This window comes from Opisthocomus hoazin, chromosome 5 (genome assembly GCF_030867145.1).
Source record: "Opisthocomus hoazin isolate bOpiHoa1 chromosome 5, bOpiHoa1.hap1, whole genome shotgun sequence".
Lineage (NCBI taxonomy): Eukaryota > Metazoa > Chordata > Aves > Opisthocomiformes > Opisthocomidae > Opisthocomus > Opisthocomus hoazin.
In genome coordinates this window covers 85,329,867-85,785,195 of record NC_134418.1, presented here as the reverse complement: position 1 = coordinate 85,785,195, position 455,329 = coordinate 85,329,867, and the positions used below count along the sequence as shown (strand labels likewise).

Below are 455,329 nucleotides of genomic sequence, written 5' to 3'. Positions count from 1 at the left end.
TTGAAGCAGCTAATTTCGTTGACATTTCCTTATGTTCTGTCTTACGCCAGGGGGAAGCTCTGCATCAAGGGGTTCTTTTCAGCAGATACATGCTTATAAAGGTTAAATAATACAAGATTTCCAGTCATAAAGAGTCCAAAAATTAAGAATTAAACTCCTGGAGGTCAGTTGTGGTTTTCTGTTTTATTTTGAAGGGTTTTAAATCAAAGAATTTTTATTCTCAAGAAAGAGGTGGCTAGTGACTACCACTCGTGTCGTAGACGGAAGGATCAATAAAAGAAAAAACGTGAACAGTGGATCTCTGCCTTTATTAATTAAAACTCGTATCACACACATTGCTCTAATATGAAGTCTTAAACTCTTCAACAAAGTAGAAAAGGGCTCCCTAAGTGCCTACCGAAACATGACGCAGCCCTGTCAGGTGCTGCTGCCGTACTGATCACAAATTAGATTCAAGACCTGAGTTGGAAGAATGCCGACTGCGAAGTCCGACACTCACAGGACGGTTAAATGCCGGAATAACGCTTGTTCTTGTGTGCACGGGTAGAGTCGTTAATGAAACGATGGCGTACTCGTTCCCCTCACCAGCACGTTATGCCATGTGTCATTCAAAGCGCAGGATCAACAGTGAATGAACAGCCACTTCGTATTTACGTTGATCCTCATTCTATGTGTATCCTATACGTTAATTACTAAATAACATTTAATCCTTGCAGTGAAATCAGAAATTATTTATAAATCTCTGGCATCCTGGAAACCTATCAATCAACATTACAAAAAATAAAACAACCAGAAACAAATGCACTTCACAAAAGTTCCAATTTATAATATCTCCATCTTGTTAAGGAGAAGAATGAAAGTATGGAGATATTATCAAGTGGTAGTAATATTTACATATGTGTTTTTTAAGAGTGGCAGTCCAGTTGCCCAGGATAAGCAAATTGCCCTGCGTACAGAATTACCCATTCGCTCCTTGCAGTCCCTTTCTTCACTCCCTGTGATCAAACTTTTCCAGCATTAAGTGGCTATGATCAGAGTCTACTGAAAACACCCAGCTGAGACCACAACTAACAAAAACAATTTTTTCCAATGGAAAAGACATCATTAGGGAAAAAATCCAAGGAGAAAATGCTTCTTAAAGCAGTTGAAAATGTACCTGACATATGAAATGGTAGATTTTGCTGTCTTAGTAGTTATGAACAGAAGAAAGAAATACCCTATCAATTAAAAAAACCCAACCCTATTTAGTCATTGTATTCTTTCCCCAACAGCAGCTACAGAAGATGCTGTAGGCAGAGTCTGACCTCTTTCTGTCACGCCTGCCCCTTGCCCTCTGCCAGCACCCACAACTGGTACATTAGGGACATAAACATTTCTAAGCACGGATCGTAAAAACTTGATAGTCCACGTTCAGCAGCCACATGATTACGTGGAGCAGAACAGTCTTTGGTACTACGTATTTGTTATTTTTATGGAAAGAACAGCTAGATTTTGAGCCATGCATATTTGTCATACTGGTGTTCACAAAAAGTTATGTTTTCTCCCCTCTCTATTCCAGCCTTTGCATGTAATGTCCCCAAAAAAGGACCAATTAAAACTGCCCGCTTACATTTCGAGACATCAGCCAGGGTGGACCAAATAAAGTAATAGTATTTTCCATATCTTACAGCCTTCAGTACTCGCATCTGCATTGCAGATTCTAATTCTTTATGCAATATCCCATACTTAATCAGTAGATTTTGGTTTATATACAGATTTAATATTGTGGCTCATATTGACTTCAGATAATATAATTGTTACCAACACTTTCCTTCTTTCCATAAGTAGACACAAAGAAATTATTTCAAAATAGTCCGCAAACCTTTCAGGTTTTGCCAGTACGTGACTGTACGTAGACCGAACGCATTTGCTGGAGAGCGGTGTTACATAAAAAGTACATAACGCATTAGCAGATAATGCCATCTCTTTGTGCGAGAGCAAGGTGTTTTCTTCCACCCTCATTCTCCAGGCTTCTTTTTCTTTCTGAAACCTGCCAAATATGTGCTGCTTGTAGGAAATTAGTGACATTACTTCAGCAAATAATTTTTTGTAATTAGTAGTCAGGTCCTACAAAGATTGGAAATGAATATATTCAGCCCCATGCAGGATTTGACCCGAAGTCTTATTGGCAACCTCCAATGTTTTATTCCACCTTTGACACTCCAGGTTTAGCTGTGGATGGATCTGCTTCCTCTAGGTCTGCGAATTCTTGCTCTATAACTGGCTTCAATATTTTCTCGATTTGTGTAAGTCTTTTTTTCAGTTTCTGTTGCGCAGCTTCATACTCGGCCAGCAACCTGGCAAACTTTGTTTGTAATCTGTCCATTGCTCCTTCCATGTAGGTGACCTTCTCCTCCAGGTCTTTAGGATCACTTCCTAAATTTGCAACTTCGATGTCCAGCAACCCATCTTTCATTAGGATTTGCTTGCCTTTTTCTTCCAGCATAGCCTTTGCATCCGGATACTCTGTTAAAGCCTCCATGAGATCATCTTTCGACAGACAAAACAAGTCCGAGTAGCCAATGCTTCTAATATTGGCTGTTCTTCGATTGCCAGCCTTGCTACCTTTGATATTGAGAATGCTGATTTCTCCAAAATAGCTGCCATCACTGAGGACCACAAATTGGGTGATTCCGTCATCGGCGACTACTGCCAGCTTGCCTTCTTTGATGATGTACATCTCTCGTCCGATATCTCCTTTTCTGCAGATGTAATCTCCAGGACTGTATACTTGCGGCTGGAGTTTCAAAACCAGTTCAACCAACAGACCTGCTTCACAATCTGCAAAAATCCGAACTTTTTTCAGTGTTTCCAGGTGAACGTTGATTGCAATCTCTGCTCTTAGTTTATCTGGCAGATACTTCAAGACTTCCCTTTCATCCACAGCCTTTTTGTTTGTCCACAGGTAGTCAAACCACTTTATGACTCTTTTTTCCATGTCTTTACTCACATTCCGAAAGTGCATGTACTGCTTGATAGCATCAATCCTTGCTTGAAACTCTGCCCTGGCAGCGTTCATGTTGGAGATCATCGAGCCCACGTTACCAACAATGGTGGCGAAAATCAATACTCCAACCAAGAAATCAACGACCACGAAGAAATATTCAGAATCTCTCACGGGAGGGGGTGTTTCACCGATAGTGGTCAGCGTCAGTGTTGACCAGTAGAGACTGTAGACGTACTTTCTCGTCAGACGGGCAAATTCAGGATCGGAGGTGTTGGGGTAGACCCACGTGTCAGCCCCGAATCCAATGGCTTTCGAGATCGAGTAGTACACACAGGCGTTCCAGTGAATAATAATCACAATGTACATGACAAGGTTAGAGATCCTGAAGATATTGGGGTAGTTTGTCCTCGTTTCTGTTCGCTGGAAGAACTCAAACATCCGAGCTACTCTCAGTAGTCTGTTTATTCTTAATTCCGGGTAATTCAGTCCTACCTTAAAGTATAAGAGATCAGTTGGTATCATTGACAGAAAATCTAATTTGAATTGTAAAGATTCTTTATATTTGTCTCGAAGCTTTTGTTCTTCTTTCACCAGAAGACCTTGCTCCAGATAACCTAAAATCAAATTATAAATAGTAAAAAATCTTATGACTTCAACTGTGTTGTGTTTAATGTCAATCCAAACCTACTTTGAAAAATATTTGGGGTGCAAGTCCCAGATGGTACATAACTTCTCATTTCCAAATATTCGACTTGGTGCTATATGGTTCAGCTTGAGCTAAACTATACGGCTTTGAAAATGAAACATTTCTAGCTCTTGATTCTTTCCCTCCACTTTTCCACTATGGTGAACATCTGAAAAAAAACCCCAACCCCCCAAAAAAAATCCACAGGCTATAAGGGTGGTTAATGAGGGAAAAAATTTGAACATGGGAATTTCAGTTCCACATTGAGTGTATCTACTCCGTGGCTCTGGATGTAGGGTAGGATTTTAAAAGAAACACAGCTGAAATTAGTTGGATGTCTTGCTTGCTCAGTGGTCTTGAAAATCAAGCAAATACTTGAATCTCCTTAAATACAAAATCCAGATTTAGGTGCTAATTTTTCAGAGCCCCTGATCCGCGCTTGGCTGCACTGCATGTTTGTTTTGTCTTGGTAAGTCAGCTGCGGGCAGAACAGCTTGCGCCTGGCTTACCGCAGGCTTTGTGTATTCTTTGAGTAACACATCAGAGTTTCTCCTGGTTTTATAGGTTACAAACCTGTCTTCTCTTGATGTCTTTTTCAATATTGCACTTCATCAGGGGTACCCAGGTAACAAGAGTAGTATTCTGCATTATTTGACACAAATATATGAAGAGCAATAATTAATTATTGAGCATACTTACCTGTTCTTGTCCGTACAAACATGTCAGCAACATAGATGGCATCAGAAACATAATCGATAATAAACCATACCACTAAGTAGTCATGCTGAAGCTCATCAAAACAGGCTCTGAATAGGAAAAGATAAAAGTAAATTACCATGAAATGAAAATTAAATACTTGCATGAAATCAGTGACGAATAAAAAATACTTTTAAAAATCTATTTAGGGATATTACGATTTGCCGGAAGCTTTACATAGCCATTTAAAGGAGTACATCACCTAGCAATAATCATGGTCCAGTTGTACATGACAGGCATCGTGATGCAAAACAACCAGTTGTAATACATATTTCCCGCTGGATCAATGATTAAAATGTCTTTCTTCTTCCTAAGTTATAGGCAGGGAAAAAAAAGGTGGTTTAATGAGGGACTGAAAATACGTATAACAATTTCTGAGGAACGAAACATTCCAGAAATTATTATTGTAAAATAGATGGTTTTGTTAAAGTTAAGCTTCCTTGCTTGAATGGGTGGAGAACACGAAGCTGCTTGTTAGGTGTGACTTGGGGCGCAAGCTTCAAAATCTAAATTTTGCTGAGAAAAATCCCCTTGGCAGTCCCACTTCAGGTTACAGTGTCGCATGTAATTTCAACCTATTTAAATTAAATTGTTTCCTACCCAATTAGATGTCTTGTCTGACAATGTGATTATCTTTCAAAAAATAAAATGGCTATGTGACTGCTAATGCTTAAAGAAGTGAGACAAACCTTGCCTTTCTCCCTGGGAAAAGTCTAGCTCTGAGAAAGGTGAAACATTGGCAGAGTTTACAAAAATAAACCAAAGAACGTGACATCATATAACACGAGTTCCTACTGCGCTATTTTAAGTTTCTCTTCCTTGGCCAGAGAATTATGAATTTACCAAGCTGAAGGTAAAGCGAGAACTTTTAGATCATAGAAGAGTTTACTTGCTTGTAGGTGCCCTGATGTGTGGAAAAGGTTGCTTTACACAGGCACATCTTTTGCTGCAGGGTGTTCTCCAAAAAATCTTGGATAATCAGAATCCACAGGAAATTTTTCTTTATTTTTTTTTTCCAGATCAATTCCATGCATGCATATTTCTGTTGTCCGCATCCGAAATTAGATCAGAACAACTCTACTCTAGGGAGAACAGCAGCAGTCTGTAAACTCATGCACTACAGAATAAGCATCTTGTTTACGGGATGTCCACGAATGGATTTGGTTTTACACCAAAAGCAATTTTATTGGACCAACACAGCAGGACCTAAATGAAAAATACTTACTCTTCTTTATTTTCTTTCTTCTTGGACTTATCTTTATTTTTATTTTTCTCCTTTTTTTCCTTGTTCTTTTGTGTTTCTCCATCCTTTTTTTTTTCTGACTTGCTAAAAGATAGAATCACATTTACAGTTGTTACAAAGTTAAAACATATTTGGAAAAAAATGTCTTAGAAATAGTAGTAGCTTTATTCTTTATCTTACCTCTTCTTTTCTTTTTTCTTTTTCTTCTCTCTGAGGAAGAGAAAAATGTGATAGGCTCATGGGATGCACATAGCCATTGCTTCCACATTTATTAGAACCATCTGAATTCAGTAAGATTAACATTATACTTGGGTGTTTGGCCTTCAGAAACTGTTTGCTTATTGCATTCACCTAGAACTACTTTTGTTTTAAATTAATAGATAAAAGACCGATAACTTTGGTATTCGGAATGACTGTCATAATTGATGTGCATGAAGATCGAATGTACCTGCAGTCTCTTTTGGGATTACTTGAATGACATAACTGTTTATAAAGATATGGTTAGATATATTTCATTCTTTTTCATTGCTGCTTAAACAACCGATACCGCAGTACTCTCATTTTAGGAAGTGGCAAAGATACTTACTCATCTTTATTACTGTTGTTGTTAATATTGTAGCGTGCAAATGCACCGGGTAGATACCATTGCCTAGGGAACAGCAAAACAACACAGTTATGTGATATCTGCTGAAATACAAAAAGAACATTTAATCTAAATTGTCGCGGACTGTTTCTCACCATTTTAATCATGGACTAAGTTATCTTTTCTCACCATTTTAATCATGGACTAAGTTATCTGAGGAGCTTAAAAGAGCACAGATTTTAATCTCCTAAAGATTTACAATAAGCAATGTATCACAGTCTTAACAATTGAATTTATTAATAGACGGTGAAGAAAATCAGATGACGGCAAGTATATGTGCTTAGTTAATCCCATGCAAATTATCAAAGGAAAGAAACCCTTAACAGACAGAAAATGGCAAATTCCACATACCCGTTTTCCCCTTTGTCCATCGGTCCAGGGTCCTCACTGGTGTCTTGCACTACCACGCTGGGAACGATTGTGTGGGAGTGATGGGTCTCGATCACTCCTACCTTCATGGTCAAGTTTGCCTTACCTTGGGCAATCGAAGAAGACTGATTTAAAAGAGAATCAAGTCATTTCACAACTAGCAGAAGGAAGAAGCAATATTCTTTTTTCCTAAAAGTGAATCCTTTGTAACCTTGCTTCTCCCCAAAACAACAACAGTATTTGTAGTTTTCTCTCTCGTATCACATTCCTGCCAGACAAGAAAGGGCACTGTGGGTGCTTCTTTGTGCTGAATGAGGAGGCAACTGCTGCTAAAGAGACTGTTCAATACATCTTTCTCTAAGAAGAAGTGATAATTTAGATCTATTTCGTGAGCCCAATCACATACTACAAAAATATTTAGACAATTGTGTTTGAAACATCTACTGCTGTTTCATTTGGGTTTGAGCCAAAGGCAATTATTTGTATTTATTTTTGTAATTTATTGTATCAGGATGGATAAGCAGATTCATGCACACGTGACATCCTGAAAACCAGACTAGGAAGCATCCGTCGGTTGGATGTTCAAAGAAATTTTAGCGTGTCTGACATCTCTGTTGAGAGCAGAGAGTAGGTTCTGTAACTGGATCTCAAAGACTGATGGAGTAGAGTCTCCTTACTCCTATAGCAAGTTGGATATAAATACTTAAATGGAAATATCAGTGGCTGCTCAGGTCGGTCTTGTTCATCTCAGTATTAAAAAAAAAGGTTGAAAATGTCGTGGTGTACATAACTTCTGCTCTCCCTTTTCACCTCTATTCTTACAGTTTTGTTTATTTTCATTTTTCTCATTCACCAGTGAGACTGCCAACTTTTTGGGCATGAATTGTGTGTACAGGTGTGATCTTCTTTTGACCGGGCCTTTTCAACAGGACTATGAAAGAGATGCTATCCGCTGCAGTAACCGTATCCCCGTGCATGCGAAATCAGAGTACAGAGGTGTCTGCCAGCCACAAAGCGACGAATGAGTGGCTGAGCAGTACCACTCAGAAGTGAAGTCAAATGCCATGGAACAACTCAATCTCAAGGAAAATACTTCCGTGCTGTAGTCAAGCACACTCTGAAGAGAAGCAGGACGATACAGCTACCACATGACTGCCAGACTCACCTGACTTGCCTTACTAGTCAATGAAGCTGAAAATATTCCTATACAGGAAACAGGAGAAGAAACCCATGTTTCCAGCAGTCATCAGGATGACACATAATGCAAAAAAAAAAAAAAAATATGGCAATATGCAACATTCTACAAAGCAGAAAGGTAAAGGTTGTAGATTAAGATATGTTCTTCCACAGGTAGTCCTAAATGTAGTCCAACATTGCTGGTCAGTCTTTAAATGCTTCAGAGCAAGGATCAGGTCTAAGATGTCACATAAAAAGATTCTCAGACATAGTAAACCTTCGAGTAGTTTCACCAGGAGCCTAAAAGCTGTAACAGAGTTTCCACTGACTTACTCCAAGGATAAATTGTGTTTGAAAGTGTGGAGGTTGAATTAAGCAGCTTTGTGTCTGCTTACAGGTGCTCTGAAAGCTCTGCTAATGCTGGCACACAAAATTCCATCCTGATTTAACCTATATCCTCCACAGAGCCACACTGGAGTCCACACAGCTCGCTAATAAAGGTGCAAAATAAAGCTGTGTCCGAGCACTTCTGGTCACTCAGCATCAGACAAATGCAAATACATTCATCTCGAGGGAAATCATCCCTCCAACAGAGTGGGCTCTAAACCAGTTGGTTTGCATGAAGACTCCCAGTACCGGTATTTCTACATAGCAACTAAATTTTCATGTTTGTCTTGGAGTCCTCTTTAGTTTCAAGAGCAAAAAACCCCATCTTCGACTCTGTGCTCTCCAGCCTTGCTGGCTTGCGGAAGCGCTAGAGGTTAAAGACCAAGAGAAGTGTGGTAAAATAGGACATGTAGAAAAATCTGCACCCATCCAGAGTACTTAGCCTGGAGTTGGGGCAAAAATCTGCATCCTGTTCATTCCCCACAAAGATGATTTTCTCTGTGTTTTTGCCAATAAAGGGATTTCTCTGGCTCCGTTACCATCTTTTCTGGGGTGCTCTGCGTTCTGCCGAAGGAGTCATGGCAGCCGTGCGTGGGACTCGCTGGGAAAGAGGAGCTGCCGTTTGGGACAGGGTTGAACGTTTCATCTTATTGAGGCACTGGGAGCACTAAGTGGGCATTAAGTATGCCCCAAAATCATCTGCACGTGGAAACTGGAAGTATTTACTACCTCGTAGTCTCAAAATACTGACTCTGACTGTCAGGCTCTGGTGATGGCTGCACCAGGTTTTTTCCGTTGCCAATCAGTCAAGATACGTAGCGCAAGAATAACTTCAAATTCCATTAGTCTCGAAGCAAATTGTGGGGAGTTTTGAAGTCCTTGAGTCTAAAACACAGTGAGGCTGATGCAGCATGTGCCCAGTGCAGGTCGAACAGGCACAGTAATTCCTCCTAATTTGGGGACCGTGGTTACCTCGTTACAGCATTTGTGTGACGAACCACCGACATTGGGAACAGCAGAAAATGGCCCATTAAACTCCGCGTGTCCAGAGCTCACCTTCATGCATCTGCTAGTTGCATTACAGAGGTTTTTCAAACAATATTTCAGATGGTGTTTACTAAATTCTATCACCACCATATTTCATCTTCTGTAGTCACACATATTTTTCTTAAACTGATACATTGTCACAAATTGTTACACGGCTTTTATTTAAAAAATCCAGTGATTATTTTCACATTATCATACTTAGGTAGTGAGTTTGAAAGGTAATACAGATAAATGCTTGCTTTAGAGGTATTTTAGATTTGTACCGGATTGGTTTTACTCTATCGTCGCTAGTAGTTTGCTTTTACTAGCTTTCATTTTTAAATTTCATGACTACGATAAACAACTGAGTTTTCAAAAATTATGAACTAAAAGCTAATTGTATTAATTACTATACATCAAAATCTTTAGAGCCGCAAGAAATTGAAGGCAGCTATCCTTTTACAGGACTGTAGTGAATGGAAGATCAGCTTCCATCTCTTCTGCTCTTTTAGTTTACCTATTTCTCACTTTCTTACTGGCCCACCATACTCCCTTCTCTAATCATTACTTTCAGAGAAAATGCTTTGAGTAAGGATATCCCAGAGCAGAATGTTCCATCACATATTTACTTTTTTTCTTTACAAAAAGCAGCAAAAAAATCGTGCTTAACATTGAAATCTGCAGTGTGTCACAGCAAAATCTCTCTTTTCTGACACGCAGCGAGTCCCTAGCAGTCCTGCAGTAAGCAGGTCCTCAGTGTCCGTGCTTACCTTGGCGATGTAAGCTGCTGCTTCTGGTAGCGATCCCAGTCCTTTAAATCAGCCACGTTTCCTCACTACATAAGCAGAGCCACCATGGAAAGCTAAATATAATCAACATTTCAGACGTAAATCCCTTCTTGATCGATTCCTCAACCAGCCAGTCCCATGTGCAGTTCTCTGAATTATTCCCGAGGAAGGGCATGGATATTAGAGGAGGATTTCCTTGACCTAGTGATGGATTTTGAGATTTAGAGGGAGATGAAAGTGACAGTGCCAGTCACTATTATCCCTCACCTGAGCAGAAGCTTACTAGCTCTATCAACACGCACAAGAAGAGGGAGATATGCAGTATTGTCTGCTGGCTTGTTGTTGTAGTATTGCAGATGGTTTTTGACTGTAGTAACAGGTCTTTACTAGAATAGACAAAACACCATAAATGGAAATTTCCTTTTTATTTTAATGTGTTTATCATACTGCTGAGTAATAGGAAATACCATTCCAAACTACTGAAAGATCTTAAATCATCTAACATAACTTTTGCATTCCTATTTTGATGCTTAAAAAGCCCATGAATAGGGAATATATTTTTAGTGGAAAATGCCATAATGATGAAGTTTTAAGACACTGAACTGTTCTTCAAGTTTGGTATGGATTATGACTTTGCAGAATGATTTGCAGAGTAACTGCAGTCCTCCTCCATTGGCAATGTGCATGGGTTCATCTGTGGTGGCCACACGATCAAGAAAGCCCCAAGAGCGTCCTAGTGTGCTTTGAAAGAGAAGACGTTGAAGTGCTTGCATACCTCAGCTTTCTCGTTTCACTGCTGGATTCCATGAGAATGAGGAAAAGTAAGTTCTCAGGAGCTTGAGTGGTTGTTTTTTTTAATCTGACATGTTTTACATGGCCCATTTTGGAAAAAAAAAAAAGGCATTGCTGAGCGTGAAATCCAGTGCAGAAAATCTTTTAAGCAGCAAAAGGAGTGAATGTTCAAATTTGAAATGCTATCTTTGTCACAACGGAGGCATAGCTGAAGTTACTGAGTTACTTTCTAACTACCTCTCAACAAACAGAATCCAGAAAAGCAGTCCGGCCCCTGGGACCCCAGGATCTGGGGGAAGCACATTTGCTTCCTTAACCCTTAAGAGCAGGCGGAAGCGGTGCCACTGGCGTTCACACGAACCATCCTACATCTTGTGGCCCAGGTGACCGAGCAGTCATTCCTAAGTGGACTGACGCGTTGTAGATCTAATCACAAACCCAAAATGATGCTCAGTGTCACAAGTCAGCCTCCTGACCAGAGAAAAAAATCAGCCGCGTCTGCAGCTAGGACTTTCCAACCCTGAAGAAAGTCAGTACATTTGCTTTAGGAAAAGGGATACACATTTGAAATTTAAAAGATTAAAAAATGTTTAAATAAAACAGTAACGGGCAACAAGGAAATGTGTAACTTTACACCCAGTGGAAGCCAGATATACAAATCTACAAGAAGGTACTGAACGTAACAAATGGAATAAGATGTGAATAATCTTCTAAGTTCTGGCCTACGTTTCGCTGTTGTCTTCAAAGGACTGAAATACAATTCCAGTTCTAAAATGATAGATATGAAAGGAAGCTCGGAAGGTCGCTGCATTCAGCTAGTACTGAACGAGAATCTGTTTCAGCTCTGTCGTTCTCACCGGTTTTTGCCTGGCCTGCAGTCTGAAGGATCTCAATGTCCAATGCCGAGCAGTGGTTAAGTGAATATGTGGTGGCACTGAGTGGCTGGGACAGGTATCTTGACTGTGTATATCACACGAGCATCAAGCTAAGTGTGGTGCATACCTTTGTCCAAAAGTTGTAGATGACCAGCCAAGCCAGGCAAGCCTGTGTCGTCTCTCCCAAGCCACGGCGAGCTGCAAAGCAGGTACACCTTTTTACTCTGGTGGAGAACAGTCCGTTTTCTTTCAAAATAATCAGTGCTGTAAAGCGATTCTAACTTAATTTTTCTTCTCTGTATGACAGTGGAGTTTTTCAAAGACGTTCTCAAACAGAGGACGATGAGTCCTGCTGGGCCAGACCAGTTCCTCAGTGGACAGTAGCTGGGACATCACGTTTCTGTGAAGAGGTTTGCAGGACAAGTTCTGGCTGAGATAAACACAGCGGTCTCAATTCTACCCTCCTTTAAAAGCCAGTTTCATAGTTGTCATCGACTTCACGGGTAATTATGTAAGTTTAGAGTCAATATCTTTTCACGGATATTTTTCCTGTCGTTCCGTATTCCAGTGAAGTAACCTTGACTGATGGGAGAATGACCGCACTAGTGGATTATTGTTTTAGCAGGCCAACTTTAATCTATTTTTGTATCTTGCTTTGTCATCATCTGTAATTCTTCTCAATCCTATTAAAGCTGCCTCTAGTTTCAGACACCCATAACCAAAATGCTAGATACATTACACATATGCATTTATTTATAAATAAGTGGGGTTTAACGGCACAACATTGTCTTTCAGCTTACTGTGTTGTAGCTGTGTACGCAGATGAGTGTTTGGATTGGGACCACGGTTTTGGCAGGCTTATTTTCTGCAAAGAAGCTTTTTGTCTGTTCTAACTTTTCTAACGCCCATGCTATTTCTGCAACGAATGTCATGTCGGAAGTGCTGCAGCTGAGAAGGCTCCAGGGCTTCTGGCTTATTTAATGCTCTTTTGTGTAGAGCGGTGTTACGGGGAGCTCAGTGTCACGAAGCACAGTCGGCCCAGCGAGGCTTGATGACTGGGAAGCCATCAGCGCAAGCAGTTATCTCCACCAGTAGGTGGTAATGTATCTTCACGTTAGCGCTAAAGGGGTGCTTGATGGAGGTGGGAGAAGTAGAAGCAATTTAAGATGTGTGTCGGTGTGTAAGATTCCCATACGCAGATGAGGCTGGAATCAGAAAGCACTGGAAAGACTGCAAGACTTTTGGGGAGATGACAGCTAACAGGCACACCGTACAACAGCACATAGCATGCTAAAAGACTATGTCAAAGCTTTTTACCAGCATCTTCCAGGTCCAGACCCTGGTTTTGACATGACTACTCCGAGCAGGGATTAGTACTTCTGAAATATTTGCAGGCACAGTGACTGCCGTGGGTGGCCATGCCCAGCAGAGCTATGTCGCAGAATCATAGAATCACAGAATGCTTTGGGTTGGCAGGGACCTTTAGAGGTCCTCTAGCCCAGCCCCCCTGCTCTGAGCAGGGACATCTCCAACCAGCCCACGTTGCTCAGAGCCCAGTCCAACCTGGCCTTGAAAATTTCCAGGGATGGGGCATCTCCAACCTCTCTGGGGGACCCCTTCCAGTATTTCACCACCCTCCTGGTAAAAAATTTCTTCCTTTTATCTAGTCTAAATCTACCCTCCCTTAGATTTATTTATATGCCCTGAGCAGAATTTGCAATGAGGCTATCCTTGTGCCACCCAGGTTGGGATGGCTTGAGATGTCTCTTCTCCTTCCAGCCTGGAACCTGTGTGGAACAGAGGGGCTGGCCCATCAGAAAACCCTCTGAAGAAAAAAGAACAAACCAACAGAGCTTCATTCAGTGAAATCATTGGGATAAAGAATATGTGTGGTGATGCTGCAGGAGTGCCAATAGCTCTGAACAGTCAGGTAGGATTTCTGTTTAGCAGAGTTTTATTTCAAGCTACAATAACATGGGAAACCTAGGCTGGCTGCATGGAATAATGATGGTAAAATATTTACTCAGACAAAGGTGATTCCTTTGAGATTAATTCTATTATTAAAAAAAAAATCATCAATATATGATACTGTCACTGATGAGAGTGGTAGAAAAAGCACCATAGTTAAAAGAAGTTTGATATATCTAGCCTTGCTTGTCTTTCAGTCATTGTAGTAAAGTAGTAGTTAAAGTAAGTTAAGGCAACACGTACAGGGGTAAGCTCTGCACAGCAAGTACAGCAATATTGAACTGCAATCTAGAGGCACCATTTGTGCCTCAGCTGAAGTAAATTCACCTGCGTGTTGCTCCTACAAGTCTACACTAAATCAAGAGCTTCAGTACATGTGGACTTCTCATGGTTAGAGCTCCACTCTCAAATCGAGCTCAGTAATTTCTGCATGGCTGCATGGCAGGACAGGCAATAAACCTGTCTGCAGCTGCTGTATGGGATGGAGTTCGGGTTTGGACCCTGTCAGGGAGCAGCAACTGCAGGCAGAGATGAGTAATGCAGAACAGGGAAGCTGAGCAATGATGACAGGACTTCAAAATGCCATAGGCAATAATAATAATAATAAATAATAATAATAATAGTAATAATAATAATAAAACTCTAGATATTGCTTCACATCTGCACCTGGACTAGCTGCACAGTGAACAGTTTTTCTCACTGTGGTGAAACCTGTTGTCATCATCTTCATTGTTTACAATGATGTAATTAAATACTGTGTAATAAGACCTATAAGCAACTCTATGTATATGTGTATGAGACAAAATCCTCAACAAAACTAGAGAATTTATGACAAAGCCAAGAAGTCAGACAAACTTTGTTTAATTAAGTCATCTGTGGCTCACACAAAGGCAAGATGGGTTTTATTAAGGCACAAAAATGAGGTTTCCAATCATGATTTTATTTATAAAAGTGTAAAGTCGAGTAGATACTCAGCGCTTCCAATTTTATTGAAAACCAACAATTAAAGTCAGTGCTTGCTTAACAGTCAGGTTCAGCCAATCTTTCATTCATTGCCTAATAACCTCTCGTGAGTTTTCCCCAGATTTCATGGAAGAGGCTAGTGCGAGAACCCAGGAAGGTACAGCAGGGTTTCACAACATCCTCATTTCTCTTTGGGGGAAATGTGAACGGCCACAGGACGGCTTTGGCCGTTGGGACACGCGTGGTGTTACACCACGCGCAGAACGGCTGCTCTGTGCTTCGCCGCGGCTGGCATAGCTCCCCGGAATAAGCAGAGCTGCGCTGATTCGCGTTAGCTGACGATCCAGGCACTGCTCTGAAGCAGTCGTAGGAGCCGTTCTGAAGGGTAAGCTAGCATCTTTTTCCTCTTTATGTCAGATGTTAAGATTGTATATCAGGACTTTATTTTCCTTCCTGTTTTTCCACGTTATCCACACTAAAGAAAAATCTATCAATGCTGATAAATTACTTTTACAGAGTTTCTTTCTTCCTGGCGTTGTCTCAAAGTTCTTTGAAATGAGTTGACTCTGCAAAGTACTATAAATCGTCAATGAAGTACACACACGAAGTACACCCACACCCTTCTGTATTTATATTATAGATGGCGTATTCTTCACGTCCGTCCATTGACTTGGACTGTTAGCTACAAGTTTTCTGTGACTTAATATTTTTTCTCAGAAAAAAAGAGTTTCATTGTGTTTTTGCAGTTTATTGCAGATTTAAAAACATGAAGCAAGAGCTATATAAAGATTTTCAACCAAGAAACGAGTATATGGAATCAGTTAGGTTGGAAAAGACCTTTAAGATCATTGAGTCCAACTGTAAACCTGACCCAACTGTAAACCTGACCCTGAATTTCTCCCTCTCTGGAGATAGTCACGACCTGCCTGGACAAGGTCCTGTGCAGCCTGCTCTGGGTGACCCTGCTTTGGCAGGGGGATTGGACTGGGTGATCCCCAGAGGTCCTTTCCAACCCCAAACATTCTGTGATTCATTCTGTGATTCTACCAAGTCCACCACTAAACCGTAGAATTATAGAATTGTTTCAGTTGGAGGAGACCATCAAGATCATCGAGTCCAACCATTAACCTAGCACTGCCATGTCCACCACTAAACCACACAATTATAGAATCATAGAATGGTTTGGGTTGGAAGGGACCTTGAAGATCATCTGGTTCCAGCCCCCCTGCCATGAGCAGGGACATCTTCCACCAGCCCAGGGTGCTCAGAGCTCCATCCAGCCTGGCCTTGAGCACTGCCAGGGAGGGGGCAGCCACAGCTTCTCCGGGCAGCCTGGGCCAGTGTTTCACCACCCTCATGGTGAAGAATTTCTTCCTGATATCTAACCTAAATCTGCCCTCTTTTAGTTTAGAGCCGTTCCCCCAGCTGACGGACCAGCCTACGTCACCCTCTCCGGTGGCAGCAAGCCGGGAAAGCTGACACACCTCGACAGAAACTGGGCTGTGAGCTGGCAGGTGGGAACCTCCCCCAACACGGAGGGAAGGGAGGGAAGGGGATTACACCCGGAGAGACTTCCAGCAGCGCTGCCCGGGAGAGAGCCCCTGGCCCCTGGGTCCGGGCCACGAAGCGGGGACCCGGAGCCATGAGGCAGCCAGAGCCCTGCCGCGCCGGTCAGTGCTGGGAGGGGGGGGGGGGCATTTCAGAAAGCATTTTTTGGATTTAGCTGAATAGTAAAAATACATCCGTGGCCGCCTGAGCTTGGGGTGGTTTCCTGCTACCGCTGGCCCCAGGTCGGAGCTGGGGGAGTCTGTGTCTGCACGGAGGGGTCCCGCCGGTGGGTCGGTGGTGGTTGGCGTCTCGGAGGTGAAACCTGGGCGAGCCGGGTGGCCCCCGGGGTTTGTCACCTTCCCCAGCCCTTCCAGGTCAGCTTCCGAGCGGTGGCGGCGGGGAATAAAGCGACAGAAATTCCTGGGTCTGCCTGCTCTTCCCGGCGGTCGGGTGGGTCTGTGATGGGCGCAGCGACACAGCGCTGTGCGTCCGAGGGGAGCCAAGGACACGGTTTTTTAAAACTATAAAAAGCCTCTCGGCACAGTAAGCAGAGATCGTAACCATTTCAAAACAACTCCTCTTAGCTGGCAGACGGAGCAGAGGGACTTTTCAAAAGGGTGTGGAGTGACAGGACAAGGGGGAACGGCTGTAAACTAAAAGAGGGCAGATTTAGATCAGGTATGAGGAAGAAATTCTTCCCCATGAGGGTGGTGAAACACTGGCCCAGGCTGCCCAGAGAAGCTGTGGCTGCCCCCTCCCTGGCAGTGTTCAAGGCCAGGCTGGATGGAGCTCTGAGCAACCTGGGCTGGTGGAAGATGTCCCTGCTGATGGCAGGGGGGTTGGAACCAGATGATCTTCAAGGTCCCTCCCAGCCCAAACCATTCTGTGATTCTATGATGCTATGATGCTATGATAACAGGCGAAAAATCCCTCTCTTTGTGAATGTGAGCAAGAATTATGTTTCAGAAAGGAGAGATGCATCCTGCAGCAGCCGCTGAGTGATTGCTACAGACGTGTTTAAATTTTCACTGTTTGATGTCATAAAGTCTGCCAGGGAACGGAAAACCTGAGAATAGGTAGAAAAAGCAGTAGCAGTGTCATATGGAAGGGAATAATCCCAGCATTCGTCTCCAGCTGAATGAAAGTACACCTTTCACGAAAAGAGGGAGAAGAGTGATATTTTCTTCGCTTTAGAAATCCTACACACCAACGGAAAGCTGCCCTTGCCATTGCTAGTAGCGAAAAGATCAGTGCTTATCAGTTTTTTGCTGATGCTTTCTTTTAATTACAAGCAAGAGCTGTTGCTGCCGCTCGCAGAAAGCCTCTGGTAGCGGAGTGGTGGGGGCACGAGTGTCACCAGCCTGGTGTAGCGTCACTGCCAGGTGTTGAGAGCTCAGGGGTTTCGGTCGCCGCTTTTTGGCCTTGCCCGGATGCTGAGGGAGACGTTTATGCTTAAAGGACTTCTCTGTAATTTCCTTTTGTAATTTAATCTTTAATAATTGCATCAAAACTTACGGATGTGCCAAATTTTCTTCCTCTAAGACTATGCTAATACTGCAGGGATTTAAAATACTTCCAGATACCGATGCAAATCCCATTTCTTTTACATTAGCCAATTGCAGCTTCTAGCAATGATGACAGAATCACAGAATGGTAGGGGTTGGAAGGGACCTCTGTGGGTCACCCAGCCCAAACCCCTGCCCAAGCAGGGTCACCCAGAGCAGGCTGCACAGCACCATGTCCAGGCGGGGCTGGAATATCTCCAGAGAAGGAGACTCCACAGCCTCCCTGGGCAGCCTGGGCCAGGGCTCCGTCACCCTCAGAGGGAAGAAGTTCTTCCTCGGGTTCAGCTGGAGCTTCCTCTGCTCCAGTTTGTGCCCATTGCCCCTTGGCCTGTCGCTGGGCACCACTGGAAAGAGTCTGGCCCTGTCCTCCTGACCCCCACCCTGCAGATATTTAGAGGCATTTCTAAGGTCCCCTCGCAGCCTTCTCTTCTCCAGGCTGAACAATCCCAGCTCCCTCAGCCTCTCCTCGTAGGACAGATGTTCCAGTCCCCTCATCATCATCATCCTGATGACAGAATACTGCACACTACGCAAAAATCATTTCATGCAGTTGTAAATTCTTTTAAGATTTTAATCTTCAGCTGCAGAATATGGACATACCCATCCTGCAGGACTGTTTTTACAAAGTCTGGCTTAGCAATGCAAAACAACTCCTGTTGTGTGGCAACTGGCTTGGCAAACAAGGAAACGTGATTTCACAGCCCCAAAACCAGGCGTTAACTTACCGGCGCGTGCGTGATGTGCAGCAGCAGGGCACGGGGCAGCTGGGAGCAGGTATTCCTTCCCAGTATCCTTCCCGGGTATCTCCCAGGGTCAGTACCAGCATTGGCAGCTGCAAACGAAGACATGCTGTCAAATTTCGTACTGTTTTTAATACTTCTGATGTTGTAAATATTCCTTCCTTAACAGTATTAGGTGAATTATCCAAGGCTGCTTATTGTTAATTGTGCAGTGAAATGCTTTTGGCAGAACATTAATATTTTGAGAGCCTAGGTGTGAACAGAGGCACAGAGGCACATCCTTTGCTACCAACTCTCCGAGTGGTTTTCTTCAGTTGGAAAAAAAAAAAAAAACCTGATTCTATTACTGATGGTGCCACTCTGCAGAATGAGTCCTTCGTGCGTCAGTTTAATTACAGGGGAAACAAGGAAAGCAAAATTATTTGTTGCATCCAGTGCTCTGTATGAATCACCATGGACTGAGCTTTTGTGCTTCTGCGTCTGCTGTTTCATATTTTAACATGACTTTGCAATAAAACCTTTCTTTCCAAAAAGGCTGCTCCAGCCTGGATTCCCTGTTCCTCGCTGTTTGCATGCTGCAGTCTACCATGAGAAACTGTGAAACGTCTGCGTGGATGCCTGGAAGCCCAGATGCAGCATTTCTGCCTGCCCCCTGCTTCCCCCGGGCAAAATAACGACTCTGTGTGTTCTTGGAAACGCAATACCCCTTCTTCCTTTAAAAAATGTTCCTGGGCTGATGGTGGTGACGTCATGCCCACAGGCTGTCATCGCGAGGATGCTGATAAGGCTTGGCCGGCGGAAAGCGTGGAGCTGCGGTCTTGGCTTGGGATCACCCGGCTCTGCAGGCTGTGGTCCACTTCCATCGAGGGCTTGTTGAGGTTGGAGGAAAATTGCTGTGAGTTGTAATGAGGCCTCCACCTCAAAGTTTTATGATTGGTTAAAGAAGATCTGGCTGATGCAGTAGTCACTGACCAATTTTAAGAAAATGCATTATCATAGAAGAATCACAGAATCATTAAGGTTGGAAAACACCTGGAAGATCATCAAGTCCAACCGCCAACCCAACACCCCCACGCCTGCTAAACCATGTCCTGAAGTGCCACATCTACATGGTTTTTGAATGCCTCCAGGGATGGGGACTCCACCACCTCCCTGGGCAGCCTGGTCCAATGCCTGACCACTACCCATATGCAGCAAGGCTTTGCTCCCTACATATATGTTTTTTTCCTTCTCTTTATATTTTTTGTTTCCAAATCTCAGCTACAAACAGAAGAGCAGAAGCCTGAAATAACAGCAGGCTTACCCTAGCAGGCGAAGTCTGAAATCATGGATTTGGCGGTATGTTTGTGTTTCGGGGATGTGGTCTCTGCACAGCACAAAGAACCCTTTTTCCCCTGACATTTTAGCTTAGCTTTTACGATTTCAAGTTGACTTTTACATGGAAGATAATATTTTATTGTTGAATTCCTTGGTGTTGCCCTAGTCGCTTGACCGAGACAATGTGGTGCAAGAAATATATGTAAAATAAGGCACGTGCCTGTGAATTACAGGGGTGGATAATGACCTGGGGCAGCATTGTGTGTATTATTATGTGGATTTTGTGAGTTATTTGCACAGCCAGAAATGACAAGTGCTCTGGGAAGACGTGGAAAGGAGTAAGCAGAGTGAGGACGGGGCTCCTTCAGAGTCGTGCCTGGTTCGAGAATCACTTGTCCTCCTCTTTCTCCTCCCAGGTGCTGTGCTCTCTTTCGTTTGCCACGACTGCTGCCAAGCGTGGTGCCGGATCATCAACGTGTCAGAACCCCGCTCCGCTCTCCTCGCCTCTGTGGACGGGACTGTCAATGAAACGAACCAGAGCGTTTCCATGCCGGCTGGAAGCAAATACCACCTCTTCGTTGGCTTGGCTTTGGCGATAGGTTCCAGCATCTTTATTGGGTCTAGTTTCATACTGAAGAAGAAAGGACTTTTGAAAGTGGCGGACAAGGGAGTCCCCCGAGCTGGTAAGCGGTGCTGCCCGCCGTTCTCCTGCCTGGGGACACAAACACCTCTGTCATAGCCTGACAAAATCAAGGTTTGAGTCACTTATCGCACATTGAAAACCGTCGTAGTCGAAAACCGCCGTGTTTTAACGGTGATCCGAAGTCCTGTCTTGGCTGGGGATGGAAATACGGTGCGGTGACAGGGCCTGAGATCTCAGAATTCTTAGGGCTCTGGGGGTGTTAAATACGGTGAGCTGGTGATACTTCCTCGTTGACAGCCGTTAGATACCAAATAAAGTTCTCCCTTTGTCTTACCCTTCAAAATGCCTTTCCCTCTCTTTTTTCCATCTTCCCCCCCTCCCCCATTTGAGATGGAAAGTCTGAAGACAGTAACCAGATTTAGTCATTTTTTTAAAAGCAGGAAGTGGAATACCTATTGCAAAAGTTTCTACGGTTAGTACAACTATCCTTTTATCGAAGTCAACAGATGAAGAGCTAGAAAAATGTGGACAGCTTTTAAAAAACCCATTGGACTGATCTTATTATTCCCTTTGCATGGATTTAAATATATGGCGTTAGGACATTAGCAGTGTTTCTTTTGTTTGCTGTGTTTCTTGCAATATACTCTTTCAGAGAATTTGGTTATTTGAAAAAAATCTGTTAATGAAGGTTGAATATATTTACGTTTTAAGTAAAAAAAAAATCAAAGCATGTAGTGGCATTTTTCTTTCTAATTCCTCTCAATTTAAAGTATAAGCAGAGTCAAAATGCAGCTGACTGTGTATGAGTATATTGGGTCTGACCTGGGAATGCACTTTGAAGCATGTCTTAAGCTCACCAGCAATCTTCATGGACATGTTACTTTTGCTCAGAATGTTCCCTTTAGTCAAATAGCATTTTTCAGAAGTCCAAGTCACAACGCAGTAAAGCGATTAATAAAAATGTCGGTCGAAATAAAGTGAAATATTCTTCATGTCGCATCCAGGTAGCATGCTGTTTCAGTGCTTTATATTCCTAGAGGCAAATGTGAAGCTGTAGTTTTGTTTATTGTAATAAAGTGATCTCTTTCCTCTAAGATGAGATTATTTTCTCTGCTTTCAGGACAAGGTGGATATTCTTATTTGAAGGAATGGCTTTGGTGGGCTGGATTGCTATCAAGTAAGTCGCCTCTTTCCTCTAATCTGTATGTAAATGCTACATACAGCAGATTGTTTTAAATAGATTTATTCCCTGATTTTTCTCTTCCCTGACTTGCAAGAATTGTCTTTGCAATTACCTTTATGACAGAAATAGTTCCGATATCCCATCTTGGAAATACTGCTCTTTGGAGCTCTCTGCAGAAAAACAACTGTTTCTTTAATACCCAGTCAAAAGCTATGGGGCTGAACCTGTCCAGCTTCTAGGAGCACTCTAGGGGAAAAGTATTTAACTTCCTTCAGCCTTTATTATGTCCAGAGGAGTTTAGATAATTTTGAAAGGAAAACTTGCATATATAGTATAGAAAAAAGATTTTTTTTGTTTATATTTGCTATCACAGCTATTGTACAAAATATATGTAAATGTCTGCCTTTTATTCCCTGCCTTCAACCTGAGCCAAATGTTCTTCCTTCTGCAGTGGGGTTAGGAGAAGCTGCAAACTTTGCTGCCTATGCCTTTGCACCTGCGACCTTAGTTACCCCCTTGGGTGCCCTGAGTGTTCTCATCAGGTCAGTACACTCTGGGAGCAAACTCTGGCAAATGAACTGTTCCCCCCGTGAGGAAAAAACAAAGTCTATGACTGAAAGTAGAGAATTTTAATAGGAAAATAGAAAGGGAATATATTGACAAAAAATGCTTTTTTGTTTCTTGGTGGAAAGATGCCTTGCTTATTTAGAACTGAGTTTTGTGGATATAGGGAATGATACAGTATTCCCCCATGAAAATGTTTTCAAAACCATTACTTTTTTATAGGAGCATAATTTCATATTAAGGCACACTTAGTAAGCGTTTTGGGTTCATTTGGTCTTTTCCAAGTCCTTCTGGAAAGAAGGCAAAGAAAACTTTAGCTTTTTTAATATCTGCAATAAAAATTTGCTGTTCTTTTGAAATATGAATGCCCTTCAAACACTCAGTATTTCCTGTGTATGAGGAAATGAATGATGTCCAAGTACTCAAGCACGTACATTAATATGGCTAGCACAGAAGCAGAAAAGACATGGGTTATGCTCACAACAAACATTCTGGGAAATAATTTATTAGCAGAATTAAACCATTGTATTTTAAATGTAAAACTCTTGATTTTAAGACCCGAGTATACTATACGAAACACTGTGTTTAAAACCAGCCTGGGTCACGTTTTTTTAATTTTTTTAAAAAAGATGCTTGCAGTAATCTAACTGCTAAAAATGCAGCCGTTTGGTCGTAGCAAACCCGGTGTAACTCTGTCACCGACAGATCTGCTGGGCTGAGCGCGTAGGTCGGAGCAGCCTACCCGGCTGCCTGGCTGCTGCTCTGCAGAACAGACCGAGTTTGATGTGGGTAGCAGTCGTTCCGGTTTTCACAAAACAGAGAGGTCGTGAGAACTTCGTGCCAGCGAGCTCGTTACCCTTGTGCAAGAAAAACAGCTGTAATTGGATCAGTGGGTTGAGAAACTATTTGTGAGCGTGTCCGCACCCCGTTAAGCCTGCACCTTGTTGTGCTCTCGCTGGCGAGTACGAGGATATAAGGAAGAAATTTTTTACTAAGAGGGTGATGAAACACCCAATTTTTTACCATGAGGGTGGTGAAACACTGGAATGGGTTGCCCAGAGAGGTGGGAGGCCCTGTCCCTGGAAACATTCAAGGCCAGGTTGGACCGGGCTCTGAGCAACCTTCTCCAGTTGAAGATGTCCCTGCTCACTGCAGGGGGCTTGGGCTAGATGGCCAACCCAAAGCATTCTATGAGTCTAATCGTGTGCCCCATGAGGTGGCCTCGCTTGGGCCATGTTATTGTCCTTAGGTTAAAGCTTGAACTCTTGGAGACCTTGGGGTCAGTCCTCTTTGAAGGGGAGACACACGTGCCTTCTCCGTGCTTTTGGGGGGAGTCCTGGCAAGCTGGTGTGGGAGAGCCCAGGGAGGGAGGAGGAGGAACAGTTCCCAAAACTTGCATGCGTGGGTTCTAATGGCAAATGAAGTGCTTTAAACCATTTTTTGAAGAAAAGAACAGTTCCTGTGGTCAATCTACAGGTGTGTGAGAGTGGAGTGCGTACCCCTGACCCAGGCAATCAGTAATGAGAAGTCCCTTGAGCAATTCAGACCCTTTACAGCCTGGAGGGGAGGGATCAGGGTTGCTAACCCCCGTAAAACCTGACCTGACCTTCTTGGTCCTGACCAACCTACTTGCAAATCTCCTTAAAATGTGATTGTTTTAGGCTGGCGTCCCATATATCCAAATTCAAAAGAGGTTTTTAATTACTGTTGTAATTAAAATGTTACACAGACAGATTTTGAATGGCTCGCGTGGCGGGTGGAGCTGAACTTTTTATTCATATCTTGCCAAACAGTGCTATATTGTCATCCTATTTTTTAAATGAGAAGCTGAATATTCATGGAAAGCTGGGCTGCGTGCTGAGCATTTTGGGGTCAACGGTCATGGTTATTCACGCCCCTGAGGAGGAGGAGGTCACCTCACTAGACGAGATGGAAAGAAAGCTGCGAGATCCAGGTCTGTATGCAATTACAATGAACTTGTGCTATGGTTCAGAGAAAAGTGGTTTTGGACACTGAATAGCTTGCAGCACGTACTTGGACGTAGTCTGGTATTTCTTCTCAAGCGCACTACTTTTGTTCCCTTTCCTCTTTCTTACAGCGTTTGTTACGTTTGCTGTTCTCCTGACAGTTGTTGCCCTCGTGCTGATTTTTGTCGTGGCTCCAAGGAGAGGTCAGACGAATATACTGATCTATATTTTAATTTGCTCACTCATTGGTGCCTTCTCTGTCTCATCTGTGAAAGGCCTGGGCATTGCCATTAAACAAATGCTGGAGCGGAAGCCAGTTTATCGACATCCGTTGGTTTATGTTTTGGTGGGCGTCTTAGCACTCTCAGTCAGCACTCAGATCAACTATCTCAACAAAGCATTGGACGTGTTCAATACATCTCTGGTGACACCTATTTATTACGTGTGTTTCACCACAACGGTCGTGACATGCTCCATCATCCTGTTCAAGGAGTGGAGTAGCATGGACGTCGGTGATATCATTGGAACCCTGAGTGGATTCTGCAGTATCATCATCGGCATTTTTCTGTTGCACGCTTTCAAAAATACTAATATCACCTGGAGTCAGTTGATGTCTACTGTTGCCAAAGAACCATCATTACCACACCATGGCTGTGAAACCAGTCACACTTTACTGGAGAGCATGGAAGACCCAGCTTTGGCATATGAGGAGGACAGCGTTCTATTCAATCAGTGAAACTCTCAAGCGGTGTTCCACCGTTGAAGAGTCACAAATTGCAGGCTTGGCCCACCTGTGTCTACCAAAACACTCTTCTTTTCTGCAATCCTCTGGAAATCCATCTGTAAGGCCAGTGAAGTGTGGGCCCCTCCTCCGTGCCAGCTGTTGGCAGTAATGAATGAAGATGTTCAATAATTAACGGGATAGACAGAAACCTGACGGTGGTTGTGTGTCAGGCAATGAACAGCCTTGTCCTTTTTTTATGCAGCATCTCCTGTTGGCAATTTTTAGCAGAAAAGAGTGGTCTTTGTAAGCTGTGTTTACAAAGCGTGATTTTCCCATCGTGACTGCTGAAGTGACAAGCACTCTGCTGTTGTTGTAGTGATGGCCTTAATATTTCAGGCTTGCTTTATATTTTTATATTTTATTGCCAAGCAAACTTGATGGTACCTGAAGGATAGTCAATGGAGACATTGGAGACATAATATTAATAAAACATTGTTTAACCCTTTTAGCTTTTAATATAAAATTTATGCAAGTATTTTTAATTTTTGCTGACCTGCCAATGAATCTCGAATAGAAGTCACCAAAAAATTTCTGAAGTGTGGTTCTCGGTAACCATTCTCCTTCAGAATCCGTATTTTAACAGCAAAGTCTTAGCTCTTCTGCCTTAAGAGTCCAGAACAGATTGCAAATGCCTGGATGTGCATGTACTTTTTTATTTCAAAGCTGTGACAAAGTTACATTTGAAGAAAAAGCAAATTCAGTGAAGGCCTGAACACAGTTGCTGTGGGCTTAAAAAAATTGGGATAAAAGAGTAAGTTGTTCAAAGGCAGAAGAAGGCCAGAATGTGCATTGAAGAATTTCCACTCTCTTTTCTACTACTGTGAAGTTTAAGAAGGGGCTTTACTTATTTCCATACTTCTTTCTAATATTGCCATCTACTCATCAAAACCCATTTAAGCTTTTCAAAATTTTTTCTTATTTTCTGGAAAGACATCATTGTTGCTTAACAACAAAACAGTCCTGTTACTTTATATTCCGTTAGAAAAGCAAAATCCATTTTCCAATTCATGCGCCGTATCTAAAAATACCAGGTAAAGGAAGGCCTTCAAACAAGGGTTGAGAAACATCAAAAACATCTTTAGTTGTAGTTTGGCCTTTTCATCTTTTCTAAAAATGAGTATTCCCCTTTATTAGATGTTTTAGCTATTAATCTGCCGTGGGCCTGGAAGATGAATGTCTGTACCACAGCGTGCTCCTCGGTTGTGGTCGCGGATCTTTATCTCCCCAAACCAGCTTGCTCAGGCCAGGAGTTACTCACCACAGTCCCCTTTGTTGCCACTTCGTCAGCAAGAAGGTGGCTTCGGCAGCCGGATGTGTGGGTCGTGAGGAGCTCAGCGGAAAAGTCATATTTCCAGTTCTGGGGGTTGGAGGTGGGAGTCCAGAACCTTTGCCCGAGGATACTGGCATTTCAGCAATTAAAAACCGATTTTAATCAGCTAAGATCTGTATGCCAAGCAGAACCTCCTCACGAAGCAGGGTGTGTATTCTCTAACGTGCACAGAGTGTCGTAAAAGTGGATGCTTTGGGTGGATAGCGAATTTTTCCGTGAACGAAGGCTCATAATTGAGCTGTAAATTATGTAAACTAACCTGTACCAAGCAAAAATTCTCTATTTTCTACTGGACCTGCATATCTGCTTTTATACATAAATGACATCTACTAGGAAAATAATGTTATTTTCTTACAATGTCAGAAAACCAAAGTTAATGCATATTTTCATGGTGTACATGAAGTCTGTCATGTAAAGTAGTAAATTATTGATTCTCCTTTTGTATAAACAACATTTGCTGTAAGGGACATTATTTTTGAAAAAGTTTATATTTAGGTATTTGGAATAATTTCAATCTTTAGTGAAACTGTGCTAATATTTCTCTTGTAATAAATTATTCATGGATTGTGTACGAAGTGATCTGTGTTTTTTAAACAAGGGATAAAAAGCAGTGTAATTCATATTTGTGGTAAGCATTTAAATGCTGTCTGATAGATCCAAAGCGAATAATCTTGGGTTTAGCAGCTTGTCCTGTGCACGCAGAAGTGGATTTTTAGATGGTGAAGGTCTGGCTGATGTCCGTGCAGTTTGTGTGCGTCTGATCATGACCTGCTTTTGGTACCTTTGACTTTTACTAGTTTTTCTGATAGGAAAGAAAGTTTTCTGCTCCCTAGGAAAGCCATGTGTGACACTACTGTATGTTCACCTTGAGCTAAAATGTCTGTGATGTTGTGATGGAACTGGAGGGAAGAGTATGGGGAGAGCAAGAAGTTTTATCTTCTCTGACAGAATTACCCGGTTAGTCCAGATGTGTTATTTTTACTCTGGTGTTCTGTAGAAAGCATCAGCAAGGAACATTTAATGCTGATGATTAGTAGTCAAAAGAGACGGATTTTGAGGGACAAAAAGAACAGCAAGTGAACATGCCTTCCCTTCTAAACTAGGGCAGAGGACCCAAAGCTGATGTACGAGGGATCTCTTTCTCAGGGCAAATATTCCAGTGAGTTGTCAGATTTTCCAGGCAGTGAAATGAAGGAGGTCATTGAAAGTAATTTGAAGTATTTTGGAAAGCAGGGGGAATGGTTAAGAACTAGAACAAAGAAGACCTCAGAGGCAATACATTGCTAACCAAATTATGGTTTTTAAATGCTGATATGAAACAAATTGTGGCAGCTACTCATTACTGCCATACCACAGGACAAATTAATGGGCAATTGAATTCATTACATAGCTGTGCTGGTGAAATGTAGGTAGGTCAAGTCTTGGGTAGGTTAAACGGTCTGCAGGGAGTTTGGAAGGAAGTACAGAGGTTATTAGTTTCGACAGAAACCAGTTCTACCATCTTCCTTTACCTACCTTCCCAGCCACGCTCAGAACAGCCACGCTAGAAAAAACCTTCATCCCAAAGAGCGCCGATTCAGAACTTCAGCATCTTCACTCATCGTGGTTGCATCCTGGAGCTCTTGGGGAATTACATACTCCTAGCAAACACCATACTCTTGCTGTTTAAATGCTGGCAAAACAAATCTGGCAAGCACGTTGGAAAACACTCTTTCACAGAGCAGGTTGTCCATAGCTGACGCCCTTCTGTTGGGTTTTGCCGTGGTGCTGAGGTTGAGGACAGGATGGGGAGGCTGAGCGCGGGGAGCGCGTGAGGGGTGTGCGTTAGTTAGCCTGTCCGCGAGGCCTCTTGGCTTGTGGAACCTTAGAGAGGGGGTAAAAAAATGGGTCTGAAAACCAAGTGGCACCGGAGATAAACGTCACCAGACTCTTGCACGCAAGTAGTTGATCTCCATTGCTCATCAGGAGTACTTCCAACGAGGGAAGTAATTTTATATGCTGAAAATACTTCCCAGTTTGTCAACAGTGTGGCTTTTTTATAGAAAAGAGCGATATCTGAAGCGACTGGCGCACAGAGGCTGGGAATTCTGCCTTTTTTCTCCATAATACTGACTTGCTGCAGGTTTTCTGCTGTTTGATCAGGAAACATCAGCTGGTTTGCTACAAACGCTGAGCACTCCTGCAGCCTTTGCCTGGACATTTGCTGTATGAAGGTGGCATAGTGCCTCCTTCTCACCTTTACTGCTCTTCCAGGTCTCCCTCTTACTACACCAAAGTTTTAAAAAAATCAGCTAACAGCCCACATGTGCCTCTTTATGGTTGGTGGCACGGGTGGCAGGCACTGTTCACCCCTCTCAGTACTTTCCTTTTCGCCTGTTTGCCTATGGTTAGGTTTGAGCTGAGCTCAGAGGCACCGTCAGGACTAAGGTGGCCTACTTAGTCTTGATTTATGGATGTAGCTTTTCTGGTAAGTAAATACGCTGTACGTACCTGACCTTTGTCCCGTAGACCTTTCTTGTTGCTGTTTAAGCTCGGGTCTCACTGACTCTGAAGCACGTTCTAGTGCTTTTTGGTTTATTTACTGTCTGCCTGAGGACAGCAGCTGTAAATTTATCTGTAGGAGAGTGTTAATAGCAGCCTACTCATAATTTTCCCAAAGCAGCCTACAGAAAGGTCATGTTGAGAGGCTGAAGCCTGGTAGGCAGGCGTTATTGGCTCCGTGTGTGAGACCAACATGTTTCAAGGATGGATGCGTGCTCGCCCCGGGACAGCTCAGTGAAACGGGTGCGAGCAGGGTGCTCTGAGTACATAAACCTAATGGAGCTGCCCTTTACTGCACGGTTCTGCAGCGCATTACACATTAACTTGCAGTAACAAATGTGGCAAAACCAGTTTTACAAGAGCGGTTAAAAAAGGTGCCTCATAAGTTAGTCAACATCCCAGCGTACTTTCATGTTGCAGAGACAGTTTGAATTTGGCTTTTATAGCACATCATCTGCTGAAACGCCGTGAACTTCTGTGGCCTGGCCATAAACCGTGGTGAGACCAACGCGTGGTACTCTGTCGTACAGAGCTGTATTTCGTTATAGGTCTGATGAGCAATTGAGTGCTCATAAAAAGTCAATTATAAAAGTAAAGTGATGTCAGTTGGTGGCAATTCTTCTAGCAGATTATACAAAACGATAGGGCTGTCATGCTTCACTTGAAGCAAAAATGCCTTAGAGGTGTGTTTGAAGGCACTCCCAGAAGTTCAAACAAGAGGACAAACAACTTCCTTTCCCAAGGGGCGAGAACTGTCCAAATACGACTGCGGTGAAGATGAATGGTGAACGCTAGGAGTGAATTTGACCCAGAGATGCTATCGTCTTCTGGAAATTCAAAACTTGGGATGTTTGATAATTTTGTTGTTACAATTATTTTTTTAAATTTGGAAATGAAAAATTGCATTGCACAGAACTCAATCATTCAGCTAGCGTGTTTTAGATATTTTGTCTACAAAATGCCATAAAACTAAATACCATGATGTGTTTACCTATAAATAATTCACAACGCAATCACATATTTTAAATAACCTATTTATTTGTAATGGTCTGATTATTTTATATTAAGCAATTATGAACTTCATCTGCCTTTCCTTCTTTATATTTGTATCGAATTGAGATTTAAAATTATTTAAAATTAAAGGTGAATAATAACCTAAGAAGTAGGGTTACAGACATTGTCTGTGTCAGATATCACAGCATCCATCTGAGCTAGACTAATCCAAAGCACCTCATTTGAAGGTCAGGTTCCAGCTTTAACTTGCCTATTAAACACTCTGGGGAGGACTAGGGAGAGCGCGGGTGTTTGAGCAGACAGCAGCACGTGAGGAATGGGAGACAACGCTGGCAAATTGTGGGAGAGGTTTGGGTAAGATGGTCGTTATTCTTCTTCTTTCAGTTCAGTATTCTTCTTCTTTTCAGTTCCCTGCAGAACTGGCAGGGAAGACGCCCTGACCTGCGTCGCAGGTTTGAAATGCTTCAGGGATGCTGAGTCTCCCCAGCCGCTCGGGTGTGACTTGGGAGCCGCTGAACGACGATGGCTCCCGTTGCTCACCTTTATCCCCCGCAGTGGGCACATGGATGAATTTCATCGTGTCCGTTGGCATGCCACCCCTTCTGTAACGCCGCTCCGTTTCTTCGGTGCTGGGTGCTTCGCGGGGGAAAAGGGCTTGCCTTTAAGCACAACCTAGCCAGAGCTTTATCAGAGGTTCTTCCATCGTTTTCGCTGCTGCCACGCAGTACTCTCCAGTGCGTGAGTCATATTAAGTACCAAATAATATTATTGTCACAGGATTTAGTGTAGCTCTGGCCAAAAGAAGAAAAAAAAAGGCCTATAAGGTGACTAAGCTTGGTGACTTCTTTCCAGATAGATTTTTCTTCTTAATAGTGAAAATAAAGCCCGGAGAGTCCTGAGCCAGTCTCTTGAGGTATCTTCCTCAAATGAGTCAAAGCTGGGCCGAGTCCAAAGAGCTACTTCAATACGTAGGGTGCTGGTCCTGTGGTTTAAGGAGAGACCGCTGTAAAAGGCTGAGGTTTTCTGCATCAGCCACGCTATTGACATGCTGAATGCTAGACTTTGAGTAAATATATTGGTGTAAAATCTCTGATCATCCCATCTCCGTTATATCCGTGAGGGTCTCTGTTAACTCTGCAAAAGTAGGACGTCCTTCAGGTTTCTGAAAAGGAAAGCGAAGCATAAATTTATGTGAGCAGATTGGTCAATTGTAGTACCAGACTTCAGAAGATGGTTACAAGTAGATATGAGCTACCACTTCAAAATTACATTTCACTTTATTTGTACAGAAGAAAAGATCAAGTGTATCATTTGAGGGAAAACCGTTCATCTGTTCTTCATGACACCAGCAGTGTGCGTGCAGCCACTTTTCCAAGCATTCTTAAAATTTCGTTATTTCAGTTCTGGACCGGAATTCCTATAGGATTTGTCCCCTGCAATGGGTCACTGGAAAGCGCTACCTCTGAGGAAACCAGGACACTCAGGAATGTTTCCTGGGCTGTTGAAAAGGATCTTGGCTGTTGTGTCATTTGGTGTATTGGAGCTCGGTGGGGAACAAACTCCTGGGTGATGGCAGACAGGAGTAGAGAGAACTCCTCCCTGTCCTCTCTCTGCTGGCTCCATCCGGGTGGATGTGTGCAGGAAGCGAGCTAGATGCAGTTTAGGTCTCAGTCTCTTAAGCCTTTTTTTTTTTACTCAGAGTCTGAAAATACCATGTAGAGTTAAAAGATGGGCAAGCAAGGAGAGGTAGGATAAAGGAGAGAAGAGTAGCAACAAGATTGCCCAACTACTCTCAGTGTATACCTGCCTATTTACATGAAAGCATTGCGGATAAAGGTCTTCTGAAAGTCCCTTTTATCCAAAATTAAAGATTCATTTCTTGTAGACACTAGAGAAGGACCTTAAGGGATTACTCAGATGAAGAAGCTGATGAAATCGGTGTTTTTGTACCAATATAGAAAGAAATAGTTGCTGGAGAAATGGGGAAAGAGCATGAAGTACTAAATCGGAGTGGAGAGGGTGAAAGGGGTGCAGCCTAGGAGCTGTGGTGATGTACAGAGGCACTGATGTACAGCTAAAAATGGGATTTAAAATCCGCACTGTGGGCATCCCCGCGTAGTATATGAACGTGTGAAGGTTATCCTTCCGAGCAGAGCTAGAGAAAGCCATGCACGAAGGAGGGCTGAAGAAGGTATTACACTTGATGCAGCGGAGAAGTGAGACAGCAGCCGCATGTTCCAAACCAGGGATGGGCTAGAAGACCTGTTCTATTGCTGAAGTGCTTTCTTTTTATTGGAGGCAACAGTCAAAAGAAGCAGAGGCTTGTAAACATAGATATGATTTGTAAAAAGCGTAGTGATAGATACTGAGGATGCCACAGATGTGAAATAAGGACTTAATACCTCGGTTTTTGGAGAATCCCTGTATATCCACATTACAAAGGAATAATACTGTATAGTAATGTCACAAGAAAAAAAGGGCAACGAACCTCATGCCAGCAGCTGTACATGACTTCGTACACAGTATGTGATGCCAAACGTGGTCGGTGGAGTCGGTTGCCCTGAGAAATCTCGCGGACGACTTCAGAATTTGACTTGCTCTCAAAAGGCATTTTGCCTTCTGTGAAAACTTCCCACATCAGCACACCTAGAAGTGAACCGGAATATTTAGGACAAAACAAACACCCCGAACCCACAAGCTGTTTAACAACATTCGAAGAACAAAAAACAACCTTGTTTTTTTGTGTATTGAGTAAAGCATGAAAATACGGATAGCCTTAGCTGAAAAAAGACAACCAAAAACATTTTTAACTGAGACAATTCCGCTCTCTTTTAGGTCAGCTAAGGTGGTGGTCCGTGAAACTGAGATGGAGAGAGTCCGGCGGAGGGCTACAAGGATGATGAGGGGACTGGAGCATCTCTCCTACGAGGAGAGGCTGAGGGAGCTGGGCTTGTTCAGCCTGGAGAAGAGAAGGCTGAGAGGGGACCTAATATATACTTACAAATATCTGCAGAGTGGGTGTCAGGAGGACGGGGCCAGACTCTTTCCAGTGGTGCCCAGCGACAGGACAAGGGGCAACGGGCACAAACTGAAGCAGAGGAAGTTCCAGCTGAACACGAGGAAGAACTTCTTCCCTCTGAGGGTGACGGAGCCCTGGCCCAGGCTGCCGAGAGAGGCTGTGGAGTCTCCTTCTTTGGAGATATTCAAGACCTGCCTGGACAAGGTCCTCTACAGCCTACTGAAGGTGACCCTGCTTGGGCAGGAGGGTTGGACTGGGTGACCCACAGAGGTCCCTTCCAACCCCTACCATTCTGTGATTCTGTGATTCTGTAATATACATGTGGCTAAAGGGGTCTTACCAAGAATGCACATTTCAGTCAAATTTTTAGGCACAGAACCTTTCTATTAAAAAACATACTTGTCCCATATAGGCAAGATGTGAAAAATGGGAAGAACTCAGGCCTAAGATAGGTAGCGTCCGTAGGGTTACGCTTGCCTAAATCACATCAGTGGTTTTAGCGAAGCACAGCGCGTTGCACATTAACCCAATGAACTCACCAAATGACCAGACATCTGATTTGCTGCTGTATTTTTTGAAATGGAAGACTTCAGGAGATGACCATTTGATTGGAAACTTGGCACCTGAAGAGCTGATATACTCATCGCCAATGATGTATCTAAAGAAGAACAGGAAACAGTGTATATTCTAATGTTAGGTAAAGGGCAAGCAGTACTGGCAACATTTCCACAGATGGTTTGTAATTCCATAAAAATACAGTGTCGATTTAGAAACAAGGAAATGGTATCACTAGTTTCATATAAAATGCACACACTGGAAGCTATGCACTGAGAGAGATTTCTGTTTAAAAGAATTACTTGAGTTGACCATGAGAAGTATGTTGGAATAAAACATTTTTAAGACTCTCTGTAGGACTGACAGGATGGTTGCTATTGTCATCTTCTGGGTGTGTATATCGGTAGGGAAGATCCCTACGCCATGGGCAGGAAAACCAGCAGCAATAAATAATTGTTGTCTCTTTTGAAAAGAGTCCACCTTTCCAACTGCTTGTACCCAAACACTACTGGCAGAGGGCTACACTTTGTACCTGGTGGGCGGGATCCACTGCCCAGCCTCACAAATATAATTTCTGGCATGTTCTTACAGAATCAACACAGAAAGAAGTGTTCATCATATACAAGACAACAGCTCTGCATGTGCACTGGAAAAGTAGTTTTCTTTGCCCAAGCTTAGAGGAGTTGGCCTCCCAGTTAAGATGAATTTACGTGCCAGATGCAGGCATTTGTAGGGCAACATTTTAAAAGGCTATGAGGCTGATCCCTAACTGCCTACAAGCTCTGTGCACGTCTTCCCAGTATGAGCGTTCCTGAGCGGACAACAGACGTGCAGTATGCAGCATCTGTTCCCACAAAAAGCATAACGCAAAGGCACCTTTTCAAGCACCTTGTAAAGGAGGCCCCATTACGAGAAATCGTCTCGTTGTCTCCCTTTTTTCGGTGCAGGCACGGAAAGGTGAGAGGTTGTTGGGTAAGGAGTGTATGAAATAACAGTACAAAATAACCAGTAGAGGTAGTTGTGTGAGGTCTGCATAGTGAGACTGTGATCCTGTCACCTCTCCATGGTCTCCCGAGGAGAGTGAGTGCTTGTCCTAGAGCCACACCACTGGGTCTCCATGTTTTGGCAGCGCTGAGCCATTCAGGTCCATCATTCTCAGCCTGGATGCTGAGAGCGCTTTGGTCTCTCACTGGTCTTTCTGGTACCTTTGGATGAGTCCAAGCTCACCTGCCCCCAGAGTGAGCCAACTCAGTCTACTCATCCAGCAGAAGAACCAGCCAGGAAAACACAGTGCTTTGTGCCGGGCTTGCGAGGGGAAGGAGGGAAGGAGCGAGCCAACCCCTGGGGCAGCAGTCGGTCCTTCGGCCAGCCCCGCTGTGGAATCCCGCACGTCTCTGGGGGAAGGCTGCGAGGGCAGAGCCACGCTTCTCCATAAACGCACCACGTGTCAGCGGGCGTTTTGCTTTCTTTTCGTTAGGCTGGTCCTCTCACCAAGCAGAAAAACCACTTCCCTGCTAGAGCAGGGCTCAGTGCCCTTCCTACCCGTCCTCCCCACCTCCTGCCTGCCCGACACAGCCACTGCCACCTCTGTCCCCGGGGACTTTATGACCTCCCCGCTGCTCAGAAATGGGGGGAACTTCTTTCTTCAAGCTTCCGCAGCCCTGTGCTCGCTGGGCGTTCCTCTGCCCGCGAGCTACCTCTGAAGTTCACCAGGCGCTTTGTTTACCTGTCTTACCCTCACCCATAACCAAGAGGAGGACACGGCATCCATTTCGTGGCACAACAGCTAAACAACATTATGATTTTCGTCAGAATTCAAAAACTGGCCGCGGTGGGATTCCCCAAATCAGCGAGGCAAGCAATGGGGTCAACTCTGGTCACGCCGCAGCTGACGGAGAGCAGGGACTCACTAAACCCGCGCCAGTGGCCTCGTACCTCGCCATGCCGAAGTCGGACACTTTCACGATGCGCTCGGCGCTGACTAAACAGTTTCTTGCAGCCTGGGGAAAATGAGAGAAACATCTAAAATCTGTGCTAAAGCATTTTAAGAAAAATACAATGGCTGATTATTTTTGTTACAGCTCATACTGTTTATATTCTAACAGGAGATGAGTGTCTTGCTCAAAAATAAGTGAGTTTCTGTCTCTGAGTCAGTGAACACATTTTGCTACTGTGTAGTTACACATACATAGCATAAATCAGCTTAAATGCATGTAGTAGGAGTTGTGATATTTTTACATATTCCTGCAGAGTAAAAGAAATGTTCGGCTGCAGAGACTAGTTATCGAAGCAGGGATTTCCCTGAACACTAGCGTTAGGATGCTCACTGTGACTTTTTAAAAATGTTTTGTGATTTTTTTTTCATGGCAGAAGTCAGGAACTCCTTGGAAATTGTCAAGATTTTACATTTCTTCAGGCAGCTAGGGAGAAGAGAAGGAAGGTTTCCTCTCTGCATCCAGATGTGAGCATTGAACAAAATGCGGAGCAAGGAAACAAGCTCCGCTCCTGTGGTTCCCTGTGTGTGAGGGGTGGGGCAGAAAAGCCACCCAGATATCCCAGCATCAAGATATGGCAGTGGGGAGCAGAAAAAAATGTAGACAGCAGAAGATTTTGTTTTAAAAAAGCTCCAAAAGCCTCATTGTTGCTGACCTTTTGTATTGCTGTGATTATGGTTGTGTTGTGATATCACTGCTTGAGACTCTTGTATTGAGATGTCCTAACGCCGGCCTGCCCCATGCTAACATCCCAGTTTTCTCTGACTTCTCTCAACCACCAGGTAGTTTTTCCAGCTGTCCACAGACAAAACAACAGCTGAGAAGTTTTGGTTTACAGGCAGGAAAACACTGTTGACTTGCTGGATCCTGCAGGGCTGAAGTCTTACAGGACACCTTAGTGTCCCATAAAATGCAGCGGCGTGTTCTATACTGCCAGCATTTACCAAGAACTTTAGAAAACCTATTGTACTTACTAAATCACGGTGAATAAAGCTATTTCTTTCGAGGTGTTCCATCCCTTCGCACACATCCTGGCACATGCTCAGCAGCACGTCTCTGCTGAGTTTCCCTCGCCGTTGCCGAAGGTAGTTGAGCAGGCAGCCGTTCTCCATGAATTCGGTCACAACGTAGAGAGGCTTCTGACACGTGCACACTCCGTAAAGCTGGACCAGCTTCGGGTGGGAGAGTTTCCTGTTCAAAATCGCATTTGAGACAGGCAATGAGTTGTCCTTGGCAGGTAACTGGACCTTTGAGCCTCGTGATGGCTTTGAAAAATACTTTCAGTAATTGATAACGTTATTCAATTGAACTGGCCTCAGAGTTACCCCACTATCTAACACATTTCTGCCTATAATTTCCTCCAGAAAGTTCACTCCTGGAATTCATAACAGTTCATCAGTTATAGAAATGCAATGAATGCGAAACCTGATTTGGATGATGTGAAATGGAAAGGTCTCGTTATGCCTGGCTTTCGGGCAGGGGTGATGACCCTGCAAGGGTTCTTCTCTGTTGGTCTGTGCCAACACCTGGTCTGAATACTTTCCGAATTCGCAAAATTAGCAGAAATGGTAAGACCGTTTCTCAGAATCTTTAGTGGGCTATGAGCTCTGCCAGTGGTCTGAGAAGCAATGATTAATGGATGAAAGAATAGTTAGAATCATAGAAAGTTTTGGGTTGGAAGGGACCCCTAGAGGTCATCTAGTCCAACACCCCTGCAAACAAGCAGGGACACCGCTAACCAGATCAGGTTGCTCAGAGCCCTGTCCAACTTGGTCTTGAATGTTTCCAGGGATAGTTGTAGGAGCACGTTTGTTTATCAGCACATTTACTCCCTACAGCGCAAGGCAGTGCACCTTCTAAAGAAAGATTCTGCTGATGGGTGCCACTGCTGCAGTCTGGTTCAGATTTTCATATCTTCTGTCCTGCACATCCACCATTCCCATCAAACTGGCTTTGTCTGTTTATCTCAAATGCAATTAAGACCAATTCATTTCTTGGTCATCTCAATGGCAATTATCAGATATAACAGCTTTTGTACTTACATCATCACCTTGGCCTCCTCGATGAAATCATCTTCTGACATTGCACCTTCGTTGATTGTTTTGATGGCGACCTTGATGGTTGCTTTCCATTTACCGAGCTGAACGACGCCAAACTGCCCGCGCCCAAGTTCTTTCATGAACGTCAGTTCAGATGGGTTTAATTGCCACTCCTCTGTAAAAACCACCCAACATGTTACAACAGTCAGGTCAGCTTTCCTGAACCGTGCTCCAGGACACGTGTCTTGCTATTTGCAGTTAATGCACGCAGCGTAACATCACGGCTGTTCATCAGCTATAACATGGGTTTAAAATATCTGAAAATTTCCACGTGCTCCTATATGTTTATATGTAAATATTATTTTATGGCTTGTAGGATGTGATGAGTTTTTAAATTGCTTAATGTAGGCGTGTCTGAGGCTTGAAGATAAGGCAAGGTTTTAATTTTGATTAGATATGAGATCTTTTTTTGGCAGTATGATATGTGATGTGTTTAACTCTGGACAAGTTCCGGGTGAATAGCATAGCTACAGAAATAGTTACTGGCTGTAACAACCAGAATATTCCAGCCTTTCAGAAATACTGAGCCTGGAGATTCATGGCCACATACACAGAGAAGACACAGGACTTTGGAGGTTCCAATCAGCCAGATAATATTAACTTCCTCATCGATATGCCAAAACTGGAATTTGTTGCTTATTTTCTAATATGGTATTATTACCATTCTTATTTCTAAAACTTGCAGAGCTGACAAAGAATATCTTCCCCATAACTAATATTCATTTCAATTTCCTAAGCATTTCAATACATCAAATAGCCTTTGAAAAGCTATTAAATATATATTTGAGTCTTGGGCCCACTTACGAAAGCCCAGCTAGCTCTGAAACACACTGGTGGTGGTAACAGAAACACAACAGCCGCTAAACAGAAGGACTCGAGTCAGGTGTCTCATTTGGTTCTGACGCCTCACGAGGAAATGAGTGTCTGTTTCTGGTGAAAATGCGTCGGTTTGTGTGTTTCTCATTACCGGGAACTTTCACAGGGACAACTTCCTTACTAACTGGGCAAATGTGATCAAAATGCTTGCCTAGACAGATACCTAAATCTCCACCAAAACAAGATAAAAAAATTTACCGTGACTAAACCCTGCTGCTGCTGGTGGAGAGTATCCGGTTGATCCAACGGGATGTCGGAGACGAGTGATAAGACCTGTAGAGGACAAAGCAACAATAACCAATTACCCCATTTTAAAGTATGCTATATCATACCTCTTCTCAAAAAAAAATATTTAGAATCTGATTTACAATTCTTATTTCTTGAAGTTACTTTTTAGTACAGCTTGTTTGGATCAAACACTACAGTGAAGAGAGATGGAGGAAGGCTATTCAATAGCGGCCCAGCTACAGAAGTAGCTATGTTTTCATACAACCCAAAGTGACACTGCTGCTTGTTTGTGTGATGTTAGTGATCTGAAATAATACTACATGAGTGCTGCAATACTACATCACCCGCTCGAGAGGTCTCTTCCAACATGATTTCTCAGGGTTGTTTCCTATTACAAGAGATGTAGTGTGTCTGTCATTCATTTTCATTGACTTCATGAGCGAACAGCACCAGTGAGCAGCTCCCTCACCAAGAACTCCCTGCATTCATTCTTTCATTTTTCCCGCTGTTATATGCCGGTCCCTTCCTACTTTGTGGCTTTCCTACAATCCCCCCCTCTCAGGCAAAAGGCTCTGTCCATCCCTGCATCTTCCTTCCTTCCTCAGTAGCGCGAGGGATCTCTGTGTGCTTTCCCATCGCCATTCATTCAGGTAAAACCATTTTATATTGTATTAAAATGATGAGTAGAACCAAGATGAAAAGCATGTTCTACTGCTAAAAATTATAAAAGGCTGCTGTCAGCCAACGGTTAGAGGTGGCTGACTCTGGTAGGCTGCAAATCGATGTTAGAGAGTCCTTGTGCTCCCTGATTCTGCCTTTGATTGTTTGTGGGGCGGGGGTTTTTTTGCCAAAGTCAGTGAAATGCTGCCTGCTGACGCATAGCATGGCTCCTGTTTTTCTTAGATTGCATGCATGCAAGTCGCAGCGTTGTGGGCAAGGAAAGAACTATGATCAAATCTCATATAAGTCACATCATGGAGTCAAATATGAACCATGAAAATAGAGAGAAGGTAAATACATTAGGCTCCTAGCTTTGTAAAATCCATTTAATTCACATAAATGAGTTTGGGACTTTCACTTCCCCCACGGTATATGCACACTGCAGCTGCGACTTTGGCAGAAAGGCCCATGGCAGGTTTGAATTCGTTAGCAATAGAAAAGCTTGTTTCTATTTTTATAAGGAAAATATCAGAGGAAGAGTGATTTCCAACCTCTCAAAGTCCTGAGGAGCTTCAAATCGTCAGTTATAAAGCCGTGTCAGCTTACACGGGTTACCTGCAGCGTTGTGTCGATGATACTCGATGAGTTCAGGAACAGATGAAAAGAGATATTTTTCTGCTACGTAATATTGTCCCAAGTGGTTTCTCTTAATTTGATAATGTCGAATGTCTCCATTATGGCTTCTGAAACCAACAAAGGATTATAATTTTCAATAAAAATAATTTATGCTATAAATCTGATTAAATTTTACTTGAAAAAGGTGCACAGAAAAATCTGAAACTTGAGATACAATTCTCTGCTTAAAATGGCTGTGTGTAGGTGGGATGTTGTTTCAGGTGGGAAAAAAAAAGACTCCTGGAGTGGATCTCTCTCCCAGCTTTGGGACATATTGCACAATGGTTTTTACTGTAGAAGTATTTAGCCTCGTATCATTGCATCCGTAAGACATAGCTGTAGCACTTAACAGCTGCTCCTCCCAATTTGGCATTTCTTTGAATCTAAGCTTTCAAAATTAAAATGCTCTTCATACCCAAAAATTTAAAAACATATTAATGTATGCTGTGAGATTAAATTTTCTGTTCTGCTTCTCCAAAGTCTCTTCATTGGTGCTTTTATTTGAGAAGTTTCCTTTTCTGTATTTCTCCACACTATCTGTCTGTCTTGGTTTCGAGGCAGCTCAAGGGGGATGAAGTCAATGCTGAAGGTGATTGCTAATGAGGGAGGAAGCAAATCCTGCTGCAGTCCCCGGGCAAAAGCAGTCAGACTGCTCAATGAGGAGATCAGATGATTTTAGGAGAAAACAGGGATGTTTTGGGACAGCAGAGCTGCAGAGAAGGGAAGCCGTCTGGTGTGGTGGCCGAAGGCTGGGGTGGGGTGGCAGCCACAGCGCTTGACATGGCTAGAGAGGCAAGCAGCTGCTTGTTGTTTGTGTTACGCAGGTGGGATGCACAGCCTTTGGAGCAGATTATTTGAGGACCTCAACGAGTGCAGTTGATCTTGTCCTGGCAGGGCATCTGCACCCCGACTCCCAGATCCACTGCCCACCGTCCTCCTTTCTGCATGTGGGGAATGGAGGTTGCACACGAACAGCACCTCGGTGGTTCACAGCTCCTGTCCAACCCACCCACTGAACCCGAGGAGTTTGGGGGAAGCTCCTCCTTCACCTCTTGTTGCCAACCCAACCACTCCGAGCAACTCACCCTTTAGCCAGCGAATACACGGACAGCGTAAGGAGTCCCTGCTGACTCGAATCTCTGACAACAAATGCACCTTCTTTGGACTGAAAAGAAATCCAAGTAGAGTTATTTTCTGCTTCTGAGCTTGAATAATCCTCCCTTGAGATAGGACTTGCAGCTGATTACCGACTTCTGTGAAATGCCCATGATTGCTTGGGAGGGAGATAAAGCAGTGGAGAGCAGGAATTCGTAGCTAGATACATAGCAGAGCAAAATTAACCAAGGGAAAACACAAAGTGCCAGACAATTTCTTGGAGTTAAATAATTTAGCTGAATTATATTCTTCAGTGTGAAGTAGTGAAAACGCTTTGATTTCTTAAAAAAATCAAATTTTACAAATCACTAGGAAAAAAAATACTGTAAAACAGTTTTGTCACCTGAGATGTTCTCTGGTCAACCTTGCCCAAGCCCAGTGTCAGTCCTTGAGCAAAGACCTAGTGAGTTTAGCTGAGTCAGGCACTTTGGTAACTGGTGGGGGGTAGAACGCAGTATGGATTGTTTGTTCTATACATAAGGAGGGCACAGGGGTTTTGCTGAGCTCTGCCACCTCGCTGACTTACTCAGTTCACGGATTGAAACACGGATCTTTGGTGTTTTCATATGAAAGACAAGCACAATAAGCCACGTGCAATTCAGCTTGTCTGGTGTGGAAAATCTGCATAGAATTTGCTGGGGCTACACCTTAAAACTCTGAAGTCTGGATAGTCTGCACTGTACACTTACTCCAGAAAGCTTTATTTTATTTTTACTACTTTATTTTAAAGTAGTCTCTCCTACTGCATACCAAACAGATTTGGATTTGACTGTGGTAACGCTTGTGATGCCTCTACTGACAGATTTTGCTAGATATCGTTAGCTCTTTGTAGAAGCAGAGTTACCTTCTGGCGCAAAAGAAGTTCTGCCTGGCTTCTGTTTATGTTTTTGCAGTACCACCTGCAACAAGGAGATAACCTATACTTTAATTTCAGTCAGTTAAAAATTAATGTTTGCTCTGTTTCAAAAACTAATCCATCTTAATAGTTGCACTATTCCCAGTCCAAAAACCTGAATGAAACTATTGTTGTATAAAAGCATCTCTTAATTTGGAATGACTTTGTTAGACCATTGTAATTCACAGAATCCCAGACTGGTCGGGGTTGGCAGGGACCTCTGTGAGTCACCCAGCCCAACCCCCTGCCCAAGCAGGGTCACCCAGAGCAGGCTGCACAGCACCGCGTCCAGGCGGGTCTGGAATATCTCCAGAGAAGGAGACTCCACAGCCTCCCTGGGCAGCCTGGGCCAGGGCTCCGTCACCCTCAGAGGGAAGAAGTTCTTCCTCATGTTCAGCTGGAGCTTCCTCTGCTTCCGTTTGTGCCCGTTGCCCCTTGTCCTGTTGCTGGGCACCACTGAACAGAGTCTGGCCCCATCCTCCTGACCCCCACCCTGCAGATATTTAGAGGCATTTCTAAGGTCCCCTCTCAGCCTTCTCTTCTCCAGGCTGAACAAGCCCAGCTCCCTCAGCCTCTCCTCGTAGGAGAGATGCTCCAGTCCCCTCCTCATCCTCATAGCCCTCCGATGGACTCTCTCCAGTAGCTCCTCATCTTTCTGGAACTGGAGAGCCCAGAACTGGACACACCCATTCACTGTGATTAAATATGAACTCAAACAAAAGAACACCCAGGAAAGATTTATGCCAAACTGTGATGAAATTTACAGTCCTGCTCACTGCATCTGGCCTCTCTGCTCTAGAATTTCACGGAATGTTTCTCTTTTCTCCAGTAAATTAGGTTGAAGTAACTGGAATTAGCTTCTAGTCAGTTAATTATATGTTCACATCAGGAAGAGATCAGAACAGAGAAACACGACGTAGTGAGCCTGCAGAAGTGGGAAACATCTGGGTTCTGACATGGTGATTCATGCAAATCAAGGTTGTTGGAGTGCTCAGTGTTTGTAACTTGATGTTACACTCTGAGCAGATAGTTCCAAATCAAAGTGGTTGATTCATTCTAAGAGTAGCGTTTTGTAACAAGAAAAGAGAGCTTTCAATAAACACCTGTTCGTGTCTAATAAAGACTGAAGAATCGAGCACTAAAATGTATCACTGCAATCCATTTTCAGAAAAGAAAGCACAATTATCATTTTCAAGGGTACTTACTCATATGTTTCTAAGTTACTTTTCTTGTTCTCAGTAACGTAGTTGCTGGGAATTAAACCTTCATTCCTGAAACAACACATTGGGGATAATGTTATTGTACAGTGTAAAATACTAACAGGGTTAAGATACACATCTGCCTTTCGTTGAATTACAAAGGTTCCTTGCCCTATGGGCTACGTCGTTAGATATCAAATCCCAATGTGGGAACTGAATAGCAGCCTGAGTTCATTCATCCCAGGCACAATTTTTCTGCCCCACAACTGTAAACGGCTACTGAAATGAAAAAGTATACCTGGGATAGGTATTTATAGAGCGTGAGAGCCGCATGTCGATAAACATTTTCAAGTCAAATCAAAAGAAAATGCAGAAAAAAATATATATATCTCTTCTGAACCAGAAGCCACCATTTTCATTTCTAGCCTACACAAAGCTTTTGTATGAAGAAGTATGAAGTGTGTGCTTGCATGTATATAGAGAATAATCAGTGTACTCTTGCTGCAAATATGAGTTGAGAAAAATATTTTTAAGTATTTAAAGGAGAAATCTGAATGAAAAGGAGACAGTTACTGTATAAAACATTCCCAACATCAGAGTACAAGATACACTGAAGAAAATGCAAAGGAGAAGGGGGAACGACTCGACGCAAACATAAACGTGGAAAGAACCCTATCTGAAGTTATTTAGCTCTCTAAAACCTCTAGGGATTTGGGATCAGGGATTTTGTTTCAGGCACATGTCTTAATAATCTCTGTGGTCTTTATGAAGTGTTTACACACGCACACTACATTGTAAAGCACTGGAAGTGTGGCAAGCTGGGTTTGCACATGGCTCGGAGCCTAGGGATTCACATGGTCTGAAGTACATGAACACGAGACTGAAGGAGATGCCCACTCTCTTACCCTTGTTGGTCTCTTGCCTTCCACCAGTGGGGATCATACTGTTCGAGGATAATGTATTCTTCTGACTTCCTGAGCGGTAAATCCGAGGGTCCTCTAGCAAAATAGTCATAGAGTGCAATAACTTTAGGTTTTTTGGTGTAGTCTTCCAAGGCCTCGGCAGGTAGAGGAGGTAACGGCTTGTTCTTTGACCGCAATTGCCTCTTACGCTAGTGAAAAAAAAGTATCTTTTATAATTAGTCATTTCTCCCTACTATTTCTTGCTTAATTCCCCTGCTATTATACCATCTCAGTAACTAGAAAGAACTCATCGTGGTCATTACTTCCCCTTGTAAGGCACTGTCACCTCATCACTTGTAAAACAGTGAGGCGTATGTTTGAGTAGTTTGTTGTAGGAGCATGACAGTGGAAAGTACAGTGAATAATAAACAAGCCATCTACCTAATTGGGGTGACTTCTACATGGTACAAATGCTGGGACAGCTCCTCAGCTGGTGTAAAAGCAGAGCAGCGTTGAAGTCAGTGGAGTTACAAGGTCTGGAGATTTGGTCATTTATCTGGAGAGCTAACAGGGAGGGCACCACAGAGTTCCTGCTCAAATTGGCAGGAGCATAGTCCTTTTCTTTTGCATCAGGTTAGGTTCTAGCTTCGCACTTAAATGCTTTGAAAGCTCAGATTAATTCAGCTTAGATCTAGTAAAACTGAGGTGGAAGTTTCTTGTGCCAGCTGAGCAGGGTGAGCTTACATCTACCCAACAACTCCATCCTGCTCTTCCCACCTCCATCACCCAGACCCAAAAGTGGGAGAAGGAATCACCTCGTCCATGACAGAGAGCTTGGGAAACCTCACTGTGGCCCTCTGTTTACCTCAGTATGAATCTTCAGATACCTTTACTCTAATTTTTATGCCACAAAGGACACTACATGCTCCAGAGTGAGTTAGTCCTCTGCTTGGTCTGGTGCTGAGCCACCATACGGGACACCACCTCAATTCTCTCTTCTCACCTGCTGAAACATTACTTACCCTGCACTTCCACGTAGATGCATAGGAAACATCTGGCTGTGAGGCCGAGTACTGGGTCACCAGGCCAGTGTCAGGGTCCAGGTTCATTTTTGTTCTCATTGCTCTGATTTTGAAAAACATGAAGTATTTGTGTGAATACATAACTGCAAATATTCCCATAAAAACATTCACAGATATATATGCCTTCCTTCATTAGGGGCGTGCAGGGTAGAGTGTCTTTAGACTTCTGCATAATCAGCAGTTCCACCAAAAATAGAGGGATTTTAAGAAGTCCTTTACGTGCAGATATTTTTGATCGTCCTAACTGCTGAGAAGCTGAAGCATTTCACGTACCTTTTTTGCACCGTGTAGCAGCAGCAGCAGCAGAACACCGACTGGATGGTGTGATCTGTGAACAAGAACATTTTCCATGATTTGCAGTGTTCCTGTTTGTTTGTTTACAAGACTTACAGAACTAAGGACTACCACGTGGGCTCAGCCCCATTATTGGCTCTGCCTTGCTGTCAGACAGCTGGCAAAGCGTGAAAGCTGAATTTGCACCCACCAAAGACGGCAGACCTTTCCTGTCGCCCCAGCTGTTTGCTCCTACTGTCTCCCTTACAACATCTTAGCAATTATGAGGCCATGTGCTGAGTCAAATCAGCTCACTAAATCAGAAAGAGAAAAAAAGACCTTGTCAGCCAGATCAGTACCAATCTGACTGATCTGACACCGCCCCACACGAGCTCTAACCAACGCAAGCAAAAGGATGAGAACATCATCAGGGACAGGAGGTGAGCTGTCCCCTTCAGCAATGGCAAAACCACACTTGCATGAACAAGTTTTTTCTTAGTGTGTGCTTTATTAAAGGAGACATGCTACATTCAGTTCTTTGAATTAATAGTGATTTTCCTGTTTCTGTTGTAGCCATTAACATAATATATGCATTAACCCAGGTTTAAATGCTTTTAAGGTGTGCTTTACACTTATGCGCCAAGTGGTTGATAACCCAGAGATAAATACATTGGACACGCCATCACATACGTCATACATTTACAGAGAAATCCATCTAGTGTATCTTGTATGAGCAGCAGATATGGCATTAAATAGGTTGGAAGGCATTGAGAAGACCTGAACGAGGTAAATAAATGGTTGACATCTGCTCTGGTCCACGTCTGCTCAGGCTGAGACCTGCTTTCCCCAGCTTGTGTTCCCATGGCAGTTTAAGCCAAGCTGTGGCAGCTATGGACCCGTCCCCGGTCCCTCTGCTCATCTCCTCTCCAACGGAGTGAGCCGGGATGCTAAACCAGTGGGGAATCGCTCTTGGCTGAGTTGGGTCCTCAAACTATCTCCCCCGTCATGCATGGCCAGCGGGCGAGAGGGCAGCAGCACCAGCCAGCCGGGCTCCGGCTCTCGGGTGCGACAAATGTTCTCCAAGGAAGGACAAGAGCCAGGCATGCAGAGACAAGGCCCCAGTCATGCCCAGCTGCTCTGACAGAAAATAAACTTTATATCCCACTCCAATGAGTCCTGAGTTTTCTCTGCCACAGAGGTCACAGTACAAAAAAAAGCGTCAGAAAGTTATTGGAAATAGAGTGTCTGAGGTCTTGGTATTTTATTGTTTCATCTTTCACAAGGTGTGTCTTTCTCCAACCAATTTCGTTTTTCTCTCATGGCGTTCTTGGCTTCTTGATCCTAGTGACTTAATCCCACCTGGGATAAGTAGGACATCCCTTCTGGTGTCCCGTAAGACCTTCTGCCAGTGCCTGCTACCAACGCGTCAGCCAAGTGTGCGGAGAGTACACATCCTAGCACGCAAAACGTTAAGCGACCTTCCAACGCAATGAAAATGTAATTGTTTTCTCTAGAAACATACCTAATTTAGCAAATCCTGAACTAATGAAAGAAAGGAGAATGTCAGATGTCAGAAAGGTAAGACCAGAACTAGTTCTTAGCTGGAAGCGAAAGAGACCTGTCTCGCGTGTGTTTTGGTTAGAGTATTTATCTTGAAAGCCGTGGGGCAATTCCCCTGAGACTGTTGCATCCTGTGAAGAGCCCGTCGTGTGGGAAGCCAGCGAACCCACGTTCATCACCAGGCACTGTCAACTGTCTGATAAAAACCTTTCCGCTGACTGCTGTGCAAACCGCGGCGACTGCCAATACCCACGCCAGCTGACACCGGCGGGTTTCTTTAAAGAGACCGGGCTGAAAAGACACGGGCGGTGCAATTTATTGGCTGCAGAATTTTCCAGTGTACATGAAACTGTCCCGGAGCAGTTTAAAATCATAGTGGCTGGCCCGAACACGGTCTCCAGCCTTGTTTTACCACAGGGTTGAGATTAATGCTCTAGGTAAGAACAAGCTTGGAAAGAAAATGGCTTTTTTAAAAGTCAGCTGGGAATTATTTCTAGTTTATTAAAGTTGCTTTTTTGTTCCCCCAAAACCCCCGTAATTCACGAGTAAAGTAGTGTCACAGTGCTAAGGAGTGAGTGTCTCCAAAGCAGTATTAATTAGTGCCCTGGAAGCACACTGCATGACAGCGTGTTCTTGCACCTACTGTCTTTTGAGGAGCTTATGGCAACTCCGTTAGAAAAAGTGCATTTAAAATCACGTGCTGCTTACCAAACCTTCCCAAAGATCTTGGAAAGGAGTTGTGTTTGTCCCCAGACCTAGACTGTGTTAGGTCCCCATTGCTTTTTATAATCACTTCTGTGTTTCATAAACACCGCAGGTGAAAAAATTCTTGGGTTTCCTTCACTTCAGCCAGTGCCACGAAGTTTAATCGATGTACAAAAAGGAATAGGACATTTGAAAGCTTGTCTGCTTCTGATCAAACCGTCTGGTCTAATTAAATAGATTCTTCCTTGCCAGACAACTTGCTCTCCTTAGAGTACACTCATCAGAAATCTTTAGAAGCAGCACGGCGGAGTTTCAACGTGATGTAAGAATGATCTTCTAAGCAGATTTTAAAGTTTTGGCTGTTAGCACAAGCATGAGGAGTTCAGATTGATGTTATGGACATGTAATTCTGTCGTGCTTTTCGTTATGAGCCCATCAACTTGAATAAATCTATAGCGTAAGCTCAGGAATCCTTTTCACCCTCAGTGAATTTTATGCGTGCTCTGTTAACGGAAGCTTTTTGTGTTTGACCCCCCCTTTACTATGCCAAAAGCAATTAGCAATAAATGAATGTACATGATGCTTTTTAATATCGTATATGCTTGCGGAGTTTTAAGTGTTTAGTCTCTTGTCCTGTCCGTGGAACCACAGAAGAGCTATAGGTTAAATCTTTAATTACAGTGCTTCCTGGGACATGTGCTTCATTTGTTGAGTGATTTTTCTGAGGGTAGAGTGTCTAACAAATTCAAGATCACAAAATACGACCAAGTTCTGCAGGCAAAAAGCGAGATCTCAGGTTTGACTCAGGCCATGGGCCAGGTAAGCCCACGGGAAACTGAATGGCTGCGTCCCGAGGAGCAGCACAAACTTCACACAGTTCTGCTAAGTTTGCTTCTCCTCATTCTTGTCAGAGCATTTGAAGTGTCAAATCGCAGCCTGTCAGTCACGCAGATATTGAACATCCTAAAGAAGAGCATTTCCAGCTCTTTGAAACAAACCTGTCTTTACCCATCGGTTGTTGGCAACCCCATCGCTGCTGGAAGTCTTTTGTCCATGCATTAGCCCTAGAGCACTTGGGGAATGACCTCCATAGAAATTAACAACAGCATAAATTACAGCAGTGCAAACTGTTCCTTTCGGTGTGGAAATTTGTTGGGTCTTCTGGTAAACGTTATCAAGGAACACCAACAGAGCAAGGCCTCCAGTTCCGTGGAGCTAGATCCTGCTTTAGTCTAATTAAGCCAGGAAGTTTTGACCTGTTGGATTGAAATTTCAGCATCTCGAGCGAAGACCTATGCATTGATCTACACATTTTACATCCTCCCTACTCACTGGCAAGCTTCTTGCACAACACTTTTTCTCCCCTTGATTATAATCGTATTTTTGGGTTCCTAACTCACTACAGAAAGGCCCAAAGCCGCTCTGCGATGCTGTTTTGGAAAGACTTGGCCAACGCTGCAAATGGCGAAAGCTTTGATAGACTGAGTGAATAACTTGATCAGACTTGCTCGTGCCCTGCCCTTCAGCTGGCGGCGGAGGGAGATGTTTACCCCGCCAGCTGCGTCCCGGGGCCGCGGTGATTCTCGCCGCAGCGCGACAGGAAGGCTGCGCTTCCTGCCCAGGGCCTCGTGCAGCCGCACACCCCCTCCTCCCACCCACGCCTCCTTCCTTTCTCTTCTTCTTCTCTTCTCCTCTTCTCCTTCTCCTCTTCTCCTTCTCCTCTTCTTCTCTTCTTCTTCTCCTCTTCTTCTCCTCCTCTTCTTCTCCTCCTCTTCTTCTCCTCCTCTTTTCCTCTTCTTCTTCTCCTCTTCTTCTCCTCCTCTTCTTCTCCTCCTCTTCTTCTCCTCCTCTTTTCCTCTTCTTCTCCTCTTCTTCTCCTCCTCTTCTTCTCCTCCTCTTCTTCTCCTCCTCTTTTCCTCTTCTTCTTCTCCTCTTCTTCTCCTCTCCTTCTTCTCCTCTTCTTCTCCTCCTCTTCTCTTCTTCTCCTCTTCTTTTTCTCTTCTCATCAACACCCATCACACAAAATAAGAAATAGTAATTTTTTTATTAGAGCACACACAGCCTTTGAGATGCTCCGTTGCTGCCCAGAACTGGCCTGACACAGTCCCACGGCACCCAGCAGTGTGCGCGGGGTTGACAACACTGCCTGGATCGGTGGCCAAGTCACACATTTACCAGTGCAATCTTCCTCCTATCTCCAGTTACAACTCATTCTAATTCGCAGCCTTGGGGAAGCAGTGTAAACGATAAAAACGATGAGTTAGAGATTAACTTTTACAATCTGCATTTTATAATTTTATTATTTCATAGGTTTCTTGGCTTGAGCTTCTTCTTCTGATCCGCTGTTTCTCAAAGCACTGCTAGCTTTGGAAGCACTGTAATCCACATCTAAGACTTGCGCTCTTCTAATGTGTTTTGCATAAAGTTCTTGCCATCGCAGCAAGGTCAGCAGGTTATCTCTGCTCAACTCTACAAACCCCACTTTACCCATCAAGCCCAGAGCTTTGCTGTAGCACACGATATGCTTCCTGATGTGGGACATCTGGCAGTTTTCAACAGTAATGGAAAATCCATAACCTGGTAGAAAGCCACACTTAGTTTGCTTCTTAAAATGCGTTAAAAGACAAGCTTTTGGCTTTTCACATGTGCAAGCTGAGGCTTTCTGTCTTTCCTGTGAGTTAGTTCTGCTCTGGAAGAATGATGGCTCTAGTTCTACCAAAGTTGTTTTCTTCGTGTCCATGCTCTACAGAATCACAGAATGGTAGGGGTTGGAAGGGACCTCTGTGGGTCACCCAGTCCAACCCTCCTGCCGAAGCAGGGTTACCTACAGTAGGCTGTAGAGGACCTTGTCCAGGCGGGTCTTGAACATCTCCAGAGAAGGAGACTCTACAACCTCCCTGAGCAACATGGTACATGCTTTTAAGGACAGTAGGTGGGAATATCTCCCTATCTATACATAGAAGTAGTCACTTTGCTGAATCCATCATACAATGGGTTCCTATTTGTGCAGTAATTTTGAAAGTCAAGACGCGCACTCTGAGCAGACATCACTCCAGCAGCACCAGAGGAAAGTGGCTGGTGGTTTCACGGCAATATTTAAATAGCTCATTTGCGAAGTACCCCGCTGCGGCACAAAACAAAACTACAAGATGAAAATACACGGCCCAGTTTACTTACAGGTAGAAAGGATCATGTCTGGTCGTCCGCTTGTATTCAAACGAAGATGCAAACCTCTCTTCACCAGCAGTGCCAGTAAAACAGCCCTAGCTGAGCTCTCCACTCCGAGACGAAACACGGTAAACCACAAACTCCGCCTACCTACCTTTTTTTTTTTTAAAAAAAAAAAAAAACCATAAAAAACATCCCAAACAGACTGCACACTAATCTCAGCTGTTTAAAAAAAAAAAAATGAAAAAAGTGTCTGCTTTCTGGAATCCAACATACATTTTACAGAAAAAAAATTATTCAACTGCAATAGGTAGGACAAAGTATTCCTTTAAAAAAAAAGGGAAAAAACCACAACAGATGTATATCACAACATTTGGTTCTGTTCAGATGAATTTTTGACCCCAACATTGAAAAAACTCATAATAAAAAGGGGAAGAAGGACTGACGTTGGTTAAGGATGAGTGAGCTCATCCAGAATAAACGATGGTGCAGTATTTCAACCCATCTTTGACGACATCAGAGATTCAGCAAGACAGCTGCCTCCAGAGGCATTCTGATCCTTTCCAAAATTAACCACCTAAGGCTCCATTCAGCTGAAAAAATGCTTTCATCTAAAAACTAGGTGCCTCACGGTTCCTGGCATCCGAAGTATCAAGGCCAGTGGCAGGTAAGCAGAAATTATCCTCGGGTACTGGGAAGAGGCAGGCAAAGGGGTCGGACTCAAAGCACCCACCTCAAAAAGTCAGAGGTTAGGGGGTGTTTTATCATAGAAATTAATAATAAATATGTAAGTATTGTATGTAAACAGGCTTAAGGTTAGTTGGAAACTATTAATCTCCTGATTTTCCTATGCTTCATCTGTGTTTTAAGGGAAGCATTGCTTGTTACTGTAGTATTCCTCATGACAAAGTGGTGGCAATGCCATACTTTGCAGGGCCCCCACTCAGAAAACGAGGTGCAAAGGAGCAGTTTGGGAAGGAAAGATGAGCTCAGCTTACCTTAGATCTTCCATGCTCCTTTTTCTACTACAGGTGGAAATCCCCAGATTTTTCCCTTTAGCAAGACATGTGGTTGGAATTGATGGAGTCGTGGCTTGGACTCACCACTTTGAGAGGTTTGTTCGCATAGTTGTGACAATCTTCCGAGACTTTGTCGTTAAGAAGAACAAAATGGCAGTTTAAATCTTTTCTGACAGCTTGTAACTTTGCCATGAAGCAGCACAAGAAAAGCAAAGCATTTCTTCCAAGCAACAAGAGCTTCCTCCTTTTGAACATTCCTTTTGAACATAAATTTTTAGGCAAAGCAGTGCGGGGACTTAAGCATCTCCAAAACTGGTTACAGAAATACTCAAGTGCAAAAATGATGGAATGTATTAAGCTAACTATAGTTACCTTTTAATAATTTGATTGGAAATCAACTCCACCATAGTCCGCTCTGCCTACTCGCAAAAAAAATCAGAAAAAAGTTTTTGTGCAACTATTTTCTATTACACGTGGCGCAAGGGCACGAGTAACAAAAGGAAAAAAGACAACATGTAATGGAGTTACTCAGGAGGTGGCCACAGCAAAACTGAAGTGTAAATACTCCTTGCGTCCACCGGTCCAACGCCAGGGTGGTGGAAACAGGCTGCAGTAAGGCCGTGAAGACATCAGCCTCTGGCAGAGGGGGAAGGACACGCAACTTCCAATGAGAGTTCAGGCATTTTGACTCTGAACATCTCAAGGTGGTCAAATTCACTGAAATATCTGTTCATACTACTGTATATAGATTTAGTGTAGAGTGTGTATACACACAGACATATATACACATGGATTATCATAACACCACGTTCACATGAGCAACGAGTTTGGCTTAGGACGCACTGACAGCAAGTTATTGGCACCACATGAGTTGGGTCCAAGCAACAGTTAACGTTCAGTTTATTTACATACACGTGTTGTATGATATTTTCTGTTAAGAACAGAAAGGTTAGATCACTGTACGCACAGATGACAGGCAGAAGGAGGAGCCCTCCTTCAACACCCTTGCGAGTGTACTTTCTTTCATTTACAACCCCGTGGATGGAGTCGTGTACGTAAGTGAAGGTAGGACAAACTTGTGCTTGAAAATTTCAAGAAGAAAACACACTTTGTATAAATAAATGCATGGAATTTCTATATTTACAATACATACAGCATATAAATTATTTCATAATTAATCCAAAACAAGGTACTATGGTACACTGACAGCCAGTTGTGCTGAACCTTGGATTTATCTTTCAGAAGTAACATCAAGACTAAGCGTGGGAGCTCTCTGGTTGACCAAACAGCCGAGAGTGTCTTGGGGCATATCATGGCTCAGGTCTGAAGCAAAGCTTTTGGAGCCTTACACTGAACTGAAGACTGTGCTGTCAACAACCTGCTCTGTGCAAATGGAAGAGGCACGTTTTGTGCTCTTGATGTGCCATAAAACACCTATCGACTGAGAAGAAGAATGCTTCTGGAGGATCTCTGGAAACATTTCAATGTCAGTAAACAGCCGTTTATAGATACCTTCAATTTTTAAGCATGCAAATCACTACTAATTCTACTGCCCGTGTAAAGAGAAACTTGGAAACATGGACTGTATATACAGGAACCCAACCCAGTAAACGCAAATGAAGCTCCTGGGCTTTGGCCACATTCTCTCTCTTCCTCCATAAAGAGTTCAACTTGCCAGCTATGCAACGCTGACTTTTCAGAGAAAACAGAGAGACTGCTAGCATTGCTGAAGATACTGTGCTCATTTCCCAACATCATGTAAAACTCTTCTTGAGCCGAAGCGGATCAGACGTTAGAAGTTCCCCACGCTGTTTAGCAGCATCCAGCAGCTTACAGGATCAAGCCATTAAAAAGAAATGGTGAAGCCACATCTCTGGAAAGCGGCTTCTTTCCTGTACTTGTGCTGCTGTTGTCTTTTTTTTTTTCTTTTTTTTCAGAAAGCATCTTCACCCTCTGCAATGTCAATGATTGTGTGAAGCAAGTCTTCAAACGTTGGGCGTCCCTCTGGTTTCTAAAAACAAAAGCATGCACAAGTTGATCAGAAAGCAATCAAGTTGGGTTGATTTTGATAAATTATTGGTCTTGATACAATTCTGTGGCAACAAATTTACTGTTTCATTAAACGTGACATGCAAAAATATTTCCTTATGAAGGTTTTAGCTGTATCCCTTAATTTCAGTAAGCGGCAAATTTTTTATGCGTTGAAGAAACATGAATAGGTGATGCTGGACTACATTCTTCACATAATTATTTTTCCATACCACTACACTTTTTCATTTGTCTCGCCATCGCCAGCACCCCCAACAAGTTGCTCCGATCTTCCTTTAAGCGAGTTGCTCACGCTCCTAAGAATTTTCCGTGTCACTCTCTGAAGCCTCTGCACCTCAGCGGTGTTGTTTGGACTCCGAAATGAGACCACGTTATGGACTTATGCAACATCATCTTTCAGCTGCTGTATTTATTCTCCATACAGTGCCTTATGTGTCATAACGTCCTGCTTGGTTTGTTTAGTTACAGCAACACACTGAGGCCACCTCTGCACGGACCTTACGGACACAATGAATGTCTGCTGAAGGTCTGGGTAACCTGCACCTTTTCTCCACTTCACATCCTAATTAGATTTGTATCACCTGCTGAATTTCAAGCCTCGCTACTCACTTCCCTCTAGAAATTATTAATTTATTAATCAAGGACTGAGGTACCTACAGTTCATCTTAATTTATGACAAAGATTGATGGTATGTTGCCGTTATTTGTGTCCTCTGCGATTCACGAAGATTCTCTCCTACATGATGACTGCTGAGATTTTGTTGTTAACAACCCCTGATTAAATCAATACAGTTTTAACCAATTCATTGATGTTCATATAAATCCTGTAAACAGATACTAACATTCAAAGAGCGTTAACAAACAACTTATCATTATCTTCCAGGTAATTTATTGTTCAATGACCATTTCAAGCCGGTTACCAAGCGCGAACAAGATTTTATCGTCTGCAATCCCCTGGCTCCTGTGAATTGCCTATTTGAACCACAGACACGACTGTCACTCCTTGGCCCTCCTGGGCACTGTTGTTTTTATTTTTTTTTTTTTTTCTGCATAAACCCATTGCTTTGTACAGTTTCGATCTCCACCAGTTGGTTTGATGACCAGTTGGTCTCTGTTCCAGCACCTTCTCTTCCAAAACAAGTGTCAGCCACCTTTATTACTGGAAGAGAGCAGTCTTCCCCCAGCACCCCCTGTGGCAAAGACTAACCAGAAACAGATCACGTCGCTCTTTCCGTTCGTGGTTTCCTTGATTGCTCTCTCAGAATTAGAGACATCTCATTAAACGCACCTATCCTCTTAGAGACTTTCTGCTTTAATACTACAAAATCCACTTTACATTTATTTAGTTGAGTAAGTATTAAACTCGGGTTTGCTGCCCCTCTGACCTCTGTGAAAACTGTACAGTCGCTATCTTTCTGGCTTAGGAGCATTCACAGTACAGTGCATTTTTATCTTTCTTTATCATAGAAATTAATAATAAATATGCAATTTTTTTATATAAACAGGCTTAAGGTTAACTGGGAACTATTAATCTCCTGATTTTCCTACATAAGGAAATATTTTTGTATTTAGACGCATTTGTATTTAGATTCAACTGCAAGTTAATCTATGTTTCCTATATAATTTATAATCTAGCAATGAAGTATTCCTTTAAAAAATATTTTTGGTCATTCTGGCGTGTTGCTGGAATGATTAATAAACCGAGGCAACACAAAATCAGATTTCTCCACCTCTGGGCCGTTCTGACGGAATTTTTCTTGCTAGCAGTATTTGTACACAGATATAATCGTGACGAGCGCAGATTTAGCAGTTATTTAATTTTGTCACTAAATGCCTTTGCATACTTCATCTGACAGTCCATTGATTTCACAGAAATTCCCTCCATGGTTTTTCTTATCAGAGCTCCAGTTCAGTGGCAAAGCAGGGGGAGATCTTCGCCTTAGCAATAAACACGTGAATAGCGGAGAGCGCCAGACACAGTCAGAATGCTGCAACGGAGATTTACCCCTCTTGCTAGATTGACCTTTTTTTCAATTCAAAGATAAAAAAATTAAATGAGTATATACCTCTTGCCAGCACATCACCATGATTTCATACACCTGCTTACAGGCTAGTTTGGGCCGATACAAACGATGTCCTTGGCTAACCATCGTTACCACTTCATAGTTGGAGCTTTTTTCAAAGGGCATTTTTCCCTCTGTAAATACTTCCCACATTAATACACCTTAAAAAAAAAGAAAAGAAAAGAAATATTAAGAAAATAAACCAAGAGCTTCTTAAAAATATATGTTTATTTTGTGCCCTGGGCTCAGGATTTCTGACAGATAAATAGTTTGAGATCCATATTCTAGAAAGTGTTTGTGTGTCATCACTGAAAACATCTTATTCTAGTAGCTTGGGTTTTAGTAAATAACAGTTCTAAAGATCTCTGTGGAACTTTATGCGAGCATAAAACTGTGGCAAATGGATTCTCCGAGCTTCTTCTCAGATGCCTGAATCCTTCCCAGTAACTGGAGCTTAACTGCTATTGATAAAATATAAAAATAGTGGTTTCTTTCAATGATGAATGCCTTACCAAACGACCAGACGTCTGACTTGCTGCTGAATCGGCTATAATTAAAAACTTCGGGAGGGCACCATTTCACAGGAAATTTAGCCCCCGAGGAACTTGTGTATTGATCATCAAGGACATACCTAAAAATAAATGAAAAAAAAAAAAGAAAACCATGGTATCTTTCAGCCAGGCTCCAAGGCTACAGATGATAACTCAGATTTGACTATCCGAAGCTGGCATTGCCACCTAATGGCCGTGCCTGTTAGCATCGCACGAGAAAAAATAGCTTCTCTGGCACAGCACCAGGGTTTCACTCGAGACCCAGGTCATTTTTCTTATGACCTGAGAGTCTTCTTTTCTGATTATTAGCTATACAACACAGGTTTAGGCCACCTGCAAGTTAAATGTCTGTATTACAAGAGAAAGTGATGCACAAGCACAAAATTCTCGCTCCGTTTCTCACCGGCCAGTCTGAATTCCAATGTCAGGGACGTGCAAGCTCAGTAGCACAGAAAGGTGGCAGAAGCCAAGAGCAGTATGATCAGACCGTGGTGCTTCAACACCTTCCTGGTAGGCACTGCTCCCCACCCACACATCACCCAGCTGATGTAGCACCCATGGATGCTAACGAGGGCAGGAAACTAACCCCTCACCATGTCTCAGCACCTCCCAACCCTTTGGCTAGTGCAACACATCTCTGAACTATCCACCCTAGGAGGACCCCAAACTCACTGAACAGCCTCTTTCTACCATTTATTTACCAAAATACAGATTAATGGCTGTTGTCTCTGCAGCGTGAGCTCCGCTGTCCGAGACACAAGCTCCAATATGCCTCCTGCATCACTGCAAGATTAAAATTTCTTAAGCTTTTCCCAGAAAGATGCTATCAGAAGATCAGTCAGACCACGGAGTCAGTTCAGAGCTAGGACTTTCATGGTAAGAGCTAGACGCACTTAGTTCTCTAGAGAATAAACTGCCTAGCTTTGATTGTCCAGAATTAAAATCCATAAGGAAATCAATACATGATAGCAGAACAAACAAGTTTTAAGCACACTGGTAAAAAATAAACCAAATGATGCTCCCTAGAGATGTCAAAAAAGCTAATTTTTGCTGGCACGTGTTGCCTTACGACTAAGACCAAGGCTTAGGTGAACGTTCCCCAATCCCCATTGATGCGTTTGCACACTCAGCCCTACCTTGTCATGCCAAAATCCGACACTTTGACTACTCCCGAGTCACTCACCAAGCAGTTCCTGGCAGCCTGCAAAGGGAACGGTTAGAGCTGGGTGAAAAAACTTGCAGTTGCTTGCAGCCAAATCACAACGTTCGAATGGAGACACTGTCCCCATTGCTAGCGAGTTCACCAGTTTACCCAGTTCAGTGGTGTATTCTCATCATGGTCCAGAATAAGAGGTGTGAGTGCATTTGCCCTTCCTAATACTGTTTTGACAACTAAACTAAAATGCTTACAAATATCTGCAGGGTGGGTGTCAGGAGGATGGGGCCAGACTCTTTCCAGTGGTGCCCAGCGACAGCACAAGGGGCAACGGGCACCAACTGAAGCAGAGGAAGCTCCAGCTGAACCCGAGGAAGAACTTCTTCCCTCTGAGGGTAACAGAGCCCTGGCCCAGGCTGCCCAGGGAAGCTGTGGAGTCTCCTTCTCTGGAGATATTCCAGACCCGCCTGGCCGCGGTGCTGTGCAGCCTGCTCTGGGTGACCCTGCTTGGGCAGGGGGTTGGACTGGGTGACCCACAGAGGGCCCTGCCAACCCCGACCATGCTGTGATTCTGTGAAACCATTATGTAAAAAAATCACCAGAAAAAAGATCATCATCTCGAGGGATTCATGAGTGGTGAAGATTGCCCCAGTAGACAACAGAGATACACTATTGTATCAGCACAAATAGCTATTAACCCTTTATAAAAATTTCAGAGAGATTTTATTCCGTTTCCTGGGAAGAGAGAAACCTCTCGTCATTTTCTGTACAGGGCAGTTCTAGAGACTTCATTTGAAACTAAAGAGCCAACTTCAACTACTTACATTTTCCTGCAAGAACAGAAGCCGTTATTTACAAACAGGCCATTTCAAAAAGGAATAGGCAAGTTGAAAAAGAAGAATTTCGAAGATGAGTGTATGGCCTAAGGAGATGTTACCAGGTCTCTGTGGATAAAGCTGTTTCTCTCCAGGTACTCCATTCCCTCACACACATCTTGGCACATGGTGAGCAGGACGTCTTTACTCAAAACTCCGCGTTTTTGCCTCAGGTAGTTGAGAAGGCAGCCGTGCTCCATGAACTCGGTCACGATGTAAATGGGTCTCTGTTGCGTGCACACACCATACAGCTGGACTAATTTAGGATGGGTTAGCTTCCTGAAAAGATTGAGATCGTTATTACTTCCTCCACCCGGCGCTGGCTCTCCACCCCACAAAACTGCAAATACACCACCTGCCTGAAGTGTTCTACTTATAATCAACGGCATCGGAGGCCAAGAGCTGGCAAATAAAAGAACCAGGCAGGGGTCCCACACCTTGAAGGGGTGCCAGAAGACAACAGAGCTCCAGCACTGCTGTTGCTTTGTTGTGCGCTGCCCTTTCCCGCAGCGAAGACTCTTTTTCAGACTCTTTCCAGTGGTGTCCAGCGACAGGACAAGGGCCAACGGGCACAAACTGAAGCAGAGGAAGTTCCAGCTGAACCCGAGGAAGAACTTCTTCCCTCTGAGGGTGATGGAGCCCTGGCCCAGGCTGCCCAGGGAGGCTGTGGAGTCTCCTTCTCTGGAGATATTCAAGACCCACCTGGACGTGGTGCTGTGCAGCCTGCTCTGGGTGACCCTGCCTGGGCAGGGGGTTGGGCTGGGTGACCCACAGAGGTCCCTGCCAACCCCGACCAGTCTGTGATTCCGTGATTCTGTGAACTCACATCATTACTTTAGCTTCTTCAATGAAATCCTCTTCGTACATCGCGCCCTCCCGAATTGCCTTGATGGCGACTTTGTACTGCGCCCTCCACTTCCCAAGGCGCACCACGCCGAACAAACCGCTCCCCAGCTCTCTCATGAAGGTCAGTTCCGAGGGATTGATTTCCCATTTCTCTGTAAAGCAAAGTAAACGAAAGCCCATGGCTACTGTCTTGGGGAATGTACCAAACTGGTAGGTGATAGGGAGGAGGAAAGCGAAATGCTGGATTACAAGTAAATTGGGGAATTTAGGGAGAAAACACCTAAAAATTAACTTGAAAACTTCGAACTTTCCTATCTCACACAACACACATTTAGCTAGACATAAGCTTTAAGCAGCACAATCTTTAAGCATAACCTTCAAGACCAACACAGAAGGCTAAACTCCAGCTTTCCTGAAGCCGGTAATTACGTACTGGTGTTATCAGACTTGATTTCAACAAGCTGTCATCACAGAAAGCTGTGCCACAACGTGCAGAAGCTGCTCACGTCACCTGGTGTGCCATGCTCAAAACAGGTTTCTCCAAATTCATTAAAATAAAAAAGAGAAAGTAACCCCTCCCACAAAGATCAAAGGGCCACCACGGTTGCATCAGAAGTCTGGAAGCTTATGGAGGAGCCAAAGGCACAGCTCTTTGATCCAGCAGTGTTCAAGGCGTCCACAAAAGTGCAGAGGGAGATGTCGAATTCCCCCGGAGCAGCGGTGACGCGTCCTGCGTCTCCTCGCTGCTGCCCGGGGCACCACGCGCCTACCACCAGCCAAGACGCCTTCGCACACCCGTCCTCCACGGCACAACTTGGACCCTCGTCAGTTAGTGCAGGCAATCACAGTACCAAATCAGGTCTTTTCAAAGTTTTTAGAAAATATTGTGGCAACTTACACGCAGAAAACCGTGAGAAAAGATACGTGTAGGTTAATGCGACGCGCAATTACCGTAGCTGAATCCTGCGGTCGTGGGCGCTGTCGTCTTCTTTGGGGTCACTGGGTAACGCAGCCTGGTGACGAGACCTGATGTTCAAAGACAGTTGGAGAGACCCAGGTTACTGCTGAAGTAGCCACTTGTTCACCGCAGGCTTCAACGCTGAGCAACAATGAGCTTATGAGAGAAAGCTTTGCCCGTATTTTCTGCTCTTGCCTTGTTTTGGCTACTCAGAGTGGCTGCGAGAGGCACACGGGAGCACTCCCTGCGTCCAGCTCGCTGCTGCTGCTGTACCAGTGAGAGGTGGACACGGATGTACGCGTATGTATCTGTGCTTTACAGTCATGCTGGCACAAACAAAGCCTGCGGAGCCCTTTCGGATCAGAAAGATTATCCAAAACGCGTACTCTCAGCGTTACTTTTGATCATTTCTGCTTCACACACGTAAATCCCACTCGTTTCACAGGGGATTTTACATCTGCAAAATAAACGCTGCACGCTAGCTGAATATGCTCCTAAAATCTTGTCAGAACTCGACACGGCCTAAGGTAAAAGCAACCAAGCAAGCAAAAAACAAGTAGTAAAATTAGTTATAATAAAGGAAAAGCAGGGTGACATTTTAGAGCATGTCTCACAGAAAGGCCTTTTCCAGAACATCATCAGGAAACGCTGGGTCATCTGAATTTGATATAAATTTGATATAAACATCTAGAGAATAGAGCTCACAAGGGAAATTTATGCACAGAATTGACTTCAAAAAAAGTATACTATAGTATCTGTGCCTTGAATCTAATTGCTAAGTTCTCCCCATCCTATCGTACAGTGGGAGGACACCAGCATCAGCGGCCAGCTATAGACCTGAAGTGTCTCACCTTTACAGAGACTCATCTTTAGGGATTTCCTGAACAATACATCACTATTGCCCTCACCTGTGTGCTACAGGGAAAGGTAAGATCATTTTAAGGGGTAGAGACCTGCAGGTGAAATAAGCTAGTGCCTGGCGAATACTCCGGGGACGTACCAGCCCTACCCATCTGCTGCGGGCTACAGGCAGCTGTTGGAGAAAAGATGTGGAGCTGAAGGAATGAATTTTCCTGACTGAATACAGCTGTTCTTCGATTACTCTGGGGACAAAAACTTTCTTTGTGTTTTTGGTGTTTTTTTTTACATAAAACATTTTAAATCATTGCCTATATTGAAAAAATGAAAAATGCAATGTCTCATGACTTCCCTAAGAAAGAAGGATCTGTACAAACCTAAAAACCTTCATTAAAAAAAAAACAACTAAACCCACCTCAAACCCCTTTTCAAATCAACCCTAAGCAACAGGAAAAATCCAAGCCATCTACCTGCCGCGTTGTGTTTATGATACTCAATTATTTCAGGAATGGAGTTGAAGACGTGTTTTTCTGCGAGGTAGTACTGCTTCGGCGACGTCACCGTTTCTTTTATATGGTAGTGTCTTATTCCTGATGAACCTTCTCTGGAAAAATAACAGCAATAATAACGATAACACTAACAGAAACTTCACAACAAATGGCACTGCGTTATTACTAATGGTTAAGAGGAGCACATTGGCTATGAAAAGGGAACCAGAAGGCCCAGTGCAGTGTCCAACATCACATGTGTCAGGAGCAGCTTGAATATTTAAGATCCCAAGCGCTGGTGACTCGCCTTCATCTCAGTGCTCAGGCCATGTTGAAGATTAACCCACAAAAGGTTAATTTTCAGCCCAGCAAGCTCCCCGACCCAGCTCATCACATGTTGACGCAAGCGCTTGGGCTGGCAGGAGGGAAGAGACCGCACGGGGCGGGAGAGAGGACCTTTGGGTGGAGGTTCAGGGCTACGCTGGACGAAACCAAACATGACCTAACCATGGAGTCAAGAAGCTTATTTTAGTCCCCTGTCTTTTCTATCACAGCAGCCCTCGTTTCTTTATTGAGCTCTCTCCTGGGCTTTCCTCCCGCCCGTGGATTTGGATACGGATGCAAATGGATTCGGGCGAGACGAGGTGTGCCGAGCAGCCGCAGAAACTCACCCTCCAAATTTTGTATAAAGGGAAACCGTGTACAGGCCAGGCTGGCTGGAGTCTCTCACCACAAATCCACCTTCTTTATCCTGAAACACAAGCACACCAACAGCTTTGTACAAGTGGTTTTAAGCTAAATGTCTCTTTTACTCGTCCTGTGATTTGCGCAATGCCAAAATAAGCACTTGCTTTCATAAAAAGAAGCTACTTCACCCGAATTCCATGGTTAGTACCGGAAGGCTGCTGTGCTCACCTCGTTCCTGAGGAGCTGCTCTGCCTTGCTTCTGTTCAGGTTTCTGCTGTACCACCTGCAACACAACATCCGTCACCAAAACTTCTCCAAAGTGCGTGATTTCCGCAAGACGCTTCAAGCAAGGTATTACAAAGCTACAGATTCAGTAATTTGACAACAACAAAGGTCAACAACTGAACTTTAAAGACTGATTTTTGTTCATTAACTATCACGGCCAGGTTGGACAGGGCTCTGAGCAACCTGGTCTGGTTGGAGATGTCCCTGCTCACTGCAGGGGGGGTTGGGCTAGAGGACCGTCCCGTCCAACCCAAGCATTCTGTGATTCTATGATTCTACGTTGTGCAGTTATCCCATAAAAATACTCCATAACAAATCCAGTGAGATCCCACAGAAGCCAATGAAGTTCAGGTAAGGGAACTAATTTCTCAGGAAAAGCATCTCTTGAACGTGCACGGGCGGATGGCGGCCGTTGCTCTGAACAGCAGCCCGAGGGCAGGCTGGCAGCTCGACTGCCATTTCATCCCACAACCTCACGGTTCTGATTTTCCAGGGAGGACCCACCTACCAAAGAGGAGGCTGAAAGCAAATTAAAAGTTCAGATCGTGCATCCCCGAGCTCGGGCAGGTTACAGCAGTCACAGAAGCGCTGATCTTTCAGCCAGCTGCAGCAAATAATATATAAAAAAGGAAAAGCACGCAGCTCACGAACGGCACGCGCAATCGGTCACCCAGCGGTGACCGAGCAGGGAAGTGGCACGGCAGGCTCCGAGCGAGTTCTGCCATCCCGGACACGGTGGTTTCTTGCAGTTGGTAGATGAACTGGAGTAATCGTCCCCGGGGAGCCCAGTGACTCAGAATTATGGCCCCGAGGCGGCAAGGCACAGGGTGGCTGGAGGCGATAAGGCAGCCCAGTTCCTTCCTTCCCGTTCTGCCAGCCCTGAGAAGGGCAGGGCTCTCAGCATGAGCTTCACCGATGAGAAAGAAACAGAGGGCAAGCAATCCCCTCTAGTAAAGCTGAGGGCAAAATCGCAGGAGAAATTCTACCTGCTGTCAAAATACGGCGGTAGGAGCCATACGTGGCTGAGAGTAGAGTTTTTCATTTTTATTTTATTATTTCCTTACAGCTCTATTTTATCTAAGAGTCATGAAACGTGTCTTAAGTTCTCAGGCTCAACAGTTCATTCTGTATTGGAATTTGAATATCAAGAACAACAAACTTGGAGACTACAGGGTTAAATTTTATCCTGATGTGCTTAAGTACTCCATAATTGAGCATCAACTGGGAAAAAGCACTATGTGCCTCCACTGAAACTTAAAATGCACGGAGTGATATATTTTCTTGAAAATTAGAGCGGCCTTCCAAAAATCTCTGATCTGTTATGTTCACTTTGAATGATTTCCAGGGTTTTCTTCTCTGTCTTACTGCCACGCATTTTGGATAGACGTGCCACTTTAATATTAAAAGAACATTCTGAGTCTTTATAACGGGAAAATTTCTATTAAAGTTTCCCTTTATCTATCAGACAACTGTGAGGGGTTTTTTTGCTTTAATAGTAGTAGCCTAAAAGCTAAATGCTTGATGGCCGTCTCGCTGACTTGACTCCGCATTATAAATCACAGCAAAATCAATGATGAGAATCAGAACAAATATATGCCTATTTCAAATATTTAAGTTTTGTCTCTGAGATCAGTGCTATCGTATATAAAGAATTGCTTTGAAAACTTAAAAAATATGTTGTCATTCTTAAAGATCAGGCTCCATTTTATGATCTTCCAGATTTTAATTCAAATATTCACTTACTCATATTGGTCAAGGTTGTTGGACTTCTTTCCTGTTACGTAGTTGCTTGGAATATATCCTTGTTTTCTAAAAAAAATATAATACATAATCTGAGTGAAAAACATGTAAAATCGCTTGCTTAGAAGACAGTGTTTCATTCTGCTGTTTACCAGAGGTCCCTCGCTGTCATTTATTACTGACCCTCCCACTCTACTGCTGATTACACAGAGACTGATTTTCAGTGTCAACATTTCCAGATTAAATCTCACTGCACCTAGAGAAGTAACACAGGCAGCCAAAGCGTCCGAGAAAACCAGCAGAAGTGCTGCTCTGCCACTTCTGCGCTCGGAGGTCCCAGTCAGTTAACTGGAAATGCGACTGGAGCCCACCACAGCCTGATAACCCGCCATGACCCCTAATGTACTGCAACAGGGACCTGCTAAATATTGAAGCATGGGAAATTCCACCTTGAAAACCCCAAGGAAAAAAATTTCAATCCGGGGAATGTAAAGTTGTGGTCATTCAGGCATCTCACTGCAGCTCTCTCTCAGCTCATTCAGAGATTGCCCCTGATGATCCAGCCGTTAAATAAGATGATGATTATTCAAGTCTGGCGTTGGAGCCTGCTGAGCTGGATGTTAATCATATTGCTCCCTAACGAGCCGTTCCCCAGGGAAGCGGGAGCGCTGTACCAGTCTGGCGAGGTTTTGCAGGCTGGCTGGTGCTTTAATTACCAAACCATAAAGTCTGACAGGAGATATAATTGGAAAAGCTTCCAGTTCTGCAGCCATCTTTGCACTCAGGCCCCGCAATCTATCGAGAACCGCAATTTTAAAATCGGTTTCTATGTGGGAATAAAGATATGGATGAGATTTCAGGACTAGGGTCCAAAGTAGGGTCTAATAGAGTTATTTGTTGACACACAGCCAATATAATCTTCTACAACATGGAAACAGCTGTATGCACTTTGTAACAAAAAATAAGGAATTCGTGTTTACCCGTATTTGTAAGGAACTCGTGTTTACCCGTATTTGTCTCTCGCCTTCCACCAGTGAATATCGTTCTTCTCAATCACTGTGTACTCTTCACCTTTCTCTAATCTCAAATCATGATGTTCTGTAGGCTCAAAGTCGTACATTGCCACCACTATCTCCTCCTCTTCGTTGCCATTTTCTTCAACCGGAGGAACAGGCGGCGGAGGCCTTCGCTGAAAACGACCCAACGTTATTATCGTCCCGCTCCATCACTCCATCCCACCACACCAGTGCAAACCAGTGGAGCATCCTGGGGGCAGAAGCTGGGCTGGCTCGGGTTGCCCAGGAGCGAGCCACGGTGGCCAGGAGAGGCAGTGACAATACTGCTCGCTCTTGCTTTCCGACCACCTCTCCCACCGGCAGCAGACACAGCTAACCGGGGCAGCTAAATTTCAGTGGGATTTTTTTCCACCCTGAGATAGAGCGTGATGCCCACCAACACGTACAGAAACAGATCTTTGCCATAGGGTATGGAATGAACCTCCAGAGATCCAAACTCCATCTCAGAACCCAGCAATTATCTATTCAGTATTTTCGAGACACTACCTACCGCGCTTTTTTCTGGCATCGGAGAGGGCAATCTCATTACACCTAGAAACAGAGCACAGGAAAGGATTGGTTTCTATCCACTTAGCTATAACATTAAAAACTGAATAAAAGGTTTAAATTTCAGATAAGGTTTCAGTATCTTGACTAGCCTTCAGGAGTAAGTCAGAAAGAAAAGACAGCTCCAGTTAAGCATTAGGAAAACATTGATTAAATATTCTTGAAGAAACATCGTAAATCAGACAGCAGTAAATTCAGTAAAGTAAAATCAGTAAATTTGCCACGGGATTTGGCCAATATCTGTGTCCACATCTGAGCGCGTCACACACAGATCCCTGAACCAGCCCTCGGACGCAGAAATATGAGAAATAAAAAAAGTGATAGAGATAAAAAAAGGTATATGAGAAGGAAGCAGTGCTCTTGTCACCGTGATGTTCTAAAGGTCTGCTCCTTCAACATCTGCTCTTCTAAAAAAGCCAGTGCTCCCCCTGACCCTTGCTTCGCTAAATACGGCACAGAAGTTTCACGTGGTTTTTATTACTCCTGTCAGGGCCACTCCTCTCAGAAAGTTCATTCCTGCGTCTGCAAATACACAAAGCCTTCAGGTATCACTGTGACACTGGCGTAGGAACAGCAAACAGATGGTTTTTCTTTTTTGACAAGGGTACGCAGAAGTTATTTATGAAAACCGAAGAGCTGGTGAGGATTTCTGGCTGAACCTTTCTCATCACCAGGTTTTATGCTCAGTCTGAGGCAAACACTTGGTCAAAGAAGTTTCAGATGGGAAAAAACAAAGTGAAGAATAAATTCAGCAACCTCCGTGATTCCTTCCAGCTTTTTCTAAACATTTTTTCGGAAGGACAATTCACTGGCTTTTATAATTTTTACGAAATGCTTTGAAATGAAACAAACATTTCAATTTACTTTAGGCAGAGTATCAACGATTCACTCTGCTCTATACGCTTGTCTAATATCTAGAGCATTCAGGTGGTGTGACACGATCATTCAAAAAAAGCACAAAAATATACAAAAACAACTTCATATGCAGACTTATGTACTTACTGTTTTCAAAAAGGTTATATTTTTCACAGCCAGGTGCTAGCTTTTCTGTCTGCCTGCAGCACTGATAAATCCCCTCTGTCCAGAATTTAGGATGATATTTTACCATTATATTGCTGTTGTTCTTTATTTCTACGGGAAAAAGCACATATATTGAAAGATTTAAAAAATAAAATCTGCAAGAGGGCCATTTTTAATAAATATTACAATGTCTTTGAAAAAAATATTACAATATCTTCGGCATGAGGCAGAATCTTCACTTGTCCTTCCTTTAGCTTTGCTTCTCTTAAAGACCTCATTGCAAGTTACAGGGGGTGATACCATGGTAGTAGAGGATGTTTTTAGGATAATCCATGATGCTATTCCAGCAGAGAGTGCTGCGCTCCCTGCCTAAAGCAGCCACCCCAGTCGGGCTCAGCATTTGGTGCCTCCATGACAGGAGACCCCGGTGCCTGCTGGTACCCTGCAAAGCAGCTGGGCTCTGGCTGCCCCTTTTCTTTTTATTACTGCCCTAAGTGACTCGATTTCCTCTACAAATAGTGTTCTGGAGGGAAAGACAGCTGCCATTGATCGCTATTGCAGAATCACAGACTGGTCGGGGTTGGCAGGGCCCTCTGTGGGTCACCCAGCCCAACCCCCTGCCCAAGCAGGGTCACCCAGAGCAGGCTGCACAGCACCGTGTCCAGGTGGGTCTGGAATATCTCCAGAGAATGAGACTCCACAGCCTCCCTGGGCAGCCTGGGCCAGGGCTCCGTCACCCTCAGAGGGAAGAAGTTCTTCCTCGTGTTCAGCTGGAACTTCCTCTGCTTCAGTTTGTGCCCGTTGCCCCTTGTCCTGTCGCTGGGCACCACTGGAAAGAGTCTGGCCCCGTCCTCCTGACACCCACCCTGCAGATATTTGTAAGCATTGATAAGGTCCCCTCTCAGCCTTCTCTTCTCCAGGCTGAACAAGCCCAGCTCCCTCAGCCTCTCCTCGTAGGAGAGATGCTCCAGTCCCCTCCTCATCCTCGCAGCCCTCTGCTGGACTCTCTCCAGTAGCTCCTCATCTTTCTTGAAGTGGGGAGCCCAGCACTGGACACAGCACTGCAGATGGGGCCTCACCAGGGCAGAGCAGAGGGGGAGGAGAACCTCCCTCGCCCTGCTGCCCACACTCCTCTTGATGCACCCCAGGATTCCACCGGCCTTCTTGGCACCCAGAGCACACTGCTGGCTCATGGTGAACCTGTTGTCCACCAGCACACCCAGGTCTCTCTCCACAGAGCTGCTCTGCCATGGCACAATCCCTGTGTTTGGTCCGAAAGGCTCCTCACCCCCACCCTATGGGCTTGCTGAGCTGCAGAGGTTGTGCTCTGCACTGTGGTCCCCAGCGCAGGAATTGTTACTTTACACAGCACCTGCAGTTAATCTGAGCATGTGACAGTGGCAGAAAGCGTTGAGGCTCTTGGGAAAAAAAAAAACCAAAACAACTTTACTCACTATGATAGCATTAATCAGATTGCATCTCGGTGGAGATGCCTCCTGTCATTTCACATCAGCCTAAGGCCTGTGACGTTGTCTGGCCACATTCAAACAAAACTTCTCAGCGATGCCATTAACCAGCTTGGACAAGCTTTCTGACGATTTACGTGTTGTGCAAAAGCAGAGAGTCAAATTCTGATTGCAGCTGGACTTCACAAATCAAATTTAATCAGTCTGCGTGCTTGACACTCCCAGCACCTGTTATCACATGCTGTGTATGCAAACGATGAGCTGGCCCAATAAAGAAATAAAAATCGGTGGATATATGCATGTCTATATATGGACACAGAGCAACAGAAGCTCTGCCATTTTATTTTTCTAGCTTGCTGTGGGCTGCTGCCAGCCAGCAGCTAAGCAACTACACAGCCACTCACCCACTCCCCCCACCCAGAGAGATGGGGGAGAGAACAGAAAGAACAGGAGGAGAAAACTTGTGCCTCGAGATAAAGACGGTTCCATAACCAAAAGAAAGAAAAAACCCCCAAGTGATGTAAAGGCGATGGCTCAGCATCTCGCACAAAGCAGACCGACACCCAGCCAGTCTCTGAGCAACAGCCAGTGTGGGAGCCAGGAAACCCCAGCCCCCATCTTCCTCTGCTCCAGGTTTTATCACCAAGCACGACGTGATATGGCCTGGAAGATCCCTTGGGTCGGCTCAGGACCACTCCTCACGGCTGTGCCACCTCCCAGCCTCCTGCCCCCCCCCAGCCCACCCGCTGCGGGGACAGAGGGAGGCGAAGGAAATGAAAGATGAGGAGCTACTGGAGAGAGTCCAGCGGAGGGCTGCGAGGATGATGAGGGGACTGGAACATCTCACCTACGAGGAGAGGTTGAGGGAACTGGGCTTGTTCAGCCTGAAGAAGAGAAGGCTGACAGGGGACCTTAGAAATGCTTACAAATATCTGAAGGGTGGGTGTCAGCAGGATGGGGCCAAGCTCTTTTCAGTGGTGCCCAGTGACAGGACAAGGGGCAATGGGCACAAACTGAGGCACAGGAAGTTCTGTCTGAACATGAGGAAGAACTTCTTCCCTCTGAGGGTGACGGAGCACTGGAACAGGCTGCCCAGGGAGGTTGTGGAGTCTCCTTCCCTGGAGATATTCCAGACTCGCCTGGACAAGGTCCTGTGCAGCCTGCTCTGGGTGACCCTGCTTGGGCAGGGCGTTGGGCTGGGTGACCCACAGAGGTCCCTTCCAACCCCTACTATTCTGTGATTCTGTGATTCTGTGAAGGCAGAGCCTCCACGCTGCGCAAGCACTGCTCAGTGGCAGCTCAACGCTGCTCTGTTTTCAGCGCTGTTTTGGCCACAAATCCATAACACAGCGCCGAGTTATCTCCATCCTGGCCAGACAGCTCAAGCGAAGGCGTCTGCGTGTGTCAGGTGTTACGCGTGAGCAGTCTCCGTTACCTTCTTTCAGATTCCTCACCCACTGATCGCGGCTTTGTGCACTTGGTGCAAAAATATAAAGCGTGTTAGCATCGTACACAACCTGGAGGTGGGAAAAAAGAGATCATCAAAATACATTCACCTGGTAATGTGGATTTATTTATTCCTCAGGAAACAGCACAAGACAAATGACTGTCGCATTTGGCAAAATCAGTGTACACAGGCACCAAATGCCAAAACTGGAAGAAGGTTATGAGGCTTTACTATTCATATATGAGGCTTTCAGTAGAATAAGGAAGGGGTTTGTAATGGTACATTATCTCGTGAGCATTCCTTCGAAATGTTTGCTTCACGCTTTGCTGTGTTCATTCTTCACCGTGTGTTTTGGACAAACAGTTCAATGTAATTGCGAAAGCGATTTGGTGATCAGCCACCCTTCATTCCCGGCCATTTCACAACTCCTTGGGATTCGGTACTGCTCTGGGGTAACTCCCCACTTCTTTTTCTTCACTGCTTGCACTGGTGGAAAGCAGCCAGTGCCCCCTTTGCCTCTATCGTAAGCAGGCACAGCATCCGACCTCCCGTATCTAAGCTCTTCTTCTTCCCCTCTACGCACTTTGTTTTCTGCAGGTTTTTTCCCATTAAATTCACAACCAAAGAAAACGCAACAAGGTTTACCTTAATTTTCTTATTCTTCTATAATAGTAACTAAATTTAATTTAATTTAATATGAAGAATGAAGACAGGGAAAACAGACTGCCAAGTTGACCCTTGACTAGGACAAGGCACTTTGGAGGCCAAGCCCCAGCAGAGAGGCTGGGGAAAGGGAGAAGACCAAGCATGTGAGGCCCAGCTCGCAGGGCAGGGCACTGCAGGGGAGCAGGGCTTGCTGGAGGGGGAGGGTTCAGTCACCAGTCCTGACCCCCCCTCCCAAGCAGCCCCAGAGCCAGGGAACAGACCCAGTGCTCAGACGCGGCAGCAGTTTCAAGCCAGTCGCGCCCCAATGGCTTGGTGCTGTTGAAAAGAGCGCTGTATTTTATATAGAAGGGACATACCTGAAATGGATATTTATTCTGACAGGGAATAATACCGTCGCTTTTGACAACTTCGACACATTTAATCCTTGAAATGTCCACAGATCCTTTCCTGTATTTTTTCTGTAAGAGAAAAACAAAAAACACTTTGTGAAATGTAAGTAAAATCTAATCAATTTATCTAATTGTTGTTTTTTTTCAGTAGAGACTTTTTGCTTTCTTTTCCACTTACGACACTGATGGTGCTTTAACTGCACAAGTCACTTGAAACCTGAGAGGGAGAGTATAAAGATCTACACCGGTGAAAGTGCACAGAGTACGGTGTAATTGCTTAGTCAAAAGTACCACTTCTTTCCATACAAAGTTTTCAATCATTTGTAATCATAGGTTTAATCTGCTCTTCTTTACACAAAATAACTTGAGTACAGACAAAGGAAGGCTTCCTCCTCGCTGACTTTAAATTATGACTAAGACCAGTGAGGGAAATAGCTGCCAATGCATCACCTTATCTGCTCCTCTCCCTGTCGCTGAAGCGCTCCCACCATTCTGTGGCCACCACCACCACGTTTTCCAAGTTTCCAGAGACGCTGGGATGCTGCTCGGGCCACACAAGCTCATGGTGAGGCAGGAATCAGAAGATGGGGGTGAAACCCACCTGGGCCAAGGAGGGGCCTGTGTTGGTGGAAGTTCTTTGACCAAGGTTAGTGGAAGCCCCAAGGAAGCAAGGTCAAAAGCCTAGACATTGGAGAATGCTTGGCTTGCCCAGATTGATGATGATGAAGATTTTAAAGAAGGAAGGAACGTCCACGGTGTTCAGCCAGGGCTGCCCAAAGTAACACTGTATAGAAACACAGCAGAGTTCAGCACTCCAGAGAGGAAGCTCTGCAGAAAACCAGCCAGTAACTGGAAGTAGCACATAGGATCATAGAATGATGAAGGTTGGAAAAGACCTCTAAGATCATCAAGTCCAACCACCAACCCAGCACCACCATGCCTGCTAAACCATGTCCTGAAGAATCTACACGTTTTTTGAACCCCTCCAGGGATGGGGACTCCACAACCTCCCTGGGCAGCCTGTTCCAGGGCTCCGTCACCCTCAGAGGGAAGAAGTTCTTCCTCCTGTTCAGCTGGAACTACCTCTGCTTCAGTTTGTGCCCATTGCCCCTTGTCCTGTCGCTGGGCACCACTGCAAAGAGTTTGGCCCTGTCCTCCTGACACCCACCCTGCAGATATTTATAAGCATAGATATTTTATAAGCATCCAACACATCCAGTTCAGAGTGCAGCTTGTGAAAGATGGGCACTGTTCACAGAATGTGGAAATAATTAGTAACTGCTGAATATTTGAGATACTGCAGTCCTTACTTGACTGCCCTCTTCTCTCCTGAGGATGGAAATTTCTGCACAAATAGCAGAAGTCTGGTACGATCATATACAACTGAAAATACAGCCTTATAAACAGAAGCAAAGGGCAACTTCAAACGTAGCCATCATGATTCCACCACCTAGAAACACAATAGTTACTACCCATGGAAACGTGGAAGTTTCGTCAGCCTTTTAAAAACATTGAGTACTCTGTCTCTTGTGCATATTGTTATGAACAAAGCAGGAAGAGAAAATGCCCATGAAGAATTCATGCACATCATGGTCAGCACCAGTAAGAACGACAGGAACTAAGTTCAGATAAAGCTGTAACTGTTATTGAACACCAGGGAAAATAAAACAAAAAACCCCCAAAAGAAGCCCCAATGGGGAGCTTTTTAAAAATAGGGGGGGAAAAAAGAAGGGGGAGGGGGAAGAAGAATTAGACATTTTAATGAACCATTACAAAGCCAAATCATAAGCATTACCGTGATCTGTACTACAAAGCCATATCATCTTACACTGAAAAATAATGTGCACCAAGTACGCAGCCTTGGATTTTTTGAACAAAAAAACCTGTTTCAAGTCTTCTGCCTATTCTATGGTATTCCCCTACTCAAACCTTGACTGCCTGAAGTAAAACATACATTGATGGAAATGCCAAAATACTGAATTCTACAGCACTTGGTACAGCAGCAGGTATAGCTTCCACCTCTCCCCATCACCGCGTGGCAGGCCGGGCAGCTCCAGGGCTCCCAGATTAGCCAAGGCAGAACGGGAGGATCCAAACGAGACGTGCTTTTTCACGAAGCACAGAATTCAACATTCCACACAATTGTGTTGAAGACACCTCTCCAGATCTTTTTTTCCTACACAACAACATTCAAAGAATCAAAAATGCTTGCCACTTCTTAAACGTATCGGCTTTCTGTGCCCAGCGGGGTGCTCAGGCGTTGCTGGGGTCCCATCTGCTGGTTAACTGAGCTTGTGGGACAGAGAGAGAGATGATATGCATTGGGATTTTTTATCTGGAATGACAGAAATTCCTGAGTGGAACTGGCTTTACTATTTCTCTGAACCCACCTCTCCTCCAAGACTCAGAGAGATTTTCATGCCAATTCTGGCATTCAGCGCTCGCTCAAAAGGAGCACACATCTGCCAGGAGGACAAAGGACAGGAATCCAACAAGAAAACCAACCAACATTTGGGAAAAAAAAATTAAGCAAAACTCCTGATACGCAAGACATCACTCTAATAATCATATTCCCCAAGTCATCACTTTGTACACTGTCACGATTTAAGGTGGCTCCGTTTGCGTCACCATGAGATGTCACATCACACCAACTCAAAGCTGACCGGCCTTGCGACCCAAACCACCAAATTAAGCCTTAGGTCAGAAAAGATTTTCCTATCTTTGCCCACTTTCCAGATTAAAAAAAAATTTACATATGTGAAATTGAATACAAATGCACCGCTCCAGACATGTTTCAGACGGCATCAGAAGCAACAGCCATCAACGGCCAGCAGCCTCCAAACGGTCAGGTGTGCGGCTGTGCTTTAGGGCTACGAGGATGGTGAGGGGACTGGAGCATCTCTCCTACGAGGAGAGGCTGAGGGAGCTGGGCTTGTTCAGCCTGGAGAAGAGAAGGCTGAGAGGGGACCTTATCAATGCCTACAAATATTTGCAGGGTGGGTGTCAGGAGGACGGGGTCAGACTCTTTCCAATGGTGCCCAGCGACAGGACAAGGGGCAACGGGCACAAACTGAAGCAGAGGAAGCTCCAGCTGAACACGAGGAAGAACTTCTTCCCTCTGAGGGTGACGGAGCCCTGGCCCAGGCTGCCCAGGGAGGCTGTGGAGTCTCCTTCTCTGGAGATATTCAAGACCCACCTGGACAAGGTCCTGTGCAGCCTGCTCTGGGTGACCCTGCTTGGGCAGGGGGTTGGGCTGGGTGACCCACAGAGGTCCCTTCCAACCCCGACCAGTCTGTGATTCTGTGATTCTCACTCTCAAGGGGCCCAGGAGCAGGAAGGAATCGCTCAAGAAAAATGCGAAGACCACCACTGCAATCCCTCTCCCCTCCCTACCTCACTGATTTCCCTTCATAACGGGGCATCCTGCGCACCGTCGCTGTGCTGCGTTTATCCTGCACGCCAAACGGCTCGCTCCGGCCCCGGACACGCAGCAGGCGTGAAACGCCGACTCGAGGGAGAGCTCCAGCCCCGAAGCCGTTGGGAAGCAGAGGTGCAGGCGTGAGCCAGCCGTGAGAAATGCACGCACAACCACTCTTTCTAACAAGCGACCTCGGCTGCAGAGAGACAAAATTAGCACTGCGGCTAATTATGCTGTGTCAAACCACAGGAGGCAGAGGGGTGTATTTCATAGAATCACAGAATCACAGAATAGTAGGGGTTGGAAGGGACCTCTGTGGGTCATCTAGTCCAACCCCCTGCCCAAGCAGGGTCACCCAGAGCAGGCTGCACAGGACCTTGTCCAGGCAGGTCTTGAATATCTCCAGAGAAGGAGACTCCACAACCTCCCTGGGCAGCCTGTTCCAGTGCTCCATCACCCTCAGAGGGAAGAAGTTCTTCCTCATGTTCAGACGGAATTTCATGGTTGGTCTTGGAGGTGGAAGGTGGCTGACATAGTAGGAAAAGGTTGGATTTGCTGCAGAAATGGTGGTATTTCACCAGCACACCCGTGCACGCTGTCTGAACTGGACACAGGCATTCCCAGCGGGTTTGGAAACGTCACAGGCTGATGAGCCCAAGAGGCCAAGCCAGTCCAGCCCTTCTCCCAAGGTAGAGATACGCCTCTAGAGGGAGGCCTACAGAAGGAAACATGGTTGGAACAGCAATAAAGGTATAAAAATACCATATCCCAATCAGGATAACAAATCGATAAAAATATGTGCTTCAAAGTCACACTAAAGGGCGGTTTGTTTTTTTAAAAAGCGTACCTGCTTGTCAGAAATAGCTTCACAAAAGGGAAGTGACTGTACAGCAGCTGCTATACAAAGCTTCTCAAAGTGCTACCTGGACGTCATACTTGCCCATGCTTCAGAAACTTGATTTACAATTTCAGAAGCCCTGCTCCTTGCTCGCAATGATGGCCAGCCCAGGCAATAAGTCTTGTCTCCACGCAACGCAAACAAATGAGCTATTCCTATGGTTTAACACATAAAAGTAATGTCAAGAAGTTATAAAACCAGAACTACATTGTTAAATATGGTACAAATATAATTAGACAGTTCCTGTAAAAAAAAAAAAAAGTCTTAGAATACAAGAGGACAAGAAATGCCTAAGGGTTAGAGAAGGACACAATCAAACAGCTCATCATCTGCACATTTGGAATTACTCCTCTGCTAAATAGAGAAGCTTTACAAGTTAAGCAGCCATATTCCCACTATCAGAGAAAATGGTTTTTCCGTGTATTTCCTCTTTGCTTGTGAAGATATCGTGCTGCTTACCCTCAGAAAAGTGGGGTTGGGGAGTTAAACAGGACAAAGGACATTCTGTTCGGAAAAAACTCAATGAAAACATGCAGAAAGCAGCCCAGCTGTCAAGAAATAGCTGCATTCTGTCCTGCCCATGCTGTGTCTCTCTTGTTCTTACTATTTCTTTCTCCCGTGCTTATCCCCATGTAGGAAACCCTGAGGTCATCAGCATGTGACCCATGGAACTTGTGTTCTCACCAGTAGAGAAGGTCTTAGCTTCACCGACATCTCCTTTTATGGAACTGCTCTGCAACTTTACAGAACTTCAGAAAAGCCTGGCTAACCCAAAATCCCATGTAGAGGACTTCTCTGGTAGAATATGCTCCAAAGCCAAATGTAAGGGTGTTTCGTACTTTTTTTTTTTTATAGTCTTGCCATTTAGCGAGAAGCAGCACTGGATACGGCTGCAGTTCCCTCTTGAGAGGCATTTTCACTCAAGCAATTACTGATTATTCAAATAGAGTTGCTGTAGCTGGCTGTTAGATGGCCATATTTTCCATCTCCTTGTTTTCCAGTGTGTCAGTATGTTGAAGAATGCCCTGCCTCCTTTCAAGTCATTTTTTTTTACTGATTAGTCTGAGAAATAGAATTATCAAGTATTTCTATTCACCTTTCCAAAATGGCTGGAATCAAGATAAAAAGTGAGAGGTGATTGTTATTCTGATCTAGTCTGACTTGACTCAAGATCTAACTATTGAGAAGAATTTCAAGACAAAAAATACAAACCTAAGTGATAAGGAGAAAGCCTTAAACCCTGTCCTGCAAAACAGGAAACCAGGAATCTTTTACAATGGCCTGGCTGCTCAGCAGGTGCCAATCACCAGCACTGGAGAGACCAAAAAACGTAAAAAGAAATTCCCTGCAGTAGCACAGATGGAACTTCCTAACCATTACTACAACACCATCTGTAATTTACTCTTCTCCTACGACTGAGAGTGAGTCAGTCAGTCAAACGTACACCGTCACTGTTCTGATACATTGCTGCAATCACATAAGGCAGCAATGTAAAGAAGAGTGAAGGACGCAAAATGCATCATCCAGGCCTCCATCCATGTCAGGCCCTAAATCACCCACAACCTTGCAGCTTTCAAAATAACCAGAATGTAGCTTCAGGGTTTCTTCAGAAAAATCTCTTCCCTGTTTTCTTGTGAAGCCCTCACAGAGCTCTGAGTCGGGCCAGCCCAGTTGTAGCATCTCTGCCTGGTGTTCTCCCCTCTCAGACCACAGGGCCATTGCTCTGTCCATCGGGAGGGTGACACCTTGCATGCAGCCACCCCTTGAACAGCCTTTGTGCTGCCTGAACACTGAACTCTGACGACTTGGACCAAGAAGGAGGGAGAGTCCAAGTCCACAGGCATTGCAGGAGAGCAACCAATGCCCCAGGACAGGACCCGAGAGATCACATAGCCAAGGCACCAGCTGCTTTATCTACTCTTTCAAGGTTCGGATGATAGAGTCCACGACTACGGAGCTATGGGGTTTTGAGTCTTTGAAGATTCCTGTCCATCCGCCCGCTTTAAATGCTTGCTGCTCCACCAACCCTTCATCACAGCCAAGGCTTTTGGGAAGCTCACCCTCCCCACTGTTCCTGCCCCGAATTGTGGGCAAGTCCACGGCTTCTTTGAAACTTTATGCCCTGACCAGATGCCTCCTCACCAGACAGTGAGGATTCACAGTCCCGTTTGCTCATCCTAATGTCACATATGCCTTCTTCACAGCAACAGGGTATCACTGACACATACCCAGCTCACGATTCAGGATGGCACCCAGATCCTGCTGGGGACAGCCTGACATTTACCTACTTATTCTCATCCCGTACTTGAACATTTCAGCATTCCTGCCTAAACTTTTACCTTTCGCACTTGTCCATACTGAATCACATTCCCCTCAATAAAAACCCAACCAACCAACCAAACCCACCACACACCTAATCCCCATATACCACTTGGCTTTCCAGCCTTGATTTACAAAATGCTTGCAGCTCCTTCAAGTTTCACGTCACCCGAGAACTCAATGAGCTTCTGTCTCAGCAACAAGATCACAAGTGAAAATGCTGAAACGCAAGACAGGACACCCCATTCACAACACACTTTCAATCTGAAGGCCAGCCACCGATGCCTAGTGAACACTCTATCAGTTTCCCACGTATTCTGCAATCAAACTTACAAGAGGTTTATAGAGGTCATTTCTAATGCTGGCATCTGAAAATGTCTCACACAGTAACGTCCAAACCCTCACTGAAATTAAAAACCCAGGATATCTGGTGCTCCACTGCTACCCCCAAGGCTTGTTACCCCATAGCAGAAAGAACTAAGCTCAAGACACTTCTTGATTCTTGTCAAATCTTTGTTGGCTTATGTGCAATTTTGGTATCTTACAGGTACTTTAAAGAAGCCTGCTTGTTCTAACTTTTCTGGAAATATAAATTATCTTCATCGCTGAGAGTTTCTCAGCTGCTCCTCTCCCCTCTTTTAAAACTAGGCCTTCTCTAACCTTCCAGAACCTTACTCCTCTTCCAGCTCTTCCTTCTTAGCACCTTCAAGGCTCATCCACTCCTGTATGGTCAGAAGGTAAATAGTTTCACCTGTACCTTGTCAGCACCTCAACAACTACAGCCTTCAACCTACAACTGCAGCTGTGTCTAATTTGTTCCATCTCCTCAACATCAAAATTCTTCTAGAAAGATAATTATTGCAGATCCTCGTTTTATATCAGGCTTCTCTTTTGGTAGATGTTACAGAGAACACGGACCATTACTGCAACATAACTAACTTCTTTTACAACTGAAGTTTCTTTATGACCTGCTCAAGTGAGCACTGCCAAGCATCCGTGAAGCTGCCTCCATTTACACAAACAGCTTGAAGTTGTTGCTCTGATTTGAACAGCTTCCACTTGCACCTGCTCAGATTTTCCCCAGCTACGCCAACTGTTATCTGTCTTCTCTTGTGTTTTCAGCCAATATTTGGGGTCTTCTGGATCATCGTCAACACAGTAGTTCTGCCTACAAGCAAGAAATTTATTGTAAAAATTTCTTTCCCTGAATCTGGAGGGAGAGGGGGAATGGGAACAAACAAACCAGAAAGGATGGAGCTTCATGGTTCCCAGTGTCAATGCCTACTGCTTACCAGCAGACCTTATATCCAGATCCTCCCTGTGAGCTTTTTCTTCTCAGATTCTCTTAGCTGCTTTCCTACTGACTCCTTTTCGCTCCTCCCACAAGGTTTCTGGGGCCTTTGCAGAATAGGGTCCGCATGGCTCAAAATGCTGACAAACTGTATGTGGAGCTGTATTTTGGACAATTAATTCCTACTGTTCAATTTACCCCATCTCCTAAAAGAACACTGACTCCTTACTATGTTTGCTCTGAGCAGTGGCTAGCTACAGAGACCTTGCTCAACCCTCCTCTTCCCCAGGATACCATACAACCGAGTTGCAGGTAACTAATCTGTGGTAAAGCTTTTCCTGGTTTACCGTAATCTCTCATCAATGCTTTGTACCATGTCTCTACTCACTTGTTAGCTCATCGTATGCTTAAGCAGCTCCTCAGAAGGACTGGGGTTTTGCTCCAAGTGCTGTTGTGGGGGACTAGCAGCCATCACAAAATTATTAAATCAATATAATATAGCATGGCTTATATCACTTTTACATCTATGTATTTACTTGAAGGAAGACTCAGCTTCCTACACTGCTCTTTCTCGTCAGAGATGGAGATCTCACAATTCCACTATTCTAGCTGAGCAAAGAGAACAATGCAGGTATTGCTATAGCAGCAATATAATATATATTAGCATATAATTATATTCATATATAATATACCTGTAAGTTTTCTGGACAAGCTATAACCTGAAGAGTATCAGTCGGTCCCTCATCTACAGATTACCAAGTCATTTGCTAATTCCCTGTCTTGCTTTCTATGTCATCAAGGGCAAAGAAAGAAGTTAAAATTAACTATTTTCCTAATGCTGCTAATCTGTAGAAGGAACGGTTGTAGTCATAGAGAAATTATACAATTAAAAAGGGTGGCTACTCAGAATATGAGTTAGCATTTAAATATAGATCTTGGGAGGAAGTTTGAAGAGCCCATCATGTATTTTTACTCTCTAGTTTTTCATAAGAGATAGAAAATATTCTCTATCCAGATGGATGTGACAGGCATCACTGTAGGTGGGATAACTTCCTTGTTATAACCACATCGTTGTACTTGCTCAGCTATAATTGATGCTGAAAACCACTGTTACAAGTTAATCATTACACCTTTAATTTTATACATATATAAAAAAAATACACATGTATAAAAAAAAGCATGTGTATGTGTGCGTTTTAAACAATCTGTCTATCCTGACTGCACTTGAAAAAATTTGATTCATTCTTTTTCTGACAATGGTGAGAAAAGAACGTCTTTAATTCCATTAAAAATTGCTAAGCAGTAGGAGTTGAACTGATCTAAAGCCACGACCTCTCTCAGAGACGGTTGTGAAGGTGTGTTCTCGGCAAGCAGAGCTGAGGACTTCGGTGCAGCTCATGGGGGAAGCGAACATCCACTGCTGTTTCCCGGGGGGGAACAGCCACCCTCTTCCAGGGCTAGCTGGAAAAAATTACTGTGCAAGCTTGCAAGTATTTTAAGAAAGCTCTATCGTTACTACCTATGACTCGGAGATAAAAAAGGCTCTGCCAGTCTACTCGTTTCAGAAGCTATTTATGTTACATTAGAAAACAAGAGTAATCAGTGATCCAAAGCATTTTAATGATGAATTGTGCTTTCATTTATATAAAGAATTGAATCACCGATGCAATGGCTAAGGAAACCATATGAATCAGAGTAATGAAGTTAAAAATAATAAAGACTAAGCACTATAGGAATAAAGAGCAGTGAAATCGATGGACATTAATCTTCTGTTGAAAACAGAAAGTAGCTAGCATGGGGGTTTGGAACTCTATGAAGTTGTTCTGCTCCAAAGGAAGTCTTTGCACAAGGTTAGTGTTGCAATGAAGCTACACAATTTTACCCTGAAACCTGCAGCCTTAGAGTGGGCCCCAGAGCTCTGAAAGTTATTTTTCCTTCCTTAAAATATCACCACGGTAATTTCAGTAGCTTCTGTCTCCTCTCTATTCAAATTACAAGAGCCAAATACAACCCTCGCAGAAGAACCTTTTTTCCTTAGGAAGAGACTTTCAAACTAGCAGCCCCCAAGAACATCCACGTTTTTATTCTGCGTTTTTCATTTAAATCCTGTTTGGTTTTCGTTAGCTGTGACAGTTCTTCTGCTTATGCAAGATGGTTTTCACACAAGTCTGATCCTGATGGCAAATATTGCCAGTGCAGAGCACTCTGCACCTCCATGGTCAGCTCGTCAGAAGACCACCTTCTACTTGACTCCACAGAAGTAGCCTTCTATATAAGGCTCTTAGATGTTTTCCCTCTGGGGCTGTTATTTGCTTTCTCTGTAGAAGCAAAAGGCTTCTGCATGCTGATAAATGGGAAAGTGCTGTGCCTACCTCGGCATCTACTGTGCAGCCCTCCCAGAGCTAAGAGGGGAACCACAGTACTTTGTCCTCCCTCTAACGCCTCAGACCCACCCAACCACGCACCGCGTAACCACAAGGACCTGGATTTAGCCTATACCTTCTGAAAACGCAAAATCTCATACAAACCTTTTACTGCTGTAATCTGTAATCTGTCTGACAAGCACAAGCAACGACAAAGATGTTAAAGCTTAAAGCAGCTTCACGTTCATGAGCTCATACTCATCAGCTTCCACTCAAGGTCAGTGCAAGTTGCCATGGGTTGGAAAGGTTGATGTGAGCAAGGTCAACGTGCGCACGCCGTGCCGGGTGTGGGAGGACGGTAACCAAACCACACACATCAGCACACTTACAAACTCGAACGTCACTGCTAAGCCAGCTGGGAGAGAAAAACACCACGGTGAAAGGGAACGCTCCACGACTCCAACAGATACGGGGGTACTACCGCACAGCGGTAACGATTCATAAAACGACGAGTGGAGCCGTGTCAGCTCTGTGGAAGCACCGCATGAGAAACATCAGTGTGGAATTTTTCAAACCAACAAACTAGCAGGACATCTCACTTGCGCAAACCAGCTCCTTTCAACCACTCCAGTGACAAGACGTACTTTAACACCTACATTTATTATCTCGCCTTCATCTCAAACAATTTCCCTTACCCAAAATGACATCTAGAGCAAAAACCTCTAGTCCGGTGGCACTTCTAGTTCAAGTGAGCTGCTCTGTAAGCAGGAGCTAACTAAAACTTGTGTGAAGTACGTGTTAGCTGCCATCAGGACTATTCTGTAACGCAGCAATGAGCCTGTTCCAGGCAGGGCCATCGGACATCACCTCCCAGTTCACAGACATCTCCTGACCGTTCATTGAGAAAGAATTCACTGCAGTAAAACTTCTTGCAAGCAGAATCACAGAATCACAGAATCACAGAATGGTCGGGGTTGGAAGGGACCTCTGTGGGTCATCTAGTCCAACCCTCCTGCCGAAGCAGGGTCACCTACAGTAGGCTGTAGAGGACCTTGCCCAGGCGGGTCTTGAATATCTCCAGAGAAGGAGGATAAACCAAGAGTACTTGGCGGACACAGCAGCTCGACTGCTGTTTCTGTGTGGTCTGTCCCGTTGGCTAACTCCAGAGGAGTAAAAGCCGCTGTTCTTTGCAGCAGCCAAGCCGCTCTGCGAAGGAGCGTGGGGGGGACTTGCCCCATGGGACCTCAGCCACCAGGCACACTGGCAGAGCTGCAAAGCGAGTATTCCTTTCCATTACAACCATAATGGAAATATTTGCTGAAGTATTTCCAATTTCAGTGGTAAGATGGACTCCTAGATAAACACTAGGTTTGATTTTTTCCAGAGTCCGCTGAAAGTGTGAACGCACCACAACTTTGAAAATAAACTCCAGAGCACTTTAAGTTGAAGATGCAAGATGTCCATCTTTTTAAACTTCAGGTGATACATCTCCCATTTTTTTGTACCAAACAGCATAATCCCCAGAAGAAGTGAAGCCATAAAAGCCAAGGTCCTATTGGCTTCCTACAGCAGTTTCCCATGACATTACTCATAATTGTAGGACTTTGCACGGGTGACCTCAACCAGGAGTCTCCTTCCTCAGGTTTCTGTGCTTTGAAATCAATTTTGAAAGTCAGCCTCTGTACTGATTCTGTAGCTACGCTTCGTTGATGGTTTGCACACCTCCTCTGTGCCCTGCAGTCCAGCAGTATTTGCAAGTGCAGAAGCTACATTTCTCCTGCTCCTGGTAGCAGTGCAGCTTCACTGCAGGAGCCTTGTGCCATGACAGGGTGCCCGAGCTGCTTGAAAGCACACATGAGAAGATTTAAATAGGTCATGAGCAAGTTCAAACACGATTTTGCCCTGTTGCTAGCAGTCATGCATATGAGTTTATTGCTCCAAATAGGTACGTGGCGCTTTGTCAAGACTCAGAAAACAAAAAATAGAGACGAGCGCTTCTACAATGTGCAGTTTCTGGTCAAAGAGCAAGCGATCCCCCACCACCGGCTGCAGAGAACGGCGTCAATTAAAGCTCTCAGCAGCATTCACAAGAACAACATTTGCTATGGTTGATTGCTTTCTGCTGTCGTAAATGTTCCACTTCTGCCACCGGACATACCAAGTATCTAATTCTGTTGCCTTATTTACAATCCCAGCTTGCCCACACTTTGAGCGTTGACTAATTTGGTGAGCGAGATTTAATTTAATCTTGTTTTTAAAAAGAAGGGGTATGACTATTCACGTGACTGCAAACCCTAGGTTGTTCTTGAACTCTCTCTACTGAATTCACATAGAAGTTAAAATGGAAAAAAAAAAAACCAAGAAAATACTTCGGTTTGGCCAACGACCACACTGGGGATCGTCCGCTTGGCTAGAGGAGCAGAACGCAGCCACCCTGGGCAGACTGCTGCCACGGCACTTGTGCGATTAAAACGAGGGTGTGGGATCCTCTGGGCTTGGGAATTCCACACTTATCTTCCCAATCTGGGCTTTGAATATTGCCAAGCCTGACATGAGATCAGCCCGTACCTATCCTCTTATCTGTCATATCTTTACGTTCAACCAGCATGCACAAGTCACATTTATTTCAGCAATCACCCCCCAACTATTCAGAGCGGCCAGAGTTATTTTAATCTCTAATAATTTTTTTCTTTTGATATAAGTTACTTCAGCCAGAATACACAGCTGTCTTACTGTAAATACAAATTTACAGCCACCATCAGCTAAAAAAAACCCAACAGCCGATAAAAATCACCAAACTTCTTCCATTTCAGTTGCCAGTGACAAAAAGGAATAACTGCCACTGTCACAGAGATCTTAGTCACGCTGTAATTTTTTTTTTGTTCAAAAGTGTTGCTGACATAAGTGTATTCAGTGCCCCTCTCCAAGATCAGAGCTTGTTATTTTCAGCCAATACTGTCAATAAAATGCTGATTAATGTTTTAAGGGATCAGAAGTGGGAGGAACAGTGAAAACGAGTAGGTTTTGAGGTTGGAAACCTGCGTGCTACAGCTGAGCCGGTCTGACAGCTTGCTGATGCCGACAGCCGGAGCATCCCGTGTCCTCCTCCACCGCCCGGCACCGCCTTTGGCCCTCGCCGGATCCTGCACCCAGCTAACGCAGCTCGCTCGCCCAGCAGAACACCAATCCAGCAACGTTAAAACCAGACCGAGTGTCTTTCTGCTGATCAGCGAGCTTTTCCGGAGCAGTACCAAGCCCCAGAAGCGCCGTGACCAGTTCAGGGAGGACAGGGAGGCGACGGACCCGCCTGTTTCAGCGGCAAACGGCTGGGCTAGCGTGGGTGTCAGGTCTGTTTTCACCCCAGCAGTTCTTATCTCGGGCTGGAACGTTTTTAGGAGTTACCACCTCCGCAGCTGCGGGCACCGCGTGCAGCCCTGCTCCACCACGCTGCAAAGCAAACAGAGCTCTCCAAGCCCTTCTCAGGAAGGTCCACCAGTCAGTCTCCTGGCAGGGTATTTTAGCCAGAGGGTATTAACCTGCAGGGCGAAGGGAAAGCTGGAAGTGGCCACTTCTTAAATGGTGACGACTAGACCTGCAGAACCTGTTAGTGACACTTCTGTTTGACCCAAATGTGTTCAGAGGGCTGCTTAGCCCCTACCTATTTATTCTTGGGAAGGGGGGAGGCATTCTAAAAAAAAAAAAATTATAAAAGCTTTCTAAAATAAGACTTCACAGTCAGTAAAAATACACAAATTCATGTTCCGAGGTGGACTAAAAACTGGCTGAATGGCTGGTGGTCAGCAGAGCAAAGCCGAGCTGGAGGCCAGGGACCAGCGCTGTACCCCCAGTTCAGTCCAGTTCACACCTTCATCAATGACCTGGATGATGGGGCAGAGTGTGCCCTCAGCAAGCTTGCTGATGACACCACAAACCAGGAGCAGTGGCTGTCACACCAGAGAGACCTCAACAGGCTGGAGAAATGGGCTGACAGGATCCGCATGAAGTTCAACAAGGAGACGTGCAAAGTCCTGCACCTGGGGAGGAACAACCCCGGGCACCAGCATACGCTGGGGAACGCCCAGCTGGAAAGCAGCTTGGCAGAAATTGCCTGGGGTTCCTGCTGGACACCAGGTTGACCATGACTTGGCAACAGGTGAGGCCACACCTGGAGTTCTGTCTTCAGTTCTGGGCTCCTCAGTACATGAGAGATATGGGCATACTGGAGAGCATCCAGCAAAGGGCCATGAAGATGGTGAAGGGCCTGGAGCTTCCCTGCTCTGAGGAAAGGCTGCGAGAGCTGGGACTGTTCAGCCTGGAGAAGAGAAGACTCAGGGAGGATATTATTAATGTACATAAATGCCTGAAGGGATGGTGCAAAGAGGACGTAGCCAGGCTCTTTTCAGTGGTGCCCCATGTAAAGGCAAGAAGCGATGGGCACAAACCAAAACACAGGAGACTCCACTGGAACATCAGCAAACACTTTTTTTTAACTCCCCTGTGAGGGTGAGTGAGCCCCGGCACAGGTTGCCCAGACAGGTTGTACAGTCTCCATCCTTGGAGATACTCAAAAGCCGCCTGGACACAGCCCTGGGTAACTGCCTTTAGGTGGCCCTGCTTGAGTGGGTGTGTTTGGGCAGATGCCCTCCAGAGCTCCCTTCCCTTCCAGAGAAACGTGCTTAGCAAGCCTTCGCTCTCCTGTACCCCCTTCCTTCGTCAGAGGGAAGACATCTGACACAACGGGTTGCAGAGCTGCCTCCATGGGGTTTTATTTGCTGCATGGCTTCCCGGAGCGTAAAGCACGCTCCACTAGCTACTGCAGCCATTTTAACCCCTTCAGCACTGTGACAGGTGTGGAAAGTAGCCTCAGTTAAGCGGAAAATGTCAGTCCCAGCACTAAAGATCTGGTGAGGCACTCTGGGGACAGGAGATCGTGATGAAACCGAGCCTGGAGCTCACTGGAAAAAGTGCTGGTCTGAGGATTTGCCTTGTTTGCCCTACTGACTTCTGGTGTAACTCTAAAGTGGCAAACATGATGAGCTGCTCGTGCTGCCAAAGGTAAACTGCCTCCAGCTTCACGTCCATCCCTAGGTTACACGACCCTCTCTAACAGATCTCCTCTCCGGTGGGCTCGGTCTGCAGCACCCTGCTCCTGTCAAATGTGCATCCTCCTGTTTGAATTCAGTTAATTCCCAGCTGTGAAGGTAACGGCCTTCACAGTAAACATGGCCACAAGCAACTACAATTGCAAGTTCTCCTACCTTCCCCCCACTTTGTGGGGATCCTTCATCTCTCTGGAGAGGGGAAAAAGCCCAGCTCTGATGACCAGCTATAAAGCCTGTTTAGTCTTGCTGCTGGCACCCTGGCTGTGTACTACTGCACCAATTAAGAACCAGTTCACACTGACTACCGAATCTGCATTATAAACAGAAGAGAAATGGCAGCTCGTGTTCATCGCCACCCACGGTCATTGCCCCCATCCGCTCCTGACAGTATGGTAGATGGTAGGAAAAAAGCCAATAGCATACAAAAGCAAAAAGGAACAGAGGCAGTTGATAACGTAAATCTGTCTCCTACCTCCGCTCGGCCTTCGTAATACGTTAGCGTGGACTTTGTAAGTACAAAAAGCCTCTCTTTGTAGTTCAAGGGAGAAGTCCTCTTCTTCTGCTGTGATCTTTTAATCAAAACCTCTTGCAGGATAGTAGTCGTATTCATCTCAGCCACTTGTCACCTCCGTTTCCAGCCATTGAATATCAGTTCCTGTGAAGGTGAGAGAACTCAGTCATTGCAGTGTCTTTGGAGGATCACAGATCTGCAGATTTCCGTCTGAACATGAGGAAGAACTTCTTCCCTCTGAGGGTGACAGAGCCCTGGCCCAGGCTGCCCAGGGAGGTTGTGGAGTCTCCTTCTCTGGAGATATTCCAGACCCGCCTGGACAAGGTCCTGTGCAGCCTGCTGTAGGTGACCCTGCTTCAGCAGGAGGGTTGGACTAGATGACCCACAGAGGTCCCTTCCAGCCCCTGCTATTCTGTGATTCTGTGATTTCTGTAGCTAAAAGAGCCTCTACTTATAAATGAAACTACCTGAGCACACAGAAAGACAGAGCCCATTCTAAGCACCTGGAACTTTACAGAAGTTAATGATTAGACAAGAAAGTTCAGGCTTTGCTCAACTGTGGGCTACACTGGCGCGTTCCCAGGAAGCCAAAAGCTGTTCCTGACTGGGATGAGATAAGGGCCACGGCAGATTTTGACACAGAACACACGGGTGAGAAGTCTGAAGCGTGCTCCAGGCAACCAGCGGCGTACAACTGCTCTTCACTGCAGAGTCCTGACGTGTGTCAAGAGTTTTAACTGCTAGGGCATGTGCAAGTATAAATACCATTTGCAAAGAAGTTAAATATACAAAACTGAACATGGATCAGTAAAAGGCATTTTGAACATTCACCTCAACTGCATTAATGAAAATTTTCAGACACAAATGGTTGTTTAGAAGACGCCAATTCGAGAGCAGAGAACAGGTGACCCTGCTTCGGCAGGAGGGTTGGACTAGATGACCCACAGAGGTCCCTTCCAACCCCTACCATTCTGTGATTCTGTGATTGTGTGATTCTATGATTCTGTAATTAAAGCTTATTTTTCAGAAATTACAAAGTAGATGCCCTCCACCTTCTGTTTTGAAAGACTCCATGCTGACCATCAGCAGCCTAAATCATTCCTTTCTGACAGCCCTGGCCGCTCAGTAACGTCAAACCGCTTTAAAGTTCCGCACTGTGATCGTTACCTACAGGACAGCCCGAGTTAGCACACGAGGTGGCATGGAGGCAGGCAGTAAAGGGGTGGGAGAGGCTGCCGAGAAGCTGGTCCAGAACACTTTTTCCCCTCATTGCCCTTCCCTTTGCCAGCTCTGTGCCGTGCTCCGACGCCGGGCACGCTGCAGGTCGGACCTCGGGCTAGGCTGCGGCCAAAGCCACGGCTCGAAGAAGGAACGGCAGCATCTGCTTAGGCACCGGTACCTATGAGGATCTCCTCGAGATTTATTATTTACTGCTTGAGAGTATTTCAAAATTCACCAGGGAAACGCATGGACATTTTTCTCTGCGGGCGACAGCTTCAGCACGGACAAAACAGAAAACACAACCTTGTGTAGAGAAGCTCAGAAAGCCACAGGCCTCCTCACATTTGTTTTTAAATAAAATTAAACATAAATTCACTTCAGTGCCTCTGCTTTTGCTTTGTGCCCCAACGTGTCGTTCTCTGTTGTGAAAGGACGTGGAATGACACCCTTTGCCTTCCAGGCTCGCCCCGATATCGCTTTGCACTGCCCGCCTTGGCCAGCTAAGCCATCGTACCCCAGCCCCCTGCTACTTCACACAGCTGGGTGTAGCTCTTCACTGCCTTGAAACATCCTTTTCCTTTCTAAAGAATTGTCTGGTTTACATGGAATCACAATACAAGCCCAGGCTGGGATGCAGAAGGCTGTAATAGGGTCGGAACTGGTGGTTATTGTGAAAAATCTCTTTTTGTCCTTCTTCTCCCCCTGATGCGTGTGCACGCATACATTTTGTTGGTCACCTGTCGCACTGCATTCCTGGGAAGAAGACAGATCTTTGTTTAGTTAGTAATTGTCTTTGGTGCATTCTTTATTTACTAAAGCTGCCAAATTCTGTTTTATTGCCTTTCTGAAAATGAATGGGCAATCTTAAAGGTAATTGCAGAAGGGAGGATACTACCATGAACTGGAAAAACCCCAAACATTGTCCAAAAGAATTAAAAGTCAGCATTAGCTTTCAGATCAGCTTAATGCACACGAAACTGTAAGGATCCCCATCCCAGCCTCTCCCACTCACAACAGTCCTTCTGCTCCCTGTAGTACAAATTCTCTGCTTGCACTCGAAGATATGATTATTATCCATCTTAGAAACTGTGATCTCGGAGAACCCCACTAGAGAGCACAAGCAGGATTCAAAATTAATTGGAGATCCCCACTAGAGAGCACAAGGAGGACTCAAAATTAACCATGATTTCAAAACTGCATACTGATAATGCTAAAATATTTCATTGCCCTAGCAGCCCTCTCTGGTCCCGTTAACCTCATACATGAAACAAAACAAAAATCCTTTTGACAAAACCAGCATTAAAAAATAAAACCAGCAATGATGTCACTGGGCAATGCCTGCACCTGGTTGCTGCACTGAACGATCGCTGCTATGGAGATCTCTGCAGATAAGAACCAGTTCCCCAGGTCAGAATATCGGCCTTCGAATCTGCATTTGGTCACAGCAACCTCTTCTGTTTGGGGTTTTTTCCAAGCCAGTGGCTCCAGCCGCATTTCTGTTTCCATAAATACAGCTCAAGACAACCAAACCCTCACCTGCTCTTCTGGAAGTCCCTTTCCAAGACAGCACTGCTTCCCTGGGAAGCCCCTGTACCAGCCACCCTCACCTCTCAGCACACCCACACATCGCCGCCGTTTCCTCAGTAGAGTTTTAGAACTTTGCGATGCTTTTTCCCCCAAATATTCCCTTGTTCCCAGAGCGTTCCTCAGGACGTGAAGCTGGTTGCGTGACACACTTATCTTGCTCCCAACAGCTGTGGGAGTTTCCCTCTGCCACCCATCTGAACTGTTCACAGCATCTCCTGCCAAGGACCAGCCCTGCTCCCTGCCAGCCTTACTTCCATGGTAGCAAACATGATCTAATTTGCAGAGATGCCGAGGACTCAGAATTATGACTGAAATCAAAAATAGTTACAGATTATAGTTTTTCAGGGCAGGAAAACATTCTCAGCTTCACGTATCAAAAAGTCTGCATCAACTTGCGCTGAGCCATCTTCACATTACATAAATATTCACCTGTACGGCCACGAGGACACCACACACCTTCCTCAAAGCAAATTAAAACAACTGTCAAGATAAATCTGCTAAGTCAGTGTCAGCCAAGCCGTGCAAAGTAAGTTTTTACTCGCAGACAGAGCCGCTCCTGCATGCCGTCTTCCCCAGTTTCCACCGGGGAAACTGAGGCACCAAGTGATGAGGCGAGCCCAGCAGCCGCGGCGCTACCCAGGCATCTCCCGGTTCCCACTCCCAGCTCCCGGGCTGTGTTTGTTTATTGAAACAATTCGTCACCCTAAACCAGTCAGGAACATTCCAGCGCTTGGATAAGGGGATGAAAGTTCAGCGGAGGTTCTAGTAACATTTTAAAAAATCATCAAAATATCAATTTTAAGTGCACAGGTGGTACTTTGTCATTCTAACTCAAATCTGTAAGCCTTCTAGGGTGTATATATATAATTTTTTTAATTAATTCAGATCAATTTGCTGATCGAGTTCATAACACGTCCCGGCAAACGGCTGCGGAGAACAGGCAGCACGCTACAGCTCCGGGGAGGGAGCAGAGACAGTGCAGAAGGGAGAAGAGAAGGAGAACACCTTACCCTGCTTCTTCTGCTGAAGCTGCTGCTGCTCTATCACGAAGCTGAGCTACATGCGAATAGCGACTTACAGGAGTATCCAGCACAGGCTCATTTGCATAATTACTACTCCGTGTAAGCAAGGATTGCAAAATCTGCTCGTGTGCTTCATACGGTAGAAAGGTCTATTTTCCCCCCTCACGTCTAAGGCTGCAGATTCAAACTCCGAGAAATAAAAGTCAACCTAATAAAAGATAGCTGCTCTTCATCCCTGCTCAAATGCTAAATTTCACAGAAATACAATTAAATTTTCACAGAAATACAATAAAATTTCACAGAAATACAATTACACAAAAATACACTTTGGCATAATCCATCATAATTTTAAAATTGGTATTGAGGGGAAAAATACTGTAACAATAGCTGAAATGTGTCGTATGCCAGAAAAAGGAGAAGTAAAAACTACTTGGATGTGCTTTTTTTCCTCCTCTCTTTTTTGAACAGCAGACTCTCAGAAACCACTCCTATCATTTGTAAGCTTTTTTTTTTTTTTTAATTTCACTGAGAGAATTGCAGTTTTGGGGGGCTACTTTTGAATAGACTTCAAAATTATACCCAAAGGTTTGCAAAAACGCTGGTGTCTGTTTGAAAGTCTGCTGGCTAACTTTATAAATGATCAGACCCTGTGAAATTAAAATTCATATTTGAGTTGAGGTTGACAAATAAACAGGCTCAGGGGTAACTCAGTGGCGACTCTTTGACTGGAGACATCTCCAAGATAACCACGTGATGTTGCAAAATATCCTTCGACCGACCGAAAGCTGCTCGCGTACGGACGCAGGAGAACTTCATCGCAACCAGCGCACGTTTTCCAAAACACCTCAGAAACAGGCTGACTATATTTTATAAAATACAAGCATTTTTTTCCTTTTAGCAGTGTAACTTAGAAAGCTAGGGTAAATGAAGAAAACAATGCTGAAAGAGTGATGGTCCCTCTTGGATCGGGTCACCTGGCATCGGGGTGGTTCACCACACCAAACTGGGCCATCAGCTCATCAACCATCACAAAGGTAAAGCCAAAGGGCACAGAACAGCTCAGGGAAAATGATAAGGGCAGCAAGAGTTTCTTTTCCCCTTTCAGACTGAGGAGACTGGCATGTGCATGGCTCCAAATAATTTGTAAACTCAGCTATTGCTCTTTGTTGTGACCTCCTGTAAGCAGAACACTCCAGTGACGAAGTTCTCCTCTCACAGCTTTATAGCACACCTTGTTACATTCCCTCACAAATAAATTATTTAGGAAAAAAACCTCTGCTGTATGAAAAAAAAAATTACATTATTACCATCCGTGATGTAGAAAATACATTGACATGGGCATTTTTTAATTTAAATTATTTACTGCTGATTTCAAGGTAGCAACACTATGGGATACCATACAAAGGACAGACTGATCAATTTTCAGTATCCTCAGCAACTTCTTGCATTTTTATTCATTCCTCTAGAGCTGAGTATTTGTAGCTTTTCTTATTTCTTCCCCGTAAAAGCCCTGCAACACCTATGAACCTGCGCTGACTATTTTGCCTTCAGTTTGTTCAGATCAAAAGCCTCTTTAGTATTTGTAACGTTCCGTTCTGGAAGAAAATACAGCTGAAGCGTCGTCTGGGACGAGGGAAAGCAAGGCACAAAAGAAGACTTTGAAACATCAGTTCGAGTAGCAAAATCCGAAAGTTTTCTCAGCCCGTGTTTCTGCCGCTTTCAGCGCTTGTGAGAAGTCTCTGCTGTTCTTCACCATCATCTCTCCAGATGAAAGTTCAACCCCTGCCTTCATCCACCCCCTTTTCCTCACGCCGGGTAATAACAAGATGACATGAAAAGCTGATGGTTTCTGTTGGTGGGGGGAAGAGGTCTTCGTACGTGTGTACACACACAGAGAGAAGTTGTAATTCATCATACTCATGGGAAAGCTAATTAAAAACCTATGCAAAGCCACACCCAGAAAACCTTTCGCAGTAAGAGAATCTGAAATACTCCCCCAGTCTAGTTTTCTTAGACTTGAGAAAGAGAGTTCTGTAACCACACACATGACGTGGCTTTGCATCACCCGCCGCTCAACCCATACGCAGCCGTCAATGGTTGCTTTTATTTCCACACTACCGTGATCAGCATTAGCTGCTATTGTTAAATTCCACTCCAGCGTCCAAAGTTACCACCTCGTTTTTGCTGTAGACTACGACAAGCTTCTAAGGTGGCCTACCACCATTGAACAGAGCTTCCCACAGAAGAAACCCCATCTCAAAAAAGGGAAGGGAAGGTCAGGGTCTGATCTGGGCAGAGGTCTGTGGTCTGCTGGTCCTTCTTACATGTGTTTTCAAAAGGAGACAGTCATCTTTGTTCTGGAAATAATTTTCAAAGCAAGGTTAGAGAGGAAAATGGCAGAACTACCTCCAAACTGGCACTGATTTGGAGGAGCAGAACCTCAGAGCAGGGTCTATCTGCTGCACTTCTCCATAGACCGAAGCTACTCCAGCAGCCCCCGGCTGGCCCCGCGGCACCGGGTGGGCACGGGGCAGAACAGAGCTGCTGCCTCAGCCTTCTCCCTAAAGAATCCCCTCCTGATGAGAAGGGAAGAGAAACAGCAACACCCACTTGCTAAAGAAACAGGCAAAGACGAGATCTGCACAAGCATCGCCCATTTCCTTTGCCAAAGCTTTTCCTACTTATCCAGTAAGCCGGAGATTTGGAGGGCTGGAAAAATAAATGTTCTGCTACATCAGAGGTCGAACCTAATTCTGTTTAGGAATCCTGAAGCTCACCGTTAAGTGGGAGGTCAATTGCTACTGTACAAAAAAATGCAAATCTCAGAAAAGCAAATGAAATCTATGGGGAAGAAAACAAAAAAAAAAAAAAAGGAGAGGCCAAGAGCGCCTGAGGCTGTCCTTCTTTTTAACTACAGTAAAGGAGTCCATTTAATTCACTTTCTGCTTGAGTCTGGTCTTCCAGATGTTACACAATCTCAGGTGAGCACGTGATGTGACACACCAAAAATAAGCTCAATTTATTTCAGTATCGAAGCCACTCTTTTGACATGGTCTAGCTAAAATACTGTGATACATACAAATTATGACTTGCTTTCTGCACAGGGAATGACTAATACTTCCTCAGTTACTTCTCTTTCCAAACGCTCTAAGGTGAACTTTTTTCCCCCAAAACAGCTACTTGTTCTCCGACTACTAAAGTTGGAGAACTGCTCGTTCTCCAGCTACTAAAGTTAACTCTTTCTGCTCGGCCAGCAGACATGCCAAGTAACCAACACCAACACCTAACTTTGACCTAACTTGAACGTGACCACAGTCTTGTTTTTTACCACCGGGCTGACACACCTCTTCACGTGGGTAACGGTAGAAATAAGCCCCCATCTAGCACCACCTCTCCTCTGGTCCCAAGCCCATTCGTTCTGGAGCTAGAACCTATCTCCTACAACATTTCAACAGGCAAAAGCAACACCCAGCCTTCCAGATCATTACCTGTGGTCGTCTTGAAAGCTACCGAGAATACTCAGTTGGTGGCTGAAGGATAGCTTTTCGCGCTTGAAGGCACTCTGCAAGCAACAAGCAAACCTGAAATACTCCTAAGGGGTTGTCTGCTCTCTGCACCAAAGGACTGCCATGGCCAAGCGCCACTGGAGCACCTGCATAGCACAGCTGAAGCCACAGAAATCCCAGCTTGGCTCCTGATGGTGGAAAAGCAGCAGCAGCACTACCCTGCACTGGCACTACTAAACACTACTCTGGAATTACTCGTTTGGGTACAGATTCTGCTGCACCTGCCTGTAATCCTAGCCGGCTTGCTACTAGCTTCTCCCACCTGAACTCCACAGAAAAAACACAGACGAGCCCAAGGATGAACATCCCGAGTCACTCATTCCTGGTTTGACATACAGTTTTCAAAATATGCCATGAACTGGATTGTTTTTAAGTTTGATAAATGCTTTATGAATTAAAAATACATTTTCCTTGTCTCACAAGGGGTGTGCAGAAGAGGTCTGTAGGTACACTCCACATGAAATAGAAGAAGGCATCATGTATGACTTGACCTCAACCACTCTCTGTCCCGGGCTACCCTTCAATGACCTGATAGGACTTGCATATAGATATGGATATGGATGGATATGGCTACACAGGTTTTGAAAAGCACTTTCAAAGACCAGCCTGCAGTCACAAAAACTCAGACCACGCAGCCCTTCGGAGCCCTACCAGACCAGGTATAACAATCTGATAGTACTCCAAAAGGCAGCAATTCACCCTTGCAGCGTGCCAGCCAGCAGTCCCATTAGTGAGATGAGTTTACTTGGAGAAGTTCCTCAAAATTAAATTGAATCAAAACAGCATTTGGTTTTAAGACACTCTGCAAACATCAGCTACGTATTTGCTGTTTATTGCTAGGGAAGCAAGCTATCTAGAATCACAGAATCATAGAATGGTAAGGGTTGGAGGGGACCTTAAAGATCATCTGGTTCCAACCCTGTCACCTGCTTTTTGCGCTTATATTTTATTCACAAGCAATGTAAAGAAACTTCTTCCTTTCTCAGGGAAACCACCATTTCCCAAATCGATAGCAGGCTGTAGGCTCCTTATCTGTTTGTCTTCTAAGATTATTTCTATCATTTCAGTCATCAGATTTTCTTTAGTCAGGTGGAACTGTCTCATCAGAATTCAGGTATAATTCCTTTTATCACTTCTGCGGTGCTCCTCAAGATCTTCCCACACACACACACTTTGCTGCTATATAGAAACTATATTACTTCCCAAAATGGATAAAAACTTGTAGCACCTGCAACATAAAAGCCAGCTGAGCACTTTAGTGTCTACGGAATGGCAGCTACGCATGCACCCTTGAGCCTCCATGCAAGGCTTTTTGTGGGAAAGCTAGTTCAGACCCATCTGTGATGAACTGGCCACCTCCCAGACAAGGACTGCACGGTCGCAAAGTAAGGACATGGCTGGGGAGAGCTGCAAGGAAGTCCCGAGGTCAGGGAAAATTTGAAAAAAAGTTGTTGGCTTTCAGGGAGTTTGGGGGATCTCTTAGGCGTGCAGCTTGCAGAATAGCCTCTGGATAAGCACTAGGTTAGAGAGGAGTGATGGCTGCTGTGTTATTTTTCTTTCATATTAACACCAGTTCAACAGAACAAAATGAGATTGCCCTGAACCAGCTCCAGGGATGCGCTGTTACCTTTTCCTGGGTTGTTGAAGACCACAGTCTACTCTCCATATTGCTAAAATCATGGTCTTCTTCATATCTTTTATCAAGAATCCACCCTTCTAGATCATTCATGTAGAGTAGATGTGAGCCAAGTTTATGTCCATATTGCTAAAATCATGGTCTTCTTCATATCTTTTATCAAGAATCCACCCTTCTAGATCATTCATGTAGAGTAGATGTGAGCCAAGTTTATGTCTGCTCCATAAAAACAGCTGTTAACAGCCCCACTGTAGGCACAAACCCAACCATCCTCTCTCTAAAAAGAGAATAAGCTGAATAAAATCATATCTTCTTTTTAGGTAGCTTTTCAGATGGTCTGTGAAGAACATCTTAGCAGCAAGGGGTAATCTTGAAGTTCAATATTGACGTTTTCTGACTAGCTAGGTTATCTGCAGCAAGAGTCAAACAGGTTTATGAACATGAGATTACAAGCACAGCTCCTGCGTGCCCTGTGCCCTCCACCAGCACCAATTCCAACATCTGTGCGGCAGCGTTATGCTTTCAACAAATTTAGGCATGCAAAAGAGATAGCCCAGGTAACCATATGCTACGTGGTCAAATGCTAGCAGTACATACTGCAAATTTACTTGACATACTCTTGGTTTTCCCCATTGTAATTAATTCAAACCAAATATACCCGAAACTACATAATGTTTAAACACATTCATCAATAGGGCCATTAATAAGAAAAATACACACATTAATAAATGGTTTTAAATCGAGACAGAAACAGGCACCTGCTAGACAACGTGGAAGCTGCACAGTAAGAAATACTTCAGTGACAAGCAGGGGACTTTCAGCTGAAGACAAAGCTGTGAAGGTGACTCAGACGGCGAACTCCTGGCCACAACTCACATGTTGGTGTCCACGTTGACTAACGGGTATATTCCCCCTCCAAAGATCTATTTTGAGGTAGTATTATAAGGCCACTTGATAACTGTTGCTTTTTGGCATCTACTGAGGGACTGACCAGCCCCAAAGCTCTCTCCTGCAGACAGTGCTGACACATCTGGAGCTACAGGTCAGAACGGCGTCCTGCGCACGAGGACAAACCCGAGGCAGCAAGCGAGGACAGGAAACACCACAAGTTCCTGCTTGACAAATTTCCCCTGCACCATTTTCTCCAGGCTATGCCCCCTCCGCTACGAGAGACTGGACCCGGAATGAATGACCGTTTACATTTCAGCCGAGATCTCGTACTCCCGTTCCCACACCTGGCAATTCAGGGCTACACATACCGAAGCAGCGGCGTTGGCATGGTCAGTGTCCTTATCTTCTGATTCCAGACTCTCTTACCCTGTTATGTTGGATAGGTTACAAGCAAGACTTCACATAACAAAAATCAGAATTCCCTCCCCATCATACCACACCCTCACTTCATCGAGATGGGACAACATGACTCTTGGTCCAAGAATTACCATTTGAGTACAACCAAGATCGTAGAAGTAACGCCGCCAGAACAAATTTCACGTTCTCATGCTTTGTGCATGTCAGGTGGACATACTTCTTGAAGGACTGTACTTCCAGCAGCTTTCATTTTCTTTAACTGGCTAACAAAGCCTTTCAGTTTCTGCACTGCTCCGTGCTTGAACCACACGCATGTTATGAGAGGGGTTTAAAATTGAAAGACAAAGTCCTCCTCAAGTAGAATCTACACTGCTGGGTACTTTCTGGAGAGATACTGGGAAGAGTGAGACGTATTTTCCTGAAGTTCTTGAGGCAGATCCCACAGAGTTCTAGCCTAAAAATATTTGTAGAGTTCTGTTAAACTTTTATTTGCATTTCAGCTGCTTACTAATGAAGTCCCCACATACAGGACTGAAAATCCAGGCTGTGACTTTGAAGAATTTCTTCTTCACATACAGCACGGTCTAAGCAACAAGGAATACCGAAGGACTTTAGATTCACTCATGTCAAAATATAAGTATCAATTCAGGGAAAAAAAAGTCCCACTGAATCTGAAATCAAGCCCAGCTGAGGCAGCGCTGCGGCCTCACGTTTTCCCTCTCCTCTCACTCCTGCAAGGCAGCGAGCATCGCTAGAGAAGCAGCTCGATATCTCTGCTCTCCTTGATGTCAGTCCTTGGATGTTGGGGTGTTTCCACTGCTGCCAGCTAAACGGGGAGGGAGAGCACTTGTCCTGTGTCACAAGACATTTATGGTCTTAAGGAACAGCATTCAGCTTAAACTTCGAGACATCATGCAATATGCTCATTAATGCTTGATATTACCTTACTCCACTGATTATTTCTGGTGAGGCATAAGGATATTACAGAAGGGGCATCACCAGAAGCTGGGCTGCCGCAATCCAGTCCCACTGAGGTCAAAATTACAAGCAGTAAAGTTCAGACATTGCAAAGGTAAGATAATATAGTCCTTTATGGCTAGGTCTCAGGTTTTCATGGGGAGTGCCTGCTTCACAACGACTTTCAGAGTTCATTTCAGTTCAAGAGATCCAGAAACGTAACTAAATAAAATTGAGGGAGTCTTGCTACTAGCCAATGACTTCATTTTTTAATCAGACAGCTGTCATCTCCTTTATGGTTTGAGACAGTGCCTTGGTGGGAAGAGAGAGCTGCTGCAATGGCAGAGGAGCCGCCTGCATCCCCCGACGCAGAACCACGGCCCTCCAGCCAGTCTCTCAGCCCACAGCGTTTCACCGGGCCGTTCTCCCAAACCCCCCTCCCCTAAAACAGACCCTCTCGGTTCACCTGGCACATTGGAGCTGTGAGCATGCCTCCTCCCAACCACCGACCCCGCTCCATTCAAGCATCGCTGAGGGTGAATGAGAGGTCACCTCAGCTGCGAGCCTGGCACCAGCCTTCAGCACCGACGATAAGCTGGTCCTCACGGTCTACCACGACAAAGCAAACCAAAACAGCCCAACCATCCATGGTCTGAACCAAACAGTGGCCTAATGGGAAAAGAAAACCACACATGGCTGTGTAACTGAATATATCTCATCTTAGTGACAGGATGAGAGGCGATGGCCTCAAGTTGCATCAGGGGAGGTTCATATTGGATATTAGGAAAAATTTCTGTACTGAAAGCGTGGTCAGGCATTGGACCAGGCTGCCCAGGGCAGTGGTGGAGTCCCCATCCCTGGAGGGGTTCAAAAAAAGAGATGTCGTACTCCAGGACATGGTTTAGCAGGCATGGGGGTGTTGGGGTGATGGTTGGACTTGATGATCTTGGAGGTCTTTTCCAACCTTAATGATTCTGTGATTCTATGCATTATGCATAAGCGAGCTGAACTGAAGTTGCACTGGCAGTTCCAAACCAGCCACTCTAAACATCCCAGTGCTAGGCTTCTTCACGTTAAAAAAACCCATTCTTTTAAGCATCTTTGCTGGATGCTTAGGTAGTAGTTATACTTCCAAAAGATCCCGAAGTATATTTAAGATTACCAGTTTAAAGTATCTCTCATGGGACAGGAAAAGCGGTCCATTCAGCTCAATTCAGTTTACACGTTAAGAACACATATCCCTCAAACTGGGTCATACAACCTGCAGTGGGACAGGCCCCCTCTCTTCTTCTCCCACCGTGGCACTGGGAATGGTCGTGGTTTGCGACTTGAGCTGGGAAAAGATGCTCGTAATTGGGGAGGGGAAGAGGAACACAAACACAATTATTCTTTCCAGCGGGATATGGAGTCTGAGCCTGTGGCACAGGACATCCCGTAACCCACAGGACAAGGAGCAGCCCTGAACGCCTGGAGAGTCTGATGTGTTGTGGTTATCTCACCTACCCCGTAGGCTGGCCCAGGGAACCCGACAGGGAGATTTGTGCGCAGGGCTGCCTGGGACAGAGTGACAACAGAGACTACATCGAGCTAAAACTGAAGGGCACTTGTCATCTGGGTCTGGTGAAGAGTTACGTGGCTATCACAGAATCACAGAATCACAGAATAGTAGGGGTTGGAAGGGACCTCTGTGGGTCATCTAGTCCAACCCTCCTGCCGAAGCAGGGTCACCTACAGCAAGCTGCACAGGACCTTGTCCAGGCAGGTCTTGAATACCTCCAGAGAAGGAGACTCCACAACCTCCCTGGGCAGCCTGTTCCTGGGGAGAGGGAGGGGGGGAAAAGGTCTTTTTTAGTTCAGTAAGCATAAATGGTCAGGAATTGGTCCCCGACCAACGTGATGGGGCACAGTGACGCTCCCCAGTGGGGCAGGGTCCTGCCCAGACCCTGGTTCAGAAGGAAGAATCTCACCGCCTGTACCACCCAACGCCAGTTTTTTTCTGCCCCACATTCAAGTGGAAACAAGGCCTAGATCTAAAGCATTCTTACGATTGAAGCAGGTCGCAGCCCGTAGAAGGCACGGGGCTGAACAACCCCCTCCTGACAGGAAGCTCAGCTGTGACCTACTTGAGCACACATGGAGTTGTACCCTACGCATGGCAAAGGGGTACCATTCATACATCCGCTGGCACGAGGAACGTGAGCCAGGAAAAGCACGAGTGCCAAGAAAGTCTTCACCCAGGTGCCACATACCTCAGCACACCGCAATCTTTACTATTTTTCTGTGTTTAACACCATATAGGATTTTTACCTTAAGCGCCAAAAAGGGGCGACCCAGTCGGCAGCCTCCTGCTTTGCCTCGGGAGAGGGGCTGTGGCTACAGACATGGCCAAACACTTCTTCCCGTCACCAAGAGCTGAATCCAGCAGCTGCCCTCAGCAGATGGGGAACAGCAAATATCATCTCTCCCACCCACAGTACCGAGGCTGGACCACATGAAGCTAGGCACGAGCTTTACTGCACCACCCAGAGCACGGGGCAGAGTCACGCAACCGAGATGCATCTTTTCGGCCATGTCATTCTCCTCCTGGATGACGGGTGTTGTCAAAACCAAAGACTTCCCCTAGGTGATGTCATTCTTCCTAAGAAAGGTAAACCCAGCCTGTGATGGACAGACCTACTCCCAGGAGGCTTCTGCTGCTCTTCCAGAGATTTCACGATTCCATTTAAACACAGTGTCCACTTCACGGTGCTTGCAAGGAACAGACCTCTCTTTACTCCATGCCACCTCCACATCTAGGAAATCATAAACACCCTCTCCCCTCCCCACAAAGCATCTCCCACAACGAGATGCATCTCCCCATGTGCAAAAAGAAGCCTATCCAGTTTCAAAGTTTTCTCTCACGTGGTATTTTCCCTGACTCTGAATCATGGTGCAGGCAGCTGAGCCAGGGCAGGGGATGACTGAGAACTGCCGGAGCTGTAATGGCCACGGGGCAGTGGTCCATCACCAGCCTCCGCTCCCCAGTTCCTCTTCTGCCACGCCAGATGTGTCCACCCAAACGCCAGCTTCCCTCCTCTACACGCTGCTTTCTTTCCTAATGCTTCTTCCTTTGGAAAATACGCTTGGAAAACCAGACCAGAAGCAGGGGAGCAGAGTGCTCCTCTGCCTGAGGGCCAGCAGAGCAAGGGGATTTGCCTTTAGAAGTAACACCCTCCATTAACAAAAAACGCATTTCTTGAGACCCGGCTGACCATTCGTTACAACGCGGGGGCAATTTCACCGGTGTCTGGAGAGCTGTGCCCTGTTATATCGGGGACACCTCTAATGCCCAGTGCTAGCGTCAGGCCACGGCCAGGAGAATGAGGGTAAACTGGGCTGAGCCCTCTGCAGCGAGAAGGTCTGTCAGACTGCAATCAGCATAACGAGAGCCATTCCCTTGCGTTCTGCATGCCAGAGGAAGCTACGGGTATCAGCAGGTCATTTCATGGATTCTAACTTCCACGGTGCAACAACTGACTGACCGTTGCTGTTGCTTTGTAGCCAACCTATTGGTAATTGTAAAAATAGATACATCTACATAATAATAAAAATATCTGTAGCATAAATCCAAAAATGCATGATCGCTGTCCTTCAGAAGCACGCATGGTCTTTGAAATATAAAAACCCCACCACCTCAGGCCTTCTTCTCCAAGCCAACCTTTACTCCGCTTTGCCCAAGTACTGCTTTCCGTACCTTGTGATTTTTACAGTGGCATTTTCTCATCCTGTTTCCGCAGGAGAGACATTGTGGACTGCCACAACAGCCTTTGGCGGGCACACGGTCCTTTGGCATACTCAGACTTGCCTTTTTTTAGCGTACGGTTCCAAGTTCAGCAGCGAAAAGGTAATAGGTTACCGAAAAAAAGTCAAAGCAAGCAAAAGCAGCAAACATCTTGGAGGTCAATGGTTAACGGGGGCTGAAGACATTTTCTCAACGCTCTTTGCATTGACAGCAGGAAGCACAGACTTCCATTGTCTAATACGCAGAAAACATTTTGCATATTTGAGATACAAATATTTGGATGGAACTTGCACCAGATAAGGGGCACAGTAGTGTATCCAGCCTAGAAGTGAACACAGCACAGAGGGACTTGAACCTACGGGAGGTGGCACCTACATCTGGGGGAGAGGGAGGACTTTTCTTGCTGCTTCCAGGCAATCCTGTGAAAGCAACCACTTCCAGTTATTTTAGCTTTAGTTACAGGACCACACTGTCACGGCATTTCTGAATGCAATGTTGTTTCAGGGCAAGGTGAAACAATACACGGCTGATATTGTTTTGTCAGCTCTATTTTATTTTTCAGCCGCTGTAGGCAGTCAGCCAGGTTACTGGGTCCATTGCAACGCCAAATCCACAATACTGAGCCCACAGCGGAGAATTAAAATGTAACTTAACTTAGGACATAATTCTAGCTGCCTCACAATCAACAGTTTTAAAAGATTGAAAAGATTTTTCAAATTCTATATTAACATCAGAAAAAAAAAAAAACAGGTGGTACTCCTATAAATTGTGAAGGGCTAATAAAATCAGGTCTGATAGCTGAGAATTAGTTATTTTATGACGGAGGTCTAACGGGCAGTATGTTTTTACTATGTCAACTCCAAATCTTTAGTTCTGATTTTCACACCTGCGAGATTCTCTCATTAAAAAAAGAAAAAGAGGGAGTAGCCAGGCGCCAAATGCCACCGCGTCGCCCCGTTTTCAGTGGTTTCAGCAGGCAAGCTCCCACAGAAATCATTTGGTTCAAAACGTCCGTAATTCTCATTTAGAAATTCAGCAGAACATGCGACGCACCCTTTCACTGAAGGATAAATGCAGAGATAAATGTGATTATTCCACCGTTTGTAGTTTCCCAATAAATAAAACACGTGAAGTAAAACCCAGGGAAGACTGTCAGCGGAAGGTCCGAGAGCAAACGGGCTCTCTGCTGCTGTAGCCCCCCCAGAAGCCACAACCACCCAAAGGCTACCAGCAGCACCCTGCCCGGGAGCTGCCTCCCCACCCACAAGAGCAGCACCCGCAAAACAAGCCCGGGACGCCCAACGCGCTTCGTGATCCCAGCAACCCGGCCGCCGTGCCGTGCAAAATCACACTGGGTGCACCCTCAAGCGTTGCTGGGAGCCGATCTCTAAGGGTGCTGCTTTCCCATGGCCCAAAATACCCCAAAACGCTCACACAGCGGCCGTAAGTAACGACCCATCTTCCCACCGCCGCAGAGCTGGGAGAAATAAACAGCAACGCTTCGCTCCGTCATGGGCAAGGCAGCCAGAGAAAGCATCGGCTTCCAAAGAGAAAAAAACCTCCAGAAGCAAATACCCACGAGATGCCTTTTTATCTGCATCCCCTCCACGGTTTTTCCATCTCGAAAAGCTACGGCCCCGCTCGTTCGACTCGTAGAGCGGCACTCGGCGTTTCAGATTAGCACCCGTCACGCCATGGCGCGCGTCTGTCATCCCAAGCGGAGAGCTCACGGCCGCGTCAAAGCTCAGCTTAGGGCTCAAATAATTATGGGTCTTGGTAATTTCCTTCCGAAAAGCACCGCCGGCGGCAGGCCATGAGGACACGCACCGACCACCGCGGGCGGACAACCGGGCGGGGGATGCGCGGGGCTCGGTGGAGCAGCCTCGGCGAAGCGCGGCGGTTACGCGGGCGTAGGGAAAAGCTCAGCAAAGAAAGTCACGTAGACAAGGAAAAAACAACTTTTAGCTTTAAAATGGGATCGGCAGCCTGGGCTACAGCCCCTTACATTGCGTAAATGATAGCGTAAATCCCCCCGCCGGCCCCGGGGTCCCTGCGGGGACGGCTCTGTCTTACCTGGGCGTCGCGGAAGGGGCCCCCCGGCTGCGGGGCGCGGGGGGAGGCGGAAGGAGGGCGGTGGGGGAGGCACCGCACAGTCCCGCTCCCGCCCGGGAAGGCGGCGGCAGCGGCGGCTCCTCCTTCCCCTCCCGCCTCCGCTGTCCCCCCTCCGGGTGGCCCCCGGGGTGACGGTGCCTTCCTTCGTGCTTAACCACATGGGACGGTCGCGTCCAGCCACCCCAGAGCCCCTCCGTCACTGGGGGTGGGGGCTTTCTGCACCCGTCGGGAGCCGGTGTTGAGCTTCAGGTTCTCCTCACAGAATCGTAGAATCCACAGAACCATTAAGACCTCCAAGATCGTCCAGTCCAACCATCAACCCAACACCACCATGCCCGCTCTTCACCTCCTCCTCTTCGCCCAGCTTCCCCTCCAGAAACCGTCAGCCTGCAAAACCCCACGGGGAGCAAAAGAGCTGCTAAACTTCAGCTGAAATCACACGTCTTTCACGTTTCTCAGCGTCAGCCTGGAGGAAGGCAAGCCGGGTCTGCGTCGCTTGCAGGAGAATTGTTTCCTGGTGACTGGTGCGCAATCGCTGGACCGACACAGATGTCTTTCTGTTCGCCTGGGAGGAAACGTCTCACAGAGGCTTTGTTTTCGCTCGAGGGATTTCCTCCAAATTACACTTTCGGCACTGTGGCCACATCTCCCAGCGCGTGAGGCATCTCCGGTGAAAACAGAATAGTAGGGGCTGGAAGGGACCTCTGTGGGTCACCCAGCCCAACCCCCTGCCCAAGCAGGGTCACCTACAGCAGGCTGCACAGGACCTTGTCCAGGCGGGTCTTGAATATCTCCAGAGAAGGAGACTCCACAGCCTCCCTGGGCAGCCTGGGCCAGGGCTCCATCACCCTCAGAGGGAAGAAGTTCTTTCTCATGTTCAGACGGAACTTCCTGTGCCTCAGTTTGTGCCCATTGCCCCTTGTCCTGTCGCTGGGCACCACTGAAAAGAGCTTGGCCCCATCCTCCTGACACCCACCCTTCAGATATTTGTAAGCATTTATTAGGTCCCCTCTCAGCCTTCTCTTCTTCAGGCTGAACAAGCCCAGCTCCTTCAGCCTCTCCTCGTAGGGGAGATGTTCCAGTCCCCTCACCATCCTCGTAGCCCTCCGCTGGACTCTCTCCAGCAGCTCCTCATCTTTCTTGAACTGGGGAGCCCAGAACTGGACACAGTATTCCAGATGAGGCCTCACCAGGGCAGTGTAGAGGGGAAGGAGAACCTCCCTCGTCCTGCTGGCCACACTCTTCTTGATGCACCCCAGGATTCCATTGGCCTTCTTGGCAGCCAGGGCACACTGCTGACTCATGGTTAATCTGTCGTCCACCAGGACACCCAGGTCCCTCTCCGAAAACGCACGGGCAGTCTCCGTACAGCTGCTTCGTGGTGACCAGTCCCACAAGCCTGCTCCCACCACCTTCCCTCCACCCCGGCCCCGTGCATTTGTAGTAGCCCACACTCAGGGGTCCACACAGACCTCCCTACCCACTGCCACTGATGCAGTCACAGAATCACAGAATGGTCGGGGTTGGAAGGGACTTCTGTGGGTCACGCAGTCCAATGCCCCTGCCAAAGCAGGGTCTCCTACAGCAGGCTGCACAGGACCTTGTCCAGTCGGTTTTGCAAAGCAGGCAAATTTTGCTTCATTTTTCAAACAAGAGCAGCTACAGCTTTCCCCACCCTGTCTTCTGCTGCTGCTGCGGCAGGAGGAATGGACAAAAACCTGAACAGTTTCTTGAGGAGGGACTTGGAATAGCTTTACCCCATCAGGTGCCATGTCTGAGCTCCAGAAAGAAGTGTCCTCTAGCAGAAAGCGGTTATGCTACAGCAGGACTCGACCAGCAGCAGCTGCATTTCTCCTGAGGCTTCACCCCAGAGCTGCAGTAGCAGCAAAGGGACAGCAGAGCACATCCCTGTGGACCAAAGCGTGTGACCACTGCTGTGCTGGAGGTGTCCTTGTTGCAAGTCCTGATCAGGAGTTCACCACTTTGATGTTGATTGGTCAACTGACAGAGCATTTGTGGTAGAGATGTGGGTCACACTGGTTTTTTTGCAAGCTTTATGAAAACAGTCCAGCGGAGGTCTACGAGGATGATGAGGGGACTGGAGCATCTCTCCCATGAGGGAAGGCTGAGGGAGCTGGGCTTGTTCAGCCTGGAGAAGAGGAGGCTGAGAGGGGACCTTAGAAATGCCTACAAATATCTGCAGGGTGGGGGTCAGGAGGACGGGGCCAGACTCTTTCCAGTGGTGCCCAGCGACAGGACAAGGGGCAACGGGCACAAACTGAAGCAGAGGAAGTTCCAGCTGAACACGAGGAAGAACTTCTTCCCTCTGAGGGTGACGGAGCCCTGGCACAGGCTGCCCAGGGAGGTTGTGGAGTCTCCTTCTCTGGAGATATTCCAGACCCGCCTGGCCGCGGTGCTGTGCAGCCTGCTCTGGGTGACCCTGCTTGGGCAGGGGGTTGGGCTGGGTGACCCACAGAGGGCCCTGCCAACCCCGACCATGGTGTGATTCTGTGATTCTTTGACATGCATCTGAGGGACCAAGGAGCACTGGGCACAGTTTTCATTTTGCAGTGAGGGCTTTGTTTTCCATCTGTATTAATTTATAAATACCTAAAAGTGCCCACCACCAGGGCTACTGGTACGTCCTGATCTATTGTATTTAAAGAGCAAAAGTATTTTTCAAATATTAAGTTTCTTTTGTACACCTGTAGAAATTTCACAGCCAGGAGGGTGCTGAGCTTTCCATTCAGGGGAATGTTTGGGCTTTAAAAAAAAATCCCCTTTGCACAAAACCCAGCAAGCTGGAACCAGAAATTATTTCATTTCCCTAAAATTTCACATGCCAAAGAGTTATGCAAACGTGGGGAATGCAAAAAGCAAGGGATGTTTCAGAGCTTCGGTTCTGTTTCCAGAAGAGCTCAGTGTTGCTTGCTGTCTCCATCTTTTCTCTCCTCCTTAGAAGTTCAAGACCCCCATGGACTGGGGTGGTACAGCATCAATCCCACCGCTGGGCTGCCGGGCTCGGAGCCCTCGTTGGCTGAGCCTGTTCTGTGGTAAGCCCCCGGGCACTCGGTGAACGGAGATGCCGTAGGGGTTTTGCTGCATCTTGGATTAAAGGCACTCAGCTCCCAGAGTGGTTGATTTTTGCTCTACTACAAAATAAGGAACAGCAGTGGAGAGTTCTTGTGGCACTGCCCCTCGCTAGGAGGAAGTCTCCACTTCGGGGAAGACTGAACATTATGAAATTTCAGGCCCATATCGAGTGTAAAGTACCAAAGAGAGAAAGAAAAATATACAAGTTGGACAGCAACTTTGATAGACAATCTTTTCCAGCAGTTATTCACCTAATTGTGCTTCATCATCTCATGGTCCACATCCGTTCTCTCTTTGGAGCCAGCGTTGTTCTTTTGGGTGAGCTCTGGAGTCCAAAAAGCCCCTTCTCTGCAGTTTTTCTGGTCAGTCAGAAGCATCTCTACCGGTCCCTTTGTTACAGAGAGGCTCTTCCACTTTTTCCTTTTTGTGCCCATCAGACCCTGTTCACCCTGTTCAGCGTTCTTCATTTCTCAGAGGCTTCTTTGAAATCAGTCACCCATCTTTTCTTCTGTTTCTTTCTCTTCCCTCACTTGCTGTGGGCAGAAAGGACAAGCAGGAGTTTTTCTCACTTTCAAGAAGGAACCTTTCTGGTGGCTTTCAAAGAGTGCAGCAACAACCCGGATCATACGCAAACAATTAAAGAAGACTTGGGCCGTCCCATTATCAGAGAGCAAAGAGCAATAGCAGATCGAGAGGGAAACAGCCTAGCGCTCCACGCATGGATGAGAGCGGCGTAGGAAGGTATCTGAAGGAGCACAAAAAGAAGTTTGTACAGAGACATCATGACCAACACAAATATTATGCGAAGGTTTTTTAAGGTACCAGATAGTAATGAACGTGCCAGAAGAAGTCACCAGTTGCTCAACAGTGAGAAATGCATCTTGCAGATGCAGATCTACAAGACGTGCAACGAAAATTTTGCCCAGTGTGGTACAAAGACTGCCACTTACACCTATCCTTTATGCCTACCATCAGAAGAGACATCACAGCTTTTAAGATTTTGGGAGAAACAAGAAAGAAGAAGGCTGTGTGCCTGAGATTATTGCTACCTCCTGGTTTGTAGGTAGGTACATGGAATAGCTGGGCGAAATAAATACTAAAAGATTACTAGAAAGGGAAGGGGAAGAATAAATATATGAATAGACCTTGACAGAGAGGCTAACTTTCACAGCTAGCAATATTTACGTTAGCTAGTTTATAGCTAACTCAGATATATTTAAAGGAGCTGTGTTAATCTAACCTAACTTCACGTGTTCAATGTGAATGTCTGTACATGAATTTACCATCTAGACTCCTTCCAAAGAGAGGATTCAACACTTTTAGCACTGGCTCACCTGACCTGTTTACTGCAGGATGAGATGAATTGTCCATGGACAGGTTTCTCCTTCTCTCAGCTAATCGTTAAAAGCACAAGTAGATCAAGTATTTAGTGCATCTTCATTGTTAACTTCTGAAGCTAGAGAAGATTATTCTCTTTTCAACACGCCTTCCAGTTCAAGCATACCCATTGAGTTCCTTGCTGCAGCGCACTGAACTAGTATCTTCTCCAGCTTTCTATTGGGAAACCAGTAAAAAGGTTCCCCCACACTGGCTCAGGCCAAGAGTCTCCACCAGTGACTAGCACTTGACGCCTAAAACCAAGATGTAGGCAGCTCCTAGGATGAGGACTTACAGCTCTAGGTAAAGTCTCGTGCCAGTTTCTAACAGTGAGACAGTTTCTTAAGCTCTGGAGCATAAGTGTTAATTTTCTTGCAGAATATTTGTAGTTTAGTTTTGGCTGTTAAAACTCTGAATATTCTTGTTATCCATGTAACAACCTTCCCTTTTAATCTTTTTAAACTTCCTGATGCCCATGGCAATGTGTTCCACGGTCTAAGGGCGCGTTTTACCAACACTATTTCCCTTCCAGCCTTTTATGTCATTTTGTTTCTATTTGATCCTATCTGTGAAACAGAGATAAAGATTTTGTTCTTCTTTTTCTGCTTAGCTAAGTTAGGGGAAAAAAAATAACATGGGTGGGAGAATCCAGCCACAGTGGTTATTGAGGGAACGACAAACCCACAGAGCTTTTACTACATCAGGTGAGAGAGCACACACTCTGCCCCAGCCTGTGCTAATGGGAAGTGTTTCAGAGGGTGGAGGGAGATCCTTAGGGTCCAGGAGCCATGGGGCATCCCCAGGGGGACAGCAGGGCAGAGTCTTTCAGCCAGACCCTGTCCCACCAACCCAGCCAGGGAGCAGGGCAGGCTGGAGAGCAGCCAGGCTCAACCAGAGCCTAGACCATCAGGCAAGACAGTGAAGATGAGGCAGGTCCAAGGCCAAGCTGGGAAGTCACTCCACAGGTCAAGGCCAGGTTCAGAGACTGCCAGACAGCTCCGTGGTGATGGGGCAAGTCCAAGCTCAAGCCAGCATCAACTCAGAAGTCAGGTCCCACAGCCAGGCAGGGCAGGGCTTTGGGGAGCTAGAGACCAGCGCTGCTGCGGTGTTGGGGACTCACAGCCCAGAAGGGGCTGAAAGGGGGTCCTGGGCCATGGGAAGGGTGGTGGGAGGCCCTAGGAGGGCAGTCAGGCCTATTGCAGCCTGGTGGTGCCTGGCAGAGAGAAGGAAAACAGGCTATGGCCTCCCAAATCCTTTCTCTCCTTTCTCCCAGGAAATCCTCATGCTGGAATTTCAAAGTCAGGAATACCAAAATGAAGACCATGTCTGTAATTTTACTTCAGAACCCTTGTGCATGTGCATCCTGATGCAATATTTCATTACACAATCACATTGTTTCCTCTGTTTCCTTCTCCTCTCCTCCGCTTCCTCATTCAGGATGGATAAAGTTTATGAAATGGTTGATTCTTCAGTATTTTTCCCTAGATATCTTACAGGCGCCCCTAGACTTTATTTTTCTGTGCCTGTTTTGAAGCTTACTCTGAGGAAACATTTTATATATTCATGGGATCCTTCACTATAAATGAGTCGAATGGGTCATCTCCAGCCTTTTAGAGAGATGGCGTAGAGGCAGTACCATAAAGCTCTGCAAAATCTTGAATAGGATGGAACGGGTAAATAAGAATCTGCTGCTCACTGTCTCTTCTGATTCAAGAGCTAGAGGTTCTCCACTGAAGCCAGTAAGAGCTAGACTGAAATCAAACAAAAGGAGATGGTTCACCATGCAGCAGCCAGAAGCTGTGTGGAACCTTTTGCTTTGCAAATGATGTTGTAGATGAAGCAGATGAGATGGGTTTCGGGAGAGACACTTGGAAGAGGGATCTATTGAGAATCACTAGACAGATTGCAACACAAGAGATCCAGGAAGTGTTCTGAGAAAGAGCCTTGAGGAATACTTGCATGAAGGTGTCATAAAGGCTTGCCCAGTTCTCGTTTTTATCTGGTCATTCATCTGTGGTCACCACAGAAGGCAGGATACTGGGCTGGATGGATCCTACCCGTCACAGATACAAATAAATGCATTTTCACAGCAGACCTGGGAGCTATTGCAGCAACATTTATTGCCTGTCCCATAAACCATCACAATAACTCACCAAGGTCATCCTAGCACTTCCCCGACTACCAACTAATCTGCACCTTGCACAGCCCATGACCTATTTCTCAGTCTCCCACAATGGGCCATCAACCTTCTTTGTTCCCTGAAAGCCTTTACTGCTGCAATAGTTGGAGACTCATGAAAAGTAAGGAGTGAGATAGAGGCAGCTGGATTTTCCACTGAGCTCCTACTCAGCTGTGACATTTAAGAGGCACGGCATGCCTTCGAGGGAACAGATGTTTCCTGTACAGAGGGGGATGTATTTCACAGAATCACAGAATATTAGGGGCTGGCAGGGACCCCTGTGGGTCACCCAGCCCAACCCCCTGCCCAAGCAGGGTCACCCAGAGCAGGCTGCACAGCACCGTGTCCAGGCGGGGCTGGAATATCTCCAGAGAAGGAGACTCCACAGCCTCCCTGGGCAGCCTGGGCCAGGGCTCCGCCACCCTCAGAGGGAAGAAGTTCTTCCTCGGGTTCAGCTGGAGCTTCCTCTGCTTCAGTTTGTGCCCATTGCCCCTTGTCCTGTCGCTGGGCACCACTGAACAGAGTCTGGCCCCGTCCTCCTGACACCCACCCTGCAGATATTTAGAGGCATTGATAAGGTCCCCCATTTATAAGGTCCTGGCTGCCTCTGCCGGGATGCTGGGAAGGGGGGACTGGCGCTGGCCGTGACCTGCCACAGTGAAAACCTCGCTGATTTGGCTGGGATTAACATTCCTGTGGATTCCAGGTGGTTTTTACCACGATGGCTTCTTCTCCTCTCAGCACTGTCAGCGGATGCCAGGTTTTCCCTTGGCGCACAGAATCATGCCACCTGAGAACCTGGGATTTTTATCTCCACAGTCTAGGCAGGAGTGATAAAGCGATGAATGCTGACTCCACGTAGGAAAAAGAAACTGGGGAGATACTTTGTCAAACATTTAGGTGATAATTACATATTAGGAGTAAAATTGACAAGACTCTGTAAGGAACATTAATACAGATATTGGTTTGAGAATCAAAAGGTAAAAGACGTGTGTACCAGGCTGAGTTAGTCTTCAAAAACATGTGCGTTCACCTCTTTCAAGCTACTGGATCCACAAATTTGGGAAAGGCTTTGTTAAACTTCTTGAGTAAGTGGTGGACCTGCTTGCCCACAGTGCTGGGTACGACCACATAACCACACACCTCTGCCAACCCGTCCTTTCCCCTCGCTCTCTGCCGCCGTACAACGCTGCAGTGCAACTTGCAGCAACCCGGGGAGCTGGTTGTGAAAAGCAGGTCCCTACCTTCAGCAGAGTGCACCTACCTTCAGCCTGGTGTGAGCGGCAGCTCAACGTGCAGCTCAAACCCACCTGGACAAGGTCCTGTGCAGCCTGCTGTAGGTGACCCTGCTTTGGCCAGGGGGTTGGACTGGGTGACCCACAGAGGTCCCTGCCAACCCCAACCAGTCTGTGATTCTGTGACTCTGTGAAGGTCATAAAATGACAGGAAGTAACATGTGTGTCTGTAACACAGAAGAGAACGTAAAGAGTCTTCGTTTCTCCACCCAGGGTCAGCACGGCAGCCACGCTGAAGATCCTCGCTAGTCGTGAGATGAAGAACAGCTACCTAAAAAGGCAAGGATGTGGACGAGGGTGTTGGGCTGCTCAGCACCGGCGGTTTTCAGCGTGTGATCCCAGGGCCTCTCGACACTTCTCAAACCTAGAAGGACCATGCTTCGTTTGGTCGGCTCCGCTGAGGAGCCTGAGCTCGGAAAGCCGCTGCCCTGCCAGCTTGGGAGCGGCGTGGAGGTGGCATGGAGTATCTGCAGGACGCAGCCACCTCGAGCCCCGAGCAGAAGCTGCGGCTGAGCGACGCCGGCAGCACCGCGCGTGGTTTAGAAGCCGCATGTGCGGCTGCCGAGGAGTCAGTCGGCTTGAAGAGGCAGCTCTTCGGAGCCAAAAGCAAGGTTATCCCTCAGATACAGGCAGCAGGGCAAAATTTACTCCGCGGGTACGGGTGCTACAACGAACAGACTGTGTGCCCTGCGAAACTGGAATTTCATGGCTGACTTGAGCGGAGTTACACTGAATTTACAGCCGAGGTGCTGAAAGGAGATCTTGTGTCAGGATGTGGTCTGCTCAGCTGGAATACGCTATTGAAAAATAGGTGGTCAATGTCTAATTTTATCTGGTACACAGTATCTCATGCGAGACTTTGCGTAGGCTTACAGCACAAAGCTGAAATCACAGAATCACAGAATGTTAGGGATTGGCAGGAACCTCTGTGGGTCCCCCAGCCCAACCCCCTGCCCAAGCAGGGTCACCCAGAGCAGGCTGCACAGCACCGCGGCCAGACGGGTCTGGAATATCTCCAGAGAAGGAGACTCCACAGCCTCCCTGGGCAGCCTGAGCCAGGGCTCCGTCACCCTCAGAGGGAAGAAGTTCTTCCTCGGGTTCAGCTGGAACTTCCTCTGCTTCAGTTTGTGCCCGTTGCCCCTTGTCCTGTCGCTGGGCACCACTGGAAAGAGTCTGGCCCCATCCTCCTGACCCCCACCCTGCAGATATTTGTAGGCATTTCTAAGGTCCCCTCTCAGCCTTCTCTTCTCCAGGCTGAACAAGCCCAGCTCCCTCAGCCTCTCCTTGTAGGAGAGATGCTCCAGTCCCCTCATCACCCTTGTAGCCCTGCGCTGGACTCTCTCCAGTAGCTCCTCATCATCCACAGCCCCTCTGGGCAGCCTGGTCCAGGGCTCTGTCACCCTCAGAGTGAAGAAGTTCTTCCTCATGCACGCGCTCGCACGCACGGTTTGTTGTACACCTACTGCAAGACAAGCTGAAACAACGCAATGTGGTCACTGCTTTGAACTGCAGAAATGTGATGACATGAACAACAGACAATAATCTGGCCAAATTAGTACCCCCCTCTGCTTGATTGGATTCTGTCATAAATCCAGTGCTTTCAGAGAACTATTTAGCTGTCACTGCTTAGATGCTTAGCTCTTTGGAAAAACCAATTGTGATGAGCACCAAAAGGATATAAAACCAAAATATTATCTGGAGAAACCCGAATGTTTTTCTCAAAATTTTCTTGCCAGAAATGCTTATGAGAAAGGAAAAAGCCTGCAAGTCCCTTGCCTTCCCGTGTTGCTTTGTTCTGGCACACAGGCACCCCACCAGAGACGCCCGCGCCGTGCCTACGCGTGGGCTGACCCATTGCTATCTGGCCTCACATTTGGCTTCTGAACAATAGCAGGAACCGAGCCCATAGAAAATCTCTGGCCCTCGCCAGCCTGCAGCATTGTTTGAGCTAGGAAATCCAGACAAACCGCTGCGTTCTCGGTTAAAAATAAGAGGCCTTTGAATTTTCTCTCTACTCTGAACTTTCCACCAAGGGTTGGCTGCTGTCATTTTGACGTGTCTTTTGAGGGCTGGAGATCGCTCAGCTTTTACGTAGCGCTCTCTGTGCTCAAAGGATTGTGCAGCACTGATCTGCTGATAAAGGAAGCGCAAAATGTGCCTTCGCGCCCCAGACACCAGCATCCCACCGTGCCCGAACGCGGGGGCTTGGTTGTGATGGGGACCAGACGGCGTCACCGCAAGTGCCTCGGCCCAAGGCGGCTTCCTTTTCCTGGAGGAAGCCTGATCTCGGCTCACATCTAGCTCCACAGCACCGCCGACCGCAGCCACACTGCAAGGGGACCTCATATATACTTACAAATATCTGCAGGGTGGGGGTCAGGAGGATGGGGCCAGACTCTTTCCAGTGGTGCCCAGCAACAGGACAAGGGGCAACGGGCACAAACTGAAGCAGAGGAAGTTCCAGCTGAACCCGAGGAAGAACTTCTTCCCTCTGAGGGTGACGGAGCCCTGGCACAGGTTGCCCAGGGAGGCTGTGGAGTCTCCTTCTCTGGAGATATTCAAGACCCACCTGGACAAGGTCCTCTGCAGCCTACTGTAGGTGACCCTGCTTGGGCAGGGGGTTGGACTGGGTGACCCACAGAGGTCCCTTCCAACCCCCACCATTCTGTGAAGTCTTGGGGACACACCTAGGCTGAATCTGTCCCGGCTGCTCTTTTGATCTTGCATCCTCCACGGATCCCTCCCAAGGAGTGACTCAGCCTTTCCACCAAGCGACAGAGGCGTTGAGAAGGTCACAGCTCACTGGCACGCTCCCAAGATTGTTTCGAGCTGCGAGTGATAAAATCAGTTCAATTGCGGGTGCACAAAGTGCAACCCTGCGAGGGGCCGGGGATCTTCACGGAGCAGGACTCGTACAGAAGGTGACTCCTAACAAAACGCAGAGGTTGTGCTGAGCGTGTTAGCGCCAAGCCCTCAGTAAAGGGATTTTCTGCGATGGCAACTACACGTTGAGATATTATTTCTTGATTTTAATTTAGGTAGAGGGACATTATTGTTTGAAAGGATGATAAATTTGATGTTCTACCTGGAAACAAGGTAGAATAGTTCTATTGCTGTGTCACTTACCATGTTATAACAACTCATTTTAGCATTTTGGTTGAAGTAAAATACATATATATAAAAATATGTATATTCAAAAACATACATATAAAAAGATATATGTCAGTGGACACTTGCAACGTGTTATATGTACTGGCACACTCATAATTATCGCATGCATTAACAAAAACCAACACCGAATCTGTAAGCTGGCAACTTACCTGAATTACAGAAGGACCTAAAGGGCCCTGATGCCGCAAGCTTTTAATTGCTGCTGATTTAATAGGGAGTAAACCGAGGTTGGGTTTTGGTTATAGAATATGTATTTCTCATCTTCATGCACTGATATAGTTACACTATAAGGAGTTAGATTTGGTTTATAAAATGCAGCAAACCCTTTCCTTCCATTAAGCTTGCATGGGTTGGCTTGCTTGAATTTAAATGCGAGGCTCCGTTACACAACGCTCTTTTCTCCTGGTTCAGGTTCGCCCCCCAAAACCTGAAGACCTGACAGGACCAACCTTGTGTTTGAACTTAAGATGTGCTGCTTGTTCCTGTACTGCTTGTACCGGGAGTGCTCAGACCGTGTGGAACTGCAACGTGAATGTGGAGGAAGCTGGAAAGCAAGGGGCTCGGGACTCAGACCCTTCCCACACAGCAGCCCCGCGAGCACGGGTGACGAGCAAAGGCAGCAAACTCCAGATGGAAGGCAGCTGCTCGCCTCCACTCCCCTCAGCAATGACCAATTCTAGATTATCTGGGGGCAGTGAGTCTGTTACCAGCTTCGACTCAGCGGCAGCTGGGTCATACTCCTTCGTTCTCAGGGCAGCGTCCTTGGACTTGCATAGTTCTTCCTCCCCGGTGCTTATCCTTGTCACCTTCTGACACCACACCTGGCTGAGCTAAACAAGACCCTTTCTGGCCTACACTGAAGGGATCAGTACTTCCTTGACCTTTTGAAGGTCCTCCTTCCTGAACTTCTCCCTGCATGCATTAATCTTTCGTCACTGCGACAGAGTTGTTCTGAGTACTCGGCGTACGGTCTCAGCTTATGCCTCAATATTCCCCTTTAACCTACTCGAAATACAGTCCCTACAGCTCTTTAGATGTGTTGTTATTTTTCATGACGATGTCCCAGCAGTGGTCTTTAGACATCCCGCGATGGACAATGTGCGCTTGCAGCCCAGAAAGCCAACCGTGCCCTGAGCTGCATCCAGAGCAGCGTGGCCAGCAGGGCGAGGGAGGGGATTCTGTCCCTTTACTCTGCTCTCGTCAGACCCCACCTGGAGTCCTGCGTCCAGCTCTGGAGCCCCCAGCATAGGAAGGACATGGATGTGTTGGAGCGGGGCCAGAGGAGGGACATGGAGATGATCCGAGGGCTGGAGCACCTCTCCTACAAGGACAGGCTGGGGGAGTTGGGGCTGTTCAGCCTGGAGAAGAGAAGGTTCTGGGGGGACCTTAGAGCAGCTGCCAGTGCCTGAAGGGGCCGACAGGAAGGATGGAGAGGGGCTTTTCACAAGGGTGTGGAGTGACAGGACAAGGGGGAACGGCTCTAAGCTAAAAGAGGGCAGATTTAGATCAGGTATGAGGAAGAAATTCTTCCCCATGAGGGTGGTGAGGCCCTGGCCCAGGTTGCCCAGAGAAGCTGTGGCTGCCCCCTCCCTGGCAGTGATCAAGGCCAGGTTGGATGGAGCTCTGAGCACCCCGGGCTGGTGGGAGATGTCCCTGCTCATGGCAGGGGGGCTGGGCTAGAGGACATCTCAAGGTGTCTTCCAACCCAAAGCATTCTATTATTCATTCTATTCTATTAATTTCTCCCATTTTTATGTACTTTTCTGTCTTTATTTCTTTCAGAAAATGTTGGGTCCTTGTAGGCAGTTGAGATCATCCTAACACACTTCTGTGGGTCACTGTTCTCCCTAAAGATCGCTACGTCGCATTTTATTTTTTAATCATACGGCATTGCCACCTGATTTAGCGAACGCGTGAACTCGCTTCGCAGTAGCTGTGCTGTCTCAGCTACGGGAGCCGAGCGCCCTGCCCTTTGGTTTCACCCAGGACGTGATGTTTCTCTTCCCACACCCGTTCTCACGAGCATCCTCAGGTTTGCCTCCGCGCACGGCGGCATCGGCACTGCTGACGCGGAGCCAAGTGCTCAGGCAGTTTGGGGCGGGACCTAGGTTGTCTTTAATTGCAACCATATCTGCGTTTTATAAGGTATCCGCTTCTTTTTTGTTGTTTCTAAGGCCTTAAAGTACCTTTTAATGTTTGCTGGAATTTCTTCTCCAGCCTCTACTTAAGCTGGCCTTTTGACATTTTCATCTTTCTCTACGCCTTCTGCCTGGCAAGACATTTTTTCTTTTTCAGTTCCCTGTACTCTCTCTCTTTACACATACTATTAAGAGTTTCCCAGTTAATTGTGCGTGGAGTTATTTCCTATAATTTTTCCCTTCGGGATACATGCTTGAGATAATTTCTGGCTTAGAGGAACTCCAGTTGCCTTCCGCAGTTCTCTGGCTGAACTCTTCTGGCTCCGTACGTGCTCATACTTCACATCAGCTGAGTAGCGCCAGTATTTTCAAGTGAGTATTTCTTTCAGCTACTTCTCTTCAGCAGAGCTGGGCCTCCCATGGAGTAGTACTATTAGGTGTACTAGCAACCAACAAGGCGCTCAGTAAACAAGGAAAAAGGAAACTCAGGAAACAAAGTGACTGCTCCAACCAAAGATCTTAAAATCTAAAGGGGAGAATTAAAGAAAAAGAGGAAATATAAAGCAGGAGCATGGATAATGAAACAGACCATTTTATCAGGTTTTTTTTTTTTAATTGTTTAATAGTCTATAAAAGTCTGTAAATTAAAGAAGAAGTACAGGAAAATAAATAAGACTATTTGCACTGTATACTTTGGAGGATGATCTTGCTGTCGCATTCAACAAGTCCTTGCTGAAAAGAATCCCAGATTTTCATTCTGCTTGGTGAACGCTGTGATAACATGGGGAACGTTTACGAGGAGAGGCTGAGGGAGCTGGGCTTGGAGAGAGCCCAGCGCAGGGCTACGAGGATGAGGAGGGGACTGGAGCATCTCTCCTACAAGGAGAGGCTGAGGGAGCTGGGCTTGTTCAGCCTGGAGAAGAGAAGGCTGAGAGGGGACCTTAGAAATGCCTACAAATATCTGCAGGGTGGGGGTCAGGAGGACGGGGCCAGACTCTTTCCAGTGGTGCCCAGCGACAGGACAAGGGGCAATGGGCACAAACTGAAGCAGAGGAAGCTCCAGCTGAACACGAGGAAGAACTTCTTCCCTCTGAGGGTGACGGAGCCCTGGCCCAGGCTGCCCAGGGAGGCTGTGGAGTCTCCTTCTCTGGAGATATTCCAGCCCCGCCTGGACGCGGTGCTGTGCAGCCTGCTCTGGGTGACCCTGCTTGGGCAGGGGGTTGGGCTGGGGGACCCACAGAGGTCCCTGCCAACCCCGACCAGTCTGTGATTCTGTGATTCTGTGATTGGGAAGGCAGAAAATAATTCCATAGGAAACCAATAGAATAAATTTGTCCTGATTTTTTTACACCAAATTGCTCATCCACCCACAAATGGGGGGGGGGGGGGGTGAACCCCTGTGTCCAGCCGACCGACCCACAGCGAGCCACGTGCCATTTCAAGGTCGGGGTGTTTTCCTGTGCCTTTGCTGAGAGCCACCACGAGCAGTCCATGGGTCTGCAACCCCGCAGCCCCTGCCGGGGGGCTCCAGCCCACCCTCCCTGCACCGCCCGCTCGCGGAGCTCCTTGTGCTCTCTGAACAACACGTTCTCCATTCACCTCTCATCGACAAACCCCGTAATACCCTTGCGGTGGGAAACCTAATGATGGTTCTTCTTGTGAGCTCCAGCAAGAAGGTATTGGGCACTGAGAAACACACTCTGGGAGACAAATTAACTTGCATTTTATTTTGATTTCCCTGCAGGGCCTCTCCTTTCGCTCACCCGTGCTGGCAGAGGCCGTGGTGGCTACCCGGGCTCCTCCGGCGAGATGGTTTAGCTGAGGAGCGGGAGCCCACAGCGCGGCGGGCAGGAGGAAAAGCAGCAATGTGGGCGCGAACGTTCTGCTGGAGCCTGTGCATTATTTGTTGGTTTACCACCGCTGGGTGAGGTCAGCCCTCACTGATATATATCTTAAAAAAAACGCCATACAAGAATACAGAAGAAAAGAAATCATGACACTGTGATAAATTATCGTGCTGATGTTGAAGAGAAGAAGGTCATTAAGTGTTGGGAGCAGTTAAATCGTCAGATTTACTTCATGGCACCCCCCAAATACCAGGAATTCCTTCCATGGTGGAATGAGCAGGGGTTCCTCTCCAAGCGTGGGCAGGGAATTGTCCGTGCAGAGGCCAGAGCTCGCAGGGAGCTGTGCCACCTCCCCAAGAGCTGTCCCACCAGCAGGTCCCCGCGCACATCTGGGACGCATCTGGGACACCTGCTCGGGAGCGGGCCCTGGTGCGCAGGGCTGGCCAGGGCCCTGGTGCGCAGCCTGCTCCCCGGGAGGGCTCGGGGTGCTCCCCGGGAAGGGTCAAACCCCCCCCCGGGAGGGACGGGGCTGTGGCTGGGTCCCGCCGCGGGCGCAGGCCCCGGGGCTGTCACTAGATGGCGGTGGACACTGCGCGGAACGGGCCGGAGAGCGGGGAGAAGGGGACACGGGAAGGGGACAGGGGAAGGAGGAGGAGGAGAAGGGGAAAGGAGAAGGGGAAGGTGAAGGGGAAGGGGAAGGGGAAGGGGAAGGAGAAGGAGAAGGAGAAGGAGAAGGAGAAGGAGAAGGAGAAGGAGAAGGAGAAGGAGAAGAAGGAGAAGGAGAAGGAGAAGGAGAAGGAGAAGGAGAAGGAGAAGGAGAAGGAGAAGGAGAAGGAGAAGGAGAAGGAGAAGGAGAAGGAGAAGGAGAAAGAAGGAGAAGGAGAAGGAGAAGGAGAAGGAGAAGGAGAAGAAGGAGAAGGAGAAGGAGAAGGAGAAGGAGAAGGAGAAGGAGAAGGAGAAGGAGAAAGAAGGAGAAGGAGAAGGAGAAGGAGAAGGAGAAGGAGAAGGAGAAGGAGAAGGAGAAGGAGAAGGAGAAGGAGAAGGAGAAGGAGAAGGAGAAGGAGAAGGAGAAGGGGAAGGAGAAGGGGAAAGGAGAAGGGGGAGGACGAGACAGGGAAAAGAGAAGGAGGAGGAGGAGAAGGAGAAGGAGAAGGAGAAGGAGAAGGAGAAGGAGAAGGAGGAGAAGGAGAGGGAGAGGGAGAGGGAGAGGGAGAGGGAGAGGAGAGGAGAGGAGAGGAGAGGAGAGGAGAGGAGAGGAGAGGAGAGGAAAGGAAAGGAAAGGAAAGGAAAGGAAAGGAAAGGAAAGGAAAGGAAAGGAAAGGAAAGGAAAGGAAAGGAAAGGAAAGGAAAGGAAAGGAAAGGAAAGGAAAGGAAAGGAAAGGAAAGGAAAGGAAAGGAAAGGAAAGGAAAGGAAAGGAAAGGGAAAAGCTGAAGTTGCATTGTGCTGTAGTTTTTTCTCAAATAACATATCGCCATTTTCTCTCCATGCTCAAGTACAGAGGTAATATCTCAGGCTTCTTTGGTAATTGTTTTGTGTGTGTACAGTATTTCTATTAGCACAAGCACCTTTAAAACTGGTCACACACCTTCCTTTCTTGTTTGAAAATCTCAGATAATTTTGTCAGTATTAGCATATTATCTTCAGACAGAGCACAGCCTCATTAAATACAAGTCATTAACGAATCAATTGAGCATAAACCTAATTTCATTGCAAATTTTGGTCTATGCTATCTGTATACCCTCTCTCCCCCCTTCAGTTACAAATTTTCATGAAAATTTCGCCAAAAAGATGTTTAAAATGTGCTAGCTTTTCCAGTAGGCCTGTAAATACAGCTTTTCAAACTTCCAACATGTTTGGAAGTTGCTCACTTTTCAATTATTTTGCATTCTGAAGAAGATTTGGTGCTTTTCCCTGTTAAAAAAGTGCACAGGGAAAACTGTTTCAAGCACTTCTGGAGCGCAACGAAATCTTTTTCCTTCCAGTGCTGGCCTGTTAATAAAGGCGTGGCAGGGGAGCTCTCAGTAAATTTGGAAACTTAAGTGTTAGAACAGAAGATTGCTTCACAGGGGTGGAGACATCTCAGGTTGCACTTGATGTTACCCAAGTGAATGAAATCACTGCAGGCTGCGCAGGAACATAAATCAGGGATCTTCCTGACAACAGAAAATCCTTTCCCAGCGTTCTGAGTCACTTCGGTCTCACCACAGCATTTGAAGTATGTTGAGCTCAGCAGTTTTCTAAAGAGCAATTAAGTTATTTCAAAGTGATTGATAAACATGGAATACTGGTAGCTAACTCCATGACAACACTGAATTTGCATTTGTTAATCACAGAATCACAGAATGTTCGGGGTTGGCAGGGACCTCTGTGGGTCACCCAGCCCAACCCTCCTGCCGAAGCAGGGTCACCTACAGTAGGCTGTAGAGGACCTTGTCCAGGCGGGTCTTGAATATCTCCAGAGAAGGAGACTCCACAACCTCCCTGGGCAGCCTGGGCCAGGGCTCCGTCACCCTCAGAGGGAAGAAGTTCTTCCTCGGGTTCAGCTGGAGCTTCCTCTGCTTCAGTTTGTGCCCGTTGCCCCTTGTCCTGTCGCTGGGCACCACTGGAAAGAGTCTGGCCCCGTCCTCCTGACACCCACCCTGCAGATATTTAGAGGCATTTCTAAGGTCCCCTCTCAGCCTTCTCTTCTCCAGGCTGAACAAGCCCAGCTCCCTCAGCCTCTCCTTGTAGGAGAGATGCTCCAGTCCCCTCCTCATCCTCGTAGCCCTGCGCTGGACTCTCTCCAGTAGCTCCTCATCTTTCTTGAATTGGGGAGCCCAGAACTGGACACAGGACTGCAGATGAGGCCTCACCAGGGCAGTGTAGAGGGGAAGGAGAACCTCCCTCGACCTGCTGGCCACACTCTTCTTGATGCACCCCAGGATCCCATTGGCTTTCTTGGCAGCCAGGGCACACTGCTGGCTCATGGTTAACCTGTTGTCCACTAGGACACCCAGGTCGCTCTCCACAGAGATGCTCTCCAGCAGGTCCGCCCCAAGCCTGTACTGGTGCATGAGGTTGTTCCTCCCCAGGTGCAGGACCCTGCATTTGCCTTTGTTGAACCTCATCAGGTTCCTCTGTGCCCAACTCTCCAGCCTGTCCATCATCAATGACCTGGATGATGGAGCAGATTGTGCCCTCAGCAAGTTTGCTGATGACACCAAACTGGGAGAAGTGGCTGATAAAACAGAAGGACCTTGACCGGCTGGAGAAATGGGCCATCTGCTCAGCTCTGGTGAGGCCACATCTGGAGCACTGTGTCCAGGTTTTGGCTCCTCAGAAGGAGACATACATGGAGCTACTGGAGAGAGTCCAGAAAAGGGCTACGAAGGTGATAAAGGGACTGGAGCATCTCTCCTATGAGCAGAGGCTGAGAGAGCTGGGACTGTTCAGCCTGAAGAAGAGAAGGCTCAGGGGGGTTTTATTAATATGTATAAATGCCTGAAGGGAGGGTGCAGAGAGGACGGAGCCAGGCTACTTCCAGTGGTGCCCAGGGACAGGACCAGAGGCAGTGGGCAGAAAATGAAACACAGGAGGTTCCCTCTGAACGTCATAGAATCATAGAATCATTAAGGTTGGAAAAGACCTCTAAGACCATAAAGTCCAACCATCCACCCATCACCCCCATGCCTGCTAAACCATGTCCTGAAGTGCCACATCCACACGGTTTTTGAACACCTCCAAGGATGGGGACTCCACCACTGCCCTGGGCAGCCTTTTGTCTTACTGTGATGGTGAGCATTCACTGGCACAGGTTGCCCAGAAAGGTGGTGGAATCTCCATCCTTGGAGATATTCAAGAGCTGTCTAGACATGGTCCTGGGCAACTGGCTCTCGGTGGCCCTGCTTGGGGAGGAGGGTTGGACCAGCTGACCTCCAGAGGTCCCTTCCAACCTCAGCCATTCTGTGATTCTGCGATATGAAAGCTTTATTACAATGCTCGTTTGTGATGACAATCTTTGAAAAGAGTCATCAGTAAATTAATTATGCAAATCACAAAGCTTGAAGTACATCCTTGTTCATACATTTGGTAGCCACGAGGTACGCCATGAATACCAGCCTCACTAGGGATCGGTTTGCCCAATACCCTAGAATTCCTCTTGCTCCAGCTTTGGAGCATAAAATACATGTTTAAAGGCAGCTGTGGCCAAAATGTAAACATCTTTTTTTTCTGTGCAGAAAAAGAAGAGGCACATAAATTCATGCCAAGGAGCTACTTTTTGCACTTGATGGTACCAAAGACAGAAGTACTTTCAGCAGCAGAACTTGGCTGGAATCTTGCCTACCCTTCAGGCAGGCTGATAACTTGGTAAGAAGACCGGTGTACTGAGTGTCGGTCTCTCTCTCTCTCACCCATGACAGTGTCAGTAGTAAATACCTTTCTAAAATGATTTACAAAGACTTTTAAGTGTATTGACGCACAGATGCCTTTACAAAGCTCACTGCTGCTCGCAGTTTCTGGAGGATGGTTACTGAAGATGTGTGCAGAGACACTGGCTGTAGTTTTGAGTTTCCATATAACCTAACTCTAATCTCAAGGGCTAAATGTGTTGTCTCACCACTGATGAGGCCAGACATACTCAGCGATATCTTTTACAAATAGTAGAAGTTACGATGTTAGTTCTTTCAGTAGAACCAGCTGAACTTTTTTGAAATTGATTCTGAAAGGGTCACATTACGAAAGGGGAATACTTACTCCACTGCGTATGCAATGTTTGCACATACTATACATTGCAGTGACAAATGATACTTTCTGTTTTGTCAAAGGTCTAGATAAACACTGCCTGACACGAACATGTGTGGGCCTGCTGAACACCTCCTTGGAGAAGTCTGGCAGGCAACAACCTTCTGCGGGAGACTAAACAAAGCTGCTTAAAAACCAGCCTCGTTTTCCAGGCGTGAAGCTAAATATTTGCTACAAATGTTAGCTTCCCACCTCGCATCTGCCCGTCTTCATGCACTCTTCCCCCAAGGAATCTTTTGTTCTCCCAGGTGACAGCTGAAATAAAGGTTTCAAAGTAAGATTTTGACAGTTTTGCCAGCTGTAAAAACAACAATGCAGCGAATCCATCACATCTGAGAAGTCATGGCAGTCCAGTGAAGCTCCCACTAACTAGAAAAGGGGAAACATCACCCCCAGTTTTAACAAGGGGAAAAAGGAAGACCTGGGGAACTACAGGCCGGTGAGTCTCACCTCTGTGCCCAGCAAGATCATGGAAACTAGCCTAAGGCACATGGAAAATAAGGAGGTGACTGGTGACAGCCAACGTGGCTTCACAAAGGGCAAATTGTGCCCAACACATTTGGTGGCCTTCTATGTGATGGGGTTACAGCGTTGGTGGATAAGGGAAGAGCAACTGACGTCATCTACCTGGACTTGAGCAAAGCATTTGACACTGTCCCGCATAACATCCTTGTCTCTACATTGGAGACACTCGGATTTGACGGGTGGACCACGTGGTGGATAAGGAATTGGCTGGATGGTCGCCCTCAAAGAGTTGCGGTCAATGGCTCGATGTCCAAGTGGAGACCAGGGATGAGTGGCGTTCCTCAGGGTTGGTATTGGGACCAGCGCTGTTGAACATCTCTGTCAGTGACATGGACAGCAGGATCAAGTGCACCCTCAGCAAGTTTGCCGACAACACCAAGCTGAGTGGTGCGGTCGACACGCTGGAGGGAAGGGATGCCATCCAGAGGGGCCTGGACAGGCTTGAGAGGTGGGCCTGTGTGAACCTTGTGAGGTCCAACAAGGCGAACTGCAGGGTGCTGCACCTGGGTCGGGGAAATCCCAAGCACAAATACAGGCTGGGCAGAGAATGGATGGAGAGCAGCCCTGAGGAGAAAGACTTGGTGGTGTTGGTTGACAAGAAGGTCAGCATGACCCGGCAGTGTGTGCTCGCAGCCCAGCAGGCCAACCGTGCCCTGGGCTGCATCCCCAGCAGCGTGGGCACAGGGCGAGGGGGGGGATTCTGCCCCTCTGCCCCGCTCTGCTGAGACCCCCTGGGAGTCCTGCGTCCAGCTCTGGAGCCCTCAGCACAGGGCAGAGCTGGAGCTGTGGGAGCAGGGCCAGAGGAGGCCCCAGCAATGACGCGAGGGCTGGAACCCCTCTGCTGGGAGGAGAGGCTGGGAGAGCTGGGGCTGCTCAGCCTGGGGAGGAGAAGGCACCGGGGAGACCTTAGAGCAGCTGCCAGTGCCTGGAGGGGCTGCGAGAGAGCTGGAGAGGGGCTGGGACAAGGGCATGGAGTGATGGGACAGGGGGTGATGGCTTCAAGCTGAAAGAGGGGAAATTTCGATTAGATATAAGAAGGAAATTCTTTACTCTGAGGATGGTGAGGCCCTGGTCCAGGTTGCCCAGAGAAGCTGTGGCTGCCCCCTCCCTGGCAGTGCTCAAGGCCAGGCTGGATGGAGCTCTGAGCACCCTGGGCTGGTGGAAGATGTCCCTGCTCATGGCAGGGGGGGTTGGAACCAGATGATCTTTAAGGTTCCTTCCAACCCAAACCATTCTATGATTCTATGAATTACAGCCATGAGAAACTAACCATAGGGTTTTCCACGCTAGAGAGCTCAAAGGCCATCAGAAGAAGGCTCCTGGTGGCCTTTTTCTCAGGAACCACTTTTTAGAGCGGTGTATGCTGAATTATTTGAGTGATACGGGAGCCTTGCTCAGGCTTCTTTTCCTCTGGAGGGAGTGCTCCTCATTTCCTCTCATCATGTGAGTTAAGAACCTGCCCCAAGTCAGAGAAGAGCAGCACTGACGCAGGCACGGAGATCGGGGAAATACTGCTGTGGAAATGCTGCTTTTCCCTTCCTGCTCCACGTGTGTGGAAAAGACAGCGTGGGCACAAACTGCAGCTGCTCAGAAGAAATCTGCAACAGGTCCAATTTCACACGCAGAGGAATTTCTCTTGCTCTTGTGACACAGTGGAAAGATTTCAGTTTTGTGGCATTACTATCAGTTACTGCCTGTTCGTTTGGAATCACCCAGGGGCCTCCGCTCGGGTGCGGTCTCTCACATCTGGCCAGTGCAAGCTCGGAATCTGATGACTGAGGAGCTCACGGAAGCCCGTTATTGACCTGGTATCTAATGGGAGGCTTCTAGTCCAAGCCTTGCTGCTTCTCAGTTCCCGAAACACGAGCAGGGCGCTCGCAGCACGAGCGTGAATGAGAAAGCAGGATCGTGGTCCTTGCTATTCCAGCACAGACTACGGTGAGTATTAACCGGTGACTCCCTTAGTTCATCTCGATTGCCTTCACTCTTTGTAAAAACAGCAGATGATTCAGCAGCTCTCAAACTTCTTTCTCGCCTTCTTCCCCCCCAATCCACACACCTATGGGAGAGGAGAGGAGAGGAGAGGAGAGGAGAGGACAGGAGAGGACAGGACAGGACAGGACAGGACAGGCAGGATGCACGGTGCACAGACCCCTCGGGGTCTCAGAGCTGCCCCTTCACATCAGGGAGGAGGCCCCTAAACATGACATAACCACCACCACCAGCTGCAGTTCGACTCAGCAGCTCCCAGGAGCCAGGAGTTCTTTCTGATCCCGGTCCTTCTCCGCGCTGTCCCCCAGCAGAGCCCTTCGTCACAGCCCTGCTTCACCCTCCGTCCCCCTCCCAGCCCCAGCCACCAGCTCCATCCGGATCCCAACAGCTGCAGGATAGAAAAACATGATTAATACAAGTGACTGAAGATTTACTGTGCCACCAGCATTTGGGCTAAGGCCCGTTAAAGAAGAATAAGGAAGCTATGCTGTGTGGTCCTGCTATAAATATCTAAGTTGGAACAAACTTCCCTGCATAGGTGAAGACCACTGTTGCACCCGCCAACCGCTGAATTGCCAGCAGTGTCACTGACAGTGTCAGCATCACAGAAGATCCTAATTGTTAAAAATCTTTTTATTGTTCTGCCTGTCTTTTGGATGCCTTTTGGGGACTGGAACATCTCTCCTATGAGGAAAGGCTGAGGGAGCTGGGCTTGTTCAGCCTGGAGAAGAGAAGGCTGAGAGGGGACCTTAGAAATGCCTCTAAATATCTGCAGGGTGGGTCTCAGGAGTACATGGCCAGACTCTGTTCAGTGGTGCCCAGGGACAGGACAAGGGGCAACGGGCACAAACTGAAGCAGAGGAAGCTCCAGCTGAACACGAGGAAGAACTTCTTCCCTCTGAGGGTGACGGAGCCCTGGCCCAGGCTGCCCAGGGAGGCTGTGGAGTCTCCTTCTCTGGAGATATTCCAGACCCATCTGGACGCGGTGCTGTGCAGCCTGCTCTGGGTGACCCTGCTTGGGCAGGGGGTTGGACTGGGTGACCCACAGAGGGCCCTGCCAACCCCCACCAGTCTGTGATTCTGTGATTCCTTATCTAAGTCCGGCTAAAACCATGCACTCTTAATTATCTATTTAATTGCAGCTTTTGAGTACAAGCCCACAGGGTGAGCACCCCGGTCTCGTTTCCCTTCTTCCCTCCCAGAGCCTGGTAAACGCTGCTCCCCTGCAGACCCCAGCCGTCCCCCTGCCCACACACTGGCGTTCTTCCCCTCCCCAGCAGCTGCACGCTCCAAACCCAAGCTGTCGAGCAGACAAACCTGGGCAAGAGGGGAAAAAAAATCACGAAGGGATGGCACGAAGGGCACAGCCTCCCCGCGGCACGGGGACTCGAGCACCGCGCCATACTGCGAGGGTGGAAACGCAAACCCACCTGCCCCCCTAACTCCTTAAAGGTGTAAGAGTCAACAGTTTCAGGTCACTTTTTACATGACTTATATACGTTTACACAACATGAAAGGCTGAAGCGCTAGTGAGGGAACGGCGCGGGCGGCTGCCACACGGAGAGGGCCCAAGATGGCGGCCGGGCCCTAGCAGCGGGGCACATCGCTTGTCCCTCACACAGTCCGAGCCTTCTCGGCCCCGGGGCTTCCCCTACAACGCCCGGGCGGGCCCAAGACCCCCAGGGTGGGACGGGACGGGCCGGACCAGGCGCTCCCTCAGCAGCAAAGCAGCCGAAGAAGCCCCCGGCCGGGCAGCCCGCGCCTTCTCCTCACAGCCCCGACGCCGCCAGCGCGACGTCAGCTCGGCGGGGCGGGGAAGCGCCAAGATGGCGGCGGCCGCGCCTTCCCCTCATACCCTTGGCGCCGTGCGCGTGACGTCATCGCGTCGGGGCGGGGCGGGGGAAGCGCCAAGATGGCGGCGGCGGCCGAATGCGCGTCCGCCGCTCCTCCCCGCCTCCGCTGAGGAGGAGGAGGAGGCGGCGGCCCGCCCCGCCCCGCCGGGCCATGTAGCCGGGTCGGCGCGGCGGCCCTTCCCCGCGGGCGCCATGGAGGAGCCCGGCTCGGGCATGAACGCCGACGCGGAGGTGCGGAAGCTGCAGGAGCTGGTGAAGAAGCTGGAGAAGCAGAACGAGCAGCTCCGCAGCCGCCACGGCGCCCTGCCCGCCTCCCCCGCCAGCCCCAAGCGCCTCCCGGGCGCCGGGGCCTCCCCGCTTCCTCCCTCCCCGCCCGACGGCCGCTCCCTCGGCCCCAGGGCCGCCGCCGCCCGCCGGCCGCCCCCCGGGGAGCCCGACGGCAGCGCGGGCGGCGGGGAGGGCAGCGGCCTGCTGGAGGAGGCCGCGCTGCTCCCGCCGGAGGAGCTGGAGCGCTTGGCCTGCTGCGAGGAGGACGAGACCGGCTGGTGAGGAGAGGGGCCGGGGGCGGTCTCGGGGCTTTGTGCCTCCTCGGAGGCCCAGCGGCGGGGGCAAGGGGAGGGCGGCACTCGGGGGCCCGCGGAGGCCCGGAGCAGGCCCACCGTCCCGGCGCGGGGTCGGGTGTCGGGGTCTGCACGGGAGGCGTTGAGAAACGCGCGGGGGAATCTGTGGGGCAGCGCGGGGTTGGCCCACGGGTACTATTGCGGTGTGTTAAGCCGTGATTAGGTCAAGGGAGGTTCTCCTCCCCCTCTGCTCTGCCCTGGGGAGGCTCCATCTGGAGTCCTGTGTCCAGTTCTGGGCTCCCCAGTTCAAGAAACATGAGGAGCTACTGGAGAGAGTCCAGCGGAGGGCTGCGAGGATGAGGAGGGGACTGAAGCATCTCTCCTACGAGGAGAGGCTGAGGGAGCTGGGCTTGTTCAGCCTGGAGAAGAGAAGGCTGAGAGGGGACCTTAGAAATGCCTCTAAATATCTGCAGGGTGGGTGTCAGGAGGATGGGGCCAGACTCTGTTCAGTGGTGCCCAGCGACAGGACAAGGGGCAATGGGCACAAACTGAAGCAGAGGAAGCTCCAGCTGAACCCGAGGAAGAACTTCTTCCCTCTGAGGGTGACGGAGCCCTGGCCCAGGCTGCCCAGGGAGGTTGTGGAGTCTCCTTCTCTGGAGATATTCTAGACCCACCTGGACGTGGTCCTGTGCAGCCTGCTCTGGGTGACCCTGCTTGGGCAGGGGGTTGGGCTGGGTGACCCACAGAGGTCCCTTCCAACCCTGACCATTCTGTGATTCCTTTGAGCGGTGAGGGCAGCAAACGCGACACGCTCTTTCGTCTCGTAGATACGTTGTCCTTGGGTGTTTTCGCTTATTGCCAAGGTAGGATCATGGCTTCCCTCGGGCATTTCCTCTCTTGTCGAGCGGACCGCTGTCCCTGCTGCACACCTGCAGGTGGCTGGTCACCTGGGCTGGCTTGCACTCGGGTGAGCTGCTGCTGAGGATTGAAAAGGTTTGCTCTCTTCTTAACATCATGCTCTTCTCCAGCTGTCTTGCTGAAGTTTCCTCTGACAGTGGTTGAGGAGCAGCGTAGGAGCCGCAGGAGAAATAGAGAGGAGGAGCTCAATGTCAACAGAGAAACGCGAGGAAAGCATGTGCAGGGAGGGAAGGTGTGACAAAAGCGGTCTGACTTGGATCAGAACTGGTTGCAAGTTCGTCTTTGTTGGGAGTAAACATGCAGACAGAGTTTTAAAAAACAAAAAAAAATGTCTTTCAGTGTTAGAAATACTTTTAAAAATGCTGGAATGATTCCGTGCATGAGCAATGTTTTGGTTGCTCAGGGAGGAGACTATGTGTGCACTTCCTCGGAGGAGTCATTTGCCTGACGTCCAGCCCGGCCCACTGGAGAAGTGTGAGAGCATAAGTTTATTCTCATCCAACACGAGCTTACTAAATTAACACAAGTCATCATCTTCCAGATGAGGAGTGTGTGCAAGGCAGCTACTCTCATTTCTCAGCTTATGCCTTGTAGTCAGCTGGCTTAGAGCACTGGAGTGAAGTAGAATATATTAAATTTGCACAGTAAGTTTGGAGTGGGATGGCCAAACTTGTGAAAGTCCCGAATTCTAGTGACGATAGATGTTATCATTTTATATCCTAAATAATGCAGTAATTTATAAATCTCTATATAAATATGTAATATCCTAAATAATATAACACATCTCTTGAGTGAAAGCTGATGTCCCAGCAGGATATGTGGTGACTCTGATGGCGTGAGCGCCGTGTGGTTTTGTTTATGCAGTTCTGGACCCTCGTGGGCGGGCGGCACGGTGCGCTGAGCACTGCTCTTGCTGGTGTCAGGTGTTTGGCACACTGTTTAGGCTGCCTGTTGTTGTGGCTTCAGTCATGTTTCTATGCAAGTTCTAGTCCTAAAAAGACAAGAGCACTTAAATACAGTCATGTCTTTGTTCCTTTCCTAATGTTTTACCAATCATGATACTAATTTTCAGCCTCAGACACGGGACAATGAGACACAAAAGCCTGCACCTAGACAAGAGCAGTTGTTGAAATTTACTTGCTGTCATATTTATCAAGAAATAACGGCTATGTAATAAAAAAACCTTTGTCCTATTGTGCAGGAGTTTAATGCGCACATAATGATAAATGCGGTTTGTCTAGATGGACTGATGGTTTGGGGGTTTTTTTGCCCCCAAATTGTTGTGTAAAAATGGAAATCACACTCCTGGAATTTCTGAACACCGTTTAGTTCGACTGTTGAGGCACTAAATACTCCAAACCTGTGTTTTTTCTTGTGGAAGTAGGATGACTTTGTGCATTTGAGTGGAGGTTATTGCTCTGAATGAAGTGGGAAATTTTCAGAGGGCTAGAGGAGCAATCAAACAGAAACAACCCTGTGAAAACAGGAGCGGTGATGTAAGGGGATATCTCTTAAAATACTTCATAAAGATCCTGCTCTGAAGGCCTTGGCTATGCGAGGTCACTCAAAATAGTGGTATCAACTGAAAAGGTGAATGTACTCTCTGAAATTTAAACCTCTATGAAGTCTTTCAGGTTCAAATGGCTTTGGATCACTACCACTTAACCCTGAATCCTGTTTAAACTGTGAAATTATACCGCTGTGGAAATCAAAAACCACTCACCAGCTGAGGAAACCTCACGTGGAAACAAACAATTTAAATCACAGTTTGTGCATAAAAAATTGATTAATCTTGGCTGTGTTGATTGCCTTCACAGAGCAGCCTGGATATGTCTTTGCTTTTGATTTCAGAAGGACCTTGCTGTGGGAGATAATAGATGATGAGGAGTGCTGGCTATCTCTGTTCTTCTCTCTGCTTTGTGTAATACGGGTGTTTTTTCAGTCCATGTATTCATATACCCCATTATGAAATTGTCCGCAGCCTTGTCATAGCAGAAGAAATAGTTTTCTTCGCTGCTGAAATTACATTGTTTTACATTTAATGCTCACATGAGATTAGTGCCTCTGAAGTTTGGCTATGAATTCAAGATGGAATGTCTGATGCCGTGACTGAAATTATACTGGAATGTGTGTGTTGCTTTTTTTTTTTTTAAGATCTACATTTTGGAGTTGATAAGCTCATTTTTAGGTTTTAATTCTTTAAGTGGTTTTATAAAAGTGTACCCAGGACAGAAATGTAGAGTGAAAAATTAAAAGAGAGGGTAGAACTAGCCTAAATTACAAATGAGTGAAAAGATCCTGCTGCTTTAATAGCAGCACTAGCTATTAAAACAACATTATGGTGTTAGTAAACTTTGGGACTGTTTCTGGTTTTGCTTGTTTGTTTTTCTTTGCTGTGGTTAGTTAAATCCAGGTATGTTTTGTTCTAAACAGTTTAGGATGTGAGACAATCTTCAAATCGTATGGGAAACTACTATAAATATTTCAGTGAATTTGACTTTCTTGGCCATATGCTTTTGAATGCTGGTCAGTTTGAAATTTTCTTACTAACAGGGTACAAGCAGGCGCAGATGCACACAGTACTGAGCTGCACCTTGTCCCGTGGAGACTTCCCTGTAGGCCAGCTAATTTCTTCCTCCAGAAGTTACCCCTGACTTTGCTAATCTATTCTTTGGGTGTTCTGTTTAGCTGTTCTTGAACCAGATCGTGTCGAATTTCACAGAATCACAGAATAGTAGGGGTTGGAAGGGACCTCTGTGGGTCACCCAGTCCAACCCCCCTGCCAAAGCAGGGTCACCTACAGCAGGCTGCACAGGACCCCGTCCAGGCGGGTCTTGAATATCTCCAGAGAAGGAGACTCCACAGCCTCCCTGGGCAGCCTGTTCCAGTGCTCCGTCACCCTTAGAGGGAAGAAGTTCTTCCTCGGGTTCAGATGGAACTTCCTGTGCCTCAGTTTGTGCCCATTGCCCCTTGTCCTGTCACTGGGCACCACTGAAAAGAGCTTGGCCCCATCCTCCTGACACCCACCCTGCAGATATTTGTAGGCATTGATAAGGTCCCCTCGCAGCCTTCTCTTCTTCAGGCTGAACAAGCCCAGTTCCCTCAACCTCTCCTCGTAGGGGAGATGCTCCAGTCCCCTCACCATCCTCGTAGCCCTCCACTGGACTCTCTCCAGTAGCTCTTCATCTTTCTTGAACTGGGAAGCCCAGCACTGGACACAGTACTCCAGATGAGGCCTCACCAGGGCAGTGTAGAGGGGCAGGAGAACCTCCCTCCTCCTGCTGGCCACACTCTTCTTGATGCCCCCCAGGATCCCATTGGCTTTCTTGGCAGCCAGGGCACACTGCTGGCTCATGGTTAACCTGTCGTCCACCAGGACACCCAGGTCCCTCTCCGCAGAGCTGCTCTCCAGCAGGTCTGCTTCAACTCTTTCAAAGTTTGATCTGAACAGGTCTTTTTTATGAATTCATTAAAAAGACAGAAGGGCAGGAAGGGGGACCGGAGCGGAGAAACCCTCAGAGAGGCAGGACGCGGTGTGCAGCTCCTGGCCTGACTCGCCGGGTGAGGTTGGGTGTGGGTGCGTAGCACATACGGGGCGGCGTGGTGACAGTGCACGGGTGGCTTGCTGTGCTGATTTGAAAGAAGTTTGCTGTCCCAAGTTGATTGCTGGATAAGTGTGCACACGTGGGCAATTACTGCCCATTAGTTAATGTGCCGTCGCTCCACTGTTTATGGTAACTTGTTAATGTGGTTGCTCACCGAAGCTTTCTTTTAAATGTGAGCAAAACCCAGTGCTTTTTTCTTCAAAATCTATGTGCAGCGTGTGCATAAAAGAGCATGGAGCTTGTGGTGTGTCTGTTTTTTACTATAATTGCTCACCAAACTGCAGAACAGTTGCGTCCTCTTCATATGACAGTGCTACAGAAACTGGCCTAGCACTCAGAATCACAGAATCACAGAATAGTAGGGGTTGGAAGGGACCTCTGTGGGTCATCTAGTCCAACCCTCCTGCCGAAGCAGGGTCACCTACAGCAGGCTGCACAGGATCTTGTCCAGGCGGGTCTTGAATATCTCCAGAGAAGGAGACTCCACAACCTCCCTGGGCAGCCTGTTCCAGTGCTCCGTCACCCTCAGAGGGAAGAAGTTCTTCCTCATGTTCAGATGGAACTTCCTGTGCCTCAGTTTGTGCCCGTTGCCCCTTGTCCTGTCACTGGGCACCACTGAAAAGAGCTTGGCCCCATCCTCCTGACACCCACCCTGCAGATATTTGTAGGCATTTATAAGGTCCCCTCTCAGCCTTCTCTTCTCCAGGCTGAACAAGCCCAGTTCCCTCAACCTCTCCTCGTAGGGGAGATGCTCCAGTCCCCTCACTCATCAGTGCTTTCACGTCACTGCAGTCTGAAGTCGCCTTGGTGGAGCTGAAATAGCGAACAGCTGACTGACTTCATTCCCAAACAAAAGGCAGTTACTGTGTGTTTAAGGTGGAATTATCGGTGGGGTGCCTATATTCATCTTCATAGTTCAGAGCAGTGTTTTGAAGACCTCAGACTGGTTGTGTAGCCTGTTTAGTTAAAATGGGAGGCAATTACTTTTACTGTTACACACACTCTCATTCAGCTATTTCTACACACACTCTTTCAGCTATTTCTAATAGCTATTTCCATTAAACTGGCACCTATTTTTAACAGTTTGTTTCCATTCTAGCCATCCATTCCAGTTAGTTGGCTAAGCGGCTGTTTTGAGATGCAGAGGATAAAAACATGATTGTTGCCTGTGTAATGATTGCTCTTTCATCTCATATTGCTGGAGGTCCCTTGAGCACTAACTCTGTTTTGGAACCCTGAAGTTTGCCATAGGGAGCTAGTAAAGTGTAGGGTGAGGGTTTTAGGGTGGAGCTGCACCTGAATGAAATCCCATTGCTGAAACTACATTGCAGCGTTTCCTCTTCAACTGCTAAAATTTCATCGTATTAATGTGATTTAGGCCTCTTGGAAAGCGGACAGGTTCTGATCAATTCCTGCCCTGTGGCCTAAGTAAAAGAGAAATTGATGCTTTTCGTTTTGTGGCAGATTAAATGTCAGTCTGATTTGAAGCTGTCTGTTAACCAAATTCAGGTAACAGTTTCTGGAATAGGAAGAGAACGTGAAGAGAAGCATGTGGGAGAACTACGGATTACAGAAGTTAGCAGTTTATCAAGTGAAACAACTGGTAGCCTCAAATAATATTCTATTTGACTAATGTATTTGAGATATCCATCTATGTTGTGAAACAGATGTTTGAGGACTGGAGGAAGAATCCCAAGGAAGAACGTTTTTCTGTTTCTAACTTCTTGTGTGATATTCACGGCTTTTAAATATGCTTGGTGTTTGGATGTCATGAAAGCTTCGATCCGAATTTCCTTAGTGGTGTCTTAGTGGTGTTCCTGAAATTGACTTCAGTCATGTTTAGGCATGAGTGACATTTCTCATTCTTGTAGGTGTTGGTAGAGCTCTCAAGCCTAGTCATTAAGCAGCATTTGATTTTGGAACACGTTATAGGACACAGAGCTGCTCAACTGTTCTCTGTTCCATGTAAGTATCAACAATGCCACATTAGAGCATATGTGCTCTGACGATTTCTGTCTGAAACGCCGCTCAAACAGCGGACAGTTGTACAGAGTTTGTGTGACAGTTCTAGGGAAGCTACACGATGGTGTTCGAGGAGTCTTCCAAGCTTCTGAAGGCCCCATTTCCCATTCTGCAGCACCCCTTTGACAGCAACGTGTTCCTTGAGATGGGGGAATGAATAATGGCCGTGGTTTCCAGCAACCAGCCAGGGCACAGCTAACTGTCTGTAATTGTTGGTGACAGGAAGGTAGTTGTGTTCCTGCCTGCACTCTGCACCCTCTCTGAATACTCTCAGTCCTGCTTGAAAATCACATCGTGTAGTTGAGACGTGCTGCTTGAATGTGAAGGTGTAATGAGATTGTCAAGGCTTTTTTGTAGCATTCACAGCCTTATTGTTGAGAGACCCGGAGTTTGCTGTGACTCTTGCATCTCAGAGCTAGAAGCATGAAGTACACCAACACGTTAGTAATTAGAGGCTGAGCAGTGTGTCTCGGGCAGTCACAGCTGCAGGATGGGAACTTTGCAGGGGTGGGGCAGGAGAGAGGAAATCTGTGGGCCAGATATGTGCAGGGATGTCACTTAGGTTTTGGATTTTTTTTTTTGTTTGCAATCAGAGATTCTCTTCAGAGCTTTACCTGTAGCTGTTTATTCAAAATCTATCTTAAATTTTAACTTACTTAAATTGCTCCAGATAGGATCTCCTAAAAGTTTTAGATTGATCTAAAAGAGTTAGATTGGCAATTTGTGTCCTAAATTGTCTGTTTCCAAGACTGTCCAGTATTATGGTCTCCTGATGTATTTATCTTTAGTAGCTATTCCTTGTGGGGTTTCCCTCCTGTATTTTAGGGGAGTTTCTTAATGATCTGGCCTTAGAATTCCGGTTTTTTTCTACACATCTTCCCTTCAGGTTGCTTTCTCAGTTCTGCTTTTGACTGCAACGTTTTGTTTGCTCTCTTGTTTCGCTGCCTCTGTTGTACCTGCCACTTTTCCCTTAAAGTGAACGTGGCTAAAATAAACGAGCTTTAACTCGAGTTCCTTCCACTTGCCACCTTCTTTCTAATTCAGATCTGTGACTTCATGTTCATCTGCATGTTTTTCCTTCCACTCTCGTACTGGAGCAGCAGAAGAATTTTGGTGCAAAAGGATGATTCGTTTGTTCCTGATTGGAGTCCTGGCTTCTGATTTCATGCCTGTGGCAACTAGCCTCTTGTGTTTTAATGCGCTGGGAGGTGCTCCTCAGGTGAGGTAATCCCTGTCCAGGTATTCCATGCCTACCTCAGCGTCCTGTCCTCTTTCTTCAAAGCCTTTTCCGACTCAGCTCTGTCCCAGTGCCACATGCTATGGCTTGCCTCACCCGGCTGACGTTATCACACGAGCTTGTAGTGGCAGTAGCCTTTCCGCCATAGCTCTGCCCTTTTTCTGCTGTGTCTTCCTGGAACTAATCAGGAGAGCCCCTGGCTGCTTTCAGCTTGGGGTTGGCACTGCTGTGGCATGGTTGGCTGGTGACAGCTGAAGGAAGGGAACATTACTGTGTGCAGCAGGATCAGAGTGTCTGGGCAGCTTGACGATTCGAAATAGTTCGAGGCTCCTGGGCTGCTTTTTATATACTGTTTTCTTTCACTTGGCCTTGTGTCTCTGAATTGTGGAGCCTTCACTCTCTTGTGAAGACCTCGGGGTGCAGGTTTCTGGTGTGTTAACACTTGTAGTGCGGGTGGTTCCTGTAAGCTATGGGCTTCCTCAGTCGCTTCCAGCTTCCTGTTTTGGGAGAGCGATTCCATGGTGTTTAGAGATGTATGAAGTCACACTGGTGATCTGCGGTCCCAAAGCGGCCGCGCTGCCGCTCAGTGCTGTTGCACTGCCATAGAGTGCATCAACGGGTACAAATGGGAGCAGATCTCTTCTGGAAAGCTCTGCCACTAAGGAGGACCCGTATCTTTTGGGTCTGTATTTTTGTAGTTTGGCAAAGAAGATCCCTTAGCTGTGTGAAGTTATTTGTACGTGCTTCATAGTTTCCTTTCTGTTCTTTTTCCCTTCCTGCTGTTGGGAAGAGAGGAAGAAGTAGCAGAAGCCTCACTCGGATTCTTAGCCTTGCCTTTGGTCGTATTTTTTGAATCCAAATTAGGCAAAGCAAGTAGAATTAAGTTTCAAAACTTGAGATTGCCTGTTCTTTGTCAGATGGGAAATAAAGATCTCTGCTTTATAATAATGAGACTTCATAATCACACGATGTGCGGGAAGCTGTCCTGAAAGAGCCGTTGTGTTACTGCCTCGATGCACGTGGGTTTGTCGTGAGGTGGTGGGGTTGCAGGACATTCGTACGTTCCAAAGTTCTGTCTTTTCTGGAGATGTAGAGTGTGACACAAAGGCTGTTGAAGGAAAAACAGCTGGCTGGGAAGAGGTGGGAGAATCTGCAGTATGTGTTTGGTTAGAAGGGGAGGTGGAAAAGTGAGAGCTGCGTGAGCCTGCGTTGCTTCAGTAAATAAACTGCTCGTGAAACAAATGCGGCGACTGGAAATTGCAGAGGAGAATGTGTTGGAGCTTAAAATACCAGGTGCCGTTTTGGTTGCAGTAGGTTTGCTGAAGATCCCCTTTTTGTGTGATCTTTCAAAGAGGACGTGCACTGGAGTTTCTTGCCGGTTGCCCTGGGTACTGCTGTAAACACTTGAGCTGTGCATGGAGCTCCTCAGACGCAGCAAGGCACGTCAGCTCTCCGGAGAGCGAGCCTAGCCTCTGCAGCACAAAAGTTGGCTTGGGTGCCTTTGACACTTCGTGTTGTGTAAACATGCCGTGGGATAGAAGAGAGTGCAGGCAAGTAAAATGCCAAAAGACAGCAAATTCAAGTGTTGGAGAGCTAGTAAGTGGTACGCATTGCTTTTAACTATCTGCAGATAATTGCAGAAAGTACAGCACTTTATGTAATTGTTTACACAGAGCTGTAAAAATTGAGTGAGTCTTGTGCTTTCCAAGGATCTTAGGGCTATAAATACGTGATGGGCTCTTAGCTCTGCTAGTGGGCAGCGTGCCTGTGAAGACAGTAAGGGTTTCTGCAAATTCAGGTGTAACGACCAGCATGGTACTGGCCAGAGTGTGAGCCCCGTGGACTATAGTGTGTGGCAGTGGCTGTTTGCATGGTTACAAACAGCTTGATTTTTGTTTGAAAACCTGGCAGCTGATAAAAATCCTCTCTCCTGCATTTTACAGCTTTCCACTTTCAATGTTTATGAAGGAAGAGTGTTTCAGAGCATGCTCTAAACAGTGATCAGTGCTTTGGGTGAGAGGTTCGTGGTGGTGTTACAAGCATGCTTCTTGGAAATCTTTTGTAAGAAGTGACCTTAAGGGTAGCAATTAAACAAAAATCTTTTAAAGCCATTTATAAAACAAGCTTGAGTTCAAGTTCTAGAATTACACAGGGTCAGCTAATAATCTCGTAATAGAACTGTGGGAATTAATGTCTGTGGTGCTGCTGTCATTGGCAACAAGGAAACAGGCATTTCTGCTGTCTGCTCTGTGTGGAAGCACGGCTGATGAGGCTGTCAGATGTTCCTGCGTTGCAGCGTGTGGCCTACAACCATATTCACTGGGACTATGAAGCCTGTCATTACTCCTAGAAGCAGCGCTCACTTAATCATTTCCACATATGTGTAAGCTCTAGTTAGAGCTGCGGATCTTGCAGGTCACTGTTGCCTTCTGCTGAAGCATGCTTCCAAGTTTGGCTCTAGGCCGAAGAGAAGGCTTAAATGTCCCTAGTTTGGGTGTGTGATTGGTTATGACTTTTCCTTTAATCTGTTTGAGGGAGGAGAAATTTCCGGCGGAATTTCTAGAGCCTTTAAACCGGGTACTTCTTTCTTCATTCATGGAATGCTAATGTTAAAATAAATGAATGGAAGTGCTGACGGGCAAAGGCCTCGGCGTGTCCCACGGAACAGTACAGTCTCATTGTTTCTCTCCTCTCCTATGTGTGTTGTCTCTTATTCCTTGTTTTTAATGCTGGACTGTATACCCCTTAGGACAGAGATAGCCCCTTTGTTCTGTGCTCAAAGCAAAACTACAGGATCAGGTGCTAGCATACAAATTGTAAGTAAAACTTAAATGTTTATTATTCAAGGCTACTGAAATAGTAGATGTGTTCTGTGCACTTTAGTACTGTTCCTTGGCTATGAAGATGCTTATCACTTGCTACATCTTTGTGTTTAGGAAAACAACAGTTGCATATTGCACAGTGTTTTATTTCCTTTCAGGTGAATGTTACGTAAATCTGGAGAGATCAGTCCTGACTTGTACATTTATGTGACGCAGTGGAATTGTCTATATACCCAACGTGTCTGAAAAGTGAAGGCATGTTTCTTTGAGGCATATCAGTCAGCATATCCCTGTGTAGCAACGCAGGCATCACTTCTTGCCAGAAGTCCTTGGGTAGCCATATGTATCCATATTTTACTGTATCCAAAATAGTTAATGTAAAGGTAAAACTTAGGCTTTCGTCATATTTTGGATATTTTATATTGTGGCTAGAGTACAAAACCAGAAATAGTGTAGTGTGTGGTATTTTGTTACGTGCCTGATCTTACGCTCATTTGGTCTGACTTCATAGATCTTTTTTCTCTCCTTTTCAGGTTATATATGTCCCCAAAGAAGAAACCGACTCCAGTGCAAAAATGCGTCAGTCCGCTAGTTTGGTGCAGGCAGGTACTGGATTCCCCAAGTCCTGACATTGAATGTGCTAAAAAGTCACTGATCCACAGGCTGGAACAGACAATGTCGGGTGAGTTCTGCATGCTGCCACCACCGGGCTGTACATACCTGTTCTGAAACAGGGTCAGGATTGGCTGATAGATAGTTGTGAGAGAAGAGGGTGAGATCCAGCAGTTAACTTCTGTCTAAAGTTTGCGTTATGGTTTGCAAACAGTAATTCATTCTGTTAATTTTCTGGACTGTGTGAAGAAAATGAAAGGAAGCATTAGCCCATGAGTCATGAATTCAGAGCTTTACACTGCCTGCATAGTTACAGTTTGGTCAGAAGTTTTCAGGAGGAAACAGTGTCCTTAACTTGTAGGCTTTCTTGTCTTATTTTAAAATAGAAGCCTGTATTAAACTATTATAATTGTTAGGTGCTGGTCAGTATGTTGACATGGAACTTAGTTTTCTGCTAGATGAGCTATTTTGTTTCATCTAAGGAAATGGAGGCTGAAGTTCTTGAATACTTTGGGGAGGCAACATTGATTTCTTTTCCTCCCATCCCTGGTAACTTAAGATTTTGTCACAGGCAGATGAAAAAAATCCAGAGTTTGTGATTCTTCCTTGATACAATTTATTTGGTTGTATTCAAAACTGGAGATGGACTGAGTGTTTGGGCCTGTGAGGACGAAAGCCTCCGTTCTCCACCCTCTTATTCCCAGCCTTTTTGATGTCAAACCAGCAGCAAAATGTTGAAGGTCTGATTAGAATTCTTGGTTCATCTGGTTTCTTGCTTTATTTTAATTTCTTTGTTAGACCCTATTTTTATTTTTAAAAAAAAGTTATGCTGAGACGTAATGTTCTTGCTGTTAGTATCTATTCTCTCCCTGTATTCCCATCTTTTTGCGGTCTTGTGCTACATGTGGTCTATCCTTTTTTTAACTGTTATCTTCAGGAATTAGCAGAATGGCTAGACTTGAGCTAAGCATATGTGAACACGTGGTTCTCAACTACCAGTTCCTCTGCGTGGTTATACGTAAACTTTGTGCTGAGTTTATTTGACTGTAATTTTTCCCCCTTCCTTGGATTCTTTTCTGGAGCAATTCAGTCTTTGTTCTGGTTTGTACAGAAATCTTTCTTAATAAAATTTGAAAACATTGCTGGTGGATCACGTGAAAAGTCCATTTCTTATTCTTATAAAAGTCATGGGCATAGTGGTGAAAGTGCCTTTAGTATGAGTCACCTTTGATCTTCCCCTTTCTTGTGCTTTGTGTGTGCTGCCTTGCAGAATGTCTTACAATTTTCCTGAACAGTGATGAACACAATAGCTTGCTGCAGGCAAAGCCTGCATTTCTAAATGATGAAAAGTAGCCAGATCACAGGGATTTAGGAGTGATCATACAAGTTTGGGAATTTGAATACTACGGAGTATTTAAGACTGGATAGCTGTTAGTGAACTTACCTGTTGATGGTTTAACTTCTTCTTAGAACTGAGTAGAAATCTTCCAGAAGTACCACAAATTCTGTTACCCTTAGGGGATCTTTAAAAACTCAGTCACAGTTGGAGGAGAGTGACAAGAAGCTTTGCTATGAAATGGACAAACCTGACAGTTTGATCGTTCAGATGATTCATCCAGTATAGCATCATTTTAATGTGAAAATGAGTTATCTGTCGTACTGATGCTGTCTGACACTCCTAATACAGACCATACCTCTAGCTGTTGTAAAAATAGTAATGTCTTCTGAAGTTATGGAGATTCCTGTTGGAAAAACTTCGGGATTTCTAGGCCAGAAAAATGGCTTGAATCCCCCTTTTTTCTAGGGAAGAACACAGTGCTGAGGAAGGTAGAAGTTCACATTAGCTAGGATGAAAACTGCTGCGCCATATGAAGTGTCGTCATGCACCAGAGCATCCTTTTTATGTATAACAAAAGTATGTTTCCTTTCATCTAGAGAAATCTGTAAGTCACAAAATATTTTGTGTCATTATGGGTATGTACAAAGAGCCTGTTTTGATGGTTATACAGTAGCACAATTGTTTTCTAATTTGTGGTTAATATTTTAAAATACTTGTGTGTAAGAAGTATGAAATAAAGAGCGGTTGTGCAGACTTGCACTTTCGGGGTTTTTTCTTACTGTCATTTTCGGCAAGAAATGAAAAGTAAATTTTTTTGGCATGAGAACAAAGATGGAGTTGGAATAGATGCTTTGGAGTTCTGTGTGAATGCCAGGACAACTTGCTGTCAAAGGACTTGTCTCACCAGAGTCAACCAGAATACAGCCGGCTTGTAATTACTGAGCCTTGTAAGAGCTTGGAGATTTCCCTCTGACGCGCTCAAAATATTGAGGTACCTCAAGAATACTTGCTAGAAGCCATCGAATTCACTAATTGCTGAAATTAGTGCATATCACTTCAGACTTGCGGTGAAAGCTGGAATACAAACTTTCCATCCTCTACCTATAACTGCCTTTTCACTCCAATTAAAGCACTAGTAATATGAACTGGTTCAGACTCCAGGAAGGATGTTGACATGAGGTGCCACGTAAGGAAGCTGCTGCAAAGTCAGCCTGAATTTCTGCTGCTTCTACCTCTGTGCTGCGTTCTGCCACCCATTTGGTGGGATGAGATGGGGTTTCTTTTGTGTGCTGCTGAAAACTAATTCACTGATGCAGTCAGTTAAAATACTCTAGATATTTTTAACCTAAATCCTCTTTAGTCGGCTGGGTAAGAGTGCAGCCCCAGCATGGCTGGTACTGAACAACTGAGGAGGCCGTGACCAAGAGCAGAGCAGGGCGGGAGAAGGAGCTGAAGCAGCCTTTGCTGCCGAAAACAGTGTTTCAGGCAACTGTAATCTCTTTTGGCTGCTTGTCGTGTCAGAACAACAACATAATCTTACACTGAATAAAAGGATTTTTAGTAAACAAACTAGAGTTCAATCATTTTTTTTTTGTCCTCTGCTATTAGAAGCCTAATTATTACTGCGCTAATTGAAGCCCTTTTTAGTAACAGAAATGTCACACAATATTATTTGAATAGCTTAACTTCACCATTTTTTTTTAGAACCTTGAGTTCTAAATTGTCATACATTTGCCAGGCCTGCTCTTGTCAGTTTATAATATGTATGCATAGTTTCAGTGCAGTCATGCCTTAAAGAGTTTAGTTTCTAGCAGCTAGGTAAGCTGCAACTTCATCTCATCCAGACTTACGGATCATAAAGTTTAGATCTCTGGCTTTCAGATCAGTGTTTCGCGATTTAATTTCTTCTTTGTTAAAATACAGTTCTGTTTGGCATAAAGTACTTTCAGCAAGGAAGGAACTGATTTTACCAAAAGTGACCAAATTTCTTTCGGTTCCCACTTCCCCCGTTGAAGTTCCATTTTCTGTTATTTTAATATAAAATGTAAATTTCTGAAACAAAATAGTCATGTAAGTAACTATACAAATCATACACTTAGCAGCTAGGGGAGGTGCAGTATTGTACTGAAAATGTTCACCGGTGGTTAAAAGTCATCTGAAAATACTTCAGCATTGAAATATTTACAAGAAATAACCGAGGAAAGTACCAGATGTTAGATCTGAGATTGTGTATGGGCTTGGAGCCCCACGGATGTAAAAATCCCAAAGCGTTAGGAGGTATGCAGAAGGGAATAAGCCTACAGTTTGTTTGCTTTATTGTGCCCAGTAGGTTTGTGGTACCTGGAAATATAAACAGAGGCATTTGCTGTGCTTAATGGTTTTCCGTTTTAGCATGTGCTTTGGGGGGTTTTGTAGGTGGTGTTGCTTAGTTGTGTGGTGCTTAGCTACTACTCTCTTCCAAGTTGCTTCCCTCTTCCTTTGCACCACCTACATTGAACGTCTTGAAGAGATCAGCTGTAGTGATCTTGGATCCGATTTTTACAGGGAAAATATTTATTGCTGTGTTGTCTTGCACCCTTCTCCCACTCCTTCCACAGTATGGCTGTATCTAGGAGGTGGAAAAATCAGCTGAAAAACTTCCCGGCAACTGAAACGTTCTACTTGAATTGTATGGTAATTAAATCACGCTGAAGATATCGTATAGTATCATATTCATTTTTCACTCGTTCCCTCAGTATAATTGCTCACTTTCCTCCTCTCACGCAGCTCTCAAGAGACAGAGTTTGTACAGCAGCCCTTTCAGCGCAGTCAGTTACGCAAGCTCCTATAGTCCAAACACCAGTAGCCCCTACAGCAGTGGTTTCAACTCGCCCTCCTCAACACCAGTGAAATCTGCTTTAGTGAAACAGCTCATACCTCCTGGTACCTCAGGTAAGCATGTGTCTCTCTGGCCTCTCCCTTTTTTCTTCCTTCTCCTCCTCCTCCTTTCAAAAGCGTGCTCAAATAGGTTATGCTTGCATTACCCTGCTTCAGCAGGAGGGTTGGACTAGATGGCCCACAGAGGTCCCTTCCAACCCCTACCATTCTGTGATTCTGTGAACTAGAGTAAGAAAGACATCAAAATCTTTTCAGTCTTTTTGAGGATGTTTGCGTCGTGCAGTATTTAAGCTTTTCAGGAAGGGCTTTTTTACAGACTTTCTGGCATGAGATACATTTAAAATGTCTTCTCTGGATGTCGGTGTCCCCAAAATCACTGACGTGTAGCAGTTAGACCCAGCCATAAGCGGCTTCTAGAACTGGCCCTGTAATTGACTGGGGTGTAAATTGCATAGTAGGTGCTCAACGGTTAGGTGTGGGTAGTTGTAAAGTCTTTGCAGCTACGCTATTAGGTAGTAACTAAAACACTTGGTATGCATTGTATCCATCAGTACTGCTGAGATGTGAACAGTATAATCGAAGGAAGAAGCGTGTACTTTAATTAAAGGCATTCCACGAGGCTTTGCAGTCGTCGATGTAAATACTAACTTCTGGCAGTGCTTTCTGCCTCTCTTCTGCGCCACAGGCGCTTTCATTGCATCAGACAAATTGATGCCTGGAACATATCTCTACTCTGAAGTCAGAATGGTGGCTTATTATGTATCCTTTAACTCGAGTTAGCTTGCAGGGAAGATGAAAAAACATTGCGTTGACAATCCATCTACGTGTAGTTCGCTGTGGGATTGCAAAGAGAAGCCTGCGCCCCAGTATATTCCCCAGATCCAGGTTTTGTTTTAACCCGTGTCGCTCTGCTGTGCGCTGTGTGCTATGGTGCTGTACAGCCTGCAGGACAGAGAAATGCAGCTGGCAGTGGGGCTGGCAGCCAGAAGGCAGCAGACGGGACGAGTGTCTCTGGTGTGTTGTAGTTTAGCAAAGGTGTGCACAAAGAACAGGTAGTATTTTGGGGCAAACTGTATTTTAAGCATTCCAAACTGAATCGCTATTGACTGGATCAGCAAGTTCTCGTTGTTAAGAAAGAGATGGTCAGACGTGTCTTACAAGGGTAGCGTGCAGAGATGAGAAAGAAAGCACAAATGGAACAAGGGTGCAGCTGCTCTTTCTGTAAGAGCTGTGAAGACTTCATAGCAGTTGAAACTTGGTACGGGTAGACCAGATTATATGTCATTAATTTGTTCTGTCACCATTATAATGATTTTATAAAGTTGCTCATTTTCAGAAGGTAATGGCTAAGCTCTGCTTGTGTAAATTATATTTCCAGCCTACGTTTGCAATCAGGTGTCTCAAATGGTCTGTCAGACTCAATGTCTCAGTCATAATTTGGTTTTGCCTCTTTTGTTTGTTTTTAACATTTCCTATTACTTTATTTTCTTTCTGTAGGTCATCTGAAAAGTTCAGCAGATCGAAATCCTCCGCTAAGTCCACAGTCCTCTCTGGACAGTGAATTAAGTGCATCAGAGATGGATGAAGACTCTATTGGGTCTAATTACAAGCTAAATGATGTCACAGATGTGCAAATTTTAGCACGAATGCAGGAAGAAAGTAAGTGTTTTCTACCCTGGAAACAAAGTGGAGCAGTTGATCTTTTTTGATTGAATAAATACAGTAGCACTTGCTTAGCAGGAATGGAGAAGGGGTGTAGGTTCTACCATGGATGTACAAGTGTAGTTCTCCTGAGAAGGCTGGCTGAGGACTTCTGCCTGCTGGATGAGGAAAGGACGCTGCTGTGCAGAAGTGTTCTTTAGAATAGCAGACAAAAGAAATGTTAGAGTATGAATTTGTAGCATATAGCGTATGCTAAAAGGATGGTCGTTAGGCTGGGCTACTGCCTGCCACCAGTCTTCTAAGGTGATGTGTGCCTTCCCAGTGTACTCCAGTCCTGCTGACATCAGTGTTTAAACCATGATTTAAATGAAAAAACTGTAGAGTCAGTATAGAATCATAGAATGGTCTGGGTTGGAAGGAACCTTCAAGATCATCTGGTTCCAACCCCCCCTGCCATGCGCAGGGACATCTTCCACCAGCCCAGGGTGCTCAGAGCTCCATCCAACCTGGCCTTGAGCAGTGCCAGGGAGGGGGCAGCCACAGCTTCTCTGGGCAGCCTGGGCCAGGGCCTCACCACCCTTATGGGGAAGAATTTCTTCCTCATATCTCATTTAAATCTACCCTCTTTTAGTTTAGAGCCGTTCCCCCTTGTCCTATCACTGCACCCCCTTGTGAAAAGCCCCTCTCCATCCTTCCTGTCAGCCCCTCCAGGCACTGGCAGCTGCTCTAAGGTCACCCCAGAGCCTTCTCTTCTCCAGGCTGAACAGCCCCAACTCCCCCAGCCTGTCCTCGTAGGAGAGGTGCTCCAGCCCTCAGATCATCTTCATGGTCCTCCCCTGGCCCTGCTCCAACGCACCCATGTCCTTCTTATGCTGGGGGCTCCAGAGCTGGAAAGAATAGTGAAGAAAAACACCTATGTAGATGTCTCTCCTTTATCATAGGTTTAGTTGAGGATTTGTCTGTCTTTTTGTCCCTCTGAGACTGCAGAAAGTGGTAGTTATTTCAATTACCAAACTAGGTGGTCTGCAGACTTTTTTTGTTGTGCACTCCTATAAGTGGCAGGAAACCCCAAACCCCCAATATATATTTTTTTTTTTATAGTTTATATACATGTACTAATCTACTAATATCTTACTTATATATAAATGCTCAAATGCACATAGAAAGAGAACTTTAAAAAGCATGAGATAAAGATGAAATAAATGCTATTTTAAAAACTTTATTTTCATAGTAGTACAAAATTTTCTTCCTGCACCGTGGTGGATTGTTTTGCGTACCCCCTGGGGCACGTGTACCCCACTTTGGAGACCACTGGTCTAACAACCGTAGCTTCTCTAGGGGTAGCTTATCTTACTGCTTTTTTGTGACCTTTACTAATACATGGCAAGAGACATTTCACTGTGGCTGCTACAGTTGTTATAGGATGTGACCTGATATCAAAACTAAGGTGTAGCTTGTGTTGCTGGTATCCAGCCTGGGAGAGGAGATGAACAAGTACACAACACACCTACACTGATGATGGCTGTAGGAGGAAAAGGAACGAGGTCACCTGCTCACTTTAAGACATTGTCAGCTGGTAGATAACTTAGTTTGGTACTAATCTGGAATTAATTGAACGCCTCAAATAACAGGCATTAAGGTGAGCCAAATGTGAGTTTGAGCACTGGCTAGATATTTATATGCACTGTCTCTAGTTTGAACCATTTGTGGTCTGGAAGCAAGCAAACAATGTTCTCGTTGTTGCCAGGCCTCCGGCAAGAGTACGCAGCAACTGCTTCCCGGCGTAGTTCTGGTTCTTCTTGCAATTCTACGCGGCGAGGCACGTTCAGCGATCAGGAGCTTGATGCGCAGAGTTTAGAAGACGAAGAAGATGGTACACATCACGCAGTGCACCCTGCTGTCAACAGGTTCTCGCCGTCACCTCGCAGTTCGCCCTGGCCTTCACCAAAACAATCTCCAAGGAATTCACCTCGCTCCCGATCACCTGCTCGAAGCATAGAATACAGTAGAGTGTCGCCCCAACCTATGATCAGCCGTTTACAGCAACCTCGTCTTTCGCTTCAAGGCCATCCTGCGGATTTGCAGACTAGTAATGTCAAAAGTGAAGGTGAAAAGCTCTGTCTCCAGTTCATGACACAAGTAGTTGTGTAGTTCCTTTAAAGTTTTTTGGTCAGTGTGCGGTGCTAAAACCTTACGTCTGTGTAACCCCGTGGTTTAATCTCAGACTTGCGAAGAAAAAGCAGAGCAAGCAAAGCTGAAGTTCTGCTGGGGAACCCTTAGTCAGATGAGGTGACAGGCTTTTATTTATTTTAGATGTTCTCCAGTCGCTCAGGGTGTAATTGAGTTTCACGGTGACCGAGTTCTATCGTTGGGAGGCAAATGCACTAAAATAAAGCAGAGCCCAAGGGAAACTGTCACTCACCAGTAGAGTTAGGCCTTGCAAGTGGTGGAATAAAATGCAGGGAAAGTAACTGTGGTCAGATAGGAGTAACAGGGCAATTTATGCACGCCTGTAACCCTGAATGCTTTCTTCTGGCAGTGCAGGACTCTGAACTTTCTGAGCATGAACACAGCCTTAAAAATACTAGTATTTCAGTCATGCCTTTGTTGGATACTTTAGATATCTTGGAGCTCTGCAAACTGCTGCGCAATAAAAAATAAAGCTTGCCGTAAGCTTGACACAATTATCCTATATTAGCATAGAACAAAATATCACACCCTGATATTATTTTGCTTCTTAAATGTACTTTTTTCTGGTAGCAGTCTGGCAAAAACTCCTTTAATTGGGCTGAAATTTCGCAAGTGTGTTCTCATTTTAACAAATCTAGTTGCTGTCTGGCAAAAAATCTTAAATTCAGAAATAATATACATTTATGTATTAAGAATTCACCTTATTTTTTCATCTTTCAGCTAAGCTGGATGCAAAGTGTCTGCTGCAGAGATGTAGAAATGCATTTTTAAGCAGTTTATTTTCTGGGTGTTTTTTCCGCCTAGTGTAGCAGTGAGGTCTATGCCACTTACAGAAATTGATTGGCAAAGACATTTTAAAATTTTAATCAGGAAAATTGGTGTGCTAGGCTAGAGCTTTTGGGGAAGGTGATCCTGCAAATGTAATCGGCCATTCAAGAATATCTTTGGAAGGGTTAGCTTAGGTCTCACGTAGTAAGAGTGGTTTGGGGAAGTTCTAGGTACATAGGAAAATCTATGACACAAAAGCTAATCAATCAGTTTGTGACTTAGCTGGGAATTCCTTGCTTGTTCTTTTCTAGGGTTTCATGAAAATCTTAATGCATGCTAGATGAGTTACAACAAAAATATCCCATGAGAGGCAAGGTACCAAAATCGGGTATCACGCATACCAGAGGGATCAAAATAGAGCATGTGATCATGTGTTTCTGAAACACTTCCAAGGAATTCTCTCGCAGTGGGTTTTGTGCAGTTGAATGTTGCTGGCACATTCAGCAGCCAAAAAAAGTTGTTTAGGATTTTATTTTTTTTCTCTTGAATGGTTAGAGGGAAATTGGGTTGAGAGGGCTGAACCGTGTACCAACTGCAAGGCAAACTGTGCAGAAGGTACGCTTGCAGGAGTACTCACCTTATGAAGACTCTTACTTTTGTTTTCATCTTCAGTGCTTGTGCATGGTTAGCGTACTTCTTTCCTGCACCCCTCTACAGAATCAGGTTGGCCTCTCATCCTGACAAGGCGTCTGCAGTCTTCTGGCCAAAGTATGACATCAACCCAGCTCCGCGTGGGTTGGAGATACACAGAATGTCACTCGACTCGAGAGATACTTAGTGGCATCTCTTTGTATTCTGTGAGCAGTGGTACAAATTGTAGGAGACCTGTGAAGAACCAGTATTAGCTGAATAGATCGTCAAGTCGTATGTGAAAGATGAAGCATAACTGGACACTTGAAAAATTTTGAATGCTGTTTGTGAATAGTTTCTTTGCAAGCAGGCAGCTGTTATTTGTTGTGCAATGTGCTGATATGGGACCAAGTAGTCCCAAAAATTGACCCCAAAAATTACAATGTGTTTTTAATCTTGGAATCGTAGCATTATTAAGGTTGGAAAAGACCTCTGAGATCATAAAGTCCAACCGTCAACCAATCTTCAGGCAACCATTCTATATTATAAATAACTTTCTAGGTAAAGACTTCAAAAAGTGTGCAAAACTGCAAATTAGGTTTGCCTATTCAATTTCTGTAACAGTAGAACAAACCCCAGAGAATCATAACCCAGATATGCTTCTGTTTCACAACACACGATGCTTGACTTTTTTCACCATAGGTGAAAAATGTACGCTCTTGCTTTTTTTTTAGAAATATTTTGTATATGATAGATCTGAGAATAATATAGAACCCTAATTCAAGATAATGGAAGAACTGTAATGTAACAAAATATGTTTTTAAATTGCAGTGTAGTTTTGTATAGTCATATATATATGACATTATATATATATTATGTCATATATATGAGACATATATATAATATATATAATATATATATTATATATATACACTGCTGCGTAATAAAAAATAAAGCTTGCCGTAAGCTTGGCACAATTATCCTATATTAGCATAGAACAAAATATCACACCCTAATATTATTTTGCTTCTTAAATGTACTTTTTCCTGGTAGCAGTCTGGCAGAAACTCCTTTAATTGGGCTGAAATTTCACAAGTGTGTTCTCATTTTAACAAATCTAGTTGCTATCTGGCAAAAAATCTTAAATTCAGAAATAATATACATTATTATTATTATAAGACTATATTATATATTATATAATATAGTCTTGTATATATAGTTTTGTACAGTCATATATATATGATATATATATTATGTCATATATATGACATATATATAATTATATATAATATATAAAATATATATATAATGTCATATATATATGACTATACAAAACTACACTGCAATTTAAAAACATATTTTGTTTTATATATGACACAAAATGTCATATATATATGACATATATATAATATATGTATTATATATATAAAATATATATAATGTCATATATATATGACATTTTGTGTCACTTAGATTTGGGGTTCAACTCTGGGTTCATAACCTGAACTTTATCTGGCATCAGACTACATGTGGCATCTTTGTGTTGCTTCATACAGAAAAACTAAGGCGTAGTCTTCCAAACCTGTCCAGGACGTCTAACATCCAAGCTGAGTCGGTGAAAAACAGCAGAAGCGACTCAAACTTCCAAGTGCCAAACGGAGGGATACCTCGCATTCAGCCTCAGGCCTCAGCCAGTAAGTTCCTTTAGTGACACCTCGGTGTGTATTTCCGAGTGAAGGGATGGTACGTGGCTGCCGTCCAGCTTCGTGGCAGAGAAGCATTGCGTGGCACACTGGAGATGCCAGTTGGGATTTTTTTTAATCACACCTGTGTGAGAATCTGCTTTCTTGGTACACAAAATCTGGTACTGAGTATATGCAAAAAAAATCCTGCTCTCGTACTAATGTATCATTCATAGCTTCCTAACAGCACATGCAGAAGTACTGTAGTATAAATACAGTAGTATGACACATTTCAGAAACCATTTGTTGTCTGTGATTTACAGAAGTTGTAGTGCTTCATACTGTTGATTTTTATTTTCAGCCTACAAAAACTTACTAGGCTACAAAAATACTTGCCTTGATGACATTTATTCCTTTTTCTAAATGGTGAAACCTGATCTGAAATCACGCATGCAAGTCTAACCTTTGTTTGCAGTTGATTTTTCTTTTGTTTTGTCACCTGGAAATGACATACTCAGTGGCAGATTTTATTTACTTTTTTAAGTGCCAGTGTTTCTCAGAGAGGGTTTGGGTGAACCAGTGTCCTGTGAAACAAATTAGCCCGTTGACGGGCTGGTGGCTGCTAGCTTGTCCAAGAGGGAACTGCTGATGTGAGAGTGCTGCTCAGCTCACAAGGCTCTTCAAAATGGTGACCTTAAAGAAGCCAGAGCTTATGAAACTTAAATATTCACTGCTACCTTATGCCAATATTGACAGTTCCTGTTATTTAAATGTTTCCTGGCCATTTTTATTTTAAAACCAGTTTCCAAATTAATAACCTTGTGTGACATTTTCAAGGGAAGAACACATTATGAATATGATTATGTGTAGAGCTTTGAACTATAAAAGTTCTACAATAAAAGTTCATCAGTAATCTGAATATTTGCCGGGAAATGTAAGATAATATTTGTGAATGAAACTGTTTTTTTTTTTACCTGCTGAACAGTAAAGGCATACCTGCTTGGCCTTGTTAACTAGTCCTTTCAAAACAGTGTGTTAATTTGACCCAATACAGTTAAATACCAAATGAGCAGTACAGACCATGCCGGTGACTGCCAGATTTCTGTCTTGGCGTGACTCGGGCCAGATGTGAGGGTTGTGTGGCCAGTCCCAGGCGTGTGACGCTGCAGCCACCGAAGTTCATGTGACTTGGTGGTTGTTCAGATCGGTTACCCCTGTGTCCTTTCACCTTGCCCCCTTCTTCCACGCTTCAGGGATGCTCAGGAGGTGGGGTTGGCAACTGAAAGGACGCGTGTGACGTTCAAGCGCAGGGCTGCTGTCTGTCGGGCAGGCTTAGCAAAGTAAAAAGCCCTCGGAGCAGTTGGATGGCAGCTCTCCAGCTGTGTTAGTGTTGTGATGGGAAGAATAATCTAAATGATCTGAAAGTAAAGAAAGAAAAAAATATTTTTAGTAAAAATCTGTACAGATCTTATTTGTTGTTTTAAAATCGAGTGAACTGAGAAGGGGAGAGCCCAGAGGGCAGCTTAGTTGGCTAGAAGGCTATTCCCAGTGTTAAAAGTATGTTCACAGTGAAACTTTGGAAAGATCAGACAGCAGAAGTCTCAATACTCAGTATTTAGCGAGTTACTTCATTGCAAGAGCCAAAGTAGTGTGACTTATGTTTATACATGGTTGTTGTTTTTTTTTGAACTTGTGGATGGATTGAGAATCACAGAAATTATTAGGCAAATTTGCTTGCCTTTCATGGGAATCTTTCCCCAAATATGAACCACTCTAGACCAACTTACATTTAAATGTAAGTTAAGTATCGTTAATAAAGCCCAGATTTCTAGCTTTTACAGTTTCCCTGCTCTTACAGATGTTTGTCAGAGTCTTGCTATTGACAATCGTAAAACGGTTTGTGTATGAAGTCAATGAGTAAGTATCTTTGCTAAGTCTGGATTAAAATTCTTTCCGCAAAACTGTACATTGTATACAAATTTCCAGAATTGTGTCCTTTTTATTGTACACTTTTTGTTTTGTTGGTTTTGTATTTTGTCACCTTGCACAAAGCACTGTTATATTGCGGCAAATTTTTTGTTTTCCCTTGGCAATGACTCCTGGGTCTTGGAACTCAAAGCTTCCTCATAAGCCTGCTAGTTTTGCATGAGCTTGCCTTTGCAAGGATGCTGGCTTGCCACCCGAGGTCACTACTTCTCTCCTTGCCAAAGATCTGCTGTTCATAATTTACTTGCACATTTGCTGTGGCTGCAATACTGAACTTGCTGTGGTTGCTGGCATTCAAAAATGAGTTAGGAATCCAGTAAGTTTCTGAAAAGACAATTCTTGTTCTGGTTACGTAGGCAAATTGTACACACTTGCTTAAAGATGCTTATGTTTAGAGGTACAACTGTAAAACATGAGAGCATTTGGCATTTTAAGTTTTAGCTGTGATGTGGCGAAAAATCCAAATTCTTTTCGAAAAGAGATTGAGAATGAGTTAAATAGTAGTTGTAACTATTAGAATCTTCATTTACATCTGGTTCTCTACGACCTTATCCAGAAAGTACTTTTCGAGATGAAAGCTCTTAAATACTTCACCTTGAAACCCTGGAAGATACATTAATAATTGTGTTCTCCGCAGGGGTCTCTTAGACTTCAGAGTGTTGGAAGGACGGGAAGCCTCTGTATTTGTCTCCTCCACCACACACAGCTTGTGCAAAGCTGTAGAGCTTCTAGGGTGACTTCCACACAGGAGCTACATGCTTTGTAGTGAGCTGAGTGTGATGCTTTTGTACTTATTTGGCACTGTTAGCTAGGCTGTAGATTGTTCAGACTGTCAGTAACTACTCTGCTTGCCAAGATCCAGCTGCTTGGCACGTTCAGAGGAAAAGAAAGTGTTCTAAAGAAACAGAGTACTCCAGTTGGGTTGACCAGAAGTAAACGTAACTACGTGTGTTCGGCACGCCCCGCTTGTGAGAGGTAATGTCATAGCAGACGGAGCGCTCGGAGAGCAGCCAGCAGCGGGGATAAGCACGCATGCCACGCTTATCTCAAGCTGCACCTTTGCTCAGCGTTGCTCAGATTGCGCTGCCTGAAGTTCTGTGCAGTGGTTCAGGGCGCAGAATTGTTTGGCTGTTGAGTCTCTGTTTCCTGGAGGCTCCACTGAGAAGGAAGGAGTTTGGCATATGTATTTTATATATATATTATATATGTATATTCAAGCCCCGCCTGGACGCGGTGCTGTGCAGCCTGCTCTGGGTGACCCTGCTTGGGCAGGGGGTTGGGCTGGGTGACCCACAGAGGTCCCTGCCAACCCTGACCAGTCTGTGATTCTGTGATATTATATATACCAAATACATATACCACATCTTTGACTTGCAAGTGATATAAATAATGATGGGGGAAGAAACTTAGCGCTGTCTGCAGTAGCATAATTAAATCTTAACTGAATGAATTGGGGCAAACTAAATTCAAGATCATAAATATGAAGGGAGAAGCTGTTCTTGATTTTGTGTGGTGTAACAAACACTGATTCAGTAAAAAATGGTATACTGGAATACTTGTGGACAGAAACACTCTGGCCAGTGGTCTGCCTCGCTAAATTCCTAGGAATCCTGCTCATCTTTAAACATCATACTGTGCTTAAATGGCTGTTCATGCCTTTAAAAAAGTTTATAGCAAGACCACATGCCAGAAGTTGAATAAGAATTGCATGTTGCCACGTGCTTTTTTGCATTAGATTCTAGCTGGTAGAAGGAATCGATTTTTATTTACTTATTCTTACTAGCCCCAGGCAACATTTTATCATGTTTGCAAACACTTTGATTCCTTTGTGCTGTTTGGTGGAAGTGATAGGTTTTGGTTAGTGAAGACTAAAATGAACAGAGCACCCAGTTGTATTTTCAGATTGAAGGTAAAGCATGCGATGAACAACTTCGATAGTTCACAAAATATTCTGAATTTTGCACTGACTGAAGGATAGGAAAGGTGATGGCAGTTATTATATGCTATCAAGTTTAGAAAAGCATTAACTGATACTATCAGGATTCTATTTGCTCTTCCCCTGCCTGCTTTATAGCGATATTCAGCAATTAGCAGTAGGATTACTGAGCTTCCTTACTCAGGGTCAGGATCTTTACGTACAGCTGCTCCCCCAATCTTTCTTCCTTCTCGTTATGGAAATGAGCCTTGATAACTTTATGCTGGTACAAAACTCCATACGCTGGGGTGAGCGGAGACGTTTATTCATAGGTTACCATTTTAAGAAGCCTTGGTAGGCAAAGCTTAATTTCACTGACTGCTTTCCTCCTCCTCCCCCTTAAATATGCTGTGGTGAAAATAGGCTGAGTCGGTGCGTTCTTACTGGCCGTGGGTAATTCTCCTTGCCAAGCTTCTGCAGCGACGTAGGAGCAATGAAAAAGACAGTTTTTGTCATGCTGTCTACACGCTGGCAGCTGAGAATTCTTAGTGTCTTCCTTTTAACTTGGGGTCCCCACGCATACCTTTTGAGGGGAACAAACCCCAGACATCCCCCAAAATGGCTTCTGTTTGCAGAACTGAAAAATGTAACTTTTGTGCACGACGATCACATTTAGACAAAGATGTCCGGTTTTGTCTAGTGCTAGAATATTTCTTTGAAAACTAATTTAAAATGGAAAGTTTAGTCTTGCTAGGTCAAATACGGCAGTTTAATTTTCATCTTTGTATCTAATCTTGCACTCACGCTGCTGTAGCATGTTTGCGAGGTGGCTCGTTCTCCCCTTGGTGTATTAATTTTGTTTTGCCTTTCTGGGCTTTTCGCCCTGCCGGAAGCTTTACTCTTACAGAATCTGCGCGTTTTGCACTGCAAAATTTCTGACACGCTCCTCTGTAACTCTTTGCCATTAAGAGCAAGCACCATTTAAAAAACGCCATCACTTCCAGAGTCATAACAGCTTTTTGAGTGTTCTACTCACTCTGTTCCTTGATGCTTCACAACTGGATGCAATTCTGAAATTCCCAGTAAATTCAGTGTTCTTATCTTCTTAGACAAATATAACACTTCTTGTCTTTCAACAGCTCTGCAAAGGCAGAAAAATTTGCCTCGTGCTGCCTTCAAAACCAAACAGTTTCTTCAAACTCCATCTACAAAAGGAGGTAATTAACTTACACCTCTTATCAAGCTCCAGCAAATCTCTGATAATTGTTCACCTGCATTAAATCTCACACATCCTAGATTAGTAAAATTGCTGTTGCATGTCGAGATTAACCCAGTGGTCCTTGCTGTATCAAAGCGTATAACATGTTGGTCCAAATATTAAAAAAAAACAACCCTCTACCATGTAGGGGGAAAGAAAAAGTGCTAACTTGGGTTTTGAGGTAAAATACAAGGATTGGTGACTTCTAGCATTAATCGGGAAATCTGGATTAGACAAGTAGACTCCTGAATCCATATTCAGTAGGGCTGCATTGGGGTAGGAATCTTTTAAATTGTAAAAGACAGTTTTCTAAAACAAAAGTTGTAAAAAAAAAAAAAAAAAATATATATATATATATATGTATATATATTTTTTTTTTTCTTGTACAAAAATATGCAGGCAAGTGAAAATATCATCCTTTGTGCTGGAAACAGAAGCTAATGAGTTCATCCTTGAAAAGATGAGATAGAATGTCAACTTGTCTTGCGCAGAGAGGCAGATGCACTCACGCTTTTTCTTTCTGTCTCCAAACTAGAAGATTAACCCCAACATGCAGTAATTTAGATTGTATTTTTTTCTCAAGGAATTAGAGACTGTTGTACATACTAGTCCAGTTTTCCAGTGGCTGAAGTTGGCTTCTTTTGGAGGAGAAAGTGAAATATATTGACTCTCTAATCCAATTAGACAAGTTTTAACTGATTTTTTTAATTAATTCTGGCAGCCTTGTTGTGTGACACTGCCTCAGCTTCACTCCTAAGATAAAACAAGTTAAGGAGTTTGGTTTGAAGCATAGCTGGTCCTGTTGTCTGTTACAGTCCAGAAGATCTCATTTTAAAGATGGGATTTCACTTGAGACCAGTTGGTAAGCTCTGTGTATGCTGGAGTGCTCTAAGGATTGGAAGAGTCCCTCGTGCAGATACTGAGTGTGGCCGACAAAATGTTGGTGTTTCAGTGGTTTAACAACGCCAACTTCTTTGAGTCTACTCCATTCCATGCAGAAAGTCCTAGGGAAGTACAATGACTTTGAAACAGGTTCACATGGCTCAGCAAGAGGTCTCTAACAGTTTTCATAGTATTTCATACCAAGGGGTGGAAAGCTCTCGATGTTCTGCTTTGGCGTAAGGCCACCATCTCGATTCCTCTGCAAAGCTTTCCATGCTGCCTGTCCAGCGGTCCATGCTTTCACCTTCATCTGGATGCCTGGAACATTTATGAGGTCAATGGCCTGGTCTGGAGCTGTGGAAATGTACAAAAAATTAACTTCTCTTTGAGTTGATGTTATTTGTAAAAATTTTACTAAACCCCAGAGAATGAGGAACTGAGCATGTTGCACTGCCAGTTAGGTATTCCAGTTCATAGCTGCTGTCGTTCCTCACTGCAGGTGAGGACCCAACGTGTCCTTTTCAGTTATTTGCTATTTTGTGGTCCTTCGTGTGTTGATATTCTTGCTTCTGATCCGAGATTCTCATGAGTATAGAAGCATTATGCAGTAATGAAACAAAAACTTTGTTTCAAAATAGTAAAGGACTAGGAGCAGCAGCTGGGTTTAGTTTCTTAAAATACTGCTCTTTACACAGCTTGACACCTCTCACACACAGATGTGGGCTTTTTTTTTTTTACCATTCTGTGTAAACCAGTTCAAAATACATTCAAATAACTCTATACTTCACCGTAACAGATTTGTTAAGGCTTACACAGCAATCCAGTAGAATCACAGAATGGTTTGGGTCACCTAGTCCAACCCTGTGCCATGAGCAGGGCCATCTCCACCTAGACCAGGTTGCTCAGAGCCCCATCCAAGCTGGCCATGAATGGTTCCAGGGATGAGGCATCAACCACCTCTCTGGGCAACCCATGCCAGGGTTTCACCACTCATAAAACATTTCTTCCTTCTATCCAGTCTAAATCTACCTTCTTTTAGTGTAAAGCCATTACCCTTTGTCCTGTCGCTACAGGCCCCGCTAAAAAGATTGTCCCCACCTTTCTTCTGAGCCCCCTGTAAGTACTGAAAGGCTGCTATGAGGTCTCCCTGGAGCACTGCCCGTATGCATTTACGTGGTTTTATTAAACACGGACCAGCTCCGCACTGCACGTGGGTATATGATCACCAAATAGTCTTCGACTAAGGCAGTACCTCGCTCTCTGTGATCCTGTCTTACAAACAGGCCAAGCTGAGATTTATTAAATACCCCTCACTGCTCTGAGGCCGAATTCTTCGTATGTAGAGAAGAATTGTTAGGTAGGTCGCCAGAGATCGCGTCATGTGGACTGCTCTGGAGGCCACGGCACGCTGGAAGAAGACAGTTCGCTGCTTTATGTGCCAGAATGAATGCGGCTCTCGGCGGCGGCAGGAGCCGTTCGATGAACTGGCAGCTCGAGTTGGGAGCGTGCTGAGATATGGGCAGCAGAAAGCGGGAGAGAATGGAGAGGATTAATTTACTGGAGGCTGGCTTCCACTGGCACCGTGACAAGCTTTCTGCAGCTCTTCATTGCTTACGTTCTGTACCTAAAATCCTCATTCCTATTGTGCCCGTAAGCGGCCCGGCGCTTCAGTTTTCATACACTAGCATTGCTCCGTGGGCCACGTGCTGACGTGAGGCTGCATTTGTGTTCAGAGCAGGTGTCGTAACAAGAAGCATAGCAGTAAAAGGTACTGATGCTTACACTGTAGGATCACTTGGAAATCCTGCAGGTGCGACTGCACCGCTGTTACAGGCAACGTCACCTCTTAAAAACTTCTAAGATGTCATCTGCCTTAGTCCTAGGAGCACCTCGCTGCTCTTCTTGCCCAGTCATTCTGCTGTTACTGCTCTCCTTAATCCATCCTCTGGCTTGAAACCGAGGTTTTTATTTCAAGGGCTTTTATTTGAAGGGCTTTAATTTATTCTCTGCACCACTCACTGTCGCGTATTGTTGACATCTCCGCCACCTTTTTTGTCAGCTTTTCCCACGAGTGGCTTCATGCTGAGTTTGATGTCATCGTCAGTGGAAAGGCCCTCTTGGATAATCCAGAAAGGAATCAAATCCTCTTCACATCAGCAGCGAGGCACATAATAATCTTCCTAGATATCCCCTGTAAGGAATGGCTTCAGAATACAACCTGAAAACTGCCACTTCCTCTGCACCCCGTTTAGGAGGTCACGTTCCTCTCATCAGTCGTCCCTCCTCTCGCCCCTCCTGCTCTTAGTGGGTCTTCCTTGTAAAAAGAGACTAAAAGCTCTGTGAAGGACCACCTTCTTTATGGACAACATCTGTTAAAGAGGACTCAACGTTGGTCTCTGTAGAAAAGTTTATGTAGTGGAGGAAAGAGTAGTTCATGCAAAGTCACTAAATGTAAACGTGATTTTGGTTTGCTTTCCTGATTTACTGACTCACCCTAATCAGTTTGAAAAGCTGATGAAATTCCATTTAATTATTAAGTTGGCGAATTATTTTCAGTATTCTGTTTAGTGATGCACTGTGCATGTTTTGAAAATACTTGTTATACTTGTGAAGAATTGCACTTAAGGTTCGTCAAAGACCTGTTGAATATTCTTTTTGTCAGTATTTCTGCTGTGAGGATCAGTCGTCATTCACCGCTAGCTGTCTACTAAAATGCAGAAGTAATTCCTGAGTACACAGTAAATAAGAATACTTGCTGTTGCATTAAGAGCATTGAGTAAGATAGGTATATCATACAGAAATAAATGGTTGGTGGAGTGCATTGGCACGTACGCCTTGCTGCACAGAGTGTGCTGCGTTGGAAGTCTAAGCCTCTGAATGGGTTTTCACTGGCTTATTCACCTGTCCCAGAAGGGACTCGATAGACCTACATACTAAAGTATTTGAATTCAGATATTAGTTATATTAGTAATTTAGATGGCATTTGTAAAAAGAGAAAGGCTATAAATTGCTACAGCTGTCTGGTTTACGTTTCATAGCAGCGCCTTTGGGTTGAGGGTTGGCTGACCCTGTCTTCCCCCCACCCACCCCCATCAGCCAATAAATCTGGGACATGACCGTATCTTTAGGTGAATTCTAATTCAATGGATTTGGTTAAGAAGAGCATAAAAGAAACATGAAGGTGCTCTGTGCTCAGAACTCTGTCATTGAAAGCCAACATACACTTTGAATCTGTTTAAAGACTGTATTGCACTGCAATCCTGTATTCTTCAGGGCGTTCCTTCAGGGAATTAAGCTCACGTGTTTCTGAAGCAGCTAAATTTCTTCTCAACAAACATGTTCTCCTCTGTTTCTTTCAACTTAACTGATAGAATGGTTAGAGCCCTACTAGCATTACTTATAAATCCAGATAAGTAAATATTTGTAGTGAGAAAATAGGGCATTAGAGTTCTGATATCAAAACCACATGACGAAGGGGACATCTGAATTCCTGTTTCTCATTGCTGCTTGATTGGCTGTATTCATTATACATCCCATGTTGTTTGAATTTTCACATCGAGTGATTTCCTGGTTTTAATTTCAGTTACGTGGCAGCTTCAGCTTGGAAGTAACTCCCGTATTTTATTTTCCAGTACCTTCTTCGAGTAAATTCCGCCCACCTGCAGCACCGTCTCCCCTCGCTCTCCGACAACCAGTGAAAGCGTTCGGTAACCACGCACCCGGCTCGGTTGCTCCTGCCGAAGCCGCGCAGCTGACGCACAGCAGCTCTTCCCCGGGGCTCCTCGTCGCCCCGAGCTCAGGCTTGCCCAGCCCTGCCAGCGCCATCCACAGCACCACGCTCCCCAGGCCGGCGGGGACAGCCGGGATGAGGAGCGGTTTGCCCAGACCCAGTGCCCCTTCCACGGGGGGCATCCCAGTGCCTCGCAGCAAACTTGCACAGCCTGTCCGCAGGTGAGGACGTGACGGGAGGCCTTAGCTGGGGGTTTTTGTAGTGAATTATGTACGTGGTGTGTTTGTGCAGCACGGATTTGTGCAGCGCTCCTTCCTGCAGTTCTGCCTTTGATCGCAAGGTCTTTAGGATGGAAATGGAGATCCCCCTGTCAAGTACGTGCATATCTTTCCAAAATAGTTTGGAAGCAAAACCAAGAGAAAAAGAGTCTTGAATTAGAGAGTGAAAGCAAAATGAGTAACGAAAGATACTGAACTAAGCAAAGTGCCTTAGTCTGGGCTGAGAGGGCAGTAAGAATTTGTCTCCACATGGTAAAAAGTTAGCAAAATATAGCTGGCAAGTGAAAACTCACCTGTACAACTGAGTCACACATTCTGAAGTCAGAACTGTTCTCCTCTTGTAATCCCTAAGTCAAGCGGTGGTACCAGGATGAGAGCAGTTTCTGCCCTTGGGCAGCTCGAAGCTTGAGGAAGGAGGACACGTGAGGACAGAGGAGGCATCTGTAGCATTTCCTAAACATAACGTAAAAATCAAGACGGTAAACCCACGGGACAAACCAGAATTTTCAGCTCCAGCATAACCTCTGTGCCAGCACCCAGCTGTAGAAGTTGCCCGATGTCGGAGTGCTTTGGAAGACAGCCCCAAGGGAGACTTCAGAGTTCCGTGGAAGGGCCACGTGGCGGTTTGCCTTCAGGTGAATCAGGAGGAGGTGACGGGTAGTTCAGAGCATGTGCTCTTAGTGCCGTGCTGATGTGGATTTTCACTGCACGTGCCAAGTGGAAGCCAGCTAAAGGAGGAGTCACCTGTGAGGAACACCAAGAACCCCCTTAACCAGAAAAGGCAGACAGTTGGTGTCCAGTACCGCAGAAAAGATGAAACAGCCGTAAATAGCGAAGTGGAGGAGTTGAGTTCTGCAGGGAGCGCTGGGCAGGACCAGTGGCTGTCACGGTACTGACTGGTTTGCACGCCAAGTCCCTCAGTGGCATGACACTTCATGGAAGAAGTAGTTAGTTGGTTTTGACAGGAACTTTTTAACTGCAGCAAAGTGTGGTCATCCGAATCACAACTTGTCTTACAGAAAAGCGTTTCACTTAGTAAACTTCAAAACTATTTTTTTGGAAAGTTTGCATACATAACGCAGTATCTGGGCTCAGTGCAATAATTAATTTTCTGTGAATGTCAAGATTTTGATGTAAGCAAAACGTAGTAGGCTGAAGAATGATTTCCCTGTTTACACAGCACTGGAAAGAAATGGCTTATTTTTAGACAGCTGCAGGTTAAGTTTGTGTTCTCTCACAAAATAATAGCAAAAAGTTCTCTATTTATACAGATGTTTTTCTGATGCTGTAGTTGCCAAGATAGAACACACAGAACCTGAAACTGAAAATACTTTGGGGCTTGTGTTAAGCAGACCGTATTGCAGAGAAGTAAATGAGTGAAATGTACATTTCAATTATTTACAGAATGTTTGAATTCTTCCATGTTGTAGGTGGAGACTTTGGCAGTTGTGCATGAAACTGAAAAATAATCTCATTTTCTTTTAGATCGTTACCCACTCCCAAAACCTATGGCAACGTGAAAGATGAGAGTTGGAAAGATGGCTGCTACTGAACTGCAAAGCTGAATGCCGAGTTGCGGTGCTCACGGATGCTTCCTCACCGGGCTGAAAGACAGCTTGACGCTGCAGACTGTTCAGATGTGACTTTTGGGATTTGTAAAAATTCCGGACCTCTCTGTCTCTAATTAGCACAAACTGGCAGAGATTGTAAAGCAGCACTTTAATGACATCTAACATCAGATGTTTGGTGACCATACAATCACTTCTACGTTAAATTGCTATCAGTCGTTTGGGGGTTTCTTTTTTTCTTGCTTGCTAAAAATGTATCAATGTGAGCATTTACGACAGCGGCCAATGTCTGGGCAAAAACCTCACGAATGCCAAAGAAGTGTCCATCTTGAAAAACAGCAAGTACACCAGTCAGCTTCCGTGGCCCAGAAGGTCGTTGTCAGCCGGTTCCAGCTCAGCAGAGAGGTTGGTGGGTACGTGCTGTTGAGAGACGACTGCGCTCATCGGAGCTCACGCTCCGAGGGCAGACTGCTGCAGCGCTGGCGGGACGTTGCTTGTCGCAACGGTGCGAGGCTCTGGCTGGGGAAGGCGGTGAGTCCGTCCTTCGGAAGGAATCCCAGGTGACGCCGGAGGGCGAGGCAGAGCGGCGAGCGGTAGCCGTGGCTTTCGTTAACGGTGAAGGTTTGAAGGTAGCAGCCACATGCAAATGCAGTAGTACAGATCGCATCTTCCCTGCGCTGAGTTATCGGCTTTACGTGCTCTTACACGTTGGATCGCCAAAAGGGCTTTGTATCTCTCTGACCTTCAAGTTCCTGGCTCAGGAAAGATGCGTTTGTAGCCACGTTTTTGCCACATGGCTCGCTATTTGGGGAAACCTTTTGTTTTTTTACCGCAGGTTTCCTTAAAAAGGAAAGAGCGAGTCGTCCTGTTAGTTTATTCTAATACCATACCACTATGCTTGCAGCCCGGAGCAGCTGTAAATGCTGACAGTTACGGAGGAGGAGACACAACTATGCACTTGTAACATACAAATTTTAAGGTAATGAGTTGACTCTTGATGCCAAATGATATTCATTTAGGTGATGTTCCGTGGTATGAGGGAGTTTTCTGTATCCTATTTTTTTACTTTCATCCATTTCTTAAATTGGTTTATTTTAAATTGTAAATATTTTTACAGAAGATATTGCCCATGTAAGTGTGTTTAAATATGTACTTTGCCTTACATATGTGTATCTTACATTACTAGTAACAGTATGAAACCTGCTACGTCTGTTTACAAGCTATTAAATTCCTCTGGTGGCTCTGACTTAACTCTGACACCTTTTGCTCAGAACAACTCATTCACATATTTAGCCTTTGAACCATTGTTTTCTGTTTTGGAAGACGTCATGCGAGCATCTGTAACTAAAGTTGTATGGGGTGGGACTAGTGAAAGGGAAGGGGTTTTGTCTGGAGACTCAGTATTTTGGATGTGCAGTCGATGAAGTAAGAGAACGCGAGTGGTGTAGCCTGTGCGCAGCGACTGACGAGCGCTACGAGTTGGCTTGGACAGTAGGGAGCCTTCAGCCCCGCTGGGATCTGAGCGTGGCACTGCTGGTGTGTCCTGACTCCCACCTCCGAGAGGGTGACTCACCCGGAACGTTCTAGCACTTGAATTTCAGGCCAGCATTAAGCTGTTCCTGGATGAGAAGCCATGCGATACTGCTTGACTAGGAAAAAGCCAAACAGGATGGAGTGGAGACGTCGTTTGCAGCTCAGATGGCTCGAGCAAACTTTGGGTTAGTGACCAACTTCACGCTCCAGACCAGGGTCTGTGCTGAGGCTCTGAAGTCAGGGTATCCCATATACTGTAACTCGGTGAGATGTCAGCAGCGCTAGAGAAACCCCGTGGCGCCAGGAGACCAGTCCCTGCCACCAGTCTGGTGGCATCTCCCGCCGCCACGAAGCCAGAGAGGGGACTCGATCAAACGCGCGTCTTCTCATTAAAGCCTAAATTGTAACTTTTCAGCAAAGCTGCTGTCTTCATTGAAAAAAGGTGAATTTTAATTGGTGGGTTTTATCAAATGCTCAATCAACTTTTAAATTTTGAAAGCCAGTTCAGATGAAGATACCGGGGGGTTTTACCATGGCTGCATCGACCTGTGGTGTCTGTGTCTTTTGAGTTAAGTAATTCATCACTTGGGTTAGCTCAGCTTCAGTTTTACAAGGATTCTTCTCTCTGCTCTTCTCCCCCCGAAACGCAGCCGACGGCTTCCTGACGAGACAGACCGGCTGTTCACTCGGAAGCCTTTGGGCATCACCAGTTCGTTCATATCAGGAGGTCACGGGGCTCGGTGTTTAGAGATTTACTGCAGAAGTGTGGGAATACAGATTTGATAAAACTAGTGCCTATGATTTACTTAACTTATGTTTGATATAGTAGTAAGGGTTTTATGAATGTGGGTTACTTTTTGTGCCAACAGCTCGGAATTGTTGTATGTGTGTAGGCAGGAGGACTTGTTCTGCTTCCAAAGTTATTTAATTTTTTTGTGTTTGAATGTTTTTGTAAGTGTTAAAAGTGTAAAAAAAAAAAATATAAAATATTCTTACCACAAAATACTTCCTGGATCATTATTTTAATGACCAATTGTTTTTAAAAGCCTTTAGAAACTTGGAGGGTATTGCTTTAGGGCTTTCCTGGTGGGCTGGGTTGCTTCTCAAGAACTGTCTTCACTCTTCCAGAAGTTGTCATCAGCTTCTGCCCCCTGTAATTGAGGAACAGAGTCCAATGCTGTGCGTGGGTGAAAGCTGTGATCTCCTGACAGACTGCGGGAGCCCTGTGCCGGGCCTCTGCTCTGGAGGGACAAGGTGTGATCAGTCACAGGATCACGGGCTGGTTTGGGTTGGGAGGGACCTTGAAGGTCATCTGGTTCCCAACCCCCCTGCCATGGGCAGGGACCCCTTCCACCAGCCCAGGGTGCTCAGAGCTCCATCCAACCTGGCCTTGAGCACTGCCAGGGAGGGGGCAGCCACAGCTTCTCTGGGCAACCTGGGCCAGGGCCTCACCACCCTCATGGGGAAGAATTTCTTCCCAATATCTGATCTAAATCTGCCCTCTTTTAGTTTACAGCCGTTCTCCCTTGTCCTTACAGGCCCTGGTGAAAAGTCCTTCTCCAGCTTTTTTATGTGGAAAGCTGTTCTGAATTTTCATCCAGAGGGATTTCTTTGTGCAATTCGAAGTGCACAAGCTGCCCTGCTACTTTTACAGGATTTGTGCTGACTTCACCTCAAAAAACAAATTTTTCATTTTGAAAATTCTGGAATTGATGGAGAAAATCGAGCAACGTGAAAGTGTGGCTACTAAGCCGCCTGTGAATGGTTAAGTACCAGTTTTATCCAGTTCATACACGAATGCCTCTGTGTTGGCTCCCATACAAGCCCGAAGTCCGTTCTGAGCTGGGTAGCTGTCCGTAACCTGCATTTTGCTGGCAGGGGGTTGGGCTGGGTGACCCACAGAGGTCCCTGCCAACCCCTACCCGTCTGTGATTCTGCTCAGCTGTCACCGAGTCGGTAAGCCTGCTCCCATAACGTCAGGGCCGTCTTCTGCTCCTGTTGGCATTGATACAGTTAAGCTGGGGTTACTTCTACTGGGTGGGCACTTAAATTTTGTTAAACAGATGTAATAGCAGGCAGTGAGGCTCGCTGTTCATTGCTTGTCCCAGTGTGGTCCCCTATCTTGTAACTAAGCCAGCAGATTGAAACGTTCCCCCCGGCTATAGCGGAGTTACTAACGTAGAGCTGGCTTCACACCTACGGCTTCTGAAACGCAGCCCGCTCCTCCTCCAGCGTGTTCTCCATCAGCAAACACCGCTTGCCCCAGGTGCCTGCACAAATCACAGAACCACAGAGCTGTAGGGGTTGGCAGGGCCCTCTGGGGGTCACCCAGCCCAACCCCCTGCCCAAGCAGGGTCACCCAGAGCAGGCTGCACAGCACCGCGTCCAGGCGGGGCTGGAATATCTCCAGAGAAGGAGACTCCACAACCTCCCTGGGCAGCCTGGGCCAGGGCTCCGTCACCCTCAGAGGGAAGAAGTTCTTCCTCATGTTCAGCTGGAGCTTCCTCTGCTTCAGTTTGTGCCCGTTGCCCCTTGTCCTGTCGCTGGGCACCACTGGAAAGAGTCTGGCCCCATCCTCCTGACCCCCACCCTGCAGATATTTAGAGGCATTGATAAGGTCCCCTCGCAGCCTTCTCTTCTCCAGGCTGAACAAGCCCAGCTCCCTCAACCTCTCCTCGTAGCAGAGATGCTCCAGTCCCCTCCTCATCTTTACTGCCCAGACCAAGGGTCTGTTGGTTCTGTCCCCCCATTCCCCCCCCAGGGCTCATGCAGGCCCATAACCCCCCTGCTGATGCTGCTTCAACTGACCTGTCCACCATGTTACCAAAACCTTGTCCTCATTCTCATCCTTTTAAACAATAAAATACTTTAAATATTAAAATAAACTATTTTAAATATTAAAATTAAATATTTTAAATATTAAAATTAAATATTTTAACATATTAAAATTAAATATTTTAACATATTAAAATTAAATATTTAACATATTAAAATTAAAAAAAATTTTCTTTCTTTTTGTAAGAGTCCCTGTGGCTCTGCTAAGCGGGGTGCTGGCGCTGTGGAATTGCCACCCAGCACCCATCTCTGCGCAAACGCGCGATAAAGGCGATCCCCCCGCTCTCGGCGTACCTCAGACCACAGACCTGCAGGGTGAAACCCAAAAACCAAAAAATCACTGCGAGACCGGGCTACGGGAGACCCTGCTTCAGCTCCGGCTCCGCCACGCGCGTCTCGTGAGGCCTCGTTTATTTTCACCATCGCTGAGATGGGCGGCAGCCCCACAGCGCTGGGCAGGGCCGCCCAGTCCGTTCGCATCTGGTCTGGTACCGCGGGGTGAGTGAGGAGCAGGAACTCGCTCGACCTCGGCGGGTGAGCCCAAATGTCAGGGAGCGGATGATGTCTGCGGTAAATGTCAGCGCTGAGGGAATTTGTCTTTTCCCTTTTGAAAAAAGAAACCACAACGAAGGGATTTAACCGGGATCCGCTCTCCTTTATGCGTGAAAACTTCCCCGGGGCACTGGGAAAATTCTCCCAGCCAGCAGTGCCAGCCCTCCTGCCCGGTGCCCCGCTGCCAGCAGAAAAAAATGGTAAAAAAAAGAAAACCACCCCACCGTTTCCAAAACCACCCCGTGACCTCCTGCCCAAGGCTCACGGCTGCGCCGTGGGCTCTGCCCGTCCCTGACCTGCGTTCCCCAACCGTGACAGCTCCAGGCTCCTTTCCCCGCGCCCGCAGCTTCCATCGTAGAACCGAAGCACCAAAAAGCAGCAGTTTAGAGCGTACCCTCAGCCAGTCTGCTGATGGCACAGAGCTGGGAGGAGTGGTGGATACACTGGCAGGCTGTGCTGCCATCCAGCGAGACCTGGACAGGCTGGAGAGTTGGGCAGAGAGGAACCTGATGAGGTTCAACAAAGGCAAATGCAGGGTCCTGCACATGGGGAGGAACAACCCCAGGCACCAGTACAGGCTGGGGCGGACCTGCTGGAGAGCAGCTCTGCGGAGAGGGACTGGGAGTGCTGGGGGACGACAGGGTGACCATGAGCCAGCAGTGTGCCCTGGGTGCCAAGAAGGCAAATGGGATCCTGGGGTGCATCAAGAGGAGTGTGGGCAGCAGGGCGAGGGAGGTTCTCCTTCCCCTCTGCTCTGCCCTGGGGAGGCCCCATCTGGAGTCCTGTGTCCAGTGCTGGGCTCCCCAGTTCAAGAAAGATGAGGAGCTGCTGGAGAGAGTCCAGCGGAGGGCTGCGAGGATGAGGAGGCGACTGGAGCATCTCTCCTACGAGGAAAGGCTGAGGGAGCTGGGCTTGTTCAGCCTGGAGAAGAGAAGGCTGAGAGGGGACCTTAGAAATGCCTCTAAATATCTGCAGGGTGGGTGTCAGGAGGACGGGGCCAGACTCTTTCCAGTGGTGCCCAGCGACAGGACAAGGGGCAACGGGCACAAACTGAAGCAGAGGAAGCTCCAGCTGAACCCGAGGAAGAACTTCTTCCCTCTGAGGGTGACGGAGCCCTGGCCCAGGCTGCCCAGGGAGGCTGTGGAGTCTCCTTCTCTGGAGATATTCCAGCCCCGCCTGGACGTGGTGCTGTGCAGCCTGCTGTGGGTGACCCTGCTTGGGCAGGGGGTTGGGCTGGGTGACCCACAGAGGGCCCTTCCACCCCCTGCCATGCTGGGATTCTGTGATTCTTGCCCCAGGGCTGGACCTCCCCGTACCGGCTGCGGGTCTCGGCTCAACCCCTCTCTCCCACACCTCTGCTCTGGGCTGCCCTCCCCTGCAAAATCACTCAAGGGGTTTTTTAGTTTTCATTAGCAGATGATTTCTAGCATCATGTTCCCGCTTTCTGCATAGGAAGATAATTAAATAACATTAATTAGCACAGCAAGTCACTGTGCTGCCTACCAGCAACCTCATTTCAGAATTTGAATTCACAGGCAGCTTCCATTTATAGCCCATTTACACACTCTTTTTAGCCCTTTTACCGTTTTTCGTGCCTTTTTCACTCCTACAGACACCGCTGGGCTTTCTTTCTCCGGTCTCTCGGCGTCCGTCCCCGGACTCTGCAGACACCAGAGGCTGGTTTCACTTTCTCTGCACTTCTCCATCCGAAGTTGGGTCTAGTTTGGCTTCGGCTCACCCCATCGTCCTGAACTTACGCTCGATCATCCATCAGGTCCTGAGTGAATTTAACGGCTCTGTTTACGCCGGGAAAGCTCCAGCCTGAGGGCAGACCAAGCCCTCAAGCCCTCAAGCCGGCCACAAAAACCACCTCTCGTATTGTGACTTTACTGAAAAGAGAAGAGATGAAATTCAGCTTCCCTTTCCAGCCGGTCACCCTTCACTCCTGGAGATGCCAGGCTACCCCCCGGGTTAGCAGCGACCGTGCCACACCAGTCTTGGTATTTTCATCTCGTCGTTTAGATTTTATCATTTAGGACTTTTTATTTCTTGCCCTGGCTGCCAAGAAGGCCAATGGGATCCTGGGGTGCATTAGGAGGAGTGTGGCCAGCAGGTCAAGGGAGGTTCTCCTTCCCCTCTGCTCTGCCCTGGGGAGGCCCCATCTGGAGTCCTGCGTCCAGTTCTGGGCTCCCCAGTTCAAGAAAGATAAGGAGCTACTGGTGAGAGTCCAGCGGAGGGCTACGAGGATGATGAGGGGACTGGAGCATCTCTGCTACGAGGAGAAGCTGAGGGAGCTGGGCTTGTTCAGCCTGGAGAAGAGAAGGCTGAGAGGGGACCTTATCAATGCCTACAAATATCTGCAGGGTGGGGGTCAGGAGGATGGGGCCAGACTCTTTCCAGTGGTGCCCAGCGACAGGACAAGGGGCAACGGGCACAAACTGAAGCAGAGGAAGCTCCAGCTGAACACGAGGAAGAACTTCTTCCCTCTGAGGGTGACGGAGCCCTGGCCCAGGCTGCCCAGGGAGGCTGTGGAGTCTCCTTCTCTGGAGATATTCCAGCCCCGCCTGGACGCGGTGCTGTGCAGCCTGCTGTGGGTGACCCTGCTTGGGCAGGGGGTTGGGCTGGGGGACCCACAGAGGTCCCTGCCAACCCCGAACATTCTGTGATTCTGTGATTTTTCGTACGTATCACTGAAGTCTGAAGTATCCCTGTTAGCCTTTTTAGCGCCCAGTGGCTTTAAACCTCCTGAAAGGTGTAGGATTTCAGAATTCTTTTCCCACTGCCCTGGGTTTTTCCACCGAAATGCGTAGCACCACGCAGCATCACCTCAGGGCTGCGGGATGTCGCAAGGCTGGCACGGAGCTGCTCACCGCTGGCGTGGGCTACACGCGCCCTACACCCCTCTCCTCTCCCCACAGCAGGTCCCCCTCCGGGTCACACAGCACCCGAGCTCAGCCCACCTCCGGAGCAGCTCCTCCGAGCAACCTACGCGTAGCAGCGAGCCACCAGCTCGTGGAATTAGGGGGCAGGAGCCCTTGTCGCATGGAGACCACCTCGGCGCTCGGCAGCAGCGGTGACTGCGGACCGGTGCCGTCACCACTCTGCAGCGGGGAGGACATCCCCGTCCCCTCTCCTGCAGCACCCAGCTTCTCAGGGCTTCCAGGTTTGGGCCTCTGATCCAAGAAATCCACGGGGAAGAGCTCAGCCACCCGCATCTTCGCGCAAGGGGCAGGGGAAGTAGCGTTTGGTGTTTTAGTGCTCGGGACCTGGCTTGCCCAACCACTTTTGCTGTTCGTTATGGCCTTAAAATCACAGTTTTGGTTACCTAAGGTCTTTCTGCACCTCTTATTTCTGGGATAATATCTTTTATTATCAAGTAAAGGTTGAGACTCCTTCCCCTCTACACTGCCCTGGTGAGGCCTCATCTAGAGTACTGTGTCCAGTTCTGGGCTCCCCAGTTCAAGAAGGATGAAGAGCTACTGGAGAGAGTCCAGCGGAGGGCTACAAGGATGGTGAGGGGACTGGAGCATCTCCACTACGAGGAGAGGTTGAGGGAACTGGGCTTGTTCAGCCTGAAGAAGAGAAGGCTGCGAGGGGACCTTAGAAATGCCTACAAATATCTGAAGGGTGGGTGTCAGGAGGATGGGGCCAAGCTCTTTTCAGTGGTGCCCAGTGACAGGACAAGGGGCAATGGGCACAAACTGAGGCACAGGAAGTTCCGTCTGAACATGAGGAGGAACTTCTTCCCTCTGAGGGTGACGGAGCCCTGGCCCAGGCTGCCCAGGGAGGCTGTGGAGTCTCCTTCTCTGGAGATATTCAAGACCCACCTGGACAAGATCCTGTGCAGCCTGCTGTAGGTGACCCTGCTTCGGCAGGGGGGTTGGACTAGATGACCCACAGAGGTCCCTTCCAACCCCTACTATTCTGTGATTCTGTGATTCTGAGATCACTGCCAAAAACCTCTTGAATTTGAAAAGGAGAGGGCCGGGGTGCTCACGGCGAGTGCCGGCAGGCTGCGGGGACAGGAGCAGCGAGCTGCGAGGCAGCTTCTCCGCCCGAAGGGACAAAAGTCGGGAGGACATGGCACGCGAGACGCTGCCAGCTCGATAAAATCTGCGAGCGGCTCAGACCTCAGATCTGGGCTGTGAACCCTGGCTGACGTTTGCCAGCCCCCCGTGGCCCCGACGTGCTGCCAGCACGGTGATGTTTTATCGACGCCGGCGGGCGTCACAGCGCAGGACAACGAGCGTCTGGGTGAGGTCCTGGAGAGTGGTAACGGGGCTGGGAGGAGCTGTGCGGGGTCACCCGAAGGGAGGTGATGCTGCCAGGATGACTGCCCGAACTCTCCTGGGGAACGCTGAGCCTCCCTGGCCAGGCAGCCCTGGGCACCATGGTCTTGATCTGCTCCACCAGTGTCCAGCCTGAAATCTCCCACAGCAGCTTCAACCCATCACGTCCAGCCTGAACCTCTCTCAGCAGCTTCAACCCACCACTGTCCAGCCGGCACCTCTCTAGCAGCAGCTTCAACCCACCAGCGTCCAGCCTGAACCTCTCTCAGCAGCTTCAACCCACCACTGTCCAGCCGGAACCTCTCTAGCAGCAGCTTCAACCCATCGCATCCAGCCTGAACCTCTCCTAGCAGCTTCTACCCACCAGTGTCCAGCCTGGACCTCTCTCAGCAGCATCAACCCATCGTATCCAGCCTGAACTTCTCTCCGCACCTTGAACCCACCAGCGTCCAGCCTGGCTCTCTCTAGCAGCAGCTTCAACCCACCAGCATCCAGCTTGAACCTCTCTCCACAGCTTCAACCCACCAGTGTCCAGCCTGAACCTCTCGTAGCAGCTTTAATCCACCAGCGTCCAGCCTACACCTCTCTCCACAGCTTCAACCCACCAGTGTCCAGCCTGAACCTCTTGTAGCAGCTTCAACCCACCAGCGTCCAGCCTACACCTCTCTCCACAGCTTCAACCCACCAGTGTCCAGCCTGAACCTCTTGTAGCAGCTTCAACCCACCAGCGTCCAGCCTGAACCTCTCTAGCAGCAGCTTTAATCCACCAGCATCCAGCCTGAACCTCTCTCCACAGCTTCAACCCACCAGCGTCCAGCCTGAACCTTTCTCAGCAGCTTCAACCCATCATATCGAGCCTGAAGCTCTCATAGCAGCTTCAGCCCATTGCATCCAGCCTGAACCTCTCTAGCAGCAGCTTCACCCCATCACATCTCTGTGGGCTTGTGAGGTTATTACAAAAACGCTGCTTTCAGCTCCTGGCAGAGTCGACACCTCAGGTGGGAAGAGATCTCCTCCTGGCCTCCCTCCCCATTTCTGCTCACGCACCCCGAAAGGCAAATGAAAGACCTTGTTGACTCAGCCGTCCCCGCTTTCGCCTTCCTGGCAAGCCGACGGGTGCACAAAGCCCCGGGGACGCCGTCCTCAGCCGCAGCCACGTGCGAGTCCCGCTCAGACCACAGGTTCGAATTTTAGGAGGTTCTCCAGGTTATTAAGAAATGTCCTGCTCTACCACGGGTTGAAAAGCGCACACAGCACCGGGTGCCGAGGCTGCTGGCGTGGGATTAACACACGGCATTGCCGGAGACAAGCACGGAGAGATTCCTACTGCATCGGAGATTTATTTCTTCCCATTTGTCTGAGATTTCTTGAGATTTAATTTAGGTAACAGCGCGCCAGTTTTGAAGGGCTGGCTCCTTTGTTGACTGGCCTTACTGATATTAATTTCTATTCTCCTGCAAAAATTTGGCAGCAGGACAGGAAGAATTTTCATTCTAAGTTTGTACAGTTTCTAACACAAAAAATGTCTTCGTCCACCTCTGTAACACCTCCGACGCAGCCGCACGAGCGACAGCTGAGCACAAAGACCATTTTGGTGTGACCTGAGGTCAAACACCGATCCTGGTGACTCTTCTCCTTCCCACGAGGCTCGCCACGGACATCCTTTTCAATAGGAAGAAAGCTTCGGTGAGAGAGGGAGGTGATTTGTCTTTGGGGTGCCTTTGCTCTAATTAAATGAACACTCTATAAAGCAAACACTGCTGCAGTTATTACCGGATTTCCTTCTGCATTCTGTGACATTTCAGATGGTCTGTGGGACAATAAAGTCGTGGTGCCATTTACTCTGATCTGGCCTTTCTTTGCAAAATATAGACAGATTTTACAGGGACACAACGACATTTGTGTGGTCTGCCTCCACATCCCCTGATTTACAGCCCCAGCCCCGGCCGCCTTCCTGCACAAGAAATGAATCACAGAATCACAGACTGGTCGGGGTTGGCAGGGCCCTCTGTGGGTCACCCAGCCCAGCCCCCTGCCCAAGCAGGGTCACCCAGAGCAGGCTGCACAGCACCGCGTCCAGGCGGGGCTGGAATATCTCCAGGGAAGGAGACTCCACAGCCTCCCTGGGCAGCCTGGGCCAGGGCTCCGTCACCCTCAGAGGGAAGAAGTTCTTCCTCATGTTCAGCTGGAGCTTCCTCTGCTTCAGTTTGTGCCCGTTGCCCCTTGTCCTGTCGCTGGGCACCATTGAAAAGAGCTTGGCCCCATCCTCCTGACCCCCACCCTTCAGATATTTATAAGCATTTATTAGGTCCCCTCTCAGCCTTCTCTTCTCCAGGCTGAACAAGCCCAGCTCCCTCAGCCTCTCCTCGTAGGGGAGATGTTCCAGTCCCCTCCTCATCCTCGTAGCCCTCCGCTGGACTCTCTCCAATAGCTCCTCATCTTTCTTGAACTGGGGAGCCCAGCACTGGACACAGGACTCCAGATGGGGCCTCACCAGGGCAGTGTAGAGGGGGAGGAGAACCTTGAAAAGGGGGCCGGGAGCTTCGGTGGGCAATGGAAGCCAATAAACCCCGCTGGATCCAGGCCCGTGTCCAAAAGCCCCACCAGCAGTCCCAGGCTGCGCACATCCCACAGAATCACAGAATCACAGACTGGTGGGGTTGGCAGGGACCTCTGTGGGTCACCCAGCCCAACCCCCTGCCCAAGCAGGGTCACACAGAGCAGGCTGCACAGCACCGCGTCCAGGCGGGTCTGGAATATCTCCAGAGGAGGAGACTCCACAGCCTCCCTGGGCAGCCTGGGCCAGGGCTCCGTCACCCTCAGAGGGAAGAAGTTCTTCCTCGGGTTCAGCTGGAACTTCCTCTTGGAAGGAGGAACCTTTCCCCTTGGTGAATCCATGCTGACTATTCCTGTCCCATCCTCACAGAGTCACTAAGGTTGGAAAAGACCTCTGAGACCATCAGGTCCAACCGTCACCCCAACACCCCCATGGCTGCTAAACCATGTCCCGAAGTGCCACATCTAGGCTGGAGCACCTCTCCTATGAGGACAGGCTGAGGGAGTTGGGGCTGTTCAGCCTGGAGAAGAGAAGGCTCCAGGGTGACCTTAGAGCAGCTGCCAGTGCCTGAAGGGGCTACAGGAAGGATGGAGAGGGGCTTTTCACAAGGGGGTGTAGGGATAGGACAAGGGGGAATGGCTCTAAACTAACAGAGGGCAGATTTAGATCAGATATTAGGAAGAAATTCTTCCCCATGAGGGTGGTGAGGCCCTGGCCCAGGCTGCCCAGAGAAGCTGTGGCTGCCCCCTCCCTGGCAGTGCTCAAGTCCAGGTTGGATGGAGCTCTGAGCACCCTGGGCTGGTGGAAGATGTCCCTGCTCATGGCCGGGGGGCTGGAACCAGATGCTCTTCAAGGTCCCTTCCAACCCAAACCATTCTATGATTCTATGATCTACACGTTTTTGGAACCCCTCGAGGGATGGGGACCCACCACTGCCCCGGGCAGCCCGTTACAGAACCACAGCATTGTCGGTGTGCCCTCGCCGCCGCCGCTGTCCCCTGCTCCTTCCCCGGTTCCCACTGAACGGCCTGGCCGCGGCGCTCGCTGGGACATGAAGCCGGGCTGCAGCGCCCACGACGTGCCCGTCTCCACAGCACGACCAGGACAGCCCCGGCAAAGCGACCGAACCGAGCGCCTTCCTCGTCTCACCCCGCCGTGCTCGTTCAGCTCTTCCGGACGGAGGCACGCATTAGTCATCAGGTCATTTATCTTATTATGAATTTTCATCTCAACCCTGATGATCCTCCAACTCCAGACAAAGATCAGATGGCAACCAAAGGGAACAGTGCCCGAGGTGGAACTATTCCCCGTTTGAATTTGGGTGAAGGCATCTTCCATAAAGGCATTTAATTCCTTAAAAAATAAATGGCTGCTAGCCACTGTTTTGCAGCTGGGGGGGTACAACTGCCTCAAGAAACGACCGTCAGCAATCAATTTACAAAATTATTCGCCAACGATGCCCTGATTTCATCTCCTCTCCCGGAGCAGAAGCCTTTTGCTAATGGGATGACTGGCAACAGATCTCTCCACCTCGTGCTTAAAAGGCAGAGCACGCAGCCTTAAACACTTCGTTCCAGTTATGAATTATTGGGACGCGGCGACCTGCGTCGCGATGCACTTGCTGGTTGATTAATGGTCTTCAGACAGCTTAAAAATAACGGTGGGGGAACACCAAGTGTAACGGGAGGGGTTTATTATAATGATTTCTGCCCTTGGCTGCTGACCTGGAGCTACGGTGAAGGGATCCGTCCCCAGATGCTCAGAGAGCGAGCAGAGCACGGGGATGTGGAGGGTGAGGCAGCCGGGTGACGGGGCTTGCGCCGTTCCCCTTCCACCCCACTCAATCCAAGGACATCTCCGAGGCAGGGAGCTGCAGGGCACTGCTCCTGAGGGAGGTGTAAACATGGAGTAGCGCAGAATCACAGATTCACAGACTGGTGGGGGTTGGCAGGGCCCTCTGTGGGTCACCCAGCCCAACCCCCTGCCCACGCAGGGTCACCCAGAGCAGGCTGCACAGCACCACGTCCAGGAGGGTCTGGAATATCTCCAGAGAAGGAGACTCCACAGCCTCCCTGGGCAGCCTGGGCCAGGGCTCCGTCACCCTCAGAGGGAAGAAGTTCTTCCTCATGTTCAGCTGGAGCTTCCTCTGCTTCAGTTTGTGCCCGTTGCCCCTTGTCCTGTCACTGGGCACCACTGGACAGAGTCTGGCCCCGTCCTCCCTGACCCCCACCCTGCAGATATTTAGAGGCATTGATAAGGTCCCCTCTCAGCCTTCTCTTCTCCAGGCTGAACAAGCCCAGCTCCCTCAGCCTCTCCTCGCAGGAGAGATGCTCCAGTCCCCTCCTCATCCTCACAGCCCCCTCCCCCTCCTTGCTCTCGCTGCCTCTTCTCCTCTCACCCATTTTTCAGCGGAAGGACTGAGGAATAATCTGAGCGCGACGTCTGGTCGGTTTTATCTGCCCAGACTTTTTCTGCTCGAGCGGTCAATCTGCCGCTTCCAGTCACAGCGGGGCAGGCAGCACGCAGCCCCCCCGCCCTCCGCGATAGAAAACGGAGGGGGAATTCGCCGCCGACGTGGATACGCCAAGCCGCGTAGCTTCACTCCAGCCCGTAGCGTAACGGTGATGGGGATGCGTCGGGAAAGCCTGCAGCGAGTGAAGGAGGCAAGAGCCACGCTCTGCAGAGGATGGGACGCTTTTTCTCTACACGTGTGAGGGTACCGGCCGCGCCGACAGCGGAGCACAGCGGCCGGGCTCAGACTCGGCTTCCCTGGAAGCGGCACTGCTCGTGCTCCCAACCGAAAGTCAAGCTTGAATTTCAGCTGATCGACGCTAAGGAAAGCCTCAAGAGATCTGGATTTGGTACGACGCCTTCACAGCGTTTTCCCCTTGGGAAAAATCTGAATCTGAAAGGTGGGGGGCAGGAGGACGGGGCCAGACTCTTTCCGGTGGTGCCCAGCGACAGGACAAGGGGCAGTGGGCACAAACTGAAGCAGAGGAAGCTCCAGCTGAACCCGAGGAAGAACTTCTTCCCTCTGAGGGTGACGGAGCCCTGGCCCAGGCTGCCCAGGGAGGCTGTGGAGTCTCCTTCTCTGGAGATATTCCAGCCCCGCCTGGACGCGGTGCTGTGCAGCCTGCTCTGGGTGACCCTGCTTGGGCAGGGGGTTGGACTGGGTGACCCACAGAGGGCCCTGCCAACCCCGACCAGTCTGTGTGGTTCTGTGATTCTGGAATGTCACAGTTCAGCGTCCCTTGAAACTCAACTCAGTGATGACCAGGTGGGCTCTGAAACGGGTCGCGTCTGCTCCACTGCGTGTTGGGGTTTACCAACCCCCCCCCCGCCGCTGCCCAGTGCGGTGCCCTCCGCCATCCCAGCGTGCTCCGGACACCGCCCGGGCAAAAATCCATCCAAAAATCCACCCAGACCCCGCGCTCCCGCAGCCCGGCAGCACACGGAGCCCGAACCCGTGAATCAGCCGCAGCAATCCGCGTCCTGTGTGGTCATTGGGCTCCGATGACTCATCTTCCCCGCGCCCTCGTTAGGCTAACGACCAGGAAGCAAACACGGGCTGGACAATATTAATCTCGGTGTCATTTTGGCACAGCTGCTGCACCCGGGATTCTGTCACCGGGTGCTTCTTCTGCCGCCTGTGCCCCAAGTAAGAACTGAAGGTTTAACCAGCAAATAGTCCGTTTTGCTCTTCAGTCACCCATAATTTCTACTCGAACCCTGGGACACCCTAAATTTTTACCCAAATGACCCATGGGCTCTCCCCGTAAAGTCGGCGTGCCCGCCTCGGGCTGCGACCCAGGACGCGGAGCCGCACGCTCAGGGTGGGAGCCGAGGGGCAGCCCCCGGCGATGACACGCACGGAGCCGGCTACTCCCACCCCGCAGCGGCGAGCGAAGCGGTAGCTGTGACCCCACCAGGTCCTCCGGGTGAAAAAGGGGGCCAGGGTACCCAGGGAGGTGGTGGAGTCCCCATCCCTGGAGGGGTTCAAAGAATGTGTGGAAGTGGCACTTTGGGGTTCAAAAAATGTGTAGATGTGGCACTTTGGGGCATGGTTTAGCAGGCGTGGTGGTGATGGGTTGACCGTTGGGCTGGATGATCTCAGAGGTCTTTTCCAACCTTAATGATAGAATCGTAGAGTGGTTTGGGTTGGGAGGGACCTTAAAGGTCATCTGGTTCCAACCCCCCTGCCATCAGCAGGGACATCTTCCACCAGACCAGGGTGCTCAGAGCTCCATCCAACCTGGCCTTGAACCCTGCCAGGGAGGGGGCAGCCACAGCTTCTCTGGGCAGCCTGGGCCAGTGTTTCACCACCCTCATGGGGAAGAATTTCTTCCTGATATCTGATCCAAATCTGCCCTCTTTTAGTTTAGAGCCGTCCCCCCTTGTCCTATCACTGCACACCCTTGTGAAAAGCCCCTCTCCATCCTTCCTGTTGGCCCCTCCAGGCACTGGCAGCTGCTCTAAGGTCACCCCAGAGCCTTCTCTTCTCCAGGCTGAACAACCCCAGCTCCCTCAGCCTGTCCTCGGAGGAGAGGTGCTCCAGCCCTCGGATCATCTCCGTGGCCTCCTCTGGATCTGCTCCACCACATCTAAGTCACCCTCGCTGCAGAGCCTCTCCGGGAGCCAAGTTCATACCTGGTTGCAGAGAGCCATCTGAACCCGAGGAAGAACTTCTTCCCTCTGAGGGTGACGGAGCCCTGGCCCAGGCTGCCCAGGGAGGCTGTGGAGTCTCCTTCTCTGGAGATATTCCAGACCCGCCTGGACGCGGTGCTGTGCAGCCTGCTCTGGGTGACCCTGCTTGGGCAGGGGGTTGGGCTGGGTGACCCACAGAGGTCCCTGCCAACCCCACCAGCCTGTGAAAGGCTTATCTCTGTGACAGCCCAGGTGGTCGCTCACAGCTCAGGGCACGTCCCGCAGCGGGGTTCAGCCGCGCTGCGCAAACACTGGAAATACTTCAGCGCCCGAACGATTCCGCGATTCCCCGACCCCGTTACTCCGTGGTTCCATGAACCAGGGGAACCGCAAACGCTGCCAGCGCAGCTGTGTGGCTGCCACTGCCACCGTCACACACGGAGCTGAGTTTTGGTGTGACGGGCTCCGTTTCTCACCCCGGACACCCCTCCACCCGCCCCGACTGGGAGCCCCGCCAGCCTCCAGCCCCCCACCAGCAACCGGTGTCCCCCCCCATAGAGCTCTCCATCCCCCCCGGAGCAGAGCATCCTCCCGGCTGTCCCTCGCCAGCCCCGCAGCCCCCCACCAGCAACCGGTGTCCCCCCCCCCCAGAGCTCTCCGTGCCCCCCGGAGCAGAGCATCCTCCCGGCTGTCCCTCGCCAGCCTCCAGCCCCCCACCAGCAACCGGTGTCCCCCCCCCCATAGAGCTCTTCATCCCCCCCTGAGCAGAGCATCCTCCCGGCTGTCCCTCGCCAGCCTCCAGCCCCCCACCAGCAACCGGTGTCCCCCCCCCCAGAGCTCTCCATCCCCCCCGGAGCAGAGCATCCTCCCGGCTGTCCCTCGCCAGCCTCCAGCCCCCCACCAGCAACCGGTCCCCCCCCATAGAGCTCTCCGTGCCCCCCGGAGCAGAGCATCCTCCCGGCTGTCCCTCGCCAGCCTCCAGCCCCCCACCAGCAACCGGTCCCCCCCCCATAGAGCTCTCCATCCCCCCCGGAGCAGAGCATCCTCCCGGCTGTCCCTCGCCAGCCTCCAGCCCCCCACCAGCAACCGGTGTCCCCCCCCCAGAGCTCTCCGTGCCCCCCGGAGCAGAGCATCCTCCCGGCTGTCCCTCGCCAGCCCCGCAGCCCCCCCCCCCCCGACACCGGGTCTCACCGAGGAGGCGGGGTCCACACCCCCCCCCCGCAGCACCGCCCACCGCAGCCGGGCGAGCAGCTCGGGTGCGGGGTGCGGGCTCGGGTGGGCGCCCCGCGCTGACAGACACCCCCCCCCCCACCCACCGCCCACCCCACGGTGCCATGGGCGGCTCGGCGCAGCCCCCCCCCGTCGGGTCGGGGCCGCTGGGCCGGGGGCTGAGCGCGGCGGCGGGGCTGGGGCTGTGCGTGGCCATGGTGGGGCTGGGCTGCGCGGTGCAGCCGGGGCAGCTGGGCAGGCAGCTGCGGCGGCCGGCGGGGCTGGCACCCGCGCTGCTGGGGCAGTTCGGGGCCATGCCGCTGCTGGCCTTCCTCCTGGCCATCATCTTCGCGCTGGACGAGGTGGCGGCCGTGGCGGTGCTGCTGTGCGGCTGCTGCCCCGGGGGGAACCTCTCCAACCTGCTGGCCGTGCTGGTGGACGGGGACATGAACCTCAGGTAGGGGGACCCCCCGGCACCCCCGGCCCGACGGGGACCCCCGGGACGTGGGGACGGTCGGCGGTGGGGACAGCACCCCTTGGACCCAGCCTGATGGGGACCCCCAGGACGTGGGGAGGGTCAGCGGTGGGGACAGGACCCCTCGCCCTCAGCCCGATGGGGACCCGCGGGATGCAGGGAGGGTCGGTGGTGGGGATGGATGGGGACAGGAACGTTAGGTAGGGGACCCGCCGGCACCCCCGGCCCCCGGCCCGACGGGGACCCACGGGATGCAGGGAGGGTCGGTGCTGGGGACAGCACCCCTCGCCCCCAGACTGATGGGGACCCCCGGGATGCAGGGAGGGGTGGTGGTGGGGACAGGACCCCTTGCCCCCAGCCCGATGGGGACCCCCGGGATGCAGGGAGGGGTGGTGGTGGGGACGGATGAGGACAGGAACCTCAGGTGGGAGACCTGCCAGCATCCCTTGTCCCCAGCCCAACCAGGGACCCCCAGAACACAGGGAGGGTCGGCGGTGGGGACAGCACCCCTGGCCCCCAGCCCAACCGGAGACCCCCAGGATGTGGGGAGGGTCGGCGGTAGGGACAGATGGGGATAGGAACCTCAGGTAGGACACCCACCAGCACCCCTTGCCCACAGCCCGATGGGGACCCCGAGGACGCGGGGAGGGTCGGCGGCGGGGACAGGACCCCTTGTCCCCAGCCTGATGGGGACCCCCGGGACGCAGGGAGGGTCAGTGGTGGGAACAGCATCCCTCACTCTCAGCCCAACTGGGGACCCCTGGGATGCAGGGAGGGTCATCGGTGGGGATGGAGGGGGACAGAAACCTCAGGTAGGAGACCGCCAGCACCCCCAGCACCCGGCCCGGCGGGGACCCCCAGGATGAAGGGAGGGTCGGCGGTGGGGACAGGACCCCTCACCCTCTACCCAACTAGGGACCCCTGGGATGCAGGGAGGGTTGGCAGTGGGGATGGATGGGGACAGGAACCTTAGGTAGGACACCCGCCAGCACCCCTTGTCCCCAGCTCGATGGGGACCCCCAGGAGGCGGGGAGGGTCAGTGGGGGGGATGGATGGGGACAGGAACCTCAGGCAGGAGACCCGCCAGCACCCCTCACCCCCAGCCCAACTGGGGACCACCGGGATGCAGGGAGGGTCAGCAGTGGGAACAGCACCCCTTGCTACCAGCCCGATGGGGACCCCAAGGATGCAGGGAGGGTCAGTGGTGGGGATGGATGGGGACAGGAACTTTAGGTAGGACACCCGCCAGCACCCCTTGCCCCCAGCTCGATGGGGACCCCCGGGATGCGGGGAGGGTCAGTGGGGGGGATGGACGGGGACATGAACCTCAGGTAGGAGACCTGCCAGAATCCCTTGCCCCCAGCCCAACCAGGGTCCCCCTGGGATGCAGGGAGGGTCGACGGTGGGGACAGCACCCCTTGCCCCCAGCCTGATGTGGACCCCCAGGACATGGGGAGGGTCAGCAATGGGGTCAGCACCCCTTGCCCCCTGCCCAACCAGGGACCCCGGGATGCAGGGAGGGTCGGTGGTGGGGACAGCATCCTTCGCCCCCAGACTGATGGGGACCCCCGGGACGCGGGGAGGGTCAGTAGTGGGGATGGATGGGGACAGGAACCTTAGGTAGGACACCCGTCAGCACCCCTCACCCCCAGCCCGATGGGAACCCCCAGGACGCAGGGAGGGTCGGTAGTGGGGACAGCACCCCTCGCCCCCAGCCCAACTGGGGACCCCCGGGATGCAGGGAGGGTCGGTGGTGGGGACAGGACCCCTCACCTCCAGCCCGATGGGGACCCTCAGGACACGGTGAGGGTCGGCGGTGGGGACAGACGGACGCGGACCCCACACGCTCCTCCTGCCCCTTCCTCAAACAGCAAGGGCAGGGGGTCTCCTGCCACCCGGGCGGGCGGTGACGCGGCGGGTGTCTCTGTCCCCCTCCGCCGCAGCATCATCATGACGGCCTCCTCCACGCTGCTGGCCTTCCTCCTGATGCCCCTCTGCCTCTGGGTCTACAGCCGGCACTGGATCGACACGGCCCTGGTGCGGTTGCTGCCCCTGGGCGCCGTCAGCCTGACGCTGGGCAGCACCCTGCTGCCCATCGGCATCGGGGTGCTCATCCGCTACAGGCACCCCCGCGCCGCTGACCTCCTGGTGAAGGTGGGCACGGACCCGGGGAACCGGGCAGGTTGGGGGGGTCCAACGGCAGGAACCCTCCTGATCCCTCCCCAGCTTCACCCAGGCATATCCCACTGCTGGGGCGGGACGTAAGGACGTGTGGTCCGGGCCCGGGGCGGTGGGATCACAGAATCACAGAATGTTCGGGGTTGGAAGGGACCTCTGTGGGTCATCTAGTCCAACCCCCCTGCCCAAGCAGGGTCACCCACAGCAGGCTGCACAGGACCTTGTCCAGGCGGGGCTGGAATATCTCCAGAGAAGGAGACTCCACAGCCTCCCTGGGCAGCCTGGGCCAGGGCTCCGTCACCCTCAGAGGGAAGAAGTTCTTCCTCATGTTCAGACGGAACTTCCTGTGCCTCAGTTTGTGCCCGTTGCCCCTTGTCCTGTCGCTGGGCACCACTGAAAAGAGCTTGGCCCCATCCTCCTGACACCCACCCTGCAGATATTTAGAGGCATTGATAAGGTCCCCTCGCAGCCTTCTCTTTTTCAGGCTGAACAAGTCCAGTTCCCTCAACCTCTCCTCGTAGGGGAGATGCTCCAGTCCCCTCACCATCCTCGTAGCCCTCCTCTGGACTCTCTCCAGTAGCTCTTCATCTTTCTTGAACTGGGGAGCCCAGAACTGGACACAGTACTCCAGATGAGGCCTCACCAGGGCAGAGCAGAGGGGAAGGAGAACCTCCCTCGACCTGCTGGCCACAATCTTCTTGATGCAAGAAGAGTGTGGCCAGCAGACACAGATGGAGACGGAGAGCCAGGGGATGTGGGGGGTTGGCCCCCCAATGTCGGGGGGGGAGGGCAGCACAGCCCTGGAGCCGAGGCGCTCCCCGGCACCCCGCTCCCGCTGCGCCCAGGGCTGGCGAGACCGACCCGCGAGCGCGGCGACGCTCCCGTACGGCACGCGAACGAACACGCCGGCTTAATTAGGAGCGGAGAAGCGAGGCGTAAGCCCTGCTTTCCCAGCGAGTCACCCCAAAGCGTGATGATGGAGGGCGACCTCAGCCCCTTCCCTTCCCGGGATACGAGGAAACCAAAGTCCCGAGCCGGGAGCCAGCCCGGGAAGGGCAGCGCAGCCATGTTTGGCACCGGCAATGCTCATCCTTTCAAAGGATTAACCCCCCCCTTTGTGGCTGTTTGTCACCAGATCTCCCTGTGGTCCCTCTTGGTGACTCTGGTGGTCCTGTTCATCCTGACCGGGATCATGCTGGGCCCGGATCTGATGGCGAGCATTCCCGCCTCCGTCTACGCCATCGCGGTGCTGATGCCTCTGGCGGGCTACGCGCTGGGCTACGGCTTAGCCGCCCTCTTCAAGCTGCCCCCGCACTGCCGGAGGACGGTCTCTCTGGAGACGGGGTGCCAAAACGTCCAGCTCTGCACCGCCATCCTGAAGCTCACCTTCCCCCCGGAGCTGGTGGGGAGCATGTTCATGTTCCCCTTGCTCTACGCCCTGTTCCAGTCGGCGGAAGCCGGGCTCTTCGTGCTGGCCTACAAGATGTACGGGAGGGACGGCTACAAGCAAGACGCGCCGGGCGAGGAGGAGGAAGAGACGGATGTTTCCTACAGGAAGCTGAAGGAGGAGGAGGCGGCCGACGCTTCGTACGGCAGCGTGAGCGCGGAGGAGCAGAGCTCCGCGGAGCCGGCGCAGACGGCGCTTTAGGGGGGGGAGAAGGAGGGGACGCGCGGGGACGTGCGACGCGCGTCGCGCCCGGCCTCCGCCGCTTCTTCTCCAGCCCCGCCGTTGTGCGAGGTGATGCGTGTTTGTTACCGCGACGGTTGTGTTTCCTCACGTCTATGAAAAAAGAAAACAAACCCCAAAACCTAAGAAAACCAACCAAGAAGCACCACCGTGCGTCTCCAGGCCAGGAGGCCCCCCCGCCCGCCGTCGAAGCATCGCGCTCATCATCCTCCCACCGCAAAATACATCGCGAAGCTGCACCGAACCCGTGTGCCCCGCTGATTAATCCTGCACGGGTGATTGAGGAAGGGGTGAGCTGGGGGAGGGGCTGTGCTGGAGGTGGGGAGGGACCCGGCCCGATTCTCCGTGTCAGGGGAAGGGGCAGCCGAGGCCGTGGCCCGTCAGGGGGGGACGGACCCAACCCGATGACCCACACCTGGGGAATCACAGAATCCCAGCAGGGTCAGGGTTGGCAGGGACCTCTGTGGGTCACCCAGCCCAACCCCCTGCCCAAGCAGGGTCACCCAGAGCAGGCTGCACAGCACCGCGTCCAGGCGGGGCTGGAATATCTCCAGAGAAGGAGACTCCACAGCCTCCCTGGGCAGCCTGGGCCAGGGCTCCGTCACCCTCAGAGGGAAGAAGTTCTTCCTCGGGTTCAGCTGGAGCTTCCTCTGCTCCAGTTTGTGCCCGTTGCCCCTTGTCGTGTCACTGGGCACCACTGGACAGAGTCTGGCCCCATCCTCCTGACCCCCACCCTGCAGATATTCGGAGGCACTGATAAGGTCCCCTCTCAGCCTTCTCTTCTCCAGGCTGAACAAGCCCAGCTCCCTCAGCCTCTCCTCGTAGCAGAGATGCTCCAGTCCCCTCCTCATCCTCGTAGCCCTCCGCTGGACTCTCTCCAGTAGCTCCTCATCTTTCTTAACTGGGGAGCCCAGCACTGGACACAGCACTGCAGATGGGGCCTCCCCAGGGCAGAGCAGAGGGGCAGGAGAACCTCCCTCGCCCTGCTGCCCACACTCCTCTTGATGCACCCCAGGATGCCATTTGCCTTCTTGGCACCCAGGGCACACTGCTGGCTCATGGTCACCCTGTCGTCCCCCAGCACTCCCAGTCCCTCTCCGCAGAGCTGCTCTCCAGCCGGTCAGCCCCAGCCTGTACTGGTGCCTGGGGTTGTTCCTCCCCAGGTGCAGGACCCTGCCCTTGCCCTTGTTGAACCCCATGAGGTTCCTCTCTGCCCAACTCTCCACCCTGCCCAGGTCTCTCTGGATGGCAGCACAGCCTGCTGGTGTGTCCACCACCCCTCCCAGCTCTGTGCCATCAGCGAAGGGGCAGCTAAGACCGGTGCCCGTCGAGGGGGGGGGCCCAGCCCGATGCCCCGCACCTGGGGAAGGGGCAGCCGAGGCCGGCGCTCACCGGGCCGGGAGGTCCAGCCCCTCCCGGGGGTATTTAAGGCCGCTCCCGGGCTCACCCCCCCCGGGCCGGTCGCGATGGCGGAGGAGGCCATGGAGAGCTACCTGTACGCCGCTTACCCCCCCTACTCCTACCGCTACCCCCCGCCCAAGGGCAAGGGGGGGGCGGCGGCGGGGGGGGGCGGCTGGCGGCCCCGGGGCAGCGGTTACCTCTCGGGCTACGGGGACGGGGAGGCGGCGGCGGCCGAGTACCTGGAGAACTACCAGCGGGCGCAGCTGAAGGCCATCCTGTCCCAGGTGAACCCCGAGCTGACGCCGCGGCTCCGCAGAGCCAACACCAAGGAGGTCGGGGTGCAGGTGAACCCGCGGCGGGACGCCTCGGTGCAGTGCTCCCTGGGGCCCCGCACGCTGCCGCGCCGTCGGGGCCCGCCTGCCGCCGTCCCCGCCGCGCTGCGGGAGCTGGGCAGCCCCGCCAGCGCCGGCCCCCGCGCCGTGCGCTTCCCCCGCACCGTCGCCGTCTACTCGCCGGTGGGGTCCCGCAGGCTGGCGGCCTGCCTGGAGGAGCCCGAGCGGCTGCGGGAGGAGGAGGAGGAGGAGGAAGGGGCCGTCGGGGGGGAGGAGGAGGAAGATGCGGCGCGGAGGGAGCAGCGCGAAGCGGAGGCTGCTGCCGTGAGGGCCAGCTGGGAGAAGCCCCCCGAGGCCGGCGCCGAGCCGTCGGGGGAAAGCCAGGAGGAGAAGGAGGAGGAGAAGAAGAAGGAGGAGGAGGAGGAAGAAGAAGAAGAAGAAGCCCGGGCAGAGCCGCCAGCCGCCCCTCCGAAGCAGGAGCCGGCGGCGGGCAAGACCCGGCTGCGCTTCCAGGTGAGGAGGGGGCTTTGGGGGGGGGGGGGGGGGGGGGTCGAGGAGGCTCCCGCCCCGTCGAGTAACGGCCGTGTCCGTGTGTCCCCCCCCGGGTCAGTTCCTGGAGCAGAAGTACGGCTACTACCACTGCAAGGAGTGCAACGTGCGCTGGGAGAGCGCGTACGTCTGGTGCGTCCAGGGCACCAACAAGGTAACCGGGGCCGTCACGGCGGGGCTCGCAGTGTGGTGGGGGTGGGCAGGGACCTCTGTGGGTCACCCAGCCCAACCCCCTGCCCAAGCAGGGTCACCCAGAGCAGGCTGCACAGCACCGCGTCCAGGCGGGGCTGGAATATCTCCAGAGAAGGAGACTCCACAGCCTCCCTGGGCAGCCTGGGCCAGGGCTCCGTCACCCTCAGAGGGAAGAAGTTCTTCCTCGGGTTCAGCTGGAACTTCCTCTGCTTCAGTTTGTGCCCGTTGCCCCTTGTCCTGTCGCTGGGCACCACTGAACAGAGTCTGGCCCCGTCCTCCTGACACCCACCCTGCAGATATTTGTAGGCATTGATAAGGTCCCACAGAATCACAGAATAGTAGGGGTTGGAAGAGCCCTCTGTGGGTCCCCCAGCCCAACCCCCTGCCCAAGCAGGGTCACCCAGAGCAGGCTGCACAGCACCGCGTCCAGGTGGGTCTGGAATATCTCCAGAGAAGGAGACTCCACAGCCTCCCTGGGCAGCCTGGGCCAGGGCTCCGTCACCCTCAGAGGGAAGAAGTTCTTCCTCATGTTCAGCTGGAGCTTCCTCTGCTTCAGTTTGTGCCCGTTGCCCCTTGTCCTGTCGCTGGGCACCACTGGAAAGAGTCTGGTCCCGTCCTCCTGACCCCCACCCTGCAGATATTTGTAGGCATTGATAAGGTCCCCTCTCAGCCTTCTCTTCTCCAGGCTGAACAAGCCCAGCTCCCTCAGCCTCTCCTCATAGGAGAGATGCTCCAGTCCCCTCCTCATCCTCGTAGCCCTCCGCTGGACTCTCTCCAGTAGCTCTTCATCTTTCTCAAACTGGGGAGCCCAGCACTGGGCTTGGGAGTGGGGTGGCCCCGCTGCTGACACCCCTCATTTCCCCCCCCAAAAGGTGTATTTCCGCCAGTTCTGCCGCACCTGCCAGAAGTCCTACAACCCGTACCGCGTGGAGGACATCACCTGCCAGGTAACCCACCCCCCACACCGGGACCCCCCGGGCCGCTGCGTGTCCGTGCCCCCCCCTCACGCCCTGTGTCCCCGCTCCCCTCCGCAGAGCTGCAAGCAGACGCGCTGCGCGTGCCCCGTCAAGCTGCGCCACGTGGACCCGAAGAGGCCCCACCGGCAGGACCTGTGCGGGCGGTGCAAGGGCAAGCGGCTCTCCTGCGACAGCACCTTCAGCTTCAAGTACATCATCTGAGGGGGCTGGGGGTCTGCCAGAGAGCAGGCTGAGGTGGTTGTTGTTGTCTGATGGTACGCAGCCAGGTGCTGCTGGGAAAGCGTGTGAATAAAGGTATGGCAAAGCATGGTGAGGTGGCCTTTGCAACTCCTCTAGCTTAGGTTGGAGAAGAGCCCAGAAATAACCTTCTGTAAATGGGCAACTTTGTAGAATCTCAGGAGGGAAAGGGTGTCTGTTAATGGCTCCTACCCTTCAACTACTCCTTGGTACCTACAGCAGGTAGTGGGGCATCGCTCATGTGTCCAGCTCTGGAGCCCCCAGCACAGGAAGGACATGGATGTGTTGGAGCGGGTCCAGAGGAGGGCCACCAAGATGATCCGAGGGCTGGAGCACCTCTGCTACGAGGACAGGCTGAGGGAGCTGGGCTATTCAGCCTGGAGAAGAGAAGGCTCCAGGGTGACCTTAGAGCAGCTGCCAGTGCCTGGAGGGGCTACAGGAAGGATGGAGAGGGGCTTTTCACAAGGGTGTGTAGTGATAGGACAAGGGGGAACGGCTCTAAACTAAAAGAGGGCAGATTTAGATGAGATATCAGGAAGAAATTCTTCCCCATGAGGGTGGTGAGGCCCTGGCCCAGGTTGCCCAGAGAAGCTGTGGCTGCCCCCTCCCTGGCAGGGTTCAAGGCCAGGTTGGATGGAGCTCTGAGCACCCTGGTCTGGTGGGAGATGTCCCTGCTCATGGCAGGGGGGTTGGAACCAGATGATTTTTAATGTCCCTCCCAACCCAAACCATTCTGTGTTTCCATGAACACCTCACAATACTCACTGTGCACTCTTCCATGTAGAAAGTCTTCTCCACTTCATGGCTAGGAAATGGTGGAGAACTGCTAGGTAAAAATTAGGTCACTTCTACTGGTCCAGCTGGTCTGCGTTTAGGTGAGCTGGTGGTCTCACCTCCTAAAGGCAAGAGAGAGCTTGTGGTCAGTGTGTCTTCAGGAACAGTTCTCCCAGGCTGCTGGGGAAGGGAGTTGCTGATGGTCTCCTCCTACATGAGTTGCCAGTCTTTACTTCCACAAGGTCACCAGGAGGAGGGACATGTTAAAGTGATACTGCATCTGCCTGGCTTCTGCTGGTACCTGCAGGTGATGCATGAAGAGCTGTGTGCTTAGGGGCCCTCAAAGAGCTTCCCCTCGTTATGGTTCAGCTGTCTGCTGTGGGGGAAGGCAGATTTATCTCAGCAAACCCACCTACCCCTGTCACCAGCTTACTGGAGACCACCCCGTAGCGGGGGGCAGGCGGTTGGAGCCCATGCTGTGTGACGGCTGCAGTGCTGCTACCAGCTATGAGCAGAGCCAAGGCTCCAGCCTGAGGAGCATCGGCTGAGACATCACCTGGGATCTCTACTTCCAAGCACATTTCCCTCTAAGGATGCTCTTCAGTCGTGTTTTCCTGGGTGCCTGCCCCATCCTGATGGCCGTAGCTGTTCCCGATGGATGCGGTTTGGGAGGCTGACCGTGGTGAGTCTCGGCACCTCGGTAAGGAGTTTGAGAACTCAAGTTCTGCGCCATGTCTGTAGGAGGTCCTGTGGCAATGGGAGCAGTTACAGAATCACAGCCTGGTCAGGGTTGGCAGGGCCCTCTGTGGGTCACCCAGCCCAACCCCCTGCCCAAGCAGGGTCACCCAGAGCAGGCTGCACAGCACCACGTCCAGGCGGGGCTGGAATATCTCCAGAGAAGGAGACTCCACAGCCTCCCTGGGCAGCCTGGGCCAGGGCTCCGGCACCCTCAGAGGGAAGAAGTTCTTCCTCGGGTTCAGCTGGAATTTCTGCTTCAGTTTGTGCCCGTTGCCCCTTGACCTGTCACTGGGCACTAAACAGCTGAATGCTTCCTACTTCTGCAGATGCCCTCACAAGCATTGCTTGGAGGATTGCTTGCTGTGAATACGGTGACTCTTAGCAATTATTAAAAGCCTAAAGTGAAATTTAGTATGTCTTAAGAGTTGCCATCCCCACCAACGACAGCCAAAGCAGCCGTTGCTTCTAAGATGTAGAGGAGGCCTAGCTGATGGGAACTTGCTTCAGCAGCAACTGGTCCCACCAAGCAGCTGACGAAGGCTCCCTGTGGCAGGCAGCGGCGAAGAGCTGGCCCTGCTTTCATCAGCTACTGCAAGGTTTTGAGGCTGGGAGGGAGCAGAGGGCAGGGGGCTGTGGTATGAAACCAGCTTTCCTTCACCCTGTAGTGTTCCTCAGCTCTGTGTGTCATTCCTCTTGCATAAATATATCCAGTGCTTTGTCAAAGAAGGGCAGCGAGGCTGGGGAGGGGTCTGGAGAACAAGTCTGATGAGGAGCGGCTGAGGGAGCTGGGGCTGTTCAGTCTGGAGAAGAGGAGGCTGAGGGGAGACCTTATTGCTGTCCACAACTACCTGGAAGGAGGGTGGAGGGAGGCAGGGGTTGGCCTCTTCTTCCAGGTAACCAGCGATAGGATGAGAGGCGATGGCCTCAAGTTGCATCAGGGGAGGTTTAGATGGGGTAATAGGAAAAAATTCTTCACTGAAAGCGTGGTCAGGCACTGGACCAGGCTGCCCAGGGAGGTGGTGGAGTCCCCATCCCTGGAGGGGTTCAGAAACCATGCGGATGTGGCACTTGGGGACATGGTTTAGCAGGCATGGGGGTGTTGGGTTGACGGTTGGACTTGATGTCGAGGTCTTTTCCAACCTTGCTGATTCTACTGCTTGATGCCGAAGTACCGCCCTGCGCCCTTTCCCAGTTTACTGCTCTGTCTTGTCCTTGAGAGCACACACTGTGCGTCACGGGCGCTGGTTCCTGGCCTCGGCAGGAAGGAGGAACGCGGCTCGTGGCCTGCGTGACTGTGCAGAGTGGAAGGGACAGCCTTCGTGCTTCCAGCTCACCACAGACAGCTGGAGCTCGCCCCACACAGCCGCCTTCTGCAGACTCTTCACACATGGTGGCTTGGCTGGTGCCGTGCTGGTGATGTCCTGCAGCGGGTGGCTGATGGTTTGCTGGTTTCTGGGCAGCTTCCCCGCAGCTTTGGATTTGGCCCAGACCTGGCACCGGGTCACGCAGGGTGACGGCTTACGCAGCCGTTGAGTCAGTACATTCTGGGAAAGCTTCATGGAGTCATAGCAATGAGAACAGCAGGATTCTGCTCCGCAGGGCAGGTCCCACGAGTCACCGTCAGCGGAGGAAGATGCGTAACGTAAGGAATCGCCTATCCAGATTTATGTTTGCAGGAGAAATCCTTTAAGGGCTTCAGAAGATGTCTAGGGAAATGCTGTTGCCTTGACAGGATATAAATGGAAAAAACCCCATGATTTCAGGGCAGCCAGGCTTCTCCTACCAGCGTTCAGCTAAAGTCTTTAAACTCTAGCTTGTAAAAATACACAAAATGACAGATACAATGGCTTTTATTTTTACAAAAAAAGCTGGTAAAAGATGATGTAAATAAAAGTGTAATGCGCCACTAAATAAAACTAACTTACCCCCGGTAAATACTTATTAAATAATTAAGAACACCATCTACAGTACCACAAAACCATCAAAATAATTCAACTTTATCAGGGACGGGGGGAAAAAAAAATACAGTGGTGATGGATGTGCCTTGACCAGTTACAGAGCTTGTTAGGATAACATCACCGCTGCCAGCAGTCCAACAGCGTGCACAGTGCCTGCCATTAATGCATTTCAGTATAATTACATTTCTGGTGGGGTCCCATTCCCCCCAAAAAGGCAGAGTGAAGAATTGCAATTCTACATTCTGAACTCTGGAACTAGAGCCTGTTAAAAAGAAAAAATCACAGTGGGTAGGAGATGTATATAAAAATACTGGGTGTTCCTTTCAAATCACAGGAATCGGGGGACTACATTCTTTTTTTCTGGTTTATTTTTTTTTTTTTTTTTTTTAATACAAAACGCTGTTGGTTTTGACAGAATCCAGTTTGTTTTATGCTACAGACTCTGACACTGAACCATGAGTATATTGCCTGTTTGCATGTTTTGGTAGTCAGTCTTTTATTTTTCCTCTCCCTAGTCCCAATTCCTTAGGTTTAAGCCGAGTGATGAAGATGCAGGTACGGGCATCCAAGCTCTTTGAACCCTGCAGGCTACTCGGACTGCAAGTAACGCACGTGACTACCGGGGGGGAGACCCCCCCCTTCCCCTCATAGCTTTATACACCGACTGTCTTAACAGTGCATTGCACAGATTTACAAGAAAAATACTGGGTTTGCACTATACAGTTTCTAGAATATATACAGAATAAAATAAGTTAACTTCTAATGAGAGTTGCTGATGGGCAGCATATATCTTTAATATACATTTTAAAGTCTCTGCAGGCAGCTACTTTTTGGTTAGTTGTTATCAATATTTGTAACATAAGCACTGATCAGAGAACTGAGCAGCATTCCAATAAAGTTAACAGATATATTATTTCTTTTAGAAACACTGGGAAATCCCAGTTTAAAATATTATTAAATGTCCTAACATTTACACACTATGAAGATTAGACCTAATAAAATAAAATTTCTTCAAAAATAATCTTGCAGCTCTTTCAAGCGTGCTCTGAGACCTCATTTAACAATCACCCACACCTTCAAAAAAAAAAAAACAACTGCCACGTAGCCACACATTCGAACTCACACGCATCATCTCCTCGTTCCAGACAACAACAGCGAATAAAACACTGAGAAGTCAAGGGGGTTTTGCAGTCCCAAGTCGTTCCACTCGTGGCTGAGAATCTTCACGAGACTGCGGAGTGCCTGGTTTGGTGTTAGCTGATGACCAGGTCTGCTACAGCTGGGAAGCCAGGAAGCCTTGCAGGTCTTCAGCCAAAATAAAGCGCCCTGGATTTTAGCCTCATCCCACCTGCGGTCCCGCTTCAGCCTGCAGAGGCTGTGAACTGCAAACGCCATTTGTAGTTCTGGCACAACAGAAAAGAATGCATCAGTATGCATTACATTTAAGCCCTTTTCCTTTCATGTAGTTTTTTTAATACATAAATTTCATAAAAAAATACTACTGCCACACAGCTACTGTGTAGAAAGAGCAGTCAAGTAAGATGGTCACTTCAATTTTCAGATTTTTAACTTCTGATGAAGCGGTTTCTTGCTGTGATGAAACTCTGTTCGTTGTCAGGATTGCTGGAGGTTTGTTTTTTTGTTTTGTTTTTTTTTTTCTGTGTGTTTTTTTTATGAAAGGTGCTCAATAATAGTCTGAAGCATCTTCATCACCAGTTCTTTTCTAAATGACAGCTGTTCAGAATCCAGTGCTCACAAGATTTACTCTTGGTTTGATTTTCCCTAGAAGCTGATAGGATTGCACCACGCGTAGAGACTCTCGAATTTCTAGATTGAGTTCCATCAGCTTTGAGCTGGCCTCGGACATGTCTTGGTTGGAGCCTACTACTGCGAAGCTGCCAGTCTGGCCAAGCGTCTGGTGACGGAAATATATGTGCAGCAACGTTTGAACCGGGTCGTCTTCAGAACTGCCAAAGATGTCGTGGGGCCAGATAGATCTGTAAACACACAATTGGGATTTAAACATTAAAAAAAAAAAGTCTATATTTTAAAATATTATTGTTCTTCAAACAGACATTTGAACAGAAGGCACAGGAAAATGCAAGAGAAATGCTGCTTCTGTAGAGTCCTGAGAGTTCACAGTTTCATTTTCTCAGAAGGAAATTCTAAGGAACAAGTATTGCTAGAACTGCTTTTTTTTTTTAAATCACAAAATGCGTATGAACAAGCGGGAATGAAGCAACAGTGCTTGTCCTTTTCAAGAAGGACATCCAGCAAGAGCTGAAAAACCCTGGCACAGTGCCTACTCCCTGTCTTGAAATTCAAAAGGCCCTCGAGCGAACTCGGGTCTGCAGGCAGTCCTTCAGCACGTACCTGAAAGCCTTGACCTGCGCCACAGCGGACACAAACTCCTTGTTCCGCAGGGTTTCGATGAGCGAGTGGATGGCCGTCTCCGTGCTCGCTTGGGAAGCCTCCGCAATTTCCATTTCTTCGATACCGCTGTCGGACGCAGCCTCGGCCTCCTTCAGACAGCTCTCCAAAAGAGCAAGTTCTTCAGACATGTTGATGACCTAAAACAAACACGGGGCAGAGCTCAGAGGGTTGGCATCAGCGGCGCTGAGTCTGGTTGGAGGCCGGTAACCAGTGGTGTCCCTCAGGGGTCAGTACTGGGCCCAGTCTTGTTCAACTTCATCAACGACCTGGATGAAGAGTTAGAGTGTACGCTCAGCAAGTTTGCTGATGACACCAAACTGGGAGGGGTGGTGGACACACCGGAAGGCTGTGCTGCCATCCAGCAAGACCTGGACAGGCTGGAAAGTTGGGTAGAGAGGAACCTGATGAGGTTCAACAAGGGCAAGGGCAGGGTCCTGCACCTGGGGAGGAACAACCCCAGGCACCAGTACAGGCTGGGGGTGGACCTGCTGGAGAGCAGCTCTGCGGAGAGGGACTGGGAGTGCTGGGGAACGACAGGGTGACCATGAGCCAGCAGCGTGCCCTGGCTGCCAAGAAGGCCAATGGGATCCTGGGGTGCATCAAGAGGAGTGTGGGCAGCAGGGCGAGGGAGGTTCCCCTCCCCCTCTGCTCTGCCCTACTGAGGCCCCATCTGCAGTGCTGGGTCCAGTGCTGGGCTCCCCAGGTCAAGCAAGATGAGGAGCTGCTGGAGAGAGTCCAGCGGAGGGCTACGAGGATGAGGAGGGGACTGGAGCATCTCTTCTGTGAGGAGAGGCTGAGGGAGCTGGGCTTGTTCAGCCTGGAGAAGAGAAGGCTGTGAGGGGACCTTAGAAATGCCTCTAAATATCTGCAGGGTGGGGGTCAGGAGGATGGGGCCAGACTCTTTCCAGTGGTGCCCAGCGACAGGACAAGGGGCAACGGGCACAAACTGAAGCAGAGGAAGCTCCAGCTGAACCCGAGGAAGAACTTCTTCCCTCTGAGGGTGATGGAGCCCTGGCCCAGGCTGCCCAGGGAGGCTGTGGAGTCTCCTTCTCTGGAGACATTCAAGACCCGCCTGGACGCGGTGCTGTGCAGCCTGCTCTGGGTGACCCTGCTTGGGCAGGGGGTTGGGCTGGGTGACCCACAGAGGGCCCTGCCAACCCCTGCCATGCTGGGATTCTGTGAGCTTTTCTAGTTTACACATATTTTCAGCAGACCAGACTTGCATTTTCCTCCTCTTTGCAGTCATCAATGGGAGGCAGAAAAGGTGCATCCACCTATTGCCTGCGGTTGCTTGACTGTACGGCTAATGTAACGGCCCAAGCGTGCCCGTCAGGTATTTGGGCTTTCCCCTGATGAAGTTTCCATCCTAGTTAGCTCTTTTACAATTTGGTTCCCAAAATACATTCTTCTCCCCACATCACTTAATAACAATTCAACTGACAAGAAGAATTAAACACTTTAGAAAAGTACAGCAGCCGTTGTGTTATTACAAGGACAACTTAAATATGAAGAAAAAAGACTGGTAACCCAGCAGAGTAGCCGCAGTGCAGCCCGTATTCATAATAATGTCTTTGGCTTCAGCTCCAGCGTAGAAGACAAGGCCTCCGCTCAGAATATGATTCTACATCTGACTTAGGCAAGAAGCGGGCCTGGTGTGACGCCAACCTTCCAGAACATTCTCCAGGCAGAGGTGAGCTCCATTATTTGCAGCCTCTACGAAAATCTGGAAATCTAAGTGAGGAACACGCATCGGTTTTTCCTAAGCTACTCAAAACCCAAAGACTTTAACCCCACTTTTTCATTTTCCTGCCTAAGTAAGACCAGGCCTCTGTTGATTGCATTACAGACCCGGGGGAGAACGTTCAGAAGACATTATTAATAGCAGATTAACTCAATTAACATCACGTATGCACCACAAGCGCACAGCTGGAAGACACATTTTACTTCTCCAGTTAGCAGACAAAAAAATCAGGCAGAAGATGTCTAGGACGCGTTCCCAACCGCGCTTCGGATGGGGAGTACGGCCGCGGAGTAACGGAAGGGTGGCTGAAGGACCACGGTTAATCTATAAATCAACCGGGAGCGAGCGATGGCGTGCGCGACAGGGAACGCCGGGGTGATGGAAAGGGGCCTCGTGGCAGAATTCTGCTGATTGGAGTTGATGGGCTTTGATGGGAGCTTGATTAGAAGGCACCAGGAGCGCGGCTGAAATATCTCAAATCCTCATCACCGGACTCCCTGCACGCCCACCTGTTTAAAAGCTTTCAAGCTGTACAAAAATCAGCACAGGTAATTGAACACCTCGGAAAATTCTTGCAAGCTGCACTTAAATCTTCTGTTAATTGGCTACAAAACAGCTGGTACCCTCCTTCAGTTTCTAAGAAGATGTCCCACTGATGAAAATGTTATCGAAATGCATTTTCAACTGTTTGGCTTTAAAAATGTCAACAATCGGTAGCTAAATGGCACGGTTGTCCTTACCTCCGCTTCTTTTTTGATGGTTTTGACTTGGCTGATCAGTTTGCAGTAGGCTTGGAACAGAAGCAGCAACTGGAAATGCAGCTTGTACAGCCTCCGACACAGCTCCAGCTCCTGCCAACGCAAACGACAGGGTCACCTTCCGGAAGCGCGAAGCACCCACTGTCCAGTACAAGGGACGATAAACGACAACGTCTCCAGTGGAGAATGCGCAAAATTAAGAGTAGTTATTTGGTTACTGAAGAAAATGCCAAAAAGATTGAGCAGCTAATGTAGCGGGAAGCTGATGGAAAGCAGCTGAAAGCTCACTCAGCTCGAGACTGACAGGTAGCCTCTCTCACTTGGGTTGAAAGTTGATTTTTTAGTAAGAAGCTACATTTCCAAGAAGGGGTGGGGCGGGACGCAGAGCCTTTCAAACGGCACTTTGAAACGTCACGTTCCAAGACAGAGTTTCACAGATCACTCGCTTCTCTTGTTGGCATTCTGCTGTTGGGGAATTTAAGATCTAGTACCCAAAAGAAGCAGCTGTGGTCTGCAAGTATGGAATCTGTCACAAGCATTAATATAAACACGTCAGCGCAGCATATAACCTGGATTACAGCTGCCTGAGGGAGTACGAGGAGAATAACAATTCCATACTTGGAGGCAGGAATAATGTTTCCTTTACAAAAGGTAGCTCTGCTTCTATTTTAGAAAATACCACATGAGATATTCTTAGGGAAATGAAAAAGCAGCATTAACTTAGGCGCTGTCTCGCTTCCATTTTTGTGCCTCTAAAACACTACTCCAAGTGCAGACAGCGCTAACGCCGCTTCACACACAGACATAAGAGCTAACGGAATAACCTGCCGTAACGTTCCGCTGTCTGCAGGAGCCTACCAGCTACAAAGGGCCAACAGCTCGATGGGTTAGACGACGCCAAACTGAAGCACACAGCGTTCTCCTAACAGCCTACGACGAGACATCACTGGGGCACAAGCGGACAAGACAGATGGAGACCAGTTTGGTGACTGGAATGGTTAAGTAGTTGATAAATCAAGAACCGTCACTTACTGCTAGAATTTCCATTTGCTAAGCAAGATGATGAGCAGGTCACAAAAATACAAAGGAAGAAAGAAAGATCAAGAATTAGTGCAGGAAATAATTTTCATTAGGTAAAAGGTGTCACAGGTAAAATGGAGGAAGAAATAAAAGCAACATGCTCCAAATATACCCTAAATGGAAAAAATGAACAGGCTGAATTTGAAGTGACATTACTTGTGGCTGTAAGTACGGATAGAGAGCACCGGCTTCGTTGTCCCACCACACGAGTACCACACTTCACTTACAACCCTCTCTGGTCTCCACACACTGTGTAGTCCCTTACAGGCAGGCACGTTTAAGGAAATCAAACCCAAGGACACTTAGGTCTGAACATCTGTACAGTGCTTCTTACTTGTTCAGTACCGCTATCATTGAAGCAAAAACAATGCCTTTTAAAATCTGAGATGCAAGGTTAGCTTGGGTTCTGAATCAGGCTGGAAAATTCTCGGTTTGGCTAAACTCAGTTCTCAACGGCTCGCTGGGAGATTTCTGTAATTTAATGGCACTTGGCTTTTACAAGCTACTTCAGAAAAACGTTTGGGAAAGAGGGGCAGGGAGAGAAACCGTCAGAAAATATATTTGTATATTAGAAAGACTAGGGATGGGAACTCAGCTGTGTGCTCCCCGCGGCGCCGGGCGTGCTGCCAGCCCCTAAGCACGCAGCACGGCCGCAGCCACCGCAGGAGGAGGCGGCTGATGCCCGACCCCACCGGGCAGACGCAGCTGAGCTGTAGTAAGCACAGAGTTACAGACGATGCGTGGAGGTTACACGCTGTGTGCTTTCGTACTCCGTGCTGTCATGTACACAGCGCAATTATTGAATCAGCAAAAAGCCACCGGGACACAGAGCGCTGCGAAGGGGTGAGACCTTGCACTGCCAAAGTCGACGGGAATCCTGTGGCTCGCTCTAAAGAAGCACAGAGAATCAGACTTTGAGGAATGGCAGGGTCAGTTATTTAATACTTTTAGTCATTAAGTTCCTGCATTGCTTAAGCCAGGTCTCATCATTACTGTAAGCCATAAATAACCACACCTTGGGAGCTATTCTAAAAATTCGAGAGGTTTTCCTTTAAAGATGGCTTTGTGTCTTTCACACACTTGCTCGCTTGAGAAATAATCTGATTTTTCTACCTGCCAGTCCTTCACAAAGAGTCTAGCCAGAATCCAGATGCTTTCTTTCAGCCTTGCATGTAAGTACTAACAGCAAAAATCCAATAATCAGATTTACTCGCAAGGCTGCTGGCAATGCATGAGCCAGAACATAACTGATCTCGCTGTTCCGCAGATATACTGACCACAGTGCTAAAAATCAGTAAGAAAATCTTCTTTGCGTTAGCGAATGAAAAAATCTCTGTAGAATGAAGCAGCTCTGTTGTCCTGAGCACGACAACCCTTCCACATTTTTAGCTTTAATTGGTTGGCTGGACGGACTCCTCAGCCCCACGCCCCACTGAGGAGGGCTTTTGACACAGTGATCTTGCCCTTGGTCACTTTTCAGTCTCCTCCAAGTCCCCACGAGCTTCTGTGAATAAATTCAGCACTTCTGCGAACTGCGTCTGTTTACGCAGCAGGCTCACAGGACTCCTCTTCCTCAGTGGATACCACACATTAAAATGATTTTAACTGAACCTGCGAGTGCAAGGAGCACATGAAGAAAAACCGGCCAGCACGCCTCGCCGGCTGGGATTGAGAACCCAGCTCGAAGCAGGGCCCCACAACCGATCCACGTGAGTGGGCACACGACGCCTGCGCACAGGCTATCGTCTTCAAACCCTGCAGGAACAGGCAAAAATGTGCCACTTTGGTGCAATATAAAAATTGACAGTACTTATCACGTTTCACGAATCTAAAAATTCAGGTGCATTTTATGATTGGGTTAAAAAAAATATACATATATATATGAGAGCAAATAAAAACTGTATAAAAGAAGGAATAGTCCATGCACACAGTAGATGTTCCTGTTGCCAAACACTACATTTTCAGCAGCAGACGACCGAGTGCACCAATGAATAGTCCAAATAAAATGAATAAAATTCCTCCTTATTTCAGCTTAGATTTGGCATTTTTGTAAAAAGGTCCTCGTGTAAAGGTAAGTCCACCTGCTACCTGCAATTCTACTTTCTTACACCTTTGACTCAAGGTGGCAGATTCCTTCTACCTACTAATGGCAGTTTGTGCATTTGCATTTTTATCTACAGTGTCAATATTATGCAGCTATTGTTAAAAAAAAAAAGTCCTAATCTGCTTGGGGAAAAGCTATCGCTTACTATAGCAATTAGTAATATTACACATGGATGACTGCCATGCAAATACATACAAAATATTGAACTAATATTAACAGGTTATTTCACCTATTGCTGTTAGATGGTATTTCGACAGCAGTGTTCCATGAGATTTTGGCCATACTGCTACTTCACTCCCTGTTCCTTCCCACTCAAGTAACGGCCCCAGAAAGGTCGTATGTATTTATATAATACTAATTCTATGAAATCCAGCAGAGGTTTTTGGCTAGACAGTCTATCTGAGCACATAAGCAGAACGCTAATCTTTTTTCTTCTAGAAAGAGCTGCAGGGAAGCAGACTCGCTGGTGCACAGATGGTATCTGGTCTGCTTATCTACTGCCAGTTATTAAGTCTGGGACCCAAGATGGGTGGACAACTTTTATTAAAAAGAGCCCTTTTTATTAGACCACTACCTCATAAAAATCTGAGTTTCCAAAAGATAATATGATAACTGAAATGAAAAGCTTTTCGCACATTTTTAATCTCTCTGCAAATATTAGAATTTTTGCACAACAGATTGGAAGCTGTTTTATAATCTCGTATCCGGAGACTCGCCGATGACATACACCTACCTGGGCATCCGTGTTCGTGCCATGAATGCCATCATCGGTACCAAACGTTCTCTTGCAGTCTTCTAGCCACTGCGAAATGAATATCAACAAGATGAAACCTCTTCCAAACAGAGAGTAAAACTCAGACAGTGCTAAAACTGCGCAAGAGACTTCACCAACTCTGGCACATTCTGAGACGACGTCAGGAACCGTGATACGAGATCAGCTGTTCACCAGTGTTCTTTCCACTCATGATTTCCACTCAGAGGTATCACTTTGTAGTTTGTATTGTCTCCCTTCCGTTGTAAATAATTCCCTGTAGGCTTCCTTACCCCAGCTGAGGACAGCAGACTTTCCCGTCAGTATTGATCTGTGATTGAATCTGGGTACGGTTACAGCGCGTGCGGGAGGGCAGAGGCAGAAAAATCCCCCTCATTAAAGATCATGTATTCTCTTTACTTACTGCACAAGGTCTACACCAACATCATTTCTCAGCATTTCTAATATGGCACTAATTCAAATTAGAGAGTAAGAGCAAGCCTGTTCCGTGCCTTGGGACTGCTTCAGAAGGAGAAGGAAACGCAGCTCTGGTGTAACTGGATGCGAGTGCAGGTCTACGGGATGGAACTGAACACAGAAATTCTCCAGTGGGAGTTTAGCATCGCCACCAGCTCGCACAAGGCAGGGAGATGGACTGTCCTCACATTACACAACGCAGAGATGCAGATTCCACTCTCCTTCATGACTACTGTATTTAACCCCAGGGCTGTATTTAACCCCAGTTCCCATAGCAGACGAGACACTTGTTAATGGGAGAAGTGGGTAATCTCCTCTTCTGGCTTTAACCAACCATGCCAATTAAAAAATGTTAATATAAAGCATCTGCAGAATCGATTATGCTCTTAGTGGACAATACGATCCGCTCCTCTCATTGACACAGTGCCCAGCATATTTTTCTGTACGGTGCAAACAACTGCAAGCATGAGGTAATTTGGGTAATAGCGAAAAGGCAACGCGTCCCGTTGAGATGAAGGACAGATCATCTCCTGAAATGAGGAACAGGCTCTATGCATCCAAGGAAGAATAATTTAGCATACTGTGTGCTTGGTATCTGGAGTCTCACAGGAAATCTTGGTGACCTTTGTCTAACCTTTGTCTGATGCAAGAGAAAGAAAAATGTGATTTCCTACCCGCTCAATTCAATAAAGGTCACTTAGTGAATTAACTAGGCCTGTGTGCTTATCAAGAGAAGAAATGGAATTCTCTAAACACTGCGGTGTCAGTCTCAATTAGCGACATGGATACCAACGTAGACAGCAAATCTCATTTCTCTTCTCATCTGACAGCATCCGTCGGTAACAGTGGAATAGGTTTGCACTGGAACAAACAGCGTCAGCAGCCGGGAAGCCACTGTTTATTTTCATACACTGCCCTTTCAAGATCTTTTGTAAATCTTAAAAGCAGTCTGAATAAAGGGCGTGCCCAGAATGTTATGATGTACATATAACCTTAGCATTTTTTATTACATTTACCTGATTCATTATCTTTGCCCCTAACACACAGATGAAGCCAAAGCAGTTTCCTTGCCAGGAAATAGAACAGTGGCTCCAAACAGGTGACAAAATTAATTTGCCAAATTTTTTTTACCGCATACATGTTCAGCATGGTAGAAAGACCTGAATTTTCTCTTTGGCAACAGCAGTAGATTGTGCGACAAAAGAATCTTCTTTATGTGTTTGCTTTACAGCAATTTATGCCTTGCCCATAGGCCTCCTACAAATGTATAGGGTGAAATACAGTGATTTATGTTTTCCCCATAGACCTCCTACAGAGGTGTAGGGTGAAATACAGTGATTTATGTCTTGTCCATAGGCCTCCTACAAAGGTGTAGGGTGAAATACAGTGATTTATGTCTTGTCCATAGGCCTTCTACAAAGGTGTAGGGTGAAACACAGTGATTTATGTTTTCCCCCTATGCCTCCTACAAAGGTGTAGGGTGAAGAGCGTCACTGAAAGCGTAATCCTGGGAAATCTGTGCTTGGGCTTGGCCCTAGCACAGGTTGGTTTGCCAGATTAACCCCGAGACAGACACCCCAAACCAGCCCCTGTGCTACAGGCACCTTTCTCTTCTCTCACTGCACAGGTAAGAGTTTCAAGCAGCTTCAGCCCAGGCCTCTCACTGGTTAAACTGGACTCATCTCGATGCCAGTACGACACACAGCACTGACAAGGACCCCGACCAGTGATGTCCGTTCACTTTCAACTACAAAGAAGTTAATGTACAGAATTTTCCAGTGGTTTATTCCAGAGGATATCAGACTAACATGCAAATTATATTAATTTAAATATCTGTTAATTTATATTTGTTTTACAATAGCCCAACCAGCTTAGCTTGATCATTTTCCTGCGTGTTTCTATGAAAAAAGCAATGCAATAAGCTCCTCCCGTGTTTTGCCTTAATGCTTTCAGGCTGAACAGGATACACAGCACGACTGCCTGCAACAGCAGAAATTCAGATTTGACTCGAGGAAGTCTCTTTCAATCCTTCCCCATACTCTACTTAATAGGACAGAGTAAGAAAACCAGCAAAACATATCTGAGAAGTAGCCTGGGGAGATTCTTAGTCTAGACGAGCTACGTAATACACACCAAAAAAACCTGAGGATCAACAGCTGAAGAAATGCTTTGAAAAAAGTTATAGAAAAATAAATCATCTGAGATAATTAGTCACTACTTCTAAATTGACATGCTAAATAAATTCTTAAATAATACGCTAAATTAGCTAAGTGACATGCTGTCAAGAGTCAGTAGTGATTGGTCAAAGCTATACATGTCTTCCTCCTCAGTACTGCTTCCTCCTACTTATAAATGCTGAAATAACAACAAAACCCCGGCAAAAGGCTCTCCGTCCCTCCTGTGACCCTTCTCCCTGCTCCAGTCACTCACAGATCCCGCGGCGGAAGACAGGCCGACCGCAGAAACCTGTCACCGCACACCCTTTTGACAGCCGCCCTGCGGATAGACCACCGCTGTCACTCCGACGTCACGACAGAGGCCATCACACCGACAGCCCTGTTCCTTCATCAAGGAAAATCAAACGCAAGCAAGCTCTGACTCATCCCGCGTGGATTTATGTCGATGCAATACGTGGCAGTGCAAAATGAGCTCAAAATTCACGGCATGAATTCAGCGATGCCATTTTAATTCATCATATTTTGACAAATCAACCCAACAACGCCCTTCGTCGTCGCTGTGATAAGCTGTAGCCTAAAAGAGGAGTTGATACACGGAGAATTCCTCCAGGTTTGGATAGCCACCCTTCTAGACAGACACGAGTTCCTCTCTGCCCTCCCTCAGATCTCCCAGTCTGACCCCGGGCCAAACCAGTTAGCCACTCTGTGCCTCGGCGCTGCTGCCCAAAACCAGGAATAAAATGCATTTTTTTCTCACCGGAGCGACCACATCATGATGCACCAGAGAGCGACGTTAAATATGACACTGAGTAAGGTGATCTTAGTGGCTGAGCACTTTGGTGCTGTTTAAGCCTAAATGGCAAAACGTAGCTCGTTGTGTTAGACCGCACAAGGTAGTTTACAAATTGTTCTTACCGCAGAGCAGGGCAAAAAAATGCGGCAACTCTTTTGCAGGAACGCTGGCTTGGACCCTAGAAACGACACTAACCCTACTGCGGGGCGTACTCCGGCATCGGTTTTACGGAAAACTTCAGATCCTTTCCGCAAAAATGTGCATGCCCGCTCTGTTCCAACAGACGAGCTGTCAGCAACCGAGGCAGAGGCCATCGCTTCCTCATCAACGCGGCTGGATCAAGGAACAAGGAGCCAAGAGGCCATCGCTTCCTCATCAACGTGGCTGGATCAAGGAACATGGAGCCAAGAGGCCATCGCTTCCTCATCAACATGGCTGGATCAGGAAACAAGGAGCCAAGAGGCCATCGCTTCCTCAGCAACGTGGCTGGATCAAGGAACATGGAGCCAAGAGGCCATCGCTTCCTAATCAATGTGGCTGGATCAAGGAACACGGAGCCAAGAGGCCATCGCTTCCTCATCAACGCGGCTGAATCAGGAAACACGGAGCCAAGAGGCCATCGCTTCCTCATCAACGTGGCTGGATCAGGAAACAAGGAGCCAAGAGGCCATCACTTCCTAATCAACGTGGCTGGATCAAGGAACATGGAGCCAAGAGGCCATCGCTTCCTCATCAACGTGGCTGGATCAAGGAACATGGAGCCAAGAGGCCATCGCTTCCTAATCAATGTGGCTGGATCAAGGAACATGGAGCCAAGAGGCCATCACTTCCTAATCAACGTGGCTGGATCAAGGAACATGGAGCCAAGAAGCCATTGCTTCCTCCTCAACGTGGCTGGATCAAGGAACATGGAGCCAAGAGGCCATCGCTTCCTAATCAATGTGGCTGGAACAAGGAACATGGAGCCAAGAGGCCATCGCTTCCTAATCAACGTGGCTGGATCAAGGAACATGGAGCCAAGAGGCCATCGCTTCCTCATCAACGTGGCTGGATGAAGGAACATGGAGCCAAAAGGCCATCGCTTCCTCATCAACGTGGCTGGATCAGGAAACAAGGAGCCAAGAGGCCATCACTTCCTAATCAACGTGGCTGGATCAAGGAACATGGAGCCAAGAAGCCATTGCTTCCTCATCAACGTGGCTGGATCAAGGAACATGGAGCCAAGAGGCCATCGCTTCCTAATCAATGTGGCTGGATCAAGGAACACGGAGCCAAGAGGCCATCGCTTCCTCATCAACGCGGCTGGATCAAGGAACATGGAGCCAAGAGGCCATCGCTTCCTCATCAACGTGGCTGAATCAGGAAACACGGAGCCAAGAGGCCATCGCTTCCTAATCAACGTGGCTGCATCAGGAAACAAGGAGCCAAGAGGCCATCACTTCCTAATCAACGTGGCTGGAACAAGGAACATGGAGCCAAGAAGCCATTGCTTCCTCATCAACGTGGCTGGATCAAGGAACATGGAGCCAAGAGGCCATCGCTTCCTCAGCAACGTGGCTGGATCAAGGAACATGGAGCCAAGAAGCCATCGCTTCCTAATCAACGTAGCTCGATCAAGGAACATGGAGCCAAGAGGCCATCGCTTCCTCATCAACGCGGCTGAATCAGGAAACACGGAGCCAAGAGGCCATCGCTTCCTAATCAACGTGGCTGGATCAGGAAACAAGGAGCCAAGAGGCCATCACTTCCTAATCAACGTGGCTGGATCAAGGAACATGGAGCCAAGAGGCCATCGCTTCCTCAGCAACGTGGCTGGATCAAGGAACATGGAGCCAAGAGGCCATTGCTTCCTAATCAACGCGGCTGGATCAAGGAACATGGAGCCAGGAGGCCATCGCTTCCTAATCAACGTGGCTGGATCAGGAAACATGGAGCCAGGAGGCCATCGCTTCCTAATCAACGCGGCCGGATCAGGAAACATGGAGCCAAGAAGCCATTGCTTCCTAATCAACGTGGCTGGATGAAGGAACATGGAGCCAAGAGGCCATCGCTTCCTAATCAACGTGGCTGGATCAAGGAACATGGAGCCAAGAGGCCATCACTTCCTAATCAACGTGGCTGGATCAAGGAACATGGAGCCAAGAGGCCACCTCTTCCTAATCAACGCAGCCGGATCAGGAAACACGGAGCCACTTGTGCTGCAAAATACCGCTCTGCCAAGACGTCATGGCTTGAATCCCGGTGGCACCACGTGTTGTGCATGCTCGCCTAGATGGCCATCGTCACGGCCTCACCGGCTGCCAAGGTGAGTAAGAGGTTCCTTCAAACGCACATTTAATGTTCCTAGGAATCTCCTTCTCTCTACAACAAAAGCCCCATCTATTCTCCTTCTCCCTACACCTGCCAAACTGGTTGCAGCTCCGCATTTTCTTTCAGCTCCCGATATGGAGATCTTCGCTGCTGCAGTGCTCTGAAGTTCGGACCCTCCTGCCTACGTTCGCAGAACCAAACACACAGACTCTTCCTACTGACATTTGCAGCTTTTAAATGTTGTGTTTCTTCGCAAAGAGGCTATAACCACCAACATACACCTTGAAAACTAAACTGCAGTATTCTAAATAACTGACAAACGTCAGCCTGCATGGGACAGGGCAGGATGAGGCACCTATATTTCTGTGTCCACGTGTGAGCCAGCTGTGTAAGTCCCCACCGCAGTCAGCGGAGATCCACTCGGCAAAATCCAGTCTGAAGACCTGCTCAGCTGAGCAATGGCTCAGCATCTGTGTCAGGATGCAATGCACTGCTTTCTTGGCTTCCTTCATCGTATCGACTCGATCCCTGAATACTACGGGTGTTAAGGCACTGGCCCAGGCTGCCCAGGGAGGCTGTGGAGTCTCCTTCTCTGGAGATATTCAAGACCCGCCTGGACGTGGTGCTGTGCAGTCTGCTCTGGGTGACCCTGCTTGGGCAGGGGGTTGGACTAGATGACCCACAGAGGTCCCTTCCAACCCCTACTATTCTGTCATTCTGTGATTCTGTAAGGCACTTAATTTGCATATAGCTAGATATCTGTAAGTGTCTTAATCCGGAGGTGAATCCCACCCTTCTGCTCTAATAAAATAAGCCAGAACATTCATTTAAAAAAATTATGATGATTTATTCATATTAATGTTAAAAATATTGGAATAATTTTAAAAGAGGATCTTTAAATTAGGAATGTGCTTCTCCTAAGGTTAGTGCACTTGGGCAATGTTCTACATTAAGAGTCAGTTTCAGAAATATGCGCAACAAAAATGAATTACGCATAGAAAAACCTCAGGTTCAGATTCTACACACAGAATAGGAGCAATAAAAGGAAACAGGATTTTATTTCAGAATCCTTTTCCCACCGTTTACTTTTAGATACCCACGTTGAGAGTCAAAGACCTGCCCCATTTTCTTGACGAGTAGGTTCCACTATTTTTCGTTGTAAAACAGAAGAGACTGACCTGTTCTGCCGCCTCTCTTTTGACGTTATAGGTATCCAAGTGCTCTTGGAGCTCCAGAACGCTGAACTTCAGTGTTTCCAGCAGGCCACAAGACATGAGCTGAAAGAGAAAAGCAGTCACCTCTGTAGTCATCTAACATCTGACTATGACCCATACAGTCCAATATCGAAATGATGAAATATGAAATTCCACACTTGAAAAAACAATCAAAGCAGAGCTGGGTGCAGACCGTTCACGACACCTTTGGGTTAGCATTCTAACACTTGTAGCTGTATCAGTTAAATCAGCGAACAGCAGTTCTGATTCCAAAATGAGATGGGCAGCACCTCGTTAACATCTGAGCGAGAGACTTGGAAGGGATTTTTCAATCTTTCAAAAAGAAGAAGGATATTTGATACACACTCTGCAGCTCTGCCTGCCGCGGGCAGATAGGTACTGCTGGATTGCTCCTGCAGCAGCCGACGGGGTGGCCAGGGAGCGTCACTGCCCCTTCTCAATGTACAAACTATACCACCAGCAACGGTCTGGAGGAGCCATCACCGACAAAGCAGGAACCGCTGGATATTGGAAGAGTTTTCCACCATCAATGATGTCACCTTTTGCGTCATAGCTTCAAAATCTCTTCTTTCCCCTCAGGGGCTGCTACCTCAGCTTTGCTCCATGCTACTTCTCCCTGTAGTTTTATTTCCACTCAGGTTTTTCTTATTAATCCTGCTCCTGTCGCGTCCCGTAACAATCATTTCTATGACGCGACGCTTCCTGCCTCGCAGCGGTCACCCCCTGCGCACGTTACGAGCTCTGCTCTTTTCTCCAGGCCCCGTCACCTCCTGGCCAGCTCCAAAGTACAAGCACAAGACTGAAATTGTGACAGAACTGTGGCATGGAGACTCGCAGCACCCCGCATTAGGCAGGCAGGGGTGCGAAGGATGCCGACATGTTTCTCCAAGCGCCTCAAGCTTGTTATTCGACCGCCGTATCGCGACACTGCTGCTCCCAGCCTCGGCGTCCCCGTCGGCCAAGCAGCACGCTACGGCTCTGCGGCACGATGCCACTCCACGCTCAACGCACGCGACAACACGGAATCATAGAATAGAATCGTAGAATCATCAAGGTTGGAAAAGACCTCTGAGATCATCAAGTCCAACCGTCAACCCAACACCCCCATGCCTGCTAAACCATGTCCTGACACGTTTTTTGAACCCTTCCAGGGATGGGGACTCCACCATCTCCCTGGGCAGCCTGGTCCAATGCCTGACCACGCTTTCAGGAAAGACATTTTTCCTAAGATCCAATCTAAACCTCCCCTGATGCAGCTTGAGGCCATTGCCTCTCATCCTATCACAGCGCAAAGGAGTCGGTGGGCAGCTGGTACGAGCAGGAGGCCACGAGCCTCTCCCGAACCGCTCGTCAACCCCTACGGTGACATACGGGGGCCTCTTCCTGCCAACAGCTGCTTTCTGAATAAATCATAGAGTCATAGAATCATTAAGGTTGGAAAAGACCTCTAAGATCATCAAGTCCAACCATCAACCCATCACCACCATGCCTACTAAACCATGTCCTGGATGATCCCCACACAGTTCATCCTAGCTCTGACCCTTGAGTATAGAGCTGTGGCCATCCCTGCTCAAAGCCAGCCTGAAATTGGCCCTTTCCTTACTATACATGACCCTAAAAGGTGGTACGTTACGACATCGAGAGGCCAAATTAGCATCAAATGCCAATCTTGTACGCATGAGGAGCCATCACGAAACCAAAGATTTGCGCGTGAACGTTATTTTGGAGTAGCCACTCTTTCTCAGTGAGAAGTAACCTGAGAAACAATTAGGTTCATTTCAGTTGGATTATTTGGAGGGGAAAGATTTATCCACACAGAATTTGCCCATGCAGCAACACTAATGTGTGCATGCGCATGCATACGCACGTACACATACACACAAGTCTGTATACTTGTGTGCATAGAAATTCTATTTATTATTATTTTTTGTATTTGTATTTTTATACATATACTTACTTATTTTTTAAAACACGCATGCTGTTCTAGCTAGACACTATTGTAACTCTTCTTGTGGCTTCTTATCCCAAACAAATGTCTTCTTTTGGGTAATTTCTGCTGCTTTATATGTGGCGTATGTTAAACAAAATACATTACACACGCTTCCCTTGAAATGCACTATCTATATCACACGTTTTTAGCCCCCATATTCTAAAGGGAGGGTGTAAGAGCAGAGCTGCACCGAGGGTGAAAGCCAGGTCCAGAGCAGAGTCTCACACCGGGTCAAGGCCAAAGCTGCAGCCATCTCGGCCCCGCGGCTGACAGTGTCCGACCGCAGGTGCCTGAGGAAGGGCAAAAGGGGGCAAGCACGTGGCGACGCGCTTGCCCCAGAGAGCTTGCCGAGCCTCTGTCGGCGTGGTGTTCTGCATAGCCAAAATCCTGTCCAGGGCCACTATTCTTTCATGGCTCTCTGTAGCTCCTTTTTGAAAACAAGGACAGAAGGAGGACGGCGTTTCACAGCTGGATTCTGTATCGTGTGAGCGATACCTGCCTCTCGTTCTTTGTGCTCTGTAAGTCACTGCCAGCTTCATTCCATCACCCTTAACTTCAAATAAGACAACAATACCATCCTCTCTATCACTATTCCACGACAATCAAGACATCCATGAACGGATTTCTCTCCTGAAGGGCTGAAAAATCCCAGCCTACATACTCACATCTTATAAGGCAGCCATGCCACGCATTTCATAAACCTCGCGCTCTCTCTTGGAACCTTCTCCAGTTCAACTGGATTTTCTCTGAGAGCAGGGGACCAGAACTGCCCCCCAGATTCAGAATGTAGGTATAGCAGGGATATGTCCATTACCTCAAGGATGTTTTCCGTTTTGCTCTCTTCTTTCTAACCCTAGCATAGCTTTTTTGACTGCTGCCGAACACTGGGCTGACTTCTCACATCAACATTTATTATAACCCAAGAAAACCACAAACAATTCAAAGCCTTCGTTGTATATTTGTAGCTAGAATTTTTTTCTCACACATCATTGAATACAGACATCAACAATACAATTTAAAAAGGCAAAGCTGCTGCTACCTAAGTAGTCTTCCTTTTTCTTCTCTGTGCAAAGAACATAGAATAAATATGAATAAACAAAGAAGGTAAAGAACAGCAAGGGAATTTACGTGGTATCTCGTAGCATTAAGTTCCCTCACTGTTCATTGTTACAGCTGAAGGTTACTTCTGGAGAAAACGCACTTCTCACTTATGTTTTCAGATGTTTATGATACAAAGTGGCCACCTAACATTTTAATTCCTTTCTGATTCCAATTATTAAAAGCATCTTTTTTTTTTTTTTTTACATCGCAAAATTATTCAGACGTTTCAGTGAGTGACGTTAGAGAGCAACCGTTTAAAAGGCAAAAATAGAATTAACACATTTTATTCACACCTTTGAAAATCTTCCCGAGCGTTGCTGGTTTGCAAACGTTAAAACATCATTTTGTAAGTTATATAAAAATAGTTCAGCAGACAGATATTTCAACACGTATGAGATTCTTACCGTCTCCGCATCCACAAAGACCGTCGGACATTCTGAACACAACATCATCACTTCCAGAGAACTTCTAAATTTGGTTCCGATGCGCTGCAGACTTTCGCCAAGAAAGCTGACGGAATCGTTTGTTATAGACACAAACTTTCTTTGAATGGTCTGGAAATCGAATCAGAAAAACATTTATTTTACATTGTGTTTTACCACCCCTCCTCCTCTGGCTTTTCAGATCAGCATTTCAGGGCAGATTTCCACCATGACAATATGTATTTTTGTCATAAAATTACAAACTGACACATAATTTGCTCTGAATGTTTATGTAAAACTAGCTCCAAAAAATGCAATCCATGAATCAATCGTTACATAAAACCAGCCTGTGTCTAGAAAGACAGTTACTCCTCTGGCATCCAGGCCTTTAGCATCAGTGCAGCTGGATGTCCATTTGTCTTTATGCAGCACAAAAAGTAGTTTGAGTCATTTTCGATGGTTTGTGTCGCAGAAAACGATGTGCAGAGTTTCACGGCTCAGAATGGGACCTGTGCAGCACAACCTGTGTCTAAAGCTGCCGCCTGCAGGGGTTCTGCCCTCTGCAAACATCAGCCCGGTGCCTGTCGTGCTCGATGGCGCAGCCTTTGGCTTGGCCTAAGCCAACACTGCCCTTTGCTATACATCATTTCATAAATCCCAGGAAGTTAAACGTCGAATAAAAGCGTACAAAGATGCCATTTACAGCTGCAAAGCTGAACTGAGCGTAGGAGCCAGCAGGCGAAATGGAAAGGTCCAGTCAGCCAAGGCCTCCAAGGTCTCACTTCACCATTCTGTCCCTCCTCAGTCCCAACTCCTCCGGAACGCTGCTGGGCCCAGGCTCCAGCCCTGGGTCGCTGTCACCCCTCTTCCCAGAGTATCCACCTTTCTTTCCAGCTCTTTAACGAGCACAAGAGAATATGAACTCGTTTTGCCACGTCCAGTGAAAAGCAATCGCAGCCAAGCTTTGGTACAACGCAGAGAAACGAAACCCCCTATGCAGCCTGCTGTAGGTGACCCTGCTTCAGCAGGAGGGTTGGACTAGATGACCCACAGAGGTCCCTTCCAACCCCTACTATTCTGTGATTCTGTGATTCTGTCCAGATGCAGCAAAACCACAAACATCTACAACGAGTAACAGGAGTTTCACAGCGCCGTGGCAAAATACTTCGTTCCTCTAAAAGTGGAAAATGGGTACAGATGCACAAAGAAGATACTCCACGGATGAGGTGGAGTATGAATTCTTCACCTGTAAGCTACCTCATGGTTCTAACCCTAACCCTGCCCATACATATGGATAAAATGTCTGCTAGCACGGTATGACAAAGTGAGGCTTCCACCGAGAAATTTATTATCATATACCAACAGCAGGCAATATTAATATCGGAGATATAGGAAAGGGTTGGAGTCATAAGGTCTTGGTCTGTAGTACTGGTCTGCTCTTAGCTCACTGGGCATGTTGCCTGGGAATGAAATGGATTAACTGTGCGTCTCCTGTCCCGTAAGAAGTTGCAAGGAACAACGTACATCCAAGCAGTGCCACTCTGAAAATGTTCAAACCCACCCCCTGCACATAGGGAGGAGGGAGCCAGAACAATTAAGCCACAGGCATCTCGTGTGGGATACCAGATCTACGAGGGAAATGCAGTTAAAGAGAGGCATTTGAAGCTTCCACCTTTAGTGGATCTCCCGGTGTTTCAACTATTTCTCTGCAGAAAAACCCTTTTCTTGCCAGACAGACACAAGATAAATTCATCAATGTCTGTCATGCTGCCATCCCTTAACGATGAATCCCACGGAAAAGCCAGGAGGAAGCCATTCGTTCTGTAATCAGCACAGAACATTCAGAAAATAAAAGGAGGCACAGAACCTGGACTAAGAGCTTGCAAGAAACGCCGAACCGGGTTTTTTGAGCTGTTTTGGTTTGGTTTTGTTTTCTTTTTTTCCCTCAGTAGAATCACCCCTAGACAATGAATACAGGAGATCACAGAATCATAGAATGGGTTGGGTTGGAAGGCACCTTGGAGATCACCTGGTTCCAACCCCCCTGCCATGAGCAGGGACATCCCATGGAAAAACAGCGTATGACCATGTAACATTCTTTCAGCAACGTGGCCTTTTTGTCTGCTTTTGATTTAATTTCTCAGGCTTGTTGCTGCCATAACCTTACAGCTTTTGCAGTCCCGGAGGGGAAGAACAGTTTTGCAAGCAGGAGGAGAGGCTTCCAGCCAACCGACCACGCACTGGCAGCCCACTGACCTGAAACAACCTCGAGAAGACGTGAAACGTGTAGACAGCGCAGGATCCATCCGTGTCTGACAGCATCTGATTGACGTGGCAGCGCCAGGCTTGCTCTTCGTCGTCGTACGCCACTGGCTGGAAGGCCGCCAAGATGGCAGAGAGAAACGGCGAAGGAGGCGGGGAAGTCTGGACCTCTGGGAAACCATCCTGCTCTTCTTCGTCTTGGCTACGGGTAGCAAACAGCAGAAATTAACTCCTCAGGAGAGTTTTTTTGGGGAGGAAAAAAACCAACCTTCACTTTGGTAGGGAGTAAAAATGAGAATTTGGAATTCAGAATAGTGTTTTGTAAAATAAACAACCATCAACTAAGGTACTATGAACCACATAAAGTGTAAAAAATCAAAAACTTTTGATATTGCAATATAAAAAAATTGCTTATACTCTCAAATACCTCCAAAATTTACTAAAACATCTTATTTCTATGCATATCTACAGACAAAGGGCTATCTGTAGGTGATATATAGCTATATACAGCATTACATATACACACCACTCAAACCGATTTTTTTTTTCTTGCCCCCAATAACTGAATAACATTCAATCCTTCAAATTTTTCTTCATCTAAACATATGGTCGACCAATACCTATAATCAATTTTAGCTTTCCTTCAGAGAAATACAAGAGCTCATTTAGCAGTGTAATACTGTTTTATAACCATCATAAGTCACCTCCCAAGCGGATGGAGATCGACTGGAACACTTTCATTTCGAGGGGCAATCAATTTAACGGGCCTTTGTTCAAAGAGCGTTCTGCAGTCCTGCTTTCCATTAAGCACCAACCATCCCATTAAAAGATCAAACTAAATTAAGCAACGCTACTACTTACCATCATTAACTTCACTGTTAAAATTTTCTGTATCAGAAGGAATGACACGTTTTGACCGTTCTTCTCGTACCACTGCACTTACACGGCAGAAGTACGTGCGGGAGGATTCCACGTACAGGCAGTTTATTAAAATAATTTCTTCCACACCTACCACTCTTCTCTCCAACAACCACCTTATTCACAGCAGCCCCACGTCTGTCTCAAACGAGACTCAAACGTGTCTTCAACAAGAAGCGTGGGTGCTGTGTTTAGACACGTTCATTTTGGTCGCACGAAGCTCACAGGCGAAGACGCAATCCCTTCGAGTAACGTCCGTAAGCAAAGCTTCGAAGAGATTTTCAGAGATTTCCTAACGAGCGTATCAACCCTGTCACTGATCACCGCTGTCGCTCATCGAACTAGAGGTGTGCGGGTTTTCATTTCTTTATTTAGTGTAACTAAACAAAAACCCTACGAGATTTTTCAGTTGAAGAATAGAAAATAAACTGGTACCGGCCCTTAATTCTTGCGAGGCATATCGCAGGAGGTTGCGTGTGGGACTGCAAGATTCCATTTTTCTATCTCTGTCCCAGTAAAACCTTCTCAGGTTCTTCTGGGAACTTAAAAAAGCTGTTTTTTACCACTGCTTTTCAGTCCTTTTCCGTGAAAGGCTCCTTAAATGATCTCCCTGACAGAATACACACAAAGTCTATGTTCTTGTATACGCTAAGTCTATTTATTATTCCATCTAAACTTCCAAACAAATTTTAGGCATCAACAAGCCTATGAACAACTTTTTGCTCTTCTTTTTTCATTTGTTTTGGTTTTTGTGGCTTTTTGTTTGTTGGTTTGGGGGAGTTTCACTTGTGGTTTTTTAATTTGTTTGTTGGTTTGGGATTTTTTGTTTGTTTTTCTTCCTTCTTAGACTGTTCCCTGCAAGGAACTTTGGGTTTCACTTTAAATACCACTCAACCAGCTAGGGCTAACCATAACTTTTCCTCCCAATAGTTATTGTTACTCTCCATATTAAATCATGGAAAAATGTTATTTTGCTTTAAAATGTCTTAGGAATAGACAAGAGACCGATTGACCTCAACGCTGAAACAAACTTCGGGCCAATTCAAAGAGAAACTGGCCTGACTCCTCCAGGAGCTTTGACGAGAAACAAACAAGCAACCAACCATTTTGTTCCTGCCCTAGTGAGGCCTCATCTGGAGTACTCTGTCCAGTGCTGGGCTCCCCAGTTCAAGAAAGATGAGGAGCTACTGGAGAGAGTCCAGCGGAGGGCTACGAGGATGAGGAGGGGACTGGAGCATCTCTCCTACGAGGAGAGGCTGAGGGAGCTGGGCTTGTTCAGCCTGGAGAAGAGAAGGCTGAGAGGGGACCTTATCAATGCCTACAAATATCTGCAGGGTGGGGGTCAGGAGGACGGGGCCAGACTCTTTCCAGTGGTGCCCAGCGACAGGACAAGGGGCAACGGGCACAAACTGAAGCAGAGGAAGCTCCAGCAGAACATGAGGAAGAACTTCTTCCCTCTGAGGGTGACGGAGCCCTGGCCCAGGCTGCCCAGGGAGGCTGTGGAGTCTCCTTCTCTGGAGATATTCCAGCCCTGCCTGGACGCGGTGCTGTGCAGCCTGCTCTGGGTGACCCTGCTTGGGCAGAGGGTTGGGCTGGGTGGCCCACAGAGGGCCCTGCCAACCCCCACCAGTCTGTGATTCTGTGATTCCTGTCTCTGGCTGCCGAAATAGGTTCTGCCACAATTCAGAGCAGCTGAAGGGCTTTTCCACGTTACGCTGCTTGTGGCTGGTGGCTGCCAAGAAAACGCTCCACTGCCCGGCCCTCTGCCCCCTTTTCACATTTCTAGCTACCGGCGGCGATGAACCGCGCTGGGTTTCTTTTATTCAAGTGTTCACAGCTTCTCCTGCACAAGTGTTTTCCCTGTACCAGGAACAAGTCCTCAGCAAAGCACTGAGTTTATTGGCTATAAAGGGCAAAAGCAATCAGCCTTCAGATAGGCAAACCATCATTTTAGACACTTGTATGATGGGATTCACAGAAAACCCCACACCACAAGAAAGCCCACTGCGTTTGATTCATGCACCGATCACACGTAATTTCTGTTGCTTAGGACCAATATTAATCCTACCTAGACAAACCAGAGAAGTCAGCTTCCTCCTCTTCGCACCTCTCATCCAGCTCCTTCAGAGCAAGCGTGACGTCCTCCTCGCAGATGGACTCCGAATAGCTCTCGGGAGCTGCTGCCTCGGCCAGGTCCGGGGCCTCTTCCAGCTCGAGAGACTCCTGGCAGACCAGACCGTCCTGCTGCTCTTGCAGGAGATAGGAGCCGGTGTCTTCGCTAGCGGTGCTGACCTGCTCATCCCTCACTGCTGAGCTGCCTTCCTGTGAATCAAACGTACTGCTGTTACTTTTAGTGGCAGGGCTTACCTAGTCTTATCAGTTTTTATTATAGTAAAGTAACAAGAGTTGTAAGGGATTGTTTACAAGCCTCCATTTATACTTTAATCACTCAGCTCTTTGTCTGAGCTGAGTGAATATCTCCTTCTCTGGAGATATTCAAGACCCGCCTGGACAAGGTCCTGTGCAGCCTGCTGTAGGTGACCCTGCTTCTGCAGGGGGGTTGGACTAGATGACCCACAGAGGTCCCTTCCAACCCCTACTATTCTGTGATTCACAGAGTTTCACTTAAGCAAAGACAGGCAGTCCATTTGTAATGTTTATAACTTAACACGAATATCGTAGAATATGACAAATTATTTCTAGCAAGGACAATTTTTCAAATACGCTCAATTAGATCTGTTCAGAGAATTCTCCCAGAAAAATATCTGCAAGTAGCCTCAAACGTATTTAGATCACAACAAACGCAACCCAGGCTTCCATATTTTACTTTTCTAGGTAAGGGCCTCCTGCTTGCCTTTCGGGGCTGGCACCAGTACAGACCATTTCTTCCCCTTCCCACTCTCCATGCCAACGGGTGTCTAAAGCATAACGGAGCAACAGCATAAACAGGTAAACAACGGAAAAGGGACACCCCACTGCTTTTATTATTCTGCCATTACTGCTAACACGGGGAGCTTCAAGGGTTTAACCCTGAATCTCTAAATCACAGAATCACAGAATAGTAGGGGTTGGCAGGGCCCTCTGGGGGTCACCCAGCCCAACCCCCTGCCCAAGCAGGGTCACCCAGAGCAGGCTGCACAGCACCGCGTCCAGGCGGGGCTGGAATATCTCCAGAGAAGGAGACTCCACAGCCTCCCTGGGCAGCCTGGGCCAGGGCTCCGTCACCCTCAGAGGGAAGAAGTTCTTCCTTGGGTTCAGCTGGAGCTTCCTCTGCTTCAGTTTGTGCCCATTGCCCCTTGTCCTGTCGCTGGGCACCACTGAAAAGAGCTTGGCCCCATCCTCCTGACACCCACCCTTAAATGCAGACTTTCGATCACTGGCAATTAGAAAGAGACAATGATTAAACTCAGGTAGGTAATATCAGAATGACCTCCCTTCCCCCTTCCTCCATTAGCGTTATTATACTCATTAACTTCACTATATTGAACACAGGAATTCAGATTTAGTTAATTCACGATGAATCCATTTGAAACCTTTTACTGGATTTTTCTGTGGAATAAAAATAAAAACTTTCCCGTACTGGCTATTTCCTAAAGGCACAAATTATCACACGTTCTCATTCTTAGCGTGCTGGTCTTCCTCAACGGGCGCATCCAAAGGTGGTCAGCAAACCTCCGGACGGCTTCTGAGCACACACATCACTTCATGGCCTCCCTCAGCCCAAACAGACCCTGAGCAGACCCTGAGCAGACCCTCTGACAGACCCTGAGCAGACCCTCTGACAGACCCTGAACAGACCCTCTGACAGACCCTGAGCAGACCCTGAGCAGACCCTGAGCAGACCCTCTGACAGACCCTGAGCAGACCCTCTGACAGACCCTGAACAGACCCTGAGCAGACCCTGAGCAGACCCTCTGACAGACCCTGAGCAGACCCTCTGACAGACCCTGAGCAGACCCTGAGCAGACCCTCTGACAGACCCTGAGCAGACCCTCTGACAGACCCTGAACAGACCCTGAGCAGACCCTGAGCAGACCCTCTGACAGACCCTGAGCAGACCCTGAGCAGACCCTGAGCAGACCCTCTGACAGACCCTGAGCAGACCCTGAGCAGACCCCCTGACGGCTCCGTAACTGTACGGGCGTTAGGAAAGAGAGTTCAGCTCCAAGCAGAGCCGTCCCAGTTGCGGTCACAGTGACCCTGCCCCCACCTCACGCTGACTACGACCCTCCTCAGCGTGCCACCGCCGTCACCAGACCCAACGAGCAGCCTCGTGCCGAAGGGCTCTTTGGCCAAAGCGATGCCTGGAACGTTCTGGCCCAGAAGAGCCGCTCGGCCGCGCTGACAGCGAAGGCACGCGGGGACGCAGGGCACTCCGACACCGCCAGGGCAAAGGAGCTCGGATCGAAGCAGCGGTCGGGCCGTTGCTACTACAGGTGCTCACACACGCTACAGAGCTGCGCTGCTCACGACTGGTAGATGGACATACGGGGGATACACTCGTAGAAAATATTTAAGTGCTAATTACTCGTTAATAAGTTTACTGCTAAGTTCGTCTTCACAGTGCCACCACTCCTGATTTCTGAAGTTTTCTGTGTAACATTGGACACGTCTTTACTACCAACACGAATGCTCTTTAAGTATCTTAAAAATGTGATTTATATAGTTGAAAATTCCATATAATGTAAGGAAAACTACCTCTAGTAAACCATTCTGTCATAAATCCACAGCGCGAGTAAAATAGAGACTCATTTTAGCCAGAAACTTCCCTATACTTCAGCTTGTAAAAGTTATTGTACAAAACTGAAAATATTCTTCTAAGCTAGCGTGTAAATTCCCAGCTGGGATGCGAAATGTCCTTCTTGCAAAGATACCTGCTACCACTGGGAATCCGCCAAACACATTTCAGTGAACTATTTACTTCACTCTTCAGCATCCCTACCAGAGAAACTAGAAACTCAACTGCATCTACCCAGCACACCCGCTCCTTGGGATACAATGGCTTAAATTTTTTATATTTCACCTTCGACAAATGTTGATACATATTTATTTACACTAAACCCATTTTGATAACTGACACCTGGCACGCAATGAAATGCCTGTGTTGAAAGAGTGATATCTGCAGCACATCAGCACAGCAGGAACCCAACCGCGCTACGCTGGGAGCTGTGCAGGGTAAGAACTGAATAATGTAAGAATGGAGAGAGCCCAGCGCAGGGCTACGAGGATGGTGAGGGGACTGGAGCATCTCTCCTACAATGAGAGGCTGAGGGAGCTGGGCTTGTTCAGCCTGGAGAAGAGAAGGCTGAGAGGGGACCTTATCAATGCCTACAAATATCTGCAGGGTGGGGGTCAGGAGGATGGGGCCAGATTCTTCTCAGTGGTGCCCAGCGACAGGACAAGGGGCAACGGGCACAAACTGAAGCAGAGGAAGCTCCAGCTGAACCCGAGGAAGAACTTCTTCCCTCTGAGGGTGACGGAGCCCTGGCCCAGGCTGCCCAGGGAGGCTGTGGAGTCTCCTTCTCTGGAGATATTCCAGCCCCGTCTGGACGCGGTGCTGTGCAGCCTGCTCTGGGTGACCCTGCTTGGGCAGGGGGTTGGGCTGGGTGACCCCCAGAGGTCCCTGCCAACCCCCACCAGTCTGTGACTCTGTATAAAGGCACTCTCGGAATAAAGCTGAGTTCCAGCTGCGCAGGTACCACAAGCCAACAGCGGAGAAGACAGAAGTTCTGTCGGGGTGAATTTAATGCTGTAAAATCCCAGCTTATATATCGCTTCTCCCTTCTGAAATCTTAACATGAACCAATGTGGAAAAAAAGAATCCAGATTAAGCGCTCCTCCTCACCCGAAGTTCTGCTGGAACAAGACCTCATGTCGTGGGCAAGCAGACCAAGCACTAACAGAACAATTTCGTTGACAACCTAAGCACGGGCGCTACAAAAGCTGAGACAATTTCTCAACTGCAACGTAACCAATTTTTCAAAAAAGCATATAGATAACCATCATGGAAAAACGTGGGGAAAAGCTGCTTTATGGAAGCCACAATCTGACACTTTGAGAAGGTGAGGATTCTCCCACAGGAAACCAGGCACCCGCACTTTCCCTTCGCTGTACTCTAAAGCAGGTCTTGTGTTCTTCGTGTTCCCTTCGTTAGACCTTGGCTAGGTGGGGGATAAAAAGTCCACCTAAACCAAGCCACTTCAAGAAAAAAAACCAGTATAACCAGGGTTTAGCTACAGCTGCTAAATATTGTAGGAATTGTGGCAGATGAGAGGTCTATTTTAAATTATTTTAATTTGAAATTACTCAAAAGATTTTAAAACCCAAGAAACTGAAGTACTCACAGGTTTGCAGGCGGCCATTAGCTTGAAATCTGGCTCAGTCCACACAGGCCTTTCCAAAAAAGTGTACCACTAGCATCTGTGCTCCTTTCTAGAGGATTCCTTAATGGAACCAACTGCTAACACAGCTGGCCTGAGGTTTTACTCCCAGATAGCACCGATCACATTAACCCAAAGAAAGCAAAAAAAACCAAAAGGCAGGGGTGGGATAAAAAAGTATTTGAAAGAAAACGTTGCTCAGGAAGGATTTCAACCACATCAAGGAAGAGCATCTTGCCCAGTAAGCCTGTTTTCATTCTGCACCATGAAATGATCATCATCAGCCCTGCACGAATATTTCTAACCTGCCGTACGTTCCCTCAGTCCATCCCAAGCAGTCTTCACGCTACGGGGACACGTCGTAAGAACATTCCACCAGGTTAGAAATATTAAAAGCAAATCAAATAATCAGTGTAACAGACGAAAATTCAGTTGAAAAGAAAGCCAAAGCTGCTGCTGAACGCTAGAAGGAGCCCAGATCAGCCATGCACCAGCCCACATTTCTCCCCACCTCAGGCAGCTGGTTGCTAGAGTTATCTAGAGGAGAAGCCTCCAAACTTGGGGTCTCAGTTCTGATTTGAAGCACCTCTTCTGTCCCCACACTGCTAGTGGAATCTTGAGACTGGAGTGATAACCCAGCGTGATCTGATATCGTTTCGTCTATGGCAGAATCGCTGTTTAGCTAAGAGAGAAAAGAAAGAAAAGTGACATTCTTTGAGGAGTTGACCAAAGTTTTGTGTATGGTTTATACTTTTATATACTTGCCTTGATGTACTTATTATATCAGTTATGATGTTTATATATTTATTATAGCATTTATATTATTTAATATATTTATTACATGTGATATATTTATATGTTTATAGTTTTTTGAACATATACATTACAGGGAAAAACACATCAGTTTTGAAATAGGCCATTTCAGTACGCTTAGCTATTTGTATTTATTTAAATATTACCAGTTTAACAGCTTTACACTGAAACCATTACATGTACCACATGTGTTTATGTAACATTTAATTTTGAAGTGAAGCTTGACGCTATCCTTCAGATCCAGAAAATGATTTCCTTTCTTGTTCTTAAAGGTCTTTGGCACTGGGGAAATGCTAGACCAAAAACGCTATTTGTCATGGGCAACACCAACACAAACTTTGCCTAAAGTCTGAAAAGCAGCGTACTACCCCTGATCCCTGTCCAGTTAATTTTTTCCTGATTTCATTTATGCAATGCAGAGAGACTTCTAAGCGGCCAGCATTCTTGATTTTCCTCAGTTAAATGTACACGTGCTTCAAAATCCATCATTAAATCAGCAAGTTCAACGGTTAAAGACAACTGAGGCTCCCACGGGATCACTTACTGCTCCTGTTCTTATCTAGTATTTTGGGGGGGGTCGAAGCTAGGAACCCACAGACACAGGCTTTGACCATGAGCCAGCAGCATGCCTGGGTGCCAAGAAGGCCAATGGGATCCTGAGGTGCATCAAGGGGAGTGTGGCCAGCAGGTCGAGGGAGGTTCTCCTACCCCTCTGCTCTGCCCTGGTGAGGCCCCATCTGCAGTGCTGTGTCCAGTGCTGGGCTCCCCAGCTCAAGAAAGATGAGGAGCTACTGGAGAGAGTCCAGCGGAGGGCTACGAGGATGAGGAGGGGACTGGAGCATCTCTCCTACGAGGAGAGGCTGAGGGAGCTGGGCTTGTTCAGCCTGGAGAAGAGAAGGCTGCGAGGGGACCTTAGAAATGCCTCTAAATATCTGCAGGGTGGGTGTCAGGAGGATGGGGCCAGACTCTTTCCAGTGGTGCCCAGCAACAGGACAAGGGGCAATGGGCACAAACTGAAGCAGAGGAAGCTCCAGCTGAACCTGAGGAAGAACTTCTTCCCTCTGAGGGTGACGGAGCCCTGGCCCAGGCTGCCCAGGGAGGCTGTGGAGTCTCCTTCTCTGGAGATATTCCAGCCCCCCTGGACGTGGTGCTGTGCAGCCTGCTCTGGGTGACCCTGCTTGGGCAGGGGGTTGGACTGGGTGACCCACAGAGGTCCCTTCCAACCCCGACCAGTCTGTGATTCTGTGATAACACATGCAGTTTTGCGCTTATATTTAAACAAATACAATAAGTGTAAAGACACTAAACCAAAAATGGATGTCGTGCTAGAATTATAGACCTGTTATCTACTACCAGTAGGTAAAGCAACTCTTTCCCTTCGTTGATGTTGTCATGAAACAGCAGCTTAGCCACCTTAACTTCGCTCCTCTTTCGTTCACTGAGGCCGAAAGCGTGGGCCATGCCCATCCAGTGAAGGATTCCTTTCGCAGAAAAATAACTCACCATCTGCGAACGAGACAGTATCTGACTTGCGGTCAGGGCTGCTTCTTCTTCCGAAGACTCATCCGTGTCTTCCTGGTTGGTCAAGTTCAGGCTGGGCGTGCTCCCGGAGTACTGACATTCTTGCAGCGACGGCGTGTCGCCTTTGTCGATGCTGTCCAGCGAGCGCCTGCGAACGCCCCAGTTGAAGTTGTCCATGCTCTCACCCTGTAATCAAACAAAGTTTGCACAGATATGTACGTACGGATTTCAACGTCAAAAAATTAATACACAAATGCAACAAAGAATACACAAGAACGGAATGCATTATGAGCAGAGTTTCAATCAGCCCTTTAATTTTCTTGAAATTTTAAATACCTTCTTAAATGATGTTTGTAGATAAATTAAAATAGATGGCAAATAAAGCAGAAATCTTTTGCATATCTTCTTGGAAAGTAACTCAATATATAATCTAGAGCTATACCGGTATCAATTTTATCTATCGGACTAGAAGGTACAAACACAGCACAGACAAACACAGATGAACAAGCCAGGGCACCAGGCTGCAACTTACCTGCAGCTCCTGGTTAGCAAAAAGGAAAACACATAGAATTAGAAAGAACGAGGACAAACACTTAAAGATACTCTAGAACCGGGGAAAAATGTTTTATTACATGAGATTTGCCAGCAATAAAAGACTGATTCAAGCTCTGGAAAAAAGCTTTAGTCGAAAAGCTAGTATTTCAAATAATTTCTCTTTCTAATGGGAGATTGATAAAAAAAATCAACAAACTGACGACAAAACAGCATGCTTACGATACATTTTCTCTCGTGTAACACGTAAAGCAACTGTTCCAACAAACATCAGATGAAATGCTTGAACTAACACACGTGAATCTAAACCGACCACATCCGACCGACAAGGCATCAGCAACATTAATTACACACAGGCTGTAGAAAAACGGGCGTCTTCATCAGCTGCTTCGCCAGCCCCTTGGTGTCAGTGGTACCAAATGCACCCTGAACGCCCACAGTCCCCACATTCCAAAGCTGGGACCCTTGGGTTTCCAACATCCAAGGGACCAAGTGAAACCCATCTCTTCAAACCACCGATCTTTTAATTCACAAGTACAATAACGATCTTTGATTTCCTCAACCCTCAACAATTCATCAGCTGGAAAACCCAACCAGCCACCTTCACCAGTCTACAGACGGTTCCAAAAACACCACATTTAGCCCCAGATGTGCAAGCAGGGGCTCCAGAATGGCTCTACCAGAGCGAGTGCCTCGTGGGGGGACTCAAGAGATCATCCTGACACGTTAAATATGCAAAGCAAACAGAATCACAGAATCACAGAATGGTCGGGGTTGGAAGGGACCTCTGTGGGTCATCCAGTCCAACCCTCCTGCCGAAGCAGGGTCACCTACAGTAGGTTGTAGAGGACCTTGTCCAGGCAGGTCTTGAATATCTCCAGAGAAGGAGACTTTTGTAGTCTCTTGGACTAGATGACCCACAGAGGTCCCTTCCAACCCCTCCCATTCTGTGATTCTGTGATTTGGCTCGCTCCAAAAAAGGTGAAGAGTTATAGCGATGCAAACGAATCCCACAACAGCAAAGTACTACTTCTGTGGGCTGAAGCACTTCTATTTATTCTCAATACTACCCAGATTTTAATGGAAAAGCCCCAGTTCGTACTGTTGGCATTTAATTATTAGCATCAAAGAACATTCTACATTTTTGGTGCAAAATCAGGCAGCTCTTCTCTCAAGTGCACAATTTATATCTAAGGCCCTAAATGTGCACAAGCTGTACATGTTTTTGCAAGTATAGCACTGCATGTTGTACATGGGAAAGCAATGAGAAAGAAAATGTCTTTTCTTCATTACCATCTGCTATTAAAATAATACAGAAAATGAAGGGAAAGCTTAACTTGGTTTGGCAAAGTGTTCCTCTCCTGCTCTCCTCCCTGCAAAGCCCCATCTAGTGCTACAACAATATTTCACGACTGCTGAGCCTGGGTGATTCTGAGCTCAGCACAGGACACCGCATCTGTGCAGTGTGTGGTCACATATCTGAGTGTGGCACGGACCACGGAGAGCCTGTGCTCCTCCTGGAAGATGCAAATATTGGCTGAAGCGAAGCAACACGCAGGAAGCATGAGGAAAGTGAGAGAAAACTACAGTGTTCGGGGGAGAAAAGCAAGATTATTGGAAAAGGGGCTAGATTAACCAGGAGGAGAACAGTCTTAGGGTTTAGATAGGCAGATGTTCTTCTGAGCAGTTTGTTGACTCACGACCTGCAAGGGTCTCCATCGCTAATTCAGTATTTTGTATAGACTGTAAAGGCGCTGAAAGAAACTACAAAGCATTTGATTTCTTCTCCCCAGCCCTTTTACAGTCCTGCTTCTAAGCTTTAGCAAATTGTGAAGCTTTTTATTTATCCTAAACAAGTAACAACTGATAACAGAATCTTTCCTATTTCTGGATGTTTAATTTTGTTTTGCCTCCCCTCTCTCTTTTTTGCCAGGAGGAGAAGAGGAGGAAATGTAAAAACTGCAGCAAACCAGATAGAATGTAAAAGTCAGCGCCAGCAATTCTGGTGACCGAGTCAACTGTATGCGAGGAGACGGTGTATCACACAGTTTGTAACTCTGAGAGCTGCTCTTCATGTTTTCAAAATGCAGAAACATATCAGGAACAAACATGATGCCATTTTCTAAACATACTGTTCCATAATGAAGGTTTCTACTGCATCATCCCCAGGCGTTCACCCTGTCATCGGCTTACACTGTCACAGCACTTCACTTCCAGATGAAGGCAGTTAAACTCCCCGCAAAGATCCCAACCCAACCTCCAAAAAACACCCAACCCTTTGCAACACCTTAACACTGCACCGTTTGTGACAGAGGTTTCGCTGTCGTGCAAGTTAAGTTCAATCATGTCATAAATTCTTCCCAACTGGATTAGTTAGAAGAGCTGCCAGTCCCTTAGAATTGCACCAACACAACCTAATTTTTAAAACGTTCTCAAACGGAAAGACACAGAAGAAATCCCAGGGTCTCACCTCTGCATCTTCCAATTCAACATCTAAAAAGTCAAAGTCTTTAAAAACTCCAAACTGTTGTTCACTGGTATTGTCTTCTACAGCCACCTCCTCCTCTTGAATCGCTTCTTCCGTCGCTGAAATCAGACTGGTTTGTTGATCCCCAACTTCCAAGTCTTCGTTAGAAGAAAACACAACCTGCAGATAAGGGTAAAAATAGAAAAAAGAACTTCCAGCCTCTGTAACGCCAGCAGCCAGCTATCCCGCTTCCTGCAATTTAATGTCGCTGGTGGCAATTAGCACCATAATGGTAATACGAGGAGGAGCACAGGCTGCAATTTGTTTCAAGACTAGTTGGATTCTACACCACATCTTTAAATGAGTGACACCATCCTCTCCTGAACGTAACTGAGAGTTGTAAAGGTACAAATAAAGAGAAAACAGATGCCTGAACCTTCACTTCCATAACCACAGTATCATTTAAACTTAATAATCATAACAAACATAATAATCATCCACATGACACAGGCCATACCATTTTTGCCCACCAATTTCTGCGGAAGGATTGTATGTATTTACAAAGGTATCCAACCCTGGCTTCCAGTGATGATGACCTTCACAAACTACAAGTTGCTAATTTGCTGTTTATTTCCATTTGAATTTTTTACGATCTCTTCAGTTTCAGCTTTCAGGCATCTGATTTTATTTAACCTCCTCCACTAGATCAAAGATCCACCTCCCATCAATATTCTTCCCCAGCTGAGAACTTCTATGTCACAGTAAAAACCAATATTCTAGATGATAACCGAGGCAGGCACTCACTTTATTTTAAAAGCTCTTAATGTCATCACCACCATTGAGCTTGTTCTGCCAACGGGGGTCTTTTCTGTGCCATACCCAGCAGTACCACGATCAGCCTATTTTTACTCCATAGTTAAGATCATTGCTCCTACTGACATCCGTGTCACTTTGAAGGCACGCGATCCATTGGCCATTTTCAAGGGATCCTACGGCATTCTCAACACAGCATCAACATCTTTGTGGTCCTCAGCCACCGCTGTCCCTTCTCTCCAAACCACATCTTATCTATACTGGGCTAGACAGAGGTGTACTCAGAATAGGGGAGACCTCGCTCAAGCCCCTCTTCTAGCCAGGACGATTCAAATTCCCACGTGCAGCCCCACACATACAACACGCTATCGTGGCGTGGGCAGTGTAGCCCTGCTCTGCTGTGGAGAATGTAAAATGTTGAGAAAAAGGATTAAGGATTAGTCTGATCACTGGAGCTCCTCAGTAGTCAACTAATTTAATTTGGAGAGGAAAGATTTGAGTTCCAGTCCAAGGACTTAAAAAAAAATCTTCTATAAAAAAGTCCAAGGACTTAAAAAAAAAAAAAGTCTTATATAACCTCATAAAATAAAAATTAAGAATTAATCCTAGTAATTTATCTTTGCTTTAGAACATACAGTCCTCCACTATAAGACTGACCTAAATTCACTGAGACAAATTTGTTTTGGCTGAAAATATATTATTTTCAATTTAAACACTGTTCTGCAACCTGTCTAGTAAAGCAAGGTGCCCACTGGACTACTTGAGGAATAACAGTAATTAATTACTTACAGTTCCATCTTTTTTTAATTCTTCAACTGGATTTGTGAATTACTGAACCAGAACCCGTTTGCCAAACCCACTCTTTATAACCTCACCAATACCAGAAAACGCAACGACATTCTCACTGGTGGAATTCAAAAACCAAAACCAACCACCACCGCCACTTACTGAAGGGTTCTTGGGAAGACCGGATTCCGGACCACACAGAGAAAGCACGTTCATCAGCTTCTCCCTAGTTCTCCTCTGCAAAATACACCACAGAAAAGCACATAGCACGGCATCTGCTGGAGGTCCAGGTAAAAAAGTAAAACATCTGCATTTTTAACTAGTCACCTCGCATGCTGACATCCTCTACAAAGAATCTTACCGGTTTTTCTTTTCTTTTAGCTTTTATTTTATGGTCTATTCATTTATTATTTCACTGAGACACAATACAGACTTCGAATTATGCTTCAATAAATTATTTTCTCATACATTCATAAACACTGCCTGCGATATATGCATGAAGTGTTTGGGATGCAACGTACCTGAGAGAGCTGCGGTCTCTTCCAGCTGACAGGAACCAAGGCGTTTGAATTGGAGCCCGACGAGGTTGAAGACGTGCTCCGGGTGACAGCAATGACTTTGGGCTTCCCATTTCTACCAGCTGCGCTGTGTTGGTCACCATACTTATTCCCAATGATCGGTGTCTATCAAAGACAACAAAAAACTTTCTTAAAATTCAGTATTAGTAAAGACTACACATTTGATGTTAGAATTTAGTATTATACAAAAAGTAGGAGGGTTTGTCTGCTTGTTTTTAAGCACTTGGTGAAGCCTGCGCCTACTCCACTGAGCGTCAGTCAGTCCACTGGGAAACACCAAGCTGAACGCTTCCACCCCGCGCCGCAGGCTGCCATTCTGCCCACTCGCGGTTTTTTGAATTATGCAAGTTTTCAGCTGGAAATGCAGCTATATTTTTTTAAACACACCGTGTTCTGGGTTTAAAAGACGCACAGTTTCTCTACAGAACCATTCACATCGGCGAACAAATCGCTTTCACAGACCAGCAAGGTCACTCACCCGCGCTCACTTCGGAAAACCAAGGAGCCCGTGCAGCCCTTCTGAGAGCAAACGCGGCTCCAGCGAACTCTGGGAATTCACCTTCTCTCCAGGATCTGCGTGCACTGAAGCTTCCAGTACGGAATGCACTTACCAATTTCAGTAGTGCTCCCGAGACATCTGTGTCTCCAGCCATTACCTAGGGTCTGCTTACCTACCAGGAGCCCTGACTTTTCATTACTTCTACAGTTTCCACAGTTTCACATCCCTGTATTACACTGCAGTCATTTGGCTACGCTCCCTTTTCAGACACAGAATGAGTATCAGCTATATTAATATATTATTTTCAATTCTAACGAACCCTAACTGGGGGGAAAGGGTGCTGTTTTTAACTATAGGAGGGTTCTTCTCCAGTTGCGTCCATCTCACGCTGAGGTTCCTATATTCTGTGTATTCCTATATTCTGTATCCTCCTCTCCCCTCTAAATTTTCTCCCCCTCCCAAAGTCACACCAAAACTGCAGTACAGGGTTTTAATCCTCTCAGCCCTCAAATGCACAGCCCTTCATTTGATGAAAGCCTGCAAGGTTCGGCTGCCAGCAGCAGTCAGCTGCATTAGCCTGCTCTGAGTGAACTGAGACATCCTGGAGAATAATCCTACTGACTGTCAATAAGGGGGAAAAAGGTAAACACACAACACAGAAGAATTCAAAGTTTATCTTTCAGTATGGCTCTAATTATGCATATGTAAACTTCAACACCTGCCATTCTTAAAAATGGTATTTATTTTAAAACAGGAGGCTAACACAAAACAAATCTGAGTTTGCAACGGCAAGTCATTATAGCACAGTAATTTAAATATAATGATTACCTCCGATATATCAAAATGAAAGTCTAAGGTCTTCCCAGGCAGCTCCTTGGAGACATTATTGAAAATTTTTGTGAAGGAGATTTCAGGAGAACCTATGTCGCCTCCGTAAGACTTCGGAATATCATTCGGCACAACAAGGCTTGCCGACCGAGACACCACCAGCTTCAAAATATTCAGGGCTTCCTTCCAGTACGGGCTCTAGGGAGAACACACACACACATCACAGAACCGTCACTTCGAACGCGACAGCCGTTGTCACCGCGCGGCGGGATTCACGGCAAGATTCCCAAACCCCAAAGCTCCGGCAAGGCACAAGGTCATCCCACGCTGGGCGGCCGGGTCACCGGCTCCCGGGCACAGCCCGAGCCACGTCAGATCCCACACCACGTCCCTCTGAAGTATCAACCCCTCATGCCCCGGAAGGTAAAAACGGGTAGGATTTAAAAGCAAACCAACTTTCCCTGGTAGCTTTAATTATTTTACACTTCTGGGCAGAGTAAACCGAATTTGAAACAGACAAAAACATTTTGTGCTTTGTATTTCCTCATGCATTTCAAAAATCTTGAAAAAAAAAAAAAGGCAAAAAACATTTACAAGGTTTTTATACAGCATCAAACCAATGGAGTGCTTAAAAAGTCAGGGCCTAAGTATGAGAACATCACCGGCAGAGCCTGAGTTAAGTGCACACTCCTGAAAAAGATGATTAAGGTAATGTAGAACATGTCTCCTCCCCCAGCTAACTAGTGGTAGGACGAGAGGCAATGGCCTCAAGCAGCATCAGGGGAGGTTTAGAGTGGATATTAGGAAAAATGTCTTCACTGAAAGCGTGGTCAGGCATTGGACCAGGCTGCCCAGGGCAGTGGTGGAGTCCCCATCCCTGGAGGGGTTCAAAAAAAGAGGAGATGTGGTACTCCAGGACATGGTTTAGCAGGCGTGGTGGGGATGGGGTGACGGTTGGACTTGATGACCTTAGAGGTCTTTTCCAACCTTAATGACTCTGTGATTCTGTTCTATGATTCTATGACTGTGGAGTGGATCACAGCAGAGCTTTACACCCAAAGCAGCACCCTGGGAGGGTGAAGAGTTACACTCCTGCAAGTGTCAGGATACCACCTGAAACTTCAGATCTTCCAGTTTTTGAAATTCGCAGGATGTCTAGTGTTTTTGTTTGCTTGCTTGTTTGTTTTAATTAGGATGCCACATTTGTTAAAATACTTCTTTTTATTACATTAAAAATATAAGCACCATTTTCAAGGCTCTAAGTAGTACACACCTCTTTGTAGGCAATGAGAGTCCCCAACAAACTCCTGAATTTCTGTGCATCGTAAATATCTAATATAATATATAATATATAAATATCTAATAAATATCTGGGGTGCATCAAGAGGAGTGTGGCCAGCAGGACGAGGGAGGTTCTCCTTCCCCTCTACACTGCCCTGGGGAGGCCTCATCTGGAGTACTGTGTCCAGTGCTGGGCTCCCCAGTTCAAGAAAGATGAGGAGCTACTGGAGAGAGTCCAGCGGAGGGCTACGAGGATGGTGAGGGGACTGGAGCATCTCCCCTATGAGGAGAGGCTGAGGGAGCTGGGCTTGTTCAGCCTGAAGAAGAGAAGGCTGCGAGGGGACCTTATAAATGCCTACAAATACCTGCAGGGTGGGTGTCAGGAGGATGGGGCCAAGCTCTTTCCAGTGGTGCCCAGCGACAGGACAAGGGGCAATGGGCACAAACTGAGGCACAGGAAGTTCCGTCTGAACATGAGGAAGAACTTCTTCCCTCTGAGGGTGACGGAGCCCTGGAACAGGCTGCCCAGGGAGGTTGTGGAGTCTCCTTCTCTGGAGATATTCAAGACCCGCCTGGACGCGGTGCTGTGCAGCCTGCTCTGGGTGACCCTGCTTCGGCAGAAGGGTTGGACTGGGTGACCCACAGAGGTCCCTTCCAACCCCTACTATTCTGTGGTTCTGTGATTCTGTAAAGGTTCAGTCACAAACTTGAACCATCCTGTAGCTATTTACATTTATTAAGATGCACTGTGATTGCAAAGGACTAAAAAAATCGACTGAGCATCACGTCATTTAAACAAGACACGTTCGTTTATGCCCTCTTCTTTGGTCATCTGTAGCAACACGTTTTATCATCTCAAGAATACCCACAGTTCTCTGGAGTATTTCTTCACTAGTGCCGTTCTTTTGATAGTTAAGGTCTCCTAACGACGGTTACGGTCCATGGCAGTGCGGGCTTGCACAGAAAGCTCTGATCAAGGGTAGGGGTGAAGCACGCAGCCGTCAGGCCATGAAGACCACGGTGGCAGGGATCAGGGCAGCGTGCCTAACGCGCTCTGACGGGAGCACAATACCTGAAGTACATCGCCACCAATACCAAGCCATCCAGGGAGCACCACTCCTTTTAAACCTTTTGAGTGAAATACATTTGGCAATGATGGAATTCAGGAAAAAACAAAAGGAGGGGGGGAAAAAGGGAGGATGTTGTGCACTGAAATGGTTTTCTGCTCTAGGCAAGTTCATAAAATCTCTCAGCAAGATGCCAGACCATCTTCCACGAAATGGATTTGCAGTAATTTGTGTTCCGAGTACAAAGGATCAAGTCACCTAGGGCAAAACACTATTGTTTGTCTTTCGGGGACTATCACAGAATATCACAGAATAGTAGGGGTTGGAAGGGACCTCTGTGGGTCATCTAGTCCAACCCCCCTGCCGAAGCAGGGTCACCTACAGCAGGCTGCACAGGACCTTGTCCAGGCAGGTCTGGAATATCTCCAGAGAAGGAGACTCCACAGCCTCCCTGGGCAGCCTGGGCCAGGGCTCCGTCACCCTCAGAGGGAAGAAGTTCTTCCTCATCTTCGGACGGAACTTCCTGTGCCTCAGTTTGTGCCCATTGCCCCTTGTCCTGCCACTGGGCACCACTGGAAAGAGCTTGGCCCCATCCTCCTGACACCCACCCTGCAGATATTTGTAGGCATTTATAAGGACCCCTCGCAGCCTTCTCTTCTCCAGGCTGAACAAGCCCAGTTCCCTCAACCTCTCCTCGTAGGGGAGATGCTCCAGTCCCCTCACCATCCTTGTAGCCCTCCTCTGGACTCTCTCCAGTAGCTCTTCATCTTTCTTGAACTGGGGAGCCCAGCACTGGACACAGTACTCCAGATGAGGCCTCCCCAGGGCAGTGTAGAGGGGAAGGAGAACCTCCCTCAACCTGCTGGCCACACTCTTCTTGATGCACCCCAGGATCCCATTGGCTTTCTTGGCAGCCAGGGCACACTGCTGGCTCATGGTTAACCTGTCGTCCACCAGGACACCCAGGTCCCTCTTCGCAGAGCTGCTCTCCAGCAGGTCAGCCCCAGCCTGTACTGGTGCATGAGGTTGTTCCTCCCCAGGTGCAGGACCCTTTTATTAAAGGTATCTTTAATAAAAAATGCACTCCAACTCACCAAGGTGCACCTTAATGTTCCTCACGGGTACATTAGTGAAAGCGATTTAAACCTGCGTTTGACTGTGAAACTTCCTTTTGAAAACAGCTACACTTCAGTAAAACATCTGCTCAGTCCTTAGCAGCAAACATTTCCCCATACTGTAAGAGTCGGAGGATCAGCTGCGGTAACCGCACGCGCAGAGCTGCCCACATCTGTAAACCGCTGCGCATCCACCCAGGCTGCTCCTCCCACGAGGTGAAATCAAATTGGACAAATACATAAGCATAAAATGAATTAAGTACATGGGGGGTTGGACTAGATGACCCACAGAGGTCCCTTCCAACCCCGAACATTCTGTGATTCCGTGACAAAAAAAAAATACTATGGAATCTGAACAACTATTTTTACATCTGAGATGCACTACTTCTCACAAAAATCTAAGTGTGATTTCACTACCACTTTGATAATAAGTAGAAAGGGTTTTCTAGTTTTTCAGAGTACCTACCTGAACGTATTTACCAATCACTTTTATGATTTCCAAATTAAACTGCTTCACTGGTGCTGTGGATAGGTCAATGTGACTCAGCAGGCTGTAAATGATCTGCAGTAAGGACTGTTGCATACTGGATAACCCTTTCTCTAACAGCTAAAAATAAAAGATTTAAAAAAATACAGAAATTAATTACGGCCTTTAATGGCAGCAAAAAGTGAACACAAACATTAAAATATAGTTAACTTCCATACATATTTATTTTTCCCTTTAAGAAACTTAATATTCATGATTTTGTGTTTTACAACATTTTATTTTAGCATTAAAAAAATGATGTAATTAAATAGAACAACGTTCTCTGCCCTAATTCAATTTTTCCCTGAATTTGGACAGGTTAGCACAGATCTAAAGCACCTAAGAATAAAATACTTCTCACTAAATGAAAACGTTCATACAAATTCAAAACCTCACAGCTGCATGAAAAACCACTACATCTATGCCTTAGAGAAGGCCTGTGCACACAAGCTGACAAAAAAAACAAGTCCATGTAAATTCGTTCACAAAAATGTAACAATATTTAAAAAAAATATCTTTGTCAATTTGACACGATGCACTTCCAGGAGAAGCTCTACAAGCTTTTCACACATGGTCCTTTTTCAGAGCTATTAAGTTTTCCTGTGTGAATGGCTGGCAGAGTCATACGCTGACTTCTATCATTCACACGATCTTTGGTTATACACTGTGCAATTACAAACTGAGCTGTGAAATTAGTTTTTAGGTTATGATCAGGACGTATTTAAAGGCTTATCTGGCTAAAAAAGATCTCTTCGAAATTGCACTAAGTATATTTTGCTCCAGTCAAGACAGTGTGCGCATTTTATTCATGCAGTAGGGAATATAAGTATCTATCACAAAACACTACTATGCTAAAAAGGGGTACTTTATGAAAGGAATTATTATTTCAAGGCACACTCCAATTGTTGCACTCCAGAATGGCCGCAGTCGTCCCTTTCCTATGCCCTACAAGATTTTATTATTATTCTCCCACTATGGAAGATGTGCTTTTTGCCCCCCCAATATTCAAAATCACGAAAAATTGGCACTGAGTAAATACAATATCGTAATGCAGAGTGTCAACATGGGACACACTGTTATTAAAAACTTACCTCTGCCAGGTAAGTTACCAGGTTAAACGTGGCGTCTGAGAAAGAGTCATGCAAGTATCTACAGACCACGTTAATCCAGTTCGCACAGTCTCTGGAATAGCTGTGTGTGCTGTATAAACTCATCATGTGAGCCAGGTTGGCAAGAGTTGGGGATTTCTCCTCTGCACAGACCTGAAATGCAAAAAAGGACATTTAATTATATTCGAAATGACAAATTTTTAACCTAAGCATTCACAAGTCATGACGCACTTTTCCCAGATTTCACTCTGTTTTCAAATAACTGAAATCAAACTGATGCTACAAGCAGCACCTACAGCTTCTGCTGAGTGTTGGAGCCTGGCAGTTCCCTGAAAACCAGGAGAGAGCCAGGAGGCTGCACCTCCCAGGACAGACAGCACCTTCTTCTCCCCCTTTCCGCACTCCTCCTCACCCTGCGGCTGTCGGGGCAGCGGGCCACCAGTCTGGTCAGAGCACCACGTACTGCTTTAACAGGCACTGCAGCTCAGAAATACTCCGAGGTTAATCACTCGGTACAACTAATAGAAAGGACATAGTATCTTCTCTTCTCCACCTACCAGCCCCAAAGGTACTGGTCGCTTCCTTCTCGTAAGCAAATTCAGAAGTGTGCTTAAAAACTGATTAAGTTTATATTAACTTAACAAGTTATAGTTTGTATATATATATATGTACGTATATTTGTATAGTTACAAATTTAAAATCAGACAAGTAAGAAGTAACTGGTATCATTAATAAGTAACTTTGTTCCTTACATCTAAAGTTTAGAGAACAAGCAACATGTGCTTTTTTATTGACAAAGGGAAACTCATACGAGTCTATAGAACCTAGGACTGGATCACATCTTTAAAACACAACTTGGTAGAGTTATTTCTACAAGGCTATTTAAAATGATGTGAAAGTATCACATAAGGGAGCAGAAAAATCCAGCAATGCAGGGAATAAACTCCCCAGGCAGTACCTTACGTACCTTTGCTATCCTGTCAGCTGTTTCTTTACAGAACGGAGTTGGGTTATCAAAATGTTGGATCAGGTGAGGAAGGAGGCACAAGATGTTTAGGGGAAATCCTAAACACATACAGAAGCACAGTTAGGGGAGCCCGAATGATTTTAATATGACTTCATTTAAAGTGGTGTTATGTGAGCACAGAACAGCTGGCTGGTATTTAAGAACCCTTAGAGGACGCTACATGGACGTTCACACAGACATACACATCATACACACACAGGTACCTAAGTGTGTATCTATGTAGAAGGTATACAAATGTGTCTGTGTATCGGCATGAATATGCAGGAGATGAAAACGAAATCCTCACTGGACCAATTAAGCAAAATTATCACAGCACTGGATAGCCTTAGGCAGTACAGCCACATGGTTTCAAAAATGTGCAACTGTTTGAAATTGTACTAACTGAGCTACTCAGAAGCAGATCGTGAAAAACGACACATGTGCTCCTAGAACTCGCAAGTGAGCTGAAAGTAAGTTAATAGTCGCTAGGTGCAGTTTTCATGCAGAATTTCTTGGCAGGCAGTCACAGGCTGTAACCTACTCCCACTACCCAGCACTGCAACATGCATTTAACTGAAGGGTGTTTTCAAAGGCAAATGCATCATCACTAGCGATTCTGATTACACTTCATTTGATGAAAAAAATACATTTTCACTACTTGTACCGTTACTACAGATACCTGCTAACTGAGAAGGATCCACCAAAGCATGCCTGGAAATTGTGATGAGTTTACTGAGGAGATGAACTGTCATTTCTTGGGTAGATGCCGAAGTAAAGCCTTTTAGGAAAAGCTGCTGAAGGCCTGGAAAGTTATTCCATTTCAGTTTATTCTGCACCTTTTCTATCTTTTCCCGACTCTCCGACTTATCCAGAGGCAAGTGAATCAGCAGCTTGTTGAGCAGCTTGAGAGCCAACAGGTATTCATACTCATAATCGGACTCCAGCAACGAAGCCGCGATCCAGAATATGGTGGCCATCAAGTTGACAGGGTCAGTAGTGGGCTGCACATCGGACATCCCTCCCTCTCGCAGGGAGGAAAGGCTTCGAGTCCTCGCCAAGCTTCCGCCGTGATTTATCCTGCCATCCATGATATCCAGTGTGTTGCTCCGGCGACGGTCGCCCCTCCGCTCGCTGATTAAATTCAGTCTCAGAGAATTACTCCTCGTGTTGCTGTAGTATCCCAAACAACTGCTGCTACTACTGGGACCTGTGCTTAGATTTATCTGTCCAGTGCTTTTCCGATTAGCTGCGTACTTGTTTCCCATCACAGAATCGTGGTACGAGGTTCTAAAATAACAATCAACGTCACATATTATTCCATGCAAAAATACCTTAACAACGTACAGTATCGAAAAACGGGAAGAAAGTAAAAAGATTGAGCACTAATCACATTTATACGCACAGAGTGAACACCCCATCATCGGCAGAGCATTACAATATAGGAAAACACAGAATTTCTATATCTATTGCTACAATACGCTTACAGCATAAGGCCAAGACTCTCGCATCTCATCATCTCTGCCACCAAATCTAGCTGTTACAATCCCAGAACAGCAAAATAACTATGTGACATTTCAGGAAAACACAGGGAAATTAGCCGACAGCATGTAAAAGATTCTCTGTAAATGAAGAAGCTGAAAAGCTCTTTCCAGTGGTGCCCAGCGACAGGACAAGGGGCAACGGGCACAAACTGAGGCACAGGAAGTTCCGTCTGAACATGAGGAAGAACTTCTTCCCTCTGAGGGTGATGGAGCCCTGGCCCAGGCTGCCCAGGGAGGCTGTGGAGTCTCCTTCTCTGGAGATATTCAAGACCTGCCTGGACAAGGTCCTGTGCAGCCTGCTGTAGGTGACCCTGCTTCAGCAGGAGGGTTGGACTGGGTGACCCACAGAGGTCCCTTCCAACCCCTACTATTCTGTGATTCTGTGATTCTGTGAAGAACTAGCATTCCAACTCACTTACAGATGTGATAAAGGCCGAGAAATGAATGAATTAATAAAAGAAATTATTTACTCATTTCCTTATATTTGTTTGAAGTATCTGACCTAGAAAAACCAACACCTTCCAGTTCTGATACTGAGAAATTGAAGATATTCCTAGAAATCTCAACATTGTCAAAAACCTTGCCATGAAGTCAAACCAAGCTGTCTGTACATTTAGGGGTGTTTGTGAATTTGATGAAAAGCATGAAGCCAACCCCCCAGACAGTAATTAGACACACAAACGACACAGACTGCTCAATTAGACTTCTCTCCTATACGGATGACAAATCTGAGGCCGAAGACAGAGTAGCGGTTGCTGTAACTGAAGAAATTTCTTCTGTATAAACATTGGAATAAAAGTATTTGTTGCAGTACAGGAGTTTTCATCTGTGAACCTTAAATTCTCATTTAAAGATCGGTGTCATTACCTTCACTACAAATATGGGAAAAAATAAGACCCCCGTGAAAATTACACTATTAATCAAGGTCAGTAGGGTCTGACTAAAAAAGAAAAAGTTCTCAATGTACTCAGTGCTTTTATCTTTGAGAAGTTTCAGAACAACTGCCAGCAGTTCAGCATTGAGCCATAATGAACACCTTGAACTATTTTTTTTGGACCCAAGACGGTAAGTTGGAAAGGCAACATAGACTTCTCCGAAAATCGAGATTCTGGTGAGTTTTGCTTGAGGCAGAACGATAAAAACATAAAAGAGCAAGCAATTTTGCTACTAGGAAACAGCTATTCTGAAAAGACAACAAGCAATTATTCATTACATTTGTAATACAGATCTTTAGTAGTGCAAATGTATCAAACTGTGCGAGGCAGCTTGACAAAGAAAAGAACTCACTGAGCAAGGGCAGAAAGCAGATCGTAATGCTTCATGGTTTCCGCCAGCGTATCAATAGCAGACTCCAAGGTCAGGAGCAGTTCTATGACAAAACCCTGGGGAAAGCCACGGGTCATTAGAAATTATGCAAATCGCACAAAGAAGATCAGAGAAAATCTACTGAGTAGTGATATAAAAATATAAAATCAGTTTCAGGAACTAAATTAGTATTTTGTGCTTCAGTTAGAACACAACCCTGATGAGACAGCTCAAATTAGCAGTGCAGATTAAAGACAGGAAAAATATTTATTTCTAAATATTCACAAAATTAATTCTGGTTTGCATGCTTTTTAAGGATGGAGTCACTCAGACTCTCATTTTGCAATATTAAAAGATTACATCCACTTCTTTGGATGTACAATGACACAAAGTTGGATGGCTGTTGACACTTATATTAACATTATATATAACAGGACTTCTTGATAAAAGAAAACTTAAATTATTTTTTACACAGCTGATCTCAGGACTCTGTAACTATGAAAGAGAAGGTGTTTTCAGGAAACAGATGTATCAGGCTCTGAAAGTTCCCACTGCTGCCGCAGAGAACGTGCACAGCTCGTCTTTTCACCGTTTCACTAGGCGAAAATTCAGGAAGTGCCATTATTAAAACTGTTTTGATATTTGAAATACCTTTCTTTTAAAAGAAAAAGCAACTGAATAAAAAGTGCTTTTAAGTTTTACTGTCCTTAAAATAACAACCTAAGTATGTCATTGAGACAAACCTGGCTTTCTAATAAAGCGGGGCAAAAATTTCAGATACCTGAGCTTCTTCTCCGGCATCTCCAACGGTTTCCACCAGCCTGGAGAGAACATCAGAAAGCGTCGCTGCAGTAAGAGGCTGCTTCAGAGCCCGGAAAATCTGGAAGGACCTCCCAGCGTAATGGCGAGAGGAGCACGAGAGCGCCGTCTGCAAAGCGACCTCACTGAGACGGTGTTCCAACTGAAAGCCTCCTGGAAAAGCAAACCAAGACTCAAGCAACACAACGCTGCCGAAAAAACAAACCCACGTGAATTTAACACAGAGTCAATTACCAAAGTCATTCCTAATCTTAAAATACTCCCACCTTCTACATTTTTCTCAAGGAGTATTACTGTTAAAAATCTCTCCAGGCATACGAACTCGTATTCCATAATACTTCACACTGGAGAGGCGTGGAGAGAATAAAATCTTTCTGATTTGAATAGTCAGTGTCCACAATAAATGTTTCATGTCATTGCTCAAAGATTATATTTAAATCTTTTGTAATAGAAACACAAAGTGTCCAATGCACAAGCAAAATCTACTCTTTAGAAACAGTAAGCGATCACCTAGAGCGATATTCTAGATCATCTTACAGGCATTTTCAAAAAAATTCATTTAGTTTGCAGACTTGAGCGTTCTATCACGCTTCGACAGTTTTCTGACATACCTGAGCTAGACTGTTTAAATATAGATACCACGTGCTTTAAAAACGCAGTTAACTGTTCAGCGCTCTTTATGTTAGGGTTCTTGGCCGAAACATCTTCATGATTCCAAAGTGGCCCTCTTTTCCTAAAAATACAGAGTAAAAAATAGCCTTTGTCATTAATATTATTTCAATGTTATTTTAACCTTAAGGTTACCTGCAGAAGAATCTGCTACCTACAGCAGGAAAGACACCATTTAGAACTGCAGACACAAAGCAGACAGAAGCGTGACAACCGTCAAGAAGCTAAGATGCTCCAACTGAAATAACAGTGCGAGTTTAGGAAGAGATGTCCTCTTTTAGGCAATATTTAGTTATCTAACAACACCATCACACACTTAAAACAACCTCCTTTCTTCCCCTGTTCTCCGTATCAACGCACTCCACTACTCTAAATTCAGGCTGATGTAAAGGGGTTTTATCTGTTGGCGTAGTTATCAGCTTTGAGAAACAGGTGGGATTTCAGGTTTACCCAATTTTGAAAGCTTTCTATAAACTCTCATACAAAATGCACCAGTGTCGCTTGTTTTACAGATGTTCTTGGCCATTAATCCATATTTTCTAACCAGCCAGCTCTCTACCATTAAGCAATCCATAAATTCCATACAAGTCTTGCAGCTCCCTAATTATCTGTACGTATTCCAGTCCCAGTCCTTCAGTAAGGGAATCCTTTGGATGGAAAAGGGAACGTCACAAACTGCCTGGCAAGCAAAGATAGCAGGCCTGTGCAGAACAAGGCAGGAGACACTCAGGACACGAAAGGAGGGCCAAAATTCTCTGAAATTGTTGGAAAGTTAGAGTTGTGCATAGGTTATACCACATAAAAACACTGCAGAATTAAACTCCTTCTCTTACTAGTAGAAGATAGAGACAAAATCAGACCACGTCATACTAAATAACAAAAGCTTTACCACAGTTCCACAACATACACATCCTGACAAAAAGAAAATGGAAATCTTACCTTGAGGTAATAAATTCTATGAGAGTTTTCACTTTTTCATCCTGCTCTACCGACATGTCAACCTCATTGAGGATCGTGGTGTGCAGATGAGAAATGGCAGCACTTGTGTTGCCCAAACTGATGCTAGAAGAGGTAGAACTTGAACTGAGCCCTGAGTCTGTCATTGGGGAGGGCTGGTAATCGGGTATAAAATCATGAACACCTGCTGAAATAAAAACCAAGATGATTACGCGCTCTGAAGTTGACAGTTAATATTAAATATAAGTGGCAATAAAATATAGCTGCAGTAACGCCCCACGTTACCCCTGTATCTACCTGCGAGGTGCCGGGAAGAGCCAAACCAGCAAGGAAAAGCGGGTGGTGAATCTTTGGCTCTCACAGTTGTGCAGAAGCTTCAGGCTCACTGACATCCACCCCAAATTTCCAGTCCACAGAGCCAGAGGGTTTGGGACTGGTGTGTTCGCGGGTTCAAGTAAAACTTCCCACCAGCTTGTCTGCCCTCGTGCTAGGCATGCGTGCCTGAAGCCAGCTTGTCTTAACCCCCAGCTGGAAATGTTTGATGCTGATCTTATTCTCCTTTCTATCAGACATTTTTTGTTTGAATAGCAGCAGAACACCGTGTCACGTTTAGCAGTTTTACTCAAAACTGCAAAGATTAGGAACGGAACGGTTTGTATAGGCCACCATAGAGGTGCCCTGGCAGAGTTCTGCAAACAGGTTTACACAACAGCAGTCCTCCACTATGCTTGCTTTTTCTTTCCTCGTGGCCATGAATATCAAATTCACAGACCAGATGACTATTTTCAGTCAGTGACACAGGCACTTCTGGCATGAAGAAGCCGGAGCGCACAGACTGCGCAGCAGCCTGCTGCCACCTGCTGAAATGACACCAAATCCCAGGCTCCAACAGCATTGCCTTCAAAACTGCAACAGGCTCGCGCCATCAAAACACTGCTTCCATAAAGAGATACCTATAACACAGGTAATTTCCTATACAATTACAATATTGTGATGTTAAACATCAAAAGGTATGATCCCAAAAGGTTATTCTGATAGCCCACTGACCGCTGCATTTACAGCTGACAGGAGTCAGAAATTCCAAAGCTGTGGTAAACAAGCAAGAGATGTCTCTTCTCAGGTTTTATTTTCAAGTGCATCATAAAACCTGCTGTACTACTGATCCAAAAGGTAGAGCTTCCTCTCGTGTTTCCACTATCATTTAATCACTCAGCTGTGCTCCCAACTCACGACGAAGCACAAAGTGCTAACGTGAACCAGCTCCATTTTGACTTCATTAAAATCTGAAGAAATCCGTTTTAACCAGCTAGACAGAGCTGAATAAAAATACACCTTAACGCCAAGGGCTCAGGAAAATATTACAGGTAACAGAAGTTTTAATAAGGCCTGGAAGAAAAGCTGATTTTCCACCTGGTTTTAAGAAGCAACCTTTACCACATCTCCAGCATACCTGTGAAAGTGTAATCCAAAGGGGTCGTCTGCTTGACAGTGAGCACCCTGGACTCGTTGAACTCTCTGTTCCGGAGGAGAACAGAGGCAACGGACTGGACGTTACTGCCAGATCCCATCACGATCAGCAGGTGCAACAGGAGTCGTTTACAATGCTCGTAGACTTCAGGGTGACAGTGGTCAAAACCTAACACCAAAGGAAAAGGGAAAAGCTTTATTAAAGGGCACACTTCATTAGACTTTTTTAATAGCAGTATTCAAACTGGTCTGTTCTACTTTACCAAATAATAGATACATGATTCACGAAAGTGATGTTTTTTTAATGTTTCAACATAAAGACAAAAGTGTACAGTTTAACTAACATTAATATATCCCCTTGATTCCCACACAGCAGCAAGAACTTCATCTGCTCTGGGCAAAAATAAACTACACAGAGAAACAGAAAGAAAAAATGTAAATTCTACTGTGTCATCGACATGGAGAAAGAGGTAAAAGCGGCTCCAAAAGCAAGTGCCTTCACACAACTCCAAAAGACTCTTAGTGATCTTCATATTAATCAAGCTGAAAGATATTTAGTTGAATTTTTTAAGATACTGCGAATATTAACGAATCAGATTTCAACACAACGGCAAACCTTCAGGCAGATGTGGAGAACAGCAGCTACGGAAATAGCGACGATTCCTAAGTTACCAGACATCTTTCTGTAAGAACTTCGTTACCTATAAAAATTGCATGAAGCAAGAGATGCAGGTATCCTCCCCATTCCACCTTGACGCTGTGGTCAACGATCAAGTCAGTCAGAAGGATCACTGCTATGTTGCATCTAAAACCAAATACATAATTTGTGAGAAGAATGTTAACAGGAACTTTACGAAGAGCTGCAAAGAGCTTAATACGCTACTAACCAGTATTCTTTCTAAAGTCTACAAACATCCACAAAGTTGTATTCTACAGGAAAAGACGAACGCTCACAATGAAGACAGAAGAACTTTAGTCCTCCAGATTAACAGGCTGAGAAATCTTAAACTGTTCGACATGTAAAACTGTAGAAAATAAATATCTACTACCTTTAAATCTACGGTCGCATAATTTGCTATCTTTAAATTACTACATTTGTGCAACACAAATTAGCAGGTAATAAATTGCCATCAGGACTGTTAAAACAGTTACCTGTGAAGAGACATGCCCGGAGGAGAAGTTTCAGGCAAGTAATCCACCAACGGTGACCAGCAACCTCCCGTAGGTGGGAAAGGCAGAGGCTCTCCTTGATTGTGCTCCATCACCTTCAGCCGCCAGTTCGAATACAGGGGCATCGAATCACCTACCACAACAGAGAACGAGACCAGAAAAATATATATATCACACATTCCTATATTATAAAGTCTTCCACAGGCATCTTTTTAAATTCTTGAAAAGCTGAGATCGGGGTGGGGGAGGAGGGAAGGTGGGAACCAGACGCAAACAGTAGTAGCTGGACACAGTTTTTTGGTTTTTTGTGGTTTTTTTTTAAAAGTGGTTATTTCTTTTAGCGTAAGGATGACTCTCCAGGACCCACGCCCATAACAGAGTACGATTTTGTGGAATAGGTTCAAAAAAGCGATGGCTGCACGTAAATCAGCTAACGCCAGCCTGACACACGGGGTAACTGGGAACTCGCCACTGTCACAGCAGCACAGCCCAGTCCCCCCACTTGACAAAAGTCACTGCTCAGAAAATCAGTAGTTTTGTCAAGAAAACATGGAAGGACATTTAGGTTTTGATTAAGCAAGCTTCAAAAGTAGAAGAAACACATGAACTATTTGGTATGAGAGTATACTGTGCCACACATCCAAAACATTTTTCTGTTTTTAAATGAGATGTCTTGGAGTTCAGAACGAAATTTTCAAAACAAGCTTGAAAATTAGAGGTATGCAAGATCCTTTTCCCCTGCTATATTTTCCTTTGCTATGGCATCTCAGAAAGTTTTGTACACTTTTTTTTACACAGGCCAAGGACTGTTATTGCTTAAAAGCACAGTTACTTCTAATTTTCTATTTTTTAACTTCTTTTCCATCATCTTTTCCATCATTCATCTCATCTTCCTCCTGCTAACCTCTCTCCTGTCTCTTCTACCTAACCGTCTCTCTTCTCTTTGGTGTTGATACTGGCAAAGAAAATAGAGTAAAACTGCTTCACTTGGGAAGACGTTCACAACTCATCCCAGAGGACAAGAGAAGGAAAGAAGGCGTATTATCTTCCTTGCACATTCTAATGTAATCAAATGTGTGCCTGACTTCAGCAGCAGTGCTAAGACTGAGGAACATAAAAAACCCTGCATTTTTTAATAGGTTCCTGCAAAAAGCACTGATAACCCTTCTTTCCTCACATTCCACAACCTTCAGCAAAAGTATTAACTTGTGAACATTTTGCTTTCTATCCATTGAAATATTTTTAAATAAAAATCTTACTTTTCTCCTCTTCATACGATCCTCCAGAGCTGCTGCTGTAGCGAGACTCTAGTCTGTGGTGCTGGCGGTTTAAGTTACTGTTCAACCCGCTGTAGATGTCGAGATGTACGTAACTTTAGCAACAAATAAAGCAGCATTAGTAACAGACATTCTGTGAAAAAAACTAAGCAAGGTCTCACAGTAAAACTGTATTTCAACAAAGCTAAGTGTTATGCAAAAATATTTCGTCTTACAAGGACAGCCAATGTGATGCCAGCAGGACGAGGGAGGTTCTCCTTTCCCTCTACACTGCCCTGGTGAGGCCTCATCTGGAGTGCTGTGTCCAGTGCTGGGCTCACCAGTTCAAGAAAGATGAAGAGCTACTGGAGAGAGTCCAGCGGAGGGCTACAAGGATGATGAGGGGACTGGAACATCTCCCCTACGAGGAGAGGTTGAGGGAACTGGGCTTGTTCAGCCTGAAGAAGAGAAGGCTGCGAGGGGACCTTAGAAATGCCTACAAATATCTGAAGGGTGGGTGTCAGGAGGATGGGGCCAAGCTCTTTTCAGTGGTGCCCAGTGACAGGACAAGGGGCAATGGGCACAAACTGAGGCACAGGAAGTTCCGTCTGAACATGAGGAAGAACTTCTTCCCTCTGAGGGTGACGGAGCCCTGGCCCAGGCTGCCCAGGGAGGCTGTGGAGTCTCCTTCTCTGGAGATATTCAAGACCCGCCTGGACAAGATCCTGTGCAGCCTGCTCTGGGTGACCCTGCTTCGGCAGGAGGGTTGGACTAGATGACCCACAGAGGTCCCTTCCAACCCCTACTATTCTGTGATTCTGTGATTCTATGCCACCGCATCTCAGCTGTACAAGACTCAGCTCCTGTAGCAACGCCAGATGAGGGGACTCAAGGAGATCATCCACTATAAATTATACTTGTTAGATCATTTTCAGTCACATCTAAGTAAATTAAAATATTTGTTACCACTATACTTAAGTAAGTTCTCTATCTGATCTGGCACAGATGCACACACGCACATATATATATATATATATATAAAACACACACACAGTGCCCAAGGTCCTACCTTGCTAATCTGATAAACTACAAAAAACCCCAGAGAAATAAGAGTGCCAAAAGCACAATTCCCAAGCTATTTCTACATAAGTTTCCAAAATCCTCTCCTCCTGGCAAGTCCAGGATGTACCTGGAATACCCTACCCAAAAGCACACACCCTGCGGAGGTGTCAGACAGCCCGACAGCGGACGCCCAAACCGGCAGAGATTTTCAAAGCTGCCCTCACTACTTTACAACTTCCTTCAGCTCCAGCCCCCACAGCAGCAAACACTTGTCCGTGCCTCGCCAGGCTGAATTTTGACTGACACCTCAGATCCCGCCGCCTTCTGCGATTTATTTTCACACCCACCCCATTTAATTGAAATATTGGAGTTGTCTCTATCAATCTATTTACTACTGCAACTATATTGACATAATTATCCTAGGGAAGGAAAAAAGTGTCCAACTGGGAAATTATACTGGAAATATAATTACTAAGGAGCTCCAACAGTCACAGAATAAGCTGGTGACTTTACCACATAGTAGCTACTCTACAGTAGGAGCACATGTGCACTGTTTTCTGGGCACACTTCTTCTCATGCTCATTAAAGTGAAAAGGGAGTAGGGATTCTATAAGATTAGCTACCTCGTATTTAACACCAAACGAGAGCGTGCCCACAGCTGGCTACTGCTGAGCTCCGAACCCTAAGTCCACGTCAGCTCTTTGCTTTCCACCACCCCCACACCGGTACCACCCTCTGGCAAATTTCTCTGGAAGACTGTTCTTAAGGAGCTCAAAAATGAAGGAGGGAGGCAGCTGTTTTACAGCTCGCTGGAAGGGATCTGGCCACAGATCCAGGATCCGGGCATCCAAACACCCGCATCGGGAGAACAAACTAGCTTTCAACACATGGGCACCGTTGATTTCTAGTGAGTTGGGAAACCAATTTGCGAATTGGCTGCGTTACTAAATTAGTAACGTTTGCCCTTGATGTGTCTGTATCCATTGGCAGTGTAATTTGTCTTATTTAAACATATACAATCCAGTGTAACAGTAGCTAATTTAGGCATCAAAAGCAATACAGCTATAGCAATGCAAACCCCAACCTGGATCGGTCCCTTAACGCATTCAGATTCCTGTACAGCTTTTTGAGTTCAAATTACAGTTGAGGCTACTGCTGTTAATCCCAAATAATATTCCAGTTCCGCTGCTTACAACTTCTACAGCTTACAGCCATGCCTTTCCTGCAGTGCAGGCATACCTGCAGCCACCGAGACGCCAGTATTTACAGCACCTAGCAGGAATTCCTTTACTTCAGCTAAGAACTGCTCTTGGAGGAGATACTTACTTCTCTTCGACGTTGTCCTTTACATGTTTACTCTCAGGGTTGCCATCTGTGGGAGCTACCATCGTATTGCTGCTGGAAGTGGTACCTGTGAATTAGGGACAAAAAAAGAGACTGGTCAATAAAAAAGCAAAGCAGTCCCAAGCACTGCACGACGACCCTTACTTACTTTGTCTGTGCCCAGAGCCCCAACCAGGTATACACTACAGCAACGGGCACAAACTGAGCCAGAGAAATTACTTCCATATGCAAGGCAAAAAAAAAAATAAATCGTTGTTTAGAACTAAAAGCTTGTGAGCTGCTACCATAATTTCACTACTGGGAAAAAATCCAAAGAATCCATTCCAGGAATCTCTGAGCCTTCAGTGCAAATTAAGTAGAAAGGCTGGTTGTTGAAGCAGGATCTGGAGATCTGTTTCTTCCTTTCCCGTATGCTACACCTTACAGTAATCTGTAAAACGTAGTGCAACTTTGGTATGCAGATAATTTGAAACACAGAGGAGGGATTAAAACCTAACAGCCTGCAGCCAGGCTGGCATCCATTTCTTTTTAAGAGAAACTTGCAAGCATCACCCTAATAGATGACCGCAACTGGAAATGATTTGGCACCCGCCCACAGCTTTTGCTGCTCTCAATTACACTTCAATGCAAGAGGCCCGTAATTTTTTTTTCATATTTTTAAAACACTTTCCTGCACAAGCGCCAACATGTCCACCTCATGATCCAGACAACCCCTACAGCACGGGCCTGGGCTGCTGCGTAACACCGAGGGCTCTGCAGCGCAACAGCCACGTCCTCGCTTCGACGCCCTCCCGGCCACGTCTTCCGTGGCTCGCTCCGAGAGGTGCTTCGCCAGAATCACACAGCTTCGCCCACCATTTCTCAGCGTGTCCTTGGATTGAACCATCAGCTAGACACTTCTTATATTTTCAGTGGGGGCTTTTTTGATGACTGATCTATTGCTAATTATTTCTAAATAAATTCTCTTAAGTTTAATTAAATCCTCTTGAATAAAATCCTACGGGTGCAGCTTGTATCTATAACAGAACTTAAAAAGGTAACAAGTTGCATGGATTTAAAAGGGCATGGATTTTCCCAGGGGCTTGACTGAACTGACATAAAAGTGATATAGTGAGGGTAAACAGTGCAAGGTCTGAACACAGACAAAGTCTAACACATATATTAATACAAGCCTGTTCTTGATGAACCTATCAGCTGTTCTTTAATAAGAAACACCAAAAACTGCAGATCTTGCAAAACAAACTTCATACCTTTATTTCTTTTTAGACACGGAACATTGTACTCCTATTGAACATCTACAGATGAACTCCAATATTATAACTGATTGATAATAGCATGTTTATCAGTGATGATAATAAAAAAGTTAATAAATTCTCACCTGAAGTGACAGAGGGGATTTTGTAACTGGAGGTAATGCGGTAATACGGTGGATTGTCCATGTGGGTGACTCCTGAACTGACAGGATCTGTAAGCTGAAGTTCACTCACCAGCTCTTCCAGTAGCTGCATTGTTTTATCTCTACCCAAATAAACAATGACTTTCTTTACCTGCCATCAAAAAAAGTATATGTTTATAAAATAGTATTTACATAAATAAAATTCTTACTGCAGTGATTTGATTTAAAAAAAAAAAGGGGGGGGGAGGGGGAATAAGGAATTTGAATACCATGACTTGTTAGAACAGTCTCTGCCTGCACTGCAAGTGAGAATACATAGAACTTACTCTAGTTGTAACAGTAAGCAAAACTGCTTCCACAGCTGTCAATAGCATTTAAGAAGCAAAAGATTTTCTGACAAAGGTTTTCGTAACCTCTGAGATCAACAGTGAGTGAATGTCTGCTGATCTAATTTCTTTCCGATACTTCCCCGTTGTGTTCAACGCTCTTTCGTTTCCCGCAGGTACCACGTTTTCCTCAGGCTGTTCTGCAGTGCCCTCACATACGCTTTGACAAAAAATAAACTTGGTTTTGAGGGTGCTTAGGGTGGGGATTTTTTTGTTTTAATACCTGGTCACGTGAGAATAATCACACTGTCCCTACATGGTGGGGCAGGTGCTTTACTGCAGTATATTACCTGTCTCCTTTTCAGGACTATCTCGAATTATAGCATGGGAAAAAACATTTAATTCCCAAAATGCTTGAGGCCTTTATATACTCTGATAAGAATAAACACCTAACTACAGCTACATTTTACTAAGCATATAGTAATTAAGGATTCTCCACTACACCTTACTTCAGCAAAACAACCCTGGTCACCGCGAAGCAGCCGCAGACGGCTGCTAGCCAGTGACTCCTGTAGACAGCAGTCAGGCCGTGTTCTGCCTTCTGATATTTTCTTGAGTCATTACTGCTCAACTATTTATTTCCATCCTTTTGAGAGAACTCCCAGACGAACGGTAAGCAAGGGATCCAGGGTGTTTGACTCGTGGAATTACTTTGTCACCTTGTTTGAGCCGCACAAGGTTTTGGGCTGCAGCATTAAGCTGGATTTCCTGATTTGCAATGCAAACAATTGCCAATCAACAGAGAACTGAAGCCGTCCTTAGTAAGCACTTACCATAGCTCCTGATCACAGAATCACAGAATCACAGAATAGTAGGGGTTGGAAGGGACCTCTGTGGGTCATCTAGTCCAACCCCCCTGCCGAAGCAGGGTCACCTACAGCAGGCTGCACAGGACCTTGTCCGATACTTAAAACAGATTCCTCTTTCTTCCTTAGTTTACTTCATATCTATTTTTTTGACTATTGGCAAAACCTGTATTACTTTTCTAATGAAAATATTACGTATGGAACTATCTTAATTCTTCCTAACGAACGGAGAGCAACTGTTGCCGTAGACTTGCGTTTTATGATGGGAAGTTGTTCAGTGTACACTCCTAATAAAATTAATCTAAATTCAGCAATCAAACTCTTAAGTTCCTTTTTATGACAAAGGAAGAACAAAAATGTTAAGACAGATGTAGACATTTAGGAAGAACAAAAATGCTAAGACAGATGTAGACGTTTTAATAAGTCTTTTCCACCTTTTAAGATTTACTCACTAAATCAGGTCTACAGTCCACAGAGCATACCCTGAATTTTGACAGCTCGCAGCTGATAAGGCAGCTAGCGAACCATTTCACACTCACCACCCTGAGTAAATGGCAATAGTCAGTCAGTTGCCTTAAGGAAGCCTCAGCTGTCTTTAAGGCACGATACCCTTTCTGGCTGATATCCTTTCCCAAGCCTGTTCCAGTTTAACTGAAACTGATACTGAAATTTGGACACCGATGTCCCACGTAACTCAAACAAGAGAACTGAATTTGATTTGTTCATCGTATTTCGTGGTCATAAAATACGGGGTGACACTACCAGGAGCTTGGAGCTTTCGATACCAGAAATCCTACAAATCTAAAGCATCAGCAGCGCTACGCAGAGGCGTATGGCGTACTCACGTATGGCAGCAGGCTGGGCTCACTGTTCACTCCGCAGATGCTGATCAAGAAGTGCAAAATGATTTTCAGATTCTTCGGCCAGCTGTCTGCCAAAGTAGTCCAGACATTTTCTATCTCCGACCAAGCCACTTCATCACCATACTAGAAAACAACATAAACATCGCTCCTGAAAACTCCAGTAGAAAACATTGTATCTGAAAGTGATCTGTACTGACCAAGCGGGACAGAAAAAGGAGGCACAAATCCTGTAAGAAGTTATTGCCTTTTTCAACATTCCAGAATGAAGCTTTCACCTACATTCATTTTTATAAACACATTCTGGAAATAACTATCTTCTTTTACAGCTATAAATATATGACAATATATTGTTATATAGTATAGGAAAGTTTAAATAAATATATAACAATATATTTATTTGTATAATGCACAAATAATATATGTATTTGTACATATTATGTATTTTACTGATATATAACATATGCTTTTATACACTATATAAGTATACAGATATTCATATGTGAATTTATTTCTATTTTTATGTATTTATTTACATATAAAGAAAAAAAGCTATCTAAATTTAGCAGAGATCCATTCTCCCAGCTGCTGACAATCCTGAATAAAATTCCACGGACCAAAGGCTGCCAAGAGTTTTTAGTTTGTAGCTTAAAACACAATCTCTCCTCAGCAGGACTCAAAGCTATGAAGAACTGGCAGGAGCACCGCAGGTGACCAACCCTCCTCCTGTGCTGGAAGGAGCTGTCGCGGGCAGGAGGAGGGTCTGCCAGCCTCTGGCAGGAAGATCAGTTCCAAAGCGTCCTGCGAGGAGCAGGGAGCTGGGCTCGGTGATCCTGACGGGTCCCTTCCAACTCGAGATATTCTAGGATTCTAGGAAATGTTCCTGATTAAAGCTCCACTTTCAGATCACAGGTGTACAGGTGACTTGGTATCCTCTATCCAGCTAGACATCCACATTGCAAAACAACCATTACGTACTGCTCCTACATATAACAATTACTATAACATTTATATTTTCTATTCTGTATTTCTCAGAACACCTCAAAACTATATGGTGTAGTTTGGATATTCACAAGTAACTCAATAAGTATGAACAATAACTCCTGAAAGCCTGGTCAGACAGTATATTTCTCGCACCCTACACACAACCACCCACCGGAACAAGACGAAGCACTTGAGTAATTAGCTTTACCTTTGCAGTCATATACATCAGGTTGTTCAGAACCATAGCTGTAGCCTGCGGCGATCCCCAGCCTTCCCCTCGCAGCCATCGTCTACTGTTCACCATCATTTCTCTGTCTTTCAAAGACTCTTCCTCCTCTTCGTCCGGCCGACGAATGGTTGGCAAAGGCTTCAAGTCCACCAGCTCAATGTTGTTCATCCACGGCAGCAGGTAGTGCAGCATCACCTGCCTCCCAGCCGGGTGAGCCGTCTGGATTCTCTGGCTGACCTCTGCCGTGCAGACGTTGGGTACACGCAGGAATCGCAAATCAGTAACGAGAATGGTTTCGGTAATGAGAACCACCAGCATCAGCCCAGCAGACCATAGCGATATAAAGTCATGCTGACACAGCCCTGGTCTTTTGATTAGCTGACATTTCGTAGTGATAAAGCCCACAGTCTTCAGCAGGGCTAACTGCAGACACTGCTGCCAAGCAGTATGGTGACACAACCACTGCAGCATACATATATCAGCATATACGTATACATTTTCCCCTAACTGAAGGAGGGAAGTGAAAACCTAGAGCATCTAAAAATGTGCCAACTTTGGGAAAAGAGCCTATCAGTCCTAGTACTTTTTTTTTTTTTAATTGATGTGAGAGGTTATTATTCTGCAATTGTTTAAAAACGCTATGCAATAATATTTTTAAGCAATCTACAGTAAATAAGAAAACACTAGAAAGAACGGTAGAAGAATAATTTTTAAAAACAGTTGCAAATTATTTCTCTAATGTGATTTCTCACGGCTATTAGAAAGTCAGTAAAAGTATCTTGGACACATGTTGCTTTCTGTTGAATATATTTCAAATCCAATTAAAGAAAAATTGTCACTCAGTAAATTCCATTTTCTCCATTCATTATGGCGAGGTTGTCCTGACTTTAGTGAATTAGATACAAATTAATTCTTGAAAAAAAAGAATTACACATCTTGTACAATGCTTTTGACCCGATGGAAGTTTTTTGTTTTGTTTTAAAACCGTACCTGAGAAGATAGCAAGCGTCAGCTCCGGGTAAGTCCTTGCTAGTTCTTCTGACAGCTGATAATAGGACACGGAATACAGATGTGGTAGAGGAGAAGGCTGTCCCAAAACCCCATCTGTCCGCTGAACTTCCAGTTTGTGAGCGTAACGGAACATCTTTGGTTCCAAGATCTGCAACAGTAACGTTCAGAATGTGAACTACAACGGAAATCTTTATATAAAACCACCTTTTAAATTCCTGTAACTGCTCTCAGGTGATGTTTGCTGTCTGTGCAGATGCCCACACATCCACAGCGTCCACCACCCCTGGCACTTTCCCTAGCAAAGACTCACTCCGCTGGATGAGTTTCCAGCAATGAATGTCAGAAATCTGCTTTCACAAAACACCACATAAAATACATATTTCTCTATAACGAAACGGGAAAGGCTGCTGAACACTTGTGTTTCCAAACAACATCAACTTCTGCTCGTCCAGGAGACATCGCCAGGAGCAACCCCGTCGCTGAGACGCAGCAGGAGGCTACGGCAGCTCCGTACTTTAAAAGTCAGTCTGGGCTTCTCTTGAGCAGCGGCGCTCGCTTGAGAAGGAAGAAGGGGCTGAACGGGAGGGTGGTGCGAGCGCCGAGACATCGGCAGGGCTGTGACGGCGGCGGGGACTTCACTGTTCAATTCAGCTTGAAAAATCCTCCAGGGATTGTGGTCTGAGCCACAAGCAGCACAGCTTTATTTATTTTTAAACACTAACGCTGCCTGTAAGCTTAAGCTTACCCCTAAACGACCGCGGAAAGGAATATACAAAAGTAAATTAAATGGCTAACAAGCTTTTTGCTATCACCTCTCCACGCAGATACATGAAAAAATGTTTGGTATTAATGCAAAAAAATCAGCAAACTGCCCGCTCCCCCAGCAGACAGAGTGCAGGGAGAGGAAGCGAGACGCTGCTCCCTGAGGAGCTTTGGGACAAGCGGAGCTACACACCCCTCCGTGTCAGGACCAAACCAGAAGAATCTTCATTTAGGTTCTGTCTCTTGAAAAAGCAGGTATTATGAAAATACAGGTCTTGAGTGCTTAGTTCATGATTTCCACTGCAGTCTATCTGTGCAGCTAAGGATCTGGCCTAACTATGTACTAAAACAGTGGAGAAAAAAAAAATGCATACATTGTATTTTATTACTGAAAGGACAACCAAATAATAACAGTTTGGGTATTTTTTAAATGCACGGGGACAACTCTTATTTAAAAAAAAAAAAAAAAAGAATAAAAATTAGCTTACAAACCTGTAATAGTTGCATAGCAACTTCATAGATAGCCCTAGTAGAATCAGCTGCTTTAAATAGTATCAGATTCAGGAGGGTCACTGTATCACACTGGTAATCCCTAGGGAAAAATTGCAAATGTGAAATCAATAAAATCATATTTGGTCTTCTAAAATTTGAATTTATTAATTTACAAGGGATATGGTACGGGATAATAAAATTTTGAAAAGTTTCTCTGACACATACACACAAACAGGGGCAATCTTTCCTCTTTGAGGGAGGAAAAAACCCAGTTCTACACAAAAGCACACTTTGAAAAGGAAAGTTTGAAGTTCTGAAGCACACTGCAGTACCTGTTCTGGAACACGCTGGCTATGGCTTTAAAACAGCCAGCTGCCACCCGCTTGGAACCTGTGTAACACCGGTCTACGGCCCAGTACATGAGGTTACTCTGGTCAGGGTTGAGCTCCAAGAGCAGCATGACCGCCTCGCAGCCTAGCTGGTGAACCTGTACTCCAGAAAAGAGCCAATCCAGATTTATAAACGTAGGAAAAAAGACCAACTTACACAAATGACATGAAATAGGGAAATAACAGATACTTAATAATAGATACTTAATAAAAAACACCCAACAACTGCAATACACAGAATTTATTCCACCTAAAAAGCAATGAGACGACAGCTTAAAATAGCAACAGGTATTTCCATCAAGCTGTTTAATGATCAACCAGCACACGCAGTCATAAATTACTGAAGCAAAAAACTAGACAGCTCTACTGACTTGTTCCCCCCTCAGTTCCAAGGCCCCCTTGGGCTATTTACTGTTTCCACTTGTTCTACTAAAAGCTGAACGCTGGCCTGAAAGCATCAGACCCAGAAAAGCACTCCAACGCGTGCAGGAATTCCAGTGGGATACCAGGGACAGACCTACATGGACACTGCCACGCTCTCCTGAATCCAAGTAGCCCACTGGGGCTGTATTTTTATGTTGCCACCCTACCAGCGCAATGGAGGCCCTATTTTATAAACCCAAAGCTTGCCTTACTGCTTAGACGGAAAGCTCGGTCTTCCTAACTCCGCAGGACCCCCAAAGGAGCCTACAGTCTCAGAAGGGTTCACGTTCAAAATCTCATCTCCTTTACACTTCTAAAAGAGCTGCTGATCACTACGACTTCACCTAGCTGATTGGTTTGTAAACGATACACGACGTTCTGCTCTCCTGGCCCTTCCCCTCGGTTCTGTCTGCTCTCGGGTGGTGCTCAGGGACTGCCTTCCTCCGCGGGGCGAGGACAGTGTCCTCCGTATTAAGGACGGTGCAAAAATACACGCTACTAAACCACCTCTCAGCTTCAGCCACTCGCAAGGATTTAGGCCAATCCGAGCGCAAAACTCCTCCAAGCGCGTGTTGAAGGCGCCGATCGTCGCAAACCGGTGCCGCCATTGCCCGTGTTACCTTTTTGTCTTGTGAATCCAAGATATTATCCAGCCACTTGTATAAATAGCCATCAGACGAGAGCCCGACGTTATCTGCAACAGGGCCACAACACAGTACAGCAGACATAGCCTTCAGAAAGCAATCGAAAAACACCACGTTTTAATAACTCAGACACCGGAAGGGCTTTTACCAAAACCATTAACATACCAGAAAACTAACTTCCAGCTGACTATTCAGTCAAGGGAGGAAGAGCAAGGCTAACAAAAAACTGCTTACCACCTTATTCAAGAAATTATCACATCATATTTTTCTCAACTCCCAAATACAAGGAACTGTCAATACTGAAATGCTGACATATGCTATAGATAATACATAGGTTTGATTGTTTATGTACTTTTACATGAAAGCCTTTCTTCTTAGGCAACTGAGGACTAAAGTCACAGGAAGCAAACATTTTGTAGCAATTTTAAGAAAGTCCTATAGCAAGTGCAATAGTTTACAGTACAGAAAAAGCCGAATTTACACGTCGGCAGAAGAGAAAAAGAACTAAGTCATGAATGATAGAACCACAGAATGGTAAGCGCTGGAAGGGACCTTAAAGATCATCTGGTTCCAACCCCCTGCCATGAGCAGGGACATCTTCCACCAGACCAGGGTGCTCAGAGCTCCATCCAACCTGGCCTTGAACCCTGCCAGGGAGGGGGCAGCCACAGCTTCTCTGGGCAGCCTGGGCCAGGGCTTCACCACCCTCATGGGGAAGAATTTCTTCCTAATATCTTATCTAAATCTGCCTCCTTTTAGTTTAGAGCCGTTCCCCCTTGTCCTATCACTGCACACCCTTGTGAAAAGCCCCACTCCATCCTTCCTGTCGGCCCCTCCAGGCACTGGCAGCTGCTCTAAGGTCACCCCGGAGCCTTCTCTTCTCCAGGCTGAACAGCCCCAGCTCCCTCAGCCTGTCCTTGTAGGAGAGGTGCTCCAGCGCTCAGATCATCTCCGTGTCCCTCCTCTGGACCCACTCCAACACATCCATGTCCTTCCTATGCTGGGGGCTCCAGAGCTGGACACTGGACTCCAGGTGGGGTCTGACGAGAGCGGAGTAAAGGGGCAGAATCCCCTCCTCGCCCTGCTGGCCACGCTGCTCTGGATGCAGCCTAGGGCACAGCTGGCTTTCTGGGCTGCCAGCACACATTGCCGGCTCATGTTGAGCTTCTCATCCAGCAGTACCCCCAAGTCCTTCTCCTCAGGGCTGCTCTCGAGCCACTCTCCACCCAGCCTGTGTCTGTTTGGGATTGCCCCGACCCATGTGCAGGACCCTGCCCTTGGCCTTGTGGCCGAAAAAAGCCCACGTGGTAAATTTGCATGAGAAAAGTCAACGTAACAATCTATTCCCAACATCCAAAAAGTGCTAAAATACCTTTAATGCACAGTACTGGTGCCTGTTTATTCGCATGTTCCTGTCACTGTATCTGTCCAGGGGCGTAAACATGATGCTGAAGGGCCCTGCCCAGTGACTGAAGAGCATGAACAGACTGTGGCGCAGGCTCTGCTGCGGAAAGACGCTTCTCCTCTGGTGCACTGCAAGAGAAGCACAGTCAGACACGCTCCGCTCGGCACTCCGGGGCCTACAGCACGTCAAACAGGGACCCGGACCCAAACAATGGATATAAAAGGAAAAAATCAGTGTAAAGGCACATTATTTCCACATCATAACAGCCAGATGTAGGTTTACTGCTGTCCTGTTTCATGCCACTCGTGTACAGAATAAGTTTTTTAGTAGTCTAGGAAATTTAAATGCACTGCCAACCAACCAGACTTCTGCTACACAAGAAACTTACTCACATGCTCCCAAACAGTACCAAAAATCCCTCTTAAAAACTCATGCTGTTGATGTTATACACAAAACTGATAGCATAAATTATTTTTAGGAAAGTACTGTTGATGTTATACACAAAACTGATAGCATAAATTATTTTTAGGAAAGTACTGTTGATGTTATACACAAAACTGATAGCATAAATTATTTTTAGGAAAGTATTCTGAAACCTCAGAGAAAAAGAGGATTTTTGATTATTTTTTTCATTTTGGATTTGTTTGGGGTTGTTTTCCTGAAATGCACTGCATATTAAAAGCAGTTATCAGAAGTTACTGAAGCCTTTCTACATACCTGGAACATTCTGAATGATGTTTGCCACTAAGGCACTGAAATGGCATCGGATATCTTTCAAGGTATCGGAATCCTTTTCGTTCTCTGCTTCCAGGAGCTGTCGCGTTAGATCGACATACTCCAGCAAAGTGTTGTTGAGGGAATGTGTTTCATTATCAAGGCCACCACTTGCACTTCAAAAAAAAAAATCAAATAGTGTGATAAATACATACAATGATTTTTGAAAACAATGGTTACTTTTTCTGTTTAGAAAAGCCTACAGCCTCATCACTGCAAAGCTTTCGGTCGAAGTCATTTCTTCACCCAGCTCCTCTTTCAGCAAAAGCAAATAATGCAGCCCGACTGTCAGCAGTCACTCATCCTTCCGCAGAATGAGTTCTTACACTGGCAACAAGTGTGTGAAAGAACAAGAACAAACCTCAAACACCCCAGCCACCACCAAACCCACACGATTTGTAAACCAGAAGAACTCATTACTACTGCTTGACTATAGACATCCGTGTTACCTACTGATTTTTGGGAGTCATTCCAGATGTTCAGCGCTTCTTGACATGCTACTATCAGCAGATGAAAGCAATTTCCTAATTTTATATATTCATTTCCCATTTTCAGAGAGGAACCTGATGAGGTTCAACAAGGGCAAGTGCAGGGTCCTGCACCTGGGGAGGAACAACCTCATGCACCAGTACAGGCTTGGGGTGGACCTGCTGGAGAGCAGCTCTGCGGAGAGGGACCTGGGTGTCCTGGTGGATGACAGGTTAACCATGAGCCAGCAGTGTGCCCTGGCTGCCAAGAAAGCCAATGGGATCCTGGGGTGCATCAAGAAGAGTGTGGCCAGCAGGACAAGGGAGGTTCTCCTTCCCCTCTACACTGCCCTGGTGAGGCCTCATCTGGAGTACTGTGTCCAGTGCTGGGCTCCCCAGTTCAAGAAGGATGAAGAGCTACTGGAGAGAGTCCAGCGGAGGGCTACAAGGATGGTGAGGGGACTGGAGCATCTCCACTACGAGGAGAGGTTGAGGGAACTGGGCTTGTTCAGCCTGAAGAAGAGAAGGCTGCGAGGGGACCTTATCAATGCCTACAAATATCTGCAGGGTGGGTGTCAGGAGGATGGGGCCAAGCTCTTTTCAGTGGTGCCCAGTGACAGGACAAGGGGCAATGGGCACAAACTGAGGCACAGGAAGTTCCGTCTGAACATGAGGAGGAACTTCTTCCCTCTGAGGGTGACGGAGCACTGGAACAGGCTGCCCAGGGAGGTTGTGGAGTCTCCTTCTCTGGAGATATTCAAGACCCGCCTGGACAAGATCCTGTGCAGCCTGCTGTAGGTGACCCTCCTTCGGCAGGGGGGTTGGACTAGATGACCCACAGAGGTCCCTTCCAACCCCTACTATTCTGTGATTCTGTGATTCTGTGATTTTCACTGCTTTAGCATCTGACTAGATGTCAGCACTAAACTAAATAAGGGAATTAAAGCCTACACGTGATTCAAACCTGGCCTCCTCTGAAAAACAATTGTTAGAAGGGCGATTCCTTTCCTCTCGGCCTCCTCGCATCCTTCCACATTTGTACTGAAGGTAACAACTAAAAAGCGCGTCCTGCCTGACGAAGGCAAGAAGAGGAGGGTTATGGTAGCCCTCAGTGGCTTGCTAGCTTCCACCACAGAGTCGGACTGGCCTCAGCGAGAAGAGCTGATGAAGCTCCAGCGTGCAGACTGTGGTGAGAAGATACCCTACAGACGCCGACTAAACACCAGCGAGCACCTCGAAAGGTTATACAGGAGAGCCCGATTTTCACGGCTGGGCTCTGAAAAATCATCATGCCAAAAGAAATAAAGGCATTTTAGCAATGCTTCTGGGTAAACATTCTGAAATATACTGGAGTAGCTTGCTTAAAGATTGAGAATTTCACGCTGAGGATATTGCTGAGGTTGGCAAAGCAGGATCTCCGCGCCGCTGTCTGGCAGAACGGAGGAGCCAGCCCAGCCATCCCCTAGCCTACCTGCTCTTACACAGTGCCACCAGCACAGGAATTCAAAAAATCTGTAAGAGACTTGTAAAGCATACACCAGAGCTTTAAGTCTTCATTCAAAGTGTCCCTACGCACAAGTAGGGTAAACTGAGGAAAAAACCCAACCGAGTTAACATTCTGCCTCCCCTGGAAAGAAAAAGGCCCAATACTAAGGAGCAGCAGCGTTCTCTGCGTAGGGCACGCCGAGGAGCATCAGGACTCCTGGGAAGGAAGGGTGTCAGGAGGATGGGGCCAAGCTCTTTTCAGTGGTGCCCAGTGACAGGACAAGGGGCAATGGGCACAAACTGAGGCACAGGAAGTTCCGTCTGAACCCGAGGAAGAACTTCTTCCCTCTGAGGGTGACGGAGCCCTGGCCCAGGCTGCCCAGGGAGGCTGTGGAGTCTCCTTCTCTGGAGATATTCAAGCCCCGCCTGGACGCGGTGCTGTGCAGCCTGCTCTGGGTGACCCTGCTTGGGCAGGGGGTTGGGCTGGGTGACCCACAGAGGGCCCTGCCAACCCCTGCCAGTCTGTGACTCTGTGATTCTGTGATGGCCTCGCCAGCGCTGCCCTTACCTGTGACTAATGACGCCAGCATCTGCCAACAGCTCAAATATTCGTACTAGTTGTACTCGTAAAATATCTCGACGCCTGCGCCGTTTCATGTTCTGTTCAACAGAGGAAACATGAAATTCAGCGAAGCAGAGGAAAAACGAAGTATAAAACCAACGTGCCATATAAATGCATTCTTATATCTGCACCACAACTGGCATCAATTAGCAGGGGTGCCAACCCTTAAAGATGAGTTACCGAAGCTGCCAGCGATTTTAATAAACCAGATAATGAACAAAATCTTTCCCTGCTGCAACTCCAAGATATACTGGGTTTGCTACTACAAGTATTATCAAAATAATATGGTTTTATCAGTCTCCTGTCGCAAAGAGCAACGTGTAAAACGATGAGCTGAAATACAAATGCCTGTCTTTCTACGTCTCTGCACGCTAGGCTGACTGAACACCCTACAGCCCAGCAGCATTCTGAAACAGAAGCGATGTTCCTTCCCATCATCTGTACCTAGTTACAAATTCATTACTAATAAGAATATGACAGTTATCACAAAAAATACTGAGTAATCCCCTCCAGGTTTGTGTTTGCAGAGATTATTATTTCTATGAATATCTACAGAGGCTTCTAAACCCTGCTGCACAATATGCTCTCTCCTATCAGAAAATGTTTAGTCATAGCAGTCAGTCAAGTCAGCTTACAGCCTTTTTTCATTTAAAAAAAAGATAAAGTTGGTAGCAGAGCTCTGTTCTGTGTCTTAGGTACTACCAATTGCAGGCACGTTACTGATGACACAAAGAAGCAACAACTGTGTAAAACCATGCTTAGGTAAAAGGAATTAAAAGAATGCGGAAAAGGTTACAGTCACTTTTTCATCCTTTGAAACAAAGCGTCTCTGATACAGGAATAATACAGAGCTCAAAACAAACACAAAGCTTTTCTAATGGAAACACCTCACAATCATTTAAAAAAGTAACATCTCGCCTTTTTCTCTGCTATACTGACAGTTTTTAGGTGCAGAAATTAAACAACAAAACTAACATTTATTTATCACCATTTGTGAGCAGACAGTTAAAACTGTGTACTGAATATAGTGAAAAATACATAATTACCTCTGGCCTTCTTTCAAGTGCTTCCTTAATTATAGGATGTAGTTCTTCTATTAGTTCCCTGAATTCAAAGAAATTAAAATGATAAAAACAAGCATTAAATTAACATCTCAACTGAAAGATGTTTCGCAGCAGTAAGTCTTCCAATATAACTTAAAACACCCTCAGGTTTTCCTTCTTTACCTGTAGGTTTCTGAAATAAATCAGCATTTGAAAGAAATGTTTTCCTGAAAGGTATGCTCTTGATTTAAAGACACACTACCAAAGGGGTCTCTCCATCATTACCACTACATTTGCCTTCGCCAAGTATCACGGAGTATTTCTGTCACAGATGCTTTTCATTTCTGTCCACATTCAGGGTTTAACCAAGCCTTCTGGTGCAAACAGACACTAGCAGAAAAAAACAGATTTTGGCAGCTTATGGTACAACGCTCTTTCAGTTGCCGTGATGCATTTAGCGGTTAATAAAGATCATTTCTTTCTTAAGGTAATGCTAAGCTGACAGAAGTCAGAGCAGTCTCTATGAAAACCAGAAAGCCACGTGCTCCGACGCTGTGGTTACATCCCCGCGTCGCCCTGAAGCTCCCCAGTCTTCGTCACCGCTCGGCTCCTCCTGCCAAGCTGCGACGCCCTCGCGACTCCAGACAGCGGGCAGGGACAGGGGCAGGAGATCGGCACCGTGGGTCCACGCAGACAAACCACCACCGTCAGAACCACGCTGGGTTTTCACGGTGAGTGACTGGCTCCTCCACCACACCGCCCAAAGGTCCTCCTTCCGAGAATGGGCCCAGGCCATCAGCAAGCTGCACAAACTCTGGCGGTACGCTCAGTTCCAGGAGACTTCAGCGTGATGAGGGATTGTTTTACACTTTCTTTCAAACGGTGAAAACACAGAAAATAATTTGGAAGAAGCTTTATTTATGCTAAAATATAGTGAAGGGTCTGCTTCCAGTGGAGAGCAGGAGTCACCCGGACAAGTTCATACGATCAGTATCAGAAAAGAAAAGAGAAAAAGAATATTCTACCAAGTTTAAGTGGACTGCATATACATATAATCTATAATGAAAAAAGTTCCCGAGTAAAACACGCCAAGTGGTGAGGAACACTGCTTAAAAAGACAAAACCAAAGCAACAAAGCAGAGCAGAGCTGCACGGGTGAAGGGTGGGCTCCGGCGAGCCCCTGGTCTGAGTGGGCACACTGGCCAGAGGAAAAAAGCTAGAGGTCAGAAATCAAACGTGAAGCGGAACAAAGAAATCACAAAACTGGTGAGCATCACATCTATCTTCTTTTAAGCTTGCTAAATGAGTTGTTTCTGATTTAGAAAACAAGGATTTCTGGTGAAATCCTTTCTGAAAGCATTTCTAGACTTGTAGAAGACTATTGTAATTTAAACAGTTCAGTAGATATTCAGGGTCATGGGACAAATTCTTGCTTTACTCCTGGTAGGCGAGTAAAGTCAGATATGATATACAATCAGAAGATTACCAAAGGAGTAAAACAGAATACTGTAACTGAGGACTTGGCATTCTGGTTTCAAATCTATCTTTGGCTCCTCATCAGCTGTAACATGGGACCTGTGACTGGAGAGAAGCAGCACCTCAACGAAAAGCAAGAGCAGTAGGGATCCCTGGTTTCTTCTGCAGAAGCAAGCTGGTTGCTAGAGCACGGTACAGCTTCCTAACTCTGCATTATAGGAGGCTGGCTGCTGGCAGAGAACATCTGGTGCTGAGCACTGGCCTTCCCAGAAAGCTTTCTTCCCCTCGGATGTTCTCCATACCCATCCTCCATAAAGCAGAGAGCCGTCAGCGGAGGGCAGCGGCACAGAGATGAACTTTAAAGCTCACGGCTTCCTGGTGGAGAGCGGCCTTTTCACCGCAGGGGATTTGTACCACACCTTGGCAGTACGTTAGGATCTGCAGAGAAGTAAATTTCAGCTGAGGTAGCAATGCCACAATGGCTAGATAGACCCTTTTGAATTCGACATTTATATAAAGATTTGTCACAGTACGGGTAACCCAAAGTTTCGGGTGGGGAGCAGGATGTGCCACGAACTTCAGAAGCTTCAGCGCCAGTCAGAAAACAACTGTAACTGGTATCATCTTCCAGCTTCATCAAAAAAATCTCTTTCTGAATGCAGTTATCATGTGTCTCCTACACACAAAAGGCTCAGTAACACATGTTTGTTGGAAATACCGACACAGAGAGTTTAGTAACTCTTACAAATTTGATTACAATTAACATTTCAACTGTTTGTAGTCCACACAGTCTGTTCTCTCATGTACAGGCAGCCTTTAATATCTGTAAAAGGCATCTGTTTATTGTTTCAGTGAACTTCTTTTTCTTTATGCAGACATGACCTCTCTATACAATTATTTCAACCTCTAATAAATCTTTATCACACCACTAAACGCTAGAAAACACAATGGTAATCGGTTTTCACAGCTTTTTTAAAATTCTTACCAGAAAAGCAAAGCAAACCTTGTTTTCTGAGCTCCGATTCCCCAGCTCTGTAATCAATTAGCATAAAAACAGATGAAACACAGCCGTTACCTAAAAGCTCCTGGGTTGGTCCTGCCAAGTCCCAGCACAAGGGATTCTGTAATTTCCAGGCTCTCGGAGCGCATCATTGGAACGATCTGCTTAAAGAGGGAGGAGGGGGATGGAATGCCAATAACCTAACAAGAAAAGCAGAATAAACCAGAATGAAGTAGTTACCAAACAATCAGGCGGTTTGACGTCAAAATATCTGCTGTAACTTTACAGGCTGCTCACACTGATCAGTGACTTCAAATGATAACAATGAACTTTCTTATTGTTGACATGGAAAAAGGCTTTCTGAAATAGTAAAGCAGTACTAACTACTTCTCCATTCCTCGTGCAATTGAATTTTCATTGGCAGATGACCACGAAGGGCTCAACACGATGAACAGATGCTTTGCACACTCAGTGTATCCACGCTCCTCAGGGTGGACTGCTGGTGTCCAACTCCTTAGACTCTGTCCTGGCTCTCAACGAGGACAAAGCTCTCAGTCCACAGATTCTCAGATTTGGGGAAAGGATCTTGGCAACAAACAAGGGGGATAGACTGTTTCTGCCCCAAATCTGCTGCATAGTCCATGAGCTACCTTCACCTCTACTGGACCTTCTACAGGGAGCCAAGAAGGAGAGGAACAAAAAGAAGCAAAGATGCAGCAAAAAAAAACCCCAAACCCAAGCCCAAACCTGCAGGTGAAACAAAGCAAGGCAGACAGAAAACTCTCTGCGGCTGGGAAAAATGATACCAAGAACATCATGCCCAAACAGGTCACTGTTCCAGTTATCAAAGTGGGAGGCCGTTTGCTTAGAATTGCTGGAGTCTCCTGACAGCAAAAAAAACCCTTAATGGGAAACAAAACATTTGCCACTACAGAAGACTTTGAGACTGGGTTAACGTTTTCATGACACGATTAGATTCTGTGTTAAAAAACATCAGCAGAAAAGCCTCTACAGCATGGACTGGGAGAAGTGAACAGACACACCACCCTAAAGAAATCAAACACAACTGTATACTAAAACATGTTGTCAGACAAATTACACCAGTTTCTAAGAATCATGACGGTTATTATGTGCTTCTGTTTCCAATAACACACAGACTTCTTCACAGTAAGCATGAGAAGAACCTACTCTCGAATCAATGCTATAACCACTGTCCGGAGTCGACGCCAGCGTCTCGGGAGGGGAACATCTCACAGAGCCCGTGGAGGTGGAGGAGGTTGAAGAAGACGCTGCACTGCAGCAAAGAATCAGGTAGTTTCTCCAGAGCCCAATGTAGGAGTCGCTGCTTGTAGTAGTATTCACCTTCTTTGCATTGATAGGGCTGCTATTGGAAAAAAAATTAAGAAAAAGGAAATGCTCAGTATAGTAAATAAAGATTATGAGGTTTCCCCTTGTTTTCCTATTGAATTTATTTTTCAATTATGTATCTACCATTGCTTCCAAAACTGTTAACATAGTAAACTCTGAATAAATTATTCAGAGTTATTCATTATACTGAATAAATTATTCAGAATAGTTTTGTACAACAACTATAAAAGCATACATCTATAAAAGCATTATATTAAAATAAAATATATACATATATAAAAGCATCTGTCGAACTACGATATAGCTGCAGGCATGCACTGATTGATTAATCTTTACAGCAGGTAACTTTTTTCCAGATAGAACTGCTTTCATTTTTTGTTCCATAAAGCTGAATTAAACACACCGAAAATATTAACGCTGCATATGTCACCTCACTGAAACATAATGACATTACAATGATGACAAATCTTGAAAAAACTCTGAGTATAATATATTATATTTACTTTAGAAATTAACTTACTTTATATCCACTTGTGGAGACAGCAGCTGGAGTCTGGTATAAGCAAACGTCCAAGCGTAGCTTACGGCTGTTGGGCAGTGTTTGGGGAGATTTTCCTGCTTCATAAAACTCGAGAGGCTTATAATCCAGGGATCTTGGCCTTGAGTCACGTGTGCAAATATCCAAATATGTGATGGACTGACCACATCAAACTGGTGGCTGATGGGGGAGGAATTCCAGTCAGCCAGAGTCTGTAAATCTATTGAACTGGGGCAGTACAGTAAAGTAGTCTGTGTGCATAAAAAAGAGAACAAGGCAATATTTAATACCCGTGCATATTAAATAACAGTATCTTCACTGTAATAAAACATCAGTGTCAAAACCACATTTGGAATAGACAGAACACATTACTTCATTTATGGTTTTTTCCAGAGGTTTCTAATGTAGACAGCTACATAAACGTGCTTTTTGGGAAGGAATTGGTATTAGGAAATACTCTAGAAAAAAAAAAAAAAAATATATATATATATATATTCTAGAAAAAGGCCCTTTCACTCATGATGACTTAATTCTTCCAAAAGACTCCAGACTTCAAAAGCCTTACTGCCAAATTCCAACTTGTTTCCTAAACCTAAAACCAGAAGAGTTTCCCTTGATACTTAAGAGATAATGATAAATACATAAATATGGATTTCCTTTGTTATTCATTGACAGTTATTGTAGCTTTCATCGCGGATAAAGGACGCTGACTGTTCCACACTGCATCACTGCAGAAAAGGCAGTGGTCTTTGCTTCAAAGAAATTGTCACCTATGAGCAAGAGGAGAAAAACAAGGTACAGAGCGAGCTGCCTGTGCGTACGCGGTGGTGATAACGACACACTACTGAGCAGAAAGTGTATGTCAGCCTCACAACGCTCCTCAAGGCTTTATTTTGGTTTTAGGTTGTTTGGTTTTTTTGGTTGGTTGGGTTTGGTTTTTTAAGATGATAAACTGGGGGTAAAGTTAGCGTGAACATAGTGGCGCTGTAATTTAATCCCAGTTTATCTGGGACAGTTTTGCAGAGTTACCTCAACTTACACCCAACTTAACATAAAAATTCTCCTACCTGGTCAGCCCCAGTGAGATGTATGAAGCTCTCCAGGATAGTAGCACTTAGCCTGTCCATTACATCTATCGCCAGCTCATCGTCACTCTGCAAAAGAAAACACACAAAGCATAAAAACCTCCAAGAAAGCCAAGAGAAAAGCAGTTTCATCAAGCAGTCACCAGACCGGGCCATCGACTCGTACCTTAGAAATCTCCAGAAGTGTGAACAAGGCCCTGATCTCTCTGAGAACGCTGACAGCTAATCGCCTGGTGGCAGGCCGCGTGCTGCAAAGGATGACCAAGGCAAAGCCTTCCACCACGTGAAACACGCTGGAGTAGAGAGCCCTCTCCAGAGGCAGGGTATGGGCAGCCCCGTTGGCTGCACCACGCTACAGAAAAGAATGCAGAAGTTCAGCAAATTCAGAAAAAAATAAACATAGCCAAGCTAAAGTTCCATTACTGGCAAGGGCAGAATTAATCACAAGGTATTTAGCTCTTTTTTGGCTACCAGTCCAATTGTGCTTTATGGGAATGGCACAATAGCAGCTACTTGGGCTTTTTAGTATCTCTCTGAATTCAGTCCAAACAATTCTCACAAGAAAGTCTTTCTTACTTCACTTTCTCACAACAACGATGCAGCGAGGGCAAAATAAAAATAAACAAGTAACACACGCATAGGATTGTATAAAATTAAAATGCTTGTATCCTTTCTGTTTGCTAATAAAATATGATGCTTTTTTTTTTAGTTCTACTGTTTAACTACTACTTTATGTATTTCCAGTTACACAAGATGACTTTCGATGTTAAGCAAAAACATAGCCATAAATTAGTGTTTAGGGAACACTTAATAGTGTTAATTTTTTGGCAAAAAGGCTGATTTAAAATAATAGGTCCAAAAATCTTCAAGCGCTGGAAGAAAGTAAGCTGAATTTTTATTACTTAACAAAAACAATAAAGCCTACTGGTAAAATTGTGTGTGGGTTCAAACAACGTTTTAACATCAAAGGACCTTATTTAGAAATACCTGAGAATCTTGGTTTTTATGGTGCATTTGGGCTGCTTGCTTCCACTGATTTATGAGCTGCACTAACATTTTTACTGCATTGTCAAGAAGCGTTGGGTGGACATCAGTCACTTCGCGCACAATAAAATATACAAATCCTGAAAGAACATCTTCCCGCCAATCTGGAAAATCAAGCATTAATGCCTGGAGAGTATTGAAAGCCAAGGCACGAAGTTCTTCGTCCATGTGAATTGTCAGCCTGTTTAGAGAAAATACGGGTATCATCACCCCAGATCGGCACACCCTTCACCAGCCTCTACCCGTTACAGCTCGCCGCTAACGCTTCCGCCGTTACTGCGCGATGCAGAATGCTTCTGCACGCCTGTATTTTCTGCCCTGAATCTATCTCAGACCAGCTACCAACAGCAGGCACTACTGCTATAGCCAAATAATGCAAGGCTTCAGAAAATGTTGTATAAAGAAGTTATTTTCAAGAGAGAGGACAAGTCTTTCATCACTTCTTTGCGTGCATCGGAGCGACCACCTTAGAGCTCAGCAGGCAGCCACCCTGTGATGCACAGGTGGTTTTCTTCAAATTCAACTTGAAAAGAACAGATTATTTTTAAGGATAAAGCAGCTTTACGTTGGATATGAGAAAAAATTTGCAAAAATCCAGTTTGCCTATATACTTAAAAATACCTCTCAGTCTGCTACGATAGAAACTTCTCCAGTACTGTGTTATTATTTAATATTTTATGTCTTTTATGCCACTTACATCACTGGAGAAAAAGTGTTAGAAAAACCTTCGTCTCTAACATTATCACTCATTTCTATATGTATGTATCTCAACACACTACCTGAAAATGAATTTATAATTTCAAAGCTAAAAGCTATCCTTTATTTCTGCACCAAGATCATTCTTGTATTAAACTGGGAGAAGATAATATTAAAAAAAGGAAGGTTTATCACTCTAGTAATACGTAAAGGCTGTCTGCACACCCCACAACTATGTGTTCTGACTGAGTCCTCAGTTTACCCACCTGCACACACCCGGTTGTCCAGCTGTCTCAACTACTTATCAGTACTGATTACGCACATTCAGTTTAAATTGAGATAAAAGATGGGAGAATACGGGTAGTGTTGAATCAAAAAAAATGGAAGAAGGAAGCAGGATTAGTAGGGAAGAAGGAAAGAAGTTTCTTGTAGGTGCCTGTCTGACATTTTGGTAATGACAAACAAGAACGCCGTTGTGGTAATTTACAGCATTAGCAACAGGAAGGAGAAAAAAAAAGGGAAAAAAAGGATAATACCAGTGACAAAAAGATAAGGCAAGGTTAAACACCAAAGCAACAGAAATAAACTCCTACTTTTGAAAAATCCTCTCTAAAAAGAAGGGCAAGGTGCCCAGGATGAATCCACCCCCCCGCTGTGGCTGGCAGCCCTTGCCCAGCTGCAGCGGGCCGAGGAAGCTCGGATCCGGCGCGCAGCGGCCTCGCGCCACGCAGCGCGCTGACCGGCTCCCGGAGCATGTCAACAGGAATGTCCAGGAGAGCAGAATTCTGTATCCCTCACCTCGCCAGCAGCTCAATGAGGTCAGTCCTGCTCATGCCGTCTGGGATCAGCCTCGGGATAGCAGCAATACAGGTCCTGAACAGATCTATCTTCGGTTTCCTCTCGCCCCTACAAAAACAGTTTGTAACCAACTCAACAACAGGAAAATCTACTTCAGTGCACCACAAATATTTCCAAATTCACGTCAAAACTAACAAAAACTTTTATCGTCAATTAATGAAATCAGCCTTCGTTTAGGAGTCAACAAATGCAATGCATGAATGACGGCGTCTGCAACATGACAGCACCCAACTGATACGACATTACTGCAACTCCGTACGCACGTGATCATGTCTTCGGGCTCTTTGTTGGACATCTGGACGCTGGTCATGCACATGGGCCTTCCAACTTCTTTGTCCAAATGCCTAAGAATGCTATCCAGCGCTTTTCTGACTTGAGGGTAGTAGATGGACATTCCTGAAAAGCCAAAGAGTTCCGATCACCTCTTTCATTCGTTCTCATTTAATTTTCACTATTATTAAAATATTTGCTACTTCCTCAGCTCAGGACAAACTTCTTGTACAGAAGATGACATGAAACACACACTTGAAGTGTCAAAAGAAATGCACTTTAAATGAGTAGTAGGAGATATTCTATGAAAGTAGAAGTTTCTTTCAGAAAGAACATCAGCAATGAAGCAACCATCAGTTCCTTCTCTGTTTTCTCAAAGCTGAGAATTTTAGTTCTAGTTTAAATTTTACACGTCGAAACAGTCCTTTAGAGATGATGACTACCTCACCCACAGAAGATCAACAGAGCACAGAGAGCGGAACTGTCCTACTCCACTTCAGCTGTGGGACACCTGGGACATTCTAGAGCAGCACTGAGGGAACAGAAATAGCAATGCTATTTACCCCACTCATTGAACTCGGGCTCCTTTGTGCCATCCCAGCTCAAAAAGAACTTAGCTGATGCTGATTGTATGTTCCTACTCTGTGTCACTGTTCTAACTGAAAATATTGGTGAGGAAGCGCTCAGAGGAAGCTTTGCGTGTTGCTGCTGCCATGGGTTATTGGTAAAGCCATCTGTACACCCTGCTGTAACGGGGTACGTAGTCAAACGAGCCAGATTCCACGTAAGGCTGCGTGTGGTCCATCCACCATCGGGTTTCTTCTGTTGTGTTTTAATAGATCGTCATTCCTGCACATCTGAACTATGTTTTGTCTTCTCCATTCCTAGAGTGTGGAGAAGCGGTGTGTTTTTCAGAACAGTTTCTGTCTAGAAAAAGTACTAGCGAGTGCTGCATTGTAAGAGAAAATAAATAACGTGTAATGTTCAATGTTATATATGAGACCGCATGGTTGTGAAATTTTATCAGTACAACACTTACCATATAACTGTCACGCAAGATCTGCTGCATGACAAAGAACGTGAGGTCATTTTGGGTAGGGGATAATTGGGATTTGGAGAAAGCTTTCAAATGCGTGTTGAACATGCTCTAGAAGTTGACCCTAGCTATAACTGAATTCAAAACTCCAAGTCAAGCACTACACAGCAAAGGAGGTACTCTTGGAAGTCATTTCAAAAGAGATTAAGATGAACCTGTTCATAATTCTCAGGTATTTGTGCACGTCTTGCCAACTTTCACACAGAATGACACAGAATCACAGAATGGTGGGGGTTGGCAGGGCCCTCTGTGGGTCACCCAGCCCAACCCCCTGCCCAAGCAGGGTCACCCAGAGCAGGCTGCACAGCACCGCGTCCAGGCGGGGCTGGAATATCTCCAGAGAAGGAGACTCCACAGCCTCCCTGGGCAGCCTGGGCCAGGGCTCCTTCACCCTCAGAGGGAAGAAGTTCTTCCTCGGGTTCAGCTGGAGCTTCCTCTGCTTCAGTTTGTGCCCGTTGCCCCTTGTCCTGTTGCTGGGCACCACTGGAAAGAGTCTGGCCCCGTCCTCCTGACACCCACCCCGCAGATATTTGTAGGCATTTCTAAGGTCCCCTCTCAGCCTTCTCTTCTCCAGGCTGAACAAACCCAGCTCCCTCAGCCTCTCCTCGTAGGAGAGACGCTCCAGTCCCCTCCTCATCCTCGTAGCCCTCTGCTGGACTCTCTCTCCTTCGTCCTTTCTAATTGAGGAAAAGATATCTCAGATTCATTGTGGGGGTGGTTTTTTTTGTGTCTCTTCTCCTTCCTCCCCCCTCCATTTTCTGAGATCTGCCTACAGTAACCTTTCTCCCCCACACCCTCCACTACATAAACACTTCCAAAAAAGCCACCGATTTGGTCTCAGACACCAGAAGGTCAATATTATCTAGCAGCCCTCTCTAAACGATTAAAGCAATTCTGTTAAAACAGACTATCATTAGATGCTGGCTAACAATTAAAATAAATACAGAAATAAAGTTACACAAACGTGCTGACTGGGAATAATTGAGAACACACATGCACGCACCGGAATGCCGACTTCCAAAAGAACACAACCCACCTATAACCTTTGCTTCCTCGTCTGTCAGGGTTTTATTAAGGAAGATCTTCTTCACGCGCAGAGTGTTTCCCGAGGGAAGAACAACTCCTGTCGTCGGCATCGGCGGCTCGCCGTCCTTCTGCTGCAAGCTATCTGCTATGACAAGGAAGACTCTGAGGCCAATATTCATCCTCTTCAACAGCAGAAAAAGGGGAGAGAAAACAGAACAAAGTATAACCTTCAAGTAACACAGACGAGGCAGCGCACAACGAGCATTTTTCCTCGCTTTTAAACAGACGGCAGCGGGGTTCCAGCAGGACAGGCGTTATTGGAATGTTACAGGCGAGGGGCACAAAAGTAATAAAATTGAAGCTTTCATCCTTCCCCACAACTCTGCTTCCAGTTAACTGCCTTGGCAGGGGCTGCTACACCAAATATTGTCTAGCACAGAGCACGAGAGGACTCCAGACGGATCTCGAGAACGAGACACTGAAGACAGGCACTGCTCAAACGTCTCAGACCAGGCCTTCAGCCGGCAGAGCTCGGTACAGCTGCCCTGAGAAGCAGCAGAACAGCTGTACCGTGACAAAAACTCACACATGCTCGCTGAAATCGTCGCTGAACAGAGTCTGAACTGCAGTACTGCTGCTGGCTTCCTCACCAGAACCGAAGCAGCCATGGTGCACAGCTACAATTGCTCCTTCAGTTCTAGCAGAACATCCCTGCAGGTACTCACTCCTCTGCTTTCATCCCGGCTCAAAAAGAGTTAGCCACTGTCCCCCCCAAAATCCCCCGATGCCCTGTTCTCCCTCCATGCAATAAGGAGCTATTTTTTACCTCCGGATTAATAGTGAAGGTTTTCGGTGATTTTCCAACACTAAGAAGATCAAATATTATTTCTTTCATTGCAAAATCCAAACGTTCCTATAAAGGAAAACAGAATGATATGATCACCTCTTTTCTGTTCATATGGATAGCTTCATTTCTTGGTTTTGCACAGGTGCTGAGTATCACATCTTAAAAGTTTTAAAAAGAAAGTTTAAAAAAATATTCCTTTTTTTCCTATTTATTCATATGACTTAATGTTCTTTTTTTAAACATAGTATAATTCAACACCGCTCACCCTCTGATCTGGTTGAACCATTTCTCCCGAAACAATTCCCAGACCCTCCAGTTCGGGTCAAACACATTTCTACAGATGAGCCAAACTGGTTCACGTAACTAAAAACCAGTGAGAAAAAGCAGGGCCCTAGGAAACCAATCTACACAGGGAAGGGTGGGGTGTCCTGGCCCACCCCCAGACGACCAGAAGCAAATCCCCTGGGAAGTTACAGCACGGCCAAGCTATGGATAAGACAGGGAAATACACCTCTAATCTACGAGTCCCTGGATGAATCAGAGTTTCTCTTGTGAAGATCATATCCTGAATTTTGATATTCGGGCAACAGAAGCACCTAACACGATATAAATCATAACGCAACACTAACTACACACTACTGCATGCATTGCATATTTTTTCTGTCATCAGAGGCTAGTCTCCTGGCTAAATATAAGTGGATATTACTGCCCAAACGCTTTGCCCCTTATAAAAATATTACAATGGCATATACAAACTATATTAGTGTATTTTTATATAGATATACACCCCCCAGTGCAATACAAATGTAAATATTAATCATCCTAACGTTAATACACAACTTTGATTAAAGTTGAAGTAAAATAGTTTTGCCAGAATAGAAACAGAACTAGTAATTTCATTTGTTATACTTCTTTGGGGAAATTCTACTCAAGATAGAAGACCACTAATTCAGTGCAAATATTTCAAAAACTAACCTTAAATTTCCATTTCTTCCAAATAACGTTCATCCTAATCTTCTAGCTCTACCCAGACGTATCCTTACCTGAGCAATGAACTGAATAATCTTCACAAATATATTCAGAGGCGTGTCTCGTGGGACCACACTACGCGATCCTTTTGGAAAAAGTGCTGATACGATGCTCATGAGACGGCTGTGGGAATTTAGAGACAAAAAGAAATCAAAAAAACTTCTTAAAATAACTTTCTATAATGGCATAGATGCTACAGTTCAAATCTGAGGGGGGTTGCTACTAAGTAATACAGAAGCACGTGGCAGGTAGGAGCACCTACAGAAAGCAGCGCCCGCCGCCGTCACGGGCAACCGGCCCACGGGCTCACATCTAACGTGACCAGGATCCTGCTTTAAACCAGTCACTGATAGTCAGGAGGAGGGGCAAAATCAGAACAGCTATTCCAGACCCTCAAGATGCTGATTGATAAAGAAAACCTTTTCGTTTCCAGCCCATACTTAGTGCTGGCCACTTCACACGCCATTTGCTCCGGCACCCTCGGGGCCTTTTAATTTTACTGCATCTCCTGCTTCTTGTATCTCTGCCCTCTTCTACCCCTGCAAAGACAACTGTAGGCTCCGTTCTTTCTCCTTGTCAAAGTAATCAGTTTGTTTGGGTTTTCCCTATTAAGTTGAAGTCTCTGCTCCCCTGTTTGCCCAACCAGACCATCCCTCAGCTGGCTTCAAGACCTCTTCTGAGGTTCTTTCACCAGGGGAAAGCAATCCCACCAGTCAGTAGTTCAAAATCCTTTGCACAACGACCTTACCTTTGAGTTACAGTGTTGCTTTCACATTTTATTCTAATAACATAAACCCACAACAACCTATACAAAGATTCCAGTGCAACTCGGGACATTTTGGGATCTTTATTCTGTAAAATAAATGAAAAACACAGTTACTGTCGCCTGTGAGAAACTCAGAAGCTCTATTCTTGCTCTTTTGACTTCTGAGAATATTTTCACATTTTTCAAACAATGAAAACTGTTATGTTTAATACTGACTACAAGTTTTCATCTGCTTTCATAAAAGCCACAAGTATTTCCAATGCTACCTGAATATTTAACTAGTAATTCCACATTATTTTACGCACCTTTCACTCTGAGAGCGGAGGAGTAACTACAAAGCAGATATTCCTCTTGCGGTGAACACCAGGAGCGTGTTGCTTCCAAGAACTTTCCTCAGAAAGCCATTTCTGAGGTAAGGTAACAAACACCAACTTTACTGCAAACTAACTTACCGTTTGTCTAAATTATTGTCTTAGACTGGATATTAGGAAAAATGTCTTTACTGAAAGCGTGGTCAGGCATTGGACCAGGCTGCCCAGGGAGGTGGTGGAGTCACCATCCCTGGAGGGGTTCAAAAACGTGTGGATGGGGCACTTGGGGACATGGTTTAGCAGGCATGGGGGTGATGGGTGGATGGTTGGACTTGATGATCTTCGAGGTCTTTTCCAACCTTCACGATTCTACGATTGTATGATTCTACAACCATGGGAGCAGCTGCTTTGGACCAGGCACAACGCCCAGGTCCAGCCCGTGGTCTCTGAAGAGCAGAGCAGCAGGGGCAGAAGGGAAGGATGCAGAACCGGGCAGGCACACAGAATCACAGAATCACAGAATCACAGAATAGTAGGGGTTGGAAGGGACCTCTGTGGGTCATCTAGTCCACCTTACCCGTCCCCAGTGGGTGGTATCCATGTTCACCCACTTCCAAGGGATTTTTACTGCAGTAGTTAAGCAAGCTTTTTCTCCAATTAATATAAAATCTTGTGGCATAATTCAGGTTAAATTATGCACTGTATGAAAACCAGTTATTTTTTGTCTTAGAGCTGCTGCTGGGAGTTCAGCTTTGCTCCTCCTAGCTCGTAGAGTGTGTAGGTCCTGTGCAGCCTGCTCTGGGTGACCCTGCTTCAGCAGGGGGTTGGACTGGGTGACCCACAGAGGGCCCTGCCAACCCCGACCATGCTGGGATTCTGTGTGATTCTGTAAAACAATGAGCAACTAACATTCTGCAGACCAGCTCCAGCAACCCCTCTTCCAACTAGGGATTCTTCATGTATTTATAAACCTTGGACTGTCCAGTGAGATTCTTGGAAGTGGCCATAAGTACGAGCTTATGAACAGAATAAATGCTTCCCAGTTGTCGTCTTTTTAGGCACTCGCTCAGTTAACAAAAAAAAAACCCAACAAAAAACCCCCAACTGAACCCCAAGCAAAGGCAGCAAGAAAAAAATCAACAAAAGAACTCCCAAAACCCAGCTCCACCATCTCCAGTGTAGTCCCTCTGCTCCAAGACATATCTATACGATGGCTTGACCCTGACTCATTTCCCAGTTTGTGGGCTCCACCGCAAGCCACCAGCTCAGAAGAGCAGCCTGCTTTCTCCTCCCAGGACCAGCGCAGCGTCACTCAGGGTGCAGGGGGCCCGCAGACCACGCTGTTGGGAAGGAGGTGGTCTCCTCCTCGGCTCCCTCCGCTGCAGCCACGCTGCTCCCCGCGCCTGGACTCCAGCAGAAAGTCCAGCTCACCCCGGTGAGCTGATCCAGGTAACTCCACGGCTGTGTCTGCGCAACGGACTAGATGCAGGGGAGTAATTGGGATGGCTTTAACGTGGCTGGGTCAGGACTATCGGTTCTGGCAGCAGCTTCCTTTAAGCAAGGCTAAAAGCCTACCACCACATCACTGGGGTGAATTCCTCCGTGACCGCTGATCAGCAGATTAGAGGGGATGGCTTAGCCCAGCCTGTGGCAGCGACAATGCCTTCCTCCCCTCCCTTCATCCTCATCGACGCGCTCCTAGCACACCCGACCCCAGGCAGCGGGTGAGTTTAGGAAGGTGACCTGGACAAAACCCAGCCAGTCCAAAGTTACCCTGCCCCTGGTTAGCACGCAGCCAGGGGACGGCCCCACTGCCCAGCTGATCGACCAGCAGCGCTACCGTGAGCAGGCAGCAAACGCTCCTCACGGTACGAGAGGGTGAGACTGCGGGAGCTTTGATTTTAATCAGCTTAAAGCGGCAAAAAGCCATGATATGAGTACTCATCCCATTTAACCGACAGAGCAGCAGTTCATGATGTTCTAGGCAGGCTGGTGAACTCACTGGCACCCGGATTATCGAAGCCTATCTGGAACGCGGTGTCCGTAACGCTTCGATCTTCTTATTTCTGATAGTCCAAAAGGGAGCTTAATTTACAGGTCCAGAAGAAAACCAAATATTTACTGTTGGCTTTCAACCATCTAATCAAAAAAATGGTGGAGGTAGCAGATATTTTATGATGTGTTAACAACATCCCATCTGTTACAAGGTTTATCACCCAGTAGAGCTACTGCTGATACGTTAGGGCAAAGTTTGCTTCTTTGTTAAAAAAAAAAAAAAGAATGTATAAGGAGGCCTTATACCCTTTAAAAAGGGTTACAGAATAAATACAGCAGTACTACTAATTCCTTAAGCACTAAAAACTTTCATTAACTCTTCCTATAACTAGGGACTAAACAAATAGACTAAAGAAAATGGTTTTTTGGGTCCAATTTATGGTACGCTTCTTATATACTTGGTCATTATATACTTATATATATTATTATTATATATACATTATATACTTGGTCAATACATGTCAGCATTTCCTTTTCTCTTTGAGATTACTGCAAGTAGAATACAGTATGTCTGGCTATAATTCACCAACCTGCCTGAATTTCAGTCTTCTTAGCTGAGGCCTGTCAGGTTTTAAAGCACTCTGTCACAGTTTGTATTTTATTTTTTAAGCATAATTTTGTTTAAAATCCCCAAACTTCTAACAGAACTTGTATCAGCAGACTATGGAATAAGCTGTCGAGAGCTGTGTCTCTGCTGCAAAACCAAACCAGCGGGAGCAAACCTGCAGTGGTCTCGCACGGCACGTTAAGGGGCGTCAAGGAAACGCATCTCCATGAAGGCAAGACACAAAACGGCTTTTCTTCCATGTTGGTCAAAGGTGGTCACTGACTGAAGAAACCCATTTTAAATACTGATGTTCAACTTTTCTTCTGTTCTGAACTAAAACAATTTCTACTTTTTAAAACCTGCACAACCAACAGTGTAAAAGTCTTTCGAGTCCGTGCGCTGCAAGTTGTTACAGTAAATCAGCTTCGCATTTTTTAACTCTGGAAGTGTTTCCAAGCTTGCTGGCACGCCAGACCCTTCTTGCCAGGAATTAACAGAACCCCCCACGTCTGAACAGGCCGTTTACTTCCCGTGGAAACAGGCACCGCTGCTCCGGGAAGCCAGCTGCCACATTGATACTCAAAGCCACATTTTCACCCCAAAGGAAAAACTGATATTAGATAAATTTCTGCTCTTTCTCCTTTACTCCCTGGCAAGAAAAAAAGAGCTTTGAAACTTCAGCTATTCTTAGTCCTGTTGCTTCTGAACAGTGCTAACAGCAATTTTACAAAGAAAGGAAAGCACAAAATACAACAATTAACATAAAAAACCCACAGCAAAGTCTTTACGTGAGACAAAGCAACGTTTGACGGAGTTACGACGACATATTAACTCACCTGCAGCGTTTCTATTTGTTTTCTGATACTGTTGTTAGATGGCATCTAAATAAAGCAATGTGAGACAGCAAAACATAACAAACATGAGAATGGAAGGCACATGCATGTTAGATGAAAAAAAGCACAAAACCAACAGACAGCTGCCTGGTAAGGACTCTATTCAGTAGAAATACGGGGTTTGCTGTAGCGGCAGAAAAACGTTCCTCCAGCTGCCAAGGTTTTGTGGTAACAGATACTACGGTTGAACTGGGGGAAAAATAAAAAATTACTCTTTCCCACCCCACAGTGGCGAAGAACGGCAGACACTTCACTCCCATTTCAGCGGCTTGCTTCCGAGCTCCCTCCTCTCCCTGGCAGAGGTGGTCAGGATCCCACAACTCCTCTTCCTCCAAGAACCCACCCGCTCTCCGACAAACCCGCTAAAGTCCGTCTGTCCGTACACCAGCCGCCGAAGCCAGCGCAACGCTTCACAACACCGACCCGGCGTTACTGCCTGCTGAACAAACTCACAGTTTTGCCTCTCTTATAACCCATTTCTGCGCTGTCTGCGTCGGGCCAGACCCCGAGGCTTCCTCCTTGCCGCCAGGCGAGGGTGATTTCCCCGCGCACCAGGAATACCGCGAGCCCCGGCCGGGGGTTGGGAGCGCTCTCGGGAGCGTCCCCACGCCGAGCGCGGCACCGAGCCAGCGCAGGGTCAGGCAGAGTCGGGGCACACGGCGCGTCGGGCACTGGGGAGCCCTGGGAAACGCCTGTTTCTGTCGCTGTGGAGTGACCCCACGGGGCTCGTTGCACTGGGCGGTCCCCAGGGAGCGAAGCGAGCACCGCGAACCCAAGACCTACGAGGCCCCTCGGCAACTCGCTAGCGGGCCTGTACTCTCCACCCACTATACTCCTGCGACTGAACCTCAGCAATCATTTCAATCATTATTTCAACCATTAATTTGTTAATTTTCACTAATACGGTAGGGGTGCACGAACCTTTCCAGTACTTTAAAATCCCTCCCCAGTAACTCTCAAAATTACTTTATTAAACAGCAAAGACGCTGGAGGCAATGGATTTGGAACCCACCTAAAGAACTGCAAATAAATTAACTTTAGTCATGAGGAAATCAGGAAATAAAATGGGGAAGGGGAAATCTAAAAGACTAAACTGCTGTGAAATCCAGATTTATAAATTAATGAGATTACTTATGACAGAGTGCATGCATTTCATTAGCTTCAGAAACAAAGGAACACATTAATTCGTAAGACACATGAGGACAGTGGGGGTGTATCTCTCCAGCTTCAACTCCACAGAGTTTCAGAACAAGGTAGGCACCCAAAAAGCCGATAGTATGTGGTGGGCCAAATTCAACCACGCCGTAAAATATCCTCCGGAACTCACTGAGGGCACAGCATCACAACACTGCGAATTCGGAATTGCAGAAATTCACACGCAGAATTTCTGCTGAATAGAGCCTTACAGTAATTGTGTTAAGTTGTTAGTGGTTAACGAGACTAAAATATCAAATGCATGCTCAGCAACTCCCAGTTCAACTCACTGGCATCTGTAGTTTTAATATATCCATTATCAGCAATGGACATTATGCCAGAAAAACGCAACTCCTAGAACGGAAGATTTCTTTTTAAAGCTTTAAAAACAAAAGCAAAAGCAGCCTCCATAAGCAAAAAAAAAAACAACCCAACAACATAAAAACCAAGGCAAAAATGGCAAAAGAACTGCAAATGTTAGATGAAAAATATACAAAAACCCAACAAGCAACAGAAAAGTGTGCAAGATGTCATGAAAACAAAACGACCCTAAAAAAGCAATCCAAGCAGCTAAACCTGTTTCCTTTTGGCTTCTCGTCGGTTTACATATTTTACTAACAAGCTTCGGAATTGCCACTCATACCTAACCAGAATGAGTATCGTGAAGGTGGATCAAAGAATTTATTAAAATCATCAAAATCAATACATTTAGGCAAAGTCGTGAACTATGTTAAATCAAAATTAAGGAAAGAACACGTACAACAATTAACGCTACAAGAAAGTCACTAGAACAAATCCCTAATTTCTACGTATCATGATCATTTTCTCAATCAACTCGTGTTCACAATGCGATCAACTGCAGCCATGAGTTAAAGGGACACTGTAATTTTTATTTGGAAAATACCTAGCACAAGGTAATTAATTTTCTGGACTCCCAATTCATTTTCTCTTCCTTCAGCAAGTGAACAAGAGAGAGAAATTTTGCACTTACTGTACATTCTGCTTAGAGGAGTAGGTAAGCCACTTCTTTTCTCACATATCATTTGCACATGAAGAATTACAGTTTGAGCTTTCTCTGGCATAAATAGCATTTATTAGCAGATTCTTCTCCTGTGGATTTTAGTCAATAAAACTGATGGCCCCCAAGGAGGCCACCTCTATTTCCAGCATTGCACAGCATCAGAAAAGCTTACTGCTAAGTTTAACACGAGTGGAGACTTTAATTCAATTTAAAAAAAGAAAAAATTTCAGTGTCCTTTTAAACAGGCAAATATTCCTTGTTTATTTGCCACAAGAATGCTGAGAACATCTGCGAAGAAACACTCTGGATTTGTGACAGTTCCTGAATCGAAAAGGATTCTTACCTTTAGATGTGACAAGCAGTTCTGCAGGAAAACGTGCCAGTTATTTAAAAAAAACTGTTTCTGACTGACACACAACAGGCAGGTGATCAACGGGTACAAAGCCTGTGAGCAGGGGGGGAAAAAGAATCGATCAAACCGCTCTGTGCCCATCTCCCGCGCCGGCCACGCCGCGCATGAGACACGCGGCCGGTCCCGGGCTCCAGCTCTCGCCGTCCCAGCACCGCGCGGCGGCCGTTCCCCCGCGCTCGGACACGGGGTCCTGGGCACAACCCATGGGTGTCGGAGCAGCGGGACCACGGAGAAGCTGAGCCCCGGGCAAGGCCTGCACCCAAGCTCAGAGTGCTGGCAGAGCTCACCCGCCGTACAACGGTCGCTTTCTCCCCGCGAGCGCGTGGTTCAGTTCACGGGGTCCTACGTGCGGAGAGAGGGAGCTGCCTCGAAGAATGTTTTTCAGGGAAAACCTCCTCTACTCGGTAAAAACCGAGGAAGACTTTCGGGTGTCAGAAATGTTACTTCTCCTCCAGGTCTGCTTTCAGCAAGGAAGGCAGCACAGTTGAATAAAGTCTGTGCGTACGCTGACTGGAACGGCTTGGCTTTGCTTTAGTAACGGAGTTTTTGTTTAACCACCACACACTTCAACAGAACACATCATGGTGGTGAACACCAAATCTGACAGCAGATTATATCGTTAGGGAGCAAAATTAAAGAATGAGGACGAGTAGGTAAATTGTAATCTTGATGTAACAACGTTTCTGACTCCATAAATAAAATGACGTTGTGAATACTCACATCAACTACTTGACGTTACTCTTACACAAGGAGTTTCACCACGTACTATCACCTACGCTCTCTATGCTCAGAACAGCAGAAAGCAAAGCTCATCCTAACACGAAAGTGAGGACAAACCATTTTAAATTCACCCACATTTACTGGGTGTGCCAATCATAATGCGAAAATTAGCTCTACGCTTCTAGCCAAGGGAAGTGAAGCACGGCTGCCATGGCCATCAACCACTACCAAACACTGCACTAAGAGGAGATTTAAATCCTTGCTAGGATGCAATTTTAGGGGAAAAGCTAAGATGCAGTCTTAGGGGAAAAAAAAAACAACCCACAGACATTTATATCTGAAAGAGATAATTCAAAAATAGGGGAAAAAGCAAAACAAAGTGTATGAGGAGAGGAGAAACTAGGCAGCCCAGGGCTATTCACAGGCTGCTGCTTTGTTGGAAAAGCCCGTCTGACGCTTCCATTTTTTAACCAAAGATAATTTAAATACACGGACTCCCTGAATGAGAGCTCTTTTTAGAAGAGACATTCGCTTAAATAACTCCATGCTAAAACCCTCTAAAATAATCAAAGCCAAGCACTGATTTCAGTCTGACAGGAGCGATAACCGAGCATGCGCCTTGCACAAAGAAACAAATCAAAATTAGAGCAAACGCACACCCACCGCGTGACTTTAATCACACTTGAACTGAGGAGGAAAGCTGTAAATTCATACAGCCATTAGCTTGTCCTCACGCAATGTACTAGCTTAAAAGCCTAAGAGGAGCAAAACAGAGAAGTTGAAATATTTCTTTCAAATACCAGCGAGTGCTTCTTTCTTGAGCTCAGTTCAAAGGTGGTCTGATACAGCATCTCCACAAAATTTTTCAAACATGGCACATTCACTTCGTTTTTAACAGCCTGTAAAAAAAAAGACACACATAAATGGGTTGAAAGCTTGTATCGAAGGCAATTTAAATATACATTAAGATGTCCATGAATTCAAGAACATCGAAAAGTTAAATGTCACATCAGGCAAGTATTGGAGCGTATTTATTTGGAATAGAAACAGCAGCATCCGACCAAAGCAGGCAGCCACCTTCTTCATGCAACCCCCTGCAAGTCTCTCAGGCGTCTCGCTGGGTACCCGTGACGAGCCATTTCAACTTTCTTCTCCAGCTCCTCTTTTATACCGTGTTTCTGCTTTATTGACCGAAACGGGAGGTGGGAGCGGGGGTGGCTTTTGTGGAAGAGATCCTCTACACTCATCATTTCCCTATAAGTAATTACTAACACCACCTCTTTGTGGTCATGCACGAAGAGGAAAGATTGTCTCCTTTCTAGTTTTTTTAGAAGTCTGAAGGTTGAGAAAAGAGGAAAGATTGTCTCCTTTCTAGTTTTTTTAGAAGTCTGAAGGTTGAGAAAAGAGGAAAGATTGTCTCCTTTCTAGTTTTTTTAGAAGTCTGAAGGTTGAGAAAAGAGGAAAGATTGTCTCCTTTCTAGTTTTTTTAGAAGTCTGAAGGTTGAGAAAAGAGGAAAGATTGTCTCCTTTCTAGATTTTTTAGAAGTCTGAAGGTTGAGAAACGTGAAGGGAGAGAAGCATCTCCCCGCAGAGCAGGGTATGGCAGACTGCGTGGAGGAGGACGCAGAGCGCAGAGCGATTCGTCTTTCTTTTTCTACAAGCTTGCTTAGATCCCCTTCTGCAAGGTGGGATCTACACATCCCAGTCCTCCACGTGTAGCAAGACAGGCCCCTGTCATTGGCCATAACACGGAGCCGTGGCCTCCCATTTTTTGGGACAGCGTGCCAAACACTCTGTGGCCTAGGATTTGCTGATATAACTATCATTTTAGTCAAAAATCCCAGCAAGCATCCATCCTACTACGACACAAGCTTCGGAGCTTGTGGTAAATGGTCAGCTCGAGGTACACTGAGCTGCCATAACTTCTTGCTGACCTGCTGCCCAAGCTTTACGCAGGGAGGAGCACCCGTCCTGCCCGAAAGCGTTCTCACGAGCCGCGTTACAGCCCACGCTGTGATGACACCGAGTTTGTTTTGCTTGTTTGTGGCTGCTGAGTAAAATTTCTGGCTTTAGATTTAAAACACATACGGGAGATGATCGACTGCTCTTTCACTTGAAGGATTACATCTGGTGGACACCTACCTCTACGAACAATTTTTATTTAATTAGCCAAAACCTACATTCTGCCTTCTTGCACAGGAGATCACACTCTCCCTATCAGACTGTAAAAATGTTACATTTCTCAGATTATTCTAGAAAGAACTTAACAGGTTTCAGCTAATAAAGAAAAGTCAGTGGCACCCTTGAGTGAACAAATATTAAACCAAGGAAATTTCAACTTTTTAGAGCCAGCATAAGATTACACAGCGCTCTGGTGGTAAAAGGGTCTAGAAAACAGACAATACCAAAAGGATCTGAAAACAGACCGGAAACATTAGCTAATACACAAATCCCACTGACACATTTCCCTTCCAAAGGTTCTATAAGTGCAAATAGTCTCTTTGAAGTGTGTAAGTGTACTCCAGCGAGGAGTGGCAGCAAATTTAACAATGAGAGTCCAATTGAAAGTGAGGGGAATAGTAGAGGGGGGAATAAAAATACTTACAGCAGCCACAGGGATGAGAATTTCCACAAACAAACCAGCGAGTGCATGTTTTATATCTTTATCTTTTACTTCCAGGAAGTACTGAGCACATTCCTTAGAAAGAAGACATTAGAGAAACATTTAGAAAACAGAAGACAAATGTCGCTACGCCATAAACCCCACAAGCGGTATCACAGTAAGAGTCTGAATTTAAAACATGCAAAGTCATTAAGTCAGTCTTCTATTCCCTGACAACACCGACGTCACAAAACGTTAGAAACTTTAAAAGCCATTTCTCCAGCAATTAAAAAGAAATTGAAAGAACATTTGTAATACCGCATAGCTATTTGCTCTCTACTCAGAATAAAAGAGTACTCAGAATATAAAGGGATATAAATATGCACATTTTCCCTCAGATTTATTCTGAAGTTTCAAAAAATAAACAACTCTATGGAAATTATTAGAAAATGATATTTCAGTTTTTACAGACTCCTTTTCATTTGCAAGATGAGTGATGCAAACAACATTTTACAGAGACACAAGCAACCCCTCCGCACGTCTGCACACTCCGCTACACCACGCTGACTCCTCTGGGCACGACCTGAAGCACCTATGGGTGCGTTCGTGCTTTCAGGATCGAGGTCGACGTCAACGGCTGTCAAGCAGCTCTAATAAAATTGAGGACCAGTCTGCAACACCTTCAGCTATGGTGCAATGAGCAAGTTGTTCATTAAGACTAATTCTTAATCCACAATCAAGAGAAGCAAACAAAGAGATTTATTAAGTCTCTCCGAAAATGAACGGAAGGGGTTGTTAAACAAAGTGCTTCTTGGCATCTCAGCTGTCAAAAAAAGCCACGTCAAGTGGCTTTGTTCTTTAACCCCCCGCTTTCCTAAAGAAAGAACATTATTCGACTGCTACCCATTTTCATTTAGTCTTGAACAAATTATGGTGTTACAGGTTTGCCACATTACTCAGCCAACTGAGAACGGGTTCTCCCTGCGCCAGCCCTCACGAACCGCAGAGGAACAGATGATTCACACCTCTCCGAGCTCACAAGCGAAGCAGAGAAGGATGGAGCAGGACAAGGGATGAGCAGAGTGAGCGACCAATCACAGCAAGCATTACTGCAGCGTCCTGACTCACGCAATCAAAATTATGGTCATTTCAGTTTTCTGCAATATTCCTTTACCTGCATGAACTGAAATGATGCTTCAAAATCCTCCACGGGATACATCTTCACCCGAAAAAACTTCATTCCCATAATCAAACTGATGATACTTTGTACTACATGAGGACTCTGTTCTTTTTGCCGCAGTTCCTTTAATTCAGTGACAAACTTCTTCCTGACAGCCTGAAACCTGAACAGGGATACCGATGGCAATTATTTGCATTCTTAGTTGCTTTTATACAATGGCTATAATTTCAAAGGGATTTCTTTAGTCTGTCAATAATAACAGCAGCTACAGTAGAAGAAACACAAGCAAGATGAACCCTGACACTTAAAATATAGGCATTTAAGAGTGCCTATAATGATCAGCACATTAGAATATGCTCGTTAACTGAACAAGAACTATGGACTGATACCAGGCCTCCTTTCCCTCCACCTACAGCTTGACAGCAAAGCAATGGAGCATTGGGCTAAAGATTATTTCTTGCTTTGTTCAAATTTATTGTGCTGGATCAGGAGACAGACACGCCAGGCTACCCCTGGCTACACTTCACAATTAAAGGGTTAGTTACGGGGGCCATCAACAAACGCTGCTGTATTCAATAGTCTGTGAGTCCAGAGTCACTCTTCCCCAAACGCAACACGAGTCAGAGACTGAACTCACTTGGACTGAGCAAGAACCCCTGTCACTTCTGCATATAAGTCTGCAATAATATGCACATTCCCAGTGTTGGTTCCTGAATACCTAGAGAGAAAAAAGAGGAGAAAAAAAACAGGTGTTAAACACAACTTTGTTCTTTTAAACCCCAAGCATGTTCTCGATTACATACAAACTGTTTGTTCCATAGCAAGGTGGATAATTATGGTAAAACAGATAAAAATCAGCATAAAACACACGGGTGACACATAGGTTGATGTAGTTTCATTGAGCAGACATGAGAGACATCTTCTGCATGGGAAGTTTACTATAATTCTCCAAACTCTGACTTTTCTTACTCTGGCTGGCTATGCAAATCATTCTGCACGTTCTAAGCATTATACGGAACACAGCTGTGTTCTTTCAAGATACGTTTTCAGTTTAAATATATCAATCAATTTAAATATATCAATTCAGTTTAAACATATCAATCAATATATCATGTTTGTTTACAGTATCATCACCAACATGCTACGGGTGAGGCAAAGGGGAACAATCACAAGAATCAAGCACAGGCTGGTAAAACACACAAAATACTTTAAAGGACACAAGCAAAACTTACCCTTCCTTGTGTTTAAAGTGCTTAAAAGCCAAGTTTAGAACTTCATGTACTAAAGGATCTGGCACTGGATGAACAGGTATCTGAAATGCAGGTATCACTTATACGTATGTAACCACGCATGCATATATACACATATCCATGTATGAAATCAATAAACACTGGTGTGAGGTGCCCACCACCGCCAGAGGACACATCCTTTGCTGGCATACAACATCCAGCTAATTCTGCAATATATGAACGTTTACAGAACCTGCATTGACATTCCCTTAAATTATTTTGCACACTGGCTTTCAGGGATTAAATTCATAATAAATTAAACAACAGTCATGTAAATGCTACGAATTTGTCATCAAAATTGATCAGACTAGGTCACCTATGCATCTTCCCACGCTTTCTACCTTGGGTGGTGTCACTGTTACAGATGTAACCTCAAAATGCACTTCATCTCAACAGAAAGGAAAACACAACCAAAAAATCAGAATGCAGAAGAGATGGCCATCTCCATTTCAGCCTTTCTGCAGATGAAAGCAACCAAAACATAAAAATATTCCTAGCAATAAGTAACAATTTGGTGAGAAACCAAAAACAAGCACTGTTCAGAAGGTCCTATCTTACTGAGGTTCTCTTTGACATCACCTCTTTTCTCAGGTTTAAAAGAAAACATTTGCTTAAAAATCAAATGTATTCTTTAAAAAAGGCACTATATAGAATTATGAAGTCACAACATCTTTAAAATTTCAAAGAAATTTAGGTAGGGACTAGGATAACCCTACTAAACATCACTGCTTAAGAGTGATACAGAATTTCACTAAAATACGTTAGAAGAAAAGATTACAGTCTTGTCTACAGACAATGAAGCACTGCTCGAGAATTTCCTACTCCTCTGCATCAAGAAATGTATTTGCCCAAGAGCTCCCAGTTACCTGAGCTGGCTATTTACATGCATATTCATACAATGAGTCATACGCAGTCATATAAGCACGAGATTTTTGTTCCTCCACAGGCGACGTCTGTCACCCTCTCCCCGGTCGCTCTGTGCATATTACAGAAGGGGCTGGATCACGCCCTTTGCACCCTCTAAAACCGGTTTCTAAGAGCCAAACAACGACAGGGCTCCCAGGAAGACCGAAAGAGGGATGTAACGTGAAAGTAAATACGTTTGTTGATGAAAAGCCATCCTTTCTGCACCTTGTTTCACTGCCTCGAGGGAGATTCCCATTCCAGGCAGAACACACAAACTGTCCGTCAGATAATCCTGAATTGACCGAAGGATTCTCTGAAGTGCTGTATCTACGCTCAAAAGTGTTTAAGCAGACAAAAGGTACTGAACATAAATAAAATGTTATTCTTTACAGTGTTGATTTTTGCAGTACATCAGCAGCTTTGCCTTAGTGGACCCAAGAGAAGTGCACTGAGATAATGCAGGCATGTCAGGACAAGACAGGAGAGGCCAAAGGCTTTACACAACTGACTATTATTACAGCCTTGCGTATACTCATCACGCATATGCATATTAAATACAAAAATTTCAAGGAGATGATCAAAACTGACCTCAAAAGCAAAAGATTAAAAGAAGTTTGCCGAAGCAAAAGAGCTTACCTGTTTTAGAACCTCTATTAAAACTAAACAAAAAATGAAATCTACAGCTAAGTCCCTCCTTTCAAGTAGATAATCTCTTTCACGTTGCTGGTCATCCCTAAAAGAAGAAATCAAGAACACGTGTTGTCATACACAAGACTGAGTACAAATCATGCAGACAAGAGGTATCCATGTCTTCCACGCAGTCGTCGCTGCAGACGTATATAAAACGGGTGCCTAGCAAGCCTCTGGGGTTTGGTGCAGCACTGACATCTGGCCCCCTCCTGAAAGGGCCTACCACCGACCAAACCAATTCAGAAAGGGACAAACTGGCTTGGAATTATCAGCATCAGACTTCTTTCTGCGTATCAACCCCCAAACCATGAAGTCACTTCATGATTATCACCCGCTGCCTGAAAGCAGCCCCTGCTCTTCCCACGCAGAGAAGAGCCGATGACAGATCCAACTACAAAATACTTCTCCAAAAAGCACACAAAAAAATCAGACAGACTTCTGCAAGGAAAACTCTTACCCCTTCGATTTTGTGCTAGACCGAGGTCTGTATTCATAAGATTCATCTTCTGTTCCATTTTGACGCCTGTACCAGTCAAACAAGGTGCGTAATAAGGAGGGGAGACAGTGCTCTGCTACGGAGCTCATAGAGCTTATCAACTGGAAAAAGGTAAGAAAAATAGTTTAGTGTGCTGAAGCAATCTAAAAATCCTAGAATTATAATCATTTTTTCAAACTGTTTTTTAATGTCAAGAACCGTATGTCATCTAATTCTATAAAGCAGCAACTTTATAGATCATTTTCACTTCGGACAATTATTATAAATCCAGCACTTAAGTCAATTATTATGACAAATTTAAGCAAAGCGTTCCAAAGCTCACGGGGATCACAGAATCCTAAATCCACACAGACAACCCATATAACACTACTGAGAAAACGGCAGAGATTTCAGGACGTCCCTGAACGCCGCCATAGGGACCTCTGAAGTGCACGCACCTTCACGTTACAAATGACAGGTAAGAGATGCCCCTCCTCAGCCTTCCCAAACATGCCTCCTTGGTTATTATACAGACAGAACTAAGAGCTTTCTAGATATTCTGATCCACTTTTAATACATTTGACTGTCTAGATCTCAAGCTATATTTATTTTCAGCACAACTCCCCTATCCACTGCCCTCTTGGTGTAAACCCGTACGAGTCATGAACGCAGCCGTGAAACAGCGGCAACAGAAACAACTACAGAACAGAGACCTTATCACAGCATGAAACTTCAGTTCCCAAGGCTTCTTTTAACTGAAATGGAGACCATCAATGCCCAGGCCCGGAGAGGAGGAGGAGGACTGGAGAAAGGCAGCGCAGAGCCGCTCCAAACTCCCTGCCAGGAGGCAGCAGGGAGCGAGTCCATCCCCAAGCCCTGGCTGGCAAAGGAGGCAGCACACTGCTCACCGATGCCATGCATTAATTACCTCTGGCATCTTACCATTAAGAGGTTTTAACAGAAGCCATCCCCATGCTACAGCTTATCTGTTATTCACTGTTCCATAAAACCGAGGTAACACCCATGCCCTTATTTCTTATTTGGGAGGAACAACCTCATGCACCAGTACAGGATTGGGGTGGACCTGCTGGAGAGCAGCTCTGCGGAGAGGGACCTGGGGGTCTTGGTGGACGACAGGTTAACCATGAGCCAGCAGCGTGCCCGGGCTGCCAAGAAAGCCAATGGGATCCTGGGGTGCATCAAGAAGAGTGTGGCTAGCAGGAGGAGGGAGGTTCTCCTTCTCCTCTGCTCTGCCCTGGTGAGGCCTCATCTGGAGTACTGTGTCCAGTGCTGGGCTCCCCACTTCAAGAAAGATGAGGAGCTACTGGAGAGAGTCCAGCGGAGGGCTACGAGGATGGTGAGGGGACTGGAACATCTTCCCTACGAGGAGAGGTTGAGGGAGCTGGGCTTGTTCAGCCTGAAGAAGAGAAGGCTGCGAGGGGACCTTATCAATGCCTACAAATATCTGCAGGGTGGGTGTCAGGAGGATGGGCCCAAGCTCTTTTCAGTGGTGCCCAGCGACAGGACAAGGGGCAATGGGCACAAACTGGGGCACACGAAGTTCCGTCTGAACATGAGGAAGAACTTCTTCCCTCTGAGGGTGACGGAGCCCTGGCCCAGGCTGCCCAGGGAGGCTGTGGAGTCTCCTTCTCTGGAGATATTCCAGCCCCACCTGGACGCGGTGCTGTGCAGCCTGCTCTGGGTGACCCTGCTTGGGCAGGGGGTTGGGCTGGGTGACCCACAGAGGGCCCTGCCAACCCCTACTATTCTGTGATTCTGTGATTCTTTGTCCTCATTCGAAGCACCTTGGTTGCTGGGGTTTGGGGCAGGTTAACCACGTGGAAACCTCAGGAGGATCTCTTTCAGCCATCTGAATACTGCACTCGGCGTGTTAATGAGTCGGCTACCCAAGTCACAGGACTTAAGTAGTGTTTTAGACTCTCTGAAAAATCCCTTAGTTACACAAAGAAGTGGAGAAACTTGCTCAGAACAAGTAAAATCATAGTCTGTAAGCTCATAAAATTTTAAATCCCAGTATACAATACAAACTACATATATTCCACTTCTGAACAGGAACTGGGTTTCATGGAGAATGCTTTACTAGAAAAATGAGATTACTTTTTTCTTATTATTAATGCCTGTCAATAGGAGACTCACTAAAAAGGGATTCTGTGGAAAATCTCAGCAGGTACCAGGCAGGTACTGCAGGCAACCCACAACCACACGAAGCCTTTCCACCACAGAAAAGCAACACAAGGTAGAAATTCTGACTGAATTAGAAAATGATGCCTTGCATCGCAGAACAAAGGCTACATTTTGAGACCACTTTCATTCCTGTACTAACCTAGGTTGAAATCTTTATGACTTGCTGTGGAAACCAAGCGTGTTGTAAGCCTGTTCCTTGCGCACTGGTATCTGTACAAAATAAATACCCAGTGACCAAGCCACCATCAGACTTCTAGCAGTGGGCAGTAAAAAAAAGCTCAATTGTACCACTGTGAAGCGACTGTGGGCTGAAATGAAGCAGTGACTGATGAAAAGGAACATGTACAAACCATGTTGCTGCTCAAGTGAATTTTCTGATGCGGCAGAGGTCTGACAAACGTCCTTGGAAATAAAAAAACCAACAGCGAAAACTTGTGAAGAGGGAGAGCAGAAGAGGAAATAAAAAATAAGAGGCGATTTCAGACACTTGTGGGCTACTACTAGAACTACTACCCCTCAGTAAGAGGAAGCATCGGCAAAAAGAACTCAAAAGACTCATTTGATGAAGCTTCGAAACATCTTCACCAAGGTGTCATGCGTGAGAAATGCCCGTTGCTTGCATCACCCTGGGGTGCTCAAACGGCTCTGCTGGCCTCACTCCAGCCACAAGCAGAAATCACGAGTTAAAAGCATTCATGTTTTGTTTTTTGTTTTTTTTGGGTTTTTTTTTTGGGGGGGGGAAGATTCAGAAAGCAGAAAGAATAAACCCTCATCATGAGTTAATGAACTGCAGGTATTAGACTCTGCATAAAATCATCAGTGTAACTGGTAATTCTTAGAATGCAAGCTAAAGGGCTGCAAGGATGGTGAGGGGACTGGAGCATCTCTGCTACGAGGAGAGGCTGAGGGAGCTGGGCTTGTTCAGCCTGGAGAAGAGAAGGCTGAGAGGGGACCTTATCAATGCCTCCAAATATCTGCAGGGTGGGGGTCAGGAGGCCGGGGCCAGACTCTTTCCAGTGGTGCCCAGCGACAGGACAAGGGGCAACGGGCACAAACTGAGGCAGAGGAAGCTCCAGCTGAACACAAGGAAGAACTTCTTCCCTCTGAGGGTGACGGAGCCCTGGCCCAGGCTGCCCAGGGAGGCTGTGGAGTCTCCTTCTCTGGAGATATTCCAGCCCCGCCTGGACGCGGTGCTGTGCAGCCTGCTCTGGGTGACCCTGCTTGGGCAGGGGGTTGGACTGGGTGACCCACAGAGGTCCCTTCCAACCCCTGCCATTCTGTGATTCTGTGTAAAACTCAACTTGATGAACAAGGATTTCATTACCAACCACAGCAATCCAAAATGCGGTTTGCCTTCACAATTTACTCTTGATTTCCATACCCCAAATAACCTGAACATCGAGGAAATACATTCCTTTCTCTTTCTCTGAAAACAACAAGTTCTCTTTCACTAAACCCAACGATATACCCACCACTTTGCCCGGAGTTCATACCGCAACGACACGCAGAGCAGGACGGGAACGGGCAGAGCGAAGGCTTGGGGCACCCTGTGCTGTCAATACAAGATGACCCCACCGAGCACTTCCACTCCTCTGCCCTCCTTCTGCACTTCTGGGTTTATCAGCACAAGAAAAAGAAGAAAGCTGCATTTTAAGTTTTACTAAACCTTTTTCTTATGGATTTCCTGCAAGGTTACACAGCTTATTAATACTTCTACCATTCATAAATGCTCCAGCAGTTGGGTAATTTCCACTGCCTTCCGCAGAAACAAGCTGTATCACTTGCACTAAAAAAATTGGCATTGCTTAACCCAGAAACTACGGGCTTTCTAAAGCATTTTCTTCTTGAAAAATCAGTTTTACATCGTAATTATTTCTTTCCTGCCCAGTTTTGCATCCTTAACATTCTAGTATCAGGAAGATGAAATCTTTGCTCGTATTATGTAGCCGCTAAGCAGAACACGAGCTACACGCTTATTCTCTTTATTTAAAATAATTACCATACTGCATGGATACTACATTCAAGCTCATCTTATACAAACACTGTAAGACAACCCTTTTATTTTACCCTTCAATGATGCCTAGGGTGAAAGCAGCAGTCCAGGCAACCAGCGAACCCGTAATGCCCGAGAGGACAAGGCCAGCGCAGCCCTCACGACATCGATTCGCAGCCCTCGGAACCAACCAGCCAAGCGGGCTCCTGCCTTCCAGGCCGTAACACATTGCTAACTGCTGCACTTCACATACTCAACAGCACACTGAGAGGCAAAGAGAGAGAGATGCCAAATTATAACAAGATGCTAAAGCCCAAAATCCAGCTGTGGCCGACACCCCGCTCCTGAAAACTCGGCTCCAGTGGTGCCCGATGCCGAGCAAGCCTGAACCCCAGGGACAGGACACATCTGCTCTCCGCAGAGTCACTGCAGCGGCCAAGATGGGGCTTCTGCCTGATCATAAAGTTTTGGTGTCTTAGGACAAGAGTAGGAAATTGCCAAGTATGATTCCTACAAAAAACACAGGAGGAGAAACACAAGCTATTTCAGTTTCACGCTGCACAAGCAAAAATATTTTAAGAAATGCAATATATGCTCTGCAAAAAAAATTCCTCTCCGGTAGCTTCTTGATGTGCTGGGAATGATAACGGGAAAGCACTGGTACTCAAATGCTACAATTTTTAACGCTTTAGAAGTGTATCAACACAAACATTTCCTTCTCATTTTCCAAAGTTTCACCTCTTCTAGCGTAAAAACGTACATTTCGCTAGCTAAAACCTCAATGACAAATAGAAGAATTGCACTATTTGAAAACAAAAAGCTCTGGATTTTGCATGCTCAGATCCAAGAGCAGCCTTCTTGGGCTGGTTATTGAATCAGTATCATGTGTATTATTTAGGTCAGCTTTAAAACCAAGTACTGCAGCTACCAGAGAATTTATACCCGATCCCACCTCACCCATTTTCCTTGCTTATGAGTAAACTTTCCTTTAGGAGATAACCATACAGCAGGTCAGATTAGCAAACGTTAAAAGGCTATGTGAGGTTTGTGGTGGTGGTTTTGTTTTTGTTCTTCTTTGAAGAGAAAATTATACATCAAATATTACATGCTATTATTTGTTTCTCTTCTGGGAGGAGGGAAAAGAGGTGCATGGGTGGCTCTTCATTGCGAAGTGAGGGCAGTGAGACAAAAGCTAGAAACAAAAAAACGGTTACAGAAGACAAGGACAGAACAGAATCACAGAATCACAGAATCACAGAATAGTAGGGGTTGGAAGGGACCTCTGTGGGTCACCCAGTCCAACCCCCCTGCCGAAGCAGGGTCACCCACAGCAGGCTGCACAGGACCTTGTCCAGGCGGGGCTGGAATATCTCCAGAGAAGGAGACTCCACAGCCTCCCTGGGCAGCCTGGGCCAGGGCTCCGTCACCCTCAGAGGGAAGAAGTTCTTCCTCGTGTTCAGACGGAACTTCCTGTGCCTCAGTTTGTGCCCGTTGCCCCTTGTCCTGTCACTGGGCACCACTGGAAAGAGCTTGGCCCCATCTTCCTGACACCCACCCTTCAGATATTTAGAGGCATTTCTAAGGTCCCCTCGCAGCCTTCTCTTCTTCAGGCTGAACAAGCCCAGTTCCCTCAACCTCTCCTCGTAGGGGAGATGCTCCAGTCCCCTCACCATCCTTGTAGCCCTCCGCTGGACTCTCTCCAGTAGCTCCTCATCTTTCTTGAACTGGGGAGCCCAGAGCTGGACGCAGTACTCCAGATGAGGCCTCCCCAGGGCAGAGCAGAGGGGAAGGAGAACCTCCCTCGTCCTGCTGCCCACACTCTTCTTGATGCACCCCAGGATCCCATTGGCTTTCTTGGCAGCCAGGGCACGCTGCTGGCTCATGGTTAACCTGTCGTCCACCAGGACACCCAGGTCCCTCTCCGCAGAGCTGCTCTCCAGCAGGTCCGTCCCAAGCCTGTACTGGTGCCTGGGGTTGTTCCTCCCCAGGTGCAGGACCCTGCACTTGCCCTTGTCGAACCTCATCAGGTTCCTCTCTGCCCAGCTTTCCAGCCTATCCAGAAGAACACTAGTTACGAGACAAAAAACATGACCACATTATGAAAAATCAGAAATACAGAAAAGAAACATGAATGAATGGAGCAGAGAGTCATTCCAGGTGCGGTTCACTTGCAGTAAGTGAAACAGAACAGCCTGACAGCGCGACTACACACTCAGCAAAGGACACAGCAACGCTTGGAATCGACCCTACGCCTTCTGCCATAGAATCACAAAGCCGTCCCCAAAAGCCACGTTAATGAAATTAACACTATTTGCTTATAAAAGCAGAACCCCAAACACCGAAACAATAAGGGATATGGGTCGAGGCTACACAAAGCCTTGTAACAGCAACAGAAATCAATTCTTTCTTCCCCTACCTTATTTCAGCATCTTTCCCTGCCACACTCAAATAACTAATCTATGTAGCAGTTCCCTACTACCCTCTCCTACAACGGAACACGACGTCTGACACCCCAGGTCTGAATCTTCTGGCGCTGACGAAGACGTGGCTGTTCCAAGCCCTTACACCAGAGGAATCGCTGTTCTGCAGACAGAGGCCACCTTCCCGCAATGAAACCCGCCTGCAGTGACATGTCTCCTACCTGATCAAACTGAAGATCTTCACCTCTTTGAAGAGATCTGGACAAGAGCTTTTCCTGTTAAAAAAAAAAAAAAAAAGAGCCATGGATTTCACAAGGCAAGTGACTGTTATCAGAGTTCTTCTTTCTCAGCTATACTACAGAAAAAAGAAATAACTTTTAATATGAATATTTGCATTATTTTCAGCTAGAACTGTTTCTGAAGCTGTAAAGTGTACTGACAAAAACAGAAAAATACAGATCTAAAATTAATTAGCTAGCTTAGTAGAAATCATGTTAAAGACTGTCAAACAGACACTGCCCAACAGCTCTCCCGAGCAGCAAGGCCTCCGGGGCCGAGACCACGCTGCAACGCATTCCCAGGCTGCGCGGTCCCTGAACTGCAACCAACATCGGTGGGAAAACCCAGTCCAGGCGAAGGAGAGCGTCGACAATAACTTGCTTTACATCTGAAGTAACTCTGTAAGGTACAGCAGAGATGCAGTCTTACTGGAATGTAATTATTACAAAATTTCATTGCTACTGGTATCAGAAGACTTACTGCTCTGTTAAAAGCAAAATCAGATTATATTCCTGACAAAATAATTCAGTGAGAATTAAAGCATTAAGAAAACAAGCCATTCATGAACTATGATAGTAATGTAACAGTAATTCTTGCTGGTCACTGCGGAGAGTACCAAATTACAGTTACATGAAATACAACTTGTACGGTCTCTTGCTAGGGTATCCTGCAAAGTAAGAGAAGCAAGGGGAAGGTAAGAAAAAGGGGGGGAGGAGGGGGGAGAAAGGGGGCAAAAAAAGAACGGGGGGGGAAAGGAGGGGGAAAGAAGGAAGGAGGGGGAAAAGAAGAAAGGGGGGTGGAAGAAGAAGAGGGGGAAGAAGAAAGGGGAGGAGAAGAAGAAAGGGAGGGGAAGAAGAAAGGGAGGGGAAGAAGAAAGGGAGGGGAAGAAGAAAGGGAGGGGAAGAAGAAAGGGAGGGGAAGAAGAAGAAGAAGGGGGGAGAAGAAGAGAGGGAGGGGAAGAAGAGAGGGAGGGGAAGAAGAAGAAGGGGGGAAGAAGAAGCAAGGGGGTGAAAAAAAGAAGAAAGGAGGAGGAAAAGAAGAAGGGGGGTGAAGAAGAAGAAAGGCGGGTGAAGAAGAAGAAAGGAAGGTGAAGAAGAGGGGGGGTGAAGAAGAAGGGGGGGGTGAAGAAGAAAGGGGGGGGTGAAGAAGAAGGGGGGGGTGAAGAAGAAAGGGGGGGGTGTGAATAAGAGGGGGGGAAAAGATGAAGTCCCACGTAGTGGCTCTCAGGGTCCATGATTTCCAGTAAGCCAGGCGCCACAGTCACAGCTTTAAGGGCACCCTCCAACGCTGTGAGTTACGTACAGATGCGATGAGCATTTCTTGTTCCTTACAGAAATTTAAACTACTTTTTACTTGATTCTAAATGAATGGCAACCGCCCTCTTCGCTGAGGAAGGCAGAAGTAGCGCTCCAGGTACGAGTGAGCAGCTCCCATGAGGCTGCAGGCAGCAAACGCAGAGCTTTGACGGAGCAAGGGCGGCCGAGGAGGGAGCCGGGAGAGCTGCTGTGACCTGCCTGGGCCGGGATGTCCAAGGAGCCGTCAGCGACACCGACACCAGCAGCTCCTGCCTCGGGTAACGCCAACCAACCGCTCACCAGTGCAGTGAGAGGCAACGCCACGCTGCCAGGCTGCTGGCAAAAAGGTGAGGCGTCTGCATGGCTCAGCACGGCTGCCACAGACACGCCGGGCGCTGACCAGATCCCAACCGGGGTCGCACGCACCAAGCCCAGGAGTCAAACCGGCGGCTTCTTTTCGCTTGTCCCAATGGGAAGCTTGAAAACGCACGGCGATTTCTGGCATTGCCTGCTGGGGGTGCAGCTATATTCAGCGTTCCTAAGGACACAACCTCTGGCAACCCTTACAGAATCACAGCATCACAGCATGGCAGGGGTTGGCAGGAACCTTTGTGGGTCACCCAGCCCAACCCCCTGCCCAAGCAGGGTCACCCAGAGCAGGCTGCACAGCACCGCGTCCAGGCGGGGCTGGAATATCTCCAGAGAAGGAGACTCCACAGCCTCCCTGGGCAGCCTGGGCCAGGGCTCCGTCACCCTCAGAGGGAGGAAGTTCTTCCTCGGGTTCAGCTGGAGCTTCCTCTGCTTCAGTTTGTGCCCGTTGCCCCTTGTCCTGTCGCTGGGCACCACTGGAAAGAGTCTGGTCCCGTCCTCCTGGAACACGCACTGTGCAGATATTTGGAGGCATTGATAAGGTCCCCTCTCAGCCTTCTCTTCTTCAGGCTGAACAAGCCCAGCTCCCTCAACCTCTCCTCGTAGGAGAGATGCTCCAGTCCCCTCCTCATCCTCGTAGCCCTCCGCTGGACTCTCTCCAGTAGCTCTTCATCTTTCTTGAACTGGGGAGCCCAGCACTGGACACAGGACTCCAGATGGGGCCTCCTCAGGGCAGAGCAGAAGGGGAGGAGAACCTCCCTTGACCTGCTGGCCACACTCTTCCTAATGCACCCCAGGATCCCATTGGCCTTCTTGGCACCCAGGGCACACTGCTGGCTCATGGTCACCCTGTCGTCCACCAAGACACCCAGGTCCCTCTCCACAGAGCTGCTCTCCAGCAGGTCAGCCCCAGCCTGTACTGGTGCCTGGGGTTGTTCCTCCCCAGGGGCAGGACCCTGCCCTTGCCCTTGTTGAACCTCATCAGGTTCCTCTCTGCCCAACTCTCCAGCCTGTCCAGGTCTCTCTGGATGGCAGCACAGCCTGCTGGTGTGTCCACCACCCCTCCCAGTTTGGTGCCATCAGCAAACTTGCTGAGGGTACACTAACTCTTCATCCAGGTCATTAGCCAATGTTCTTTCCCTGCGCATCCCAAGGCAAGGGGGGAAAAGTATCAGATGCTGGCAAATGTTTTGGAATCTTACAAATTCCTATCATTTCACATGCTAAGCCTGTTCAAAATACTGTTCTGAGAGCTGACACTTTGCAGCAGATACTCCAAGCTCCAGAGAGCGCTTGCAAACCAGAATTCCCTTCTAACCGGAATTCATTCTCCCTCTTTTCTATAAGGCAACGCCTGCTGCAGGTGCATTCCTGTTCTCTGCACCGCGCTCTCCGATAAGCTGCACAAAGAATTGTAATCTTATCTACACAGCAGAAACACCAGGAACGTCCCACCCTCTATAAACATCGCGGATTGCTAGGAGGAACCCAGAAAACTATTCCCCAGGAAGAGGGAGAAGCCTTTCCAGTAAGATGCTACGGGGCAGCTTTCCGGAGTCTCCTCCCAACACAACGCTGCGAGGTCCCTTCCAACCCCGACCATTCTGTGATTCTGTGGATGGGGCCAAGCTCTTTCCAGTGGTGCCCAGCGACAGGACAAGGGGCAACGGGCACAAACTGGAGCAGAGGAAGCTCCAGCTGAACATGAGGAAGAACTTCTTCCCTCTGAGGGTGACGGAGCCCTGGCCCAGGCTGCCCAGGGAGGCTGTGGAGTCTCCTTCTCTGGAGATATTCCAGCCCCGCCTGGCCGCGGTGCTGTGCAGCCTGCTCTGGGTGACCCTGCTTGGGCAGGGGGTTGGGCTGGGTGACCCACAGAGGTCCCTGCCAACCCCCACCATTCTGTGATTCTGTGACACACCACGGTCCCACCGGGGTACGGCAGAACTGTTACACGGGTGAGCAAACACTGGCTTTAGTATTCCCATGGCGTGCATTTAAAACCAGAAATAGCAAAAGAAAAGAGTGGTAACGAGCCAAAGAGAAGGGAAATAATCTGAAAGTCTTTAGGCAAAGACGCTGAACTCCATGTAAGACAGTTCTGAGAGTTTAGCTCCCCCCGCCACCCCCCCATTCTATACTGGTTGAGACACTTCTGTACACCAAATGTCCATATAACTTTTAAGATTTTGAGTATCAGAAAGAATGAAGACCTTAGAAATTCTAACCCTCTCTATTCTTTTTCCTCAGCATTAAAGACCCTAGCTGCTAAAAGGCAAATATCACCACAGCTAATGCAACGCTGACCAAACAAGCGTGACGCGACCAAACAACGCTCTCACCCAGCCTCAGGTTTATCGAGGCCTTTCAATTCTTGGCACGGCTTTAAAATTTATTTTCTTCCAGTGCCTTCCTCAAACTCTGCTTTGTCACGGCCCCAGTCATCTCACGTGACTTACAGGAATCGATCCGACAGCATAAAGGTCTGGAAACTTTCACCGAATTAATAATTAAAGTTTTATTTTCCCGGCTTCCTGAAGTTCAGAGAGAGATGGCAGTAATAGATGTGCATTTACCTTTTACGAGGGAAATGAAAAAAAAAACCAACCCCCCCGGGGAACCGCGCCGGGAGCGGCCTGCGGGCAGTGTGTACAGAGCGAGGTCAGCCCGCGGCAGGTCCGGACGCGGGCAGCCGTGCGGGTGCTGTGCAAACAAGGTCCCACCCGCAGGGCAAGGTCCCACCCGTGGGCCCCCCCCAGCAGCCACCGGCCCCCTCTCCGGAGGCTCCACCAGCAGATTTCTTCCCGTCCTCAAAATATACAAATAAAATCAGGGATAAAATCAGCCCGTCGCCAGCACCAGCAAAACACTCTCGCTGGCTTTGGCTTCAGTTTACTAAGTTAGTAGCTTACCTAGTTAACCGCTCGGTAACTTGCTGGTACCATGTTAAACCGTCTCTTCTTAAATTCTACCTGTCTCTATCCGCCTGCAGCCTGACAGAACTCCAGGTAACCAGTTTATTCCTCATCTTTGGCACTGGTAGAGTTCGTTTCACACATATGAAAGGCCGGTGTCACGCTCACCGTCATCCTCGCTCGGCGGAGGAAGACTATTTTAAGCTACAACAAATGGTGTCTGAGGCCTTTTTCCATTAAAACTGTTTACTATTACAAAAGACTTAGAAGAATTCTTTTTTTTTTTTTGTAAAAAAAAGGTGTTTTAATTTAATTTGCTCACTAACAGGATGCTCTTCCTCCCCGTGGTTACGCTCACCACTTGAAACATTAAGCATTTGCTGATAAGCTCTTTACATAACTCTGGAAACTCTGCGGTATTAATATTTTGCAAGCAGAGAACTCTTAATTAAATCAGTGAAACTACTTTGTTACTCACAGCGTATCCTAAGCACATTCACAGCCAGAGAAACCATTTAGTCACTCCTCAAAATCACAAGTCGCTTCCTTCTAATCGAAACCCACAGATCTAGCCAAAACGGTGCCGTCCCCTCACCCCCCGGTGCTGTCTTGATCTGGAGTTACCGGTTTTATCTATTTATTTTTAATTCCATTTTAATTAATTTTGGCTCCCCTGCTGGTGTGTTCATCTTCAAGTTTTCAAAAATCTCTGGCTCCTAACTTTAATTGGTCTGGCGCCAAATTCTCTCCAGCAGCTTCATCAAACAGCCGAGCTTGATCTAAGGCATGAAAGATTTATGTAACATTATATATATAATATAATAATATATAATAATATATATAATATATAATATATATAATATATATAATATAATAATATATAATAATATATATAATATATATATAATATATGTATGATATAATAATATACACATATATATATATATATTTTCCACATTACTCTTTGTAGCCAAGGCATCCCACCAAATCAAATCACACTAAAATGACACCGGGCTTTCCTCTCTCCCATTAAAGCCTTTTTCCCACCACCACAAAACAAGGAATGCTGGCTACCGGGGTAGATTAAAAAGCATTTTGTTTAAAGGAATTCAACTCATCAAATGAGCCCAGACAGAGCTGTTGCACACCTTTACAAATGCCTGCTCCAGTAATATTTACAATTTCTTCTTTTATCCCAAAGATCCCCATACTGTATCCACACTAAATATCCGTTCCAGGATCTTCTCAGCAAACGATCCCGACTAAGGCAGAGCTCGTGCCATCACCATAAAACCTCACCAGACAACAGAGCTGGGAACCACTCCTCTGGTGAGGAGGTGTGACTCCAACCCAGCTGTGTCTCCAGGAGAAGCCCCTTCGGCTCCTTGGATGACAGCCGGTCCGTGCCGTTCTGGCCCAGTCCTTCCATCCCATAGTGGACAAACGGACGTAGGGAGCCCTGGCACCGCCACCCCAGAGCTCGCGGTCCCTTCTTAGCCACGCACCCTTCACACGTCCCTTTTGCTACAAAGCTTCTGTGCTTTCTGATCGCACCCTCCTGAGCACTCGACTGTTTGGGATGTCTATAAGGAAACAGTAAGTTCTGTTTAAGTCGCAGGCTTGTGTGGTACACACATAGAGCCACAGAACCATGAAGGTTGGAAAAGACCTCTAAGATCATTAAGTCCAACCTCCAACCCATCACCCCCATGCCTGCTAAACCATGTCCTCAAGTGCCACATCTACACGGTTTTTGAAGCCCTCCAGGGATGGGGACTCCACCACTGCCCTGGGCAGCCTGGTCCAATGCCTGACCACTCTCTCAGTAAAGAAATGTTTCCTAATATCCAACCTAAACCTCCCCTGACACAACTTGAGGCCATTGCCTCTTGTCCTATCGCTGGTTACCTGGGAGAAGAGACCAACACCCACCTCACTACACCCTCCTCTATAAGGTCTCCCCTCAGCCTCCTCTTCTCCAGACTGAACAGCCCCAGCTCCCTCAGCCGCTCCTCATCAGACTTGTTCTCCAGACCCCTCCCCAGCCTCGCTGCCCTTCTCTGGACATGCTCCAGCCCCTCAATGTCCTTCTTGTAGTGAGTGGTCCAACACTGAACACAGCACTCGAGGTGCGGCCTCACCAGTGCCCAGTACAGGGGCACGATCCCCTCCCTGCTCCTGCTGGCCACACCATTCCTGATCCAAGCCAGGATGCCGTTGGCCTTCTTGGCCACCCGGGCTCACTGCTGGCTCATGTTCAGCCGATTGCCCACCAGCACCCCAGGTCCTTTTCCACCGGGCAGCTCTCCAGCCACTCCTCCCCAAGCCTGGAGCGTTGCGTGGGGTTGTTGTGACCCGGGTGCAGGACCAGCATTTGGCCCTGTTGAACCTCATGTTGGCCTCGGCCCATCGACCCAGCCTGTCCAGATCCCTCTGCAGAACCATCCTACCCTCCAGCAGATCGACACTCCCACCCAGCTTGGTGTCATCTGTCTAACAGATGCACATAAAGAAATGTTTCCTTTTCCTCAGCCTTTGATCTACCAATGGTTTTAGATGAAGGTGATTCCATCAGTGACACCACAAAACACATTTAACCCAATTTTTTGGTGTTTTTGGGGGCTACTTCTTAGTAACACTTTTTCCTGAAGTCTCAAAACCGGGGCTCAAGTGCTCACACATGCACTTCTGCAGGCAGGCCTTCTCCGAGCCGCAGTGTCTCGCCTGCTCAGCGAATTTCCAAGTTAAAAAAAGCCTTCCCCCCCCTGAAATTTCCAAGCTAAATAAAATCCACCGATTCCAAGATCACGCGGTCTCGATCACCAACAGAATTCCGCATTCTGCCTAATCCACAGTCCACGCTGGCCACTATATTCCTCCAGGTCTTAGCATCATTACTTTGGAAAACCAACCAAATGCACCTTTTCTTGACAGTATATTGTCGCAGTCCTATTTCAAAGAAACATCAACAGGAAACGCACTCCACGGTGTTAAAGAACGTTTTTGTTGGTGCTGCTTCCTTCTGTAAGTTCACAGGACTTCGGAATACGGAGAGGTCTTGTTTCCAGTAACCGCTCTGTAACAGTTTGAATGGAAGTCAATAAAACACAATCCAGGCAACAACCCTGCTTGCAGAAGCCTATTTATTCTTGAAGTAATCCCTTGGAAAAGTCAACAGCATCTGGGGATGGTTTTTTCCCCGTCACCGCACATACGATAAATCAGCCTATTTTTGGAAAAAAGCAGGACCATTTCAAGGGATACGATGAAAAAAAGGACTCACCAAAGGTTCAGCCATTACGACTTCAATTTTCTTTTCAGCTTGAACAGCAAATTCAGCGAAGAGGCTTTTGATGACATACTCGCCAGGTTTGACATCTGGATCGATAGTAATGTTAGACATGATGATGCCTCTCTTCTCCCAGGCGGAAACGACACTTGGAGAAACTCTGCGCTTATTTACTCTGCTGGGCGGCGTGGAGGCTAGAGACAAAAAAAGCAAAACCAACGAGCTATAAAGCAGGGTTTCTAAACACAGCGCCCGTTCGTTACCTTCCCGTCCACCAGGCTCACCCACCACCCAGTAAACGCCGTACACCAGGAGGAGGAACTCACCAGCAGTAACATCCAACAAGACTTCTGGTTTTTTAACCCGGTGGGAAGTGCTCCCTGCCCAAGGGTTTACAACGTAACTCATTTATGTTATCGATAAAATGCAAAACTGTCGCGCGCTGTGTGAACCGCCCCGTTCCGAATACCACCGAATGATGACCGGGATACAGACCACAGCTTTCAGTATCTGGTAACTTCAGTTCAAGTATGACTAAAACTCAAAAGGATCCTTTTACAGCATTATCTCCCTATACTGTGAGAGGCATCTGCTTGCTTCCATTTTTCTAAATCATCCATGAAGTTCAAGTTTCCACTCGGCGTCCAAATACCTTCAAGAGAAGTATCTCCTTGGTCCCTCCTGGCATTTTTGGTCTGTAAGCTGATTTTCCTATGTCACGCTAACTACATTTCTCCACTCCCTAGTCACAAATCTGAAAGGCTTGTTCCTTATCAGAAATATTAATTAACCAATCAAGATAAATAACCCTGGATATATTAGTGTCCCTCTCTAAGGATTAGTGCTTCTACCTTTACACTGAAATTGTCATTTACTACATTTACATATGCTTATCCACCTTTAACTTTATTTTTATCCCTCAGCACTCAAAAACATTTCTTCATTAGCTCAGCTGCTACCCAACGTGAACTGCAGTGCTGAAAATCAGGCAGCAGAACTCGTGCTCTCATCATTGTTCAGCTCTGATGCTTCCAAAGGCAGCCCAGGAGACGAGAGACGCGTTACGTGTCAAGAACGAGAGCACAGAGGTCGGAGGAGAGAAGGGACAAAAAGAAGGAGCACGTCCTTCCCAGCCACAGCCAGTAACACACAGAAACACCAAGTATGAGACTGACCCAACAGAAAAACGCTGCAATACACAGCTCTTGAGCAACTCTCACCTCCGTCTGCAGATGAACGAAACAAAAAGACAGGTACCTAAGGGCTCCTAACGGACACCACACACTTCTAAGTGACCAGTTGCTTCTATCCTAAATACCAGAGTTTCTAAGAACGTTAAAGTTTTGTCCTACTCCACAGACACATTGGACTCTATAATTTTCTTCAGTTCTTCCCCATGAGGGTGGTGAAACACTGACCCGAGCTGCCCAGAGAAGCTGTGGCTGCCCCCTCCCTGGCAGGGTTCAAGGCCAGGTTGGATGGAGCTCTGAGCACCCTGGGCTGGTGGAAGATGTCCCTGCTCATGGCAGGGGGGTTGGAACCAGATGAGCTTTAAGGTCCCTTCCAACCCAAACCATTCCATGATTCTATGATTTTAAATCACATATTGAAGCTAAAGACTGGCAAGAAACGAGAGAAGTTTAAAATCTCCTTTTGAACATCATTATTAGTGTCTGAAGAAATTTTGCAAAGCCGCTGCTTTGGCTCCTGGACTTACCGACCGGAGCAGGCCACGACCCCCACGCCATCAGGGCTGGGGACCTGGGGGAACACACCACAGCTCTGCTCCTGAAGGACGAGACGCCAGTACTCCACCAGCTTGCATCTCTTTCTGGGAACTGAAAAGGACTGATCTGCTCGTTAACCCACAACTACATCTAGCTTTGCTTTGTGTAGACAAGTCCTAACAGCATGTTTACACCACACCTTGCTGTCTCCCATTTTCACAAGACCACCTTAAACAGCCCCTGCCACTCAAGAACTGGGCGAACATCGAGCAATGATCATCTTTGAAGTCCTAACTTTACTTTGCAACTAAACTACCCCTCAGTAAGAGACCATCTCAGCACGTTAACTCTCAGCACTACAGGACAGCTGCTCTGGCTAGGGGTGAAACCCTTGGGCTGTTGAGGCTGACACAACCCCGGGCACACCGCAGGCAGACACCATCCCCAGGCTCACACGCTGCCATCAGAACCCAGCTTGGAACGGGTCAGCTGGCCCAAAACCCAACCTCAACAAGAACGAGCAGCAACCAGACTACAACCAGAGCAGCTCCCAGCACGGCTGCAGGAATTTCCGTGCAAGGCAAGGGCGCAACCACGGAGCCAGGGAAGCGTGGTAGCAGGACAGCCTCACATCAGCCTGCAATGCCACCGACCCCGCTCCTCGGCTACGGCTTCACACAGCCCCCTCCAGACGGCCTCACCCGCGGCACCGGACGCGATCCGAGGATTACAGGTGTCTCAGTTTCGCTGCGATGCCAGCGGATTCAGCAGGCAGAACGCAGGCCCAGGATTTACTGCCATCTGTGAGCTCGCGGAGGACTCTACTTCAGGACAGCTTCAGTGGTTCACGTTAATGATTTTTGCCTTGCACATGCCAACATTTGTGGCTTTATCTGCTATGTAAAACCAAGAGGTTAGTTAAACACACACAGAAAAGAAACAAATAGGAGGGAAGCAGAGGAGGGAGCGTGGCTGTGTTGAATGGGATGATTTACAGTACTTCCTTCAAGAAAAGCCAAAATCTATTATCAGAGTTCTTAACTAGGTCAAACAACATTGTCATCTGGTGCAATTAGGTTCAGTGGGATTCATTTACTCATGAACTTGCAATTGATAACACTGTGAGAAGGGTCTACATGGATTTTAAATACCACATATAAGGGAAAAATAAGTCTCATTACAGGACAGGATTAAGCAGTTTCTTTCTGCTGTTCTTCGCTATCAGAGCACAAGCCATCCTCTGCTCTTAGCTGCCAGTGAGAATCACAGAATCACAGACTGGTTGGGGTTGGCAGGGCCCTCTGTGGGTCACCCAGCCCAACCCCCTGCCCAAGCAGGGTCACCCAGAGCAGGCTGCACAGCACCGCGTCCAGGCGGGGCTGGAATATCTCCAGAGAAGGAGACTCCACAGCCTCCCTGGGCAGCCTGGGCCAGGGCTCCGTCACCCTCAGAGGGAAGAAGTTCTTCCTCCTGTTCAGCTGGAGCTTCCTCTGCTTCAGTTTGTGCCCGTTGCCCCTTGTCCTGTCGCTGGGCACCACTGGAAAGAGTCTGGCCCTGTCCTCCTGACACCCACCCTGCAGATATTTATAAGCATTTCTAAGGTCCCCTCTCAGCCTTCTCTTCTCCAGGCTGAAGTTCTTCCTTGTTTTGAAGTTTCAAAACCATTCTACAGAACCTCAGGTGACATCTGGAACCAAAAAATCACGCCACTCGCACCAGTTCAAAACCAAAAAATTACTTTGATAAATCGCTCGAGGACGCTGACCGCTCCTCCCTCGAGACAACACCCGGTTTGTTGGCTCGCCCGGGCGCTCGCGCTACGTGGGAAACCGGGGCGCGAGGGCCGGAGGAAACCTCTGTCCAACAGCATTGTTTGGTTGCTAGGGCCACCCCAAACTGTTTGGACGGTTTCAAGGAACAGTAAAACAATGCAAAGGATCACCAGGCAGCCGGCATGCTCCCGGGTCAGCAGGCAACCCGCCCTGATGCCAGCAAAATTAAAAACAAAGCTGTGGCCCGTTAAACATCGGTTTCCAGAGCCAGGAGAGGTCACACCATACCCAAGCTGCTGCTAAAGGGCCCTGGGTTTCTCCCCCTGCTCCTCTCCGTGTAGCCCGGAGGCATCGAGTGTGGGAGGCGGCAGCAGCGCCCTGTTTCCAGCGGGATTACTCAGGATTCGGCCACACGAAGCGGGCACCACAAGGCAACCAACACACCCCAGCCTGTGACAGGAGCGTTTTACTTCACGGCTGACGCCAAACGATGATTTTGAGCTTTCACACGTTTTTTTCGGTACTGCTTCACACTTAGCCAAGTGCTGGCCCTTCCTACGTGCTTTAAACAGTACTTTCCAATTTTTAGTGTCCTTTCCTCTAACTGAAACTTGCTGTTTCTCAAGAAGCTGGAATGGTCAGACCGAAGCATAACTTCTGCTGGGTACCTCCCTTCTTTTGAGATACCTGAAAGTACAATCTAGCATTATTTTATGCATTTTACATAAGGTACACAACTATAAAATAAGCATACTCAACAGACTTTTGAGAGGGCCTCCATAGTTTTCGTCAAGCAGATCATCTTCTTGGTTGCTGTTTTTAAGCCCATTGCCAAGGTAGTAAATCGCTTTAGACAGCTTACATTTAATGATTAAGCTTTTTGTTATCATTTTTGCAGCACACGTAATATCACAGAATCACAGAATCACAGACTGGTCGGGGTTGGAAGGGACCTCTGTGGGTCACCCAGCCCAAGCCCCTGCCCAAGCAGGGTCACCCAGAGCAGGCTGCACAGCACCGCGGCCAGGCGGGGCTGGAATATCTCCAGAGAAGGAGACTCCACAGCCTCCCTGGGCAGCCTGGGCCAGGGCTCCGGCACCCTCAGAGGGAAGAAGTTCTTCCTCGGGTTCAGCTTGTGCCCGTTGCCCCTTCTCCTGTCACTGGAAAGAGTCTGGCCCCATCCTCCTGACACCCACCCTGCAGATATTGAGAGGCATTTCTAAGGTCCCCTCTCAGCCTTCTCTTCTCCAGGCTGAACAAGCCCAGCTCCCTCAGCCTCTCCTCGTAGCAGAGATGCTCCAGTCCCCTCCTCATCCTCGCAGCCCTCCGCTGGACTCTCTCCAGTAGTTCCTCATCTTTCTTGAACTGGGGAGCCCAGCACTGGACACAGCACTGCAGATGGGGCCTCACCAGGGCAGAGCAGAGGGGAAGAAGAACCTCCCTTGACCTGCTGGCCACACTCTTCCTAATGCACCCCAGAATATCCCAGGTACTTTAAGTTTCCTGTGACACTTGTTGCAGAATAGGGTTTGCATGTGTCTCTGGCAATATGACAAATTCCCAAAGACTGAAAATATTGTCTGTGTGCTTACTTAATGGAATTTTAATTAAGCTCCTTGTATTCTACTCTGGTAAACATCCAGAACGTGTCATCCTGCCTCACAGAAGTGATATTAATATACACGGAAACACCTGAAACAATTGTTAGAGTGCTTCACATCAACAAATCTTCAGTTATTTTACCAAAGGAATCATTATTTTTTCCTAATAAGGATGTCACTGCTCAGAAGAGATGGCAACCTATCCAGAAGCGTCCCAACAAATACCAGCGGAGCCAAAAGGTTAAACCTAGGTTTCCTGCGTCCCAGCCCAGCGGTTTGTTCTCCAGAGCAGACAACTTCTTCCATAACCTTACCGTTAATCCACAATGGTTCCTGTAGACCATCAGGTTTCTGTTGTTTCCAAAGGCTCCCTACTCATATCAGTGACAAAAATCTGATTCCACCAATACACCTCTGATTTGAAGGAGAGAAACGGTGAACACCTCCATGATGACAACGAAGTTCAACATATACTGCCCTAATAATGCACGCTCCAAATCCCAGCCCCTGGTCTGCCAACAAATACAAAACAAGAGCCGTTCTTCACCCATATCCCTTGGATTCGCTCCCAGCGTCGCGACGGGAGGGTGCAGTTGCTCACTCGGGTGGCCACAGCACGTGACAGCCTGCTAGGCCAGCCAGGTCTGTTTTTCACCCAAACCACGTGCCGCTAGCGACAGCGCCCGGAGCCTGCCCGTCCGTGGGGTTCGGTACCGCCTTCCCAGCTCGGGCTGCACCGAGTCCCGGCCGATCTCCGGCTCAGCCGGCACCGCCGCGGCTCCTTGGCTCGGCAGCATCACGCCAGGGCTGGAGGCAGCAGTCTTCATAGAGACGGGGGACGCTTCTGCATTTATCCAGATTTTTCCATTTATTTCCTCAACACTCATTTACTGACAAAACACTATGTATTTTAAACAGAATGAACAGATTAGAATAAAAGAGAATAAATTGCAAATTTGCAAAATTAGATTTATTTTAACCACTTCCGGTTACATACAAAGGCTATTCTAATTTTTTCAGTGATGTAAATTATTCTTAATACTGTGCCTAGGTGGACCAAGACACCTCTGAGGGTGACGGAGCCCTGGCCCAGGCTGCCCAGGGAGGCTGTGGAGTCTCCTTCTCTGGAGATATTCCAGCCCCACCTGGACGCGGTGCTGTGCAGCCTGCTCTGGGTGACCCTGCTTCAGCAGGAGGGTTGTACTAGATGACCCACAGAGGTCCCTTCCAACCCCTACTATTCTGTGATTCTGTGATTCTGTGAATAACTTCCTGCCAGATGCCATTTTTTGAGGCATTCTCACGATGTGTTTTAAAAAAAAAAAAAACAAAAAACAATAAAAATATTATTCTTGATACTGGTATGAAAACCTGAAAGTGAAGGGAGAGGCATAGCAGCCTCCTGGCATCATAGTCGCATCCCTTTACAAGGCAGCCTAAATAATGTGAATAAAATGCAGTTGTTGCCAGTGAAATTACGTGTGTCAAGGGCCACTGACCACGCAAATTTTCATAGATTGTGTTACCCAGACATTCCTTTGCTTTTCATAACACACACCTACTGATCAGTAACCCCACAAATATAAACACGGTGGTTGAAACTGAAATCAGCCCAAATACATTAGAATATACATGACCAAGAACAAAAAAAATCTGCTCTTTCTCCCATATTTCTCATATTTTTGTCTGGATCCACAGCTGATGAACAAACGTCCTGTTATTTTCAATGCAGACCACAGGACTAATTCATCCAGCGACACGCGGTATGGCATTCCCGCTCCTGTCCGTGTGTTGGCAGTGAATTATCTCTGGGAAATGTTTAACAGAGATCACGGCTCCACACGTCCCATCACACTACACAAACAGGCAAAGCAGAACCAATATCTCATTCACAAGCCACATGGACCAAGAGCCCAGATTGCAAATTCTTATTCACTTCTCTTTCTTGCACCAATTTTCCATGAATTTGATGAAAAGAATTCAATAACCAGCACCATCAGCTGGTACTTCCATCACGCATTTATGGAACACCAGATATGGGTAAGACCAAGAGGCCACCCACCTGTGAAGCAGCAAGTGTATGCACCCACGAGTGCTGAGGGAGCTGGCGGATGTCATTGCTGAGCCACTCTCCATCATCTTTGAGAGGTCCTGGAGGACAGGAGAGGTGCCCGAGGACTGGAGAAAGGCCAATGTCACTCCAATCTTCAAAAAGGGCAAGAAGGAGGACCCAGGGAACTACAGGCCGGTCAGCCTCACCTCCATCCCGGGAAAGCTGATGGAGCAGCTTATCCTGGAGGCCATCATCAAGCAAGTGGAAGAAAAGAAGGTTATCAGGAGTAGTCAGCGTGGATTCACCAAGGGGAAATCATGCCTGACCAATCTGATAGCTTTCTACGATGACATGACTGGCTGGGTAGACGAAGGGAGAGCTGTGGATGTTGTCTACCTGGACTTCAGCAAGGCTTTCGACACAGTCTCCCATGATATCCTCCTAGGGAAGCTGAGGAAGTGTGGGCTGGATGAGTGGTCGGTGAAGTGGATAGAGAACTGGCTGAATGGCAGAACTCAGAAGGTTGTCATCAGCGGCGCTGAGTCTAGTTGGAGGCTGGTGACAAGTGGTGTCCCTCAGGGGTCAGTACTGGGCCCAGTCTTGTTCAACTTCTTCATCAACGACCTGGATGAAGAGTTAGAATGTACCCTCAGCAAGTTTGCTGATGACACCAAACTGGGAGGAGTGGTAGACACACCGGAAGGCTGTGCTGCCATTCAGCGTGACCTGGATAGGCTGGAAAGCTGGGTAGAGAGGAACCTGGTGAGGTTCAACAAGGGCAAGGGCAGGATCCTGCACCTGGGGAGGAACAACCCCAGGCACCAGTACAGGCTGGGGGTGGACCTGATGGAGAGCAGCTCTGCGGAGAGGGACCTGGGCGTCCTGGTGGACGACAGGGTGACCATGAGCCACCAGCGTGCCCTGGGTGCCAAGAAAGCCAATGGCATCCTGGGGTGCATCAAGAAGAGTGTGGGCAGCAGGACGAGGGAGGTTCTCCTTCCCCTCTGCTCTGCCCTGGTGAGGCCCCATCTGGAGTCCTGTGTCCAGTTCTGGGCTCCCCAGTTCAAGAAAGATGAGGAGCTACTGGAGAGAGTCCAGCACAGGGCTGCGAGGATGATGAGGGGACTGGAGCATCTCTTCTGTGAGGAGAGGCTGAGGGAGCTGGGCTTGTTCAGCCTGAAGAAGAGAAGGCTGAGAGGGGACCTAATAAATGCTTCTAAATATCTGCAGGGTGGGGGTCAGGAGGACGGGGCCAGACTCTTTCCAGTGGTGCCCAGCGACAGGACAAGGGGCAACGGGCACAAACTGAAGCAGAGGAAGCTCCAGCTGAACCCGAGGAAGAACTTCTTCCCTCTGAGGGTGACGGAGCCCTGGCCCAGGCTGCCCAGGGAGGCTGTGGAGTCTCCTTCTCTGGAGATATTCCAGCCCCGCCTGGACGCGGTGCTGTGCAGCCTGCTCTGGGTGACCCTGCTTGGGCAGGGGGTTGGGCTGGGTGACCCACAGAGGTCCCTTCCAACCCCTACTATTCTGTGATTCTGTGATTCTGTGAGTCGAACGTCAGTGGCAGGGTTCAGCGCGGCGCTGGAGAAGCCCAGTCAGACCTCTCGGCGAGAGGAAGCTATCTGTGCATTGATAACTTCCCCTCCCCATCTCATTGGAACGTAGATTTTATTTCTGCAGCAGAAACACTTCCCTACTGATAATTTACCTAAGGAGCTTCAGATCTGTTTATATTACATTTTAGGCGAGCTCTGGAACAAAGAAACACAAATGAACGCTGCATCAGTAAGCAGCAGGTAAGCTTACACCAGCAAGCAGCTACCCAGGCACACGGCTAACCTGTGCAGGATGCCCCGGCGGGGACACGGAACGGAAAGGGAAGGTTTTTGGGTGTATTGTAGGCACTGGGGCTACGACAGCTTGGGGTGGACCTGCTGGGGAGCAGCTCTGTGGAGAGGGACCTGGGAGTGCTGGGGGATGACAGGGTGACCATGAGCCACCAGCGTGCCCTGGGTGCCAAGAAAGCCAATGGGATCCTGGGGTGCATCAAGAGGAGTGTGGGCAGCAGGACGAGGGAGGTTCTCCTGCCCCTCTGCTCTGCCCTGGTCAGGCCCCATCTGGAGTCCTGTGTCCAGTTCTGGGCTCCCCAGTTCAAGAAAGATGAGGAGCTACTGGAGAGAGTCCAGCGGAGGGCAATGAGGATGAGGAGGGGACTGGAACATCTCCCCTATGAGGAGAGGCTGAGGGAGCTGGGCTTGTTCAGCCTGGAGAAGAGAAGGCTGAGAGGGGACCTTAGAAATGCCTCTAAATATCTGCAGGGTGGGGGTGAGGAGGATGGGGCCAGACTCTCTCCAGTGGTGCCCAGCGACAGGAGAAGGGGCAACGGGCACAAACTGAAGCAGAGGAAGCTCCAGCTGAAGATGAGGAAGAACTTCTTCCCTCTGAGGGTGACGGAGCCCTGGCCCAGGCTGCCCAGGGAGGCTGTGGAGTCTCCTTCTCTGGAGATATTCCAGCCCCGCCTGGCCGCGGTGCTGTGCAGCCTGCTCTGGGTGACCCTGCTTGGGCAGGGGGTTGGGCTGGGTGACCCACAGAGGTCCCTTCCAACCCCTACCATGCTGTGGTTCTGTGAGCCTTCGATGGTACATCATGCATGTAGATTATTATCAGACGGGGGGGGGAAGACACAGCACAAGATGCCGAAAGACCAAACCATACGCACTGGAAAACAACGTGATAAAGCACAAAAATTGGAGGGGGAAGAGGAAATCAGTTTGAACTCCATTGTCTCAAATCCTGCCCAGTCATTCTTGATTATGGCATGCCATCAGGAAATCCTGGCCATTAAAGTGTCAGACCATTAAAAATGTAGTTTATGTAATTCCTTTCCTAGGACAACTGCCAGAATAGAAAACCTCTCCACATAAACCATTTTAATTACCAATCACAGTTTGAATTTCACTTTGAAAGACATCAAATTCATTTCATAGCATACCTCCAAACTGCTAATATATTGAACCTGCTTTGCTTCACTGGCAGAAAGCTGTTCTCACGCAAGAGCAGCTTAAAAGAACATCAAGGATAAGTCTCTCTCATCTGTCCGTAACCCAGCACACCATCCATCACGTATGGAAGCAGGATGATGGTGGAAAGGTAAATGTTCCGAGCTAGCAGTCACATTCCCAGTGGAATTTTCAGAAACGCTTTTACTGCCCTGAAGTTTTACACAGCCGTAGCTCTCAATCCAACTTCAAGCTGCACATACAACGAAGCAAGTTAGACCTCATATATGGACTTCTGCTGGGAAATAGTTCTGTAGGCAAGCTGTAAGCTTCTCGGCGAAAAGGCAGCAGCCCACGCGCCCGCCTGGTCCCCAGCCCTGCTCTCCCAGCAGAGAGGAGCCTGCATCCACAGCACGCTGCCGGGCTGTCAGCGGCACGCATCCCGGTGGCTCGGTCTCCTTCAAAACACCAGACTGTGACAACTCAGTGTGTGTAACTGCCACGTTCCACTCGTTTCCAAATCTTCTGGTCCCTCAAGAGTAACCACGTAAGCATCAAAAACCCCTAAACTTGTTTCTTTACTTCCTCTACCTCGACGTCAGGCTTCTACAGCACTGCAAGCCATACCTCCAGCAAGGATGCAAACACAGAAGCAATCCTCTTCCAGCGTAACTAAACTGCAAAAAAAGCAACCAAACAAACAAAAAACTTACATTGCTAACTTTGAATAGGAATATCTGATGCTTATTTTTTATTTAAAATTATTACTGCAACAGGAGTAAAGATGGTAACTTCCTTTTGAATACGGAGAGGAAGGACAGAACGGCGGAACTCTGTCTTCTCCTGTTGGCTCTTCTGATCCCCCTGCCCCTAGGAAGAGGTACACCAAGCCACCGTAGCGTTCCCTACAAGGGGACCTACAAGCTGAGGGCCACCACCATACCAGCCATGGCCATCACGCTGCCAGATGGTTCTGTGCGCTCACGTCACAGCCAAGAGGCCACAACCTCACAGCTGAGAGCACCACACACCTCTCCTCAGTTCCAGCTCCCGGCGGCAGACGGACAGCTGGAAGGAACCCAGCCCAGGTGTCTAGCTACCTAGCACCAACTCCAACGATTCGTGTCACCGACTTCTTCTCTACAAACACGAGCAGATACAGCCTCCTGGGACAACGTGAGAGCTGAGAACGTTGACACCGTCCCACCCCGTGGCCCGCTGCTGGATTCCCAGCCTGGCTGCCAAGTGGCTCTCCAGACTGCACGGACAGGGATCCAGGAATCGGGCATCCGTCTGAGCTCAGCAGGTACGTACGGTCCCATCGCCTGTACCAACGTTTTCCAGTGGGTTTGCCGTTAGCAGACTTCCCCCCCATCGCTTTTTTCTTTTAGAGAAAGTTTCCAGGGGGGATGCAGATTCCCACTGAGCAAATTTAAGCTTGGAGGGGCAGTTTGGTTCCTCTCCATTCCCTCTCCCGGCCGACGGACCGCAGTCGGACAGCCACAGGATGACGGTCAGCCTCTCACGGGACACGCCAGTCACAGAATCACAGAATCCCAGACTGGTCGGGGTTGGCAGGGCCCTCTGTGGGTCACCCAGCCCAACCCCCTGCCCAAGCAGGGTCACCCAGAGCAGGCTGCACAGCACCGCGGCCAGGCGGGGCTGGAATATCTCCAGAGAAGGAGACTCCACAGCCTCCCTGGGCAGCCTGGGCCAGGGCTCCGTCACCCTCAGAGGGAAGAAGTTCTTCCTCGGGTTCAGCTGGAACTTCCTCTGCTTCAGTTTGTGCCCATTGCCCCTTGTCCTGTCGCTGGGCACCACTGAACAGAGTCTGGCCCCGTCCTCCTGACACCCACCCTGCAGATATTTGTAGGCATTGATAAGGTCCCCTCTCAGCCTTCTCTTCTCCAGGCTGAACAAGCCCAGCTCCCTCAGCCTCTCCTCGTAGGAGAGATGCTCCAGTCCCCTCAGCAACCTTGCAGCCCTCTGCTGGACACTCCCCAGTAGCTCCTCATCTTCCTTGAACTGGGGAGCCCAGCACTGGACACAGGACTCCAGATGGGGCCTCCCCAGGGCAGAGCAGAGGGGGAGGAGAACCTCTCTTGCCCTGCTGCCCGCACTCCTCTTGATGCACCCCAGGATCCCATTGGCCTTCTTGGCACCCAGGGCACACTGCTGGCTCATGGTCACCCTGTTGTCCCCCAGCACTCCCAGTCCCTCTCCGCAGAGCTGCTCTCCATCAGGTCCACCCCAGCCTGTACTGGTGCCTGGGGTTGTTTCTCCCCAGGTGCAGGACCCTGCCCTTGCCCTTGTTGAACCTCATCAGGTTCCTCTCTGCCCAGCTCTCCAGCCTGTCCAGGTCACGCTGAATGGCAGCACAGCCTGCCAGTGTGTCCACCACTCCTCCCAGTTTGGTGTCATCAGCAAACTTGCTGAGGGTACGCTCTAACTCTTCATCCAGGTCGTTGATGAAGAAGTTAAACAAGACTGGGCCCAGTACTGACCCCTGAGGGACACCACTTGTCACCAGCCTCCAACCAGACTCAGCGCCGCTGATGACAACCCTCTGAGCTCTGCCATTCAGCCAGTTCTCTATCCACTTCACCGACCACTCATCCAGCCCACACTTCCTCAGCTTCCCTAGGAGGATGTTATGGGAAACCGTGTCGAAAGCCTGCAGGTAACCTTGCCCGCATGCCTTCTGCTCCGCCTGGAAGCGTGCCTTGCTCAGCCCGCGGTGAGGGGGTAAGCAGGCAGAGAACAGAACCTTCATTGCTAACACAGAAATCCAACTTTTCCTTCCTGGGCCAGCAAACTGCAGGCTGTGCCAGGCTGGAAATGCACTGACGCTCTGAATCCCATGGCCAGCATCAGCTAGCGCAGGCAATAAAATTCTGTCAGCGCTTGGCTAAGCGGTGGTGAATGAAAAAGCATCAGGGGGGCAAAGGCAGCAGTGGGAAGATACAGCAGGCAGCCCTGGGGAATAGAAGAGCACAAGGAGAAGGAAAGAGAATCGTATTTGCCAGTGTTGATTCCAGATTTGCACATGCACCGTTCTGTAAGCTAAGGAAGCACACGTTTCTACAGCACTGATGAAGGGAACTTACCCTGAAGAAAGGCTTCATTTTTACAGTACACTAATCACATGAAGAGAAAGAAAAGCACAAACTAAACCCTAAACCTAAAGCTTTAAGTAGTACCTAAAAAACTAAAACTAAGGCAAGGCTATAGCATCAACAGAACACAAACCCCCGGGTATGTGGGCTGCACAGACAACTCCATTCTTACACTTGTCACCGCAAACATATCGTCTCTGATGAGGTTTGGTTTCCTTTTAATATATTAACAGACACCTACACACCACACACAAAATGCCTCAAGTAACAAGGTCACAGCGATCATAGACATGGCTTTGCTAACCAGCAAACAGAAAAAGAAACTGAAATACCTTCTGTCATCTCTCCTAATCCACATCTCTCTGGAAAAACCAAACTCCACATCCTCACTTTAAAGAATTAAGGAGCTAAAAAGCCCTACTGATGCACTGCTCTGCTGAAATAAAAAACGACGACAAAATGCTCAACAAATCTACTCTTGCTGTTATTTCCAGCAAGCCAGGGTCAGGCAGCAGCAGCTCTCTCGCCGAGCACAAGCCAAGGCAGCTCGTCCACCCCCCCTCCCCACCGCCTGCTTACTCTTTCCTTTTGAGAGGAGGGCAACTCCAGCTCCCCGCAGAAAAAGGAAAAGACTTTTCCTCATTATCCTCATTATGCTCATTATCCTCAATTATCCTCATTAATGTCAAACCGATACCTTTCCTGAGCAAATGCACAAAGTAATGCAGACTGGCAGTGTCGCTGCAAAGAGCTATTTTGGAGTAAGACTCCAGAGCATCAGTTTGAAAGTAACCAATAACTTCAAATCATGTATCATTAAAAAAAAAGCCTCAAAGCCTATTTTTAAAAATCTATAAAGAAGCCAACTTAATTTCTTCTAATATGCTCCATATAGGCATACTAATATTTCATGTATCGTTAAAAATGTATCATTAAAAAAAAACCTCAAAGCCTATTTTTAAAAATCTATAAAGAAACCAACTTAATTTCTTCTAATATGCTCCATATAGGCTTACTAATATCTCAGATGAAAAATATTTCTACAAGTTAAAGCTCAAAAACATTATGCTAGCCCAGATTGGGTCCATTTAAAGAGCATTTTCACATCTTTGTAAGCAACTGGCCAGCGAAGTACTTGCAAATTTTAGAACAGTATTTCTGACACTGAAGTATGGTTTGAAAATTAAAGTGTTAGACATACACACAAGGATTAAAAAAGAATAAACAAACAAATACATCTGAGCCTTGGAAGCATACACAAATGAAGGTCAGAACAAGTCTCACGCATTAAATATCAATTTCAGGGAGGAACAACTGTTCTCTGCTCTGATTCCATCAGTTTTGCCCAGTAATCCTCCACGTGAACGCGGGAGCTGGAAAGGGAAATAAACCTCTGAAGAACAACTCAATCTGTCACGGTTAACACAAACATGCCAAGGCGGGGAAAAAAAAATGAAAATCAATATTTTCCAAAGTATATGCTTACAGTAAAATTGCTGAGGGGTCAAAACAAAACCACAAAAAACCACACACAAAAAAAACCCATATCTGAACCTATCCCCTAAAGATTTCTGCCCCGCACTGAGGGGATCAGCTCCTCGGAAAATCTGCCTCTGGCGGCTTTCAGCTCCCAGCACAACCGCCCAGCGAGTCGGCACAGCGGAGAGGTTAGAGCAGAACTCCCTCGAGATGGCACTCACCTAGCTCACATGCTGGTTGTAAATTCCCCGTTTAAATATTATATATTAGCTGTAGCTCTCTGTGTTTTTCTCTTTACCCAATGTACCCTCCTGAGCCAAGCCCTTCCATCCACCAAACGCTACCGCAAACCAGCAACGTCACCTGCGGAGCTGGTGATGGGCTGGGATGTCCAGGTCCTTTTTTTCTTGGGGAAGAAGGTTTGATGAATGGGAAAATTAGCAAATCTAGAATCTAGAAGATTCAGGACTGTTCGCTGGGTCACTTATCGAAATTTGTTTTGCGTGGGAACCGTATTTTGAGGCTCTTCAGCACCTTTTCAGTCTTTAGCAGCATAAGGTAGTGCTGAGTTCACATGAAGCCCTAGTTAAGGATATTTTTCGAAAAGTAAGCATGAATCATCTGTATTTCCAACTGGACCTTCTGAAGAAACAAACCTATGCCAACAATAATGAAAGTAAACTAAACCAGCAGGAATCTGAAGTTGTACAACTCCTTAGGAACACAGACGACGGCCTTCAGGGCTCTCAGTCTTCCGAGAACGCGCGCGGGCACGGCCCTAACGCGGCACACCGACCTCCCGCAGCGTGCGGGCGCAGCCAGCGCTCGAGCCGGCCCCCCGCGCGAGGACAACGCCGAGTGCCACGCGGCGCTCTTCTCGGCCACCACCACCTCACCGAGCGTTCGGAGCTAACAGCTTCTTTCCCAGTTCCAGGGGAGAGGAGACCAGCCACGTCTGAAACAAAAATAGATTATCCAATTCCCCTCCCTGGCAGGGTTCAAGGCCAGGTTGGATGGAGCTCTGAGCACCCTGGGCGGGTGGAAGATGTCCCTGCTCATGGCAGGGGGGCTGCAACCAGATGATCTTGAAGGTCCCTTCCAACCCAAACCATTCCATGATTCTATGCAAGCAAAACTTCTACCAGCAGAATCACTTTCCTTTTGGTCGCCTTTCGCCATGTCTGTGTAACCTGGTTTTGCTCAGAACATTTTGCTTAACGTAATTCTCTCAGAATCAGTGATAGACTTCTACTTTCTCTCCTGTGGAGGAATAATTATAGCTTGAAGTACCATTTCAAGGTTTTCTAAATTATCATTTAAGGAAAAAAAAAAGAAAAGGACTGCAAAATTGTTCTCCTCTGTGCACTTCTGCTAGGGAATTTCTAGGTTTTGCATTCCTCCTTCCTCTTGCCCTCTGCTGCTGATTTCTGAAGAGGGAGAGGTTCAAAGCCCAGAGCAGCCCGATGAGCAGAACAACGCACGACTCCACTTTCACACCCCCGCGCAGTCTGTCCTGGCTCGCTGGCCACAATGTCTCCAACAGCTATCAAAAAAGCTTCCAACTTCCCAGCCAGACCTCCGTACATCTGGGTTAGCTTCCTGCTTTCTTTGCTTTGCTGTCATCAAACCAAAGTGCCAGCTGCCAGCCTGTCTTTTTTTCCAGGACAAGACCTCATTTGTAGCTGAAAGAACAGTAGAAATCTGGTGGTATTTGGCCCAACCGCTACGTCCCGCTGACAGCCAGCACAGACAAGATGTTAGGAGAGAAAAAGGAGGCAGGTGTCCCCCGTGATGCCAGACACTTGGTGTCCTCAGCCCAGCATCAGCTGCCTGAAGAGTGACCCAGGCACCCATGCCAAACACCGCAGCTCCCAAAGGTCTTGGTCAGCAGCAGGGACAAAGGAAGCAAGCAGGGATCACACAGAATCACAGACTGGTTGGGGTTGGCAGGGCCCTCTGTGGGTCACCCAGCCCAACCCCCTGCCCAAGCAGGGTCACCCAGAGCAGGCTGCACAGCACCGCGTCCAGGCGGGGCTGGAATATCTCCAGAGAAGGAGACTCCACAGCCTCCCTGGGCAGCCTGGGCCAGGGCTCCGTCACCCTCAGAGGGAAGAAGTTCTTCCTCATGTTCAGCTGGAGCTTCCTCTGCTTCAATTTGTGCCCGTTGCCCCTTGTCCTGTCGCTGGGCACCACTGGAAAGAGTCTGGCCCCATCCTCCTGACACCCACCCTGCAGATATTTAGAGGCATTTCGAAGGTCCCCTCTCAGCCTTCTCTTCTTCAGGCTGAACAAGCCCAGCTCCCTCAGCCTCTCCTCGTAGGAGAGATGTTCCAGTCCCCTCATCATCCTCGCAGCCCTCCACTGGACTCTCTCCAGTAGCTCCTCATCTTTCTTGAACTGGGGAGCCCAGAACTGGACACAGCACTGCAGATGGGGCCTGACCAGGGCAGAGCAGAGGGGCAGGAGAACCTCCCTCGCCTGCTGCCCACACTCTTCTTGATGCACCGCAGGATCCCATTGGCCTTCTTGGCACCCAGGGCACGCTGCTGGCTCATGGTCACCCTGTTGTTCCCCAGTACACCCAGGTCCCTCTCCGCAGAGCTGCTCTCCAGCAGGTCCGCCCCAGCCTGTACTGGTGCCTGGGGTTGTTCCTCCCCAGGTGCAGGACCCTGCACTTGCCCTTGCTGAAGATACAACAAGGGATGATGGATAAAAGCAGCAGAAGGAAGAAAACCAACGATTCCTAAGGCTACTTACGCTGCCTTGATGGCACCATGGGTATAACAATTCTCTCCGATGTCCATTAATTAGTCAGCACGGACTTACGAGGGGTTAAGGCATCCGCACATCCTTCTGGGCCAGCGCTCTGCATCAGCTGTCTACAAAGGGAGCTTCAGAAGGTAAAGCTGAAAATCTCAGAATCACAGAATGTTCAGGGTTGGAAGGGACCTCTGTGGGTCATCTAGTCCAACCCTCCTGCCGAAGCAGGGTCACCCACAGCAGGCTGCACAGGACCTTGTCCAGGTGGGTCTGGAATATCTCCAGAGAAGGAGACTCCACAGCCTCCCTGGGCAGCCTGGGCCAGGGCTCCGTCACCCTCAGAGGGAAGAAGTTCTTCCTCGGGTTCAGCTGGAGCTTCCTCTGCTTCAGTTTGTGCCCATTGCCCCTTGTCCTGTCGCTGGGCACCACTGGAAAGAGCTTGGCCCCATCCTCCTGACACCCACCCTGCAGATATTTGTAAGCATGAATCTCCCCGAATCACAGGCCAGCGCTGCCCGATGGGCAGAACCAGAGGAGTCGTTTCTACTCCCCACGCTCTGCTTTCCGAAGCCCTCTTTGAGAAATCAATCACTTCTAGAACTTGAACGAATTATTAAGCAAGAGACCTATAAATACTAATGTTTTAAATGAATTTTTAATTTTAATAGCTTTAAATGGTTGGGGTTTTAAAACTCTTACAATTCTTTTTCTGAGGCTACGTAAATCTGAAGAAAAGCACTCTTTCTCCCCTTTGGATTTTCAAATTCTTGATTCTTAAGAGAAGTATGAGAAAAGGTAAAAGAGTGTGGAAAAATTTTTATACGCCTGTTATTTTCTACTACTATGTTGAAAGCATTTTATATTCATTAGCAGTATTTATTCTGAACGGAGTAAAGTCTGTCCTACACATACTGCTCTTCTTGTTTGTTCTAACTATACCTACTTAGGGCATGAAGTCTAAAATCTGATTGAAATAGAGCAATAAAATATGTAATTCTGTAACTGTGCTGAAACATTCTCCACCTCTGGCTTTTTGAGCATCACCATATTTTAAATACTTCTTGATCGGTCCGTAAATACTCCTGGATTTGTCTTGATGAGAGTTATCAATGCAAAGCCAATGCTATCAAGTTTATTTCTTTCTATGCCTTAATTTTTCAATAATTAATATTCTAATATTAAAAGTAATTAAAGCAAAGCAATTCCATGCCTTAACACTTTAATTTCTTCTGCTGTTGCAGCTTGGCTGCCTATTTTACAAGTGGCACTTCAGTAAACTCCCCGGAAATCTCTCACAGAAAGCAGCTTCTACCAGACCTAACGCAAACCTTTGCTTGTGGCATTCACACAGGAAACTGGGAATATCCCAGTTCAAACCCTTCATTCTTTTTTACAGTAGCATGGTCCTCTCCTCTCCAAGGTGAAATTCACCCTGCATGTTGCGCTGTACCTAAGAGAACTCGAAAGCTCCCTTTGACTAGCACCATTACTCTTTGTAGAGGAACGAGGAAGAACGTTTCTCTCTGCACAGGGGAAAACCTGTAACTACATGCAAACAAGATAAAATACAGCAAACAACAATTTTGCTTCCGAGCATTCGAAAGTTGGCAGTCACCTTTCTAAATAAATACGCACTGTTTTGTCAGTGATCTCTTAAAGGCTATTAAATCTCTAGTGTCTGCACCCTTCCCCTTCAAACACAAAAGCAGCAGAGCTAGAGTTAAAAAAAAAAAAAAAAGGAAAAAAAAAGGTCAGCAGAAATGGGGTATTTGATCTGGGTCGTTGCAAGCGGTTTATCTGGAGCGTTCCTGAAGTCCATGCAGAGCACGCAGTTTGTTCCAGCAGCGCTCGCTGACAGAGTGGTTTGCATTTGGGGCACTTTCTCCTTTCAGTAGTATTCTCTTCTACAATTTGAGTCATTACAGAATCTCGTTATTGGTTTAGCAAAAAGTCTGCTGCTTTTCCCCAAAGGAAAGCTCCTCCTAGCACCTTGACACCTGATGAAGATAAATAATGTACACCCCAACACATACTGTACTTCATACAACACAAGCACCTCGGGTAAAAATTAATGTGAAGAACCTCACCTGTGACAATCTTCAGAAAAAAAAAGATCACATTTCGAGGCTTTCCAGGTGGATGTGCAAAGAGGTCCAAAGTAAGGCCCAAAACATCATATACCCTTATCTACCAGTGACTGGTAAAAACCTGGTTACACACACTCCCCTAATGAGCATCCATGCCCTTACACCCAAACTGCACAAAAAGTGATAGAACATAGACAGTAGTCATCAAACAGATAAGGCAGGGAAAAAGTCTACATGTAGGTATGCCCGTTTAGCAACGGTGAAAGCTAAACCAACCCCAAAACACCCCCAAAATAATCACACGGCTTCAGTCACGCAGAAGGAAAATGAGCAAACACAAAGAAGGCGTCTATGCAACGCACGCAGGAGCAAGGCTCGCCGACCCAGCTGAGCACGAGGAAGAACTTCTTCCCTCTGAGGGTGACGGAGCCCTGGCCCAGGCTGCCCAGGGAGGCTGTGGAGTCTCCTTCTCTGGAGATATTCCAGCCCCGCCTGGACGCGGTGCTGTGCAGCCTGCTCTGGGTGACCCTGCTTGGGCAGGGGGTTGGGCTGGGTGACCCACAGAGGGCCCTGCCAACCCCTGCCATGCTGGGATTCTGTGATTCTGTGACCCAGCAGAGCCCAGACACCCATACGGCCGACCGACCGAGACAGCCAGCCCCTCGCTCGATTACACCAGCCCTCACGCCCACCCTCCTCGCCTCGAGATGACTCAGTTGGACAATTTAAAGGGGAAAAAAAAAAAAAAATCCTCCACCTTCCCAGGAAAATTTCTGCTGACGTCATGACCCCAAACAGCTCACTAAACGGTGCCAGTTTGACAACTTGCACTTCTGTGCACTGGGTGTTCCTCAGCTTCAGGGTGCTACATCGCGGTCTGACTGGTTTGGATGAAAGAGCAATAAAAAAGCCATCTTCTCGTTACGCAGCGGATTTCACATATAGAAGGTTACTGGCATGTCGTTAAGTGGATGTATGCCAACCCACCATGTATCAGGAAACGCAAGGACTCGTGATCTTCTGTGCCCCCAGAGGTACCGCACAAGTGGCCATCACTAAAGACCACCCAAGTTCATAAACAGAGCCAAACAAGGAGGTTACATGCCATAATCTCTCTCTAACAAATAGTAATAATAAATTGACACATCCACACTTTATTGGGCGATTAACTGCTGACCAAAACTTGCTTTTCCCATGACAACTGACAGGCTGTGGAGAAGCCATCAGAACCACCACGTCCCTTCTACGGCAAACAAACGCGCTGCTCCAGCAGTGCAGGGATCTGTAAACACACTGACTAGCACAAAGTACGCTTAAATATGTATGTATTTTTTTTTAGAGTGGAATTTATTAGCTTTTTCAAAACTTCACAAAAATTCGGATTCATCTCTTCTTTAAAAATTTCACTTTTCAGTACGTCAAAATAATTTTGGAAGATGTAATCACAAGGAAAAACTGGTGCATTCTCTGGAGACAGTCTATGGAGTTTCAGTATGCGAGACGATCACTAACTGCCATGACTTATTTGAAGTCAAGGTTACAATTAACAAAAAATATCCTACAAAAAGACTGAACACATCGTTATTTGGGATGTTTTACACAGAATTACACAGAATAGTAGGGGTTGGAAGGGACCACTGTGGGTCACCCAGTCCAACCCTCCTGCTGAAGCAGGGTCACCTACAGCAGGCTGCACAGGACCTTGTCCAGACGGGTCTGGAATATCTCCAGAGAAGGAGACTCCACAGCCTCCCTGGGCAGCCTGGGCCAGGGCTCCATCACCCTCAGAGGGAAGAAGTTCTTCCTCGGGTTCAGCTGGAACTTCCTCTGCTTCAGTTTGTGCCCGTTGCCCCTTGTCCTGTCACTGGGCACCACTGAAAAGAGCTTGGCCCCATCCTCCTGACACCCACCCTTCAGATATTTATAAGCAGATATTATAAGTTTAATGCTCGAATAATAAAACTAACACCCTACTTCATCCTGTACCTATTTAGGTTACTATTATTGTTTAAAAAGGCACAAAAAATAGTCTCTCGTGAAAATACGATTTCTCTTGGTTGTGAAGTAACACGGATTTTGCCACTGGAACATAAAACTGCCATTAAGAGCTGTCTGAAAGTTCTCCTGAGCTGTCACTGTCACTGAGAACTGCTACCCCAAAGGTCAGTCTGGAGGAGAAGCAAACCCTGGTCGCTTCTCAGACCAGTGTTTTTCCCCAGGTTTTATTCTTCTCTGCAGTTTAACTTGCTGGGAAAACAACTCAAAACTTACCATACAACAGCAATTCCTAAAATATTAACAAATCGTGCTTTTTATTGTGTTTTAAAAGTGCAATCCGCTAACAAACCGCCACAAAAGGAGCAAACGTGTCCTCTCGCTAAAGCCACGCAGGCGTCCGCACGCCCTCCGCCTCAGCCCACCTCCTCCCAGCGAACACGACCGGCAACACAACACGCGCTCCACCGCTCTTCCCACGGTCCTGGTCCATAGACCTCCCCAGCAGACCTCCCCTTTCTTCTTTAAAGCGCTGTTTCATCGCTGTCCTGAAAAGAAAAGCCACGGGATAAATACGAAGCCATTACATCTACTTCGTTAAATACTGCGTTGTCGGAGCAGAACCTCTCTGGAGAGCCCAGGGTTCATTTCTGGTTGGTGAAAGAGGGAATAATCTTCAGCCAAGCTAATCCTACGGGAAGGCAAGCGGTTCTTCAGCTCGGAGTGCTTTTCTCATTCACAGCAAGAACGGTTCCGAAGGATCTGCCAGGCAGCTCCCCAGTTTTCACACGCCTGTCAGCACCAGACAGCCGGAGCTCCAATAATTCCCTTCCTTCTAAAGTTGCTCCATTTCTTTCTGATTTCATAACGCATTTTTAAAAGTGACCGCTGTACAGGCAGCTACCGCTCGCTCTCCTGCCACGACTTTGTCCCCAGGCTCGCCAGCCTGAGTAACTCTGGAAACCGCTGCCACAGACCCTTACCGAAAGAGGTCAAGGGCAACGAGATCGACCCTGCTTCGGCAGGCGCGACGTTCACTTCTCTTCGCTGCTGCGAGCTCTTGGAATACAGGGAGGCCTCCTGAGCCGAGCCGATAGGAACGTCTCACGCGCCGCCTCCGACACGGATTTACCCGGAGAAGGCAGGGACGGGTTCGAGGGCAGAGACGCTCCTGCAAAACAGATCGACCCAAGAAGGCCAATGGGATCCTGGGGTGCATCAAGAGGAGTGTGGGCAGCAGGCGAGGGAGGTTCTCCTCCCCCTCTGCTCTGCCCTGGTGAGGCCCCATCTGGAGTCCTGTGTCCAGTGCTGGGCTCCCCAGTTCAAGAAAGATGAGGAGCTACTGGAGAGAGTCCAGCGGAGGGCTACGAGGATGAGGAGGGGACTGGAGCATCTCCCCTACGAGGAGAGGCTGAGGGAGCTGGGCTTGTTCAGCCTGGAGAAGAGAAGGCTGAGAGGGGACCTTATCAATGCCTACAAATATCTGAAGGGTGGGGGTCAGGAGGACGGGGCCAGACTCTTTCCAGTGGTGCCCAGTGACAGGACAAGGGGCAACGGGCACAAACTGAAGCAGAGGAAGCTCCAGCTGAACATGAGGAAGAACTTCTTCCCTCTGAGGGTGACGGAGCCCTGGCCCAGGCTGCCCAGGGAGGCTGTGGAGTCTCCTTCTCTGGAGATATTCAAGCCCCCCCTGGACGTGGTCCTGTGCAACCTGCTGTGGGTGACCCTGCTTGGGCAGGGGGTTGAGCTGGGTGACCCACAGAGGTCCCTTCCAACCCCGACCAGTCTGGGATTCTGTGATTCTGTGACCCTCCTGCTCACCTGACCAACACACCGCAACTGCAGTGCAGCAACAGAGCGCAGTGCGTTCCGTATTAGAAAGATAACAGATACGTTTTTGTGTTCCCTTTCTATTATCCAGAAATAATTATTTACTTCTGAGCTGGACAAGATTCTTAATACCGTGAACATTAAAGACACAGAAGAGCTTTTAGCAAGCAGTAATGGATTGTAATCACGTTTGCGGGAAAGCACTGGTTCCTGTCTGGACTGTAAGCCCAGCAATATACACGCGTGGTTTTGATGCGAACCCACGTCCCGTCTGACAGCAAGGTTTTCATCACCTAATGCTTTCCACTGGAAGCAGCACCACATTTGGTTTTTGAACACATATACTGCATAACCAAAAGTAATTCTCATGGCACCCCGATCTCCTAAACCTTAAACAAAGGGGTTTGCGGCCATAACGTGAGAGCTTTCTTACGCCAACCAACATTAATAACATTTAAAATCAGTATTTTTGCTGCAGAATCAGCAAGCTCAGAAGAATGGTTGAACAGACCACATATTCACGCTGCAATGGATGAAACGACAGAACCCCTAACTCCAGGAATGTTAAGTTGTGTTATCACCACTGAGATTTCTCAAACACTGCGGAGCCAAGCGACCCGAGGACAAGCCAGTGTAAAGCCTCTCACTGCATCCACAACTTCGGTAAGCAAACAGCTCTTAAGCAGGAACATCCTCGCTTCACTGCCGGGTTAAAAGCGCGTTCCCAACTCCATCTGAAAAGAAGCGATGCCTAAAATCGTCGGCACGGAGACAGCATCCTGAAACGAGGCCATATGAATGTCACTTCATTGTTGTTACTGAAAGAAAAAAAAGATCAACTACAATAAAACCTTCGCCAGCGCTGCAACAACATTATGCCAGCTAAGCAGGGCCTTCGCCGGGCCCGTGCACCCTTAACGCTCCCCACTAATGCTTATTTTTATGTATATGGAAATGCATGCAAGCATACCCAACTCCTCTGTCGACGTTCTTTAATACACAAAATTCTGAAGTTATCATATCAACCATACAAAGTAGCATCTACGTATAAAAATTTTATGAAAACACAGGAAAAAACCCAAGGAATTTCTCAGCATATGGATGCTTCCCAACACGCGCTCCAATATTGCCTAATTCCTTGCTCTGCACGCACTGCATCACTTGATTGGAAAACGTTCCGGGCAAAGCGCAGCCGGCTGGCTCAGCTCAGCTCCCTCAGCGACCCACGTGCATCGCCCCGCTCCCACAGAATCACAGAATCACAGAATCCCAGCCCGGCATCCCCGGCTGCGCAGAGCGGTCGGCTCCGGGCCGGGCTGCACAGCGCCGAGCCGGCAGAACGCGACTCTCACGCGCTTCCAGAGCGGGCACGCAGCTGCCCCGTCACCGCGGCAATTTTCCCAGACCGAGTGACAACCGTGGGGAAAAAGGTGACATCAAGCCCAGCTATCTGCTCGGCGAGCACAGCGAAGCAGTCTGCTGGCAGACGAGCCGAGGGCCGCTTCCCGACGGAGGGGTCGGGAAGATCTTCCTCCGCTGGGCTTACGTAACAGAGGACATCAAGGAGAAAACCCAGCACCGTGCACAGCCTCTTCTCAGATACCTTTTTTATCATTATTACTACTCTCTTATTACAGCTGACAATTGCCTAGTCTGGAGTCTGCAGTTCACCTCCTTACTGATACAGCAGTTGCTCATCTCCTTGCAGACTGAACGTATTGTAACATCATATCCTATGGTTTACTTTAGCTTGGAAACAATATACATTAATAAAATCAATTTGAAGGGGTTTTAGTAATTTTCATGAGATGCCTTCAAGTTCTACTGCAAAATTAGAGAAAAATCCTTCTGACTATTTCAGCAAGAATGTTAATAACTACCAAGTACTATTACAAGGTATAGTTTGGAACAGATACGGTTAAACTGCAAGGCACAAACCAAAACGAAAAGCAAAACCTGCAAGGATGCCTGTTTTGAGATACTCACTGCTTTAACTCATAAGTCTAGAAGTTATGAGTCCAAAAGATGAGTTACAGCAGCTAGTGCACAAAGCAAACCTCGCATCTGAATCAGCTGTGAGGACAAACCAAGCATCTGCGTGCTCTCCTGGCACCGATTACACACCACACAATAAATAACTTGCCACCGACGCCTTCAAACGAGACAGACGTGAAGCAAACAAGGCTGCATTGGGGTAAGAACCCCACTGCAGGTATCTGGATGGAGCGTTTGGCGAGCCGAGCTGCAGCCCAGTACCCCTCAACCACCAATTAACGAGATGTGACTTAAAGCCGAGATACCAGGTACCTCCTGCCTTTGACTTCATTTAATTTTTACAAATATAGGAAACTTCAGAGGCAGAAAATCCTCAGCTGACGTACAGTTACATCATCTGTATCACCTCCTGGCGTAGCACGGTCATGCCGCTGCGCTGAGGGTAGCGGCGTCTGCTCCTCGGTGCAGGGCAGCGCCCGGCCCCGAGCCCCCACACCGCAGCGTGTGCGAAGGGGTGACCCGAGGACAGACCCTCGCCCGAGAGCAGCACCCGTCCCTTCGCCGCTTCCTTTCAGAGAAGAAACCTCTGCCGGAACTCTAGACCCAGGCCACTCCGAAGATCAAAGCGGGCACTTTTTGCAGGTATAATAATGAGTCTGAGGCAGAAAAATAATACTCACTGTAAAACACTCGCTCTGAGGAGCATCTGGGGCTTGGCAGAGGGAAGCCACAGCGTCAGCATCCGATAACTCCGCAGAGATGAGCACCTACGCGTCACCTCCCTCAGACAGCAAAGGGTGCAAAGAACTTTATCAGGCTGGAACAGCTGCAGCCTAGGAATTTTATGTATGTATATATGTATACACGTGTGTTTATACATTGTCCTCTGTGACAACTGGGAAGCAGAGCGCTGGCTATGCCAGGTTGCGCACAGGACCGCGAAACCCCTGGTTTTTGAAGCGTAATTTTACACAGCAGCATGCAATAAAAAGGGGAAAATAAACCCCCCGAAACTCCGGCTGTGAGGGCCAGCGACACACTTACCGCTGCTGCCGCCGCTCCAGGACCTCAGCAGGGACTTGATGCTGATTTCGAAGAAGAGGGAATCCTGCAGGCTGAGCATGGTGCCGCCCGGGACTGGGACCAGCGCCGGGACTGGGACACGGCCTCCCGGTGACGCAGGGCCCCGGGGGGGGGGGGCGGCGCTGCAGGCGGCTCCTGGCGCGACTCCTCCTACCCGCCGGGCCCCTCCCACAGCCACGCCCCCGGGGGCGGGGCCTGGCAACGCCCCGCCCGCCGGCGCCCGGCCGCTTCCCGCCTTTCGGGGGGGGGGGGGGGGGGGGGGGGGGGCGATGGCTCCCCCGGCTCAGCTCTGTGGGAATGAGTTCAGGCGGCCGGCGGCCCTCGGCCAGCCTCCCGCCCCGACAACCAGCGAAACGAGCGGGAAAGCACCCACCGGGAAACGCGCCGGGCAGGCCCCAAGCCCTGCGAGAGCAGCCGGAACCGGCACCGCCAAATTCTCAGGGACCAACCTCGCCGCAGGCGGGAATTTGGGCCAGGAAGGCGTGAGGCGGAGAAAATAAGGTTTGTTGCCATCACTGCCGCTGAGGTGACACGCCTTGGACAACGGAGAGCAGGGGACACGGGATCCCTGCCCCACTGCCTGGTCTGCGTCAACGGTGACTTCACCCACGCCACACAGATGAGCCAGGAAATTAATCCTGCGGGTCCAAGGTGCCCTCATTAGCTACGTCTGCTTTAAGTCAATTTTTAAAAAGGCCTCCATAGTTCCAGAACAGCCCCCTACCCCATACTGGGAGCAAACCAGCCGTGAGGAGGAAATCCCACCCGCGCCCTCAGCTGAACTAGAATTGGCTGAAGCTGTTGAAAAGATTTAGGAACAGCATACATCAAATAGTTGGTTGGGTTTTGTGGATTTCGTTGGGTTTTGTGGATTTGGTTGGGGTTTGTGGATTTGGTTGGGGTTTTCTGGGGGGTTTGGGTTTTCTTGGGGTGTTTTTGTGTCGTTGGGGGGGTTTCTTGTTTCTTTTTAAACTCTACAGCCCTGCCCGTCCCAACAAGGCCAAGTCACTGTCACTACCAGGGAGGTACCGACGCCCAGCAAAGCGGCTCCAAAGGACAGGGCGAACAGACCGGCGGGAGGACTCGGGCGAAGAAGAGGGACACGTGCCATCAGCATCACCGCCATCCCACATCCAGCCAGGAGATGAACAGTTTTGACAGAATCACAGAATGGTCGGGGTTGGAAGGGACCTCTGTGGGTCACCCAGCCCAAGCCCCTGCCCAAGCAGGGTCACCCAGAGCAGGCTGCACAGCACCGCGTCCAGGCGGGTCTGGAATATCTCCAGAGAAGGAGACTCCACAGCCTCCCTGGGCAGCCTGGGCCAGGGCTCCGTCACCCTCAGAGGGAAGAAGTTCTTCCTCCTGTTCAGCTGGAGCTTCCTCTGCTTCAGTTTGTGCCCATTGCTCCTTTTATTTAATAAACAAACAAACAAAGTCATGTGGTCACTCAATTTTCGTAGATTAAAACTAATCCAAATTTCTCCATGCAAAAAAATATTTTCCTATAAGAAGATATGGAACTGCTGCCTGTATCTGGATTGTCCTTTATATTTCTTCCCAGACAGGGTAAGTCTTTGGGACATGGCATGGAGCTTTCCCTCAGAAGCCCGTTTCAGGTGAGGCTGCCCACGTAGCACCTCCAATTACCTCACACTCCTTTTTCATCACTTCTTTTATGAAGACAAAGTTATACTTCAAGCATCCCTTTTTTCCTCTTACTAAATAAGAGGTAACAGGGGCTGTATTTTGTTATGAGTAGGACATAAAGGTCAGATTTTGGAACCAGCTGATTAATTTCGCCACTAATTTGAAAGAGTGTATTAATTATGGTTGGTCTCTGCCTGCCTTTAACACTGGGCTACAGAGAGTTCTTCAAAGGAACCCTTGTTAACAGCATGCATTCCAAAATCATGAGCCAACTCTCCCAGCACCTCAAAAATAATGACTTTTTAAAAAACACACTTTGGGTTCTTTGTAGTTGCCCTTCCCCCCCTCCCCAGCTTTTAGTCTTTAAGTTACTAGCACCAGAAACTTATTAAAAAAAACACAATCATCCCAGAAAACCCAGGAGATATACTAAAAACCTCCACAAATACTCATCTCAGTGTTCCACCTCCTGGAGTCCTGTTAAGAGCAGCTTCAACAAAGAGAAGAAGTGCCAGCGTTTCTCTATAATGGTGTTTCAAAAGTTGATGAGTGTTAGGAAATCATCTTAAAAATTTGCATTTATTTATGATATTGATGTGTTTGGCCCAGCAAGTTACGTGGCTTTCCCTCATGGCATCCAAGAGTTTGCTGTATTGTTATTTATTCATAATGTCAACCGCTGATGGCTGTCGACAGGGCTTCCTGAAGGACACTAGCCACTGATTTTCAAGGCAGCCAGCTCAACAGAAAATATCAGCCCACTAGGAACTTCTACAATGTTCAGAATATTTTCAGAACTCTATGTATTGAGAGTGTAAGCTTTTCCTTCTGAAGATGTCAGCAGAAGTAGTGAAAACCAGGAATATTTAATATTGGGAACAAAAATATTAAAAAAAAAAACCTCTTTTAACACTACATACACGCACAGACATAAGAAGTTGGATTCAGCGGAGAAATACCAGCCTAAGTCCACGCAACAAGAGGAGCCACGGACCTCTCGGCATCTTGGCATTATCATAAGGCTCAGTGTCATAAGCACGATTTATCACAGAACTGGGCACAAGCCTTCCAACATCTCTGCTTCCTCACAACCCGGTTTACACACTTCTATAATCGAAGATGTAGAGATGACAACCACTGCAATTTTGGACTTTTGGGGGTTTGTTTTCCCTTTGAACTGAGCTAACGAAAGAACCTACCAGATACCAGAATAAACAGAAGATCTCAGGATAAACCACAAACTTTAAAACGTAACTTTTTGTTTTAATTTTTAATCAAAACCAGAACAGTAGAAGCAGGAAAGAAAACCCATGGCTACAAGCTTCTGAACCTGGCCAAGCGCACACGAGGCTAGCTCACCGAGGCCAACAAAACTCACTGCGCAGAGTTACAAGGTATCATCACCACCTATTTCTACAACTGTGTAAGCAAACGAGAAGAATCCATCCCATAAACAACAAGTTCCTGATTTTCAGAGAGACAAATGAAACAGAATTCTGGAAAGTACACTGTGTTTAAAATTGTGAGCAACGATGTCCACTGTGAGAGTCTAAAAATACCTTGCACTTCGGAGTACTGATATGGGGAGTCTTTCGTAAGATTACTATTTCACTACCCAGCGAGAAGATGGAGAAGAAAGCACTTGCGCTGAACTATAAGGCAACAGCTTTGATCCGGAGCTGGTTTACATATGAAAACAATCCAAAAAGAAACTCAGACTGAGCGTTTGCACATACGTGTACTGGTAAGCTGGGCATTACAGAATTCCAACAACTATGTAGTTTATATACAAATCCCAACATTTGCATACCTTTTGATTCTGGACCAATTATAACTTCCACTATTGAAGGGAGCAGACTACTACAAAGTCTGTTTTATGCACATGAGCCAGCAGCGTGCCCTGGCTGCCAAGAAGGCCAATGGGATCCTGGGGTGCATCAAGAGGAGTGCGGCCAGCAGGTCGAAGGAGGTTCTCCTTCCCCTCTACACTGCCCTAGTGAGGCCCCATCTGGAGTCCTGCGTCCAGTTCTGGGCTCCCCAGTTCAAGAAAGATGAGGAGCTACTGGAGAGAGTCCAGCGGAGGGCTGCGAGGATGAGGAGGGGACTGGAGCATCTCTCCTACGAGGAGAGGCTGAGGGAGCTGGGCTTGTTCAGCCTGGAGAAGAGAAGACTGAGAGGGGACCTTATCAATGCCTCTAAATATCTGCAGGGTGGGGGTCAGGAGGACGGGGCCAGATTCTTTTCAGTGGTGCTCAGCGACAGGACAAGGGGCAATGGGCACAAACTGAAGCAGAGGAAGTTCCAGCTGAACACGTCCTCATGGAACTTGAGGACATGTTCATGGAACTTCTTCCCTCTGAGGGTGATGGAGCACTGGAACAGGCTGCCCAGGGAGGCTGTGGAGTCTCCTTCTCTGGAGATATTCCAGACCTGCCTGGACAAGGTCCTGTGCAGCCTGCTCTGGGTGACCCTGCTTGGGCAGGGGGTTGGACTGGGTGACCCACAGAGGTCCCTGCCAACCCTGACCATGCTGGGATTCTATGCTTTTCTTACTTTGAGTCAAGGTGAGGTATGTGTGAATGAGCACACTGGTACCAGTAAGCTCTTAAAAGCAGCAGGCAAGACTAGGACTGGAAGTGTAGTAAAGCAGAAGTGTTGTATCTGCAACCGCAAGCCCTTTACGCTCTACGCAAGTGATCAATGCAAGCATCCAGTCCCCAGCACACCTTTTGCTCAGACATGAAACCCTTCCAGGAATAAGGAGGGTTAGAAGCAAATCGCTTGAGCCGCTTTGGCAACGCAAGTCTGCAGGCTGCGAACAGACCCGTCCGGGATGGGACCGGCGAGCCCGGCTGCTCGAGGGAGCACCAGACCATCTGTTTGCTCATTCATTGCACACTTGACCTCTACAAGCAAAGTCAATTCAGCACTTCAAGAATGCCTAAGTTTGCTTTTCTTTATTTGTAGAATATGGAATAATTCAATAAAAAACATTTCTAAAAGGATCACTATACTTTCTAGGATTGATACACTTACTACAAATGTGCGTGCAAAGGTTGGTCGTACAGCTTTTCTTTAATTAAAGTAGCAGCACACAAGTTTCTCGGCACTCCCCAGAAACCTCACTAGCAACTATTTTGAGCAATGTACATAAAATAAGTGCAGTGCATAACAAACTGCTCTTTCTGTACCTGCCAGAGCTCTGGTCAGTGGCAAAGACTAAGACAGAATCACAGAATAGTAGGGGTTGGAAGGGACCTCTGTGGGTCACCCAGTCCAACCCCCCTGCCGAAGCAGGGTCACCCAGAGCAGGCTGCACAGGACCTTGTCCAGGCGGGTCTTGAATATCTCCAGAGAAGGAGACTCCACAACAACAACACAAGATCAAAAAACAGAAGTTAATATCGTTCACAGAATGTTGTTTCAGCTTCTTCTCTACATGCTGAAAAAGTAGGGGGATTTTCATGGCTGAAAATATTGCTGAATACGTTATCTTAAAAGACCAATATTTAACTTTTTAAAGTTCACTTAAGTGACAAAGAAATAACATTTTATGTCATCCATTTATGTTTCACAGGGAATATTACAGATTCCTAGCCTGATTTTTTCCTTTATTTGCAGTGTTATTCTCCGATTCTACAATAGTTTTATTTCTTAGGAGTATGTTCATATACTACCTCCCTCCAACTCCCCCAATGCAGTCCTTGCTCTTTTGTACTGTGATGGCTGAGATAACAGAATATGATTTGTCTACTTATCCCTCTACAAAATAGTTTGCATTAATCATTCCAGCATAAATATTCCATTAAAAAAATAGAGCTAAAGGCATTCTTTTAAGTTATGCAAAAAACATGCAGTCACTGTTGCTTCCAACAGTTTCTGTGAGGTTTTTAGTCCTACTACACTCGTCTTCAGGATGATACAGACTGACAAAAAATATATTGAGGCAAAAGAGAAAATCTACAAATAGTATTTCCCACTTAATGTAAATGTTGAGTTTTCCAGCTAGTTCTGGGAGGACACTGAAGATGCACGGCTTTCTTGCAGAACATCGCCTTTGAGTAAGATCAAAGAGGATACTGTTAATATTTAACTTTTCAGTAAGTTTGTATTATCTTGACTGGACAGAAATTGAACCTCAAAAAAAACCAAACCCAAACAACTAAGAAAACCACACACCACCCCCCAACTTTAAAGAAAGAATACTTAAATCCTGAAAAATCAAGTCGTTTTCAAGGTAGTTTAACAAAGACCTTACCAACTTCGTAAGGATTTAGACTAAACAGATTTCACTCTGGCCCTTCCTGAAAACCCAGCTTCCCAGCTCAGCAAACATTACAAGATTACAAGGAAACGAATCAGTAATAACAAAGTGAAACGTTTCAAACAACCCAGCGGGCAGTTCTGAAAGGATATTTAACCAACCCCTCTCCAGGAGGAAATGAGACCGGTAAAGCAATACATGAACCTATAGCAGCTATCCTATCTCAAGAGCCTGACAAATCCGAGTTGCTCGATTTCCAGAGGCATCCCTGTAGTTAAAACTCTAGAGAACTTGGCAGTTTATTCTCTCTCGGATGCTCAATTTCAACCTGCCATGACTGCAAATAAACCTGGAAGGTATAAAGCCCCATTGGCATGGTTCTGTGTGTTGGAGAACTTGAAATAACCACCTTAAGATACAATCTGCCCGATTCGGTACCGTGTCAGCCTCCTTAGCGTGCTTCAGCATCGGCGTACCAACGCAGTGGATTTGGGGAACCAGCACTCCAGCTTTCACCAGCCTTTTAAATGGAACCTGGAAACGGTTACGGAGCTGCACGGGAAATCCCAGCTTAGTTGCTGGGCGTTTAAATGGATGGAGCAGAGAAAGGCTTAACTCGGTTACCCTACAAGGCCTTCAGACAACTGCTGCGACTCAGTTACGTTGCTATTTTCGTTGCTCCTCCCAAGCTGCTGGATGTCCGTGCCACTTTTAAGGGAAACATCGTATTTGCATCATGTGAGCATCAGCTACTCTAATGCTATAGAAAGCACTGGGGGAAAAAAAAACACTAGAGTTTAGGACTCATCCAGGAAAATTTAAAAAAAACAAAGTGAATTAGGTGTTGGGGTAAACCCAGCACAGCAGCCCCAAGCCTGTTAAGCCTCACGAGTGCAGCAGTGCTTGGGTAGCAGACGCTCCCGGCTGCAGACTCCCACCAGAGCGGCTGAAGGTACTCGTGGATCTGCCTTGCCCCATGCCAGGAGAGAAGTTTCTGCCCTCCTGCCTCCGTGCTCAGCCAAGCTGAACGTTTCCTCCCGATCCACGGCCGTCAGCAGCCTGAGGCCATCTCTGTTCATATCACAGAATCCCAGACTGGTCAGGGTTGGCAGGGACCTCTGTGGGTCACCCAGTCCAACCCCCTGCCCAAGCAGGGTCACCCACAGCAGGCTGCACAGCACCGCGTCCAGGCGGGGCTTGAATATCTCCAGAGAAGGAGACTCCACAGCCTCCCTGGGCAGCCTGTTATGTCCGAGCAATTCCTGGCCCCACGGAATGCCGACGGATGTGGGGTTCAGCCGGCCCCGCCACGGAGTGCCCATGGTAGGCAGGGGCTAGGGAGCTGCATGGACCCAGCAAATGTGCAATTATAGTGCGTTTTTTAATGCTTTAGTTACCAGGATTTAAACAATTAAGTGGTTTTAATGCTGAATTTTACAGCTTTCCCATCTCTGAAACAACACATATTCTTGTAAGAATCTGAAGGAGTACAAAATAGAAATGCTTTTAAAATTAAAAAACGTAATTAATACATACACATTGATTTGCAAGTCGGAATGAAAGGAACTCATATGAGTGTCATCTCTGAACCTTTACCCTCAGCAAGCATGCTGTTACATTGAAGAAAAGCAAGAAAAGAAACAAAAAATCAGAAAGGGAGAAAACGAGGAGTCGCAAACCCAACACCATTAGGTACCAAGCACCTAACACATGCTAAAACTTCACAACAAAGCCACTTTTGCCTGCAGCTCTGCAAACAGCCCGCCGCAGAGATTTCCCCGACGGGCCTCACCTCCCCAGCCCAGCGCTTCCCAGGAGCCCTCCATCCACACGCCCAGCCCAATAGCTCCAGCGGAACGGGACGGCATCGCTCCCTTGTAATCCCTACCCCGCTTTCACAGTTAAAGGAAAATGCAGAACTGAAATCAAGTGGTAGAAACACATTCAGGTAAATGGAGAATATGCTCAGACTTTTTCTGTTGATGGAACTGGCTGCTCCCTGGTTGTCAGTCATGTTATTTCTTGACAGAGCACGAGCAGACTGGTCATGTCTTTCCGTAATTCACATTAACGGCGTTTCCCGGAGTTGGGTGCCGGGCGTGGGCGTCCCACCAGCAGCCGCCAGGCAGCACCAGGCAGTCCCAGACTGGCCTCAGCAGTGAGCAGGAACAGGACTCGGGGATGCATGGAGAGGAATCGGGATCAGGATCACAGGTAGAACATTGAGCAGGGTCCTCTTCAGAAGGCGGTCGTGGACAAAGAGAGCGAGACCCCCGTGACACCCCAGCTTTAAGCTGAGTATGACGTGCATGGCATGGAACACCGCGTTGGTCACTATCGGGTCCCCTGTCCTGTCCCCCCCTCCACACAAGTACGACCCCTTCCAACTCCTCACCTCAGAGACCCAAGAGATCTGTTGAGGACCTTGGCTGCTATAGCGATAATTATAAACAGGGGCCTTTTTCTGCATTCCTTTCCTACCGTTAGCTCAGTGTAACTATAAACATCAGGTGTTATCAGCTTTGGAGTAGATAGTGTCTGGAAAATACGCAGCCAGCTTCAGAAAAATGCAGTTACTTACAAGAACTCAGCTGTAAGGAAGATTCACTAAAAGAGAATCGGTTCTGTATTAACCAAAACCAGGACAACGTGTTACCTTTCCAAAAATACAATCTACCTACAGATATACATGGTATTATTTCACCAACTTCTGGGCAAAATAAACTAATCTGTTCTACACTGCTCCTTCCATGAAATAAGAGTTTATGGAAAGCACAACCAACGAATAAAGAAAAAAATACTTTAAAATGAACAGAAAACAACATACTGGAGAAATACAGTATTTTTATACAAGTTATGAGCTGCTTTTATGTGTTTTACTTGCTGTTGTTCTTGCTTTTAAGTCAGAAAATATTTTGAAATTGGAAACATTCTTCCTTCAGCCAGTCATCTTCTCAAAGAAGCAACTGTGACAAGGCTCACCCCAGGGCATCTCAGAAGACGCCAAGGGACACCAGACACGTTTCGGTCAGTGGCCAACACGGCTGTGCAACAGCACCCTGATGCTGAAGGGTCTGCAGCTCATCTTGCCATGCTGGTCTTATCAACGCGCAATGAACGTCCCCGAGCTATCAGGGTCCAACACAGATGCTTGCCACTGCAGACCTCACCGGTACTAATGAGCTAAAGAATTATTATTATTATTTATGTAGTATCTGTACATAACGGGCATCGCACAGCTTATTAAGCGACGGTTCGCCAAGTCACAGAATCACAGAATAGTAGGGGTTGGGAGGAACCTCTGTGGGTCATCTAGTCCAACCCCCCTGCCCAAGCAGGGTCACCTACAGCAGGCTGCACAGGACCTTGTCCAGGCGGGTCTGGAATATCTCCAGAGAAGGAGACTCCACAACCTCCCTGGGCAGCCTGTTCCAGTGCTCCGTCACCCTCAGAGGGAAGAAGTTCTTCCTCGTTTTCAGACGGAAGTCCTGAACATCCAGAGCGTCTCGTGAGAAACTGCTGCAGACAGGAACTTCATCCCTTTGGAAGGCATCACTGCTAGAGTGATGAGGCTTTTGGAAAGTGTCACTTCAAATCAATAACGCATTTAGATTTCTCATAACAAAATCTTTCCTTTATAGATAAATCCGAGCACCAAAAACCTTCAAGCACGAGCTGAGAACCCTCTGTCTGGGAGGGTCTCTGCTTGTAGGGGTCTTCCAGAACTTGGCTGGAGAGCAAGAAGCTGCATGTCGAGCGGGACAGCCAAGGCCACCAACACAAACCTCCCAAACCACAGGTATTCTTCGACAGCACTTACTAAGAAAACGTCCTCCCAACTGAAGAAGGCACTCGTGACATTTCGTTACTTGAAGGGCAACCAAAGGCTGTTCAGTGCTAAGTTAGAGACACAAAGAATGCCTTTCCCTGCAAGTGGAAAGGCTTTCCAAAGTAGCCCTCGATCAAGGTGAAATAGTTGAAATTATTTTCCCCTCAGCTTGGATCCATGTAATACGTTTCAGAAGGAACACATAAAGTTAGCACTTGCAGGGTGAGAATCATTCTGTTATTGAAGAGCTTAAAATGAAAGAAACTAGAAACATGGATGTCTACAAATGAGACATAAAACAGCTAAGTGCAGCCAACAAACTGCCAACAGCCATCAACAGTATCATGAATTACTGAGAAATGTCATGTTGTATCTGCCTGTTCCGTTCACAATTCACATTTTCATGTGTTTCGGTTTCGGCTGCCGCCGGCAACAAAAGCGCCACGCGGCCGCCCCTCCCCCCGCCGGCGTGCGGAGGAGAATGGAAAAGAAAGAGGCAGAAACTGGTGGGTCGGGATAAGGGCAGTTTAACAGAACAGCAAACAGAGGGAAAACAGGAACAACAACGATACAGATAAGGAGAAAACACAACCACGAACCGTACAACAGCCGCTCTCCCGAAACCGGACCGGCGCTGCGCCCGCCCAAGCCGCGAGTGCGTTCCCGCCGCGCCGCTCCCCGCCACCGGAACCCAGCGTGACGTCACATGGTATGGAATACCGGGCTCTGTTTGGCCAGGTGGGGTCAGCCCCCACCCCCCGGCTGTGCCCCTTCCTGGAGTCCGGTGAAAATTAACCCTGTTCTGGCCAAACCCAGGACATTATCCACCCCTTATTCCATACCATCTACGTCATGCCCAGGTCCCCCATTGTCCAGTTGATCACCACCACTTCTCCTGTCTCCAGATATCATTCCCTTAGTCTATGGATCATCACTCTAAAGTGTCCATTGAGTTCATTTAATCCATGACTTCAGGCTCCATCTGTCATAATGGTCTTCCATGGCGGGAGAGGTGATGTGTGGTGATGGGCGGTCACTTGCTGCATCTGGAGCTCACGGCTGATGTATCTGGTGCGGCCCGTGCCCACAGTCTGCAGGAGATGTTGATCTTGATGAAGTTGCTGGATGCCAGTTGTTGAAAAACCAGGTCCAGTTCCATCATCGCTGTGCTCTGCTAGGTTTTCATTGAAAAAGTCCATCCTTCTTTAATCTGGACAATTCTTACTATGCTACTACTGGTACAAAATATAACAATTATAACAGTGATAACAGACAGTGACAGGGTTATTTAACAACTAACTTTATACAATTTATTTATGGACTATTCTCGCCCAAAATTAAATCCCCATGAGGTACACATCGGACTTCCCCATCCTTCCGCATTACCCACCAGGTACACCCAGGTCCTTGAGCAAAAGCAATCCCGCGGACGGGCTTGCCTTTGCCCGAGGCAGGACTGACCCAAACTGTCTTCCCTAACATGTTCCGCATGTGCACTACAGGGACTTTATCCCCTTCTACGGTGCGCTGAGGTTTTGACTGGGCAGGACCAGCCCGGTTGGTGGACCCTCTGGTGTTAACCAACCAGGTGGCCTTTGCTAAATGGGTATCCCAATTTTTGAAAGTCCCACCCCCCATTGCCCTCAAAGTGGTTTTTAGCAGCCCATTGTAACGTTCGATCTTTCCCGAGGCTGGTGCATGGTAGGGGATGTGATACACCCACTCAATACCGTGTTCTTTGGCCCAGGTGTCTATGAGGCTGTTGCGAAAATGAGTCCCGTTGTCCGACTCGATTCTTTCGGGAGTGCCATGTCGCCACAGGACTTGTTTTTCCAGGCCCAGGATGGTATTCCGGGCGGTGGCATGGGGCACAGGGTAGGTTTCCAGCCATCCGGTGGTGGCCTCCACCATTGTGAGCACATAGCGCTTGCCTTGGCGGGTCTGTGGCAGTGTGATGTAGTCAATCTGCCAAGCCTCCCCATATTTATATTTTAGCCATCGTCCTCCATACCACTGAGGCTTTACCCGCTTGGCTTGCTTGATTGCAGCGCATGTTTCACATTCATGGATAACCTGTGCAATAGTGTCCATGGTCAAGTCCACCCCTCGGTCACGAGCCCATCTGTATGTCGCGTCTCTTCCTTGGTGGCCCGAGGTGTCATGGGTCCACCGAGCTATAAAGAGTTCACCCTTATGTTGCCAGTCCAGATCCACCTGAGCCACTTCAATCTTAGCAGCCTGATCTACCTGGTGGTTGTTTTGATGTTCTTCAGTGGCCCGACTCTTAGGGACGTGGGCGTCCACGTGACGGACTTTTACAGCCAACTGCTCTAGCCGGGCAGCAATATCTTGCCACAATGGGGCAGCCCAGATAGGTTTGCCTCTGCGCTGCCAGTTGTTCTTCTTCCATTGCTGCAGCCACCCCCACAAGGCATTGGCCACCATCCAAGAGTCAGTGTAAAGATAGAGCACTGGCCACTTCTCTCGACTGGCAATGTCTAAAGCCAGCTGGATGGCTTTCACCTCTGCAAACTGGCTGGACTCACCTTCTCCCTCAGCAGTTTCCGCGACTTGTCGTGTAGGGCTCCATACAGCAGCCTTCCACCTCCGCTGCTTCCCCACAATGCGACAGGACCCATCCGTGAACAGGGCATACTCTTTCTTATCTTCTGGCAGCTGGTTATACAGTGGGGCCTCTTCAGCACGTGTCACCTCCTCCTCTGGCGATGCTCCAAAATCTTTGCCTTCTGGCCAGTCCATGATGACCTCCAGAATTCCTGGGCGACTGGGGTTTCCCATTCGGGCGCGCTGGGTGATCAGAGCGACCCACTTACTCCACGTAGCATCGGTGGCATGATGCGTAGAAGGGACCCTCTCTTTGAACATCCAGCCCAGGACCGGCAATCGTGGAGCTAGGAGGAGCTGTGCTTCAGTGCCGACCACTTCTGAAGCAGCTCGAACGCCTTCATATGCTGCCAGAATCTCTTTTTCAGTGGGAGTATAGCGGGCCTCGGATCCTTTGTATCCCCGGCTCCAGAACCCCAGGGGTCGACCTCGAGTCTCCCATGGTGCTTTCTGCCAGAGACTCCAGGTTGGGCCATTCTCCCCGGCTGCGGTGTAGAGCACGTTTTTAACATCTTGCCCTGACCGGACTGGACCAAGGGCTACGGCATGAACTATCTCCCGTTTAATCTGTTCAAATGCCTGTCGTTGCTCAGGGCCCCATTCAAAATCATTCTTCTTCCGGGTCACGTGCTACAGAGGACTTACAATCTGGCTGTAATTTGGGATGTGCATCCTCCAAAAACCCACAACACCCAGGAAGGCCTGTGCTTCCTTTTTGCTGGTTGGTGGAGACATAGCTGCTATTTTGTTGATGACATCCATTGGGATTTGACGGCGCCCATCCTGCCATTTTATTCCCAAAAACTGGATCTCTTGCGCAGGTCCCTTGACTTTACTTCGCTTAATGGCGAAACCGGCTTTCAGAAGGATCTGAACTATTTTCTCCCCTTTCTCGAAAACCTCCTCCGCTGTGTCGCCCCATATAATGATGTCATCGATGTACTGCAGATGTTCTGGGGCTTCACCATTTTCCAGCGCAGTCTGGATTAGTCCATGGCAAATGGTGGGACTGTGTTTCCACCCCTGGGGCAGTCGATTCCAGGTGTACTGGATGCCCCTCCAGGTGAAAGCAAACTGTGGCCTGCACTCTGCTGCCAAAGGGATGGAGAAGAATGCATTAGCGATGTCAATTGTAGCGTACCACTTGGCTGCCTTTGACTCCAGCTGATACTGAAGTTCTAGCATGTCTGGCACGGCAGCACTCAGCGGTGGTGTGACTTCATTCAGGCCACGGTAGTCTATTGTCAGTCTCCACTCTCCAGTAGATTTTCTCACTGGCCATATGGGACTATTAAAGGGTGAGCGAGTTTTGCTGATCACTCCTTGACTCTCCAGCTGGCGGATCAGCTGATGAATGGGGAGAAGGGAGTCTCGGTTGGTACGATACTGTCGCCGGTGCACCGTTGTGGTCGCGATTGGCACCTGTTGTTCTTCAACCCTCAGCAACCCCACAACGGAAGGATCCTCCGAGAGACCAGGCAAAATGGACAGCTGTTTAATTTCTTCTGTCTCCACAGCAGCTATGCCAAAAGCCCACCGATACCCCTTTGGGTCCTTGAAATAGCCTCTCCTAAGATAGTCTATCCCAAGGATGCACGGAGCCTCGGGGCCAGTTACAATGGGGTGCTTCTGCCAGTCCTGCCCAGTGAGGCTCACTTCAGCCTCCAGTAGACTCAGCTCTTGGGACCCCCCTGTCACTCCCGAAATGCAAATGGACTCTGACCCTTTGAACTCTGATGGCATTAAAGTACACTGTGCACCAGTGTCCACTAGAGCTTTATACTCTTGTGGATCTGACGTGCCAGGCCACCGAATCCACACCGTCCAATAGACACGGTTGTCCCTTTCCTCCACCTGGCTGGAGGCAGGGCCCCTCTAATCCTCGTCAGAGAAATTGCTGCTCACCTGCTGTAAAAATGACTTGGAGGTCCCCTCCAGAGGATCAGAATCAAGGTCAAACTTTCTACCTGGTCTGGAGAGCTGGCTTTTGGAAACTGGAGCGGCACTTTTCCTAACAGAATCCCCTTTGGTGATTGTTTTACCTCGCAACTCACGTACTCGGGCCTCTAGACTTGAGGTGGGTTTTCCATCCCACTTCCTCATGTCCTCTCCGTGGTCACGCAAGTAGAACCACAGGGTGCCCCGTGGTGTGTAGCCTCTGTATTCCCTCTCCTGAGCAGGGAAACGCTTGCCCCTAATAGCTGAGATGATGGCCCGTACAGGTGGGGAGTAGGACCTACTCTCTTTCATTTGTCGGACCTCCCGGGCCAGTTTCTCCACAGCTGAGACAAGGGAGGAAGAGAGACTTTCCTCATATTGGCGGAGTCTGACAGCCACCTCGTCCACTGTTGGTACGTCTTTACCTTTCCAGTTTACAACTGCCAGTGAGTTGGCATGCGAGGAGGGTGCGCTCCGCACAAACTTCCTCCACATGGATTGTGAGCACTGGAGTTCATCTGGGTCTGTGGGTACCTGCTCATCGTCTGTGTCACAGTAAACCAGCTCCCGCACAGCTAATTCCCTCAAGTACTGAATACCCCTTTCCATATTGGTCCACTTGCCAGGATAGCATACAAAATCGTCACTGAAGGGGTATCTCTCCCTCACGCCTGACAGAAGTCTCCTCCAGAGGCTGAGGACTTGTTCCTTTTTCCCAATGGCCTTGTCAATGCCCCCATCCCTGGCCAGGGATCCCAGCTGCTTGGCTTCCTTGCCCTCTAATTCCAAGCTGCTAGCCCCGTTATCCCAGCACCGCAGCAGCCAGGTGGCAATGTGCTCGCCTGGGTGGCGGCTGAAATCTTTGCGCATGTCTCGCAGCTCGCTCAGGGACAGGGACCGGGTGATGATCTCTGTCTCTATCTCCCGTGATGACCCTGGCTCATCGTCATCCCTCCCGGAGCGATCTGCTCTCTTTGCGTCTTTCTTTAGTTTTACAGGGGCGACTGCTACCTGCACAGGTTGGTCACTGGGCTCAGCCACGCTGCCTGCAGCTGGAGCTGGGGCTGGAGCAGCTGCTGTGCCTGCCAGGGAAACCGAGGCAGACCCTGCAGCTGTGGCAGCGGCGGTGCCAGTCGGGGGGGTTGTGACTGCCTGCTGGGCTGGAGGGGCTGCAGGGCCGGCTGGGGGGGCAGCGCCAGCCGCAGTGCCTGCTGCTTCGTTTCCCCCTCTTTCCCCTTTAGGGCACTGAACAGTGTTAAACAGTGCAGCTCGGTAGGCGTGGGCCAGACCCCAGCACGTTGCTGTGATCTGTGTCTCTCTGGAGTTCCCAGGGTGGCAGCACACTTTTTGCAGATATTTTACTAGTTTGTCCGGATTCTGTACTTGCTCAGGGGTGAGTTTAAAAAACATCGGGGGTGTCCACTGCCCTAGGTACTTGCCCATGCTGTCCCACACACCCAGCCACTCACAGCTATCCGGCCCCGGGGCAGGTCTCTGCACGATGTTCTTAACGACTTGCTTAACCCTAAACAAAACCTGCAACCCATTCAGGAGGCATAACAAAAGGAGAGTGCTGCCCTGAGCATCCCACGGGTACTCGAAATTCTCAAAAGCAGTTAGGACCAGCCTGAGGGAGAGAGGGGGGGGGGCGAAAGAGTGGGGGAAGGTATCCCCTTCGGTTTTCCCCACAGACTGGGTTTGATTATTAACAAAATCTAAGACATAGGATCCGAGGTACGGAAATGACCGCAGTGCCGCATGCAAATACAAGACTAATTTCATGCACAGTGATGTTATCATATCATAAGTCGATATCGTACAGTACAGCAAAATCATCATCCTGATCTTTTTTCCCGAGGTAACAAACAGCACGGCCACAAACACATACAGGAAGTAAGGATTTACGTAGCAGAGATATTTGATCAAAGTCAGAAACATTTTTGCCGGAAACTTTAACTAACACAGTAAATGCGTATAACAAAATTTAAGCAAATCTAAGAAAACAGTTTTAACACCCGCTGCTCAGCCCTGCCGTTATCCCTGCCCCACGCTTGGGCGCCAATAAAATGTTTCGGTTTCGGCTGCCGCCGGCAACAAAAGCGCCACGCGGCCGCCCCTCCCCCCGCCGGCGTGCGGAGGAGAATGGAAAGAAAGAGGCAGAAACTGGTGGGTCGGGATAAGGGCAGTTTAACAGAACAGCAAACAGAGGGAAAACAGGAACAACAACGATACAGATAAGGAGAAAACACAACCACGAACCGTACAACAGCCGCTCTCCCGAAACCGGACCGGCGCTGCGCCCGCCCAAGCCGCGAGTGCGTTCCCGCCGCGCCGCTCCCCGCCACCGGAACCCAGCGTGACGTCACATGGTATGGAATACCGGGCTCTGTTTGGCCAGGTGGGGTCAGCCCCCACCCCCCGGCTGTGCCCCTTCCTGGAGTCCGGTGAAAATTAACCCTGTTCTGGCCAAACCCAGGACATCATGAGAAATAGAAAAAACACCCCCAGAGGAGATTAAGATTTGTTAGATCACCTATAAACTAAAACTTTTGCATTTGAAACATGGACTCTTCTCCTTTTCAACTGAAAAGTGAAGAACCATTTAACAAAACATTCCAAGTTACCATCTTTCTGTAACTTCAATCCGAATTGCTGATGTCACTAGCATGCTATCTTCATACACAACTGCTGATTTAACCCTGCTGGTAAATACTATATTGACATTAGAAATACTTTCTTTCAAGACCTGTGGACAATTTAGACACAAAGAATTTAAAAGAATACTTTTATGTCCTTGTATTACCAGCATATCACAGAGAGAATGGTTTCACAGCAGCATATATATTTCTGCAACAAGTTTCTCCACATCTTGACTTCAGCCCTTCACAGCCCTCCTTAACTGGCTGTTGCAGCATCTTCTGAAGACTTGCTTGTTTTTCTGGTTCTGTCAAATTTTCTCTTGTCCTCCCCATGCTAGCACCTCTCTCCCCCTCTCCTTCAAGCCAAAAGCTTTATTTTGCCCCTCTCCCAGTCGTCTTAGTATAAAGTCATCCTGGACTGGAAAGATAGAGATATTTGCTTTATTCACACACACCCCTCCCAAGTTTTAACTGCATTATCTCAAAGAATTCCTAGAATCATGGAATACTTTGGGTTGGCAGGGACCTTCAGAGGTCCTCTAGCCCAGCCCCCTGCAGTGAGCAGGGCCATCTCCACCCAGACCAGGTTGCTCAGAGCCCTGTCCAACCTGGCCTTGAAGGTTCCTAGAGATGGGGCATCAGCCACCTCTCCGGACAACCCATGCCAGGGTTTCACCACCCTCATGGTACAAAACTCCTTCCTTATCTCCAGTCTAAATCTCCCCTCCCTTAGTTTAAAGCCATTGCTCCGTGTCCTATCAGAGTAATGGCTTTAAACTAAGGGAGGGTTAGCCTCAAGATAACATTTTCAAGAATATTTGCAGCTAATTATTGTCCAATTTCACCTCTACTGATTTTTCTTTATTAATAAACTGGAGTTTGCATTAATTCTGACTTTTCAGCTTATGATCTGCATGACAAAGACAAAAGAACAGGGGAAAAAAAGCCCAAACACCAGGATTGCCAACATTCACTTCCTAAATTTGCTATCGGTTCTTTCTCACAGTGTTCCCATTTGCTGCCTGTCCATCAGCAAGGGGAGGGGAGCGGGGTTTCCTCTTGGTTTAGCAAACTGAACAGTCTCACCAAGGACAGACAAGCACCAGGACCACCACAAATGAATACACAAGACAACTGTAGGGGTGGAAGGGTCCCATCTCCTTTTCACAGCATTGAGCCATTACTTTGGCTCAGCTGTCACACGAAACCTTATACCAACATCCTCAAACCTTAGCAAACCTTTTAAGTGCTTGAAGTCCAGAAGCTGCATAATAAACAAGAGAATTGTAAGCTCTGTTCACCGTATCTCAGAAGAAAAACCTCCTCATGAAAACCATGAGTAGCTGTTAAGTATGAAGAAAAGGCCCTTCTAGATCTACCTCAGAAGTGCTGAGTTATAACTCCTTTGTCACTCTTACCTCAGAAGTGCTGAGTTATAACTCCTTCGTCACTCTTTGGGATGAGATAAAGGTAAGGTTTGGCAAGGAAAAAGAAGAAAAGAACACACACCCCCCCTCACAAACACTGTAGGAAAAAAGTCTATTCATCGTAAATCCCTGCACGCTTACTCTTCAGATGAAACCCTGGGACAACTCCAGTAAAAGCATATCAGGCATACAGCCAAGTACACAACACAATTAAAAAATGTCAGATCTCAAAAAAAAAAACCCAGGCCAAAAATCATATTTAAGATCTCTCCTTGAACTAAGTCATACCAACTTTTTTATTTTTAACAATTAAATATCATTATAGTCGATTTTCTATATTAATGGTGAACAAGTGAGAGGCACACTCCTTTGCTTACTTTTAAAAAAAGACTTGCTGGACATTATTTCAGTTCATTACTGACTCCCTCTCAAGCAAATGCCTTACTTAAAAAACATTTACCCAACAGTCATTGTATCTGCTTATAAGCAGTAATAATAAAACATCTCGTCACCGCACTTAAAACTCTGGAAAGATGCTTGTGTTCCCATTTACCTAAAATATTCAAGAGTTCATTTTCCACAAATCAATATATTTAAAACAGAGGGTATGCAGAAGGTGACTGCTACTTGGGGTGACGGTACGACACACGCTGCTGCCCAAAAGCCCCCCTCAGCGAGTCGATTCCCCTCGCCCATCCATCTCAGAAATACTGCCCCAAAAATATTGGCACCTTCTCTGCTGGCGGCGTGACGTGAGTCAGCTCAGAGCGAGGCCTGTCCAGCCACGCTCAAAACTCCAACCAAAACCCTCTTCCCCTGCCTTCTGTCGCCAAGAGCTCCAACTGCAGGTTCCAGGGGCCCTTAGGAAAGGTTCTTTAGTACTTCCTATGGAAAATGTACAGAGAACCATTTCCTGGGGCATTACTCAAGCAAAACAATGCTATCTGCTGTGATAAGAAAAGAGGAGCGAAGGTTCCAGACTTTTAAGTAAATAGCATTCTGGATCCCAAACGGTATTGTGGAGCAGCCTCTGAACGCAAGCGAGACGCAAACGGAGAGCGGGGTGGGGTGAAGCCACGGTACTTCGTTGCCCACTAACCCCTCCAGTCTTCTCCAGCTGAAACCCCGAGCTCGGGTAGAGAAACTGTCATCCCAGAGAGATGCCGGGCCTCTGGTCGTGCTCTGCTGTGCAGGGCTGATCCGGGATGCAACACGGAGCTGAAGATGCCCTGCAGAGACGCCGCTACTACAGGGACGCTGCTACTACAGGGACGCAGCAGTGCTGGTAGGCAGTTTATGTCCACGCAGGCCCTGCTGTCAGCCCCCTGAGGCAATTACCACAGAATCATAGAAAGTTTTGGGTCGGAAAGGACCCCTAGAGGTCATCTAGTCCAACCCCCCCGCAGCGAGCAGGGACACCGCTACCTAAATCAGGTTGCTCAGACCCTGTCCAACCTGGTCTTGAATGTTTCCATTCAAGTGTACTCTTTACCACTCTGTTACTCTTTATCACTCTACTGCTCATCTCTTTACCACCGAAGAACACACTTCTGTCGGCTTCTTTCTGCTCCCCTAGCAGAGGCACTGGGAGGGAAGCAGGTTTAACGTTTGCAGAAGTTCTCTGCACACAGAAATCACGGGGACGCCGTAAGCAATCGGAACACTCACATCGCTGATAAATTCAACATCTCTCGCGCAGTCCTTGCAGCTTGGACTTGCATGGTCAGCCACCAAGCCAGCCCCACAGCACCAGCTACCCGGCCTCGCAGCACAAGCGAGGGGCAGGCCGGCAACGGACGGGCACATCGCACCCTCCGTGTGTACGGCTGCCCTTTGCCAGCTGGCACAGGCACGGCCCTGCCCCGCTTTAACGCTACAGACAGAGAGAGGTGGAACACAAAATCATTCCTAGACGTGCCTGTCCGTGTACACAGCTGTATGTGGGGTTTTAGAACAGGAAAATGCTCCCTCTGGATCTTCCAAGCGCGTCTTTCCACGTCCGATTTGGATTGCAGCTGAGAGCGAAAATGTTAAAACTGAGACCATGTCAACCCTTCAATGTTGCAGCAAATTTGAAAGAACTCCTTGCTAACATCTGTTAGGTGTTGTGACGCACACCATCATATGCAAATACTTCACTGAGACCTTTTCCTACTATTCTAATAATCTTGTAAATCTAAAAAAATGGTTATGAAAGATTTCTAAAATACACTTCAAACCATTCTGACAGAAGCTACATATTTTAAAAGATGTGCCACAGAGCATATGTTTCTAAGGTCTTGTTTTCGGCTATAAAACAAAATATATACTACTTGAGTTAACATTTTGAAAGGCGATTCTGATAAATATTTTAATCCTAAACAAAAAAATCACACCGCTTGAAATCCACACAAAATATTTAGGTCAGATATATGCAAACCCAACTAAGTGGTATCTTTAAAATACTACTACTATGCTTTCGATGCCATGAATAGTTTATTTGCTTGGCTTGTTTAAGAGCGTCTAAAACACTTTCCTACTTTAAAATCGTTGTCAGACAAAGTTCTCGTTAATACAAAAGTGTTACCTAAAGAGCAGCAATAAGGAACAGAAAGGAAAAAGGGAAAAAAAACCCACCCAAAACACACAAACCCACCCACTTCCAAATCCAAACATATCTGCAGGACAAGCCACCTTCGCTTTAAAAACCTATCCGGTTCCCAAACAGCTTCATCATATTAAATTCGGTGGTGCATTAACATCACATCTGCTGACATTAAACAAGTAAGTGTTTGCCTTTTTTTTTCCAAATCATTCTACTGTTTTATTACCTGTTTGGTCGTCACCTGCCTTCTGCAGCATACCCAACTGGCAAACACCGCAGTCCTTTTGCTCTATTCCAGCAGAGCAGTTCATTCCATTACCAAGATACAAAAATAGAAATAAGCAGATAATTTAAAGAGGATTCAGCTACTATCTGCTATTGTAAAAGCATGATCCCAGAACAGACTGTAAGTCTGCATTTCGCAAACAGTGACATCACGCTATTAAGTGATATTAGTCAGGCACTACTGATTTCCACAAAATCATTCCTAATAATCTCCATTTGGCAAGTACTTAATGAGCAAGCAAGGAGAATTCATCTCAAACATAGACTATACCAGTCCTGCTGTTGATTGTCCTCATTTGCTTGAGCTATCGACAAAACACTGAACAGGGTTAGATGAAGGCATCTGTTTTGACTACAACCTTCAGCCTACAGCGTTTTCTTTCAACCTGGCACCAAACCAATTCCATTTGCTCTGAAATAAAATATTATTTAAAAGCGAAAGCTATCAAGAAACCGTAACACAGCATAAAAGCAGGACTGATGAGCTATGCTGATGGAGCTATTTAAGCTGTGCACGTCACAGCGATACCCAGCCACAAACCTCAGGGCTCTACTGCATTCGAAGTGAAATGAGGACACGAACCTGGCTAGCAGAGCATCCATCACCCTCTCAGACACCGTGAGCTTCTCGTCAGAGTTTTCAAGTACAGAGGCAACAGCAGTCTTAACAGACTGCATTCTGTCAGAAGCCTTCAGCAGTCCATACCATCACAACAGGAACTTCTTCCAGTAAGTTATACACAGGAACAGTTGTTTAACAAACCAGAACTGTCCCTCCTGCCAATGTTACTCAGCCTGATGTTAAAAAAAAAGTGGTTTATATTACAACCAGAAAGGCTAAAAAAAGCCTTCCCAAGGAAACACCTTTCTCCCAGCACCACTACAGCCTTCATGCCATAGTTACTGGATGGTGAGCTTACAGCCTTAAGACGGATGTCACCATCTCCTGCCTCTGCAGGTGGGCACGGAAGGGAAAAAACTTGAAGGCCACGCTAATTCCTGAAAATAGCAGCCACACAGCAAAGGGTGAAAACTGTGCATCTGATAGCCATCACGATCCAAGACCATAAAGGCTGAAGAACTTACTATTTTAGCTGAAGGCAAAAGGAAAAAAAAAACAACTGGATTTTCCATTGCCACCGAGCTGAACTGCCCGAAAACGGAACATTCACCCATTCCACTTCTTTTTATTAGCATAATACACTGTAGTATTTAGACACTAACAGGTAGTAAAAAAAAAAACCTTCATAAAGCAAGCTCACTCTTGTTCTCAAGTTAAAAATTCTCTATACAATGTCCATATTTTTACTTGACTGATTTAATTTACATACTATGGTTATATTCTAAAACTCCACAATGTTCAAAACACCGCAAGAGGTAAGCATAAATATTTGTGAAATGAAAAAATCTCTTAGAAGGAAAGCCTTTGAAAACTGAGGGAAGAGTTGAAAGACAGTGAAAGAAAAGCTGACCCAAACCTTGAACCCTGCACTACCGTCAGAGCTCTGGGCAGCACACGCCTGTCCAGGCGACTCTTCGTGCCTAGTCATAGCTATGTTATAATTTAAAAACTTAAATAGGGATACTTATCCTAAAAAGGGGGAAAAAAAGCCAGGCAGGCATTCAGAGACAAGGATCATATTAGAAATCCTGGAGAACTGCTTTCAAGCAGGTCGCTAACACGTGATAGTGCGTCAATGATAGAACAGTTCTAAAACTGAGGACACCATTATCACAGTGACTCTGATGAAAAGGCCTTTTATCACCAAATTTATCCATTTAGCCAGATAATCGTGATGGGAAAAAAAAGCTTAGCTGTTGGGTTTTACCAGGTTGAGGCCGCAGCTCCGTACTGCGAGCGGGCTGTAGAACGTGCGTCTCCTCGTCTTCGTCTATGGTCTGTCCCAAGGAGAACAGCCGGACGCGTCTCATCCTCAGCAGCCTCGGGGAGCTCTCGCGGGTGGTGCCCCCAACATCCAGCACCACGTCTCCAGAGACCACCGTGGGAACAATTTTTTTCAGGAATTCCATTCTGCCGTGCCCCGTGCTCCCCGCAGTTACTACATTGAGTGGCTTAGCTACACGTTACGGAGCGCGGCTCCCGCGTCCCCGTCCTCCAGCGCCGCGGTGGCTTCTCCCGGTGACGTCCCGGCGAGCCCGGGCGGTGCCGACGCCAGCACGGCAGCTGCCGGCTGCGCCGAGGCAGATTTTAACGACGTCTAACTGCACAGACTGATAAGGAAACCAAACAACAACCAGCCTATATATTAACCCACGCACGCGAGACCCTGCGCTCATAGAAGGCACTGTATTTAGAATTACAACCAACTTAAGCACTAATAAAACGCACGGTGTATTTTCAAATTTCTCTCTGACAGTTCAGTAGCTCTTCATTTTCAAAGTGCACAGCGAGCCTTCATCTGCATTTGAAAGATAACCCTTATCATTCAGAAAGTCTACACACCAGCTTCATACACAGTGTCCAACAGCACCGCAGTTCAACCCATTCCCATCCTCACATGGCTTTAACTACTTAGCTACGAAGACACTAACATTTATTAATATTTAATTAAGTTAGAATTTAAGTTCTGTTCTGCAGAGACTCTGATGCTATATTTACCACTTCAAATACCCCAACCACCCTCCAGAAAACGCCAAGCACAGAAATAACCTGTCGCATTTTGTCCAAAAGTCCACTTTATCCCTAGGGATACTTCTCCGTATGTGCCTGGCTTAGCTGGTTTTTGTTTTTATTTGGGGGAAGTTTAAATGTTGTTCTATATTTAGCTTGAAGAAGCCATTAGGAAAGATGCCTTGCATTTGCAGCAGAAAGCTCAAGGGGAAAAAAAGAGACATCAGCAAAGAAGAGTGTTTCCTAACGCTTTCTACATTTGGGAACGTGTATCATTGTATGATTGGAAGTATTATTTTACTTACTGGACTTGGACTGGTGATCCACACACTACTAGATTGTATCTCCACCTCACCTGCCACCAAGGATTGCACCCATCGCTCAGAGGAAACCCACTAACACTCACACCGAAGCTCCCAGCAGCAGCCTGCCCGCTTCTGTAACTTTTACGGAAGCAGCTCAGCGTCCAAGGCATTTCCGAATGCAGCCGACGCAGTTCTCCAGCCTAAGCGTGAAGTAGACCACACCACTACGCATTCCTCAAAAGGAAGTATTTAATCTGAAATTCATTAGCGTGTCTAGCTCTCTTAAATAAAAAAAAGGAACAATTCTATGAAAGGTGCACCGAGTGCCCTGTTTGGGGTCTCCGGGGTCCGCCGCTCGGTGCTCCCAGGGGGCTGCTCGCCCGGCGGAAGCCGTCAGCCCTTCACGGACCCACCCTACCAGCACATTTCCCAAGGACTGAATCCAGCTCAGAGTGCCACAACGTGAAAAATTTGGTACGAGTTCATTAAAGTTGCCACCTAAGACTTTTTTCCAGTTCTACATAGACTGAAAACATGTAATCTCTTTTGTATTCAAAGCTGCACTAAAAAAGTTAGTCTATATTTCCCTGGTAAATGAATACAAAATTCTAAACAAGTTTTTCCCTGTAAATGAATGCAAAATTCTGACCTTATCATAAAAGACACAGTGTTAGAATACTGTTTCCTGCAGTGAAAGATTTGGGAGATGAAGCAAAAAAATTGTCCCTATAATGATTTCATTCACAGTGTTTTTTCCAGCCATAGAAAAAGTCATACAGAATATATTTTCAGAAAAGCATTTGATGTGTTTTCAGAGCAAATAAGATACCAGAAAGATAACTTGCAATTATAAGAGATCACAAGCCATTACAAACTCAAGCCATCATTTATTCATAACAGCATTATTTTCCACAGCATTTCTTTTTTTGCCCTTGAAATCTGGCCACAAACCTACTTCGCAGCTTCTAGCGTTCGGGAACAAAACAGAAATTCAGCCGCTTCTGTGAGACTGAGAACGCTTCCAGTCACGCACCCGGCCCACCCCAGCTTGCGAAGCAGGGGGTAACGGCCTATTCCGAGTCGTACCGAACTCTGCCGCCCTCGGAAGGGTTCAGGCGAGGTCCCAGGGCGCCCACAGCCACGCTGCGGAGGTTTTGTGACGTGTGTTGACACAGGGTGGAGATGACAGATGAAGGGCAGGTCCCCAGCGCATCGCTGCTGTTCAACACTAAGGTGTGACTTTCCACACAACGTGTAGCATACGCCAACTGGCCACGAATAAAAGAAATAAGGGTTGAAACTACACTTGTTTTCATGAGAAAACATAACAGCCTTTCAAGTAATGCTATTTACAAACAAAGCACAACCAAGGAATAAAAGCCGCCCACCATACACACCATCTTATTTCAAGATTAATCTTGATGAACTAACAAAGTTAATACAACACAGGTGTATCCAAAAGCTTTTGATTGATTTTCCCTTCAGGATGGCTTTTGTTTGACTCTTAAGCACATCAAGGAGTTCCCTACAGAAGCTAGTCGGGTAGATCTATATATGTTTACATATATTTATATATCATTTTATTTATAGATATATACCAATATGGATGGATGGTGGTTAACTCCAGGGCATTCTATGAAAGCAGCATTTTATAGACATGAAGCCAAGACAGAAAGCTCACATTTCTGCCTGTGGCATTTCACACACACTCCTCTCTCGCACTTGCTCTCGTCATCTTCCTTAAACAATACAACGTACAACTGTGGTTTTTATGCAGTCCCAGCAAGGTTTACAGATAAACTGTCAGGGGAAAACACGAGAAGCTTTACAATTGTTATAATAAAATTCATGTTTTAACAGAAGAAACCAAAACAGGCTACAAAAAGCCTTATTTGATAAAATTTAACATTTTCTTATTCTGGAACCTCTGAATAAGAAAAAGCATGGGAGAGTCGTGCTTATACAGAATCACTGTTCAGTTCACAGCAAGCCCGTTGCTGCCTTTCCCTGTCCACCCCATTTCTGTTGCACTCCAACGACGGCTCCAGTTTCACACCAAAACGCTTGCCGAGGTCGTTCAGGCCTCCAGAGCTCCACAGCTGGCGAGACAGACAGCACAGAACAGCCGAGCCCCGCACCCCTCGCCAACAGCAACCTACAGCAGCGGGCCCTCGTCAGAAGGGAGCACGAACAGAAGCACCGCTCGGACCCAGCGAGCGATCAGAGGGTCGCAGCGCTTCTCGGGGCACCGTCCCTTTGGATCAGGGCTTTGGGGACACAAACAGCAAAGCCGTTTGCCAGGGGGCACACGGGAAGCGCAGCCACACGGGAATTCTGTTGAGACCGGTGAACCTGCTGACACAGGAACATCCTAACAGTGAGGAATGCAAAGAAGAACAACCCAGAACACAATCAATGCAAGAAAGACCCATGTGAAGGAAAACTATTCGCAAGTCCCTTTAGAGAATTTTGAGAATTAGCCATAATGATAGTAAAAACCAGCTAGGGAACAGATAACTTACTGGGAAGTGTCATTTTAGAGGAGAGCCTAGATGCCCTGTAGCCTACTATAAGCACTCATTATCCGATGGGTCTCTTCACAAGAAAGCACGCATTATAAATCTCCAGTCTTGTAATGCAGAATTTTTTTTTGTAAAGTGGACTGGTTTTAACTCAGGTTCGGTTGCTGGTACTGCACCGGGCTCCACCAGCTCCTCCGGCACTGACAGAAGGCAACAGTTCAGGGCAGCTTTGCTGGCATGGGGGTAATGTGTTTTCCAAAACTCTTAGCCATAACTATGCCAGCAAAATGGCCAGGTGGACAACCAGGCTGGCAGAGAAGGCAGCTGGAGGCATTCCTGGGCCAGCGAGGTGGAAGCGTGCATTGCAAACCTCCCGGCACGGAGAGCTGAGCTCCTTTCTGGAGGCCCAGCTATGGTGTGGCACATGTCCTCTTGGCACACAGAACCCTTGCTTCCTCCCAGCTTCTCAGCAACATGAACATGTCAGTAGGATAAAATGACGTGGCAAACCGAAAGCAAAACTATCCCTGCTGCTGGGACACGGGTCCTGGAGGTACTGCCAAACCAGCTTCAACAGCAAGGACCCAGCAGCATAGAAGGGGCGCAAGTTTTGCCTTTTGAAGAAGTGAGTGGTCCAGGTTATGCAAAGCGGTCTCTACCTCAGTTCGTGGCTCTTCAAGAAATGTTAACCCTCCTTCAGCTCAAGGGTTTCAGCCAGGCATCCTTGAGCCCACAGTGGGCACAGCATTAGTGTGCACTCAATAAGCAGCATCGCTGTTTCCTCCAACTTGCTAATTTAAACCTGACATCACTGTTTCAAGTGGGAGTCAATCTGCTAAGGAAACAGAGCACCTACAATAGCACCCAATTATTTAGAAAAAAAAAAAACACAAACAAGTAGAGGAAGTTTTTCCTTCTTGAATCTCAGAATAGAAGCTGAATTAGTAAGAATTTGTCTTATCCCAATGAAAACAATCTGCTCTTCCCCCAAAAAATGAAGGTCAGAGATACGTAACTGAAAGCAGAATAAAACAGTAGAGTCTAGCCTGTAGGTATACAGCAACACAGCATTCAGCTCGCAAGAGGCCCCAGGGTGCTGAGCAGCTGCCTTGCACTCGTCAGCCAGTTCGCAGGACACTGCCCCAGCTTCCCACAAAAGGCACAGGCAGACAAACCCCATTTCCTTCTCTATACACAGCACTTCTTAAAATGACAACCCTTTTTGCTTTAGAACTGCAACTTAGTCACATATATATCTTTTTTTCTTTCAATACTAAATGGACAACAAATTGTTTACTCCCTGTGCATGCATTATTTGACCTTCTGTCACACTGCAGTCCTCTCACCTTTTGGCAGTTTGGGCTAACCACTTGTAAGAACCTATTTCAAGGAATTCACTTTGCACATCAGGAAGTTCCTAACTTTTAGAAGACATTTAAGACAAGAGGCTATCCTTCGTCTAATTTAAAAGCTACTTCGCATTAATGGCTTCCTTGGTCCAGCTCAGCTAGTGTAACTTCACAGCAAAAAACCTAAGGACCAGTAAAAGCAGGGACAAAGCAATGTACAATTTTGCAATAAACTATCTCTAGATCAGTGTAAGCTCATTGTAGCTACTATTTTGCATAATACTTTAAACATAAGCCATTTATCTTTCTATAGTTTGGCTTTGTTGTTTTTTTCCTGTAAACTTGCAAATAGTTTCAGTTGTCTCCACGCTTTCCTGAAAGAAAGTTTACTTTCATTTCTCAGGGAACAAAAAGCTAAAGTCACAAACAACTGTCAGCTTTTGGTAAAGTTTTTATTTCCTTTCAGTCACTTAATTTGCTTGCTGTGTATGGGGGTTTGCAGGTTGGTTGTTTTTTTTTTAGCGAGTTGTGGGACTTTTTCTACGGAATGTTGGGGATTTCTGGAGTGTTTTGGGGTTTTTTTAAGAGCTTGGCTTTAATTATTTAGCATTAGTTGAAGTGATATACAAGTAGAAATAAAACACCTGGCACAACATATCAGTCAGAAGCTGAACACAAGACATAATTGTTATGTCCGCTGACAGTATGCAATATTATCCAATATAATAAAAAAGCCCCTAAATTTTTACCATTTCTGTGTTAGGTAATAACAATTGTTCTTATCTTGAAGTTGCATGCAAGAATACAATGCTTTCCTGAACTCCTTAGGCATGACCTGTCCTGCAGCTGCTCCAGCCCTCAGCTGGGATCAGGATCCGGGCTTCCTGGCACTAACGTCTTGCTTGCCCAAGTACTGACGTAGCACCTAAGATCTTCCAAACCTATGAATTTCTTCCACTGGCAAATTTTCTTCAAGTAAGAATTTGCAAATGCCAGAGTAGCATGTACTCTGAATCATACCCATTCCTTAGCAAGCAGGCACGCCAAGAGAAGACATCATCATGCAACCCCGTAACACAAGAGGCCACATCCCTTCTAAAAGGATCCGAGTGAACGATGACAAGCATGATGCTGGTATCTCTACACACCGGACATTAAAGAAAACCTTTAAAAAACAACGGTTCTGTGGAACGGCTACCAGTAAGTCAGACCAACAACAGCAACACTGCTATGAAATTGCATATCAAGTCCACTGCACAAGCTCAGTTTCCAGTACCAATGAGAAACCTCTGGACATCTAGATTAAATGCAAGTTCTGTCTTGGTTTACACAGCATTCACCCACTGATTTATGTCAGTTTTTCCCTTGCAAAATGCACAGTTTTGAAACAGAAAGTTTATCTACACTGCACAACAGAAAGTAGAAATTAACAGCCAACCTAGTAAGAAAACCTGAGTGGGCGAATTCACAAGTCCATTTGCAGGGACTGACATGCTCAAGCCTCTACTAGTTCAGGCGTTCTGTCCTCCGTGCTCTGTTATACAGACCATGCCACTAAAACGCTGAAACACTACAGATCATACAGTCTCAGAGTAAAACATATTTGTATCTTAAAACTCACATTAACTGAGCAGCGATGTATTTTTAAACCTCATATCCTATACAGTCCTCCTACACAGAAATCTCACAGCATGAGCTCGTTCTAGTAACGAAACCCCAGTGCCAGTGAAGGATGTACAACGAGAGCTCAACATCCTTACATTAATATTAGTCACAGAAGAAATAAGAACTTTGTTTCCTTAAGTTACATCTTTGATCATCACCAAGGGTAGCTAAATCAAGCTGCGGAACATAAATCGTTTCTCACACAGAGATGCTATCTGTGGGACTTCAGAAGGTTACTCTTCGCTACAGGTTATCAGGAGTTAAAACCACCTATTTTCTCAGACTATTATCAGAAAAAGATTAGTGATCAAGTATGATTGCCTACAGATGTGCTGGGACAGTAACTTTCAAACTTCTCTCTTCTCATCTCTTCTATCTCAAAGACAGAAATAATAATCTCTAAGTGTCATGAGATTTTTCTAGTGGAAATATATAAGCTCAGGCTTTAAAATAATAGTTTTCTTCTTTAAATCCTAAACAAAAGGCTTCCTTTAGTGTAAAGCAACAGCACTCCAATTCTTCTGCGAAATATAGGTGTTTCACCCCTTCTTTTTACTTAACTTGAAGGCGTTTCCTCTTAATAACCCGAACATAATCAGAAAGAATAATTGCTGCTGCAGTAACTACGTAATTTGGTTTAAACAGAAAACAGCCCGATCCATCAGTTCTTACAGTCAGTGGAGTTGTCCTAGGTGCTCTGGGCTGAAGTCTTCAACATTTTATGGCCTACAGAGAGACTGGCACCTGTACTGAAGGAAAATAAATGCATTCCTGCTCAGATCAAGATGCCTTCCTTACCCATTATGGACATGTAATGATTATATTAAATTCCAGGCAGTGGAAGAGTAAGATACTTAAGGAACTTCTCAGATAGTACATGAGATTATTACCAGCTATTAATTGAGAGCAAATATTGTCTGTAAATTTTGTAACCCTAAAACGGAGTCAAGGTTTTTCTGTACACAAACATAGAATGTTCACGGTTAGTCTTTCCACTGCAGAAGTTTTTTTAGTTAACATTCAATTGTCTCCTGTCTCAAGGAGGGGGAAAAAAATTGGTACCAACCACCAGACCATCCGATGCAGCAGAGGATGCTCCCAGCAGGCCTCTGGGAACCCCAGAATGGCAGCATTAGCAGATAAATATGCGCAAAATGTCCTTCGTATTTAACAGAAAACAGAGCTATCCTTTCTATACTATAGATGTTCACAAACAGCAGAGCTAAGGTACTTTAAGTGCCTATATTGATTTGTAAAAGGAAAAAAAGAAAAAAGGGCAGGGAATTGGCACTTTTATAATTTCTAGACAGGAAAGAATAGACTCATGTTTGTTTGGCAAAGTTTTGGTTTCAGGGCTTGGAGCACAGGAGAGGAAATACTAGCTTTCAGTGCAAGATGTTGGATGAAATCTCATTTACTCTTCCTATTTGAAAAGCTACAACACACTTGAGGTGAAACAGGTCTGATTAAGGTCCAAAAATGTTTCTAGTAAGCAGGGGAGAAGAAAATAAGTTTAAAACCCAGCAATTTTGGCTTATTAGCAAATGAGAAAACACAGCTGCTAACACACTGCTAGAATAAGTGATTCTCAGTACCTCAGAGTCTCTAAGTAACCAAATACCTGGGAAGATGAAGGAACCTAAACCAACAAATTGTTGGGCCCTTCAAGAGAAAGCTTCCATTAATATCCTGTATGCAATATTTATGTATTTATGCACACCCATGCAGTTCTGCTGACTAAAATTAGTCACAGCATCACAGCAAAGTTTATGAAATTGCAGAAAAGTAAACGAGATCATCATAAATAAATAAATACATTTTTTAAAAAAACAAACAGAAGCAAAACACCACACACTAACTGTACAGCATCAGAAGCTGGATGGAGAGACCTTCTTTAAAGGCAGCAATCAAGGCTCCATTGCTGTGGCATTCTGACAGCGGCCTGGGGGCAACAGACCAGCTCAAAGAGCACCTCGATGTAGTAGTTCCTCCCAAGTCCCATCAGTTAAGACAGATCTACAGAACAGACACGTCATGAGTGGTGACTTGAAAAGTACAGGTTGAAACAAAATAATCATGCACATTTAACTAACATATCATCAGATTAAAGTGGATTATTCTAATTTCTAACACCAGAAGCAGCATATGTGACATCAGCATGTACTGTGAAAGAATTGAAGACAAAAATCCCTTACGGGGATTTGGAGAAGACTCACTGCATTACATCTCTCTGGAGGAGAGGCAAAGACTGCTCCTATCAGGAGTGACAAGAAAAATACCTGCCTTTGACAAACAGAAAGAAGCAACCATCGATATTTCAGGACATCGCTGAACTTGATCACCCTGGAAGGTGAGGATTCCTTTATTTAAAAGAAAAATTGCTGGTCCAGTCATCTGGTTAGACTAGAAAGACTACAGATGGCCTGCGTCCTTTCCTCACTTGGGGCTTTTTAAACAGGCTAGTAACAAAAGACTCCTAGTTGTCATAGTGAAAGACAGGACGATTCTTTTCCAAAAAAGTTTCAGAGGCTGGGATTCCTTCCTCTTTAAGATAGCACAAAATGAACTTCACTGCTTTCTACTTCTTAGTAACTAATTTTCAAAAATTTTCATTCTTTTCAAGTTAACGTGCACTAAACAGGAAGACAAAAAAAATCTCTGAAGCAATGTAACACAAATTTTGAACACACAGAAGTCAGCTTACAGGACGATTGTTGCATGCCATCTACAAATGGAAATACTCAGAGGCATCAAGACTGCCATTCTGTCCCCACTAGGCTTATCTTTCATCATTCACACAGAAGAGCCAATGAAATATGATTAAAATTACACGTATTAGGTAAGTTGACCATACAGAGAGAGGACCTCTTTCCTCACCCAACACTTACTCCTTCCTTGGCTCTGCTGTATGCATCAGCCTGAACCCTTACATCCTTTAAGGTACGCCTCAAATCCAAGCATCGGGGACTTGCTGCTGCTGTTACTGCACTGTCTCCAGGAGAAGCAAGCCTTGCAGCACACCACGAGCCATCTGGGAGCCCGAGGAAGAGGAGAACAGAGGTGAGAACCGGGCGAGCGGCAGTGCACCGAGTGTGCCAAGCAAGGCAGGACATCTTACACCACATCGGGCTGGGGAACTTGCCGAGAATTACCGTGGGAGAGCTCCGACACGATGTAGGAGGTACCACAAGTAGTAGCATCACTTGTGTTTTATCCAACCTCGGAAAAACAGCCTACCATTGTCTTCCTGCATTTCAGTAAAGTACTTGTTTTGTGTAAAGATACACAGTGTTTTCATTAGCTACTAGCCAAGGCATAGGCATTATCCAGTTCCCTAAAGATCTCTGCTTTCCATTCCATACCATAGATGTAAACTGTAATACAGAGTCCTTACTGTAACTTGTGCAGGTACTCCACACCTTCACAAAGAAGCTGCTGTTTCTTTTAAATTAAGCACCTCTCCAAGTGAATTCTTTTCAAGCAAACAGTTGCTGGCTGCACACAGAGAACAGCAGCATCTCCACAACTAATAGTAAAATAGTTTTCTGACCAAAAAGAATGTTAAAAATAAGATTTTAAGATACATATGCATACAGATAGCTGTATAGAAATAAATTTCAGAGATGTAATAATGCAAAGTTAACCAAGATCAAAGTTAGCAGGCAGACACAAGGCTTTTCGCCCACCATCTTCTTACTGATGCATAAGCAGACTTCTAAAGCCACAACAGTTCAAGCCCCTCTGAAGGCCCAATGTATTTCATTTTACGTGTTAAAGAACACCACTGATAGTGCTTCATATATTATGTTCAATATACAAGCAGATCACATTAAAACAAATACACGGTCATAAAGAAATCTTAATGAAACTAAAAATTATCATTCACTATAAAGACACACAGTTGTTCTCCACGAGAGAAAGTCAGCTCAAAAAGAAAATGCTTTACAAAAGGTTGAAATCAGGAATTTTATAAGTGTTAGATGTTGCCAAGTAAAAAAAACCAAAACCCACAAATCCTGACCCAGACACGAGCAGCACAAAATCCCCAGAATGCTGGAGAAGTAAAACCCTACAAGACAGGTTCAACAGTGTTTTCCCCCTAGTCTGACACACAGCTATCCCACTCCTCAGATGGAGCCGCTCTTTTGTGTCCCCACTAGCATTTTAATCTTCTGTTTTCTTGCAGATGTGTCTCAGACGTTCCACAGCACTTGAACAACGCGAGGCATCGGTGTGAGGCATTCTGCAAGCCGTTTGTCACTGCGCGTAAGCGTGGTCTGCAAAGCTCTTCAGCAGAAACACACCTCTGGTCGGGCAGCAGTGAGAACTAATGTTCAAAGGAAGCAGAAGGGACTGAAGAAAGCCCACAAAAGCCCTTATTAAAAGTTGGTGAAGTCCACTGAGCTATATAAAATACAAAACACATCTTAATAGAAACTTTGTAATAAAAAAAAGAACTTAAGTGTTTCAATTTCTTTCCCCAATATCTGTCTTACAGATCATATAGAAACAGCTAATGAAACCGCTCAGCAGGGTAGTGACTACCAAGTACTGCTTTAATCCTAAATGATTATTTAGGAAGAGGAAAAATTATAAAAAAAAAACACCCAAACCTTTCTTCCTCTTGACGATCCCTTATTTCCTTAATTGCACTGGAAAAAACCCTTAACCAAGCTTCAGTGCCACACTTGCAAAAACACTTGTAATGTATGAGCAGGTACATTAATTGCTCTGAATGCTGTTTAGTAATTGCATTTGCAGGCAGAAACAAGCTTTTCAGCAGAACAGATCCTCCAGACAAGTTTTCAGAGAGATCACGTAGTCTTCACCACGAGAGCTTTGAGACCTGCTGGATCAAGCCCTGAGCAGCCAGGTCCGATGACCAGGGAACCGACTCCAAGGAGTAAACTAGTAACACAGAAGAAGAATGGCAGCTGGCACATTCTTCCAGCCATATATTATTTTTCCTTCTCACATTTTGCAAGGAAAGCACCTGAGATAAGACACACTCTGCATTCACTGACAGGAAGAGATTCAGATGACTTGTCTTTACCTTTTGCTGAAGTAAAAAAACCCACGCGTATTTACACCTACGCACAACACAGGAGTTTTTAATACTGAAGACAGGCAACAGATACAAAAATCTAAGGACCCAATGCTAAGTGTGTTTTTTTTAAACCTACTACCCAATCGCTTTTCAAACATCTAGCAGTAAATATAGAAAACACAACAACTACTGAGAAGTACTCCAAGAACTAGATCAGCACTGAACAGCCTTGCTTCCAATGAGGAAAACCTACACAATTCAACCCTGAACTCTCAAGGTTTGTCACTGGAGCACGTTTTCTATGCAAACCATATAGAAATGTAGAAACACACATAATCATTAAAACCTTTTAAAGTGAGGTAGAACTAGAGTTGTCCAAAGCATGATAAGCACCTACAAGATAACAACTTCCAGTAAAAAAATTATACTCATGTCCTCAAGTCCTCTGCCTCTTTCTGTTTAAAAGATGGATCTGGAGTTCCTACTCTAATGCTAAAAAGTGTATTTGCTTTCCTTGAACAACAGACAGAAATGGACGTTCAAGGTAAGCTTCTGCAGCAACAGATTTATTATCTTATGAGAGAAAGAGAACAGACATCAGAACAGAAATAATTACGGTATAAAATTCTAACAAAAGACAGTGAAGCAAGTCAGCATGTTCTGTAACTAGAAACAAAAGCCGGTGACAGAGCCAAACAGGGACACGATACACTGGAGATGATCCAATGGCAGAACTTACAACACATTCAAATTCTATTTTAGAGTACACTTCTCCTGTGAAGAATACACAAGACAATAAAGGAAAGCGAAAGCTACACTGAAAATATTATACAATTTATAATTAATGATAATCAGTTAATAATAGAACGCAGAATATTCTATTACATTCCATGAAGTAATATCACAGAATACATAATATAGAATGTCTTGAATACACAAGTCCACACAGCAAATACTGCAGAAGCAGCATTTCCCTCCTGTCACACCAACACACTCCCTGTTCTCAGAGCTGAAAGGAAGCACCGCCTATCAGTTTTTCTGCTTGACTCCAGGGAAGCAGTACATTGCGTTATTTTTGAGGGACAGTTTGGAACTGGGATTAATTACACACGTTTCAGCCCAGAAGTGCTTTATCCACAATTGCCCTGTGCTTGACAGCAATAAGGGTCTACCTATTTACTGCTGATAGAATCCTCGCATGCAGAGCGGTAAGGGCATCTAATAAGGAACTGTGCCTGCCTTCGCTAACGAGCTGCACTGCCTGGCCTCATCCAGCAGAGGGCAGAGCTCCGACGCCCGCAGCCCCACGCCGCTGGCACCAAGTTGGGTTCACACCGAGCGCAGCAGTTCGCGAAAGACAACTTGAGAAAGTTATTGAACACACAGAAACCACTCGAGAGAATTACTGAATGTACAGTTTGATGATTAGTAAAGATACGGGAGCCAAATCTGGCTCAGGGAGTGGCCGAGCTGCAGGTGACTGGAAGATGGGAGGCTGCTAGCCCCGTTCTTAACCTCTTCCTGAGACATTCACTTATGGCCACAAACAGTTACTACATCACACGAAATCAAACGTTCCTACTTGATTTAATATAGCATAAAAACCCTCTATTCAGATACCCAATATCTGAAGTAGTAATTCGAAATGTGTTAATAGTACAATATAGAGAACAAAGACCTATGCAAAAGGAAAAAAAAATAGATGCATGAAAACGTCTTCATGACAGAATTGTGAGAAAGGTCTTACCACTTAGAAGCCATTGTTAACCACCCTCGAGAGCCGTTAGCACATCACGCTTAGGATGGATCCATCAAGACATTGTTCCCCAAGTCCAACGTGTGCTTAGAGACGTGAGAGAAGGCAAAGATGGGAACAGCTACGAGTCAGCTGGTGTGCAGCCAAATACCAGGAAAAGGTCTCCAAACACAGCCAGGCAAACGAAGTATAAAATGCTGAAGAGAAAGTGAGAGAAAAAAAAAAAAGTCAAACCATTAGAAGCTTACTCAATGGAGATGTCGACATTTGCCAAAAGCTCTAGAATTCTGATTTTCATTGAAAAGTCATAAAGGGTAAAAATATGTTACAGGTGTCTTCAGAATTGCTGTTCTGCTCAGAAGCTAATGATTCTTAATGATTTTTTTGCTTCCATGAGAGAAATCAAAATTGACACCAAAATAAAATCTAGCTTCCCACACTCAGCATATTTTATGTGCATCCATTTGTTATGTAGTGTTTTAGCTGTACTTTAATTACGAACACACTTTGTTAATCATATATGCAATCACTCCCAAACAAGTCACACAGTCAAATTTTTCATACTAGTCCTTTTATTTCTTTTCCATTTTTTGCTGGTTTTTTTTTCCCCCCCTGCTTGGTTAGTGGGAGGATGTGGTCAGAAAAAGAAACAAACAGCACTTCAGCTGTGTCTCCGTAGCAGAGCCATGAGAACTTCTGGAGATTCCTTCACAACAGCAGCCTGTACTCAGCTCGTGTACTTGTCACAACTTGCCCAAGCGGCAGAGTTGGGTTTTGTTCTTCTCTACAGCCAAACTACAGCAAAAGCACTTCAGTATTTTTAATTTTACCCCGGAGGCAGATCAAGCACTTCTAACAACTCAAGTCTCAACGTGCAGCAGCAATCCACTGCTGATCCTCTACTTTGTGTGGAAAAAGAAAAAAAAAGGTTGGGTTTTTTTTCAAGCCACAGCCTGAAAAATTGCAGGTACGTAAAAAGACTCGTACACCCAAAATGACTGTATTTGTGCTCCGACACAACGTGAATGTATTAATTTCCTTTAGGGCTGTGTGAACCATACAACCATCATCAATTCTTTTATGTACAGTTTGTTGTACCTCTTAATTAGCATTTCCAAAAATACAAATGACAGACCCACACAGCAAGTGCAATCGAAAAGTAAAAAGCCACATCCTGAAGATTAAGAGGTAAAAAAAGGAGTTTAAAAGCAAGACTTGGAGATAATCAGGAATATTACATAAGCTTTTGGAAATAGGGAGCAAGCTGATGTTTAGATATAAACCGGGAACACACTACGTAATTCCTTGAAAAACCAAGTCAAGTTTTTTAAAGACTTGACCAGTTATAAAGGGAAGCATATAAAGACAGATAAAATTCTAACACTGATTTTTGCCTGCTAAATTGCAACTCTAATAAAAGTGTCAGCTGCTTTCTGTAGTGTGTACCTTTGACAGCATAGTACATCAAACCAGCACCACTTTATCCTCTTTTAGACAATTAGGGCAAGCAAACACTGTTTTCTACGCAGCAGAGATGGGTGGCATTTCATCCTGCCTACGTGATTAAACTGCATTGTTTGCTTTTTTTCCCCCCCCTCTTCTTTTTTTGGAAAGGGAAAAAGTAGTCTTAATTAACTCATGCAAAACCTTGTTCCGTCTGAACATGAAGAACTTCTTCTCTCTGAGGGTGACGGAGCCCTGGCCCAGGCTGCCCAGGGAGGCTGTGGAGTCTCCTTCTCTGGAGATATTCAAGACCCCACCTGGACAAGGTCCTGCGCAGCCTGCTCTAGGTGACCCTGCTTGGGCAGGGGGTTGGGCTGGGTGACCCACAGAGGGCCCTGCCAACCCCGACCAGTCTGTGATTCTGTGAACCTTCCGTCCACTCCAGTTTGGAAGTGGGCTGTCCTTTAACGCCTCCCCAGTTACACAAACCATGAACAGCCCTTGCAGGAAATCAAGCCCATGCCATATTAGTCTCCATAAAACAGAAAGAATATCCAGACAGAAATCCACCTTGGCATATACTGACATTTTAGCTGCCTTTCAAGCGAAACATCCGTTCACAGATACACAATTCGTTCTGCTTCGAGGCTTCCCTTCTCCCTGCGTCCAGAGCAAACGCATCCAAACCCAGTCGGTGCTGCTCACTCATCTTCACTCTTCACCACGCCAGACTCAGTCTCTGCTCCCCGCCCCGAGACAAGAGCCAATAGCCAAGGAAGTATTGGTAAGCTGATAACTAACCTGACTGTCCAAGCTTCACAAGGAGATACTGACGTGTCAGTTCAGCTGGCAGAGCGTCTGGAAAGAGCCCCGAGGGCAGGAGGCACAGGAAATCTCATTTGAGGTGTTCAAGCTTTTCGGTGGCACACACTGAGCAATAACAAACTTCAGACTGCAGCTGCTGCCCAGAGCTTCAGGTATAACTGGACCTGTAGCCTAACACAACCTAAGGTATCCTGCAGAATCAATCTGATCAGATTAAGCCTGACTACAGGGGAAAGAGGTATCGGTCCAGGTAGCAGTGAGGTCGAAAGTCTCCAACGGATGTGACCAAGGCTTACGGTAACTGCAGCGTATTGCTGGAAGGAAGTTCATTGGGCTTCATTTCCTAACGGCAGCCTACAACTGCAAGTTAAAATGTAACTATACTTTATCAGATTTTAAGTCAAAGGTATCACACAGGAGGAGATGCGGTGTTTGGGATTCACCCCTATGAAATATCATGAAAAAGCAAAGAAGCAGAACATGACAAAACTACATAATAAACCCCAAAGTACAGGAGGTTAGCTATCATAAGGTTTAAAAAAAAAAAATTCAGAGGGCACTGCTACTACTTCTAAGTTTTCATACCTAAAAAAGATTTAGAACTCCTCTAACATATTGAATTTGAAAACACAGCTAAAAACCCAGCCAGCTTCAAACCTGCCCAAGTAACAGCATATATAACTCTTACCTGGTGAACCTTCTTTTGGGGGGTGTTTAAAAGAGAATTTTTATCTCAGCTATTTTCAAGTTGATGTATTATATCCACAGAGTAGCTGCTATAACATTGGCTGCTATGCAAGACTGAACTAAACTCTACCTTTTGTGCAGCAATTCGATGCTCCAACACAGCGCACTTTGCCATTGCTAAGTAGGGGAGAGGTGGCACAGAAGACCACTTCCAGAAACTTCAGGAAAGGGGGATTAAAACTAACGTTGCAGGAAATCAAAGTGTCAGCATCTGCAGTTAAGAAGATGCATACAACACACCAAATTCGGGCCTTTTTATAATTTCTGGCCCAAAAGACTTAATGGAGGACAGTTCAGAAGAAAGAAATTCTAACAGTTTTAACTAACTGCTAGAAGTAGCATTTTCCCATGCTATAAATCCTATGCAGGCTTCAATACACTATGTGTTGGCTTTTACAAAGGGAGAATAAAGATAAAGATGAATTCTATTAGTTTTTACGACATCATTTTACAAATTACAAGAAGCTGCTAATAAACCAGTTTAGGGGCAAACATTTACAGCATGGCACCGTGGTCACTGGTGGAAAGAAAGAGACCCCATGATGACTATAACTGAGATTCATTATACATGTATTGACCATACATACATAGACCACATATAAGACTTCCCTGTTACACACCAGTTAAGCGATTTCTCCACTACAGCACTGGGAGATGCTTCAGGTGGGCTGAGATTGCCAGGGGCTGCCCAGTTCCCCCCTTCTCCCACCCTTATCTTCAGCAACAGCCTGTACAGCCAGCCTGCGCCCAGCTTAATGCTTGCCTTCCCCCAAATGAGCGGTATTAGTGCCTGTACCACAAAGGACAGGAAACAAAAAAAAAAAACCAAAAAAACCCAAAAAAACCAAAGAGTTTGAGAGCACCTGACTATTGCAGAAGCCATTCCTAAGCTAACTACCCCATGAGACTGCGTGTTATAAGAATAAAAACTGGGAATGAAACTTTCCAGGTTGCCAATATCCAAATCTGTCCCCTTCCCCTCTACTGAAGCTTGGCACACTTTGTCTTAACAGAAGATTTTTTTGTAATAATGTGGTTCTTTTCCTCCTTGTAAAAAATTTAGATGTGTCAATAAATTAACAAATCTATAACAATAACCAACACCACAAACTAAAAACTGTTATGTGATGAACCGAGTGTTATTCAATGCTGTCAAGAATACGGTGGTCATGCAGTGCTTGCCCAATTTCACCCCAACCACCTCCTTACTGAAACACAGCCTTTATTCCACACCACAATCCACACAGCCAGAGAGGCTGGGCGGCTGCTGCTGAATTAACTACTGGGAAGCACAAAGTCACAAGCAGGAGAGAAGCATGGGTCCCCAGTGCAAAGAGCAAGTCTTTCGGGGGCTTTGTTAAATACAGATATTGCAACTGTACAGATCATAGGCAAGAAACTAGGTTCAGCTCCTACGTAACTGATGCAGAAGTGAGCTAACACTCACGAGGCAGATCAAGATCACCTACGGGGGATCATGAGAAAGGAAGAAAAGGATGCACATCTTGGTCATACCAGAACTTTGGAACACAGCCAAACTTCCGCACCCAAGAACTACGTTTGTTACATTGGTTCAACACTTTCTCTTCATAAGAATTATAAATAGCTCTCCATTTACAAACTGACAAACTTCAGTCGAAAAGACTCACATATAATCCCCTTCCGTAGTTGGGAAGGACTTGCAAGATAAACTTCAGAGGAGGGCTTGCTGCCAAATGTGTAAGAACTCAGCCATGATAACTGAAATTTAAAATTGTGTATTTGCATTCTCCTTTCCTTAGGTAGCAGGAACAGGGAATAAGGAAGAGTCCGTGAATCACCAATCACGTTCATTGGCCCAGTGCCACAAAATCTGCCTGTTCTTTAAATTTTGGTTATAACCTTTTGTCTTTTGGAATCTCACTTCAGAGTATTTGAAATACGCAAGAACTCAAACCGTGTTTTTAGCAGAGCACAGTGCATATTTCCATCTAGGCACAAGACCTTTCCAGTCTCTCAGCTCAGCCTCTTAACAAAAATTGCCTTTACTAGTGCCACAGCCCAAGGAACCCACTGCCTTCAGAAACCAGAGCAATGCACGACTTGCTCAGCTACACTTGCCCTTGGTGTCAATGCCCTCTGCCTCCCATCTTTACCCTTGCTGTTTTCTGATTCTTGATTTAGAGGACTGTTTCTTCAGCTGTCCTACAGAACCAATGATTTTATTTTGGGCCCCAAAAAGTGACCTTTGTTATTTTCTACTATACAAACTATAAATTGGGACTAGCTATGAGACACATATTTCTGTGCTGCTTTTCAAGACACTGCAAGATAAGAGTGTTCAATCTGCAGAAGACCAAGAAATTACAGTCCTCCTCTGCTAGCACCAGAGGTTATAAGCAATCCGTACATTGAGACCACCTCAAACAGATGTTGCTTCCACCAGGAAAACAGCTACAGCCAAGTCCGTGCCAGCACAAGTTTTTAAATATTACACACGAGCACTTCAAAGGGAAGTAATGCGGAGACTCCAGCTTGCCTAATCTGACATCACCTAGACATTCACCACCACTTGTTCCATCGCACTCCATACACGCTGGGGAGGGGAAACAGCAGACCCCGACAGCAGCAGCCGCGCTGCTGCCTGCACCCATAAAACAGAACAGGGCATCCCAGAATGGCAGTGGCTCCTGCTCGCAGCCACTGATCACCACCCTTGACCGTATCTACATTAACAAGGCTTCAGCAGCAGGAAAAAGCGAGAACGTGCATCAGCATGCAGTAGGCAAGAAGCCTCTGGTTCTGACCTCTGCACTGCCACCACTCTAGCAACAATGGGGAAAAAGCAGAAAACACCCAAAGGCTCTAGAAACTAAACTCCTTTTTGCCTTTCTACAAAAAAAATTGCAAGCTGAAGATCAGTCTATAAGCATGAAGCTAAATTTAATCCAAAGAACAAGAGCTGGTATCACACCTTCAAACTGCTTTTGGCAATTTCGTACTTTTGAAAGTATCTCAAACCAAAACCAACAATTCTTTTCGATTCAATGAGCTTTTGTAGATCAACATCCAGCAGGGGTCAAGCACTTGGAACTAGTGAATGAAAAATCAACAGCTTATGTACTACTTCTCCTCCCTTAACAGACTGTTCAAGCTAAAAATACATTCTCTTTCTTAAAAAGTTCCTAAAACTATTAAATCACTGACCAGTTGTATTACTGTGCTTCTGCAAAGGGAAAGAAAAATACATGGCAATAAAATTTTTATTTAGCTATTACATACCATTAGGATGAACCAACATGAACTTTATGCACATTCAGTACCAAAGTCTGTATGGATTTAAATTAAAAACCACCCCAACAAACAAACAAAACCACACAAAAGCCACTTGACTCCCTTGAACAAAGTAGGCAGCCGCTTTCCCCCACTCCCTCCCCCCAAAGCAACTGCAGAAGAGGTTAAACTCAGGTCTTATACATAAAATGCCAGCAATTCTCCAAATATGCTGACCAGACAATGTTGAAGTATAACAGCAGACTTCTTACCCACCCAAGCAGTTGCAGAAAAACATGCTTAAATTGATATATCCCAATCTAGAGCAATACTCTCTGGCCTCTGGAAACTCAATACAAATACTACGTGGAAGCCAGTAGTACCAACGGAAACAGCGATCGGAGTGAGGACTTTGTTGCACTTGAAGGCCATCTCTACCCATTTTTTTTTTCTTAAAGAGCACTCAGCCTGAAGAGCTCATTGCATCTGTACTGACACAGGCCGAGATGTGAACTTGCTGTTTCACAGAAGCCCAAAGGAGGCCAGTATGCATTCTCCAGCAGGACAATAAGACAAACAGACAAGCAGTTGAAATACTCTTCTTGTTTCTAGGCACCATGCATCGTACTCAAACAAATGCACACTAGTTTTCATATTCAAAACATCTTTTGAGGACTTGTGTCACTACCATATGCCAATTAAACTTAGAACACCCGTACCACTCTGACTAGAGTCACAAAGATTTCATACCTTTCAACTATATAGTCATATTTGAGAGCTTTATATACTAGATATGGTTTTAAGGGAGCACGCAATAAAAGCTAACAAAAAATTATAGGAGCTAGGAAATACTTGAAAACAGAACTATTATTCTTAAATTAAAAATACCTGTCAAAAGAACAATAACCTGCACTACAGCATGACACAGGACGCATTACACAGCACCTTCTTTAGATATCCTCCCAGGAGATACAAGGTTGGGCTTCAAACTGGATCAAATCAGTTGCACACAATTTACCCTCCCCACCACAGAAATAAAAGCATTATCTGTGCCTACCTGGTGGCTTCTTTACAGATGCTAAATAACAAGACTATAATATCAAAGGCTGATCCTGACATACAGTAAGAGAAGAGTTCTTAAACATTTTTAAATCAGGTTCACTTTTACCCTAGTACAGCGAAGGTCCAGAAGTATACAAAGGTGTTAGAGAAACGTGTACAACAGGAGGAAGACCCTCACATTCATCCCCCAAAAGCTTGTTCTATTCATTTTATGCTTGTATCTACTAGCTTTCTGTTCCCACGCTTGCTATCCACCACTTCTCACCTGTACCAGCTATTCTGTAGCTATTCACCCATTAATTCTGCAGGTGGGTACATGTAAATATATGTATACACACACAAACATACGTATCAACTTCATCTGAAGAAAAATCTCTGACTCCTGGTTTTGTACGCAACGTCTACCACCAAGCAGGTTCAAGTGAGGCAGCAGAGGTGAGGTCTAATCTGAAGGAACAGGGGGAACGGGGCAGGATCTCCTCAGTCTCTGTCTCTACAGGAAACAGAGAAACAGGTTTGCTGTACCTGAGTGAAGGTGTCAGGGCCACTCCTCCTGAGACCAAGGGCACTCATTCCCAACCCCTTTCTCTTCACGAGCTGAGGTGGGGTACCCAGGAGCTCCCTGGGTCACTCAACAGCACCAGCCATCACTCATCGCCCTACCCCAGGGAATAAACAGGCAGTAAGTTCTGCACCAGACAACAATTCTTCAGCTTGTTGGACGACATCTTTTTTGGATGATGTCTGCAGAGCTAGAAATGTTATCAGTTTTGTTTACAGCGATCTTTAACATGATCAGCATTACTGGCAGATTACCTAGACAGAATTTTCATGATCTTAAATGGAACCAATTTCAAAGTGTTCAGTTGCCACAGACACAACCCTAACAGTTCCTTCTGACCTAGCATAAGAACAGCAGTGGCATTGATAAGGACTATTCCCATGCAAGACACACAAAAATGCCTAGCAACACTTCAACCTGTCTTTCATGGTAACTTGTCTACAGAGAGAATCAGTCTTTGATCAGGTCTACTTTAATTCCAAGTCCCCATTTTGCAAAACTGGGCAATGTCACTGGAGAAATAAAGTCAATCTTTGCAGTATCAACTTCAAATGTTAAATCCCGAGACTTGGTTTTATCATAACATTCTCAAGCTTTATGGTATAGACATTACCTCACTTTTTTTTCCAAAACAAATTACACTTTTATTCTCTTTTAACAGTCTCCCACATTGAATTACTAGCGCCTTATCTTTTGGACCAAGTACAACAAATTATCTGTATTTGGAGTTTCCACCACTCTCCCCAGCTCTTATTTTACAAACACATCCAACATCATATTCAGTTGCTCTAAACAAATAAACTTCACTGCACAGGGCTGGCAAAACCCACACCATTGCTGTCCGAGACAAGTAGTGAAAGACCGACAGCTGTAAGTCTTCCCCGAAAGGCTAAACAAGCAGCTTTGAGTATTGCAGAGCAGGTCTTGGTCTTACCCACAGTCTCACAAGGATCTTTTCAGCACATTCTTGCCTCTAAAAACAGCAGCCAGTTTTTCTTCCCACTCTTCTCCCTTGTTTATTCGCCCATTGCTAGGGGTATCTTAGAGTTCCTTGGATACTTTTGGCACGAGTACGACTAACATCGCTCCCACCATGAGCTGAACTACCGTAGGCTAAGGACTGTTGGCAACAGTGACACTTATCAATGCTGTATTTAGCCTCTAGCTTATCCTCCCATCTAACATAACATACTTCAGTAGTAAATTTTTGTTATAAGTTGCAGCTTTCAACGACAGAGCAGAGAAACCTTGAGAGGACAGAGGAAAGAAAACAGGATCCTAAGCTTTACCAGCAACCTATTTCTGCTGGAGCATTGAAAGACCTCTATGAAGTCCCACCAAAACCATCTCTGGAATGCATCACAAAACTCTGGGCAATGCATGCTAAAGACTAATTCGTATCTGAAAGAGGGCAACAATGGGATTTCAGGATGATGAGGTGACCAGCAAACATCTCACCCGAACAAGAGAGAGTCGGTTTAGCAAAATTACACTATTACTCTCCAGAAATGCACCGAAGGTAATTGAAAAAAGACATTACAAAGGAAGAATCGCTATTTAAGTTGAAAAATAATGTTGACAACTGCCACTGACAAACTGCTATTAGCATACAACCTGAAAGTTAAAAATACTCCCAAGTATCAGTTATTTAATTCTGAAACGGTCTTCCAACAGTTAGATGAGAAAACACACAAAGCTTGTTTTTATTACTATCATCATCTCATGTAACTTCAGTTAAGAATCGAAGAAGAAAAGAGGAGAGAAGAAGGTCCAAGCCAGGAGTCTTCTCCCATTTTCTGCAAAACAAGGAGAAAGAAGAAAGTAGGTCACCCCACAAACTCCAAAGTGACCAGCAGCACCGCTAAAGCATGCATGTCAACAGTCCCAAGCCTCCTGCTGCAGACTCTGCTGAAAAGCCAGCTATGTTAGACTAACCCAGCCCCTGCTCTGAAAAAGTACAGTTGACTTACACCAGCCCAGACCACCTGCTAACGCAGCGGCTGGGACAGCAACCGAAAGGTGTTCCCATGCGGAGATCTGCACAAACTCCATGTGGATCAGCTTTGTCTATCATAACTAAGAGCAAAAAAACAATTCACATTGCCCATATCGACCAGGGCAAGAATACCCATGTAAAGAACAAACTGTTAAAACCCCAGAGCTTACAGTAACAGCTCCTGGGCACTAGGCCATTGTGTCAGACAAAATATTTAGACATTTCAGAGAACCTCAAACTCAACTTTAGAAGTTTGTTTGTTTTTCAATATTTATTCCTCTTCCATTTTTGCACACAAATGTAAATCACTAGAAAAAAACAAGGGATAAACACAAAAATCCCTCAAAACTGAAGCCACATCAAGAGCGGACACTGCTGCTGTTCAGCTAGCTTGAGGGGATTTATTTCTTTCCAGTACTGGACACTTGCTATCTCAGACTGTATTCTGTTGCTCTTCCTGGGAGGTGTTCATGTCAGAGGGAATTAGAGATTTAACAGCTTTGGGGGAGGGGAGGGAAGGAAGGACAACACAAGCCTTAGAAGAGACAGAGCTACATGGCAGTGCACAGATACTCAGAGAATTAACTGTGAAACACCAAGGATAAGTGAGCTAAATAGTAGAAAGAACTGCTGTTTTAATCAATTGAAAAAAAAAAAGGCAGAAGCAACCCCAGCTGAGTCAGTCTGGCTAACATCTATTACTGGAGTTCACTAGGTTTTCGACAAGCATAACACTGAATCCTAAAACTTTCTAACACTGCAGCACTTCTTCCCCAGCCCACAGTCACTCCTGGGAGGATTACTGCAGATACAAAAGTCATAGAAGTTCAAAGTTGTTTGGGTGTGAGCATGCAGAAGCAGCACCAAGCGGTAAATCACAGCCAGGCTGTGCACTAGGCCAGCTGCCCTCCCGCTGACGGATCAACCACATAGCATTTCCTACCGGGAAGGGAAGGCAGGCCAGTAGCTACACTTCTGGGGTCACAAACCCTGAACTATTACCCCTATTTTTCTCACAGTAACTCCCATAACTCATCTGTCTGTGTAGCACTTTCCTCTCACACTATTTTTGCAGGACACCTATGGTTTCTGTTAAGCTATGCCTTAAATACAGACAAAAACTGCTAAAAGCTCCCAGCTCTCTAAGCCAGAGGGAGCACACTATATATCCATGTTCTGGACTATGTGAGTCCACTGAAGTGTAAAGTTTGCCTACATGCCTCTTACAGAACTCAAACAAAAAAAACCCAAACAATAATAAAACTGTCATTTAGTCCTTTGGGCAATAATGAAGTAGCCATCACTAAACAAGGTCACCAAGATAAAACTCCCTGAAATAGAAAACTAGATATAAAACAGGCAACTCCTGACGTGGAACACACTGTTTTGCAAGTTGTTTTCCTTGATGCATAGCCACTGGGAGAGGGGGTAATTATAATCTTCTTAAGTTCTTAGAAAAAAAGTAAACACAGACAGCGTGTTCCGAGTTGTATTTGCAAAATCTTTCAGCATACCAATTAATTTTACCCCCCAAAATTAAAGACAAACACTCACAGTGGGGAAAAAAAAACTCGAGGACCACTCTTGAGCTGTTGAGGGCCAGCAGGATGATGGTAGAAAGTGTTAATACAGTAACATGAAAACCAGAACAGCCCTACAACCCTCCAACTTCCCTCCCCAAAAGGTACACAGCGATTACATGAGAGCCAGCCAGCGCCGTGCTTTGGTTTGCCCAGGCCAGCCAAACAGAAACAGAATTAGTTGAGTATTTCAACTTTACCTTAACTAACCCCACAGAAGAATTAAACAACTTTTCTTTTGAAATGCAGCTCAGCAACAGTTTTCTACAACATCCCAAAGCAATATATCAGCACTCTGCTCCAAGGAAACCACTTCCAGAGAGAAGAAGTCAGCACAGGCTTTAACCAAATCCATTTTGGAATATAAATAAGGAGCCAGTCACAGCAGCAATTCGCCCAGGGAAGTCAGTAACCTCCTGACAGCAATCACCATGAAGTACCACTAACTCAAGGCCTCTACAAACCACAGATACAGGAAGGTTTTGACAGAGAGGACGTCGCTCTCATCTTTAAACACTTGACTTACTAAAACCTGCAACACAATTTTCACCCAGGGGTTTGTTTCCGTCCTGCGATAGCGTCACAAGATAAGAATCGGTGTGTGTGGTTTCCCAGCGCTTGCTCAACAATCTTCCACCGAGATTCTGAAGCACTCGGGGCACGTCCTCAGCACGACAGTAACACAGCAGCACAGAGACTGAAACAGCCCACTCAGGAAACAACACATCGAGGAAATACTTCTGAAGTAACTACAGCTAGTTTCACTCCGTGCTCAACCCACAATCAGAAAATCGCCCTCTTTATCACAGCGCTCTACATGCTCCATATTGCTTGCTCCTGCCCACGTGACTGTCTCTTCACCTACTGCATCAGTAACTCAGAAACACCTTTCTCCTAGTTGGCATTTACACGAAGGTGGCTTACCATCTAAGCCCTTCTCACCTCACGAAGTCCAAGCTTAGGAGATGTGCAGCACACCTAAGAGTAAAGAAAAACTTGCTTTCTGCTTTAGTGCATCTCTTTCCTAAGGCACGTTTTAGATTTGTAATCCCGAAGGAAGTCCAGGTCACCCTCTTGCTACCTCATCTCCAGACAGTCTTACTATTCCTTAAAGCTCTATTATAGAATCGCTAAATGGTTTGGGTTGGAAGGGACCTTGAAGCTCACCTGGTTCCAACCCCCCTGCCATCAGCAGGGACATCTTCCACCAGCCCGGGGTGCTCAGAGCTCCATCCAGCCTGGCCTTGACCACTGCCAGGGAGGGGGCAGCCACAGCTTCTCTGGGCAGCCTGGGCCAGTGTTTCACCACCCTCATGGGGAAGAATTTCTTCCTAAAATCTGATCTAAATCTGCCCTCTGTTAGTTTAGAGCCGTTCCCCCTTGTCCTATCACTGCACACCCTTGTGAAAAGCCCCTCTCCATCCTTCCTGTTGGCCCCTTCAGGCACTGGCAGCTGCTCTAAGGTCACCCCAGAGCCTTCTCTTCTCCAGGCTGAACAGCCCCAACTCCCTCAGCCTGTCCTCGGAGGAGAGGTGCTCCAGCCCTCGGATCATCTTGGTGGCCCTCCTCTGGACCCGCTGCAAACTGCTTTTGCAATTCCTTCACTATGAGCGACTGCTTGGGTTTGGTTTTTTGGGGCTTTCCCCCCACACACACGTTTTCCCCCCTGATTCCTTCGGATGTTTTACCTGGAGCTATGCCGGACTGCCAGCCCAGCGATTTCTGGTTGAGACACAAACTGAACCGTTGACTGAGCAGCTGAGAGTCGCTACAGCCAACAAAAATCATCACATCCCCAAAATACTGGAAGGATACCCCCGAAAGTGGAGGGGGGGAACTAATTAAGCCCCCTCCATACCTACAGCCGCACCGGTAAGGTCTGCGTGAGGCCGTGAAGCGGCTCTTCCAGGGCGAAGGGCGCACCCCCACCTAACTTCGACGATTTGAAAGGATTTTACAGCGAGTCTCGCCCTCCGCCCGCAGCGGGCCGGGCCGCGCGTCCCTCCGCCGGACCCGGGCACCCCCCGGCAGCGGCGGGGCGGGGCCGGGAACAAAGCCCAGGCTCCGTGCCACCCTGCCCCGCTCCGTCCCGCCATTCCCGGGCCCCACGGCGGGAAGGGGGGGGGGGAAGGAAGAGGGAGGGGGGTGCTGCCCGACCCCGCCGCCGCGGGGGACGACCGGAGCCATGCGGGAGGGGAAGGCCGGGCCGGCTGCGCGGGCGGGGCCGGGAAGGAAAGGCGAGAGGAGACGGAGCGCGGGAGGCCCGGAGCCCCGGCCCGACCGTGAGGCGCCCGCCAGCCCCCCGCCCCCCCCCAACAAAGCGGCGGGGCCACGCGCTCCGTTCCCTCAGAGCGGGGCCGCGCGCTCCGTTCCCCTCAGAGCGGGGCGCCCCTCACATCCCCTCAGCCACAACCGCCGCCGCCTCACCTATCCCCGCCGGCGGCAGCGCTGCCTCCCGCCAGGGCCTCAGCGCAGCGAACGATGCCCTTCAGCGCGGCTCCCGCCGCCGGCTTTATCCCGCCGCCGCCTCTCCCCTCCGGTAACTCGACGGCCCGGCTCGTCCCTCCCGCCCCGCCCCCCGCGCCTCCCCATTGGCACGCGCAGCCCCACCAGGAACCGGCGCTCATTGGGGAAGGCGCACGGCACTCAAGCGGGACCCGCCCCCGCGCCCCCTCCCCGTTGGCTGCCCAGCTTCCAGCCCGCCCTCCCGGCCCCTCCCCCGCGGCCGCCTGACGCCTCGGCCAATGGCAAAGCCTCGGGGTGGGGGGAGGAGGGAGCCGAGCCTCCGATTGGCGGCGCCCGCCAGCTTCCTGCGGCTGCGATTGGCCGAGATGGCAGTCAGTTCCTCGTGCCGGCCAGCCCGTCGGCGGGAGCGCTCTGAGGCGATGTCCCGCCCCCGAGCCCCTGCGCCCGCGGTGGGAGCGGGACCGGCCGTTGTCGGTAAAAACCGCTGGCAAGGCCGGGAATAAAACGGGACTAAAGCGGGAATAAAACGGGAATAAAACGGCCTTGGGTGCGTGCGGCCGGGCCCCGCCGAGGGGGTTTCCCGGCCGAGGCGCGGCACCGCCGCCTCACGGCCTCCCCCTCAGGAAACGGTGGGACAATAACGCCCTTCCCCCCCCGGGGAACAAGGGCACATAGTTGTGTCTCGGCCAGCCGCGCGGACGCGTAAATACCGCCTTTTTGGCAGAAATTGCTCGCGTTCCTCTGCCAACGCCAGCGGCCGGGCTCCGAGGAAGGCTGCGGGGCAGGGCTGCTGGGCAGGGGCCGGCGGGGAAGCCCCTGCGCAGTCCAGCAGCCCCTTCGGCTGCTTCCATCCCTGGAACATAGCTTTAATTTCACGTATTTCCCGCAGGTACGGATCTGGAAGGTCCACGGCAGTGCAAGAGGCGCAGGTGGAAAGGCAACGAGCTAATTCACAACCGCGTCCTCGGAAAGTTCAGCTGGTACTTGGGGCCGGCCGGGATTTCCCCCCTACAGCGGCCGAATGCAACATGGTATTCACGGGTGCCAAGATTTGGGAACCCGTGGTAATGAAACCAGAAACAGTACCGGCATCGACATTTTAAGCAGTTAGAAAGTAACTATGTTTGGTGTGGCAGTGCCTCCAAACTTCCAGGCTTGAAAAGAAAAAAAGGGGAAAAAAATACATGTCAAGCGTGATAAAAATAACGCCAGATCTGCAAAATGGTATTAGAATCCTGGTCACCCGTTTTTCCACTGTCAAATATAAGCCTGTCTTGCAAGTGCTGTACTATAATAAGCACATCCAACAAAAACAGAACTGAGTAGAAAGTACACTTTTTACAAACAACAAATGCGGCAGCACAACGGTTGCCAGGCCCTGTTAAGAGAAGCTCCGGGTTCTATTAAAAGCTTTGTACCATTCTGGTTTATTTGGAGGAAAAGGTCCCTTCATGCCCAACTGCTCGTGCCCGTGCACTGCGCACCCTTGGGACAGATCATGTACGTCAGCTTGCAGAAACCAGAAGGAACAAGAAAGCAGGAGAGGAAAAAAATAATTACATCCTGGTAGCTGAGCAGAATATTTCAGGTTAACTCTTTCCTGTAAATTTGAAAATGTCATGAATGGAATATTTTTTATTTTAACAAGTGTACCACAGTCTAAACGCTGGGTAATAGAACACCTAACAAGAAAAACAGGATTCGTTGCTACTGGTGTTGTACATAACTTCAGACAACTGGTTGAAGCAAAGTATGTCCCAAGTTGCTTCTGATTTGGAAGCTGTCCCAAGCCAGGCTGAACCCCGCTGCCAGTGAAAATCAGACCACTGGTATTTAACCCCGAGCACCTGAACTTTACAGGCTGGGCCATTATACCACTTTCAGACACCGGATTCTCCCAGACAGTTACCTGCCTGCTTGACAAAATCGCCCTAAGGATTAGTTAACATGTAAAGTACTTTTCAAAGTACATTACAGTACCAGTTATTATTAGTAGTAATTATTATCAATGTGGGTAAAGTCCTCACTAATTGAGGCTTTGAGTATCGGCCCCACAAAGACACCCACTCTTGGTTCTCGCTGATGTGCCATAATGCTCCAGGCAAATAACTGATCCTTTGTTTGCCACCAGTTGTAGCAGCTACAACAATGCTCTTTTTTTGGTATGAAATGCTGTTATTTCTTCACTGGGGAGAGAGCGATTTTTCCAAATACAGTCCTGTTAACTCTTGGCAGCCACTGAAGAATCACAAGCTCTCAGCTGCTGTGTTTTCTTCCATTGTCCCGAGCGCCGAGCAAAAACCAACAGCAACAAAAAAGAAAATTCACCGTTCCAGCTATGCACTCCAGCGTACAAACTTCCAGTACTTGGCTTGGCGACTTTCCTTACCAGATCACGCCCCAGCTCTTTCACACATCTACTTGTTGTAGTTACAACTTAGGCATTACTGTAAACTCCACTCATTCGTTAAGCCAGCTCTTTGGTTTGCAGTGGATCTGTGTAAGCCTGTCGCTAACTGTCGAATAAGGGGATGAAGAAGAATTTATCCGAAAGATAAGCTTTTAAACCACTTGACGGTCTACACACAACTCACCCTATTACTTCTTGAGCTCCAGCTTCAGGAGTTCTCAGCACTCACCAGTGACTTTGTTTTGCAAAGTTCTGCAACTGGAAACAACCTGATTTTCACACCTATCAACTTCTTGTTACATAAGTAATCGGTTCATTTTAAGAGAATCTTATTTTTCTAAAGTTTTCCTTTTTCCTTCTTTGAGATGTCTCCTTCAAAAGAAATAATTTCAAATTTCTGAAGGTTAAATATCAAGTTTTGGTATTAAAACTTTTGGTATAAAACCTGAGATTTTGAATCTCAAATACCTTCCTCACTCTTGGATGATACTAAGCCATAAAAGATAAAAAGTTTAGGGTCATAGATAAGCGAGTTGTAATACATCTAAAAAGAATTTTTTGGCTCCTGAAGCTGTTAAAAAATACACAACTTTATGCTGTTCTTTACAAATAGTTTATCAGTTTTGTAGATTGTACATGTTTAAAAGCACATGGACAAACCAGCAATTAGAAAACAGCTGCTGAAATGTCAGACTGTCATTGTGCATGTCGTTAGACAGCTCAAAACTCCCCAAGAAATGATGTCACCTGGTCATCTCTAAAGGTCTACTCGAGTGGATAGATTTTTAAACAAACATACTGTATTGGCTGATGGCACCTGTCAAAGGAGAACGGAGGCAAAAGAGTATTCAAGAGATTAGATTTGCAGAAAGCAGCCAAAAAGCTAGCCTTGGGCCTTGCCTGAGGACGAGGCTTTCTGTAATGGGTCAGAAGGACTCGGCCACACCACCACCTCCAATTTAAAACTCAAGTTCTTGACAGTTGCAAGAAAGATGACACGAGTATAAAGGAAGCGGTAGAAGTAGACCAGATGTCAAAAAGGGCATCCTTGTTAAGGTTTCTACGGGTGAACTTCAGAAAAAGGCTTGAGGAAAGAGAACGAAGCGCCGAGGACGTGGATGTGCTCTCCCGGCTAGGCTGACTACGGCCCTACAACCCAGTTCTGTGCCAAAAAATGGATGTGCGTACCTGGGTGAAACTTAAGTATCTCACAAGCAGACTGTATTAGGTAAGATTTTTGAAAGGAGGGTAAACTCACTGTTTTGCTGCATGATTTAAATTCTTTTCTAAGGGACTTGGGGATAAGTGAAGTGAGGAGACTGAATGGGTAACTATTAATTTTACAGCAGGGAGGCAAAACAACAGCTCAGAGTCATTGTTTTCTGCAGCAAAGGAGACGGATATCCGTTTCTTCCCCACCGAAGCCCCATGTTTAGAGAAGGTGCTTTCCATAAACATGTCCTGCCCTACAAACCCACGTGCTTTAACAAACCATTGTACCCTTTGCCTAGAACATGCTGAAAGATAAGTGGGGAGAAGCAGGAAATAAATTGCCTCAATGAGTGCGCGACAGTCCCGTAAATGAAACTATTGTGAGGTGACGAGGCCAAAATCTTTTGCTTGCTGATTAACAACGTGCATAATTGACGTCCATGTAATGGAGAGCGCTTTGTTAGGGTGGGCCCAGGTGACTGGCAGAGACGAAAATTGGAAGTAATCTACGTTGTCAGGGAGAGCCATCTCATGGAAATCAGGAACTTCTTGACTGGGTGATGACAGCTGTGAACTGAGAACCCCGCAGTACATAGTTGCAGGTTCTGTCCTCCCAGCTTTTTTCAAGAATCCAACACTCAGAAATCCGTCTCTTCTAGAACCTTCTTGGCACAGGCCGCCAAACCGATTCCTTTACACCCACTCCTGAGCCCACGTGTCCTAGGTCCTGCACATGCTCGCGGTGTTCACTGTACAGTCGCATTCTCTGCTAATCCCAGACATTTCGCATCCACATTCCTTACTGATTCCAGACAGCTTCAGCCTCTAAAGCCTTCCCTCTCCTATCTTCAGGCACAGCAGTCAGACAGTCGCAACTTCAGCCTCTCCGCTCGAATTCCCGGGCGAAGAGACAATGCCTGGCTCCAGGAAAGGCTGGCGGGGAGGGGTGCGTGCCAGGCAAGCAGAGGCAGGTCAGGATATGCTGAATTCGCGCCACGGCGCTGAATGTTTACAGGAAAACCCCACGGCATCCACCGCTCTATCAGAAACACTTTGTATTGTTTTCCTCAGCTTTTCCTGATTCCAGACAAACTGTAGGCGTCCACTAACTCTGCCGTTTCAACAGTGCTAGCTGGAGGCGAGCACGCGGACTCCTAGGTTTTTTTTCCTACAGGATCTTCAAATCACCTCCAGCATTAATACAGTCCTAACCACCAGCCGCCATCAGGTTCAGACCATTGCTCTGTGCTTGGTCCTAACTCAAACAAATTCTGTTTTAGGTAACGGATTCCTTCTTTTTAGGCAATTCTGGCCACGTGTCTTTCTCAACCAGGTGACGTACCTGACGTTCAAGCAAGGCGCTGACAGGTAGCAGCTTTTCGTCACCGTTTATCCAAACCAGCAAGCCAGTCGCAAAGCCAAGGAGCACCAGCGTCAACACCGTGCGAAGCAAACCGGGCCGGGGGGGGATTACCTGGAACGGGGTTCACTGCTTCTGAAGCGGCGCCCGCTCCCCAGCACGTCGGGCTGTGCGGAGTTCTCCAGGCGGGCAGGAAACCCCACGCAGCGCAGGAAGGAAACCTCCTCGGTCCAAACGAATGCTCCGAGCCTCAGCCTCCCCGCCAGGAAACACCGAACCAACCCACGGCCCTCGGCCTGCTCCCCCGGCTTTCCATGCGGGAGCCCTGAGGCCTAACGACGCTTAATGGGGGCCCCGAACCTGCAACCTCGAGGCCTGATGACGCTTAACGGGCTCAATGGGCCCTGAACCTGCAACCCCGGGGCCTGACAATGCTTAACGGGGGCACCGGGCCCCAAACCCGCAACCCCGAGGCCTAACGACGCTTAACAGGAGCACCAGGCCCTGAACCCTCAACCTCGAGGCCTGGTGACGCTTAACAGGGGAGCCGAACCTGCAACCCCGGGGCCTAATGAGGCTTAACGGGGGCGCCGAGCCCCGAACCCTCAACCTCGAGGCCTAACGACGCTTAATGGGGGAGTCGGGCCCCGAACCCTCAACCCCTGGGTCTGACGACGCTTAACGGGGGTGCCGGGTCCCGAACCCGCAACCCCGAGGCCTTGACGACGCTTAACGGGGTTGCGCGGCCCCGCCCGCCCACGCATGCGCAGAGAGCCAGCGCGGCCGGCAGCTCGGCATCGACTTCCAGGTCAGCGGGGGTTCGGCGGTGCCCGCCCAGGCGCGCCATGGAGGCCGGGCAGGGTCCTGGCGGCGGGGAGCTGGGCGATCCGGCCGAGGTACGGTCGCTCTGCGGGAGAACGGCGAGTGTGGGTGCGGCCCCGCGGCGGGGTTTGGGGCGGTTGGTGCGGAGGGGGCAGGCTCGGGGCCTGCGCACACCCTCAGCGGGGAGGGGGGGGCCGGATTCCTGTCAGCTGCCCGCCCTGCCTCGAGGAGGGGACGGTGCCCTTGAGGCCTCCTCGGCGGCGTTTCGCCTTCTCCCCGGTGCCGGGGCCTGCTCGCCTCTGTCCTTCGTGCCTTCCCGTGCCCTTTCCCGGCGGGAGGGAGCACGGAGAAACTCCTCAGCCGCGGGCAGAACAGCCGGCCAGCTTTCCCCAGGCACACACACCTACACAGCACGCGTCGTGTGGTTAGAGCCCTGACAAGCGTTTAAAAAAGGGATTTAATGAGCTGCCAGAATTCATCGATGTGGAAGGCTGGTGGCAAGGACCAGAGCGGGCTTTTCTGAAGGAAAAGGAGTTGACCGAGTTGGGATTTGAGCGTGCACAAAATACTTTCTGCTCTCCCATGTGTTTTGTAGAAACGTTGGTTTTTTAAATTATATATTTCACGTGAGATTTACAGACAAAAGTCACCGGGTCCTTAAGCGTAGCTGTGTGAAAGCACAGGCACTACAAGGTGTGAAAGTCAGACACAGGTTTTAATTGAAAAAATCCTCCCCAAACCTTTCTTCTGCTCATTCTTTTCTAATTTATTTCCCTGACGGAAGAGGGAAGTACCTAAGCCCTATGTGCCGACAGAGGAGGAAAGAAGACTCCTCAAGGAATGTGCTGAAGAGAGTGCCCGGTACAGAGGTGAGTTCGGTTTGCTGGTGGCCTTGGTTTGCTTCTCTTCCACCCTGAGTTTTCGTTGTTACCTGAGGTGTTAAGGAAGGCAGGCCCGGGTCAGTGTATCATGGCAGTTCATTGACAGGCTTCACGTGGGCTGAAATTACATCCCAGTAAATGCTGATCCGTGTAGGATTTACATTTATTAAGAGTTTGCAGGACAGGAATTCTGTCAAAGGTCCAGTGTATTTTGGTAAGGTTTATGCTTTGTAACAAGATCCCGTCATATTTTAAATTAATGTGCTTATTAAAAGTCTGAAAAGAGATAGAATAAATGGAGTCTCTTGTTTGTTTATGTATCTGAATATTCTTTTTTCATTACTTCTGCATTTTTAGTTTTGATTTTTGTTGTTAGCTTTAGAAGGCAAGGAGAAATAGTTTAGCTTATAACCATTGCTGTCTGTCTTTCTGGAGACTTGTGAAGAGAACAATGTGTAAGTAGTCGCTCAGCTCAATCTTTGGAGAAAATTTCTGTGTCTGAGCATGGCCAGACGTTTGGCCTTTTTTCCCCTGTAAAGAGAAGCGCAGATTCTCAAGCGTGATTCTGCAGTCGCTGATGATTTCTGTACTACAGCTAGTATTTGGGAATAATAAACTCGCATTGTTTTCACAGAGCACTCTCTGTCTCATCTTAATTTGAAGTATCAAGGTTATGGTTGGTTTTTCTTCTACAGAACACTGAGAATTGATTGCACTACTCCTTAATGTTGTTTCTGTAATCCAAAGGTTTGAGACGTACCTGGTTTTTATACACCTGCTCAGGGGGTCTGATCACGCCTTCTGATGTGATTGTTACCCGCTGTTTTATCACACGCTGGTGGTTTACTCCTGATGCTGATATGTGGCTTAGCAGAAACCAGGACGGAGGAAGAATTTAGCAGCTGATATCCTAAATTTAGCGCACTGGGGCCCTGATTTCTGCTGGAAGCCAGTGCTTTCAGGGGCAACTTCTAAGGCATTGTGATTCTGAATTAATGATTCAAAGTTCTGCTTTGTCTTTCTCCATTGCTTCGGCATTCTCCTCTTTCACTTTCATTCAGATACCTGGAAACCTTCAGCTGGTTTGCTAAAATCTAGCTATTTTCCTTATGTTTTTGTAAGTTAAGAATTAGGTTCATTAGTAGCAAGATGACGATTGGTTATGGCTTGTTGGTAATCTCCCTCCTGGAATACAAGAGGGGAGGAGGAGGGAGCTGTTTGTTGTTCTTGAGGTGTTCTGCTGCCGGTTCTTGGTTGGCAATGTAACTTACTACCCTGTTCGTCTTCGTACAGAGACCAAATTAAAAACATGGAGGTATTGTTGCGAAGCCCCAAATCAGCTTCTGGAGTCATTTCACTTTGGGGACCTACAGCCGGAACTGAGAGATGTTTTTCAGGAGTTGTGTACTGTGCTGTTATGTCAGCGGGAGAGCCTGAAGCCCATCGCTGTTTTCTAGGTCTCCGGCCTTTGTTTCGCTGTTTGGCGTTACGTGTGCCTAGACTGGTGTATTCGCTGTATTAAATACATATTATTTGAATGCCCTTTTGCAAGAGGTGTGGGCTGCCTGTGTGTCCGCCCTGGCATCCTCACTGCTTTCAGTGTCAGTGCTTGTTATTCACAGGTATTACTGCACATTTGTGTATTCTCCGTTTCTTGATTCAAATTTCAAGCTGTAATCAATTTTTACCAGTTCTTACAAACCCTCTCTGTTTCGCAGTAGTGTCTATTGACAGCTTCTATTTAGAAATGCTAGCTAGTCATTTCATAATTCAGTTTAGTATATGCCATACTGATACTACTACGTTTTAATCACATTACCATATAATATAAATTCTACTGCTGTAAAAAAATGACATTACAATCTACAGTTTTATCCTTTGCACTTTTAATCTCAGTAACAAAATTAAACCAGATCAATATGACTTTGTCCCCATAAAACTATTTTGAGTAGGGTACATTACATTTCCATCCCTAATTATGTGATGTTGATGTATCAGCCTTCCATTATTTTTCTTTGGATTTATCTTGTTCCTGAAGCAGAAAAAGTACTTTTTGCTCATAGCAGTGAAAAGCATTGATATTTTTGGATTTATTAAGCTGCTTTTGTTTTTTTTCCTACACTTGAGTAATTATTCATATTAATTTTTAGGTCTGAACCCAATTATCATTTACCTATTATTCTTTTAATTTCGAGTTACCAATTTAGGTTGTTTACATACATCCTGGCAGCTGTTTCCACTCAAGTGCATAACCTGTCTCTGATGTCCAGAGTATTTGTGTTGGGTCTAGAAGTTATTTCAGACCTCTGAGGGTTAGGCTGAAGTCCTCACTAATAAGTTCTTTCGGGTTTGGTTTTTTTTACACCCCCCCACACACATTGATTTTTTTCTCTTACAATCTAGCTTCAAATCTGCCCTGCCATTCTGCATCTTGGAAAATCTAGAACGCTGAATTTTGGAAGATCTAGGTCTAGAATCTCTAAAAGCACCAGGGTTTTAATCTTTAATAGATTGGAAGATTTTATTCTCTGTTTTTAGTTGTTACTGTAATCTGGCTTGTGAACCGAGGAGCCAATACTTTTTCTTAAAAGTGACATCCGGTCATATTTACCCTAAAATGCTGGGTGTACCCCTAACCTAGTTTGGACCAGTCAGAATTTGTGAAGGAATAAACTCTTAGCTTGCAAAGTATTTTTTAATACTGTGCCATCCAAATTCTACAAAATATAATTTGTCTTTAAATATGAACTCAATTATCAGATTGTGTGCATTAAAACACTGTAAACACCTAGAGCTGTGGCAAAAATTTCTCCCCTAGGTAAAGTCATTGGGCCTTGTTGTAACATCTGCATTTTCAGACTTGCTTAAAATGTAATTTCATTGTGACACTTCTAAATCTTTAACGTAATTAACTTTAGTCCTCTGTTATGTTCGTTATTTCAGCATCACTGTATCTTGTTTAGGGGTGGTGGTCTTTACAAATAGTTTCAAAGATAATCTTCCCTTTCAAAGTTAATCTTCCTTTAGGCCTCATCTGGAGTACTCTGTCCAGTGCTGGGCTCCCCAGTTCAAGAAAGATGAGGAGCTACTGGAGAGAGTCCAGCGGAGGGCTACGAGGATGAGGAGGGGACTGGAGCATCTCCCCTACGAGGAGAGGCTGAGGGAGCTGGGCTTGTTCAGCCTGGAGAAGAGAAGGCTGAGAGGGGACCTTAGAAATGCCTCTAAATATCTGCAGGGTGGGGGTCAGGAGGATGGGGCCAGACTCTTTCCAGTGGTGCCCAGCGACAGGACAAGGGGCAACGGGCACAAACTGGAGCAGAGGAAGCTCCAGCTGAACCCGAGGAAGAACTTCTTCCCTCTGAGGGTGACGGAGCCCTGGCCCAGGCTGCCCAGGGAGGCTGTGGAGTCTCCTTCTCTGGAGATATTCCAGCCCCGCCTGGACGCGGTGCTGTGCAGCCTGCTCTGGGTGACCCTGCTTGGGCAGGGGGTTGGGCTGGGTGACCCACAGAGGTCCCTGCCAACCCCCACCAGTCTGTGATTCTGTGATTCCCAGTTCGTAACTGTCATTGCTTGCAATAGGTGTTCCTTTTGCTGCTTGCCGTCTTCACGTGCTTCCTGCCACCTGAAGTCTTTCAGTATGATAAAACCCGACGTGAGCTGTTGAGCTGACTGCGATAAGCTGTAACGCTCTTCCCTGGTTGTTGTCTTCTCTGCATTCCTGACCCTAGTCTTGAGTTGTATAATTTGATCCGTAAGCTACAGAAAAGGCTGCCCTGTCCGTTAATTTGCTGGTGAATAAACCAGGTTACCTAATTCCAATCAATTTCATTTCTATCTCTACAAGAGTTAGACTTTTTCCAAAGTTCTCACGTTAAAACAAAACCAAGACTTTTGGCTATCAAAAATTTTCAGAGGCGCTGGCCTCGATGTAACCACCTTACGTCCTCAAGAACTGCGTGCACGTCTCTGGGTTGAAGTTCTGCACCTTGGTGCTGCAGCAGCTGTAGCAAGGCCTGGAGTCTGCTCCTTACAGCTTGGGCCCGTCTGCCATTGGCTTTGGTGTCTTAGGAAACATGAAGGCCGATGGAGACAGGATGACTCGTTAGCCAGAGCTGCATAATTTGTCGTAGCTCTTAGAAACTGCAGTTGAGAATGTTTCTGTATAGTTTGTTAATTAAGTGTATGCTTAGATTCTTGTACAAATGAGCTTAGTAAGGCCTAGCAACTCTTGTTTTATTGCATATTTTGTTAAATGTGGTTGAAAATACTGAAAATCATATTTTAAGCACTTTTCTTCTTCTTGACAGCTTTTCCTTTGGCGGCAGCGAGCATGCTTGCTACTAGTCTCTTAATTCGGAAAGGTAAAGTGTGAACATACTTTGGGTTAATGTGGAGTTGCTCCTAAGAAATGTATTTCTGCTGTTAATAAAGTTACTATAATGATATAATGTCTAATCTACCGGTAATTAAAAGAAGTTTAGACTCTGCAGCTACATGACTTGCAGTTCCTAAACTTTAGAATCAAATTCGTGTTCATTTTATGTTGTTCGACAAATGCAGCATCTCGGCGATTATGAAACTGTAGTGTGCAGTAATACTGCGTGTGACGCGATTAAAGAGTTAATTCTTAGATTTTTACAGCTTTATGGGGAATTCAGATGCTAGGTTTTCTTGATTTTTCTTCAATGTTAAATGAAGTGGTGCCCAGTGACAGGACAAGGGGCAATGGGCACAAACTGAGGCACAGGAAGTTCCGTCTGAACCCGAGGAAGAACTTCTTCCCTCTGAGGGTGAAGGAGCCCTGGCCCAGGCTGCCCAGGGAGGCTGTGGAGTCTCCTTCTCTGGAGATATTCCAGCCCCACCTGGACGCGGTGCTGTGCAGCCTGCTGTAGGTGACCCTGCTTCGGCAGGAGGGTTGGACTAGATGACCCACAGAGGTCCCTGCCAACCCCTACTATTCTGTGATTCTGTGATTCTGTAAAAAGAGTAACCTGGTACCTGCAAACCTAACTGCAGTCGGTGTTTTTCAGCTTAATTCTTAATAACTCAGTACTAATTACTTTGATCCTCATTTTCAGGTGTTCTAAAAGACAGCTCAAGATTTGGCTCCTTCACAAAAGTTGCATGTAAGTAAAAGCGGCGTATAAATTCAGCTTGTGTCCGTGCCTTCGGTTCCGGAGTCCGCTGCGCAGGGGTCTTTCCCGTGAGACTAGCTGGCCGATTCGCCGCGACTCGGCTCGGTGCTGACGTCGGCACAGCTGTGCCTGAAGGCAGGGGTGAATGATCGGACGTATCCAGTGAAGAAGTTTCACCTTCCTGCAGTTAATTCTGTTGGTCAGCAACTTTTTAGCTGTGTTTCTTAACTGCAGCAGCTGATACTGCGAGAACCTATTCAGTGCCGAGTGGTAGAGCATTTCGCTTATTCACCATCTTGGAATTCGTGCAGCATGTTTTGGAGAAGTTTTGTTGATAGGCTTCCCAGAAAATCGGAAGGTTGGAAATATGCTTGACAAGTGTGATGTATTTACAATATCTTAAATTCCTACATACTCTACAAGCTTAGTTTAAATTACTTTGCCAGAGTACACCCGCCCCTCCCTTCCTAATTTGAAGGTCTTTATTCATGGTTCTTACTTGTCCCATTCAGGCTATTTTAGTGCCTTTTTTTCCTGGACATTATGTATGTACAATTGTAGGAAAACGGCAATTTCGTGTGAATGATTTTGGATTAAGTATAATCAAACATAAATCAATAAATTAACCTTTTCAATGTGATACATGACAGTAAAACAGGAAGTTGCCATCTTGCCAATCTGCCCAGATACAGCCAGTTGCTTTTACAGTTTACTTCAGTGGGAAGAGGGTAAAACCTGTGATTTGTGGTGAAGGAAGTGGTGTTGAAGCAGATAAATGAATGTGAGAGACTAGGGCTGCCATTTGTTTATGCTAAATTGTACTTGCTTTCTTTGAATGCCAAACAATGTTATGACACAAACGTTCCTAATAAATGATAGAATCACTGTGTCCCTGAGAGCTCCTACACGTTTCTAGGTAAGGGCCACATTCCTCCTGTTTAATAGAACTAAGTTGTGACATCAAGGGAAAAAGTAAGGAGCAGCTGGACTGGGCCAGCTCTTCTCGATGTTACGGTTATAAGCCAAAATACTGCTGGCTTCTCCTTTTCAATCTACAGCGGTAGGCATATGGACTTTCATGTTATACTAAAAGAAATTTCCGTAAAGTTTGTGTGTTGGTTGCTTTTCTGTAGGTAACTTCATGTGATTTATGTGCGTTTTAAATAACAGGGATTTTTCTGGGACTGAGTTGGAGTAGAGAAGGCCTGAGTCAAGCAGTTTGCCTTTCATCCTCATGCTGTCTATGGGATTGTCTGACAACGATTGCCAGGGTCATAGGCTACAGGTCCAGATTATGTCTCATAATTTAACTGCACATTCCTCCTGCAGTGAAATTTCAGTAAAGGAAGCAGTGCAGTTGTGTTTCGGTTTGGGTTTTTTTCCTCCACGGGTTCCGCAAGAAGAGCAGAGGCGATCCAGGCACTGCTGCTAGCTGGCTGATGTTGGACAACAGGAAGGCAGTTCAAGACAGTTCTTGCTTTTCTGGTGTCGCTGATCTGAGCACGTTGCTGCTGTATCTGTCGGTTACAGCAGTCTGGTGTGTCACTTGTAGTTGTTAGGTTCCTGTTCTGAGGAGTATCTATGCCTGATTACAGTAATTGGTCTTTTACATCTAACTAACGTTGTTGAGTCAGTTTGTTTTTTTTAGTCTCTATCTTGCATCTTTCCCTGCATTGCCTCTCTTGGTTTTGTCTGGAAGCTGAGAGGTGTTGCGTTTTCTAGATTGGGATTCTCTTCCAGGAAGTTCTTTTGCCTATAGCAATGACTCATAACTACTTTTCTCAGTAGCCTTATAGGCACACTGACAATTTAATGGACCTTCTCGTTAGCGGTGACTGATAGACTACATTGACAGCATCCCCTTCAACGCAGCACAGAGCTGTTGCTCCTCTGTCCCTCTTTGGCAAGGGAGCGGGAGATCCGTGTGTCCTACTTCACGCTAGCCTGCAGTGGGACCTGGCCTCGCTTACCTCTCCCCCATCGGCTGCTCTAAGGCCTTGGCGCAGAGCTGAGCCGGCTGATGCCCATGCCAGGTCTAAAGCCCTGCTCTGCGTCTGGTCAGCTGCTGCCTTTGTCTCTAGTACCCTTTGTCTGCGACAGAAGCAGAGAGAGATGGTTGCTGCGTGGTTTTGGGTTAGATCTAAACTGTTTTTTTTTCTTTTATTCAAGGTATTGTATAATTTATTTGAAATTACTGTTTTAAAACTGTGGTGAATGTTATGATACAGCGTATAAACCCATCTTTTTTTCTTTTGAAAAGTTGCTGGAATGTGCGGATACCTGGCGGGAAAGATATCCTACTTGCCAATCTGTAGCGAGAAATTTAAGAAACTGAAGGATTCCCCAATAGGAGATGTTCTACGGCAAGCTCAGAGACATAGTTCGCATAAGTAAGAATTTCGTTCTCAATTTTAAATTTAAAACTTACTCTTGAATAGGACATTTTAAACGCTGACAGAGCAAGGCTACGTTTGCAGCTTTCGAGGACCCGCAGAGCTGCACCTTCCCTCTTTCCCCTGTTCCCCGAAACGGACCGCTTCACGGAAGCTGCATCAGTTGGCCAGCGATAAAATACGCGTTTTGAGCTCTTTACATACAACTGACCACTTTGAGGAGTAGAAAAAGAAACATTTTACTTTGTGAAGTAAAGTAAAGTGTATTCCTTGTGAATGAAGAGGGTGTTTTCCAGTGGAATTTACTTGCAGTAGTGTGACAGCAGAAGTTGCCTCCTTGGTTTAGAAGTAAACTAAGTTAACTGCAATAAAACAGCGTTATATTCTGGAAGTTTTTCCCATCGTTCAGTTTGATTGAAGTAGGAAGAGGGTGGAAATGATTTCAGTGTTTATCAAAGGAAAGAGCTCAATAAACAATATCAGCGCAGGAAGAAGCAGCGTGGTCAAACTTGCTGCTGTTTGTTTAAATCCTTTACATCTGTCACAGCGTTATGCTGTACATCTGAGAAACTCATCAGGTCCTCAGAACTGTTTCCTGTTTTGTTCCAGAACGTTTCCTACCTCAAGTGGTTCTTAATTGCAAACTGCTTTCAGAATATCTCACTTAAACCCCGGATTCAAAACCGGGGGGGTAGTACTCCTGCTGTGTGTGTGCTAAGATTTGTTAAATGTTTATGAAGGACTTGATTAAATTTTAATTACCTTATAAATTCAGGTTTAGGACAGTTTTGTCTGCAAGATTTACCTTTGTTCTGAAATGTTTACCATTTTATGGCATCAAACGTAATTTTAGGAATTACCACTTTATACATTTACGGTATAATCTCAGCTGAGTTGGAGCTGGGCTTGTCCTTTCACCCACTCTAGTTGCTGGTAAGGAGTTGTCGGGATCGTTAACTGTGTTTACCCTCGGTGAGAACCTGTTTAAATGCCATCATCTGCTGTAGGACAAGTCCCTTCAGCCTTCAACGGCACATTCTTTGGTATCTGTAAAATTTTATTTCCAAAGTAATAAATCCCTGTTTGTTTGGGGGTTTTTTTCTTGGTTGAACGATTAATTTAAATTCATTCAAATTATTGTCCGTACATGCTACTCTTTTAAGCCAGCAACAGAAATCGTTACATTTTTGTGGTCATTATGCATCTACTAATTAATGTATTTTGCTAATTCTGATTTGCAGTTACAAATAGGCAGGGAGCTAAAAGGTAGTTCTTTAAGGCTGTGTTTGCATAGACTTTAAAAATACAATTGGGGCAATAAAATGGCTTAGCTCTGTATGTTCATCGTGAGAATAAAACAAGGACTAATGGCAGGTGTCTTTTGTATGAAACTAAAAGTACAGCTGAGGAGAAATTTAAAGTAAAAAATGACTCTGGAGACATTGTAGTGACACCAAGCGGTAGAGAGAGACGTTGTGTCGTGGTTTGTGGGGCCGTTCCGAGTGCGTAGGCAGCGCAGGAGGTTCCAGAGTGTTCGTTGTCTGGCCTTACCTTTCGCTCTTAACGTGTCTGCTGAATGCAGCAACTCGGTGAACGTGCAGAATTTAATTTCCACAAGATAGCTCTCCATTCTCCTTTTCCTCTGCTGTACGGATCGATTACAGCAGCTTCTAACAACGAAGGGGTTTAAATGGCAAATTCTTCCGAAAAGGCCTTTAAAAATAACTATAGTTTGCACTACGCCTAGTGGGCACTCCCTGTGCTGTTTTTGTCTAATGTGTTTTTTCTGTCTGAAGGTTCCCTGGGAGAAGGGATTGTCAGTTTTGTCTTGAAAGTGCAAAATACTTTGTCTCTTTTGTCTTCCGTTCTGGAGATTTTCAGGTCCGAGTTAAGTTTCTGAGAGGAAGGGAAGCGACTGTATAGATCTCTGCAATGTAAGGAAAAAAAATCCCAAACACTCCAGACTTCTTTGTAAGCTGATAATTCATGCTGGAAGTGAAACAATTTAAAATAAGACTGTATTTTCTTGAACTGCACATGCTGTTACTCTCACAGTTCCATTTTTAATTTTAACATTTCTCTGTTTAATATCTAACTGTATTCTTTTCCAGCCGTTCCAGTCGGAAATCGGAATTTTCAGACATGCCTTCTCAGTCGTTTGCTGAATCGCCTTCTCCGAGAGCGGGGTTCCCGCTTGCTTCTAGCTACTCAGACGATTATAGCTCAACGGACAGGGCCCTCGCCAGTTACGAACCCGTTCCCTTCAGTGCTTCCCTGAATGAGTCGTCGCCTACAGGAATTACTGATTACGCCGCTCAAGGTGCGTGCTGTCTCCGTGGTCAGCAGTGCGGAGCACAATGCCTCTTGCCTTTCTCTCGGATACCACTCGTGCTGAGCTCTGGGTTTCCATCCCGTGCAAACGTACGTGGCACAATATGGTGGTTTTGAATGAAACAGCTTGAAGTCCCCAGAATTGTTTTTACACAAAAGGTAAATATACATAGTACTTTGTTCTAACAAACGAGAGGATGGTGAGGGGACTGGAGCATCTCTCCTGCGAGGAGAGGCTGAGGGAGCTGGGCTTGTTCAGCCTGAAGAAGAGAAGGCTGAGAGGGGACCTTATCAATGCCTACAAATATCTGCAGGGTGGGGGTCAGGAGGACGGGGCCAGACTCGTTGCAGTGGTGCCCAGTGACAGGACAAGGGGCAACGGGCACAAACTGAAGCAGAGGAAGTTCCAGCTGAAGATGAGGAAGAACTTCTTGCCTCTGAGGGTGACGGAGCCCTGGCCCAGGCTGCCCAGGGAGGCTGTGGAGTCTCCTTCTCTGGAGATATTCCAGCCCCGCCTGGACGCGGTGCTGTGCAGCCTGCTCTGGGTGACCCTGCTTGGGCAGGGGGTTGGGCTGGGTGACCCACAGAGGGCCCTGCCAACCCCGACCAGTCTGTGATTCTGTAATTGTAAACTAAATTCAGGGTTTTTTTTCATGTTTTGTAGCTCTCATTGCAAGTAAAGATTGTAAATTAACTCACAAGGTTTAATCTGTTGTGAAACTAAACTGGCAAAAAACTCTGCCTGACTTGGAGCTCCTTTTGACTGAAATTAAGGTGGCTGTGTCACTCAATGACCCATAGTCTGCTGTTTGTCTGCTAGCCTTCCTGAGGAGATTCACAGAATCACAGACTGGTCGGGGTTGGAAGGGCCCTCTGTGGGTCACCCAGCCCAACCCCCTGCCCAAGCAGGGTCACCCAGAGCAGGCTGCACAGCACCGCGTCCAGGCGGGGCTGGAATATCTCCAGAGAAGGAGACTCCACAGCCTCCCTGGGCAGCCTGGGCCAGGGCTCCGTCACCCTCAGAGGGAAGAAGTTCTTCCTTGGGTTCAGCTGGAGCTTCCTCGGCTTCAGTTTGTGCCCGTTGCCCCTTGATTGCAGCTTTGCCGGCAGTGGTGCTGCGGCCGACGACTGCTGTAACTCAGCGACCTGAAACTTCTTCGTGACCTGACAAGCGTGTGGTTGTTCTGAGAGCTGAGTGCGTGTTGTGCTCTGCCCGGCAGCAGCTGAGTCTCTCGCAGAGAAGCGACGTGGTTTGCGAGCCCGGCTCTGCGCAGCCTCCCCGTGCGATTTCTGTCCTCGGCTGCTGCAGGGGAGACGCACGGTTCCGAGTTTGGGTCTCTCTGGTGCGCAGAGGAGGAAGTCGCTGTCAAATGCAGAGCTTTGTGCTTTGAATTAGCTTGGATTTTTGAACTCCTTTCTGGAAAAGGTTTTATTTCACAAAAAAGCCCTTTCATGCAACTCGGTTTTCGTTATGTAAAAGTATCAGATGTAGATGTGCTGAGGGAATTGTGATTACATTTCATCACAGATATCAATATTTGGTAGAACTGTAATTGTGAAACCAAGATTGTGCCTTGTAAATGTAGAGAAAAGGGTAAAATGTTGGTCAGGTGAGACATGATGGGTGTAGTCCGAATTCTTTGAAAGCAGAATTTAAAGCCTGAATGCAAACCCTTGAGCTTCACTTACATTTCTCTTTGGAAACCAGACATCTATGAAATGTATGATCATCATAAATCTTACATAAAGTGACCGGAACGATTTTATCCATCAACACCACGTGGCGGTTGGGATTTCTGTTGGGTGCAGAGAAGAAGAGGAGTTAGCTGTCACTCATTTGAAGCAGTTTGACGAAACCCAAAGGAGAAAGGAATGGATTCATGGAAGGCCACGTCCATTGCAGTCGCACTTGGAATGGCCGCTGTCAGGCTCCTTCCCGCTGGGATTGAGCTGTAATGAACTGATGTTCTGGATCAGGTTGTAGCCGGCTTCTGGTGTGCGTGACGCCATTTTTGGTGTTTGTTTTGTTTTCAGATCCTGCTCCAATTCCAGAAGAAAGTCGTAAAAAAAAAGGCGTCACATATGAGGAATTAAGGAATAAACACAGAGAGACGTACGAGGTGATGCAGCCACCGAAGGCAGAAACTCCAAGCAGGTTTTCACAGGACAAACCAGTTAAGGAAGGTGAGATACTGATTTACAGAAATACATGTAGCATTTTAAATATTGGCAATAGTGTTCAAAAGGGTTACAAACCCAAGGCTTAATTCTGCTTACCCTTTGAGCAATTTATTTTTACACTATCTGCAGGTATTTCGTATGTGATGTGGTATTTTCATATTTCAAATTAATTATTTTTTTCAGAAATCTTGATCTTCCGATAGCAAGCTATAATTCCTCTTCCCCAGCCTTATTGCTTGCTGCCAGACTGAAAAATCTCGTAACTTTGGGTTTATTGAATGTGCCGAGCAGCCCCTCTCAACAACGGGTGCTGTGGGCGCAGAGCTGTGCTGAAGAGGTTCAGCCATGGCGGGGGGGGTGTTTTCGATAGCATTGTTCTCTCAAAATAGAGCGCGTGGCCGACGGTTTTGAAGGGGGAGGGATTTCTTTTCATGAATTGTTTTGCGTGGAACTGGAGGATTTCTATAGAGGCTTTGTTTGTGGAAGCTCATTTTCTGCGTTGAAACTCAAAGGAAGGAAACAGTATTTGGCAGCAGCGTTGAGAGTTGTTTCGCAGTGAAAAACAAAACTTCACAGGGCAAAATAAGAACGCGGAGTCTTGAAGAATAAGGTGCCTTTCGGTCAGCCTTTTGACTCCGTTCTGTGAAGAGGGGACGCAGCAGCGGTTGGTAATGGCTTGGGGGTGCCATCTGCGCAGAGGCTGTTGGCGAGAGGGATGTTCCACCTCTTGACACGCTGCTGGGCCCCTCAGCCTGGCTCGTGCGGGTGTCTGCGTGGCCTCCAGTCTCCTCACAGCAAGCTTTACCGGCACGGCCGGCGTCGCCGATGCGGCAGCAGAGGTGGCGAGAAGCGCAGCGCCGGTGTGAGTGTGGCGGCAGTAAGCCTGGGAGCGGCGCTGGGGAAGGGGGTCCGTCCGTGTCGTCCTCCTGCATTGGGTTACTGCGTGTTTCCAGACTGGGCAGAGCTGTCCAAAGATCTCCTCAGCTGTTTCTGGACAGATCTACCTAGTCTGGAAATAGAAACAATTATTGGGTAACTCTTTCAATCTGTTATTTCGGGGGTGAAAGCCTTTTTCTCTTATCAACGTGACTGTGCCACATGAGACATGAAAAAATTAATGAAAACTGTAATTTCATATTGCTTCTAAATTCCATCAGCCGACACCTTATTGGTCGACACATTTCTTTTGGGAGGTGCTGCTTCACGGCTAGAAAGCCTAGGCGTGGCACTTGAAAACCACACACAGAAACTGAATTTTAATTTCATTTTATTTTAACATCCTGCAGACCTTGCATGTGCCATGGCAAATCTCGTGGCTGTGGAATGAGAACATGCACGAATTGTTTGTAGTTGTTTGAGGTCCCTGTACAGTGTTGATCAGACACTGCACTCCATTCTGTGTCCGTTTTCTGTCTGGTGGCCGTACTCGGGCTTTGAGAACAGAACCACACTGAGCAGCGCACGAGATTGATAAAGAAACTTTTAAGAGCATCTTTTTGTACTTTTAGAGGAAAAGAGTAAGGAGGGAACGCAAGCGTTCGGAGAAGCTTTACCGGTGGAAGCACGTTTCCACCTGCAGTTCAGGGCTCCGGCTGACGTCGCGTGCCGAGACCCGAGTTAGCGTCTGGTGTCGCAGGGGCCCCGTCGCTTGCTGTGCGCCCGCTCGCAGCCCCTGAGCCCTTACCCTGTGCTCGTCCTCTCGCGCTCCTCCCGGGTCGCGTAGGCCCCTCCTTCCCCCTGCGCCCGCGGCAGTGGGTTGAGAGCCGCTTTTCACATTCTGGCCCTTGTTCGGGTACGCACCACAGAATCACAGACTGGTTGGGGTTGGCAGGGCCCTCTGTGGGTCACCCAGCCCAACCCCCTGCCCAAGCAGGGTCACCCAGAGCAGGCTGCACAGCACCGCGTCCAGGCGGGGCTGGAATATCTCCAGAGAAGGAGACTCCACAGCCTCCCTGGGCAGCCTGGGCCAGGGCTCCGTCACCCTCAGAGGGAAGAAGTTCTTCCTCGGGTTCAGCTGGAGCTTCCTCTGCTTCAGTTTGTGCCCGTTGCCCCTTGTCCTGTCGCTGGGCACCACTGGAAAGAGTCTGGCCCCGTCCTCCTGACCCCCACCCTGCAGATATTTAGAGGCATTTCTAAGGTCCCCTCTCAGCCTTCTCTTCTCCAGGCTGAACAAGCCCAGCTCCCTCAGCCTCTCCTCGTAGGAGAGATGCTCCAGTTCCCTCCTCATCCTCGCAGCCCTCCGCTGGACTCTCTCCAGTAGCTCTTCATCTTTCTTGAACTGGGGAGCCCAGCACTGGAAACAGGACTCCAGATGGGGCCTCACCAGGGCAGAGCAGAGGGGCAGGAGAACCTCCCTCGACCTGCTGGCCACACTCCTCTTGATGCACCCCAGGATGCCATTGGCCTTCTTGGCACCCAGGGCACGCTGCTGGCTCATGGTCACCCTGCCGTCCACCAGCACACCCACCACATGCCTCGGAATCAACCCATGGAGACCAGTGCCCTGTTTTTTCTTCTCTCTGACTCACTCCTGTACCAAAGGAAGCTGCCGAATAATAACGGCCGAGTAGTTTCCTAGTAAGGATTCCTGATTTTTGTTTGTTTGTCTTCGAGCAGGTTTTTAGCTGTCCTGGATCCACCCCGCTGTGCACGTAACTGGATTATGTAGCCACACGATTTATCGTAACATTCCTTGCCCGTTTCCTCCAATTGTCTTCGTTTCATCCACACTTTACACTTGTTTCGAAGCAATTACGACTTCTGCAGAGCAGGGATTAGCACAGCAGGCCTCTTGACTGTTAATTCATTACAGAATAACGATTAATAAACTCTTCTCCCCGTTTATTCGAAAGTAGCTGTAAGGAGATGTCCGCTGCGCTGTGAGCGGCGCTGCCCCCGCTCACCACCTCACATCGGAGCGCCTTCCGTCGGGCTTCGCGGCGCCGTACAAGCTGAACTTCTGCAGTTGAAGTCGTGTGTGACTCCTTTTTCTTCTTTTCTTTAGTTAAAGTGAACAAATACGGAGATACCTGGGATGAGTAAGAGCCGGCTGGAGAAGCGAAGCAAATCGTCTGCTGTCAGCTCGTTTGAGCTTCGTCTGGATTAGTCACGACTGTCGGCGCCTTTGGTGTGTTCCGCGATGCGCAGCTGTTAAGGAATGAGGAGAAAATCCGGACTTGCCAGAAGATTAAAAAAAGGAAAAAAGTATTTAGGTTTAATTTTTTTAAAATTCTGCATAAATGGCAAGCGAGGCTGTTGTGAGGCGTCATGACTATAAACCATTTGTGCTATTACTGAAGAATGAAAAGGGTAACTAATAGTAGCCACTATAAATGTATAGCAGAAGATAAAAATACACGTAAATAAATGCAGTCATGCATTGGGCAGGCAAAAATCCCAGAATCTCCTCAAATTTCAAGACTTGCATTAAAAGTTACCTGTAGAACTCGCCTCTCGCTTTTGTTTCTCTGAAAGTGATGCGCTGGAAACCTCCCCTCGCCATCGCGCTTGGTTGGTGGGGTTTGGAGCGATACCCAGCTGCTGGGGGGCCGAGGGCCGGGGAGCGTAGCCAGGCACCTCGGGCAGCACCCAGCGCTGCTGTTCAGAGCTGGTTTCTGGGTGCCAGCTGGATCTGCGGCCCGCACTGCACCTCTTGAGACGGCCGTTGTGGAGGAAAGTGATCGCGGGAAGCTGCGGGTATTTAAAGCAGCCATGTTTCAGTGCAGGAGGTTAAACCCGACAGCCTTTGGTAAAAGCCCTGGGCTGTGAATGTTAGGTTTTGTGTATTCTGCCTTACTTCATGACAAAACAAAGAAGATGTTTATGGAGAAAAGATGTGGATAAATAGAATATTGCATTATTATTACCTGTAAGAAAAGAGCTACACTGACAGAACTACTGCCGAGTATTTCCTGAGGTTTGTGTCGCCTGCTCTGCCTCACTCACGTCGGCTGCCACTCGGTGTTCTGGCTGTGCTGCCTCGCCTCGCCGGCTTTGCTTTGGGGTCCTGGCTGCAGGGGGGCAGAAACCGCGGTGAAGCTGCTGGCGTAAGGGCATCCCCCCACTCTGCGCTGGAGGCGAGCACCCACTTGCTTCCCGAGGCGAGGATGCGCGGAGACCTTACTGGTTTAGCGGACTGGCAGCAGAGCAGCCGGAAGGCGAAGGTGCTTTGGAGGGGGTCCAGAGCAGTCGGCTGAAAGGAGGAGGAGAAAAGCATGAGAATCACAGAATCCCAGCATGGTCGGGGTTGGCAGGGCCCTCTGTGGGTCACCCAGCCCAACCCCCTGCCCAAGCAGGGTCACCCAGAGCAGGCTGCACAGCACCGCGTCCAGGCGGGGCTGGAATATCTCCAGAGAAGGAGACTCCACAGCCTCCCTGGGCAGCCTGGGCCAGGGCTCCATCACCCTCAGAGGGAAGAAGTTCTTCCTCGTGTTCAGCCAGCAGCGCCGTAGATATCCTTTCACTCGGTGCGGTTTGGTCACCTGTTGTCTGCAGAAATCAGCAAATCATGTTTGGATTTTAATCTCAAGGCAATAAACGGGACAATTCGCACCTCGTTGCTGTCCCAGGCGCTCGCCTCGGGTCTGTTCGTGGGGGTTTGCAGTAGTTCAGCTGAGCCGGCGCAGACAGGCCTCAAGTTTATACTTGAAGTATTTTCTTTGCTCATGTAAGAACTGGATATAAAGCGCCAGCACCAAAGTTTGGAGGCGTCTTTGAGCAGCGGCATTAGAACCTGACCCGTGGAATACCGGGGACTCTGACACACGAGCCACCTTGGCCAAGGCACAGCCTGCCAGGTCAGAAGACCACCCAGTGAATTACTCTTTCCAAACAATGAGGAAAATAAACCAACCAGCATTTTTATTTACCCAAAGCAAAGCAATGAGGCAAACCCAGAGCTGTTCAGGTTGTAAGATGTGACAAAAAGTAAATGGGTTCTTGGATCCAGCAGTGACTGAGAGCTGCTGGAGGGCAGCTGATCACCCCTGGGGGGTCATTCCTAGGTGTTTACTCCGGGTGAATGAGAACACTGTAGTTCTTAAAGAATCAAGACGTGAACAGCCATGATTTAAAGCACTTGTTTGTGTTTATTCTCTTTAATGCTAGTGAATATTGATGGTTCGCTACTGACCACTTGTTTACTGGGTTTTTTTGATTGAGCAATTCAGAATTTCTGGAGATGTAAAGATACACGACGTTGTTTGAGGTTAATGTCGTTAGAGCTTGCCTCGTCTACTCTGACCCTTGTTCTGCTCGTCATTCCATGGAGTGGACTGAGGCTCACACGAAGCTCCTCGCTCTGCGTGCGGCACAGCTGAAGGACGTATTTTGTTTCCTGATTTTAGGAAGTCCGGGGACTTCCACGAAGCTGTGCGATGCCTTGGCACACAGCTAAACTCCCTCGTCTCTGGGTGAAGAAAGTAAGCTCTACTTTGCAGAAACAAATGATTCATAGGAAGCTATGTATGTTCACTGGATTTTTTTTTTTTAGCTTGTTTGTAAGATCTTCCTGCCAAACCGGAATGTGTATCCTATGACCAGCTGAAGAAGAAGATACTAAGAAAACAGTGCTGTATAAACAATGCTCGATCCTGCGTAAGGTCAACTGATTTTCCTCCTGGAGGTCTCTCCCCCTCTTACTCCAGACTGAAATAAAGGTTACGGAAGCAACCGATTACCTCAAATCTTCCCCTACTTTTTTTAATAGGTCATCTCTAAATTCAATGTGTTCGACGTCTCCTTCAGTCAAGACCAAATTCGTTAACCGGCTTGTGTGGAACACGTGGCCGTAACGGTCAGCGTAGGTGAGCTCCTGACGTCGTGCATCCGCGCTGCGAAAGGGCTGTGGTAGCTTACAGCTCTTGGAGCACTCCCTGCTAATCCGCAGCCGCTGGTCTTCCCCAGCAGAGAAACCGCGAGGGTCCGGCCCCGAGAGCACCCGAGGCTTCGCCCAGCTCTGCCTGTCTCCCCTCGGCGTAAATTAATAACGTAAAATAATGACGTGTGCATGTCAGTGTTCCTTTCTACGCCACGCTACTGACACCCCAACGCCTGCTTTCTTGCGGAGCTTCTCCCGGGAGCTGCCAGGCACTTTTTCATATTTCTTTGTCAAATCTTCAGAAGCTTAGAAGTCCTGTAAAGCCTCCGACGGTGAAACATCCAGCGCCGGTCTGGCCGCACCCCGAGAAGGGACATCCCACCGCCAGGACAGTTCCAGCGCCCCGTGAGTCGCAGCCCAACGAAAGCCGCTTGGCTCCCGTTTTATCAAATTAGGGAACGTGGTGCAGGACGTGTTGGGAGTCTTCCCTGTCCTTTCGGAGCTGGTGCTTTTGGGAGAGGCAGTTAATTGAAATTTGATGTGATTTTAAAATTTTTAAGTCGTATTTAAGCAACACCACAACATCTTTACTACCTTGTTAGAAAGGCTTGTAGCCCCGCTGCACACTTGACTAGATTGTTGGTGGAGCAAAGCAGGAGATACTGTATTTTAACAAAATTAAATAACAACCTTGTGAAAACATAACCCATTATTTCTCAAATCAAGGAGTATTATGTGGAGCGTGAGATGTGACAGACTTAAAGAATGATTTGGCCATGAATCCTCTGAGGTACAGAAAAGTGCTTTCAAATCACAGAATCACAGACTGGTCGGGGTTGGCAGGGACCTCTGTGGGTCACCCAGTCCAACCCCCTGCCCAAGCAGGGTCACCCACAGCAGGCTGCACAGCACCGCGTCCAGGCGGGGCTGGAATATCTCCAGAGAAGGAGACTCCACAGCCTCCCTGGGCAGCCTGGGCCAGGGCTCCGTCACCCTCAGAGGGAAGAAGTTCTTCCTCGGGTTCAGCTGGAGCTTCCTCTGCTTCAGTTTGTGCCATTGCCCCTTGTCCTGTTGCTGGGCACCACTGGAAAGAGTCTGGCCCCGTCCTCCTGACACCCACCCTGCAGATATTTAGAGGCATTTCTAAGGTCCCCTCTCAGCCTTCTCTTCTCCAGGCTGAACAAGCTCAGCTCCCTCAGCCTCTCCTCACAGGAGAGATGCTCCAGTCCCCTCATCATCCTCATAGCCCTCCGCTGGACTCTCTCCAGTAGCTCCTCATCTTTCTTGAACTGGGGAGCCCAGCACTGGACACAGCACTGCAGGTGGGGCCTCACCAGGGCAGAGCAGAGGGGAAGAAGAACCTCCCTCGACCTGCTGCCCACACTCCCCTTGATGCACCCACCTTAATGCACTTAATGCAAACATCTCCGTCTTCCTCAACACCTACTAGCCTTGCATTGGCTGCAGACCAGAAACTGTTCCGAAACAGTGTCTCTTGTTCACTATTATCCGTGGCAAAGTAGACTTTTATGTAAAAGTGGCCCACGAAAAGTCGGTTCGGCCCAGTCACCGCGGTGTGACAATGCCCAGTGAACTTCCAGCTTGGTGCTCTGCCAACACTCCACAAACAAGGAGCCAGCCCAGAGCCCGAACAGCTGCTTAACTCCGCAAAACCACTCCAGCATCCTTGCGCCCTTTTCTTATGACACAGAAAACATTCCAGCACAATGTATTGCCAGCACATAAGTACAACACACAAATTTAATTTTTCAGCATTAAGAGCTAAATGGCACTGAAGGGAGGAAAATCAACCAGAACATGCTGGGAAGAGAGAGAAGAGGGAAAACCAAAAGCGCGTTGTAAGAAAGCGGTATTTACTCTGAACAGAACCAAGTAATGTTATGCAACTTCTTCAAATTCGCCAACTGACACCAAAGCCAAGACGTTGTTTCTTCTCTGCAGAATAAAGCCATGAAAGCAGCAGCTGATCCACACGATTTTTATCTTCTCCACCACATCTGTAAAAGGCATGAGAGGACGCGTTATTTAGCCGAGTGGCACCTGGTTTTCGAGGTGAAATGTGCAGCTCCTCGGTGATTTCGCTGAGAACTCTGCACAGTCCCTGAGGGTAAGAGACATTGTCTTCAGACTCATCAACACCAGTGTAATTTTATCTCAGCAGTCCTCCTAGGCAATGCCAGGGCTTGTGAGGGATGGTGCTGAGGTGTGCTCGGTAGGGTGTCTCTACGTTTTTAGAGCATAGCATGCTAAATGAAGAATTTTTATTAAAAGATAAAAGAGGTTATGAGGTTATTATTTTCACTGTTTAACCGTGCAGAAAACAACACAATGCTTACGGTATTTATTTCCCTAAGTTTCTAAAACCTGTGCATCAAAACTGATTTCTGGCAAATTCAAAATATTACACGGGCCCAAATATAATGACGTTGTCCTTCCAGCAATTAAAATTTGAAAGAAATACACTTGTCTGACATTTGGTTTCAGACGATGTTTCTGACTAAACTTTCTAGCCCTTCTAAAAAACAAACAGGAAGACCTAAGTGGCCGGTGAAAACTGCAGCAGTTGAGGTCTTTGATGAACACGTGAGCTGGAACAGGTTCCACAGCAGAAATTCCAGGACCCATTGCAGGAGGAAAACAAGCGGAGGGGCCTGTGGCGTCCTGCTTTCTTCCCTTCAACACAGCCGCAAGACTTCTTTGTATCTGAGACCATTTGGAATTTATTTAAAAGCTAATTGGTACGTATACACCAGACAAAAAAATATGGTCAGCTCACAGAGGAAAAAAAGGGAAAAAGCTGGGGGAAAAAAAGGTGTTTGGATTTAAGGTCCAGCAAGCTCCAGCTCTGACAAACAGTGGAGGTAACTCCCACCATCAACATTTGATTGTGCTACACAGGTAATTGCTAGGAAGAGACTGTCCTCAATTAAAGATGCTTTGGGGTCCTTGTCTGAAGTAGATGAGGGTGCTGGCCCACATAAGCAAACATTCCTTTAAGAGAAAATCTCCAAACACACTTAATCAGCACAGTAATTCAAGCGCTTAATTAAGCTCACAACTGCTCATGGCTTTAGGGATTTCGGACGGGCCCCCTGCTCTCCTGTCTCGCAGGCAGCTGAAGTATTTGCCACCACTTTGACACGTTGCCTCCTGTGAGAAATGCAGGCCACAGCTCACCACGAGCAGGATCGGTGAAAACGCGTTGAACCAGCCCAGCTGCTGGCCTGGTTTTCATAGGCAAAGAGTGAAGGTGCTTCTGAACGCTCCCCTGCCTTCCACCCTGTGAACCCTCCTTTTTCAAAAAAGGAAATTGCCCCTTTTCAGGGCAAAAACCTCACACGGGTCATCTCCCCTGCCCTATTATCCATAATTATTTGATAAGTACAAAAGTTGGACAGTGAAAGGAGTTATATCTATTTTCATACAAGTAGTCAATCCAAATTAATTCCAGTTAGGTGAATAAACAATACCCTGCTGCAGCTAAAGCAGAAATTCCTCAGAAACGGGGCATTTAAAATTAGCATGAAAGGTATGTAAGGTAAAAACGAAGAAACAAATTTAATTACAAACCATAAATAAAAAATATTTCCTTGAATAATGCTCAGATTTGAATCCACAATTAAAATCCATGATTTTCACTATATTGTTCGAAGGTTTCAAACAAGAATGCTGCTCAACATGGAAAATAAAAAGACAATTTATTTTAAATTTGACAGTTGCCTACCTGGGGCTAAGACGCTGAAGGAATTGAACCTTCTTTCTCATTCGATCCCAATTTTGCTTCACATTCTTTGCAAGCATGATGACAATGCCTACAATATTGGAAGCAGATAAAGTACTCAAGAATTGTGCTGTGTTTCTTCTAATGCAACCGTACAGCATGCTGGCAAACGTTCTGAAGAAGTAATCTCTTGCCTCTGTTCTCCAAAGGTTGTAACTGCTTTATGGGACATCAGCTGCAACAGATGACATCTAAATGTCTCAGCCAACAAAACCCTGCTAATTATTATTCTTAACCACCACTTCCAGCGAGCGCCAAAATGTAGTGGGATTTTCTAGGCAGGAAAAGACAGTCCTTGCCGTTGTACCTGTCAATGCTGAGCAGAGATAGGAGCAAGGCGTATGATAGATAAGCGTGACCAACAGCCACTTGGTGTACCACCACCCGAGGAAAAGAATGGCTGTGTTATGTGGGGGAGGAATGGAAGGAGGGAGACATCCGAAATAACAGCTCCCGTTGGCCTGGGGGAAGGATGCGGAGAGACAAAGGAGAATGATTGGGTGGAATGGGGTTTTGGAAATGTATTTTGCCTGGGAAAGGTACGTACGGGAAGCCATACTGAATGAAAAGCAGCACTGGCAGTTGAAGGAGGAGCTTATGAGGAAGGGAGAGTGTGATTTGATGGGAAAGAGTACTTTATGTGAAGTTTAGAAAACAACAACTAAACCATGGAGGTGCCAGATGACAGGAGGCAACCACTGAGATCTACCTTACGGTTAGAGTTGCAAGGTGGAGAACATACCCTTGCAGTCTGTGCTCCTCAGGGCTTGGCACGGCAGTGTGAGGTTGGGCAAAACCACGGAGGAGGAGCTTGGAATGTGTTGAGATTGAAGTTGTTAAAATATGAGGATCATGTGAAAAAAAAAAATCTGCAGTGTACTTGGCCGGATGTGTGGTACAAAGAAGGACTGAGAGGGCCGAGTGATATCATAGAAGACACTTAAAGGCACCATACTAGACGAAAAGAGAACTGGTAACTGCTGTTTCATCACACTTAAATGTATGATAATTTAATTTAAATAATGGATTTCCTAATAACAGGCATTACACTGAGTTTAATTTGCAGTGTCTGAAGAATATTATTAGTTTCTAATACTGTCATATATAGCCTTAGAATGTAAGAGTAGTATCTCGTGACCTGATCACAAAATTCAAATTAATAGTTTTGCTGCATATTATTTTTGCTATTGTAATGACTATTTTGATCTAGGATTAATGATGTAAATAAGCACAAACCTTTTTTGTTGTGGACCAAATGGTACACCACCAATTTTCTGGAACTTTTTTTGGCATTCTCCTATGTATGACATCTTTCCGATGGCAAAACCTAAGACACCAGCAACTGTAAAGACAGACAGCAGAACATTGTTAATACAAGAGCTTAAATCAAGAGCAATCGGCTCTATTTTAATCACACGGTGAATTGTACGTAGCATGTCTTCTCAAAACACGTCACAAACACATGTGAAGCTACGTGGGGATTCCGGGGATGATTTCAATAATGATTGAAAAGCAGCTGCCTGTCGTGAGACATAGCAACGGGTCCAGACCAGTGCAGGCAGGAAAAGGGTATCACATTCAGCTGGAACGAGAAGATTTCAGATTCAGAGGAGGAGATGACAGAGCGAGCCCACAAGGAAATAAACTCACAATGCCAGCACTAGTTTCTCTTGCCCTTTTATGCACACCGTGGTATATTTCTAATGTTTGTAGCTTTAACATGGTCTTCTCTGGGCTGCTAAGAAGCTAGAACGTCAGCCTGCTGTACTGTCGCACTAGGGCTTGCACTCGTTACAGTCACAATAAAAATATTACTTCAACATCCTCAATTTTCTGTTGAATTTCTGCTGAAGAGGGAATCAACTTGATTTCTTGCCATTTTAAAGTTACCTTACTGTACTGGACAGTTTCTGTGCATTTATTTGTTTTCTGTATCAACGTGGTCATGAATTAAGACAGTTCAGATCAATCAAATGAACACGTAAAAAGGAACACACTACTTTATATGTACTGTGATGGCTGCTTGGTACCATAAGCTGTGTCATCTGCTAAGCATGGCTGATCAATGAGGCTGACATTATTTATAAACCAAAGGTGAGATTGGCATTTTTATCAATTCGAGAGGATATAAGCAAATATGAGCTGCTACTGAAAATGTTTACTTTCAAAGAATGTATTTCATCCATTTATTTTTAAACACAGCAGAATTCTGATTTCCTAAAGCACTGCGGTAACATCTCATAAATTCCAAAATAAGGAAGAGCTGGAAAAGAGATTCAGAGAGATGCACCTCAGTCTGCATATCGCCTGTGAATTACCTTTCCTTTCCATTTAGGATTGGGTATGACTTACCTGCCACCTTCGGTAATGCACCAAATCTCGGGTTTGCTGAGAAAATGCCTACAAGAACAGGAAATAGTCAGAAAGCTTATTCACTTCAGGAACTCACCAGCACACAAAACCAAGGTAGTATTTCTCCTACAAGCTTTTGCATTTCTGAAGATGAAGATTATAAAAAACTTAAAAGTCCATTGACTCAAATTTAGGAGCATCAAGGCACTTTCTATTCTACTGGCTCTTAGTGCATCCGTTTTGGGGCAGTCCTAAGTCACAGGAGGAAAAACAATCTGGACTTTGCAGGATTCGGTTCAGGCACCTCAGCACGGTAGGACAAGGACGTGGTGGCTTAGGTTTCAGCACAAACCAACCTTGCAGATTAACAGCAAACTGAAATCTCTCACTCGGGGTCCAGGTCCTTGCGCTGCGAGAAGCAGGGCCAAACTGTTCTTCAGTAGTTTTCTGTGGCTGTTGATTAAACTTTTGGTAAACTGTAGCACTGGTAGCTAGCCTCCTCCTCTGGAGAGGACAGATCAGACATTTTGGCCTTTAACAGGAGAATACAGTGTGCTGAACAAGAAAACTGGTAGATTACCTTCAGCTTTTCCCACCAAAATCTACCTTCCCCCAGTTACCACCGGGAGGTGGAACCAGTATGCTTCTGAGAGCGGGGGTGTTTGGCAGAGGAGTGCCATGCTGTGGAGGAGGGCTCCGCGCAGCGAGATTGCCACGGCGAAGGGACAGGAAGCGAACACTGCTCGTGCTGTTACGTGCAGTCAGACCACATTAACAAGGCTCAGAAGCTCCAGCTCCTTCTGGAGCCAGCGTACTGTGTGCAGCCATTGAGAGGGTTGTTAGATAGAGGAGCGTTCAGTCCATGCTAAGCGCATCTGTGCAATTTTAAATGCGGAGGGAGGAACAAAATTGTAGTTTGTTTCTAAACAGCCCCCCTCTTCCAGTTGCTGACACACAGTAATGATTAGTTAATAGGGGCATTTGTTAATTCACGGCTCATAAGAAATGCGCAATGGAGAGAAACTGAGAAGAGAACCACGCACCAGAGGGTGGCATGTCACCTACCGAGGCAACCCCAGCGCCCTTCCCACCACCACTCGCCCTTTTCCAGGTGTGTAATCCTTCGCCTTCCCTCACACACTCTTCCTCGCTCCTTCCCTCCTGTCTGCCTGCAAGCTCATAGCTCAAGGATGCAACAGTGAACCCACACCAGCCTCTTGCCATATAGCATGGCTTTTAGATTTTCTACTCCAGTCCTCCTGATCATAGTAAAAAAAAGAATGTGATGAGAAGGAAACATGACAATAGTGGTCAGAACAAAACAAGGGACTTGCAAGCACACACAGTGAGAAAAGGCTGAGCCACTTCCACCTCCTCCATTTGCTGTCTCCCACCACCCATCTCTTACAGCCCTGGATTCATTTCTGCTTCTTGCTTCAGGCCCTGCCGTTCTTCTCTGCTCATACCTGCCCTCGCTGCACGCGGCTGCTGGTGCAGGCTGAAGGACTGTCTTAGCTGTGCCTGTGGCATACACCCTTCTCAGTGGTCTTCAGGGCAGATGCCCTTCACTCCTTACCCAAACGCTAACCTCAACCTTGTTATTAGTCAAGACCCCCCAGAAGGGAAACTCAAGGTGCAACGTGTAGCACCAGGCTGATCGCCCGCATAAATGCAATACGATTCTCTTTCGTGTTCGCCTGCGGATCGCATGCCATCTCCATAAAAAGCTCTCTGTCTCCTCACCTCGGCAGTATTCCGTGTCGCTTTGCACCAAAGCTGTACTCATATCGATAAGTGGTCACAGTAAAAACATTGCCAGCAGCAGTTTTCAAATAAACCAACAGTTAGAGCTGCGGTCCCCAGATCGGATGCCCCTGCTCGGGTTGTACGATGCTCTGCCCTACAAGCAGCCCCAGTGAAGACTGGACTCAAGCAGATGTGATCACGGCGACAGAATCGAGCCACCAGTCTCTGAATTCCTGAATTCTCTTTTCAGTGCACGTTCTTTCACAAGGGTGGCTATGGCAATGCATACATAATGATCAGGTCATTATAACAATGAGGGTGATGAGCGAGAGGAATACTGATCTTGAAAAACAGCAAGGCTCTAGGGAAACTTGCATTTCGGTAGTAATTCTGGAGTCTCAACTTCACAACTGAGGACCGTCATGTATTTTTTATACTTACCTTTTGAGACTAGCCCCTGGGTGACAAGCATGCTCCCAACAGACAAAGGAAGAGCTGTAAAAATAAAAAGGAGGAGTGTGGCTGGTGTCAGCCAAATTTTGCTTCCTATTTGTTAAATACATTACTCTTTTATATGTTAAATGTTTTATGTGCTAAAATATGTTAAATGTTTTTTACGTTTATATTATTAAACACTTTACTCATCTTCTAAGCACTAACTTTGCACGCTGTCTTAGCCACCTCTTACCACCTGCTCGTTCAGATTACTGTCTCTGCAAAGCAAGGACGCCTTCACAGAGTGCCAGATATCAGGCATGCTCCAGCATCTGGAGCTAATGTATTCTATATATTTATTAAACAATAGCTTCCGTAATCTGAATATCTCCTCTCAGTACTGCAACACTAGCAATGACAGCAGCTCTGATTAAATGCTGAAGCCCTTTTCAGTCTTCTCCTTTCAGAAAATGTATAATTCAGATACAAACTGACCTAGTGGACTTAAAAGGCACTAGAACACTGAGAAACTAATCTTTTAGATGTCCTAACAAACTAAAAATTTTCACAAGCCCAAGACACGTAGCCATGCCTGCCTTTCATTCAAAGGCAAGAACAAGTATGTCACAAAGCAAAACATTCCCAAGGTTGTTTTAATAATGGACTTCAAGAATAGAACCAACTCTGTGATTGTTAAAGTGAGTTTCTATTAGCAAGAGCTTCATTCAAACACCTTTACCTGCAATGATTACGCAAACAATTCAATGAACCCTATAATAACCTATTGCTCAACTTAAAATAAGGTGACAGAGTTAACCCATAGTAATATTCCAACAAACCCCAATGTATTACAATAAACGGCATGGCACTTGGCAGCCAGATGTGCAGGAGCAGATCCAGAATTCATGCGCAGTGTGGTAAGAAGGGGTTTGGATCACTCACCTCTGTACCAGAAACTTTCCTTTTTGCATTCTTCACGGATCCTTGCAATTTCCTCAGCATTGTGAATGTGGGAGGTGGGACAGTAGAACATTGGCTGAAAAATCAACCTGGGTTAGCTGATTGAATTTAGTTTCACAGGAAGAAAAAAAAACTCAATTAAAGAAGACAAATTATTTAAAAACAAATAAAATACAATGCAAAAGCCAACTAAGCAAGCAAAATTCCTTGTTCTCTTGTTAGCAATGTGATGAAATAATTGATACCCCAACACAGAAACAACTGCAGAGTTTTGAAGTTAAAACCGCTCATCCTGGTGGTCTGTACTTTCCTAAAATAGCTCAGCTGCCGCTTACCCCAGAAGCATATCGCTTTATTTCTGTCAGCCACTTCATTCTCGCGAGCTACAACAGCTTTCTGGGAAAGAAAAGGCAGGAAATAAAAGCAATGTGGTAGTTTCTAAAAATGACATTCTGCCCCGTACAAAAGTCAATTTAAATTCAGTAAGAGCAGATTTTGCAAGTGTTCAGTACAGGGTCAACATAAACTCTCAGATTCCCCTAACTAGACTAACTTTCTCTCTGAGTACTTCAAATATATTCATGGCATTAACTGAACTCAGCCTTGCTGGCTTCATCTGCGTAATAATTAGCTCGCTGACAGGCTTCATTTTTTTTCCCACTTTGGTTGTGAGAAGAAAGTGACAGTATTCTCTCTTGCATTCTGCTATCCAGCGTATTGGCACGTGGATTTAAGCACATTATTTTTCTTTCTTTAAGACATGACCCGGTTACCAGTGTTAGCACTTGTAGTACCATTATGGAACATCTGAAATATATGGGTGTACTGGTTTTGGCTGGGAAAGAGTTTATTTTCTTCACAGTATCTGGTTTGGTGCTGCCTGTCAGGTTGTGACCAGACTGGTGATGATCACCCCGGGATGTTTTAGATCCTGCCGAGCAGTGCTTGCACAGCATCAAGGCCTTTTCTGTTTCTCAGGCTGCCGCGCCAGCGAGCGGGCTGGGGTGCGTGTGAGGCTGGGGGGGTACACGGCTGGGACGGCTGGCCCTGACTGACCCAAAGGATATCCCATACAATGTGACATCGTGCTCAGCAATAAAAGCTGGGGGAAAGAAGGAGTCGTCATTAAGTTAAAATTAGTTGAAATATTAACATTTTTCTGTAAAACCACCACCTCTGCAAACATACTTGTTCTTGAAAGCAAAACCAGACCTCATAGCACAAGCAGTGCCGTGGGAAAAAGAGCACATCAGTCTGTTACAGGATTCTCCCTTGTTTTATGCCTGACTGATCCATGATTTTGAAGCCATAATAACAAAATGCATTTATTGGCCGCAGCCACACATTTCACATTTTAGCTAATGAATATCTCAGCCCTTCTTCAAGCACTGCTCCCGCTGAAGCTAATGGTGGTGCTGCTTGGCTGAGCAGCAGGGAACTGACACCGCTCCAGAGCCTGGAGAACCACTCTAAACTGGTTTCACAGCCAGGTCACAGCAAATACAATAAAATCTGGCTGAGTGAAAGGAACCAGGGCTTGAAGTGCACCAACAGGCTTTGCAACCTTTCTGCCCCTACACACCCTTGTTGCTCTGGCTCAAAGTCATCTCTAATACAGCACGGTTGCGTAACGCTGAATAGATTGCTGTGAGAACAGCAAAGCTGGGAGAAAGAGCTGCAGGAAGCGTTGCCCAGGGCCTCTGCCCCTCAGCTCGGCAGCTGCATTTAAGCTCCAGCCCTCGCCTTAACTGTGTTGTAGGCACGCCTGTGCCTTGCCTTGCTGACTTGATGCCCTGGCTTTACCATCAGGCTTGCCTTATTCCTACGGGCTTCACCGGAGCGACTGTGGGCTTACCCCGGTTAATGTCCCCGGATCTGCTCTGCTCCTCGTTTTGGGGTGCTGGGGGACTGTGCTCCTTGTCCCCAAAGTCACAACCCCTGCCCGCCTTGCTGTCACCCGTGGCTCCCGCGTCACCTTTCCTTGAAGATCAGCCCGCTTTTTTTGCTGCTCTCTGGCAGCGACCGGTTAGCAAGAAGGTCATACCACATTTAAAATCCTTGTAGTTAATTACATGCTTATAGCATAAAATGGTAAAACCTGGGCCCCTGTGGGTAGCTGGTATCTCCAGCGGAGGAGAACACTCAGCTGCCGAGCAGCTGGAGGGCAGGTTCTTGGGCAGAGCTGTTCCCTTCTCCCCTGCCGAATACACACACACACACGCACGCACGCACGCACACGCGCACACACACACACACGCACAACAAGGACAGGGACAGGTTATACTGGACTGGTATTCAGACACCAGGGCTCTGCCAGTTCATAACTCATAAATCATATGGCATAACCATGACATAAATCAAAGCCCACTACCTTAAGACCCCACTATCTTAAGGCTCAAAAGCTCCTAGCCCTGAGTGTAGTGAATCGGGAGGAATAACACGTAGCCCTTTCTTCTCTTCATTTATATGCTTAAACTAACAGATAACTTTTTCTCTCTTCAAGAGGAGTGACCAATGCAAAATCCCCGTTATCCACTAGCAACAGCATCAAAAGAAAAGGGAGGAAACCCAGCTTACCCATCTCATTTGCTGTAGTGGAGCTGTCTGACCTTCCTGTTGGGTTGTTTCGGAAGACATTGTCTCTTCTCTCGTACTCTGCTGCTGACCCTGGTTGGCAGAAATTCTGGGGTTTATGCTTGGCTACATCTCTCTCTGCTAGGTACAAAGGTAAAAAGCCAAAGTATCACAGTGATACTGCAAGTCCAGTGTTCACCTAGAAACAGTAATGACCACGTTGAAAGGAGTGCATTTTTTACAGCTGATAGCATCCAGTCACCTGATTATACACAGTTCACAGCACAGTGTAGCACATACTAGGAACAGAGTTGTGTGTAGCCGGATTCGAACACGGAAGTTGGTCCGAGTGATCAGGTGCTGGATCACGACCTAGCACAGCACTCTCCGTCATAAAATGAGAACAAATATGAGCAAGTCATCCAAAACCTTTCTAATTTTTACTGGATTGCAGGTCACATATTGAGCTTCTTTAGTGTGCTGTCACTGTACCACTTCTATCCTCATTGCTGTCATCTGAAGTATTGATTCCACAGGACCCACAATGCAAGCCTATCACAAACCACATGTGTGTTTCCAATAAACACAATCCAGTTACGAACATGCTTTAAAAATACATATATATATAAGAATAAACAGATTCCAAGGAGTTTTAGAGTTGCAGTCTTCCCTGCCTGAGAACTGTGCTGCTAGGGAAAAGCAAGAAGGAATCCCATTTATTCCTGGAGTAATTCAAACACCTAAACTGTGATTTTTACCTAGCATTTTGCTGCCTGGTCTGGCACTTTATTTATCAACAGGTAAATAAACATCAACACAGGGCACTGCTGTTTTTCAAAAAGTACCCTGTGAGAATGGTGGCACTGAGCAAGGCTAAAGTGACTGCGAAGGACAGTGTTAAATGGGAAACATACACAACAATTTAACAACCTGAATGGTTTTTGGTTTTCGTAATATTGCTGTACAAACCACTTCCTGCACTTCTTTTGGGGTCAGTTACACAGCTATAAAGTTCAAGCAATGTCTGCATTACACACGCTGGATGTTCAGACAGCAAAGCTTTTCTAAGTGATGGAACAGAAGCAACGCCACCTGCTCTCCCCTCGATAAAAAGACTCGATTGAGCACTGCATTCACACCGATCTGCACTTTACTCTCAGCCACTCTCAGAAACAACAATGACCACTGTGTCTTTGAAAAAACTGATGTTTGAAAATCCACATAATGTTGGGAAAGCCCACAGCTCTTCACTATCTGCCTCACCCTGCCTAGCTAAGAGCAATGTCATTTTTTATCAGTCACTCGTCACTTAATTCAAAAAAGGAGATAAAAGAGGAGAAAAATGCAAAAAACTTTAAAGAGGTTTATGCCAATCAAAGACACAAAATTTTCTTATTCTTATCTGCTTTCTTATACATCTCTGCTCACAAAGCCTACCTGTGCAGACGGTTGCATAAAAAACATCTCTGGAAAATACTACTGACTGATATGGTTCCTAACTGCTGCAAGAGATTTTAAGTGGATTTTCAAGAGGATAAAAAAGCTGAATTGCTAGAGAAAATAAATAAAATGAAAAAAAAAATTAAGGACTCTAAATGAGGTTACGGAAATTTGCAGCTTGCCATTAACCTCCTGTATTGTCTTCAGCATACATTTCTCCAGAATTGTATGTTATTCAGCTACATTTCTGCTTCAACATAACAAAGAATTCCCAAAATATGTAGCCCTTAAGCAGCTTCCTGGTGCTTCTCCCACTTGGAATGAAAGCTGAAAGCTGCACTGGCAAGAATAAAGGAAAGGGACAGAGTTGAGGTCATCAAAATATTATTTAATTGAATTATTAATATTAGTACTTAGTACACATGCTGCCTCTTATCTGAGGAACATGAAAATGTTCCAGTATTTTGGTGCAGGAGATCGTGCTTCCCAGCGGGCTCCGCCGCCACCTCCCGGCCGCCGCGGCAGGGACAGGGACTGGGACTGGGACCGGGACTGGGATAGGGACAGGGCGGGCAGCAGCCCCCGGCCAGCCCCCGTGGTGGTGGTGCCAAGGGGCGAGGGCAGCGCCTGCCGATCGATCAGAAATAATCTTGTGAGAAAAACCGAGCCTGAAAATGTCAGGGGGGTGTGCGTGTATGTGTCCTGTAGGAATACTGAAAAAAACCTGTGCCACTTTCCCTGAAATGAGGAATGCAACGCCTTTCTTTAACGATAAACTTCAGAAAGCACGTAAACCTGAGGTTTATTTTTGCATCTCATCTTTTACAAAACTGTCTCATTTGCTTTTTTGCGCTGAGGCGTCGCTCTTAGCAGAGTATCCCAAACAGACTCTGCAGGGCTTACCTCGAAATGAACAGCTTGTGAGCTCAGCATTGCACTGCCTTCTCCTGCACGACCTCGGCATCTCAATTTCAGAATAAACATGACATAAGTCATAGTTCATTTTCTTAGGTCCAAAAAGGCTTTCAGCTTCCAGAACTGTTGGCTGCTTGAAGCCCCTTTCCCCAGAGTTATTCTCTCACTCTTGCCAGCCAGACGAGACCGTTGGCCTTTGCTGCTGCAAAACATGCTCTTCACATGGAGGTTTGGCAAGAGTGATGTCCTAAAACAGCTCTGAACAGTGTACCCACACCTCCTGTGATCTAAGAGGTATCGTTGAAATAATATGTAAAAAAACATTTAACAGGTACTGGCTATATGCTGTTTTGAAAACTACAGCATACAAGAAAATCAATCCCATGTGAGGCGAGTCCCTAATAACCAATTATTTCTTAGATGGTTCAGCTTAAAATGGTCATAAAATGAAAGAGCACTGGAACAACAGCTTCCTCACGGGGCATACGCGTGCCTGGGGCAGCTTGGTTGCTTGGATTGTTGCACCTTCCTGTGCAAAAGTGCCTGGTGAAAAAAGGTCAGGCTCCTTTTTCATTCTAACTTTAAAGGTAAAGTTGGTTATAGCAATTGAACAGGTTCCTCAAACACTCTTTGTTCTTAAGGTGTACCTGCAAGTACTTCAGAGCTATGAAAATGGAGAGAAGTTGATAGACACCAATAAATGTTCGTGCTTCAGAACAATAAACACAAACCAAAAGAAAGATCCTTACCCTTCCCAGAGCAAAACCAAACTTATACATCAAAGAAAAAAACAAGAGATACCAAAAATAAAGTGACCAATAAGGATCTGAATCATCAGCTGGGGAATTTTCTGCTGTTAGAGGGGACAGAAGTCAAAGAGCTGAGACTTCACAAACTCGGGGAAGGTTCACAGGCTCTGGCTGCGCGTCTGAAGAACCTTTAAGAAAATGCTGCAGGGCTGCCAAGACCTTGAGGTTCACCACTTTCACCAAAGGCAAAGCCTTTCCGGTGTGTGTATTCAATAGAAACACTCCATGCATGTGTACAGCACACGACAGGAGAAGGAACTATTACCACATGTGATAGATATGGTTCTCTGTTCATTAGAAATCACAAAGACTGTTAATTGCTTAAAAATTCCCTGAGAAACAAAGACCTGGAGTAACAGAAGCACAGTGTGGTTGCAAAAATGTATCAGTAATAAAAACATTCAGTGCATGGAAAACCACATAAAAATTACACTGCAGGGCATTGTTCTCATGCTAATAGAAGGAGTAGAAGGGTCAATGAAAAGACATCAAAAGTCACAGCAGGAAACAGTCAACATACTTCTGAGTAAAACATTAAACTGTCCTCACTAGGTACAAGAAACCATGTAATAGTTTTCTATGTCCTGGCTGATTCTTGCATGTACTTACTTCTATTTTACACTTGGCCTGGCCTGTCTTTTAGTAGGAATGAGTGGCTGACATCAGACGTCCACGTTTTAGGATTTTCAATTCTCCACCTGTAAAGGGGCTGTAAAATGGCCACAGAGTTCTCTCTTCTCTTAGGCTGCCCAGCTATACACGTAATTTCTTTCCTACAGTAAACAACACTAGCTGATTTCAACGGGGATATAGGTGCTTAGGTCCTGTAATCAGACTTGATTGTACCTGCCATTTCAAACACTTACTGAAATGAATCGAGACCTATTATACGGAGTACATTACTGGAATTACTCTGGGGCAAAGTTGGTGTATCGTATCTCACAGAACATTTTGCTGAAAAAGGTCTTTAGCAAGTCTCAATATTTATTAGTCCTCTGGTTTAGGGCTAATTTACAAGAGATGAGGTTACATTTCAGCCCCGGTGTAACAAATGAACAGTATTTTGTAGCCAACATACTGTAACCCTGAGAAAATGACAACCAAATTAATGTGGAGTATGAATACGCATATAGAGATTTGCATAACAGGTGAAAGGTAATGATTAAGCTGTACACTGTTGTGCAAACAGAGCAGGCATCTCGTGACCTGCCAGTCCTTGCGCTTGCGCTGCGACTGGGGCAGGTGCCTAATTGTAAACTCAACCACCTCAGCTTTTTTCCAGAGTCACTTTCTTAATCCTTATCTGTGTTTGTACTTTGGTGCGTTTTTTCAGCTATTTCTCTGGCACTTTCTTCGGCTTCTTAGCCATGCCCATTCAGGCACACCTCTGCTGGGCAATATGCAAGGACAACTTCTCCCTGGTGTCTGACAGTTCTTTTAAATTCCATGTGTTTATCTTGGGGTTCAAAACATGCTTGCATTACAGTTTTAACCCAAATAAAGCACTGTTTTTTACTATTACTAGCTTTACAGAGGTTTACCCCTGTCAATGTCAACACAAATGTAGGGCTGTAATTTATTTTCTGTGAAATTCAGATAATTTTTTATGCCTGCCTTAGGTTAAGGGTGTATTAAATAGTATTCTAAAATGAAGTCGCTCCTTTTCTGCAAGCGGAAACTCCTGCTGTATTACGCTATCTTGGTTTTGCTGGTTTGCCATCTTTGCATTCCTGTATAGATCAAATGCTATTGCTTTATTTTTTATCAGCTACACATGTAGCACTCCAAGAATAAAAAAATACAGTGAAAGGCATTCTTACATGTGTGTGTAATGAATCACCTTGTAAGCACTGATTTTTGTGTTTAAGACACACCTGTTTTCATTTCCAAACACATTACACCTGAAAACCTGCTCCTCTTGTGCTCAGATGCTTATCTGTGAGTCAGCTCCATGGAGAGAACTGGAATGTAACCTTGTTAGGTTTGGAGCCAAACTTAGTAGTGACTAAGGATCTCGGAGAGTAGCAGGAATACAGTGGCTAAATTTGTCAGGAATTGCATTACTTTCATTGCATTACGAGTTTAATGGCAGCCACACAAGCACGTCAGGTTCAGGATTCCAGTCGTGTCTAGTTTTACAGGAACTCCACCTCTGAACCGTGAAGCAAGATATTGCAACTACAAAAAGTGCTGCAAAATTCTTTCAAGTATTTACTGCCTGAATACATCCCGTGAGCCTCACACTCTTGCAACGCACCTGCAAAGCAGCCACATTCTGGGTTCACTCTGGCCAAGGATCTCACCTCACAAGTCCCATTTGTGTCATGCCACAGCGAGATGAAACGGCGTCATCACTCGCATAATCCTCAACCAGTGATAAGTGACCTTGGTGACTACTCTGGGATGACTTTTCTTAAGTGAAGAAAATCAAAGGTGCCTTCAGTCACGTGGAACTTGGAGAAAAGAGAAAGAAGGTCATTAAACCTACAAGTCTCATCCTTCCTCCCCTGGAGAGGCTGACTTTTTCATCAAAATACTTCAGTTCTTTTGTGGCCATTTAAAACATATAGATGTTTTCAAATACCAACCAAAATCCAACAGAGTTTCTGTACCCAGCCAAACCCCATTGTACTGCAGGGTAAATTAACTACCTGATTGTGACACTACTGGAACAAGCTTCTCCTTAGTACTCTGCCCCCCCAAATGTTTTGACAGGAATTTATTGCTAGTAATAGGTCATATTTAACAGATGTCAGGGGTTTATAGTTTACTCCTACGAATTTGGAGTTTCACAGGTGCAAAGGAAAGAAAATGCATGTCATGAGGTTTGTTCAGAATGGGATAGCAGTTTTAATGCAAATCAGAAAATACAGCTGGCAGTTTCATAGGGTACTGTGTGAAGATTAATAAAACTTAAGAAGACGATGTATTCCAACAGCAAAAGGGCTTTTTAGTTCTTAATTCATAGCTACAAATTTACTTTTCGTGCCAAAAATGAAGTTCTAAAATTCAGATTTTGCTTATGTAATCATTTTGCCAGAACCTGGCAGTTGTGGTCGTGGCTGGGCTCATACAGCTCAAAGTTTCTTCTAGAATTGACAAACGGAGGGGCTTAAACCTCAGCCCAGGAATATTGGCAAACTAAATGCTGCTTTTGGTGCTTTTTGCAGGCAGGATTGCTTATCAGAAGCCCTTAGTCTGCTACAACGCAAAGCACGTTTCATTAAAAGCACAGCACCAACGTGAACCCCCCCTCCCCCAAAAAAAAGGTAGTAACAGTTAATCAACCATGTCTTTGTGTGACTAGCAGGTGAGTCAGCTCCTCTTCTCCCCGTCAGCCTGGGAGATGAGAGTCCTTCGCTCCCATTTCATTACTTGCCCGTGTGACTATATTCAGTGGAGAAACATTCCTTTGGTAACACGGCAGTGAAAGGGTGAGATCTACTCACCGTTCCTTGCCACAAAGCTGTGAAAAATAACCTCCGTCCATCCAGGTGGAAAGAACGCCGGGTTTGACTGAACGTCTCCTCACAGTCACCTCACACCGCGCCATCCTCGCTAGCTCCAGTGCCACCTCAATGCCGGTTCTGTCACCGCGAGCAGCTCTGCGACCGCACAGCCACCGGGCCCGTGGGGCTTCGCTCCGCAACCACCCTGCGAGGCTCGGGCTGCGGGGTCGCTCCTCGCCCTCACCAGCCTGGGCGCTGGGACGAGCGGGAAACCCGGCCTGAGGGAGCCGCCGGCTGAGGGAGCCGCCGGCTGAGGGAGCCGCCATTTCTGTCAGCGACGGCGCGCGGGGCGAGACCGGCGGGCTGAAGAGCGCCGGCCCGGAGACGTTCCCCGCGCCCAGCCGCGATCCACCCAGGCCGGCTCCGCGATCTGCCGAGCTTCCTCCCAGCCCCTACTCGCGGCTCCCAAGCCCCGGGACCTCGGGCCGCCCCGCTCCCATCCCGGGGAAGCGGACCCCCCCCCGCCCCGCCGCCCGGTCACGGCGCTGGGCGCGCTCCGCTAGGTGGCGCCGTGGTGCCCGCTAGCCGGCGGCCGCGTGCCGGGCGGGCTCCGTGAGGCGGGGCGGGCGGCGGCACCGCGCCCTGCCGGGCTGCGGGCGCTCGGCCCCGGGCGCTCGGGGCGAAGCCGGCGGCGAGGAGGGCAGCGCGGCGGGGCGATGTTCCCCCTGTGGAAGGCCCTTCTGTCGGAGAGCCTCCTGGGTAGGTGGCGGCGGTGCCGGGGGCGCGGGGCCGTGAGGAGCCGCGGTGCCCGCTGAGGGAGCGGTGAAGGGTGTCGGTCGGCTTCCTTCAGCCCCGCCGGCGGGGTCTCTCCCGGGAGCGGCCGAGGGGCTTCCCGCCCGCGGGGAGGTGTCGCCCGTGAAAGGTGCTTCAAAATAAGCTCCCCCGCTGGAAATGAGTAAATAATGCTCACGGCTGAGGGTTCTTCTGCGGGTTCTTTTTGCCTTGGAGCACTGGGCTGCCTGGGGTGGGCGCGGGGAAGAGCCGTTTCCTCCTCATCGTTCTGTTTCCTGGAAAAACAACGTTTGTTTAACTTGAAATGGCAAACTTTTCCTCACAGAAAGTGGCAGTTGTTACTCGAACTACATTCAAATACGTTCGATATTCTACATTTGGAAGTGTAAAGCGGTTTTATTTCTAAGTAATCTCCAGGAAACCACGCTGTTGAAAATATATGATGGAGTTCTTTTTCTTTTATTTTTTTTCCTTAGGCTACGTTTCTTGGTCTCTTTACCATGCACTGCCACCGATGATCTATTACTTCCCCCTTCAGACACTGGCGCTGACGGGTCTGGAGGTTTTTGCCGCTGCCTTCTTGTCTCCAGTACTCTTGGTAATTGGTCCCCTTTGGAGGCTGGCTGGCAATAAGTATGTCCTAGCCCTGCTGAGACTGGCCATGGTTGGTGAGTATGCACCGTAGTGAGTGACAGATTCCGTCTTGGTATAAGAATAAACATTCCACATTGCCTCAGAATTCAGATGATTCTGAGAAGAGACAGGAAGAAGTTCTCGCTCTCCCGAATTCATGCTTTTCTTTGTCTCTCGAGCTTTTAGATTTGGTCAGAAGAATGCTGTTTGCGTCCGTTCTGTTGGTTTTTAGACCAGTACCACATAATTAAACACAAATCTCATTTCTCTTTTATTTCTAGAAGCTTTTAAGTTAGTACAAGTCATGCACAATAGGAAAAATGTTTTCAGTATTGCACAGAGATCAGCAGGGCAGGTGTTTTTTGTGTAGCAGTTCTGTGTCTGTGACAATGGGTAGGGATGAGACGTTACAGAACAGCTTGGGGCTGTTGTAAAAGTAATCTGCTGTGAGTGAAACGTTCTTTTGGGTAGACTTGGTTTCTGAGACAGTTTTTTCTTTTAAGATTTTTTTTTTTTAATCTGTGTGCCTGTAGCGTATTGATGGGGTTATAGGCTCATGCTAAATGTGAGATGGTGCTCACTGTCAGTTGCACAGCAAGAAAGTTTGATCTTAAATTGAAGTTAAAGCGGCCTCACTACCCATCCCACATGCTCCTCCCTAAACCAAGAGTTGCTGGGATTACCTCTTTGCTCTCAGCTAACTGGTGCCAGTCTTAGCTCTTACTGATTTCTGAAAGTTAGTTGGGACGAGGTGTCCTGGTCCTTAAACTACGATGGAAGGGTTGGCAGCTACAGCTACATTCAGAAGCAGGTTACTGCTAATGAGTTTACAACATGTGGATGAACTCAGGAGACAAGGTTCTCCATCCTGCACAGAGGGAAAATGCTGCTGCTAAGTGATGTGTTTCAGAAGCAGCAGTTCCTGCCTCCCCATTTATCAACAGAAAATGGTAATCAGAGAATCACTTTGCATATAGTTTTCCTCTTTTACTGTTAGAGGACAGAACAGGATCATCTTATTTACTTTTCCTGCATGATTTGTTTAAAAACAGAATTCTTGTTCTTTGTCCCTAGAAAGATGCTATAACTGAACCCAGTTTGTTGGCATCATGAGTTTAGATGAGGAATAGTTTTACCATGTTCTTTTCTTTTTCTACTCTTTCCACCATATCCATCCTAATACTTTTTTGTTTTGTTTTGGTTTTTTAATAAGCTTTTCAGTGAGCAGAATCTTCCACTTCAGCTTCCTGCAGCGGCGCTCAGTGTATTGCTTTCTGCAAGATCTGCTAATTTAGAAACTAGTAATGAATGTAAGCATTTCAAATTGCACCCTGCCTTTCTTCAGATAACACAGTGACACGAAGTTTGCCATATTTATTTTAGCCCTTCAGATCATCTTGCTGGCTGTGTTTACTAGTTCACTTTACCAACAGAGATGGAAATTGCTTAAATGTGTGTAATTTCCGTTCTGCTAAGTAAAGAGCAGTCACGGGCCTGTAATGGTGCATAAAGTCTGTTGGTTTATGCCTGTTTGCGTCACCTGCACCACAAGCCCCTGAAGACATGAACTGCAGACAAAAAGCTAGCACCTTCAGTAGTGATCTGGGGAAAGGAGGTGTTAATGGAGGGGGTCACAGAAGCACTCCGAGCGTGGGGACGCTGAAGCCTGGGCTAACCCGAGCATTGCTGTGCGCAGATACGCTCTCACCTTTGTTCCTGCCTGAACGGGAGAACTGTTCCCTCAGCGACCGTGTCCCACTGCTGTTTCTGTCTCCCGAATACTCCTAATATTGTCCACCCCTTGGCAAGGTTACGCCGTATTATCTCCCAGCTCTGCTGTCCTTACTCTGTATTCTTCTTACCTGTTGCCCCACAAGTGAGCATTTGGGGAAGATGGAAGAGCATGTTCCTCACCCTTGTCTCCAGCAAGGACTTTAGCAGCCAGTGCCTCCCTACTGCACATTTTCAAGTTCTCCAGATGCTTACCCAGTTACCCTTATCAGCACAGGCAGCATTGGGCTTTAGGGCTTTCCATCTACTTGGTTCTCATTGCTTCATTCTGTCTTTTAAGTTATTTCTGTCCTATCATACTGTGCTGCTGTTTCTCCTGTTCCTCAGTTCTTCCTGCTTTCTTTCCTTCATATCTAGACACTTCTTCCTTCTTTCTCTTTGATCTTTTTCCCTTTTCAGAAAGGCCATGGCCTTCCTCTGGAGCCTGTTGAACAAAATCAGGCAGAACAATCTACCCCGTGCATGCTCCACCCCATTCCACTGGCAATAGTCAGTCTTCAGTTTCACAATCAAAAAATCTGGAAATTCTTCATGCTTAGCTAAAACCAGAATAGTTAGGGGGTTGGAATTTTTTGGTTTTGATGGAAAAGGCTTTTCCCTGATTCATCATTATCTTTCTTTTTGCCTTGTCAGGAAGCTTTATTTTCTTCGACAGTCTGTTTTAATTTCTGTATCCTTTCATACTATTTAATTTTGTGTTCTATTCAAAAAAAAAAAAAAGAAGCCAGCCAACAATGAAGTACAGTGTCCATTGCAATTTATGTCTTCAGACAACACACAGTAAATTTGAGTGTTTGGGTAGATACATTTTGGGTGTACTTGCTCAGCAAGAAAAGGTGTGTCTGCTGTAAGTTGACAAACCCACGCTAGCTTTAATCCGGCTAGCACAGGTGATGAAAGACTTGAAAAGGCAGAGCTGCAGATTGCAGCACAATTTAGCAGCAGAAATCTGTGTGCATTGTACATGCAATCTCTGCTAAAGTCCATACAAGTACGTCTTGACCACGCATTGATTTTGCTTTACCATCTTTGCTCTAAGATTTGCACCTTTTACTCTGAGCAGAATGACCAAATAGAGAGTTGGAGGATTCCTAGCATGCACTGCCAGAATCAGCAGCTCCATTTCTGGCCTTCCTTGCTTAACATCTCTTCAGGTTTGACTCATACTCACTTAGCAAATGGCTGGCAGCAAAATGACATTGCTTCTGCTGTTCGTCGCTAGTCCTGGGCCGGAATTTGCCACACTGACTGAAGTTACGAGAATGTGTGTGACCCGTAGTCACCTGCTAATGGAGTTTAAAAGTGCTGGTAGAGGTGAGGTCACTGTGCCCTGGGAAATGGCAGAGATGCATGGGCACGGCCTCTTTCAGTGACTGGGGGAGTGACAGTTTCCAGTGACAAGATGACACAGGCTGCAAGTGACCGCTCCAAGACTGGACACTGGGCCAGAGAAAGCCTTGCTCACACCCGCTCTGGCAATTGCCTACTAATCCTTGTGCAACACATGATGACTGCTCCGTTCTAAAAAGGATAAGGCTTTTGCCACAGTGCACTTTCTTTTATGACTGTTAAGATCTGTGAGCACGCTGTGGCAAAAGCCTTATCCTTTTTAGAATGGAGCAATCACCGTACATAAAATTCTGTGGCTTTTGAGTTGTGTAAGTGCACTGTTCAGGAACATCTGTATGCTTAGATATTTTATTGATATATCCTAGTTATGGATTCAATGACCGTAAGTACTTAAATTAAGGCAATCAGTACAGTCTTGGGTAATTGCTTCATGTTATTTTTTTTTTTCCTGAAAATGGTAACTGGTATAATGTGATATGTAGCCAGTTTCTATCCATACCTGTATTTCTTTGGTTTGTTTAAAAAAAGGTGTAGTGCTATGTGTTTTCAGATGAATGGTGTAGCTGTCCAAATTACAGACAAGATTGAACTAATGCATGGGAAATCCTTATTGCCCGATTCTGTTGCCCATTAAAGCAATGTGTGTGTGTATGTGTGTGTTTTTTTATAGGAAGCTTAGCATCATACCAGGCACCAAATGCTTCAGTTAGACTCTTCATCTTGGCTGCAGGTGTTTCCTCCTCATTGCTGGTTCAAACAGTAACATGGTGGTCAGGAAACAGTTTACAAAGGTATTTTCTTATACTGATGGGATTGTAGTGCTATTTCTTTATATTAAAATGGGTTTTTTTTCTGATTTTTTTTTTTCCATCAAATGCATCACTATTTCAAAAACTCATTGTTGTAGGTTCATCAGGATATGGGGCTTCATGCTAGGCAAGATAATGCTCCTTGTTCTTCGCATCTGGTATACATCAATAAACCCAGTCTGGAGCTCGCAAGCTGCCAACACTGTCATACTGACAATTGGTTTTATAGCAGCAGTGGAGCGAATTTATTCAGGTAAGCATATTACAGCAAAGATGGCAGTTATGAAAACAGCCTAAGGCATACCTATCTGTGTGTCACTGGGTTTTGATTCTTTGTTTTTTTTCCCCACTACGGTCTGGTTTTAGACCCGATGCATGAGCATTGCAGGCTTTAGAAACCACGGGGTACTTCCATCCACCCATAACGTGGCAGAATCGGTATCACAATTCTTACAAGCTGTAGTAAGTTTGTGTTGGAACTGCCAACTAATTGCAGTATCAATGATGTGACACTAACACAAACAAAGGCATAACCTAGACCAGTAAAACCAGAACGGATTATCCTCATTCCAGCAAGAAACACCTGTGGTGTTTGTGTTTTTTTCTTAATTCAGGCTCCTCTTTGAGTTTCTCTGCCAGTGTGTATCTTTTGACAGAGGAAGGGAGACAGGACAAAGACAGGGAACAGCTGATGTGGCAAAATAAACAGAATGAATTGGAAGAGTGGACAAGTTGTCCTGGTCAAAATTTGCCTGTGTTCTTGGAGCGTCTGGACAGCATACGCAGCAGCTAGGGGTTGGCATAGGCTGAGCACGCTTGAAAACTGTGAAGGTAGTGTTGCCAAGGAAGGCAGAGAGGTTGGTTTGTTAAGGCAGCTCATGTTAAATCCTCAGAAGTTCCTTCCTTCTCAGTATAACCTGAATGAATTAATTGAAAGATAAGACCTTGTCTATGTGTAAGTGGGTATAAACTGGCATTGTGTGGATTGTTTGTAGACTCGTGTTACATGACATAAATTAAGCCTGAGTTTTCATCATCATTTAGAAAAGGAATCTACTGCAGGAGATTAAGAAGGGAATCAGTCTTCTTCCTAGGTGACAAAGCAACGTGTCTATGCAATTAAAGGCGCTGCTTTCTCCTTAGGTGAGAGAGGATCTAAAGTGCATGGAAAAAAGAGAAGGAAGGGAGTTTATTTCTGGCTTCTTTGAAAGTGTCAGGTTTTGTTCTTATCAGAGTTTAGAGTTTCAGAGAGCAGAATCCTCTGAACAAATTCTAATAACTTTTCTGCTGATTTTCAAAGCCAATTATTTACATTCCAGTAGTAAGAGGAATAATCGTATGGGCTTGTTGCCATTTTTGTACGCTTAAGGTGAGCAGCTTTTCCTGACAGACCTAGGAATGCTAGGAGAGATTTTTTTGTCTTACCGGTTTCCACGAATGATCAGATAAGTTAGCTTTTGTGTCTAAGACAGTAGTTTATTCTGGTAATTTTGTGATCTTGGCTATTTCTTTTTCTCAGTAACCCTTTCTAATAGTATTTGACAATTTGCTCAGCTCTATTTCTATTCTTATTCTAGGTGGAGACAAGAGGAAACAAGAAGCAAACAAATCTGGTGATGCAGTTAGGGAGACTGTTTCCCACCCTCACTGGCTTTTGTCAGGGATTGCTTTTGGCAGCCTCCTGTTCCTGACCCTGTGGATATTTGGAGAGGTCTCATTAATTTCTAGATGGGCAGTAAGTGGACATCCACATACAGGTCCGGATCCTAATCCATATGGGTAAGTGGGTTTTTATTATTATTATTTAAACAAAACAGTAATCAAAACCCAGTGCTATAGTGGGTGACAAGTTAAAACTGAACCAGACAGGTATAAGAACTTACACAGAATAAAGTGGGTACGAGGTACTTCACACAGAGGACTTGTGGATTCATTCTTGCTTTCAAATACCTCTGAGCATTGTGTCTATACCAATAAATCTTAAAATTTTGTAATACCGAATAGTTTTTATTTCAGCAATGAAAAACTGGATTTGCCACATTGCAAAACAATTTTCAAATTAGGACTGAGGTTGAAGGATTTCTGAATTAAGCGCATCTATAGTATGCAGTAAATGAATCTGGCAGTTGACTTCAGAGAGGAGGTGGCAGGAAATAGTGTACGTCAGAGATCCATGCAGATAAAAGAAGTAAACTGTGTGCAATATCAGAAGATACACTTCTGTAAAGTTTTGGTCAGTAAGAATTTAGTCTTAATGCTGTGTGTTGCTCACATGGGTGCCAAAATCTAGAAAGAGGCCAGATCAGTTATTCTGAGTCAGCTACGTGTAGTGGTAGGTGAGGTGGTTAATAATTTGAAATTAGTATACACAAGAGCTACCCAAGACTGATAGCAAATGGATGCTGTAGGATCCTGTGTTTGAAGTGAAGAAAATACTTCAGTTTGGGGTGGATTCCTCCCTCTCGTTTTCTCTGAGTTCACTTTGCCTTTTGTACCCAGTAGTTCCGTGGAATGCTTCTGCTGCTGAACATAGCTGGCTTATACATTATGATAAACTGCTATTATTTTCAGCTGGAAGTTTTTTGTGTCCAGTAAAGGGGAGAAAACGTAGCAGGGTGTGAGATAAAGATATTTTGTGCTCAAATTGAGCTATGTTTAAAATAAAAGGATTATAAAATATTACCAGGCATCCTCTTCTGTGTGTCTAGAAGTTTCTTTTTCAACGCCAGGTGTTTATAAAATTAAATTAATGTGTGATTTCTTTCTCGTTCTTGTTGTATTAGCGGTACAGTTCTATTGGGCCTGGCTCATGGACTGATGCTTTCATTTTGGAGCTGGTCTTCTGTCACCAGTTTTGCCTGGTTTCTTGTAGGTAGGTGCAAATCCTGAGCAGAATTTTTGTTTCTATTACCTTATTCCCTTTACTCCAGCCCCCTGACCCTACCCCACATCTTGGAAAAATCAATTGCTAATCAAAGCGTCTTTGTCACGGACTGTAGTACACACGTCTGACCAGTTGAGTAAGGATTACAGGCCAGATTTCCAGGCAGTTGCAGAGCAGCGTTGTTCTCTTCAGAAGCCCCTGTTGAGGTTCTGTTCCCATGAGTAGCTTCTTGGTTCTTACTGTCTGCATTGTGTAAGGCTACATCTAGGGTTACAGGGTTGAGATGACACAAGCCTCTCGTTTCCACAGGAGGTACAATAACTTGTCATTTAATGAGCAGTTTGCCTGGAGGCAAGCTTACCTTCTGTCTCCTTAGTGACGAAGATCTCCAGGCAGTAAAATAGTATGAACATCAAAGCAGTCCTGCTGGAGCAATGTATCTGTGAATCAGTCTGCATACAGTGGGTCTTGGGTGGTGGGATGGGGGTTCAAGTGCTGGATCTGGACATCCATTTTCAGGAGGATGGTATAGCTATGCTGTGGAGCAAGCTGTGCATGGAGCAAGTAGGAGGAGATGGAAATAATTCTGCTCTTGAACTGCGGAAAGGTGTTTTCCATACCTTCTCAGCATGGAGGGAGGGATGCAGCTTGGTTTGATTTGTAGGCCCATCTGAGTGGAATCGAGTGGTATAAATGCTGTTTAATAGAAACGTAAATCTGCTTCTTTTTTGGCCATAGCTAATTGTTTGTAGATGTTTATGTCAAGAAGACATAGCAGTACTTCCTACAAATGTTTAAACTGGGACATATTAATATATAGAGTCCAAGGGAAATGATGAGTTATGTTTTTCTTTGCTTTTCTCTTACTCTTTTTTGGAGCACTTTAGAGCCAACACTTTCAAGTCATTTTCCACAACTTTGAAGGCAAGAAATTCAATGCAAACGGAGTTTCTCCTAGTCAGGAATGAAAATAAAATACCAAATATCAGGAAAGTCACAATAAAGATGCAAGAGTTGGCAATCCTTAAACAGTCAGTTGCCCAAATAATTTACCTTTTGGTGCAGGTGTTAGTTTTAAGAAAAGTGTGTGCAGATTGTCATGTCCGTATGAGCATTTGATTTTTGATGTACACACATTGCTAATTTCAAACAAGTACAGGATGGTTTCTTAGCTGATTCAAGCATTGTGGTTTAAAATGCTCAGAACCTTGATGCATAAGAGTAGAATATAAAAATGTTTCTGTACATTTGCTATCATGATGCGAAAGTTAGTAAACATTTTCTTACCTACAATAAAGTTTTAAAATGAAGTCGTGCTGTTATAGAGATTTTCTATGGCTGTTAAGGTTCTGTTTGGGGGCATATCCCGTCACAGTTAAAGACAGTGTGGTAAACCAAGGATCTTAGCAAATGATTGATAGTTGTTTTCTTACCCATCATATGGTTATCTAAAGGGAGAGTAGATCAGGGAAAGATAGGTTTTCTTTTCACATTCACCTATTTGATTCTTTTTGTATTATGTTAAAGGAGGTTCATTACAGGCAACCCTGTTAATCTCTTATCAAATCTTGTGCTGGGACAGCTCTGTGTAAGAAAAACTGTTCAGTTTTGGCTCTTGATGATGTTTCTCTGCTGTCTTTTTGCTGCACTGTTTTCAGCTGAATAGGCAATCTTTAAGACAGGGCGATACTGGGAAAAGTAAGAGGCTGTCTTTGGCTATTGGGAGGAACTGTCCTTCTAGTGATGCGGTTCTCGTGGCTGCGAAGCGCAGTTATAGTTCCCAGACCCTCTTTTTTTCCTAGACAGGATGCAAAAAAGAAGGTGGCAGATAATATACCTGACTGTGACTCACTGTTCTTTTCTGTCCCTTCACAGGTTTGGCGTCTTCGGCCGGTCTCCTTTATTTACACACCTGGAGCGCTGCAGCTGCAGGCAGCATTCTTGCTGTCTTTACTATGTGTGTGTGGCCTCAACTGACTGGACACTTCGTTAGCTGTCTGCATCCTGGGAAGGCCATGAGCACAGCCATGTTTGCCTTTGTTCTTGAATTATTCTTCTGTGTATGGTGTACAGCCTATAAATTTGTACCTGGCGGAATTTACGTTAGAGAAAGCTCCCATCTTCTTTTAGGTACATTTATGACTATGAACAGACACAAATATGCTTGCCTTAGCCTCAACCAGATGTTTAAAATGTACCTAGCTTATAAATAGTCTTTGCAAATGCTCAGCTTCTGTTTGATTTACTACTGTAAGAGTTTCTATGAGAAAATTAGCGAGACATGCAAAAGTAATCTACTTGTTTCTGTACTGTTAGAAATAGTTTAAAATTTAGAAAGTGGAATTCAGTGGAGGGAAAAAGACAAAGTGAAAAGAAGTCAGATAACTCAGTACATAACTGAGGAAGAGGTCTGTCTGTTAATCAGTCACTAAAAATGTGGCTGCAGTCCCAGGTGTGAATGGACCTGTATGCTAGCTACTTAAGATAGCAGTGAGGTATCTCAGGTAACAGTGTAGCTTCTGGAAACTCAGGGGTTTATGAAGTCTGTGTTGCTGGGACTGTAACATAATTCAGTGCATTATTCAGCTCTGCTCTGAGGACCAAAGTGCAGCATCCTGCTGGTCTAGCTGGTCTGCATTTGAGCCCTAAGCTTCATTTCCATGTGACCCTACCTTATGCTTTGTGGACACACAAAAATGATTGGAGGAATCTCAATAAGCCTGCAGTGTCAGAAACACGCAAACGGGAGAGGAAGAGTAGAAATTGTCAGGTATTTGCCAGTGAGGAAGAATTGAGGTGAGCAAATACAAAGGTTTTAGCAAAATGATCCCTTGATGAAGGTGGGGAGGTGGAAATGAAACCAACCCTTTCTGGTTTTGTCTCCAGAATTATTTTCTTAATAGGTACTAATGTGTTTCAGCAGCATATTTGACTAATTATATTTAAATGATGCCAAACATTGTCTGAGGCTAAGTGTGTGTGGCACATTTTAAAATGTGATGCATTATCCTATATTGTGTTTGAAAAGGGTTAATGAATGCTGTGCTTGACTTGTTGCTCCAGTGGTTTTAGACTTCATACATGTCTTTGCAAATTCTGTCACTCCAGTTTCTTAGTCTCCATATGTGTTTCATATATTACAGCCGTCACGTGCAGGGTTTCAGTTTGTTGTGTTTTGAAGAGAGTTCCATTACCTTTATTAGAGGTTTTTTTTTGCGCTGAAAGTATTTTGGGGGTCTGTGGAAACAGTTATCTTGGTTAATTTAAGTTTTATTTTTTGAAGTTATACGAAGAAGGCGTGTGGTAGAGGAGTGTCAAGTGCTTTCTTGAGTAACACTTTAACAAAAAAAAAGCTGTTATATAAAGCCTGTCACTTCCTTTGAAGTACACACTTGTGATGAATTCACCTGGCACGATCACTGGATGGTAACACAGAGATGGCCCTAACTTTCTCTTTGGTAAAAAGACAACTGTGAACTGAAGCTGTCTCAGCTGATGGCGCTACATGAGTTTATATTCCAGCTGAGAATCCAGTTTCTGTCTTTCTGATGCCATCCCATTGCTTAGCAAAGATTTGCAGGTTATACCGTGAGATTGTGTGTTTGTTGCTGTGCTTCATCCTTTGCAGCTTGGCTTTCTGGCAAACTGCTTGTTTTCTTCTGATTGCTTTCAGGTACAAGTGCTATTTCTTGCTTTCTCCTCCTGTCCAATATCCTGCCTTTCTCTTGCCGTGGTTTGGGTAGGGAACTGCACCAGGAAAAGTGACAATGAAAGTAAGATCGTTATATTCAAAACTTCTGTGCTGCTTCACTGTCATGTAACATAATGCTGAGGGGTTGGATCCCTGGTCTTCCATCAGCTCTAAGGGCTTTGAATCAGTCTCCCTTTTCAAAAGCTTTTGTGTGGGCCCCCTTCTAGATCCGTCTTCCTGGTTTGCAGACTTTCACTACAGCTAATATCACAAGTAAGGGCAATAAGAAAATATTGAGTAATGGTTATTTCATCTTCAGTTACAACCCTGAAATAAAACATGACTTCTGTAGTTAATTAATGATGCCACAAAGATGTTAAGGACCTATACCTTCTCCAGCAGAGCTCTTACCCAGTTCATTATGCTCCCACGTTTTCTTTGCAGGTAGTTGGATCCTTTAGCTCATAAGGGATGGGAAAAGAGCTTGTGCTGTTAGTCTGAACTACCTGTTGAAAAGGAAAGATACCATCACAGTACACCGCAAGAGTTGGTGCACTGAAGTCACTTACTAGCTTTTAAAATGTAGCTATAGGTGTGCTTACTTGTCTAGTCTTAGAAAGCACAGCTGCTTCTGTTGGCTCTGGAGCACAAGAATACGAGATGCTGCTGTGTTAAACTGGCCTCCCGGCCTGCTACAGTCTGCTTATGCTGTTCAGAACAACAAACTGTTGAGCAATTGCTTTTGTAGTTCTTATATAAAAAAGTGTTACTTGCATCTTGGTGACAAAGCAGTTCATTTGTAAAGATAATAGACATCTACAATCAACAAGGTATTTTTTCATCATGCTGTTATTTTAAGGTTCTGTGATACGTGGGCATAATTTAATTGCTCTTGTCCAGGTTAATTCTAGTCAACTTTGAAAGCACTGGGCTGAGCTGAGAGTTGTAGCTGTCCATAGGAGCCTGGAAGCATTTTAGCATCATTTAACTACTGTGTGCTAGGCTTTTTGATGCAATACCCTGAAACTCTACTGCAGATCAGTCTTTGCTTGAGAGTGCTGGCTAAGTGTGCTTGAGGTTCTGTGCAAGTGGGTGTTAGGATATGGAAGGTGGGGAGGCCCTGCTGAAGGATTTGCTACTTTGCCCCAGATCGAAGGATTGAAGTATTTTTGTTTTTATTGTTCTCCCAATCGGTATATGCATGGAGAAGGGGAAAACATGGCTTTAAACGAGTATTTCACTAATGAAACCTGATAAAATGGCAGTAGTGGGACCCAGTAGTACCAGCAGAGTTAAATATCTCTGCATTTCCATAGCAAATAATGAGACAGATTCTGAGGGTTGCTCAGTTGGCAGCCAACGCAGCTTGATGCCTGGGACCACAAAGTTACCTGGTGGCATCACGATCCTTAGGCTGCTGGGTGCAAGGGAAGAGCAAGAACAGCTCTAAGCTGTGTTAGTGTCAGTAGCCCGCCTTGTGCTCAGTCCGAAAGACCCAAAGGTAGATGGTATTTTGGAGCTCACCATAGCCCAGACTGGAGTTCATAATGTTAAGGGGTCTTTGGCTACACACTTTTACTGTTGGGTCTGCTCTCCAGTCATCAGCACAAAGCAGGCTTAATAAGGCTGTTTCAGATGTATGAAATCTTAGCAGCAGCTTATTTGAAAAAACCAAAGCCAAACTATAGTTTTGAACTGCATTATTTTTGTGTGAAACGTGTTCAGGGGCATTTTAAACTATTTTTTAGCTTTGATTTCTTCTTGCATTACTACTGTTGACAAATAATTCAAATTAGTGGCATGTTTAATGTCACTAGCTCATTTTATTGGAAGCAATGCTTATGTTAACAAATACAACAATGTAAATGAAACGTTTTTGAAGTGCTGCAGGCACAGATGAGGTGACTACTGTGACAACGATAAGTAAGATCTTCTCTATCAGTAAATCTCACATTGCCTGCGTTACTGAATTGGGTATGGCATTCATCTGTGTTTGTGCTTTGAATTGTCTGTGTTGTTGGAGCCATAAGGTGGAACGTAACACAACAGCTGGGAGTTTATAAATGGTGTGTTTATGAGCAATGTTTAAGATGTTAAAGCTCTATGAAAAAAACTAATAACTTATTGTTTTACAGGGTTTATCATGTTATGTATTGGGGTAGACTTTCTAAGAGGACCCAAGAAAGACCTTAGCTCTATCTTTGAAGTGAAAAACAACCAAAAGCCGCTATTCAAAAAGAGTAAAAACTATATTAAACTATGTAAGTATAAATTTACTTCCTTTCTTCCATGACTCTAGGAATACTGTCTGAAGAAAAAGAGCAACACATTAGAGTGCCTTGCTCAGATGTCTCAGAAATGGGGTTTTTTTGGAGCTATTTTTAGAGCCAGACTTGTCGTTGGTATTGCCCTAGTTCCAGTTTTAACGATGGCACGTACTAACTGAGGAGCTGACTGACTATGGTTACGGTTGAGAGAGAGGCTTTACCTCATGGAGTATGTTAAATGGAGACCAAAAAAAAAAAATGAACTGGGGAAAAAAGAAAATGTGAAAATGGATTTGACATCGTTTGTGATTTCATTTTGCCGGTTGAGGAGGAGGCGACTCTGGATCTTGGGAGTTATTCCGTGCATATACAAAAGATGTGAATGGTTTCTCAGCCCGGTCGATGTGTTGATTTCGAAGCAGCTCAGTGTGACACCCGTTACAGGGCTGTGTGAGCTGGCTGGCAGTGCGATGGGACTCGGCTGGCCCAGGAGCTGCTGTATGGTGGGACACCCTCCTGCGTGGCTGACATCGCTACACAATCCTGATGCTTTGTTCAGACCAGGCTTGTCCTCAGGAAACCTGTGTCGTCTCCTGCCTGTGAGCTATGGCTAGGGATCCCAGCTTTCCAGATGATACCTGTGAGGTCTGCTTTTTCCCTTAGGTTTTGAAGAGAAACTAAAACGTGTGAGATTTCACTGCTTTTTGACTTTTAAACCTCTGGAATCCATCCAAATCATGTTTTCAAGTATTTCTCTACAACCATCTCAGCTTCAGATTTTTTTTTATTGTTACCTTACTTTTCCAAAGGAAAAAGTCTGTTAATATTGTGAAGTTAGGTAAAGGGAAAAATTGCTAGGCGCTAGGGCATGCTAACCCTATAGAGACCAGGATGCTGAAGGTTCAAATCCCTGCATCTTTTTTTCCTCTGCAACTTTTGGGTCAAATCACTTATCATTTGCTTACCTCATTTTGCCTCATTTGGAAAGCGGAGATAATAGTGCTTCACCACTTTTCAGGGCTATTTCTGAAATCTTTATGAAAGTCTTTACCTAGTATGCTCAGGGGCCAGAAGAATGTGGCCCCTGAGAGTTTGTGTGTTGGAGGCAACTTGCGCACCAGTGCAAGTGGTTTGGATATGACTACTCAAAAACACTTCACAAAAGTGAGTAAATACTTCAGAATACTGTCTGCCACACAGCACAGCCTTTGCTCAGCTGATTTTGTGACATTACAGCAGTAACTCCTGTACTTCTTCCTCATGCCCAGACTTGTATTGTTTCTCAGCTTCCCCTTTAAGCACCTTTGCATCTTGCAGAGTATGAAATTGCTTGACATTTGCTAATGTAAAAAGCATGTCATTTCTTCTGACATCATCCATGATAAAATGTATTTAAATTTTACACAAAATTGTTCCAGACAACTTGCATAAAAATAATTACATATCTGTTTAAAGATTTGATGACAGAATAAACTGGAGTTACTGAAATCACTGTAGATAGCGTATGCCACTGTGTAAATGAAAAAACTGCAGAGGGGTTTGATCATCAAATCAAACCCTGAGAACTCTTAGGTGTCCACTGCGGTTATTTGGAAGTCTGTAGGAGCAATGGGAAAGCTCTGAATTTGCATTCTGTGAAGCCATGGTGCTTTTCCAAGAATGTGTCCTTTCCCAAGAATGTGTCCAACAAAGGACTGCTCTGGAGGCCTGGAGGGATCACATCTTTCTGACATCTGAAGGCTTGGAAGTAAATTAAATTTTCTTCCACACATTGCATTAATATAAAATAAAAATTGTATACTACAAATGCATACTTGGGACACAGAGAGGAAAACCCTGGAATGCTTGCATGATGCCCTTACTCATCTCCTATAATGAATTCTTCAGTCGGTGTCGTTTTTACGTAAATATTCCAAGGAATCTTGCTATATTCTATCTGCTTGGACAGTTGTGTTTTGGAGAATGTAAGTGTGTCTGAGTGCATACAGATATTCTGCATGCATATAGATACTCTCGAGTATACTGCTTTGGAATGGTGCTATTGCTGGCACAGGTGGAAATTTAAATGCATACATTCCCTGTTCTCTGAAGAACGCACCTTAGAATGACAGTGCGCCCAGTTCTGTTTAACTGCAATAATAACACTGTTTTATTTAAAAAAAAAAAAATTCTGTGTTTTTCTGTTTCAAGTATTGTGGCTGTTTGTTGGTGTTGGTTTGCTAGGATTGGGTCTACGTTATAGGACTTACCAGAAGAAGCTGGGCCGAGGGGTGAGTAGTGTGTTTGTGAACAGAGTAACTTTCAAACGCACGGTAAATGCATGTGTGATATCTTAGGTGTGTTGGCTGGTGCTGAAGAAGTCTTTGTACCGGTATCTAAGTATTCACCAATAACAGTGCAGAAAGGAAGATGCAAAAAGTTTAATTTGTAAATTCATGTTGAATGAGGGATATGTCTGGGTCTTTGGAGATTTTTAGTGCTTCTGTGAAGGACAAAAATACTCTGAAAAACTGAGAGATGCTTGTCTCTCATATATTCAGTTTGAATGTTACGTTTGTAAATGAGTTTCTCTGTATTCAAGACTTGACTGGTTAATACTGTTAGCAGCCTGATCTTGTTTTAGGGAATAGGTAACCTCCTGAGGTTCCTTCCAGCTGAAGGAATTCTCTGCTGCTGTATTTATATGCACAACTCCAAACTGAACCTCTCTGAAAAGTTGGTTGACTTAGATTAGACTTAGACTAGTTATGGAAATTGCATAAAAATCACAAGATTCCAGCTCTCTATCTGGCAAAAAAAATAAGGTATTGCAATGATAGTAACAATTAAGATGCTTAATGCACACAAAGTTTAGCGTTTAGGTGACTTACAAGTTGTCCAAGTGTGCTGCTTGCCTATTTAGTAGTTTTAATTCAAAATTAGAGCTGTTTTGGATATAAATTAACATGTTTCCATTCTATGATTTAATTGATTACTAATATAAAATTGAATTTTTGGTGCAGTTGGTTGCAATTATGAATTAGACTTTTTTCTTCTGGTGGTGGCTCAGAAACAGTCCTTTGAAACTTGCTCTTTACATGTATTCTTGTTGGCAATTTTTTGGTTGGAGAAATCACTGATGACAAATGCAGTAAAAGATGGAGAAAAGGTTGAGAGCGAAGTGGAAATTGTGTGTGTGCAAGCACCTGCACGCACGTGCGTATTCACACATGCACACAGACACATACAGTTGGCTTGCTTTTTAAAACTCATCCAGGTTTGTAGTACCTTCTAACGTGGAAAAAAGTACATAGTTCCTCTTAGAAAGATGAAAAAATTTGTAATCTCTTTTGTGTTCATTTTTTGACTGTTACTCGTACAAATTCATTTTAACTATGATGACTTTTCTCCCCTTGTTAATAGCAGATTTTTGTCAAAAATACCTAATGTCTTTTGTAATCCTGACAGCTTTATTAGGGAAATATATTGGTTAAAACATCTCTTTTAGAGCTTGTTTTATAGCACCATGTATCTGATGTTGTTGACTGCAGAGGTATAATGCATAAATTGTATTCGACTCTTTTCCTTTTTTTTTTTTTTTTGAGGTTCCAAAAAGAGACTTCTCTGCTATGATCTGGCCTTTTAGATTTGCATATGACAATGAAGGATGGTCTAATTTGGAAGGATCAGCTAATTTGCTTAATCAGACAGGTAACGTTTTTTCTTTTACTTCATTTGTTTTTGAAGAACACCTGCAGGGTCCCTGAGTCCATTCTTGCATTAACACAAGAACCTGTGTCTAATGGCTTTCTCCTGAATTTGTGACCTGTTGCAATACAATCACTTCTGTTAAAAATCCATTTGCAGAGCTGATAATTTTTTTTAATATATTTTAAAGAGGTTTTTGGTTGGAGGAAACACTTTATGATTTTGATTTTTTTTTCCTCACTTGTCTTGCTTGTCAATAGAGAAATTCTTTGCACAAATGAAATAATGATAAATATCCTATTAAATCAAATGTAATGTTTTATAACTTCTCTGTGTTTTTTTTAAATGTGAAGTATTATCTAATTCGTAAAGGGTCTGAAATGAAAATGCCCTAAACAAGGTGCACAGAGGAGAAACAGACAAGTCTGTTTCCATCACTTGAGCCAGAGCAATGTAGAAAAGAAAAACGGTGATTGTAGCTTGGTTGAGTTGTCATGATTTTACTGTAAAGAAGAGTGTCTAACCTGTTGCTCACAGACAGGGTTTTAGTTGGAAAATTAGCTATAAAAAATTAGGAATTTGGACCAGAGATTAGCGCTGCTGCAGGGTGTGTTGAAGGGAATTGACCAGTGGTGCTTGTCGGTGTTACTTGTTTTCTGTGATACCCATGAGGTAGGCAAGACTGGGAGCTGCCACTCGAAGATTTAAAGCAGCTCAGGAGACAAGGAAGAATCTGTGCTGTCATTCCAGCTGCTGATGTTCTCCTCTCCTCCTACGGTGTGAATGCACACACGGCTTTCCTGAGCAGCTTGGGCTTCACAGACCCGAGTGGTGGGAAGGCACTGACACAGGTGCTGCTGTGCAAGCCTTGATTTTGTGGCAGAGATGCTTGGGAGTTAGTGAAGAGTGGGCAGGCTCTGCAGAGGGATCTGGACAGGCTGGGTCGATGGGCCCAGGCCCACTGTATGAGTTTCAACAAGGCCAAGTGCCGGATCCTGCACTTGGGTCACAACAACCCCACGCAACGCTCCAGGCTTGGGGAGGAGCGGCTGGAGAGCTGCCCGGTGGAAAAGGACCTGGGGGTGTTGGTCGACAGCCGGCTGAACATGAGCCAGCAGGGTGCCCGGGTGGCCAAGAAGGCCAGCGGCGTCCTGGCTTGGATCAGGAATGGTGTGGCCAGCAGGAGCAGGGAGGGGATCGTGCCCCTGTACTCGGCACTGATGAGGCCGTACCTGGAGTGCTGTGCTCAGTGTTTGGCCGCTCACTCCAAGAAGGACATTGAGGGGCTGGAGCGTGTCCAGAGAAGGGCAGCGAGGCTGGGGAGGGGTCTGGAGAACAAGTCTGATGAGGAGCAGCTGGGGGAGCTGGGGCTGTTTAGTCTGGAGAAGAGGAGGCTGAGGGGGGACCTTATTGCTCTCTACAACTACCTGAAAGGAGGATGTAGTGAGATGGGTGTTGGTCTCTTCTCCCAAGTAACTAGCGATAGGACAAGAAGCAATGTCCTCAAGTTGCATCAGGTGAGGTTTAGATTGGATATTAGGAAAAATTTATTTCCTGAGAGAGTGGTCAGGCACTGGACCAGGCTGCCCAGGGAGGTGGTGGAGTCCCCATCCCTGGAGGTGTTCAAAAAACGTGTAGATGTGGCACTTCGGGACGTGGTTTAGCAGGCATGGTGGTGTTGGGTTGATGGTTGGACTTGATGATCTTCGAGGTCTTTTCCAACCTTAATGATTCTATGAAGAGGCAACAGATTGATTTGTGTATCATTTGCTTCGTTGTCCCATGACCAAAGGTTCAGAGGGCTGAGCTCTGTCAGGCTGTCTAGTGAGATGAGAAAACAACTGCGACATTTGATGAATTATTTGGGGCAGTTTTGTACATGTGTGATTCCACAGCTCATGGCTTATGTCTGAACATTTATTTAATCTTTGTGTATTTATTTATAGACTGTAATGAATGCATTTATTTCCAATACCTATAGTTTAAATTCATGAATATTAGAAAAAGTGATTTACCTAGTTATGTCGATTGACCATTTCTTTGTGGTAATGAAGTGTCACTTCTGAAAGAAGCAATTGGTAAGTCAAGAAGGCAGCAAAAATTTATATGAGTAAATCTTAATTCCTGATTGCTAGAAACAGTATTTACATCTATATTGTGATGTAAAATACCTCGTTAACATTTCCAGGAAATGCATTAACGCATTCAGAGTTAAGCTGGAGATTCGTAATGCTTTGTTTGTGAAAGAAGAGTAGCTAATTTTGAGAGCCGCAGAGGAGAGAGTGACTGACTTCTTCAGCACAGGAGTTATCTTTAAAGGCGTGGTGGTGTGCATTCCTTGGGCTCACGTGCTCTCTGCTGGAATAGTGAAGATGCAACATGTAACGGCTTTTGTGACTGGACTCCTGTCTGTCCTGAAGGGAGCCAACATCAACCCCTCTCAGTGGTTTTGGTCGTTGTTTCTGCAGCCAGCATGTATGCTAATGATGTAGAAGCAAAATCTGAGAATGCACTTCAAAGTACCCTGAGCTACCATTTTCCCTGCTAACGGTGTTTCCTAGTGCTAAATAAGACTTTTCAAAAGCAAAACATCTTATGTGACAAGAGTGGTGCTGGATGGAGCGGTCTTAATTCCTTACAGAAGGGCTGTGGAGGAAGTGGTGACTTGACCTGCCTTCGAGAGTAGGAGGACGCTCCAAGGGGGACATAACCACAACGAGAAGGGAGCGCTTGCTGCTGCAGCCGCCGTACGGACCTGCTGCTGGAGCTGAGCCGGGTTGGTTCAGCCAGGCTGCGGCCAGCTTGCAGACTCCCACCTTCCTTCAGGCAGGGGCAGCACTTCCTTGGCTGCCAGTTCCCTGAGGGACCACGGAGCTGCAGGATGCAGGAAGAGCTAAAGTAGAGGGGAACTTGTCATGTTCCCCGACGAAACCGCACCTCAGCGGGTGCACAGGGAGCGACCACGCTGCCCTGAGACAGTGAGGTGGGGGTGGATGGTCAGCAATTCACTAGAGCTGGGAACCCTTTGGTTACCACGCCGGGGGGCTGACGCTAGGTTGCTGTGGGCTGGTTAATTGTTTTGGCAGCAGCACCCTGCTCTGTCTTGCTTCCCTTTGGAGCGGGATAGGATGTGGTAAATGAAGCTAAGTGCAGATGTGCTGTGTAGCGCTTCTTCATCGAGCTGAAAGCAGCAGAGTCGCTACTGTGCTACCTGCGTGTGCGCATTACGTCTGGTGCTTTGGAGGTGGTCTGCTCTAGGTGTGTGCAGGCCAGCTGTACTGTGCAGCCACGCGTGTGTGTGGGTGTGCACCCGGGAGGAGCTATGGCATCCAGATGCTAAAGAGCTCTCCATCAGAGGCGGTGTAGCCTGCAGTGACTGAAAGTTTGGGCATGACTCTGTTGCCGGCGTAAGATTTGCCCTGATTGACTCCTGAAGGGCTTGTGTCCAGCCCTGTGTAATCAAAAGGGCAATGACGACGTTATGTAGTCATTTATAAATCATGTTTATAGGTCACAGATATAAATTTGGAAATACTTCCTGTTTCCTTCCCCATTTTAGGTGCAGATTTTATCACTATTATAGAGAGTGATGCCTCTAAACCGTTCATTGGAAACCACGATCCGACAATGTGGCTAGGAGAAAGACTGGGATTTTACACAGATTTTGGTCCAAGCACAAGAGATCACACCTGGGGGTGAGTCATCTTTACGTGCATAGTGACAGTAAATGTAAATACACTACCCAATACTAACTCCTCTAGAACAAGGGAAAAGAATAATTGGAATACTAATTGCTGTAATCACTTGTGGGAGCTTGTCTTTAAGAACACTCTTCGATTCCTTAGCATTACAGTGCAATGCAGATGGCCTTTTCTCGTTGTTAAAAATGATCAGGTTTTGGTGCTTGCCCCTATAAGCTGCTTTGGCTTTGGTGATGCAGAGAAAGGCATCCTGCCCCATAATGTACAGGCCTGGAAGTCTGGCATTCGAAGTACTATAATCTGATTTTCTCATCATTTTGCTATGGGCTGTGAGAACTTTAGATTTCAGACTTTAAAATGTGATAGCAGTTGGAAAATGTAACCACATCTGGAGTTACTAGAAGTTTTGAATTCGTTAAACCCAGCTTGGGCTGTATAGTGGGAAATGGGCATAGAAAGGTGCATGCCTGTTTGACCAGATTTTTTGTGTCTGATTTTACTATAGTGCTTGACCAACTACCAGTTACATATCTTGAATATCTTTGCCCTCTGGAAAACAGTGGCTTAAGATGTGGCTTTTTTCCAGGGGGATATGTAGATCTCTGTTGCAGATGGAACCTCTTAGTGATGCTGCAGTGGCTATTTAATTTTTGCCGTATGTGAGGGAAATTTAGTAACGTCCCTCTTCCAGAGCCTGTGTCCTTAAGTGATGCAGAATGGGGCAGAAAAGTAATTCTCTGAAATTTTCTTCATGAAATATTTTGAAAAACCTGATCAAAATTATTTTAAGGTTGATTCCAAACAGAAGCTGAAAGAATGAGAAGTTTCCCTCTCTAAAAATGCATTTTTACCTCTCCTACTTCTAATAAAATAAATTTTAATTACTGGTAGTATAAAATTCTGTTTTGTCTGAGGATAAAGATTTTGAAAGGGTCACTATAAGAATTCATATATATGGAATGGTATTTCTTAGTGTAGGAATGAATTTGATAATACATTTTTAGACAAGTACTTAAGTAGCATTTTAGAGGAAAACCTTCTAAATTCAGAAAAATCTCCTAGAGATGGTTTTTGTTCTGGTCTGATGCTTTCAGTTCAGTGACCGTTAGTCTCCTGCTCACACTTATCTGCTTAGTTCACACTTGTGATGCTTGTGAACTACCAAATGTAACTGTTTCCCTCTGCTCATGTAGGATTATGGCGCTGTCGAGGTATCCAATTGTAAAATCTACCCATCACCTCCTCCCGTCTCCAGAGGGGGAGATTGCACCTGCCATCTCCATGACGGTCAACTTCACAGGGAAGCTGGTTGATTTTGTTGTTGCCCACTTTGGAAATGAAGAGTGTGTATTTTCTTTATTGTTACATATATCATGCAAAGTGGAGTAGTGTAATTTGTGGACTTCTGTGGTTTCTTTTGTACCCTTTAAAATGTGCTGCTCTAATACTGGTTCTAACAAGGCAAATTGAAGGAAATACTGTGACATAGCTACTGATTTAAGATTTCGAAGCATTTTTAAAAGGGACAAATGTGTCATGCAAAACTGAGCTGAGCCTAATATGTGAGTTACTAGAAATACAGAGTTCTGCAAAACCCCAACAAGTAATAGGCATACAGTGCCCTACAGTGCTCAGTGCGGGATAGCATCCTTCTGACTTTCTGCATGTGGAATAGATCTGTTCTGTTCCACAGTGAGTTCAGATAGTTACAGCTACAGACAGATAGCATTAATGGACAACTGATGTTTATTAAAATGAAAAGTAACAATTTTGAAACCTCCAGGAAAGGACAGAAGGGCAACATGGCTGGTGAAGGGTCTGGAGAACAAGGGTTATGAGGAGTGGCTGAGCAAGATGGGGCTGTTCAGTCTGGAGAAGAGGGGGCTGAGGGGAGACCTTATCACTCTCTGCAGCTACCTGAAAGGAGGGTGTAGTGAGGCGGGTGTTGGTCTCTTCTCCCAAGTAACTAGCGATAGGACAAGAGGAAATGGCCTCAAGTTGTCGCAGGGGAGGTTTAGATTGGATATCAGGAAAAATTTCTTCACTGAAAGGGTTGTCAAGAACTGGCACAGGCTGCCCAGGGCAGTGGTGGAGTCCCCATCCCTGGAGGGGTTCAGAAGACGCGTAGATGCGGCGCTTAGAGACGTGGTATAGTGGTAGACTTGGTAGTGTCAGGTTAATGGTTGCACTTCATGGTCTTAAAGGTCTTTTCTAACCTAAATCATTCTCTGAATTCTGTGATTTTGTGGCAGCATTGAAACAGCAACAAAAACACCCATCCGGTGTCCTTCTGACTATATGAAACTGGAAATATGAAATCTAATCTCTGGATTCTGAAAGGAATAATTATACCAATAACTCAAATATGCGATGGAACAGAATTCAGTTCTTAAAAACAATGTCTTGATTACTTCTGTGTATTGAGTGTTACTAAGGGATAGTTTTGCGATGCTCCATGTAGCTGTATTTTCTGTTTTATTGCTGCAATATCTAGTATGTTTGTGGTTATGTAGTAAGATTTGGACTTTTTTTTAATACTTGTTATAATTCACGGAGAAGCAAATTTATGGACTGGGAGCAGAACATAATACACAACGAAGCTGCTCAGAAGGCAGTAGGAGTTCCTATTATCTCATACTGAGCTTCCTGATTTCCTTCCCCTGTGTAGAAGCTGTGCTCCAAGCATGCAAATTGTTTACAGATTTCCTTTTTACTAAACCCATGCAGTTTTCAGAAACCACTCCCAATGTGAAGTCCAGCAAGGAATTTCATTCTTTTCCTCACACAGATGATGAGACTTGCCTCTCTGATAAAGTTTGTCAAAGTAGAAGAAAATAGCGCTGTATTCTTCCCCTCACAGAGAGATGAGATAAAGATGAAGGAGACAAATAGGAGACACTTGGGAAATGAGTGCAAATTGGACTGTGTTTTGAGGTGAATGAATTTGTAATTAAATGGCACACACAACTGCTTGTTTTTTGTCTTTTTTCATCTGCTGCTTATGATGACATGAGCTATAGAATACTGGATAACTAGGGATTTTTTTTTAACACTGATTTTAAAATGTGGGAGTATAATAATGCCTGTATCATTCAAAAGAACCCATCTTCTGGAGAGATGTAATTCTGGAAAGAGCGGGTAGCTGAGCAGGCACCTTCACATATACAGAGGTCAGGTTTCTATTTAAAAGGTTGGAGTTTTTTGTCTCCTGTCCACGTGCTCTCTCTCCCTAATGCATTTGCTTCTGTCAGAAGCATAGCAGCATTTAAATTCTCGTCATCTTTTGGGACTGCAGGTTCCAAAATTAACTCCCTGTCTTAATGGTATTTAGCCCAGTCTACCAAAATATAGACGAGAACATGCTTTGCACAACTGTTTAAAGCTCTTAACATGAAGAGTTGTAGAACGAGAACTGGCTTTACATTATGTTATAACAAATCCAAAGACAAAGAATGGGATCCAATGCAGTATTTTACAAGGTTCCACTTAGAATCTTAAACTGGTTTGGGTTTGAAGGGACCTTAAAGTTCATCTCATTTCAGCCCCTCTGCCATGGGCAGGGACACCTTCCACTAGACCAGGTTGCTCAGAGCCCCGTCCAACCTGGCCACTTACGCTATCTCTTTTGGCCGTGTTGGAACTGTTGCGTAATTCTTGTTGAAGAGATGCAGAATACCTGCCAAATGTCATTTAGTAGTGTTAATGGGATGACATAGCTCTTAAATTATATTTCATAAATGATGTGACCAAAATTTTAAGACTGTGTGTACCATGGTCTGCCCATCATAAAAGTTTTGTTAGCATGTGAGCTCTTTCTTATGCACCGCTCTCCGCTAGCAGAGTTACATTTCAAGTGCAGAGACAAAAGTCTCAGATAACCAAAGCACTGACATTCGCATTTCCTAGTGATGAGATCAGTATTAAAACCAAAACGGTCATAGAAAAAGTTTTTCCTATAATGGTTAGAAAGAGAACCCTAATTACAGCTACCACGACCATGTGGCTGTTGTTGAACATAGTGATCATTTTGAATCGGTGAGCTTTCTGTAAACTTGCATACTCTCTTATACTGAGCAACAAAGAAGATGTCAGATTCGCTTGTGATTTACTGTGTCACAGCACAAAGATTCTGAGCTAAAATATATATATGTTAAAGTGTTTTCCATTTCTTTCAGAGAGGACTTGGACAGAAAACTCCAGGCTATAGCTGTTTCAAACCTGTTGAAGACTAGCTCTAAGCAAGTTGTATTTCTAGGATACATCACTTCAGCTCCTGGATCCAGAGATTATACTGAATTAATACAAAATGGCAATGTCAAGGTAATGCAAAAATACTGCTTCTTTTAACAGTTAGAGATAATATGTATTTGAAACATTCAGCTTAATATTTCAAAATAGCAACTTAGACATATAAGAAAATACATGCGCATTTTCAAATACAGTCTTCAGCTACCTGACATGTTACAGGGAAGGTGGAGTTACACAGTGAAAGGGCAAGAGGCAATGGACAGCAGTTGCTGCAAGGGAAATGTCAGTTAGTAGAAGAAAAAAAAATAATCACAGTTAGGGTTGTCAGGCATTCGAACGGGGGCCCAGAAAAGTTGTGAAATCTCCATCCTTGTGGATATTCAAAAGTTGGTTGTAGAAGGCCCTGAGCAACCTGCTTGAAGTTACTCTGAGCATGGGGTTGAGAGCTGGTGACCTCCAGATGCCCCTTCCAACCTCTGATTCTGTGATTCTTCTGTTTTAAAACTGAGTTCTACAGTTTGGTTTTCTGTCGGGAGATGTCAAAAAGTTGGCTGATTGTCTAACAGTGGGTTTTTTCCTTTCTACCTTATTACAATGTTTTAGGCAAAACATTTTTCTGCAGCAGGTTTACACGTTGGTTCTGTTACTGATTTAAAGCCTACCCATAAGGAAAGCCTGCCTGGTTTGTTTGACTTTTTATTTTTTCCTTTCACTCATAGGATATTGACAGCACAGATCGTGACAGATGGTGCAGCTATATTATGTATCGCGGAGTAATAAGGTATATGAAAGTGGATCATTGGTTTTAAATATCTTCATGGCAATCAGTTTTACACCCTTCTGTAGGTCATTGTGGAAGAGTCTTGTATCCCTAAACAATTATGCATGGACAGATAGATACATCATGAAGTAACATGAAACATCGATCTCAGGATGAATTGGTGTATTTCGGAATATAATTTACAAAGACAGTATTACAGGTTTCGTAATTCTGTGTCAAAAGCCTTCAGGTCTGATCTGCTCTGGTAACATATAAAACTACTTTTTTGCAAAGCTCTGGCTTTGCAGCTTCATTCTAAAATGTGAAGGCTGAGCCCTAATTTGTACGTGACACAGAAGACGCAAATTTTGAACTATGATTGTAGGGTTTGTTGAAGCAAAATGGTGACCTAATCCAGGCAAGCCTTATGCTGGATTTAGTGGAAACTTTCGCTGTGTAAGCCCATCTTGAAGTACTTTCCTTTCTGGGACCTATGCACTCCATGTCTTTTAATACCAAGTTGCTTGTAAATCATTCTCTTGGCGATGTATGTACCAGAATGGAATTCAGCTCATTCAGAACAAACTCTGAATTCTGCAGTGTTCACAGGAATAAAACCAGTAAATTAGATAGCTGTCCTCAGTAACAGTATTGAGTAAAAAAAAAAGGCAACAAAAAGCCCAACAAAACCCCTATACGCAATCTAATTTTTCTCATTACTCATTCCACTGATGCTTCAGTTCCTTTATTGAATTTCAACATCTCTTCAGTGAAAAAAGTGGGTGAGCTTATACCAGTATGCATATTCTAAAACTGTAGTTTAAAAAATAAGTTTCTAGATCTAGAACTTATTTTTGTTGTCAAACACTTAGGCTTTCTCAGTTTTTCTACTTGTGATATTGTGTTATGATGCTTCTGTTTATAGAGCAGTTTAAGATTTTTCACAGAAGTGGAAAGTGTTGTTGATAGGTTAAATAACAACTCTTGGAAAAAAAGAGACGTGAATTAAGAATGCAGTGAAACTGCCTTGAGTTATTTCTTCAAACTAACTCTTCTTGTATCTCATAGGTTGGGCTATGCCCGCATATCTCATGCTGGTTTAAGTGATTCGGAAGTCCAGCTGGCCAAATTCAGGATCCCAGATCACTTGGATAGCTATGTTGACAATGACAGAATCGTCACTGATCCCAGCCAAGTTCCGGAGGCCATCCGTTTCAATCCCAGGTCAGTGTATCTCACAAGAAATTGGGGGGGTGATATACGTGATGTCTTGTACGAGAGATGTCTAGGAACAAAATTGACCTTAAAGTGGGAGGCACTGCTCAGTACCAAACTGAGCAGCAGATTGAGAGGCAAGAACTTCTGGTTTGTAATTCCAGTTTTTCTACCGACGTGGCATGTGCCTTGGGAAATTCAGTCTGCTGTGTAACAGCATAAATTGAAGGTAATGCTTATTTCACCCAGGTGACTAATTGCTGAGATTGTTTGACAGCGATATTTTCCAAGTGGTGTACTGACTCACTTCAGAGGTGATGAGAGGTCTTTCATGTTTCTCAGCTCTTTTGAGGGGCAGGGTCTTAATATAGTGTTACTTAGAACACAGAATGCAACATATACATTAAATACTCCTTGCATAACCGTTTTAAAACATACTATCTAACTAAAGCAAAAATTAAGAAGAATGCCTGAGGCAGTACGTTACGTACGTCAAGAAGAAAAAAGGGCTATGTTTTTAAGTAAAAAGTTATTTATTTCTAGAACGCTGTCATTTTTCCACTGGCATTGCATAAGAAAGAGAAGTATGGAGAAAGGTATTTATTCTACATTGAATACCAGTGGAAGAATCATGAAGTTTGAGATAGATGTTGCTACAGAAATACAATTTCCAGCGATGCCGTATTTACTCCTTCTAACAGGCATAATGCAGAAGATAGTAATTTCTCATATACACCTAACAGAGCTTACTCATTTTCTATATACCACTCAGTCCCTGGCTTCCTCTCTAAGCAGGAGTTTTGCCAGTCTTTTCCACATGATGAAACTTGCCGAAAGTTAGCATTCACGTTCAGATTTTTCTCAGTTGGTTTCAATGCAGAATATTTTTCTTGTCCTAAATTTCTTTTACATGTGCCTATAAGTAAAAAAAAAACAAAAACCACAACCCATTAGGAATAAGTTTAACTTTTTCCAATTAATTGTATTTCTTTCGAAGTACAATGGCACTGCTTTTGAATGCTGTTTAGCACTGATATTTTGAATAAGTACTACATTTTACTTTTGCAAATCTATCTACTGTAATAGTAATCAAAACTTTTAGATTTAAATATGACATGAAGAATTACAGTTTTTAGAAGTAAGGTGTGCAATATTAATAATAGGGTTGAGTATCTGAATACTGTGGGGGGTTAAATTATATCTCTACTGAAGTCAGTAGAAAAAACTGAAGGAGCATAGGATTTAACTAGATAAATGCACCGCTGACCTTTGTCAGCTGGAGTTCCATTTATAGAGTGCCTATGGCATTAATCCAATCAGTGTAATTAAATGTCTCCATTATACACAAAGACTTCTAGTTAAATAGCATACGTAGATTATGGTTTATATGTAACAGGGTTGTGGCCTGTTTCTGAAATCAACTATCTAGAACATTCAGAACTATCAATGACACTGTTGGACGTGTATGATTTAATGGCATGGGTTAAATCACCTCATAATGGTTTTCCTTTGTTGAATGTTTTTCTTAGGTTTGGATCTTACAAAGATGGACACAATTACGAGCGTATTCATCGCTTCCATATGAGCACTCCTAAATATTTTAAACAGACAAACTAGAACGAGAAAATAACATTATCACTGGGACCGACAAGAAAGGTTTGTTGCTTGAAATGGAATTAGTGGCAAAAAAGACCACATCGTTTAAGGATGAGCAGCTCCCGTGCCACGTAGCACTGTGAAAGTCTGTGTAACAACTGGTGACTCTTCAACGAGTTGACATCGCTGGAAGAGAGGGAAGACGCATCCATTTTGATAAACCAGTGTCTGCCTGGGCCAGGTACCTGCTTTGTATGCAGCAAAGCAAGGGTGGGAATTCACTTTGGCAATCACTTCTTCAACTTTTTCAGAGGTACCCTATACTGTGCTGTTTCAGAGTTGAATTTTGGGTGTAGATAGGACCCCTTTCCTCTCCTGGCAGCTCACTGGGACAGTCGTGAGCAAGGAGTTTCACCTGGCTTCCACAATTTTGATGGCTGAGGCAAAGCAAAGTAATGTGGTAGTGCCAGGTAACCTGTTGATATATGCTGCACTTTGTAGTCCTGCCGCTACTGCAATAAAAAGGTTGGCCTTAGATTTTTCAAAAAAGGAATGGGCCTAGTGTGTTTCTTCGTGGGAGATGCAGAGACTGTGTGTTCGAAGTGTGTGCATTTTTACTTACTGAAACAGTATTTACGTTTGCTGCTATGCCACTTTTTATTCTTAAAGGAGTTTTATCAGAACAATTTGCAGATGATTGATGTTCATAATATTGGAGAAAAGGCTGTGAATTTTATAGGCTTTTTTTTTAACAAGACATTAGCCACTTCAGTGCTTTTACCAAGGGAAAAGTACCTCTGAATAGTTATTGCTACAAGGCACTGAAGTGAACACACTGCAGAAAAATTAAAAAAAAATCATGCTAAACATGACAAGGGTTCTGAGAAGGGAAAAAAATTGATTGTCATTTGTATTTAGAATTAACCATAATAAAACAAAGAAAAAGGCATTGTTCCTTTGCTAGCACTAAACATTGTAGTGGCACTAAATAGAAGTGGGACTTTTTTGACCTAGGCAGTGAACTACCTACTATGTAACACACGTAACACAATGTAAAACATGTTTTCTCGGGGTCTTTTGGCGACATCTTTTGTGTTTAACTCCTGATCCTTCAGTGTATGCGCAGAGCTTCCCTTAAACAGGGAGGACATCTTCAGTGTTGGCCAAAGGAAGTTTGGGGCTTGTGAGAAATGTTTCAGATGGTTTACTTCAATGACCCTCTCAACTTGGAAGCCACATTTGTGATGTTAGTATTTAGTTGTACTGTGTGTCTTTCCAGTAATGCCTCAACATACTGTAACTGAAAGGAATAGGATACATTCCAGGAAAGAGATGGGGTTTTTTTTCTCCCTCTCATTCTCCACCATGTGCTTTTGAGAACAACTTGTGCATACTCAGTTTTATTGTTTCTCTGTGTAAGCAAATACAGGATGTGTCTTTACCCAGGGTTTCTTGTTCTATGGAGTCAGGTAACTGCTGCCATCACCGAGCTTGTTGCTTTATCCTGGTCCTCCCTTGTTTTTAGGACTGTGCATCTGACAGTAAAACACTTCACTGGTCTTCATGGACAGAGGATATTTGAAAGGCACTTGAGGGATACATAGCCACCACAACTTCATCTCAGACGGTGTTAGAAAGCCTGACTTCGTTAGCTACAATTAACCATCCATTGTTGAACTAATTTACTTCTCACCTAGAGGTGCTGTGTTTGTCTTTACAAGCCCAAGGAAGTCTGATTAAACATACCAGTTTAGATATCCTTCAGGAGGGATTTGAGATCCTCTGGACTTGTTCTCTGTGTGACTCTCCAGCAGCACCGGGTAAATTCGGTTTCGGAGTGATGGGAGTGACTTTCTTGTGCTTTCAGCAATTTTCTTCTGCAAAAAGCAGTAGCCCCTGTCACTCCCTGTTCTCAGCCTGCAACAGCAGCTGGCACCAGCGTTGCACCGTGGCTCTGAGCATCCTCGCTTCTTCACAGCACGCTCTCATGCTAGCGCTGACGCACGCCCAGCCACAGGTTTGCCTTTCCATAGC

The 455,329-nt window shown here is 46.4% G+C and overlaps 11 protein-coding genes across 23 annotated transcripts; 6 read left to right on the top strand and 5 right to left on the bottom strand.

The window, feature by feature from the left end:
* Positions 1 to 2,182: 2,182 nt before the first annotated feature.
* CNGA1 (cyclic nucleotide gated channel subunit alpha 1) lies at positions 2,183 to 6,771 on the bottom strand. The gene is made up of 7 exons (XM_009937260.2): positions 6,660 to 6,771; positions 6,257 to 6,323; positions 5,851 to 5,880; positions 5,653 to 5,754; positions 4,630 to 4,737; positions 4,371 to 4,477; positions 2,183 to 3,600 (listed from the first exon to the last, which is right to left on the bottom strand). Exons 1-7 carry the CDS (start codon positions 6,769 to 6,771, stop codon positions 2,183 to 2,185), a joined length of 1,944 nt encoding a protein of 647 aa, XP_009935562.2.
* A 12,489-nt stretch (positions 6,772 to 19,260) lies between these two features.
* NIPAL1 (NIPA like domain containing 1) lies at positions 19,261 to 24,920 on the top strand. The gene is made up of 6 exons (XM_009937261.2): positions 19,261 to 19,405; positions 20,244 to 20,510; positions 21,591 to 21,647; positions 22,105 to 22,195; positions 24,011 to 24,171; positions 24,316 to 24,920. Exons 1-6 carry the CDS (start codon positions 19,261 to 19,263, stop codon positions 24,918 to 24,920), a joined length of 1,326 nt encoding a protein of 441 aa, XP_009935563.2.
* Positions 24,921 to 30,932: 6,012 nt separating this feature from the next.
* Positions 30,933 to 45,536, bottom strand: LOC104331893 (tyrosine-protein kinase TXK). The gene is made up of 14 exons (XM_009937239.2): positions 45,466 to 45,536; positions 45,133 to 45,235; positions 44,114 to 44,319; positions 43,215 to 43,280; positions 41,959 to 42,013; positions 41,045 to 41,124; positions 39,900 to 40,027; positions 38,595 to 38,669; positions 37,464 to 37,635; positions 36,396 to 36,612; positions 35,363 to 35,427; positions 33,412 to 33,530; positions 32,342 to 32,499; positions 30,933 to 31,015 (listed from the first exon to the last, which is right to left on the bottom strand). Exons 1-14 carry the CDS (start codon positions 45,534 to 45,536, stop codon positions 30,947 to 30,949), a joined length of 1,584 nt encoding a protein of 527 aa, XP_009935541.2. The 3' UTR covers positions 30,933 to 30,946.
* A 7,262-nt stretch (positions 45,537 to 52,798) lies between these two features.
* On the bottom strand, positions 52,799 to 104,499 carry TEC (tec protein tyrosine kinase). Of its 2 annotated transcripts, none has more exons than XM_075422035.1 (18): positions 104,136 to 104,499; positions 86,946 to 87,128; positions 71,050 to 71,151; positions 70,016 to 70,097; positions 67,097 to 67,225; positions 66,039 to 66,079; positions 65,480 to 65,661; positions 64,476 to 64,541; positions 62,676 to 62,730; positions 62,432 to 62,511; positions 61,743 to 61,876; positions 60,408 to 60,482; positions 59,437 to 59,608; positions 58,673 to 58,889; positions 57,716 to 57,780; positions 56,541 to 56,659; positions 56,032 to 56,189; positions 52,799 to 53,928 (listed from the first exon to the last, which is right to left on the bottom strand). In XM_075422035.1, exons 2-18 carry the CDS (start codon positions 87,081 to 87,083, stop codon positions 53,851 to 53,853), a joined length of 1,893 nt encoding a protein of 630 aa, XP_075278150.1. In that variant the 5' UTR covers positions 87,084 to 87,128; positions 104,136 to 104,499; the 3' UTR covers positions 52,799 to 53,850. The 2 variants fall into 2 exon arrangements, with proteins under 2 accessions (XP_075278150.1, XP_075278151.1); XM_075422036.1 differs by lacking the exon at positions 104,136 to 104,499 and adding an exon at positions 87,452 to 87,495.
* Positions 104,500 to 128,475: 23,976 nt separating this feature from the next.
* SLAIN2 (SLAIN motif family member 2) lies at positions 128,476 to 165,504 on the top strand. Of its 3 annotated transcripts, XM_075422032.1 has the most exons (9): positions 128,476 to 128,972; positions 140,125 to 140,273; positions 144,309 to 144,473; positions 145,917 to 146,078; positions 147,829 to 148,188; positions 151,226 to 151,363; positions 156,392 to 156,469; positions 161,025 to 161,343; positions 162,886 to 165,504. In XM_075422032.1, the coding sequence occupies exons 1-9, from the start codon at positions 128,620 to 128,622 to the stop codon at positions 162,950 to 162,952; spliced, it is 1,791 nt and encodes a 596-aa protein (XP_075278147.1). In that variant the 5' UTR covers positions 128,476 to 128,619; the 3' UTR covers positions 162,953 to 165,504. The 3 variants fall into 3 exon arrangements, with proteins under 3 accessions (XP_075278147.1, XP_075278148.1, XP_075278149.1); XM_075422033.1 differs by lacking the exon at positions 156,392 to 156,469; XM_075422034.1 differs by lacking the exons at positions 156,392 to 156,469; positions 162,886 to 165,504 and adding an exon at positions 153,210 to 153,268 and having other exon boundaries at positions 161,025 to 161,105.
* A 14,247-nt stretch (positions 165,505 to 179,751) lies between these two features.
* SLC10A4 (solute carrier family 10 member 4) lies at positions 179,752 to 184,915 on the top strand. Its single transcript, XM_075422113.1, has 4 exons — positions 179,752 to 179,788; positions 180,174 to 181,044; positions 183,006 to 183,216; positions 184,376 to 184,915. Exons 1-4 carry the CDS (start codon positions 179,752 to 179,754, stop codon positions 184,886 to 184,888), a joined length of 1,632 nt encoding a protein of 543 aa, XP_075278228.1. The 3' UTR covers positions 184,889 to 184,915.
* Positions 184,916 to 186,393: 1,478 nt separating this feature from the next.
* On the top strand, positions 186,394 to 188,579 carry ZAR1 (zygote arrest 1). The gene is made up of 4 exons (XM_075420154.1): positions 186,394 to 187,173; positions 187,271 to 187,363; positions 188,274 to 188,348; positions 188,436 to 188,579. Exons 1-4 carry the CDS (start codon positions 186,394 to 186,396, stop codon positions 188,577 to 188,579), a joined length of 1,092 nt encoding a protein of 363 aa, XP_075276269.1.
* A 3,382-nt stretch (positions 188,580 to 191,961) lies between these two features.
* Positions 191,962 to 380,924, bottom strand: FRYL (FRY like transcription coactivator). Of its 9 annotated transcripts, XM_075422025.1 has the most exons (64): positions 380,808 to 380,924; positions 366,905 to 367,110; positions 303,897 to 304,096; positions 295,980 to 296,033; positions 289,123 to 289,262; positions 288,612 to 288,708; positions 287,013 to 287,092; positions 286,418 to 286,498; positions 285,775 to 285,943; positions 284,604 to 284,696; positions 282,799 to 282,897; positions 281,210 to 281,311; positions 278,595 to 278,639; positions 274,828 to 274,931; positions 274,094 to 274,202; positions 273,030 to 273,116; positions 272,214 to 272,385; positions 270,075 to 270,207; positions 269,752 to 269,859; positions 268,201 to 268,438; positions 267,380 to 267,565; positions 267,196 to 267,282; positions 266,111 to 266,379; positions 265,411 to 265,606; positions 264,298 to 264,422; positions 261,750 to 261,807; positions 260,650 to 260,741; positions 258,073 to 258,245; positions 257,323 to 257,483; positions 255,927 to 256,037; positions 254,827 to 254,981; positions 254,495 to 254,594; positions 253,220 to 253,388; positions 252,209 to 252,468; positions 251,002 to 251,142; positions 248,947 to 249,115; positions 247,551 to 247,635; positions 245,166 to 245,278; positions 243,889 to 244,039; positions 243,438 to 243,541; positions 242,720 to 242,905; positions 241,252 to 241,456; positions 240,255 to 240,376; positions 239,606 to 239,796; positions 238,807 to 238,901; positions 236,658 to 237,265; positions 235,940 to 236,037; positions 234,955 to 235,125; positions 233,804 to 233,944; positions 229,875 to 230,072; positions 228,491 to 228,652; positions 228,132 to 228,206; positions 226,374 to 226,550; positions 223,334 to 223,537; positions 221,529 to 221,699; positions 216,706 to 216,959; positions 213,714 to 213,921; positions 211,440 to 211,589; positions 207,888 to 207,986; positions 200,935 to 201,003; positions 198,050 to 198,067; positions 197,000 to 197,110; positions 194,459 to 194,655; positions 191,962 to 194,082 (listed from the first exon to the last, which is right to left on the bottom strand). In XM_075422025.1, exons 3-64 carry the CDS (start codon positions 304,014 to 304,016, stop codon positions 193,824 to 193,826), a joined length of 9,105 nt encoding a protein of 3,034 aa, XP_075278140.1. In that variant the 5' UTR covers positions 304,017 to 304,096; positions 366,905 to 367,110; positions 380,808 to 380,924; the 3' UTR covers positions 191,962 to 193,823. The 9 variants fall into 9 exon arrangements, with proteins under 9 accessions (XP_075278140.1, XP_075278134.1, XP_075278135.1 ...); XM_075422019.1 differs by lacking the exons at positions 366,905 to 367,110; positions 380,808 to 380,924 and adding an exon at positions 353,467 to 353,992; XM_075422020.1 differs by lacking the exons at positions 366,905 to 367,110; positions 380,808 to 380,924 and adding an exon at positions 353,467 to 353,992 and having other exon boundaries at positions 241,252 to 241,453.
* Positions 380,925 to 386,601: 5,677 nt separating this feature from the next.
* OCIAD1 (OCIA domain containing 1) lies at positions 386,602 to 403,016 on the top strand. The gene is made up of 8 exons (XM_075422018.1): positions 386,602 to 386,724; positions 387,435 to 387,519; positions 391,839 to 391,892; positions 392,610 to 392,657; positions 394,927 to 395,056; positions 397,171 to 397,379; positions 399,425 to 399,574; positions 402,576 to 403,016. The coding sequence occupies exons 1-8, from the start codon at positions 386,674 to 386,676 to the stop codon at positions 402,611 to 402,613; spliced, it is 765 nt and encodes a 254-aa protein (XP_075278133.1). The 5' UTR covers positions 386,602 to 386,673; the 3' UTR covers positions 402,614 to 403,016.
* Positions 403,017 to 407,128: 4,112 nt separating this feature from the next.
* On the bottom strand, positions 407,129 to 417,416 carry OCIAD2 (OCIA domain containing 2). 2 transcript variants are annotated; one of them, XM_009940558.2, is made up of 7 exons: positions 417,262 to 417,416; positions 414,667 to 414,760; positions 413,731 to 413,784; positions 411,544 to 411,591; positions 410,428 to 410,533; positions 409,135 to 409,222; positions 407,129 to 407,407 (listed from the first exon to the last, which is right to left on the bottom strand). In XM_009940558.2, the coding sequence occupies exons 1-6, from the start codon at positions 417,319 to 417,321 to the stop codon at positions 409,141 to 409,143; spliced, it is 444 nt and encodes a 147-aa protein (XP_009938860.2). In that variant the 5' UTR covers positions 417,322 to 417,416; the 3' UTR covers positions 407,129 to 407,407; positions 409,135 to 409,140. The 2 variants fall into 2 exon arrangements, with proteins under 2 accessions (XP_009938860.2, XP_075276268.1); XM_075420153.1 differs by lacking the exon at positions 417,262 to 417,416 and adding an exon at positions 415,020 to 415,111.
* Positions 417,417 to 424,587: 7,171 nt separating this feature from the next.
* Positions 424,588 to 453,341, top strand: CWH43 (cell wall biogenesis 43 C-terminal homolog). The gene is made up of 16 exons (XM_075420152.1): positions 424,588 to 424,630; positions 425,140 to 425,331; positions 429,108 to 429,228; positions 429,345 to 429,499; positions 430,824 to 431,025; positions 432,030 to 432,118; positions 434,006 to 434,260; positions 437,957 to 438,082; positions 440,279 to 440,358; positions 441,673 to 441,778; positions 445,335 to 445,470; positions 446,670 to 446,819; positions 449,652 to 449,796; positions 450,444 to 450,505; positions 451,553 to 451,708; positions 453,229 to 453,341. The coding sequence occupies exons 1-16, from the start codon at positions 424,588 to 424,590 to the stop codon at positions 453,314 to 453,316; spliced, it is 2,106 nt and encodes a 701-aa protein (XP_075276267.1). The 3' UTR covers positions 453,317 to 453,341.
* Positions 453,342 to 455,329: the final 1,988 nt, after the last annotated feature.

Bases quoted from the DNA above. Each gene is read 5' to 3' on its own strand.
- TEC (XM_075422035.1), bottom strand. From the start codon at position 87,083: ATGAATACGACTACTATCCTGCAAGAGGTTTTGATTAAAAGATCACAG. The intron at 58,890-59,436 runs GTGAGTTCACAG...CAATCTTTTCAG, and splicing joins GAAGAAGCTAAAGTAATGAT to GAAGCTAACCCATCCTAAAT. The intron at 53,929-56,031 runs GTATATACTCAT...TTTTGTTTTTAG, and splicing joins TGGTGATGTGCTGGCAAGAG to AAACCAGAGGGACGCCCAAC.
- CNGA1 (XM_009937260.2), bottom strand. From the start codon at position 6,771: ATGAAGGTAGGAGTGATCGAGACCCATCACTCCCACACAATCGTTCCC. The intron at 6,324-6,659 runs TGGAATTTGCCA...TTTTGCTGTTCC, and splicing joins CAAAGGGGAAAACGGGTATG to CTAGGCAATGGTATCTACCC. The intron at 5,881-6,256 runs GTAAGTATCTTT...TCTCTTCCTCAG, and splicing joins AACAACAGTAATAAAGATGA to AGAGAAGAAAAAGAAAAAAG.
- CWH43 (XM_075420152.1), top strand. From the start codon at position 424,588: ATGTTCCCCCTGTGGAAGGCCCTTCTGTCGGAGAGCCTCCTGG. The intron at 424,631-425,139 runs GTAGGTGGCGGC...TTTTTTCCTTAG, and splicing joins TCTGTCGGAGAGCCTCCTGG to GCTACGTTTCTTGGTCTCTT. The intron at 450,506-451,552 runs GTATATGAAAGT...TGTATCTCATAG, and splicing joins ATGTATCGCGGAGTAATAAG to GTTGGGCTATGCCCGCATAT.
- ZAR1 (XM_075420154.1), top strand. From the start codon at position 186,394: ATGGCGGAGGAGGCCATGGAGAGCTACCTGTACGCCGCTTACCCCCCC. The intron at 187,174-187,270 runs GTGAGGAGGGGG...CCCCCGGGTCAG, and splicing joins AGACCCGGCTGCGCTTCCAG to TTCCTGGAGCAGAAGTACGG. The intron at 188,349-188,435 runs GTAACCCACCCC...TCCCCTCCGCAG, and splicing joins TGGAGGACATCACCTGCCAG to AGCTGCAAGCAGACGCGCTG.
- SLAIN2 (XM_075422032.1), top strand. From the start codon at position 128,620: ATGGAGGAGCCCGGCTCGGGCATGAACGCCGACGCGGAGGTGCGGAAG. The intron at 128,973-140,124 runs GTGAGGAGAGGG...TCTCCTTTTCAG, and splicing joins GAGGAGGACGAGACCGGCTG to GTTATATATGTCCCCAAAGA. The intron at 156,470-161,024 runs GTAATTAACTTA...TTTATTTTCCAG, and splicing joins AACTCCATCTACAAAAGGAG to TACCTTCTTCGAGTAAATTC.
- OCIAD1 (XM_075422018.1), top strand. From the start codon at position 386,674: ATGGAGGCCGGGCAGGGTCCTGGCGGCGGGGAGCTGGGCGATCCGGCC. The intron at 397,380-399,424 runs GTGCGTGCTGTC...TTTTGTTTTCAG, and splicing joins TACTGATTACGCCGCTCAAG to ATCCTGCTCCAATTCCAGAA. The intron at 399,575-402,575 runs GTGAGATACTGA...TCTTTTCTTTAG, and splicing joins GGACAAACCAGTTAAGGAAG to TTAAAGTGAACAAATACGGA.
- NIPAL1 (XM_009937261.2), top strand. From the start codon at position 19,261: ATGCCCACAGGCTGTCATCGCGAGGATGCTGATAAGGCTTGGCCGGCG. The intron at 19,406-20,243 runs GTGAGTTGTAAT...TTCTCCTCCCAG, and splicing joins GAGGTTGGAGGAAAATTGCT to GTGCTGTGCTCTCTTTCGTT. The intron at 21,648-22,104 runs GTAAGTCGCCTC...TTCCTTCTGCAG, and splicing joins GTGGGCTGGATTGCTATCAA to TGGGGTTAGGAGAAGCTGCA.
- LOC104331893 (XM_009937239.2), bottom strand. From the start codon at position 45,536: ATGTTCTTGTTCACAGATCACACCATCCAGTCGGTGTTCTGCTGCTGC. The intron at 45,236-45,465 runs GTACGTGAAATG...TTTCAAAATCAG, and splicing joins TGCTACACGGTGCAAAAAAG to AGCAATGAGAACAAAAATGA. The intron at 33,531-35,362 runs GTACGAGGCCAC...GTTCTTCTTTAG, and splicing joins TCCGACTTCGGCATGGCGAG to ATACATCATTGGCGATGAGT.
- OCIAD2 (XM_009940558.2), bottom strand. From the start codon at position 417,321: ATGTCTTCCGAAACAACCCAACAGGAAGGTCAGACAGCTCCACTACAG. The intron at 414,761-417,261 runs GTAAGCTGGGTT...TTGATTTTTCAG, and splicing joins CACTACAGCAAATGAGATGG to CCAATGTTCTACTGTCCCAC. The intron at 409,223-410,427 runs GTTTGTGCTTAT...CCAATATTGTAG, and splicing joins TTTGGTCCACAACAAAAAAG to GCATTGTCATCATGCTTGCA.
- SLC10A4 (XM_075422113.1), top strand. From the start codon at position 179,752: ATGAACCAGGGGAACCGCAAACGCTGCCAGCGCAGCT. The intron at 181,045-183,005 runs GTAGGGGGACCC...CCTCCGCCGCAG, and splicing joins GACGGGGACATGAACCTCAG to CATCATCATGACGGCCTCCT. The intron at 183,217-184,375 runs GTGGGCACGGAC...GTTTGTCACCAG, and splicing joins CCGCTGACCTCCTGGTGAAG to ATCTCCCTGTGGTCCCTCTT.
- FRYL (XM_075422019.1), bottom strand. From the start codon at position 353,668: ATGGAATTCCTGAAAAAAATTGTTCCCACGGTGGTCTCTGGAGACGTG. The intron at 278,640-281,209 runs GTAAGAATCCTT...TGCTTTATTTAG, and splicing joins ACTGCTTGTCACATCTAAAG to ATGCCATCTAACAACAGTAT. The intron at 194,083-194,458 runs GTACGTGCTGAA...GTGTGTTTACAG, and splicing joins GCGCAGGTCAAGGCTTTCAG to ATCTATCTGGCCCCACGACA.